General features: G+C 34.1%; 1 protein-coding gene across 1 annotated transcript; it reads left to right on the top strand.

Annotated features, from left to right (window-relative positions):
- Positions 1–67,003: 67,003 nt before the first annotated feature.
- Positions 67,004–440,729, top strand: PRIM2 (DNA primase subunit 2). Its single transcript, XM_051997199.1, has 14 exons — positions 67,004–67,142; positions 73,712–73,874; positions 75,732–75,835; positions 80,275–80,354; positions 83,005–83,125; positions 126,784–126,879; positions 134,277–134,414; positions 270,910–270,977; positions 299,569–299,641; positions 301,914–302,099; positions 398,444–398,570; positions 404,398–404,480; positions 421,518–421,586; positions 440,277–440,729. The coding sequence occupies exons 2-14, from the start codon at positions 73,721–73,723 to the stop codon at positions 440,502–440,504; spliced, it is 1,527 nt and encodes a 508-aa protein (XP_051853159.1). The 5' UTR covers positions 67,004–67,142; positions 73,712–73,720; the 3' UTR covers positions 440,505–440,729.
- Positions 440,730–476,901: the final 36,172 nt, after the last annotated feature.

Genomic DNA, 476,901 nt, shown 5'->3' on the forward strand with positions numbered 1-476,901 from the left:
CAAAAAGAAAGAAAGAAAGAAAATACTGAAAAAAAAAAATCAACAAATTGGTAAAAGAAGCACAAAAAATATTGAAGAAAATAAGATCTTAAAAAACAAAATAGACCAAATGGGGAGTAAAATTGAATGCAGAGGAAAACACCTTAAACAGCAGGATTGGACAAATTGAAAAAGAGACACAAAAATTCATTCAGGAAAGCTCCTTAAAAAGCAAAATTAACCAAATAGAAAAAAAAAAAAAAAGATTTACAAAAATTCACTAAAGAAAAGATTGCCTTAAAATGTAAAAATGGCCAAATGGAAAAGGAGGCACAAAAATTCATCGACAGAAATAGTTCTTTAAAAATTATAATTGGGCAAATAGAATCTAATGACTCCATGAGACAATAAGAAGCAGTAAAACAAAATTGAAAGAATGGGGGGGGGGGGGGGAGAACGGAAGAAAATGTGAAATGTCTTATTGGAAAAAAACAAATGACCAGGAAAATAGAGCTAGTGAAGATCATTTAAAAATTACTAGACTATCTGAAAGCCATGATTAAAAAAAAAAAAAAAAGAGTCTAGTCATCATCTTTCAAGAAATTATCAAGAAAAACTGCCTTTGATATACTATCTCCAGAAGACAAAATAGAAATTGAAAGAATGTATTAACCATCTCAAGAAAGAGATCACAAAATGAAAACTCCCAGGAATATTTTAGCCAAATTCCAGAATTCCCAGATTAAAGATAAAATATTGCAAGCAATCAGAAAGAAATATTTGAAATTTCATGATGCCATGGTCAGGATAATATAAGATTTAGAAGTTTCTGTATTAAAAGATCAAGAGTTTGGAATGGATATTCTAGAGGGCAAAGCAGATAGGATTGCAACCAATCATCACATACCCAGCAAAACCACACAAATTTTCAGGGAGAAGAATAGACGTTTCAGTGAAACAGGACTTTCAAGCATTTCTGATGAAAGACCACAGCTGGATAGGACATTTGACTTTCAAATACAATTCTCAAAAGAAACATGAAAAAATAAACAGGAAAGAGAAATCATAAGGAATTAAAGTTAAGCTGTTTATATTCCTACATGGGAAAAATGATACTCGTAGCTCCTAAGAACTTTCTTATTATTAGGGCAATTCAAAGGAGTGTATACATGGACAGAGGGCACAGGTATAAGTTGAATATGATGGAATGATCTTAAAAAAATAAAATTAAGGAATTCACTGGGAAAAGAGGGAGGGGAGAAGTGGAATGGGATAAATTATCTTACATAAAGAGGCACAAAAGAGATTTTGCAATGGAGGGATGTATGGGGCATGTGGGCAAGAGCACTTGAACCTTACTCTTTTTGGATTGGCTCAAAATGGGAATAACATACATCTTCATTTGGGTATAGAAATCTTTCTTATCATACAAGAAAGTAGAAGGGACAAGAGAAGGGGAAAGCTGATAAAAGGGAGGACAAATTGGAGAAGTTAGTAATAGAAGTAAAACACTTTTGAGGATGTATAGAATGAAAGGACAGAATAGAATGGGAGTAGGATAGAGGGAAATAAAGTTAGTAATAATAAATGTGAAAAACATATAGCAAGTAGGGCAGCTAGATGGCACAGTGGATAGAGCACCAGCCCTGAAGTCAGGAGGATTTGAGTTCAAATCCAAGCTCAGATGCTTAACACTGCCTAGCTGTGTGATCCTGAGCAAGTCATATGAAAAAATACTTTAAATCATATGTTGATTAGAGAAATGCAAATTAAAACAACTATAAGGAACACTTCCCTCCCCCATCTATGAGATTAGCTAATGTGACTGAAAGAGAAAATATCAAATCTTAAAGGGGATGTGGAAAAAATGAGATAATAATGCATTGTTGATGGAGTTGTGAACTAACTAAAGCATTCTGAAGAGCAATTTGGAATTATGCCCAAAGGGCACTACAACCATGTAATACCTTTTGATCCAGCACTGCCAGTACTAAGTGTGTAATTCAATAGATTAAAAAAAAGCCCCAAAAGGAAGAGATATCTATATGTACAAAAAATATTTATAGCAGCTCTTTTAGTGGTGGCAAAGAATTGGAAATAAAGGGGATGACTATTAGTTGAGAAATGGCTAGTGAAATTATGGCTTATGATTGTGGTAGAATACTATTGTGCTATAAAAAATGATGAGCAGGGTATTCTCAGAAAAATCTGAAAAGACATATTATATGAACTCATGCAAGGTAAAGTGAACAGACCCAGAACATTGTATACCATAATAGCAATATTGTATAATAATCAGTTGTGAATAACTTAGCTATTCTTAGCAACAAAATGATATAAAACAATTCTGAAGTACTTCTAATGAAAAATTCCATCTTCAGAGAAAAAACTATGGAGTCTGAATGCAGATCAATGCATAACTTTTTTTTAAATTTTATTTTTCTTGTTTTGTTTTGATTTTGGTCTGTTTTGTATTTCTATGTACATAGATGTGTTTTGTGCACCTTGTGAAAAATAGTTGCCATAGTTGCCAATTTTAAGTATATTTTTTATATGTTAAATTTAAAAAAACATCAAATGAAATGGGGATTCCTCTTTATATTGTAGAATAGAATAAGAGGATTGTACATGAATCTACACACCTCTGTTATATATAGCACATTTTCTTTTTAAGTATATAATAACTGCAACATATCCAACATATAAAGGACTGCTTGCCATCTAGGGGAGGGGGTGGAGGGAGGGAGGGGGAAAAAAAAAACCGGAACAGAAACGAGTGTCAATATAAAGTAATTATTAAATTAAAAAAAAATAAGTATATAATAAATTCAACCTGTAACTTTCGAAGTTGACAAGCTTGTCTGGACTTTGTGGTTTTTTCCCCTTCTCTTTCTTGTATTAAAAAAGATGCTTCAACACTTAAACACTTCCTGGACAAGTCACTTAATCCCAACTGCCTCAGCAAAAAAAAAAAAAAAAAAAAAAAAAAAAAAGATGCCTCAATGATCCACAGGGATAAGTTGTCAAAATAAAATTTTATTTTGGCAACTTCTCCCTGTCTCCCATTCCATTTTGAAAGGGGGAAAAAAAAGAAAAAAAAAAAAAAAGAAGCCCTTGTAACCAATATATATATAGTGACAAAACAAATTCTCCCTAGTAGCTGAATTATTTTAAATATTAATAATGCCCTGCTGAAGAAGAGCATATATTTTAATATAATATAATTTTATTTCCTACTGTTTTGATTCCTTCTATTAAGAAAATGGACATAAAATAACAAATTAAGAATATTATTGGTCCCAAATTAATATAAAGAGCTAATTTTCCCTTTTGAATCATGTATAAGGAGATTTTTATATAGAATGGTTAAATTTATGAAAATAGTATATTTATATTTTACAATGATTTCAGTCAAAAGGTAAAAGATTGTGAAAGGTACTATGAAGAACAACTTTTTGAATTGACAGTTATTGCTATGTGAAGTTGGGCAAATCACTGAATCTTTCTGAGCTTCATTTTTTTTTTCATCTATAAAATGATAATAGCTATAGTGTTTATCTCAGAGGATTGAATGAGATAACAAATTAGCATCTATTATATCAATTGAGATAGCATATGTACAATGCTTTGCAAACCATAAAGCACTATATAAATGCTAGTTATTATTGTTTTTATTATTATTTGGTTATTATTATCTCAATTATTTTTTACAAAGAAAGTAAACATTAAAGATTAAGTGACTTACATAAGTTCATATAGTTCATACAGACTGAGTTTAATTTCCAAAAAGGAGGCTGGAGGATTACAATGAATGGAAGAAACCCATAAGAATAGAGTCATGAGCATAAAAATTTATCATGAAAAGGAGACAAAGGCAACCAAAATGTGAAGGCTTCTTACTATATTTATTTTTTGCTATGTTGGGGAAGATATTTTAAGTAAGAGAATATTAGAGGAGGGACACAATCACTATTAAAGGAAAATAGAACAATGATTATTGGCAAGAAAGACAGAAATATTTAACTCTTTTATTCCTGATTCCTCTATCAAGGAGAATGAAATTACCCTAAATGGCAACTAAAACAATAGGTGAGGAATTTTGACCACCTTAAACAATTACGACCGGTCATAAGAACTGCTCAAAAGCTTATTTATGAAGGTTCAGAAGGGAAATTGAACAAGAAGAACAATTTTGTTATCATATTAAATTTAATCTATACCTTAATTTATAACCCCCAAATTCTTTTCTCTTTTTTCATATTTATTTATTTAGACCTAAATACAAAATGAGAAAAAAACAAAATAGAAAAAGAAAAGGACAATAAAAAACAAAACAAAACATTCTCATGTGCCAGCAAAACAATAGGGAGGATTCAAAATATGTAATAATAAATTTCCATTTCAAGAAAGCATATATAATAATAGAAGAGATTATATATTCGTGACTATCTTTTCTTTGCTTCCTTTTAGATTTTTTTTTGTTCTCTGCTAAGCACTTTTTACTTTATTCTTTTTTCCCCTTTTAGTCTCCTCCATTTCTCCCAAGCAGACTACAGTTAAGTATAGATACACACACACACACACACGCACACACACACACACACACACATATATATATATACATACACTTACATGTATATATATTATGTACACATGATACTAACATCCATATACATACATATATCTATATACACATGTATACTTACATGCATATATGCATACATATACACAATATATAGATATACATTTATACATATGTAGACATGTATCTAAAACAGTATTAATTTTTTTTTGTGGCAAATCAATTGGGCTTAAGTGACTTGCCCAGGGTCATACAGCTTGTAAATATTAACTCAGGTCCTCCTGACTACAGAACCATCTAGCTGTGCCATCTAGCTGCCCACAAGTTCTTATATGTATGGTAAAATATTGGCATTTAGCTTACTAAGTTCTTAATTTTAAAATTTGTTTAATGCAGACAGACCAGAATAGCAAATGATGGATCCATCATGGTCTAGTCTGGCAGAAAGTTAAATATTTGTGGTGATAGGATTTCCTGAGGGCAATGTTCATTGTTTCCATTGGATTTCTTATAAAACACAAGATTAATCAAAGAAAAAGAAAGTTTAGGTATAACTAAGTCAAGTTATCAGGTTTTAGTATTGTGCCAGGAACTACAAAGACAGAAATAATATCCAGTGTCAAGGAGTTCATTCTAATGGGATAGATAATTTGCAAAAAGTTATATGCAAACAAGATATATTCAAGATTAAGATGATCATAAAGAGGAGACACGATTATTAAAAAGCCTCCACAAAATGACTTCTTGCAGAATGTGAGCTTTTAGATAAAACTTGAAGCCAATAAGGCCAGGGGATGAGGATGGAGATAATTCCAGGCATGAAGGACAGTCAGGACATAGAATAAAGGAAAAGCAAGAAGACAGTGTCATTGGATTTCAGCATATGAAAGGGAATAAAGTGTTAGAAGCCTGGAAGGATAGAAAAAATTTGGATTATAAAGGGCTTTAAAAGCCAAAGAGGGGATTTTATATTTGATCCAGGAGGTAATAGATCCCTATTCAACTAGTGGAGGTTTTTAAATAGGAGAGTGACATGGGTCAGACCAATGATTTAAGATCAATTTGATAGTTGGGTGGAGAATGGATTAGAGTGGGTTTTAGTCTGCAGGCAAGGAGACAACCAAAAACTGTTTTAATAGTCTGGTGCTTGAGGTGATAATGACTTACATAGTGATAGGCAGACGAGAATAGTGGTGGCTGTGATATAAGAGTAGAGAAGGGCACAAGAGATGCTAAGACATCTAATAGGACTTGGCAACTGATTAGATGGGAAAGGGTAGTGAGAGTGAGGAGGTAAGAATGACCCTTGGGATATGAGTCTGGGTGACTAAATGGTAGAGCTCTCAGAATTCTTTATAATTTTCTCTCATAACCTTTACCTCCAAGGCTTTTCTTAGACCAACCCTTCCTGATTACTGAAATATACTGGGGGTATATAACAAATCCTTCTCTCTTCCACCTAAAGTATAACCAGGTTAAATTGATAATTTGTGAAAGTATGAAAGGAGAGCAGGTACATTTTATTCTTTAGATACTGACTGGGAAAGCCCCCCAATGGCAGTGAACAATGGAGCTTTAATCACATTTTAATAGCCATAGAGGCTGTGAGGGGCAAACAGAACAGCAAGTACAGAGACAAAGCTCAATGTAGGGGCTGAGGATAAGATGGTAAAGGAAAGTAAGCAGCATGATGAAGAGAATGGGGAGGGAGAGAGGTGGAGAATATCACTGACATAACCATGAATTAGAGTTGGGACTACTAGATAGCATAGACTTGATGAAGAATATTGGTAGGACAGAATTTTGAGGGTCTCATTTTTATAGGGTTTTGGGGAGACACAGACTAACTCTTATCTGTGCTACCTTGCAGTTAGTATATTCAAATCATTTCCAACTTGTCAGTAAAAATTTAACGTCCATATCATCTCAAAATTATTAGCATCATGGTTTTTACTGTGGAGGTCTAGAATTTGTCTAAAAGCCCAGATGGCTTCTGCTCATTCAGCACAAATGAGGGCAATAATAGCATTTACCTCACAGTCTTGTTCTAAGTATCAAATAAAAGATACTGGCTTCTGGCTACTTGTAAAATTATTTTACTATATTGACTAGAAATAGGGGTTAGGATGATCAGAGGGACCAGAACAAGACAGAACTTTAACACATAGGTAATGGACATTTGTCTCATAATCACAAAACATTTTGTGTGTTCAGAGTTCACCAGTTATTAACTTCAAAGTTCTCTAGTTAGTCATTTGTAGATGAGCATCTGGGAAATAAGGCACTAAGGCAGACTTTGCCTTGTGAACAGCCTTCTTCGTGTTTTTCTTTCACAAGTCTCATATTTATTTTTGTCTTTTCCCCTCGCAATCATTAAAACTGTCAATGTCAAAAAGAGTCACACTCTTACGTAAAGTCCAGAGAGATGATCCATGTCTTTTTCCCATTCCCTAATATCTAACTGTAAATGATCTCTAAATGGATAGTTGTACTGTAAACTTTACCACAATTACTCAAAATAAAATTTTATAGAAAAAAAGATGGATAAGATGGTCTTAAGAATTAATTTAAGCAAACAAAATTATTTCAATAAGAAAGAAAAGTTGTGCATATCAGGCAACTTTGACCTAATTGTTCCCATGGGTTCACTTATAGGCTATATGTCAATGACTCGCAAAATTATACTGTAGTTAGGGGGTAAAATAGAAAGAGTGCTATACTTGTGGTCAGAAAGACTTGAGTTTAGATCTTATCTCAATCATTTATTAGTAGTACCACCCTGGAAAAGTCACTTGACATCTCTCAGCCTCAATTTTCTCATCTGTAAAATGGAGATGAAAGCACCTACCATACAGTTATAAGGATCAAATAAAGTAACATGGGTAAAAGATTTTGTAAACCTTAATGCATAATACAAATGCTATTATTATTATTTTTATCAGGTCTCTCAAGATCCTGACCTATAATAAAAACAAAATGATCTTAATACATAGAAGAAATGAAAGAGCTACACTTGGGTTTGGTCAGACCATAACAGGATTTTTTGTTTTCAGTTAATGGCCTCAACTAATTTTGTGAAGAACATTGACAAGCTGGAGTATATCTAAGAGGGCAGTGATGGTAGTGAAGGAATTGGATGCAACTGCCATATGAGAATAAGTTAGACAGCACAGAGTAAGTTAGTAAGAAGGGGAAACATAATGATAAGACTGTCCTGTGGAAGAGGGTTGTTTTTTTTAAAAAGAGGGACTGTTTTAGTTCAGTCCCAAAGTTCAAGAAAAGAAACAAAGAGCAAAAGTGAGAGTTAGATTTTGGCTCAATATAAAGAATAATATCTTAATAACAAACTGTCTAAAAGTCGACTAAATGGCCTCATGTAACTGGAAAGCGTCTGCTTTTTGTGATATAATAAAGGAGATTTCCTGTTCAGGACTGTATTGTATCAGTAGATCATTTCTAATTTTACTTTTAATTTCAAGATAATTCTGTGTTTCGTGTGATTCCTGACTTGATATTGTTATTTGTTGTTAAATCGTGTCTGACTCTTTGTGACCATATTTGAGGTTTTCTTGGCAAAGATACTAAAGTGATTTGCCATTTCCTTCTCTATTTCCTAGCACATTTTACAGATGAAGGAAATGACTTGTCCATGATTATACAGCTAGCAAGTACCTAAGACTGAATTGAAACTCAGATCTTTCTGACTCCAGGTTTAGTACTCTGTACACTGCACCATTTAGAAATCCCTTGATTGAATGATGACTTTGTAATATTCTATTTGCATTGTAATCTCCCCTTTATCCCACTAATCTAGGTCCTCTGAATTGTTAACCATTTCTCTAGTGGTGTCTTTATTGTACTCCAACTCATTAATAAAGTATTTTCTTTTATGTTCCAGCTGGATTAAGGTTAGGGCCATTTCATTTACTCATGGTGACAAGTTTTTTTTTTTTTTTTTCCCTAAAAAAAATTTCATTAAAATTCTCATGTTGTACAGATGATCTGATCAACATCAAGAAGAACTTGCCAATGGATCGCAAAATATGAAAGGTTCTACAAAAAACAGAAAAAAAACATCAGAAAGAGAGGTAATGTGGTACAGAAAAACCCCTGCATTTGTCATTAGAGCACGTAGATTTAAATTATGGCTTTACTTACTACAAGTAAAATCCTGAGTCTATCATTTTTTAAGTCTTAGTTTCCTTAATTTAAAAAAAAACAAAACAAAAAACCAAAGCAATTGGACCAGATGCCTTCTACTATTCCTTTTTTGTTCTAAATTGTGAACCTGGGAGCATGGACTTGCAATTATGTTGATATTTGTACACATAGTTCATTTAAAAACTCATCATACATTAAAGTAAATGAGTAGTTATAAAAAGATTCCATGTCTTGTTTAGAATATTTAGAATATTGATAGAAAATATCAGAATTTACTACTTTTGATGTTTTATTTAATTTACACAACATAGAATACCAGTATTTCCTACAGGAACTCATTCCTCAGAATGTCAGATATTGTAGCTAACTCAGACTGGGAATGATTATTTGTGGTTCCACAATAATAACAAAATAACAGTTGATTTCTCTTTTATGATCCAGACCTGGGAACAGTTGAATTTACCTCAGGTTTCCCCAAGAATTTTGTTCCCTATTCCACTATTACCTCTGTAAGTATTAATCTTTTAAATCAACTGAACAAGCACCCACATTTCCAAGAATACAGGTTGGTTTAGTATTAAAGAAACTACAAATTTAATTAATTGTATTCTTAACAAATATAACAAAAAAAGATATGATTATATTATTAGATACCAAAAAAGCTTTCAACAAAATGCAACACCCATTTTTATTAAAACATTAGAAAACATAGGAATAAATACATCTTTAATATGACAAAGAGCATATATAGAAAACAAAGACCATTATCCATGTGTAATACTTTTAAATTAGAATCCTTTCCAATAAGATCAGTGGTAAAACAAGAATGCTCATTGTTACCACTTTTATTTGACGTACTAGAATGATGATGGCTCCAAGATAGGACATGAAAAAGAAATCAAGTGGAAAAAAAACATAAGTAAATAAAAAACAAAATTATTTTTTTAAGATGATGTAATAGTGCATTTAAAGAATCTTGAAGTGTCAGTTCAAAATTAATTAAAACAATAACTTCAGCAAAGGTGCAGGATCTTAGATAAATCTATACAAATCATTCACATTTCTGTATTAATACTAATAAAACCCAAAAAGAAAAATTAGAAAGAGAAATTTTATTTAAAATAACTAGAGACTTGAGCTTCTACCTATCAAGATAATTCACAAGAACTATATAATTATCACTAATTATATCATAATTATTATATTATGGTTGATTATATTCATTATAATTATTACTATTTTATTATGGTTATTTATTATTAATTATAACCATAAAACTCTGTTATAGACAGTAAAGATATATCTAAATAATTGAAGAAATATTAATTACTCATGGGTGGATTAAATCAATATAATAAAAATGACAATGCTACTGAAATTGATTTACTTATTCAGTACTATTCCAATGAAACTACCAAAAATTACAAAAATATAAAAAACAATAATGAAATTCACATGGAGACATAAAAGATCAATAATCTCAAGAGGAATAATGGAAAAAAAGTGGGAAGGTTGGAGAGTTAACAATACCAGATCTTAAACTATATTTACAAAATAATAATTCTCCTAAAAAAATTGGTACCAACTAAAAATAGATTTGAACAGATTAGATACACAACCTACAGATATAAACTAATCTAGTAGTCTAGTATTCGGTAAATAAAGATAACTACTGTTGGAATAAGGATTCACTATTTGATAAAAAACTGCTGGAAATATCATAAAGCAATATGGAAGAAATTAGAATTGGGTCAATGTCTCATAATTTGTACCAAGATGAACACCAAATAGATATTTGACCTGGATAAATAAAATTATATCATAAACAATTACAGAAGTGAGACACCTCTCAAACTTACTGAAAAAGGAAGATTTCATGACCAAAGTATAAAGAGAATAACAAAAGATAAAATGCATAGTTTTTTATTACATAAAATTAAAAAGTTTTTGCACAATCATGTACTATTGCCAAGATTAAGAGGAAATATTGGCGAAAATATTTTCAGCAAATTTCTCTAATAAAAGTCTTATTTTATATTGTTTGAATGTGTGTAGAACCATTTCAAAATTATAATAGCCATTCTTCAATTGATAAATTGTCTAAGAATGTTAATAAGCATTTCTCAAAGAAGAAACCTAAGCTATATAGAGCTATATGAAAAGATCACTACTAATTAGAGAAATGTAAATTAAAGAAATTCTAAGCTTCCACTTCATTCACATCCATCATATTGTCAAAGATGACCAGAAATAATGGCAAATATTGGAGGTACTTTAGGGAAACAGACATATTGATGCAATGTTGGTAGAATTGTGAATGGATTGAATTATCCTATAAAGCAATTCAAAATTATTCATCAAAAATAATTTACATATTTCCTCTTTTTTTTGGTTCCTTTCTTCCTGCTCCCTCCCCCTTTACTTCCTTTCTTTCTTCTTTTTCTCCCTTTCTTTTTTAATGGGTGGGGCAGATAATTGGGACAAAAATAAAAATGCTTGAGAACTGAAAAATGTGAACAAGGACAAGTTTATCAATGATAGAAATAAAAGTGAAAAAAAAAAAAAGTAGAAGCTCTTTTTTCCCAAGAACTCCTTTCTAAGATTTGTCACTATTTGCTCAGGGATTCATATTCCAATATTTAGTAAATGGACTCAATAAAAGAACAGCATTTCCTTTAATTTTTGGTTTGCTCTGACATATACTTGCTTTCTTCCTTCTGCTCTAAGTTCTCTTGCTTTTGTGTAAATAATGCCTACATTGTGAAAGCAGGGTTTACCTCCTCCCCTCACAAGGTGAATATTCTTTTTTTTTTTTTAATTTTTTTAATTCTTTTTTTTTTAAATTTTTTAAATTTCAGACATTCTTTTAAAATTGTGAGTTCCAAATCCTTTCCCTTTCTCTCTCTCTCTCCCTTACCCACTGAGAAGGCAAGCAATATGATATCAATTATACATGTGAAATCATGCAAAACATTTCCATCTTAGGCATTCATTTTAAAAGCAAGAAAAATAAAGAAAGTGAGATATTTATACTTTTCTCAGAGATCATCAGTTCTCTCTCTGGAGGTGGAGAGCATTTTTTCATCACAAGTTCTTTTCAGAATTGTCTTGGATCGTTGTATTGCTCAAAGTTGCTAAGTCTTTCACAGATGGTCATCATTACAACATTGTTACTGTGTACAATTATTTTCTGGTTCTTCTCAGTTCAATTAAAATCAGTTGATTTAAGTCTCACTATGTTTTTCTTAAACTATCATCCTTGTCATTTCTTATAAGATAGTAGTATTCTATCAATCATATTCCAGAAATTGTTTAGTCCTGCTCCAATTGATGAGCATTCCCTCAATTTCCAATTCCAAAAAAAGCAGCTCTAAATATTTTTTGTATATACAGATCCTATTTCTTTTTTTTTGATCTCTGAGATATAGATCTAGTAATGATATTGCTGAATCAAAGGATATGTTTGCATAGTTTTATAGTTCTTTGGGTGTAGTTTCAAATTACTTTCCAGAAGAGTTGGACTTGTTCACTAATCTACTAGTAGTTCATTCATTAATATATATATTTTCCCCTCATCCCCTCCAGCATTTGTCATTTCTTATAATTGTATAGTAGTACCTCAGAGTTATTTTAATTTGAATTTCTCTAATCAGTAGTAAGCAGTTTAAAGCATTTTTTTCATATCATTTGATTTCTTCTGAAAACTGTCTATATACTTTGATCATTTAGCAATTGTGGAAGGGCTCTTATTTTTATAATTTGACTCAGTTCTGTGCTCAATATATGTTTGAGAAATGAAGCCTTTATCAGAAATTTATTTAAAATTTTTTTTATCTCACTTAATTGTTTATGCTGTTTAGTTGTGTTCCACTCTTCACAACCCCACAGACCATAGAATGCCAGGCTCTATCCTCCATTATCAACCAAAGTCTGTTTAAGTTCATGTTCATTGTTTCCATGACATTTATATATCTATCTCTGCCATCCCCTTTTCTTTTTGCCTTCAATATTTCTCATCAGGATCTTTTCCCACTGAATACCATCTTCTCATTTTTGTGGCCAAAGTATTTAAACTTTGGCTTCAGTATTTGACCTTCTAATGAATCACCTGAATTAATTTCTTTAAGTATTGGATTGATTTATTTCTTTCCTGTTCCTTACACTCTCAAAAGTCTACTTCAATAAACAATTAGAAGGTATCAATTCTGTGCACAATTATTTTCTGGTTCTTCTCAGTTCAATTAAAATCAATTAATTTAAGTCTTATTAGTCCAATTCTCACAGCCATACATTGCTATGGAAAAACCATATCTTTGACTACATGGACCTTTGTTGATAAAATGATGTTTCTGTTTTTTGGTATATTGTCTAGATTTTCCATGATTTTCCTTTTAAGGAGTAACATCTTTTAATCTTATGGCTGCAGTCGATATTTGCAGTGATCTCTGAGTCCAAGAATATAAAATCTGACACAGTTTCCATTTTTCTCTCTCTGTTTTCCAGAAAGTAATAGGATCAGGGTGATTTTTTAACAGCATTATCCCTTGCATTCACTCCTGTTCCGATTTTTCCCCTCCCTTCCTCCACTACCTCCCCTAGATGGCAGGCAGTCCTTTACATGTTAAATAGGTTACAGTATATCCTAGACACAATATATGTGTGCAGAACTGAACAGTTCTCTTGTTGCACAGGGAGAATTGGATTCAGAAGGTAAAAATAACCTGGGAAGAAAAACAAAAATACAAACGGTTTACATTCATTTCCGGGTGTTCCTTCTCTGGGAGTAGCTGCTTCTGTCCATCCTTGATCAATTGAAACTGAATTAGTTCTCTTTGTCGAAGAAATCCACTTCCATCAGAATACATCCTCAAACAGTATCGTTGTTGAGGTATATAATGATCTCCTGGTTCTACTCATTTCACTTAGCATCAGTTCATGTAAGTCTCGCCAGTCCTCTGTATTCATCCTGCTGGTCATTCCTTACAGAACAATAATATTCCATAATGTTCATATACCACAATTTACTCAACCATTCTCCAATTGATGGGCATCCATTCATTTTCCAGCTTCTAGCCACTACAAACAGGGCTGCCACAAACATTTTGGCACATCCAGGTCCCTTTCCCTTCTTTAGTATCTCTTTGGGGTATAAGCCCAGTAGAAACACTGCTGGATCAAAGGGTATAACTTTTTGAGCATAGTTCCAAATTGCTCTCCAGAATGGCTGGATGTGTTCACAATTCCACCAACAATGTATCAGTGCCCCTGTTTTCCCACATCCCTTCCAACATTCCGCATTATGTGATGGAAATTTTAATGCCTTCATTTCAAATGTGATATTAGCCTGCAAGTACCCTTAGTACTAATGGGCAATCGAAGGGAAGGGCTTTATGACTGAGCTCCTGGCTTCACAAGGATATGAATAGGTATACAGTGATGGTTTACAGCTCTCAAAAAAAAGACTCATTTTATCCTCTGCACTCGCTCTCCCATGGTACCTGAGACTGCTTAGTTATCCTCAGTGAAATCTGCTTGCATTGCTGCCTTACATAGTGGGATACACCCCAATTTGTATGATAATTTTGGTCTACCTTGTTTATTGTACAAGAGGTTAAGATTCATCTCATCACTGTTTATCACTTTCAAATTGTTATACTGCAAAAGCCAAATAAGACAACAGTATCTCTGCTATTGTACCTCCTACCCACTAGGATGACCAACTGGCCCTTCTAGTCCTTATAGAATTTTCTCATAACAATGCTATCCATTCTTCTATATTAAACACTCTCATCTATGAGACAATGAATTTCATTTTTTTTCTGTGCTCATTTCTTTTTTTTTTTTTTTTACAAGCACACATTTTAATGTTCATTTTGAAACACAGAAATTTCCATCACAACAAAGGGGGGAAATAGGGTGAAATAAATGTAGAAATTGCTTTCTGTGCTCATTTCTTTACACAACAGTATCAGTGATATGGATGATTGCCTGAAGAAAGTGAATGTAGATCAGGACTCATGAGATATATTTCATTCAGCCAAAAAGCCCTACAGGAAATGGGTGTTTGATTATTAAACTCTAGAGAAAGTTTTGAAAGTGGAAGATAAAGATTAGCTGAGGATAAGTATGGTTAGGGTTGATCAAATTTTCAAGAAACTAACAGATTGAGCAATAAAGCCTTTTCTCTTTGTTTTGGTTGTTTGTCAAGAACCTACTGACAACTGATTGTTTATCCCTTTATTCCCTTTTGCAATCTGTGTATATTTGCCTGTGTTCTATTAGTCTCCTGATCCGTTTTTTCACTGTCTGAATTTATTCCTTTCATCAGTATTGCTTTAAAGGTAGAAGGAACTCCTAAAAAAAGAAATTCTCCGTTCCCATAGGGTCGTCTCCTCGCATTCTACCAATCACAGGTCTTGGGAAATATCTCTGAGTGAAACACTGCTGCCCTGTGAACTCCATAGAGATTGACAAGGACAGGAATCAGCACAGAAACTCAATGCAATTGAGAATATGGGCAGATTTAACCCCTATAATTTCTCTGAAAGCTAAAGAAGTCCCAAAGATGTGATAATGATGGGAGTTTGTGGAATTTAAGGAACAAGACAACCCAATATAACAAACTTTATGACTTACATGCACCATTCTAGTTATTGAGCAAATCAAATTATCTTTATATACTTTTTTGCTTAGCTTGGTCTCTGTCTCTCAGTATTTAACTTTATAATTTAAATATCTGGACATCAACTCTTATCAGCTTTCTCTTAAACTTTGTGGTTTTAAACTTGACTCTGAACTTGTTATACCTACTATTTTCTAATTCTGATCCTTTTTAATTAATTGCCAGATTTATTAGGACTCTGCTCAACCATGCTTTGTGTCTTACCCTAACTTTTCCCAGATGTAATGAAACCATGTATATTTTTTATGTATCCTGTTTTTCCATTGTGGATAGTTAGGCCAATCCTTTTAGAATGACTATGTATTTCATTAAGGAGTGTTCTGGGCTTTGAGGCAATTAGTTTGATGTTTCTCTGAAGAGGAACATTTGGAGAAATGTGCTATCATTAAAGACTCTTCTTATGCTTTGATTCTTCTGTTTGGAGAATCACCCACTAAAAGAACAAGGGTCCTTGTTTCATTTTTGTCTTTGTATTCTCAGTGCCCAATAGACAATCTAAACAGATTATCCTCTGTCATACTGATCATTTCCTGTGATGTTTATGATTCCTTCTTTTATTTTGTGCTTGATAATGTTATTCCATGGATTATTCAACAAAATTTTCTCTTGACCTACAATCTTTTATAATTTTAATGTTTGCATGAGGATAGCCTTTGAAGCTGTATTTTTGTTATGGTAAATAAACATTTTCTTGAAATCAATCAACTACAAGAAAAATATAGTCCAAGAAAAATGGACTTATTCTCTGAAATTATTTGCTATTTATTCTGTGGATTGCTTGTTTTGTAAGTATTTGTATATTATCTCCCTCATTAGATGGTAAGTTCCTTGAAGGCAGGGACTGTATTTTGCCTCTTTTTGTATTCTCATTGCTTAGTATCATATCTGGCACATAGTAGGTGTTTAATAAATGTGTATTAATTGATTGAAGTCACATCTCTGCTCTGCTTCTCAGTTTCCTCCTCTATAAAATGGAAAGAGATGAAAAAAGGGAAAGTTTAGATTAGATAATATTTGAGGACCTTTCTAGTCCTCTTGTTCCATAATTCTGATCCTATGAATTTACTCATTCAATCACCTCATGTTTATTTTATATTTATTCTGTTTACACTTTTATATATGTGCATGTAATTTTCCTGATAATATGTAAACTTCCTGAGAGCAAAGATTGTCTCATTTTCAATCTTTGTAATCATAATGCATTTCAGTATTTAGAAACTTAATAAAATGCTTGTTATTTGATTATTATTCAGATGCTTAATTATGCTTAGAAAACATTGCAAACTTAGAGGAAACATTAGCAAGAACTCATATAACCCATATTTTCTAGCTATATGGGTTATAGCTAGGCCCACATCATATACCACATTCAGATTCATACACCAAAATCGCCTAACTCAATGTTTATTTTTCATTGTCATAATGAAAAAAAAAAATCAAACAAGTCAATGGATATCATCCCCCAATTCTTGTTTCTATACCAAATAGGCTGATCAGAAATATGGTCACTTTCCCCACCCCCTATATTGTTATTCCATTAAAATTTGATACAGTATTTATACTGTTGGAAAAATATGGAGATATTCTTACCCCTGAGGATTGTATTGTTATTTTTATTGCTGTTGCTGTTGCTGTTATTGTTCATTTTTTGCTCTTGAAAAGGACCATTGACATCATGAGGATGATGTCTTGACTTGCATGTGAATTAGATTTGGATGGGGCAGTCTCCCTCTCTCCTCCAGTGATGACAAAGGTCAAGATGACTGGCAATAGATTAGGATACATAGATCTGAATCTATACACTTAACACTAAAATATTTTTGCTAGTGAATTCTAATGTGAATAACAAACAAAAATAGGTTAGATAATTTAAAACTAAAGCCATTATATTATGAGGTACAATAAAAAGATGTATTTTTAAGGTTTCTAATATCAATATTTTAATTGCTTTGTTAAAACTCAAGTTGTTATATCTTTAAAAACAGCATTATATATTTATATATATATTTAATTTAATAAATTTATTTAATAAATATAACAATTTGGGATCCATTTGGAACAAAACCTTTGTGCTAGCTACTGTGGAATATTAAATGATAAAATATGGCTCTTTCTTTTGTAGGACTTATGGTTTGGTAGTTGAGATATGGCATCCAATTCAATCTTTTTTAAAGGTCCTATGCTATAAGTACAATGTTAGGTATTATGAGCAAAGGGCAATGAAAGTTACAGATAGAACCTATATAGCAGTCAAAGGTATAATTGATCAAAGGAAGATTTTGGAGTTTCTACAACCATAGAGACTATAGAAATTTTATGAACAACTGAAAACATAATTTGTTTTTGTGATCAAAGTTAGACCAAATATCAGGTAGTTAGGATTTATATCACAACATATAAGTAATTTTAAATTCTCATGTAAATTTTACAATTCTTTATTTTCTTATTCACACCCAGTATTGATTAGAAATTAACCTGTTACGTGTAGTTATTTTGTGAATCATTTTCAAGCACTAGAGATTCTCTTTGTCTTTAAAAAATGAAATAATATTTTGATTTTCTTTGGGAAATATAACTAGTGCCTTCTATAGACAATGTGATAGTCACTACATCAGAAGAAAAAAAAAATCTAGTTAATCATAGTTTAAACTTGTCTCCTAATTTAGTATAAACAATTCTAAAGTTCTTTTTGTATGACATCTTTGGGTGTGTTTTTTTTTTTTAATTCTCAAAGGAAGATTAGTAATATGTCATGTGCTTGTTTATTCAGTGAGTTGTAATCCAATCTTGAGGCAGAAACAATTCAGTATAAAATCCTTTAAATGATAATTAAGCAACAGTATAAATTTGCCTATTATTGTATGTACCTTATATAACTGTAACAAAACATTTCAGATTTTCTTATATATTTTTATATGGGGTGAATTATCATGGAAAAGAATAATTTATTAGAAGCCTATTAAAATTCCTTTTGAGAATCTTGTACCATCTTCACAGAAGGGAAATATTTCCATCAATACTGGATGGTTTATTTATTTGAATGTGAGTATGTATTTGTGTGTGTATGTCTTTCTTTCTCTTTTCTTGCTACAAGGCAGGTAAAGAAATAGGGAGAGAGTTATTTGGAAATGGCGCTATAACAACAAAGATATTAATAAACATTTTAAAAAGAAAAAGATGATTACTTTTCTTAGATTCTCACTTAGTACAATGTCTTCCATACAATAGACATTTAAGGAATACTTCTTGAGTTGTATTAGATTATCTATAGAGCCTGCTAGGACAGGACTTATCACTTATAGTAATTTGAAATGAGTGGGGTGAAGATCCCATTCCTAAATTGCTTCCTACATTTTGTCTGAAATTCTTTACGTTTTTCAGGTATATCATCAACAGAATTAACACCAGATCAAGCCTCTGAACAGATTTTGGAGTGACAAAACCCACCAATATTTGAAGTGTAACATTTCCAGCAAAAGATATTTTTGGAAGGACTTAAGGAAAGGTCTGTCTCACTTGGGCAGGGAGGGACATGGCCCAGCACAGGTGCAGGGCCATAATGGAGAGACCCCATGTGGGAACTCTAGTGGGAGGCTCTTAGCCAAAATACAGCAGCATTTACTACTCTGTCCTAGTTCAGAAGCTAGTGGATCAGCAAACCACCCATGAGACCTCCAAAGAAACTACCGAAGGCAAATAATAAGTTCTTGAACCCCAGTGTAACAAGTGGGACTTGGCCACATACACCCAATACAGGAAGGAAACCAGTAGCATTGGCCTCAGTGCAATGTAAAATCCCTGTCTTCTTGTAGAAGAAGCTCTGCCCTAGGAGCTTGGCCCTAGGAGCAAACCTCAACCTTTAAAAATGACCAAAAAAGCAAAAATAGCTCTGACCATAACTAGCTATTAGCCAAAAGAACAGACCTTTAAATCCTAAGGACACTAAAGGCAAAATGCCTCCAGATGAAGCCTCAAAAGGGTAATATGAGTTGGTCTCAACTCAGAAGACTCTCTTGGAAAAATTCAAAAAGGATCTTAAAAGAAAGTTAGAAGAAAAATGGGGAAAGAAGAGCTTTGGAAAAGGAAACAGAAGTTATCTGAAGAAAACAAGTTCTTAAAAAATATAATTGATAAAATGGGAAAAAATATGCTGGAGAAAACTACCTAAAAAAATAGATTTGGCAAAATGGAACAACAAAACAGCTCCTTGAAAAACAGAATTGGTGAAAGGGAAAAAGAGAACAACTCCCTACAAAACAGAATTGGTGAAATGGAAAAAAAATTCAGTAAACAAAATTTGATTCCAAATTTCTTTTAAGTGTGCAAATACCTCCAAAGAGAGATAACTGTATCACCATTTAGCAATCATATCTTAATATAAATTAATTTGATCAGATTTTCTCCTCTCCCAATAGATTGAGAGTATTATTTAAGGTAAGAGAAAATAAGAGAAGCTTTAGGGAGCGCAGGCGTCGTTGTGATAAAGATCTGGATGATATTTTCTTTTTCTTTTTTTTTAATACCTTTAAATTTACAAATATATGCATAGGTAATTTGCAAATCCTTTTGTTCCAACTTTTTTCCTCCATCCTTCCACCCCTTCCCCCAGATGGCAGGTTGACCAATACATGTTAAATATGTTAAAGTATAAGTTAAATACAATATATGTATACATATCTGTACAGTTATTTTGCTGTATAAAAAGATTTGAACTTTGAAGTAGTATACAATTAGCCCGTGAAGGAAATAAAAAATGCAGGTAGACAAAAATAAAGGGATTGGCAATTTTATGTACTGGTTCATAGTCATCTATGGGTTCTTTACCTGGGTGTAGCTGGTTCAGTTCATTACTGCTCTATTGGAACTGATTTGGTTCATCTCATTGTTGAAGTGGGCCACGTCCAACAGAATTGATCATCATATAGTATTGTTGTTGAAGTAAATAATGATCTTCTGGTCCTGCTCATTTCACTCAGCATCAGTTCATGTAAGTCTCTCCAGGCCTTTCTGAAATCATCCTGTTGGTCATTTCCAGAACAGTAATATCTGGATGAGATTTTCATGTACTACTAAAGTAACTGATAGCATTGAATATGAGTGAGTAATAGATTGCTTTGAACTTGACTAAGAACAAGATTGAATCCTGATTCACAGAGGTAAGTTGTTATAATTAGAATTAAAGCTTTAGGAGCACATTTACTAAGAATTTGGTTTACTCCTGCAAAGGAACACTAAAAATTTTGTAATTTCATTATTTGGAAATCAATTTGGAGTTTCTGGTTACAATAGAAATTAATTTTCTCATCTTTTATTGAGTTGTTGCTAATTTTTTCTAGTACCACATGAAAGGGTTTCATGTACAAACTTGAAGCTATAATACAATCTTGTGTGGGAGGATCGTAGGATCTTGAAATGAACCCTTCTTCAGAGTGTGAAATGGAAGGGTCAACTGAGATAACTAGAAGATGTAAATTATCTAGTTTGAAAAATAATATTTAGAAAGAGGATACAAGGCTATTTGTGAATGAGGATTGCTTGATCAATGTATTTTCCACAGATTGAAATATTTTATGGCTTATGCAGAGATGAATAGATCACACTGTGATAATGAGGAGAAATAGGATGTGTACAAAAATAAGCAACTACTCTCCCAGATGTTTAACATCATATAAATAGCATATAAATGAACAAAGACAGTGAGGCATATATGCTTGTGCAAAGTGGAATAAAATGCATTAGCTCTAATTTCTTATTTTCACTTGATGATAAAATAATGAAACAAGAAGAAAAATAATGTATTATGGTGCACAGATAGAAAATAGAAGTATTACAGTAATACATTTCAATATCTTTTTTCCCCCTCAACCCATGATTTGAGGGGCTGACATTAATACCTCTTATTTAAAAAATTAATTGTCAAAGAAGAAAGAATGCCATCATAAAACTTACTATGGAAACAGGGAAAACCAGGGTTCATCTTCAGAGGAAGACAGTGAAATAAAAAAAGCTTCTACCCCAAAGAGTAACATGCATTGGCTTCCTATCCAAAGGGAATTTATAGAAGAACTAAAAAAAGAAGTTAAAAATTAAATGGGAAACATTGAGGAAAAACTTGGAAAAAAATCCAAGAAAACCAAAAAGATTATGAAAAAAAATGTTAACCAACTTAAAAAGAAGATAGAGTCTCAAAGATGAAAATAATTCTTTGAAATTAGAATTGGGCAAGGAGAGACAAGAACTATGAGTGAACTATGAGAGACAAGAAATAACAAAATAGATTATAAAGAAAATAGAACAGACTGTAAGACATCTTGTTTTAAAAAAAAATTACAGATCCAGAAAATAGATCAACAAGAGAAAATATAAGAATAATTGGACTTCCTGAAAGTTGTGACCAAAAAAAAAAGAATCTTGACACAATAATACAAGAAATAATAATAAAAAAATTTTCCTGAAGTGATAGAACATAAGGGGAAGTAGAAATAGAAAAAAAAAATCCACGAATCACTACTTCAATGAGAAAGTTTGTGGAAAATACATAGGAATAATATTGCCAAATTTTGAAACCCTCAGATCAAAGAGAAAATTTTGCAAGAAATAGGAAAAAAAATTAAAATATGCTAGAATTACAATATCATACCCAGCAAAATTATCTATAATATTAAATGAGAAAAAAATGGACATTTAATGAACTTGCAGATTTTCTGGACTTTCTATCAACCAAATTCAAAATTAACAGAAAATTTAACATTTAAGATCCAATATCAAAGATTGTTTTCAGGGACAAATTGTTGTTTGTTTGTTTTTTAACATGGGAAAGATATACCATATAATTAAGATTAACATCAATAATAGGGTAGCTATTAGGATTTGTAGTAAAGAATCCCAGTGAGTCTTGGGCATGTATCTATGTAAATTTGTTTGCTGAGAATGAATGTAATTGCTATTACCTGATAGAATCCCAGGAAACACATAAGAAGGGTTGGCCATCCTTCTGGTATCTTAATTAGTGAGTATTCTTTATTGCAGGCCTGTATTTATCCCAGAAACCTGGTCAGTAAACATAAGCCAAATGAACAAATATTCTCCTTGGTGGACCTTTTGTGATGGAGCATCCTGTAACTTAAGGGGACTGCTCTGTCTTAAGAGTCACATATCAAATGAGAATACTTGACATACTTTCTTCTTTGTTTTTAGCCTTTAAAAACTCCTTAGTGGAAAGGGGTTTAAAACCTCTTCTCAGAAAAGGACACTCTGACACAAAAATCCCACCCATGTTCCCTGAGCTGTAATTGGGGTTCTCCATTTAGGAAAATTCAGGTGTTGATGCTTCCTCAGAGTGGTGGTGATGTATTTTATATGTTGTCTGTTTGTTCTTTATATTTTCTTCATTGTAATAGCGATGATGTGTTTATTAATTGTGCATTACTTTTATGCCATAAATTTTCTTTTTATATCTTGTTTGAATCAAGGTTCTGAGCAGTAATAAACTTTTATATTTTCTCTTTTTAAGCCTGTGTCTTGAATGTGAAATTCTCCGAACCTGGATTAATTCTACAGTAGCTCAAAAGAAAGATTGGGGCAGATTTAAAATAAAAATAGTAATTATATTGTATAAATGAAGTGCAGGGGAAGAATAGTTACAGAGGTATTAGAGGAAGGGATAAGAGTTTATAGTTCTGAAAATTTACATTGGGACTGGGTTAAATAGGCAGCACTGTATATATACCATGAAGTGTATAGCATCCTCCAAAATCTATAAAGAAACAAGAAGGATGGGCAGACAGGGAACCAAAGGGTGAGGGAAGAAGACAAGGGAGGGATCCATGAGTGGTGGGAGGTGAAGAAATAGCAAGGCAAGTTAAGGATCAGAATTGAAAATTCTCTGTGTGTGTGTATGTGGGAGAATGCGTATGTATATACATGTATATCTATATCTATATATCTACATTAAACATATCTTTTCTTAACTATAGCCTGCTTGGAGTGGAGGTGTCTTGTATTTCTTTTCTGTTTTTCTTTTTTCTTATTCTGTTTTTTAAAAAATAAAACATTTAAAAATTAAAAAAAATTAAAAATAGAAAAACTTGCAAATGGTGACCTTTTTAGTGTTGGGTTGGGATGAAAGGAAGGAGACAGTTTGGAACTTAAAATGTAACCAAAGGGGCAGCTAGGAAGAAAAAAAAAGAATAAGTGCACTAGTTATACTGTTAGTAAAAATAAAAAATGACATTGAGTGATTAAGTATATTATTCTCCAAAAATTAAACACTAGATGTGTTGTAGAAACATCAAAATTTACAACGTGGAGTTATATCATTTCTATTACATTTGTATTTCTATATATTTCTATTATAATTCTGCTGTAACCTGTAATATTAGGGAGTTTCTTGAAGCATTGAGTGGTTTAATGACAGAATGCATCAGTGGAATAACTTGAAGCTAGATTTTTTTCTTTTTCCCATGCTGACCTTTTATCTACCTCACCAGGCTTTCCCTCAGACTACACAATAAAGAAACTTAAACCAATCAAGTGGTCAGCTCTCTCACTGGTTACATACATAATACATTTTAAATAATGAGTATTGTGCTCTATCAATAGACTACTCTTTCAAGCCTAGATGTTAACACTCTTTTGATGAGGGCAATTTAATTCTGCTTCCCTGTTCCCAGATGTATACCATTTCTCCACAAAAATCATTTACTCTCTCCTCTTGAGCCTCTCTAAGAGCCTAGCCTTGGCGCAGGAAAAACAGTAGATTGGGAAGCAGTGGAACAAGACTGGGCCAGGAGAGAACTGGTCTTGTTTCTTTTGCCGGGCTCCAGCTGTATCTCATTAACAACCTAGGAAACCCAGAATACAAAGTCTAGAGTAGACTAACATTTTCTTCCAGCAAGTGGAGAAACTTTCTCTTGGTTTCTTGGAAAAAAGGAAATAATTTTATTTCCTTTGTCTTTGTATGTGTCTTGAAGGTATATTTTTGGTAATAAGAATAAAAAGTTAATTCCTTCAAGCACTATATAACAAGATATTTTCTCGAGAGCTAGTAAACTTTTAATATATATGTATGCAGAACAGATGTCACCTAAAGAACATTTAATTAGCAGGTAAGTAAGCCAATAAAAGGAATCTTAGGAAGAAAGCAGTTAAAATTTATTTGCAAGAAAATAGTGTTAAAGTGAATGACTTGGGTATGGTAGCTAAGCAACCACCAAGAACTGTAGAAATATTTTGAAGCAGTGCAGGAAGAATCTTGCAGGGTTTGAACTGAGCAACACATTTTTAAAAATTCTCTTTGATTTTAATTACAGAATTCGATTTTTAGTTGCATTCTAGAAAATATGAATTGCACTTCTCATTTAACTAAATAAGTACAAGTGCTTGCTTTAAGTTAAAAAGCAAGAGTCAATTTATTATAGTTTCAGCTATACAAATCAAAACATACATTTAAATCAAGAAAGAAAAAGTAAGCAAAATTATGAGAGCATTTTTTTGGCATCTGTAGTGAATTGATTAAGTACTCATATTAGGAATATGAAATATGTTGATATGCAGGTATTGCAATATCAACAATACATATCAAAAAATAATGCTCATTGCATATTTAAAGCTGTTTATGTTTGGAAAGCTCATCTTTCCAGACTTATTTCACATTACTCCTTTCATGCACTCTATATTCTTAACAAAATGGCCTATTGGCTGTTTTCTAAACTTATTATTGTATTTCCCACTTCAGTACTTTTGTACAGGCTGCTCATCATACCTATAATGCAGTCCTTTCTCACCTCTTTCTCTTATAATCTTTAACTTCTTTGAAAACTTCAACTCAGAAAGTACTATTTCCTACATGAAGCTCTCTCTGTTTTGGTTACTTGTTAATTGTTTCTAACAGGTGAAATTATCTTTAATTTATTGATTTGTATAAATATTGCATTGATATTAGAATGTAAGCTCCTTGAAGGCAGGAAATGCTTTTAATTTTATCTAGTTCAGTGTGGATTATTTTTGGTAGATGTTTAATAAATGTGTTTTGGACTAAGGAAGGAATGAGTCTTCCAGGAAGTTTTGTTTGAATTCTTTTAAGCAAACAAACAAATATAATTTATCAACCCTCTGTTTGGGAAGATCCTCATTAGGAACCTTGACAATTCTAAATTAGGCATGTAATTTTAGGTAGCAATTGAGAGCCAGGAAAGACATTAAGTGTACACACTTGTTCTAGGGTAGGTTTTCTTAACCTTGGAGCAGTAAACTTTCTTTTAAAAATGTATTGATACCTGTATTTCATTATAATACATTTCTTTTGTAATTCTAAGTATTTTATGCATTTCAAAACAGTATTGAGAGGAGCTCATAGGCTTCACCAGACTGAAAAGGATCTGCAACCAAAAAAAAAAAGGTTAAGAATCCCTGTCTTAGACTTTTTTGGTCAGTGAATGAATTAGGGAGAGATTTCTAGAGAATAGAGAACAAGGAAGATTGAATGGGAAGTTAGTTTCTCAAATTAATGATTTGATTATGGAACTCTATTAGGAAATTTCCAACATTAATGTAGAGAGTGGATTTGAAAGGAAATTGATGTGTAGGGTCAAGGTTTAAATATAAGAGCCTTTGAAACTTGCACATTTACCTCATTTTGTCTGTCATTGTACTTTTTAATGTTTTATTTTTAATTTTTTGTAGTAGCCCTTCATAAATTACCAAAGAATATGCTATTAGGGATAAAGAGAAAGAGGAAATCTCACAGAAGGAAATCTGTGTTTTAGGAAATAAAGGGACAGTGGTGACAACATGAATCCATTAGAATACTTGGGCTTGATGATACAAAAGAGTTATAGCTCCATGATGAAGGGAAATCATTTTGGCTCTTCTCTTCCTTTGGCCTTGAATTGTAAAATTATAATTTCATAGATAAAATATCCAGATAAATGAATGAATTTTTCACTTTTGATTTTGATGTTTTGGATCTTTAAGACATAAATTCAAAGACTTTGAAGGTCATTGAACTATTTTTTGTCTTTAATTTCACCACCTTGTCAATCCAAATTTCACCATCTTTGACCCTCTTTTGGGTCATGCTATTACAACTCTCATCTCTTTATGTACTCAGTGCCCTTCTGTTCTCTTTACTTAGCTATAAAATATTTTCCTCTAATAATCTGAGGCATATTCTCTCACAAATAAACATACCTTTCATTAGAAAAATAGAAATATGAAAAGAACATACAGAGAAGATTTTTGCCTGTTTATGAAGAGAGTATGGGCAAGGAGAGCATGAATATAGGGTACATATGGGGCCAATGCACACATGTGGAGGAGTAGCTCATGGTTTAACACTGTGGGACCATTAATGGCTTCTGATGCTATGATCATGCTGCTTTGTTTGGGTCTGCTCTCTTTTAGTCTTTTATAGTGTACAATCTCTGCCCCAATGTGATGTCTTTGGCATATGGGTAAAGCAAGTAATCTCTGGCAGATACTATTTTCTTTTTAGCCTCAGTCCATAAATATTTATTATAGGGGAAAAGAAAAGAACAAGTACTTATTAAGAGACTACTTTGTGCCAGACATTGTGTTAAATGCTTTACAAATATTATTTCATTTCATTCTCATAACAGCTCTGGGAATAGATGCTTTTATTATCTTCACTTTACAGTTAAAGAAACTGAGGCAGACAGCCATTAAATGAATTTTTCAAGGTCACAAGTAATTTAAAAATTACTGGATTGAATTAAGTTTTTTCTGATCCAGTGCTCAATCCATTGTGTCACTTAGTCACTTGTGTAAAGGCGTACATAATGAATGTGGAATTTCTCAAGTATTCTATAAAGCATATTGAGGAATTAAAATGTTGAAAGTAGGTAGATTTTTTTTTGTATTCCCAGTTCTTAGCATAGTGCCCCGTACATTGTAAGTACCTAATAAATATTTATTGACTAATTAACCAAAAACAAAAAAAGCAGTTCTGTGGCTTTGTTGTTGTTGAGTGTAAGATCCATATTATGTATCACTTTGTGAATTGCTCAGGTTGTAATGAACTTGAGGGTGGGGTGGGAAGGGTTAATTTTCATGACTGCTTTATACCACCTAAATTATTGGAGTTCTAAAACTATAAGTTTTAGGGTAATCTTTTGAGGAAGATTGAAATTATTATGAAATAAATGACTAAGTTATGATTGAGACTCCTCTAGACAAAAATATTTTAGACTATTTTGAATACTAGCTATCTCTGAAAAGGCACAAATTAGAAATGAGTACTTCTGAGAAAGCATAAATGGAAATGTATAATTATTGTAGGCCAGATGGAACATTCCCTAAGAGCATGATGGGTGGGAGGAAGTATGTCATAGGATAAGATGAGTGTATGGAAACTGAGGTTCAGATAAATGAAATGATTTGTCTAAGACCACACAACCAGTAAGTGGCAGAGCCAGAATTTAAAAAGAGGTGCTGACAACAAGTGTATGCTCATTATATCACACCGTAATTCTCACCTTTGGAAAATATGGAGGCCGGGGGTGGGAGGGGTGGGGGTGGGGGGAAGGAGAGTGTTTTGCAATCAAATAGAAGTCTTGGTTGTGTTTACGTGGTAGGGGAGGCTAATGAAAAACATGTTATAGCAAGATAATCAGAGCTGTGATTATTCAGGAAGAAGGCTGGAGTTTGAAAAGTACCAGTCAATTTAGAAAAGTGGAGCTCTAGGATGAAGCAGGAAAACAAGGTCAAAATGAGAAGTTAGATGGACCGTGGAATTTTAGAGAAGATTGGGATAAAGTAAGGAGGGGTTTTTACACATCAGCTCTTTGTAGAGGTCAGTTTTCTATCTTCAATTCTGTCTCTCGCTCTGTGTCTCTCTGTCTCTCTTCTCCCTCCTTCACTCTTACCTTTCCCTGTTTAAGTTTCTCCTAAATTTGAATACTGTATCTATTTAGCAACTAAAATCTTATATGTAAGAAACATAGCATTTGTAATTTATCGCATTTGTTTCTTTATGTGTTCTCTCCCCTTATCTTCAACTTACTCATTTTCCTTCCTTATTTAGGTCAAATCCATTGTACATATTGATTCTAGCATGTGGTGTTTGATGTTAGAAAATTATCTAGTCATATCTGTGTTAAGTCCTGATCAAAGATCTCTCTTTTATTGGTGTTTGTTTTTGCTGAGGCAATTGGGGTTAACTGACTTTCCCAAGTTCACACAGCTAGAAAGTATTACGTGTCTGAGGCAGATTCAAACTCAGATCTTCCTGTTTTCAGGATTGGTGCTCTATTCACTGCACCAACTAGCTGCTCCCAAAAATCTCTTGTTGACAAAAATCTGCCCTGCCAGATAGAGTAAGTAATAATATCATATTTTAATGTCTTGTGTTTTTGGCAAAACTTTGCCCAAACTGTTTTTCAGATGCTTTAAAATCTGCCTGCCAAATGATTATACCTGATAACTCTAACTTTAGCTCACTGAACTTGCTATGGTTATATTTTTTATTTGTATTATGTCAGAAATGCTTTTAAATTCAATGACAACAGGAAAAGTTGTTTTCATCTATGTGGTGGAATATAGATTTACTATGACCCTCTGTTTCATGTATGCTTAAAATCCTGCAATCCTACTGCAGAATCATAAGCACTATATCACAGTTAAGATTTTAGTGAAGCTTAAATTCTAAGCCACATGTCCCTAGGGAACAGTAGTTTAGATTCACTGGACTTGCAACATGTAATCTGTGGCTGGAAATTTCCTGCTGTAAGATTCCAGCCTATGTGCAGTGTCATCAAGTAGTGTCTCATCTGGGAATTATGAGTGAATTTTCTGATGCAAATGTGGGAAAGATCTTAACTAGTAATTTTGGCACTTTGTTTTTTGTCAGTTTTTGAAAGGGAGGGAAAAAAAGGCAAAACTTACTGCCAAAATGATGTTGATAGAATTTCATATGAGTGAAAATTAGCTGCATAGCCTGTGGAATCAAGTGAGTCTGAATGTGGATAATAAAGGCTGTATTTAGGCACTAAGAGTAACATCTTTCAGGGTTTTATTAAAGACTATGGAAAAAAGTAAGAGGGAAAGAAAAATTATGGGACATAGTTGCATTTGCATTTGCATACTATTTCCTTTGTTTCCTTTTTCATTTCATGCCCCTGAATGTTCAGGGGATGTTTTGTTCTTCTTGTTTTTGTTTAAAGACAATACTTAGCAAAAATGAGGTAATAGATAGTTTATATCCATGGACCATTCGGATGATTAAGATTATTTTATTGTCATAAGGTTATACATACTGTACATATACTGTACATGAGGTTACACTTCTTACCACTAGGACCTTCATGATGATAATATTCTGTTAGGGAATTAGCCAGTACTTTGGAACCTATACCTCTGGCATCACTGTCACCAGCTTTTTAATCAGATTGCCTCACTGGATTTTTATATCCATGAATATTCATAAACACACCTGTGTTTGCTGGATGTTTGGTTACCATATCCATCAGTTCCAAAACTGGCATCCTCCTTCTCAGTAGGACCTGCACTTAGGTTAGACTTTTCCTAGGACTGAAAATATCACCTAATGATAGCATCCACTATATCACAGGTAACAGTGATTCTCCACAAGTCCTTGATTATGGGATAACATTTTATCGCCATTCTCTGTTAGAAGACACCCTCATGCCCATGACAGATTCTTAAAATAGGTAAAACAGACATATGACAACTCATCATGGTATCCTTAATATGGATTGTTTCCTATATGTTACTACATTTTCCCAATCCCAAGAGTATATTCTTTGTGGCAGATGCCATGAAAAATCATGGTGCTCAAATAAAGTGTACATTTTCACACTAAATCTAGTAAGTCCAGATCTGGCAGCCTGACTATGTATAATTCTTAACCATATTGCTGGTGCTTATATATGTTCCAATCAATGATGAGTCACAGAGGTGATATTCCTATTATCATGACCAAAAGTGCACTATATGAAGATAATATTTGTATTAAGTCGTTGCTCAACAACATTTGGTATTAGGTCTTGCTGAATACACAGTAACTTAGCTTGACATATCTTTTCTCTGAAAGAAAATGCTAGCAGACACAAAAGAACATGATATATTGCTTGCACCTGTGCGTGATCAGACAGATGACACATAGGTCTAAAACCTCTAATTTCTGAATTCAGGTAGCATTAACTGTTTAAGATTGATCCTGATTTCACAGATTAAAGGTATGAATATGATCATCTTGATTTACTGCCTTTAATGTAGCCAGTGTTTTGGAGAATTATAGTTGATTGTGTATTTGATTGGTATCATTAAGAATTTTTTTCAAGTGTTTCCCAAGCTTATAGTTTTGTGGTTTTTCTAAAAAGAAAGCCACTTGCATTTTTGTGATTAGTTGCCATTACAGGGACTCTTGTGACCCCCACACACTGCAAATACATGAAACTAAGAGGCATATTATTTGTTATGCTCTTCATATTAAATGGATCCATAAGTGCCAGCAAGACTTTTAAACACTAAATGATTGTCTATGGAGCATATATTATAATATCTTGGCAAAGTGTGGAAACCGGTGCTTGGTCAACATAGACTTTTTTACTGAGGGGAATACATATTTCTCATTTTAGATTGATTCCATACTATCTGCTGCTTGTTATGTAATTCCCAAATGTATTCAGAGACTGTTAGCTCTCCAGGCACAGAGCCTTCTTTACTATTATCTCTTCTAAGCCCAGAGGAGATGTTTAGTTGCACAAGAGTAGAAATAGAACAAAGAATAAGTGAATGAAAAAAAAAGAATAAATGAATGGTGATTCATTCATTCCTGTTGCTCCATGTACCCTTTTGGGCAGATAGCACAAAGTTTAGACCTTGTTCAGATCAATTGTTAGAGTTATATGGAACTAGTCTAAAGCACTGAGAGTAGTTCCCTCAGTTCAGTAAGACTTAAAAGAACTGTTGCAAAATGAAGTGAGTAGAATCAGGAGAATACAATGACAACTACATTAAAAAGAAAAAAAAAACAATAAAATTTTGAAAGACCTAAAAACCAATCAGTCCAATGATTAATCATGATTCCAGAATATCAACGATGAAGAATGTTGCCCCTTGTCTTTATAGAGAAGTGGTAGACTTATAAAGAGTGAGACATTCATTTTTCAACATGACCAATGTAGGTATTTGCTTTGCTTTATTATGTATATTTATTACAATTTGCAGAACAGATATGTTTTTGGAGTTTGTGAGTTAATTAAAATTTTATAAATTGAATGTTTTAAATGTATTATATGGCAAACAAGCTCTTTCCCTGTTCTTAGGTCCATTGCTTTTCCCAAGCTTGTAAGATTAATCTAGTTTTGAAATTTGCATTTCAACAGGTATAGTTTTAAAGATGGTGGGTACAAGTGTATTATTTCTTAGAACCTTGTTTTAAATAAGACATAAGGAAAAAAGAAACTCATAGTACAAAATTAACAATTAACAAACACAGTGGCCACTATAACAAAGAACATACAACATGTGTCATCACCACTCCAAGGAAGCACCAATATCTGAATTCCTTGGCTGGGAGGACTCATGGTCACAGATATTCAGTCTTGACTAGGAATCATTGGTAGGCAAGCTCCAAAACTTCCTAACCCAGATTGTCTAAATCCCTTTTCACTAAGGAGTTATTATAGCCTGAGAATAAAAGGTGACACTATGTTAAGTATTCTCATTTGATATATGATTCTTGAGATATAGCAGCCTCCCTGGTAAAGGATGATTTATTACAAGAGGCCCACCAAGGAGAATATTTGTTCATTCCTTTAGGGGGATTATGTTTACTCAAGGAACTAGCCAGATTTCCAGGGTAAACACAGGCCTACAATAAAGGATACTCATTGATTAATGCACAAGAAAAGGCACAATGGCCTTCCTTTCTTTATGCTTTCCTGGCTTTCCATCAGATAACTATAAGCACATTTTCATATTCTCAGCAAAAAAAGTTACCCCAAAGACATGGGTGTATGTAAGATTCCTTACTCACTATAATTCCTTACAAAGCTGAATGATGCCCAGAGGGATAGATCCTAGCTACAAAGAGCTAGGTGGCACAGTGGATAGAGTGCCAGACTTTTCTTCCTAAGTTCAAATCTGGCTTGAGATCCTTACTGTGTGACCCTGGGCATAACACCTGGGCATTATATTTTAAATATTTTATAGGAATTTGCAAATCCTGTAGAAATACAATTTTCAGATTAGGAAGAGACCACCAAGTTTTTCCTTCCATAAAGAAAAATAATTTTGCAATATGAATGTTACCTATTAATCCTTATGTTTTCTATGCTTTGGCTATACAAATTCAATTGTTTTTTTTAAACCTCTATATTGAATACTTACTATATACTAAGTATCAGGCTTTAATTTGATTATGAAATTATTCCATTATATTTAGCTATCTATAAAATTTTTCTTATATACTTTTTTGTGCATATATGTGTTCTTTGTAGATTTCTCTTATATCAGTTCAACATTTATATGAATTATAGTAGACTTAGTCATTTTATAGACAAGATTTATGAAGAAGATTTGGTTGAGTGACTTTTGGAGATATGATTTATGCTTAACACATTTTATGTTGTTCACCTTTTTAATATCAGCTTCATATGCAATTTGTATAAAACATACCAAAATAACTTTATGTTTGTCCTAATCACAATTGTATAGTTAAAGCTATTTTGCAAGTTGTACAATATTACAGGTAGAGATCTCTGTTGCCAATAAATTTCATCTTCTATTTTTTAAAAAAGCCTTTCCATCACTAGTAGGAGCATGGTAGAAAATTGTTTTATTTCATAGTCATTTGATTAATCATTTTTATTGTCCATCATTTTATATATGGTACACTAATGAACTCAGAGATTAAATGACTTTTTATAAGTTACATAATGAGTGAGAGGAAGAACTGAATCTGAAGCATTTTCCTCCCACTCCCATCTTTTGTTCAATACATCAAACCATATTGTCTGCTCATTTGTTATTTCCATCTGTTTTCAGTTCTTTGCTTGTTTTTTTTTCTTTGGTAGAATATGGATTAAGTGGCTCGGTTGGACAAACAACTCAAATGATCAGTTATTGCCTGCTTCAGATGGTTAAATACTTATTTTGGGGGAGCCTTAGCACTGGATTCCCTTTTACAAGAACAACAATCTTGTTTATCTCCATTTTTATGATTCCTTTTTTCATCTTCACATTTTTCAGCATCCTGATTATGTCCTTAGTGATAGTTGCTATGAAGGTATTTTAGTATTTTCAGAAGTGCTAGGGTGGTATGATGCCTGGAGTCCTCCTTAGCACAAATTTATAGTGTTGGCTCTGCTAATCAGGCTGCACTACCTCAGCAGCCGCTGTAGATTTCTTTTTTGTGTTTGTCTTCTTGCCTAGTAACCAAGTGTCATCTGGAGAGTGATATGCCTTTATTTTGGCGTACCAATTTATCATACTGACTGCCTTTTAATTAGTTTTTATGGGTTTTCTATTCAGCAACAAACTGTTGCCTCTTAAGCACTCAATTCATATTTTATACAGAAAATTAGCAAAGCTATATTTTTGACACCAAGTAAACAAATTCACTGGCTTAAAAAAAAAAAAAAAGATGAGATCTTTACCTGCAGTAAAGTACAACTTGCAAATAGATTTTTTAAAAATGTTCATGGCTATAATTTGCTTCCAGATACTCATAAATTATTTTTATAATTTTTGTGCAGGTTTATGGTTCATTTCGTTTCTGATCTTACATGGAAAATTTGGACTCTGTAAAGCATATTGAGGAATTAAGATGTAAGAATTAATTTCTCTCATTGTTTAGCTCCATAACATAAATGCCATATTTTCTTAAACTTTATTCATTGGTAAATGTTTATTTGGTTTTTTGGTTGATCTAAAGCAAGGATATTTTAAAGCATGTTGTCGCAGAGATAATAAAATCATAAGATTTAGTGCTAGGAAGGATCTTAGATATAATCTAGTCTATATTCTATTTTACAGATAAGGAAACTGAAGGCAAGAGAGGATGATAAGTAACAGAGCTAAAATTTGAACCCAGGTTTTCCAATTGCAAATCCAGTGGGAAGAAAGGGACTTCTATGATATTGTTCGGGTCAAATTCAGACACCAAAGTTGGAGGCAAATTAGAATTATTATGAGATTCCATAAATGGCAATCACCCTTAGTGTGTGCATACACAGACGTCTACATGGGATTACAATTATGGCATCAAGGAAATGAGCTTTTATACACAGGTGTAAAAAAAAGTGAGGGTCTTTTTATGTGACTCCAGGCTATCTCACAGTTATCAGACACAGACATTTTACAATTTGGAAAGAATTTGTGACATATTTTAATAAGAACTATTGCAACATCTGTGGGACCATAAGAAGGGGCAAGACTCTGGGGTAGATAAGGATTAGGGACAAGACAGAGGAACTTTACAAAAATGGAGTCACTTTGGTTACTTTGCTAAATACAATTATTTTCCCTTTTGAAACTTAAATATAAATTCTCACTAATCTGTGGTAACTTAAGCAATCAGCTATACAAGGGGCAAGCTGTATACAACAAACAAAAAGTTCCAAAAGAACAAAAGTGATATAGAGAGCAAGATGTTTTGCCCATCCTAACCTCCCAAATCAAAAAGTCAAACAGCTCCAACTGGATCCTTTCAAGAAGGGTCTGCTGATTGGAAGAGATGTGTTGATTAATAATCTTTCACTTGTTTGGGATTTATGTGTGGCTGTTCTCTGCCTATGACAATGCAACAATCCTCCCCCTATCCCTCTTTCCAATCTGGAAGGTAGCCTGTTGCTTCTAGAGGATGACGTGTTAAAGCTGCAAAAACTCCATGTTGGTGGCATTGAGTCTTGCATCTACAGACAAACCTTGAATCTACAGAACAAATGTTCCAAATTGTCTGTGTCATTTAAGAAGTTTTATAGTCCCTCACATGGGAACCCAAATGATCCAAAAACACTATGTTCAGAAACATCTACCATTTGGGTCTCCCATAAGGGACTTGCAGAAAGCAATTGTGGGAGGACCTGAAATGGGACCATTAATAAGAGCCCCACCATCCTATTGGTAACCATTTATAGGTTGATAAATCATGGATCCACCAGGGGTTAAATATGGGCTATCTCCCTGTTCTGTCTGGGCCCTGGTCAAAAAAAAATAGACCCCATATATGGGGTAGTTGACAAAGCTCTTGGGAAAGAGAATGATAGTTTGAATCAAGAATAAGATAATATGAACAGGTGCTGTTCCTTGTGAACTGAGTAAAGTTAGCATTTCTTTTTGTATAATTTGTGAAGTAGACCCTATGAGACAATCTACCAGCCTAAGAAGTTGGGATTGCTTTTTGCTGAGATGTCCCTTGATAGAATCATTAGAGAGGAATATATAATTGACCTCAAGCAGTTGGCTTACAGCAAGGTTTGAGAATGACTTCTACCTCCATTTAGGAAGAAGAAGCAATAGTCTGACAAATTCCAAGGCATGGGCTTCTTTGGCACCCCATGTTGGGCACCAAAATATAATTAATGTTCTGGCTAGTTTTCTGAAGGGCCTTGGGATCAGCCATCGTCTCAGCAGAATTATCACCATGAGAATAGTCAGGAATAATGTCCAAAATCTTTATTGTCTCCTTCAGTCTCCCAGTCTGCACCAGAAATCTCAGTCAGTCAGCCAGTCTGCTAGTCAGCCAGTCAGCCAGTCAGCTCTGCATATCTCAGTCTCTTGCCTCATCTAGTGATCCAGTCAGCCAGTCAGCAATCTGCACATCTCAGTCTCTCATATCATCCAGTCAGTCAGTCTGCACATCTCAGTCTCTGACTTCTGTCTGACTCTGACCTCTTAAATACTCTATTACATCAATTCATCATACTGAGTTTAAGCCAATCATTCTATTACTAGAGAACCATTATCTCATCAATTCCACTGAGTTAATATCTTGTTGTAAGATCACCTCAATCATACTGAATCTTAAGTATACCTTTTCAGAGTCCTGCCCTCTATAGGCTTCCAAGGTAAACCTATTGAATAGGGATCTAGGCACCTTTATTTCTCTGGCCAAATTACATTTGAAAGACTCATAGGTGTTAAGCAGGTAGAGATGCTCCTCACTCCTTGGCCCCTATTTTCTAAAGAAGAAACTATGGCTGGTAAGACCTAGAGCAGTAAGAGGAAGTAAAAACAAAATGTGAAGACATGTTACCCCTTAGACAAAGAATAAAAAGGGGAGGGGAAGGAGTGTTAGTTACGTCCTCCTGTGGATATTTCTGGCAGCTTGGAGATGTTCATATTTCCAGTCTGGTTTGGGGCTCCTTTTGAATGCATAACATGGATCCAGGAAAGTTTCTCTGAGACCAGAATGGAAATGTTAGTAATCAGTAACACATGAAATGGTCCTTCTCAGCTGGGGGACAGATTATCTTTTCTCCTGAAAATCTTTACATATACTTAATCACCAAGAGACAAAGGATGGACATTGGATTTAGAGAAGTCTCTTTTTTTTTAAACCTTCAAGGCACCCTTCTGATTCTCCAGTGGACTCTAGAAGACCCTGGATGAATTTCTCATGCACTGAGGAGATCTCTTTTGTGTCTGGGAGTATAAAAGAAGTGACAGTAGCATTTTTCTATCCAGCATTAGCCCAAAACATGTGTAAGTAGTTTTGCTGTGGGGAGTGCTCGTAAGTTTTGTCACTACCAGTGGCAGGGTCTTAATCTAGTTGAAAGAAGTTGAACTAACAATCTTTCCCAAGATTTTCTTAAGAGTGGGATTCATTCTTTGTATCTCATCAGAAAATCGAGGATGTTAAGATGTACATTAATGGATCTGGAACTCTAAAGCATCTGTCAGTTGTTTCACTACTTGAACAGTGAAGGTGCAAATTTGGTTAGATTCCAGATGGTTAGAAATTCCAAAGTGAGTAGTAAGTGGTTTAGGAGTATCTTGACTACTATGGAGGTAACTGCTTGGGCAGAGGGGAAGAACTCTGATCATGACCTCATACAAACACGAGGCAGTATTGCTTACCTTCAATTGTTAATAGATCTGCCAACCCAGGGAGCAAGGGTTGAAATGTTCCCCAGGTACTTACCTTTGGGGCTTTCCATATTGTTAGCAGTTTAGTTGATATGACTTTTATCAATTTCAATAGCCTATTAATTTGGATATAAACAGTTTGCTTTTGCTGTCTCTCCATAGGCCTTCTGTGGCTGCTATGTTTTCCCTTCTCCTCTTTATTTCCAAGTTCCCTCCTCCAGAGGAACAATAGGATAGAGATCAATGAGGGAGCCTGGAAATAATTGTGCCATTTTGGTAGAAGAACATGCCGTCTAGATTTGGGAGAGTGGAGGAGATAGTACTTCATTCACCTTAGCATTCCCCTGGGAGACCCTTTTGGATAAACTGGTGTGGGTCTTGCAATAAATGATGGAGATCTTAGCTGAATGGTGTATCAGTACAGATATTTATAGTGAAGTCTGCTGCCATTTCAGCAGCTTGAGTAAGGATGACAAGTTCGGCCTCTTGAGCCGATGAGGGGTAATGTCAACAACTTCCAAATCATTAACTACAGCTTAGGGAGCAACAAGACTAGTATCTTTCCTTTGACATGAACCACATGGACAGCCATGTCAGGGTTCTTTAGAGGGATGTCTTATTGGTCAGGCCTGTGTCTAGTGTCTTAAATCGATAACTTTTCAACAATTAAAAGAGATTTCATTCTGTTCCTATGGGAAAAGAATATTGTTCATTCACATCCAACTCTGAATAGCGTTTTCTTGACAAAGATATTGGAGTGATTTATCATTTCCTTCTCCAATGAGTTAAGTGACTTGTCCAGGGTCACTTAATTAGTGAGTGTCTGAGGTCAGATTTGAACTAAAGTCTTCGAAACTCCAGGCCCAGCATGCTATATTCCCTGAGTCATCACTGTCTCAGAAGAAGGGTAGCAGGATTCAAACAGTACAATTCTTCATTTTAAGGATTAATCTAGTGAGGCCAGATTGTTCATAAATGGTTTGTTTTCTCACAGACATATGTGCACATTATGAATTTATAATAATCTATCCACTGTATAGGGAACCTTTTTGACAGTCTCATGTCCCCATATGAAGTCTTAAGCCTTTTCAGTCAATAGAGCAATGGCTGCAACTGCTCTTAAACAGCCAAATCACACAGATACTACGAAATCCAACTAAAAGGGATAATAAGCTACTGATCAGTAGTCTTCTCCCAATTTTTGAATAAGGATCCCATTAACTGTGCTAGTGATTTCCTAGCAGAATAGATAGAAAGGTTTACCATAATTGGGTCTGGTGAACACAGGAGAAGAAACAATTATTTTAGGCTCTTAAAGTTGTTCATACTTTTCTGAGTCTACTGGAGGGTATCTGGAGCTTCACTACGAAACACAAAAGTTGAGCTCCTTGGCCAGGTCAGAAAAAGAGTGCACCCATTGCCTATAGTACTCAAAAAATCCTAGTACCTGTCATAAAGCTTTCTTGGATTTGGGCCTGGAGAGTTTCCTTATAGTTTCAGTCCTTTGGAGAATTAGTTGTTTGTTTTTTTCCTGTGGTAGAAAACACATGACAGGACTTCTTGTTGACATAATGGGATTTTTGTCTTTGAAGTATTATGACATTCTTTTTCAAAGGAGGTCAGTAAAGCAAGTGAATCCTGGAGGTTGTATTCTTTAGTTTCTGAAGTGACAGGTATTGCATAATAGTGGAATCATAGGCTGGGGTAAACAGATCTAGGGTTTAAGAATCTGAGAAAAAATTGTCAGGGAATCTTGGAATCCTTGTGGAATTCTGGTTGATGAGTATTGTTTCTGCCATAAGTAAAGACAAAAATAAACCAAGATTGCTTAGCTAAGGGGATGGAAAAGAATGCTGAACATAAATCAATAATAGTAAACTAATGAAAATTATCAGAATAGCTACTATAGTGAAAGAATTGGAGACAATGGCTGTTAAGGAAATAACAAAGTTATTAATTACACGTAGGTTTTGCAAATTCTGTACAAAACTAAAAGACTAACTCTTTTTTTGTCATTCTTTTTTTAATAGCAGGATAGGAATATTGCTGGGTGAGAGCTCTTTCTTAATAATGCCTTGGTTTTCTAAATCTTGAATAACCACCTTCATTTTGATCTTTGGAGAGGGTATATTGTTTTACACTTGGTCAATTGTCAGTATCCTTATACTTAATTATTATAGGTCCAACTACCAATCCACCTTTATCATTTGCATTAAGAACTCATAATTCCTGAGGGACTATCTGTAGCTCCAGGAAGGGAGGTATCCATCAAAGGATCCTACTTCCCAATTATCAAATAAGGCAAAAAAGCCACTCATTTGTTCTGTCCACACCCATCTTTCTTACAGAATATAGTAACTGCTAGTTTGCACAGCTAGTCATGTCTCAACATGTTTACTGATCCTGGTTCTAAGACTCTTGATTCCCATCAATTAGAGAGATACTAATTTGAGAATTGAGCTGCTCCTCCTTACCAGTCAGGTTACTATAATCTGGCTGGACTCTCTTTTGCATTCATTTTTTTTCAGCAATCTGTCCTTGTACAGTAAAGGCACAGTCCTGGTTTATTTCCTCTTCCACTAAAGGTGAGCCCCATCTAGATTAGGGTTTGATAGGCTTATAATTGGCCGACTTTAAGGAATTCTTAGTCTTCTTTTTGTTTTCCTTGTCCTTTTTCAAGTTCTCCAAAATTACCTGGCTGCAGCTGTAGTCTGGCTTAAATCTAAATCCTGCCAACCTTACCCTGGATCTTGTCGAAAAGGTCCAACAAAACTGAAGAGACAAGGCTAGTCATGAGTAGCAATGATGTGCATTGGGTACAGGCCACTGTATTGCTTATTGTTGTTGGCCCTTTGTTTTCAAAGATTGACTCAAATAATAGGATTAATTCCGTAAGATTCTCACCCTAAGGGTGCACATTTTCATTTTCTCTCTCAATACGTTCTTGGGGAGGGCTTCTAGAATGGTATTCAATTGTTCTTAAAGGTTCTTATCGTAAGAACCACTGTTGCCTGGGATGTCATAGGTGATGGTGAATAGCATCTTTCCTTGGGCCAAGAGGCTCCATGATATACAGGGGACAAGAAATCACTTCCTTTTGCTTGGTCTAGTAATATTTCTAGTCAGTTGGTGAGAGGATACTTTAAAGGAGCCAGTGCACATCAGCATGTATTACAATGGTTAAAGCTTCCTCAAAATTCCCCCTTATTGAGGGGGAAAGAGATTTGAGATTGATCAAATCATTAGATGAGAAAGGGATGTAGATGTGCACTACTTTTTCAGAGGAGGGAGGATATATGTGTATGGGAAAATTTCTCCCTGACTTACCCAAATCCTGAAGATACAGAGGTGAGATAGCCAGGTAGTTGGGAAGGAAGAAGCAAATATATATATAAAGAATAGTAACTTCTTGTTTGTTACTGTTCTTAAATAATACCTTAGTTCATGTATTAGTCAAAGACAGTCTCAGTTACCTTCCAAACATTTTTCTTCTTTTTGTTATTTTTGGTCTTCCTTGTTCTATCTGACCCTTCAGAATTCTGGGAAGTAAGATCTGCTGAGTCTTCAAAGAACCCTGGGAGATTTTACTTTTCCCAGCAGTTTTACCCACACTTATTTACTCCTGGGGGAAGGATTTCAATCATCTGTGGAGTCACAGTCATGTAAAAAGTCAGGTTCTCCTTAATTCCTGAGATTTGTATTCCAGGTAAAAGGAATAAGAGGGGATTGAGAAAAAGAGAGGAAGAGGAACAAAAGGGTATGCAGGAAGAAGGTATAATAGGGTAAAGTGGTTCTAAATCTTTTACTTTGTCTTTCAGCTTCCTAATTTTCTCTAAATGATTAACCATGCAATTCTCAACTGTATGGAACTAATTGATTTTTTCCTGTTTCTGTGTCTGATCCACAGCAGTATTATCCCAAAGAAACCAGTATTTCTTCTACCCCAACTGGGGACCATTTTACAAGAAACCCTGCAAGTAAGCTAATTTGGATGCAGGAATAAACCATGCTCATTCGATTGCATATTTGGGGAGGCATAAGTAAAGCCATTCCAAATATAACAGGGGCTTATGAAGCTTTTAAATGACACACCTGCTGGAAACATATTAAGTTTAGCTATTGACTAGTGACATTTTTCTGTTTGCCTCTTCATTAATGCCTATAGTCATTCAAAAGAAATCAGCCTAGCAATCCACATAAATAATGAATAAAGACTGCGTTTTACACAGTTTTAATATGTTTTGGGGGCAACGAGGTGACTCAAAGAATAAAACATTTGACCTGGAGTCAGAAAAACTTGAGTTCAAATATGGCCTCAGACTACCTGTGTGATCTGGGGCAAATCACTTAACCCTAATTGCCTTAGTTTTCTCATCAGTGAAATGAGCTGGAGAAGAAAATGACAAACCTCTCCACTGTCTTTGCTAAGGACCCTCTTCCCCCCACCCAAAAAAAAAAAAGAGGTTATGAGAGTCAGACAGGATGGAAATGACTAAATAACAGCAATATATTATCAGGGAAATAGTTCATTGAATTAATACATCAGCATACATCTCTTGCCATTCAATTGGCAAATGAATTGGAAGTAGGCTGGATCATTTTGAGAAACTCTGTTGTTTTTCCCAAGATCCCAAGATGATTCTTGCCACAGAATACTATCTTTGTAGCATCAGTATTCTTTTTTTCATGTTATATGGCTATAAGTAGTGTAACATTGTACTTACAAATGAATCAAAATTGCAGTTATATCTCTGATCTATCCCAGAATCAAAGAATCAGTTTGGATTAATGTCTATGCAAAACAGGCTGGAAAAAAATGACTCAATAGAATCTTCAGGATTAACATGCTATTACTGCTTCTTTTCTACCCAATTTAAAATGTAAGGCTATCCTACGTATCTAATTGCTCTTTTGGGCAATCTGATCCTACTAATGATAAGTAAGAATGCCTTGAATCTTTTTTCAAGCTAATTAATTAATGTGATGCTCATTCAAAGCAGCTACCACCTATTTGCCATGGAATAAATATTGTTTGGTTTATACAATATATTATTTTCTAGCTTTAATTTAATTTGACATTTAATATTAATGTTAATATAACATTTCTTGTTTTAATTAAGAACAGAAATTCAACCACAGAAATTCAACTGGCTCCAGCTGAAGGATACATTTTTAAAAAATATTTTATTTTATTTTATAATAACTTTATATTGACAGAATCCATGCCAGGGTAAATTTTTTTTACAACATTATCCCTTGCACTCACTTCTGTTCCGATTTTTCCCCTCCTTCCCTCCACCCTCTCCCCTAGATGGCAAGCAGTCCTATATATGTTAGATATGTTGCAGTATATCCTAGATACAATATATGTCTGCAGAACCGAACAGTTCTCTTGTTGCACAGGGAGAATTGGATTCAGAAGGGAAGAAAAACAAAAATTCAGATAGTTCACATTCGTTTCCCAGTGTTCTTTCTTGGGTGTAGTTGCTTCTGTCCATCATTTATCAATTGAAACTCAGTTAGGTCTCTTTGTCAAAGAAATCCACTTCCATCAAAATACGTCCTCATACAATATCGTTGTCGAAGTGTATAATGATCTCCTGGTTCTGCTCATTTCATTTAGCATCAGTTCATGTAAGTCTCTCCAAGCCTCTCTGTATTCATCCTGCTGGTCATTTCTTACAGAACAATATTATTCCATAACATTCATATACCACAAGTTACCCATCCATTCTCCAATTGATGGGCACTCATTCAATTTCCAGTTTCTAGCCACTACAAACAGGGCTGCCACAGACATTTTGGCACATACAGGTCCCTTTCCCTTCTTTAGTATTTCTTTGAGATATAAGCCTAGTAGTAGCACTGATGGATCAAAGGGTAGGCACAGTTTGATAACTTTTTGGGCATAATTCCACATTGCTCTCCAGAATGGTTGGATTCATTCACAACTCCACTAACGATGAATCAGTGTCCCAGTTTTCCCGCATCCCCTACAACATTCATCATTATTTTTTCCTGTCATCTTAGCCAATCTGACAGGTGTGTAGTGGTATCTCAGAGTTGTCTTAATTTGCATTTCTCTGATCAATAGTGATTTGGAACACTCTTTCATATGAGTGATAATACTTTCAATTTCTTCGTCTGAGAATAGTCTGTTCATATCCTTTGACCATTTATCAATTGGAGAATGGCTTGATTTCTTATAAATTTGAGTCAGTTCTCTATATATTTTGGAAATGAGGCCTTTATCAGAACCTTTAATTGTGAAGATGTTTTCCCAGTTTGTTGCTTCCCTTCTTATCTTGTTTGCATTAGTTTTGTTTGTACAAAGGCTTTTTAATTTGATATAATTAAAATTTTCTATTTTGTGATCAGTAATGGTCTCTAGTTCATCTTTGGTCACAAATTTCTTTCTCCTCCACAAGTCTGAGAAATAAACTATCCTGTGTTTCTCTAATTTATTTATAATCTCGTTCTTTATGCCTAGGTCATGGACCCATTTTGATCTTATCTTGGTATATGGCATTAAGTGTGGGTCCATGCCTAATTTCTGCCATACTAATTTCCAGTTATCCCAGCAGTTTTTATCAAATAATGAATTCTTATCCCAAAAGTTAGGATCTTTGGGTTTGTCAAACACTTGATTGCTATAGTTGACTATTCTGTCTCGTGAACCTAACCTTTTCCACTGATCCACTAATCTATTTCTTAGCCAATACCAAATGGTTTTGGTGACTGCTGCTTTATTATATAATTTTAGATCAGGTACAGCTAGGCCACCTTCATTTGATTTTTTTTTTCATTAATTCCCTTGAGATTCTCGACTTTTTATTGTTCCATATGAATTTTGTTGTTATTTTTTCTAGATCATTAAAATATTTTCTTGGAAGTGTGATTGGTATAGCACTAAATAAATAAATTAGTTTAGGGAGTATTGTCATCTTTATTATATTTGCTCGGCCTATCCAAGAGCACTTAATATTTTTCCAATTATTTAAGTCTGACTTTATTTGTGTGGAAACTTTTTTAAAATTTTGCTCATATAATTCCTGACTTTCCTTTGGTAGATAGATTCCCAAATATTTTATGCTATCAACAGTTATTTTGAATGGAATTTCTCTTTGTACCTCTTGCTGTTGGATTTTGTTGGTGATGTATAAAAATGCTGAGGATTTATGGGGATTTATTTTGTATCCTGCTACTTTGCTGAAATTATGAATTATTTCTAATAGCTTTTTAGTAGAATCTCTGGGATTCTCTAGGTATACCATCATAAGGATATATGTTTTATCACAATTTAGGGGAATTCTTTGAAGAGGATTAGTAAGGTTAGATATATATTTTAGGATAAATACTATCAATTAAATATTCATATTAGAGCTGCTAAAAGAATCAGTGATATTGCAAAAACAATGAAATTAAAAATGAATAAATCTTAATTTAGAAAATACTTTTATGATAACAATATATATGTCTGTTATTGATTTTTTTATTTTCAAACATATTCAGTTTGCTCAGTTGGAATGAACTTTGTGTGTTGTACACAATTAAATCCCAGACACTGACTCATTCTCCAATTACCACTATGTGGTTTTTTTCCCCCAATATATTTTCTTTTGCCAGTAAATTTAGTTATCCTTTTATATGTTGTCAGGCTATGGTCAACTCATAAGTAGCATGGAAACTAACTTCTTGCCCACACCCATAAAGAGAGGCAGGAAATTTGATTTTTTTTAAAAAAGAAATTGTAATAATGATCTTAACTTTGACTTAGGGCTATTCTTACTAAATGAGGGCAAATGAAAAACACCGAAACAAAATTAGTCTGCAATTTTTACGTGTTTGAATAGAATACTGCAACATCTAGGTTTTATTATAAATTTCAAATTGTTACATTATAATTAATATAGATGAATTCAGAGAACAGGCTTTAATTTATCAATTTCATAATATGACCAGGATCTTAGAAAGTTTATTATTAATGTAAGAAATGTTTTCCTTTGTTCAGATCTTTGGGATAAATTTTATCCTGGTAACTAGCAAAGAAGCTCTGTAGGCTTATGAAGCTAAGAAAGATCATAATTTTTAAAACTGCTTAGCCATTAAGTTTGGCTGTAAGAAGCCAATACTCTTAAGACACTTTCCTTCATCATCTCAGCAGCTGACATACAGTTTTCCCTTCCCTTCTAACTTCTGCTATCATCTTAAGTGACACCAGTCTTCACTTTGGCCTCTCGGGTCATCCTCAAGTCATTTGACTTCCATTTTTACTTTAGCCATTCTTACTTTAGGTGTCACTATTAAAACAAGCCTGTCTCAGATAGAGGATAATTAATCATGGGTCTCAGGAGGACCTGAGATCAAATTTGGCCTCAATCACTTGTCACTTAATGTCTGTGTGACTCTTGGCAAGTCACTTAACTCTGATTGCCTTGCAAAACAAACAGAAACCAAGTCTAATCTCCAAGATCATGAACTCTAAAATTCTAACCACAAAATTCTGCTCTTCCAACTTTCCTATTCACTATTCTTGAACATGTTTGACCTCATTATAATCTCCTGTCCCTTGATCTCCACCATTTCTCCTAGTCTATCACTATGTTCCTCAGAAGTATGTCTCTGGTATATCTTACAGATTCAATCTTGAAGGCTTATCATTAGCTATGGCTTTCACCTCAGAAAATGATAAAATAGGTGAATGTAGCTTGTTTCTACGCTATTTGGACTTCTCCAGTCTATTGAAAGCACTCTAAGAAAAAGGCATTTAAATGCGGGATGAATTTATTAAAAGGCATGTTATGTGGAAAAACATTATTTATTAATATTGTTTTAATCTAGATTAATATGGCTAGAAAATTGTGTAACTTCAAAATCATGGATCCTATCAATCTTATAGATCCTCCAGGAAAGCCAAAGTGGTAGTTTTAGATTCTCCCAGGTTTTGGGTTCACTCTCAAAAACTTGTGTTCTGGGTTCCCCAATAGCTTGTGTTTTGACTTTGCCTCAGTTTTTTTTTTATTTTTATTTTTATTTATTTTTATTTAATAATAACTTTATATTGACAGAATCCATGCCAGGGTAATTTTTTACAACATTATCCCTTGCACTGGCTTATGTTTCGATTTTTCCCCTCCTTCCCTCCACCCCCCCCCCCCCAAGATATGTTGCAGTATATCCTAGATACAATATGTTTGCAGAACCGAACAGTTCTCCCGCTGCACAGGGAGAATTGGATTCAGAAGGTAAAAATAACTCGGGAAGAAAATCAAAAATGCAAATAGTTCACATTCGTTTCCCAGTGTTCCTTCTTTGAGTGTAGCTGTTTCTGCCCATCATTTCTCCAATGAAACTCAGTTAGGTCTCTTTGTCATAGAAATCAACTTCCATCAGAATACATCCTCATACAATATCGTTGTCGAAGTGTATAATGATCTCCTGGTTCTGCTCATCTCACTTAGCATCAGTCCATGTAGGTCTCTCCAAGCCTCTCTGTATTCATCCTGCTGGTCATTCCTTACAGAACAATAATATTCCATAACATTCATATACCACAATTTACCCAGCCATTCTCCAGTTGATGGGCATCCATTCATTTTCCAGTTTCTAGCCACTACAAACAGGGCTGCTACAAACATTGTGTTTGCCTCAGTTTTATTGAATGTTTATGCTTATTTGCTTATACACACATATAAAATGCTTGTATATGTACATACACATATACATGTATGTATGTATGTGTTTATACATAAATGTATATGAAACAAACTGCTTGTGTATAGCAGTTCTTATGTTACCACCCTTGTTTGAACTCTATAATAAAAATTTCATAGGAACTCAGAAAGGGAGCCACACCCTTTTCTGGCTTTCTTCTAATGAACTAACTTAATAAAATTCTTACTAAAATCCTTTTTAGGTTTTGAGATTTATTTCCAGCTGACAATTTTAGTATCAGAAGTAGGATCCCTGTTGACTGAAAGTTTCCAAAGAAAAGCTGAGTAAGTCTTCATGATCTTTGCACCAATGAAATCAAGTCAGGCATGGCAAGAAACTGGTAGGTCTCCTGAAGTTCAGTTCAAATACAATAAAAGTATTGAATTAGGACTGAGAACTTTGAGTATTCACAAAGTAAAGGGGCTATGTTTAGCCTTAGCCCAGGGAAGACCTCAGATGAGGTTAAAAGTAGTCAGGCTATCCTGATCCTCAAAGAAGTAGCTCTCTCAGTTTGATCACCCAAGGACTCGGGGACAAGATTACAATTAACTATGATTTGGTTAAAATTTTGCCAAGCCTTTGGCAGAAGTTTCTCTTCCTTCTTTATGTCATTCCCCCCCCCCCCTTTGTGTATTTCTTCTCCTCATCTCTTGAGTAACACTTTGTGTGAGACTGGCTGGTAGCTGTCCTGATAGCCTAGTGAACATGATACTGTGATTCAGAACTTGAAAGCAAAGGACACCAGTTAAATCTTGTGATCTATCAGGGTAGAGCCACTTAATCAAATATTTATGGGGAAATCACTTTAACCTCTGTTTTCCTCAGTTCTGCACCTGTAATATAGGGATAATAAAAGAACATACCTTCCAGGGTTGTAGTAAGAATCAAATGATATTAGAATTGTAAAGTATTAAGCATAAATGCTTGGCACATAGTAAGTGCTTTGAAAATGTTAGGTGTTAGAATAATAATTATGATAATAAAACATATTCTATATTTATAGATGAATTGATAGATGAATGAGGTGATTTTCTATGGAAGAGGACTTGGAAATTTCAACTTAATTGATATTATTTGGTTGGCAAACAGTTTTGTTATATTTTTTATTAAAGCTTTTTAATTTTAAAAGATAAGCTTGGATAATTTTTCAACATCAACTCTTGTAAAACCTAGTGTTCCAATCCCCCCTCCCCTTTTTTCCTCTCTTTCCTTAGATAGCAAGTAATCCAATATATGTTAAACATGGTGTAAAAAATATGTTAAATCCAATATATACATACATATTTACACAATTATCTTGCTGCATAAAAAAAATCAAAAAGGAAAAAAAAAAGAGAAAGATAATTAAATGCAAGTAAAGAACAACAAAAAGAGAATGCTATGTTGTGATCCACACTTAGTTCCCACAGTCCTCTTTCTGAGTGTAGATGGCTTTCTTCATCACAAGATCACTGTAAATGGTCTGAATCATCTAATTGTTGAGAAGTACATCCATCAAAATTGATGATCGTATAATGTTGCTGTTGTCACGTACAATGATCTCCTGGTTCTGCTCATTTCATTTAGCATTAGTTCATGTAAGTCTCTCCAGGCCTCTCTTTAATAATCCTGCTGACCATTTCTTATAGAACAATAATATTACATAACATTCATATACCATAACTTATTCAATCATCCTCTAACTGATGGGCATCCACTCAGTTTCCAGTTTCTTGCCACTAGAAAAAGGGCTGCCACAAACATTTTTGCACATGTGGATCCCTTCCCTCCTTTAGTACCTCTTTGGGATATAAGTCCAGTAGAAAAACTGCTGGATTAAAGGGTATGAACAGTTTGATAAGTGCTTTGGGCATAGTTCCAAATTGCTCTTCAGAATCGTTGGATCAGTTCACAACTCCACCAACAATGTATTAGTGTCCCAGTTTTCCCACATCCCCTCCAATGTTTGTCATTGTCTTTTCCTGTCATTTTAGCCAATCTGAGAGGTATGTAGTGGTATCTCAGAGTTATCTTTTCTTATTTTTTAAAAATCCATTACACTTTTTATTATTGTTAGGCTTTTAATTTTTTTTTATATTGTGACTTTTGAGAATTTATTGTATAAGATATGCTATTAATTTGAAAAATGATATCCAGAGAATAACACAACTATATTATTATAAGATCAGAATTATTATTATTATATTATTAGGTTTTAAAAAATCTGAATAGTTAGATTGTGAATTGAATTGTTAATGTGGCCAAATGTTTAACAACTATTAAGTATTCAGTTGAATATATTTTTCTTTAAGATGGATAATAATAATAATTTACTGTTTGGGAAAATAATATCATAGATCTCAAATTGGTTTTGTGAGATTCTTTGGGACTTTCTATTTAGTAATAAAGGTCATAAGATCTTATCAACTTTGTAAGGGAAGCTGCTGACAATGACATTATAAAGTAATGAAGTAGTTTTGTGAGAAACTAGGGTCACTCACAGATGAAGCAAGGGGTGTGCAGGGTTATTTTATAGTGATTGTTATCTGGTAAATTGTTTGGTAATTGCTTATGATATTTATAAAATTGTACCTAGAATAACAGGTTTTGAAGTTTGAACCAAATAGTAAATAGACTTTACTTTTAAAGATCTCATTTTTTCCTTAAGAGATTAATAAACAATATGGATATCTTTTAGTCTAGAAGGTTTACCTCAATTATCCAGAATTTTTCTCTGTTGTAACATGAACTATCATGTATTCACTGCATATGTAAAATTCCAGAATATGATTATTCTTAATTCTTACTGATTGATCTCTGTTCCAGGAAGGATTTAAATGAGAAAAGATGAATGAGATAAAATCTTATGTGTACATATTGCCAATTGTTATTGCAACAACATGAGAAAAAAATAACTTAGTCCTATATGGTATAGAGAATAGATTACCAGACTTGGTGTCAGGAAGACCTGAGTCTAAATCCACTCTCAGACACTTACTAGCAATGTGAGCTTGTTTTCTTCAAGATTCTCACCTGTAAAATGAGCTAAAGAGGGAAATGACAAATCAATTCAGTATATTTGCAAAGAAAATCCCAAAATGGGGTCATGAAGAATTATGCATGATTAAAACTACTGAATAATAACAAAAAACTCCCTAAGTATTGAAGAACAAAATTTGTTATTTGAGGTAAACTCTCTTGTGAATGCAATTTGATATCATTCTGAATTTTGATTTCAGATATGATTATCTAAATTGCCTTAGAGGCAATAATCTACCATTCAAGGGAAATGCATATGCTATTTAAAAAGAAATGTGGTCTGAGAATTGCTACAGGTATGTTTGTGCCTAGGAAATTTCAATGAACAACTTTGTGTAGGTGAAAGTAAAATTCTCTTGATTCAGTTTTCACATTGTGCTTTTTTCCTTTTTAAACAGGAAATTTCCCACTTGGGAGAAAATTTCTGAGCCTGTGAATAATGTAGAACTTTGCCGAATGATTGGCTGTTCCAGAATAAGTTAATTAAGACTCTTACCTGGAATTAAACAGATCTAAGGAAGCCTTATGCTGTTCAGATTAATCTGTACTCTTGAAGGGACAATATTACTCTAATCATATTCTTCCTTTTTACTTTCATAGCAAATTTTTATAACCAACCAGGATCGGTGAATTGTAAAAGGTTTTTTGTTTTGTTTTGATGAAACTTGTTGAAATATGCAAACATCTCTGAGTGACTATAATAGACTGCAAATTTGAAAAATCTTGCTGTTTTTAATCTGAATTTGTGGTGTCCTTATCCTGAGCAACTAGGTAAATGAGTTCTTAGGCTTGCCATTCATTACCTTGTTAAAGGTCATGCATGTATATGTTGCATCTAATCTGGAAAATATGACCTCTTTTCAAGATGCTAAGATCATCATGCATGTGTGCATGCTATATGCACACACATATATGCACACACATGTACACAACACAATACACATGCATATTTACACACATATTTACATATACATGCAATGCATGAACACAAAACACATATACATGTGTATACATATATTTGAATATACACACATATTTACATAAACCCATATACACACACATATATTTATGTGTGTGTGTGTGTGTGTGTGTGTGTGTGTACACACAGTGGGTAAAGTACTGAGTCTGGAGTCAGAAAAACCTGAGTTCAAATCTAGATTTGGACAATTATTTACTGTGTAATGCTGGGCAAGTCACTTAATTTCTATTTCCTCAGTCTACTGGAGAAGGAAGTGGCAAACCACTCAGTATCTTTGTCAAGAAAATCTCATGGACATTATGGTCCATGGGGTCAAAGAATCAGACATGACTGAATGACTGAACCACAATCTGTGGTATGTACGTATACGTTCTCAAAAATGGGACTAGGAATATTGACATAAAAATGTATATAAAAAGAACATTTAAAATCCTTTTTAAAAGTTTTTGTTGGATAATATTAAGAGACAAAAGAGCTTATTTTATAAATCAGGACTTCATGGACTCTTTTTAAGGTTCCTCCTTCATCCTATAGATTATATTTTCCATACCAGGTACACAATTCAAATAAATATAAAAAGAGCAACTAGCATGTAAAAAGTGAAATTCTCTTTATTTTCAGGGGGATTATATCTATATTTATATTTATACATCTATAGATAACATGTATGTATTATATACATTTGATATAGATGCACACATGTCTATATCTGTATACATATATACACACACATTATATGTATGTATGTATATATACATACACATGAGGTTTGAGCTGCTTTTCACTACATAAATTAGTTTATTATACATAAATTCACTACATAAAATCAAATTTAATAGACTGTGTTAGGCCATACTAAACTGAATTAAATTCTTATTCCTAGCATATTTTTAGCAGCATTGACTAGGGAAACTCAGCAAGTAACCTGGGTCCCAGGAAGAAGATCTAGTAGAAAGAATACCACTCTAGAGCTGCTCTGAGAATAATGCTTTTTTTAAGGAATTCCAAGGGAAAATGTTACTAGGCATCAGAGGGCTATAGGGGACAGCTAAGGCTTGAGATGAAATATGCAGATTGAATGGATATTTGGGGCGGGTTATCAGAAACAAAAACACATTATATTATTTAATGTTGATGATCATTATTATATTAGTCTTATTTTTGTGTTTTTTGGTGTTTATGTTTGCCTGTCAGAGAGGCACAAATTTTGTTTATTATTTGGAGATCAAGGCCATTACTCCATTAACTTTTGGTTAACTAAAATCCTATTCAGATTTTGGGGTTTGTTCTTCACTAATAAGACCACAAGGGATTGGGGGGTGGTGGTAATACTCTTGACAGTAATAAAGAAATTTAAAAGTCTTTCAGTTCATTAAATATCCATTTTTTCCATTAAAAATTATTCTCAAATTAACAAAAACCATATGATCATCTCAATAGATTCAGAAAAAACATTTGATAAAATCCAATACCCATTCCTATTAAAAACACTAGAGAATATAGGAATAAATGGACTTTTCCTTAAAATAGTCAGTAGCATCTATTTTAAAACCATCAGCAAGCATCATATGTAATGGCAATAAACTAGAACCATTTCCAGTAAGATCAGTGGTGAAACAAGATTGCCCACTATCACCGTTAATTTTCAATATTGTATTAGAAATGCTAGCTTCAGCAATAAGAGATGAAAAAGAGATTAAAGGAATTAGAGTAGGTAATGAAGAAACCAAATTATCACTCTTTGCAGATGATATGATGGTATACTTAGAGAACCCTAGAGAATCAACTAAAAATAAATAATCCACATCTTTAGCAAAGTTGCAGGATACAAAATAAATCCACATAAATCATCAACATTCTTATACATCACTAACAAAATCCAACAGCAAGAGATACAAAGAGAAATTCCATTTAAAATAACTTGATAATATAAAATATTTGGGAATTTATCTGCCAAGGGAAAGTCAGGAACTATATAAACAAAACTACAAAACACTTTCCACACAAATAAAGTCAGATCTAAGTAATTGGAAAAATATCAAGTGCTCTTGGATAGGTCGAGCGAATATAATAAAGATAACAATACTCCCTAAACTAATCTATTTATTTAGTGCCATATCATTCAGACTCCCAAGAAACTATTTTAATGACCTAGAAAAAATAACAAAATTCATTTGGAAGAAAAAAGGGCAAGAATTTCAAAGGAATTAATGAAGAGAAAAGTAAATAAAGGTGGCCTAGCTGTACCTGATCTAAAATTATATAATAAAGCAGCGATCATCAAAACCATTTGGTGTTGGCTAAGAAATAGAAAACTTGATCAGTGGAATAGGTTAGGTTCACAGAACAAAATAGCCAATGACTATAACAATCTAGTGTTTGACAAACCCAAAGGCCCCAGCTTTTGGGATAAAAATTCACTATTTAGACAAAAACTGCTGGGAAAATTGGAAATTAGTATGGCAGAAAAGTTTAATCATACCTAACACCATATACCAAGATAAGGTTGAAATGGGTTGATAATCTAAACATGAAGAGTGACATTATAAGCAAATTAGAAGAATATAAGATAGTTTACTTTTCAGATCTATGGAGAAGGAAGGAATTTGTGACCAAAGAAGAACTGGAGAGTATTATTGATTACGAAATAGATAATTTTGATTATATTAAGTTAAAAAGTTTTCATACAAACAAAACTAAGGCAGACAAGATTAGAAGGGAAGCAATAAACTAGGAAAACATTTTTACATCCAAAGGATCTGATAAAGGCCTCATTTCTAAAATATATAGAGAATTGACTCAAATTTATAATAGATCAAGCCGTTCTCCAATTGATAAATGGTCAAAGGATATGAATAGACAATTTTCAGATGAGGAAATTGAAACTATTTCTACTCATATGAAAGGGTGTTCCAAATCACTATTGATCAGAGAAATGCAAATTAAGATACCACAACATACCTGTCAGATTGGCTAAATGACAGGAAAAGATGACAAATGTTGGAGGGGATGTGGGAAAACCGGGACACTGATACATTGTTGGTGGAGTTGTGAATGGATCCAACTATTCTGGAGAGCAGTTTGGGATTATCTCAAAATGTTATCAAACTGTGCATACCCTTTGATACAGCAGTGTTACTATTGGGCCTATATCCCAAAGAGATCTTAAAGGATCTTAAAGGAGAGAAAGGGACCCACATGTACAAAAATGTTTGTGGCAGCCCTCTTTGTAGTGTCAAGAAACTGGGAATTGAGTGATGCCCATCAATTGGAGAATGGCTGAGTAAATTGTTGTATATGAATGTTATGGAATGTTATTGTTTTGTAAGAAACGACCAGCATGATGATTTCAGAGAGGCTTGGAGAAACTTACATGAATTGATGCTATAATGATACAAGATCACTATACACGGCAACAGCAAGACTATATGATGATCAATTCTGATGGATGTGGCTCTCTTCAACATTGAGATGATCCAGGCCAGTTCCAATGATCTTGGGAGGAAGAGAGCCATCTACATGCTGAGAGAAGGCCTTGGGAACTGTGTGGACATAGCATTCTCACTTTCTCTGTTATTATTTGCTTGCATTTTGTTTTCTTTCTCAGTTTTTTTTCCTTCTTTCTTGATCTGATTTTTCTTGTACAAGAAGATAACTATATAAATATATATACATATATTGGATCTAACATGTATTTCAACATATTTAACATGTTTTAGACTACCTGCCAGCTAGGGGAGGAGATGGGGGAAGGAGGGGAAAATTTGGAACAAAAGGTTATGCAAGGGTCAATGTTGGAAAAATTATCCATGCATATGCTTTGTAAATAAAAAGCTTTAATAATAAATAAAAAAGAATTATTCTCATCTTTGCTGAATAAACTATTCTTGGTCACAATCCCACAAACCCATAAGATCTTTTGCTCTTTGAAAAACAATATTCTAAGATCATGATCTTTTAGTGTAGAAACTGTTAGGTTTTGTGAAATCCTGATTGTATCTCACTAGTATTTAAATTGTTTTTTTCTTCTTGTTTGCAATATTTTCTCCATAATTTGGGAACTTTGAAACTTGGTTATAACGTATTCTTCTGAAATATCTTTCATGTGGTGAACAGTAGGTTTTTTTCCCCCTGTTTCCATTTTATCCTCTTGTTCTAGAACTTTAAGGCAATTTTCTTTCTTTCTTTTTTTTTTTCTTTCTTTTCTTTCTTTTTTTTTGCTGAGGCAATTGGAGTCAAGTGACTTGTCCAGGGTCACATAGCTAGGCAATGTTAAGTGTCTAAGGCCACATTTGAACTCAGGCCCTCCTGACTTCAGGGTTGGTGCTCTATCCACAAGGCAATTTTCCTTAATAATTTCTTGTAATATTGTATCCAGATTCTTTTTCTGATTATAACTTTCAAGTAGTCCAACAATTCTTATATCGTCTCTCCTTGCTCTGTTTCCAAGTCATTTGGTTTTCTAATGAGATCTTTTAGCTTCTCTTATTTTTTTCTAGTTTTATTATTTCTTCGTATCTTATGACATCATTCAATTCCTCTTGCCCAATTATAGTTTTCAAGGAATAGTTTTCTTCTTTAAGATCTTGTATTTCCAGGCCGCTAAGTGGCAGGGTGGATATCACTGGCAGGATATAGTGCCAGGCCCAGAATTAGGAAAACCTGACTTCATATGTGGCCTCAGACACTCACCTGTGTTTCTACCTGCTAAGAACAGGAGGACTAGAAACTCTCTCAGATAAGAGCAGGCTGATAATTCTTTTAATCCACAGTTAAATATTATGAATATAACTAGCTAAGTGTAGCCGACAAAAATCAGTGAAAATGCCCCAGGGTAGAATTATTCTTTTAATTGCCTTGGTCTGGTATCTTTTCAAAGTCTATGGTCTTGGGCAATTTTTTGGCAGAATTAGAAAATTCTTTGTAATTTACAGTTAGAGAATAGGGTTTTGATGCTCAGCACTTTGACAAAAAAACAAAACAAAACAAAACACTAATAACAGTAACAAACACCTCACTGGAACTATGTTGGCTGGGGATATAGTCCATCTTGTTTCCAAGTTTCTATCCAATTGGCCTGCAACTGAAGTTGATGAGAAACAATTAGAGAATAATTTCAGATTATTACTCCCAACTCTCTTTATTCACATTGCTGGTTAATTATGTATATTTTACCTAGGACAAATAACTAACTCCTTCCTTTGGTCCTGTGTTCTGGCCAATACAAAATACTTATTATTATTACTGGGAAAATCTAAAACATGAAAATAGTAATTTGTAACAGGTAAATTAAGCGGTGAATAAGTGTTTACTAAGTTCCTAATGTGCTGTCCACATTAGAAAGCTGCTTCCTACATATTTAGGGAGATCAATATTGAATGACTCCAGACTATTAGTTGAGTGGTCAAGAGGGCAAGGACAGTTAGAGAGAATAATTGTATCAGGAGAAAGTTCTAGGACCATGTATTTAAATTTCTAAGATTACTGTGATTGCAGTAATGGATTTTGGTGAGAAACCTTTCTTTGTTTTCTTAGGTCCTCTTATAACCCAAAATGCTGATGGCTAATTGACCTGGCTGAAGAGAGAGAAGCACTTATAATACAGGCATACTTTGTTTTATTGCACTTTACAGATATTACAGTGTTTTTGTTTTTGATTTTTTTTAAAGATAAGTGACAACTCTACATCGAGATAGTCTATCAATATTAATTTTCCAATAGCATGAGCTCACATTGTATGTTTGTGTCACATCTTGGTAATTCTCACAATAGTTCAAACTTTTTCATTATTGTTTTATGTTATGATGATCTTTGATCAGTGATCTTTGATTGGATCTAGAGTGTCTATTAGGTTTCCTACTAAGCCACTGATGTTCTTTGGCTTATTAAAAAATACTCTGAACTCTTCGGGTTAATGGCTATCTCAGGATTAATGTTGAGGCCTTCAATTAAAAGACCTTTTTAATTAAAAGCAGCCACTGCTCCAAGGTAGTTCAGCTAACATAGCAAAGTGCACAGGTGCTGTGAGGCAAGGTCTGGAGGATGGGTGTCACCCTGCTAGTCAGGGCTGTAGATCAAGATAAGAATGCAATTAAGCTTCTCCAAATCTCTTAATTGTCTGTCTAAAAGTTTATGCTCTTAAAAAAAAAAATTCCTGTGGAAGTCTGATAAAGAGAGTTAGGTCTTACCATAAAATCACCAAGCTGGTTTAGGCAAAGGAGAAATCTCAAGACAGGTCCTGAGCCCCACACACCATCCCCACTCTATGGGGGAGGGGTTGGAGAGACTAGAGGGCCAGAGCGAGAGTTTAGGAGAAGCCCCACCCTTCTTACCTGCAGCCAGGTGTTTGACTGGTGGAGCTAGGGGGGAGCATGATCAAGCCCCAAATTCTTGTCAGAGGGTAGAACTTTGGGGGAGGGGGAGCAGTTCGATCTTGTACCAAGCTGCCACCAGGTGTTGGGCTGTTGTGCTGGAAAGTCAGTCCCTCCAGTGTTTCTCCTGCTCGAACTCAGGACAGGGACTAGGGAGTCTCCTTGGACAGTCTCCATGACACCTAGAGCATGAACCTCTAGGGTTCCCAGCCTAAGTCTAGGAGGAATTTGCATTAAAAGAGGCACCTCTGCTCTGAGTGTTTTTTTCCCAGCAGGCACAAGTTGCCCTGAGGAGAAGAAAAAGAGCTGGGAGTCTCAGGTTTTAGTTCAGGCATGAGAGGTTTAAAGAGATAAAGTCCTGTTATTAAGGACTTAATAGCTGTTTGTTACAGTGGAGTGGGAGAAACATGAGGTCTCAAAATTGGCTCCTCCAGTTTCCTCGGATCATTGGCCTTGGATCCCTGAAAAAGTTGGGCGGTCCCCAGAGTAGCCAGATTTCTCCTTAGACTGCGAGGGGTTTGGCTTTGAATAAGGCCTAAAAGCAGAGGATTTAATTCAGGTGAGAGAAAAAGGGACTTTAGGAGTGCATTTAGATGGAAAGGTCTCTAGAGGGGCTGGGTGGAGAGTGTCTGATTCCTTTCCAGCAAATCTAATCAGCATCTTAAGCTTTCCAGTTTTGGGGTTTTTCTCAAGCTAAATTTCTCTGCTCAAGGAAGGATTTTTTTTAGAAGCAGGAGTGTTCTGTCTCATTTTTTTCCTAGGAAAAAGCTTTAGTATCCTTCGCAACTCATCTGTCTCTAGATATCTCTAGAGATAGAGAGCGACAAAAGTAGGCCTTTTGTCAAAGAATGCAGGAATTCCAATTGGAGCATCCCCTGAGAATTCTGCTCAAGCCTGGGACTCCAACAATGACCCAAACCTAACTCAGGGTGCTTGAGGCAACAAGAAGAAAGGCTTTTTTTTTATGTTGTCCAGATTTCGGGGTTCTTGGAGGTCAGGAAACCAAAAATGATGGTTTGAATCCCCTCAATTCCCAGTTGGTAATGAGGTTAGTGGCACCAAGAGAGTTATTAAAATCGCCTTTAATCAGCCACAGACTTAAAAATGAAAGAATTCACTTATTCCCAAATTATTAGTTACAAAATGAAAGTTAATTGTTGGATAGAAATCAGTTTGCTAAGAGACTGACTTGTATAGTGGCAGAGATGTATTGGGAAATGGGATTTTACGCTGAGAACGCTCAGTGGACAAAAAGAGTCCTAGCAAGTTGCTTGGGCCTTTTGCAAGTTGAGTTTAAGGAAACTTATTATATATGGCATCTTGGTGGGAGCTGGGACAGCCTGAGCTGATCAGATCAGGATTTCTCAATTCAATGAGAATTCAGAATTTCTATGGGAGTTGATTTGCCCCGGAATAGTGTTACTTCTCTCACCTGGGAGGATGGGCCCAGTCTCTAGACTCCTTGGAGCCTGAGAGATCCTGATCTTTGACATCAGAAAAGGGGACACAATCTGAGTGATAATCTTAAAGAGAACACAGCTTCAGGAAAAGGAACAGTTTCCCTCCTGCTTCACTGGGAAATAAAATATTCATGGTGATTCCCTTCATTACAATATTTTCTTTATTACGGTGGTCTGGAGCCAAAACCACACTATCTCTAATGAGGTGTAAGAATGAGCTCGGAGAGAGAGAGACCCAGGTTCAGGGTTTCAGGGATCCAGATTGTCAGGGAACCAAATGATGAGGTTTGGCTCAGGGCAGAGTTGTGGGAACCCAAATAGTTAGACTGGCAAAAAGAAACTTATTGGCATTGAGAAGTCAGTTTTTGCTAAGAGGCTGACTTCCTCAGTGGCAAGGTCCTTACAGAAAAGTAAAGGTCTAGCAGAGGAGTCCTGGCAGAAAGATAAACAAGGAGTGCAGAGAAATCCTGTCAGAAAGATAAACAGGGGTGTGTTAACACTGAGAAGAAGGGGTTTCTTCTCAGAGGGCAGGGTCCTGGAAGGCAGTTATACCAAGGAGAGAAAGGAGTTCCTTGGGCCTCTGCAAAGTCCTATTTAGGGAAATGGAGGCTGACACTGAGAGGAGAATACCTTCTCAGCGAGCAGGGTTCTAGAAATAGAGCAAACTGCTTTGGACCTTCTACAAAGAAATGAGTTTAAAATTGCTGTTTTTATAAGGAAATCTTGAAACTTAAGTTTCAACTGAATGAGATTCCCTCAACGCTATCAATGCATTGATGAAAAATCAGGCCTAGTGGAGACCACTACTGGGAATGGTCCTGAGCCAATTTCAGCTCAGTAAGGATCTACAGAAATCCAGATTTCTTGCTAAATGAGACTACTTAAGTTTGAGCTAAGTAAAGAGTGGTCCTAGACTCAACCAGTCCCACCAAGACAGCAGAATGGAATGAAACCACTTTATCTTGATTCCCTGGGGCAGGTTTCTCCCAGAGGAGAATTTCCAAGGAGAGTTTCTCAAAGTCAGAGGAAAGCTTCAGGGTTCTCCCCACCATCTCCACAATATCTGTAGGAAAAGAAAAAGAAAACTTTAAGAAGGAAAAAAAAGGAAACACCAGAAATGAAGAATACTTAGCACCTGAAATTTTTAAAATTAAATTTTATTTTTTCCAATTACATATAAAGACAGTTTTTAAACATTCATTTTTAAATAAGATTTTACGTATCAGATTTTTCTTTCTCCTTCTCTCTCAAGTTCTTTCCAAATTGACAAGCAATGTGATATAGGTTATAACATGTCAGCATCTAAAATTTAAAAAAATCCTTCATTAAGGTCCTAGTCTAATACCATATTGTGGTATAACAATGACTTTGCATTCTTTTTCTAGTAGGTTTTTCTTTTCTGCTTTCCCATTCTTGGTCAACATTCACTTGTAGACTCTCAAGAGAAAGATGTTAATTAATTCTTTCGTGTAAAGATCATTCTGTTCTATCTTAGAATAGTTCACCACTCCATCTAGCTAGTCACTGCTCTAGAATCCCTGAGAACTAAAAAAAAAAAAAAAAAAAAAAAAAAAAAACCAGAGATGAAACCCTTTCTGGAATATTTGGAGATCTCTCTTTGATGCCACTTCCCCATCTGGGGTATTATAATCCCCCCATTAACCATTTGGGATCTCTCATACTTTCTACTTTCCCAACTAGCTTGAGACTATAGGATCTTGCAGTATACAGATAATTTGATAAAGAACCAACTAGAGAAACCTGACAAACTCTGACAGACCTGAGAAATGTCAGCTCATCTCCAGTATTCTAGAGACCTCTACTGGCCACAAAGAGTATTCTTCCATAAAACTTCATTAGTTTACATAAATTCTGTACCTGCAGCCTGTTACTTTTCTCTTCAGATATGGAGGTTAAGTTTACCAAAAAAACACTCACTTATAGAAATCAATTACCAGAAACTAATTAATTAACCCATATTCATTAAATACCTGCTGTATGCCAATCACTATCCCGGGCACTAGAAGTATATATAAAAGGAGTGAAACACACAGAAATAATATGGATAGGAGAATTTTACTAAATTCCTTTTTGATAATGTCCTGTGGATCCCCTAAATAATTTCAATTCATTTTTATAAAAGGCATATACACTAACTTAGGTTACATATGTCCTCTAGATCAAAACTTCTTGGTCTAACATTTAAACAATTTGGCTCCAAACTGATTTATTACTCCTTTTCAAGAACCAAAATAACACCAATAATTGTGCCCAGAAGTGAAAACTCAAGTTCTTTAAAAAAATTTTATTTTTAAACGCATTGCTTTATGAATCATGCTGGAAGAGAAAAATCAGAGCAAAAGAGAAAACCATGGAAGAGATTAAAAAAAAAAAACAACAGAAAAAAGAAGTGAACATAGCATGTGTTGATTTACATTCATTCTCCTTAGTTCTTTTTCTGGTTGCAAATGGCATTTTCTGATCAAAGTCTATTGGGATTGTTTGGGTCACTGTACCACTGAGAAAAACCAAGTATTTTGTAGTTGGTTATCACACATTCTTGCTGTTATTGTGTAAAATGTATTCCTGATTCTGCTTGTTCACTCACCATCAGTTCATGTAAATCTTTTCAGGTCTTTTAAAATTCGTCTTCATAACTTTTTATAGAACAATAATATTCTATTACCCTCATGTACCACAACTTATTCAGCCATTCCCCAGTTGATGAGCATCTACTCATTTTCCAATTCTTTGCTACCACAAAAAGAGCTGCTACAAACATTTTTTTCCTTTTTTCCTCCTTTATGATTTCCTTGGGATACAGACCCAATAGTGGCATTGCTGAGTCAAAAAAGTAAGGGTTTGGATTTCTTTGATATGTAGAAAACGCACCAGAACTGTTTATATAGCTAGTATTTTTAGCAAATGATCAGCAGAACTAATTTCAGAAAGGCCTGGAGAGACTTACACAAACTGGTACTAAGTGAAGTGAATAGAAGCAAGAGAACATTGTACACAGCAACAAAAAGATTATGTGATGATCAACTCTGATGGATTTGGCTCTTTTCAATAATGAGGTGATTCAGGGAAATTCCAATAGTCTTGTGATGGAGAAAAACATCTGCATCCAAAAAGAGGACTATGGGGACTGAATGTAGATTAGAGCATAGTATTTTTTACCTTTGTTTTTGTTGTTTGCTTGTTTTTTTCTTTCTCATTTTTTTCCCTTTTTCATCTGATTTTTCTTGTGCAGCATTATATATGTGGAAATATGTTTAGAAGAATTGCACATTTAACCTAAAAAAAAGTGTCTTTGGTGAGATTTGAACCTCAGTCCTTGATCCATGCTCAACACTTTACACGTTCTATATTTTCTCTATGGTAGTGTGATTAATTTTCTATAGTAAGTGATTAATAAATGCTTGTTAAATTGAATTGGATTCCTACTAAAAATCTGTACTACTGGCAAGTAACCGTTGACATCAAACATCTCTATAGCCCCATCTGCTTTCTGAAAGCTTTTATGATTTCTATCCAGTGTAGTCAGATCTGCAATTATCTGGCACAAATGGGCAGAAGGGGCTGGTCTGACAAGCAATATCGTGCAGTTTTTGAGGACTCTAGCTATTAGGTTTGCAGAATGAAAAGCAGTGAAACCATGCTCTAAAAGCAGGTTGTTTTTGTTTGGTTGTGTGGAGTTTCTATCCCCTAGAGAGTGATTTGTGTCATTGGTCATAGGGCAATTAACAGAGCTCAAGGGGAAGGAACCTCCTGGGGTTGGAGGAAGGGCCAGGTAAAAGCTATAATCTAAATGCGTAAGCAAGTGCTGTTCCAGGATTCACAGGGGATGATGTACAAAAGGTAGGAAAAAAGATCAGATGATGTAGAGCTGAAAGAGACCTTAGAGGCTATCTAGGTACAATACTTTAATTTTATATATAAAGAACTGAGGTTCCCAGTAGTTGTCATTTGCCCAAGATTATACAAATAGGAGGTGACAGGGCTGGGATTCAAATCTAAATCTTCTGAATCTAGACCCAGAATTCTTTTTGCTATATATAATTTGAAAGCCGAAGAAATAAGAGCAGAGTTAAGGAGAACAAATTATAAAGAGAAGTAGCAGACTTTTGGGGAATAGTGACCCATTTCAAGCAAGTTCTCCCCCAAATACATCAATTTTTAGTGCAGGAGGCATAACTCCTAGAATAGCTAGACAGTCTTATTTGCCTCCTGTCAGAATTGGTTTATTTGCTTTAATTTAATATTAGAGGAAAAATAGTGGCCTTTAATCAAGGCTTTGAGCCTGTCCTGTTTTCTGAACCAACCGGTCTGTACCTAATGTGAGCATCTATTTCTTGGTAACCCACCTGATCTATTCACACTTTGCAAATATTATCTTATTAAATGCTCACAACAACATTAGGAGATAGGTGCTGATAGTATTGTTGTTTTACAGTTGAAGACAAAGAGTCTTAAATGTCAAGCTGTTGGGTTTATTAAAATTTTTCCCTACCCTACTCCTATCTTTCTTTTTTTTATTATAGGTTTTTATTAACAAAACATATACATGGGTGATTTTTTAACATTGACCCTTGCAAAAAACTTCTGTTCCAACTTTTCCCCTCTTTCCCTCCATTCCCTCCCCTAGATAGCACTTTAAAGTGCAAAACACCTCCTTTAATCTGGCTGAGCAGACATTTCTCTGTGAGCCCCAGGCCCTTTAACCTAAGATTGAGGGAGGAGAGGCCAGTCCTTTGTCCATTTCAGTGCAACTGTCTATTGGACATCTCAAATTAGATGTCCCATAGACATCTTAAATTTAATATGTCCTAAACTGAACTCATCTTTCAAACTCTAAACCTACCCCTTATCCTCTCTCTTACTATCTGGGGCACCACCATCCTCCCAATTACTTAGACTCGAAAGCTAGGTGTCTCCTCATTTTCTCTCTTGGCTCTCCATTTCCATTTCGTTGTCAGGTTTTATCAATTCTATTTTCGTAATATCTCTTTTATATGCCCCAATCTCTCCACTGACTTACCATTGCCCTGGCAGAGGACCTCATCACCTCTTACCTGGACTATTGCAATAGCTTTCTGGTTAGTCTCCTTTCTTTAAGTCTCTCTTTACCCTATTCTAGTCTTTATTCAACTACCAAAGTGATTTTTTAAAAGCACAAACCTGTGCTTTTAATCTAATCATGTTATCCCTCATTCAATAAATCCCAACAGTTTATCATCTCCTGGATTAAATATACAATCCTCAATTTGACTTTTAATGACCTTCATAATCTAGTCCTTCCTACCTTTCTAGTCTTATATTCTACTCTCCTCCACATTACATATTCTATTGGTTTTGCTTTTTCTCTAATGAGATACTATCTCTTAATTCATTGAATTGACTATCCTCCAAGTCTAAAATGTTCTCTCCCCTCACTTCTGCTTCTAAACTTCCCTAACTTCTTTCAAATCTCTGCTAAAATACCATGGTCCTAATGCTCATGCCTTCCCTCTCAAATTGCTTCCTGTTTACACTGTATACACCTTTATATATGTGGTCATTTACATGTCTCCTCCTCTTCCCTGGAGGAAGGATCATGTTTTTTGGCCTATCTTAGAATACTTAGTGCTTAACCTGGTGTCTGACATAAAGTAAGGACTTAATGAATTCTAGTTGACAGACTAGTAAGGACTTGAGAAAAGGTACCTAGGTGGTGCAATAGATAGAGCACTAGAATTATGATCAGGAAGACATCTTCATGCATTCAATCTAGCCTCAGACACAGTAACTGTGTGATCCTGGACAAGTCTCTCTCTCTCTTTGCATTTCTATGATCAAAAGTGATTTAGAGAACCTTTTCATATGACTAGAAATGGTTTCAATTTTGAAGATGAAGGTTTTTTTAAAATGAAAATCTTTGCAGATTTTTTTCTACTCAGCATCATGTGGACTATTCATATTTTATCCCTTATACTTTTTCTTGGTGATTCCTTAAGCTTCCATAGGTTTTTAATCACAATTTCTATGAAGATGACTCATAGATCAATATATCCATTCCCTTCTCTGAGCTTTAGTTCCACAATATCAGATCATAAATTCCTTCCCTGATTCCTCTTAGGTACTTTACACAATGAATTCAACCTTCTTATTTTTACAGACAAGGAAACTTGAGGCACAGAAAGATTACAATGATTTACCCAGTACTACATAGTGTCTGAGACAGAATTTGAACCCAGATCTTCCTGACACCTTTGCCTTGCTAGCTCCCCAATTCCTTGTTTGCTAAAACCTTCTATTGATTACTTAATTGTTCTGTGGAATCTGTTCCTTAACTTCTCACATTCTGAAAACCTCTTGGTAAGTGGTACCCTCTGTCCGATACTACCTCAAAGTTCTGTAGAAACCGTTTTTCATTATTTAAAAAAGACAGAGGAGAGAGAGAGGGAAGGAGGAAAAGAAGTGGAGAAGGAGGAGGGAGGGAGGGAGGGAGGGAGGGAGAGAGAGAGAGAGAGAGAGAGAGAAGAGAGAGAGAGAGAGAGAGAGAGAGAGAGAGAGAGAGCGATTGGAAAGGAGGGGGTGAGGGGAGGGAGGGGGGAAGGAAAGAAAGGGGGAAGGAAGAAGGGAAGGAGGGGGAGGAAGGGGGAGAAGGGAAGGAAAGGGAGGGAGGGAAAAAGGAGCAATATTCTTGGCCTGGAGTGATTGGCTTGAGATCATGGTCTGTCTGAATGCCATTTTTCTACACTTAGTAGCTGTGTGACTCTAAGCAAGGTACCACCTTTCCTAAATCACAAGTTTTAGTTATGTCTGATTTTCTGACTCCGTTTGGGGTTTTGGAGGGAGGGAGATAGGGAAGGGGAGAGAGAGAGAGAGAGAGAGAGAGAGAGAGAGAGAGAGAGAGAGAGAGAGAGAGAGAGAGAGAGAGAGAGAGAGAGAGAAAGGAAGGAGAGGAAAAAGAAGAAAAGAAGAAAGAAGGAGGAGGAGAAGGAGAAGGAGGGGAAGAGGAAGAAGAAGAGGAAGAGGAAGATGAGTAGGAAGAGGAAGAAGGAGGAGGAAGAGGAAGGAGGAGGAAGAAGAGGAGGAGGAGGAGGAGGAGGAGGAGGAGGAAGAGGAGGAGGAGGAGGAGGAGGAGGAGGAAGAGGAGGAGGAGGAAGAGGAAGAAGAAGAAGAAGAAGGAAGAAGGAAGAAGAAAGAAGAATCTTCTTTTGGGTTGGACGCCCATCTTGTGTCAATTTCTGGCCAGGTCCCCAACTCTTACCCCTGCAGGGCTCCATTAATGCTGGGATTGCAATCAACACTGAACACTTGCTATCTCTTTACCCAGGTTGCGCATCCCACTTTCCATTACAAAGAACTCCTAATTCCCAATCAATCAGTGTTTATGAAGTCCTTACTACGAGCCAGGCACCGTGCTGAGCACTTACTAAGACAACAGCTGTCTCTGCTCTCAAAGAGTTCACAGTCCAAAGGGAAAGATAACATGCAAACAAACGTGTGGAAATAAGATTGATTTAGGATAAACTACAGATAATATTAGAGGGACGGCACTAGCATGAGGGCGGACCGCCCTCTTCAATGCTATCACCTTCTGCCTAAGCATATTTCCAGCTTATTCTGTAACATATCTTATTTATAAAAAGCTTCTTGCTAAAAATAGGATTTTAGAGGGGACTTGAAGAAACCGGCACAAAATAAAAACAAAACCCCCAACCAACAACAACGTGTTCCTCCTTTCCAAGAGCTTACTTTATGACAGGGAGAGATGCCATATATAAATCAAAACGCACTAGATAGAAGCAGAATAAATGGACACACAACTGGAGTAGTTGAGCCCCGCTTTTCTGGAGGCAGGATCCGGAAGCAACACCAGAGCCTGAGTCGGAGCGACCTTGAACTTCAGGGGCGGGACGGAACCGGCGCGGGGCCGGCGCGGAGGAGCGCCGGGGGCGGGGTTAGCCGCCGCCGGCGCGAGTTATGACGACTTCCGCTTCTATCCGAAATCTCCCGCCTTACAGAAGGGTTGAATTCTAGTGGTAAGGGGAAGAGATCCCGGCACTTTTCGCAGACTTGTGCGGGTTAACAACTTCTGGTGCAGATCTGGGGACACGTTTCCGCTTTCCAGCCTGTAAGTAGGACTTGTTTCACCACCCGGAGTTTGTGCCGGGTCCCTTTTTTCTCCTTGCGGTGACTTGAGCTGAAAAGCAGGGCTGGTGTGGGCTGGTGGAGGGGAGACAAAGCTAGGGGCAGCTGGGGGTGAGATGTTGGGGAAGGGAAAGAACTTGTGTCCGGGGTGTGGTGCATGGTGGGGAGCATAATTAGTTTCCCAAAGGACTCTAGATCAGGAAGTTTGGGAAGATCGACGACTGAAAGTTAGATACTTGCATTGCTCCACCCTGTTGTGCTTTCCCCCTCTCCCTCCCTCTTCCCTCTTACCCTTTGGGGATAATTGGGAATAAGAGGGCCTCTGTCCGAGTAGGGGAAGGGCTTGAAAACTGATGAATTCGCGCCTAAAGCCACGACACGCACAGTATTCCACTGTTGGATCCCAAGCTGAAAGTGCTTAATAAATACTCTTGGTCAGGTGTGATTGGCTTGAGAGCATGGTTTCTTTTCTACACTTTTCTACACTTGTAGCTGTGTGACTCTAAGCAAGGCATCACCTTTCCTAAATTACCATTTCCTTACGGAGCTAATAACAGTTGTATTATGAACATAGTGAGAAATGATTGTATCTCTTTCTTGTTCTTTTGTTTCAGTCATGTCCGATTTTCTGACTCCGTTTGGGGTTTTCTTGGCAAAGATAAAGTAGTGGTTTGCCATTTCTTCCCTCAGATCATTTTACAGATGAGGAAACTGAGGCAAACAAGGTTAAGTGACTTACCTGGAGTCCCACAGCTACTAAGTGTCTAAGGCCAGATTTGAACTCAAAAAGATTGGCCCGACACTCGCTATTCACTGGGCCATTGCAGTGTGGACATAGTGAGAAGTGATAGTGAGTCTTTATCACTTTATATACAGTTGTAGTAGGAACATAGAAATAATTGTGTTTATCAATTTATAGTCTGTGTTCCATAATGTGAGAAATACCGAAAAATTGGGTTTCCCTAGAGTTTTGCAAGCTTTGAGGTAATGTGGGATAATGGATACCACCGGCCAAGAGGTTTTCAAAATGTGAGAGGTTAAGGAAGGTTATGATTCCACAGAAAAATTATATGATCAATAGAAGCCTTGAGCAAAGTAGGAATTGGGGAGCTAGGAAAGTACAGGTGGATTCAGTCAATCAAAAAGAGTTTTATGGTTTTGAGAAAACCACAGACTTAAGGTAATGGCTATTCAACCCAAACTAGTTGGGATTAATGACCTGACTTGACCAAATCACTATTGCCCCTGCTTTATAGGCAAATTGAATATTAAACAACACATCCTGTAGGAGGAGTTTCTGCCATTTTTGAACATGGGATGTATGATGAGGAAGGGGGAACATGTCTATACACATTTAGGGGGAAACATACAGTTGGCATATCAGAAAGATTGTAACCCTGAAGGGAATGGACCAATCCAATCTCTGATGGGAGGGACTGTGCCAAATAAGCAACTATAAAGCTCCTCTCACTTCTCTGTTTGGTTGTTCCCTCTGCTTTTGACCAGAAATGGTAAAATTCTTCTTAATAAATTTTTCTGGATATCTGATTTTCAGTGTCAAAAGTGTATTTCTAATACTAATGTTCTTCTGCAATCTATTTTATCATTGAATTTTACATATGTCATGTTTAATTGTTTAGAGTTTACACTGCCTTTTAAACATCCCCAGGTAACTGATTGTTTATCCCTATAAAATGTAATATATGATTAAAACAACCTGTGTCTGTCCACTTAAACATTAGCAGAATAAAGTAAAATTATCTATGACCATGACCAAGCCATTTAACTTTTCAGTGGCCAGCCAGTCAGTGTAGGTGGAGCATGATTTCCACCCCAGAGTTCTCCACATTAAGGAAAGCACAGGTCTGGATAAAAAGAAGAAAAAAGAAGGAAAAAAATCACCTGTTTCATAAGTTATTGTAAGTTATGCTTTACCTATTAGCAATTTGCAAGATCTAAACGATGGTATAAATATTAAATATTAATGCTTGGCACAGACTTTTTATATTAAATTGACTGGCCATTGCCGTCATCTTTTTTCTCCTGTCCCTGATAATTAACCCATTTTTATGTAGTTCAAGTTTATATTACATTTTCCTTTCAACAGTCTGTTAGGTAGCTACTATTACTACTACAAATAATAGCCAGCATTTACATAAGGCCCACTATATGTCTGGCACTATACTAAGTAGCTTACAATTATTATTTCATTTAATCCCCATAAGTACTCTGGGAAGTAGGTACTATTATTATCATTTTATATTTGAGGAACCTGAGGCAGAAAGATATTAAATGACTTGTCCAGGGTCACATAGTATCTGAAACTAGATTGGAATTCATTCCAAGTGAGATGAAGAGGGCCTGAACTAAGATGGCAGATTCTGTGAGTAGTCAGAAGGGAATGGATAAGAAATATGGTGTAGATTGATAAATGGTCAAAGGATATGAACAGACAATTTTCAGATGATGAAATTGAAACTATTTTCACTCATATGAGTGTTCCAAATCACTATTGATCAGATAAATGCAAATTAATACAACTTTGAGATACCACTACATACCTGTCAAATTGGTTAGAATGACAGAAAAAAATAATGATGAATGTTGGAGGGGATGTGGGAAAACTGGGACACTGATGCATTGTTGGTGGAGTTGTGAATGAATCCAACCATTCTGGAGAGCTATTTGGAACTATGCTCAAAAAGTTCTCAAACTGTGCATACCCTTTGATCCAGCAGTGCTACTGGGCTTATATCCCAAAGAAATACTAAAGAAGGGAAAGGGAACTGTATGTGCCAAAATGTTTGTGGCAGCCCTGTTTGTAGTGGCTAGAAACTGGAAAATGAATGGATGCCCATCAATTGGAGAATGGCTGGGTAAATTGTAGTGTATGAATGTTATGGAATATTATTGTTCTGTAAGAAATGACTAGCAGGATGAATACAGAGAAGCTTGGAGAGACTTACATGAACTGATGCTAAGTGAAATGAGCAGAACCAGGAGATCATTATATACCTCAACAACGATACTGTTTGAGGATGTAGTCTGATGGAAGTGGATTTCTTCGACAAAGAGAAGATCTAACTCAGTTCCAATTGATCAATGATGGACAGAAGCAGCTACACCCAAAGAAAGAACACTGGGAAATGAATTACTTGCATTTTTGTTTTTCTTCCCAGGTTATTTTTATCTTCTGAATCCAATTCTTCCTGTGCAACAAGAGAATTGTTCGGTTCTGCATACATGTATCGCAACTACCATGTTTCCCTGATAATAAGACACTGTCTTATTAATTTTTTTGGACAGAAAAAACACCAGAGGGCTTATTTTCAGGGGAGGGCTTATTTTAATGAACATTGACAGCAATTTTAATAAACAGGTAAATGTGAACCAAAAAAAGTACCTTTATTCAATAATGATCACGTCATCTTCTTCAACAACATCATCATAAGTGTCCATACCCTGAATTCCATCCTGGATGTCTTGCACCTCTGTTTCCTTCAGAAGAAGTGGACCCAATCTATCATGTCCAGCAATATAGTTCTCTTTAAATGAACATGTCTTGTCCAGGTAACCTGCTCGTAGTGCCTTGGCAACACAGCTGTCAGTAATTTTATCCCATGACTTCTTCACCCAAGTCACGGCTTCTTGCAGACAGGGTTTCACAAAGTTTCCACTCTGATTTCTTTCCATTCTATTTTCAATGTAGTCATTGACTTCCATGTGCAAATGGTCCTTGAAGGGCTTGTTTATTGCAATATCAAGGGTCTGGAGATAGGCAGTCATTCCTGCAGGAATCATTACTTGATCTATTCTTCTCTCTGCAAGGAAGTTCTTCATTTCTTTAGCGTGGTGAGTGCTAGCTGAGTTCTTCTTTTATCCTCCATCATGCCCCCTGAGTTCTTCTTTTATCCTCCATCATGCCCCTTTTATCCTTCATCATGCCCCCTCATTCCCGCTTACATACCTGGTTTTTATGTTGTCCTGCCTCAGCTCTCCTCCGCGGCACTGCTCTCAATGGCACCAGCAAGCAAATCACTGGGGAAGAACAGGATGCTTTGATCCAGCAGTGTTTCTACTGGGCTTATACCCCAAAGAGATACTAAAGAAGGGAAAGGGACCTATATGTGCCAAAATGTTTGTGGCAGCCCTGTTTGTAGTGGCTAGAAGCTGGAGAATGAATGGATGCCCATCAATTGGAGAATGGCTGGGTAAATTGTAGTATATGAATGTTATGGAATATTATTGTTCTGTAAGAAATGACCAGCAGGATGAATACAGAGAGGCTTGGAGAGACTTACATGAATTGATGCTAAGTGAAATGAGCAGAACCAGGAGATCATTATACACTTCGACAACGATATTGTATGAGGATGTATTCTGATGGAAGTGGATTTCTTTGACAAAGAGATCTGAGTTTCAATTGATAAATGCTGGACAGAAGCAGCTACACCCAAAGAAAGAACACTGGGAAATGAATATAAAGTGCTTGCATTTTGTTTTTCTTCCCGCATTATTTATACCTTCTGAATCCAATTCTCCCTGTGCAACAAGAAAACTGTTCGGTTCTGCACACATATATTGTATGATATACTGTAACCTATTCAACATGTAAAGGACTGCCTGCCATCTGGGGGAGAGGATGAAGGGAGGGAGGGGAAAAATCAGAACAGAAGTGAATGCAAGGGATAATGCTGTAAAAAATTACCCTGGTATGGGTTTTATCAATAAAAAGTTATTTAAAAAAAAAAAAAAAAAAGAAGAACAGGATGACGCGCTCACTGCTGCAGCTCTGATTGGATGCAGCTCAGAGCGCGGCGTGTGTTTCGGGGGAGAGGGGGGAACAGTGCATACAGAGGATACCGCAATGTAGTGTGTAGCCAGGGGATCACCTTCACTATAGTAGCAATCTCAATAGGGCTTATTTTCGGGGGAGGGCTTATTTTAGAGGAATCTTACACAGTAAGGGGAGGGCTTATTTTCAGGATAGGTCTTATTATCGGGGAAATACGGTAGGATATACGATAATATATTTAACATGTATAGGACTGCTTGCCATCTAGGGGAGGGGGTGGAGGGAGGGAGGGGAAAAGTCGGAACAGAAGTGAATGCAAGGGATAATGTTGTAAAAAATTATCCAGGCATATCTTCTGTCAATAAAAAGTTATAATTAAAAAAAAAGTTTTCAAAAAAAAAGAAATATAGTGTAGAGATGTCAACTGTCAATCATAGTGTCATGAAACTTTTGTGAAAATTGGGTTTGGCTGCACAAGCATTGTGTACCACAAGTAAGTTCAAGTAACTTTACCACTTAAGGTCTCAGTTTACTCTACAGTGATAGTAATTACTGAGGCAGGTAGGTAACACAATGGATAAAGTACTGGACTGGGAGTCAGGAAAACCTGAGTTCATATTTGCTCTTGACACTTTCTAGCTTTGTAACCCTGAACAAGTCATTTAATTTCTATTTCCTTAATCCATTGGAGAGAAAATGGCAAACCACTCCAGTATCTTTGCCTAAAAAACCCCAAGTGGGAGACATGACTAACAGGACTGAACAACAAGATGGTAGACTCTGGCCCTAGAATCAGAAGGAGCCGAGTTTAGACACTTAACTAGCTGTATGTTGCTGTTGGGTCACTTAACCCATCTGCCTCAATTTCCTCAGTTTTGAAAGCTCTGTTTACCTTAACTGTTGGAGGAAAAAAATGGCAAACCACTCTAGAATCTTTGCCAAGAAAATCCCATGGGCATCACAAAAAGTAGATAAGACTGAACAGCAACAATATTTAAAAATATATATACATCAAGGTTCTTAGGATTTATGAATTTATTTAAAAGATACTTTGATAATTGAATTTCAATGTAATTGGTTTTCTTTGTAATCCAATTTTATTTTAAGAAAGAAGTTATTAGACTTCACCAGATTGCCAAAGAGGTTTATGTCACCAAAAGGGTTAAGAGCCGCTGATAAAATATCCTTGATAATTTAGAACATTCTCAATCTCTTCCTCACTGTAAAGAATCAAAATTTGTGAGTTCTGATTTTTGGGAGCATATGTTTTACCTAGCTAGCAACTCCTATATATACTATTGATTTTAGTGTTATAGTTATTAGAGCCTCACCTCAAATCTGGAAGCTCTATAGATTGTCAGAAGTTAGTTGTATTTAGAGCTATGTATTAGCAAGAAGTATTGCATGATCTTTTTTTTTTTTTTTTTTTTTAAAGACTGGATCTGTGTTTTTAATAGTAAAGGGAACTCCCAGTGAGGTGATTCCCTCTACTTGTGCAGGTCAGCACTTGCCCTGCAATTTATCATCTTTGAAACGTACTGATACTCTGAGATAAGAAATTACTTGCTTGAAGTCACACCACCAGAATATATCAGATGTAGAATTTGAAAATCTATATCTTCCCTCGGTTTGAGACTAGTATTGTACTGCCTCTTAATATATATGTTAGTAAAATTTAGGAACTCCTTCAAGTGGACAAAGTTACAAGCTATCTCTCTGTTTTCAACTAATCTTTTTTTGTTTGTTTGTTTCTTAAGGAAACAAAGATGCAGTTTTCTGGACCAAAGAGAAAGAAACTGAGTCTGATAGGAGATCACAGGGGTGCTTCCTATCCCCATAGTCTTCAGTTCTACTTGCAGCCTCCTTCTGAAAACATATCTTTGATAGAGTTTGAAAATCTGGCTGTTGAAAGGCTTAAATGTGAGTGATATTTTACATTTGAACTGGTAGACTTGGAATGTTTAAGGTAATTTTGGATCATTCATTTCTTTGCAATATAGTTATATGATAGCCCTGAATTGTAATTTAGCACAGGTATTGATTGAAATGGGCTCTGAAATGGTTAGTACTATTGAGAAGGATAAATGTCTTTCTTTTTAAATTTTAAGTAATATTTTCTATTTTTTAATCACTTTGGAGACACAGTGTCAAATTGTAGAATGGCAGACGAACTACTTCATTTTCCTGGCATAAACTAGACAAGTCAGAAGAAAACAGAATTTCCCATAATTACATGAAGTGAGATATCATTGGGATGAAGAAACACAGATACCAAGTCATCAAAATGATCATCATGAGGAGACTACAACACTTAGAGATTAGTGGCTGTTTGAAAGTAACTTATCCTGGAAGGATTTACATGAATTGATGAGAACAACATTATACACAGTATCAGCAATATCATAGTGATCAATTGTGAATTACTAAGCTATCTGCAGCAATACAATGATACAAGTTACTGTGTATAATTTTTTCCCCAATTGCATTTAAAAGCTAATTTTTAGTGTTTGTTTTTTTAATTTTTGAATTACAAATTCTATTTCTTCTCTCTCTCCTCCTGAAACTGTAAGCACTTTGATATAGCTTATTCATGTGCAATCACACAAAACAAATTCCAGTGTTAATCATATTGTGAAAAACAAACGTAATTCAACTATCTCTCCTGCCCTCCAACAAACCACTAAAAAAATAAAGTTAAAAAAAATTGCTTCGATCTGCATTTAGACTCTGTCAGTTCTCTGGAGGTGGATAGCATCTGTGTTTCTTCATCCCAGTGATAATCTCACTTCATGTAACGATGGAAAATTTGATTTCTTCTGATTTGTCTAGTTTATGCCAGGAAAATGAAGTAGTTTGTCTGCCCATTCTAGAATACAATTTGGCACTGTTTCTCCAAAGTGATTAATTATTTACTCTGATCTAGAGTAATATTACTAGGTCTATACCTCCAAACAGATCAAAGAAAGAAAAAACAACATGTATATAATATGTACAAAGATTATTTTTATATGTGCAAAATATAGGTATAAATATATGTACAAATTAATCAGATACGTACAAAAATTATTTCTAATAGCTCTTTCTGGTGTGACAAAGAACTGGGAACTTAGGGGAATAGCTAAACAGGTGATAGCTGAATAAATTATGGTTTGTGAATATGATGATGAAGAATATAGTTTTAGAGAAACTTGTATGAAGAGTGAAGTTAACAGAACCAGAAGAACAATTTATACAATAACAATAACATTGTAACACCAAACAACTTTGAAAGATTTAATATTGATCAATTCAATAACCAATCCAAATTGTAGAAGACTCATGTTGAAGCATATTTTCTACCTCCTGACTGAGAAATAATGGACTCAAGGTGCAGGTTAAGAAATTTTTTGGATCTGGCCAATGCAGAAAATTATTTTTGCTTGACTGTGCATAATTGTTAAAAGAGTTTTATTTGTCTTTCTTTTTCAATGTGGAGGTGAAAGGAAAGAAGGTGAATTTTCCTTAATTGGAGAAAAAATATTGTACTACCATGTCTGAACTCTAAACACTAAATATAGGACATGAAATGGATAAAGAGGCAAAATGAATTTAACAGAATTTGAGGAGGCAGATGACCTGAAATCTGATCTGCTGCTTTTCCTGTTAAATATATGTTATTATTTCTAATAGGGCAAAGTAAAACAATTAAAGTATTTTTTTTCTCCTCTTAACGTAGATTTTGAAAGCCCAAATTACTTGGTTAATTTCTCTTTAAATTTTTTTCTGTGATTTTTATAGTGCTCAAAATAGTTGAAAATCTTGGTGTGAGCTATGTGAAAGGTTCTGAACAATACCAGAGTAAGCTGGAGAATGAGATTCGAAAACTCAAATTTTCCTACAGAGTAAGTTCAAACAAAAATCTTTTCATTTGTTTAAGTTATTATGTAACAGAGTCTTTCCCCATCCTAAAAACCTTCAGTAGAATTTGCCATTTCCTCAAACTGTTGTCTTATGTGTCTTTTATCTTTGTCTGCCAAACTCTTAGGGGAGGAAAACTAGTTATACTCATAACCTTCTCTTTCTCTCCTCTTATTCACTTTTCAATCCTCTGCAGACTGACTTCCTATTCAACTTGTCACTCATGAAACTGCTCTTCCCAACTCATCTGAATTATGAATTCTGGTGGTCTTTTCTCAGTTTGCATCCTTTTTTGGCTTAAGTATTTAACACTATTGATCATTTTTCCTTCTTAGATACTTTTTGGGTTTTCCTTTTGTTACTCTAACCTGATTGACCTCCTGTCTGTTTGTCTTCTTGTTCATCGTCTTATTTGCAATCTCATCATCCCTATCATGTCCCTTATGTGTACATATTCCTCAAGGTTCTGTTCTAGTCTCTTGTCTTCTATAGATACAGCCTATCTTGCTGATTTCCTCAGCTCCCATGGTTTAAACATCAACTCTGCAAGGATGACTCCCCTAATTCTCCACTGAACTTCAGTCCAGTATCACCAAACGTCTGGTGAACATTTCATATTGAATGCTATGGAAATATCTGAAATTCAGCATATCAACTAGTTGTCAGATGTTACCATTTATACTTAAACACTATTTCTTGAATCTGACCCCTTCTCTTTATTTACACAACTTCTATAATTTTAGCACTTAACATTCCCACCAAAATTATTGCAGCAACTTCCTAATTGTTTTGTGCTTCAATTCTCTCCTTGCAAACTAGGACATAGTGATTTTCCTTAAGTGTAGATCTGATCATGTTACTTTCTTACTCAATAAAGTCCAGTGGTTTCCTGCTACTTCAAGGATTAAATAAAAATTCTTCTGTTTAGATTTTTAAACCCCTTTCAGTTTAGTCTCATCCTTTTTTTTTTTTTTTTTTACAACTTCATTGGATCCTATTCTTCCTTCCATAATCTTATGATTCACAAGTGCTCTTTTTTCTGGTTTTCACATACAACATTTTTTCTCTTCTATAACCTTAGTTCGGGTCCTCTCATTGTAAAATGGACTTGCTCCCTACTTCTGCCTCATAGAATCTCTCTTTTTCTTTGAGATGCATCTTAAAGACTTTTACTATATGAATCTTTCTCTGTCCCTCCATAGTGTCTAGTGTTATTTGCAAACTACCCTTTTATTTTTTTATATCTCTATCCTTATTGGTACCTAGTGAAAAGCTTGGCACTATAAATGCATGCTGACTGATACTGTATATACATGATAAACATAAAGAAAAATACAAAATAGTTAAGTAAAAGATAGCTTATAAATAAGCATATAGTGTGGGTATAGAATATATTAGCATAAAATATATATAAACTTAGATATGTATTTTTCTCCTCCATTAGAACATAGAATTTTTTTTTAATATCCTTGTCCCATCTAATGCTTAATGAAAAGTTTGTTACTTATAAATGCATGTGGATTGATATGGCAGATTGATAAAAATGTATACTTGTATATATTTGTTACAAGAATTTTGTCTTTCTTTTTCAATGGGGAGGTGAAAGGACAGAATATAAATTTTCCTAAATTAGAAAAAAAAGGTAGTGTCATGTCTGAACTCCACATACTAAATATAGGACATGAAATGGATAGAGAGGTAAAGTGAATTTAACTATGAATTTGAGCAGATGAATTCAAATCTGGGTCACTGAATAGCCATTTGTAACAAACATCATTAATTGTTTATATTGGCTGTTAAGATTATTATGATATAATCTTTTTTTTTTTTTTCCACTTTTCTTCTTAACTTCTTTTCTTGAGGATTCCTTTTGGAAAATTTTATTTTTCTTTTGGCTAAGATTATGAGGAAGGCTGGATTGGATGCATTTGCTAAACTCTTCCATTTATGTCCATAAACCTAGGTATTAATTTTAATCCTGTCCTCCCATATCCAATTAGTAGTCCTATTAATTCTCCCTTTTTGCTATCTTTTGCTTCTATTTCTTTCTCCTCATCTTAATACCCTTATTCATTATCTGGTCTTGTAATAACCTCCTAATGTTTTTTTTCTGCATCTGCTCTCTTCTTTCCCAACTCTCACAAATAATTTTTTACTTAGACCAGCTAAATCTTCCATAAGCACAGATCTGTTTATCTCTTTTTTGAAAATCTTTCAGTAACTCCCTATTTGCCCTCAAATAATACTTCTCAGCCTTGCATTCAAAATCTTCCACCATCTGACAACACTATGCTTCCACTCTCTGTGTGTTCTTTGCTCTTGCCAATTGCCTCGTTCATCATCTCGTACATTTTATGCCTTTCAATTGCTCCTTTTCCCTACACCTGAGGTACAGTTCTTCCCAACCAAAAAAATCAGCATTGATCTCTTTATTCACACCCTTATATGTTTTTCATGTTATAATTTTTTTTAATGGATCAGAAGTCCATGAGGGCAGAGACTTTATCTTATGCAGTCTTTGTATTTATTTTATGCAGTCTTTGTATCTCTCTTAGCAACTAGCTTATGTCTCTGTAGGTTGTGGTTATTGTTGTTTTTGCTTTTGATTTGTTTCAGTCATGTCCAATTCTTTGTGACCCTTTTTAGGGCTTCTTGGCAAAGATGCTAGAATGCTTTATCATTTCTTTCTCTAGATCATTTTATATATGAAGAACCAGAGGCAAATAGAGTTAAGCAACTTGACCAGGTCACACAGCTAGTAAGTACCTGGGCTAGATTTGAACTCAGGAAGATGAGTCTTCCTGACTCTAGGCCTGGAACTCGTGCCATCTCAATGCCCTATGTAGGTTGTAGGTACTTAATAAATATGTAAAGTTGTTAAAATTTAACTTTTCCCTTACAATAATAATGCTTTTTTAAAACGGTGATATTTTATGGTCAGTTTAATTCCAATCATTTGTTTAATTTTATCTTTGTAAGGAGATGTGATAGGGGGAAGGAATCACATCCTGTGATTCCATTGCTATAGATAACTTCCAGTGAGGAAATCTGCTTTTCCAAATTCGTTTGCCAACTTTCTGTAACTTAAAAAGCTTTAGAGAGCCTCTTGAGGGCACTGTGGGGTTAACTTACAGTATTATCCAGCTGATATATTCCAGAGATGGCATTTGGTAGTAGATAGAAGAAACTGAGACCCAGAGAGGTTTTGATTTTCTCAAGATTAGTAAGCATCAGAGTTGAGATTTTAATCCAAGTTCTTTAGCTGAAGAGAGTTATTTGTCCCCCGCTGGCCTTAGTTTGCTTTATTTATTGGTAAAAACAACATTCCTTGGCCCTCTGGCAAACTGACTTTTGTGCTTTAGTTATATTTCCTTGGAATGCTTCCATGTTCCTATGCTTTTCATGTAATAGCAGGTTTCTTTAATTCAGATTAGGTTTTTCCAGGTCACTCCAGGTCAATCAAGGTATGTGATAGGAAAGACTCCTCTAATTTAGCTCCTTTATTTTATATATGAAAAAACTGAGAACCAGGAAAACTGTCACACAAGTAATAAGTAGTAGAGCCTACATTCAGATCTGGGTCCTCAGACTCCATGCTTTAGAAACAGTTGCCAGTGGTGCAGTAGTAGAACATGGGACCCAGAGTCAGAAATAGATAAATGTTAGCTCTGTGACTCTGGAGCATGACTCAGTATCTATCCAATTTAGTTTCCTTAATTGCAAAGTGAGGTTAATAATTGCTTATAACTGAGGATTTCTGTGAGGATGGAATGAGATAATATTTGTAAATCACTTAGCACAGTGCCTGACACATAGTAGGTATAGAAGTAAAGTGGAATAAAGGAGGTAATATTTGTAAAGCGCTTAGGAGAGTGTTGAGAACTTTTGGGTAGCTAGGAGTTGCAGTGGATAAAGTTTTGGAACTTATGTGAGGAAGTTTTGGTTACAAATCCAACTTCAGGCATTTACTAGCTATGTGATCCTGGCCAAATCACTTAACCCTATTTGCCTCAGTTTCCTTATCTGTAAAGTAAACTGGAGAAGGAAATGGCAAACTACTCCAGTATCTTTGCCAAGAAAACCCCAGATGGAGTCACGAAGAGTGACTGAAAAACAACACAAATAATACTTGTTTCCTTTCCTCCCTTCCTTCTTAAACCTAGCATCCTTTCCATTTTACTGCCTTTCTTCTTTCATCTTATGTCCTTGGGGAGGGGAGGAGCAATTAAGTTGCTCTATGGTTTGCTGTCATGTGAGAATAAATATAATATCTAATTAACAGTGATTAAATATTTTTTCAGTTGGAATGTGTGAATTTTGTGGACTTTAAAGTTTGAATGTCTTCTCTTGCCTCAGTATTTTCTTATTCTTTTAATTTTTTTTAAATTTTAGTTTAATTTAAATCTTTATTATTACTTTGTAGGAAAGTTCAGAAGATGAATTTGAAGCACGAAGGAAGGATCACATATCTCATTTCATCTTGCGTCTTGCTTATTGCCAGTCGTAAGTATACACTGACTTCTTATATTTCTGGTTTATGGATTTTTGTGTAGTTCATATTGAAATCTTGGGGTGTGGCTTGCTATATTGAAAGTTGAAATGTTACACTGTGTGTGGAATTTCCTAGAACAGGGTTAAACTGTATATAGGGCTATTATTTGATACAAACTAAACATGGGTCAACTTCAGTAGTCCCTGCTGTCTGTCAGGACCATTGCTGGCTATGAGAATCCATTGCCAACTTGTGCTCCCCTCTCTACAAGCGAAAGTTGGCAGCCAATATGTGATTAGCTCCTTTCTTTCACCTCTATTCCAGGGTTTTTACTCTACATTCCAACATTCTTAAAGGAAAAGGGTTGGAATGATGGCATATTGCTTTTGAAAGGTGCTGCTCTTTTTAAGATATAGTTTTGCATTCTAACAATTTTCTAAGTCATATACAATTAATGTTCAAAATTTTTGATTCTTGGGATTCTTAGTCTTAATTTCTGAGTTTCTTCTCTTTGAGTTCTGGAATATCAAAATCAGAATTTGAGTAGAAAGGGACCTGAGAGCATCTCAGTCAAAACACTGATTTTATTTGATTGATTGATTGAATTTATATTATCCTTTTCTGTGGAGATTGTTCTTGGATTATGTTGTTTATGGGTAGAATAAAATAAAAACTGGAAAGGGACATTAAAATGCAGGGCAGTTTTGAGAATGTTTTTCTCCAGAAAAAATGTGTCATACTTAAGAAAAATACCAAGGAAAACCTTATCACTCAAATGTGATGTAAATCTTTTTTTAATTTTAAGGGAGATGTGCCAATGTTTAATCTTTTTTTATGATAGTGTTCAGACAGACCCAAGTTTATAATAAAGTAAAACTCTTACTTTTTTGTTAGTTCAATAGTGCCACCTAGAGGAGGAAAAAGTTAGCATTGTCATATATATTTTTCAATATTACTTACATGTTTATACTACTTTTGATTTGGAGATTGGTTTGATTCGTAGATTGGATTTAAAAGATGCTCTTTAACACCTTTTTATAAATTGAATCATACTTTTTCTAGGTAGTTTAATATTTAAAGTAACTAGTGAATTATTTTAATAAATGGAGCAATTCTTTTGTTGTACAAATAATTACACAATTTATCTGCTTTGTGAATTAATTTTTAAAAATAAGTACATTAGCTTTTTTTTTTAAAAATGAGGCACACCTATACTTACATAATATTATAACTTTATAAAATTTAATAGTATAGGCAAAACTTTTGACTTATTTAGAAGTACCTGAAGAAAACGTAACGTTTTCATGTTAATTGTAATGTCCTCCTTATATTAAATATTTGGGAATGAAGTCCAATTGTTTAATCATAATATATTTAGTTCACTAGTCTTACCTTTTATTTAGTAATTAGCAAAACCAAAATAAAAGAGAATTCTTATGGTGTTAGAAATTTTTATCATATTAAAAACAATATAAATCTGTGGAAATATTAAAACAAATTTTTTTGGTAACTAAGTTTAAAATAGCTTTTTCTAGGAATTTCTTATTTTTCCCATTGTGCCTCATTTTAGTTAAGTCAAATCAACTAGCATTATTTATTGCCTGTTATGTGTCAGGCACTATCATAAGTCCCTTTTAAGAATGGCAAAAAATAGAGGGGTAGCTAGACGGCACAATGGATAAACCAGCCCTGAAGTCATAAGAACCAGAGTTCAAATTTGGCCTCAGACACTAAATACTTCCTAGCTATGTGACCTTGGGCAAGTCACTTAACCCCTAATCCCTCGTGGGTGGTGGTAAGAATGGCAAAAAATAGTCCCTTTTTTCTAGGAATTCATAGTCTAAAGAGTGAGACAACATGCAAACGACTATGTACAAATATGATATCTATAGGGCAAATTGGTCATAGTCTCAGAAGGAATGGATTCAGATTAAGAATAGGCTACTTGCTCTAACTTTAGCTGAAACTTGAGGGAAGCCAGAGGGTAAATGAGTGTTTCTCATGGGGTGGGGATCAGGGACAACTATAGAATTCAATTGGAATTAGGAGATAGATGTCTTGTTTGAGGAACAGCAAAGAGATTAAGATCACAGGATAGCAGAATATGTGGGAAGAGAGTAAAGGTAGGTAGGGATCAGGTTTTGATGGACTTTAAAAGCCATTATTCTAGAGATAACTGGAAGTTACTGGTATATATTAAAGGGTGGGGGAAGGCAGGGATGATATGGTTAGACCTGAACTTTAAGAAGATCAGTTTGATACTTGATTGGAGGATGTAAGGAATAGGGAAATTCCAAGATACTTTATTAGGCAAGAAACCACCCAGCAGGCTATTTTAGTAGTCCAGATGATGAGAGCATGCTCAGAATTAGGGTTTAAAGTAGTTTTGTTTTTTTCCAGGGTTGCTTTATTTTCTTAATTTAGAAAAATCAGTTTTTTATACTTAAAAAAATCTCAGAATTTTCTTTTTTGAAAAATTTTAATTTTAATATTTGGTAAGGTTATTGTCATTATTTTTAAAGAATCCACCTAATTTTTGCCGACTGTTTCCCTGAAAACATCCTGTGTTGTATTTGGTTAATCTTAAATATTTTTTCATGAAAATCATTGAGAATTGTGATCTTTGGCTATGTAACCTATACTTCTCTTTCTCTGTCTCAGAGAGGATCTCAGGCGCTGGCTCATTCAACAAGAAATGGACCTGTTTCGATTTCGATTTAGCATTCTGCCTCCTGACAAGGTCCAGGGTTTCTTAAAGGATAGCCATCTGCAATTTGAAACTGTAAGAGTATTTTAATAGTTTTATTTTCTTAGTATCTACATTTGGTTGCTTTTTAAATTTATGCTATTTGCTTCATCTTTCAGTACATCAGGGAGCTTCTATATTCTCAGTGTGGACATATTTTCTATAGACTCAAATCATAACACCACATTAAGTCAGTTACCATGAATTGCTGGGCTGAAAAAAAAAATGATTACTTGGTTACTATTCTCTTTTTACCTGAGACTCATACTCAGAAGTAAAGCATTCAGGTTATTTCTAGGCCCATCCTCAAAATCTATCTAGCTATGATCTAGTGGCACAATACATAGAGTGTTGTTAAGCCTATAGTCAGGAAGATTCATCTTTCTGAATTCAAATCTGTCCTCAGATACTAGCTGTGTCACCTTGACTGAATCACTTAACTACATTTGCTTCAGTTTCCTGATCTATAAAATGAGCTGGATGAAGAAATGGTAGACCAATTCATTATCTTTGCTAAGAAGATCCCAAATAGAATCACGAAGAATTAGACATGTTTGAAATGATCAAACAATAACAAATGACCTAAGAGTTCTAACATGGCTTTGAGACCTCAAAGATACTGAGTCTTGGAATTGAGGTTTTTAATTAAGAGGATTTTGTAATTTAGAGAGGCATCAGCAAGAGTATCTTATTCAGCAAAATTAAGTGTAATTCTGAATGGAAAAAAAAAGGATACTTAACAAATTGAAATACTTTTAAGTATATGTGACAAAAACAGCAGAATTTAAGGGAAAATTTGAGAAAGAAATATGAGGAAAACATTAAAGGTGAATTATAAAGATTCAGTAAGGTCAAATTGTTTACTTATATTTTGAAAATGTTATCAGAACTCTTTTTGACTGTCACCATTACTTGAGTAATTTGAAAGAAAATTTGAGCTGAATTCTGTAGAATGGGGTGATTCTAAAAAAATAAAACTATGGAGAGATAAAAAGGAGAAAGTGATTTGTTATAATGAGAATATAAAATGGAGGAGGAGGAAGCAGTTCATCAAAATTAAACAACTTGTGAACCTATTCTGACAGTACATATAATGTTTCGTGTGTGTGTGTGTGTGTGTGTGTGTGTGTGTGTGTGTGTGTGTTTGTGTTACCCAGGGTCACACAGATAGTGGTGTGTGTTGAAGGCAGATTCGAACTCAGTTTCTCCTGACTTCAGGGCTGGTGCTCTATCTATTCACTGTGTTATCTAGCTGTCCCTTGTACACATAATGTTTCCCTTCCATCATTGACTACCTTGGCAAAGAAGGGAGGAAGTGTATTTTTTTTTTCCCTCCTTTTTGGGGGCCAGTTTTTAAGCTTTTGACCTAATTCCCCTAGTTCTAAGTCTTAACTGTGTTCCTCACTATACTGTTCCTCTCATTTTTTTTACTAAGCTTTTCAAAAATTGTTTTTGTTTAAATTCTCAAATCTGTGGCAGAATTTCATTTGGTAGTTCTCCCTGTGACCCAATTATTAGGACTGATATTCTGTTGAGTCTTATTCTTGATCCTAACTGCTTTAGTATAATTATCATTTGTCAGAATTTCATTTCCTGACATGATTGATTGTATCTGTATACAGCAATAGTTGAATCTGACCTTGATAAATCTTAATCTGAAATATAAAGCAATTGCATTTTTTGTGAGTTGGTACACAACTGCCTAGATTTTAATTTCTGAAATTGCAAAAAAAGAGTAGAAATGGAATAGAGACCATCTTATTTGTATTCATTCCCAGTAAGGGCCATTTTGAATCTTTGTGTTTATTTTGTTGACTTACTTTTGTTATATTATTGTACAGGGTGTATGACCAGGGCTATAGATGATAATAATGCTTATTTATTTAGATGTTTAGGAAAAAGGTCATGATTTTGATGCTTGTCAGCTTGAAGTTCAAAGAACTTCCAAGCTCTTCTAATTCAACATCATAGATAATTGCCTTGAGGCCTTGTAGAATTTAATTCCAAGAATAGTAGGGAAAAATACTGTATTCCTTAAAAATTTTTTTCTTAGGTTATTCATTTTTTTTTACAAAATAATTTTTATTTCAATTTAGAAATATTTATATTTCAAATCTTATTAGAGATACATGGACTATTTGTCAAAATGTTCTTACATGTGAGCAAATAACAAAAAAAAATAATGGTAGCTAATGTTAATTGTGTAAGGGCTTTATTTAAAGATATGCTGCCTTCTCATTTTTGCAATTTGGCCTATACTTTATTTAACATATGCATATCATCTTTTTATCTGTCTACATATGTATTTATTTGTCTAGATCTGTGATTTTTATTAATGTGGAAAACTTAAGCAGAGGAAATTTCTTACATTAATTTGGATGAGAAATTATATTTGTTTTTGTTAAGTACTAATTAAAATATAGTAGTTCTTTCAAGTGTTTAAAAATGTGATTCTCAGAAGGAATTGATACCACTTTGCTAAAATGCCAAAGAGGTTCATGACACACAAAAAGGTAGCAATCTGTAATCTAAGGAATCACTTGATCACTTAATCAACAAATATTTATTAGATACTTACTACATAACATGCACTATGCTAAGGGATTGAGAATTAAAAAAAAGAAAACCAACAAACACAATCTCTGTCCCAAGGAATTCATATTCTGATAGACAATCTGAAGACAGTTATATTTCAAAGCAAGAAGTGACCATGGTAACAACAAATGTAGGTTGGGGAAATATTTTAGAAGTATCATGTATTTCAATATACTTCAAAATTGTATTGTGTAGGTGATTTATATTCCCTGTGAGCTGTGGCCTCCTGTAAGATGGGGCCCATGTTGTGTCCTTTGCATCTCCTGTAATATACATTTTATCAATATATGTTGAATCAATGACTGAATCAGATTTCTTCTGTAAAGGAAAAAGATAAAGGAGGAGGAAAAAAAGATAGTAGTTGGATCAACAATATGCCTGCTTTATAAATCGAGTCTTATTTTTGAGAAAGAATTTTGTGATTTACCATGACTAGCAAATGTAAATGTGTAAAGAGAATAGAATTCTGGACCTAGAGTTAGGATGACCTGAGTTCACATTTGGCCTCAGGTACTTATTAGTTGTGTCAACCATGGGCAAGTCACTTAACCTCTGCTTCAGTTTCTTCAAATGTAAAATGGGAGTAGTAATAGCACCTATCTCCCAGGTTGTGGAGGATCAAATAAAATAAAAATTGTAAGGAACTTAGTATAGTGCCTGGCACTATGTAGGTGCCATCTAAATATTAGCTGTTATTATTAAATATAGTAAAAATGAAGAATTAATTTTTAGAGATATCTATCAGAGGAATGGATTGCCTTGGAAAGTCGTGGATTCTCTCTTATTAGAGGCCTTTTAATATTTAATCTAATTTTTACTAGATGTCTTCAAGCAAAGGAGGCACTTGTCAGAAGATATTGTAGAAATCATTCCTGTTTAGGTATGCTTCAGACTGAGTGGTCTTCCAGATCCTTTCCAACTTTGTGATTTTGTAGTATCTCAGACTTAAATCGTTCTTGAATATTACAAAGTATTTTTACAGGGCATTGTGTCATCCATGATGATGATAATGATGATTCTGTTATTTTACAAATGAGGACACTGAGACCCAGATGAACTAACAGGTCACATAGTGATGAAATGTCTGATTCAGGATTTGGACACAGGTCTTTTGTTTCACTCTAGCATTCTTTCTATGCTACCACATCATCTTGTAGGGAATCTTATGTGCATTCATGGGAAATTTCATGGTATAGGAACACACTTTATTACTCATTATCAAGAGGCAGTGGTTCGAACTTTGAGGGAAACAATACCTTTAAAAACAGGGGAAGAGGAATGCATGAGCTGAAATGGAGGTTTTAGTGTACTTACCCAGGTATTGGACCTGAGGTCTGGAAGATGAGTTCAAATCTAGTCTCAGATATTTCCTAACTTATTCTATGTAAAGTGTTTAACCTCTATTTGTGTCATTTTCCTTAACTATGAAGTGAATATCATAAAAGCACTTGTCTCACTAGGATTGTTGTGAGGATCAAATGAGATAATACTTTTAAAACATTCAACATAGTGCCTGGCACATGGTAGATACTATATAAATATTTAATTCCTTTCCTTTATTCTCTGTTAGCATTGGTCCCATTTTAAATTTAAAGTGGTAGGGATTAACCTTGATCTTCCTTTTTGGAATAAGCTCTTCATAGTAATACCTCTGTATTTGTTTGATACTAAACGATATTAAAGGATGCATTATTTCCACTCAGTAACAATTTATGAATATTTATAAAGCAGTAAAACTATTAGGTGTTGTGCTGAACAAACATGTTGCGTTAAAAGCTTGACCAGTGGCCCTGTTTTAGGAAATGGAAAAACAGATTAATTTGGGGCTATTCCTTTATAACTGCAGTTGCAAAAATACAACATGATAAATGGTTTTCAATGGCAATATTTAAAAAATCCTCAGGGTGGGACTCTTTCATGTGAGAGGAGACTTTGCAAGGCCATTTCTTTACAGATATATACTCTGAGTTTATCTGATTTGTGAAGTTTTACGCTTTATGGCCTTTGAGGATTCTGATTGTCGTATAAAATCTTTCTGAATGATTTTTGAAGCTTATCACATCTCACTGAGCATTTTGTTGTGATTATGTAACAGAATTAGTTATTAATATCTAGTGACCTGGATTTGAATCCTACCTGTGATACCTACTGCTTTTATAATCTTGAGCAAATCATTTAATGCCTCTGGGTCTTAGTTTCCTTATCTACAAATAATGGTTAATAGTAATAAACTTATATTCATGTGACACTTTAAGGCAGGGGTCCTCAAACTTTTTAAATAGAGAGCCAGTTTACTGTCCCTCAGACTGTTGGAAGGCCAGACTATAGTAAAAACAAAAACTTTGTTTTATGGGCCTTTAAATAAAGAAACTTCATAACCCTGGGTGAGGGGGATAAATGTCCTCAGCTGCCACATCTGGCCCATGGGCCATAATTTGAGGACCCCTGCTTTAAGATTTGCAAAGTGCTTTACAAATATCTCATTTTATCCTAACAAGTCAGGGAGTTAGGTGCTATTATTAGCTTCATTTAACATTTGAACACAGAGTTATATATGACTTGTCCAGGGTCACAGAGCAAGTAAGTGTCTGAGACCTTATATTTGGATTCAGGTCTTATTGATTACAGGCCTAGAACTTTATCCCATGTCACCTAACTACCTTTGCACAGAAGGAGTTGGATTAAATGAACTGAGATAGTTTTCAACTCTAAATCAATGAAGCTAATGTCTACAATTGACAGTGCTGTGGTCTGTATCTCAAGCCTGAGAGAATATGCGTAGTTTAGAGGTAAAAAAGGAGGTATGAAAAAAGAAGGAAGAGAACTACCGAAAAGGAAGAAAAAGAAGTTGTGTATATAAGAATATCTCTGAGATTTCAAGCAGAAATTCAGTTGATGGAAGTCTACTTTAGAAGAGAAAGACTTGACTGTAAGTCATTATCCCCCTTTGGGCTCAGTTTCCTCATTTGTAGTAATTTATGATCTCTCAGATGCCTTCCAGCTCTGAAATTTGTGACATCTAAGGCTTTGATATGGCTTCAAAAAACTGGTAATCAGCTTTTTCATGCATGGCCTGATTATTTGGCTGGTAATAATTTAGAGATTTCTTCTCTCTGCAGCAGAATACCTTGGCTTAATGGAATCAGAATGATGACCAGAGACTGGGAGACATAATGACTTTGCAAGAATTTACCAGTTTGGGTACAGTCAGTAAATGAGCTGAATCCATCATTCATTTAACTCAATTGAAGTAATTGTTGGAAAGATAATAATACCAATAGTTATTACTTATATTGCACTTTCCAGTTAGTGAAATGTGTTAGAAATATTAGCTTATTTGGTCCTTATTGCTACTCTGGGAGGGAGGTGCTCTTTTATTCTTAATTTGCAGATGAGGAAATGGAGGAGGTCAGAGATTAAATGACTTGTCCAGGGTCACACATCCAGGAAATGTCTGAATTCAGGCCTAATCTGATTCTTAAGTCCATTGCCCCATTGACCTGCTATTTAGAATCAGGCTATTATAGCTGTCCTTTAGAGAACAGCATCTCTAGACATGTGTGAAGGTAAGATTAGGGTGATTAAAGATTTTTCATACTTGCTTATGATTTTAGGAAGCAGGATGAAGAAGAATCCTGATAGAAGACATAGCCTGATAAAGAGTTGAAATCTCTTCTTCTGAAAGAACCAAATACCAAAATTGATTTTAAGAACTATAAGCCACAAAGTATGTTACTAAATCCACGCGTAAAATTTCCCCAACATGAATGTAATTAGGCCTTAAATAGCACTTAAGAAAAATGAAATAAATGCTGACATTTAGGATGACAGGGCCTATCAAAAAAGACTGTGTAAACACAGGTGTGTATTATTGAGTTTTACATTGATTTAGAAGATTAAGCATTAACAATAAACTTACCAAGATGATTTGCTACAGGTGAATGAATTGCTTGACAGTTCTTGACAGAAAGGGAAATTAAAATGCTTTTAGAGACTTTTCCTGAAAGCACTATTCTAAATTGTTCTGGGGATCTCTTAATATAGGGATTCTGTGAATGAAACTTAGATTTAGAAGGGACCTTATAGGTACTTTGAAGGACTTAGAGTGCATAAAGTGATGAATATTGAGTCAGGAAGACCTGCATAGAAATCTTATCTCAAACATGTATTAGCTGAAGTCATTGGACTTCTGAGTTTCAGTTTCCTCATTGGTAAAATTAGAGACTTGCATTAGATATTCTCTGAGGTACCCTGCAATTTGAAATTCATGATCTTATGATTAAGATGATCAAGTTTTTTATGTCCTTGCGTGATACAAATGGCCATATGGTGACTAGATCACTTTTCATGTTCAGTTGCCTTCTCTGAAGTTCTTTTCCAGTCTAAATATCTACTTGGTCTTTGAACTGCTTCTCATATTTGTTTTCCATGATCCCATAACCATACTGATGTTCTTTTAAAATGTATTTCCCCAAAATGAATGCTATCAGGATGATATCATAACCTAGTACAATCTTCCCTTTTATCACTAATGTTTTCTTCTGAATTGGAATTGAGAAGAGCTCAGAAATTCATGTCATTTAAACTGTAAAAGGCCCAGAATTTGGTCTGACTTGTCATCACAACTTGTTCCCCTTTATAGGAGATGCCAGGTCATATCTATTCTCTTGAACATAGTCATTTTTACCCCCAAGCCCAGTGTATATAGCTCAAATTCTTCCACTTAACAGACCTTGAAACTCTCACATTAAGTTATGGTCTATAATAATATTCCTTATTCTTCAAACTGATTGCAATTGACTACTAGTGCACATCTCTCCAAAATCAGTAGTTTTGTATCCCATACATCTAGTGATATATTGAAGGATCAGAGTTCTTTGAAAAACTTCTAGGTTAGGGCTTCTTAAACTTTCCATTCATGACCTTTTTTTGCCCAAGAAACTTTGTATGATCCCATCTTAAATTTGAGTGGAGAAGTTTTTTGGGGAGGTGGGATAAGGAGGATTTTTAAAAAAAATTATTTTCAGTAATATTTTTTCCATAATATATCTTAAGAAAAATATTTTTGTAAGATAGTGTTCCAATTTTTTCTCCCTCCCCAAAACAGCAAGCAATCTGATGTGGGTTAAATATATGCAATTCTTTTAAACATATTTCTATATTTGTCATGTCATGAAAGAAATATCAGATTAAAGGGGAAAAAAATCATGAGAAAGGGAAAAAAATACACAAAAAAGATGAAAATATTATGCTTTGATCCACTTTCAGTCTCCATAGTTCTGTCTTTGGATGCGGATGATATTCCCCCCCCCCAGGTATTGCCTTGAATCACCACATTGCTGAGAAGAGCCCAAGTCCATCACAGTTTATTATCACACAGTCTTTTTGTTACTGTATACAATGTTGTATTGGTCCTATTCATTTCACTCAGCATCAGTTTATGTATGTCTTTCCAGGTTTTGCTTGCTCATCATGTCTTATAGAACAGTAATATTCTGTTATGTTCATGTACCATAACTTATTCAACCATTCCCCAAATGATGGACATCCACTAAATTTCTATTTTCTTGCCACTACAAAATGGACTGCTACAAAGATTTTTGCACATGTGGGTCCTTTTCACACTTTTATGATCTCTTTGGGATACAGATCTAAGGTGTTTCTTTCAGCATTTGGATATGCCCAATGCAAAGCATTTTGTGTGTTTAGGATCAAGGCTGCATTGACATTGTGCAGTATATTCCTTACTGCCAAATGCTGCCAGAAACACCAGATTCATTATACACTTGATTTTTAAATCAATTTTTATTTATTGTGTTCTAAAACATTTTACTGTTGTTAATTTTTTTTGTTCCGTTATATGATGATCCCATATGGAGTCATGACCCACAATTTAAGAAGCTTTGTTCTAGGTTACTTCTTTGTGGTCAAATTGACCAGGATCAGATCTATCTAAAGTGACTTTCTAAAGCTCTTAAATAGCTTGGGGGGATAGTTGGCACCTCCTTCCTCTTGTAGATTCTAATGTGCTATTATTACTTATTTTTTTTCCTTATGGTGGGAGAGAGAAGCAAATCTGATTCATGGTTTTTGGAGGCACAACTATCTAGTTCTTCCTGGATTGCTTTGGAGTCCTGATAATTTTCTTGATTGTGTCACTGCCTACCACTTTGCTGAATATTTTTCCTTTTGCTTTTTTCCTTTGCCTTTTTTTCTGCTTGGCTAGATCAAGGGAAGAGACAATGGTCAAATCTCTGAATCTTATGGAGGTGGTGTTATTACTTGCATTGATGAGGCAAATACCCTGGAGTCTCTTGTTGAAAACATGACCCTAGTCAGACCTAGTTCCTCCACCTTAATGCTTTTGTGTGATCCCTAGTGACTTGTTCTCTCTTCCTTATTATCTATCCAGAGTTTCCCTTTTCCTTCCTGAATTGAGAACTAGGCCAGATTATTTGAGGTTTCCTACTGATAACAACCCTTGCCAGCATAGGTAATCCTGTATATGATCATATTATGTACATGTTATCTCCCTTCCACAGAATGAAAATTCTTTCAGAACAGGGACTGTTGTAGTTAGTCATGTTAAATTTATTTTCTTCTATTGCTAACTTAAAATTCTATTGGTTATTTAGATAATTACTAGATTTTTCAGCATAAGGTAAAAACAGTTATAAGTGAATTCATCTACTATTGGCATTAGACAAATGTTTTTTTCTGAAATAGTTAATAATATAATAACAAATATCATGTAATGCTTTAAGATTTGTAAAGTACTTTATAAACATTATATCATTTGATCTTTACAACATCTTGAGAGGATGGATGTTGTTATTATCTCCATATTAAAAATGAGGTGAGATAGAAGTTAAATGACTTATCCAGGGTAACATAGCTAATAAGTGTCTGACACAGAATTTGAATTTAGGTCTTTCTGACTCCAGGTACAACTCTTTATTCCATTTGTCATCTTTTTGGTAAGCAGGCAATCCTGTGTTTCAAGACATATCTCTTCTCTGGTTTTTAAAGATATTGTTTATACTACCACTGCTCATATTAACTCAATCCAAGCTCATTGTTTTTATAAAACAAATGATATGCTAATAATATCTTCCTTTCCTTGAAAAATATAATCCTCTTAAATTAGGTCACATATTCCCAGAACTCACAAGAGCTTTGAGGAAAGCAGATGAAGGAAACAGCTTAAGCAGCATAATAAAGATGTTGTTGTGTAGTTCTTTTCTTAAGGGAGTTCATAGAACTTCATATGCTCCCATATCAATGCAGAATCAGAGACAGTGGAAAGAGCCCCAGGTCTGGAGTCAGGATCTGTGTTCATATTCTGCTTCTGACAATTACCAGATTTGTTACATTAAACCTCTGTTTGCTCTTCTGTAAAATGAGGAAATTGAATTAGATAACTTTTTGATGTCTCTTCTAGCTCTAGGGCTATTATCCTATGATCCATGAAAAATAGGGCAAAACCTTTTTCTCAAATGGGGAGATTTGAGATAACCTTTCTGGTTGAGCAAATTGATTCCTTTGAAAGAGTATGGGTTCTTATTATAATACAATGGAGATCTTTTGACTGAGATTGTGTCAACATGGCAGCCAAACCTAGTTGGTAAGCTACCTTTGATGGGTCAGGACCCCTTGGGGATCCTGCTACTGATTTTCTAATAATAATTATCTTATGAATTATTGCCTGTTAATGTACATACGTTAAAAAAATTAACTATGTATATCAGAAATTAATTGTATGTATATCTGCATATACACATGCATATGTGTGTACACAAATATAAGTATATGTATGCATGTGTAAATGTACATGCACACATCCACACCACCCCTCCTCCACCACTATATTGGACCATCTTGTGGATCAGGGCCCTGAATTGAATTGAAGAGCTGGAAGTGACTGTAGAGATCACCTAAGTTCATCTATACATTCCCAGACAATATCTGTACAAGTCCAGACCCTGTTTAAAAAACTCCTTTCTGTAGTTACATTCCTAAGCACACCCGTATTCTACTTTTCCTCTGTTCTTGCTTTGCCTAAATCCAGATTGGGTCTATTTTTTGAAGCTACCAAACTTAAATCAACCCCTGTTTTCATCTTTTTTCTTCCCCAGAACATTATTGCACATTTTTATGTTTTGGGGAGGATATTTTTAATGTCATTTTGATGGTTCTATGATCTCATTAATGCAGGTATATTGTACTAGTGATGTGGATTGTAATCCATTTCTTTAATTCTTATCCATATCTTATCCATAAATCCTCTCTAATGTCCAGTCAGTAGATTTGAAAGCTTCCTACTCCAAGAAGCTGTGTTGTCAAAGACTGCTGGAGACTTATAAACTCTTGAAAGTTCTTTTAGGTATAATATGCTTTGTATAGCATATGTATGTATATATAGCAGAATATGTCTACTTCCTCCAAAAGAGGAGAAAAAGGAAGGGAACATACATTTATTAGCAACTACTATGTGCCAGGCACTCTGCTAAACTCTCTACAAATAGTACTGTCTCATAATCTGTACAATAACCTTTGAAGATAGGTGCTGTTATTGTCATCATCCCTGTTTTATAGATGGGGAAATTGAGGTTGACAGGGATAGGGTCACACATCAAATAAGTGTTTGAGATTGGATTTGAACTTTGGTCTTCTAGACTCAAGGCCTGCTGGGTCTGACTAGGGTCATGTTTTCAACAAGAGACTCTAGGGTATTTGCCTCATCAATGCAAGTAATAATACCATCTCCATAAACTGAGTCACCAATTACACTGGACTAGCCACAGTGAGTGCTAGGAGGCTTATTGACTATAGACAGGCTGTTTGGTGCTATCTCTCTGCTTATAGCAACTCTTGGAATACAGAAAGAAATGAATTTGATGTTAGTATTTAATATCATTAATCCATCTTATTGGAAACTACAGTTTATTTCTGTGCCTCCTATGTTATTATTATTGCTTGCCAATAGAATTCTGGAAAAATGTGTCTTTGAAACATATCTTATTTATTAATAGTGACAAAGTATTTAATTTTGAAAATGCATCTGGTGTGGGGTTATTAGATGCATGGAAACTGAAATAAACATATACTTAAGTTTTTTTTTTTTAACATTTAAAATAAATTGCTATTGGTAATTTTAGGTATGTTAAAATTTTTTTTTAATGAAGCTGTAATTTCCCTTTTCTCTTTGCTAATTTTCCATGCATAGAACTGTGATCCTTTCGCCTTTTTTAGGCAGAAGAAACTATTTATTTGTAAATTTGGATTGTACAAGGTCACATAGTTTTTATGTAAATAGCAGAATTTTTAACTAAAACTCAGGTCTCTTTCACTGTGGCATATGAATATTAGATTTTTCCATCTTTACAATGAACTTGAACTTCTTAGCTAATGTGTGTTCTTGACATAGATTTTCAAATTCGGTATATTGTTTTGTTGTACTGTGTTTTTATTTGGGGATACATAAAGGTCCATGATTCTTTCCCTTTCATTTTCCTCTTACAATAAAGGAGGATAGAGGGAAACAAAGGAAGGGAACAAGAATTTACTAAGCTTTGTTTGTTTTATTAGAACTGTGCTAAAATCATTATCTCATTTGATCAGGGAAGCCTTGTACTTTTTAGCTGGAATTACTGTGATAGGATCATCATATTCTGAAAGTATTATACAGTAGGAGGCGCCAAAACTCTATAATATAATGTCTTTATGTTGTATAGAAAAATGTGGAATAAATTGATACTCATGCTTTTCAGAATGTGTGTGTGTGTCTGTCTCTCTGTGTTCTCTTCTGTTTTAAAAACAGAATGATATTTTAGAGAGGTTTTTTAAGCCACATGAATAAGTCCAAATGTTGATCACACACACTTTGTATTTTTGTTTATCGTGGAATAAATATAGTTGTTTCAAATAGGGCTGCAAATTCCTTGTGTATTTAATAGACACTCTGTAAAGTCAAAAACACTTGGGGAAAATGTTGAATTTTTTGCAATCAACCAATCAATATTTGCTGAATACTTGCTGTATACAATATTACAAGTAATCTTAAAACCAATGCTATTTGACTCAATATTAAGAGCACTTTTAGATTTTTAAAATGTTCCTTGATTGCTAAGGCATGAGAGAATTGTTTTGATGATTTGAACTTGCTATCAAATTTGCATGAAAATGGCAATTGGAAACTTTGGTTTGGGGTTGGTTCCCATAATTATGAGTAAAATGGACTGCTTGCCAATTTCTTCATTTGTTTGCAAAAGTCACCAGGATGTCCAGGTGAGTCCAGGTACTATTTAAGACTACATTTGGATTCTTGTTAGTAATCTCTTTTAAAAAGAAGTTGTTCATTCAATATCATACAAACAAAATAATATTTCACGCCACAGGATAAAAATTTTTTTTAATAGCCTTTTATTTACAGGTTATATGCATGGGTAACTTTATAGCATTGACAACCCCCACCCTGTCCCGTAGATGGCAGGATGACCAGTAGATGTTAAATATATTAAAATATAAGTTAGATACACAATAAGTATACATGACCAAATTGTTATTTTGCTGAACAAAAAAAAAATCGGACTCTGAAATATTGTACAATTAGCCCGTGAAGGAAATAAAAAATGCAGGTGGGCAAAAATATAGGGATTGGGAATTCAATGTAATGGTTCTTAGTCATCTCCTAGAGTTCTTTCGCTGGGCATAGCTGGTTCAGTTCATTACTGCTCCATTGGAACTGATTTGGTTCATCTCATTGGTGAGGATGGCCACGTCCATCAGAATTGGTCACCATACAGTATTATTGTTGAAGTATATAATGATCTCCTGGCCCTGCTCGTTTCACTCAGCATCAATTCATGTAAGTCTCTCCAGGCCTTTCTGAAATCATCCTGTTGGTCATTCCTTACAGAACAATAATATTCCATAACATTCATATGCCATAATTTATTCAGCCATGCTCCAATTGATGGGCACCCACTCAGTTTCAAGTTTCTGGCCACTACAAAGAGGGCTGCCACAAACATTCTAGCACATACAGATCCCTTTCCCTTCTTTATGATTTCTTTGGGATATAAGCCCAGTAGTAACACTGCTAGATCAAAGGGTATGCACAGTTTGATAACTTTTTGAGCATAGTTCCAAACTTCTCCCAGAATGGTTGGATGTAGTCACAATTCCACCAACAATGTATCAGTGTCCCTGTTTTCCCACATCCCCTCCGATATTGTGCATTATCTTTCCCTGTCATTCTAGCCAATCTGACAGTGTGTAGTGGTATCTCAGAGTTGTCTTAATTTGCATTTCTCTGATTAATAATGACTTGGAGCATCTTTTCATATGGCTAGAAATAGTTTCAGTTTCTTTGTCTGAGAATTGTCTGTTCATATCCTTTGACCATTTATCAATTAGAGAATGGCTTGATTTCTTATAAATTAGAGTCAATTCTTTATATATTTTGGAAATGAGGCCTTTATCAGAATCTTTGACTGTAAAAATATTTTCCCAGTTTATTGCTTCCCTTCTAATCTTGTCTTCATTAGTTTTGTTTGTATAAAAACTTTTCAGTTTGGTATAATCAAAATGTTCTATTTTGTGATCAGTAATGATCTCTAGTTCTTCTTTGGTCATAAATTCCTTCCTCTTCCACAAGGTCTGAGAGGTAAACTATCTACCACAGGATAAATTTATTCATTTGATTTTCAGTTTTCAAGAGGGTACTTATAGTCATGAGAAAAGCATAATCTAGAATTTCATTGCCTTTTTTCTTTATATGATGATTGATTTTGGGAGAGAAGAGGATTATGTGTACCTTTCTCCTTTCTCTCCAGAGGTTGGGTTGGCATGCTTTGTATATGGAATATTATATATATACCGTTAGCCACAATTGATGAGTTGGTTAGTTTTCATTGCTTCTTTTTCTGATTGTTGCAAGGGATAGTTCTCTGAGTTAGATAGGGTATGAAGGTGACATAATAACAAAATTATAAAGAAAAAGAATGCTCATAATTTTGAAAAGAGTCTTGAAAAGCTCAGAAACTATTGTCATTTGTATTACCAATCATGTGATTTTCCCAGCTTCTCAACTTCCTAACACTGATTAGTTGATCTTTTATGATCAAATCTAAAGTATGCTCATGTTACTTTTGTAATAGGACCTTTTTATTTTTATTTTTTTAAAATAGGGATTTTTGAATAGATTACAAATAAAAAAGCAGCAAATATGTCTTTTAACCTTTGTGTTATGGAATATCTATTTACACATCAGTGTCTGTGTATGAGAGTGTAGTTTTTTGGGAAAAATTATCTGTCTGTTTGGTTTGTTCAAATGTTAGTTTTGCTTCTTTATTGGCTTTGTATTTCTTCTATCTTTATAACCAAGAAAATTGACAGGTTATTTTTTTCTTGAGCAAATAGTATGACAGAAAATCTTTTAAACATAATGTCTTTTCTACTACTTAATAGCAAAAGGACATGAAACTTTGAGTTTTCACATGGAATTTGCTTTTGAAATAATAGTTAAAAATTTTTTTTTTGTTCTTTACTTAACTAATATCAATTAATATGAGCATTTCTACAAAGAGGAAGATGGGTGATTACATATGAAACTATGCATTTCTATTACAGCTTTCTTCATCCTCTTCTTCCTCCTCTAAATTTTATTAATTTTAAATGCAATACCAAACAAGAAAAAAAATTATTTTAAAAAATCATTTCCAATTATATTATAGAACTTAAGCTAGGATTTAATATAAAACAATGAATTTCCATTTCAAGAAACCTACATAATAAATGCCAAGCCTTATTTTCAGAGCTACCCATCTTTTGTTTGAGCTTTTCTTCTTTAAAAACTTGTAAATTTAATATGTTAATGTCAAAACTGTTTTGCCTTTTTGTGTATCAACAATTTTTGCTGAACTTCCTTTTCTCTATTGTATTTTTTCTCAATGCTTCTTCTTTTTGTTCCCTGGCCTTTGGAGCCCCTCCCTACAAATTATAAACTAAGTAAACAGCCTAGAGAACCTGCAGCCCATGCCATAGATGCATTAAATTTCCAAAGGAGGAGTTTTAGCAGGGAATTATGCCAGTTTGCAGGATAAATTCACAAAGGAGGCATGTTGCAGATTACTGTATGAATTGGTCTTTTATAGGGAAACTATAACCTCGGGAATTAACATCATAACTTGTTTTTCTGATTGGATACAGTAACTATGGAGTTATGATGGTTTTGTTAATGCTAGGAATTTGGCTAAGAATTCAACCAGAGGTGAGATGGTAATAAAAGTCTACATAAATAGCTACATATCTGTGCTCCCCTCTCATTGCTTCAGAGAGTAGCTTGGACATTACAATTCAGATTTTTCCTGATGATACTCCCTGCTACCAAAGACCTGGGGTCTTATTCAGCCTCTGTCAATAGATGCTATACAAATACTTATTCCTTTTTCTTCCCCTCTTTACTGCAAAGCAGCTGAAAGGATACTGGCCCTGGAGCCAAAAGCCTTAGCTTGAATCTTGCCTCTGACAATTACTGTCACTGTGACCTTGGGGCGAGTTAGTAAACCTTCTTGAGCCTCCATTTCCCTATTTGTAAAATGAGGGGTTTGGACAAGATACTTTTCCTGGCCCTTCCAGTTTTAGACCTATGACCTTATGAATTATGTGTAATCAAAATGTTTCTACTAGTGATAGTTACAAGGAACTTATATATTTTGGGGTTTACCTGTTAGTTTTTTTTCTTAATGATCACTCTGACTCTCATTGATTGGCCAATAATAGGTTCCAGGCCAACCCCCAGTCAGTCATTGTTTGGACTCTGATTGACTCAAAATGAATGTAAATAAGAATTCCTTCGGCCAGAAATCCTGAGGGTCTTCATCTCCCAAAATGGATTTTTTTTTTTTTTTTTTTGGATTAGGTAAATGAAACCATTCTTTATCTCTTCTTACCTAGCCTTGATCAGTGAATAGGTGCTGCCTCAGTCCTGAGACTTGTTTAATACCTTAGCTTAAAAAGGCCAAGGTTTCTAGACTTCACATCCAGAGCCATCTCAAACTTTTTAGAACTTCTTGTCAGCTGGACCCAGATGATTCTGGAAGAGAATGTGAGGTTGGTGATGGGTGTGTGTGTTTGTGTGTATATGTGTATATGAGAGAGAGAAAGAAGTCTCATTTATTTTCTGGGATCAATAATAAATCTTCATTTACTCATAGCTTGGTTTCTTTTTAGTGACCTTTTCATTTTTTTGAGATAAAATGTTCTCTTTTATAAAATTAGGAGGCAGAATTAATGGCCTCTAAGGTCCCTTCCAGTTATAGCTTTAAGGTCTTTTAATATTGCTGAAATCATGTATCTTAATTCTATTTATTTTACTCAGCATCAATTCATATAAATTTTTCTATGTTTTTTCTGAATTCCTCGTATTTATCATTTCTTGCTACATAAGAATATTCCATTTTATTTATACAATATAATTTGTATTGTCATTCCCCGATCAATGGACATCCATTTTGTTCTAAGTTGTTTGTTGCTATTTTTATAGTTGTTTGTCCTTCATTTTCTAAGAGGACCATGACATCAAGGAGGTAATATTATGATATACAAGTGAGTTGGATTTAGTGAGGACGGACTGTGCAAAGAGAAAAATATTAACTACATTGTCAGATATAGTCACTATTTATTTTTTTCCCCTGAACTGTTTTTCTTTGTTACAAGGGAAAGTTCAGTTTGTAGTTGAAGCTGTGGAGATACAACCAGTAATAAATGATTAAAAAAAACCCCAAAAGATGTCAATGAAAATAATATATTATTGAAACTCACTGTATTCCTCCATATATAATATAAGCACAATTTGCCTAAATTATGCAGAATTTTAATTAAATATTTTAATTTTCTAATAATCTCAGTTTGATTAGAAGCAAATGTTGATTAGCTACAGAAGTCTAAATGGAACTTTTTAAGATGACTTTTATTTTTAAAACTCAACCTGTCAGACTAATTAAAAGACAAATTTGACACATACATATCAGGAGTTGTTTGTATGTCACATCTGATACAATAAAAAATTATATAATTTATAAATATAGGATGGGATGGCTCATTTCGTTGTTAAAGAGACTTTAAGGTGAATGAACCTTGTCAAAATCATTAGTTAACATAGCTGTAGCTTTCAGGTTCTTTTGGATTTTTATATCTCCCTTGCCCTGTTCTTCTGCTAGCCAGAAAGGGATCTACATAATTTTATACATATGTACTAATATCAAAACATACAAGCAGATGGATGTTTTAGTCCTGGCTTGAGTACAGTGCTCACCAACTCTTGGGCAAACCAATGTATATTTAACAGAAAATAGCTGTTCTGTCATGTTCAAGGTCAGTGATAAGAGAGCCAGATAATGGAGGGATAATTGGAATTAGAGTAGAAGGTTAGAGATCCAAATGAGTAGACCCAAACAGATCAATCTAATTGGCTTCTCTGTTTCTTTGATTCTCTCCTGCTCTTTGTCTATTTTCTAGATATTATGGGTAAAATTAAAGCAAGGTACCAGCATTAGCTCAATAAGAGCTTGAAATCTATATGAAGGACAGACTGAACACACTTACATACATTTGGTATAAAGTAGAAAGCTTGGGGAAGATATCAAATACTAAAACCAAAGTGAGTTTTTGAGTGAGATTTTGAGAATATGTATTCCCCTTTTTGCTTTTAGCCCAAGTTCTGGCACACAGCAATGCTTAATAAATGCTTACACATTAGAGTAATGCTAACACAATAATGTGCCATGGCTGGAGTCAGGAAGACTCATCTTCAAGAATTCAAATCTGGTCTCAGACATTTAGTAAAGTATGTGACCCTGGGTCTGTCACTTGATCCTGTTTGTCTTAGTTTCCTCATTTGTAAAATGGGGTGGAGAAGGAAATGGTAAACTCTTCCGATATCTTTGCCAAGAAAACCCCAAAGGGAATTATGAAGAATTGAGCATGGGTTGAAAACAACTGAACAACAATGATAAAAGCTTATTTTGGATGACTAATTCATAGATTCAGTCCAAAGTTTGTGAGAACAGATTATCCAAATGAAACCAATCTAGTTTTTTACTTTCTGAATGAGATTGAGAAAGAAAATAAGCCTAAAGAGAAAAACATGTTATTTGTTGGTAAAATTTTGAAAACCCTAATTTTCTTTAACAGAATACCAACCTTGGACATCAAAACTTTTTCAAGTTTATCGAAAAGACAAAAATAAATGCTTGTTAACTAGAAAACATCTCTTTTTCTTAAAAATCTTCATATAATAATTAGATGGTTACTTTTTATAGTTACTTTATATATATATACATATATATATAGTTACTTTATATTTCTAAAAAAAATCTTACTTTAATTCTTCATTGTGATTTAGAGGTGACATTGAGATCTTGAAGGCTTTGCTGATGGGATTTATGCTTTAGCAGGTTCTACTATGCTAGAATGGCTTTTAGTATGCTCCTGGAAAAAAAAAAAAAAAACAAACTCAGCTTGCTTTTTGGAAACCACATATAATTGAATGTGGATGAGGAAGAAAGAGGAGGAAGAAAAGAGAATAAGCATTTATTAAACACCTATGATAGTGTCAGGCAGTGTGCTAAGAACAAATATTATCTCATCATCAGAAGTCTGGCTTTTTGGGTAATGGATTCTTTGGCAATGACAACCCATGAAACAAGAAAAGAATTAGGTAGGTACCTGACATGATTAATCCAGAATAACATTATATAAATTAATTATATTATTGGGCAGTAAAAAGACTAATTACTGATGTGGGAGTACTGAGTCACATGTTTCTGTATAGTCAGACATCTAATAGCAAAGATCAAATTTGTATAAAGCTAGAAATGATAAAGAGAGAATCTATATCATAGATTTGAAATGAATCACTCCTGATATGTTCAAACAAATTACTCCTAATAGGTAATAGAAAGAAGAATAGAATACCAACAGCAATTATAATTTCAAATCTAAGTTTAATAATATCTATTAAAATCAGTTGCTATACAAGCAGACTAAAAGAATCTTAAAACCAACTCAGTCAGTAATCCAACACTTGACTTACCAAATGGGGAACAATGGCAGCAAAAGGCAAAAAAACAAAACAAAACAAAACAAAACAAAAAAACATTTTGGAATATGAGCTTGTTGGTAAAATCTTTTCAGTAGAGATGATGGAAGTTTGTGAATATCATTGCTTAATAAAACAGAGAAAAGCAGTGAAGGGTAAAACCAGTTTAAGGGAAGCTCAATAAGAGATCTAAATAATCAAGCATCCCATAAGCATTTAAGGATAAAAATGAAGACAACAAACAGAAGCTCTGCAAAGATGGTTATAGTTAACTTTTCACCAGTAGAACCACTGCATTTAGACTTGAATATCAGTCTTGAATATACCTATATAGGAGGCACACATACTTATAATAAGACAAAGACAGGAAAAACAGTTTGATTAGACCAAGCATATATTAGAGATTCATATTATTGGCAGTAAAATTGAGAGAGCAGTGAGGGATGAACAACATCTTTTTTTTTGTCAGAAGAGAGTGGAAAAAGACCTATGTGTGGTGGATGGCCTTTCTCTGGCAAACTTGTGGTAGTAATACGAAAAAGAAGTTCAAAAGATGCAATCTACATCATTGGTGGGATCATCAGAATTGATGATGTCACTCATCCATTTAAGTATAGTATGTCATCCAGACAAGAAATTTTAGTAGGATTTCAGGAACTAACAATATTCTTTTATCATTAGATTGATAAGCATGGATCATAGTCCTCATCATCCTTTTTTCACTTGAGTAAGAATAATAGTTAATAATAACAGCTGATATTTATATAGCACTTACTATGTGCCCAGGTACTGTGCTAAGTAATTTATCATGTTTATCTCATCTGATTTTCATAACAATCTTGGAAGGTAGGTGCTATTATTAGCTCTATTTTACCCATGAGGACTGAGACAAAGCATAGTTAAGTGACTTGTCATAGTGTTTGAGACTCGATTCAACTTTCCTTGACAATCCTAGACTCCTTTTTTGTTGTTGTTGAGGCAATTGGGGTTAAGTGCCTTGCCCAGAGTCACACAGCTAGGACTTGTTAAGAATCTGAGATAGGATTTGAATTCAGGGTCTCTGATGATAGGGTTGGTACTTTATCCACTGTGCCACCTAACTACTCTTATCCTTGACTCTTTACTCAGTCCATGTGCCACCTTGCTTCCCATTTGGAGTAGAGAGAAGGGAGTAAAATAAAAGTGTTAGGCTTTGGAAAGACAAATTCAAGATGAAGAGAAAGACTATAAAACCTCTAAAATCAGTATTGCAAAATGTATTCAAATTCTAGCAGGGTGCAAAGTATGAGTGTAATTCCTTGCTTTGTTTATTCCGACATCATCAAGATGGACTTAATTCTGGGGAATGCCTCAGAAAATAGATTTTCTATTCTGCTAGCAGTCATATAGGGATATAGACTGTATCTGTGATTTCATTGGGTTAGGGAATTCCTGAATAAGGAAATTCCCTCTCAGTGATGGTCACTATTTTATTTGCAACTTTCAATCTTAGAGATTTGCCTAGAACAAATAGATTGAATGATTTACCTGGCATATGGCCAGTGGTGGAATTTGAACTCAAACTTCTTGACTTCTAGACTAGATCACTATCTTCTATGACAGCCCATCTTTGTAACAGTCATCTGTATGTTCTTTAGAAACTACTGGTTATCTTGGAATTTGTTTCAAGGATATGAGGTAACAGCCGTGTCTAGCAGTTTGTTACTGGGTTTCTGCTAGCAGCCAGATCATCATCCCTGACAAGATGAATATCTCAAACAATATTAGGAGTTGTATTACTAGCAAACTGGTCTCAGAAACACAGGTTTTGAGGCAACATTCCTAATTGTGCTCATTATGAAACTAACGTTATTTTGCTTCATAAAATCTACTGGATAGCCTTTGTTCATTTCTACCCCAATCCCACATTCTCAGTGTCACTTTAGCAACTATTGAAATATTGTTAAAAACATAGAATTCTGTAGATTAGCACGATTTAGTGCACTTTTCAGATAGTATTCCTTATAAAGCTAGGACACATTTCTAAAATCATTAAGTTCTTTAATAACTGGCATCTCTGAAAGACATCTTGGAATGAGAAATATATTTTTCTTCATCACTTAAACATAGCTGTCATCTGAACCCTCTGGAATTTGCATAACAGTATTTTTTGCCACCTTTTCTAATCTTGAGGCTTTGATATGGATTTAACAGTTTTACAGTGATTGGTGTAGTTGTAACTGCAATTGGACATTCCTTGAAGAGAGAATATAAAAAAATCATGTTTCATTTAGGAATAGGGAATAATAAAAAATAATTCCATGTCTTTATTGGCAATGTAGTGAAAATCCAATTGCAATCTAGTAACCAAATAGTATATGTAAAATGAAGATTTCCAGAACTGAGAATAGATGCTTTTGTAGTCAGAAAACATTTTTTTTTTTTGCCTTTTTAGAGTTTAGTTTGAAGAAGTAGATTTGAGTTTATTTTTTGTTCTTTTTAATTTAGAGTTGTTTTTATAAAACAATTTTATCAGCAAGTTCTGTATTGTGGCAGAAGGTTGTTATTGGTATTATGGTTTATATATATGTATTATAATTATGTATTATCACATAATATATAATTCCTATATTCTGAGAGGAAAGAAGACAAAATAATAAAGGATCCAGATGACTAAATAGAGATAAGATAGCTATGGCTAAGTATGTTTTAGCTGTTAAAAACTAGATTGGTGAAGCTGCAAGCAATAAATTAGGTCAGAATATTTAAGGCTTTTTCTTGCCTTAGAGAAATGCTTTCCAGATTTCCCAGATTTGATCCTGACATCTAAACAATGCTCTTTTTTCTTTTAGACTCTGGGGAGTTAGTTGGAAAGTCAGACAGGTGGTTCTGTGATATTAAGGGATAGAACAAGCTACCATCACTCTTTTCTGAATCTTCAGGGATTTGAACAGACCTAATTGAAGAGTCTACTTAGAAATCTTGAATTGCCATCTCTTGGTCCTTTTTAGGTGTTAAAGATAGATTGTTGTTGTTTATCCTTTCTTCTGGAAGAGGACTGTAATGTCAGGAAGGTGATGCCATGATATGCAAGTGAATTGCATTAAAGTGAGGGAGGGCTGTGCAAAGTTACCTCCCTCACTTTTCTCTTCAGAGGTCCAGTAGCCAGATACAGATCTTGAACTTATTCTGGCCAATCTTACTATTCCTTATAGAATGATGGTGATTTTGTCTTTGTTTTTTATATTAAGCACACGTTGCTTTTTCTACTTTTCCCCACCTTATGGCAGTTGGGTAATGACAGAGAAAGAAAAGTTGTTTGTATTCATTTGAATGGTAGTAAGGAATAAGAAAATCTTTTCTAAGTACTAGGAAAAAGGATAGTTAGGATTTGTTAAAAGCTTGTTGTTTATCTAGGTAACTAATTTTTATGGGAGCTGCTGTTAGAACATTTTGTTTACCATATTGAAAAAGAGTTAGCTATTTGTTAACATGTATATTACCATTTGATTTGCTACTCAGCCTTCTGGTTGCCTGAAGCTGTGTTAGACTTGGATTCTAACAGGCTTAATCGTGACAAAATAAAAACAAAAAAACAAAACAGTAAACATAGTTTGTTGAATAAATTTGTATCTGTGGACTGGTTTCTAAAAAGAGATAGTGGTTAAATACTCATTTCCCGAGGGAGGCCAAAAAGGAATATTGCTGGCCTATAAAATTGAGAAAATGTTTGTTATCTAATCCAGTGGATGGATATATATGAGAAGGGAGTGATTCAGAGAGAAGAGATGCCTGAGAGCAAGAATGAGATTATTGGAGTTGGGATGTTTAGGATTTTGAGCTATAAGTCACTGTAAAGATTTTCATGGAGAATAATGCGGCTAATCTAGAATCATTGAATAAGTACTTCCCAGTCCATTGCATTTTGTGGTACTCTAGTGACTGTCCAAATTTAACATGAGGATGGGGGAGTGATGTCATCATGAATAATTGACATACTGAAGGGCTAGAGAGAATGAATTATATATACATTGAACTCTTCAGCACCTTTAGGTGTATGTGGCAAACTTCTGAGGTTGCTTATACCTTAGAATTCTCTGCAACTAGGCTCTGATTTGAAAAAATGGGAGAGCATTCAATAAATGAGGGAAGAAAGTTAGAGCTATAGTTCCCAAGAAGGCCTGGCTTCCTATCAATAATGGAATTTTTTTAATGTTCCAAATATTTCTTCAATATATATTAACTGATAAACTTTCCATAGATGTATACTCTCTCTATCTCTGCTTCTGTCTTTGTATGTGTGTTTATAATCATACATTGGGTAGTTGATAGATTAGATTTTAATAATAACCCTTCCTTACTCTAAAGGTGATACTTTTTCTGTTGATAATATCCTAGGTAGAAATGTTAAAAATTGATGGTGGTGGTGGTAGTGGGAGAGGTGTAGAAAAGGGGAAAGTTGGCCTTTAAAAATCATTTTCTAATATCAAAAACACAGCTGACTAAGAAGTGTAGACAATACAAGATGCTATTGTGACGGATGTAGAAGATCCTTACCCAAAATGACTACTCAGAGATCATTCAGTAAAAAACAGAAAAGTTGTTTATTGAAAACCTCCCAAAGATGAGCCGTCCCATCATGAGATAAGAAAGAGAAAGCTCTTGGTAGAAGGACTAACGAAGTAGTAAAGTACACAGCTTTTAAACAAGAGATTACATCACAAGTAAGAGAGCATTGAGAAGGGGAAGGGGAGGCATCTAATTGATTGTTGCTATTTGGAGAGATTGGAATGGAAGGTTTATGTTACAAAGGATTACATCATAAGTTGGGGAGCATTGAGAAAGAGGTGCTCTCTCTCCTAATTGAATGTTAAACATTGGTGCCAAAGGCAGATTTGATCGCAATGCTTTGTTTCCCTGATTCCGAGAGGAATCATCAATCAGACTTTCAAACTTCACATTACTGAGCTGACATCATTTAAACTAATAGTCTAAATATTGATAACATTGAACAAGGATAAATGTCATCATTTCTGGTTAAGTAAATATATCTAAAGTTTTAAGTAAATATTGGCTTGCACACACTGTACTTATGTAGGTCACAAAGAATAGAAATAATAAAAAATATAGAAAAATAATTTAAACATCTCTGTAAATTCTTCACCTTATTTCTCCATTCCCCACATTACTGCACTGTTGAAGTCATTTTCCTTTGATTACAAGGCTAGCACTAAGCATTTATGAACCTTAGGCAAGGGATGGAGATAAAAGGTGGCTCTGTGATTTTATTGATACAGGAATTCCTCTAGATGAGGAAATCTAAACTATTGATCAGCATTGAAGTCTTTTTTTTTTTTTTTTTTTGGTCCCTTTTCAAAAATTAAAAAAAATTAAATAATATTTTTTCCAATTACATGCAAAAATAATTTTCAGCATTCACTTTTATAAGATTTTGAGTTCCATATTTTTTCCTTCTTTCCCTTTCTCCCCTCCTTTCTCAAGATGTCAAGCATTTTGATATAGCTTATACATGTATCATATTAAACATTTTCATGTTATGTTGTGAAAGAAAATCAGAACAAAAAGGAAAAACCACACGAGAAAGAAAAAACAAAACAAAAATTGAAAATAGTCTGCTTAAATCTGTATTCAGACTCTATAGTTCTTTCTCTGGATTTAGGTAGCATTTTCCAACATGGATCTTTTGGAATTGGCTTTTATCATTGCATTGACTGAGGAGAGCTAAATCTATTAAAGTTGATCAGCATTAAAGTCTTAAATAGTTTCCTGGAGCATTGAGCTGGTAAGTGAATTGCCTAGTGTCACTTAGCCAGTAGGTATCAAAGATGGAACTTGAATTATAGCCAAGGTATGTGAAAATCTTCCCCAAAATCCCTAGTGGATTCAAAGTCAGCTCTTTGTTATATGTTATTGTCAACCAGAGGCTCAAAGTTTTCACTGTAATTAATGTTTGCTTTCAACTTAGATAGTCAATTAATCAGTAAACATTTATTAAGCCCCTACTATGGGCCAGACATTATTAGGTGCTAGAGAAGCCAAAAGTGACAAAAGACAGTCCCTGCCCTCTAGGAGTTCATACTTTAGCTGGGGAAATAAGATTTAACATCCATAAAACTATGAGAGAGAACAGCATAACACAATACTAATATGTGTGATACAGATGAGAACTTCTCTTGGAAGTAAGAGATAAAGGGTAACAACTATACTTAAGATTTAATACAAGAAATTCCCAGCTGAAGGAATTTGCTCTGTTGCCTGACACCTCTTCAACATATACTTTTCAGATAGTTGGCCAGAGCCTTGAGATAAAATGACTTGCCTCATGTAGCCATTTAGAGGGCAGAGATGGAACTCGAACCTGACTTTGAAGTTGATTTTTTAGCCACTATGCACACTGTCTATACTGGAAGGAAGGAAGGAAGGGAATGAGCACTTATTAGTGCCTACTATGGACCAGGTCCTTTGCTAAGCACTTCACAGATATCTCACTTGTTCCTCAGTATATCTCTGGGATGTATGTACTATTATTATTGGTAAGGAAACTGAGGCAAACACAAGTTAAGTGATTTGCCTGGGGTGAATTTGAATTTAGGATTTTGTGACTTCAACCCAAGGCTCCTCCATCCACTCTGCCATTTAGCTGCCTTTATTGGAGGTAAGGAGAAAAAAATTGAGATAAATCAGAGTAGTTGGAAAGAACTTAATTGAGGTAGTGGTACTTGAGTTCGTCTTTGAAGGATGGGTGAGATTTCTAAGCATTTAGAACAGACCATGGGGAATACAACTCCTAAAACAGATGATCACTTAGTGAAATTTCCTGAGAAAACAGTAAATTTGGGCACATCTATGACAATATAATGATATCAGGCAAATGATTGCTGCTTCCTGGTGATAAATACATTATGAGAGGAGATAAAATGTGTGTGTGTGTGTGTGTGTGTGTGTGTGTGTGTGTGTGTGTGTGTGACAGAGAGAGAGAGAGAGAGAGAGAGAGAGAGAGAGGAAGAGAGGAAGAGGAAGAGAGCATTTTCCTAGACTAGGACCATTGCCAATACTTAGAGTCTTATATGCAACTGACTTTTGTTGCCCCAACTGATTTCAAAGTACATGAAGCAAAATAGACAGTAGATAGCTCCAGGCTTAATTGTGGGTTCGTAGAATTTAAACCTGGAAGATTCCTTAAATAACAAATAGACCAATTCATTCATTTATACATGGAAGAGGAAACTGAGACTTGCCCAGGTTCTTCCAGATCCAAAACTAGTGCATTTTGCATCTATTTCAAAACCTCTTTAGGGATGAAAATTTACTCTATCTTCCTTTTATAGTCTGTGAGAAAGGATTTTTAGAAATTAATTTTTCTTTCTCTGGCATGTTTCTTTTCCCTCCCTTGATTTCATTCTCAATGTGTTATAATGAGCATGACAACACCATTGATCCCTGTAGGTTCCTCAGTGACCTTTGGACTTGTCTGAGAGCTAAGTCAAGACAGCTTTTGATTATATATTTTAAATGCTCTTGGTAACTGTCCTGGGCTGGAGCCTGTAAAATCACCATGAGATTGGGTTTGGCTGTTTGTTTCAAAGGTCTGAAAATGGTCAATGTGCTATGTAGTTAAGAACTCAGAAAAAAAAAATAAAGCAGGACAATTTTCTGCTGTGCTATTATTGTAAAAATGGGGGAGGGAAATTGCCTGCTTTTGTTTTTTCAGAACAACATTTGCCAGTTGGAGCCTTGCAGATGATTGTATTTTGGAGGCCTTTAATTGAGCACCAAAAGGTTATTGCAGAAGATAACATAAGGGAGAGACCATAAAGAAGAAAATTTGAAACTCAGTAATAGAAAGCCATGTGAAGACATAGGCATTGTGCCAATTAACTGCGTGCTTAAAATAAATAGTTTGGAATTAAAGAAGCAGTTGTCAACTTCTTAGTCTTGTCTACTCCATTTCTTAAGGAGACTAGGGAGAAAAAAAGTAATAAACCCCAAGTTATCTTAGGTTTGGTCATAAGGCATAGTTCTCATTCATTTCAATTATGCATTGAAATGTTTGTGGAGTATTTTCATTTGATTTCTTATAACAAGGGCAGTAGAATTATTAAACTTTATATTCTATTTTAGTGACTAAAGTAATGCAATATATTTGGACGAAAATTGATTACCAGTGTGAAAACATGGAAAGAACAAATACTTCTTTCCATTAATTCAGTATAAATTTGAGAACCCCTTGTATGGTAGATTTTGGAAGGAGGATATAAAAAGGCAATAGAATAATATGATTCAAAACTTTAACATTCTTTCTTTGTAGTTGGGAAGACAAGATTAATAGATGTGAAATTTAATATATAACACAAGTAGAATATGTGATAAAATGCCAAATTAGGATAAAGATAATAAGTGCTGATAAGCATTTACCTTTTTCTTAATTGTCCAAACATTTTGGAAATTGTGAAATTGAAGCTCTTTTGAGCAAGTGAAAGTTCACTCACTGCATGATTTTCATACCATCACATATTTTTTTAGTGAGAATGACTTGGTTAACAAAGATAGGGAAAAAATAATGAGACCTTGTGTTTTGGGGATGGATTCAATATAAGGATGCAAAGCAGGAAGCCATCTTTGAGAGACAATTCTCTTGGGTTACTGACTTAAACTTAATATGACCTCACTTTACAGTTACTTCCCTTGGCTGATGAAAATGCCGTAAATCAATATGGAAGTGGATGTTTGAAAGGCTTCCGTCATTAGAAATATATCAGAGTTGACTAACACAGATAGGAAAAAAGAAATATTTTTCATAATTAGTAAATAGTCTATTATCAAGTCATAGCTTCATTTTTATATGTTAGGTCTATGTTCCACAATGAGGCAGATTTCAGATCAGCTCAAAGAGCCTGGAAAATTTGTTTGATTTCTCATGCAGCTCCAAGACATCTGATCCTGAATTAGGAGGTCTGGCATGGCTAATTTTCAGGTTATTCCTGAAATAGGGCTGTCTTAGAAGGTTTATTATAATTTGGGATTTGAGATCTGACTCAACTTGGGACTCTCTTCTAGTACCTATGGAGAGACTTTTTTTTTAAAGAGTACTTTTTTTTGTTCATGACATTGTAATTTCCGTATAAACAGAGTTCCATTTTGGTGAAGGTTAGGACAGTAGGCATTTATTTTTACTTGTAAATAGGCTGAGAGATGTGAGAGGATTTTGGTATGTAGCTACTAATTTATCATTTATGTCTTTATGATCTTGTCAGTGCCTTATGTTTCCCTTATAATTTTTTTGTATGAAAATTTGCTTTCATCTTTGATAAATGATAAAATTATATTTATTTGGTATTTATACCAAATAATGTTTTATTAAAGCTTTTTATTTTCAAAACATATGAATAGATAATTTTCAATATTCACCCTTGCAAAACTTTTTGTTTCAAATTTTTTTCCCTCTCTCCCGCCCTCTCTCCTAGACAGCAAGTAATCCAATATATGTTGAAAATGTGCAATTCTAAGTTGTGGTATATAAATGTTATGGAATATTATTGTTCTGTAAGAAATGACCAGCAGGATGATTTCAGAAAGGCCTGGAGATACTGACATGAACTGATGCTGAGTGAAATGAGCAAGACCTGGAGATCATTATTTCAACAACAATACTATATGATGATCAATTCTGATGGATGTGGCTCTCTTCAACAATGAGATGAACCAAATCAGTTCCATTTGTTCAATAATGAAGAGAACCAGCTACACCCAGCAAAAGAACCATGAGAAATGAGTATGAACCACAATATAGCACTTCATTTAGCTCCATATATTGGTGATTTTCCCCATATTTGATCCTTGGCTTTATTGTCAGATTGGCTCATACTGACATAAATTTTTCATAAACTTTAAATTTATTTTATAATTTTTGAAAAAGCTGAGTAGGTCAGTTCCCAGAATGGCATACATTATCATTTCTATAACCTTTTGACAATGAAAAGAGAAATATAAGACTAAAGGAAATACTGCTTTACACAGTGTATGTAATTTAATAAATATATGGAGCTTACTTTTTTGCAATGGCATAAACTATAGGGAACCTTTCCTAATCCCACCGCCCAACAGGTGCTCTCTTTTCTTAAATTATTTTGTAATTATTTATCTCTGAACATATCATATTCTTGCCCGTAGAATATACTAAGCTTGAAGGCAGAGATCATTTCTTGTCTTTAAAAAATAGCAAACATTTAATAAGGGCCTACTATGCACTGTTTTAAGTGCTTTACAAATGTCTCATTTGATTCTCAAAATAATCGTGGGAGATAGGTGCTGTTATTGTTTTCATTCTACAGATGAGGAAACTGCATTTCATCTAGCTACATAGCTAGTAACTAACTATCTGAGATCACATTTGAACCCAGATCTTTCTGACTCTAAATTTGAGACTTTGTCTAACTCAAAACCTAGCTCCAAGTCTTCCCAGTGACATTTTTTAAAATAGCTTTTTATTTACAAGATATATACATGGATAATTTTTCAGCATTGACAATTGCAAAATCTTTTGTTCCAATTTTTCTCTTCCCTTAACCCCCTCCCCCAGATGGCAGGTAGACCAATACTTGTTAAATATGTTAAAGTATATGTTAAATACAATATATGTATACATGTCTATACAGTTATTTTGCTGCACAAAAAGAATCGAACTTTGAAATAGTGTACAATTAACCTGTGAAGGAAATAAAAAATGCAGGTGGACAAAAGTAGCGGGATTGGGAATTCTATGTAGTAGTTCATACTCATTTCCTCATTTCTTTTGCTGGGTGTAGTTGGTTCACTTCATTACTGCTCTATTGGAACTAATTTGGTTCATCTCATTGTTGAAGAGGGCCACGTCCATCAGAATTGAGCATCATATGGTATTGTTGTTGAAGTATATAATGATCTCCTGATTCTGCTCATTTCACTCAGCATCAGTTCATGTAAGTCTCTCCAGGCCTTTCTGAAATCATCCTGCTGGTCATTTCTTACAAAACAATGATATTCCATCACATTCAGATACCACGATTTATTCAGCCATTCTCCAATTGATGGACATCCACTCAATTTTCAGTTTCTGGCCACTACAAAGAGAGCCCCAGTGACATTTTTGTTAAACTGCTTTACTCCTATATATGAGACATACCATATCGTGCAATGGATAGAGAGCATTTCTGACAGTCAGGAAGTCCTGCCTCAAATACATAATTGGCTTTGTAAGCCACTTAACCACTTCTTTGCCCCAGGTAACTCTTATGCTGTAAGTTGCAGAGTAGGTAGAGAACTTACATTTGTAGTAGTTTCTTCCTTCATAGAGTTCTATTCATTGACATCAAAAAAACAAATTCCATCATCTTCTCTCCATAAACCCTCTATTTTGGTCACTTTAGTTTATTTTTATCCAAGAAAATATCTCCATTTTAGCCTGATGTTAGGAATGATCTCCCAGAATACTGTTCTCTGACTGTAAAAATGCCATTTACTTTTTACACTTCAGTTTAAGTCTCAACAAATAGCAAATTTTCAGATCATGCAAAACTGGCTGATATAGTGAACATGTGTCATGGAAGATTTAGGAACTAAAAAGTTTTCAATATGCTTGCAAGTACAGGTTGGGAAAATCACACTAATCAGTAGCTTATTTATTTATTTTTTTTTGGGGGGGGAGGGGAAGATCTTGGAATTTTAGTAGCTCTCAAGCTCATTTGAATCAAAGGTATGATTTGGTGGCTAATTGCCCCATCTTCTCCCCAACAAATTGTGTTCTTTGGCATTCATAGTGGAATAATTTCTGTGTCCTATGCCTTGCTCAGACCACATCTAACATTTGGGTTCCATGATTTTAAAATAATGTCAACAAATTAGATTGTCTCTAGAGGAGGCCGACTAGAATGATAAAAGCATTCAGATTATACCTTGCCATGTGTGTATCTGCTGAAGGAATTGGGGATGTTTATTGTGGAGAAGAGAAGACTTTGGGAGAGCAGGCTATGTTAAGAGATGTTTTCAAGCATTTGAAAGGAGTGTCTTTTGAAAGAAGTATTAGATTTTCTTAAGCTAGTCCCAGCAGTGGATAGGAATTGGAATAGATGGAGTTCAGTAGATGCTCAATAAACATTCATTGCTTTGAATCATTTTGAAATTATAAGAATGGATAGACCACTTAATTTTTGAAGAAGAGGTTTGCTCTTCTTTGGGAAGGCCGGACCCTACTTGAAAATGGGAAATATGCAAACTTATTGGTTTATCTGTCTGTGTTGGTCTTATAGAAAACAATAAAAAGAATGGCAGTAAAATAACCAGACTATTGCTTTTTTTACATTGATTAGTCTTGTATTATTACTGAGGCATTAACCTGCTAATGAGACTGTTAGGAAATCAGATTAGATTTCATTTTCCATCTTTTCTTTTAAATTTTGGATGATTATAAATAGCTAAGAATTTGTAAGAGAAATTGCATACAACTTTGCTAGTTTAGTTAATTAATACTCACTTACACAATGGCAATTACACCTTCCTTTTCTATTTTTTTGTTCATTTATTTTTAGGGATTTATAAATTATGGGCAATTTAAAGGTGATTTTCTTTGGTTTCTTTCCTCCCCTCCTTTCCTATTGTGTGGCTATCTTCTTGTCTTGTTCATATTTAATAGAAAAAACATGCTATAATAATGCAGAATGGAAATAGTAAAAATGCTTATAGCTTATATTCTCAACCATAATGAGAATGTATTTTTTTTTTAAAATTGAATTTGTGAACATTGTGCATTCAGGAAACATCATTATTACTTTTTGTATAACACAAGTCTGGTTGAAGTGATTTTTCAAATAAATGACCGAAGTTTGCAAAACATGTATTTTTATTATAGAAAATGATATTGCCAGATGTTTTCTTCATTTCATTTGTGATTTAATACCTTACAAAGAATATTTGATTATCTCTCTCTCTAAAAACTCTCTCTCTAAAAACTTCCATTTCCCCGAATTTGAAAAATCAGTTCAAATTTAATAATATATTTTAACTCCTGGTTTGAACTTTTGCTGGTACAAGCTATTTCACTTTTCTTTACACTTTTCTCTACTAATATAGCTTGGTTTTATTTCAGGAAAAATTGCTGCCTAAATATATCTATATTTTCCCAACCATTCTGGAGAGCAATTTGGAACTATGCCAAAGGGCTATCAAACTGTGCATACCCTTTGATCCAGCAGTGTCTCTACTGGGCTTGTATCCCAAAGAGATCATAAAAAAGGGGAAAGAACCCACATGTGCAAAAATGTAACAGCCCTTTTTGTAGTGGCAAGGAACTGGAAAGAGAACATTATACACAACAATAATAAAATTATGTGATGATCAACAGTGATGGACTTTCCTCTTTTCAACAATAAGGTGATTCAGGACAATTAAATTAGTCTTGTGATGGAGAAAGCCATCCACATTCAAAGAAAGTACTATGGGAACTGAATGTGAATCACAACACAGAATTTTAACCTTTGTTGTTTTCTTGCTTGCTTTTTTCTTTCTAATTTTTTCTCTTTTGATCTGATTTTTCTTGTTCAGCATGATAAATGTGGAAATATGTTTAGAAGAATTGCAAAATAAAAATAATAAATCTATATTTTGTCAAACAGATAAATCAGAGTATGATTTCCTTTTATGACATAGAACTACACCTTCACCAGAACAATTCCTTTAAATGCTCTTCCCAATCTTTTTGTTAAGGGGACTTATGAGGTGAAATGAATATTTATTAGCTATTAAGGTGATTGAGTTTAGAAGCCAGAATAGCTTTAATCATAAGTTTATTGATTTAGTATTGTAATAGAATATTAGAGAATGTCTTTTCCAACTTATTCATTTTAGAGATAATGAAACTGAATCCCAGAGAGATTAAATGATTTCACCCAAGGTATCAAGATCAAGATTTGAATCCTTATCTTTTGACTTGAAATCCATTCCTAGATGGTAGATGCCATGCCAGTTAAAAATCAGTTAGAGATGAAAAGTTATCTTTGAAACTTTACTGCTTCAATAAGAATAATATCATTCATTGTATAAGCGTTGCCTTGTGATTGTAGAGGAAGGACACTAGGCTTAGATTTAGTTGGGACCTGGATTTAAATTCTGCATCTTATGCAAATTCAATTCCATATTTTTATTTTTTTTAAAACAAGGCAGTTGTGGTTAAGTGATTTGCCCAGGTCATATAGCTAGTAAGTGTTAAGTGTCTGAAGTCAGATTTGGACTCCAGGGCTATGCGCTTTTCTTTTTCATGCACTATATAATTGTTTACTCCTACTCTCGAAAAAATTCTTATACACCTATTATGTGTGAGATAATCTTCAGGGCCTAGGGCATACAAAGACAATATTTTACTAATTGTTTGACTATGGGAATGTCACTTAACTTTTTTGTTTCATTTTCCTCATTGCCTCATTTTCCTATAGGTTTTGGTAGATTGAAGCTACACCAAGATTTTTGGGATGCCTTGTATACTACAATGTGTGATCTACCTGTGGGTTTTTTTTTTTAATAAATATGCATAAATACAGGGATTATAAATATAAATATAAAAATATAAATAAATATATACATATATATTTATGTGTAGATAAAACTATCTATCTATATATATATTTCTGTCTACACATAAAGAAGTTACATTACTATTTTGAATGTTGTTTTTTATGCACATGAATAATCTCTAAGGAGCAAATGTATTTTATCTTTCCTAGAATAAGTACAAACCTGCAAACTAACAAAAATTGGTTTAGTTTGTAGGAGGTATTTCACATAATTGCTGGGGAAAAAAATCTGAGCAACAGCAGATACTTGAAAAGGATACCAGGTGCTAGAATAATTTTGGTACATCTGCCCCTGCTTACCTGAATGAAATTGACTTCTAGAAGAGCAGGAAGCCTTTTTGTCTTGTCTGTATCTTTAGGGATGAGTATTTATCAGGAATGCCAGGAGGCAGACTCATTTGGGGAATCTTGGAAAATGAAATGTGCTCCTCTTTTCCCCAGGCTCTTTGAGAGGAAAAGGGGCAGAATACAGTGTCTGAGAATCTTACATTTTAGAGATTTAAAAATAATAAGAAAATAATAACAGAAAATCATAAATGTTCTTCAATTCAAAAAACATTAAGAGATATTTATATGCAGAGCACTATGCTAGGCCTTGCAAAATTAAAGATGGATCACAGAATTTATAGTGTGAAAGGATCTCAGAGGCCATTTTGTCTAATTGGTAGTTGGCTGAGACACTGTACTAAATTTCCCAACAAGTGGCCTCTGCTCAAAGACTTTCAGTGGGAGAGAACTCATTACTTTCCAACCAGCCCAATCTACTTTTTAAAAATCTAATTGAGAAGTTTCTCTTTATATTATACCTACACCCGCAACTTGGCAATTTCCACACATTACTTCCAATTTTTCCCTCTAAGACAAAAATGTCTATGAGCAAGTCTATGGTAGAAGGACGGTGCTCTTGTGACAACTCTTTATTTTCAGGAAAGTGTTGTTTTTCTGACTATTCCATTACTTTGCTATCCCACTGGCCTGTCTATTTACCTTTCTGTTATTCACTTTGTAATTTGACAGAGTACAAGCTCACAAATTATTAGGAGAGCTTAGCACAGGGTCTGATATGCAGCAGTCACTTAATAAATGTTTAAGAACTGGCTGACTGACAAGAACATGCACTCAATTAAGTGGGATAAGATAGTATGAGACAAGTTCAAAGGGAAGTTTCAGTAGTCAACAATCAATAATCAGTAAAGGTTTATTAAGAACCTACTGTTTTCTAGGCACAATGCTAAGCACTGTGTACTGGGGCTACTGTCTTCAAGGAGCCATAATCTCTGTTGGGAGAAAACAATACATAAAAAGAAGCTGAAAAGTAGGAAAGAGAGTTGCAGGGAGAAGTAGGAAAGAGAGACTGTAGAAGGCCATGAAGTCCTTCAACCAGTAGGAAATGAAGAAGTGTCTGTCCTGGGCCTACTCCTCAAATAGAGCATCTTAGAGCTTTCCAATATCTACCTTCCTCCTTCTCTAATAAGAGGGGGAGAAGGGCACAAGGGATATAGCTTACTGAAGAGGTATCGAGAAGAAATTCCCTGAAAAATTTGAGGAAGGAAAGATCATTTTTACAGGGATCATAAGTTGTTTCTTGAAAAAATTTTGAGTGGATTATTTGGGGAGTGGGATAAGGAGAGGAGGGCATTTGAGGCATAGAAAAAGGCAGGATGAAAACAGTTTAGATTTCATAGAACATAGTATTTGTGAAGGGGAAGAGTATGACATAGAATTATAAAAGATTGTGATGGCCTTAAATATTAAAATTATGAGTTTATACTTCTATATGTAATAGAGTGTTGAAAAGAGGGAATAGATTTGAGAAGTATAGTAGTAATAGAATTAATTTAGGACTGAGCCAGTGAGTTGAATGTTGGGGGAAAAGGAGAAGTTAAATATGACCTTGAGGTTATGCATAACTACATGACTGTGAGGATGCTGAGATTTTCCATAGAAATAAAGATGTTAGAAGGGGCTTTAATATCTTGAATTAAAAGAGTTGGGAAAATATCCAAGTGGCAATAACTAGCAGGCAGCTGGAAAAATAGGACTGGAACTCCAGGGAGAGGATTAAAAGTATAGACAAAGATTTTATAGTTTGATTGTGTGATTATGAGACATGGGAGACACTGGCACAGAACTGCCCAGCATGTCATATCCACATGAAAGAAGGTTCTGAGTTCTATGAGCAAAGAAAAATGTCATTGAAGGTGATGATTGAAGTCATGACAGTGAATGAAGTTACCAAAGGAGAGAAGGTAGAGAAGACCAAGGTTAGAACTTTGGGGAAACTCCTATTCAAAGAGGAGGAGAATGTGAAGCCTTCAAAAAGATAGAGAAGGAACCATAATAAGGGTGGGAGGCAAATAATAGTTTCTATTTACATAGTGTTTCACTTAATTTTATTTTTTGAAGTCATTTTTCATTGATGCTTTCTGTTTCTCATATCATCATAGTATTTCATCTATTCTTTCCCTTCCTCTAGAGCCATTCCATATGACAAATAGTGAATTAAAAAAAAATTCTAATAGTATGTTATTTTTTAAATTATATGTAAAGATGGTTTTAAACATTATTTTTGTAAGATTTTGAGTTCCATTTTTATTTTTTTTTTGCTCCTTCTATTCCTTTTCCCCTCTCCAAACTAGCAAACAATGTGCTATATACATAAATTCACTTTAACATATATCTTGGGAAAGAAAAATCAGAACAAAAGGGTAAAACCATGAAAAAGGAAAAAAACAAAACAAATTGGAAATTTAGTCTCCATTGCTTATATCTTCTCATAGTGGGGGAAGGGTTAAGGGTTAAGGGGAAAGATGGGAGGGGAAGACTTAGAATGATTGGGGTAGACATCTCCTTAAGTCACTGATGGGTTTTAAGGTCCATTGCTTATCCTCAACCTGGTTTAGCCTATCTGCCAAAACAGTTTTACTGGATTGTGGATGCTTTGCATGCTTCAGCTTCTCAGAGCCACAGATGAGAGTTGGGTGACAAATGGACATTAAAGGTGAATGAATAGCCTAGAAAAGAGCTTGGAAAGCTTTCACACCTGAAGTGCTTGTTTTCTCTTAACATTAATCCCATACTATCTAGACATGGAATGGTTGGTTATAGCAAATGGAGAAATTTTGAATGCTGTGGATGAATTCCTTTACCTTGCCATTATAATTCTCAAGGATGTCCATATAGATAATGAGGTTGACTCACATTTTACTAGAGCTAGTTCAGCGTTTGGGAAGTTTCAGATGAAAGTGTAGGACAGAAGAGCTATTAGGTTGCATACAACACTGAAGGTCCAGTGTACCAGTGTAGTACTAGAGAATGGAACTGCTTCTATCAGAATTGTATTAAGGCCTGAGTTCAAATATGGCCTTAGACACTTAACACTTCCTAACTGTGTGATCCTGGGCAAGTCACTTAACCCCATTTGCCTCAGCAAAAAACAAACAAACAAAAAGAATTGTCTTAGGAAGAGTCTGAAGTTCACCTGAATCATTCTGAAGATAAGGTACTAAACACTGAGGTCCTTGCTTGAGCTAAACTGCCAATCATTTCAAATTCTGCTGCTGAGAGCACAACTCTGATGGGAAAGCTACATTGTCTGAATGCCAAACATAATGTTTATCTTAAAAACTATTTTATGGAGTCTCACACAAGACAATCACTCACAGTGAGGTCAGAACAAGTAGAATAAAGACACCTTCTAGATTTCTCTGAAGAACTTTAGTATTGATTGTGAGACATGGGAGACACTGGCACAGAACTGTCAGCATGTCATATCCACATGAAAGAAGGTTCTGTGTTCTATGAGCAAAGAAGAATGTCAGCAGCTCAAAGGAAATGTGAGATGTGCATATCTAGAGACATCTTGATACCAAATGTTCAAATGAACTGTTTGTGCCCAACCTGTAGTAAAAAAATCCTAAGTCTTCAGTTACTGGTGAAATAGATTCTTGCTGAAAGTACCATTTATTTGCACATTTCTTATGCAGATTTATTTGCAGCATTTCCTATGCTGTATATAACATAGTTGCCTTGGGTAAATAAATACTTATTAGTTGGGGAAAAAAAAAAAACTTTACTAACTACTCAATTCTTAATCCCTTGCAATTTCACTTCCATTGTGTCTACTATATCAAGGGCACTTAATACTCATAGTTATTATCACTAAATGCAATGCTTTCTTCTTTCTGCATCTTCCTTGACCTCTTTACAAACTTTTACATTGACTGCCTCCTTTTCAACACCCTCCTTTAACATCTCTGATATTATACTTTCACATTCTATTCCTACCTTCTCTATCTCCTCTGCAGGCTCCTAATTTGTCTCCCAGATGTAAAACAAGGGTATCTATAAGAGATGTAATTCTCTGTAATTCCTGTTGGTGAGGAATACATTTTTGTGGTTTTGATAATTATTTTTAGCCAATAGCAGTATGGCCAATTCTCCTCCACACTCCCTTCTTGATTCTCTTCTCCTTGGCATCTAAGCCATCACACAGAATAGCATAGGAGATAGAGTAAAATCCAAATTCAAATTCTGTCTTAGACATTTTGCATGCCTATACAAGTTACTTTTTCAGCCTTGGTTTTCTCATCTGTATAATGGGGAACAACTATCTTACAAAATTGCTGTGAGGTGAAATGAAGTAACATGTAAATCACTTTGCAAACCTTAAAAGTCTTATATAGTTCCCAGTAGAGACATGGTCAAAGGATATGAACAGTTCTCAAAAGAAGAATTGCAAAATATTCACAACTACATTTTAAAAAATGCTCTAAGAGAAGTACAAATTAAAACAACGCTGAGATTTCATTTAACACCCACCAAACTGGTAAAAATTACCCCCCAAATGGCAACAATATTGAAAGAGTTGTGGGAAGACAGGCACACTAATGCTTTGCTGGTAAAGTTGTAAAAGGGTGCAAACATTTTAGAAAGCAATTTAAAATTATGCAAATTTAATGACTAAAATGTCCATATTTTTTAAAGCAGAGATTCTACAACTGAACGTGTACTTCAAGGAAACCATCAATAAAAAAAGGATTTTCACATATGCCAAAATATTTATGGCAGCTATTTTTGTCACAATTAAGAATTGAAAACAAAATAGATGTCTATTTTTGTTTTTATAATAGTCATTTCTGGATGTTTCACTTAGTCCTCTTCTTCCCACCTAGTAAGCCCTCCATTGTAGCAAAGAAAGTTAGGTCAAACCAACTAATAAAGATGGTGTCTGACTGTATTTGCAATGTAATGCATCCATTAGTTTATTGCCTTTTCAAGGAAAGGAGGGAAGTCAGTCATTAAGCATTTATTTAGCAACTACCATTTGCCCAGCCTTGTATTAAGTGCTAGAGATAGAAGGAAGGCTAAAATCAGAGTGTACTCTGAAAGAGAGTGGTGTAAAAATGTTCAACCAAGATATATATACAGGTTAAATTGAGGATAACTTAGATAGAAGAGACTAAAATTAAGGAGGATTGGAAAGATTTCCTAAAGAAAGTCTTACTTAAAAAGTGAGAGTGAAGGGAGCCAATTTCCTCATCTTCCATTTTAGTTTTGTTTTAATATTTTTCTGTTTACATGATTGGTAATCACTGTGTATATCATTTTCCTGGTTTTGTATACTTCATTTTGTATCAATTCATACAAATTCAAGGGAAGGATTTTTGTGGAATAGGTTGGGATCTGAGCCCCTTTGTATACTGGGAGTATAGGTAAAGAGCCAAAAGACAGTGGATTATAGCTTGAGAGAATATTCAACTTGAGTCAATTTTGAGAAATGGATAAACTTTTTACTCACAGAAAATCCCACACTTTCTGTTAAGTTCTAAGAGTAAAAATTGATGTGAACTTTAGAAATGATATACATGACTTTGATTATGCTCAATTACTTTGGGCATTTGAGCATAGAATCACCCTGTGCTGAGACTTTCATCCATCTATTTTTCTCCTCTAGGCAAAACTTGGACCAAATAGATGATTTTACATTGTCCTGGTTTTCAAGATACACTTTTAAGTAAATTTCACTGTATTTCTTGTTATCCTATTCTAGTTTTATGTAAGATTTATGAGAGCTGTCTTATTGCATTCTGACATTTTGTAAGAGATGCAGACAAAACTATTTGGAAAATAGTGTTTCTTGCAAGTTAACAGTATTTGAGAGTGTAATAATTTACCTTAGGCTGCAGATTCACCTTCTAAAAGTTTATCTGGTAAAGCTTTTATTGCTTACAAACACCTATGATTTTGTAGTGTAATCATAAGATGAAGTTTAATAGTTTTGAGCCTGTGAGATACAGGAAAATCTGGGTTCAAATTCAGCCCTAACTCATCCTGGTTCTACCATTCTGGGCAAGGTACTTTATCTGTCAGTGCCTTTAGACTAATCTTTATGTATTTAAGTTGCAGAATAGTTGCTGAAATTATTGTTACTTCTTTTCTCTTGCTGGGCTTTTTCTTTCCAGGTAAGAATTGACTCCCTTTTTGTAAATAAACAAGTCTTGAGATAATAACAATTTTATCAGACCAATATACTATGGCATGTTGCAGTCCTTATGCTTTCCTTCTTGTCTTTCCTTAAAATACACAGCTAGATTCAGTCAAATCCCTACCATAAGAATTTCTCATGCCTGTATATGTTATTGTGCGAAGCAAAAGTTATTTTTTCATTGACTTTATGTTTCTAAGCACTAGAATCACAAAGAGAAAAAAAGAAACAATATTTTTTCTCAAAAGCTAACATTCCTTCTATTTTTTTTTTTGGGGGGGAAGGACATCATGTATGTATATAAATAAATAGAACATATATATATACAATAGATATAATTTTTTTTTTTTGGAGGGAATGAAATGCACTCACTAGTGAAGAGATTGGAAGTGGCTTTCTATACAAGGTGACAATTGAGTTATGCTTCTCTATAAAATAAGTGGAGTGTTTTCTAGGCATGAGGGATATAGCCTATGCAAAGTCACAGATAGGTGAAATAATAACAATAGTAGTTAGCATTTATATAATGTTTTGAATTTTGCAAGATGCTTAACAAATATTTTATCCTTATAAAACCAGGAAAAATAGGTGCTAAAATTGCCCACATTTTATAGATGAGGAAACTAAGATTTGGCTTGCTCAGGATCACATAGCTAGTAAGTACCTGAAGCTGAATTTGAATAAAGTTTTCCTGACTCATGATCTGTTGCCCTGTTGTATATGAATAACCACAAGTGGGCCCAGTTTGGGACTCAAAACTATGTGAATAGAAGTAATATATAATAAGCTTTGAAACTAGGTATAATGATAATTTGGTACCTAAATTCTTTGCTTGTATTATTTTAAAGATTTTCTTTCATATAATGGTTAAGTATCTGACAAAAGAAAAAATAAATATAGCAATATAATATATGAATTTATAACTTGGGTATATCAAAAATATTAAATATTTAGGGGTATTCATGTCACATAAGACTTATTAACATAGATATAGGATGTCATTTGGAACAGTTTGCTGCTTTATGTGTTCATAGCATTTTTACATTTGGAAGCTCCTTCACCCCTCATTCCCTTTTTTAATTTATTTGGTTCTTTCTTCTTTTAACTTGTCCTGGAATTGCTATTTTCATACCTGCATTAGAATGTTCATGTTTTGACATTTTCTGTGGAATCCATTTTTGTTGTTCTCTCCCTTTCCCCTGCCCCATTTTGCACATACTGTACACTGCATTATGTAGGTGGATAGTATATTAATTTGCCTGTTGGAATCTTTATATTTGAGCAGATTTGGGGCAGAACTATGGAGATAACAAAAGCTCCAGAATTGTAGCAGTAGAATTTTTTCCTCTTTGGAGGAGAGAGAGAGGTGTGTGTGTGTGTGTATGTGTGTGTGTGTGTGTGTGTGCGTGTGTATTACAAGTAGCACTTTTTAAAGCTGGAAGGGATATGGAGAAGAAAAGTCTTAGGGGGAGCATGATAGCTGTCCTCAAAGCTTTGAAGGTCTGTCACATGGAAGAGAGATTAAACTTGTTTTGTTTGGTCTCAGAAGACAAGACCAACATTGGGTCAGCATTGCAGAAAGGTAAATTTAGTCTTGATGAAAGGTGAAAAATCTTAGCCTAAAGTGGAATGTTGTAATTGCTTTCTCTTTGAGAGGAAGAATTCAAACAAAGGCAAGCTGACTATTTACCAGATACATTGTCAAAGGCAATTTTGTTCAGGTATTGCCGTGAATGATGTCTGGAGGCCTTTGTAGCTTAAAAGTTCTATGACTTTGGTGTCTCCTAGTTGATGCTCTACATCTTATAGATTAGATAGCTGAGGTAAAAAGAATGGAAATAATTTGCTTCTAGCACTTTAGCCAGAGTTAATGGCAGTTAGAACCTGAATCTACTCTCTAGACTGTTTGAAACTATGTAAGCCAGCAAAGTTCTAAGAGCATATTTATTGTTTTGAGAAAAAAGAAGAATATATTTTAAGTGTGCAAAGCTTTAAAAAAAATGTGAATAAGAAGTTTAGCAGTATTAAAATGTTTGGTATTAATAATACATAGATATATAGATATATGCATCTTTGGATGGAGAAAATAACAATTGTATGAATATAATAATACATAGACGTAACAGGTAATAACTTATATTATTGTTGTATTTTTTCTGTCTTTTCTTCTCTATCTCCCTATTCCTTTGCCAGTCTTTATCTTTGCCTCTTTCTCTGGTCTTCTCTCTCTCCCTGTTTTCTGTTTCCCTTTATGTCTCTCTCTTCTCTCTGTTTCTCTATTTTTGCTATCTGTTTCTCCCCACCCTCCCACCCCCAATCTCTGTTTCTCTGTCTCTGTCTTTCTTTCTGTCTGTCTCCTCCCTTTCCTCCCCTTCTTCCCACCCCCCTCCCCCCCATCTTTGTTTCTCCGTCTCTGGCTGTCTATCTGTTTCTTCCTCCCTCTCTCTGTTTTTCTGTGTTTGTCTCTTCCTTGCTCCTTCTCTGTTTGTCTGTCTCTTTCCCTCCCTTCCTCTTTCTTTTTATTTCTCTCTCATTTGCTACTTCTCTTACTCTTTTTACCTTCTTTTCATTTATCCTTACACTATTCTTGTGGGGGTATGCAAAGCATTTTGAACTATTTTCATCTTTCTAATGGGTAAATGAGGCCTGGAAGAAATTGTAGAGTAGGCATTTGATGACATTGATGATGGTATGATGTAACTAGAACTCATGTTTAGTATGAACATCTTTTGAAAAATAGTTTTGGTAATACTATGTAGTGGACAAGTTTGGGGAATTTTTTAGCTCTACAGCTCAAATACAGCTCATCAAAAAATAATAAGCTTTTAAAAAATTAATTTTATTAATTAATTAAATACAAAAGGTCTTTTGTATTTTTAAACATTGCACTATGTATGTTTTCTTTCAGATTAGTAAAGAAGAAAAGGAACTCCATTTTCAGAATATTATTGATTCCTCAGCACCTTTAAGTGGAAACAAATATGAATTAGAGGCAGTTTATAAGGTATGTGAGAAAATTGTTCGATTGTTTTCCTAGGATTTTTGTGACTCTGTTACAATGACTTATAGATATAGGTTAGAATAGTTGTGAAATTTATGATTTTTCCTTTAGTGTTTTTGGATGTCTCACACTTTAATTGGAACAACATTCTAATTTGATTGTGGTTTTAATATTTGCTACTGTATCTCATTTTGTTTTTCTGCATATTTGTTTTTGTGTAATTCTTCAATAATGGAGGGAGGACAGGGACAGAGCTTATTCCCAGGAGAAAGTATGAATTTTAGAATCTAGGAAATAAGTACATTTTTACTACTTACATGCATGTAGAAAAACCAGCTAACTGAATGCTGCTGGGAGAATTAACCAAGAGTACTTGGGAAATATAGAAAAGTGATGTGTAACTAGTATATCTATTGTTGGAAGTTTGTTTTTTCTCTTAAGTTACTGAAGCATAGTCTTCCTAGTCTTTTAAAAAATAATTACTTTATTTAGCAAATTCATTGTTCATAGAAATAATAACGATATCTTAAAAAAAAAAAACTAAATAAAAATATAGGAGGACCAAGGCAACTAGGTAGTAGATAAAGTAAAGATAAAAGATAAAGAACTGTAGTCAGGAAGACCTGAGTTTAAATCTGATCTTAGACATTTACCAGATGTTTGACTTCAGACCCTTAACCTCTGTCTGCTTTGTTTTTCTCATGTGTAAAAATGGGGATAATTATAGTGCCTACCTCTTTGGATTGTTGTGAAGATCAACTAAAGTAATATTTATAAAACACTTTGCAAACCTTAAAGTGCTGTATAAATGTTTGCTATGGTTTTTTCTCTGTTGTCCCTTAGGGAACCTTAGAAACACAGGCTCAGATATAAATCATATTAGCCTATTCTTGTGCAGTTCTCAAAATAGCCTGTCACCCATAGCAGTTTGACCAGCTCAGGTCAGTTCTCCAATTCTTTTTTTCTGTTACTCAGAGAGATATAGCCACGTCAGGCCAACAAACATTTATTAAGTGTTTCTCATGGCCAGGTTCTATATCTCATAGATGAGTAAAACTCTTAGTTCAGGTCCCCACTTTTCCTTCACTTTCCTTTTTTCCTTTCCTTTCCCCTTTCCTTTTTCTCCCTTTTCCTTTCCCTTCTCCCTTCTTTTTTCCCTTCTGTTTCTTTTTCTTCCCCATTTCCCCCTTTCCTTCCTTTCCTCTGATGTGGCCTTTCCTGAGAATCATCAGAGGATACAGAAATTAAGGACACATCATACAAAATTGGATCCTGTAACAATTGGCAGTAGTAGACAGATTTTTAGGATCTTTTTTTGTCCCCCACAAGGATGTTTATCCCAGATCCAAATGAAAGCATACCATGTAAAGCAAGTGTGGGGAAAAGAATAAGGCCCTCTAAATCATTTGCTAAGGCAACTGCAGGTGATTACTAGCTGAAAACTAGATACAAGAACTTACAACTATTTGAGTTATGTAAGTTTACAATTTTGTACAAATGATTTTATAAATATCCGAATGGCCTTTAGGCAGAAAAAAGGTTCCCTACCACTGATGTAAATGAGGAATAATAATCATTCCATCCTCCTCCAGATTATTTTTATCCTCAAAAACTAGATGTTGTATCAGTCTAAAAGTTGCTCAGCAATAGTCAAAAGAAAGCGTATATGAATTAGAAAGGCCTCTAGGTGAGGCAGTGGATTGAAAACTGAGTCTGGAATCAGGAAGAGTTATCTTCCTGAGTTCAAATCTGACCTCAAACACCCACCAGCTATGTGACCTTGGGTAAGTCACCCAGTGATGTTTGCTTTAGTTTCCTCATCTGTAAAATGAGCTGGCAAATCACTTTGCCATTTTTGCCATAAAAACCCTAAATGGGGTCATGAAGTTGGACACACAACTAAAAAATGATTTGGGAAGGGTTTTTGAATTTATTTCTCTTTTTCCTATTTATTTTTCTCCCCAGAACTTAATGATTTAGCTGTATTTTCATGTTCACACTTAGTTAAATTTTTATTATGTCTATTGTCCTTGATGTACTTCTTCACTTGATATTTATATTTAAAAAATGAGTTCTTATAGGAGGCTTTGGCTAAAATCCGCCAAACAGACCTTTGAATACTTGAAGATGCTTTTCATGAATGCTCATATCATTTCCTTAAGCTTTTTTTTTTTTTTTTTTTTTTGCTTTGTATTTAAATATATCTAGTTTTACCATTCAATTCTGGGATAATCTGTTTTTTAACTTAATATTTTATATTTTACCCCATTATATGTAAAAACAATTTTTAACATTCATTTAAAACTTTTTTTTTTAGTTTCAAATTCTCTTTATTTTCTACCCTTTGCCCCTCATTGAGAAAGCAAGCAACTGATATAGGTTATATTTGTAGTCATAGCATGTTGATCATGTGATGAAAGAAGACAGACAAAAAAACTGACAAGAAAAATAAAGAAAGAGTATGCTTCAATCTGAAGTTAGATTCCATCAGTTCTTTCTTTGGGATAGATAGCATTTTTATTATAAATCCTTTGGAATTGTCTTGTACCATTTTATTTCTGAGAATAACTAATTTATTCACAATTGATCATCATAAAATATCACTGTCACTATATACAATGTTCTCCTGGTTCTATTCATTTCACTTTGTATCAGTTCATATAAGTCTTTCCAGGTTTTTCAGAGACCATACTGTTCTTCATTTCTTATAGCACAATAGTATTCTATCATAATCATATCCAATAACTTGTCCAGACATTCCCCAATTGATGGATGTCTCCTCAGTTTCTAATTCTTTGCCACTGCTAAAAGAGTGGCTATAAATATTTTTGTATATGTAGGATTTTCTTTTTTCTTTCTTTTTTTTTTTTTTTAAACCTGTTTTGGATAAAGAATCTAATAATAATATTGTTGGGTCAAAAAGTATGCATAGTTTTATAGATCTTTGAACATAGTTCCAAATTGATTTCCAGAATGTTTGAAACAATTCACAATTTCACCACCAATGCATATTAATGTCTTATTTGCTCACAGTCTTCCAACATTTGTCATTTTCTATTTTTGGTCATATTAGTCAATCTTATTGATGCAGTATCATTGCTCAGAGTTGATTTAATGTGCATTTCTCCAATCAGTAGTGATTTAGAGCATTTTTTTTTTCCTGTGATTGTAGTTAACTTTGATTATCTCATAGAAAAAACTTTTTGTATCATTTTACCATTGATCTCGAAGAATGGCTTTAATTTCTATAAATTCAGTTCATTTTTTTATGTATTTGAGAACTGAAATTTTTATAAGAGAAACTTATAAATGTTTTTTTTCAGTTATGAATACTATGTATCTATTTCATTTTCATCCTCTTTATTCTACTTTTTCTCCTTTCATTCTAAAAAGTATTTTGCTTCTCTTCCAGTTCATCTTCTGTTTTATCCCAACTCTTATCTCCATTTCCTCCTACTTTCCTGTATGGTAAAATAGATTTCTATGCCCAACTAGTTATTTATATTATTTCTTTTTTGAGCCAATTCTGATGAGAATTAAGTTTCATGCACTTTCCTCATTTTCCCCTGAACTGTAAAAACTTTTGTTAGATAGTTTATCCCAATCTACTTTTCCCATTCTTCTTTTCCTAGTACATTTCTTTTTCTCACCCTGTAATTAAAAAATATATATATATATAATCCTCATCATATTAAACTCTGTTCTCTCTCTATATTACTTCTAATTGCCCTAATAATAAGAAAGTTTTTAGGGATTACAAATATCATTTTCCCATGTAAGAATGTAAACAGCCTAACTTTAATATCTTATGATTTCTCTTTCCTTTTTACCTTTTTATATTTCTCTTGTCTTGTATTTGAAAGCCAAATTTTCTATTGAGTTCTGTTTTCTTCATCCTGTTTTGTTTTGTTGCATAGGTGATTTTTGGTTTTAGATCTTTTAACCTTTGAAATATCATATTCTAAGTTCTCTTATCTTTTAATGTAGAAACTATTAAGTCTTGTCTTACCTTGACTGTGGCTCCATGATATTTCAATTATTTTGCTTGCAATATTTTCTCCTTTACTTGAAAGTTGGAATTTAGCTATAGTATTCCTGGGAGATAGCATTTTGGCATCTCTTTCAGAGGGTGATTGGTGATTCTTTCAATTTCTATTTTTCCCTTTGGTTCTAGAATGTTAGGGAAGTTTTCCTTGATAATTTCTTGAAAGATGATGTCTTTTGTGAATTTTGTCCTTTTGTGAATTTTTTTTTGGTTTGTTTTTGTGGTATTGGGGAGAGTTCAGACAAATTTTTGCCTTTTCTCTGCCATCTTGGTTCTGCCTCATTTAATGTGAGTAGTGGGGTGGAGAGGGTACCTGCTTTTACTTAAAACACAGATAATATATCTTTTCATTATGATAAAGTTTACTCTGGCTCCTACCCACAATCAACAACTCAATTGAAGTGGTGAAAGGTTCACAGCATCATCCACCCAATTTCTAAATATCTGGATTGGGACTTGAATTTATGTCTTTATCTAGTATTTTTTCCATTCTACATTACTGGAGGAAAAATAAATATTTTTTTTTTTGTATGACTATAAATAAGGATGTTGTTGTTAAGTCATTTTTTATATTCATATCTGACTTTCTGTAACCCCATTTTGGGTTTTTTCTTGACAGATACTGGAGTATTTTGCTATTTTCTTCTTCAGTTCATTTTACAGATATACTCTGTATATATACAGAACAGATATACTCTGTATATATACAGATATAGTCACTCAGCTAGTAAATATCTGAGGCTAGATTTGATTGCTTGAAGATTAGTCTTTCTGGTTCCAAGCCCAGGACCCTGTCCACTATACTACCTTGCTGCTATGCTATTAGGTGTTAATCTAGTTAAATTATGTTAGAGAATTCTCTGGTTTTATGGTACTATTCCATTTTTGGAAGGTTATTTTTGAACGTATAAGCAAACAATTTATATTTTGATCAAAAAATATTCTTCCCTACAGCCTTCAGGAGGCTTAAGTAAATAATTAAACAGCTTAGACAAAGCAAACTTCTGCATTTTTTATAGTTTTTTTTGGATTAAAATGTCAGTTCACATATATTGACTTTTAATTCAAGTCTTTGTATTATATATGCATCTGTAAAAATCATTGATGTGATTTAGCTCTGTATTTTTTGAAATACCTTTTTACAGGGTACTCCAGACAAACTAAGAAATGAAATATGGCCCCAATGTGCCAACTATTTTAAGTAAAGCAATTTTTTTTTTTAGTGGGAGAGGGGAAAAGAAGAGAAAGAAGTCAGGTCTCCAGAGCAGAAATCAAAGCACTTTGCTAATATTACCCGTATTTGAAAGATTTAAAACCTCTAAGTTAGAAAGTAGTTCTCAGATCTTTCAAGTGAAGTTTGTCAGAGTTTGTCATTTATAAATGTTTTAACTTACCTAAATCTTAGAAAGTCTGCTATTTGTATCATTTTAGGTTTTAGTAGAGAAAGAAAGTGGGATCCTCTTTCCATTTAATCTTTTGAAGGAGAAAAATTCCTTTACTCTGGAAAATCTTACATCTTGTTTTATTCACCTGAGTCGTTTTGTGTTGTACTTTCTCTGATGATATTCACATCCGCTTATCCAAAAAGGCTTAGAATCAATCACTGTAATAACAATAATGTAATAAATAAGTCACAAAGTATCTCTCTTCCTAACGTTTTATTTTTGCAGTCTACCGCATCAAGAAAACCCCAGATGGGATTATAAAGAGTCAGGCATGACTGAACAACAACAAAACTTTTATGCGCAGCTAGATGGCAGTGGGCTGGGAGACAGCAAGACTTGAGTTCAAATGTGGTCTCAGATACTAGTTGTATGACCTTAGGCAAATCGTTTACCTTGTTTGCCTCAGTTTACTCATCTGTAAAATAACTGGAGAAGGAAATGGCATGCCATTCAAGAAATCCTGACTGATGTCACAAAAGAATTGGGTAAGACTGAAGCAATCAGATGAGAACAATTATATAACAATAAAAAGAGGTTAAAAAATATTTAATAGTAAAAGTGAACACTAAAATGATTGTTTCATTATTGACATTTTCTAGCACTGGGATAAACTAAATTTTTTACAATGAATAGAGGTACAGAGAGATGTGGAGGCTACTTATATATTATTTCAATAGTTTTTAGTAGTACATATTTGTATTCTTTAGTAGAACATATTTTATTTACTTGATGCTCTACAAAATACAAAGTAGCTGGTAGTGATCATTTGGAAATCTAAAGAATTGTGGGTTGGTAGAAATTTAATTTTTTAGCTTGGTAAAGGAATGTGATAGAAAAAGCTTAGACATAAGGTCAAGTCCTGACTCTACCACTTAGTTGTGTGATGTTCAGCAAGCTGCTTCAAATCACTCTAAACTTATCTTCATCATCTGTAAAATGGGAATTTGTGATATCTTTGAAAAGAGGTTATAGGAAGATGAGGTGAAATAAATGTGAAAGTGATGAAAAAGTCAAGTTTTATAAATATAAAGCATTATGGTGATAATTAGATTTAGAATTATTTTTGTTATTGAGAAGCCAGGTTGCCAGTATGGCATAGGTATAGAGTTGTTCATGATGTATAAAGTATTATTACCTCCAATACAGAGAGATTGTATAATTAAAGGCAAGTAAGTCACTTTACCTTTATGTATCCCAGGTAATTCTATGATTATGAGTTGGAAATGAGTGGACATTCTGAATCTATAAGGGAGAATCCTGAGCATTCATGAAATTATAAGTCATTGATAAAATCATAGGTTGAGGACTTTCTCTTTATCTCTTCCAATAAATAATTATCATGATTATATGAACAAAAGTAAGGTCTTTACTATATTCCTCCTATCTCCAAATATGTACAATTACTTGTGAACCTGGAGTACCTAGATGGTATAGTAGATAGAGTGCTGGGACTGGAATGTCAAAAACTGGTATTAAAATCTGGTCTTACATATTTACTTAGCTGTGCCATTCTGGCCAAGTCATACTTTGTGTGCCTCAGTTTACTACTCATTTATAAAAAAGGTATTATAATAATGCTTACCTCCCAAAGTTGTAATCAATTGAGATAATAAGTGTAAGAACTTAGGATAGTGCCTGGAACATAGTAAGCATTATATAAATGTTAGCTATTTTATTTAATGTAGCAAGTGATTTCATATGATTATTTGTATTACTCCTCCCCCATATAATCCATTTTTGCCATTTTATGCAGTATGCATTTATACTTTTTCTATTCTTTTGGGTTTGTTGTGATGGATGTTATTTCTTGAAGGAAGCACTGTATAAATGTGAGTTTTATTTAGATTTAGCACATATGAAAACCGAATGTGTTACACGTTAACTTATTTTCCTTGGCTTTCTACTTCCAGGTTCCTTTTGCTGATGCTCTGGATTTGTTCCGAGGAAGGAAAGTCTATTTGGAGCATGGCTTTGCGTTTGTGCCACATCAGGATATTGTGTCAATCATCTTGAATGACTTTAGAACTAAACTGTCCAAGGCTTTGGCAGTAAGTACATCACTTGATTTTTTTTTCAGAGCTAACCTTATCTCATCCTTTTTTTGACTCCTGACTCCTTTTTATTCTTTAATTTAATAACACAAGACCATATTGCAGTTTTATCATTTAAGAAAACTTAGCTGGTGATGACTAGCCTATGTTGATGATCCTTAAAAAGAATGAACAAATAAGTCGAGCAACTTCATACTAAGTGTGAGGTAAATGCCAAAAGCTTAGGAGCATATTTTATCCTCTGCAAGAAAATTAAAGGCTGCTATCTATTTTAAAGGTTTTTAATAGTTTTTCTAGTAAGAAATGAGGCTCATTGAATTTGTAGCTTGGTGGGTTCCTAATGTCTAATTTTTTTTTTAAGCTGTGAATATGGACAGGGAAATAACACCAAACATTGAAAGGAGTCATTTTTTATATCAGTTGAAATTTCATTAATTTCAAAATCCTTTTGTTTTTTTCAAACTGATTTTGTAAATTAATTCACAGGATTAAAAGATATGTATCTTTCTGTACTTTAGGTAGTATGGCATTAAAAAAAAATCTCAGATTTCACATAAAATCTAATAGTGAGCAGGACAGATTAACTTAATGAGGAAGAGAAGAGAAAATGCCCTGTAGTAAATGACTCCACTAAGGGCTTGCAATTCTGTCATAGGGATGCGTATGCTCAAGTATATCTTAATATATATTTTTTAAAAAATGTTCTTTTTTGTCTCATTTTTAAAAGACAAATATAATTAAATTTTAGTTTCTGTAGTTTGATAAATGAAAATAATGTCCTTCATTATTGAAAATTCAGTAAATGTTTTCCTTAAACTAAAGAAAATTCCCATTTGAAACAATTAGGGTCTGGCTATTTTGTTTAGTTCTTGTTCTCCTTTCTGGTCTTGAGTATTTCAGTTATTAAAGCTTTCATCCCAAGCAGTGATCTCTGTTCTTCTGTGTTTCAATCACTTCACTACCCAGAGATGTTAACCAGTCAGTGAATGTAGATGTGCTTATTGGGTATTTAGGTGTACAGAACAAAACTTAGACTTGATCTCAAGTAGTTTTCATTCCAAAATTAAGAAGCATTTGAAAGTATAAAGGGCTAATGAGTGATGGAGCTTGTAAGAATTACTTCTGTGACTTGATTTTGTTTTAAATCTCAACTATTTAGCCATAGTACTTGGTACATAGTAAGTGCTTAATAAATGCTTCCTCCCTCCTCTTTCTTACTTTTTTCTTCCTCCTGTATTTTTTTTTAATCTTTTCTTCCTCTTATTAATCTGAAGAAGTTCTATATGCATTTTGATGTATCTTAAAATCTTTTACACTGAGTGTTTTACCTTAATGTTTAGTAGGACACTGTTAGGATCTTGTTCTCCCAGTTTGGAGTTGAAATCAGAGAGAGAGTTCCATCTGTTTAAAAGTAAAAATGAATATATATTGGTGCCATTGCAAATACCAGAAAGAAAATTGGAGGTAGCTACATTCAGAAAATATGATGAGTAAGATTTTGAAAGGTTCAAAATAAAATAATTACTGAAGGCATAGTTCTTTAAGTGGTGTTTATTTAAAAATATATACAGTTGCATGATGACCTTGTCTTTTATTATGTAGATTAATTGCAGCTACTATATCCAGGTAGTTGTAGGTACTTATTATAGAGAACATTAGAGTGGGTTCTATTTTTAAAAAACCAAATTTTAATTTATTTTAGAAGAGGTATGCACTGTTTTATTTTCTTTTTTATCCCAAACCAAACATTTTTAAGTACCACCCCCCCCCAAAAAAAAAAACAAAAACAAAAACCTGAAACATTAAAAAGCATTTGTTTCTTGACTGTTCATTATTACTTACAGATTTCTGATTAAGTTGCAACATAGTTTGTAGTACTCAGAACATTGAGTGGTTTTTTTTTTTTTTTTCCATTTTCATTTGAATTTTAAGTTGCTTTATTAGCATTTGCTGATTACATTTATACACGTTTCACTTTGCAGTTTTCATTTCAACCCAAATCCTGGCAAAAGTAATCAGATTTGGCTGTGAAAAATGATTCAGTCATCTGTCTGAGTATTTTTTCAGCTAACTACTTTTGATTTTGTAACTTCTCATCTAGTCCATATCACAAATAAATTAAGGATAAATTAACTCTTTCTTATAAAACTTGTGGTGTACAGATTAACTGGGAAATAATTTTGTCTAGTTCTTTAAAAATGAAGATTTTTTTTTTTTTGCACATGCACAGTATTTTGTTTTTACATTATCTTTTTTAAAATTATTAAATATTTTATTTTATTTTATTTAATAATAACTTTTTATTGACAGAATCCATGCCAGGGTAATTTTTTTACAACATTATCCCTTGCACTCGTTTCTGTTCCGATTTTTCCCCTCCCTCCTTTCACCCCCTCCCCTAGATGGCAAGCAGTCTATATATGTTAGATATGTTGCAGTATATCCTAGATACAATATATGTTTGCAGAACTGAACAGTTCTCTTGTTGCACAGGGAGAATTGGATTCAGAAGGTAATGGGAAGAAAAACAAAAATGCAGATAGTTCACATTCGTTTCCCAGTGTTCTTTCTTTGGGTGTAGCTGCTTCTGTCCATCATTTATCAATTGAAACTCAGTTAGGTCTCTTTGTCAAAGAAATCCACTTCCATCGGAATACATCCTCATACAATATCGTTGTTGAAGTGTATAATGATCTACTGGTTCTGCTCATTTCACTTAGCATCAGTTCATGTATTTTTACATTATCTTAAAGTAGAAGTTATGTTTTATTTTTTCAAGTGAAAACTTGAGAAACTAAATGTGCATGTAGATAAATGTTAGAACATTTGATTTTCAATTGGAAATGGTCTTAGCCTTTGAAAAGAGTATGTCTAGATTTTCAAGTTGGTATTATTAAAAATTTCACAGTGATCTTAAAATTCACCTTAGGGTCAAATTTCCAACTTCTTTTTTCTTCCTACAAAATTATAACATTTTTTTCTCAATACTTCACTAAAGAGCAATTTAATGGTATTCAGAGATTGCCCATTGGATCTTGATTTCTATGAACAGAAAATTCTGTTGTTATAGTATTTATAAGATAGGGATAGAGGATGTAGGCAGGACTAAATGAGGCTGAAGATTCAGATCCAAAAAGTTAATTTAATAATGCCATAAATATATATAGCTATCCTTAGTGTGCTTGATGATTTTTAGACTATTTAAGCTATATCCCTAACCCCATTAGAACAATTGCTATTGTTTTTCACTGCATGTCTTTTCACCACATGTTTTTTGGAGTTATTATTAGAGAGTAGAATAATGGACCAGGTTGAACATTGGGCCAATTATAGTATGGATTGTTTTCTTTTTACATATTGAGCAAATGAATTTGGATAAATTTATTACTAAGCCCTAGAAGATCTTACATTTAATGAGACAACTTTGAACCAATTAGAATGACTCTTGATTAATAGACCCATATTTATTGTTTGTAGAGGAAATTTCCTTGGCATGGTTGCTGCATTGTAATGTAAACTGTAGGATTATATAATTTTGTTAAACAAAGTACTGTTTGTAAATGATATAAAATGCTATTGGGATATAGAATTGGATTATTTTTGTATCTCATACTTTTTTGTGTGACGAGGTAGGAAGAGGCAGGAGTTGAAAGGGGAAAAAAAAAGCCTTTTCATTGGCATATATTTGCATAGGATGTAATACTTTTATGATTGATATTTTGACAGTTTGTTATATTTGTTTTTATATTTGATAGTAACTTGAGGGGAGGGATCAAATTCCCACCAAAAAAAAATCCAGCTATTTTATTTTATCAGTATTAGTACATTTTCTTATGGTTATTATTTTTTTTTATTTAGTAAAATTTGTAAAAATTGTAAAAGTTATAAAATCTGTAAAATGTATAGAATGATCATATACTGAGTATAAGAAAAGTTACTCTTTGGAAATTCAGGATGAACTTGTAAAAATGAAATATTCAAACAACTTTGAGGTAGTTTTGTAAAAACTTTAATTAGGTTGAAAATGCAAGAAAATTAAATAGAATATTTGCTTGCAAGCATGACACTCGACCTGTTTTACTACTTGGATGACCTGTGATTTCATATTTATTTTTGTATATTTTGTGACAAAATATTTGTGTACTTGTTTCATCCTTAGGTACAAAATAAGTTTCCACAGGGCAGGTATGACTTTATTTTCCCCTTTATATCCCCACCATAATTTTTGGCACATATTTGAGTCTAAATAAATGTTATTTAATTGCCTTAATATAGGTGTTCATTTAAATCAATCCATGCTTTCTCATACTGTGAGATTTCTTGCCATTGTTCTTCTATCATTTTCTCCAGAAAACACTTACTGAACCCATTTGAAAACTTTCTTTACCTCTTTTGTTGTTTTATGGATACTAGTGCAGCACTTTTTACTGGCAGTCTATCCATTTTCATTCACTCTTACCATCTAATTGCTACCTTGCCCTGACGTTTTTTTAATTCAATTTTTTTCTTAATAATTTTTCTCTCTGTAAGAGACAAACATCTTTTTTTTAAAAATTAAAGCTGTTTATTTTTAACATTCATCTTGAAAAACTATGTTCCAGATTTTCTTTTTCTTCCCCTCCAGATGGCAAGTAATCCATATCATGTGCAATTATTTTATATATATTTCCACAATTATTATGGTACACAAGAAAAATCAGATCAAAAATCAAAAAAATGAGAAAGCAAACAAAATGCAAGCAAACAGCATTAAATTTTTGATCCACACTCAGTTCCCACAGCTTCTCTTGGTGCAGATGGCGCTCTTCATCACAAGACCATCGGAACTGCTGAATTATCTCATTGCTGAAAAGAGTCATGTACATCAGAAGTGATCATCTTATAATCTTGCTATTGCTCTGTACAATGATTTCCTGGTTCTGCTCATTTCACTTAGTATTAATTCATGTAAGTCTTGCCAGTCCTCTCTGTATTCATCCTGCTGATCATTTCTTATAGAACAATAATATTCCATAACATTCTTATACTATAATTTATTCAGCCATTCTCCAACTGATGGACACCTGCTCAGTTTCCAGTTTCTTGCCATTACAAAAAAGGGCTGCCACAAACATTTTTTGCACACATTGATCATTTCTCCTTTTTTATGATCTCTTTGGGATATAGGTCTAGTAGAAACACTTCTGGGTCAAAGGGTATGCAGTTTTACAGCCCTTTAGATATAGTTCCAAATTGCTCTCCAAAATGGTTGGATCAATTCACAACTCCATCAATAAATGTATTAATGAAGAGACAAACATCTTACCAAAAGCCCTGCAGATTTGCCAATGAAGCCAGGAAAAGATTTTCATTCATGATCTTGCAAAAACAGGTTTCCAAATAAATAGGCACACCCTTAAAGCACCAAAGCCTAAATTTTTGTACCTTGTCTCAAAGCAAGTCCCTTTCTTGATTCTCTATTGGCTAGGTATTATGGAGGTTACAACCTATCCGGAGTGCCTGATTCCCCCAAAGGAGGCCCCGTCCCTAATCACTTATCCTGTTGGCTGTCACCTTCTTTGGTCACAGTTCCTTGTAAGTGACTATATAGGCATCCCTCTCCTGATTCCCCATGGCTGAATACTACAGAGCTATCTAGAGCATCTGATTCCCCTATGTGAATCCCTACCCTTAATCGTGGCTCCCATTGGCATTCATTTTATTTGTTCATGTTCATGCAAAACCAGTTGCATGTTCTTTATCATACAGGTGTTCACAAGTGTGGTGTCACTTAGGCACTCCCCACTGTGATGCAGAAAACAAGATCTTTAACCACATTTTCTACACCCCTCATCTCATTTTTGCCATTTACAAACTTGCAGCCTTTGATCACAGGGGTACGTCATCTTACTTCTTAAGCCTTTAATATGTTCATATGTAAAATGAGGTTATATTAGATCATAAGAGGAAGCACAGATTTTTAAGCAGAAAGAACCCTCAGACCTTCTCATCCAACCCTCTCATTTTACAAAATCATTTAAGTACTGAGTGCCAAAGTAGGATCTGACACCAGCTCCTCAGACTCCAGAGCCTTTTCCATTGTATTATGTTTCCATTATATTATGTATATATGTATATGTATTATATAACATAATACACTGTAAAATGTTATGTAAGTAGCATAGCCAGTATTCAAACCCAGGTGTTTCCACTCTTCGAGTCTGTTTTCTTCTTATCCTAGCACACTGCCCCCTCTTTGCTTTTAGTTGTGGTGGTAAGAGAGAAGCGGGGTTAAGTGGCCTGCCCAAAATCACATAGCTAGGAAGTGTTATGTCTGAGACTGGATTTGAATTAGGGTCTTTCTGACTCTAGTACTGGTTCTCTATACAGTGTACTATGTAGCTGCTCCATAAGAATTTTTTTTTTAATTTTAAAATTTTTATATTGTTTTTATTTTCTATCTGTTAAAAAAAGAAAAAAAAGAAAAACAGAAAAGTGAAAAAAAAAAAAGAAAACAGCACAAAACATCATCATGTGCCCAGCAGAATGTCAGGGAAGATTCAAAGTATATAGCAATAAATTTTCAATTCAAGAAAGGATACATAATTATAGAAGAAATTATATTCATAAGGGTCTATCTTTACTTTCTTGCAGATTATTCTTTTGTTCTCTGCTGTGTACTTTTTAAATTTTATTTTTTTTTCTCCCTTTCATTTTCCCCTTTCCCCATGCAGGCTATAATTAAACACTGATATAGCTAATACACATCCACATACCCACCTTCACACCTAACCACAGACCCACATATATGTATATGTACACATATATAAGGAGACCAATATGCATACATATCTACATATACTCAAGTACACACACACACACACACACACACACACACACACACAATCTCTGCTAACTTTTCTATTTTAATTCTGCTCCTTAACTTGCCTTGCTATTATTTAACTTCCCCCTACTCCTGAATCCCTCTTTTGTCTTCTTCCACCTTTTGCTTCCCCTTTTACCTATCCTTCCCTACTCATAGCCTTCATGGTATATATGTTGTGTTGCCTATTTAACCTATTCCTGATGTAAGTACATCTTCAGAAGTAAGAACTTTTGTGGGAGCAAAGAATTGGAAAATGAGTAGGTACCCATCAGTTGAGGAATGGCTGAAAAGGTTATGGTATATGAAGATAATGGAATATTTTTAGAAAGGTCTGGGAAGATTTATATGAACTGATGCGGAGTGAAACAAGCAGAACCAGGAATATATTGTATACAATAATAGCAAGAATGTGCTAGAATATTTTCCAAGGTGTTATTGCAAGGTTTCTGTGATTGCTAAAATAATTTGTCAGAATTAGATTTTTTATATGAAATTAAAAGTAATGGTAGCTGGAGAGATTTTTTTCTTTTTGGTTAGAATAAAGCGTTGAAGATGTACTTTGGACAAATAGGCAGCCTGAATAAGTACATAGATGGTCATTGTCATTATTAATTTAAAAAATGTTTTTATTTAACAAAAATCTACTTTGTCTTTATCCCACTTTTTGCCTCTTCCCTGCTATTGCAAAAAGAAAGACAATACCCTTATAACAAATATGCGTGGTCAAGTGAAACTAATTTTTACATTCTCTTTGTCCATCAGTTGTGAATTAGTCTGTATATTTCTATGTCAAAAGATAAGCATCATGTTTTGTAAAGGGCTGAAACTCTTAAAAGGTGTACTTGAATCAGACTGCAGAGCACTTAAGGCTAATTACCTATTGGACAATGATTCTATTAGCATATGTTTGGAAAAATGGCCCTTCTCACTGTTCCATGCTTGCTTGATGTTTGATAATTGTAGGAAGGATTAGAGCAAGGGTCCTCAAACTAAGGCCTGTGGGCCATATGTGGCAGCTGAGGACAATTATCCCCCTCACCCAGGGCTATGAAGTTTCTTTATTTAAAGGTCCACAAAACAAAGTTTTTGTTTTTACTATCGTCCGGCCCTCCAACATTCTGAGGGACAGTGAACTGGCCCTCTATTTAAAAAGTTTGAGGACCCCTGGATTAGAGGGTATTGTGAGAAAAAACAGACTCACTTTTTGGTAGGATGAGGAGGAGAAAGGTTGGTGGCGAGCCTGTGACAGTTTGTCTGTCTCCTTCACTTCTCTCCCTAAAGACCAAGGACTTTTACTTATCCTGACTCTGGCTGTTCTTGAGCCCTCCAGGGAATTAGCCTGGACTTTACAGTGTTTCATCATGGGGTCCTCTGGAATTGTGATTGGTTTTTGAATTAACCATGATTATTACGTCTTTCAATTATTTTTAAAAAATTCTCTTTGTTCTGCATCAGTTCTTGCATATGTTCTCAGTTTCTTCAAAACTGCCCCTTTCATAATTTCTTGTGATACAATAATATGCCATTAATTTGTATAATTTTTTCATCTAGTTTCCAATTGATGGACCCTCCTTTGATTCCAGTTTTTTGACATGCCAAAAAACTGTGGTAAATATTTTTGTACATAGATCATTGGGAATTTAAACCTAGTTTGAAAAAAATATTGGAAAGTAAGAAAAAAAGCATAAGGGAAGGAAATTGCTTTTTAAAATAGTTAAATGATTCAGTTCCCAAAACACTACCTGTTTTTTTGAGGGAGACTGATTAACTTTTTACCAAATTTAAGGTTTTGAAAAGTCCCCATTAAGTCATTTTGAAAGCAATTGAAATATAACTTAACAGTGGAAGGTATATTAAATATCTTATAATGTGACTGTATCCCAAGTCTTTTCAGCTTTTTGAGAACACTGATTTTGTCATCTCACAATGAGTAGATTAGTTTTGCATTCTATCTGTGAGGTCTTTCATGAGAAGAGACTGAAGCAAAAAACCATGTTCAAAGAGAGCCTTTTAAGATAATTTAGTTGATGTTTGTAGATTTCCCATTTAGATAAAAAGAAGAGGATGAGAAGTTTCCAAGGAGATAATTGACAGATGAATAAGCTACTGTTTCTCAAAATCATAGTAGAGAGAAAGAATTTTTCTTTTCACAAAGGATTTCCTTTTTCTCTTTTTAAGAATAGCAGTCAAGTCTGTGGTTGAACAAGTGTTTGTTGCTTTGGATAAAAATATGCCATGTAGGCACTTGATCAAGTTATCTCATTTCCAAAGAGCACTGAATCCCCTTTTTAAAAAATCCCTTATCCTCTTCAGAAGCTGTGTATAGTGTAGTTTTCTAAGCCATGGTAAAAGAAAAATGGATGCTTTTGAATTGTTACTAAGAATTATGTATAAATGTTTTGTCTGGTCTCACTAGTCACTTTCTTGGGGCTGAAATAGATTTTCTCAGGAGTGTAGCTCTACAAAAGATTAATTTATTCAGGGTTATTGGAAAATGGGTTGATATGGATAAGGCAGTGTAACTTATGCCAATAGGCAATAAAATTGGTAAGTTATTCTGAATTTTTCAAGTGTCACATGAACTAATCCAATAACACCTTACAAATGTTTAACAAACCAAACTGTTAAATTGCTTACATATACTTGGTAACTATTTGAACTAATTTTTTTTTTTCATATTGTTATGTTCTAGGAAGACAAAATATTATAATTGAAAGGCTAGAACATGAATAAAGACTGTATTTACTTTTTGAAAACATTGTAAGAGAATATTAATTTAATTAGAATTGAGTTAGAATTCACGATGCTTCAAATGAGAATGGATCAAGATTGATCTTTGCATTCCTTATTAGATTTTTTTTTTTTTTTTTTTGGCTGAGGCAATTGAGGTTAAGTGATTTGCCCAGGGTCACAGAGGTAGGAAGTGTTAAGTGTCTGAGGCCAGATTTAAACTCAGGCCCTCCTGACTTCAGGGCTGGTGTAGAAAAAAATTATACACACACACACACACACACGTATACATACACACACACATATCCCACCCCCATCCACACACATCATATAAATTATGTTATTTAACATTGTGATTTATATAGTGCTGTAAGATTTGCATAGAACTCTCTCTATATTATCCTATTTGTTCTTGCAACTTTCACTGGCATGTGCTATTATAAGAAACTAAACTGAAGCTTAAGAGAGGTTAAGTGACTTGCTAAGGGTTACACAGTTAGTAAGTGTCTGAAGTAGAATTTGAACTCATGTTTTCTTGACTTCAGAGCTATTTCCATTGTAGTACTATGTAAAATGAATGGAGTGAAATGATTACTTGCTCAAGGAAGCCTACTCTTTTGAAACCCTTAGGAAGAATTCATTTATAATAAATTCAGAAAATTAATACATTAATTGTTACCTCTTCATTAAAATTTTTTTAACTAGGATTACTTTTGTTTTTATTGGCCATGAACCATTATTTTATCAGTGTAAGGAACTCATAGAAGTGCAAAATCCCTCTACTAATGCAGATTTCTAGTCTTTGTAATTTGTATTCTTGGAGGGATGACTAATACCCTGAAAGGGCTCATTGACACATAGCTAATAAGTGGCAGAGGTTTTCCTGACTTTTTTTTGTGTGTATTTTTTCATTATGCTAATACTTCTGTATTTTTCATTATACTAATGTATTTTTTTTATTATAATAATACTATGCTAAGATGAAATAGCCCTTGTGTAAAATATGTCTAATTGATTTCTGATGTTGTCATAATTTTGGATCAGATAACCCCCACTCCAAATAGCTGGGAAAATTTTGCTATTCATGGACCTCTATTTCCCATTGGGAAATTGTTTACTCCCCTTTTGTACACATACAGATTTTGAGGTGATGATATTTTTTTTACCCTTATAACCATAACATATATTACCTTAAACATTCTTTCTTGTCTCTCCTTAAATACATAGCTAGCTCTAACAAAATCCTTATTAATAAAGTTCCATAGTCTGATTGTATCATTCCTTTCTTCAAGAAGCTTCTGTGGTTCTCCATTGCCTTTAGGATAAAATGCCTCTTCATTTTGTCATTTAAACCTTTCAAAGTCTCATTCTAGCCTATCTTTCCAGAATGATCATGCATTTATCATTTCAGCAAAGTAGCATACTTATAGTTTCCCCATATACAGAACTATATCTCTTACTTCTTTACCTTTGTACAGACTGTCCCCTATGCCTAGGATGTTTTCTTTTCTGACCTCTTCCTTTAGGGATTTCTTAGCTCCTTTTGAAGATTAGCCCAAGTGCTGCCTTCTTCAAAAGATCTTCCTCATACCTCCAATCATTATTATCTCCCTCTCTCAAAATCACTGTGTGATTCTTTTCTATCTTAAAATTGAATTTTCTATTTGTATTGTAATTGCATATACTTCCAGGAGAATAGAAGGCCCTTAAGGAAAAGGACTATCTCATTTTTGTATCTGTATTTTTAACCCCTAGAAGATTGATTGGTGAATAGTTTCTTGCACATAGCAGACACTTAAAAATGTGTGTCGGTCGATTGATTGAAATAGGAGAATGAGAGAAAAAGTAAAATGAAGCCCTTATGAATTACTGGATCACAGACTACTAGAATGACCCAAGCTTCTCAGTGTCTCTCTTGCTTACTTTCCTACACAACTTCTCTTCCTGAAGAAGGGTGGGAGAACCACTAAATCACATGGGATTACGATAGACATCATTTTCTATCCTTTCTATCATGTTTTTTTCTTCCATTTTGTTGCCTACTGGAAGTTGGAGTGCCTTCGCTGGTATCTCTTGTCTTGTTACCTTCCTTCTGCTGTTCTTCTTTGCTTCAATCAGTATTGATTAATTGTGGCAGAATGATAAATTGAAGCATGGTATCCACCTGAGAAGAGGGAACAGAGCCATAGTTCTAGAACAAAACCTGGAGGTATTTATTGAACAAGTATGGCACACATGCAGGGGAGCAATCGACCTAGGTCCTACTTCTTTCCTGGAGTTCTCTGTGACCATGCTTCTACTAATGTTCTACCTGTCAACTACCACCTTATTGCTGGACTCCATTGCCCTGAGTTATCATCTGTGGTTGTTGTCATGGCAGCCAATCCTCTACCACTGAAGGAATTGCTTTAGGTTCCTGATTTTTTTTTTTTTTTTGGATGGATGCTGGATATTGGGAGATATTATTGACTTGAAGTTTTAAGGGCATATCTCTTGTCTTGTAGACTGGGGATACAAAGCCAAAAATTAAACAATTCTTGACCTACAGTAAACTTATGGGTATGCATAATATTTATGAAATAGATCCAAGTTTTTTTTTGTTGGTTTGTTTTGGGTTTTTTTTTGAGAGGGACAGCTAAGTGGTGCAATGCTGGGCCTGGATTTGGGAAACCTCATTTTCCCGAGTTTAAATTTGGCCTTAGAAACTTACTAATTGACCCTTGGCAAGTCATTTCACTCTGTTTGCCTCAGTTTCTTTATCTGTAAAATGAGTTGGAGAAAGAAATAGGCAAATCACACTAGTATCTTTGCCAAGAAAACCTTACATGGGCTTATGACAAGCCAGACATGACTTAAAAATGCCTGAACAATAGTAACAATTTATGAATGGAGTGTTATATTTGAGGAAGACCAAAACAGGCCAGTTCTGTTAAATTGTAGACTTTGGGAAGAGGAGTAATAGGTAATCAAGCAGAAAAGGCTTGTTTGTTCCTTCATTTTACAGATGAGATTGCAAGAGGTTAAATCATTTGCTTAAAATCACAAAGAGGCAGTAAATGATAGGGAACTAGGATTTGAATCTAGGCACTTTGATTCCAAATCCAGGACCCTTTAAGTGTAGGAATATTTGCAGACATTATTGTGGTCATGAGCATTTATACACTATTTTAAAGTTTGCTAAGTGCTTTGCAAATATCTCATTTGATTCTCACAATAACCTTGGAAGGTAGCTGTTACTGTTAGTCCCATTTTATAGAAAAGAAAACTGAAACAGGCAATGACTTGCCTCGTATGTTCTAGAATTATTTTTGAATTTTGGGATTAGTCTCTTATTTTGAGTTTTCTACTTTTTCTGTATTCCATTGCAATTCTTTCTGACTTCCAAGTGCTAGTACCTCTCCCTCCATAACTGCCTTGTGTTTATTCTGTATATATATATATATATATATATATATATAGTTTTCTCCATTCATTTCAGTGTTTATTTCATTTTTTTCTGTTTTTGTTTTTGCATACTTAGTGCCTAGCACAGTATTTAACATAGAATAAATGCATAACAAAAGCTTGTTTTTTGATCCTTCTATATTGCATTTGAGTATTTTTTTTCCTAAACAATTCCATCATTACTAAGTGATTTGAGAAGATATCTTCTCTATCTTGTTTTCATTCATTTTATATGGATAATCTAGAGTCTATTTAACAATAGCTTTGGTATTTTGAAATTTGTAAGCCAGGTAAATATAAATTTAATCAAATCATTTATCATCTACTTCTTACCTTTGAAAGCCTCACCATTATCCGTAGTTTTGTGGTGATATTCTTTTAAAATACATTCTGAGACACATTCCTCATTAAAAGAATTTTACTTCATAATCGACTTTGCTGAATTTTTCATTCAGTAAAGACATCCACAATTGTAAGTTTCAGGGTGATTTCAGATCTCTTGTTTCTATATCACATGATTTTGTAATTAACTTCTTTATGTGGTTTATGATTCTTTGGTCTTTTCTTTGATTAATCAAGTTGTTGGCTGTAATTTCCTGGGTTGAATGAAGGTTGTAGCTACTTTTCAAAGCCATTGCATTATTGGAAAGCAAGAGCTAGTAAGACTAACCTGTTATCAACATTGGGGGTTTGTGTATTTTTTTTTTTAATTTTGATAACTATTTCAGTTTAATTGATTTCCTTTGTGATTCTGTGCATTGTATTTTATGCATTTTAAAGCATTATTCTGAGGAGACCATCGGTTTCACCAGACAACAAAAGGGGTCCGTGATATGTCCATGCATACAAATATCACACATACACATGTATGTGAGACAATATGGTAGGATTCTGTTTTTTAAGGATTTCTAATTTTTATTGGTGTAGTTTCATTTTGGTAGGTAGACAGAATAGTTGCTATGGCCAAAAAAGTGATTACTTTGCAAACATCCAGGTGATGAACATATCTAAATATATTTAGTATGGTTTTTGGACCAAAGAAATAAAAATCCCTTACTAGGAATGTATTGGAACTTTTTCTAGCTAGGTAGAATGTGTCTCTTTGAGGTCTTTGAGAATCTAGAGTCTAGAATCTAAAATCTACTTTAATAAGGCATTGAAAAAAGATACTATTCTCCTAAGAGAATGGCAATCAGATAAAATATGGTAGCCCCTACATCTGTACTTAATTCTAGCCATGCTTCATTCATCTTCCTCTCTATATTTGTTTTTTTTCCACTGTTTTGGATATAAGTTCCTTGAGGGCAGGTACTATGTTTGCTTTTTTTGTTTGTATTTCCAGTGCTTTACATGGTTCTTGGCATAAGGTAAAATGCTTAATATTTATTCATTCATTCATCTCTTTCTCTGTATTTGGTGCACCACAGAAAAACTTTATGGTTTTTACACTGTGGGAAGAGTTATTTTTTGCCTCAACTACTAGGCACTAATATGCCCCATTTTTATACTTAGCAGATAGTACTTATGTAATTGTCAGGTTGTTTGTATTAATATTTTGGTAATCTGTTGGCTGAGTAAAATTATAAGGTGCTTCAAAACAGGATCTTGATTTTCTTCTTCAAAGTATTTGGTACAGCTTTGTTTATAACTTGTTTAATGTTGACTGGCTACATGTGAATGCAGTTGATTTTTCTTTTTTGTCAGTATAAGCAGGAACTATGTACTCACCATTTTTCACACATGGCAGCAAGATTTTTTTTTTTTTTACTGATTCATCTTTTTGAAGCTTTTTTATGTTTTCTAGGTTCTCAGCAATTGTTAGCTGAGAATTTGCCACCAAATTTCAGAGCTGATATATACAAATGACCCTATATAGTGCCAACTAATAATGTACAGCAAATACATGCAGTCAGTGCAAGCTGTAAGCTGCGTGTGTAGGAAAGGTCACAACTACCTGGAGAGTTCATGTTAGGAAGTCTTGTTGGAAGAGTTAGCATTTGGGTTGGCTCTAAGATAGGAATTCATCAGAGGAGAGTTGGCATTCCAAGTATGGGGGGCATGTGAGCACCACTGCATGATATTGGGAAAGTGAGAAGTATGTGTGAGGACAAGCATGGATGGGGATCTATGAAGGGTTCAGTTTGGTCATGTGGAGAGGAGTTATTTGAGATCAAGTTGGAAAGGCAGTACAAATAGGGGAGGACTGCAAACTTAAACATGAAATTTCAAGTTGAGAATACTTCTTATGTGGAAAATCGGGAGACTGAGGCATTTAGAGGTTACTTGTGGTAAAGGCAGATTTTGAAATTTAGTCTCCTAAGTCTCATTTCACCTCTTACCATTATACTGAAAGAGGCCTACTTACCTTTTCTTTCTAGTATACTGAGGAAATGAAATGAAGTTTTAAATTCTTCTTTAGTCTAGTCTGATGTTTTTAGAATAGGGTGGTATTGGGCAGGGTGGAGGGCATGAAGTATGGTAATATATTTGGGACTTTTGCCCATGTATTGAAACCTAACTAATATTCTAAAACATTGCAAATGACAGTAGCCTGGAATTTTTCTAAAGAATCTGTTTGCCAGATAATTGGCCTTAGTGGAAAAAGTACCATGGGGAGGGAAATTGGGAGACTAGATCTAGTTTTGGTTGTGTCTCTAATGGGCTGTGTGACTTAAGGAGAGGGATTCAATTTCTCTCAGCCTCAATTTCCTCAGTAGAAAAGAAGGAAGTTGAATCCGATGACATCTGAGGTTCTTTGACACTTTTGATTTCTAGACTGCTCAAAATTAAATGGAATTTAACTGTACTGGTCTAATTTTTCTTCTCATGACAGCTCTTTTTAAAAGCATCTAGGTAAGAAGGTAGTTTTAGAACCTGTCTCCAAACTAATGAAGCAGTATTCTTGAAACTGATTCTAAATTCCATTGTTCTTGAGAAAGGCAACTTCATCCTTCATAGAGTGAAGTCTCCAGAGTAATCTTCAGGTAACCTCTTATGTGACCATAGTCCTAGATAGCAATATTTATGTCCACCCTTCCTGGGGAAATTAAATAATTCCCTCCCTCAGAGGAGAAATGATCACTATGTCATCTGAACTATTTAGCAATTATAATTACTTTTTTATAATTATAAATCTAGATTAGATGAACAAGAGTTATTTATTATTATTTAGCCAAATTATTTAGCAAAGTTGCTTTTTCCCCCACTGAAGAGCATTGCTTTCATAGACACATGATTGCACTGAAACACAGATTTTATCCATATTACCTACTTGTGATGAGAAAATATCAGTAGATTCTAGTTGCTAGGAAACAGCAGAGTACTGAAATAGCTTTTTTTGTACTTGTAAATTCAGTTCTTTGACAGTTCCACTCTCATAGAGCAAAAATTTATTCAGTCACTACAAAGAAAGATGCATCACCTTTTCAGTTTCCAATTTAAAAATTTCATGCAGGGGTCCTGGGAATACAAGAAATGTTACAGGATGATTAAGTGTTGAAAGTGTAATTTTTAACAGTGACTGGACATTTGTAAGAGATTGTATGGTTTTTGTATGTGTAGATGAGAATTCAGACTTCTTAAAGTCAGCTCTTTCACAATTTAATGAGAAAGAGAAAAGCAGAGTTGAATCAAAATTAAATACAGTAAAACTTAGTCTCATTGCCATTGTGTTGGTTGTGTCTCATATGAAATCAAGCAGTTCCAGTTTAGGAACATAATAATTATCAAGAAAAACATACACATTACAAAAATATATCATGATGAATTAGGCTTTCTAGATATTGGAGAATAGAATTAGAGAATGATTTTTGGATGAATATGCATTTTCTAGGTGAGTTAAATTAGTCCTGTTCGTGTTAAGACAATTTTTCAAAAATCACATGAGAAAGAAGGGAAACTGGCTCCAAACAAATTCTTGGTTTAAATGTTTCATTTGCTATGTGGCTGTGAAATGAATATGTTGAGATTTGTATACAGTTTACTTTAGAAGTTCTTTGAATCCATAGGATGTTACCAACAGTCTTTGAAGTTTAGAAATAAGTTACCAGAATTGACTTTCTTGTCTTGACTTTCATGTCTTTATGAGAAACTTCACTGCTCATTGTAGCAAATGTGGTGATGTGATTTTGTAGACAAGTAACATGATGAGTACTAGTATAAGAAAGTGAATTAAGGGTACAATAAATTGACAAGCTTGAGAACATTTTATTGTGATTTCATGGAGGGTGAAGGAAAAGTCATGACTTGTAGTTCCCCAAGGTATTTTAAATTGTTGAAGGTATAAATGACTTTTTCCAAACACTGCTGTCTCATAAATGGGGGAAATTGTACTTAGTACTAACTCTTTTAGAAGGTGAATCTCTTGTGAAGAAAAGCCTCTGATATATGGAACTATATTTATTTCACCAGCCACGTGGTGGGGTCCTTTTTTCATAACTCCTAATAATGAGCCACGGGTATGATTTTTATTGTTCTGTCACAACTTTGGTATTTTATTGGTGTTTTTGTGAGAGAATGCATTTCATGCTTCCCCAAGATAAGTGTTTGACTTGGTATGAAGTTATAATTTATACAATAGCCATTGTTAAAAGAGGATAATTCATGAGTAATGTCTTCTCTATGAGGGATGTCTCTTATAGGACTGGTCAACCATTTGAGGTTCTTGCCAACCTTGATTTTTTTATTTCCCAACACTGCTTTTCATGTGACTAATCTTGTATTTTGGGGTTCATTATCTTATTTAGGAAGAAAATCATGATTGAATGCCAACATTGTAAATGTTGGTTTATTTTGGAATAGAACATTTATAATTTTTAAAAGTAGTATGAACGATAGGATCAGATTTTCTATTATAAGCTACTTAGTTGGTTCCCTGGATCTCACCTTCCTTATCTCCTAAATGAAGACACTGATCCATTGTTCCTTCCTCCCTTTTTCCCTTCCTGCCTCTCTTTTTCCCTCCTTCTCTCCCTCCCTCTCTCCTTCTCTCCTTTCCTCCTTCTCTCCTTCCCTCCTTTCCTCCTTTCTTTCCTTCCCTCCTTCTCCCCCCATTACTAAGTTGAGTGCAGAATGATAAAGTCCTATGGAAGGAGTCTCCCCACCTCTGTTCTAATTTCAAGAGAGCAATCCGATGAAATGACACATTTCTGTCTTAGCAAAGTATAGAGTGCTACCTGTCTATAGAATCTGTGACTATAGTCCTTGGATAAGATAGTAGTCAACAAGCATTTTAAAAGTGGCTTTTGGTATTGTATCAGTTGCACAATTTAAGACCTGATATCTTTTAAGGAGAAAGAGAAAATAGGAAAAAATAAGCATTTTATATGGTACTTACTATATGCTATGCACTTTCTAAATGCCTTGCAAATATTATTTCATCTGCTTCTCAGATAATCTTGTGAGGTGTGAATTGTTCTTATCTTCCTTTTATATTTGAGGAAACTGTGACAGAGGGTTAAGTGACTTTCCCAAGGTCACATAGCACATGGCTGAGGATGGATTTGAATTCAGATTTTTTTTGACTCAAGGCCCAGCACTCTATATATTGTGCCACCATTATGAGTGTATTTATGAAGAACGAGAAACATGATTTTATTGGAATGTGCCACTAAGAGACAAGGACATACTTTGTTAGAGCAAGTACAATGTTAAATGAAATGAAATATTTAAAATGAATGTTTTTACAATGAAGTTTAGCTGCATTGTGCTAAGAATAAGAGCTGCTGGTTCTTCTTTAAAGGTTCTGAGAAAGATTCCATGACAATTTGGCGATATTGATTCTGTTTCTATTAATGGGATCAAGTTGCTTTGGTTTACTCTATCATTTGATGTAAATGAAGAGAGAACAATATAGGAAGTATTTTATTAACTGAAGAAGTGCACCCAGTTTATACCTTGTTCCCATATCTTTGATTTTGATAGGCAGATGACATTTTTTTTCTTTGATAGGATTGGGCTTTTTATCTGACAAAGTCTTCTTGGATCCAGAAAAGAATCATAATGTTTATCCTTAACATTTGATTGGATTGTTATTGATGAGGATGTTCCTTTCAATGATAGAGATCACAACCCATTCACACCTTTTCATTCTGTATTTTTTTTGTCTGTGTGTTCCCTTAACTCCTCCAAGGAGAAATGATAGGTTGGAGATTTTCTGTACTTCTTTTAACATTGCATTGTAACACTGGGGTAGTAATGGACCTACTCCTACATTTCCTGGATCTTTGATGCCATTTCTTACATGCATTTCATCATTGGTTAAATGTTTATAACCTATTTACACCCACCATGTTTCTCCATTGCTGTTTGTGATCCTTGCGATTTTGGAGATTATGATATACTATGATGTATAGCCAGATGGCATCCTTGGAAGAATAGGGGTACTAAAAAAGATGGAGTTCTGTGTTAGGAAGTTGCTTGAAGTCATTGAAAATGTTGTAATGTTTTCAATGCAATTCATCCCTTTATTTTTTATTCCTGTTGTTCATCTAAAATATCTGTCCAAGATAAAAATATTAGTCAACCTAGCAGACCATATATTTAGCTTCATTTTGATAGACAAAGTGCTTTGTAAATCTGAAAAGAATATGTAATTGTGATTTTTAAATTATTAGAGAGGTGAAGGATAATAGTATTTACTAAAAGTCAATTGCCTTATTTACAAAATAAAATTAATTAAAAAATATTTGGTATGTGTCAAATTATTTGAACTTTATGTAAATCATTCATTTATATTAGAGGAAAGATTGTCTTTCTCCTCCTTTTACTCTTTATCCAATCCTTAAATTCCCCCCTTTCCCCCTTCTTAAAAAAAAACAATTCACTATAATAGTACTTTTGATAAGTTAAAAAAAAATTTTTTTTTTAGTTGTTATAAACTCTTCCTTTTCCTCTTTCAGTTTTTTCCTTACATGATTCACTTTCACATCTTTTCTCACATGTATCTGCACAGGTCTTTCTCTCTGTTAAATTTTACTGTCATCGTATTTGGCATCTTATATTATTTTTCTTGGAAACTCTGTCAGTACCTCATATTTTTCCGTGTTTTGTGAAGCACTTTTTAACATTTATTGCACACAGTAATTTTCTTCAGAGCTGCCAGGTAACAACCTTCCGGCTATAAATATTTACATATTTGTGATGAGGTTAAATTCCTGTTAGAAGAATGATTTAAATTCATTGTGTTCTAATAGATTAGCTAAGATCTACATGGCTGCACACATCCTGGATTTCTTTTACTTCCCTCCTTAAAGCCCAATGTGCTGTCAGGTTGAAAGGAAAGAGTTTACTGATGTGGAATAGCTTTTGTTTCTAGTTTAGTGGACTTATCAGTGTTACTCATTAGTGTTTAGTTGGTTAATCTGTGAAAATTAGCATTCCTTCTGAACTCCCAGTTGTCCCCACTAGCTGTTTGGTAATACTATCCCTTTGTTTTGTTCTTTTCTTTCTTTCTTTTTTTCTCTTTTCTTTCTTTCTTTCTTTCTTTTTTTTTTTTTTTTTTTTGCCTAGGTGTTTTTTCTTCCCAACTTACATGATGAGGGTTTTTTTGTTTGTTTGTTTGTTTGTTTTAGGTCTTGAACCTATCCTAGATCTTTTATATATTCTCCACGGTTTCTTATGTAATACTTCAGGTATCCAATGGTGCAATAGATAGAGAACTGGGCTAGAACTGAGTTCAATCTGGTCTAATATACTGTGTGACACTGGGCAGATCATTTAATCTGGTTTGCCTCAATTTCCTCATCTGACGTATTGTGCTGGAGGAGGAAATAGAAAACCACTCTAGTATCTTTGCTAAGAGAACTCCAAATGAAGTCATGAAGAGTTGGGTGTGACTGAAATGACTGAACACCACATGTGACATTTCTTCTTTGTAATCTTCCCTAAGTCTTTGCCTCCTAATCTATACTTTTGCCTCTTATGCCTCATCCCTTTCCCTTACCACCTTCCTCAATTTAAAGATGGGATCTCTCTTTCCTTAGATTTTCTTATATTACTTTAGTAGACCTACCTCTTTTGTTCTTTTTTCATTCTACCTCTAATTATCCTTACTTTTATTATTTTTAGTTTGTAATCTTTGGGAAGGTAAGATTTGGGCCATTTTTCATTTTTGTATTTTTAGATGTGCTTTCTACATAGGAGAGGCCATATGATTTAGGTATTAGTAGATGGATTACTGAATTAGGAATCACGAAAACCTGGATCAAGGTCCTATCTCTGACAGCTTACAAGGTGTAAAATCTTGGACAATCATTCAACTTCTCTTTTTTTCCCTGTGATAACAATGGTAGCAATGATAATGGACATTTATATGATAAAACATTTTCCAAGTACTTTACATATATTATTTCCTTTAAGCCTTCTCATTACCTTAATTACACCTTTGAATTACCTATGTAAAGTGAGGATAATAATGGCACTTATATCAAAAGTTTATTGCTAGAACTGCTCTTCCTCCTTTCTACTACCTAGTTGACTGGCCATCCTTTAAGATTTAGCTCAAATCCCCCCTTTTGCAGGATATCCTGTTCTATATTTTTTGGGTAGTATGTTCTATTCACACTATCTTGCAGGTACATAGTTATTAGTATACTGTCTTTTCTATTAGAATATACATTTCTTGAGGGCTGGGAACATTATTTTCCCCTTTCTTTGTATCCTCACCCCACAGCACAGTACCTGTCATATAATAAGCACTTAATAAATGCTTGTTGATTAGCTGACTGTTTGAATAATTGCTGATACATACTTGCTCATTAATTTGTCACAAAGTTAAGTAAATTATTTTCTGAACTTGAGCCTTTTGAGATCAGTCTCTAATATTTTTGTGTGATGATTGTACATATTGAAAAACTTGAACGATGCTGTGTTTAATTCTCATAGACTTACACTGTGCTCAACAGATATAGATGTATAACTTTTAAAAAAAATTTACCATGAAATATATTTTAAACTTGATGTTTCTGTTTTGATAACCTCTTCTCTTTCTCAATGTCCTTTTCTCCTTTTTTCTATTTAGATACTCACGGTTGCTGGATATTACCTCCAGACTTTGTGAAAATTGAGAATGCTGCTAATGATGGCTATTAAGTTTAATATGCAGGCTCACTGCCATAAGTTGCTCAAGCATTGTTTTTCCAGATTCCCTTGGTTATTTCAAAGTCCAAATTGCTGCCACGTGTCATAGTTTTGCATTTGACATGACTGTGCATTAAAGTCCTAAATTTGTCACTGCCATAGTATGTGAGCCTTTTGAGAGCAGAAACTATATTCTGTATGGTGTCCAGAACAAGCTTGATAAATGCTAAAGACAAAATAAAGAGCTAGCCTTCCTTGACTATCTTGGCAAACCGGTTGTTAACTATTTCCTTTATTTTTGTAATTTATAGCAATTCACTAATGCTTTGTAATATTAAATTAATAATGATTTTCTTAAGATTTTCTTACTGGTAAGTTTGTTGTTAGTTGCTAACTAGATAAAAGAACCAGAAGTCTTTTTAGAAGAAAGTACCTGTGTCTCAAAGATCTTTTTATGCTTCTGTGAAATTAAATGGGTTTGATTGTGGGTAGAACCATTTTGCATTCTTATAGAAATAAGCAGCTTCAGCAACAATAAAAATGGACATTTATATAATGATTTAAAATTTGCCCAGTATTTCCTTTGAGCCTTCCAACATGATTTGTTCCTTTGTGTTTTCCTGAGGATGTCATTGTCAAGTCAAAGGCAGAGGAAAAGAAGATGGGAGAGTAAGGTTATAGAGGTGACAAGAGAAGAGTAGTAGGAAGAATGAAGAGGGGAAAAATAACAAGAGATCTATTGTGGGAATTTGTAGACCATACCCTGATTCACTGATATTGTTGTGGTAGCTTTCCTTTCTTCAGTCAATCAAAAGTATCATTAAGAACCTAGCTAATGATTTTAAGTTGGTAATTTTCATGGAGGAAGAGGAGTGGGAAGAGGCATTATGTATTTTATTTAATATATCATTTAATACACTGTGGGTCCTGACTCATTCAGAAATTTGAAGCTTAAGAGATATAGGATTTTATAGCTTTGTGTCAAGAGAAAAGGAAATAAAATAAAGACTAACTGCTTCCTTTGCCTCTGTACACCCAGCATACCAACACTATCCTCTCCCCTCCATCAGCAAAACCATTATAAATGAGAACAGAGAATGAAAGTAAAATCTGGATCAGGAGAGATAAATTGGGAGTTTCGCTCCCATTTTCCAAACCTGATCTAATAGCTAAATAATAATTTTAAAAATCTACATTTTGGAACCAACCCACATCCTTTCCCCTCAGATGTTTTTTCTCAGACAAATAAGTTTGTCTGTTTAAATAACTGCCTGGCTGTCAAATTCTTTTGTTTTAATGAGACAGCACATCTTCTCTATGGAAAACTTGGGAAAATATTTTGCCTTACAGTCTTAGTGCTCATTAAGCATTATTGTGTAAGGCATAAGCAAGTGTTAGGAAATTTAAATATGTTTGCAACATCTGCGCTTTTATTGTGTATTTAAAGGAGTTTTCTTTTCGCCAGTCTTACAATGATTATTGTTGACAGTTTGACCCTACTTTACATTTTTTGCTATCTCTTCAGTGATAGCTGTTTGGGTTATACATTTTCTTTTCTGTGTTACAGAATTTCTTTCCATCCCTTTAGAAACAATAGTTTACTCTGTTAGCACCTGAGAAATTGGTCCATGCAGGGAGTTAGAATTTCTAGCATCCAAGGATTTTTTTCCCCCTCCATTCTGGTTGAATTTTGTCTCCTCACATTTGATGTTCTGATGAAATTTATCTGCTCAAAATGAAATCAGATGTTTTCCCCAAGTGTTAAGCTCAAATGATAGTATAGATTGAATAAATTGAAAGATGCCAGTTTTAATTCATGGATAGTATGGTGTTTGTAAGAAAGGGTCCTGGCTTGTGGTGATCATAGGAATAGATCTGGCATTGAATTATGAGCTCAGGCATTTAGTGTCATTTAAACAGACTATCTTGTTTTTACCACCTTTTAATCAAGTGGAAGAGACCTTTATTTCTCTGTAGAGTTTTTTAAAAATAAATTGCTCTGAGTTTGTGCTTTGTACTTTGCCAGGCTGTGCTTATATGTGTAATTGGGCAAATCATTTTCCTTCTCTGAGATTCAGTTTTCTCATTTAGAGAAGAGGGGATGGGGAGAAAAGAAGGAGGATGGAATTTAGACTAAATTGATCATAGGGTTATCTGTAAAGGTGGATGTTATCTTTGAGGGTTATTTTGCCTCTCTCATTTTAGTGATGAGGAAACTAAGACCTAGAGAAGGTAAGTAATTTATCCAGTCATAGACTGTTTAAGTGTCCTTATCATCTCAATTTATGGTCAGTGTTTTTTCCACTTCTCTACTATCTCTTAGATCTTTTCCAGTTTGATATCCTATTATTCTAGTTATAAACATTATAGAATTTTAACATGGGAGAGTTCTTCTGTAATTCTGGAGAAACTGTGGCAGGAGAGAGATTAGAGAGGTTTTTAAATATTTTATTAATGGGAGAGTAAAATTGACTGGACAGGACTCTCGTCTCAAATTATCCAGTCAGACAGAGATAAAGATATACTGGGACCAAGAAATCCATGTTGGTCCCAGGGCTGGAGGAGACTGTCATCCCAAAGAATCCAGAGTCCAGCCTCCAGCTTCCAGCCTCCAGCATTAAATGGAGGAACCCCAACTTCTTAAATACCTTTTCTCTAAACAAAGGAAGAGGTAAGAAGCTCGGGGAAAATTTCTGTCAGGATGGGGGAGGCCATAAATCCTAAAAACCCAAAGACAGGATGTCTGAATACAAAGAAGTAAAGATATCAATGAGGTATCTTGGAATATTTTAGAGGGATATTGTAAATTCTTGAGGACAGAAAAGAGTCAGGAGGTCTACTCTCTTGTTTATCTTGCTAATTTATAACCTTAGAGCAAATAGTCCTCAGTCTTAATGGGTCAGAGGGAGATTTACAACTAAGGAGATTGAGACAGAACAGTTAAGGAAACTGAGACAAGGCAAACTCGTACAGGGAAACTGAGTCAGGACAGTTAAAGAGAACTGTGGCATAACACTTCAAGTTAGCCTTTTAAAAACTTACAGGTTTTCTCTCCTTCTTTAAAAAACACATATACCACACACCACACATACATAGATTGTAAAAAAAGAAATTTCCTTGGTGTAATGTTGTTGATCATTGCTGTGGGCAATTGTTAGCCAAAATTGTGGTGTTTGAAATCATTGCTGCTATACCTTCAGTCCTTAATAGAAATTCCTGCAAGTTTCTGTATAGTACATGAATCGAAAGAGAAAATGATACTTCATTTTCTGGGAAAGTCACCATTCAAATGTATTTTCATTCTCAAATTTATTTATTTATTTAATATTTTTGTTTTTCCTCCGTTACATTTGGAACAATTTTTTTACAATTGTTTTTAAAATTTTGAGTTCCAGATTCTCTTCCTTATCTCCTCACCCCTAAAACTATTAATTATTATGTGAACTTAGGCAAAACATTTCCATAAAAGTTGAAAGTCTCCATTGTCAAGACATGATCTTGCATTATTAATTGACATCTCAAGTCTGGAAGTCTGACTGTGAGGTAGGAAGATCTAGGTCCTGATATTGGCTGAACTGTTAACTTCTTTTGTGATTTCATCTATGTGAGCTTCAGCTTTTTAAGTTACAGATCTACCTGAACTTAGGACTTAAAAGGGACTTTCCACTTCTAACTTTAGCATAAGCTTTTGGCTCAGTCTCAGCTAGCAGATTGGATCTCCAGAAATTAACTACTTTTCCCCATAGGGTTTTAGGGGTAGCTTTTTAAATCTGGGCAAGGCTGTATGAAAAGACTCTGGCTTGTGGTCATGGGAATAGAGCTTCCATTGCATTCTCAGACACTTAGGGTTATTTAAATATAAAGAGTCTTATTTAAAAGTAGGAATGTTTTCTAAACCACAGCTTATGAGGTCCCACAGTACACTCCCTTATTGATTTTCAGTGATAACAATTAGCTAGGCAGTTGATTATCAATTGATTTAAGTTTTTAGAAAATTACATTTACAAAGATAATATAGTAAGAACAGTTTGTACAAAATTCTCCACTCCCCCTCCCCAAATGAGGATATATTACTCCCCAAGTATATATATAGTTCCAGGAGAAGTAGACTCGGTTTTTTAGGTGTCATGCAGCAAGAGGTAACTCACAACTTCTGGTTCCTGGAAGTCTTTTATATCTCTTCTGTGAGATCCTTGTAAAAGCATGTTTATGGATTTATTCTAGACTTATACTCCTGAAGCTTCCCCTCTTTAAGGTATCTAGTTTGGCCTCAATATTTCTGTTTCTGATGTAGATACTGTTTTTCGATGCTACTGTTCCAAGAATACTCTTGTAACTATAGATGGGAAATTAAAAATCTTCTGATTTTCAAAGTTCATAATTTGTTCCTCTGGTTAATGGAATGGGTATGAGACAGATTCATTTGTCTTCTCCTTTTTCCTTTCCTACTCACCTCTCATTCCCCCTAAATTAGTTTTCTTTCAGGGATTTGGCTGGCACTGAGCTGCCTGGCTAACAAGAAGACACTTCATCTCTGAGCTCCAGGCATTTTCTCTGGCTCTTTTCTAGCTATACTAGGAATTCTCTCCCTATTCATCTCTACCTCCTGATTTTCTTCAAGTCCCAACTAAAATTTTTTCTACAGGAAGCTTTTTCCAACCCCTCTTAAATCGAGTGCTTTCCCTCCATTAATTGTTTCTTATTCATTCTGTATATAGTTTGATCATGTTTATTTGCTTATTATTTATCCCATTGGATTGTGAGCTTCTTAAGGGCAGGAACTGTCTTTTGCCTCTTTTTGTATTCCCATTGCTGAGCACAGTCCTTGGCACGTAGTAGATGCTTAAAAAGTTGCTTATTGACTGACTTATTGGCTTACCACTAGAATGCTCGATTCTGAATTAGTTTACTGTTTTTATTCAAGTTCTATGAGCAGAACAGGACCATCTTTTTAATTTTTTTTTTAACCAATCTCAATACATTTCCTATGTCCTAGTTAGCTTTGCTTGATTCAATGGATGTTTGAATCATGTTCACACAAATTCTTGCCTGTTAAAGGTATCAGAGTATAGAGAGGTAGATCACTATCTGGATTGTCTACCAGAGCATGAAGTTCACCTTGCACTCTGTCATCTCTGAGTGAAAGGTATTCATTCTGGGGAACATGTAGATCAGGAATTCTTACTTTATATGTGTCATGGCCTTCTTTAACAGTCTGATAAAGCCAATAGACCCCTTTGATCGAAAATGTTTAAGAAATAAACAATTGAAGAAGAGAGCAAAAAATAAATAATATTGTTTCCCTGTTCATTTTTAATCATTTCTTATGAATCCTCTAAAAACTATTTATGGACTTCTAGGGTCTGTGGATTCTAGTCTAAGGACTCCACGAGTAGATTTCATTATATGAAACTTTTATTTCATGTAGCTAAGTATTCCTTTTATCTTTTAAATCAAGAGTTGAACATAATGTTTTATTGGATTAAGATAAAATCTCATAATTTTTGCTCTTGTTTTCACTTTTTGATATTGTTGTTAATATTCTGTATTTGCAGGTTTTAAAAAAATGCCTTCCACTTCAAATTCTGTTTACTGAAAAATGCACTTAAACTATTATTGACCCATCATACATAGATTAATTTGGTGGGTCCTAGTTATTCCTTTCCATTTTCTATATTTGCTGAATTTCTCAGTCTGATTCAGATATGAGACCTTTGCATAAGTCTAGTATAGTTTAGTTGAACCCAGAAAGGGACCTGACAGATAAATTAGGCTAATTTCTTCACTTTAAGGCCAGGTGATGCATTAAATAGAGCTCTGTACTTGAGGTCAGAAAGATTTGGGTTTGATTTTATTTCAGACACTTACTTAAGTGATTATGACCCTGGGGAAGTTAGTTAATCTGTGTACCTCAGTAGACGTCTGTAAAATGGGAATAATGATTACCTCTACTTTCTAGTATTATTGTAAAGATCAAATGAAATAATATGTGTAAAGAACTTTGCAAACCATAAATCGCTATATACATGCTAGCTATTATTATTGTTATTAATTATTGTTGTGATTTTACTAGTGAGGAAATTGAGGCTATAAAGATGAAATGAATTACTCAATGTTACTGGGCTGAGCTATATAGCATAGCTAGAGGTAACCAGCTCTCCTGACTTCCAGTCTGATCTTTCTGTTGTGCACTTTTAGCCTGTTACTCAGAGGTCTCTAGATTTGATTTGGTCACATTTCAGAAAGGGAGACTTAGCCTGAAGTGCTGAAATCCTGACCCTAAAGCCTTTATGATGCCTATATAGCATAGAAAGTTTTTAATGGTTACTTCTTCCTAACATCTAACTTTAAAATTGTAATGCATTAAATTTTCATCCGTCTGTATTTGTCTCTGATATTGACACACACACGTGTGTGTGTGTGTGTGTGTGTGTATTTATATATATATCGTGTGTGTATGTATGTATGTATGGACATATACGTTTACATATGTATATGTGTGTATGTACATATATAACAGAAGTAGCTTGAAAGCTCAGTGAATAGAATGCTGGACTTAGAGTTAGGAAGACTTGAATTCAAATACGGCCTTAGATGCTATGTGACTCTGGGCAAGTCAGTTAATATCTGTTTGTTTTGATCCACTGGAGAAGGAAATGGTAAGCCATTCCAGTATCTTGCCAGGAAAATCCCATAGACATCATGGTCATGGGGTCAGAAAAAGCAAAACAGCAATAACAGCAATACACACACACACACTATATATGTACACTTTTGGGTGACTTAGAAAAGGAGATGGGCTGGTCATGAAATAAGTGTGAAGAATGATAGATATAAAGTAAAAATGTCACTCAGGGCTCCATGGAATGTTAAAAAGACTCTTAGATGATCATTGACTTAGAGGCCTGCTAGTACAATATCTTTGTTTTACAAATGAAGAACTGGTGCCAGTAAAAGTCAAATGACTTGTCCAAGGAGGAAGCTCTCTAACACATTTAGTGAATAGATCCTTTATGGAGGATTATGGTAAGACAGACAGAAATTACATCAGATGTGAATACATGGCTAAATTAATATTTATATAAAGTCCAGACACTCATTGTTCTATTGAAGATAAGGTTATAGATCAAATGAAAACTATTGTGAAATATAAATGCATTTAAAGAAATAGTGAGAGGAAAATGTACTCATTATTTGAGTTGATTTGGTATTTGATTTGAATATTCCTGGATCTAGAAAGGTCATTTTTGTGTGTTCTAGGCTCTGACATTAGAATAAATTGATTACCTGCTTTGAATAAGTTATCTTAAGCTTTAATTATTTTCCTTTAACTGCAATGTATAATGTATATATTTGGTATACATATATTAGATGTGTGTGTGAGAGATTCTTTCCTACCTATAGCCCACATATAAAGTATAAAAGAAATTTATTAAAATTGGTATGTCTATTTTTTCTCTTCTGTGAAAAAATGAGGGTACCAGATCACTGTTTTCTATATATTAACTTTTAAAATTTATTTTAATTTTTATTCATCATTTTTGCATTTGAAATAGTTTTGACGCCTTTAGATTTTTTTCTTACATAGATCCTGTTTTTAGATTCCTAAATACAGAGTATTATGAAAGAATAAATTTCTATGTCTTACTTTCTGAATTATACATACTGTTATATGACCAAAATTTTAGTCAGTGTATTTGGAAATGTATTTGAAAAAAATAATTTTGTTTGGCCACTTCATAGTTTGTCAGCCTCTTCAACTCCAATGACTTAGTTACACATATGAGTGGTCATACCTCAAACTTTACAATTACCACAGAAGCTGTCCCCTTTTAAGATCTTGGACTTTATTCTCCAGTCCTATTTTTTTCTTACTTCATCCTTCCCATTCTCTTGCTCACATTGAATGTGCTTTTGATTTTCATTGTGATGGAATTCTTGAATAGCTCTTTCATTATTCCCATCTTTGTGCTGTTAGATTTTTATTGGCCTTCACTATCCTGGAAAACCTAATTCTTTTTACTTTCATCCCTTTCCTATAGGTAATACACCCCTGTTTTTCCATTTAAGCTCCTTCACTGCTGTTCCTGATGAACAATTATGTGAAAGTAATTTCTTCCCTGTAATATTATCTTTAGTTTATCCTGTATATATCTTGTACTTAGTTAATTGAATTTTTTTCATTTTTATTTCATTTTTCATTAGACTTCAATTAGATTTTGAAATTCTTGAAGGAAAGGGAAAATTTTATGCCTTTCTTTGTATCCCTAACACTTAGCACAGTGCTTGGCACATAATAGATATTTTTTTAAAAAAAAGCTTTTTATTTTCAAAATATATGCATAGATAGTTTTCAACATTCACCCTTGGAAAACCTTGTATTCTAATTTTTTTTCCTCCCTTCCCCTCACTCTCCTAGAAGGCAAGTGATATGTTAAACACATGCAATTCTTCTATACATATTTCCATACTTAAGCTATCCAAGAAAAATCAGATCAGAAAAGAAAAAATGAGAAGAAAACAAAAAGCAAACTAACAACAAGAAAAAAAGTGAAAATACTATGTTGTGATCCACACTTAGTCCCCACAATCCTCCTCTGTGTGTAGATGGCTCTTTCCATCACAAGACTATTGGAACTGACCTGAATCACCTTGCTGTTGAAAAAAGCCAAGTCCATCAGACTTGATCATTATATAATTTTGTTGCTGCTGTGTACAATGTTCTTTTGGTTCTACTCACTTTACTTAGTATCAATTCATGTAAGTTTCCCAGTTCTCTCTGAAATCATCCTGCTGATCATTTCTAATGATCAATAATAATATTCCATTACATCATATACCGTAACTTATTCAGCCGTCCTCTAACTGATGGGCAGCCACTCAATTTCCAGTTTTTTGCCACTATAAAAAAGGCTGCTAAACATTTTGGCACATGTGGATCCTTTTTCCTTTTTTATGATCTCTTTGGGGTATAAGCCCAGTAGAGACACTGTTGATCAAAGGGTATGCACAGTTTGATAGCCCTTTGGGCATAGTTCTGTATTGCTATTTGGAATGGTTGAATCAGTTTACATGTCCAACAACTTATTAGTGTCCTAGTTTTCCCCTGTCCCCTACAACATTTGTCTTTATTTTTTCCTGTTATCTTGGCCAATATGAGAGGTGTATAGTGGTAACTCAGAGTTATCTTAATTTACATTTCTCTGATCAATAGTGATCATAATAGGGTTTAATAAATAATTGTTGACTTGGTTTAGAAATTATAGTCTGTTATTCTAGTTTGGGCCAACATTCGCAATTCTGATTTCCCTCTTTTCTCCAGTGATGTTTCAAAGATTTGTTCTCTTCAAATCCCCAATCCAAGTCTCCTATAGTCAAAATGAGCTACATTGCTTCTTAACAAAGATGAAAGCTATATCCATCTTGTTTTGCCTCATATTCCTTCTTGAATGTGAATTCTGGAATTCTTCAGTACTTTTACTTGACTTCTGCTCTTTCCCTTCTTTCTCACTTTGCCCTCCTCTTTGTTGTAATATTCCCCTTTTTTCAAGAATCAGATCAAATGCTGTCTCCTCCCTGACATAGTTATTGTCAGTGATAATTTTTTCCTACATTGGAATTGAAAAGGCACTTAATTTTGACTTTTATTATGCCATTCATTTGTAAACTTATCATGTCTTATATTTTATTATTTTTTTGGGGGGGAGGGGTTATGCTGTCTGTGTATTGGTTTATTTTCATTATGAGAGGGTACTGTGTCTCATTTAACCTTTCTATCTCCTCTAGTGCCTACATAGTACTCTGCACATAATAGCTTTTTAAAGTACTTTTGCTGAAGTTGATTTATCTGTGGGAGTAATTCGTGAAGGTCTTAGGAAATCTAGCAAGAAGACCTATTCAGAGAGAGCCAGAATGATGGGGTAGACATAGGATTTGTGATTTGTCAAGTTTGCAAGAGCATGGTATGGAGGAGAAAATATAGGGATTCTTGAAGAAAATATAAAGGAATCTTTAAGATTCTCCCAAAGGGAATTCCAAGAGCTAGGACCAGGAAGGAAGTCAGTAAAAGCATAATTTTGGCTTTTTCCGACTTTTTAGTCATTTTTTGAGACAGAATTCCCATATAAAGCTGGGGCGGGGGAGAAGGAGAGGAGAGAGAGAAAGTAGGCTTAATAGCTTTGCCAAAGTTGATTCTTGCTTATATTGACATTGGCTGTCATTCATGATGTCTGATGACATTAATCATGTTGGAGTACTAATTGCTTAGTTATCAGCTGGTGAGAGGTAAGAAGAAACAGGCTCCAGAAATAGAGTTTGGCACTTAATAATCCTGAGCCTGGTTATGCTATATTAAGCTGTGGAAGATTCTTTTTGTAGCATTTCTTTATTTTGTAGTGTTTCTTTGTATTTTGAAGGATGTGTGTAATGATAATCATAATAGTATATATTTGTGTAGCATTTATTTTACAGTTAACAAACCTCTTTTATACCCATTGTTTCATTTATTTCCTTCATTCAATGTATATTGATTTAATGCCTTCCTTGTGTAAGGATTATAATTATTCTCTTTATAATCTTTGTGAGTTAGAGGAAGAAAAGGAGAGATTAGGGAATAGGCATTTATTAAGTGTTTACTATGTGCCCTGGCACTATGCTAAGCACTTTATAAATATTATCTCATTCAATCCCCCCAAAAACTCTGTGAGGTAGGTTCTATTTTTGTCCCCATTTTATAGATGAGGAAACTGAAGCACACAGCACTTAAATGACTTGCCCAGTGTCACACAAGTAATAAATGTCTGAAGGTAGATTTAAACTCAGGTCTTTCTGACTTCAAGCCCTGTGCCTTAGCTACAGATGAGGAAGACAAGACTCAGAGGAACTAGCTGATTTGTTCAAGGTCATATGACTGGTACATATGTGGGTCAGGTCTTAAACTTAGAAAATGAATCCTAATCTGGTGCTCTTTGTATTATCTCACCCTGATAAACATCCTCCCCTCTGTTTTTATAATATGACTTATTTGATAATGAAATAATTTAGAATAATTTCTCTCAGGTACCTTCCAGTAGCCAAGGTCAGTGTATTGACTACCAAAATAGATAACTTTGTTTAAAGTGAAGAATAGTGAGACAGAGGAGTAAAACAGTGTTTTTAAAAAAGTAACTAAATTAATTTATAGGTTCTCCTATTTAATTGAGAGGTAGTGTTTTACAATGGAAAGAAGGGTACTGGGTTTTGAGTCAGAGAGCCTGGATTCAGATCTTGTCTTTGTCATTTCCTGTCTGTGTGACCTTTGGCAAATCATCAGACAAATATGGGCCTCAATTTTCTTGTAAAATGAAGATTTGGACTGAAAGACTTCTAAGGTCTCTTAGCTCCAGATCTATGATCCTATGAACCTTTAAATATTTCAGTAGTTGTGATTCCACTTCTTTTAATTTTCTTTAGTGAATTTTTGTTTTTTGAATTCATTTGTCTATAAACAAATGAAGCTGCTCGGTACTGGCTGCAGGGAATACTGATGCTGAGTCAGCTCTCAGCTCCTAGTTATAGGAGAACTCTATTTACATTGTGACCGCTTAAAGTAAATTTAAACTGCAGATACTGATAGCCAATAAAGGATGGGAAAAAAAGTGTTATACTTTTCAGGTGGTTATTCAAGATGCTCCTATTTCCTTTCAGTTTCAAGCAGTGAGGCAAAAGACTTTATGCTGTGGCATTAATATCCCAAAATGATGATTAATGAAGGACTTGTCACTTGAAATTCATTTCAGGTTTTACATTCTCACTGTTATCCTAGAATAATTCAGTGTAACATAAATGGATGATTTTTATAATATGCATATACAAGGTTAGTAAGACAATAACTTGGCAGTACAGTCTACAGTGTGTTAAAAATTACTTTGTCCTTTGCTCATTTCATGTTGAAATTTTTTGTAAATGTATCAGAAAACTTTTTCTCAGAAACTTATTCTCATTCTTTTACTTAATCTGCCTAAGCATTTTTCTTTATAATTTGTTATATTTATTTTATGTGGGGGAATTACATATTTAGTGACATGTTTTGCTCTTTATTTATGGCTTTTGAAGAATTATTTTTCCATCACAATTCAACTAAGTTTTATCTAAATTTCATTTTAATGCAGGGAACTGAGAAAAGGTATGGTACATACCACTCCCTGTAAGATTGCTTGTTTTAGAGCAAACTGAAAAATACTAAAAGTTATGTATAATGATTTAAGCTGAGACACTGATTGTCAGCAGTTTAGGACTTCCACAACTGAGAACAGAATCCCAATAAAGGCACCCCAGGATTTAAGGCAGGGACAGATCTTAAACAGGATGTAAAATGAATGATATCTCAGAGAAAGCCCCAACCACCTATCGGCAACTGTCAACAAAATCTTGCTATCACTGATCTGAGAGCAGATTGATTGAGAGGAGATAGGGTTCTTAAATTAATGGTTGTCCCTGCAGGGAAGAGTATAGAGAGAAGTCTGTAGTTCCTACATCAGAGATTTCTGTGATGCTGGTGATCTGATTGTTGCTTCTAATACCGCTTTTGTTGTTTTGTCATTTTTCAGTTGTGTCTGACTCTTTGTGACCCCTTTTGGTTTTTTTTTTTTTGTTTTGTTTTGTTTTGGGGGGGGGCAAAAGATAATTTTCTTACATAGGGTTAAGTGACTTATTCAGAGTCACTTAGTAAGAGTATGAAACCAGACTTGAATGCAGGAAGGTGAGTTTTCTGACTCCAGGTCAGATATTTAAGCCACTGGGCCACCTTGCTGCTCCAAGGAAAATAGAATTATAGATCTAATGCTGAGAAGCTATCTAGGTTAATCTTCTAATTTTATAAATAAAGAAGTTGGTACCTAATGAGGTTACATTTATGTGCCCAAGGTTACTTAAATAGTAAACATCATAGCTGGGATTGGAACCCAGGTCCTCTGATTTTAGTGTGCAGTGTTCTTTATACTCTACCAAAAGGATTTATAGAGATTCTGTATGATTTAATAACTAAGCTCTACCGATAAAAGGAACTTGGGTCTTGTGTAGTCTTCCTGGGAGCTCTTTTTATCCTTGTTTAGGTTTGTGTATCTCCCTCTGTGTCAAGTCTTCTTGTTGCTAGGACATTTGGATCTTCAGAATTTGTTGATATTAGAAGTATTTGTGAGACATCTTCAAGTAGCTTAGGTTTTGAGATTAGGTGATGAGAAGTTTTACAGTAAACTAGAGCATTTGGCACTAGTCTATTATCAAGGAAAAACACTTGGGGAAGAATACAATACACATCTGCTTACTGTGAAATAGGAGTCCTAGCAAAATCAAATAGGATAGATTTATTGGATTAAATAGTAGTAAGGACACACAGTTCTGGGGGACATAGGGCTAAAACAAGAACAAAGGACTGATAAGAATCATAGATAGGTAATCTGAAATTACCTTTGTTAAATCTTCAAGATGAATTTTGAGATAAGGAGAAGAGCTTTCTGTGAATTTTTATGTAACTGAAATTCTATGAATGCTTGATTGACTTTATAATGAGCAACATTCTTCTTTACTTCAAGGATATGTGATTTTGGTAAGGACTCTTCTCTCTTTCTTTTCCTCCCTCTTCTCCCCCCCAATCACCAGATTTCCTTAAACTAGGCCTCAGGTGATAGAAATATAGACTACTGCTTGAAACTTGAGATTGTCTAAAAATCTTTCCAACTTATTAGGATCATCTAGAGCTTTCATTTTGTTGAGAAGCTCATTTTTTCCCCATCCTTCTCTTATCCATCTCTTTCTCAAAAATTATCATCGATATTTTGTTTTTACTTTACCTAAATTTTCTGTTCCTTCTCTTTCACCCATTCCTTGTAACAAATACTTTTTTGGGAAAAAAATAGCTAAATCAATCAATATATTGCAAAAATCTATTGTTATATGCAGTGTTCCATACGTGTAGACCATGAATCCAGCAGTCGTGGTTATTACTTAATTTTCTTTGACTAGACTTTCAACTTTGCTTAACTTTATATTACAGTAATTTTTTTGCTGTTTATACTGAGTTTTTTCTAGGTACACTGTTAAGGGGAAAAGATTGGGGACAAAACTCCTTTAAGCAGTGAGGCAATCTCCTTTTTATTTCATAACCTTGTATATTTCCTGTTGTAGTTTTAATTCATTTCAGTATTATTTATTAAGTACCTGCCATGTGCAAAGACAGAAAAAAAAAACAGTCCCTGCTCTCAAGGAACTTATATTCTGTTTTTAGAAATACATTTTATTGATTTCTTTTGCTTTTATGCCTTAGATAGTCCTTTCTTTCCACTCCTTGAATTTTCCTTTACAATAAAGAAAAATATTTAAGCAAAAACAATATGAATAGTAAGTAATAACCATCGTTCACAGTATTATCACATTGTACATGCATATCCCCTTTAGTGAAAGAATGGGGAGAATTCTATTATAAATTTTTCTGAGAATAAGGTTTGTTATTACATTTAATCAGAGTTTGCTTTTTCTTTTACTTTTTCTGTTTACATTATTAAAAGTTACTGTGCATATTCTCACTTCCCATTATATCACTTTATAAAATGTTCTCAAATTTCTCGGAAACTATATTTTCATCATTTCATATGTGTTCCATTGCATTCATATGTCTTTATTTGTTCTGCCATTCACCAAATCATAAGTATCTCTTTGGTCTCCCCTCACCCATTTTTGCTTGTAACTAAAAGTGCTGCTGTGAAGATTTTGGTATATATATATTTTCAGTATGTCTCTGTCTCTGTTTTTTTCTCTCTTTTCTCTCTGTCTCTGGCTGTGACTCTTTCTGTCTCTGTCTCTCTCTTTTTTTCCTCTCTCTCCCTCCTTTTCTTTCCTCTCCTTCTACCCAACCATTTCTACCTCCCTTGTCTCTAATTTCCTTTCATTTTCTTTGGGTCTATGGCTCTTTATAGGATTGCTGAATCAAAGAGGTAATGTAATGTGTGTACAGAAACACATATAAGTAAATATAAGATAATTTGAGAAATTAGATCATTAACAACAATAGATATTGTCTTTTCTCTTGTGTAAGAAATACCAAATAGGCCTATATAGCTGGATAATAGAATATGTTGAAGGAATCAAGTGTAAGGATTCCAAGAGGCAGAAATGAGGACGGAGGAAGGGGGGGAAAAGTCTGTGAAAAAGACACAGTAATTAAGATGAAATGAAATGCTATTCAGGAAATAGTAAGTAATTGGAATGTAAGGGAAATAATAGGAACATAATCAATTGGAGGAAACAAAAAAAATACTGTAATATGAGCTCAGGCAAAATTGAAAGTCTAGTCAAAGAAAATTAATCAGATTTTAATATCCTAGTGATAATGTAAAATTGACTTTAAAGATGTACATGTGCTTACATCTAAATAATAGATTAACACATTCATCAGACATTTATTGCAAAATTATTAGGAAATAAAAAAACAAGAAAAGAATTTTGTGAAATCTCTTCATTACATAAATAGTCTAAAATTTTACAAAACTCTCATGTGGAGAAGTTTAAATTACCATTAAATGTAAGAAATGCTATTTTTATCCAAGTCTGCAATTTAAGAGAAATTTTAGATTTGTAGAATAAATACATTAAAGGGAAATTGAGTTGATTAATTCAAATACCATAAATAGAATACAAAAGTAGGGAAGAGATGCATTCCAGACTTAAATTTGAATGGCTATAGATAGAAATGCTTATCATTATCCTATGTTGGTGTTTTAGCACTTTTTACTGCTATATCTTGGTTAAAATTAGTCTGGTAATCTAATTTGATACAACTCAAGTTTGAATTTAAAATGAATCCATGAAAGGAGCTTTGAGACTTCATTTATCCAAAGCAAGTTAATTGTGAATTTTTATAAGTAGACTGCCATTAAAGTAAAATAAAATTTTAAAAATAAAGTATTGGAAAACATTGATTTAGATTGTAAAACCAAATACATGCAGCATATGAGCAGTTTTCCATATATTTTACATGTAGCCATACTTGGCAATAATATTAAGCTTCTTTTTTTTTTTTTTTTTAAATAAGAAAGGTTTACGTTACATACTTTAAAATATACTTTATAGTTAGGGGACTACTCTGTAATCCTTTATTTGTATTTTAATTTCTTTTTCTCAAAAAGACTGAAGTTTTGTCTGTTTACTATCAATAGTATAACCTATATATAGTTTTTCCTTTTTTTTTTTTTTTTTTTAAGCTCACATTAAATCAGTCACTTAAATATAGATAAGACATTTGCTGTATTAATCAAAGATGGAAGCTTTCTTGGAACATGAGAAACATTTGGTCAACAGAAGCTTAACAACCCCTTTAAAGACTAGATAAATCATTTTCAGAAGCCAGCAAATGTTATTAATCTGAGTAATGATGAGTGTCATTTCAAGAAGATATCCTGAAGTACTTGAGATGGCCAGAGTACTCAGAGACAAACTAGTTAGGAGGAGTACATCATTTTGCCAATTTATCTCCTTTTTTAGAAAGGTCAGCGTTCTGCAAAGTTTTGCAAAACGGAATGGAAATTCAGAATGGCATGCCTTTTGAGTAAAATATAAATCTGGTTTGTGCCAGAAAAGTACCTCCAAGTTGTCTTCACTGTCATATACAAGGAAGTATAAAGTGAGCTCTAAAGCTTTACAGCATGGCTATCTAGATTGCTGAATTTCATTTTCATATAAGAAATGTAATTTAAAGATGGGTGAAGGATCCACACATTTCTAAAATAAAATTCATCTTAAAATCCAAGGTCAAACCTCATATTGAGGATCCTTTTTAGAGATATACAATTTCCCCATATTTTGGAAATGGTGATTTTTTTTTCAAGTTTTTTTTCTCTATTCCTCGAAATAATAAATAAATTGAAGAACTGTATCTTCATGTTCCTTTAATGTATTCCTAATGTCATTTTGTTAATTTAAGAACTTAAGGATATAGCATTATCTCAGGTTGATAATGGCTAATAATGTGATTGTATTTGGTATGTTAATTCTAAAAAGTTAACCCATTTGGAAAATATGTTAATTTTTTTAAAGCTGAACTTATGTTTAAATTCTTCCCTCCCTTTCTTCCTTCTTCCTTTGCTTTCTTCCTCCCTCCTTCTTTCCTTCTAATATGTTTAGTTTTTTTCCCCTCCCCCCATCTGAAAATTAGACAAAATTCTAAGACCTCAGCAAGTCAGGATTATTATGAAACAAATAGCATCATATTTTTCATACTTACTGTGCTCTTCAAAGTGAGATCGATAAGGAAAAATTTTCATTTTAACAAAGGTATTTAAAAACAAATGAAAAAGTTGCATATTAGATTGAGACTGAAGGACATCTTAATGAATAATAATTGCTAACATTTGTATGATTCTTTAAGATTTACAAAGTCCTTGGTGTATTTGACTTTACCTAGTCTGCCTTATTTTTCCAAATTATTACTCTCACTGCTATCATTTTTGTGGATTTCTGAAAACTTTAGGTTTGTATAGATTGAGACATGTTTGCTAAGTTTTATGATATTACTTGATGGATTATGGTTTTATTTGGATCAGATTCTTTCATATGTTTTAGAAAATGTAAAAATCTGAAGCAGAGGAGAAACAAAGGACAGAACTTTATTGTTTTTCTCCCATCCCTCCCTTTTTGTTATCAAAATCATATTATTTTTATAATTATTTTAATACATTATTTGAATTGCAATTTTTTTGGAGGATTGGTTGATAGCCTGAGCCCTTTTCTCTTTTCTCCCTTTTGGACAAGGAGAGCAATAAGTTCTTTTTTGTCTAATCTTAATTGCAATGAATGGATGCCACTGTTGAAGTCCATTCCCCTCTCTGTCTGCTTATTGGCAATTTTTGATAGCTTAGAAGCATCTGTCTCAAAAAGCCCTTCCTTGTTCTCTTTCCTGCTCATTTTCCTCAAAGAAAATATCTCTCATTGTTTTCCAACTCATCCAGGTTGTAATTTTGCAGTTGTGCACTTCTCTTTGTGACTCCATGTGGAGTTTTCTTGAAAATCATTTCCTTCTCTAGCTCATTTTGCAGAACAGAAAACTGAGGCAAACAGAATTAAGTAACTTAACAAAGGTCGCATAGCTAGTGTCTGAGGCTGCATTTTAACTCTGAAATATGATTTTTCCTGACTCTAAGGTTGGCGTAATATCCACTCTGCCACCTAGCTGCCTGTATTCATCCAGGTATTCTTTTTTAATTTCCATAGCCATAGGAAAAATGAGTTCCATATTATTTTGTGCTCTAAATACTCTGAAAAGTGGCTATACTTCTCTAGGATTATAGAATTAAATTTTAAAGAAAGCATGGAGAAGATCTAATCTGATTCCCTCATTTTGCGGATCAGAAAAATGAAGTTCAAGAATATGAGAGATTTGGGTTTAATTTATGACTTCCCATAGGAAGTGACATATGTGCTGAAATGTTGAAGGATGCTGAATATTCCAAGAGGCAATGGTAGGGAAGAAACACTTCCCCAGTGTGAAAGTAAAGCCACAAAGGCTTAAGATGAAATGACAAGTTAAGACAATAGCAAATAGGTTGATTGGCTGGAATCTACAATGTTTGAAGGGGAATAATATGAAATGTCTGGAAAGGTAAGTAAGAGTTAGATAATATAGGATTTTAAATAAAAATTTCTCCCCACAAAACTTTTATTGGTATGTATAAAATAATCATTTTCATTTCCCAGTATATTCCTTCCTCTTCCTTCCCTTTCTTGACCCTCCATATATCTTTTATAGTAAAGACTAAAAAAGAAAGAAAGAATTTAAAAAAAAAACCTAATCAACACATTGGAAAAATCTAGTCTTCCACATCTGCAGATAATCAGGAGAATGTGCCGCCTCATATCTCTAGGCCCATTTTTGGTTATTATAAACTGTGAAGGATTTTAAATGCCATGTCAAAGAGTTTGCATTTTCTCCTACAGGCAGTTTCTTGGGCAGGAGAGTGACATTTCTTAGATGAGATTCTTTATGTGGTTTCTCCTGAATCATTCCTCTTTTGTTATGTATTGGAGCTTGCTTTGGGTAGTTTGCAACTTTACTTCTTCAGAGATGAATATTCCATCACTTGCAGCTACTGGATGAATATGGTTGTTATAAAGTTGGGCCTTGGTTTCAATAAAAATTGTGGGGACATTAAAAGAACTTTGCAATTTGGCAAAATCAGGTCTCTTTTCTTCTTTATGTTCAGTATGGACTTAGCTTATTTTCTCTTTTCCCCCGGGCCCTTTACCTTTCTTGTTTTTGGTAAGAACCTAGAAAAAAATCAGAACTTTTAGTTAATAGTCTTGTTATCTGAGCACTTTGTTTTTCATACCGTGTTTCCAAATGTTCATTTTTTAAAGTAAAAATAGCCAACTAATGAAACAGTATAAAAATTAAAGTAAGGTTTCTATTATACATACATATATGTGATATGGTCAGTGTCACATAACCTAAGATATTTTAATATCATTTTTATGTAATATGTAAATTATACTGTTATATTGTGTTACATTACATTGTTATATTCTTGTATATTGAATTATGTTATGGTGGTGTATTACAGACACATATATATTAGTTAGGTAATATGTAATATTTGGTATTTAATATTACATATTAGGCTACTTCCAGCATGATTTTCTAATGTATATTCTTGGATTTCCTGTTTTTATTTTCTTGAGTGCTGTTTCTATTCCTTTATAAGCACATTTAGAACTGACCAAAAAAGAGTGTTCACATTGTTTTTTTTTTTTTTTTTTTTTTGGTGAAAAAAAGTTTTGTCATAAAAATTTTTTTTTTGATAATTTGTTTTATAATTTCATAACAGTCTACTTCCTTTTAAAAAAATTATAAATGAATTTGCATTTCAAATCAGTGCCCCTTTCAGCCTCATATATTTCTTTGACATAGAGATTAAACATTTTCTGATTGAGGTAGTTTCTAAGTTTTTTCCCCCCACTCCATAGGGAAATTGATTTATGTTTTAAGAAATGTTTAAAATATGTCTTGATTTCTGTTTGCCTATCTATTTCCTTTTTTTTTTTTTTTTTTGATGGGAAGAATAGCAGCTGTTCAAATATGTAAGATTGTAATTTTAAAAATTGTGTATCACTGGACAGTGTGCAAGTAATATAAATTAAAATACAAGGGTTGGCACAAATGTAAGGTGCCATGTGAGGTCAGATGGAGGAGAAACTTCATCAGGTAACCATACTCTTGGGGGCAGTAGTCTAATCTTTAAAGTAATTTAAAGATTCATCTTAAAGTAGGATTTAGATATTGATAATAGGCATAAGTTAAAAGCATAGGTATAGTCATAGGTAAAAAAAGAAAATTTACCTTTTTGTCCTGGCTCTTGAACCAAAGTGGTTAATTAGATTTTTTTTTTTTAACTTCCCTCTTATGGGAGAAACATCCAAACTAAAGAATAGAACTTAATTAAAAACAAACAGACCAACTTAAATAGGGTAAATTTCTCAGTTCTGAGAGCTTCAAGAACATCCGAATCCTGGTTCTGCATTTCTACTGTCTTGTCCTTTTGCCTTAGTGACTTTCTGTCTAAGCAAAACTGCTCAGACATTTTAAAAAAAGTGGAAGTTTAAATATGGTCTCTTAACCACAAATCTCCTGTTTACCCCCTTTGTTACCTTGTAACAGTCAAGTTTCCTTGTTTGTAAAATGAGGGGGATTGAATTGAATTGTCCTTCTAGCTCTGGATCCTCTGATTCCTTGAAGTTTTTCCAGGGGTAGATCATTTATCCCAATGTTTGTGTTTTACTGCAAGTCTTAAATTTTTAAAAATCTGCCCTCAAGTCTGTTCCATGTCTGACTAGAAGCTCAATGATGAACAGTTAAAAAAGGATAGTTTAGGAAAGAGTAATATTAGGTCTGAAGCATTTTTTGGTGGGGAACAAAATTTTCGAACCTGTCTTCTATAAATGGGGAGAATTCAGAAGAGGGAAATGGAAAGGAATAAGCATTTATTAAGAACCTAGTATGTTCTAAGTTCTGTGCTAATTACCTTGTAAATTATTATCTCATTTGATTTTCACAGCAACCCTGCTAGGTAGGTACTACTATTATCCCCATTTTACAGTTGAGAAAATTGAGATGGAAAGATTAAATTACTTGCTCAGGGTAGTGTCTGAGACAGAATTTGAACTCGGGTCTCTCAACTCCAAGTCTAGAACTCCATCTACTTTGCCACCTACTTTCTTTTAGTTCAGTTCAGTTTAGCAGACATTTATTAAGTGCCTGCTATATATAAAGTACTGTGTAAAGTTCTGGGTAAAATACAAATTTAAATTAAGATTAGGGAGTTTGTAGTCAGGTAATGGGGAAAAGAGAATAAGCTAAGTATGAGACATACTGTTAAATGATAGATTTAAATAGTTAATTGATTCTCCAATGTTTCTTCATTTAGCAATACAATAATAATTGATATTCAGTGGTCATAGGGTTAGAGTTGGAAAGGGATTTTAGACATCATCTCCAGCTCTACAGTGCTAAGCATAAAGTAAGTGCTTAATAGTGTTTGTTGACTAACTGGTTAGCTGATTATGTTACAGATTAAGAAACAGAGACATAGGTTAAATGGATTTTCCAATGTCAACCAGGTATTTAGAATTAGAGTTAACATTTGAACCCAGGTTCTAATGACTACAGTCTGTAGTGACCAAAGAATAATATAAGAGAAGTATTGAATTATATTCAATTTAGTTTTAATGTTCATTGCATCCTGTCTTTGAAAACTCTCTATGAATGACATTTACTACAAACCTTTCTCAGAACTATATTTTTATCAACTACGTCATCTCATTTACCGTAAGATTGGATAATGGTGTATAATAATATATGTTGTCTATGCTATGATTGTTAAATATTTTCATTCATGCTATATAGTATCTGTATTAGAAGGGTGATAACTCATGGGGCCTTAACCAAGATCACATACTGAGTTAATGGAATAATGAGATTGAGGAGGTAAAACTCCTAATTTCTTGGCAATTTGTATACAAAATCATGCTGCTTTTCTTGAAACAAGTACAATTTAAGTTTGAGAATTATTCTTAGGAATGAAACTTCTAAGATTAACTCTAAATTTCAAGCTGTTTCAAATTAATTTAAATTTGTTTGGGTAAACTCAGATAGTTATTGCTTCCTAAGGAATCTTTAAAAATCGTGAAGCTATATCTAGACAAGAGAGAAAATAGATTAAAACCCAATTTTAAAAAGTATTGGGAATATGGCTTAATTTAAGACTTTAACAATTATTATATATTTTAAGCCCTAAGAAATTCATTTATGTCTATTTTTTTAAATTGATCTTTTCATATCCTCTAAGAGAATGTTAATCATCTCTATTATATATTTAATTTGATCTGACAGACTTTTTTAAGAGTCTAGAAACAATACCAAAAATGAAATAATTGGCGGCCCTCTGGGACCTTACATTCTTGTGGTTTGGGGGTAGGAAGGAGATATAACAAATATACAGTTTGAAAATAAAGTAATTTTACAAGTGAAGGAATTGCCAGTAACTGGGAAGGCCAGGAAAAGCCTCTTATAGAAGCTAGTATGTAAGCAATGCTTTGAAGGAAGTTAGTAATTTCTAAGAGATAGAAGTGAGGAGAGAGGATATTTTAGAGCTTGGGAAGCCACTCGTGCAAAACCCTGGTGACTAAAGATAGACTGTGTCCAATTTAGCTGGAATGCACAGTGTGAGAAAGAGGAGCATTGTAAAATGAAACTGAAAATATAGTTGGGATCCAGATTGTTCTGTATCTTAAGTGACAGGCTAAAGATTTTGTATTTTCCTCTAAATATTATAGAAAACCTTTGAAAATTTTTTGGGGCAGGCAAGGGGTATGTATGATGTGACCAGATCTGTGTTGGAGAAACTTCAATTTAACAATTGTACGGATAGTTGATTGGGGAAGGGAGAGACCTGAAACAGGGAAACAAATCAGGAAGCAATTGAAACAGTCTAGGTCAGATGTCATAAGGGGATGTATATGTGGCATCTATTCTTTCATATAGGATATTTGATGTCTATACAGCATTGTAAACTTTTTTATATAGGTTCTCATAAAAGAGGTATTATGGGTGTTGAGTAAGAGGAAAAGACAAGACTTAAAAATGGATAGGGAGAGTAAGGAATAATCAAGATTGTGAATCTAAGTGACGAGAAGGATGATATTTTCAATAGGAAAAAAGGAATATACAGAAGAGGGCTAGGTTTGAGGGAAAATAAAATGATAAGTTTTAAGATGCATATGGGACATTCAGGTAGAGGTTTAAAAGAGATTGAGACTTGATATATGCATATTTGTGTTCACATCAATGTTTAGAGATGGCTGTTGAAGTCATGAGAGTTGATAAGATCACTAAAGGAAAAATATGAAGAAAGATCTTTGGAGGGAATTTTGACAACTAATGGATGAGAGGAAGATGATAAACCATTAAGGGGAATTGATGTCTACTGAGATAAGTAGGAGAACCAAAAGAGAGAGCAATGTTATGACTGCCAAGAGAGTACCCAAGAGGAGCATTTGACTGTGTCAGAACCTGCAAAAGAGATCCAGTGCAATAAATATTGATTAAAAAGCCATTGGATTTAGCAGTTAAGAATTGGTAAACAGAGATTACAGAAAATCATCACCAGGATAATACACTATGACCAAGTAGGATTTATACCAGGAATGCAGGGCTGGTTCAATATTAGGAAAACTATTAGCATAATTGACTATATCAATAACCAAACAAACAAAAACCATATGATCATCTCAATAGATGCAGAAAAAGCATTTGATAAAATCCAACATCCATTCCTAATAAAAACACTTGAGAGCATAGGAATAAATGGACTTTTCCTTAAAATAGTCAGGAGCATATATTTAAAACTGTCAGCAAACATCTTATGCAATGGGGAAAAACTGGAACCTTTCCCAGTAAGATCTGGAGTACAGCAAGGATGCCCACTATCACCATTGTATTAGAAACACTAGCCTCAGCAATAAGAGTCGAGAAAGAAATTAAAGGAATTAGAGTAGGCAATGAGGAAACCAAACTATCACTCTTTGCAGATGATATGATGGTATACCTAGAGAACCCTAGAGATTCTACTAAAAAGCTATTAGAAATAATTCATAATTTTAGCAAAGTAGCTGGCTACAAAATAAATCCCCATAAATCCTCAGCATTTTTATACATCACCAACAAAACCCAACAGCAAGAGATACAAAGAGAAATTCCATTCAGAATAACTCTTGATAGCATAAAATATTTGGGAATCTATCTACCAAAGGAAAGTCAGGAATTATATGAGCAAAATTATAAAAAAGTCTCCACACAAATAAAGTCAGACTTAAATAATTGGAAAAATATTAAGTGCTCTTGGATCGGCCGAGCGAACATAATAAAGATGACAATACTCCCTAAACTAATCTATTTATTTAGTGCTATACCAATCAGACTTCCAAGAAAATATTTTATTGATCTAGAAAAAATAACAACAAAATTCATATGGAACAATAAAAAGTCGAGAATCTCAAGGGAATTAATGAAAAAAAAATCAAATGAAGGTGGCCTAGCTGTACCTGATCTAAAATTATATTATAAAGCAGCAGTCACCAAAACCATTTGGTATTGGCTAAGAAATAGATTAGTGGATCAGTGGAAAAGGCTAGGTTCACAAGACAGAATAGTCAATTATAGCAATCTAGTGTTTGACAAACCCAAAGCCCCTAACTTCTGGGAAAAGAATTCATGATTTGATAAAAACTGCTGGGATAATTGGAAATTAGTATGGCAGAAATTAGGCATGGACCCACACTTAACACCATATACCAAGATAAGATCAAAATGGGTCTATGACCTAGGCATAAAGAACGAGATTATAAATAAATTAGAGGAACATAGAATAGTTTATCTCTCAGACTTGTGGAGGAGAAAAAAATTTGTGACCAAAGATGAACTAGAGACCATTACTGACCACAAAATAGAAAATTTCGATTACATCAAATTAAAAAGCCTTTGTACAAATAAAACTAATGCAAACAAGATTAGAAGGGAAGCAACAAACTGGGAAAACATTTTCACAGTTAAAGGTTCTGATAAAGGCCTCATTTCCAAAATATATAGAGAACTGACTCAAATTTATAAGAAATCAAGCCATTCTCCAATTGATAAATGGTCAAAGGATATGAACAGACAATTTTCAGAGGATGAAATTGAAACTATTACCACTCATATGAAAGAGTGTTCCAAATCATTATTGATCAGAGAAATGCAAATTAAGACAACTCTGAGATACCACTACACACCTGTCAGATTGGCTAAGATGACAGGAAAAAATAATGATGAATGTTGGAGGGGATGCGGGAAAACTGGGACACTATTGCATTGTTGATGGAGTTGTGAACGAATCCAACCATTCTGGAGAGCAATCTGGAATTATGCCCAAAAAGTTATCAAATTGTGCATACCCTTTGATCCAGCAGTGTTTCTATTGGGCTTATATCCCAAAGAAATACTAAAGAAGGGAAAGGGACCTGTATGTGCCAAAATGTTTGTAGCAGCCCTGTTTGTAGTGGCTAGAAACTGGAAAATGAATGGATGCCCATCAATTGGAGAATGGCTGGGTAAATTGTGGTATATGAATGTTATGGAATATTATTGTTCTGTAAGAAATGACCAGCAGGATGAATACAGAGAGGACTGGCGAGACTTACATGAACTGATGCTAAGTGAAATGAGCAGAACCAGGAGATCATTATACACTTCGACAATGATATTGTATGAGGACATATTTTGATGGAAGTGGATTTCTTTGACAAAGAGACCTGAGTTTCAATTGATAAATGACGGACAAAAGCAGCTACACCCAAAGAAAGAACACTGGGAAACGAATGTGAACTATCTGCATTTTTGTTTTTCTTCCCGGGTTATTTATACCTTCTGAATCCAATTCTCCCTATGCAACAAGAGAACTGTTCGGTTCTGCAAACATATATTGTATCTAGGATATACTGCAACATATCCAACATATAAAGGACTGCTTGCCATCTAGGGGAGGGGGTAGAAGGAGGGAGGGAGGGAAAAAAATTGGAACAGAAACGAGTGTCAATATAAAGTAATTATTAAATAAAAATTAAAAAAAAAAAAGAATTGGTAAACAGGAAGAGAGAAATTTCAGTTAAGTGGTGGGATCCAAGGAATGGAAGAGTGAGTCGGAAGTAAGGAAATGGAGACGATGCTAGATATCTTTTCAAGGAGCTTGGCTTTGAAAAGGAGGGTGATAACATGATAATTTGAGGAATTATAAGCTCGAATGAAATTTTCTTTAGGAATTATTGAGAGATTTCGCTCTTAGAGATGGAGGAGACATGATCAATAGCAGAAATTGGGAGAGAGTGCTGTTTGCATTATGAAGGAAATTATTTACTTTGCTTCAGCAAAGGAGGTGAAAAGAGGAAAAAGTGAAGAGGGATTTTGAGATGTGGAGAAGAGAAGAGAAGAGAAGAAAGCCCAAAACAGATGTTTCTTAGCAGCATAGGAGTCTTTTGCAGAGGGAAGGAAAAGGGGGTTGTATAGAAACCTAATGAAAGAGAAGAAGATTTAGAATGCCTCCTGTAGAGAGTGGGATAGTTATTCAGAGAAGAAGGAAAGAGGTTGCTTTGTAGCAGTAAGGGTCCATTAATATTAGATATTAAAGATTGTAAGAGAATTCAGTAAGCAGTGCTGTGTGATTTTCTTCAAAACTTCTTCAGAAGTTCCCAGCAATGCAAATAGGATCAGAGAGGATAGAGATGGCAGAAGTTACCTAGTATAGGGGTATGGCAAGCATGATGATAAGTCAAGGATGGATTAATAGTGTAGGGAAGGGTGAAGTTGGTATCGTGGGGACAAAAATTAGATTTTCAAGGAGTGAGATGGGGGGAGAGAGAGAGAGAGAGAGAGAGAGAGAGAGAGAGAGAGAGAGAGAGAGGGGCAATAGAGAGGAGATGAGATTGAAGGTTTAAAGGTTATGATTGGATAGAAGAATTTAAGTCTGTTGAATCTTGGGGATGGAACAGTTATTAGTGATGATTGGTTATTTATTGAGAAACAATAGTGCATTTTCTTGTATGTCCATCCCTGTATTTGGCTGAGGTACAGTGATAAAAAGCTGTTTGTTGATGAGCTGGATGGAAGATGTTGCAGCGTTGCAGGGGACATTGACATATACATACATACATACTTATACATAAATATATAAAACACACATCATCAAGTAAGAAGGCAGAAATTTGGGTAGAGAGAAATATTGTGAGCTAGGTACTGAATTTTTTTTTGATAAAGGACAGGCTAACCAAGAAGCTATTGGATAACTGAAAAGAAGTTGAACTAGGAGGTAATGATGGGTGAAGTAAACCTCAGTGTCTTATTGCTGTATTCGAAATTAGTTATGAAGTAGGTTGAATAGGCATAGGTAGAAAGAGATAAGGTTATTTCTTTTTTTCCCTCTTCTGAACCATATTTGCTTCTCTCCCCCCCATTTAAGTCTTGGGAGCTTGAAAATTAACAGGAAACCAGAATGAAGTTAATTAAGAAATTTTGTCCTTCAAATTAAAAGGTAAATTATAAAAAAGTAAAATTGTGGGGCAAAAAAAAGAAAGGAGCAGAGAGAAAAATGGTTTAACTGTGAAACATAAATTCTCAAATGTGTTCATGTGGTAATGTCCAGTGAGGTTTCTTGCAACCTTTCTATTCTCAGAACACACAGGCTTACATCCACCCACTCATATACATTGTGATATGGTAGGATTTTGATGTTATTGAGGAGAATGGGGAATACTGACACTATTTTTCCAAATCATAATTCATGAAAAGTGTTGTTTCCCAAGAGGGGAAGGTTAGGAAAGGGATAGTGAGGAAGGATAGACTAGTTAGGAAAGAGGGTTGTTGGAGTAACTTTTTGTTATTCAGTTCTATGCTTTGTATGGTGATAGAGTAGGTAATCTTAACATATCTTGATTTGAGGTATGCCATAAAACCTTTCCATGCTTTCCCACAATATACTCTTCATCTATCTGTTACTTTCAGTCATAGTGCCTGAAATTCTAACTCTTTGGGTTATCTTCAGAATTCTTCCATTAAAATATGTTAAATTGGGAAATAAAACAATTTATGTATTTGTAGCCATGTAAACCTTAGCACCAAATAGCTAATATTAGCTCCCTATCATTTAGCTGGGAGTGGAAATTTAAGAACATGAGCCTAAAATATTAGCACAGGATCCCATAACTGAATAATGCAAAATAGAGAAATTGTCTATAGGTAAATTAGTTAAGTTATAATAGTGGCATTCAAATGGTGAAAGTAAATACCACAAAATTGTGCTGGATGATTAAGTGGAAAATGTAATTAAAACATTGTATAGTATGTTAAAGAGCTTGCTAAGGTGATGAGCAAATTTCCTCTTGATCTAATCATATCATTGTCCTAATGAAAACAGTATATTTTGTTTGACTGGAGTGATTTCAGAAATATTAAAAAAGTGATAAGAATATGTAATATTTCAATTTAATTCAACAACAGTTCATTTATTAATGGCTTAGCATATGCCAGGCTCTGTTCTAAGTTTTGGTGATAAAAGTACAAAAAAATGAAACAGTCATTACTCTCAAGAAAAGTTACATTCTATTGAGGAATTACAAAGTGTGTGTGTGTGTGTGTGTGTGTGTGTGTAAAATAAATAGAAAATAAATTTCAAGGTAGCTAATAATAATAACTAACATTTATATAGCACTTTATGATTTGCAAAGTCCTTTATTCATATTTTTTTCTCTGAAAATTTTTATCACTTTTTTTTCCTTAAAACAATCTTGGGAGGTAGATGTTATTATTAATATTATTCCCATTTTACAGGTCAGAAAATTTAAGCAGATAGAGGATAAGAGATTAGATTTTGATTGTTGAGCTGGTAAGTTCACATTAGAGTAGATGAACTTAGGTTTTCCTCATTTCAAATTTAGAGCTCTAACCGTCTAGCTATGCAAAGTACAGTAGTATTTGGGAATTTTAGGAAGGTTTTGTGTAGAAGATGGAGTCTGAGCTGAGACTTAAAGAGAGTCAGAGGTTTAGTGAGATAGAAGGGGGAAGAGATTAGCTCCCAGGTATGGGGGTTTGAGCGTGAGGTGCAGTGCAAAGGCATTGGAAAAGTTTGAGGTTCAATTCTTAGGCCACTATGTCTTTATCAGACTGCCAAAGAAAATACACAAAAAGTTAAGAACTCTTGGAGTAGAACATGGGTGTTGGATATAAGAGAAGTAGAGGTAGAAAATGATGATTTTGTAACTGATTTGCTGTTTAGGGGGAAGGAAACTGAGATGTCAAGGAAATCAAAGAGCTGCTTGAGGAATGTATGTTCCCTAAGTAAGGCGACTTTTCACTTTGTATCCCTAGAATCCCTGACCTCTGTCGCAATACCATGTACAAGGTGAGATTACATATGTACAAGATAACATACAAAGTATAGATGGAAGATAATATGTCAGGGGAAGATATCTATAGTATGGGGAGAACAAGAAGGGACTAGAAAAGGCTTCTTATAGAAAGTGAGTATTGCGTTGAGTTTTGAAGTCAAGGAAACTGAGAAGTGGAGGTGAGGCCTACAGGTCCAGGTAGAGGGGACATTTAGGAGTTGAGAAATGGAGTAGGATTGGCCAGTAGGCCAGTGTGGATAGAGAGTACTATGGAGGGGAGCAAAAAATATAAGAGAACTAGCAAGGTTGAAAGGTGTTGGGTTATGAAGAGCTTTAAATGCCACCAAGACTTTATATTTGATCCTAGACATAATAAAAATTGGAACTTATTGAACAAGGGATTAGGGTGATATGGCCAGCCTATGCTTTAGAAAAGTTACCTTGGCAGCTGAGTGGAGAACAGATCAGAGAGTGGGAAGACTCAGGATGCAGGAAAACCAGTTAGAAAGGTGTTGCAGTACCAGACACAGAGTACTGTTGCCTATTAGGGAAATAGTGTTGGATAGAATGTTGGACCCAAAGTCAGGAAGAACTGAATTTAAATCTGGCTTCAGACACTTACTAGCTGTCCTGGACAAGTGAATTAATCCTGTTTGCCTCAATTCCTCATTTGTAAAATGAGCTAGAGAAGGAAATGGCAAACCACTCCAGGATCTTTTTTCTCATTCAATCAATTATTTGTTTGCTTGTTTATTTATTCGTTTTAATACACATTGCTTGTGTTGGAAGAGAAAAATCAGAACAAAAGGGAAAAACCATGGGAGAGAAAAAAATAACCCAGAAAAAAAGTGACTATAGCAGAGTTGATTTACATCCATTCTCAATAGTTCTTTTTCTAGATGCAAATGGCATTTTCTGTCCAAATCTATGGGAATTGCTTTGATCACTGAACCATTGAGAAGAACCAAGTCTTTCATGGTTGATCATTGCATATTTTTTTTTTTTTGTTTATTGTTTACAGTGTGTTCCTGGGTCTGCTTGTTTTGTTCAGCATCAGTTAGTTCATGTAAATCTTTCCAGACCTTTCTAAAATCAGCTTGTTCATCATTTTTTATGGAGTAATAATATTCCGCTACTTTATCTTATTCAGTTTATCAGTCATTCCCCAATGAGCTACTCATTTTCCAATTCTTTGCTACCACAAGAAGAACTGCTACAAACATTTTTGCATGTGTGGGTCCTTTTCCCTCCTTTATAATTTCCTTGGGACACAGACCCAGTAATGGCACTGCTAGGTCAAAGAGTTTGCACAGTTTTTATAGCCTTTTGGGCATAATTCCAAATTGCTCTCCAGAATGGTTGTATCATCTCACAATTCCACCAACAATGCATTAGTGTCCCAGTTTTCCCACATTCCCTCTGTTTGGGACAAAAAGATCTACCCAAATTAATTACTACAGAGATTACTCATAGAAAGCAGAATCATTTATTAGAATCTCAAGAAGTGGACCCCATCCTGGTCTGCGAGCAAAATTTCACATCAGGATAGGGCCAGAGCCTTGAAAATGCTTACAGCTTTTATACATTTCAGACAAAGAACCTCCAAAATCTCCCCCTCTATATGTTGTGATTGGTCACATAAGTCTACTGTTCTCCTAGTTGGTCAGTGGAATGTAGTAGACAAGGTGATATACAGCTTCTTTGGCCATATAATCCCTTTATTGGACAATGGAATGTAGTCCAGGCCTTATCTAAACTCACGTGACTCTGGAGAAGCCGAAACTGAGGCCTATAAGGCTTGATCTACTTTAGAATCTGTAAGTTCTTCACCTTTTCCCACACACCTCCAATATACGGCATTATCTTTTCCTGTCATCTTAGCCAGTCTGAGAAGTGTGAGACCATTCTTGTATCTTTGCCAAGAAAAACTCCAAATGGGCAGGAGATCGTTATACATGACAACAACAAGATTAAATGATGACCATTTCTGATGGACATGGCTCTTTTCAACAATGAGATGATTTAAACCAGTTCCAATTGTTCAGTGATGAAAAAAAACATCTATACCCAGGGAGAGGCCTGTGGGAATTGAGTGTGGAATGCAACATAGCATTTTCATGCTTTCTGTTGATGTTTGCTTGCTTTTTGTTTTTCTTCTCAGGTTTTTTTTTTTTTTCCTCGATCCAATTTTTCTTGTACAGCAATATAATTGTATAAATATGTGTGTGTGTGTGTGTGTATATATACATATATATATAAGATTTAACATATATTTTAACATATTTAACATATATTGGGCTACCTGCCATCTAGGGGAGGGGGAAAGGAGAGAAAAAATTGGAATAGAAAGTTTTGGAAGGATCAATGTTGAAAAATTACCCATGCATACTCATGCAGAAGGAAAGAAAAAAAAGAAAGAAAGAAAAACCCAAATGTAGTCATGAAGAGTTGGAGATGAATAAAATTTCTATGGCTAGGAAATAGGGAAGAAACCCAGATCCTTTCACATATCTCTTAATACTTAATAACACAGCCAGGCATCTCACTTCCTATATGTCTTCTAAGGAATGAATAATATTCCTTTGTTTTAGTTACTGCTGAACTTCAGTAATTACTAGATTATTAATAATTAACTGAACTAAATGCTTTAGCATGTGATAAAGAAAATGTGAGGGGTGAATACATATATATATATATATATATATATATATATATATATATATATATAGCTGTATGCATATGCTCATGTGTGATAAAACCTAGATTTTGACAAGTCAATATTTTTAATAATGATACTCTCATATAAAAATTGTAGTTTATTAGATTATAACCCAATTCTAGCTTTTCCTTATAAAGTAATAATTTATCTAAATTCCTTCTTTTTCCCCTCTATTCCTGTCTAAAACATACATTTACATATTATAGGATTTTAATTTTAAGAACTGAAAGAGATCTTAGCTTATCTAGTCCAATCTCATTTTACAAAATGAAGAAATTGAGACCCTCATAAAGGGTGATTTGCTCATTCTCTCATTGTTATTTAATGAAAATAATAGAGTCAAGATTTGAATACAGAATATTTTAACTCTGAATCTAGTATTCTTTCTGTTATACCAATAGTTTAAATTTAGTAAGTTAAAGTTCCCTACAGCCAGATGCACTTTGTTATATTGCTTCTTCTTGACCTTTTGGCTAAGATCAAGTATTTATCTATGCTTAGTATAAGTTTAAAAGTAACACTATTACTTGTGTAGAAAATCAGATTCTATTTAAGAGATGGCTATATTTTAGCATGAGCGAAACAATTATTTTAGTTATCTCTAGCACTCTGGGTCTGAGGGAATTGCTTGGTTTCAGTATTTTTTCCTTTCTCAATGTGGTCAATTCCTACCATTGTTACTATCATCATCTTAGTTTTTGTAAAAATCAGTGTTACTATAATGGAGACTTTTTGGATTTTCCGCATGAAAATAACAGAAAATAAAATAGTTTCTTGAGTTCAGGACAATATAATAGAAATAAAGCGAAAAAACATTTTCATGAGTATTTTCCTTTTTTTCCCCCTTTGCTTAGAACCTGATAAACATGTTGAAAAAAGTAGGCAAAACTGTCTGTTTTAGGAGTAATCTTTTAAAAGACCTCACAAACCTAACATCCCCCTTTCCAATTTCTAATTAACAGGGAGACCAAAAAGCTAAATACATAATAAGAGTGCAGGAAATCCAAGGTCTGTTCCCCTTGTTACAAACTTGCATTATAATGAAGGCTAAAAGTAATAGATGATCTATAAGTGCTTACTTAATTTATAATTAGAAAATCTATTGCTTTGATTACAGTTAATCAGTAAGTAAAAGTATATTTATAGTTTTATAAAAGTTTAAATTTTAAAACTTTAGCATTTTATGTCACAGAAAAAAGCTTAGTAAAGTCCATTTTTTAAGGAATAAAACTTTTGTTAAGTATGTCATTCCTTTTGGTAAGAGGACTAAACATTGATTATTTCTTTTTATTATGATTTTGAATCAAATCCTTTCATTTGCTGAGAAGGATAGTAATAAAAGACAACATAGATTGAGACAAGAAAGGACTAACAATGTACCGATATGACAGCTGAAAGATCTGGTTGTCAGAATGGACCACAAGCTAAATCAGTCAGCTATAAAAATGTTATTAAAACACCATTTTATTTGAAGCATGACCTATATGTATGGTACTAGCAGGAAAAGAGTAAAAGAGCCATAAAGTTGATTAAGTACTATAACAGATTCCTAAGACGGGTTTTTACACTCTCAGTTCCTGGACATCTTTAAGAACAGAAGAGATAACCATTTGTCTTAAAAGACTTAGGAAATGACCTGCCAGCAATCTGGGGCTAGGCCATCTTAACAGTTCTTTCTGGTATTATAATTTAATAGTTCTTTCCCATATCTATAGTTACATTTTTCCCACAATAATTTTTCTCTCCAATTTTTGAAGGGATACTTAGTGACTCTTAATTCTTTATAACAAAGAATATAGACATTCCATAGGGAATTTAAATAATTATAGTTTATATTTCTATAGTAGTTAAAATATAAAATATATTCCTTTTAGTGAATAGGTATAGATGTTAACATTTACAATGCAGATATTCTTTTTTTCCTTATTTTTGTAATATAGATATTCTTAAACCTACATTAGATAGAGATTTAATCTTTTCTAGAACTCTTTTCTTTCTCAAATATTGACAAATAGCATAATTGACTACCTTAAATTTTATCTCCTTTTGGGCCCTCTGCCCAATGGAGAAGAACAATCTAATCTAGCAAGTTTTAGTAGATCCCTGCTAGGTAATGAGCATACAAAGACACCCTCTTCCTCCAATCCAAAAATCAAAAACCTTAGTGCCTTCTTTCAAGGAGCTTACAAACTAATATAGTTAGTAAGTTAGGGCATCCTTCTCAACCACTAGTTGAGGATTCATTAACCACAATCAAAGTGAATCTTGTTCTCACTTCACCTGAATCCAAGAGCTCCAGTACTCTTCTTAGGGCTTCCCTGGAAACATTGCCCACAGGTTCTATGGACTATAACCAAAGGTCTTTCTAAGAAATCACTCAATCGAGGCCTCATTGGTTGTAAATCAATAATTTTTTCAAAAAGAGTGAAGGCCCTATTGCAGGAGAATCTAGAGTAGGTAAAAAAAAAAAAGGACAGATGGTAAGGGTCCTCAAACTATGGCCCATGGGCCAGATGCAGCAGCTGAGGACGTTTATCCCCCTCACCCAGGGCTATGAAGTTTCTTTATTTAAAGGTCCACAAAACAAAGTTTTTGTTTTTACAATAGTCTGGCCCTTCAACAGTCTGAGGGATAGTGAACTGGCCCTATTTAAAAAGTTTGAGGTCCCCTCTAGAGAAGATCATAGACTTTAGTGGCCAAAAGATGACTGAATTGAGACATGAATTGAACCTGAAACAGATTTTGGATCAATTTATGTAAGGATATCTAATGATATCTTCCCCAAAGTGGAATGTTATTTACCTTTATATAAGGTACTCAATTTCTCATTGCTACAAAGTTTTAAGCATAAGTAGGACTCTTATTTGGGCATATTGTAGAGTGAATTTATTATATGACTTGACAATCATACAGCATGATAATAAATATTCTATGATTTTCTCTGTTTACTCTTTTCTCTTGTGTTTTTACTTTTCTTCCAGTACGTTTGAATAGAACTGCTTATATCATATGCTGGTAGTTCTCCTGATTTTGCCAAAAAGGAGTATGGTCTGCATACTAAATTTTCAGAGCTTTAGAGACAGCTTTATTTCAGTTGGAAGCAAATATGAATGAGCTCCAGAAGGATGTGAACAGAGTTCACATTTATTAGTGCTTATTGTACTAATTCACAGGGGGAGCCTGTCTTGATTAGCAACTTGTCTCACCCAATTAAGAACAGTAGATGGTCATTAATCACAGAGAGGACAAAGATTCAATTTCGCATGTTTGTCTTTGAAAAATGTGAATTTTGACAGTTGGGATTCACATAATTTATAAGCTAAAATGACTTAGATCCCAATTGTTGTGTTGACCACTGGGGAGTGTTGCTGAGTGAAATATAGACTGACTTGGTTTAGATTGGATCCTGTGTACACAGTCCTTAGAATCTTTGAGTTGTGAGGGACCAAACTGATTGTATTAAGCTTGAATGTTGATATACAAAGGACCTGTAATGAAATATGCTTCTGCTTTGTGCTTTCACCTTGTACATTTAGTCCTTTTTGTTGTTGGAGTAAACAGAATAACTTTACCTTTACCTGCCTACATCTGAATGATATATAGAACAGGAAAATAGATGGTCGTATTGAGAAATATATTTTCCCAGGGTTTTTTTTTTAATTGTATAAGGTCCCAAAAGAGTTGAAATGTATGTGGTTTTCAGAATTAGGAATCTCCTCTTTTTTTTTTTTTTAATAACTTTTTATTGACAGAACCGGTAATTTTTTATAGTATTATCCCTTGCACTCACTTCTGTTCCGATTTTCCCCCGCCCCTAGATGGCAAGCAGTCCTTTACATGTTAAATAGGTTACAGTATATCCTAGATACAATATATGTGTGCAGAACCAAACAGTTTTCTTGTTGCACAGGGAGAATTGAATTCAGAAGGTATAAATAACCCGGGAAGAAAAACAAAAATGCAAGCAGTGTATATTCATTTCCCAGTGTTCTTTCTTTGGGTGGAGCTGGGAAGCTCCTTTTTGGACAACCTCTATTAGGTTGAATGAATTTGGAAGCTAGAGCAAAAGGTTAAGATTCTTTATATCTTTGTTGCTATTGCTGTGGAAAGCTTATACTTTTATGAAATATTTCTTTGTTAAAAATTCTGTTTGTTTTCAGAAGACTTAGGATTTACCAGAGATTTGTTTTCATTGCGCTCTTCTTTTTACTTGAGTTTTCACTCTCTTGCTTTGTCTAGTTCTGTTGATTGCTTTTTACCTGATTGGTTCTAATCTTGAAGTCTCTTTGCAGCCTTTTTCTCCTCTTCCTCTTCATTGTCTTTTTTTTTTTTATCAATAATTCATTTATTTCTTTGTGGGAGTGAGAAGATGCCAGGGTGGGACTTCTTTTAAAAACCCAGTATTGGAAGTTATGGTATATGAATATAAGGGTATATTATTGTTCCATAAGAAATGATGAACAGGCTGATTTTAGAAAAGATTGGAAAGACTTTCATGAATTGATGGTGAGTGAAGTGAGCAGAACCAGAAGAACGTTGTACACAGTAACAGCAAGATTATATAATAAATCAGCTATAATGAACTTTTCTCTTCAATGTGGCGATTCAAGACAATTCCAGTAGACTTGGGTTGGAAAATGCCATCCGCATCCAGAGAGTGAACTATGGCCACTAAATGTGGATCAAAATATGGTATTTTCACCTTTGTTTGTTTTTTCTTTCTTGTGTTTTTTTTCTTTTGGTGTGATTTTTTTTTTCTTATATCATTTGACAAATATGGAAATATGTTTAAAAGAATTGCAGTTGTTTAACCTATTTCAGATTGTTTGCTGTCTTGAAGAGAGAAGAATTAAGGGAAAGAGGGAGAAAAATTTGAAGCACATAGTCTTGAAAAGTGAATATTGGAAACTATGTTTACATGTATTTTGAAAAATAAAATGATGTTGAGAGAAAAAAGTATTTAAAATAAATAGAATTTTTATTTAAAAGAAAATGAAAAAGGGGCAGCTAGGTGGCACAGTGGATAAAGCACCAGCCCTGAAGTCAGGAGGACTGGAGTTCAAATGTGGTCTCAAACACTTAACACTTCCTAGCTTTCTGACCCTGAGCAAGTCACTCAACCCCAACTGCCTCAGCCAAAAAAAAAAATAAAAGTTGTATAAGCATTTTTAACTATGAGACGTTTAGAAATGATTTGTAACTATCTTCCTATGGACCAGGTCACTGTTTGCAATGATGGACTAAGTTTTCCACAAGAAATTTCCTATACTGATGAAATTAGGGATCTGGAAGGGAAAGTTCAGAAAAAAAGAGCCCTATCCTAAAATAACCTTTAATAATATTTTCTTTTGAATGACTAATTTGTAGTGATTCTAGCATTAACAAGAAGTTTACTTTCTTTGTACAACATTAAAAAAAATGCCCTCAAACATTCTTCCATCTGTTTGCAACTTTACAAGATTTTAAGTGGATTATCTACTTAAAGTAATCTATTTAAAATCTATTACTTTTTTTTTTCTTAAACAGATGGTATGCTTTTGAAAAATAGAAAAGACAGCAATCTTCTCTTTGGACTGTATAGTGGTTGTGTTTTTGTGGCCAAAGTTTTCCCTGTGGAAATGAACAGCTTCTGCTTTAAAGTGAAAACGCTTCAAAGGAGTCTGTTTACTTGTGGAGCTGTTCAAATAGCTTTGACTTAAGGAAAGAATAAAGAAAAGTAAAGAGAAAGATAGTGCACTACTAAAATAACAAGAAAAATATTCTTCATTGTTGCTACTCCATTAAAATGGTGAAATTGCTTATAAAATCTGGCCATAGGTTCTCCATTATCTTACCCTGGTTTACACACACACACACACACACACACACACACACACACCATACATGCATATATATATATGTATACACACACACATACATATATGCACAGTCTTTGCATTTTACATTGTGTGCATATATTCATTCTACAAAGCATATCAATCCCCTCAAACTCTATAGTTATCACTTAATGTTTCTTTGCATTAGTACCTATAATATTTTGGCGTATTCTAACTGGTTGGTAGAGGATTCCTATCATCTTCAGCAGACTCATCTCCCTGAGAATAATCTTAATTGTGCTGGTGATTTTGACACCTCTCCCACATGGCTGTGCTACTTGAGTACTTTCCTACACTGAGCCTAATGCCTTTGTTAACAATGAATAATCACTGCTCAGAGAAGGAGGCTCACCTTTCAGCAATCCCATCACATTATCCACAGTACAATTTTCTTTCTATATAGTGGTCCCTGGCACAATGCACTAGCTACATCAACAAAAAAGTAATGGAAATAGGGAACATATTTAGATGAAGTTATATGTGATTTTTAGCCTAATAATGAAGTTTGGTTAGATTCCGATTTTTGAACAACTGCTATAGAGTCTGTTGATTGTATTTTTGTGGTCCATGTAACTATATTGTCTCTCAGGAAATGTAGCCACTGACCTTAATATGCTTTTCTGAACGCAAGAAAATCACTCTAAGTCTCCTTGAATTTCTTAGGGAAATATGACCTCCCTTAAATTAAATCATTTTTTGTTTTCTAACGGAGTTCAGGGAAGTCTTATATAGTTTTATATAGTTATTGGTTTATTTCTAGTAAGGAAGTATTTTTCTCTCTAGAACACAAATTCCAGTCAAGCTGGGTGAAAAAGGGACAGGACTGTGATGGGGAAAAAGTAAATGGGATACTGTATTACTGAATGCAGAGATAGTGTGAAAGCTTTGGAAAGAAAAAAAAAAAGTTCCTTTGAGAGAGGTTCTAGACTCTTAGGGGCTGACTAGGGACACATAAAAAGAGAAACAGATTTTGAAAGACAGACATATAGATCAAGCTGGCTTCTTAACACCTTTGTCTTTCAAAGTTTGTCTGTCTTTTCACATGTGTGTAGCACCAAGTCTAACCCTTATGTACTCATGCAGGGGTTTAGCTATATTTCTTCCCACCAATCTGGAGTCATGCAGCCTATAGCACTGGGCTGTCTTCCACTTAGCATGGTTGGGAGTTTGGTTATATTTCTTTCTGGAGAACATATGTTCTCTGGTTTTGAATTTAATTCTATCCTTTAGATGTTGTGGTACATCCTGATACAACTTGGTTATTTTGTTTGGATTTTGACCAAATAAACTTATTATTTGACTCAGTTCTAGTTTATTGACTTCAGACCAATAAAGTGTTTTACTCCCTTTGTAGTTTTCTGGAAAATAATAACAATAATAATAATAATAATAGAAGATAATATTTACATGTTTTATAATTTGAACAATGGTTTACATATTATTTCATGTAATTCCCACATACAGTATGTATAAGTAACTTGAATGATCTATATGCAATGACCATTAATAATTGCATTTTATATATGAGAAAATAAAACTTAAAGAAGTTAATTGACTTATTCCTTGTCACATGACTTGAGCTGGGATTCAAACTTAGCTAGCAAATTTTGCATCATATTAACTCCCTCACTTAAATGAGAAGAAATGCAGGATAGATCCATACAAACTTTTGTAATTCTGTGTTGTAACTTTATATATTTGAGAATTTTTGAATTATTTTAAACTGGCATTTTATTTTGTATGTATTGGAATATGATGGTTGGTTCCTCAAATTCTATTAAGAATGTTAACAGTCTTATTAGAATCTGATCAAAACTCAAGTCATATTCTTTCAGTTGTCTTTTAACAATAGACCTTCAAGTGATCAGAGCTTATTTTGACTTTTAGAGAGCATTGTTGTTGTTCAGTTATTTCAGTAATGTCTGACTCTCTCTAATTCCATTTTTTCCCCCTTGGCAAAGATACTTAAATGATTTGCCATTTTCTTCTCCAGCTCATTTTACAAATGAGGAAACTGAGGCAAATAGGGGTAAGTGATTTGCTCAGGGTCATACAGCTAGGAAGTGGTCTGAGGTCAAGTTGGAGCTCAAGAAGATTAGTCTTCCTGATTTTGGGCCTGGCACAGTATTCATTATGTTATCTAACATATCCCTTTCAAATTTTCCAGCCAGGAATCCTCCTTTTCTTTGCAGAAAATATTCCATTTATCATTTCAGTGCACTTTAAAAAACTTTTTTATTTTTTAAAGCTTTTCACTTTGAAAATATATGCACGGATAATTTTTCAACATTGATCCTTGCATAGCTTTGTGTTTCAGATTTTTCCCTCCTTCCCCCAACCCCTTCCCCTAGATGGCAAGCAATCCAATATATTTTATACATATTAAAATATATGTTAAATCCATTATGTGTAAACATATTTATACAATTCTCTTGTTGCACAAGAAAATCTCTGCCTCCTGGCTTTCCTTAAATGTCAGCTGCAATTTCACATGTCCCCATATCCCCTTTATGCTATTGCTTTCCCTCGGGGATTATCTCCAATTTATATGTATATAGCTTGTTTGTACATAGTCGTTTGCATGTTGTCTCCCTCATTAGATTGTGAGTCCTTGAGGGTAGTGTCAGTTTTTGTCTTTCTTTGTATCCCCAGTGCTTAGCACAGTGCCTGATACATAGCAGATGCTTAGTAATGCATTTTGTCTTGTCTTGTCTTGTCTTGAGTTCAGCCTGAACAACCTTATTTATTATGAAGTAGAATTAGTCAGTCAGTATTACACCCACTGCTATCAAGGAGCTCATAGTCTTAATAGAAGATAACACAGTAAAAGAATCTGAAAAGGGGAGAGGGAGGGAAAAGCCTATTGTGAGGTATGGGATGATGAAATAACTGCCATGGGTGTTCTTAAATAGCGAATCTGCTAGGAGCTTTCCTCTCCTTTAATGAGAAATCTAGGAGGAAATCTTTTCTTAAAAGGGGGATTTAGGAGGAAATCTCCAGATAGCCATCTTCTAACCTCTCCAATCAGAGGGGCTAGAGGGGGTCATGGGCAAGTGGCTACAGATATGAGTTTAGAGTTCATGTTTACAGAAATAGGAACAGGATTGCAACCAGGTGGGAAACCTAAGAGAACCATAAGAATTACAAGATTATTTGATTTAGAAGTCTTTTCTTCTCTTCTTTTCTTTTATTGATAAGTAATTGAGAATGTTCAAAGATGAGTGATTTATTCTGAAGTCACTAAATATACAAATATCTCTGAGCTCTGTTTCAGGAGATAATATGAATATTAGTATTGACAGTGTCTTGAATATCCCCTAATATAAAATCATATTTCATTATCCAAGAAATTCTTTGACTTCTGACTGTTTCCACTAATGTAATTTTTACTCAAACTTTATTTGCTTTCCTAACTAAATAGCTTCCTAGAAGCATTTTTTATTTTATTCTGTGAAGTTCACTAGGCCTCATTTCACCTCCTCCCCTCTATCCCCCCCAGACATTCCTACAGTGAAATCTTTTTTTTTTCTTTACTTCCTTGTAAGTTGTTCTTTTGTTCTCTGCTGCACATTTTTTTTAAAAATAGCTTTTTATTTACAAGATATATGCATGGGTAATTTTTCAGCATTGATCCTTGCAAAACCTTCTGTTCCAACTTTTCCCCTCCTTCCCTCTACCCCTTCCCCTAGATGGCAGGTAGACCAATACATGTTAAATATGTTAAAGTATATGTTAAATACAATATATGTATACATATCCATACAGTTATTTTGCTGCACAAGAAAAATCGGACTTAGAAATAAGGTAAAATTAATGTGAGAAGGAAATCAAAAATGCAAGCAGACAAAAACAGAGGGAGTAGAAATGCAATATTGTGGTTCACACTCATTTCCCAGAGTTCTTTCGCTGGGTGTAGCTGGTTCTCTTCATTATTGAACAAATGGAACTGATTTGGTTCATCTCATTGTTGAAGAGAGCCACTTCCATCAGAATTGATCATCACATAATATTGTTGTTGAAGTATATAATGATCTCTCCTGGTCCTGCTCATTTCACTCAGCATCAGTTCATGTAAGTCTTTCCAGGCCTTTCTGAAATCATCCTGCTGGTCATTTCTTACAGAACAATGATATTCCATATCATATACCACAATTTATTCAGCTATTCTCCAACTGATGGGCATCCACTCAGTTTCCAGTTTCTGGCCACTGCAAAAAGGGCTGCCACAAACATTTTTGCACATACAAGTCCCTTTCCCTTCTTTAAGATCTGGATATAAGCCTGGAAGTAACACTGCTGGATCAAAGGGTATGCATAGCTTGATAACTTTTTGAGCATAGTTCCAAACTGCTCTCCAGAATGACTGGATGCATTCACAATTCATCAGTGTCCTAGTTTTCCCACATCCCCTCCAACATTCAGCATTGTCTTTTCCTGTCATCCTAGCCAATCTGAGAGGTGTACTACATTGAAATCTTAAAATAAACTCTTTCCATTGCCATATAAAAAGCAAAATTCCATTAATATCTTGGTATATGATAAATAGAATTAAAATCAGACTATTATTTTCTTTTTCTTCACAGCAAGAAATTCTTTGTTTAGGATAGTGTATAAAGATGTCTGCCTCAGACTAAGTATTTTTTGGAGGGATTTTAGGATTAGAATATTTTACACACACACACACACACACACACACACACACACACACACACACTCTTTCAAATTTGGTCCTTATAACAAATCTTATGAGATAGGAACTATTTTATCCTAATTTAAAAGATTTAAAAATTGAGGTAGAGAAGTTAAGTGACTAACGTACTTATTTAGTGACATATGACTGGGGCATATCTGAGGCAGGGTTTCAACTCTGGTTTTCCTAATTTCCTCTTGGGGGAAGGAAGAAGGGAAATAGTATTTATAAATGCCTACTCTGTCCTAGGTACTGTGCTAAGTGCTTTACAGATATTATCTCATTCGATTGTCACAAAAACTCTGTGAGCTATAGGTATTACTCCTGTTCTGCTGTCGAGAAAATGGAAGCAAATAGAATGACTTGCTCAGAGTCATGCAGCTACTGTCTAAAGCTTATTTGAACTCAGCTCTATTTCAGACCCAGTGCTTATCAGCAATTCACCTTGAAGACTGTGCTGATAATGACTGGAGCTTGTGGCTTCCTTCCAGAGTTGCTTCCCAAAAGAAAATAATTGTTTGTGCACCAGTTTCCTGGCAGCATTTATAGTCCATGGTAGACAAATGCTGATGGTTTGTATTCAGTTAAGAGTCAATACTCTTATGCTAATGATAATGTGGTAGCTCCCATAATTTTGCACAGTATGTGCATATGTATGTGTGTATCTATGTTTTATATTCTTATGCTCCTTTCTATATCCAAGCAGAATATGAGAAGCAATGTACCTAACAACTGCCAATACTAAATTGCTTGCTCCCTTCTTTTAGGACTTAACCTCCAGAGCCTTTTTTTTTCTCTTAAATTGGACTAACTGAAGTTGGAGGGGCAGTTAGCCAAAGTATGCTGCCATTAAATCTAATAAGTGACAGAAAGAAAGTGAACTGAAATAGTTATAAACACATATATTTTACTGAATTTTGATTCACCAAAAAATTTTTTTTTCCCTTATTTTGAATTGTTTTTGACCTTTCCTTCACTTTTATATTGAATTAAGTAATTGATGATAATAATCAATATCTGTTTAAAATAGACCTCTAAGCAAGAAGGCAGACAGATTTCTTTTCTTTCTTTTTTCTTTTTTTAAGTTACGCAATATTTATATCTGTAGAAAAATAGTTGGGGAAGGCAGTTCTTGTCAAAAGGAGAAAAACTGGGCAAAAAATAATAAAGAGAGTCGAATTGGGCAGGGAAATTTAAACCTTGACAATACCATAGTAACTCGAGTCTTTAGTAGTAACATGCTTCCAAAAAAAAAAAAAATCTAACAATTTTCATAGCTTGGCAAAAACACTACAGTCTTCATTTTTCTTCAGGTTTGTGAAGTGTAGGTTTTCCTCAAAGGACTAGCAGTGGTAAAAGTTGAAGCTTAAAAAGCTTAGTCATCCTTGAATTATTCATGCTTCAATACTTAAGTTTGTTCCAACCTTGAATGGAATGGACTCTACCTACCACCTTGTTCCTTCCAAATCTTGATGCTGACATGCACTGGGTTTTGCTTCAACTTAGTAAAAATTGATCGAGTATGAAACATGGGAATTTAGCATTGACTTTTAAATTGAGCAGGTGAAATCACTTTGCTACTTTAAAGCTCATAATGTAATTGTAAAACATATTGTCTACCAGTTCATTTGAGAATCAGAAGGAGAGAAAGCCCTTCCATCAAAGACCACCTAGAATTTTACCAGCACTACACTAAACAGACCTCGTAACTGTAGCATTTTGCAAAGAGAGTGTATGGTAGAAGGTAGAGAACACTGAGGATGTGAGTTCAAATTCCATTTCTGGTGTTTTATTACAAGTCATTTCACCGACTTCAACTTCACCTCCCCAATCTGTAAAGTGCATGAATTGTATTAAATAATTTCTTAGATAGATTCCTTCCTATTCTAGGTTTATACTATCATCCTGGTATAGGACTTAGTCTTTTCTGTTGAGGCAATAATAATCTAGATGGAGAGAGGATAAAAAGTTAATATGAAAAAACCACTCATTCTACCTTTTATTGTTTTTCAGATGTCATAGGACAGTATTTGCCAATCTTTTACAATACCTTTTTTATGAAAGAAGAAAAAAATCAGGTTCCCAATCTGGTAAAATATATAATGACATATATATATATAGTTTATTATTATAAGTTTAGTAAACCTTTTAAATAAATTTGTATTTTAATAATCACAACAATATTGATATAACATTTGAAAAAACATGTGGGATATATTATTTTAGGTCTACAGAATGTATAGTGACATTATATTGATAGTTGTGGATATTTTGTAGGAGATAAATATAGAGAAAAAAAGCAATGCTTTTTGATGTGGGTGCTTATGATTTGCTGAATCCTTTGTCACAGTTTCCAGGTTCTTTGCTACAGATTGGGAATCACCTATACAGACTAGAAATCCTGTCAGAAAAAATAAAACACAAGCAGTTGTTTTCTCTTGGGAGGCAGATTTACAAGGGAATCATTGGTCCAGTAGACTTAGTCTGATGGGTATCTAATGTAGCAGTGTCAAAATCAAATAGAAATAAGGGCCACTAATCTGTAATAAGGATCCCTGGGGGTCATATATTGATGTAGGAATTTTAAAATTTTTATTTAAAATTTATTATTTTTTTCACTTAGCAAACATTTATTTCCCTCCCGTTCCCCTTTTCCAACTAAACAAGAAAGAAAAAAAAATAAAATCCTATTAATAGATATGTACAGTCAAGCAGAGTAATTTCCCTTATTGGCCAGGCCCAAAGTCTTACTCTATTCTTCGAATTTATCACTTCGCTGTCAGGACATGGATAGTATGCTTCATCCTTATTTCTCTGGAGTTGTATATTGATATTGATTTAGTTTTAAAATGTAATGTTTTCTTTTTAAAATTATTTTTATTTATTTTGTCAAATATTTTTCCATTCCATTTTAATGTTCTTAGGAGCATGTTTGACACCTCTGATCTATGATGCTATTTTGGATTTGGAATTAGCAAACCTCAGATATTTACTAGTTTTGGGTAAACCACTAAACTTCTCTCAGCCTCAATTACTTTATTTTTTAAATGGCACAGTAATAATGTCTATCTCAAATTCATTGTGAAGCTCAAAAGAGAAAATATTCTAGATAAACCCTTTGCAAATCTTAAAGCACAATATGAGTTTTAGTTATTTTTATTATTATCATTGTTAGTCATATTTTTCTATGTGATAATTCCTGAAAATTAAGTAGAACTTGTTTTAGAAATGAACTTTATAAAGTAAAGGTAGATGCTTTATTAAGATAATTGATAAGTATTAAGTTAATCAAGTGTAGTTTTTCTCTGGGTCAGAATGATTAACATAAGAGTTATTTTATTTTACATTTGGTTATCATTTATATCCCTGCCCTCTGTGGGAATAGCAGAATTGCAAAACTTTTCTTTTTGAGTTCCTAAATGCATGCTTATTTCATAAACTTTTTAATTTTTGGTAGATGAATTTACATTTTGATTGACACATTTGTCAAAATTATGAGAAACAAAATCAGAAATTAATATTTTACAATTTTAATTGCATTTAGAGGGCTTCTCTACATGTTATACATTCTGGCAATTAAATATTTATAATTTATCTCCCTTGCTGCATAGTGGAAATGAAATATACTTCAGGGTACTACCCTTTGTCAGTATTAGGTTAAGTTTTATTTTGTTATGATTTTTTAAGAGATGGTTGTGTCATATCTTTATAGCACTAAGGTGAAGTACTTTATCTGTTAAAAATATGATTTTTCTAAGTACTAGCTACAACCAGTGGATTACCATTTATAATGGTTTAAGTCACAGAACAATAGCCTAATGAGATTAGTAGAGGTAGTTTCCCCAGTGGGAATTCTCTATTCTGATGAAAACACAGGTCCAGACCAGAAAATATAGTTGGAATTTTTATATAGACTTCCTGCAGATAAATGCCTCTAGTAAGTGGAGTTACTGTGGTAGATGGTTGGGACTCTGTTTTTGATGGAAGATACCATCTGAAATGTAGTATGTCTGCTGGTACTTAGTAGCCTGAATGAAAGGCCGAATATTGGTCTTGAAGCTAGGAAGTACTGGGTTCAGGTGCATTCTCTGACACATACTTGCTGTGTAACCCTTGGCAAGTCATTGGACCTCTCAGTGCTCAAGACTGCTCTTAGTTGTAGAGAGCTTGCTGATGTGCATAAGAAAAGGGAATTTTCTCACCCAGGAGTTCCCTATATCAGTGAAATCATTTTCCTAGTCTCTATCACTATCTCCATGGGGAAGGCAAAACACTGATGGGGACGCCAGTACTGTTAATAAAATGATAGAACGTCAGAGTCAGATGGGAATTTGTAAATCACCCTCATTTTATAATGGGACAAGTAAGTTCAGAGAAGTGCCTTGACTAAAGTTAGATAGCTACTTAGTTGAAAGTGAGAGCTAGGCTTCCTAAATCTTAGTTACCCAGAATCACAGATTTAGAGCTTGAATGGCTTTTGGAGGCAGAATAGTCTAACTCTGTCATGTAGAAGTGAGGAAACTGAGACCCAGAAAGGTTAAGTGATTTGCCCCAGTTTATATAGGTAGGAAATGTCAAAGAAAGAACTCAAAATTAGGGCCCCTGATTTCAGAGCTAATGTTCTTCCCACTGGGACATTTTTTTTCATATTTACTTGTCTATGTATATACTCTTTCCTCCAAGCATAGTATATTTGTTCCAAGTATATCTAACATAGTATACAGCATGTAGTTGATATTTAATAAATACAGCTAGGTGGTACTATTGGATAGAGAACTAGGCCTAGAGTCGGGAATCTTCCTGAGTTCAGATCTGGCCTCAGACCCTTATTAGCTATGTGAATCTGAGCAAGTCATTTAACCGCTTTGCCTCAGTTTCCTCATCTGTAAAATGACCTGGAGAAGGAAATGGAAAACCACAAATGAAAAATTGTTGAATGGAATTAAGTAGTTTGAATTCTCTATATCTGTTGTATTAGAATGTAAGTGCCCTGAGGTCATGGCCATTGGTGTTGCTTTTCTTTTCTTTTCTTTTCTTTTCTTTTCTTTTCTTTTCTTTTCTTTTCTTTTCTTTTCTTTTCTTTTCTTTTTTCTTTTTTTTTTAAACACCTGTATTTGTGTTGCTGGCTTTAACAGATTAGTCCTAAAAATCCCCTATACCTTTTAAATTGCTTAATATATTTTGTTTATTGACTGCATCCTAACAACCTTTGCTATAGAGTTATTTATGAGAAATGTTTTAAAATATATTTGTTAACATGTGCCATTTATATTTGAAATGCTCAGTAGAGTTGTAAAGTGTTTTGATTTTTGGGAGGAAGATGCTATCTAAAGACAAAGTGACCCAGGAATTGTAAGCATAAGAAGAATTAAATTTATTTAATGTTAGCATTGTCAAAACATAAGCACAAAAACTTTTTAGGAAAGATCATTTCTTACAAATGGAATACAGAAACCAAAAAATGAAATAGCTTATTCTTGAGCTATGTTGAATGCACAAGTCTTGGTGATTTGCTTTCTTCATGGGGCTCTGGACCATGGCTAATTATGCACAGCCTGGGTTCTGGAAATAGTTGTCAATTCTAAACTACTTTTTCTGAAAAAGAAGGCGCCATTCAGTTTCCTAATGCTCTACTTTCCATTCTTGTGACTTTTCAGTCCAAAATATTTAGTCACTGTTTGTTTATATATGTCATCTTCCCTTATTACTATATAAGCTCCTTTCTATAATGTAAGCTTCTTGAAGGCCAATACGGTCTTTTTTTTCTGTATTTGTTCCTCCAGTGCTTAGTACAATTCCTGGTGCATAGTAAATGCATTTAATAAATGCTTTTTCATTCGTCAATTTATGTAACAATTTGGGGGTAATTTTATTGATAGGTTATGGCAAATTTTGTGTGTAAGGTTATAGTGAACTTTGTATTTAAGGTATCTTTCACTTAATTCCCTGTCTATATGCTGTACTCTAGAGTTGATCTCAATTTGTTGTTAAAAATTTGGCAGACATGTTGGTGACTTATCTGTTATTTTAAGTCTTAACAAGAGATAGCTGGGATACCGAGAGGTTGAATAACTTGTCAGGAATCACATAGGTAAGGTGTGTCAAAGCCAGGATTTAGACTCAGAACTTTTTGATTCCTTGAAAAAAAAAATAGATTTGAGATAATATAATAATAATTTTTTTAATTGAGATTAAATTACCAGACTAGACCCTCTCTCACCAAGCAAACAAAATTAGCAACTGAAAAATAAGGTAGGATTTGTAGAATACAAGCAGTTTGTGGAGAGTCATAAAAGTCAGATTGAGTATCTCAATTTTCTTGAAGAGTAAAATTTAGCATTTCAACAGGTATGATTTTCAGATGTATCAAGCATTCCCTTTCTAGAATTTACTTGGTCTCTGTTTTTGTTCATAAGGTACCTAGAACCTGGACTGCTTGCTCTCTTTCACCTCTCCCTTCCTTTAAGACTAAACTTTAAAACTGTCTTCTACAAAAATCTTTTCTTGCTTGTTAGAGTTTACCTGGGCATTCTCTCCTTGCATGACTTTATATTTAATTGTTTGTGTGTATATGTTCTCGCTTTCACTCTTCCATAACACATAAGTTTCTTTAAGGCCCGGAATATTCTTATTGATATTTTTCAATTTGTATTCCCTGCCTACTTCAGTGATTGAAACAATATTAGGCACTTAATAAACACTTAAAAAAAAATCTAAGTTGAGAAAACAGGCAGAGAAAAGGCAAAAAAAAAAGTGTACCTCTACATTTCTCTTATAACTGAAATGATCTAAGTTTTAAAAATATTTATGTTTTTGTGTTAAAATGGTGACACATGCTTTGTTGAAAAATGTTTTGAATATACTTTTAACTAAGTTTTGCTTTTTTGGGAATTGATTGTACTTTGGAATATGGCAAAGATCTTCGAATATTCCATTCACCTGTTGAAGAGGTGCTAAATTCAGTTCCCAGTGATTCTAGAAGAATATGCTTTACTTAGCTTTGGAAAATAATCATGTTGTCATTTCATCTCCTGATGTAACTTGAAAAAAGTTAATTACACTGCTTTAAGGCAAAGTATCATGATCCCATATGGGTTATGTAATTGAATATGGGGGTCACAAAATTATGATTTATTGTCAGTAAATGTTTGATTTGTATACCTGTTGTACATATCTGTATACCTGAGATAGCATAAAAATTTCTTGGGTGAAAAAGGGTTGTGAATAGGAAAAGTTTTAGAAGGCCTGCTTTAAGCTATGTAAGTGTATATACTTTATAAAAATGGAACTTTTATCTCAGGGAGGAATAATAGAGGTAAATTTGCATCAAGCAAGAATATGTCTTCTTCAGAAGAATTGGATTAAGTTAAATTTCTCTGACTAGTGATTTAAATTGAAGTAGATTTGGTTTTAATCAAAATCCCTTTACTATATACTGTGAGGTCCATGGCGGGAAGGGACAATACAATTTAATATTTGTTTCTTACTTATCATTTGTAATAGGGTACTCTCTATGTAATAGGAACTTTATAGCTATTTATGGAGTGAGTGAGTAAAAGTAGATTAAATCAAATTAACTCTCAGGATCATAATTTTTTTTTTTAAATACTTTCACCATTTTATGAAACCAGATAGGAAAATTGCACATGGTAAGTAGATAGAATGTTAGACTTGGAAGCTTGGGTTTGAATCCCTTCCCTAACATTTACTGCCTCTGTAACCATGACCAATTTATACTTTCTCTCAGCTTCAGAGTCAATACAAGGAAGAGATTGGACCTGGTATCTAAAATCCCTTCTAGCTAGCTTGCAGCTGAGACCATTTCATATGTGTCATCTCCTCCATTATTATGTGGGTTCTTTGAGAGCAAGGACTCTAAATTTTTTTTCTGTCTCCAGACTTTAGCATAGTGCTTTGTACACAGTAAATGCTTAATAAATACTTCATTCATTCATTCATTCGTTTATTCTTAATTCAAACTCCGAGTCATCTGATTTTTTTTTTTCTTAAATAGATTTTGGGTCATGATTGAATTTAAGATAGCTGTGATTCAGAGTAGTGGTGGAAAGTATGAAGACATCTACCTTTTGTTTAACAAAAAAGATAACTCTTGTTGATAAGCAATCAAGTTAGGATTTTCTTATAGGTTGTTTTCTAAGCCACCTTTAAATCAAACTGAAGTTTATGTTTTAATTTTGATCAACAGGGATTGACTTGGCAATTCCAATAAACACTAATGGGTGCTTTATATGCAAATTTCCATGCAACAGGATGACAATTTACCCCTAGGTACTGAATTTCTTGTGTTCTATAATTATGATCAAATAATTCCTTGTGAAATTAGAAATCAGTTGCCAGAATGCACGAAGGGCCATGAAGCTGTTCACTTTGGGCAATTAAAATGACTTTTATTCGTTGTCCTTATGTCTCTGATTCAACTAGGAAAAATTAAATCTTCTCATTGCAAAAAGAATAAAATGACAAGATGTGTCAGTCTTGGTTGATAAATTATTTTATGCAAATAAAGATCCACTCACTTTTTCTGGGGAGTAGAGGAGGGTGTAGAGGTGGTTTAGTGAGAACATTTTTTAAACCAAAATCAGTCTAAGCCATCCCAGGCTTTGAATTCATTGTGTTAAAGAATAGGTATTTTAAATTCTGAAATATGGTTTTCTTGTGCTATTAATAGCCTTCCTTGTTTATGAGTAAATAAATCACTAGGGCTGCTATTATTTCTAAGTGTTTTTCAAAAAAGCATTTAAGAGCCTGTAATCACTAAGCAAAGGAATACTATAGATTAAATGTGTTGTAAACCACACATGGAGGCAATGTCTTTTTATTATGTGAAACTTTAATGGAAAGAAAATGTTAATTTAGGATAATGAAATAGACCTCCAAGTATGATGGGTGAATAGACTATTAGGTTAATTAAAATGAGGATATGTATCACTGCTGTAGTGGAACTATCTTTGTGGAGGAGACAGATTCATTTAGGTATTGAATGGGATAATTCAGAATGTGTCATTCACTCCCAAACCTGATCTACTCTGGGAAGGGACAAGATCTTTTCTTTTACTTTGACCTACCAAGTTACCTGCATGTATCCAAACCAACAAGTGGAAACACTGAAGCTGACCTCTTCATTTGATTTTTAATTTCTTAACTTTTGAAAAATTAATAGAACACAGAATTGCATGACAATACACAGGTGGATGGATTGTGCAAGTGCTTAGCAACCTGTTTGAACCACTTTGCTGCAGTTTGTCATGCACCTTGCGAAATAGTTTTTGGAATAATGGAGGACTTGAAGTTTCATTAATAGTCAATTGTTAAGCCTTTGCTAAGTGACCTATATATGTCAAGAACTGTATAAAAAGAGTTTATAATGTGTCAATTTGTGTTTATTTCTGTAAATAAGAAGGAAAAGGAATGAAAATAATTCCCTCAAAGAGAGTATAACACTGTAATACCTAAAGCTGTTAATTGTATTTGAAAATCTTTTGGGGTTTGGGCCTGTATTTTGTGACCTTTCACACCCAATACAGTGATTCTCATGGAATACTGCTCAAATAACTTGATTTGACAGACTGTGTGTGGTGTGTGTGTGTATTTGCTTTAAGAATGAAAGCCTCTTTGACTGTGCAAATCCTCTCTTTTATCCTCCCTATCTAAATGTTGGCCAATTGAGTAAAAAAAAGTGGTTTCTTTCAGGTTTTCTTGGGAACAAGTTTCTAGATTCAAAATACCACCAAACCAAACCAGTGACCACTAACTTAATTTTGTTTGGTTCCTGAAGTGTGAATGTGTATACCAGATGATTTATAATTCCACTTCACCTCTTAATGCCTCCTTACATACTCCATGAATTAATCAGGTGCTTGTTGCACACCTGTTAGAAACTTGGCACTCTAGTCATATGTTATTCTGTGCTTGTAGCTTTCTCTGGGAGATTATCTATAATGAGCATATCCTTTTGTTTGTAGTTTCAGAATGCTTCATAAAACAAGAAATAGAACTTAGGATGGGGAACCTGGTGCTTCTCCTGTTTCCTTCTCTGTGTTTGTTGTGATTAATTCAATTCCTTTCTAATTAGTATTCTAATCATCCAGTCAACAAGGATTTATTAAGAATTTATTATGTCCTAACTATTGTGGTAAGCTGGCTAAGAGAAAAGCACAAATATACACTTTTACTGCCCTCAGAAGGATCTCACATCTTAATGGAGAGAAAGAGTCAGGTTATAGGGGGCTTTAAAAGCCAAACAGAGAATTTTATATTTGATCCTGGAAGCAGGCATGAGCTGATGAAGGCTTGCTTTGAAGTGATGGCAGTGTCAGAAGCCAGAAGAGGGCTTATGCTAGAGATATTATAAGGTGAAAATGATAGGACTTGGCAACTGATGGATTGTAGGGGTAAGGTGAGAGAGGGAGGAGTTGAGGATAAGGAGAATAGTGATACTTTCTACAGTATAGAAAGTTCAGAAAAGGAGAAGGTTTTAGAGAAAAGATAATGAGTTTATATAACATAGGTTACATGACTTGCCAAGGCCACACAGAGACAGTAATTAAGATGGTAAGAAATCATATGCAGGTCTTCTGTGTCCAAATCTTGTATTCCTTTCAATTATATATTAATCAATATCATTTATTAAGTTCCTGTTATGTGTTAGGCACTGAGTTGTTACTGCCCTCAAGGGCAGGAACACATACACACTTATGACAAAGGCAGAATTAAGTAAAGACATGAGACATATTTTTCCATGAATTTCCAAGGAAGCTCCTTATTTGAAGGATTCTTTATATTTCTAGTATTTCTCCCTTTTTGGGGGTCAGTTGTCCTCATTGTTTCTCAGACTACTGTCTTTGGATTCCTGGACTTCTGTAAAGCAAACCCAAGGGCTCTACCAAAAAAAAAATGGAGATATAAAATGTATTTGTTTCCAAATTTTTAAAAATAGCTTCATGTTTCTGATATAATTGCAAAGCTTCTTTAATAAAGTACGGTTAACTTAAAAATAGAACTCTTGAATTTTTAAAGCAAGAAAGCCAAAACAAAACCTATAAATTAAAACAGATTACTCAAGTACTAACTGGTTTATTAAGAAAAGGAGAAAACAAAAATTCTTATGAAGCTTTTTAGGAAATGAGCTATTGTGTTCAACATAGTTACCAATTATTTAGTTATTATTCATTGTAAATACTGACACATATTTCAAGGGGATTAATGAAAAAAAAATCAAATGAAGGTGGCCTAGCTGTATCAGATCTAAAATTATATTATAAAGCAGCAGTTACCAAAACCATTTGGTATTGTCTAAGAAATAGACTAGTTGATCAGTGGAATAGGATAGGTTCAAAAGACAAAACAGTTAATAACTTTAATACTCTAGTGTTTGACAAACCCCAAAGACCCCGGCTTTTGGGATAAGAACTCACTGTTTGACAAAAATTGCTGGGAAAATTGGAAACTAGTACGGCAGAAACTAGGTATTGACCTACACTTAATACCATACACCAAGATAAGATCAAAATGGGTTCATGACCTATGCATAAAGAATGAGATTATAAATAAATTAGAGGAACATAGGATAGTTTACCTCTCAGACTTGTGGAAGAGGAAGGAATTTATGACCAAAGAAGAACTAGAGATCATTATTGATCACAAAATAGAAAAATTTGACTATATCAAATTGAAAAGTTTTTGTAAATACTGATACATTCCAGATATATTGGAAAGATTTAGGGTCAAAAGACCTAGTCCGAATTTCAATACTGCTACTATCTTGAGTGGATCACTTCATCTTTGAGTCATTGGACTTCATTTATAAAATAGCATTCTAGATAGATCACATCTAAGGTATCTTCCTCCTTTATGAAACCCTAGACACAGTAAGGAAATTGTTTATAATAGTGTTAAGTTTGGAATGCAATTGATCAAAAAAGTAAGATGTGAAGGCTAAATTTGTACAATTTGGATATCATTATTAGTGATATTTAAAAATAATTTTAAAAATGTTTTCTGAATGGCATCCTTTTCTTGATTCTTTGAGCTTAGATGACTATTTGTTCTTTAGTGGTATTTCAATTATACATAGGATATTTATATATATTCCCCTATCATATAAGCATGTAATTTACATATTATGCATAAACAAATTTAAATATGTGGAGCATACATTTATAGTCCCCTAACATATAATAATACACATATTAAGTAAATATTACTAAATACATTCATATTAAATTGCTAATTATCTAATACATGCATAACTTTACCTAATATATCTCATATAGTACATAATACATAAAAAGCTACTTCCTCTAGCAGATCATTACCCTTAGGAACACCTTTATCCTCACCTCACAAGAGATCAGCAACCCACCATCTGAAGATACATGATCCTTCAGAGCGAGCCCATAATCTGCGGATGAATCTTAGTTTCTCTGAATGGCTACTGAAATGCTACTTCAGGCGCATCCATTCCTATTTCAGCTCAACCATGCCTTTCATTGAGGCATTTGTGATGGTGTTGGTGCGGTTTGGCCTCATAATCGTGGCATACCAATTGTGTCTGACTCTCCATGATTCTATTTGAGATTTTCCTGGCAGAATTACTGGAGTAGTTTGCTATTTCCTTCTCTAGTTCATTTGACAAATGATGAAGCTGAGTGTCTGAAGCCAGATTTGAACTCAGTAATGTGAGTCTTCCTGATTCCAGATTAGTCACTGTTTTACTTTATCATTATCATTATTATTTTGTTATTATTAGCATTATCCCTATTTGTTTTATTTTATTTTATTTGAACAACAATATAGCTTGGTGCAGAGCGAGCTGGCCATGGAGCCAGAACCATTCCACTTCTGACACCTTGGCTCTGTGGTCCTGAGCATATTGCTGAATCTCACAGTGCTCCAAGTAACTTTCTAAGACTAGAAGTTGGCAAAGATTAGTAGAAGGAGTTCCTTTACCCAAGAGTTCCCTATAGAAGTACCTCTATCAGGAAAACCAACCAGCCACTCTACCATTTGAATGATGTGTGCAGCAGTTTACAGTTTTTCCCCTTTGTGATTTACTCAAGTAGTATGCAATTCAAAGTAGTTCTCCATTGTCAAGGGAAAACTGTTACATTTAAAAAATGATGGTAGTCATGTTCTCTGTGATTTGGAGTTGTTGTATATTTGGTAGTAATGGTAGAAGGCAATAGGTAAGTCATTCCAGCTGTTGCCCATCATAGTCTTTGAATGACAAGAAAAGTGGAGTTTTCAGTGAGCTGCCAGATCTAGAAATTAAAAAAAAAAATCCGGAAAAGTTTTTCCATGTAATTTTTCAGTTTTCTCCTTCACCTTTTGCAAGTTCTTCTGAACATATATTGCTTTCTGAAAGATAGGAATCCAGCTTAGCGTCTGTTTACTTTGCCTATGCCAAATAATAATTGAATTCTTTTTGATGAAAGAAGTTAATTGAGATCAAATGGGATGTTAGATGTAAAGTGCTTTTCAAGCCTTGAAAGTTCTGTGAATATATATTAATAGTGTTGTTGTTCTGGGTTCAAATTCTGCCTCTGCCACAAATTGGCTATTTTGCTTAGGCAAGTTACTTTCTCTCTTTATATTGCCTATACTGATTTTATAAGTTGCATAGTGGCTTCCAATCTGAAAAGGTAAGAAATTTTCACAAATAAATTCCTTCATTAAAATAATAGCTCTCTCTCTACCATTCTTTCAGAAACGTGCATGTGCGTGCACACATACACGTACATGCATGCATATAACACATACACATATGTAGACACAGACATGCATGCACACATTATTATTAGTGGCACTTGTCTTATCCATTCTCATGCTCTCTTTGGAGTAGAAAGCAATCTTTTAAAACTTCTTATTTGATTTTTCCACTACTTATAGTCTCACAGACAATACTTAACTCCTGTAGTCCATTAGGAGGTTATTATTGTACAATGCTATTTAAGTTTTGAGTTTTCTCCACGAGATTAAATATGCCATCTGTTAAAATTGCCATCTGTTGGAATTCCAGTCCCTGCCATGCTTAAAAAAGAACATGTATCTTTTTATGTATTCCCAGATTTAGGTATTTTGTTGAACATTCTATGGCTCTATCTAATGTACTTAACCTGATGTTTAAATTTTTCCTTATTTTATTTTGAGGTTCCTTTTCTAGTTTAGCTCTTGAAATCTCTTATCACATTGATTTGTGGAGAATTTCTTTTTTATTTTTTGGGGGTGAGTGGGGTATCATCTTTTTCTCTGCCTTATTTCTTTGTCCTTGGAATTTCCTACAGAATGATCAAGGAAACCTCAATAATTCAATTCAATAAGTATTAAGTGCCTACTACCTGCCATTGACCTATGTGCTGGGAATGCAAAAACAAATCAACCTTTTCCCTCAAGAATTTTACATTTTGATCAAGTTTTTCTGGCCAATGAACATTTCTGAAGCTCAGCAACAACTTTGGAATATTTTTCAAGTGATGCTTCAGCTTAACTCAGTGGCTCATAATATTGAACGATGGATTCTCTAGTCAGCAGTTTTATTGATTGACATAGATAAGAAAAATGTATGACTTGGAGGGTAGATAAGAGTCCAGGAAATGAAGTCTTTCTTCTCATCTACTGCCTTTTGAAAATCTGTATTAAGAGATTCTGTCATCCATTAAAGAAAGAAAGAAAATTAGTCTGAGTTTACTTTAATAATGGAGAGTGAGAAGACAAGGAGAATGGAAGAAGTACTAGGTGATGTAGCAATTTAAATTGATATATGAAGGAGTCATGTGGATCTTGAGCAGAATACTGTAGAAAAATCTTTATAAGTAAGTGGTTTTGCTGACATAGGAGAAAGATGAGCAGTGCTACTGATTGTCTTGTTGTTTAGCTGTCAGAAAAGATTGTGTGACTTCCTACATCTGCCCTGGCATGCAACTTCACCTGTTCCATCTTCCTGAGATGGATAAACCTGGTAGTTCAGGACTGTCAAGGGCACTACAATTAGTACTAAATCATTCTCAGTCTGACAAGTTCTGGCAATAGGAGCTCCTGGCAGATATGGAAGTGAATTTTCCTTTGTTTGTGCTCCCAAATGCCTGAGCTAGGGCAGCAACGCTTTCAGGATGTATGCCAGGTTGATTGCACAAGTATGAAACATTGTACGTAAGCATTTAGAAGCTTGGAAATAGGGGAAATCTTCCTGTGTCACCAGGATCCTGATTTGCTTTTCCAATTTCTTACTTGTTTAGTTGGACCTGCCTTACTTTGCTTTTGAATGAAGGCAGACACAATAGTAGAGCAAGAGATAAATGCTTTCACACAAAACCTGGAGAAAAATTTATGTGCAAAATATAAATAAGGATAAGTATCAGACCTATTGTTTCACTAGTGCAAATGAAGGAAATTGTGATGTAGAAATTCTCCCTCCCAATGTAGGTTAGCACCTTTTTTGTAACTTATAATCTTAGAAATATCTAGAGCGCTGAGAAGTTGTCAAGCAAACAAGCATTTATTAAACTCTTATAATGTGCTAGGCTATGTAGAGTTTTTGAGGATACCCTCTACCTTAAAAAAAAAAAAAGTAAGAACAGTACTTGCTCTCATGAAAACTCCCATTGAATTATTTTATACAAAATCATATAATCAGTAAAGATGGGACTTGAACATGTCTTCCAAGACCAATTATTTCTCTACTATACCAGGTTAATAAGTTGGTGCCTCACCCACATTTTGATGTGTTTCTGATTTCCTTGAGGTGGATATTCTTTTTTGGATCGCAACCTAGCCATAACTTCTTATTCTGTCATACTTGTCCAAGCCTTCCTTTGAGTCCTTCATAGGATGGCAAGGTCTCTTGAACATCTCAGATTATTCCCTGACTTTCTCTTTTACCCATTTCAGTCTAGTTATTAACAATTTTAGTGTTACAGGATCATCTACTCTTGAATCCCTTGGTTCCTTGTAATACTTTACTTATTTTCCTTATGTTTGTCAACTTTGTCTCAGTCTCCTTAGATGATTTACTCATAATATCCTTTTGGGTACTCTCCAAGCTTTTGACTCGGGACCTTTTTTTCCTGTTCTTTGTACTTTCTCTCTTAGTGATTTCATTTATATCTTTGGGTTTAATTGTTATCTTTAAGCAGATGACTTCTAGACCTATATATATTCAGGCCTGCTCTCTCTGCTGAGATTCAATCATATATTGCCCACTGGAAATTTCAAACTGAATCTGCCAGAGACATCTTCAGTTTAATGTGTTCAAAACAGAAACTTCTTATTTTTTCCTTCAAACCTACCCTTCTTTTAAAATTCCTTACCTCCTTCTCCTATTCTGTCAGGTTCATAGCTTCAGAATATTCTTGAATTCCTAAATCTCCTTCAGCACACATAATCAATCAGCTATTGGATCTTTCTGTGTAGACTTTCATAATCTCACTCATAATTGAATTCTCTCTACTCATAGAACCAACTGCCACATTAATGAGTTCAAGCCTTCATCAACCAAACATCATCTTGTTTCATAATTGCTTTCTTTGTCACAAGGTCCTTCTTACTCCAATCTACCTATCTACTGAAGTTATTTTGCTAAAGCACAGACTGTCATTTACGGACTCGTTGAACTCCACTGGCTCCCTACTGCCTTCAGGAACAGATATAAACTCCTTTGTTTAACTTTTAAGATTCTTGACAGCTATGCCTCAACCTTTGATCTTTTGCTCTGGACTAGATCCCCTGCTTCATGGAATCTCTCTCTCTCTCTCTCTCTCTCTCTCTCTCTCTCTCTCTCTCTCTCTCTCTCTCCAAGATATAGCTTAAGCCATACCTTTTTTTTTTTTTTAAATTTTATGAATTTTATTTTATTTTAGTCTTTTCCACATTAAACCTGTTAAAGTATATCTTAAATACAATAGATGTGTACATATTTGTACAGTTTTCTTGTTGCACAAGAAAAATCAGATTCAGAAGGGTAAAAATAACCTGGGAAGAAAAACAAAAATGCAAGTAGTCCACATTCATTTCCCAGTGTTCCTTCTCTGAGTGTAGCTGTTTCTGTTCATCATCGATCATTTGGAACTGAATTGGATCTTCTCATTGCGGAAGATATCCACTTCTATCAGAATTGATCCTCATATAGTATTGTTGTTTAAGTGTATAATGATCATCATTTGAATAAATATAAGTCCTCTGACTTCAATCCTAGGTTCTTTCCAGTAATGTTCAATCCTTGGATCATCATTTCCTCCCTGTGTTTCAACCTTGCTCTCTCCTCAGGGACAGGAGACCTATGTTGGAGAAAAGGATGAGGTCAGACCCAGCTATGTGTAATGAAAGAATGGAACTTTCCCAAATCTGACACATAGATACTGAAGTCTCAGCCCTGTGTAGCTCCCTCTCTGTGGTCTCTCTCTTTCTATCTCTATTCCTGTCTTTCCTGTCCAAGCCCACCCTGTATTGTTTAATTCCGTTCTGGCCCTTTTCTCTCCCTTTTCTCTCCCTTCCCTTTCCTTCTTTTACTCTCATCTCCCCCTCTTCACTTTTCCACCTGTCACTTCCTATCTGTATGTTGTTTGGTATATTCTGTAATCTCTTTGAGCTTGTTCCCTCATTTGTAAAATGAAAGGATTGGGATGAGATGGTCTCTGTGGTTTTAAATGCATGATCCTGTGATTCCAGGTATAGCAAGAAATATCTGAGGTAAAATCTGGGTTCAGTTCTTTTGGACTTCAAGTCCAGGGCTTTAATCATTGTACCAAGCTGCCTCAACTCCTAAAAACGGAGTGCACAAAGTGATTCTGATGTACCCAAGGATTCTGTTGAATTGTATCAGGGAATAGTTGACTGCTTTATATTCATTGATTGATTGATTGAAAGGCATTTTGAACTTACCCTTTCTCTACTTACTCTCTTCTTCTGCAGTATGTGGCTCATCATGTCTGTGTTTGTATATGTGCTATTTTAGAGCAGAATTGCATTTCAGCAATGGGAATTCCTTACATTGTGGCTGTTGGGAGGATTAATGTAACAGGATTTGTTAAGTGTTTTGTGCTCCTTGGGAAATGGTGCTACATAAATAAAATGTGTTTTAAACCAGCCTTACTTATGGCCTGACGAGATTTGTAGCCTTCCAAGGTCATCATTCAGCCCTTTTCTCACATCACTGTGATGAGAAACCTGATCGTACTGGTTATCACTCTCCAGGATAAATATAAGAGAGACGTCCTACTTTCAGATTTTGATGAGTTGTTTTGAATATTTGGCATTTATCACTGTTCTCACTGTGGATCAATATTTTGTGGAAGGGGAAGACATATTAAGAGGCCATTGATACTGTATATGAAGTCCCTCCTGTCACTATCAGGATACATATACTGGGTTGAATCTTTGTTGAAGATGGTTATTATAGAAGGTGGCCATTTTAATAGAAGTTAAAGAAATTGGGATTAGGCAAACTTTCTTGGATGCAGTCTGAAGTGGGAAAAATACTAAAAGGGGAAGCTTTGAGACAGATATTGGCTGCTGTCAGAAGCTGTTAGGCACATGGTTCAGTGTATGGTATAGTGGGTAGAGCACTGGCCCTGAAGTTAGGAGGACCCGAATTAAAATCTGACCTGAGAAGCTTAACACTTACTAGTTATGTGACTCTGGGCAAGTCATTTAACCATAATTGGCTCTCAAAAAAAAAAAAAAAAAAGATACAAAAGCACTTTCAGAAGCTTACATAACATAGGGAAAATATTTAGTTCATCCAGATTGCTGATAAAGTGGGCACGTTTCCTCACTTGGATTTTCTCATGTGGTACAATCAATAACCTTTAGGACGTTCCCAACCTTGTAGCACCCCTTTTCCCATGAAATATCTTCTACACAATTCTCACAAATATCTTCTGCACAAAAACTGGACTCTCAGAGAGGCTGGTTGCTTTCTTTCAGATTAACTGTTGATCTCTTTGGGCTGTCCTCTGCCCTTTTCCTAGACCCTCAGCTGAATTTGCCTTAGATGTCTCTGAATAATTACAATTTCACCTCCTTTACATAATAATTTTTATTTATTAGTTTAATTGTCATCAGAAAAAGAAATTCATCATTATATATATCTATATAATTATTTATATTATATAATGTTATATACACATGTTAACTATTGGTTTGTACTCAGTGTAGAGCATATAAGCTAGGAGCCTCAGCCAGGATTCATTGGGAGAGAAGGCAAAGGACTGGCATCAGGAGCTTAAGCTCTCAGAACCAAGGGGAGAAATTCAATTTGATCTTCGATCTTCCTGATGGCTGGCTTGGACTTCCTGCACTTTCCCCCTAAGACTAAGGTCAGATTGAAAGGCTCTCCAGAAAGCTGCCCAGCCTCAGGAAGGAGATAATAAAGGACATAGAATATAAGAAGGCTAACCGGGCTCCAGGAAAGGGGACAAGACTTTGAAAGAGATAATAAAAGATTTGGACTTTAACACTTGGCTGTACTCATGTGGTGATTTCTGAACTGAAAGGAAGGCTGCCTCCAGAGACCCCAAGAAAACCTCAAGAGAGAACATTACATTTGAAAGAGAACATTACACCTAGTACTTGGTGTAATACTTTGCACATGTGCTAAATGAGCCTCCTTCCCTCCCTTCTCCCTCTTCTCCTTTCATTTTTCATATCTTCCTGTTAGAATCCTAGTGTTAACTCAGTGGAATTGATACAATGCTTATTGGTTCACACATTAGAGCAAATCCTTACAAGGTGTTAAGTCATTAGTATTGATAGAAACAGTGTTTGTGTTTGCACCTTTGAGAGTTCACACATTGGCTCACACATTGGAATTCACAAGTTCAGGAGATTCACAAATCAGAAACCCTCAATCCCACTCTCAGAGGAGGAGTCAACCTTTGGGTTCACACCTTTAAGAGATCATAAGAAGTTCTTAGAGCTTCAATGAGTCAGTCAGTTCGGAAGATTGCCAGGAGTCAGGAAAGCTAACCGGGCCCAAGGAAAGAGATAAGACTTGGAAGGAGAAAATGAATGTTTGGATTTTATCAGCTGGCTATATTTAGGGTGATTATTACTTGGAAATGAAACTAAGGCTGTCTCCAGAAAACCTCCCCAAGAAACCTGCTCCCAGAGAGAACCATCATATATTATAAAAAGGAAGAGAACATCACATCTTCCCATTTCCTTCCATGTCTTTCCCTTTCTCTCTTTCATCCATCAGAGAATTAGAGCTAGGAGGGACTCAGGCCATCCAGTCCAACCTCAATAGTTTACAAATGTGTAAAGAAACCCAGGGAAGTTGTGACTCGTTCAAGGTCTCACAGATGGTAAGTGTCAAAAATAGGATGGAGACTTAGGTGTTCTGACTTCCCAGAGCTAGTGTATTTTTGCCTGCTTATGCCCTAGTTTTCTTGTCTGTAAAATGAAGGGATTGAATTAGATGACCTCTAAGGTGTCTTCTACCTCTAAGCCCTATGATCTTATTCATGGTCCCTTGGTTATGTGGTTGTTTAAAGAATTAAAAACGTTAGTTGAAATACTGCTGCTCACTGGTTGTAGAAATGATAATCACCACAAGTTAGACTACACTGCTTGTAGTTAAACAGTAGCCTCATTATCATTACCATCTCACTTATCTTGCCATAAGTTTGTTGCTGATAATAGGTACTTTGTGTTAATGTTATTTTTCCCTTTTATGAAGAGCCAATTTAGCTCACTTCTCATCTAGAATGAAGGGCCATCCAGAGCCCGAGCTTCCCTCTGGAACCCTATTTATGTTGCTGAGGAGGAATGCCTTCTGGCACATTAGCTGTTCAGTCTGTGAACAGTCTGTGAAAGCAAATACTTTCCAATGGGAAAATGTCATGCAAGGTGAACTATTGGTATTTTCACAGCAGGCAAATTCTTTCCACCCTCAGAATAAAAACACTATTGAATCACATTTATGGATTTGTCACCATTACAGTGAGAACAGATAGTGACATTTAAAGCTTGGAAAAGCCAACCCCTGGTATTGACTGTTAATGTGGAAAACTCAAGGAGGTACAGGTTGAACAGTATGACCTTAGTGATGCAAATTCTCTAATCAGAGTGTTCAGCTCCATCAAATTTTTGACTTATTGATTTTTTTCAGAATCAAGTCATTTAGTATTCAATATTTGGTTAATGGGAGGAGTTCCTGGGTTTCAAGGAAAAAACTAAAAGGAAATGTGCTTTGAAATTGAGTTGTATTTATTAGATGATATATATTTTTAACATGAATATTTTCCACAAAAAACCAGGTATATGCATATTACATATTTGTAGGCATATATATATATATATATATATATATATATATATTTATATTTTGTGTGTGTGTGTGTGTGTGGGTGGGTGTGTGTGTCTGTATATATATATCTTTATATAGAGATAGATATATTTAATAGGCAAGTTACTGGCAATAAATATCTTTTGCTTTTAGATAATTTTCATTTATTGATATATTCCTCTTCCTTATAGTAAGATATCCCTTGTTGTTGTTGTTGGGTTTTTGTTTTTTTTTTAGCATAGGAAAAGGAAAGAGGGGGAAAAAAATCAGAAAAACTGACCAACACATAACTTGTGTTGTGTGTATTTTGACTATCTATATAGTATTCCTCATCAAATAGTACCCACCTCTCCAAAGAAATAGTCACTAAGCATTTTTTTTTAAGCATCTGCTAATGGATTAGGCACTGTGAACAATGCGGGAGATACATAGAAAGGTAAAAACAGTACCTGCTTTCCATAAGCTTTATATATATAAAACATCCATTGATAGACAAAGAAACTGAGGTTCATTCTGACTATTAAAATATATTTTCTCAACTTTTCCCCAGAATCAAACTTTTTGATTTTTCATTATTTTCATTATCATTTTTGTTGTTGTCCTTTCTATTTATATTATTATAGTTGTGTATATTATTTTCTGGATTCCACTTAATTTTCTATATATCAGTTCATATAAATCTTTCTTTTTCTCTTGGCATGATAATGTTCCAGTATATTCATATGGAACAATTTATTTAGCTATTCCTCAGTGGATTGTTATCTATTTCTAGTTCTTTGCTAACAAAAATAGTGCTGCTAAGAATATTTTGGTTTATATGGGACTTTTCTTTCTATCTTTGATCTTTTTGGAGTATATTTCTAAGAATTGTAACCTTGGGTCTGAGAGTGTCAATATTTTATTCATGTTTTCTAAAATAACTCCAAATAGCTTTCTAGAATTCTTGGACCTACTCATAGTATCACCAATAGCATGCCAGAATCTTTCCAAAGTCCTTCTAAGCATTGACTATTTCTATCTTTTGTCAGTTTGCAGAGTATGAGGTGAAACTTTGGAATTGTTTTGTTTTCATTCCACTTATTAAGTTTAAAGCAATATTATATGTAAAATTTTCTTTGTTCCTATTTGATCACCCTGCATATTATTAAACAATCATACCCACATATATCCTTAAATAATTGGTATTTTCTTTATCAAAAATTCATTTTGCATTTCTATCCCTATAAAAATTTTGTTTGAATCTGCTCACAAGGAAGTATGCATATATGGAATATTTTATCTGCACATTATCAGAGCATTAAGAGTCTAGAAACAGAGCAGGTAGACTTAACTGTGACCCCTTAAAAGTGCCCTTCAATTTTAACTTGGCAACTTAACCTTAAAAAACAGATAATCTTTTGGACAAATAGTTTTCAAAATCTCCTGCTTTCTAAAACAATATTGTTGGTAGGTTTGTGTGTATTTGAGTACTGTGGCATTTCATCAGACCTGTTTTCCATTTCCCCTTAATCTCTTCAATCGCCGTCTATAAATATTTGAAAACAATTTTATCTTTTCACTCTGGGTAACCTTCTTGTCCTTGCTGTACTCTTCATCTTCTTCTTCTTCTTGTTATCTGTTATGCTGCCAGGCCTTCACTTGAATTTGGTCTCCCATTAGTTTCCAGAAACTGATAGTGTGTTCTTTACTAATATGTAAAGCCAAGGACTGATTGTTATTTTTTTCCGTCTCTTAAAATTTTCAGTGACTGGGAACTTTCATGTAATTCCTTGTAAACTTGAAAGGCAGTTTGAAGTAACCACCATGGGGGGAAAGAGTATTAGTAGTGCTTATCTTCATGTTTTGAAATTGTATATTTCTCAAGCAAGAGGTTATCTAGAGAGCTAAAAGAAGAATGGATGTATTTCAGGATAACTGGCAGAATTTTGGATTTATAAGAAGTTCTAAAATTTAAATATCACTCAAAATTTGTCATGACCAGACTATACTTATTTTACACAAATCTTTACCCTTAGCCAATATTTAGGATAGAATTTTATTTTATTAAGACACAATTTAATTTCAGTTATGGGGGGGACAGGGAGAGAGCGAGGGAAGAAGGGAGAGTGTGCTTGCCTAAGGTAGCACAGCTAGTAATTAATCTGAAGCAGGATTGGAAGCCAGATCTTCATGACTCCCATCTATTAGCATTTCTGCTTTGCAACTTTTGCTGTCTGTGGCAAAGTTGTGGCTTAGCCATGTGGCCAGGGTGACTTAACCTCTCATTCTAAACTTCCCCTCTCTTTTCACCCTCTATGGCTTAAAAAATAGGGGCTCAGTGCCATTACCTTTGGATTCAGGAGGACCTATAAATACAAGTGTGTGTGTGTGTGTGTGTGTGTGTGTGTGTGTGTAAGGGGGAGAGGGGAAGAAGGAGAAGAGGGAGAAGGAGAGAAGGAGGGAGGGACAAGAACAGACTGAGAGAAAGACAAAAAGACAGAGACAGACAGAAAGAGAGTCACAGAAAGAGAATATATGAAGTAATTTCAAGGGAAGCACTAACAACCAGGGGGGTTTAAGGAAAGGCCTTGTAATGTAACATTAAATAGAGTAATGATGGTATTTAATGAAGATATTGATTTCATGTACATTGAAGCAATCAGGTTAATTTGCCAAATGAATTTGAATTTACAGTAGAGCTGTAGCAGTACAAAGTACTTAAGGGAATGTCACCTTTCTGAATTAATATTACATTTAAATTATAGAATATAGTTAAAAAAATGATTTTTCTTGCCAGGCAGTGCATACCTCATTTAGAATTGGCCACACCACTTACTTACACATTTTACTTCTATCCCATACATTTAATTACAAAACCAGACTCTTTAGCATACTTAACATCATTCAAACTTCTTTTCTCATAACAGTCTTAAGAGATTGTAAGAACATAGATTTAAAACTGGAAGTGACCTGAGAGGCCATAATACCCAGTCCTCCTAATACCCTCATTTTGTAAATGATCTAACTGAAACACAGAAGTTAAGTGACTTTGTCCAAGATCATATAACTAGTAGATATCTGAGGCTAAATTCAGATCTTCTTGACTCCAGACTTATCCAGCTGCCCCAAACCCCCCACATGTACACACACAACGCACATACTGCATTTACTTCTTTGTGTACATTTTATATTTTCTCACCAGGAAATATAAATTCCTCCAGGGCATCTTGTTTCTTGTCTTGTATCCCCCACTCCTGTGCCAGGAACATAGTAGGAACTTCATCAAATGCTTATTGAATTAGAAACTCGGAAAGGCATTCTTCTTTAACTTGCCCTTCCAATTTGTAGGTGATGATTATAATTTTGCCTCTATTAAATTGTGTTTCTTTATTAGAAAACATGAAAGTTTTCAGGCTAGATGGGATCTTTAGAGATCTAGAAGCAACTGGTGTCATGAATAGTACAGAGGAGGCAAAGTCATGAAGACTTGGATTCAAATTTTGCTTGAAACCTTTTTTTTTTGTCTTTTGTGATCCTGAATAAGTCACTTCGTTTTTCTGGTCCTCAGTTTCCTCATATATAAAATGAGAAGGGTGAGCCTCTAAGCTTCTTTTTACTTTTAAATCTATGATTCAATGTCTTTGGAAGGAAACTGAGGCTTAGTAAATAACAACAACTGGAATTTGGGACTTGGTCCTTTGCTTCTAAGTTTTTTTTTTTTTTTTTTTTTAAACTAGAAACAGTATATATCACTATCCTCTTCCTCAAATTTGTTGGAAAATCAGAAGTTAGAAAAATTTTTTAGATCTGTTAACATATCCTCTGGGAAGAATGCTTATTTTTAAACAAAATTAACATGACCTTGAGTTGCATTTTAGGAACTGGAATTGGGTTTGGCTCAGTGCAAGCACAGTTTACATTCCTGAGGCTTCAGTGATCTGGCCACCTGTGAATGGGATAAGAAGCCAAACCTATGATTGGCTGCTGTTTCATTGGCCTGGGGGCTATTCCAAGATTGATGGGAATAACCTGTTTATTGACTGAGAGGGTCAGGGAGTTATGGTCCATTTCACCAGATAGGGAATGAGGAAATTTTCTCCTGCGGCATAGTGGAGAGATAATCAAATTAGAAGGGTTCCTTGTTGGTGGCTAGTCAATTAGCCAGTCAGCAAGCAATTTATCAAGTGTTTACCATGTGCCAGACACTGTATTAAGTTTTGGGGATACAACAAAAAAGCCAAAATGAGTAAAATGCAAAAATGCATTCTGTTTCTCAAGTATCTCACATTCTTATAAAGGAGACAAATAATAAGCAAGTAATTATGTACATGCAAAATATATACACTATAAGTGTGAGGTAATTTCAGAGGGAAAGCACTAGCAGCCAGATGACCCTAGAAAAGCCTCCTGTAGAAGGTAGTATTTGAGTTGAATCTTGAAGGCCCAGGCAAGGTAGTCCACAAAGTGAAGGAAGAAGAACATTCAAGGTGTGAATGCCAACTAATGGAAAAGCATTATTATCTTAATTAGACAACACTACAAGTAAGTATAAATTGCAAGGTGTTTAACATGACCCATGTGAGTCATAATCAGTGACCTAGCATTTTAAAATACTTAGTATGTGCCACTGGGAATATAAATGTAAGTAGAAAGATAGTTTGTCCTCAAAGAACTTAGATTCTTACCAGGGAAGACAACACGTAGAAAAAAAATAATTAAAAGCTGGAAAAAGATATTTCCTCTGTGCTGAGGAAGTCCAAAAGCTCTCTTGGGGGAAAGAGTGAATTTTATACTACTTAGGAAGTAGATGAAACAAGTAGACATGGCTATTTTTTTCCTTCTGTTTATAATTTTCAATTTGTCATATATGTGTATATAGTTTGTATATAGTTGTTTGTATGATGACTCCCCCATCATGTTCCTTGAGACTCCTTGAATTCCCTGAGAGCAGGAACTATCTTGTGCTTTTCTTTGTATCTCTAGTACTTAGAACTGTGATTGGTACCAATGGTCACTTAAAGAATGTTTATTAACTAACTGACTTTCCCCCACATATTTGTTCCCACAAGGTGAAATAGCATACCTAAGCCTGTGATTCTGGGCTTAATTAGGGATATATTTTCTTATCTGGCTTTGTAAAAGGTACTTTGAAAAAACGGAGTATACAAGACAGTGGGGCAGGATGGGTTAAAGAAAGAAGGTTGGGAACTTTGAGCCGGTAGAAACCTCAGTCTTAGCAAAAAAGCAAAATTTAAGATACGAGCATGGGACTATCTTACAAATTAGTCATGAAAATTAGTGCACAATTTTGGCCTTTCAAGCCAGTGGAGTTTTCCATCATTTATATTTGTAGATATTATCACAATACATTAAACTTCCAAAGCAATTTCTAATATATAGAAGACAATAGATTTAATCATCTACACTGGAAAGACAAAATGGATCAAACCCCTCATAGATCCTTGATTTACATGTATCATGCATCAGGAAGAGAGAGGCCACCAAATTAGTATTGTACAATGATAGTCTTGTATCGGTATGTGAGATAACAGCTCCAGTTGGGCAATGGGTTAAACTACTTGTCTTATTGCAAGGCTTCTCCACAACATCAGTGTTTTGCTAGTGTGTATGATTATGCAAAATAGAATATGATTTTGAAAGAAGCAAAAAATCAGTATTATGTACAGAATGCATTTTAGATCCCCCCCCCCCCCCCCAGCTCTGTGAAGGCATGCTAGAAGAAGAGAATTCAGAGCTGAAAATAAAACTGAATTCAAAAAAGCTATGTTAAAACTGACTTGTATACTAGAAATGGCATAAAAATGAATCATTATTAAATACACTTATCGTTGGAAAATAAAAGTGTTTCTGTCATGAAATAGAAGACAATAAATAGATGGTCCAAATAGATCATATACTGGCATCGTATAAATATTAAAGAAACTAGAAGATCTTTAATGCATTGTATGTTTCTTTAATGAAGACTTTATAATAGATATAGGTGAGAATCATACTGGATGGGAAGATATGGAGAGATTTCCGCTTCCTGGACGAAGAGTGTACCCAGTTGCTGAGATTAGAACTAAGCCATCTAAGCAACACGTTTTTAATCTTGCAGTTATTTCTTTAGCCACTAGATAGCACTCCTACACTGCCTATTACATGACATATTTTTAAGGCTTGTCAGAAATTGACAACTGAGCAGCAAGTGTTGGGAAAAACAAAATATAGGCCTTTAAAAAGGCAACATTGGATAAACACAACAGTGAAATTGGAAACAGCAAAAGGAGAGCTTTTTTATAGTCATTTTATCATCCCCTCTTTTGTGGGGTACAGACATTGTGAAACTAAGCAGCAGATTTAAAATATACTTGGAAATGGAAATGTACCTTCAGCACAGTGGCCATTGTACACTGCTTTTATTTTCAGACTTCTTAACTTTTTTTGATTTGCTGGATTCAAATTTTTAACAGCTGAGATCAAAGGAGCTTAAATTTAGAGCTGGAAAGAACACTCGAAATCATCTAGTTTAACCCTTTTATTTTATAGATGAAGAAATTGAGTCTTAGAATGATGGTTCTATGACTATGACCAGTTACAGTGGCAATAACTAGACAAGCTGCAATCCAACTTAAATTCAAGCCTTCTGACTTCAAATCCAGTGTACTTTCTACCTTGACATGATTTGATATTTCTTGTCCAAATTATAGCCCTCTCAGGCTATAAATGAGTTTGTTTTGGAAAATGGGGTGAAATTATGTATGAAAAGTGGTAAAAAATTTTATTCTCTTTGACTCAGTGATTCTATTAATGAATATATGCCCAAAGGTAACTATTGACTATAAGAAATGACCTATCTTTGTAAAAATATTCATAGCATTATTATTTGCAAAAGCAGAAAATCAGAAATAGATGATGTGCCCAATAATTAAGAAATGGCTGAATAAGTTGTGATATGTGAATGCAATAGAATACGACTGTGTCATGAGGAATAATGATTACGAAGAAGTTAAAGAAAAATGGGAATACTTGTTTGAAGTAATGCAGTTGCACAAAGCAGAATCAAAGGTATTCACTATTACTATAACTCTGCAAGTGAAGACATCTTCAAACGAGAGCAAAATGCAATAAAAATATTTGAATAAACTTAATACCAGCTTATAAAACATTCAGTCTTATATAACAAATGAGAAATTACTAGACAGTACAGTTGCATGAACGGTCAGTTGTAGTCACTCTTTTGTGCTATTTTATTTATCTGTTTTTAGGAATTATACATTATGGGGGCTTTATTAGATGTACCCTATGGGTTTGTATGATGCCCTAAAACAAAACTTAATAATTTAAAAAAGTTTTGGCCTAATGTGCATAACATTTCCCCTTATTTGCTTTCCATCTTTTTATTCTCATACATATTCATTCAAATATTCACTGTTCATTAATTTTCTAATAGTCAAGGGAAAACTGTTAGCATACAGCTACCTGTAGGAAAGAATCTTAACATAAGTCAAGTCATATAATTTTTGTTTCAATTGACAGCATGATTCAGTTTCTCTTTCAGAATTTTGATTTTAATGTCGAGTCATAGAATCGGAATTAGAAGGGCCATTTTATAGGTGAAAAGAATTAAACCTGGAGAAAGTAATATAAGTCCTGTCTGCCATGGTAAAACCAACATCTCAACTGAACATTTTGTATTTCAAAATTATTTCTCGCCTTTTGTCTTGATTAGTCCTTTGTACTTAATTCCTCTACTTATCTTGTTCCATTTAGTGGTATTGTTATTTTATATATTTTATATCCTTTTTATTAAGTTGCAATTTCTATAAGGGAAAGTGCTATCATATTTATGATAGTTGACCTAGGTTGTCTTTGTGATCTAATTCTGAGGCTAGAAAAGCTGCTTAGTTCAGTCTTTACCTGTTTTTTTTACTTTTGCATTTTGATCTTTCTTTTCACTGCTTTTAATTCCATCTGGTCTGGCTGCATGTAATTCTTAACAGTATATATTTATGTCTCTGCCTATGTCATCAGCAAATAATGATATAGATAACAGCAACAACAGATAGATTTACCATCTTAAGGTTCACCAGTCCCTTTCAGTACTTTGGAATCCTGTAACACTTGAGCTGATTACAGACTATATGACTTGTTGACTCTAGGGGACACATCACCTACCACTATGTCCAATGAAGATCTTTCGAACTGGAAGAGACCTTACAGTTAAAATTCTAGTCCAACTCTTTTAATTTTACATATAATCTGAGGTTTAGGGAGGTGAAGTATCATTCTTCAAGTTACATAGGTACTACATAAAGTGTAGCAAGTACTACTATCAGGATTCAATTCTCTGGACTCACTATGTCATACTCTTGTCATTCTATTTTTATACACAGTGTATTGCACAAAATAGATACTTAAATAAAATTATTTTTGAATTAAAGGAAATGAATATTGTAGGAAGGAAAAGGATGGATGCATAGTCAGAGTGATAGTAATGTCAAGTAAGGAATTTTGAGAGTAGGGAAGCTCTAAGCATGTTTGTAGGCCGAGGGGAATTTTGGCAAAGAAATTAGAATTAGAGCCCACACAGTATTAGTATTTTTAAACACTAGGAATAAACACTAGGAATAAAGCCTTGATTGAAATTCTATGACATAGTGAGGAAAATAGAGCTTTTACTAAATTTATGCGTTTCAAATTTTTAAGAGACTAATATAACCTAATAATTGCTAAACTGTAGGTGCCTGGCTATAACTGAATTTGTCTTTGTGGATATAAGAAATTCTTGTGGATTTTGAATGCAATTAGTAAGGCAAAGTGGCAATAAATAATTTAAACCAAATGACAATGAAATACAATAAATACCTCAATCAGCTCTACAAATAATCTTAATTTACTAAAATTTCCATGGGTGTGAGAATATATGTACCCTCAGTGTTAGTAGGTTTGGGATTATGAATGCCTTTCTAATCTTATCTTCCACTTATCTTCTCCTTTGTTTAAAAATATACTTATACTTATTCTAAACTTGCTGTTAGGTAGGAAAAGAAATTAGATTGAATATTTCTTACAGGGCATTTAAATTCATACTGCCACAGATCTTGAGTCTGTTTAGTTATGTAACTGGACTTACATTAAGTAATATTTTTTATTATGTATTTCTGTCTCCTAACAGTTCCCTTGCCCATTAAAAAAATAATGAGCACCAAGTGTTTGTATATATTAAATACTAGTAGTCTTACGTAAATAGTAGATGCTTAGGAAATTTTTTTGGAATCAAATTTAAAACTTCAAAGTTCTGTGTCTTGTTAGAAGGTATTTAGAAGTTAGATTGTCTAGTAAAGATGAATTATTAGGAAAGAAGTATGCAGAGTTAGCTGAAGTAGAAACACATAGAAATTGGAAGCAAGGATAGGACTCTGAATAAAAATCAGAAATGAACAGAGATAGAAATGAGAGGAAACCTTTTCTGAAATCCCCAGTTGATAGTATCTCTCTCTCCTTGAAATTATCTTGTATATATGAAATTATTCATATTATTTTATAATATGTATAAGTGTATAGATGCATATGTATACAGTTATATGTGTATACATACACATTTCTCACTATAAGGTATTTTTTTTCTTTTTGTCCCTAGTGCATTACACATAGTAGTTATTTAAGAAATGCTTATTGATTGATAAGTTGGGATAATAAAGTAGGAACATGGATAAGTGAGAGAAATGGATGGAGATGGGATGAGAAAATGTTGCAGGAATGAGAAGGTAGTAGGAAATTTGGAGAGTGGGGAGAGAGGGAGAAAGAGGTGGGAAGAAAGGAAGGAAAGAAGAAAGAAGGGAAGAGAGGGAAGGGAGAGAGACAGAGACATGCATACTGAAAAGAGGGAGAAAAAGGGGGATGGAGTAGGGATGGAAATAGAAAGGAAAGATTAATTGTTTTTTCATGTATCCTAAATTGGATAAATGCTTGTTTTGAGTGATTAAAGTAGAAATTTTAGTAGTAGTCCAAACTCAGTGTTGCCTAATCCACATTTACCAAGGCAGAATGAAAGAAAAGTGATGGGGTAAAAAGAAAAAAAGAAATCGGTCACCAATTTGTTTTCTTTTGAGGAGAATATAAATCAAATGTCTGTTTTTTGATGAGGGAGGAATTGGTGACCAGTATTCTTATAAAGTTGGAAAATTGAGAACTCAAGATCCTGAAATAAAAATTAAGATACCAAAAGTAACCCTTTGCCAAATAAGCATATACAAGAACATTTTCTTGAGGTTGTTGTCTTAATCACTACTAGTATTGTGTGAGTGTGTGTGTGTGTGTGTACATGTACATGGTCTTTGTTCATTTTTTACATACATAAACAAATGAATATCTCTTCTATTTACAGCATCTTTATTTCCTTCCTTGTCCATATAATATTTTATTGGAAGTAGTGAAAGAGTGTCATATAGACTAATTTTACTGTGGTGGAGGCAGTGATTTTGGTGAACTTTGCTGTAAGTTGGAGAGGAATGAGCAGAGACCTAGATACCTGAATCGGGTAGAAAGAAGTCCCACTGAGAGACAAACTGGACACTGAAAAGAGAGTCTGGGGACAGGGTGGAGTAAGGACAGAAACTTCCTGATTTTGTCATCTTTCATCATGTTAGTGATTAGTTCCAAAGGATCACTGTGTTGTAGGTACAGAAGGAAAAAAAAAGACTCCAAGAGGGTACAAATGGTCCACTCCTCAAGTAGGTAGCTGTTAAATCACCCTGAGGTACATAGCAATGTATTCTAGGTGCTTAAAATGAATTTAATTCTTCAAATGGCAATTCCAAATTATGGTTGTGGTAATAATAACTTTCATTTATATAATGCTTACAGTGTGCCAGCACAGTGCTAACCACTTTACAAATATTTCATTTTGATTCTTATGACAATCTTTGGAGGCAGGTGCTATTATCATCTTCGTTTTACAGTTGAGGAAATGAGACACAGGATACATGACCTATTCAAGGTCACTTTAGCTAGTAAGTTTTTGAGGATGGATTTGTTAAATCCAGGTCTTCCTTATTCCACATCCAGTGCTATATTCATTGTGTTACTTGGATATCTCATTTTTATACCAAAGGAATAAGCTAATTATGTGTTCTTTCTTTCCAGGGAAAAACCAGAGAAACCAAATAAGTAGTAAAATTTTGTAAGACTGAATAATTAGTGAAGTAATCATATAATTACTATGAAGATGGATGCAGAACACTAGCCTTACAGTCTTATTCAATTGGAAATTAAAAGGTGTAGCATTTAAATTCTTCCCCTCCCCACCATGAAAGCACAATTTTTATCTTTTGTTTTGTAGAACTATAGGCAGTTAGAGTGTAAGTATGTGCAATTATCTACATTCCTTCTCACCTCTTCAGGATCAAATTGGTTTTCTCTAAGAAAGGCAATTATAGGCAGGAGGCCACTTTTTGTTGAATTACTGTGTGTTCCATGCAGTGCACCCCACAAACCAAAAATCAGAGATGTACCACTATGATTTATAATACCCATTAATTACAGTTTTGTGTTAAAGGCTTTTAGTTTTCTGCTTCAGTGAGCCTAAATTTTCCCCTGGAAAAAGAATTGTTCACATTAGGTCTTCTGCTAAATGTGAATGTTGTTTTGTTGAGAATCCTCAAAGGTACTTGGTGCAGGAACCACTTTTACATCTCTTCAGTTTGTATAGTAATGAAAACTGGTTAACATTTTAGTGCCTTGGGGGATATGGTAGTACTAGAAATGGTCTTCTTCCATCTTGAGTCTGTTAAAATATCTCTGGGAATTGATTCCATTCTGGAAGCAGCATTAGGTATTTTTGTACTATACTATACTAGTATACTAGTAAGACTCTAGCTTAGGTGCTACAAGTATAGATGAAAAACAATAGTTATCTAGAGCTAGGAGTTTGTAATCTAATAGGGTGGGTAGGAGAAAATAAGGTATATTCTCAAGTTCATTTATTGATACCAGGTGATTAGGGCAAAGGAGACATTTAGAATATCTTCTAAATGAACTCTGAGGATGAGAATCAATTGGGTTGGGGTGGAGATCAAGGAAGGCTTTATGGAGGAGATGGCACATGAATTGGACCTTGAAAGAGTTCAGTAAGTCTGTACAGAGTGTATTTCCTACATGGGAGATATATTTGCAAATGCACATGGGCAAAAAGAGCAGAATGAGATTAGAGAAGAGCTAGCAGCCAATTTGGCTGCAATATAATGCACTCAAAGGGGAGCAATGCAAAATAAGACTGGAAAGGTAGGATAGAACCAGACTGTGAAGGATCCTAAGTACTAGGTTGAGGAGTTTGTATTTGATTCTATGAGTATTAGGAAACTACTGAATGTTTTTGAGTAGAGTAGTGGCTGATCAGAATTGTGTAATACAATGATTTTTTTTTTTTGTAATAGTGAAATGAAGAGATTAAAAATAGTTGTGTCTACTTTTTACAATATTCCAAGCTAAGGTACTTGAAAGTCGTAGTTTGGGGAGTGCAACGGGAGTCAAAAGGAGAGAATAGATTTGAGAGAGATTTCCAAGATCCAATTGGCAGGACTTGACAGTTGAATAAAGAGGGTAAGCATAAAGGGGACAAAAATGGTATCAAAGTTTCAGTTCTGGGTGATCGGGAGAGTGGTAGTACCATTAGAAAAAACAAATAACAGAGTTGGCAAAAAGGACAGATTTAGGAGAAAGATAATGAGCTTAATTTTAGATGTATTGAAATAGAGATACCAACAGGATAGCCATGTGGAAATATATTCTTGTTTAGGTGGTAACTGGATAATTAAATGTATAACTAACTTATCTTCTGGATCCATAGAATGTTCTTTCAACTATATTTTAGATGTAGTAGTTATTATTTATGATGTTACTAGGGTTTATGTACTAGGGTTTATGTACTTGCTTTCACTTTGTAGGTTTGGGATTCAAGACTAACCCCATTTTCATTTTTAATGAAAGTCATTATCATATATGTACATTATCATTATTTACATATATATGTATAAAAACACACACATACATATATATATATAATACTGTACTTAGAGTTCTTTTTTAAAATAGTATTTTATTTTCCCAAATATAGGTAAAGATTTTTTTCTTTAGGTAAAGGTAATAGGTAAAGAATAGTTTTCACCATTCATTTTTGTAAAACTTTGTGTTCTAAATTTTTCTCCCTCCTGTACCTCCTTCCTTCGCAAGACAGCAGGCAATCTGATATAGATTAAATATTTGCAATCCTTTTAGATATTTCCATATTTGGCATATTATACAAAAAAAAAATCGGACCAAAAGGGGAAAAAATTTTGAGAGAAAATAAACCCAAAAAAGGTGAAAATACTATATTTTTGATCCATATTTAATCTCTATAGTTTTCTGGATGTGATTGGTGTTTTCGTATGCTTACAGTTCTAATAGCAAGGTATATTGTAGTTCTGGTTATGGGCAACTAAGTAAGTCCAGTATGAGATCTAATGACTAATGTCTTTTCCACCAATATTTCCTATGTTAAGATATTCTGATTTCTTTAAATCAGATATGATATGAATGTTTTTTTGTGGATACAGATTGCAATCTCTGCTTGAGTGTAGCCAAAACAATTAATTAGCGATTCGTGGCCAATTACCTGGTGATTTCTCTTTCTGTATTTGGCAAACCTGGCCCTAAGATAAGATTCACAGTTAGTCACTGGACCCTGAAACCCTTTTCTGCTTACTTAGGACCTATTATGACCAGATATTTTTTTGAGAACTATGGGTAAGCGCCTTGACTGGTACAGTATATTAGTAAAAATTCTAGAATATTGCAAATCTCTAGTAAAATAACTTAAATTGTTGTCTGATAACTGAATATGAATAGATATTTGGGCAATGGAGCAAAGATTTGTTAAAACATAGTCATTAAGGTTGTTGAATTGAATTATTCATCTATTTTTTGAGTCTGTTCAACATATCTTTCTTTGGTTGACATTGATTTCACATTTAGAAATGAATTTACCTTAAATACTTTGCTAATTTGTCTGATTTTTCAAAAAGTCACTTAAACTCTAAAGATCTTAGTTTCTTCATCTACAAAACTCTGTGCTGGCCTAAAGAATAGGCATTAGGTAGTCCATTGGACAGAGAATTAGTTGGCCTGGAAGCTGGGGAAGTAGGGAGTGGGGTTGGGGGCTGGGGGATTAGATAGAAAGAAAAACAGAGAAAGGGGAGAGGGGGAGGGAGAATCTCCTGATTTATGGTTAATTAAAAAAAAACTATTTTATACACATTTCCTCTTAGTGATAAAGCTTTATATCTCCTTAACATAGGTAACATTTACCAGTTTAATTTTTTTCAGAATAAAAATTTTATTCATTAAAATATAAGTAAAAGCATGGTGCTATGTCTTCTCTTCTCTCTCCCTCTTTCCTTCCTTTCTCCCTCCCTCCCTCTCTTCTCTCTCTCTCTCTCTCTCTCTTTCTCCTTTTCCTAAATTGAATGTGATAAAACCAACAATCTCATTAGAACTTCATATTAATAATTTACAGGAAGAAATTGAATAGAATTTTTTAAAATAAATTTTTCAAATTTTTTCAAAAATTTTTTCATATCATACTGATGTTAGGTTGTAGTATTACATTTTAGACACAAAATTATATTCTTTACAGTTGAAAATTACCTTATTTAATCCAACTGGAATTAAAATCCCTTTAATTTTGTTTATTGCTTCTGAAAATATTGATAAACTTAATTGATACCATTTTCAGCCATTTGAGTGAGTCACAGATTCATGAGAAAATTATCTTGGGATATTTTTGGAATACCAATCAGCAATTCCAATTTGATTTCTTTCCATAGTTAATTTTATTTCCATATTGTTGCATATAGAAGTATTCATTGTCATGTCTGTTGTATTTGCAGTGTGAATCCAGGATGGGGAAGTATAAATGAATGTTTAGAAGTAAGAGAATGCTATTATCTTCAGAGTCTTTGACTCTATACCAGAATAGTTCTTTGTGGAAAGTATGAGGATCATCCTTATTTGTTGGAATCCTTACAAAGTGCTAATTTAGATGGTACTTAGCAAATCTTCTAGCTCACTAATGTATTTAAGTACTCATTGGAGTTCACATGTTTGGGAGATTACAGGATTTAGTATGAGATATCTGAATTCACACCTCCCTTAATCCCTGTCTCCAGAAGAAGGAGTTAACCTTTGGGAGATCATATATAAAGAGGCTCTTAGCTTCAGGGGAGGTGTGACTGCCCATTTCTGACTGCCCAGAATTTCTCAAGGCATCAATGTGTAATAGAATTCTTTGTTATTTGTAATAATCTGTAAAAAGCTTGGCAAGGATTTTTTAAAAATTAATTTTCATACTAGTTGAGATTTGAAACATTGTAAAAGGTTAAACCAGACTTTTTGAAGATGAAATTGATCAGCATTAAAATGTCAACTGTCTAAAGAACATATCCTTCCCAGCATGCAAACAGTATCTCTTATTTTGGGTTCCCCTGCTGCATAACATTTGCATTGTGACATTTTCTTTCACTGTTAACTGGGTAGTTGGTGTTTTTAGAACAGTCAGCATTCACCAAGTACTATAGAGTACACAGCAGTTCAGGATAAATTTTTTTTCCAGTTAGAGGTGAGTCCTAATATATTTTTTTAACCAAAAATATATTTAACAGAAGAGCATGACTAATTTCATTATAGGTATTGCTCTTAACAAATATTACTAAATATCTATTATTTGCAAGTTATATGAGAATTATAAATGAGTATGAAAATTCCCTGCGTTTAACCTAAAGTTACCAAATCCCCATTATGAAATTATTTGTATAAAAATTCAGAGCTGTGGTTTGATTATTTTGGTATCTATTACCTATAACAGTAATGGTTTTTGAATCTATTTTGGAGCCATAGTAACTTGTAACCATGAATAGCTCACAAAAGGAATTATTTTACAACTTGATGCTCCTTGAAAAGAACAAAATAATGATACAAAGGACTAGTTCCTTAGAGATTGCTGTCCTGTCAAGAATCCTGTTATTGTAGAGCTTTGATTAGGACAGTTACTTCTTTGGGGAGGAGGGCTGGATTAATGATTTTTTATAGTGTATTGGGTTTAGAAGAGTCATCCTGGATAAATCCTTGGACTCTTAAAAGTATCACTTATTAGATTTTATCTAAAGGAGAGGAAAAGGGATTGAAAATGTGGCTCATATTTAAAAGAAGGTTTTCTATAATACTAGGCATATTTTTGGTGCCAACATCATGATGGTATTTAATAAATATTTGCAGATCAAATGGAAAGCTAAGTAAAGGATTGGTAACCCTTTTTTTTTTTTTTTTTTTTTTCCAGTTATAAAAGAACATTTCTTTACACAGTTTTTTCACCCTAATGGTGCTGGTTTAAAATGAAAAATTTCGGATGATTCCTGATATTGTGTGTGTGTGTGTGTGTGTGTGTGTGTGTGTGTGTGTGTGTGTGTGTAACTTTTCCTCTTTGCTTTAAGCTTCAGGGATCAAACATAATAAAAACTTTCAGTAGAATATTTAAAATTCATATCAATTCCTAAAAGAAATGTTAGCCAAATAAATATTATCTCTTATATGCCTGGGGGGAGGTGGCAGCTTCCACTAAAGTCTCCTTCCAATGCCTCAACCAGGGATGGAGGTAAGGTGATCTTCAGTTCTCAAAGATAATGCCAAACACCCTCTTGAGGCTTCACTTGTAAAATGTGATTAGACTACATAACCTCTGAGGGCCCTTGCTGTTCTAAATCTATAATTCTATGATCCTTTTATCCTTTTTTGGCATGGAGGAGTTAAAATCTTGGAAGGAATATTGACACCGTCAAATAATAGATCTTTGAATAAGTGTGAACTGTCTTTTATTTCAAAGAGTACATTTGCACATCACAGACTTACTATCATTTGTATAGTTTGCTTTCAAAATAATTTTCAAATTCATTATAGTTTACATTGAAAATGTGCCACTCAGCATACTAACCTGTATTTAAATTTTTTATGCTGACAATGTTGCTGTTTGGTTTAGGTCTTATTCTGGAGGCCCTTGTGTAGAATTGGGATAACCTGATGAGTATCTAGGATATTGAGAGAGAACTAGAAATTTATTGATGACCACTTATGGTAATAGCTAACAAAAGCCCTTGTTTTCCTTCTAGTCACCCTCTGAAGTGTATAGTACAACTATTCCCATTTTTATAGATGAGGAAGTTGAATTTCAGTGAAGTTAAGTGATTTGTTCACTAAAATAGAGATAGTAAGTGACCCATCAAGGTCACATTTATATAAAAATAATAGTGGACTTATGACACTTTGAACATTACAAAATGCTTTGTATTCATTATCTTATTTGATCCTTGCAGTAGTTCTGTGAGGTAGATAATAAGAATATTATCCCTCTTACTCAGATAAGGAAACAGAGTTGGAAAAGTTGATCTGGACAACTTAAGCGATAGTGCAGGGACCTAAATCTGGATTTTCTGATTCCAAGATTGAGATACTCTGTACTGTACTATAGCACCTCTGATAATGCACTTAATCTTCATTTATAACTTTTTTATTAAGTAATATAAATAATATTGATTTTTAATGTTGGTTTTATGCAATGTTTCTTTATACATATTGGTAATGTAAAGAAAAATTTGGACAATTTAAAATTTGAACTTTCTCTTTGCACTAATTTTTGTCAGATCTATTTAAATAAATTAAAGTCTGAGAAAAACTAAACTTGTGATACATGAAGCCATAAAGGAGTATATTCTTTTTGGGTATTAAGATGAATGAAAAATCAATTGATTCTTTTAAAATTAAGGTAGATTTGTCATGAAAAATGGTGCTAGTTTTTATTCTTATTGATTTAAAAGTACAGCATTGTATTCTAAATGCATTTGTTATTTCTCATTAATAGTCAATATTTATTTTCTTCATATTGCTTGTATCACAAATATTATGACCTTGCCTGAGCTTTATAGATTTAAAAGCCTGAGTACATTAGAAAATTAGAATCAAATTCTTAACTTGGATGATTGCACAAAATGGTTACAACCACAAAAGTTTACAGATTTAATATGTGAAAACTGTTTACATAGAATTTGAAAAGGGAAATATAGAAATGGGAGGGAATATGCATATATTGATGCTTGCTTTGCCCCATCATTCAGTCCATTTCAACCAACATATATTAACTAGCTACTATGAAGAAAATTAGGGCAGCTAGGTTGCACCATTACTAGAACACTGGGTTTGAAATCAGGAAGAATTATCTACATGAATTCAACTCCTACTTAGACATTTACTAGTGTGTAATTCTGGTAAGTCACTTTGTAATGCTGGAGAAACTGAGGCAAGATAGATATTAGAGAGTTTTTAATATTTTATTTAGATTTCTGAAAAGAAGAGAGAGCCTGGAGTCAGAGCAGAATCCATTCTTCCTCCAGGGCTGAATTAGATTTCTGTCTCAAAGAATTAGCCATTGAATGTGAGATTCCACAGATGCTTTATAAGACTGTAGTGTTAAGGGAGAACAAAAACAGGGTGAAGCAGAGTGAGCCCTGGACCTTCTGATAAGTTGGGAAGGTCTTGGAACCATGATGTCTAAAATAGATCTTCTCATCTGAGATTAAACATTGACAGTTTATAACCTTAGAGTAGCCAGCCCTTATATCAGTTCTAATGGTCGGGGTGTGGGTGTGGGGGGGTGTTGCAACCAGAGAGATTGAGGCAGAATAATTAAAGGAAATAAGGCAGAACAATTTAGGAAAACTGAGGCAGAACAATAAAAGGACTGTGGCACAGCTTATTGTTTGCCTTGGTTTCTCATCTGCAAAATGAGCTGGAAAAGGAAATGGCAAAACTCTCTAGTACCTTTACCAAGAAAACTGCAATATGGAGTCATAAAGAATTATATATGACTGAAATGTCTGAATAACAAATGCACAAGGATCCTGGAGATACAGATGCATGTGGGAAATGGACATAGACCATATCATGTCATTGAGGACATAGTCAATGTCTTCAAGGGGTTTAGATACTTTTGGATTATTTATTTAAATTTTTATTCACTCATTATGTTCTGGTCTGCTTTGGGAAAGGAATACTTGTGTAGAATCATCAAAGCAAAATCTCCATACATTTCCCCCTCACCTCACCCCCACTTCCACCTCTTTTGATGCTAAAATAATATTTTATCTTTTTTTTAGCAGTGAGAAGTATCTTTAACATTTCTCAGCTCCTACATGCCACACCATCTGATGATTCTTCCATTTATTTTTTATGTTCCAAAGTTAATGATTTTCTTTCTTCATGTGGGATCTATAAAATATGGAAATTATTCAGATGAAAGCAGGACAGAAATTAGGGTTAAAGAAAACTTTTAAGTAAGAACTAGAGAAACTTTTTGATTTTGAAACAATTTGATTTTGGGAAGAGTTAGGATCTCTCACTGACCTTCAGCAGTTTGTCAAAGTGCTACACACATAGATCAGTGGTTCTTAACTTTTTTTTGAGTTATGGGTCCTCTTTGGCAGCCTAGTAGAGCTTATGGATCCTTTCTTTGAATAATATTTTTAAATGTACAAAATACAATATATAGGATTACAAAGGATCTAATGTCATACAAATATAAGTTTTCAAACGAGTTTTGAGAGGTGAATGAGGGAGGAAATGGAGATTGAATGAATGAATACTGCTTTTTAAAGAAATTTAGTAGGAAAGGGAGGAAGGATATAGGATAATAATTTCAAGGTATAGTAAGATTTGGTGATTATTTTTTTTTTAAAGTATGGAGACCTGGGTGGCTTAGGGATAGAGTGCTGGGCCTGAAGACAGGAGTACCTGAGTTCAAATATCACTCTAGACTCTTACTAACTCTGTTACACTGGCCGAGTCACTTAACTTCTGTTTGCCTCAGTTTCTTCCTCTATAAAATGATGATAATAATTATACTAAACCTATTACACTCCTCTCCTTCCATCGCTGGTTGTTTTGAGGATCAAATGAAATAATAATTATAAAGCACCTAGCACAATACCTGGCACATAACATAGTAAGCCCTGTGTAAATGTTAGCTGCTATCATCATCACTGTAGCTAGAGCAGCAGCAGTAGCATCAGTAATAGTAGTAGGCAGCAAGGAAAGAACTAATGTGTGAGAGAGATTGATATTCTTAATGTCAAATAATTAATGTGACAACAATATGCTGAAGATGACAGGAGAGGATGGAATCAAGAACAAATCAATGAATTGTGCATATAATTAAAAAATAACTTGAGCAAGTCAAATCCCCCAATAAATATCAAAAGTAAAAATTCTGAAAAGTAAATGAAATGAATAAAATTAAAAACAAAAAGGCCATTAAGTTAATAAATAAAACTAGGAGTTATTTGAGTTAGAGGGAAAAGATATCAAAAGTTTGAAAAAATAAAGAAACCATGAAAAATTATCAGAAATAATTAAAAACTAAGAAAATTGATTACTTAGAGGAATTAGATAAATACTTTACAAAAAAACTAAAAACCTGAGAAATAGGCTAAAAAACTGAATATGTTGCCATAAATTAATTCCAAGTTGTAAAAAAAATGCTAGGACTAGATAGTTTTAGAAGTGAATTCTTTTAAATATTCATGTAACAATTAATTACAATACTACATAAACTTTTTTTTCTATAGTAAGTTAAGATGGCACTCTTTCCATTTGTTTTTGTAATATAGATATGGCCTTGACATGTAACTCATAAAAAAAACAAACAACAGATTATTATTGCTAAATAATGTTGACCCCAAAATTTAAAATGAGATTTTTAGAAAGCAAACTACAACAACATATTAGAAAGATTACAATGGTATATGAATATTGTGGAATGTTAATTGTTCTATAAGAAATGATCAGCAGGATGATTTCAGAAAGGGCTGGAGAGACTTACATAAACTGATGCTAAATGAAGAGAGTAGAACCAAGAGAACATTGTACATGGCAACAAGAAGATTATGTGATGATCAATTCTGATGGTAATTTTTTTTCCCCTGAGGCAATTGGGGTTAAGTGACATGCTTAGGATCACACAGCTAAGAAGTGTTGTTTTTGTGACTTTTTTCAACAATGAAGTAATTCAGGCAACTTCCAATGGACTTGTCATGAAGAGAGCCATCTGCACTCAGAGAGAGGAGTGTGGGAACTGAGTATAGATCACAACATAGAATTTTCACTCTTTTTGTTGTTGTTTGTTTGCCTTTTGTTTTCTTTCTCATTTTTTTCCTTTTTTGATCTGGTTTTTCTCATGCAGCATAATAATTGTGGAAATATGTATAGAAACATTGCATATGTTTCACATATATGGGATTACTTGCTAAGGGAGGAGAAAAAAATTGGAAGACAAGGTTTTGCAATGGTGCATGCTAAAAACTGTTTTTGCATGTATTTTGAAAATTAAAAAGCCAAAATAAAATAAAATAAATAAAAGGTTACATAGGTTGAGTTTGTACCAAGAAGCAAGGTTGATTCAACATAAGGAAAAACATAAATATAATCCACTATATTAACAATATAAATAAAAACATATATCAATAGATATTGGAAAAGCTTCTATCAAAATCTCTTATTTTTATTACAAACCAGAAACAACTCAGAAAGGGAACTGAGTAGTGCAGTGGATAGGACTCCAACCCCTAGAATCAAGAGGCTCTGTGTTCATGCCTGGTCTCAGATATTTACTTTGTGTGTGACTGGACAAGTCACTAAAACTCTGTTTGCCTCAGTTTCCTCATTTGTTTTAGATATATGGAGATGGCTAATCGGCAGGTAATTATGAAACTGAAATTCAGAAGAGTGATTACAGCTGATTTTATAAGTATAAGTGTTTTCTGCATAGAGCTAATAATGTTACCACGAGGGCACAATAAGGACACCCATATTTAATGGGTAGGAAATAAATGATCATAAATCCGAAGATCTAGAGCTGAAAGATCTTGATTAACCCTTCATTTTAATAGGTGCAGAAGCTAAATGCCTGAGGTCTTCAGATAAGCATCAGAAGAACAATTTGAACCTAGATCCTTTGACTTCAGAGCTAACACTCTTTCTACTGTAGTTACAATACTGGCAGAAGATACTAGATGCCAAGGAAGAGAGGCTTTTCAGGAGAATGGGATGGCCAACAATGCAGAGAGGTCAGGGAAAATGGAGAAAAGACTATTGGCATTTAGAACATTGGTAACCTTGAAAATTGGAAACCTTGAGTTTCTTTGGAGGACTTGACTCAGGATGAGGGTAATAGGGCTTGAGAGAGAGAGAACTACAAGGAGGTAGTAAGATACCAAAGACAAAACTGAATGTCTTTGACCTTCAAAAAAATGAAGGAAATTCTTTACGGAGTCATCTGGACCCTGTTTTCCTAGAAAAGCATAGTGGATAGAGAAGTGGCCTTGGTGTCCAAAGAATGTGGGCTGGAATCCCAACTCAGACACTAATAAGAATTACAGATTTAGAGTCGAAGGAGTTGAGAAGTCATCCTATCAACTCCATGGGGAAACAGGCCTAGAAATTTTAAGTTGCTTGTCTAAAGTGACCCAGCTTCTCTGACTTCAAATTTAATGCCTAGCTGTGTTACCTTGGAGAAGTCATCTAAACTCTTCAAGCCTCAGTTTGCTCATTTGTAAAATGGAGATAATAAAAGCACCTATTTCACAGAATTGTTGTGAGGATGAAATGAGATAACATATATAAAGCCTTAAAGCACCACTTAAATATAAGTTGTTATTGTTTTTATTGCTATTGTTATTTTTCATTCTCATCTTTATGTTCCTTAGAATTAAGATAGAAATGATACTGGGACATGTCAATACTGTTGTTCTTTTATGTTAAACATTTGTCAGAATATTGTATAAATGGATAAAATAAGAACTTAATTGGGGTCATAGAAGAAAATCACCTTTATAGTATATTTTAAGGTTTGTATAGCATAACCAATAGTCACAGATAATTAGACATTATAGAAAGCTAGAAAGAACTTTAGATTCAGAATAGAGCTTATCACTATTGTGGCCTGGAAACATACTTTAGCTATCTGAGCCTCAGTTTCTTTATTATTTGCACAAATCATGGGAAATTCCTCTAAATTATCCAGATTGCCATAATTGACTGCAAGGAGAATTGTCTCCTTTCACATGTTATTAAAGGAGGAGCTTATTTTATTAGTCATACAAATTCCCTTGTCCAGAGTCTGTTTATTTATATGTTAATTTATTTATATCAGTTTTTGAAATGAAGAAATGAAAAGCTAATGCCAATGTGGCATATCTTAATGATGCCATATAGAATATAAAGGAGTATTTAAATTGTGAACTCATTAGATAATTTAAATAAAAATTATGCCTTTAACCACTTCTAGTTTTATTTATAAGGCTTTTGAATAAGTACTTACTGCTAAGGGTAGATGTTTATCATGTTCATTTTTGATGGCTTTTAATTTGATAGAAAAGCAACATAGCTTAGTGGGTAGTGAGTCTGGCCTTTGTGCCTTCAAGAAAGTCAAGAAAGAAACCACTTAACTTCTTAGTATTTTAGGTAAGTCTCTAACTCTATAAATTACTGAGAAGTTTCTAGCCTACATTGGTAGAGTAAGTTTCCTCAACTGTGAGTTCTCTATATCAGTGAGATCACAGACCCAGCCCTAATTCCTTTAATTTGATATTCTGATTTTTGCAGGTACTGTCACATCTGAAAAGCAATTTTAAAGATCATCAGTCAAGTTCTAACTATTCCCCTAGACACTACTACAAAGAAATGTCTTCTAATAAGCTTGTTTAGTATTAAATTTTAATTGGAACAAGCATTTGGCTGATGGTAGTCTTGATATGCCTGATGGTTTTGAATCAATGTCTTCAGGTATGCTGTCTTTTTATCAAATGAATTATGTATGTATGATTAATAAAGCTGGATAGAAAGCCCAAAAAACTAGTGAAACATGGAGACCTACATACTGCCTATTTTTAACTGCATCTTCTACAATTTTATTAGATGTTATATAATTTTAAGAGTTCTGTGATTCATTCTTTGCATGTTTGAGATCTAGTTTTGTTTATTTAACTTGTGTGAGAGATATCACGTTCTAATTGACAAAAAGCTCAAATTGAAACTAAAAAATCTTACTGATGTGGTGCAGCCCTTAGGAATGATGTAATAATAACTACCAATATATCTGACCTTGGGAATTATGTAGTACAGATCCTAGTTTATTCTGATTTATGAATGATATATTTTTTCCTTTGGGCTGTCTTGCCTTAGTTTACCTTGTATGTCCAGAAGATTACTGGCAGTGATAACAGATTGCTTGGAGCTAAAGAGCATCAATAACGAGATACCTAAAGTTAATGTAGGTGCATTTACAAAATTGGATGGCTGCCACTTGACCTAGTGATATTTTAGGCCTAAAAATACAGTTCTGGAAGGTCACCTCTGCCTAGGGAAGAACTATGTGTAGGCCATCTATACACAAATAAGAACTTGACTACTTTCATCTCCAGTTCTAAGCCATAAAATTAGTATAATAAGTAAAACAAAGCACCTGGTTTCTCTCACTTTTTCCTATAAAAATACCTGCTTGCCCCCTTCTTATTTGCTGTTTTACTCTTTTGGAATTTAGTCTGCTTTAATTGGCATTCCAATTACAATAAACTTTGCTCTTTGACTTAAAGCAAATTCCTTTGAGATACTTGCAGCACCAGTCTAGAATCCCAACATTTTGGGGTTTCTTTGTACTTGACTATATTTGGAGTATCTTTTATCCCATTGCTATTGCTGACAGACACTGGACATATGACCTTAGATAGTTCACTTAACCTCTTAATGCTATAGGCAGCTCTCAAGACTGTAAGCTGCCGAGTTTCCACCTTGCATTGGCAGAGGGGTTTTCTCACTCAGGGGTTCTCTATAACAATTAAACCTCAGATACAGCCTCATTCCCATTCCATTAGCTAATTTGTAGTTGAACGTAACTATTGAATATAGGACAAGTTCTTTATTTAGAAAGAGATGCATAAATTTAGAGAATTCACCCCAAATGTTCGCATGGACTATTTGTGCCTGGTCTGTGATAGAGCTTTTTATCTTGTACTGGTCTGATAAACCACAGTTGGACACACTGTAACTTAAGTCTAATGTAGTGATATCATTTTGGTCTTTTTGAGAATCAATCAACTTGCCAGTGAACTACATATGCCAGGTACTAGGCCAGACACTTTACAAATATCATCCCACTTAAGGACCTTAGGAGTTTATTGTTGTTAGCGGTGACAGTTTCCGTGTTCCTTAACTAGTCTTTGGCTACTAATGTCAGTCTTTTTTCTTTTTCTTTTTTAAAAAAATTTTATTATAGCTTCTAATATACAAAACATATGCATGGGTAATTTTTCAACATTGACTTTTTTTTTCCCCTCCCTATCTCCACTCCCTCCCCCAGATGGCAAGCAGTCCTATACATGTTAAATAGGTTACAGTATATCCTAGATACAATATATGTGTGCAGAACGGAACAGATACAGGGAATCTTTAATCAGAAACCAGAGTCTTAAGGAGGGGTAGTCCCATTTCCTATGTATGGTAAAAAATTTTTCACAGAAAGGTTAATTCCTAGATTGTAATGCCTTTAAGGTCACAATGCTTGCTTATTTACTTATTAATTTATTTTTATTTTGCTTATTGTGAGTGAAGAAAAAAATGCACACACACATATCAAAATTTTATGACTAAAAGGCAGATTATTTCCTTTTTGTTTTGTTTTTTTCTTTTTCTTTTGAATGAGGGTAGGAAGAAACTGGTGATTTCATTGGTTTAGAGAATTTCTGGTGAGATAAACCCTTCTATTCTTATAATTCACCAACTGCTCCAAAATTAAATTTGCCTCTTGAAGATGCATAGAGGTTACATGACTTGTCCAGGGACACACAGCTAGTATGTGTAAAGTAGGGCATGAATCTTGGTTTTATTGATCTCCAGATTGGGCATCATGCATTATATCACACTCCTTCATCAGTCAATATAATCCAGTATAAGTCAGTGCAAATGAAATCTTGTTTCCTTCTAATGATGAAAAAATAGAATTTATATTTTATCACCAAAATTTAGGACAAAATATCATGGTCATCCAATTATTATTCTCCTAATTGAAGATATGCTCTTCACTATTCTCAAAGAGAAATTTTCACTCTTGTTCTTGGATGGTGGATAGACAAATGGGAACTCAGGTGTGTGGCAAACATTTTGTAAGCAAGTCTCTCATCAGCCAAACTTATAAAATAAATGGTTTTCTATTTCTAGTAATAGGCATATGACATAAATGATTAACAACAGCACTTCTTTATGTTCACAGTTTTTAATTTGTGGAAACAGCATGTTATTACTGCTTGTGAACCAGAGAAAAGTATAACTTCTCTCTGATTCAGACATACCCTAAAGCAAGCAATTACTCACTACCCTGAGAATTGTAGGAAGTCTTGGGTGTAGTACTTAAGAGCTTCCAGTTTGTTGCATAGAAGGGAACTGAGAATTATATATGCTGCATTGAGTGATACTGGTAGCTACTAAATGTGGGAAATGGAAAGAAGTAATGAGAATATGCAAGGGATAGTTCAGGATATGCATGATGTAGAGGTGATGTTTTGTTTTTTAATTGCCAAAGTTTTATTAAAATGCCAAAACTGAAGACTTAAAACCCCCCAATAGAACTATAGAAGGCTTTTAGAGTAAAATTGTTGCCTTTTTTTAAGAGGAAAGGCTAAAAATATCCAGTTCTCATCTTCCATTCCCTTTCAGAGGTCATATTTCTTAAGAGTCAAATAAATAAATTTGCATGAGTCTTGTGAATATAGTAGGTTAATGCATTTTTAAATCAGGAGCTAAGTGAAGAAAACTTTATAATATATGGTACAAATTTTTGGTCAGATCAAGCCGTGGATGTGCATTGTGAGAGCCCAATAGTTTACTTTGGGCATTTGGATTATTTAAGTTCTGTGGAGAAACTTGCTTTATTATGAAATAGAAGAATGAACATCAAATATATATCTTGAAAGCAAAGAAAATTGGTGTTCAAATACCATGCACACATTTAGGCAATGATATGGTATTAGCAAATTGCTTTAAAAAAAAAAAAACAGTTATTACTTTAAGGCAGCTTTATTACTTCCTTTTAATGATTTAGTGTGGATTTATAATTATTACGGTAATAGACTTTACAATTATGACAGCTTTGTTTTAATTGCTATTTTCCATTATTGAAATATTTTGGTAGTATTACCTTTAGTTTATGCTGATGCAATTTCCATGTTATTAAAAATGAACAAATTGCATGTGGTGTCAATTATGTGTGATGGTGGAATGGAAATAGAACTTAATCATTTTACTCGCTGTTCAGTGCTCTTTTTGGTAGACTGAACAGCTAATATAATGTAATATGCCTGTGTATGTGTTGGTTGCACAATATATTACATAAATGATTTTTAGTCAGAGAAAGCAAATGTTAACAAAGGCATATAAGATATACTTACCTGAAAACTGTTTACAATTTCTGGAATCCAATGAAATTAACCGTTTGACCTTTCTGAGATCAACTGTCCAAAATAATATCAATCATGTATATTTGGAGCTTAGTAAGATCTTTTGGAAATTTGATTACCATGTTATTTTTTCTCCTTTTCTCTTCCTCAAGCTATGTAATAAAACATGAAGATGTCAGTTGTAATGGATAGCCATTGCTCAAGCTTGTCCTTTGCTTGTCTGGTTATCCATCAAACAAGATCTTTTTGATTGTACCAGAAAATATGAAATAGTGTCACTGAAAAGCAATCAATCAGGTGCATGTCAAGGTCTTTTAAAAGTTTCAGCTGCTGATATCAAAGGATGTATGGCTATACAAAGCCAAACTTGAATACTCCAGAGTATATTTCCTTGTCTTTTTATCTCATAGCCTGGATTGAATTGCTTTGAAGTTAACAATGAGTAGGTCCACAATGTAGTGCATATGGTTATGGTATTCAAGTGATATAAGGCTTTGAGGAAGGACCTAGTCATCTCCCAGGCCATCCATAAAAGGGAACTTTATAATTCAAACAATCGAAATAGTGATAGTGGAACAGGTATAGAAGAGTGGGAGAATGTATTATTGAAACAGCTGTTTTTGTTTCTAAATCCTTTTAAGATCTACTTAATCAGCCAATATCCTAACTTCTTATAATGTAATTTTTAAAAAAATTATTTTAATAGAATTTATTTTGTTTTTGGAGCTTAAAAAAAAGAAAAAATATGAAAATTGAAGGATAATCAAGAAAAAATTAAGAAATCATACATAAAAATGGGATTAATATGGTATAAGCAAAGTGAAGTGATATAAGTCCAAGTCCCAGTTGTGCCAGCAATTAGCTTTGATCCTTGACTTATCATTGTAGTTGTATTGAAACACAGTTTCTACTGTACAAAACGAGAGGGTTAAACCATATGTTCTCTGCTAGCAGCTCGGATCCTGGAAGAAACAGTTTTATGAGTAGAAATAATTCGTGTACTAGTAATTTATGTCTATGGTTGTCCATTGATAATAGGAATTGAAAACTTTATTAATTGTAAATATGTGGGAGATGTTTGCTTTCTGTGTTATTGTTCTCAAACAAGTGGTTAGTATTGGTCATAGATGTATGTGCCTCTTCTTTTTAGATGACTAGGACTTTTATTAGTATATAGTGTTTTATCTGATATGTAAGTACAAACAGTTATCCTAATCACAGATTTGTTTTTGGTGTTAAATTTGACCAGAAGAACATCATCCAAGTGAGAAGTCCTAGATTTTGGGGTATGATCCATGCCATATACATATAATTATACATATTCATCATTAATAAATGTTTTGTTTTGTTGTGCAGTTGTTTTTCAGTCATGTGTGACTCTTTGTGATCTCATTTGGTGTTTTCTTAGCAAAAGTACTGGAGTGGCTTTCCATTTTTTTTTTTTTTCTCTTGCTCATATTTACAGATCAGAAACAGAATTAAATGACTTACCCAAGGTCACATAGCTAGTGTTTGAGGCTGAATTTGAACTCATGAAGATATTTTCCTGTTTCCAAGCCCTGTGTTCTATCCACTGTACCACCTAACTGCTCTAATAAATATATTTATATTAATACAAGTAATACATTTTTTAAGGAAGAGAGATAAGGAAAGATTAAAAAGGAAGAAAAATTTGATATACAGATAAAAGAAAAACATAACATGCTAAGACAAAAAAAAAATTGGGTTGACAGATGTGGTGGAATAGAAAAGTAGATAAGCAAAGTAATTGTTGGATGAAAGTGAATAAAATTATAATAACTAGGTTAGAAAAGGAGTATGTGGATAACCTGATACCTGAAAGATGTTAGTCTTGATCTGAAATTCTAATTTAAAGTCTATATGTACTATGCTTATGAAATCAGTTCTTTTATTTGAGAATATATTATACAATCAGAAAGAAAGACATCTACTTTTATTAAACAAGTTAAATTTAAATCTCAGCTAGTGACAACTGTGTTCATAGGCTAGCTGGTACAATAGATAGTGACTGCACACTGTAACTGAAGTTAAAAAGACTTCATTCTTACATTCAAATCTTGTCCTAAACACTTATTGTCTTGTGTTGCCATGGACAAATCATATAACCACTGTTGGCCACAGTTTCCTTATTTTAAAAAGAGGGATAATAAAGACACCTGTTTCCCAGAATAGGGGAATAAAGTTTGTTGTGAGAATATGATGAGATTATATTGGCAGCTAGATGGTATAGTGGTTAGAGTGTCTGACTCCAGTCAAGAGGACCTGAGTTCAGATTCACATTGTATAATTACTAGCTATGTGATCTTAGGCAAGGTGCTTAACCCTCATCTGTAAAATGAACTAGAGAATGAAATGGCAAACTAGTCCAGTGTCTTTGTCAAGAAACCCCAAGTGGCACCACAGAGAGTCAGACAGAACTAATTGTCTCAAGAAGACAAAAATATGACTTTGTAAATGTTAAAAGAGGTATTTAAAGGTTAGCTATTATCATTGCTAATTGAGTAGATGATTTGAAATAAGAACTGCCCCATCTTTTATTGTTTATTAGTGGGGATGAATTTTGGCAATTTGTTTCTTGATCTTGATAAAACTTTATTTATTAGACGTTTCTGTGGATTTATAAACAAAAAAGTCAGCTAGTGGCTTAAATTTTTACTTGTTTTGCTTAAGTCCAACTTTGTGAAATTGGAAAAATAATTAAAATTTCAAATATTGAAGTGGGCTATCATCGAAAATATTTCAAAATAAATTCCACTAGGTTTTATTCAGACATTGATAAGGTTAGATAGGGCAGATGAGTTTTGCTTTTTATATTTAGGAAGAATTTAAACCCAAATATTGGGGTTGAAATCAAAAACATCTGAACTTCAAATTTTTTCTCTGACATTCACTGTGTGACAACAGTCCATTTTAACTGCTTTTAGCCTCAGTCAATTCACTCTTTAAAACTCTAACTTATATATGGATTTAATTTGTGTCATAGAGATGGAAGAATTAGTTCTGAAGTATTCATTTGAAATATCTTTTTAAAAGTTGCATCTTCCAAAGTAGTTTTAAAGATAACAATTGATGTCCAGTCAACAAATATTTTATTAAAGCAAAAAAACAAAGCAAAACAAAAAAAGTTCATGTTCTCAAGAGCTCACAATCTAATAGAAGAGACAATACAGATAATTATATATATACAAAATACATAAGGATAAATAAGAATTAATTCAGAGAGAAGATGCCAGGAAAGGCTTATAGAATGTAAAAGTCTGGTTGATATTTGAAGAAGGGCAAGGAAAACAGGAGGTGGAAGAGGGAGAACATTCCAATTATGGAGAACAGCCAGTGAAAATGTCTAGAATTAGCAGCAGAAGTACCTGAAAGTAAAATAAAGTCGACCAATGTTAATTGCAGTGTTTATACTGGATTGCAAAGTATGTGGAGACTGGAAAGGGAGGAAAGACACCAGATTCTGAAGGGCCTTAAGAGCAAACTTAGCAATTTATTTTTGATCCTATAGACAACACTGAAGTTATTTAATGGAGAGGAGACTGACACAGTCAGACACATGCTTTTGGAAGCTTACTTTGGCAGCTGAGTGGATGAAGGACTGGAGTGAGGAAAGACTTTAAGTCAGGGAGATACCCCAGTAGACTATTGCAATAGTTGAGGAATAAGATAATAAAATCCTGCACCAGGATGGTGACAGAGTCAGTGGATAGGAGACATAACTGAGAGATATTTTGAAGATAGAAATGACAGGTTTTGGCAACAAATTAGATATGGTGGTTCAAAGAGACTGAGTAGTAGAGGATGACACCTAAGTTTCAAGCCTGAGTTATTGGTGAGCACTGTGCTAAGTGCTTTACAAACATCTCATTCAATCTTCACAGCAACCCTTAAAAGTAAATGCTATTCATAATAATTATAGAAATATGTATAGAAGAATTGCACATGTTTAATATGCATTACTTGCCATCTACAGGAAGGGGGAAAGGAGGAGAAATTTGGAACACAAGGTTTTGAAAGGGTCAAAAAATTATCTGTGCATGTGTTTTGAAAATAAAAAGCTTATTAATAAAATAAAAAATAAAAAAAATTAAGTGCTGTTATTATTCTCCTATTACAGTTGAGCAAACTGAGGCAGATAGAGCTTAATGGATTTGTTCAGGGTTACATCTCTAGTCAGATTTTAAAAGAGAATACTTTTTGGGTCCAAATTGAGATTGGTTAACTGTATAAATATCAGTAAAGAGGACAATGCACTTTTTAATGATGCCTGGATTTGTTGTATTAATACAAATTACTTCCATTTCTTGGTTTTTTAAAAAATGTAAATGTGAACAGAAAAGATATATAAATAAATATTCATGAGAATGTAGTTAAAAGCCAAACAAAATCAATTTAAAAAGCTTATTTTGGGAGGGACTGAAAAAGAAATTAAATAAAAGAAAATGATAAAATAGCCTAACTTTTCTAAGGGGAAAAAGGGCATATGCTGTCTGTGAATAGAATGGGATATCATAAGCTTGAGCTAAATGGAGTGAATGCAAAAATAGTACTGTATAATGATGATCTCAGGATGGAGAAGTAAACTGTGAGTCAGATGTGGAGACATAATGTGCTATTTCACACTTAACTAAAAAACATTTCCTATATTCACAAAAGCAGTCTTCCATTGAGGAAAGAATCACAGTACTGTGAGGCAGCAGGAAGAATTAAGTCTCAGAGGATAGGAAAATAGCTGAACAAAGTGAATGCCTCTCAAAAGAATCTACATATTAGAGGTGTGATGTGCACTAGTTAGATGGAGTAGGATATAGAGTATTGACCCTGAGGACAGGAAGATGTGAATTCAAATCCTATCTTTGGCACTTATTAGCTTTGTGAATCTGAACAAGTCACTTATACCCTTTAAGTCTATTTCTCATTTATAAGATAGGAATAATAATAATACATCCTACATACCAGTTGTGGTGAGGATTAAATGAAGTGACAAATATAAAGTGATTTGCAGACTTTTTAAAATGCTATAGAACAATCCTGATATTATAGATTTGAATTAATGGATTGAGAATTTAGTAATGAATGGAAATCCTCATAGGTCCTGGTTAATTGATGAGTCATTTTCTCTTAGTCTTCAAGTATTACACTCTTCCCTTCTCCACCCCCAAAGAATTGTGTGGGGAGGAGACTATCACCTCTGCCCCCCAATTCTATTTAGTTTCATCCAAGAAGGATTTATTTAGCATCTGATCTGCTACATAAAACATACTACAAGCGTTAGGTGCTGGAGATAGTGATTTTAAAGTAAAAGAGTCTTTATCTCCAAGGAGTTTAAATTCTTTTGGGGTGAACAACACATATACGGATAAGGAAATGTATGTATGAAGTTTGGCAGTTCGGTGGCTCAGTCTGTAGAGCACTGGATAGGCTCATTTTCCCAAGCTCAAATCTGACCTCAGACACTTACCAGCTCTGTGACCCTGGATAAGTCATTTAGTTCTATTTGCCTTAATTGTCTCTTCTGTAAAATCATCCTTAGAAGGAAATAGCAAACCACTCCAGGATCTCTGCCAAGAAAACCTAAAAAGAGGTCATGAAAAGTCAGACACAACTGAAAACAACTAAAGTATTTTAAAGTGCTTCATTACTTGGGGTGAAGGGTACTGATAATTAGGGAAAATCAGTGGTAGCTAGGAGTCAGGAAAAGAAACGGGGTTTTAAGAGGAGAGCACAATTGATACAATGACAACAAAAACCTAAAGACAAATACTATTAAAAGCTATAAGAATTATGATCAACCATTCATAATTCCATAGGACTGATGATGCGCAAAGAAGATGGATTTGGGGTATACAGTAAGACATATATACATACATATGCACATGTCTATATACAACCATAGGGGAGTTTGTGGTTTTTGGTGTCTATGTATAATTTTAACAAGAAATTTTTTTTAATGAGGTAGGAAGTTGAGAGAGAAAAATCAATTTATATTCATTTTAAGAAGTAATAGAGGTGAAATATTAAGTGATGTGATCACTGTATTGTTAATTTTACTGTTTTACCTTGTTATGATACGTCTCATGAAGGAGTAATCTGTAGATATATGTAATGTAAAAACAAAACATGAGTAAAACTGAAAGTGATCAAAAAATGAACTGGGCACAGTAGATAGAATGCTGGACCCAGAGTCAGAAAGAATTGAGTTCAAATTTGACCTTATATATTTAATAGCTAGAATTAGGTAACTTCTGCCTGCCTCAGTTTTTTCATCTGTAAAATAGGTATAATGATATACCCATCTTCTAGGGTGCTATGAGGATAAAGTTTGTGAAGTACTTGTGAACCTTAAAATATTATATAGGTGCTATATTGATACTGCTGTTGCATGGAGAACAGCTTGTGAAAAGGCATAGTGATGGGTAACAAAAGAAAAGGCTTACTGAAGGAATAGTTGTTCAATGTGCTGCTTTCCAGTTTGATTAAAAGTTCTCATATGGAAAAGGAAATGTATTTTTTGTACATATAAATTTTTCATATGCTTTCATATGCTTCTTCATATTCCTCTGTCATCCTAATTAATAATTGGTTGGGCTGATTTCAATTTAAATTGAATTGCAGTATCTTCAACAACTTATTTCAGAATATCTAGTGAAGACCTTATTTTGTTGCAGATTAATAGCAGCATTACATGGAAGTGATGAGTATCTTGGAGAACAAGTTAGGTTGATCTTAGATTTTTTTCCAAGATTGCAAGTTTGTGTCTTTGGGACATTTTTTTAAAAGCAGATAAGATGACTGTTCATATGTCTGATATTTATTATTATTATTAGATGCAGCAAAAAGTTAGAAGGAGTCATGGACAATACTAATCTTGGAAGAGATAAGCAGCAGGGATATAGAAGACCAAGATTCTGTCTGGGGACAGCCTTTTACACATTTACTAGAAGGCTACATATACAGTTGACAACTCTGGTGCATATAGAAGAATTTATGTGCATATTTAGAAAGCTTTATGAGAAATTTCCACATGATGGCATTCTGTTTAAGCATCATGCTACAGCTGTAAAGAGCAGCAGAATACTGGAAAACCTAGATAAGTACATTTGATTCAGGAAATTTATAAATCAGTAAATATTTATTAAGGGATATGTGATTAAAAAAGTCTTTGGAGACAACTTTAGATAAGAAATTTTAAAACTTTTATATATACTTCATAAAGTTATATTTAGAACAATTCAGAATGATTTTCAGTGATAACTAAAGCTTTCTGTTTCTTCCTTGTAGTGAGAAGGTGACTCTGGCTTTCAGATTGCTAGGAAAGTACATTCTCTTACCATTTCTAGATTGCTATTCCTCAGTTGCAGAATTTGTGTTAGATTGTATGTCTGTTGTTGCAGGACTAATCTATCTTGTTCAGTTCACCTGGGAATGATGAGCCTTTTGGCTGTAGTAATTATTAAAGACCATTTGCTGAGTTATATTGGAATTGCAATCTGAGTAAATGGATGATGATACCACATGGTTGGAATTAGCAATCTTTGAAGTGTATAGGCCTACTTTTTTTTTTTTTTTTTTTTTTTGGAGAGGAGGTTCTAGGTCTGTGATTTAGCCTAGGATCATAGATAAAAGTTGGAAAGAGATTTAAATTAAGGCAAAAGAGGTTGTGTGATTTGCGTATTGCCATACTATCATAATGAGTTTCTAAAATAGAATTTTAATCTAGGTTCTCCTCACTTGAAGTTATTTTATTGTTTAAGGAATTCCTATTAAGGAAACATAGGGTTATTGATGCAAGTTGACAATTCTTCTGCATCTTGTCTTTGTTGGTTCTAAGAAATCTCAATTGAAAGATAGATTGTGATAAATTGTTCCCTAAACTGTCTTAATTGTGATTCTTGTTTTTGGGAGAAATTTGTGAGATAAATGAGATGTATTTAGCTAATCTAATCAAAGAGGAAAAATTGAAAATAAAATATTACAGTAACATACCTGTCTTTAGGGGCATCTAAGCAGTGCAGTGGATAGAGGCTGGACCTGAAAGTGGAAGACATCTTCTGGAGTTGAAATCTGACCTTCGATACTTATAGCTGTGTGACCTTGTACAGATCACTTAACCATGTTTGTCCCAGTTTCTTTCTTTGTGAAATGAGTTTTAGAAGGAAATGGTAAGCCACTGCACTAATTTTGCCAAGAGAACCCTAACTGGGATGAAAAATCTGACCTAATTAAACAACAGCTTGTCTGTGGAGAACTCAGCGGGTTGTTTGTATTTACAGTATGAAAATTATTCTTTTCCTGAGGAGCAAGACTGAATATCAGACTGGGACAAGAAGAGAAAATGAATAGAAGATAGTCTGAATTACTGGCATTGATGGAAAATAATGGCATCTTGAAAGAGAGTTCTACTCTGCCATAGAAATTGCCCTCCTTTGCTTGGTTTATGTACAAGACTAAATGACGATACCATTGGTGATTTAGTCACTTAGTCTGTAAGAAGCCAAAAAGATGGGAGTGAGCACATTGACAGTTAAATAGCCAAGCACCTGGTGTTCCACTGGTTAGACTTTTTTCTTTTGAGAAACCTATTTAAGACACTCTACTAGAGTAACCCATGAATTTGGAGCTAAAGTCTGAGAAATTGGGTACTGAGGATAAAAGGATGGCTTTGTTTTATTTTGTTTATGTTGGAAGAAAAGACAGTAGTTCATATCCATTCATCATAGCACCAATCTTATTACCTACTCTGGCATAAGCAGTTATTTGCATTTTTAAATCTTATGGAACATTAGTGGTAAGTTCTTGTATCCCAAGGTGCTCCCCACACCATAGACTTGTTTTGTGATCAAAAGTTGGCATTGGGATGGATGTTGGTCTGCCTGCGACTGTTTTCAGGTTTATTCTGTCAGTCCTTTACATCATCCAGACCCCTGAACTGGAAATATCTTGTTGACTCTGAACTGTTTAATATTCTGTGTAAATTAAACTACCTGAACATATTTAGAGCTCAAATGGAAGCAATGCTTTTTGCTTGACAAGGTCGAGGTGGGTTTTTATATCTAACATATCTTCTATCTTGTTCACTCTTAGCTGATAGGGCAGTCTCCGTGTAGTTGGCATTGTGCAGATGAAGCCACTGGTGTAACGAATATCAAATGAGAGCGGTCTTTGCTAACAGTAAAGTGTACAAACAGAAGGTATTAATATTACCGATAACATATCTCACCAAGCCTATGGAAGTTAGAAACATGGGCCAGAGGAGCAAATTTGTTTTCAGAAGCCAGAGGGATATAATGTGGAGTTTCACAGTTCAGATTTGTAATTGGGATCAGTTACTATTAGAAGAAAATGGAGTTTGGAAAGACACAGTTTTCAGTTGTTAAAATCAATGAAATTAAAACAGCAGCTGCTTGTAAAAGTTAATTTTATTTGACATCTGCCTTGGGTCTAGTGATATAAGCTCTGGTTCTGGCAAGCAGACTTTGTTCATTAAAAACTGTATCCTTCATTACTGTGAGATCTGTTGATATGAAATAATTTGTAGATGGAGCAGAAGTTGATGCTATTAAATTATTTGGTTTACATAAACATAAGCTGTCCATTGAAACAAATATATTTGGAACATTGTGACTGAAATTACAAATAAACTTTTGAGGGTTTTAGGTAATTTGTTTCATTTGTTTTAGACATCAGTGCTGAATTGCAAAGTATCCCAGAAAGTTTTCATAATGATTGATTGCAGTCAGACCATCATCATCATCATCTGCAAAGTTGTATTAAACTTGTATTTTATTGGTATTGGGAATGCCTAATATGGACACTCCCTCCTTTAATATAGAATGCCATCTGTTAGGTAATTTATAATTTTAGAGAGTATTTTTGGGCACTTTCTCAGAGTCACTTAGTATGTATCAGAGGATGAACTTGAACTCAGGTTTTCCTGGTTTCCAAGCATCTGGTGGATAGATTTCTCGTCTGGAGTCAGGAAGACCTGACCCTTCGCAGACATGTACTGGCTATGTGACCTTTGGCAAGTCATTTAATCTCTTTTTGCCTCAATTTCTAGTAAAATAGGCATAGTAATAGTGCCTACATTTTCAGGGTTGTTGTGAAGGGTAAATGAGATAATATTTATAAAAATTGTGTAGCACAGAACTTGGAATATAGTTGGTGGTACATAAATTCTTATTTTGTGCTCTCAAGGGGCTATTCTTTATCTACTTACTATAGTAGAGATGCCAAGCTTGTGCTGGCAGGCTCAGTTGGTCCATAAGACTCTTAAGTGTAGCTGAACTAGATTAAAATATAATTAGGAAATGTTTAACAAAATAAATGCAAATACTGTACAACACAGACAGTGTTGACTTGTGATTTTCTAAGTCAGTAAGTATACCACCCACAGGAATCCCTTTATATTGGAATTTGATATTACACTGCTTCTTTTCTCTAATCATTACAAAAATATAAATATGCAATTCCCCAGAGAAACGGGAGAAAGTACAGTTAATAGGATTAAATGGGAATTATTAGATCTTGGAATCTAATTTAGAGCTGGAAGGGACTTGGAAGCTATCTATTCCAACCAGCCCTCATTTTAGAGATGATTATACTGAGGTCCAGAGAGGTTCTGTGATATGCTTCAATTCACCCAGGTGTTAACTGCTAGATAACCAGTTGCTCTGGCCTCCAAACCAGGGTTCTTTACATTTTACCAGAGGATTTTTAGTTGTCTTTGTTCAAGTAGTAAAATGTTGATATATGTGGACAGAGGAGGTTAGCATTTTGCTGACTGCCCATCTTGGACTTTTTCAAGGTACGATTTCAATATTAGTTTAGATTGTCATTCATTTAGTTCCTCCTGAATTTTGCAGAGAGGCTGGAGTGAGCAAGAGAGGGTAAAAGTACCAAAGAATAAAAATTGAGCAATATTTTCCAAGTAAACATTGTTTTGCTGTCATTTTTATGTGTTTTAATTTAGCCAGTGTTGGGTGAGCAGTTCAGAGTGAAGGGATTTATTATTTGAAAGTGAAGCCAGGCTTCCGGTTTTTCATTTTCAACTGATTGAGGCCTTTTTGTTTTCAAACTTTCTATTGACTCCAGAGAACCATTTACCATATTTTCTCATGTATTCTCCCTCTTTTTGTAGGATTGTGTCTGTCTCTCTGCCTTCTCTGGGTTTTTGTGAGAAAAAGTCATTAAAAATATTTTCCTTCCCCTATGCACTTCAGTGCTTTTGGGGGATGTTGCTTCTGCTGTAAAACAGCAGCAGGCTAGCAGCACCTTTTCCCTCTGGTTTTGAAAAACATTTATTCAGCCTCTCTGTTGGTGGCAAAGTGGTTTCTTTCCTAACAATTTTCACTTCAAGGGAGATTTCATTTAACTTAAGAGAAGAAAAAAAGGGTTAAATTAGAGGCTCATCTGATTGCTTTATTACTTTAAAGATCTAACACCTTGCAGCTGACATTTTTCTGCTATGCCCTGACTTGATAATGCTAGGACCTTGTCAGACATATCCAAGTAATACAGCAACGGAATCTCAGAATTGGAAAGGAACATAGAGGATATCTGTTCATTCTGTAACTGAACAGGAATCCCATTTTCAGATATCTTTAAAAAGTTGTCCTCCACTGTCTAAAGACTTCTAGTAATAGAAGATCAATCACTTGCCAATTGGGTCAACAATATTTATTAAGGGCCCACTATGTGCAAAGCGCTATGATGACATTTTTTGCCCTGAACCAGCAAAAATATAGAATAAATATATCATGGGGAAAATAAAGAATTAATAGAGACATGAAAGTAGGCCCTCCAGACTGAACACTTTCTTTTACATGCTATGTTCAGTAGCCTCATAGAGTGATTTCATTTCATGAACAGTTTAAATAAGAGACTTTGGAATAGTTCTAATTGTTAGGTAATGTGTCTTGTTATATTAATTCTAAATCTTTGTCATGACAAGTTTTACCCACTCTGGTAGTTCTGCCCTCAGAGGCCAACAAAATTTAACAAATCACCATTCTTCCATAAGTTTTTCAAGATATCTGAAAATAGTGCGTGGTCTTTGGCATTATTTTAGGTTAAAGCATTCCTAGTTCCCTCAACCACTTTTATGTATCTGACATCTTTCTTTTTCATACTCCTCTAACTATGTGTTCTTTCTAAATATGTAATGAAATGGAACATAGGTCAGGGCCACAGGATTATTTAGGCAAGTCAGCAGGTATTTATTAAGCACCTAGTATGTGGAAGGAAGGAAGGGAACAAAAATTTATTATGTGCCGGGAAGTACTGAGAACATTATACTTATGCTCTCATTTGATCATTATAATAACTTTGGGAGATAAGTGCTATTTTTAGCTCTACAGCTCCACCTTTGTTTTACAGTTGAGGAAACTTAGGCACAGAGGTTAAGTGACTTGTTTAGAGTCACACAGCTGGTGTCTGAGAGTTCAGTACTGTATACTGGGACACAAAGAGGCAAAATAAAACAAACAAACAAAAAACTTCACAGGTCCTGCTTTCACAGTCAAATGGGAGCCAGTACATGTAAAAGAACTGTACATTTTCTTTGTGATGAGCATTTTGTTCTATGAATGTAATATAACTCATGCTAACTTTTTTTGGCTACTGTGTCACCCTCCTCCCCCTTTCTTTTTTTAAACATAAAATATTAACTTGTATTGACAAGTTTAGATATTCAAGGAAATGTATAAGTAAAAGAAATATAAAAGTAGGCATGTAAAATTAAACAAGAAAATTTAGGAGACTGTAAATGTTTGCATGTGCTTTTAAGTTCTGATATTCACCTATTATTAATATCCTCCCCAGATACACATATATTAACTGTAAGATAATAATTACTTCTTTGCTCCTATTTTGTTTTAACCTTTTTTTTTTTTAAACCATTACTACCATCTATATGGCATAGATCTTTTTGTTATTTTTAATAAACATAATTGTGTTCAATTTCTACATTGTTTTTATGGTCTTCCTTTCTTTATGCTACATGCATGCAGCATGCAAATCTTCCCATATTTTGTTTGGGACGCATTGCATAATAGAAGGTGGGTGACATAGTGGAGAGACCACTGATCCAGGCACCTGACTTAATAATTGTCTGGTCCTGGGCAAATCCTTTAGTTCCTCAGCCTCAGTTTCCATATCTTAAAAATCACAATATTTAAAATTATATTATTATGTATTAGAAATAAATAATTTCACATTATTTATGATAAGTTGTGAAGAAGGTGCTATGTAAACCCCAAGGTATTACATAAGTCAGAACAATTATTGTTAAATTGTAGGACTTAATTACTGAACACATAATTAAATGCTTGCTGTGTATGTAAGGGAAAATGTTGGGTTTTATATTATAAATAATACATAAAAGAATAAGACTTCCTTCTTTCCAAGAATTCACAGTATACAAGGAGAGGTGATAGCCACATATATCTATACTTTATATGAAGTTATATAATAAAGAAATTGCCATTTTGGGGGGAGAATAACTTCTTAAAATAGTATAGCTGCTTTCAAAAATGGTAATAACACATTTTGTTTTTTATTTGTAATTAATGCAAATTTTTAGACTTGTTAGCACTGTCATTTAAATGTAATCAATTTTATAGCCCTCATTTTTTCTACTGTTAAATTTTAACTTCATGATTAAAGAGATCACCTAATGTGGGCAGACTTCTATTTATGAATGATTTCATAATATGATATTTTAAAATCCTCAGTATTGTCTGATATAGCCAAATTGATATTTACAGCTCCACATAGTTTTTAACTACATATTTATTTTCTCTAGATTTTGTACTCTTTATATAATTTATATTATGCCTCTTGTAAGACAGTTAAGTGGTGCAAGAGAGAAACCTGGAGTTCAAGTCAGGAAAGCCTGAGTTCAAATATGGTCTCAACAATATATTGGCTATGTGATAGTCAGTTTTCCTCTTTCAGCCTTATTTTTCTTGTAATAATAGTAGAAGAGTAATAATAATAATAATAATAATAAATATCAAATAGACTTATTTTGAGAATCAAATGAGGTAGCTTATAAAATGTTTTGCAGACCATAAATTGCTATATAAATTGTAGCTATTATTATCTTATTACATATAGCACTAGTTTCTGTCTTCCACTGTACTTCTCCTTGATGGATTCAAGTGAGTGATTATATCTTTGCAATCATCCCAGGGATCCAGGGTTTTTGTTTTTTTGTTTAAATTCTTATTGGTATTTCAAGTTCTCCTGAAGCTTCCCCTTGCTTTCTCTAATAATTTTAGTCTCTCTCTTTTTTTTAATTTAACTACCAAAAGAATGGCATTGCTATTTTCCTCTTTATCTTTTTAAATAATCATCAGTAAACATGAATATTTTAGTATGCAACAAAAGAGGATTGTAGTTGAAATTGTGAACTACTTTTGCTTTTTAAAAAAGCTTATGTTAAATGCAATAGGGTACTATCAAAGTCATGCAGTTTGTTTTCTTCTGAACTTTTTTTGTTTGTTTCCTTCTGTGTATTTTTAAAGTTTTATTGTTATTCCTTTTTATACATTTCCTTCACTGCTTACTATTTAAAAGGCATGTCTTGGAGAATATTATATAAAAATACCACACTAATTTGAAGTCTCCTGTAAAAGAGAAATGAAAACTGAATTTGTAACAGATGAAATCCTTACTTATCTAAAAAGAATAAAAATGTTCTATGGCTAGGTCCTTGCCAACAGAGTTTCGTCTTTGTCTGCAATTTATGCAGCTAAGTGGCATGGTGTTTAGAGAGCTGGACTTGTAGTCAGAAGAACCTGTCAGAATTGTGCCTCTGAGAATTTCTAGCTGTGTGATTTTGTGTAAATCACTGAACCTTTTTATCTTGTTTTCTTACTTGTAAAATGGAAATGAAAGGACTTACCATAAAGAATTATCATGAGGTACAAATGAAGTTATATATGCAAAGTGCTTACTAAATCATAAAGTATAATACACATAATTAATAATGATGATGGTGATGGTGAAGAAGAAAATGATGATAAACATGATAATCTTTAAAAATTTTCTTTTCTAAGTAGTTATGGTAGTCATATTTTATTCCGTGATCTTAATTTTATCAGTTAACTTTTTTTTTTTTTTTGGTAGTATCTATGACTGGTTTCTACATGGGAAGGTGAGGGAGGAAGGTTGCATTATAAAATTTAAACTAAACAAACTATATTATCAATTAAAAACCATGTAATAATTCAGTGAGTTTTTTGGTAAACTTTTTATTAGGTTTGCTGCCATAATAGTATTGCTATTGTATTCATGATTTACTCTCATGGATATGGTCTGTTGCTGTCCCTTACTCAATAAAGATGTTACAAAATTATATAAATCTTCTCACCAAAGAAAATCCAAGTAATTAACCAATCTGCTACCACCAAAAATAACTTTCATTTAAATTTTAGTCCATTGGACTGGCCTTTGTCTTTCTTTGCATATATAATAAATTCTTAATAAATGTTTACTAAATAACTGATTTCAAAATAATAAATCTTAATTAATTGTCTACTATATGTTAGGAGATCTCAGACTAAGCACTAGAGACATAGAAATACTATAGTTCTTTGTCTTCAAGGAACTAATAATTTAATAAGGAGAACAAAACTTGAATGGAAAAAATTTATTAACTATAATCAAACCGAGATATGAAGGATGAAATATTGGAATTATGTACTTCTTAAGAGAGAATTCAGTTTAATTCAATTCTGAAGACATTGTTTTTACTGTATATGAAGATGCAGAGTATTGGGTCCCAAACATACCCCCTCACCTTCCCACAGATCAATCCTTGTCCTCAAGAAGCTTACATTCTATAGCTTAAAGGGATGTAGGTATTTATTTATATTTAAAGAATCTCTGTGTCTGTCATTCTCTCTCTCTCTCTCTCTCTCTCTCTCTCTCTCTCTCTCTCTCTCTCTCTCTCTCTCTCTGTACTGATAGTGATTTCACACATGTTCAGTATATTGGGAAGTCACCTGACCTTTTGACAATAAGAAATAAACAGTAAATCGTGTCAGATTTTATTTCCATTAAAAAAAAAAAAATCCTAGAGGGGGAAAAAAATGCAACATTGCACAAACCTATTTCAGCTTCAGAGATATAAGTTGTGACAGGTCTTTTGTATTCTCATCTTTCTTGACTGATTAATTATTCAAGGGTATTTCCTTAACTCTCAAATGCAGTATTAAATTTTAAAAAAAATTTAAACAAAACAGATATGTAGTTATATTGTAGAAGGATTTTTAGGTTGAAAAATATTGTTGCCATGCAGAAGAATGAATGAATATAAAGCTAATGATTTTTGTTGTACATTAATCTAGATTTAGTTTTTAGAGTAGACAAGTTAGAATATTTCATACTAAAACAGAGATTTTAACTAGTTTCATTTGTTCTTGAGAATACAATTGAAAATCCACATCTCTAAGGGTAACTCATATATACGTTGATGAGAAAATACATGTAAATAACTGTGCATACCTTAAAGTGTAATGCTGGAGAAACTGAGGCAAGATAGAGATTAGAGAGTTTTTACTATTTTATTTGGATTTCTGACAGGGATAGATAGTCTGGAGGCAGAGCAGAATCCATTCTGTCTCCAGGGCTGAATTAGACTTTCATCTCAAAGAATCCAGTATCCAATATGTGATTCCAACTATTTTGGTATATGTGGCTCCAAGATCAAGAGAGACATGGGTGGAGTCTGAATATTGGAAATCCAGAAATGGACCATCAATCTGATTCTGGCGGGATGGGGGTGAGAACCATAAATTCTTGAGGACTTGAGCCAAGAAGTCTGAACTCTCCCTTATCTTGCGATTATACAGTTAATTATACAGTTTATGATTTTTTTGGAATAGCAGAGTGACCAGATCTCCACAGCCCTAATTGTCTGTCCTAATTGTCAGAAAAGGGGAATGGTGGGGGACTGAGACTGAACAATTCAAGAAACTGAGGCAGAACAATTTAGGGAAACTGAAGCAGAACAATTTTGGGAAACTGAGGCAGGACAATAAAAGAGAACTTTTATTGTCAACAATAATGCTATGCACAACATAAAGTGCTATGCAAACATTCATTGTTATTATTATTTCTTGAGAAAAGCTCAAGGTTTGAAGTCAAGTTGAGTTCAAATTTAGACTCTGTCACTACACTTTCCTTTGTAACCTTTGTAACTCAGGAAAAGTCATTTAACCTCTCTAGGTCTTGTTTCCCCATTTGTACTATGAGAGAGTTGAATTTTAAGGTCTCTTCCATTTCTAAATCTGTGATCCTTTTTTTTTTTTTTTTTTTTTTAAACTTTTTATGGTGATTGGAATTAAGTAACCTGTGAAATTATGTTGACAAGTTTTGAAATAAAATTTATAATCTGGCTACTTGCTCTATGTAGGCAGCTGGTACTCCCATTTTAAATAACTTTGAATAAGGTTTCTACTGCTGAATGGTGTGGTAGAAAGAACGCTGAATTAGAAACTAGATGCTGTGTTGGCCACATACTGTATCTTACTTTGAGCAAGTCATTTAATCTCTGTCATCCTTAGTTTCCTATTCTGTTATATGCAAATAAAAATATTTGTGGTACTTTCCTCATAGAGTGATTGTAAGGGGTGTATGAGGTGTATAATGGGTGCAAAACACTTTGCAAATCTTAAAGCACTACACAAAATGCTACTTTTGTTATAATTGTTATTATTAATAGTTATTGTCCTATACTTACCAGGTCTCCACTCTGGGGATGGTTTCATACCCTGCACCTTCTTTGAAATTCCTATTGAGCTCATACAGTATTTATAATAGAGAGGTTCATTGGTGAATATTTCTTCATTTATAGTAATAACTTTTTATTTTTCAAAATACATGCAAAGATAGTTTTCAGCATTCACCCTTGTAAAACCTTGTGTTCCAAATTTTTCTCCCTTCTTCCCCAACCTTCCTTATACAGTAATGCATAGGTTAAACATATGCAATTCTTCTAAACATTTTTCCACATTTATCATGCTGCACAAGAAAAATCAGATCAAAAGGGAAATCAAGAGAAAGAAAAACACAAGCAAGCAAGCAACAACAAAGGTGAAAATACCATTTTGTGATCCACATTCAGTCCCCATAGTCCTCTCTCTGGATGCAGATGGCTCTCTCCAAGTCTATTGAAATTTGCCTGAATCACCTCATTGTTGAAAAGAGCCAAGTCCATCGTAGTTAGTCATCACATAATCTTGTTGCTATATACAAAGTTTTCTTGGTTCTACTCACTTCATGTAGCATCAATCCATCTCTCTCTAGGCCTTTTTGAAATCAGCCTGCTGATTGTTTCTTTTAGAAAAATAATATTCCAACCAGCAGGATGAATACAGAGAAGACTGGCGAGACTTACATGAAATGAGCAGAACCAGGAGATCATTATATACCTCAACAACGATACTGTTTGAGAATGTATTCTGATGAAGTGGATCTCTTCGATAAAGAGAGCCTTAATTGATCAAAGATGGACAGAAGCAGCTACACCCAGAGAAAGAACACTGGGAAATGAATATAAACTGCTTGCATTTTTATTTTTCTTCCCGAGTTATTTATACCTTCTGAATTCAGTTCTCTCTGTGCAACAAGAAAACTGTTCGGTTCTGCACACATATATTGTATCTAGGATATACTGCAACCCATTCAACATGTAAAGGACTGCTTGCCATCTGGGGGAAGGGGTAGAGGGAGGGAGGGGAAAAATCGGAACAGAAGTGAATGCAAGGGATAATGCTGTAAAAAATTACCCTGGCATGCGTTCTATCAATAAAAAGTTATTTAAAAAAAAAAAAGAAAAATAATATTCCATTACATTTATATATCATAACTTGGTCTAGCCATTCCCCAATTAAGGGGCATCCACTCATTTTCCTTGCCACAATAAAAAAAGCTCCTATAAACATTTTTTGCACTTATGGGTCCTTTTCCCTTTTTTGTCTTTGGGATACAGACTTGTAGAGACTCTGCCAAATCAAAGGCAATGCAAAATTTGATAGCCCTTAGGGGTATAGTTCCAAATCGCTTTTCAGAATGGTTGGATCAGTCACAACTCTATCAACAGTGTATTAATGTTTTTCCACATCTTCTCCAACATTTATCATTATCTTTTCCTGTCATCTTGGCCAGTCTGAGAGGTGTGAAATGATAGGTGGTGAATATTTACAAGACTTTCCACGAAAAAAAATGAGTGCATACATAATTTTAAATCTGCACTATTATTACTTTTTAAGTGCAGACAACTAACAGAACAGCAAATTCAGGCCAGATTTCTAATAGTTGTTGATTTCTGAAGTATGAATGCTTATACTGAAAATTTAACAATGGTACCTACAAGCTTGTTAGAGGTGGCTCTAGGATATCCCTGTTTGAAAGGAAAGAACTTTTTAAAATTAAAAGATCTAAACAAATCTAGGTTGTTATAATAGTAGTGAGTACCAATCAACAAGCTTTTTAAAGTGCTTATTATGTGCCAACGGACTGTGCTAAGTGCTAGGGATAAAAAGATAATGAATGAAACACTATCTACTCACATTGAGTTTAATTTCCAAAGGGAAAAACAAGGACAGAAATAAGTATGTAAAAATTAGATATAAAGAGAATAAACAGTTTTATTTCCTTGATCCCAAAGTGATTGGTTTAGGAATCTTGTTATATAGCTTGGTTTTACTATTTCAAGGACTCTTTCCTCTTTTTTGCAAAATGATAGATTTAGATTAGAACAGAGATTTGTCATGGATCTTTGGCAGTCTGGTGAAGTTTGTGAGTTCCTTCTCAGAACAGTATTTTTCAAGGCATAAAATAAAATGCATAGAATTCCAAAGGAAGTGATTTATATTGAAATGTAGTTATCAAAATTTTAAAGAAAGTTCACAGAACCTAGAACTCCCTAACTCTTATGATCTTTAAAGGCCTTATTAGATCTGAATCCAAGTCCCAAAGAGTTCACTTTGTGTCTCTCAGTGTTGTTTTCATTCTGAGCTTTAAGAGTCTTATCACACTGAGGTCCAGGAAGGACTCAGGTACTCCTAGGAAGACTTTGCTCTATTTTTTGCTGGCATCAATTCTGGTTAATTTTCTGCTGTTCTTTGTGTTAGAATTCTTACAAGGTGCTAAGTCACTGGAATCGATAGAGACAATAATTATCTAATTTAGCATGGTACTTAACAGTTCTCTAGTTCACTAATGTACTTAGTACTTATTAGAGTTCCACAAGATTCACACCTCTAAGAGAGCATATATAAAGAGGATACCACTAAAGGACAAGCCCACGCTTGGAGGCAGAGACAGATTCATTCCATCTTCCACCTTTGTGCTGGCTGGAGGCTGAAGCTGGCAGAGACAAAGGATTAGCAACAGGAGCTCTTGGAACCAAGGAGAGAGATGGGCCTCTAAGAAAGCTAACCAGGCCCAAGGGAGGAGATAATAAAAGATTTGGACTTTAACTCCTGGCTGCATTTAGGGTTATCACTTTAGAGAAGAACATTACACTTTGCAATATTTCCTACTCTTCGGAGCATCATCTTCTAGTTGATATACTCTAACAACTTTTGAGGATAAACCCACAGCTGACCCTCATAATGAGAGCCTTTTGTATCTTGGCCAGTGATCACACCTGTTTTGTCATAGACTTTTAGTCCTGAGGTTCTTGTTTAAGGATATCTCTTGGTTCTTCCACTTTGCCCACACTAGTTCACTGACTTCTCTCTGGCTTTGCCTTCAGCCAGTGTCACCATCCTTGCTTCTTCCCTGCCTCTGCAATTTTCTCTGAATCAACACAGAGACTTGCTTAGGAATAGTGTTTTGTTTCCCTTTTTGACATATCCTTACTAGGGAATCTTTCCTTTAAGAGCTGGCTTCCATCTTACCACTGATTGGACATGACTTCTGATCTTGCATTAGACAGACCTGTATTTCTGCCAAATTTGTTTTGCCTTTTGGAGAAGTTGAAGTGTCTTTTCCCAATAAATCCATACCTTGGTGCTCCAGAGGTACCAGACTGCCCCAGATGATCTTTGGTTCACTGCCATGAGCAATCATTTAAAACTGTGCACAGGAAGCAAAAAGCTTGGAACAGCCAATTTCTAGAATGTTGTTATGGACCATTACGGGACCATAGATTTAGAGCTAGAAGAGAGCACAGAGGTCAATCAGTTCAGCTCCTTCAATTTTCAGACCCAGAGCAGATAAGTGACTTACTCACAGTCAATCAGAGACAAAATGGAAGCACCAGGTTATTAACCCACTTCTCCTTAACTTCAAATTCAACATTCTTTTCACTACATTATGTGGTTTTTCACAGTGCAAATCTGATTATTTTTCAAGTGGGCAAAAAAAGAGAAGGTATCTCATTTCCTTTTGGTAGTATGGGAAATAAAGCTCCACATTTCATTTGTGTGAAAAGGATGGACAGAGAGACAATGGGAGAATCAAAGGATGAAGAAGATTGGGTTACATGGCTTAAATATGATTAATAGTCTAACATTTTGAATGAATTTGACCAGGTTATATTAAATACTTTTTATAAGTTTAATAGATTCTTATGAATAGTTGTCAAAATCAAAGGCTATTTTTTTTTCCTTTTTCCCCCTTATGTGGAAACTATTTTGATTTAACTCTAAGTTAAAAAAATATAAAAATTTCTTAACATTGGTCTAGATTTCACTGGTGTATATTTAATAATCATAAATTTTACTAAAACTTAATATTCATAAAATTCAATCTGTCATTTAATGCTTTTCAGAGACAACTCCATCTTACTATTTCAGATTTGTTCTTCTTACTTCCTTTCACATACTGTGTTCCTGCCAAACTGACCTCCTTACTGTTCCTTGAACTCTGTGTTCTTTCACACATTCTTCTTCCAAGTACAGGCAGGCTGTTCTCCACTTTGGAGTGCTTTCTCACCTTTGCCTCTTAGAATCCTTATCTACTTTCAAGGCTTGTTTTAGGTGTTACTTCTTAAAATGATCCTTATCCTCCTCATTTTCATTTTTCATTTTTTCTCCAGCCTTATAGGATCCAGATAGGAAAGGAGTAAACCTGTGATAATTAAAGTTGGTAGGTCTTGATGATCCAAGGGATTAAGGCTAGATCTCTATTCCTCATGCAATGATGCCTCTCATGTTGAATTCATGTCATGCTGTGAATTCAGATATTATATTTAATTGTCCTTTTTATATATTTTTCACCCTGATAGAATGTAATGTAAACTACTTGAGGCTAAGAATTGATTTTGGATTGATTTATCTTTATATCACTAATACCTCATTACCAGATATTGAACATTTTAGGTATTTAATGTCTTTTAAAAAATTGAACTGAATTGAGCTAACCAGTCAGAAATTTGCCTACTCTTTATGAAGTTAGAAACCAAATTCTTCCTATTTGTGAATTTCTGGAAAACTAGGAATGATACTTATATTTAGCTTTTCAACTTAGTTTATTTGCTTTTTTTTTTTTTTTTTTTTTGAATTACTGAGAAAACTCAGCAACTGCAGGTATAGTCAATTATTTTCCATCCTGTTAACTGAAATATTATTCCCCTGACAAAGGGAGATGTGTGTGTGTGTGTGTGTACACTTTTGCATTTAGATATTGAAATGACTTTACAGATTTCATGTATATTTTCTCATATTTCTTTTAAAATTTTTATTTTCTTGTAGTTAACAGCGAGGTCACTGCCATCTGTGCAATCTGATGAACGACTTCAACCTCTTCTTAATCACCTCAGGTAATTAAAAAATACTTCCTCATTGTACTGATAAAAGAGATTTATTTTAAAGTAGTATTAAGACATTTTAATTTTGTGAGCAATGAGAAGTCTCAAAAATATAAAGGAAAAAAAAAGTAATTATTACACAATATGTGCCAGACACTCTCCTAAATGCTGGAAATACAAATACAAGCAAAATGACAGTCCCTGCTCTCAAGGAACTTATATTCTTATGGGGTGAAAACATCATGTGAAAGGAAGGTGAAGGAACAAGGGGAATGCCTTAAGACAGAGCAAGGAAGGGAATGAAGCTTGGCCAGACTAGACTTTTCCTTATAATAAAGATAAATGAAGGCAGAGTGGACTCCTTAGGCGAAGAAACCAAGGAGGTAAAAGGATGGTGAGAACCCTTCAAAGGCTGAGAATGAGAGAACAGTTGTATCTTGATAGTAGCAAAGTCCAGTTTATTTTCCTTTGCTGTCACAATTCAATTTTAAGTAATCTTTATGTTTTTAATTCCTCATTCTTTAATGTTGTTACTAAATTCCAAGCATTGTAGAATATTCTTTAAAGTTATTAAGGACTGCACTATTAGATGATGAAATTAAACTAAAATAGGTAGGTAGAATCAGCCAAGACTTGAGAAAGATTTTGAAGGGAAATCACATTTGTCTCATCTTCAGGACTCGGATACATTTTTGATCAGATATGTTAAGGAATTAATACAGATATGCTATCTTTTTTTTTATGTAATGTTAGTATTTGGCGGGAACAGGATTAATACCCACCTTCATAAACTAAACATTTTTGCTACATATAGCTGTTATGTTTTGGGAGCACTTGATTTGACTTGAAGCATGTCTCAATCCTTCTTAATAAGGACCAGGGCATATAAGGCATCTACTATATTTTTGTGAAGGTTATGTGATTTGCAAATCATACTGTCACTTTTTTTTTCTTGCAAAACTAGTGGCTTCATAGTGGTTGTCAGATTTAGGTTGTTAATCCCACAGCATCAAAATCTCATCCAATTTTATGGTCCTAGTATACTGTTAATGCTTAGTTATTGTTAAATCTTGATGGATTTCCCCTTCCCCCACTTGGGCATGGTAATTGTCAGCTGGAATTTAGATTAACTACTGACACTTCTCTTCAGGTCCTTGAAACTTGCACATACTGTACATTTATTTTGGGTTTTCATCCTCTGTGGAGTTCATTTACCATTGGTTGCTAAGCAACCATGGCAAGATGCTACATGTAATATTCACCAACTGAAGTTGCTTTTATTATTATTACTAAACTAAATGTTTTTCCACTTTATTACTATGTCTGAAACTTCTCTGGGCAGGGTGGTAGATGAGGTGTGTAGTTTGACATTTACTATGCTTCAAAGTAACCTTGTGATATGACTTTCCAACTCAGTGTGTCTTTTGGTTGCCCTATATTTAAAAAATAAAAAAATGTCACTTTTTTATTACTACTAGCATTCAGGTCAATTAGACAAAAAACATTGCATTTGACTTTATAGAATCTATTGATAATCACATTAGGGATGTAATTTAAATAAATTATCTTCAAGGAATAGACTTTATAGTAGGATACTGCTGAGATCAGTATTTTGTCCAGGGTTATTTCATAACTCTAATGATCAGAGAGAGATAGAGATGATGAATAGCATACTAATTAAACTTGCCAGTGAAACTAATTTGGGCAACATAAATACAGTGAAAACTGAAGTAATAAAATACATTGTCTAAGTCACTTTTCAATAGTAAGTTAGATACTTAGGCCTAGAGTACCCTCATTATCTATGATACCAGGTATATTATTTTGCAAACACTAAAGGATGTGAATATTTTTCACATAAGTCTAATCTTCTGGTTTAAATTTAGCCTTGCAAATTGGATTAAGCTCTTATCTTACTACTAGGGAGTGGCAGGATTCAGGAGAAGCTGACTTGATTTCTGTGGCCTGTAGAATGGAATAACTCAAGTACATTATTCACAAATGAGGAGTCATGAAACAGTTACTTTTGTGCAGGAATAGTTTCCATATATTAATTTGGGAAGTTAAATAAAAAAATTTTGCTTTTTATGTTTTATGTGTAATTTTTTCCTTTTCTCTGCCCACAAAAAATGAGACAGGAGGCAATCATTGTTTTACATATATATATGTTTATATAAATGTCTATTTAAAATAATCAGAAATATATGATTAAAGGCTTAATTTAATAATAAAACTTCAGAATTTATGTTTTTTTTTGGCCAAGATATAAAAAAATAGGCATTTTTATTTAAAATTCAACTGCACAGAACTATAAATCAGAATGTAGGGATTATATTTCATCCCCTTTATTTTACTCATGAAACTCAGGACCAAGATCGATCAGGTAGTAAATTAATAAAACTATGATTTTGAATCTAACTTTCCTAGCTTCAAAACTAAAACTCTCTGTAGCTCTTTGGGTTTCTCATATACATTTTGGTCCTCATTTTGTGAATTGTTTATTCTTTGTGGAAAAGAGCCATTTATTTTTATATTGCTTGATTGGCTATTTTCACTTAGTCATATGCAAGACTGATACAGCAATTAAATATCATTTCCACTGTTTTGGAATCAAAATGAAATAGGATTTAGCAGGCATGTAAATACAGCCTGTGATTTGATACCTTGTCAGTTTCATTAATTAGATCCACAAAAACACGATGTCAGACAAAATATCCACAAATAAGAGCAACAACAAAAATATGGAGCAAAGCAGTTCTACTGGAATAGATCTAAACGGAGCTAGAGCTATTAGGGGATCTGCCTGTTCTACCACAAGGCAGCCATTTCTTTCATATGTGATATTTAGGTGGTAGTGGAGGAGGATCAGGAGGAAGAAGCTAGTTAGCTGTAGCTCAATTATAGGATGCTGGAAGGTAGGGCCAAACTCATGAATTCCCAGATATATAATTTAGGAACCACAAATGAAAGAGAACTCATCAGGAATTAATGTAATACCCCGCCTCTTTTGTTAGATCTATATAGTATGATGTGCATAAAATTGTGCATGTTTTCCTAGGAAACTTTGTGTAGCAAATTCTGTGAAACTAGATTTCCTTTGTTGTTCATGTATTGAAGTTTTTACTCTGATTCCTTGGCCTTTTATCTTCACCTACTTCTTGAACTCTGGATTTTGCCATTCATGCCTCCCTTCCTTCTTCCTTCCTTCCTCCCTTCCTCCCTTCCTCCCTTCCTCCCTTCCTTCCTCCCTTCCTTCCTCCCTTCCTTCCTCCCTTCCTTCCTCCCTTCCTCCCTTCCTCCCTTCCTTCCTTCCTCCCTCCCTTCCTCCCTTCCTCCCTTTCTCCCTTTCTCCCTTCCTTCCTCCCTTCCTTCCTCCCTTCCTTCCTCCCTTCCTCCCTTCCTCCCTTCCTTCCTTCCTCCCTCCCTTTCTCCCTTTCTCCCTTCCTCCCTTCCTTTTTCCTTCCCTCCCTCCCTCCATTTCTTTTTACTTCTCTTCTTAGATTTCACTCCAATGCTTGACCATTGACTAGTTTGTCATTACCAGTTCAAGACTTCTGACTCCTTTGTTAGTGGGATTTTTTGAATTCAGATCTTTTCTCAGTGGCTTCAGGTTCTGCAATTCCTATTTCTGGGCCTTTGCACCAGTTTTCCTCCATGCCTCTCTCTTTTCTCCTTGTCGCTAATAGAATATATTCGTTTCCTTCAATACTAAGTACAAGTGCGTCTTCCTACAAAAATAGCTCTCAACCTTTTTGTGCCCTTCGTACACATTGACATTTAGTAACCATTTTTGTATCCCCTTTTAATATGAAAAGAAGAAAATTTTAGAATTTATCATTGGGCACATAAGAAACAAAATTCTTGAGTTCATTTCAATAGAATAATATAATTATTTACCAAATAGTCTGTCTAGAGAAGTTTCTTGTATTTCCTGGTGATGTGATGCCTCAAGTTGAAATCCTACACGAAGCCCTCATCTTTTCCCATTTGCTAGCTTTCCCTTCTTTTTCATTATTTTGTGTATATTTTATGTTTATTTGTACATATTACAGACCAATGGAATGTAAAAACCTTGAACACCTAGGACACAGCCAGCCCAGTGCCTGGCACATAACAGATGTTTAATAAATACTTGTGGAATTGAATTGAAGTGAATTTTTTCCAGTTTCAGTGTATGATAGATCTTTCTTATAGGTGGGTCCAAGAAAAACAGAAGTATTGAGTAAAAGAAGTAGAAGAAAGTTAGCCTGAAGATATTTCAGTATATATATTTGGGATGTTATGATAGGCTTTGATTGTAATGCTTTAACTCATTTTAGTCAAGATTTAAATTTTGTGGGGTAAAACTTAAAGGTTATATTTTATTTGTTAGATTTTAATGCATGATGACTTTGATAGCAAATATTTTGTTTGACTTGAGTGCTTCTTCTTGGATTTTTATCACTGTGATTGTTTTTGTGAACTTATTTTTTTTCTAATTTAGTGGGTCATTTGATTGAAATGTAGAGATTGGTACTGGACTTGTGCTTTAATTGTCATAGGGAATTTTCGTGAGAGGAAACTCCTTCCATTGGATGTATAGATATATCCAGGACTTCCTCTGCAATTTGTAATCCTTAAACTTGAGTACTGAGAAGTTAAATTATTTTCTCAAAGTCATGCATTCCATTATATATCAGAGGCAGAACTTGAACCCAAGTCATCCTGGATTCAAGGACAGCTCTATATCCATTATGCCATGTGGTCTCCATAGTTAATATGTACATGTACTTATTATTTTCCCTAGGAAAAGCATTGCAAAAAAATTAAAAAAAAGTTTTACTTAATGAGTTTAATTTTCAGAATATCTATCATATTGATACTTAGAATATTTTCATTTTAAAATTAACTGTCATTAAATTTAAATCAGAAAATCACTTGGGTATTCCTTTGCTTGTTGAAATAAGTATGAAAGAATGATGTGATGTAGAGAAGTTTGGAGGTGGTGAGAACTCCAATTAGTGGAACCTAAAACCTCATTAATGTGATCTTCATGTTCCTGTTATTTCTCAGGGCCTTTTTTCCCACTTATTTCCATTTATTGTTAGTGCCTTGAATTATTTCTGTTTCTGTTTGTATTTTGAGAAGATTATATCTCCATGGTTATTGTGAAAACTTTTCAGATCCAATAATACTAAATTAGGAAGAATGTATTCTTTTCCATTAGCAGTTATATATATTACATATACATTGAGATACAAATGTACAAGAAATGATACAAACCTATTTAGGATAGCTTGTGTCAGTCACTAGCATTCCCTTTAAGAATCCATTGCTTAGTGACCCTAAGCAAGTCATTTAAACCTCTTAGTGATCCTGGCAGTTCTCTAAAATGATAAATTACCAAGTAGTTGCCGATATGTTTTGACAGAGGGAGCTTCCTTATCAGTGACTCTTCTTATTAACTTCCTACCTCCCCAAATACCACACAAAAACTTGCTAAGCATGGTAATTGGTGCCCTAACATTTTATAATTTAGAAGCATTATGGTAAGAGCATTGTACTAGAAGTCTGAAGATTAGTTTGAAGTAACTTTCTTGGAAAGCCTCAATTTCCTCATTTATAAAATGGGGATATTACTTGTATTAGTTACCTTATAGTACTGATGCTGTTTGAGTAGTCTAGATTAGTGTCTATAAGAGAGTTGTTAAGAATCCCCTTTAAATCGGCCACAGGTTTTAGGAGTGAAAGAATTCATTCATTCCCGAATTATTAGTTGCAAAATGAAAGTTTATCGTTAGCTAGAAATAAGTTTATGAAGAGACTGATTTCTATAGTGGCAGAACTATGGACAATGGAGTTTTGCACTGAGAATGCAGTTTTCAGTGGACAGAAGGTCCTGGCATGAAAGGGAGCTACCATGGTCCATCTGCAAAAGACCTTCTTTGAAGGAAGACAGTATATATTGGGAGTCTTGGTAGAGGCTGGGACAGCCCGAGAAGGTCAGACCTGGTGGGGGCTAGGATAGCCCAAGTTGGCTCATCTACAAGCTGGGTTTCAGTTTGAACTGGAATTTGAATAGAAGATCTTTAAATGAATAGGCTTGGAATTCTTTCACTCATACTGAATCAGCCCCATGTAGATAATAGAATGAAATTGTTTGTCAACTTTCCCTTGGGTGGGGTCCCTCACTGAGGCAGAGTTGAAGGAGATTTTCTCCTTCAAGGAGTTTTTGAGTTTTGGGGTCCCTTCTTTAGTACTATAATAAGGAAAGTATAGTAAATTGTAAAGCACTTTATTGATAAGAAATATTTTTGTATTATTCTTAAGTAATAAAACTGGTATTTTGGGGAATATGCCATTTAAAAGGAAAGAGAGAATAAACATAGACATTTGCAAATGCACAGAGATAATAAAAACAGCACGTCAGTTACAGATGCCTGGTAAGTTTCCAGTTGTTGGGAAGACAGGAAGATTGGCTTAGTTGGGGGAGGAATGTAGGAAGAGGAAAGGTTGGAGGGAAAAAAACAAAACAAAACTTGAGATTTAGTGATTAAAAGGTATTACTAACTTCTGAAAAAGCAATTCAGTAAATTTGACAGGGTCAAAATCTAGGTGACAAGGTGACAAATATAAGAAATGAATAGTCATAGAATAGGCGAGTCAGAAGACCTGGATTTTAAACCTGGCTCTCCCATTTATTCTGTCTTTGAACAAAATCACTTAACCTCTGTTGCTGCCATTTGTAGAATAAAGGCAAGGTGGTTTCCGAGGTCCCTTCTAGCTCAAAATCTATGAATTCCTGTTAATTAGTGGAAGTATAAAGTGTAATCTCTTTTTTTCCTAGAAGCTTAACACTAAATGGGAGGACAATTAGAAGGCAATACTTGTGGGGATGGCAGAGCAAGTATTCTCAACTCTTTTTTTTTTTTTTAATAGCTAAGATTGGACTAGAAGCAATTTTATTTTTATTTTTATTCATTTATTTATTTTTTTTTTTTTGCTGAGACAATTGGAGTTAAGTGACTTGCCCAGGATCACACAGCTATTAAGTGTCTGAGACCAGATTTGAACTCAGGGTTCTGGGCTTCAGGGCTGGTGCTCTATCTACTGTCCCACCTAGCTACTCTTAGAAGCATATTTTTCAAAATGAGTTTTGGTCAGTAATCAATCAAACTGGGAATAGTCAATGCTGCATAGATTTGTTTTTTTGTTTTAAAAGTGGATGGGAAGGCAATGGAGGGATGTTTGTTTTTGGTCTTTTAAATTTATTAGGTCTTTTTAAATCTATTCAGTTCTTATAGAATACCCAATGAAGCCATATAGAATACTCAATAAAACTAAGAGCTTAAATGTAAAAAGCTATCAGAACTTACTTTGATTGTTCTAGATATTTTAAGAGTACACTTAATGGACATTTAATGAGAACAGGGAAATGCTCACAAATGATTTTCTATAGTAGACAACTTGTTTATTTATTTATTTTTATTATAGCTTTTTATTTACAAGATATATGCATGGGTAATTTTTCAGCATTGACCCTTGCAAAACCTTCTGTTCCAACTTTTCCCCTCCTTCCTCCCACCCCCTCCCCTAGATGGCAGGTAGACCAATACATGTTAAATATGTAAAAGTATATGTTAAATACAATATATCCATCCAACATGTCCATATAGTTATTTTGCTGCACAAGAAAAATCAGACTTAGAAATAAGGTAAAAATAACCTGAGAAGGAAATCAAAATGCAAGCAGACAAAAACAGAGGGAGTGGAAATGGTATGTTGTGGTTCACACTCATTTCCCTGAGTTCTTTCACTGGGTGTAGCTGGTTCTCTTCACTATTGAACAAATGGAACTGATTTGGTTCATCTCATTGTTGAAGAGAGCCATGAGTAGACAACATTGTTATACAATTGATTGAAAGGTGTTAAGGATCCAAAATCTGTGTTTATTATTTATTTAAATTATAAAAAAGCATTTGAATATAGAACTATGCCTCAAGTATGACTATATTGTGAATACCCTTTGATTTAGTTATACTATTAGGTATATACCCTAAAGAGATCAAAGAAAACGAAAAGATCTATTTGTAAAAACATGTTTATAGCAACTCTTTTTATTATAGCAAAGAACTTAAAACAAAAGGAATGTCCATTAATTGGGGAGTGGTTGAACAAATTATGGTATATGAATATAATATGATATTAATGTAGGAAATGATGAAAAGGGCAATTTCAAAGGTACTTGAGAGACATGTATCAATTGATTCAAGGTGAAGTGAGAAGATTACAAAATAAAAACAGCTCTGAAATGGAAAAATACTGTGGAAAGACTTAACTCTGTTCAATGTAATGACAATTCATAACTCCAGAGGTCTTAATGAGGAATCATGCCCCCTACTTCCTGTAACCGGTAGGATAATCAAAAGATTCAGAATTAGACATAATTTAAGAAAGGCAAATGTGTAGGTTTATTTTGCTTGATCAATGATATGCTTCATTTAATAAGGATTATGCTCGCTTTTTTTTTTTTTTTTTAACGGGAATCTGGGGTTTGTAGGGGAAAAGAGAATCAAGAAAAACATCCCCTTACCTCCCCCAAAGAAAGGAAGCATTATTTTAAGTGCACAAAAGAGAACAGAAGAAAGTTCAGAAAGAAATACAAGAATAGCTTTGAAAGTAATTTGTTGAATATTTTAAGAAAAAAGCCAATTGTACGTAATGTAGAGATTTATATTTTGACATATAATCCTCCTTTTTCTGTTCTCCTTTGTATTTAGAAATGTTCTCTTTTTTTGGAGTTTGGTAAATTAGAGTTTTTTTTTTTTTTAAATGATAAAGAAGAGGAAAAGACCATTTGATTTGGTATTCTATCAGTCATTTAGTTCTTACTGATGTTATAGAATAAATGATGTTTAAGTGCTCAGGATATACAAATCAAAGTAAAAAAAATTAGTCTCTGTCCTCAAGGAGGAGGGACAACATGAAATAAAGAAATGAGTCTTAAGCATGTCCATGGCAAATGGAAGGTGAGCACTAGGAAAGAGTTCCTTCAGAAGTTGAGATTTGAGCTAAATCCTGAAGGAAACCCAGGAAACGAAAAACTTTCTCAAAGAGTTTAGTTATAAAAGGCAGTGGTAGAGATACAGGACATTTCTAGTGGACATGGTGGGAGCAAGTGAGGGTTTTTAAAGAAGAGACATGGATATTTTTGGAGGAAGCAGGGAAGCTGTAGATAAAGTGAGATTGAAGGTAATCTGGGAATGATAGTTGTGAAAGGGTGCATATCTTGTCAAGGAGAAGGGACTACTCCTTCATCTGAGATCTGAGTCAAGGATGAGATGCTAGAGAATATGTCTGAATGACTTCAGGTTTGTCAGTGGTGTATGAGGTGAGGTCCTCAACTGGGAGGATAGGTGGGAGGGGCTTATACTAATACTATTCCATAATTTGGTTAGCCATTCTTCTTACTTGGAAATTTTAGGAGAGATGAGAATGATTGGAATAGTCTTTGTGGAGAATGGAATAGCAAACTGAGTAGAATTGAGATTAGATAATAGAAATTTATAGTAACATAGTTTTGTGGTTTTCCTCCAAATCTGTTCAGCAAACATGAATTGGAGCAAATGAGGTAGGTAGTAGAAGTAATCCAGGATTGATTTTTGGGCAAGGCATGATAGATGATAGGAAAAAGGACCCAAGGATAGTGAAAGATAGTGTAGATCGAGAGGTCAAGATAGAGAAGGGAGGAGAATATGTTTGCTGTAGCTTTTATAGCTTGGGAGAGAACAGAGGGAGAGAATGAAAGTCATGATGAGCATAATGTTGACTTTTATATAGGAAAAGAAGGAATTTTTTTTTTTAATATGATCAGATAAAAGAATTTCAGAACTCTTAAATAAGAAAATGGGTGTGTAATTCTAAATGCTGACAGGATCAAATAAGTGTGTGACCTTCTCCGTATGTATGAGATAGAATGGAGGAACAGGTAATATGAATTGAGTAGATGTAGAAAATGAGAAGTTTTTAAGTATTTAAAGGAAAATCTATATATGTCAAAGTTTTCTAATAATAGAGGTATGAGATGAAGAGGAGAAAGATTGTGAATCAAGCATTGAATTTCTTGAGGGAAAGAGAAGAATATCCTAGTAGAGGAAAGGAATCTATAAATTACAGTGTCTGTGATATATATTGGGTGATAGTATAGACCTCAGAGGAGGAGTGGTTGCTTAGATAAGTGGGTAGATGTAGTTTGGAAGTATCCAAGAGGATCAAGACTGATGAGGGAAATGGTATTATCAGGTGACTTCATTGAAGACCTGAAGATAGAAAGAGTGAGAAAGGAAGACTTTAAGATTAAGGGAAGTCTTAAAATTATATAATAGGTAAGCAGAGGGAACAATGGAAAATATAGTCTGTTCTGGAATGAGGATATCATGAGGAGAGTTGAGAGGTTTGAAGGAACAGTGAATTGGGGAAGGGATATAGGATTTCTACATTGGTAGCTGGAAATTTAGAGTCATTGAGATGATACACATTTAAGAGGATAGAATCATGCTTACCATAGAAGAATGAGTCCAGGTAATATATTATTGATTGGAGAAAATTCTGTTAAGGGAGATGTAATTGGACTATTCAAGATCCTCTCTTGAAATTAACTTCATGACGAATGGTGACCTTGTGTCATATGAGGCTCTCAGCTATCTACCTTACAGTAGACAGGAGCAGAGGGAAAAATGGGATCCAGGATAGGAGATAAGGTTGCTTTACCTGTTTTAAGGCTCAGAAGGTAGAAAAGGTCTTTCTGGGTGAGGTCCCAGCTGCTAGAGAGAATTTTGAGGAAGAGTCTGAAGGGAGAGAAAATATAAGCCTATTCTTCATAATTAATATTTGAATGAATATATGAATACATGAAGATTACATAAGATTAAGTGACAGAATGGCAGAGAGAACTTTCTTTAATGACTCGCTTATCTTCAGTATCAAATGAGGCATGTAATAGGAAGAGCTAGACAGGTCTGTATGTTTACCTTTGTCTTGGAGGATATTCTGCAAAGGCTTTAAAGTGGAAAAAAAATTTGCCATAGATGATGAAGTCCTCCACTTGCTTCCGTTTGCAGAAGACAGTGGGGCAGCTTGGTGGAATAGAGTGGACCTGGACCTGGAGTCAGGAAGACCTGAGTTTATATAGCGTCTCAGATACTTACTTATTGTGTCACCTTGGATAAATCACTTAAACTCTGCTTGTTCCAGTTTCCTCATCTGTTAAATAGTCTTTATAATAGAACTTTGTCTCCCAAGGTAGTTGTGAAATAATATTTGTAAAGCCTTTTGCAAATTTTAAAACATTATACAAATGCTAGTGATGATCTTGGTGGAAATGATTAAACGGACTTTGATTGCAACAAATCCAAGAATACTATAACAATTTTCCAAATGAGATTCACAGCCACACAAGCCAAGAAATATCTATTAAAAATGCCTGCTATGTGTAAGATGCTATATTGGGACTAGGCATATGTGGTACAAAGGCAAAAATGAAACACTGCTTATATTCAGGAAAAACCAGGTAAATGAAGACTTCATGTTGTTCATTGTACAGTATGCAGTTGGACTTTGTCTGTCTGTAAGATCTTTAAAAGGGCTGTTAAAAATTCTCCAGTTTAATGCTTTCATTTTTTTTTTTTAATATATATATATCAGGAAATTGAATCCCAGAGATGTGACTTTTCCAGTGTCATGTATAGGGAGTTGAAATTTGAACTTTACTTCTCTGACTCAAAATCTAGTACTCCATTTCGCTGCATCATGCTTTCATTCGTGGATTGGCACTGTATGGAAACTCTGGCTGGTTCCAGAATTGTTAGAAGGGGAAGAATATTCTGCCTTTAATTGTTATCTAACAATTTAATCAAAAGGAGGGTAAGACAAATAAAGAGAGATAAGAGCTAGTCTTTCTCCATAAGAATTTCTTTACATTTTCTGTGTACTGCATTGCCCCTCTTTCCCCCCAAAATGTATTTTTGGATCTCATTGGAAATCATTATCATTTTGAGAGTGTCACCTGGAGACCAGAAGAATGCGGAGGAATAGGTTGGTGATAGGCTCACTATAGCAGTTTGATGTTGGCGCTTGCTCAAGGCCAAGTGCTCAGCTCTTTGTCAATCATTCTGGAGCTTGCCTGTCTTTTTTCCTGTATTAATCTGTTCAATGCTAGATGATTTTTTTCCTATACTAAATTTTTCTTCCCTCACTGTTAGGCTTCCTTACTATGATTCTTTCCTTTTAGAGAGAGTGTCTGTTACTTATAGTAATAATGTATTTAGCATTAGTTTGTTTTTCTTAAATATAAAATATACAATCAAGGAATGTAGAAAGTCCATCGTGATAATAGGCATATTTATTAGAGGTTGTATGTAACCATGAAAATTATACTTGAATAGAATGGTTAAGTATAGATATTTTAGAGGAAAAGATGGAAATGTTTCTAACTTTGTTAAAATTCATTGTATTTCAGAAGTTTTTAACCTGGATTCCATGAACTTGTTTTAAAAAATATTTTGATAATTATATTTTGATGTAATTGATTTTCTTTATAATCCTGATTTTTTTTTTTTAATTTATAAATACTATTTTGAGAAGACATTTCACTGGACTTCCAGTGGGCTCCCTGCCACAAAAAAAAGTTAAGAATCCTTGGATTAATAGAATATCTGAGAATCACAATAAAAAGAAAAATGTTAATTTCTTAGAGATGAGTGACTATCCCTAAAATAATTAGAAATAGCAAACATACAAAATACATTTTGTGGTTGCTATTCAGCCATACAGTTATATCTAGTCACCCCTTTTTTGAAGTTTTCTTGGTAAAGATGCAAGAGTGGTTTGTTATTTCCTTCACCAGCCAGAATATATTACTTGAAATAAAAATGCATGAAACTGGTAGACGGCCCAAAGTCTTCTGATTTTATTGGTTACATGCACCTTGGGGGTTATACAATTCTTGTCCAATTATATGCCTAATTCATGTTGTTATACTGTACTATATCTGATCATAGTCTGCGGTGGTGTTGTGTTTTTCTAAATTAATACACTTTACAATTTCTGAAAAAAGAATTTCCATTTGATTGAAAACACAGAACCATTGATTGAGTTCTCATTGGAATCACGGCAGGGAAAATCACTGGGGCTAACGCAGGTTGGGTGCCATTTACTAGGGATTTAGCAGCAAAAAGAAACTTATTTCAATTACAGTAGTGACAGCTGTTAAGTGCATTTTTGTGTGATATCTTTCACAGTAGTAAATGATATATTGTAATGCCAGCTTCCGTGATTTCCAGCACACCCAACAAATCCTAACTGCAAGAATTGGGCTTTCAAAAAGTCTGCATGGCATCATTGTGAAAAAATTTATGTGCACACATATACATATATAACAAGACTAAAAACATGCATTAGATAAAATTGTAAAAATAGTGCATACATGCCTGCGTGGGTACATGTATGTGAGTATGCAAAAGAAAAGAATAGTATGCTTTGGTGTATTTTTTACTCCTGAATAATGTAAAATTGTGATTGTGGCCAAAGATGTATGGTTAATGTACAGAAACATTTGTTTCCTTCTAGCAATTGTTTTTCCATTAGTGCTACTCTTTTACCCAGCAGTATTTGACGAGGTTATAGAGGAACATATTATATATTTTATAGGATGGCATAGGAAATTGCAGTTCATTTGGAAAGTTTGTATCAGTCTACTTTTTAAGCAGTGCAAAGTACATTTTTTCCCCGAGGCAGTTGGGGTTAAGTGACTTAATCAGGGTTATAAAGCTGGGATGTGTTAAGCGTCTGAGATCAGATTTGAACTCTGGTCCTCCTGACTAAAGGGCTGATGCTCTATCCACTATATCAACTAGCTGCCCCTAAAATGTAGTTTCTTAATTCTGCTTCTCTTTCTCCTGCCCTCTTCCCAATTTGTTGTTGACACTTTTGTTCTTCCTTTACTGTCTCTGTGTTCATGACAATTTAAAAAATATGGGGTCTGAGCTTTCCAGGAGAAAAAGTTGAATAAATTGTGTAAAGTTTTTCAAGCATAAAGATCCTGAGAAAAGGATTCTAGGGAAAACATGGTAATCTTCCAATAATGGTATTCTTTCCAATAATGTGGTCCCCATTGCATTTACTTTTCATAAAAATATACAAGAGCTAAAGACTAATGAGGGCATCGTAGTGGCTCAGTGGTTAGAATGCCTGTCCAGGAGTCAGGAAAACTCCTCTTCCCAAATTCAAATCTGGTCTCAGACCCTTACAAGCTGTGTGATCTTGGATAAGTAACTTAATCCTGTTTACTTTAGTTTGTCATCTGTAAAATGAGCTGGAGAAGGAAATGGTAACTCATTCCAGTGTCTTTGACAACAAAACCCCTAACAGAGTCATAGAGAGTTGAACAGGGCTAGAAAAAAGACTACACAACAAGAACTGAGATTTGCAAAACATAGGTTTGCAAATATTTTGCATACATTATGTCTTTTCTCTAAAATATTTTCCAATTCTCAACTTTTAAGGCTTATTTATTTATCTCAGCCAATCAGAGCTCCATGGAACTTTATTCATAGAATAGCAGTGAAAGTTTTAAGTTCTTCACTCCAGGGCAAAAAATTTTAGCAAGGGCCCCTAACTATGCTGTGTTAATAGAAGACTGAATACTTCTGCATTAAACAGTAGTAGCCTTCTTTTTTAGAAGACCTCTATTATGTTTTATTTTGTCAATATTTATCATTAAGCCTGGCAAAGAATTCAGCTTTATCTGCTCTCTGGTCATCTTCATGTCACCTGCAGTCTTGGGCTCATCACTTAACTTTTACTGTAGGGCATTGTGCGCCTTTTGGTGCATTTGTTCATAATATCTAGCAGGACCCAGCCTCACTGACTGTACTGTTCTTTCCCCATCTTCATGACATGCTGACATGTGCATTCTCCTTCAATCCCTTTTTACTACCTCTAGCTTAGGAATCTTTTACAAAATCAATACTATCATACCTGAAATGGTGTCTATCAATCATATGCCCAGTGATTACTCTTAACTTATATACTACTTTATAAAGGATTTTATCGCTCATTAGCCCTTACTGTCTTATATGTATTGTTTGTTAAAATGAAAACTTCTTAAGTTCAAGGAGTATTTTGCTTTTGTTTTTATATATATCTTACTTATTTAGTATAATATCTGGCAAGTAATAAATACTTAAATGCTTTCATTTATTTTTTTATCCATTCATTTCTCCTTGAAAGCAGAAAGAATGACAGTTCATTGGATTGTCTCTTCATTATCCTTAGCTCCACAGGAATATTTAAAATATTTTAAAAACTATTTTAATATTTAAAAGAATGAATAAACTCCTTTTCTTCTCCCATCTCATACAAGAGTCACCATGTCCAAGACATATTTAGATGCCATATGGATTGAATGCTGGGTTTGGAATTTGACTTCATATACTTATCAGTTGTGTGACCTTTGATAAATTATGTAACCTCTGTCTGTATCAATTTACTGAATTGTAAAATAGGAATAATAATAGCATCTACCTATTCAGGGACAGGTCAATTCTCTGAGAGCCTCCACTGAATCATAGCATCTGAAGAAGTTGCAGGGCAGCCTTTGCTGACACAAGTGACACAAGTGTTGCAGACTGGAATTGAGATAAATTGGAGGCAGAGGGAAGAGAGAAGTCAGTGCAACGGCCTCTCAGTCAGAGGTCAGAGAACAGCAACGGCCTGTCAGTCTCCTTATATCATCCTCTTACAAGAGGAGATCCATTCTGGATTGGATCTCCAGCAGCCACTGTCAGGTGGTTCCCATGTATTCCAATATCTATCTCCTAGGGTTGTTGTGAATATAAAATTGTGTGTAGAGGGCCAAGTGTACTTGGAAAAAGTAATTTCATGAGGTGTTAACTCAGTGGAATTGAGATAATGATTCTCTAGTTTGCATGTACTTAGTACTTACTATAGTTCTACAAGGTGTCAATCCTTCAAAGTAATTAGATTATTTATGACATGATATAATGACTCTAAATTTTGCCATTTCATGATGAAATAATATATATTCAGAAATGTTTGTATAATGCTACCACTTGTGTATGTATTAATCCAGTAGAATGTAAGTTCTTTGAGAAACTATAGACACTATACCATTTTTTGCCTCTGTGGTCCCCAACACCCTGAACAATGCCTTGCAATCAATCAGTTATTAACATTTTATACAAACATGTGTACATGGCAGTGTTTAGTGAATGTCTGTAGATTCAAAATAAATGAATTTTGTACCTCCCATCTTTCTAACAACCCATTCATTAAGGAGTGAAATACAGTACTTCAATTTTGATGCTAAAGGATTTTTATGAATTTTATTCTTCCCAAAAGACAGATTTCAATGCCAGCACTTATCTTAGTTTAGTTTCTTGCCATGTTGTTTGGAATCTTCAGGAAATGGTGGCCTACAGAGGGAATACTAAATCTTTATGTGACATTTTGGGGAAGAATTTATTTCTCTTCTATTAAAGACAATTAAATATCTGGTATGTACTATACACTGGGCATACAGAAATGAAATAATAGAAATCTGAAGAAAGAACCTAGAATTGTTTAAGAAAAAAATTTAAAAGATACCACATATGAGTCAATATGAAGGATAAGATTATTGTCTGTGTTATTCAAAAATCTGGAAATAGTTATGCCAATGGATTGGAAAGGGATTGTGGTTATCTCTCAAGCTGTCTGGATGCCATTGTGATTGTTTATTGGGAGGGGAGAAGGGACTGAAAATCCCTATCCTTGTCAGTAGTTGGAAAAGTAATCAGTTTTGCCAAGTTAAGTTTCATTCTCTTGGTTTATTTTTGATGACACTTGTGTATGAAGGTAGTAAGATTTGTTAAAAGAATGACTAAATCTGTCCTCTGCTAAACATCAATAGCTCAGCATGAATGAATTTTTTTAAACCAACTGTGAGACTCACAAATACACTTTCATATAATTTCTACTTTTATTTTCAGGTCTTGGTTTCTGTCTTCCTATTGAGTACTTAAATGCTTATGTTGATGTTCTTGGTGTATTGAATGGAACTCACATTCTGATTGTTTCAACTAAAGCCAAGTCTAGATACTTATCTGGGGAATGGGGAAGAAATAAACATTTATATAGCACTGATTATGTGCCTAATACTGTGCAAAATTCTTTACAAATATTATCTCATTTGATCTTCATAACCTTGGGAGGTAGGTGCTATTATTATTTCTGTTTTAGATATGAGGAAACGGAAGTAGACAGAATTAAATGACTTACTCAAGTTGAATAGCTAGTAAGTATTTGAAGTCAAATTTGAACTCAGGTCTTCCTGATTGACACCAGGTCCAGGATTCTATCCCTGTGCCATCAACTGCCTTTCCCTTGTTTTGGGGTCAGAAAGAGGAAGCTCTTTATTTTGTTCTTTAATAATTGAAATTTTGTTAGCATGACAACTTTGTATTAACTGAAAATTTAAATTCTTAGGGAAAATTCCCCTTTGAACTAACCACATTTTACTCCTTGCTATATAATAAGCAACATAAAATTTTAAAAATGGACTTCTAATATTAGCCCTGTACCTCAGATAGACTTTGTCCAGAAGGATTGAGTTCTCATTGACAGTCATAGGGATAGGATACTTAGAATTAGAAGGAAATTTAGAGATTATATAGTTTAGTTTCCTCATTTTACCAACAAGGAAACTGAAACTCAGAGAAATGACTTTTTGAAGTGCACTCTGGCAGTAAGTAGAATTTGAATTCACATCTACAGATTTCCTCTCCAGTGGCCTTTCCTTTAGCCCCACAAGCTAGATAACCCCTTCTCAGAATTTTTACAGAAAATGTTTATGATTCCTTTTGACATTGATTTTGTTACTGAATTTCTTTGACTGAAGTTAAAAAAAAAATCTCTAGGTTAGTGTATGACAAATGGTACAGTACTAATAATGATTTATAGTTGTCTTAAGGGTCATTTACATTACTGCATTTGAATTCCTAAGTGGATACCTCATATTTGGGGGTAACCTGAGTTTTTTGAAGGTTAGGTCAGCCTCATGAAGGTTCTGTCAGGCTAGAAAATCTAAAAGTTCCTTTGACAGATATCATATTTGGTGTCTGAGGACCAACTTAATTAAGATGTGAGAATGTAATATTCAAAAGGTTGTTCTCTGTGTGATGTTTATGAGTTGTATTATTGATGGAATTAACTACAATTAAGGAAGATACTGTATTTTAGTAATGAAGTTCTGTAGGCTAGATTCCTTTTTATTTTTATTATTTAAAAAATATCAATTTAGGCAAAATAGCACTTCATTATAGCTGCAAACAGTTTGATAGTTAATTGCCACATTTTGTTTCCTCATTAAATTATATTCTATGTAAAATCCTATTTCAAGAAACATGGCAGACTTAAATTTTTTTTTAATAACTGAAATCTTGATTATAGTTTGCACATGTGCACACACACCCACACACAGAATTTAAAATTTTATATACTCCTGTTTGGATTTGGCCTTTTTTTTTTTTTTTTTTTTGCTTGTTTTTCTTTTTTCATCTTAACACACTTTAATTCAAATCCACTTCTCCATTTTTATCTCTTCCTTTCAGAAGTTTTGCCTTATGTTGCTGTTTAGGTTATATATCTATTCAGACATTGTGATTTAGATGTGCTCTCACTTTAACCTGTTCATTCTCTTGGCCTTAGCAATTTCTTCCTTTATGTCTTTCAGCTTTAGGGCTTCTAGTCTCTAATTACTCTCTTTTACCCACCATTCCCCCTACCAGTTAAGTTTTATTTTCATATCTGCATAATTTCCATCTATTTGCTTTTTGTCTCCCTCTTGTATTTCCTGCCATTGAAAAAGCAAGAAAAATGCAATCTCTGTTACAAACATGTTTAGTCATGAAAAACAAACTTCCACATTGGCCATGTCCAAAAAATGTTTCACTTTATACTTGTTATCTATTTCAGGAAGTGGGTAATTTGAATATTTTTAAATTGTGTTAAGTCATTGTATTGATCAATTTTAGAGTTGTTTATCTTTAAAATACTGTTGTTATATGAATTGTTTTCCTGGTTCTGCTCAATTCACTTTGAATCAGTTCATGAAAATCTTCTCAGGTTTCTCTGATAGCATTCCTACCATAATTTTTTTATAGGACAAAATTATTCTATCACATTCATACATTTGTTCAGCCATTCCTCAGTTGATGGGTATTCCTTCAGTTTTGCCACTGAAAAAAGAACTGATATAAATAGTATAACATGTAAAATAACACTATTGTTGGATCAATGAATATGTTAATGCTATAATTCCAAATTCTTTTCCAGAATGGCTGTACCAGTTCACAGCTTCACTGACAGTGCATTAATATAATTTTTTCCCATAGGTCTTCCAGTATTTGTCATTTTTCTTTTTTAATGATCTTGACAATCTGATAGGTGTGATGTGATGTGATTCCTCAGTGTTGTTTTAATTTGCATTTCTCAAGCACTAGACATTTTAACTTTTTTTCTCCCATTTTTCTTCTCCTTTTCCCTATAAAGTATAACTAATAATTAAAAAAAAATTCTATTTTCTGTAAACTCTGACATTTTAGAAGTATTAAACAGACTCTGGAGCTACTTTTCTAACCCTTATTTGAATTGGCAGGTTGGAATGGTTTGTTATATCTCCCTCATGATGCTTGGGAACCTATAGGAGTGGGGAGACATCTTCTTTGTATTGTAACTCATGAGCTCATACGAGTGTTCTTTCTCTTTTGATTATCATTTGATGTCAATTGGCCAAATATATTTAATTAGCTTTTGGAAAGGGTTATTTAGTAAGGTGATTATAGTAAAAACAATTGATAAAAAACACTTTTCCCTCAAAGTCTCCAATAAACTCTGTCTTTATAAGACATGTGGCTTTCAGGAGAAAATGATGAGCTTAGAGAGCATATAGTACAAAGGAATAGTGAAAACTCTTGAAATCCTTTTTTATGCTTTCATGAAGTTCTCCTTAAGAACAGTATGTCTAGTTTCTTCCTTGGATCTTTGTGGAGTCTTGAAGCCACTTTTTCATTAGTGTGTTTTGTTTATTTGTTCTCAGTCCCTAAGACAGATGATTTTGCTAGCTATCACTATTCTGGGGATGTTGCTAAGATATTGAAAAGAAGTCCACATCCTCCAACCTTGCAAAGTTCACTAGTCACTGAGATGGGGAGAAGATTGAGGCTAACCTACCTACTCACTCACAAACAATTTCTTCTCAGGGGTTTAAATGGAACAATTTGTCTCTGTTTCTGGACACTTTAATGCTTTCTCTGTTTAGTTCTTCCAGTCAGTCCTGTACATCAGAGGTATCAAACTTATATTCAGCAAAACTTCCAAGTGCAGAACCACATTAAATTTAAAGTGATTAGCAAATGTTTAACAAAATAAAGAAGATACAATACAACCTAATGTTAATTCGTTATTTTTTTAAAGTCAATATACTCCCTTTAGGGATCTATTTCTATATACTACCTTCCCTAATTTCTGTGGCACATTCTCACACTAGTTCATAGAGATTCCAGGAGAAAGTGGATTCAAGCTTGGAGAGCTTTATTGTATTTATCTTTCATCATGTCATTTTCTCAGTTGGAACCTCTTTTTTCTTTTACTTCATTGTCCATCATTTAAAATCACACATTTTTTCTATTTAGTCAGAAGTGAGCATTTCCCATCTCCCACCCTTAACCCCACTAACAAACTAGAGGACTAGAGTCCTCTCCCTCTAGTGACATTCATTCATGTTTTAATTTTTACTATTCCTTAAACACATCTATTAAGTATTTACTATGTGTTATGCTGTGGGGAGATAGAACTATAAATAAGCCTTTCCCACAAGGAACGTAGGGTATGTTATTTGTGTGCACATCTTATCAACTTTTCTATTTAGTTTGTAAGTTCCTTGAGAAAACAGTTCATGACTTGATCTCTTAGAGTGTCTTGCACTTAGAAGCTCACATTGCTTGAATGATCAAAAAGGAACTGACAAAAATATCTTTGTTTTGTTTACTAGAATTTTATATAACTTAGATGAGCAAAAACCCATTATTATTATGGGTCATCTCTTGAGACATGGAAATATTCTTATTGTAATGGTATTCCTTAGAATAGGATTCTTCCTGCATTTTATGCATTTATATAGCACTGTCTGGCTAGTGAACATGTTTATTTGTCTATGCAGCACAGTAATTGTTTTATTTCTGCAAGAAATACACTGTATCATTTTACAGCTCAGTATCTTTTGCTAGTACTGTAATGTAATTGAATGCTCACTGAACCACAGCTCTATTATTTTCAGTATCTTTCTGATTTTTCTTTTTTTGGTGGCTTCTGCAAATGATTCAAGTTTTTATTCTTTCACTGTTTTTCATCTGAGAATCCCTGAAGAGGGAAAAAATTAGTTAAGGTTGGAGATATTTCAGATTAGTAACTATCAATACCCATTTTTGTGGATAAAAAAACTGAGGTAGTGTAAGATATGACCTTCATAGCTATGGTAAGGTATTGGATAAATGAACGTTGACTCCCAAATTTTGGCTTTCATATTCTTCTTGTCAGGAAACTGAGTGTGTGATTTTTCCAATACTGGCTTACTTTATAGTGATACTTCAATCCTGTAGTTTTTCTTTCTGTTAAAAATTGTCAGCTTGCTATATTTTAAGCAATGGCAGTGGTGGCAAATCCAACTTTACACTGTAGTAGTGAATGGGATATGGTGGACCCCATGTATTCACTTTGAGTTATATCTCTCACTTAAATAAGAGCTCCTTTTTTTTGGGCATAAAAGCAACTCAAGTGAGAATGAATAATCTTTCCCCCTAAGTTATAATTGACAGGTGTTTTTTAATTGGACTTGTTTATGTTATTAGGTACATCATGAAATAATTAAGAATTGTATTTTCTACAGAAAAGGATCTTTGATAATATGCTTCCTTAAAACTAACATAAGCAGTTTTCTCAGTGATAACCAAAAATTTGCATACCATTCATAGCGTAGATCTATAATTTTATTGTGAAGATATTTTAATAAGAACATATTTTGACAGCTTATTAGCCAAGGAACTACATTCATTTGGAGGCAGTGTGGTATAAAGCAGACACCAAGGATTGCTAGAGAAGTGTCTCTGTTTTTCTAGATAATGGTTATAAATTTATTTTAGCAATTTCCCTTGACACTCTACCAGGTAAAAACCAAATGTCCAATTCCATTGGCTAATGTGGACTTATTTTGAATCCTGATATCCTTTTGTGATGGTCTGGTTTGTCCTTTTCCTCAGCATATCTTCATTTCCTGCCATTTGAACATTCCAGAATAAAGAGAAAATGGACCTTATTTTTACTGGTTAGGTATTGGTAATCATGGCATATTAGCGTGAGGATGGAGCTTAGGGTTTTGGGTTTTTTAGCCCGTTTTCCATTTTATAGATGAAGACATTTTTGTTCTTGGGGATTAAATGAGTTGTCCAAGGTCAGATTTATTCGTGGATTTTGTTTGTGAATTCAAACTTTGTTTTACTATACAGGTTTCCTCCTGTAAAAAAATGTGTTTAGTAATATAACACAATTTTGGGACTTGGAGGGAGCTCCAGAGATTATAAGCTTATAGGATTTAGAACTTTGAGATCTTCTAGCCTAATACCTTCATTTTACAAATAAGTAAACCTAAAGTGAAAGAGTGAAATGTTCCAAGATAATACAGTTAGGAGCACAGGCAGAGTTCAGACACATCTTTTAGTAGGACATTCTTAGGTTGCAGTGGTAGGTAGAGTCTAAGAAGATATGTATAAATGTAAAGTCTTACACTTGGGCTCAAAAAATCATACAATTATGTGTGGTTAGATAGCACTTTGAATGAAAAGATGAGGTGGGGTAGCAAAGGCCATTATAAGCCAAAAATGTCACACTGCAGCCAGAGAAGCTACTGTAATTTTAAATTGTATGAAGAGAAGCGTTGAGTTCAAAATGAGGATGGTGATAGTTCAGCATCATTCATTGGGAACTTGTGATCTTACTAAAAAATGAGAACCCACCAGAACTCTTAGAAGTTTTTTCTTTTTCTTTTTTTTCTTTTTCTTGGTAATTGTTCTTAGATATATAATTTAACTGTCTAAACCCCATTTTCTGTTTTTGAGTTAAAATGTAGATAGCATTTCTTTACATTTTTCTTAATAAAAGAAATGAAGAATTTTAAACCTTTTTTTGTTATGTTTATAATTTAAAATTTTAAATGGTACTCATTCCTATATTTTTTTCAATTGCCTTTCTCTGTAATTCTGTTCTACTAATTTTTTTTTTTTTAATGTGAATTGCTAAAGAGAAACTAAAAAGCATGCAGCTTATTCTAAGGGCAGTAGGAATATTATGTAACTTATTTTTTGTCTAGTTACAGTCAAACCTTTTTAAAAATTGACACATTACTGACTTGAGGTCATGTTGTTTTTTTCTTACCATATACCTATGTTTCACATGTCAATTTCCTGTCATGTAGCACATTTAGGAAAGTTGTTTCTCACCATCTTCCTAAAGCTAAGTGCTATTATTTCCTTAAGGTATTTTTTTTCCCTCCCAAGTTATTTTATTTTACTTGACAGCCATATAGGATGTAAGGCATTAAAAGTTTTGGGAGAAGGTGTGGCTTTGTAACCTTGGGCAAATAATTTTCCTTTTCTTCTCAGTTTATTTGTAAGATGAAGATAATACTTGATTCTCCTTTAAGTCAATTGTAATAAAAATATATAAAATAATACTAATTTCTAGTTATCTGCCTTATTTTTTATCTTTGGAGATTATTTGTGAAGAATCTAGTGTTGTTCCATGCTGCTTACGAAGAGCACAATCCATAAGAGTTGTTGATTTGATTCATCAGTGCCACAGGAGTAGATCAAGGACCTTGATTTAGTTGTGTTAATTATCTGCTATTTTTGATGACTCTTGCTAGTAAATAGAATTATAATTGAAACACTAAGGTAAATGATACTTTGAAATATTAGACAAAAGGTGCAATATGTATTCTAAAGAACAGAGGTCTTATAAATTCTGTACATTTTACTTAAGAGTTTTAACTTTTTTGTGTATTTAATCATTTTGTGTTCGAGTTACTTTTGAAATATGGTCTTTGATTAGTATCATGACCTGAAAGTGAGGTTTGTAGGAATAGGTTAGTCAGTCAGTCAGTAGGTATTTATTAAGCATTTATTAAATGCCAGGCATCGTACTAAGCCTGGGGAGAATACAAAGAAATAAACTGCTATTAAGGAGGATAGTATAGTGGAATATTTAGTATTTATAAAAGTAAGCTGAAAAGAGAAGGCATTGAGCTGACTCTTGAAGGAAGACTGGGAAACTAAAAGTTGAATATGAATAGGTGGGGCATTCTAGGCCTAAAGGACAGCCTGTGCAAAGACACAAAGCTGGGAGATGAGAGTGCTTGTGTGTCATATGTGAGGAAATGTAGGCAGATCAGTGTCACTGGATCATAGTGTCCCAAAGGGACAGCTAGATGGCACAAGTGGTTAGAATTCCAGGCCTGGAATCAAGAATACTCATTTTCTTGAGTTCAAATCTGACCTTAGACACTAGTTGTGTGGCCCCTGCTCACTTAACCTCATTTAAGGCTCAGTTTCCTCATTTGTAGAAGTGAGCTGGAGAAGGAAATGGCAAACCAGTCCAATATCTTTGTCACGAAAACCTCAGGAAGAGTTATGAAGAGTTGGAAACAGCTGAAACAACTAAAGAACAACATCAAGTCCAAAAACAGTGCTTTAGATCAGAATTCATAGTAGCATCTAATGGTGCATTTATATTCCATCTTATTAACATTCAAATAAGGATTTCATTGATGCTTAGTTCTGTTAAGTTTTTCATACCAACTCTGCCGCCTCATACACTGACATGTCGGTTTCTGACTAGTTCCCAATCTCCTACTTCCTTAATTTTATCGTCTAGTATTATTTTCCTTCTAACCTAAGATGAATTGATGTGAACATGCATGGAAGGGAGTGGAGGATTTACATCTTTATTTCAATATAATTTTTTCTTTTGTAGTCCTATAGCTTACATTTTATGCATTTGAAAACGAATCATAATAATCCCCAAAGGTCTCCATGACATTAAAAAAATAAGGACCCCTATTCTACTCCCACACTTGTATTCACATCTCAATCAGTCTCCTTGACTTGCAATATTCTGGCCTTAAAAATCTGAAAATCTAACATTTGATTTCTATTGTTCCTGATATATGCTTACACTTATGCATACACACTTTTCCACATACTTTATGAGCCAGGGACAATGACCTTCTTGGTGTTCCTAGAATTGGACCCTCAAACTCATGACTGCATTTTTTAACTTCTCCTTTCTTATCCCTGCCTCTTGGCTTCTGTGGTTTCCTTCAAGCCTCAGCTAAAATGCTGCCATAATAAGCCTTTCTCACAACTCTTTAATCTCTCTGAAATTATTTCCAATATATTATACATTTTGCTTTTTTGCATGTTTTCTTGTGTTTAACGTTGTGAACTCATTAAGGTCAGGGAGTTAGTGTCATGACCTGAAAGTGAGGTTGGTAGGAATAGGTTTGTCATTCTTTGTGTCCCCAGCACTTAGCACAGTGCTCAGCACACAGTAGATAATTTAATAAATACTTGTGGATTTGCCTTGACTGGGCTGCTAAGTTTTACTGAAGAAAATCCCATAAATATAATCTTAGCCAGTCCTTCTTTGCTTATAAAATTTCACAGTTGAAGGAGCCGTCGAAGTATTTTATCTATTCTATCTACTTGAGGCATAGATCTCTACCCTAGAATGTGTGACAAATGGATCATTAGCTTTTACTTTAAATACCTTCAGTAATAAGGAGTTCATTACCTCTGGTGCGGACTGTCCCATTTTCAGAAAACTTTTATTTTTAAAGAAGTGCTTCCTTACATTTATGGTACAAATTTGTCTTTCTTTTCCTCCCTCCCTTCTTCCCTCTGTCTTTTCTTTCTTTCCTTTTCTCTCACTCTTCTCCCTTCCCTCCATCCTTTCTTCCCTTTCTCCCTTCCTCTTTCCTCCCTCTCTTTCCCTTTCTTCCTCCTTCCCTCCCTTTTTCCCTTTCTCTTTCTCCTTTCCACATTGGTCCTGGTTCCCTACTCTGTAGCCAACCAGAATACAAATTAAACTTCTTGACCATAAAAGCCTTTGAAATATTTGAAGACCACCAAATAACTCCCAGAGTTGTCTTTTCCCAGGCTGAACATTTCCTTCAGCCAGTGTTTACACAATATAGTTTTGAATTCTCATGTTGCTAATGGTGAAATTCTTTGACTTTGTCAGGCTTATTTTGTGGTATAGTATAGTAAATATAGAGCTGGCCTCCAAGCCAGAGCTGAGAAGCTAAGGCCTAACTCTGACACATGCTGATCATGTGACTTTGGGCCTTGTCATTGTCTCAGGGAATGAATTTTGGGTGTGGGGTTGGGTGCTGGAGTGGAAAGGGTGCATATATCTAACACTATGTGCTAGAAACTGTGATAAAACCTGGGAATACAAATGATAAGAGAACAGCTCCCTCTCTCAAGGAGCTTATATTTTAATAAGAGAAAACATACATAAGAACATAGAAATGGGTATTTTGGATTGGGAAGTCACAGGGTTGGCAAGTAGAGGCCATAGGGTAATTGATTGACATGTTTCTTCAGTTACTATTTCCAGAGCTAGAGGTAGAAGAAGATAAGGAGATGGGGTGAAAAAGAGAGGGAATGATATGAAAATAATCAGTCTAGCTTGAAATATTTTTGGAGAACTCTCACTAATTTGATAATGCCCACCTGGGCCTTCAGGTAGGTATCAGATTGATGACTATAAGACCATATGCAGAGAAGATGCCCTGCTGAATGGAATTTCATTATCTAGGACTCCCCTGCAGTAATGATATCATAAATCCAGGCCCTATACTTACTCCTAAAAATATGTCATCCCGAAGGGAACACTGCTCCATTCTTTATTGTTTAGTGTACTTCTGTTAATACAGCCAAAGATTACAATAGTTTTTTGGACAGCCGTTGCATGCTGGTTGACTGCAAATCCTCTAGAGTTGTTTTATATCTTTTTATAGATCTCCTGCTGCCTGATCTTTCCAGTTGATTCTTTTGAATAAGACTTCATATTCATCCCTATTAAATGTCATCTTCTTATATACAGCCTAATCATTCCTATAGGATGGATAATCCCCTTTCTTGGGCAAGCATGATATATTTTTGTTCTTATTTTCAACATTGTGGAAAGAGTCCTTTTATAAAAAAGCTTTTCAGTAAAAATTATGGGTTTGAGTCTTAATACCTCTACTCATTGAATGAATAACTTCACATAAACTACTTATTCTCTCTAAGCCTCAATTTTCTAAATTAATTGAGGATAGGCAATTACCAAGTACTATATCAGTTTTAATGTGGTAGTACCAGATACTTGACTATGCTTCCTTCTGATCTTCCTTTTTCTCTTTCCTGTTTAATTTTTTAATCTTTCATCTATTAATTCATTTTTCTTATTTTTTTTTTGCTTAATTATCATTGCTTTCCCTATTTTCCCCCTCTTCTGTCCTAGAACATCGTCATTTCTACCAATCTCTTATAAATAAATTAGTGGTGTTGTTCAGTTGTTTTCAGTTGTGTCTGACTTTTTATGATCCTATTTGGTATTTTCTTAGCAAAGATTCTGGAGTGGTTTTCCATTTCTTTTGCCAACTTATTTTATAGATGAGGAAACTGAGTTAATTGACTTGCAGAAGCTCACAAAGCTGTTAAGTGTCTCACTACATATTTGAACTCAGAAAAATGTGTTTTCCTGTCTTTAGGCCTGATTCACTATCCATCACATTACCTAGTTGCCCTCAAACAGATAAATGAGTACAGTGAGGCAAAATAAACTCACACATAGGATTTCTTTGAAAATATATTAAAATTTATGGCTCATTCTGTATCTACTATCTATCACTTCTTTACCAAAAGGTAGGACGTACTTTTCATCATTAGTCTTCTGGAGTCAAGAATGATCATTGCATTCATTGGAGTGCATAAGCTTCCCAAAGTTTTTGTTTTTTATAGTGTGGCACTCAGAATGTGAATTGTTCTCTTGACTTCATTCTGCATCAGTCCATACAAATTTTTTTTAGGTTTTTCTCAAACCCAACAATTTTGACATTTATTATGATACAGTTTGTTCTACCATTTCTCCAAATGATGGGTATCTTTGTTTCTGGTGATTTTCAATAAGAAAAAGTCCTACTATGAGCATTTTTGTACATTTGGATCCTTCACCTCTTAAATCACTTTGAGGTATAAGCTTTATAATGATAATACTGGGCTAAAGGGCATATATCTACCATTTAAGAAATTTATAAATTGGTTACCATTATTAATGCTGAGGTTTTTATGTGATAATTTTGAATTTACATTTCCAGAATTTTCTGTTTTTATTTGAAGATGTTTACATAGTTTGGATAAAAATCTCAATATTTTCGTGTGTGTGTGTGTGTGTGTTTTTATCCTAGTCATTCCTACGTTGGTCAAGATTACAATGCACAAGCAAATATGGGGAAAATTTCACTGGATCAACTTGATTCTGTGAGTACCATATCCTTTAGAATCTGAGTCATTTTTCATGCAAATCAGTCAGTCAATAAATATTTGCTAAATGTCTACTATGTGCTAGACATTGTGCTCAGGTCTAGAAATATAGAAAATAGGCAATTCTTTAACAAAAGGATTAGTTTTTGTAAGAATATATTTAGAGTAATTCATCAGAAAGAAAGGCTTTTCCAAAAGTATTCAAGATGATTAAATTTCTTATACCTGGTGTTTTTTTTCCTTATTGTGAGGGAAAAATTTAATTATATGAGGAGTACATAAAGACAGTCTTAAAGTGAGGAAGACTATTGTTCAAGACCCAGTCTTGACATACCTCTTTGTGCCCTTGTACAAAAGTCCCTTCACCTCCAAATACCTTAGTAAGATGATATACATTGCCAACAATTGTCTATCTGTATCTGTAGTGCGAGTTTCTTTGTACTCTCTTGTACTAATAAAATCACATATCTGAATAAAATAAATAAAAACATAAACAAATAGATATAAAGAATAAAAATAGAAAAGAGCAATTTTAACTGGTATTCTTCAAATAAAATTTCCTTAAGATATGGTAGGTAAATGCTAGATTTTATATATATGGATAAAAAGAAATAGTAGACATATAGTGTAGGAATGCTACTATAGTAGAATGCAATTTAGTCAAACTACTATAGTTTTATAAACACACAAACTATTTCTTAGAGTTATAGAGCTAAAAGACCTCATAAACTCAGCCCACCTCATATCTAAGGAAGCAAGATTTTCTGGCAGAATGAATGAGTTCAGTAAGAATCTTCAAAGATAGGTGCTCTTTCTAGGCAGAAACCCATTCATACACCTTGAATTACCCCTTTATTCTTATCTTACTCTTAACCCTCTAAAAAGAAAGGGAAAAAAAAAACTAGAAAGAAATCTCAGGAATAGAATAATTAATTAATTAAACAAATATCCTGGGACTTATCATATACTAATTGGACATATTAATTAAAAATATACTGAGTTTTAAGTGATAGGGAAGTTAAACTGAATCATAATGAAGTGAGTCACATAATAAAAAATTAGGAATACTTATAAAAATGAACCTGAGTTCACTTCCAACCGATTGCCATCAAATACTGTAATGAAATGCTTACTTATAAGATTCCTGGAAATAGAAATAGGATTGATTATAAATCTCAGACAAGTTCCAACTTGTCCATCCTTTAATCTCCCGAAACAGCTATTTCATCAGTCTCACACCTTTCTGAGGTCTTTTCCTGTTGTATCTCACTGATTGAAAGACCTGTGGCTTTATCTCTAGTTCTTTTTAGAAAGGAAAAGCTAGCTCTTTAAAGTAAAGAAATTGAGCTGGATACATATTAATTTTATTGACAGATGCTCTTTTTATATGCTTTATGCTCAAACAAGGAGGCACTTTTTTTTTTCATTTGTAGGCAAAAAGCCATCCTAATCTTACTTTTTTGTTCAATTCTGTATTCTCCATTAAAAAGGAATAGAGTTGACTGTTGAAACTAGGGCAGTGTAACTTAAGAGTGACAGTGTTTTAGAAAATTCAGTGGTGCTTTTGGCTCCAGATGTGAGATTGGCCTACATTGTTATGTTGGTTGTTTTTGTGTTTTCATTTTCATTTTCTCTAGCTGTTTTTTTTTTTTCCATTTTCTTTATTTTTTTTTTTATTAAAACTTTTTATTTATAAAACATATGCATGGGTAATTTTTCAACATTGACCTTGTGTTACAAATTTTCCCCTCTTTCCCCCCTGCCCCTCCCCTAACTGGCAGGTAATCCAATATATGTTAAATATGTTAAAATGTATGTTAAATCCATATATGTGATACATATTTATACATCTTGCTTATACAAGCTTATCTTGCTATACAAGAAAAATTAGATCAAGAAGGAAAAAAAACTGAGAAAGAAAACAAAATGCAAGCAAAAACAACAGAAAGAGCGACAATCAGTTCCCATAGTCATCTCTCTGTATGTAGATGGCTCTCTTCATCATAAGATTATTGGAATTGATCTGAATTATCTCATTGTTGGAAAGAGCCACGTTCATCTATCTAGCTGTTTTTGTTTAGTTTTAAGTGCATGTCTATGATTAGAAGTCATTTAGAAAATACATGTTTATCTGTAATCATAGTGATTCTTCAGGGTATTTCTTTAGTTTTTAGTTTTTCCAAGTAGAATGGATTTATAATTTTTGTAGATAAATATTAAAAGTCCAATAGTCAAACTGTCTCATAGCCACAAATAATTTTCCTTACAGCTTGCAGTGAAATCATTTCCACTTTGTATGCGTCAGTTGCATAAAGCTTTGCGAGAACATCATCATCTTCGGCATGGTGGCCGAATGCAATACGGTCTTTTCCTGAAGGGCATTGGCTTAACCCTTGAGCAAGCTTTGCAGTTCTGGAAGCTAGAATTTATCAAAGGGAAAGTGGATACAGACAAGGTAAATTTTTTTAAAAATTAGAAATTTATTTATCCTGTTACATTTTAACTAATCTGGTCTGTATTTTTTCATTTATTCTGAAAACGCAGAATGGCATCTTCTACAGTTCTGAAATTGATTCTCCTTACCTTATGAATTTATTTTATATTTTGTACTTGCTTATATGAGTACATGTTTCTCCTAATGGAATGTAAGCACCTGGAGAACAGAGATTGTTTTATTCTTGTGTTGTGTTCCTCAAACTTTGTGTAGTGACTGGACCATAGTAATAAATGCTTGTTAATTGATTGCCAGACTGATAATCCTGGCTCAAAGAAATTCCTTAATAATTAACATTGACATAGCACCTTAAAATTTGAAAAGTACTTTATATTAACTTATTTGAACATTATAAAAATCCTGAAAGATAGATATTATTATTACGTTCATCTATAAAATGGAACTGAAAAAAGATTTAGTGATTTATCTATTGTCACACAGCTAATACAAGAGGCCAGATTTGAATTCCATTCTTCTTAACTTCCAAAGCTAGCACGCTAATCATTATGCCATGCAGGAGAGGCAACATGGATAGTGGATAGGAGTCAAGAAACCTTGGGTTTTACTTTGGCTTTCAGCATTTACTGGCTTTGTAATTCTTGGCAAGTTATTCCATAGAATTAGCCTTAGTTTCTATATCTGTAAAATGGGGGAGATAATGCCTACATTATCTCTCTAAGGAGTCCCTGTGATAATGTATCAGATGCCTCATGAAATATGAGATAATTAAAAAGATAAATGAGTAAAAACACATTAAACCTAATAGGTAAATATTGAGAATGATGATAATCATAATAATAATAATAATAATAATTATTATTATTATTATTATTATTATGTAGCTCTATATACTTCATGCTAACAGTATATATAAAAGCATTTATTTGCAAAAAATTACAAAGGCTTCCATGTATTTGCTGAAGGAACAGGTAATGGAAACAAAAATAGGGTAATGAAGAGTGAAAAGTACTGTGCAAAATAGCACTCTCTTTCCCTTCATACAATCTATTTGATGTTGATTGCATTGAATTCAGTAGTTGACATTGGGGAGTTGTATTTTCTTCTGAGCAGTCTAGATAAATGAGAGATATTCTGAAGGAAACAAGAATAGAAGAAGATGAGACATCTATCAACTAAGGTATGGAATAAAAGTTCAATGGTTCTTCACCATCTCCCAATATAATACAGAATACAGAAATTCACTTTTATCTTGGAGCCAAGCAATTTCAATATAGATTGCCCTAAATTTTACAAACTTGAAAAACTCCTTATATATTTATCTACAGTAATCACGGAGTCCTTTTTTTTCTTAATTATTAGGTTTTAATTAGGAAATGTATTCATTCTCCTCTTTTCCTCTTAATCACTCCAAAATACAGAAAATAAAAAAAAAATTTATAGAATTTATAGAACATGAAATATTTACCAAGTAAATCATACAGCCAAGGCTTTATTATGTCTCCAGCTGTGTGCCCAATTGAAAAAGACCAGATCCTTTTATAGTGTAAAAAGCCATAGATTTTTTTCCAGGTATGTTTTGAAGTCAGATTACATTCAAGATTGTCTGTAGAATCATTGCAAATTAGAATGGTTCATGTAATAGGGATTTGCTTTAAAACAATTTGGGACACTACTTCTTAGATTCCTAGGGGCAAATATATATATATAATCTTTTAAAGCATTTATGTGTGTAGGGTCCAAGGACATGTTGTAATTATAAGAGAAAGCACCTATTTGTTAAAAATAGTCACAACTTGTCAGATTGTGGCTACTGTCTGAAACAGACATTTGCTGGCAAGACTGAGGATCCTGTCATGCCTTGAGTTTTGAAATTTTCCTTTTAAAATATGCAAATGTAAGAAACTTTTTCACTGGTGAACAAAAATAACATATTTGATTTTTTTTCATTTGTGATGTGAAAGTAATTTTCTTTTGAAGTTATTTTAAAATGGAAATCAATGACTGTTCTTCGTTTTCTAAATAAATATATAAGAGGCTCGTATTTTCATTAGTCTTTTATTGATTACAGTAAATATATCATTTTGGTTACAGGCATTATGAATTACATGATATATGGGAAGTTTATAGTTAGTTATTTTTGTTTTGTGTTGGAATTTTTTTTTTTTTTTTTTGGCCTGGTTCAGATCTTTGATAGTTTATCCGAATCAGCAACTCCCCTTCAATGATACCTATCAACAATGTTTCTATCACTTTATTTATTTATTCTAAAAAGAAATTTTTAAATGCTTGCCCTGTATCTAGTCCTCTTGTAGGTTGTGGAGACATGAAGAGAAAAATGGCAGTATCTCTATCATCAAGGAAATTATTCACATTCTTAGAGAGTTGCCAAGAGGATAGAGAATTTAGTGCTTTGCCCATGGTCAGTCAGTTACTGTGTGGAGCATAGAATACTGATCATCTTGTCAGAAAAATCCATGTTCAAATTCTAGCTCAGACACTTACTAGCTCTTTGACCTTGGTCCATGACCTTTAAAGTTCTTTCAGCCTCCTTTTCCTCATCTGTAACATGGCAATAATACTAACACCTGTCTACAGAATTTGAGAATCAAAAGAAACAATGCAAGTAAAATATTTGGCAAATCTTAATTATCCACATATAAATGATTTGTCATCATATTGGCGAAGATGGTGATGATTAGGATGTATTGGGACAAGATTTGAGTCCATATCCACTCTTTGTCTGACCTCATGCTACTTTTTCATCTTCTTGGTAACCTGTTCTGCTCCCTTTGGGATGGGAAGGTGTAAATATTTATGTGATTGAACACATATCTTGCTTCCTCAGCTATTCTTTTTTTCAGTGAAATGGATTTACAGGCAGCTCGGTTTGTGAAAATTCTGTTCAGTTAAACAGAGCTCTGCTAGTCATTTGCTAAATGATGTACACTATATAAAAATAATCCTCTTAAACAGTATAGAGGATTGACAGGCTAAGAGGTGCTATTTAGAAAGATTTGTTGCTTGTTATAGCATATTCAGGTTGTTAGAAACTTTTTTGTAGTTCTCAGTATACTATGGCTAGTTTTTAACAGATGATATTTAAAGTGACAATTATTCATTAAAAACTAGCCATGGAAAACTGCAAATTCTGCTGAAAATGGTGATTGTGTATGATGTCATACATACCTACACAACCCATAGAGCATGTCAGTTAATAAATAGGTCATAAAGCATTAAGTGTTTACTATGTACCACAAAAGTTGGCTAGGTGGTGCAGTAGCAGGCCTGACATCAAGAAGATTTATTTTGATGAGTTCAAAATCACTTAACATTGTTTTTCTCATTTTCCTTCTCTATAAAATGTAAACAACCTTTTCTAAACACATATATAATAAAACACAATATTTTTATTATCTTTTAAGCTGTAAAATGAGGAAATTTTAATAGAAATAATAATAGCTTACCTTTATATTTCTTGCTCCTTAGTTGTTTTTCAGTCATGTCTAACTCTTTATGACCACATTGAAGCTTTTCTTGGTCAATACACTGGAATTCCATTTCCTTCTCCAGCTCATTTTACAGATAAGAAAATTGAGACAAACAGGATTAAATGACTTGTCTAAGGTCACACAGCTAATGAATGTCTGAAGCCATATTTAAACTCAGGAAGATGTTTTTCTGGATGGCATTTACTTGATCACCTTGCAAACATTTGCTGAAGATAAATATTAATGAATTTTGGACTTAATTTAGTTAAATAATATATATTCTTTTATCAAATGAAGACATTTTTACTGATACCACTATCAGATTTTGACATGACTGTTTTTAAATAAACTTAACCATTATTGTTCAAAGGCATATATAGATTTTATTACTTAATCCTATACTAATAAAATAGCATCAAGCTGTCATTTATAGAGGACTAGAAATAATTGTTTCTTTTATAAATTTTTCCTTCAACTCCAGAGAGCCAATAGGATTCTCTCCTTCCTACCCAAATTGGATCTTTCTTTCCTTCTCTCATTTTAGATAAACCTGTCTTTTTCCCTTCCCTTCCTCCAACACCTTTGCTTGAAAATTTGTGCCACATTTACAAAATTAGACAATGAGATAAAGTATTGTTGTGATTATAATCATATACTTCTCCCAGCTATCATTTAGGTGCTTACAGAATTTGGGTGACATCAGCAAATTGATGCACAGTTAGAGTGGTTCAGAGGAAAAAGCATTGATTTTAAATATCAGCTCTAACACTTAATAGGTATGTGACTATTGATAAGTGACTTGATTGCATTTGACTTCAGTGTCCTTCTCTGTAAAAAGAATATTATTTTGCTCCCCAAACCCTATCCTTCTCACTTCCTCCATTATTGTGGAGGGCAACTTCATTCTCTCAGTCCTTCAGGTCCATATCCAATGAGTCATTTTAGAATCATTACTGTTTCTTAATTTTCCATATTCAGTCTGTTGTCAAGGCCTATTCATTTCTCCTTTGACACATCTTTTGAAGAAGTCTACTTTTCTCCTCTGATGTTACTGTAATTCTCTCTTTTTTCTAAAGCTTTTTATTTTCAAAACATATGCACGGATAATTTGACAACATTGACCCTTGCATAGCCTTGTATTTCAGATTTTCTCCTGCTTCCCCCTTTCCCCTCCCCTAGATGGCAAGCCATCCAATTTGTTATAAATGTTAAAATATAAAATCCAATATGTATAAACATTTATACAATTCTCTTGCTGCACAAGAAATCAGATCAAAAAAAGAAAATAAATGAGTAAGAAAAGAAAATGCAAGTGAACAACAACAAAAAGAGTGAGAATGTTATATTGTAATCTACATTCAGTTCCTACAGTTCTCTCTCTGTGTGTAGATGGCTCTCTTCATCCCAAGATCATTGGAACTGGCATTAATCACTTTACTGTTAATCATCGTATAATATTGATGTTGCTGTGTACAATGATTTCCTGGTTCTGCTCATTTCACTTAGCATCCATGTAAATCTCTTCAGGCCTTTCTAAAATCATCCTCCTGATCATTTCTTATGGAACAATAATATTCCGTAACATTCATATGCCATAACTTATTCAACCATTTTCCAACTGATGGGCATATATTCAGTTTCCAGTTTCTTACCACTACAAAAAGGGCTGCCACAAACATTTTTGCACATGTGGGTCCCTTTCCTTCCTTCCTTTTTTTTTTTTTTTTTTACCCCCTTGAGGCAATTGGGGTTAAGGCAATTGGGGTTAAGTGACTTGCCCAGGGTCCCACAGCTAGAAAATGTTGAGTGTCTAAGGTAAGATTTGAACTTAGGTTCTCCTAATGTCAGGGCTGGTTCTTTATCCACTGTGCCACCTAGCTGCCCTCTTTTCCTATCTTTAAGAAATTTTTGGGATACGTGCCCAATAGAAACACTGCTGGGTCAAAGGGTATGCACAGTTTGATAACTTTTTGAACATAGTTCCAAATTGTTCTCCAGAATGGCTGGATCCGTTCACAATACCACCAACAATGTATTAGTGTCCCAGTTTTCCCACATCCCCTCCAACATCTTAGCCCCTTCCTGTCATCTTAGCCAATCTGAGAGGTGTGTAGTGGTATCTCAGAGTTGTCTTAATTTGCATTTCTCTGATCAATAGCGATTTAGAGCACCTTTTCATATGATTAGAAATAGTTTTAATTTTTTCATCTGAAAATTGTTCATATCCTTTGACCATTTATCAATTGGAGAATGACTTTGATTTTTATAAATTTGAGTCAATTCTCTTTATGTTTTAGAAATGAGGCCTTTATCAGAACTCTTAAATGTAAAAATGATTTCCTAATTTATTGCTTTCCTTCTAATCTTGTCTGCATTAGTTTTATTTTTACAAAAACTTTTTAACTTAATGTAATCAAAATTATCTAGCTGGTGTTCAGTTATGAGTTCCATTTCTTCTTTGGAGACAAATTTCTTCCTTCTGCACAGATCTGAGAGGTAAACTATCCTATGTTCCTCTAATTTGCTTATAATATGATAATTTGCTTATATATACTCTTTATGTTTAAATCATTAACCCATTTAGATCTTATTGTGGCATGTGGTGTTAGGTGTGGGTTGAGCCCTAATTTCGTTGATATTTGTTTCCAGGTTTCCCAGAAGTTTTTGTTAAATAGTGAATTCTTATCCCCAAAGCTGTGGTCTTTGGATTTGTAAAACACTAGATTATTATAGTCATTGACTATTTTGTCTTGTGATCCTAACATATTCCAATGATCGACCATTCTTATTTCTTAGCCAGTACCAAATGGTTTTGATAACCGATGCTTTATGATATAATTTTAGGTCTGGCATGGCTAGGCCACCTTCATTGGCAATTTTTTCCCATTAATTCCCTTGAAATTCTTGACCTTTTGTTCTTCCAGATGAACTTTGTTATTATTTTTTCTAGGTCTGTAAAATAATTTCTTGGAAGTTTGATTGGTATGGCACTAAATAAATAAATTTAGGGAGTATTATCATTTTCATTATATTTGCTCAGCCTACCCATGAACACTTAATATTTTTTCCAACTGATTAGGTCTGACTTTATTTGTCTGAAAAGTGTTTTGTAGTTGTGTTTGTGTAACTCCTGTTCCTTGGCAGATAGATTCCCAAATATTTTATACTACTAGACAGTTATTTTGAATGGAATTTCTTTTTGTATCTCTTGATGCTGGACTTTGTTGGTAATATGTAAAAATGCTAATGATTTATGGGGATTTATTTTGTTTCCTGCAACTTTGCTAAAGTTGTGAGTTGTTTCTAGTAGGTTTTTAGCTGATTCTCTAGGGTTCTCTAAGTATACCATCATATCATCTGCAAAGAGTGATAATTTGGTTTCCTTATTAGCTACTCTAATTCCTTTAATCTCTTTTTCTTCTCTTATTGCCAAAGCTAGCATTTCTAATACAATACTGAATAGTAATGATGATAGTGGGCAGCTTTGTTTCACTCCTGATCTTATTGGGAATGGTTCTAGTTTGTCCCCATTATATATAATACTTGGTGATGGTTTTAAATAGATGCTACTGATCATTTTAAGGAAAAATCCATTTATTCCTATATTCTCCAATATTTTAAATAGGAATGGGTGTTGGATTTTATTAAATGCTTTTTCTGCATCTATTGAGATAATCATTTTTTTGGTCAGTTTGGTTATTGATATAGTTGATTATGCTGATAGTTTTCCTAATACTGAACCAGTCCTTCATTCTGGTATAAATCTTACTTGGTCATAGTATATTATCCTGGGGATGACTTTCTGTAATCTCATTACTAATATTTTATTTAAGATTTTTCTGTTGTTATAATTCTCATGCAGGCCTTCAGCACTTCATGCCTGGATTATAGCAACAATTGTCTCGTTGATCTGCCTAGCTCAAGTCTTTTTTCCTCACTCCAATCCATCCTCCATTCAGCCTCCAAAGTGATTTTCCTAAAGCATAGGTCTGACTATGTCATCTATCTACTCAATAAATCCCAGTGACCTCTAGGATCAAATAAAAGATCCTCTGATGTTCAAAATTCTTCATAACCTAGTACCACCTACAATTTTCAGTCTTCTTATATCTGACCTCCTGAAATGTAGCTTGTCAACTGACACTGCATTTCTTGCTGTTCTATGAAAAGACACTCCATTTTTTGACTAAACAAAATGCTGCTAAAAGAAAAATGATAACTCCACAGAGTTTACCAACAGTGTAGTTTATCTTTCTTTAAAAAGGCAGCATTTAATTCCATCAAAAGTAAAGTGCAAGCAAAGCTCAGAGAGATTCAACATTCTTGACTTAGTAAGAAGGCAAATGAAATTTAATTTTATACCAATAGTTGTTATGGGCCAGAACTCTGAACTTGAAACAAAGGATCCTTACAAGCTACTAACTCAATGGAATTGATAGAGACAATGGTTTTTTAGCATGGTGCTTAACAGTTCTGTAGTTCAGTACATGTACTTAGTACTTAATATAGTTCCACATGATTCACACCTATGATAAGAGAGCATATAAGCTCAGACAAACTCAGAATCAGAACTAGGGAAGACAGAGAAGTGGTGGCAGGCTGTCCTCTACTTCTCCACTGAAACCAAGATTTGGAAGGCTCTCCAGAAAGCTACCCAGCCCCAGGAAGGAGATAATAAAGGATCTGGACTATAACAAAGCTAACCGGGCTCCAGGAAAGGAGACAAGACTTTGAAAGAGACAATAAAGGATTTGGATTTTGACCCCTGGCTATTTGTGTGGTGATTACTGAGTTGAAATGAAGGCTGCTCCCAGAGACCCCAAGAAAACCTCAATAGAGAACCTTACATTTTAGAGAGAATATTACAGATAGTAATAATTTAGGGCTGCCCTGAAGGCAATTTATGGGCCAATGACCTAGGGTGCATCTTAACTTCTCAACAATGAATAGTACCTAGCACTAATAATGCTTAGTGGTAAAGACATGGTCCTAGAGGGATATGCTGAATATTTCCATAGTATTCTCAGCAGACTATCATCAGTCAAAGCTGAATTCACTGACCACACATTTCAGGTTAAATTCTATCCTATATAGCTGAACTTTCAACTGGGAAAGAAGTTTTGAATGCCATTAGGCTCCTCTCTTGTGGTAAAGCACCTGGTGTTGATTCAATTCCAGCTAATATTGCCAAGACAGAGGGTCCATTGTTTATACAAAAGCTGACTGAAATGTTCTGGATTAAGCAAATTGAAGATGTTATCCCTCAGGAGTTCAAGGATGCTTTCATTGTCTGTTTTTATAAAGGAAATTAGCTTTTAATAATTGTGGGTAGGGAGCAGGAAGGAGCATGGGCGGGAAGGGACTCTCAGTTATAGATGATAAGATTTTTGGCCAGAGTTCTTTATAGACTGATGCTTTACCTGGGAGATTGTCATCTACCTGAGAGCCAATGTGGGTTCAGAAAACGCCAACAAATAGTAGGTATGGTATTTGCTGCTTGATAACCATATTCAGGATGAACAATAACCACAAATACTTGGGTATTAATCCAATTAGCGATTGGACCTGTAATTTTTATGGTATACTTTACCTCAGTGAGGAAACTCCTTCTACTAATGCAAGTCAGTACTACAAATTATAGTCTTAGAATTCCTTGAAATATATCCATGATCATATATGACTACTGTGGGTCAGAAGTAGGTCCAGTATCTTTTGGCTATTCCCAGCCTAAATTTTATCACAATATAGGTTCTTTCCCTTACAAGGATAATAATTTACAAAAAGGCTTTTCTCATACCATCTTTGTTCAGGATTAATGAGGGGCTTTTATCCTGACAACCTTTTGAGAAGCAATGCAAGTATTTTACAGATGAGGAAACTGAATCTTACAGAGGCTAAGTCTTGCCCAAAGTCATACAAATATAAACGTTTGTTCTGAGAGCTGATCCCATATCTTCTGACTCCAAATGTAATATTTTCATAATTGTCCTTTCTAAATTTGCAAGTTCTTACAGTTCTTCTTCAAGGTCTAGTATCCCTCCCTAAAAACAAAAACAAAAACCAACAACAAAAACAATTGCATCTTGCCCATCCCTCCCCTCCTCCTTCTCTTTCTATTCCTCTTTCTTCTCCTTTAACCTTTCCTCTTCCTTGTCTTTCCACCTTCGAAGGGCAAAGTGAAAGAGGAATATAGGTAGGTCAAGCCAAGCTCTAAATTACTGCTTCAGCTTTCCACTTCTTTGTCCTCACTTTAACAAGTTTTGTTTTGTTTTCCTAACATATTTCTGGGCTTCCTAATAACTTGGTGTGCTAGTATATATACTGGTATTTATATACTTATTGTGAGTTTGGAGTTGTTTTCTCTTAAATTAACAGGGGACAATGCATTGGGTTGTAATATTATTCTTTGGCTTTAATCATTTGGTTACTACCATTTTCCCTAGACTACCCCCACAAGAGTAAATGATTTTCTAGAATTCTTCAGATAATGCAGTCTCTTTCCCTTTCCTAAATGAGCTGCTTTGCTGTTATTATTGTTGTAATATCATTTTTCAGTTGTGTCCACCTGTTTGTGACCCCATTTGGGGTTTTCTTGGCTGAGATACTGAAGTATCATTTCCTTCTCCAGTTCATTTTACAAATGAGGAAACTGAGGCAAACAGGGTTAACTGATTTGCCCAGGGTTCCATAGCCAGTAAGTGTCTGAGGTCAAATTTGAATTAAGATATTCCTGACGCTAGGTCCAGTGTGCTGTTCACTGTGCCACTTAGTTACCTGAATGTGTTGTTTAATTATCTTTTTTCTTCTTTCTCCTTTTTACTTTTTCCTTTGGCCTGTGTTTATTGAATTTTGCTTCCTGTTATTTTTTTTTCCTTCCTAGTTATACTGTTTATGTCATCTTCTGAGAATTATACTAATTTTTTTCATGAAGGAAGGTATATTTTTGGGACCCTAAAATAATAAAGTCCTATATTAGTGTGATTATCATGTAAAGTATAAGTATCACAGGAGCCCGTCATCAGACATCAATTTACTGTGATTACTGTCAAGTTAAGCAAAATTATTATTACAGTCTAAGAAATTACCATTTTCTCTTATAGCAGCTTCTAAATAGTAATGATGTGTTTTTGGCAACTTACTTGTTAAGTATTTGACATTTAATGATTTTTATCAGCCATTTGATTCATCTGACTAGTACCAAGTAATCACGACAGGCTGTGTAATGGAGTAAAAAGTGGCCATTGCCTATTAGATAGTTCTTCAGAGTGATAGTTGCAGTTTGAGCATTAGAATATTATTAACTTAGAAAGTCACCACATCTTCAGTAACTGAATCATTTTGCAAATAACACACTCTCACCAGGCATCATTAGTTGCACAAAGATTGATTCACTAGAGAAATAAGCAAATGGATGCCAAGAGGAGCAAGAACATTTTAAAATATAAGTTCTCCTCATGATAAAACTATAAGATCACTTAGCTCTTTGCTGCAATTTTCAAAATACATATTTATTGATAATATTTGGTAACTATTTAAAAAGCTATCCTGACAGCATTTAGAGAGTTGCCTTTTGTAGATTGGAAGATCTGAATTCAGATTTCCTGCAAACCTCTTAACCTTTCATTGTCTAAAACTGGAGGTTGAAAAATAGTTCTTAAACTGTATCTTTTCCATCCATTCATGGCAGGAATCTTACTTCGGACAGGTACTTTATCTTACTGTTGTTTGTGGATCATATAACCTTTAATAAAATTTAATGTTATTTTTAAAAACCTAAAACTAGTTCTCTTTGAAGATGGATGTAATATAGAATAAAAAATTTCTGAATGACTTAAAGTAGAAACAGAGCAATTTTTGAATTTAAAGTTGAGGACATTTTGAAAATGTAAATAGAGTGTAATGATAGCCAATGTGGTGCTTGAAAGTAGAACTTGATGACACATGGAAATTAAAAATTAAAAAAAAAAAAATCTGAGCCCAGAATAAGATTCCAAAATTCTCTGAAATATTCTAGCATATATGCCAGCCATGGCATCTTTCATATAATGAAATGTAAAAACTTTGTTGAATAAATGAAAAGAAAGTGGCTTTAACGTTTGATCAAGACAAAACAGCATATATTCGGATGTTCCTAGGCAGTGGCCTTCTTTCTCTGTACCTTCAAACTTTAATGAAAATTTGTTAGAATTTACTTTTAAAATGCAGGTTATTAACATAACCATATTTCCAAAGTCAAATATAGGTTAAAATAATATTCAAATATATTAAGCAAGAGGTAGATAATTAGTTGCTCTCATCATTATCATTAATTAATGCCTGGCATTTGTAAATTGATTCAAGATGCCAAATATTTAAATAGTTGGGACTCTGATTAGGAAATTTAAATTAATCAATCAAATATTTTTTGAGTACATACTTTGTACAAGACATTGCACTTGGTGCTATGTCAGGATATTAAAAAGTATAAATATTGCCCTTGCCTTGAGGGCAATTTAATTGGGAAGATGAGGAATATGCAAAAGCACATGAAAAGTTCAATAACAACATGAGACAACAATAAATATATGATCACATGACAGTGCTGTATACTAGTATAATACATGATCAGCCGATAAATGAGTAGTTGATATGAGTGCTAAGGTTTCAGGGCAGGAAGATATCATTGTGGGCTATAAAGACCTTAAAAGTGCCCTAAAAGTCTTTGTCACATGTCCCAGAGTTAGAATAAAATATTATAATTTATTCCATTCGAACACTAAATGTACATTTTTGGAGCTAGCATGTATCATCTTCCTTCGGTAATGATTAAAGGAGGTGATATTTCCCTAGGCAAAATGATAAAATAGTCCTGAGCTTCTCTTTGTCACTCCCTTTTCCTCTTTCCCCCCAGGTACTTAGTGCTTTACTGCTGCTCAGGATTCTTCCTAGATTCTATAAATTTACCTTACCTATGAATTCCTTGTAAGACTTACTGACTTATAGTGAATTAATTATGTCTTCCATGAATAATTAAACTTTAAAAAAGTATAAAACTCAAAGGAATGAACTTCTAATGGTAAAATTTTAAGTTCCATATTTTATCTTGTTGGATCAAATACAAACTTCCTTGTATGATATAAAGTCCTATACAACTTGACTTCAACCTGCTATTCCAGGCTTACTTTATATTACTTCCTGATTCATTCACTCAACCATATTGGCCTGCTTGCTATTGCTCACATAATGACATTCAATCTCTAGTCTTTGAATCTTTGCTCACACTGTCCCCTCATAGCTAGAATGTGCTCCCTTATCACATTTGCCTTTTAAAATCCTTTCAATATTTAAAGCAGGTCAGATGTTATCTCCTACATCCAGTCTTTCCTGATTTCACCATGCTGCTAATACTTTTGCCATGAAAGATTCTTGTATTTTGCAATTTGTGTATATTGAACCTAGCACAGTATCTTGCATGTACTATCTTGACCAATTAACCTTAATCCCTTGGATAGTGTGAAATTCAGAGCAGAAGGATCTTTTTGGTTTTCTTTAGATCAAGACATAGATCGTAGATAATGATCTGCCTGGAAACTCTCTGCATTAAGGTCTAACTATTATGTAACCAGAAAATTTGTAAGCCACAGATAAGTTTGCATAGTCTGTACTGTATAGGACTATTAGGATGGTATAGGGCTTTCAGTTCATGCTGTGGGAATATCTGCTGAAGGAATTAGGAAGATGTTTAATCAATTAGTGGGTCATGAAGCATTTATTAAACATTATATATCAGGCAATATGCTAAGTACTGAGGCTACAAAGAAAGTAAACAACAACTGTAAAAGAAACCCTAATAACATTAAAAAGCATAACAATGCAATACTTACTAAAGTAGTATACATTTTAATAGAGGAGCAATACGTAAATTTCTAGGTTCATGTGATAGAAAGAAAAAAGAAAGAAAGAAAATAAAGAAAAGTAGATAGATAGATAGACAGACAGACAGACAGATGAAATGGGGTGACTGGGGGAAGGCACCAAGAAGGGTCTCCTACAGTAAGGCCTCCTTTATATTCTAGTTTATGTTTGAGCTGAATCATGAAGGAAGTCAGCAGAACTAAGAAAAGAAGGTGAGGAACAGAGTATTCCAGGCATGGATGATAGTCAGTAAAAGCTACAAAGTCAAGAGATGGAGTATTTTGTCAAATGAACTTTAAAAAGTAGGACTATGGCGATGAATTTTAGAATTTATAGAGTGAAATATGGTTTAAGAAGGCTAGAAATGTTTAGCCTGGAGGAGAAAAGACTTGAGGAAGAGAAGGACATAGTCATCTTCAAATTTTTGAGAGGTAGAGAAAGGATTTTATTGGTCTGCTTTGCCAACAGGTCATAACCAAGGTCAACTGGTATAAGTGATACAGCTAACTTATGCCTCCCCATCTCCATGAAAAACAAGTGCCATCTCCTAGAAGAGTTCTTTTTTAAATTAAACCCAATTTATTAGTGCCTCCTTTCCTCTCATGCATTTATTTTGTGAAGACCTTGTAGTTTCTTCTTAGTTAACACGTTATGTCTCCCTATTAGTTCTTGGGTATAAAGATTTTACTTTTACTTTTAAATTCTATTCCTGTGTCCTAATCAAGTACTAGGAACATAATAGGAGCTTAATAAATGTTTTCTATATTGATGTAAGGAAAAACTTGCTAAAAATTAAAGCTTTCCAGAAGTAGAATGGTTGTCTCAGGAAAATGTGGGTTCGGTTCATTTGAGGTCTCCTAGCAGAACTTCAGTTGACCAATATTTTAAGAGAGAATTCTTTAGATATCACTTGGACTCGATAGCTATTGATGTCTCACCTAATTCTGAGATTCTGTAATTCTTTAATTTTACTTTATATTAGATTCACTGTTTTTAGCATTAGAAGTTGTAATGTTTGTGCAGTATTCTTTTTACTTTAATTTGTGTATAAACAGAATTTACTACTTAAATATTGACTTATTTTAAAATACCTGTGTGTTAGAGGTAGGCAGGTGGAAAAATGGAGGTAAGAATTAACCCTATTTAACATTTCCATGAGTGGGCACGCACGCGCGCACACACACGTACTCCAATCCTTATTCTTCTTGAAGTTCAAAAATACAATTAGAAATGAAATCATAGTTCTGTGAGGAAGGTAACAAGTGTTACCTTAGGATATTATCACTAATGAAATGAACCCATTTTCTAAGGTGTAGTTCTCATTCCCTTCACTAAAGTTTAGATTTTTTTTTTCCCCTCATTGACTTCTCCTGATTTAAATCTTATAAAGCTTTCTTTTCCAATTTCTGTCTCTGAGACAGAATTTTGCCTTGCCCCTTCTAAAGGACTTCATACCTCATTGTAAATTCACGAATATTCATTCTATGTTCTCTTCTTGATATTTCAGTACCAATTTTCTTCAGCTAGCCTTTTCATTTTCATAACTAATTACCTAGTTCTTCTAAGAGAGATACTTTGCTATTTGATAGTAAACTTTTTTTTTTTTTTTGATGGGTAGAAGAGGCTTATATCTGCTTCCTAGATATGATTTGATAGTTTTTCTGTAACAGTCAAATTTCCTTCTGGATTTATCTTTTTCCAAATCCCCCCCAATTTCCAGTCAGTTTAATTTCAAAATTAAAAGTTGTTTTCCTTCACAACAGTGTGTTTATAGTGTTATCATGGACATAAGAGAAGAGTTGTGTAAAAAGTGTAGAAGAATGAAGAAATAAATCATTGGTTCTAGAGTCAGGAACCTAGATTTAAATTTCACCTCATACATATTACTTGTGTGAAATTAAGCAAATCATTTAACATTACTAGATTTCATTTTCTTTATTTACAAAATTAAAATAGTGGATTTTTGGCTTATGAGGCATCTTTTTAATTCTGTGAAATGACATATCCTGCACCATTATTTATAGCTCATTACGGCAAGACCTTCTTTTGTGAAATCCTTAAAAAAATATTGTTTTAGTATTTTATGCCTCTTTTTGAAAAGAATGAATGCTAGTTTATAGGATCATAGACTTATAGGTGGAAGACACCATCTAGTTAACCATCTCATTGTACAAATGAAAAAAAAAACTGTGAGAGTTTAAATAAATATTAAGGGTCACATGTAAATGTCAGAGAAAAAAACTGAATCCAGGTGTTCCTGACTCCAAGTTTACTACTCCAAACTAACATATTATAATGCATCTGTGCTCTTTTGATCATGAAATTTACATATATACCTTGTTGGCACAGTTGATTAAATATATGTAAGGTCTTATCAGAAGACCCTGGGAACTCAGTAGGGTTCGGGATAAGCCTGGGATGAACTTAATTGAAAGCTAGTCCAGGAGTAGAGTTACAACCAATACTCTTTTAGAGTAAGAGAAGATTCCTTTATTCAGTGATTTTCATGAGAAGCAGGGTATGTTCCTGAGTAGGACGCACACCAAATATAGAAGCAAGAGCAAGTTTTATACTGTTAAGTTTAGTTCCTTGACCCTTCCTTCAAGGTTCGGAGTGGTGAAATTTACAGAGTGACAATTGGATTTGTAATCAGTTACAATCCCTCTTATCTGTCCATTGCATATATCAGAAAACTCCTACACCTTCCTTGTGGTGTGTCAGTATGTATGAGATTCATTAAGCATCTATATTAGCAAAAAGCTTGTGCCCTGTCATTGACTCTAGTCTGTTTAGGAGTTTTAGTAGCCAATTTAGGCCTGGAACTCTTTATCAGGAACTTTGAGTTTCTTGATTTACAAGGTGATGATTGGAGATATCTTAAAAAAGATATTTCACCCCTCCTTCATCCTGTTTTTGACAATACCTGTGGAAGCCTAACTTTTCATACTCTTCGTAGAGGGTTTACTATTTTTTTTTAAATAACTTTTTATTGACAGAGCCCATGCCTGGGTAATTTTTTACAACATTATCCCTTGCACTCACTTCTGTTCTGACTTTTCCCCTCCCTCTCTTCACCCCTCCCCCAGATGGTAAGCAGTCCTATACATGTTAAATATGCCATAGTATATCCTAGATACAATATATGTGTGTAGAACCAAACAGTTCTCTAGTTGCACAGGGAGAATTGGATTCAGAAGGTAAAAATAACCCGGGAAGAAAAACAAAAATGCGAACAGTTTACATTCATTTCCCAATGTGAGGGTTTACTATTTTTAATGATTTTTGAAAAGCATTAGCATAGTTTCTTTCAGTTGACTAATTTTGTTGGTTTTATTTAACACATTCCTTTGTGCTTAACATTGCTTGACACTGTTAGGTGATATCAGTGAAGCTCAATAAATTACTATCTCGTTGAGAATACAAAGAGGGTACTACAACAAAGTAGAAAATAATTACAATTATTTATGATGAGGTATCAAAGCATATGCAATAGAGAAATTAATCAGTGAGGTTGGGACTAGTCAAAGAATGTTTCCTGGAAATGAAACTTGATTTGTATTTTTTTTTAAATATTAAAGCTTTTTATTTTCAAAACATGCATGCATAATTTTTCAACATTGATCTTGAAAAACTTTGTTTTCCAGTTTTCCTCCTCCTTCCCCCGACTCCCTCCCCTAGATAGTAAGTAATCCAATATATGTTAAACATGGTAAAAATATATGTTCAATCTAGTATATGCATACATATTGCTGCAAAAGAAAAATCAGATTAAAAAGGAAAAAAATGAGAAAATAAAATGCAAGCAAACAACAACAAAAAGAGTAAAAATACAATATTGTGATTTACCCTCATTTCCCATAGTCCTCTCTCTGGGTGTAGATGGCTCTCTCCATTACAAGACCATTGGAATTGGCCTGAATTATCTCATTGTTGAAAAGAGCCACATCCATCAGAATTGATCATCATGTAATCTTGTTGTTGCCATGTACAGTTTGGTCTGTATTTCAAATGAATCAAAGGATTCTGTGATTATCAAGAATAGACAAGCTACCCATGAACAAAAGCACTAAGGGGAGAAAAACAGGTATGACATTGATGATATCTACTTGTTTCTTCCTTGTTCAGACTTTTGTATCAGTTGAGAAAATCTATTTCTCTGCTCTTTCTCTGCTCTTAAAACTATCCTTTCTTAGACTTTTACCTGCTTAATCTCACTGAATAATATATTTGTTTGTATAATCAAAAATAATAAATAATATTACCTCACATTTTAAAAGGCTCTTTAATTTCCAGAGTACTTTCATACCTATGATCTTATTTGAGTCTCACAAGTTTATGGCGTCCTTTCACTGAGTTTACAAATAAATGACTGAATCTTGGAGAAGTTCTAGTTTTTCCCCAAAGCCTTAGCACCAGTAGTGGAGGAGCCACTAACTGTGGACTTCTCTACCCTATGACACAAAAATAGTGGTTGTTTAAAAAAAAAATTGCATTTCTCTGAGGGTAGAGAAATATAGCTCTTTTGGGACAGAACTTTCTCAAAATTCCAGATGTCTTAGTAATATGTTTCTGTGGGGAGAAATGTCTAAACTGTGCCAAATTTTAAAGGTTTAATATATAATTCAGTAAGCCCTGGGATTCATTTGACTATTGATCATGTTACCCCAAACAATTACTTGGATTAATGAATGATTCTTTAAGATATATGGAACTTTTGTTCCTTTGCCATTATTTATTGGGCTCCTGAAGTACACCTATGCTTTATGCAAATAAAATGTATTTAATTAATCACGGTTATGTTGTATGCAATTTTTTTTATCCATTATAATTGTAATTTACATGCCTGCCTAACTGGAAAAATTTTACCCTGTGTGGAAGAGATAAAATTAATCAAACCTCTATTTAAGGAATGGAAAAACACTCCACCAAAATATTCTTGAGCCTAGAACTCAGACATTAAATCACTTCAGCCTCCAGCTTCTTTAAGAATTAAATTGAACTGGATAATTCTTCTAATAAATTCAAAGCAATGTGTCCTCTCAGTCAGATTGCTTGCAGCTTTGTTGTTCAGGATGGCTTTGACCTGGCCTTATTGGAAATTAAACACAAAATAGATCATGTCCCCTTTATACAATTGAAATGTCTGTCCCCAATGATAGTGCACTTAAGGTCGACTACATGATGTTATAATTGGGCCAACGCACATTTAGCAATGTTAAAAAGCTTATCTTTTGTCCTGCAGAATCCAGCTTATTGCCATGACTCAGGATGGGCTTATGCTACTAAAAAAATTGTCTGCCAAGGAAATACAAATTTGACAGTGGTGATATATACTCACATATATTTGGCACTAGGAAATTTGTTAGACACCAACTTTATATAAATCCTTACTGGTTATTGGCTTGTCCAAAGAATAGCAATTGTCAATATGATCTAGCTCTTATTTTCTCTTCTTTTCAACTCCCATTTCAGTATAATGTGCTATGCTTCATCAGTCAACAAACTAGCAAGGATTGAACTTTTAGTAGGCTCAAGACACTAAACTAGGTACTTTCAGGAATGTAATAGAATATGTTAGCATCTGATCTCAAGGAGATCCCCAATGTATTTAGAGTATCTAAATACACACACTCTCTCTCTTTCTCTCTCTCTTTCCCCCTCCCTCCCTCTCTTCCTCTCTTTCTCTCTCTCTCTAGCGAGTACAATAACATAAGGCATTAGACAATAAATGGCAAATAAGTGCCTCATGTAACTTTTTTAGTGACTAAATCTATAAATCTGATCAAATGAGATAGCTTGCAAGGTGCTTTGTAAACCTTTAAGTAATTATGCAAGCTAATATTATTATCATCTATGTCTTTCTATATTGATAGAGGGAGGGATTGACAATATCCTATAACTGTGATATCACAAAAATAGCAACTCATAACAACAGCAGCAACTTTGCTTCTAGCAGTGAAGTTTAGAGGGAACCTTTGATGATTAAGGGAGATTTACTAGAGGAAATAAGACAAAAATTCTTAACCCTTGTGTCCTGGACCCACTGACAGTCTAGTGACACTTAAGGATCCCTTCTCAGGTGGTGGTGTTAAATGCATAAAATGAAATACACAGGATTACAAAGGAAACAATGTATTGATTATTAAAATATTTTTGAAAAACTCAAGTTAAGTCCTGTGATAGAGTCTGAATTGGATATTGAAGTAGAAGGAGAATGGAAACAGGTATAAAAGAAGGGCAGAAAGCTTTGAAAGCATGAATATCCTGGTAAGTATATAATAAGCAGATCTTGAGAAAAAGAATTTAACCACAAAAACCTTTTAAGTTTAAAATGCATCATTACCACCATAGTCTTAGATGATTAGCAAAAATAAATCAAGACCTGATTTGTAGTTTTTTCTTATTTCAGAAGTGCAGATCCTTAACAATGCAATTAGAGTTGGCCTAATCACAGCCCTAATGGCAGGTGAGGAAAATGAGTTAAGGCCAGAATTGGGAATATACAAGATGAGTTTGGGACTATAATAAGTGGACCTCTCAGGCTAGAGTTGAGGTCCTTAAAGAAAGAAACAGAAGACACTGGAGAGATATATTGAATTTGAATAGTAGAAAACATGATGGTCTACTAAGGAAATTGGACTTTATTCTGTGGGCTACCACTGAACAGGCAGAAATAAGATATGAAAAAAGAAATTTTTGGAAGAAAAATTGGGGTGAAGTGGGGAGCTGGAGATACATAGGATGACCACGTATTTTTTTTTTTTTTTGACTTTTTCAGGATCATACAATTTTTTTTTTTTTTTTTGTTGAGTGCTGATTGATTGATTGATTTTTTTTTAAATAACTTTTTATTGACAGAACCCATGCCAGGGTAATTTTTTACAGGATTATCCCTTGCACTCACTTCTGTTCCGACTTTTCCCCTCCCTCTCTTCACCCCTCCCCAGATGGTAAGCAGTCTTATACATGTTAAATATGTCATAGTATATCCTAGATACAATATATGTGTGTAGAACCGAACAGTTCTCTTGTTGCACAGGGAGAATTAGATTCAGAAGGTATAAATAACCCAGGAAGAAAAACCAAAATGCAAGCAGTTTATATTCATTTCCCAGTGTTCTTTCTTTGGGTGTAGCTGCTTCTGTCCATCCTTAATCAATTGAAACTGAATTAGCTCTCTTTATCGAAGAGATCCACTTCCATCAGAATACATCCTCAAACAGTATCGTTGTTGAGGTATATAATGATCTCCTGGTTCTGCTCATTTCACTTAGCATCAGTGATGATCACGTATTTACAATCAGCTGGAGTCAGGAATTCAGGTTAAGGGGAAAATCTTCAATCTTTATTCTTTTTGAGGTTAAGGAGGATTGTGATAGCAATATGGGCAACTGCGACAGGATGCCAGCCAGCAGAGGTGAAGGGGGATTGCAGGTAAAAGGGGGATCGGAGGTGAAGGGGGGTTGTGAAAGCGATGTGAGCAGCTGTGTCAAGAAGCCAGCCAGCAGTCTCTCTTTCCACTCCCCTGCCTCCACCCACCAAAATCATCATTTCCTATACAACACATCAGGACTTACACAAAGAGTAGGCGGGGACCATTCTTTCTCCAAGCATATATATTAATAGAGTATGGTCCAATTACTATTTAGCCTTATGTGCTTGGGAGCTCAGTGCATCAATTCGTGCCTCAGCCTATTACAATAGGACATTTCAGATATTATTTAAATGGACTTATATTCTAAGTATATGGTCATAAGAAACTATATTTTCATGGGAGTGGGAATAGAAAGGAAGGATTAGATTTAAAGTAGACTTTATGGGGTTTGGTACTTCATTAAATATGGGAAGTGGGGCCAAGGAGAAGAGATTTAAAAAAAAAATACTTTCCTGGTCTTTAATGTAACCAGAAGGATGAAGGTTGTAGGAAGAGATGGGGAAAGTTATGAGTGTTTAAAAAAAAAGAAAGAAAGAAAAATTAAGAAAAAGTTGTGAGTGGAAGCCTGTTTTAAAGGAATTTGAAGGATTTGTTTTGAGAAAATAGCAGGATAGCCAAGAACAAAAGGTCAATGTACTAGAATCTGGAAGAGTTGTTAATCCTAGAACTAGAGACTATTTTTTGAAGACCATTAATAGGGAGGTGATAGATAGTTAGACTGAGAGATCAGAAGTTGAAAACTGAACCATGGAAGATTCTTATAGTTGGAGTAGAAAGGTGAAGAGGAACCATGTAGACTCTTCGGAAGAAAATCAGTATGATATAGTCAGGGAGGCTTAGGAAAAAATATCAAGGATCAGGGGGTTCAACAATTATGACAGATGCTTTAGAGTAGTTGAAGAAAAGTATGGAAACAAGGCTGTTGATTTTTATAATTAGAAGCTACCATGAGAAACACTTCGTTAATAGAATTGTATAAGAAGAAATCTGATGTCAGGGAAGCAGCAGTATAAAAAGATTACCAGGTTTGAATTCAGGGGACCTGAATGAAATAGCTAGAAGGTAAAATGAAATCAAGAAGTATCAGAGCAGTCACACAGAACAGGATTTAAAGCTGGAAGAACATTTTTGGTGTTTTACTCCATTTGCTCCACTTCTATATAGGTGAGGAAACAGACCCACAGAAGGGAAGTGATTCTGTAGAGAGTAAGTTTGTAAATTTGGAATTCAGACCTGGGTCCCCTTGTCTACAAATCTGGAATTCTTTCTACTATGTCAGTCTATAAGTCAAGATCCTACGTTCTTTCCCCATTGTCTTGCCCCTAAAAGAGGGTATTTCGGAATAGAGAAGAGCAGCTCTTTTGTGACATTCTGCCCCATCTTAGTTTTATGTTGCTTGTGAATTTTTTTTTTCAGGTTTTTTTATTTTAAAGGAAATCTTCAAATGAAACTTCTCTTTGAATTCTCACCAAACCTAAAACTCAAATCAAAAGGAAAATTAAGCCTGTACAGTGAATGAAATTGTAAATGATCCAGTTTTCATTCACTATTCTGTGATTCTTCAGGCATAACCCATTCTTATATCTTGTTACTTTCTTGATATAACTTACTACCTTGGAATCCCTCACTTCCCTCTAATTTTCCTCTCTTTCCACTCTGCCCACTCCAGACCTTTCTGTCTTGGTACCATATTTGTATTTTCCTTCATTGCCTTTTTCCTACATTTTTAGGAAACAGTGAAATATTAGTTTCTATTGTACCCTGAAATATATTAGTGAACAAGTATCAGATAACTGAAATAAAATGAAACATCCCCTCAGCTTTGGTCCAGGTTGTTTGAATCGTGTTATTTCTGTAGATTACTCTGCCTTTCAGGTAAAATTAAATATATCTGAACTATAATTTAACAATATACTTCATAATCTTAATATTATTTATAGTGACTAACTGCAGTAAAAGTCGGTAGGAGCCATCTTTTAAATTTATGCAGATTGAAGAGATGGTATGATTCATCTTACCATTCTTAGGTCAAGCTGATCCAGTCATTTAAAAAAGACAACAGGGCAGCTAGGTGACACAGTGAATAGAGAACCAGCCCTCAAGTCAGGAGGACCTGAGTTCAAATCTGGCCTTAAATACTTAACACTTCCTAGCTATGTGACCCTGGGCAAGTCACTTAACCCCAAATGCCTCAGGGAAAAACAAAAACAAAAAACGATAATTTTTGTTTCTAAATTAATTTTTAGCTTTGGGGAGAGGGAGAAGATAGAAGAATAGAGACTTCAAAGGAACCTTAGGTCCTCCAGTCCAAATTCCTTACTTTGGAGAAGAGGAGAAACATGAAGCCCAGAGAATTGTCTAGCCCAGTTTTAAGTTCCTCGGAGTCTCCAGGCCTTAACATTAGACTCCCTTCCTTTAAATCCACTGCTTCCTGCACTGCACAGCATATATTTTCATACATTTTACATAATGAAAGAAACCAGTGTGATGCAATAGAAAAAGTACTGAATTTAGAGTCTGAGACTTTGATTTCAAACCCCTGTTCTGTCCCTTATTTCCTGCATTGACATTGGGTAAATTTTCTGTCCTCTCTGGAGCTTAGCTTCCTAATCTGAAAAATGAAGGGTTTGGACTAGATCCTACAATCTCATGATTCTTTGAAAGCTGCTTTAACTTTTGAATTATCTGAAGCCACTGTTTTGAGCTGATATTTATCCAATTTAATGTAAAGTTAGGTTTTCATTGTACAATCTGAAAAGGAAAACAGAAATGATGCACATTAAAACCCCTAATCCCTGTTTAGTTTCTGCCATTGAGTACATTTTTTTGTTGTTGTTGTTTCTGTGAATGGTGTAATTTTTATGTAGAAATGTGGGACCAGTGAAAAGATTTGATAAGTTATTTCTTTGATCATTCAGGATTTTAAAAATAAACATCTAAATCTCATTTCATTCATGTTTCAAACAGACATGAAACTTCATTCAGTTGGTTAGGGAGAGAAATAGGAATGTTTTAAAATAGGTAGCCTAATCCTTGGATTTTAGTTATATATTTTGCCTGGGTATTAAAAGGACCATCAGCACTTACAAAGTAAGTTTGGGATATATTTTATTTTATTTTATTTATTTATTTTTTAAAAAAATTTTTATTTAATAATTACTTTATATTGACACTCGTTTCTGTTCCGATTTTTTTTTTCCCTCCCTCCCTCCACCCCCTCCCCTAGATGGCAAGCAGTCCTTTATATGTTGGATATGTTGCAGTATATTCTAGATACAATATATGTTTGCAGAACCGAACAGTTCTCTTGTTGCGTAGGGAGAATTGGATTCAGAAGGTATAAATAACCCGGGAAGAAAAACAGTTTGGGATATATTTTAAATTTATTTGTGATAAAAATTCAGTTGCATTTCCTCATTTCTATTTTTCTAAGTATATAATAAAAGATGTGCATATGTTAAGAGCTTAATTCTCATCTCCATGCAAACCATGAAAACTGGAAGAACAATCCTTGGTAAAGAATGAAAATTAATATTTAAACATTTGACTGGAGCAGGTTGCCCTTGCTTTCATGATTGTCAAGAGACCAGCCAGTCAAGTTTTTGATTAAATTATGTATTGGGTTAAGCCTATCATTAGAATAAAGCAGGTGTTATTACTTATTTTCCCCTCACTATTCACTTTAAAAATTAACTTCAGTAGAACTAATTACTTTTGGTGTTCTACTCCAATTGCTTTTTGATCCTTAAATTATGGAAATAAAATAATGTGTAAGAATTTAATTGTAATCATCCAGTATAAAACTTCATTTTATCATGGCACTATTTTTATTATTTACAGTGATATACTAAAGAACTTTTTCAAATATCAGGCAAAATTGTAGACTTTTTCCCCCTCAATGTGGAGGTTTTTAAAAGAAAAACACCTATTAGGAAATACATAGCATTTTCTTGAGGATTTAATAAAATTTTCTTTTTATCACACTGTTACTGAATTGACTATATTTTGACAGTGAACTACTGTCTTAGAACATAGAAATTCTTACGTCCAAAGGGCTACAAAACTGTGCATACCCTTTGATCTAGTAGTACCATTACTGATCTGTATCCCCATGGAAATTCTAAAGGAGGGAAAATGACCTACATGTACAAAAATGTTTATAGCAGCTTTTTGTGGTGCCAAAGAATTGGAAAATGAGTGCGCCCATCAATTGAGAAATGGTTGAATAAGTTATGGTATATGAAAGTAATGGAATATTATTGTTCTATAAAAAATAATAAACAAGCTGATTTTAGAAAGACCTGGAAAGATTTACATGAACTGATGCTGAGTGAAATGAGCAGAACCAGAATACATTGTACTCAGTAACAGCAAGATCTGTGTGATGATCAGCTATGAAAGATCTGGTTCTTCTCAGATCTTAGTGATCCACGGCAATCCCAATGAACTTTGGATAGAAAATACCATTTGCATCTAGAGAGAGAACTATGGAGACTGAATGTAAATCAACACATGCTGTGTTCACTTTTTCTTTTCTTTTCCTTTTTTTTTTTTTTTTTGTTCTGATTTTTCTCTCCTAACATAATTCATAAAGAAATGTTTATCAAAAACTTAATGTATAGTATAACCAAGAAAAAAAAAATGAAGCAAGATTCTTTTTTTTTTTTTTTTTTAAAAACATACAAAGGATATGAACAGGCAATTCTCAGACAAAGAAATTAAAACTACTTATAGCCATATGAAAATATGCTCCAAATCATTATTAATCAGAGAAATGCAAATTAAGACAACTCTGAGATACCACTACACATGTGTCAGATTGGCTAGAATGACAGGGAAAGATAATGTGGAATGTTGGAGGGGATGTGGGAAAATAGGGACAGTGATACATTGTTGGTGGAATTTTGAACTCATCCAGCCATTCTGGAGAGCAATTTGGAACTATGCTCAAAAAGTTATCAAACTGTGCACACCCTTTGATCCAGCAGTGTTTCTATTGGGCTTATACCCCAAAGAGATACTAAAGAAGGGAAAGGGACCTGTATGTGCCAAAATGTTTGTGGCAGCCCTGTTTGTAGTGGCTAGAAACTGGAAAATGAATGGATGCCCATCAATTGGAGAATGGTTGGGTAAATTGTGGTATATAAACGTCATGGAATATTATTGTTCTGTAAGAAATGACCAGCAGGATGAATACAGAGAAGCTTGGAGAGACTTACATGAACTGATGCTAAGTGAAATGAGCAGAACCAGGAGATCATTATATACCTCAACAACGATACTGTATGAAGATGTATTCTGATGGAAATGGATATCTTTGACAAAGAGAAGATCTAACTCAGTTTCAATTGATCAAGGATGGACAGAAGCAGCTACTCCCAGAGAAGGAACACTGGGAAATGAATGTAAACTGCTTGCATTTTTTTTTTTTCTTCCCGAGTTACTTATACCTTCTGAATCCAATTCTCCCTGTGCAACAAGAAAACTGTTCAGTTCTGCACACATATATTGTATCTAGGATATACTGTAACCTATTTAACATGTATAGGACTGCTTGCCATCTTGGGGAGGGGGTGGAGGGAGGGATGGGAAAAATCAGAACAGAAGAGAGTGCAAGGGATAATGTTGTAAAAAATTACCCTGGCATGGGCTCTGTCAATAAAAAGTTATTCAAAAAAAAATAAAGAACATAGAAATTCTTTAGTGGGTTGTCTCGGTAGCTTTCACTGTGTGTGTGTTTGTGTTTGAGAGAGAGAAACTACAAAGTAAAGAAGATGATAGGAAAAATATTGAGAGCAGGCTAAATACAGAGAGGGAAAAATATAATTATAAAGTGTTGAAATGCATAAAAACACATGAACCTAACACAGTATGATTGATAATGATAACATAATATGATAATATGGTTAATTATTTTCCAAATAAAATTTCGAGACCATGTTATAAGACTATAACAATCAAAAATATCAACACACATATCAGTATAATGCATGAATGTATATTTTAATGTATATAGACATAAGTTATCTTGATAGTTTTAATTCATGTACATGAATATATTTGAACACATCCTACCAAGATTTACACAGTTATACTATCTAGAATATATTGTATTGTCCTATAATAATACGTATAACTATTATGCTTTTAAGGTAGAATCTGTGTTTTCTTTGGAAAGAAAGGTTTACATACAAGGTTCACATGTTCATTTGTACTTTTACAGTATGAATTACTATTCTTGGCCTGGTCTAGGTATTTTTCTTCTTATTTTTTTTATATAAATTTCTTATATAACACTTTGGGGATTTAGATGTTAGGATCTAGTATCGATTTCAGCATCATCAATTAAAAAAATAAAAATCTTTAATGATGTCTTTAATTTTTTTGCATTTTTGAGCGGGCTTATTCTTACATTCTTGAAATTATCTGGCTCAATTGAGTTTCAGTGAGCTTTCTCCAGATTTCTTTTTCTTGTTCCTCCCTTCTTATGAAGTTTTATAACCTTTTACCGTCCTCTGCAGGGGAAAGATGAATTTATATTCTAAAAAGATATAACTCTTTGATATTATAATTGTCAGAAAAGTGAAGTATTTGCTGGATAAAATCATTTGTTGGCTCTTTGGGCCTCTTTATTGTGGTGATTAAATTTGTTAAACGTTCATAGTTAAATGGTAGTATCCATTCACCGTTTTTTTCAGCCTCAGTAACATATTTGAATAGGTCAACTCTAAGCTGTTGTAACTGCATTTTCTATCATTGTTCCTGCCTGAATCTGAAAAGTTTGGTGTTGATTTTGATGGTTTTCTTAAAATCTCACAAATAGCTGTCAGATGACTCCCACATGAATAATCCTTCTGAGGCTCTTTAGATATACTTAATTTCTCTCTCCCTGTCTCCCTCTCCCTTGTATTCTCCCTTTCTTTTTCCTTCTCCATCTCTCTCTCTCTCTCTCTCTCTCTCTCTCTCTCTCTCTGACTGTCTCTCTCTCTTATTCATTATTTACAAAGTCTACTACCATCCAAATCTATCATGTGTGATTTATAGAATTGAATATAATGTGTAGTCTATAAGCCTTTGACTTTTCCAGTTTCTTAATCCTGTATCATATTTTACAATATATTTTCCACCGTCTTCCCTTATGTCTACTTCTGTTGACATAGTTTTAAGGGTTTTGTAAAATTCTTTATACAATTTCTCTATTTCATTTTTCTTTGTGATAGATTTTGACACAGAGTGGCAGCTAACTTAAGATCCTAAATTTAGGACCTGAAGAAATTTTAAAATGTCTCATTTTATAGATAAGGAATTGTGAGCCAATTTCCTTTAAATTTCCATTAAAAAAGTCTAAGCCTTAGGTAAGGGGCAGAGCATATATCCAAAATTTTGTCTTCTGACTAAATTTCCATTGCATCAGCTTCTGTGTCTTCCTTTCATTATATTTTTGCTATAATCATTAAAAATGCTACAAAGTCAAAGAACCCTTTTTGCTCTATTCTTATGTCATATAATTTTATATGTCAGTGGAATTATGATGTCATCATTGTGGGTATTCCTGTAGTTGTGCTGTAATGAGGATCATTTAAGTGAAATGGGGATATTTTGTTTGGAGAAGATAATATTTAGGGTAGGATATGATAGCTATCTTTAGCTATTCATCTATCACAAAGAAGGATGAGAATTATTTTGCTCTACTTTAGGATGCAGAACAAAGGACAATGAATGTACATAGAATTTTGGTCCAATATAAAGGAAAACTTCTCAATTATTGGAACTGTTCGAAGTTGGAATATATTGTCTTGATTAAGATTCTTATTCCCTTTTTCTCTATCCCCCCACAGAAGGCTTTCAAATTTGAATGATTTTGTTGTAGATCTTGTACTTGTTCACATATATGTTGGATTAGCTAACCTTTGGTAGGTAGGTGGCATAGTAGATAGAACACAGGGCCTAGAATTAGGAAGATCCATCTTTCTTAGTTCACATCTGGGTTCAGACAGTTAAAATCAGGTGATCCTGGGCAAGTCACTTAACCGTATTTGAATTGTTCCTCATCTGTAAAATGAACTGGAGAAGAAAATGGCAAGCCATTCTAGTATCTATCTCTTGCAGGAAATTTCTAAATGAAGTGACAAACTGACTGAAGTGACTGAACAACTAATGCTAACCTTTGAGAACTCTTCCAACTCCGAGGTTTCATGATTCTGTAACAGTGACAAAAAACAGTATGATTATTTTGTTTTTCTGGCAGAAATACTATTAGATAGGAGTCTATGACTAGAGAGCAAAATTTTCTATTTGGGAGAGATACTGATCAATAGAAATCTTTGAGTTGTGAAAATATCGTCCAGTGGAGTTCTATGAGTAGTATTGCTATTAATTATACTTCAGTTGTGTACATTTGTAACTCAGTACTAGCTATAAGTAATCTTCTTTGTTCCTAGGGAGGTGTGCAAAAGAAATATCTATCCTGTAAAACTTAATGGATTTGAATTGAATTTTCTTCCTGCCCTGCCTGAAATGTTCTTTTTCTCTTTTGAACTTTAAAGTTCAATGGGAATTATTCTCTGTACCATTCATTCAGGAGTGAGCATGCAATGATATTTCTTCAGTTTTTTTTCATGAATGGTTATTTAAACTTTATCATAACTCTTTATGTGTTTGTCTTGATTTACCAGCAAGACTGCAAGTTTTTAGAAAATCGATAATTTCTTATGTTTCTTTGTATTCCCTGTAGCACTTAGAACAAGGTATTATATTTCATCAAGTACTCAGTAAATATTTAGGATCATGGATTTAGAGCTGGAAGGGACCTTAAATTCATCTAATCTACATCCTATTTCTCCCTTTCCTCTTATTTTACAAAAGAGAAAACTGAGGTGGGGGCAGGAAGGGGAGGAGGATTTATTGTGGAAAGTGATAAAGGACCTATATACAAGTGATGAGGTCTAGATATATGGGGTAATTAGATGAAATTAGTGTTTAGTGGCAGGTTTGGGGTACAGGGAGTCAAATAGAGTTCCCCTGCAACCCCTTTGGATTCGGCGCAAGGATATGGAGTTAAATTAAATCTAGTAGCGGCATGAGAGTTCCCAGTAAAGGAATTTATTGGCCCAAAAAGCTAGATTGATAAAAGAGGTTTATTATGGGGTTTGGAAGTAAGGTTAAAGTATAGTTAAGGAAAAAGATAAGGATAAAGAGATAAGAAGGGCACCAAAAACAGGACTCCAGTGGACAGAGGGCCCTGGCTTTCCAGGAGTAAGGCTGGCATATTTGGAACCTCTGCCCACTGGAACTCTGGACTAAGCAGTGGAGTAGCCCCAACCCCCTCTGGGGAGTAGGGAGAGGAGGAAGAATTTGGATAGCATGGCATCCGGGGTCCCCCATCAGATAAGAGGGTAGCTCTGGAGGTGAATTAGGAGTGTCCTGCTGAGGGCCGCAAGGGGGGGGGATACGCTCCTTGTACCCCCAAAAGAGTAGAAAAGAGGGGTTTATTCAGAGGATCAGGGTTTACCTTCAGTTCCTCTGGAGTAAACTTAGCCAGCAACATCCTGCAAGTTAACCGTAATTTAGGATCCTGGGAGAGACCCATAAAGGCCTGAACATAGGCAACTTTGGTCCATTTATCTTGTTTCCTACAAAATAAGTCCAATTCTCTAATAGTAGTGAAATTGATAGAGCCATTAATTGGCCATGCCTCATGATTGTCTAACTTATATTGAGGCCAGACAGTATTACAAAAATGGATAAGCCTTTTCGATTTTAAATCTTTTAAGCTGAATTTGTTCCTGTTTCTCAAGAAATAGTCCAATGGAGAATCTCTAGGGATGGAAGAGAAAAATTGACCCATTTTTGCCACAACAATGCAAGCCTGGAAGCTTTTGCAATTCTATAGCATAACCTTCCTTAGACGTCTCTAGGAAGGTGCAACAAAAAGCAACTCTTCAGTAAGAGGGCAATTTGTCAAGATATAGGATTTCGTCTGTGTGGGCGTCCCCTACTACAGACGAGTCCCCAGAGCTCCTAGCTCCCAACAGTCCAAACAATAATTCCCGGAAATTTGAACTGTCCCCCCATTATACAGGGGTAATATGGTGGGCCTACCTCAGTAAAAAAAAGAAATCCCAGTACGGGCCACCAAATGATGAGGCTTAGATCGTGTGGCAGGAATGGGTGTGTTCTCCATTCACAAGCTCCTCGCCTAACTCTGGACAGTATTCATATTCTATAGTTCCTGGGCTCCTTGAGCCATAGTGCCAGAGAAACCTAGGTAGAAACATGACAGAGCAAGGGAGAATTTGTCAGGAACCAAATATAGAACAAAGAACAAGTCTAGAGAACTTGAGAAAAGGACAACAGGAAAGACAGATCTCTTTCCTTAAAGGTGTTCACTGAATTGAAGTTGAATTTTAAATGGCTTCAGTTTCTCCCATTAACTCATTTCTTGCCGCAGTCGAGAAATGAGAAAGAAGCCATCTTCTAAAGAATTTAATTTGCCTTGATTTGGAATTTTATTCCCCAGCCTTTCTCCTCATGGCTAGAGCGTGACCATTAGAGACTCCATTGCATTTAACAGTGGAGTAGGAGAAGGGCTCCTCTTAAGTTTCTCCGGTTATCTCCCCAAGTCTGGGACCCCCAAGAGGGGTCCCCAGAATGGCCATGTGTCTCCTTGGTCGGGGGGTGGGGTGGGTGGAGGGGTTTTAAAGAGACACTTCCTCTTGTGTCTCAGAGTTCCTGCCTGAGAGCAGGGCTTTCTGGTGAAAGAGAAAAAAAATTAGAAATGCATTGAGATGCTGTGGTGTTCTTTTTCTTCTTTAAAATATATGATAAGATGGTTCTCTCTGGGGAGGTTTTCTGGAGGCAGTCTTAGTTGCAGTTGAAAGTAATAATCACCCAAAATGTAGCCAGCTGGTAAAAATACAAACGTTTATTTTCTCCTTCCAAATTAGCCCGGTTAGTTGAGGTCTATCTCTCTGCTTTGTTCCAAGAGCTCTTGTAGATTGTCCTTTGCTTCTGCCTCTGCTTTCTTCAGCCACCAGCCAGCCAAGTGGAAAAACGGAATGGATCTCTCTTGCCTTGGAGAGAGGGCTTCTGGCATAATTACACTGAAATCTGACTGAGAGCCTCTGTCTGTTTCTTTTATATGGGAGAGAGGAATTGTGGGATATGAGAGAGAGAGATTATGGGTTTTCACCCATAGTGCTTTCTGGCCCTAAGAGCTTCCAGGGAGGTGTGAATTCACAAAGTTACAAAGTTTACTCTGTGAATCTCCCATACTTGTGAACTCCAATGAATTAAGGTGTAAACACAAGCATTGTATCAATTAGTTTTACTTAATACCTTGTTTCAGGTTTTGGCCCAAAACATCTTCTTGTAAGATCAGATCAATAATCTATCAACTCTAATGAGTTAGCAGTTTGTAAAGATTCCAACAAGATGCAAAGGAAGGACCTTTCTCTCTGGAAAGAATTTGGAGAGAGGAAGTTTGCTCAAGCAAAGCATCTGTTCAAGGAAGGATTTTAGAGGCAGAAGTGTGTCTAGATTGTGGACAGGTAAAAGCTTTTAATTTTCCAAAGTCTTGCAGCCTCTCTAGAGACAGAGAGTGAGATAAAAGAAACTTTTGTCAATCCACAGCAATTCATAAAGAATTGTGCACGAGCTTAGAGCTCCAACAACGACCCATGCCTAACTCGAGTGACTTGGGAGTCCCCTGCAGGATAAGTAAAGAAAAAAAAAAGTCTTTTACCTTGTCCAGAGTTCCAGATTTCCTGGTCCTGCTATCTATAAAAAATAGAGGTTTTTTTCACCTGAAATGCAAGTAGGGTGAGATGAAAGAAGGAACGTAGATTCTTCCTGGAAGAATACTGCATGAACAGCTCAAAACCCAGATTGGTTCTGAGTGCCCTGAAAAGGTTGAGGTTCAGTTTGGTCGCCAAATTATCTAGTTTTCCTGGGATATTTCGTCCAGGAACCAAATGATGAGGTTTGATCTTGTGGCAGGAATGGCTGTGTGGTACTGGTTCTCCAAAACACCAAGGTACTGCGGGCTTGTAGTGAAGGAAATTCGCTTACTCAAAAGGCTGTGATAAAAAGGCTTTTATTGTTAGAATGACACCAAGATAATGCTCTCTTGGTGGGCAAGATCACTTTTCAAGAGAGAAGTGATTTTTGCGAAGAGACATTTTCTGAAGACCTATTTTATACAGAAATAGAACAATAGAACAGAATAGACAAGGCCACATCCCAAGAGGTACATTCTTTAGATAATCTTTCTTTCTGCTTCCAGAGGATGTGGAACCATTTAGGTTTGTGTATGAAAAGAGTCTTTCTCTAGAATTTCTTCCAGAGAATGTAAATCCATTTAAGTTTGTTTATATCACTTTACCAGGCTGTCCAGTTTCACCCTCATCAGAAACACCAAAAGATGGTTGTCTGATACATGGTTGTCTAAAATTTTCAAAAATTTAGACAAAAAACTATTTGCTTAATTCCTGGGGGGGAAAATCCGAGGAAATAATGTTTTATTTGTTTTTGGAATCAGTTCCAAACTTGAAATATAAATGCTCATTTTGGATTTGGTTAAAAGCATCTTGGTCATGCTTTGAATTGTTGCTTACTTAACTCTATCTTGAACTTCTCCATTACTTGAGTTATAGGAAATTTTTGTTCTGCAGAATCTGTAGCATTCTGTGACTTGCAACCTTGTAATGATGATAAGGTTTAGATTTAGGGAACCAAGATGAGATTAGAGTTTCTGGTGGTCAGGGACTTAAATGATAAAGTTTAGTGGTAGATTCGGGGTTCAGGGAACCAAACGGAGAGGTTTGGCTCCCCTACACCCTCTTGGGATTTGGCGCAAGGGTAGGGAGTTTTGGGGACTCCCTTCTGGCTGTGTAAAGTTCTCTGTAAAAGAATTTACAGACCTAAAAACCTAGATTGATACAAAGGTTTATTGTGGGATTGAAAGTAAGATTAGAAATCCTGACAGAGAGGCATAAAGTCTGGTTAGGAAATAAGTGAGGATAAAAAGAGGGTAGCACTGAAAAATAATATTCCCTGAACAGAGGCCCTTGGAATCCCAAGCATGGCATAGCTGGCATGTTTGACATCTCTGCAAAGAGAGAGTTTTAGTTTGGCTCTTATATATTGAATGTCTTAGTGGGAGCTCAAGTTGACTATGAGCTGAGAGTTGCTCTTGATGGGGCTGGGTACAGCTTGAGTTGAATTGAATAGAAGATCTTCATTTGAATAGGGTTGGAATTCTTTAGCTCTGAGCTGAACCAACCCCCCCTAGGTAAACCACTTTATCTGATTCCCTGGGGCGATCTCTCACTGAGGCAGGGTTGAAAGAGATTTTCTCTGGCAAGGATTTTTAGAGTTTTGGGGTCCCCTCTTCAATATCACCAGTAGAATATTGGCATTAAGAAGAAAGCCTATTGTTTCTAGACATTTCAAGTCTAGACTGTTTTCAAGAGATAATCCAACAAGTTGTCTATCAAACTGCTTGTTATAGATAACTCATTTTTCTGTATATAAGTAGCTCTCAATAACTTAATTGTATTTAATTTTTGCAAATGCTGTTGCAAATGCTGATACAAATGGTAAATTGAACTTTTACTATTATAGCCACAAATTTTTTTTTTTTTTTAGCCCTAAGGTGGTTGAAATAACCTTTTTCCAGCTTATGAGTGGGAAAAGGCTTATTGTCAGAAAGTTGATCATCAGATGCTAATTATTTTGGCTACAACTATTTATGAAAGCCATTTATCCCTAAATTTATTCCTGGGAGCTATAAGGGGTTTTACTGTTATGCCACAGTTCTCTTTAACTGTCCTGACTCAGTTTCCTTTACAAGTTTCCCTTGTCCCAGTCTCCCTAATTACTCCCCTAAGCTGTAAATCTCCCTCTGGTCCATGAAGGCTGAGGACCAATTAGTCTAAGGTTATAAATTGTTAGCCCAAGCAAGATAAACAAGAGAGTAGACCTCCTGATTATCTTCTGTCCTTGAGAATTTACAACATCCCTCTAAAATATTCCAAGGTATTTCACTAACATCTTTATCTCTGGGTATTCAGATATCCTGTCTCTGGGTTCCTTTTTGATTCATAGCCTTTTCCAGCTGGCTCTTTACCTCTTCTTTGTCTCACAAAAGGTATATAAAGGTTAGAGATTCTCCATTCATTGCTGGAGAATGGCGGCTGGCTGTGGATGCTGGACGCTGGATTCTTTGAGATGATAGTCTCCTCCAGACCTGGGACCAACATGAATTCCTTGGTCCCAGTATATCTTTATCTCTGTCTGACTGGATAATTTGAGACGAGAGTCCTGTCCAGTCAATCTTACTCTCCCATTAATAAAATATTAAAAACTCTCTAATCTCTCTCCTGCCTCAGTTTCTCTGGCATTACATTACAAGTCATTTATTTTAAATCTCTCATTTTGCATATGAAGAAACTAAGATCCAGAAATGTTAAGTAACTTGCCTATTGTCAGTTTCCAGTTTCCTACCTATTGTATCACTCATTGCTGGTGTGGGACTGCCTGCACTAATGAAGTCATAATTTTCTGAAATATTGAAAAATATAAATTCGCAGTGCTATAGAAAGCAAAAGTTATCACAATGAATATTTATAAAGCAAATTTAGGAGGAAATGCATAATTGTTGTGGAATTGTATAGTTAGTATATATTTAATAGAAAAACTAGGAGGAGAGAAAATGTGTTCTTTAACTAAGATCATGTATAGGGTTAAAAGGTACTTGCTTTCAAATTTATTTTGGTATTATTTAAAGATTTTTTTTCATCTGTAAATTTATACACAGATTTTTCTGCATTGTGATGAGGATGTTAATCCACCTTAGTGTCTCCTGTTCTAAATATTGTTTATGAAATTGATTCTTCTTTAATATTATCAGGAAACTAATATTCTTCCTTCTTATAGAGAAAAAAAAATCCATAATTGACTAATTCTGTCAAATATAAAATTTGTCCCCCCAAATAAATTATATGTGTATTACTTTCCACTTGAATCATTTTACAGTGTCCCCTTGGAAAAGATATTTGGAAAATATCAGTATCAATGAACCTTATTTTATACATGTTAGCAAAACATAATAAAGAGAAAAAATCAAAACCTCCTTTATAGTAATTAGGAAGAGACTCCAGGTTTTGTTTGTTTTGTTTTTGTTGTTGTTTCTTATTTTTGTTTTTTCCTCTTTTAAATTTTCCAATTTAATCTTTGATAATCTCTTTTGCTCTGTATCCTATAAAATATGATCATTGTTTTATTCCTTCTTTCTTGTTTCTTGTTTGATGCCCAATTGGTACATTATGAAATGGTAGATCTCCCTGCTCATCCTATGGATTTTGTTTCTTCTCCTATTTCAGTGTTATACTCACCACTATGACTCCTATGTGCTCTATTGCACCAGTGTGGCTGTCTGCTCTTTGGTGCAGTTTGAATGGTGCTTTGTTTTGAGACTGATAATAACTGATATTAAGTCAGTATGCTTTTGCAAATTTTAAGAATCTATGCTTTTATTAATATGAATACTCCTTTCTCTAATACAGATTGTAAGTCTTCTATGAAAAGTTTGTAGTTTTTAATAGATATTTGCCATGGTTGATGAATTTATCATTCTTTGGCTAATCTGATGGTGAGATACACTCCTCATAGCTAGTTTCGTTTTCAGATGATAGGTGTGGACCCCTAGCCTGGTGAACAGTTTTCAAAATATTTCCATCAAGTAATTAGAGAAAGGATAATTTCTGTAGAAATGACTTATTTGATTTATGTATCTTTTGAAAGAATCTTTTGTGACAAGATAGCAAATAATTTATTATAATTTTGCAAAGAGATGTCATTTTTATGCTTATCTTTGGTTATTATGCTTTGAGGTCATTTAAAAATTGTAAGACTGATACTATTTCTTTTTTATAATTTATTTTCTATTTAAATTCTATTTCAGAAGTTCATTTTGATAAAAAATTGGTTTGAAACTTTCGATTCTTTCAGAAAGCTGCTTATGATATTTATCCTTCCTCATATCATCATAGCTATGGAAGCTATTAGGCTTAAATTATGCAACTTCATTAATTTCATATAAATTTTATTAAGCTACGATATGTTTTTGGCACATGTTTGGGGAGTCTGAGACAAAAAATTTATTTTCTACTTAAGGGAAACCATATACTGACAAAACTAAATACAAAAATGAAAAGTAGTTACTTGAGGTAACTGGAATATAACTGGAAGAATCAGGAAAGGCTTTGTGTAGAAGGTAATATTTGAGAAGCTCTTCCAAAAGACTTATGAGTTCCTTAAAGTTTTGTTTCTCATCAGAGAAGAAATCACTTCTGATTGGAGAAAAGTCAGTCTTAATTTTTATACAGAGTTGGTTGCAGTTTGTTACTATTTCAGTTATGAACAATTCTTAATAACCTCTTTTAGGATTTTCTTGGCCAAGATACTAGAATGGTTTGCTATTTTCTTTTCCAGGTCATTTTACAGATGAGGAAACCATGACTAACAGGGTTAAGTGACTTGTCCATAATCACACAGCTAGTAAAATGTCTGAGATCAGATTTGAATTTGGGAAGAAGAATCTTCTGACTTCAGGACCAGCAATCCATTATACCATCTAGTTGCCTCTAGTTGCATTATACTGTAACCTCTTATTTCTGAAAGAATCCTTGGGAACATAGAGATAGGAAAGCTAGAAATAGATGGACCAGTACGAATGGTAAGAATGTTGCCTGATTTGGATCTGTCATCCTAATAGAAACCTGAAGCAAAAATACCAGTTCCCTTTAGAAAGTTGAGGACAGTCTTTTAGGGGCATTTGATGCCAACTCAGTCCAAAGTCCCCAGAACATACTGACTGAAACAAAGATGGGGAGTAATCCAAAAAAAAATTAACAGTATAAGCCAAGGGATAAAACCAGCTTAGATTAAGTAGTGTTTTAAAACACTATTATAAGAATTTATACTAAGAAATTATACTTTTCCTTCCCACAACCAAGTGTGCTTGCCCAGCTAGAAGTGATCATTTCTTCTTCAGACATATCTTACCTTAAAATTGTAAGCTCTTAGAAAGGGTGGGGTATATCATACAGTTGTTTTTACATTCCTTATAGTACTCAACATATCAACTGTTTAAATAGCTGTTAATTGCTTGTTTCATTGATTATTTAGAAAAATATTTAATTTCACTTCGATTTGTTGTCTTTAAAGACTTACTCATTGACATTGCTTCATTCTTCAATGGTTATATTTAGCTATTTAAATTAGGAAATTTTTTGTGTTTTAAAAAACTTAATTGAGTGACCAAACATCTCTTGGCTAACCAACTCTCTGGGAAACTTGACTTGTAAGTCCAATAGATCATAAATAAGGTACTACTGTGAATCTTTTGACTGCTTGTCTGGATAGCAGGCAATGAATGTATGAATGAATGGCCTCTTGAGTACTGTTCTTACAAACCTAAACCTGTAAAGTGATCCGAAATGTGACTGAAATGGACAAAAGACTGGCCCCAACCCCTCATCCCTGGGTCAAGGGGCCTCAGGCTTATAGGAAAATGTTGCTTAAACTAAATTAAGGGAAGTGTTTTTTATGTCCAGACAGAATGCTTTCCTAACAATGTCAGACATCCTGTAAACTCCCCAGCATTCTCCTTCTCCACGAGAAGTCAAGTCACTCAGGGCAGAACGAGAATTGCTTATAAGCCTGTCTCTACTTGGGTTCAGGATGGAACTCTATCCAGAGATCCATCCTGGCCAGTGAATAAACTGCTCTCTAAATTACAAAACACCTTGGCTGTCCTGAATTTTATTGCCTGGGCTATTTCAGTGACAAATGCAAAAAATGAACATAAATGTTATTTTACTTTATTTAATATGCAACATTCAGAGGAAGGGATGGCCATATTTTAGTGAATTGTTGATGGAGAATTTAGAGGCTGACATAGGAAGAGAATATGTAGCAGCAATGAACTGCTAAGTGGAATCAGGAAGTCATAGCTTATTAGGTTTTTTTTGTTATTGGTTTTTTTTTTTTTTTTAGAATCTTAGAATCATAGTAAGTAGTTATGACTGTTTTAGCCCAAAATGTATATAAAATGTCTTTTATATGCTGTCTTTATCAGGTGATATTAAAGAAAGACTTGTATAATTAATCAGATATATTGGCAAATAAAAAATTTGGTGTACTGAAGGTATTTTCCAATGCCTAATCCCAGCCTAATGATAAAATGAGGGGTAGAGAGAGGAAAAAAGTCTCAAAAACATAAGGCAACTGAGTGGGGATTTTGGGGGGGTTCTATCAGGATGAAAAGCTTTTATCATCATTGTAACAGATTGTGTACCTATAATTGGAGGACCATAGAATCATAGACTTAGAAATAGAAGAGACCTTAGAAGTCATATATATGTGTCATTTTTTCAAATGAGGAAATTGAAGTCTAGAGAAATTAAGTAGTAGCTTTCCCAAAGTCGAATAGCTTAATGACAGGTGGTAGAGACTCTCCAAATCCAGTGCTCTAACCATTGTATAAGGGTACTTCTCAAATTCAAAAGCATTTAGTACAAAAAAAAGTCAGTTTTTTTTTTTTTTTTTTTGGAGGGGAGTATCAAAGGTATTAAAGGAGAGAAAAGTTTTCCTAACTTGGCCACTGGGTTTTTTTGTTTTATTCATTTATTTATTTTTGAGGGATGAGATGGGAGACAATTGAGGCTAAGTGACTTGCCCAGAGTCACACACTTAGGAAGTGTTAAGTGTCTGAGGTTGGATTTGAACTCAGTCCTCCTGACTTCAGGGCCAGTGCTCTCTCTATTACCCCATTTAGCTGTCCCTACTTGCCCACTGTTACAATTTTAAGTCTAAAATTCAGATTTTGATCTCTAATATAACTATGAATAGACCAAGTATTCTTAACAGTATTGTAGATTTGATGAAACAATTTCCCTGTTCACCTTAAGTATATTACTAGTTTTTGTGAAATTAGATTAAAACAAAAAATAAATACTCTATTAGAAACTGTTTTAAATATAATTTTCTTAAAGAATCTGAATATATGCTGCGTTTGGGACTTAGTTCTTCAGGGTTATTGTTATAAACAGGACTGGCATTATAACTAAGAAAATGCTGGTTTAATGAAGATTTCTAGTTGATACAATGCCAAATAACCTAGATTTTCTTGCATTGGGCTCACTTTTCTGTTTTGTTCTAATGGAATGCAAAAATAAGTTACTCTTACAAGTCCCTTACATTGCTGACAAAATATTGTGTGAAGTCTTTTGAAATGTAATATCTAGTTATTGATAAGAATGAGTTATGTTTTTTAAAAATATTGCTTCTCAAAAAGAAATTCATCTATTGAATTTTGCATCCATTTTATTTTACGTAGATATGCTCTTTTCTATTTTAAATTTATTTCCCTACTTTGTAGATCTGGATCCTTTTCTGGTTTGGTGGCAAAGTAAAAGATACTAATGAGAATGTCTTTGGGACATAATTATGTGGATTTAAAGGAGTGATGTAGTTTTAATTATGCCCTTTAGCTAGTGTACTTGCATATTAAACTCAATCTTGCCTCTGTATATTTCCCTCTGAAACTTTCCTTTTCTCAAGTCTTAAATTACTAATTAGCTCATTGGTGTATCCCAAGGTTATGTGAGCTAAGTTGAATGGTGCCAAAGAATATGTTTAAACTATTAATTTAAAATATATACAATTTAATGGTATGGCAAGATGGCCTAAGAGTTTAGTTTGTTCTTTGAAGAAAATATGGGGAAATATACACATTAAAAAATAAATAAATAAAGCATACCCTTTGGTTGTAATGTATTGAAATACGTATTATATTTTTTCCCTTGAGCTATTGCATTAAACCCAGTGAACTTGAAATAAAATAATAAGGTGAAATTATCATTTTTCTTTTTTTTCCTCTGATGCTTTTGTTTACTTTTCATTATAGACCTAAGGGAGATATATTTGAGCCTGATATAATAATTAGAAATATCCATAATTGAATTGGAGTGAATGGCTTTCCCCTAATTGGAAGTCTTCAGGTAAAAACTGAATGATCACTTTGATGCAGGTTGTTCTCTATAGTTCTTGAGGTTCCTTCTCACATTAGATTCTGTTTAGAATCTTCATTTTTTGATTTATTAGTTAAGATAATTAAGGAAAGACAGAATCTTTTCTATTTTTATTTTCCTTTAAAGGAAAAGGGAATGTTGGGTAAAATTTGTATCCACAAAAAAAAAGAAGGGAAACCCTTCTGAACAACTTTGAGGTTGTCAAGAACTTAGTACATTTAATTTTAAACAAGCATGTGTTTAAACTTTTGTGACTTCTAGCATTTGTGTTATTTTATTAGTAACCTTATTTTTACCTTGGTTGGTTGGCATCTGCACATTCATGAGTATGCAATGGTAGAGAAAAAATGAAAGATACAATGAGCTTAATTTTATATTGGCAAAAAAAAAAAGAGGAAAGTATTCATAAAAATATTTGTGAATCTGCTATAAAAAGTGGAAAGTATCCTCTCAAGTGCAGGTAGGAGAATTGAAAAAAATGGAAAAACTGTTAAGTTTGTGGTAAATAAAATGGTATTCCTGTCTCCAGTGCTCCCCTACTGGCCTATGTCACTTCTGCCCTGGGGGAAGGAGGCCCTGCTGAGTTGGAATTCCATGCTTAGAGGACATCAGCAATTCATCTTGAAAGATGTGCTTTTTACAGAGTTCAAAAGGATGTTAGACATGGCAGATACTCCCTTTCCCTTTTTTACCTCTAGTTCTTCTGACATCCTTATTCCTGCCCTTCCTAGCCCCAAACTTTGCCTCTCCTTCCCCTGCATTTATTAGTTATTTCATTTTTACTATTGTGAAAAATAATTCATTTAAGCTCAGTCAGTTTAATCAATTTAATAGAATCATATCAAAGTTCTGTATATAAGGCCCCAGAACTGTGAGCTGCAGATTCTAAGTTCACTTGCTTAATTATAGAAAGTTAACTAAAGATCCTCCCTCCTTGTTTTACCTTATTATAGTAACCAGGCTCAGCCATGGCAGAGACAACTACATGGAAACTCTCCTAAAATATTTTTGTACCTTTAGACCAATCCCTTGTTCAATAGAAGCAGGTGACTACCTTATGACCACTTAGGTCACTGACTGTGATTGTTTGTCCCATTCTTCCTGCTCAGCCTAACCATTTTGTGTGGACATAATTCCTTACTTCACCCAACTTGTGACCCTGCTGGCATATTGCTATTTTAGCTTATGTGTTACTTGTCAATCACTGGATTATTTTTTATTTGGTATAGCTGTTCTCGAACGATTGGACATCTAGCTTTATAAAAATAAGGCCCTGGAAGGTGGAGGCATCTTAGATCATGAGGAAGATCTGAGATCCACTTGAATAAAGTACCATTAGCTCAGAGATCTGCCTCAGTCTGTTTTATTATAAATAGTATAATTTTAATCCCTATGCTATGTAAGGAAATTAATATTTTCTTAGAAAGAATCACATGTAGAAACGTATATTTTTAAGCAGTATCTAGAGAAAGATTAGTTTTTAATGGTCAAGGGAAATTAATTTTCTAACTGCAATAGATACCATGAATATCAGCAGTCACCTTGTATACCATTTTCCAAACATTGTTCCTGCAATAGTTAAGGATTGACTCACTTGAAGAAAAAGGATCTTAGAAGTTGGATATTATTTAAAAATGTCAATTATTGTTGCAGTTTATTATATGTATGCATAATTTAGACCAATTCTCTTTTTTCCTCCCCCCTCTTTTGAGTGATTTATTCCAGCTAAGTCAGATTGTTTTGTCTGAAAATAGCATTTAATTATGTATGTTTCATATTGCCTAATTATCTTAATCTTATTCCCCTTTCTACCTTATCTTTACCTACAATTGCTTGTGAAAGAGATTGAGCAAATTAATGCATAAGGTGTTCCAACTATGAGAATAACTCTTGATGCTTTTCCAACTACTAATGAGTCAGTGGTTAATGTAGTCATTGTAGTAGGATCAGGCAGGACCTTAGAATAAAAAAAGGTCTTGGGATACACCTTAGAATAAAGAATGTAAATGAAGCATTAAAAAATAAAAGAACTGAGGTTCTGCTGAATTTTGTAATTCTTAGGGAAGGAAAGAAGGGAATAAACATTTATTTATACCCACTCTGTGTCAAGTAATGTGCTAAACATTTTATAGCTATATCTCATTTGACCCTTGATGTGTTGTTATCCCCACTTTACAGTTGAAGAAACTGAGCTAAGTAGAAGCTAACATGATTTGTCCAGAATTGTAAAGCTAGTATCTGAACTTGGATTTGAATTGAGGTTTTTCTGACTCCAAGTAAAGCACCATATCCATTGTACTACCTAATTGCCAAGTGTTGTCTATATGTTTTCCTACACATAAGAAAAATATGTAAAAATGTTAGCTAATGATTAAAAATAGATGTTTGTTTTTGATGAGTTTTAGTTTTTTTCTTTTTTAATGTAGTTGTTTGGAGAGAAGAATTGTTTACTTCGTTTCTAAAGACTTTCAGTACATATAATGTGGAAAGCTGTCAAACTTCTATTTTGGTAGTCTGGCTAAATTTCCAGCAAGATTTGAAATATTTTATTTCATAATATGTGGAGGTAGGAAAATGTACTCTGCCCTTCTCCCCTGGTAGTTTTTTGCCTTTCTAATAGGAATTAAAGATGACAATACCTCGCTTAAATTAATCCTATCTCAGTCATGTTAATGGGACTATTTAAAGAATACTTAAAATCCTTCTTTCTTGGACATCTTTCCATGCTTGTTTTTTAAAAATTCTTAATCTTATTTCCACTGGAAACACTGTACTATTCTTATGTTTTCTGGTATTCTCTATCTGCTTATGTAAATTTCTGCAGCTAATTTTTTTTAAATTAAAAAATAAATTATTTTTTATTTTTTTCAAATGAAGATGTACCTTTTCTCTCTTTTATCACTCCCTGTCCCCAAATGAGAATGCAAAATAAATAAACGAAAAGAGATACCTGTTACATAAATAGTCAAGCAAAAAACAAATTCCCACATTGACTAAATTCCCCCAGATTATATCTGTCTATACTCCAACCTCTATTAGGAAGGGAAGAGTGATGAGAATTGAGGGCAAAAGATCCCCTCTGGGTCATATTGCAGATCATTTGGGAAAGAATTCACAAACCCAGGACAAAGGGGGATTTACTTACACTTAAGAAGACAGCTTTCTTAGTGGGCAGGGTCCTGTTTAGGAATTAGTTAAGATGCATTTACATTAAGAAGAAAATATCTTCATCAGTGGGCAAAATCCTGTTAGCACTTAGCAAAGATTCAGGGTTCAGAGTCGCCTTTTATTAGTCTTCTGAGGCTTTATCAGTGTTTGCCCAGGCTCCTCCCCCACAGCTGGGAGCAATTCAAGGGACTAATCTCCAATTCAATAGAGAGTGGTGATTATACCCCTAGCCAAGATCACCAATTAAATGAGATTACTTATCATGAATGGGTTTGGCCTCTCCTAGGGTTTGAGACTCAGGAATTCCCCCCAAAGGGCAACAATTTCAGGGGACCCCCAGAGGTTAAAGAGGACATAATTTACATCATTCCCTCTCAAGTAGTCCCCCCAAATTCATTTGGGGTAATGGATGAAGGTCTCATCTTTTGTAGTTGCTTCAAGCTGACAAGGGGAGTATCTGGCTCTACCAAATGGGTCCGGACTGAAGAGAAGAGATGAGTGAGTTGTAGGCAGTGGCAGCATCTGGTACTGCTGAGTGTCAGAATCAGGTCTTGGGTGATTTCAAGTTGACCAAGTGATTGGATTTTCATGACTCGGAGTCTGGAAGAAGCAATTCTTATAAGTATATTAAAAATACAAGGACTAAATATGAGCAAAAAAGAAAGAATAAACAAAAGTGTAGTTAATAAGGAGGTTACTAGAAACTTCCCCTACCTACCCAGAGGAAGGTCAGGGGGCGGGGAGCTGGAGATGAGGCTATCAATAGCTTATTTCATAAAAAAAGCTTCCAGAATTGTGATTATCAGAATTTTTAAGCATTTGTGATGCTTTTTATATTTTGTTTTTAATTTAAAAATTTTCCCCCAGTACTGCCCACTGCACTCTGTATCAATTCATACAAATATTTCCAGTTTTCTCTGAAGCTATGTCCTTTATGCTCATATACCATGACTCGTTCTGCCATTTCTCAATGATAAGCATCCCCTTTGTTTTCAGTTCTTTGTGAAAGAAAGGCTAAAAATATTTTTGTACATATTTGGTCCCTTTTATCTTTCTTAATTTCTTGGAATTGTAAACTGGATAGTATTGTAGAGGGTTGAAACTCCAAAAAGGTGTCCTTGAATCAGACAATTGAGTACTTAAGGCTAATGACCTATTCCATGTGAGACAGTGACTCTATTAGTATATGTTTGGATAAATGGCTTTTCTCACCATTGGTGCTTGCTGAATGTTTGGTGTTAAGATAATGATAGACAAGGATTGGAGGGAAGAGGGAAAGGGTCCTGGCGGCAAGACAGGGAGGAGAGAAGTTGGTGACTCCAGATTTTCAAATCCAGGATTCTGCTTGCCTGCCTCTTTCACTTCTCCCCCTAAAGACCAAGGACTTTAATTTATCCTGACTCTGGCTAACGCCAAGGCCCTCCAGGGAGATAACCCATACACTACAGTATTGTTATTTAAAGGGTATGCACACTTTAATACCTTTTTGGATGTAGTTCCAAATTGCCTTGCAGAATGTTCATAGTTCCCAATAATATCACATTTTTGTACCCATTTTCCCACACCATTTCTAACATTTGTCATTTTACTTTCTTGTCATCTTTGCCTACTTGAGAGGTACAGGTAGTTTTTAAAATTTTACAGCCTTATTTTTTAAAAATAGATTTTTATTTACAAAGTATATGCATGGATAGTTTTTCCACATTGACACTTGTCAAACCTTCTGTTCTAACTTTTCCCCTCTTTCCCCCCATGCCTTCCCCTAAGTGGCAGGTAGTCCAATACATGCTAAATATGTTAAAGTATATGTTAAACACAATATATGTACACATATTTATTCAGTTATCTTGCTGCTCAAGAAAGAAAGGTTAAAAAAATCTGAGAAGGAAAACAAAAATGCAAGCAAACAATAACAGAAAGAGTGGAAATGCTATGTTGTTGTCCACACTCGTTTCCCATAGTAATCTCTCTGGGTATAGTTGATTCTCTTCATTACTGAACAATTGGAATTGCTTTGGATCATCTCATTATTGAAGAAAGCCATGTCCATCAAAATTGATCATTGTATAGTCTTGTTTGCCATGTATAAGGATCTCCTGGTTCTGCTCATTTCGCTTAGCATCAGTTCATGTAAGTCTCTCCAGGCCTCTCTGAAATCATCCTGCTGGTCATTTCTTACAGAACAATAATATTCATATATGACAATTTATTCAGCCATTCTCCAATTGATGGGAATCTATTCAATTTCCAGTTTCTAGCCACTACAAATAGGGCTGCCACAAACATTTTGGCACATACAGGTCCCTTTCCCTTCTTTTAAAATCTCTTTGGGATATAAACCCAGTAGTAACCCTGCTGGATCAAAGGGTTTTTGCAGCCTTATTTTTAAAGATATGTTCTAAAGTATGTTTACAGATAGTTTTTTATTTGTGGAGTTGTTCTTTCCAGTAGCAATTTTTCCTCTGCTCTTTTGTACAATATTATAAGAGATTTTTTAAAAAATTGTATTTATTCTAAGTTGTTAAATATCTGTTTAGATATAAAAAAGGATGGTTGTGTTAACTATCTATCTATCTATATTTGTATATTTAAATAAGACCAATTATTTGAAAAGTTAACTGTATTTGGTTACAATAAAGTATATTTGAAGTAGTTTCTTTTTGTCCAATTCTACAGTTATAATTTTATGAATAATAGTAAATATTGGGGCAGCATGAGAGATAACATAGATATTTATACTGCATTTCTAATCCACAATCATTAATTTGTTTTGCTTCCAAAAGGATTCTGATAATTTTTCTCATTCTCTTTTTCCTCTTCTTCTGGATAGGTCCCTCTTCCTATAATATATTATTATATAACATAAGCCATAAAGTGAAAAAAAGTGAGGTTCTGTATTTAGTGCTGCAGGACCCTCTCACCTGTTATAACTATAATAATACTACTATTTTTAAGAAAGCATTTTTTGATTTAATACCATGTACCACATCAATGTTATTTTTTTATGTATCAGAGTTGCACAAGTATAATATTTAGGAATGAATTTAATAAAAGGTACTGTTATTGTATGGTATATAATTAAATCTTATGTCTGGACTAGCTCTCTGGAGGACCTCAGGATCAGCTTGAGTCTTTTGTCTTAGTGAAGGAGTGAAGGAGGATGGATGGTCAAAGATGAAGTTGGAGTCAGAGAGTCCTCTGTGTCTTTGGCTGAGAGTTTTCTGTATCCTCCCAGCCCTTAAATAATTAAGAACCATTACATTACTGAGCATATGCAACCATTACATCACCATATCACATTAAGTATATGTTTAGAGAATCATTATCTTCTACTAAGTAGGTGCTTAACTATAAACACCCTGCTTTTCTTGATTCCAGTACACCTTTTCAGAGTTCTGGCTCTCTACAATTAAATATTATGAGATTTAGGATCTGTTCTATCTCTTTTTATAAAGTTATAAAAAAGAAAAAAATTCGAGGTAATAGTTCTTTCTCATAAGACACAGAATATTAATTTTAATAACCAAGCAAAAAACTGTTTGTTTGAATATAGCATACATTTCTTCCAAAATGTTGCTGAATACAACTTATAAACTATATTATTTGTAATGCATAATTATATCTTTGTGCCTTTTAGCTCATTTTAAAAAGGTCTCCAACATTAGGACCATTAGAAACTTGGAACTTGACTGCTTTATGATTACAAAACACACAGTATTTATTTAATCTTTATAACAAATCTCTGAAGTAGTTAATTTTAAATTTAACATTATTAACCTCATCCAACAGGAAACTGAATCTGAGGGAGGAAAACAACTTGCCCACTTTTTTTTTTTTTTAAACAGCTGATTGTCCTTTGTGGTCTAAGAGGACCAAAATGCCAGAATGACATCATAGTGTGGGGGTCAAGGTACAGTGTATCTGATTGTGTCTAATCAGACCAATATGATCTCAAAAGGCTCTACACAGGCCAGGCACAAATAGTTCATATGAATATTTGGAGTGGAGATGTCTAAATTTGCACATCTCATATTTATTTTGAGCTATTGGAATTCCACTTTGCTCATAGAACATAGCATTTTCTTCGAAATGGGCAAACCATACTGGGCAATACTGTGCCAGTGTCTCCCATGTCTCATAATTGATATTAGAGTTCTTCAGAGAGACCTTGAGAATGTCTTTGTATCTCTTCTGATCCTCTTGTGAATTTTTACAATATTTAAATTCTAGAAGCAGGGCCCCTCCCACTTCTTTTCCTGGTGCTTAACACAACACTTCACATCTTTTAGGCTCTTTAATTAAATGCTTTTTGAGTTTTGACTGAGTTTTTGTTGACTTGTCCTGCATCCCATCATAGCAACAATTCTAACATTTATTGAGTACCCACTCTGTGAAGGTATTGTAAATGTAAAAAGTGTCTAGAATTTTTGAAAAACATGGCAGTAATTTCCTGTAATCTTTCTTCGGTTGACAGACTTAATTTTAAAACAGTAAGAATAGTTTAAATTATTGTTATTGTATTGTAAAGTATTGTTATTAATATTGTGAAGATGACAATTGGAAGAAGTCCCTATGGAAAATTTGAATTCATATAATCCATTAATACTTATTACTTCCTACCTCCAATACACTACCCTCTCTTACAGTTTTCCTTTTATTTTTTTTCCTTTCTGTGATTATGAAGATAAGTCCCCTAAATAATGGTTGTATATAAACTAGGACAAATGCATTTCTTGATCTAGAGTATTCATATTTTTCATTTGAATTCCATGAGATGAACTTGTAAGCTCTATGCTTTCTTTTCTCCGGCATCTGTATTTAGTTAACCCTTCTAGCTGTGTGTGTCTGGTATTTTCTTGTGGTAATGAAATTCACATGCGTGAGAAACAATTTTTGCAGTTCATTAGCCCATCATAGTGGCCACTCAACTTTGGTGACATCTTTAAGAAAGGTAATCGAAACACTTGCCAGGAAAATGTTAAGAATCTGAGTTAACTGGATATGAAGGAGTTGACTGTCACTGACTCTTAGGTTTTTCTTCTGTTGTTTTTCATAGCTTCAAAGGAAATTCCTAGTTATGGTGACTATGAATTTCTTTAATTTCTTCTTAAGCACTATTTTGACATAAGGACTTTAATTTGACACATTAATAATCATATTCAGCCATATTTCCCAATTTCATTGACATATTTTTACTTAAGTTACATGATCATTTACTGATGCATTTTGTATTTTTATCCTCTATTTCTGGGAGCTTGAGAGCACATCATCTCTGCAACACCCACATTTTTTATATTAAAGCTTCCCTTGTGGCGGAGTAACAACTAAGCAAAAACAACTGATAAAGTAACCTCACCTGAACACATACAGCATTTTCCCCACCTCTGCTGTAAAAGCAGGAGGTATTTTTCATTTCTTCAAGGAAGTATTTTTCAATTTTCTAATACCTTACTTAACTTTTTGTTTAATCCAAGTTTGACTTTCTTTCATTTATTGATCTTTTCATTCACATGTTGCTCTTTTGGTTCTGCATATTATGTTCTCCAGCACTCCACCAAGTGGTACATGGTATTAAATCAAAAAATGCTTTCTTAAAAATAGTAGTATTATTATAGTTATAACAGGTGAGAGGGTCCTGCAGCACTAAATACAGAACCTCACTTTTTTTCACTTTATAGCATATGTTATATAATAATATATTATAGGAAGAGGGACCTATCCAGAAGAAGGGGAAAAAGAGAATGAGAAAAATTATCAGAATCCTTTTGGAAGCAAAACAAATTAATGATTGTGGATTAGAAATGCAGTATAAATATCTATGTTGTCTCTCATGCTGCCCCAATATTTACTATTATTCATAAAATTATAACTGTAGAATTGGACAAAAAGAAACTACTTCAAATATACTTTATTGTAACCAAATACAGTTAACTTTTCAAATAATTGGTCTTATTTAAATATACAATTTCCCCATGTTTCTCTGGATTCATCATATTTGTAATTTCTTAATTCATAATTATCTATCATATTTTTATATGTACTAGATTGTAACCTTGAGTGCAAGGACTGCATTTTTCCTCTTTTTACATTCTTAGCACTTGTTATGGTACTTGGCACTTAATAGATGCTTAATAAATATTTGTTGGCTATCGATATCAGTAGTTTTTTTTCAATCATTCCCCGATTTATGGTAAGTCACCTTTGGTCAGTTCTTTATTATAACAAAGAATATCACTATGACTTTTTTGGTATTTATTGAACTTTCCACCTTATCTTTGACTTCTTTGATATATTTGGCTATTAACATAGCTTTGTTCAAACAGTATGGAACAATTTAGTCATCTGTATTTCATGTTTCCAAATTGGTATTTAGAATAATTGAATCTGTTCCACCAATGGCATATTTTTCGGCCTGTTTTTCCATAGCTCCTCCAACATCAACTCTGTTCTTTTTTGTTATATTTGCCAATTTGTGTGGTTGTAAAATGAAAACATAGTTTTATTCATATTTTTCATTTAAAGAATATTTTAACATAAAGTTAATTGCATGTTTAGACTTCATGCATTATATTTATTTTCCCTGTAATTATCTTAACTTGGGAAAATCCTATAACAATTTTCCTGTTTAAAAATAAAGTGAAATGTCATAACTTGTTCTGTGTGACAGCTAAATTCTAAAATGCCCTGACAGTATTTCACATTCAATAATTCATAGTAGCAACTTATTACTCCATCAAAATGTGGAGCTTTATGACACATAGCACAGAAATACAGAAAAATATAATGTTTCTTATGACAAAATTGAATTGAATTTCTTCATACATATAAAATATCTAAATGACTGTATGACTAAACAGTCTCTTGCATACTTCTGTGTATTATGCACCATTTATATTTCACATTGTATTATTTAGAAAAAAATGAGTTACCAAGATCCAAAATCTGGGAGCATAAGCAGAAAATTTTTTGCCCTGGTTCAGTTTTGCTTTGTAGAATTTGTTTAAAAATTGGTTTGTTAGAACAATTATATGCAAATTGTAAACAATAAAGTAAACTTTTCTTTCTTTGTTTTGCCATAATCAATTAATTATTTTCATTTTATTTTAATAATTTTTTAACATGTAAAATAAACATTTTTATTCAAACTTTTTTTTTTTTTTTTGGCTGAGGCAATTGGGATTTAGTGACTTGCCCAGGGTTACATAACTAGAAAGTGTCACATGTCTTGAGGCCAGATTTGAACTCAGATCCTTCTGACTAAAGCTCTGATGCTCTCTCTACTGTGCCACCTAGATGCCTTCCTTATTCAAACTTTTTATTTTCAAAACAAATGCATAATTTTCAGCATTCACTCTTGCAAAACCTTATGTTCAAATTTTTTTTTCCTCCCTTCCCTTTCCCCTTTCCTTAGACAGTAAGTAATCCAGTATATTATGTTAAATATGTACAACTCTTCTATACATATTTCCATAATTATCATATTGCAAAAGAAAAATTAAATCAAAAAGGAAAAAAATGAGAAAGAAAAAAATTTTATGAGACAGAGAATTTTGTAAATTCCCAACATATGAAATTACAATATATTACCAAATAGTTTAAGAATTGTGAAAGAAAAATTTGTGATTTGCACAGAAGAAATCATTTTCAGATAGAAAAATGTGAATTCATACCAGGCAAATGTCACCAAAGACAAAAAAGAATTAACCAAAGGGAATGCAAATACACAGAAGTAAAAGAGATTCTGTAAATGAAGTATAAACAACAATACTAAAAAAAATATTTTATACATAAAGAAAACATTGATAGGTTTCCCTGAAGAACAACACAAGTCAAAAAGCCCAAGTAGGGAAAATATACAACAAAAGTGCCAACAAATCTGAACAAAGCAAACAGACTTAACAAAAGAATCCGTAGTTTGGCTTCAGGAAGAAAAAACAAATAGACAAAAGAAAAAGAAAATCCTATATTAAAACCCTAAACTCCAAGATACATAATCATTAAATTTCAACATTCCATTAACAAACAACAAATGTTGCAAGCAGCTGGGATAAAGACCTGGATATAAAATTAAGGAAATTTAAAATAAGGTGACTGTTCGCCCACCAAAAACTGCAGGAGCAAATAGAATAATGTTTCTGAACAGTAGAGAGGCTAAAGATGCAATCCAGGCTGATCTTACCTTTCAAATTTGAACCTAACCATTAATGGAAAAATATTAACATTCATTAAAAAAGAAACATTCAATACATTCTTTGAAAGAAAATCAGACCTGAAGAAATTATTTGCTTTTTAAATACCTCATAAAATGGATAGAAAAGAAAGATAAACAAATACAACAACCAGAACTAGCAACAACAATATAACCTCTCTAGTGGAGAGACCACTAGATTTCTTTCTAAATGCATACAAAGAGAGAGGTGACAGCAGAAGTCAAATAGAAGTGATAGTAAAGAAACAGGCCTGAAAACCTTAAATTATCATGTCTACAGGTAAATCTGCATATATGTGTGTGTGTGTGTGTGTGTGTGTGTGTGTGTGTGTGTGTGTGTGTTTTGGAGACTAAATTATAGAGGGGACATGTTGGTTAGTTATTGTTCTTTGTTTTTAAAGAGAGACAAAATGACTTCTTTATATTGAGTCAAGTCAAATGTGTCAAATTATGACTGATCAGACCAATGTGAACTCAAAATGCTCTGCCATAAATTGGACAAAAATAGTCCCTATGAACATTTGGAGTCATTTCTCTAACTTTACACATCTTGCGTTTCTTCTGAGTTCATTCAATCTTTCTTTGCTCATAGAGCACAGCATCTTCTCTAATGAGGGCATACCATGCTAGGTGGTCCTGTGCAAATATCTTTTGTCACAATCAATTCTAAAGTTCTTAAGAGAAACCTTGGGGGGAAGATGGAGAAAAGCATTGATTCAGGGGTGGAAGGGTGTATCACTAATGAATGCTCCCATGAGAGAAGGGAGCTATTCTGTAAGTGGAGACTGGGGCTTTATAATTCTATAGTATAACGGGATTACTTTTAGAGTAAGTAACATTCACCTTGACTTAGAAGAAGGGAATCAGAGCTCTTTGGGACAACTGATAACCTCCAAAAGTTGGAGAACATGTTGTAGGTAGGAGATTTTGAGGGTGAGGGAAAAAAATGACTGTGGGGAGGGAAAAAATTAAAAATGAACTTCAGTCAGGGACATATGGAAATCCCTAGCATGGGGCAAAATCCTCTACCATCTATAGGGATTAGAATTTAAAAGAGAGAGACACAGCAAAAAAATGAGACTAGAGGTGAGAATGAGGGTCAAGATCCAAATGACGTAGAAAATATTTATTAAAAGGAATCCAAGAAAGGTATCTTAGAAATCATAATTCCATGAGGAATACAGAGACTAAAGAAGGACTAAGTATAAAGGCCATGAATCAAAGCTTAAAATCTTGCAGAAGCAGAAAGGGAAGATAAATAATGAAAAGAATGAGGAAGGGTAAACATGCCATAGTCTCTCCATTACCTTTGTATCAAATGAATTAAAGTATCTAGAAACTAAATTAAAAATACATAAAACACCTCATCCTTATCATCTTTGCAATTAGTCATTTTCATTTAGTAAATGGTATTTCTGTTAAAGTGGTATTATATGAACCTAGGATTTTTAATTTATTGCTATTCTCAGTTCTTAAATGGCTAGATCACTAATGATGTATCCATTTAAAATAGATATCCATAATGGAAGGGTGTCCATTTTTCTTCTTGCATGTTAGAAAATAGCTCAAATAATTATCTTTGCTCTAATCTTTTACTCTATTAATAGACATGAAGCAAATATAATACTGAAAGTTTTCTTTTCTCATGTCAGAAATTAAAAACATTCACAAAAACAAATGTATAGTCTGTAGGTGATGACAGTGGGTTTGACAGATGACATTCATTAGAGAAACAATATGGCATGATGGATAGAGTTCGGGCTTCTGTCCAGGTGTAAGTCCTAACTGACATATTTTGACTCTGTGATTCTGGACAAGTCATCTCATCTGTCAATGCCTCCAGGCAACTCTCTAAGGTTGTAAGGTACAGAGTAGTAACTCATCTGGGAACTCGCTACCCCTCTGAAATCACAAGACTGGACTACAGAATTTTCTACTTCTTTCCCTTTGGCCAAAGGGAAAGCTTTTCTTGCATAGACCTGAATATCTGGTTCTTGCAAATGCACCTCTTCTCTTCCCGCGCCGCCCCCCCCCCCCCCCCCCTTACACACACACACACACACACACACACACACACACACACACACACACATATTTAGCCTTCTGTTTTGATAATGTTCTCTGGATCATGTTTTTGTTTTGTAAAAATTTTAGAAAAAGTACTCGGACTTGAATATAGAATTACATATTCATGTACATTAATGAAAATGAAGAACTTTGCTGATATTCAGTAGAAGCAGCAAGATGGAACAGATCGAAGACTTATCTTGGAGTCAGGAAGACACTGGTCATGTAACTCTGGGCAAGCCACTATCCTTTCTGGATCTCAGTTTCATTGTTAAAAGAATCAGTTGCTTGTAACATTCCCTTTCAGCTTTAAATTTATGATCTTGTGTTTTGTTTTTTCTTCATTCTATGAAATGTATGCTTCCTTAAATGACTCCAATAGGATCATGTTAATACATGTCACCTTGTATTTGGAACTGTACAGTCTAATTTTGTTGTCTAATATACTGCTTTGGGTAGTTGTATGCCTACTCATATATGAATATTTTGTCTTTACAATTAGAGTGTAAGTTTCTTTAGACCAAGGCTCATGTCTTTTCTTTCTTTTATGACATCCTCTACTCTCACTATAGTACTTCCTTCTCAGTCTCCTTCTACCTTGTTAATCTTAAAGAAATAAAATTAATGGGCAAGACACCAACATTGTAATACTTGGAAGCATGTCTTTAAAACTTTAAAAAACTTAAAAAAACTTTAAAAAACTTAAAAAAAACTTTAAAAAAAAAAGAAGAAAAGAAAAAGTTCTTTTCTATTTTATTTTTGTTTAATTCCTTATTGAAGGAAGATTTTAAGATGATTTATTTCAACACTAATTTAATTCAGCTTAGCTTAGAGCTGAGCTAAGTGTTTCTTCTTAAATTTTTCTAATGAGTTTTAAGATGACTTGTGGATTTCATCATCTGGATTTAGGTGTAAAGAGTTGGTGGGTGTTTTAAGTTGATGAAATAACTTAATTTTGTGGTTCTATAGAATGGTTTTCATGATAGAAGAATGCATGAGCATTCTTTGAATCCTGAATTTTCCTACCTTTGTATGACATTATGTACATACTAATATAGTTCAGTTCATATTTGTTGAAAGCTCCCAAAGAATTCATTAGTGCACACTGTCCAGAGTGGTGCTGAGTATTTTGAGCCATAAAGAAGATATGCTACTTGTTAGTGTTTGGTTGGCATAGATATATACCAATTTGGAGATAACTAGGATCTGAAAAATAGAGCAACACAATGGGGCAAGACAGTTAACTTGGGGAACTGTACAATGGTCAACAGAAAGATGTCTGGACAGTAGGATAGAATATCTGAGAGATGTATTTATAAGCTGTAGGTCCAAATAAGCAAGAGGATGGCATCAGGAATGTCCCATGTAATACAACAGATTTCTGTTCTAGCAAATGAGTTGAACAATTTGTCTGATAAATCTTGTAGCAAAGTGCTAGTAAGTAGGTAGTTGGTTAAAAAGATCTGAGATTACCAGTTATCTAGCCACAGGGACTAGAGTTCAATATGACCACCCAAGCCCCTCTGAATTTTGGGAGGAATAAAGAAGGATCTGGTTCTCAGCACATGGAGAGATTCCACACGGAAGAATTAGGCACTTGCAAGAACAAGACAGAGACCCAGCTACTGGAACTGGATGGGATCATTGAATGATCATCTGAGAGCTGAGAGAGGGATCTTAGAACATGATTGGTCCAGATTTTTCATTTGTCAGATTAGGAAACTGAAATCTGGAGATATTGTCTCATTTAAGGCCACAGAAAGAGTAATTAATAAGTCCAGGATTTGAATGTAGGTCTGCTAACTTCATATTTATAACTCTATCCACTGTACCACCTTTGATACTGTTTTGGGATTCAAGCCAACCTCAGTTACTAAAGATGGTATATCAAGTCAGTGTGTCACCAAAAGTTAAGACTAATTTGTGGTTCAACTGGACCTGAGATTGAGATCTTAGAAATCTTTTATGTTTTACCTGCATAAAAGTTAGATTAATGTCTATATCCAAATTGGGATCCTTTGTAGCATTTGGTGGAATGCCAGATCAAGGTGACAAATTGATCATTTTGATATTTATGTCTAAATTGAATAAAAAAAATAAAGTCATATTACAGTATATACTAATCATACATTTATAAGCAACACTATGAAGAAGAAATTAATTGGTCAGAATGAATCATTCACTTTGAAACTCTGAAGTCTAATTAGATGGCCTGATTCTTTATGTATGTTGTATTTCTATGTTGAGCTCTGTATATAGAAACATTCCTTGTCTCATATATATTAGACTCAACGTAGTTAAGTTTTTTAATAGTCAAGTTGCTGTTCTACCTTCAATGATTACTGAAACAAGGTAAAGAATGGAAAAGATCAATCAGCCAATAAATATTAAATCTACTATATGCCAGCCACTATTTTAAGTGCTGGGGATAAAAAAAAATAAAAGCAAAAGATAGTAAGGGAATTTACAGTATAATAGTGGAGAAAATAAGCAAACAATTATGTACAAATAAGCTATATCCAGGACTAATAGGAAATAGAATTGAGATGAATTGGGAAACGTTTTCTATGAAAGATGGAATTTTAGTTGGGAGACCAGTTGGCAGAGATGTGGAAGGAGAGCATTCTAGAAATGAAGGACAGCCAGATAAAATGTCCAGAGCTGAGAGGTGGCCTGTCCTGTTCATGGAACAGCCAGAAAGGAGGCCAGGTTTGCTGGACTGAAGAGTATCTGGCAGGGAGGGAGAAAAACTGGAAAGTTAGTAGGAGCTAGGTTTTGAAGGGCTTTGAATGCTTAACAGCATTTTGCATTTGATTTCAGATCCAATAGGAAGCCCCTGGAGTTTGTTGAGTATGGGGGGGGTGACATGATGGGATCTGCACTTTAAGAAGAAGAGGATTGTTTGGAATAGGGAGAGACTGGAGGCAGGCAGATGCATTATCAGGCTGTTGCAATGGGCCAGATATCGAATGATTCCACCACTAGAATGGTGGAATAAGTGTCAGAAGAAAGAAGGAAATGTGACGGTGAAGTTGAAAATTTGGGCAACAGGTTGGATATAGGGAAAGGGAATGAAATGCAATCTTGGCTGCAAGCCTAAGGGTTTGGTCTCTGTGATGATAAGGGAGAGGAGAAGGAGGAAGAGGAAAGATTTTAGGGGGGGGAAATTATGAGTTTGATTTTGTACATGTTGAATTTAAGATGTATGCTGGACATCTAGTTCAAAAATGTCAGAGGAGCAGTTAGAGGTATTAGATTGAGATCAGCAGAAAGATTGGGGCAGGAAAGATAGATTTGAGAAACATTAGTATAGAGATGTAATTAAATCTAATTGCATAGTATTGGAAAAAAGTCCTGTTGTCTTGAATGGCTCCCTATTGTTTGTGCTACAAAGGTCAAGCTCCTCAGCTTGGCCCTTCTCAATCTCTCTGCTTTTGACATTGTCAATCACCTTCTTTTTCTCAATAATTTTTTAATCTAGATTTTCATGACACTGCTCTCTACTGGTTCTTCTATCTATTGGACTGCTCCTTCTTAGTCTCCCTTGCTGAATATTTGTACGAGTCATGCCTGTTAACCTTGGTTATCCTTCAAGGCTCTGCCCTGGGCCCTCTTCTGTCTATATACTATACTTCAGCATTTATAGAGCTCACATTTAGCCTTGTGGATATTTTGTGAAAAGTTTCTCAGTATTTGTTCTACTTCAGTTTCCAAATAGATGATATGCTTTCATGTATTTAAAAGCAAGTAAGGTAATGTATCGGCTCGGGTCTGAAATCATTAACATTCAACAAATTGGTTTTTAAAACTGCACATCAAAATATTATTATTCCTGTAATTTTACCTAGTGATGTTGTGCTTCAAATTACTCGGCTGCTCATTTATATGCTATATGGGGCACTTAGAGGCAGCTTTCAAATTTTAAGGAAAATTAATCTACATATTAAGTGGCTGGTAGACTTGTGATCCTGTAAGCTAAGTTGTCATCAATGGAGTGCCACATTTAACTTTTATACAGTGATCCACATCTTCTTTTTGCCATTGCCTTGCATTTCAATTTTTCAGGAATCTAAACTAATTTATATTAAGAGTCCTTATTTCATCTAGGAACAACAGTGCTGAGAGAGAAAAGGGAAGAAGGGGGATTTAAAAATTTCCCACAAAAACTAAATGTAAGATATGAACTGACTAGTAATGTTAAGCCTTGGTAGATGTATGGTAACTTCAAGTATAAGGGGGAGAAAGAAAAGGATGACTTTTCATTAGGAGGAAGTGAGATCTTTCTGTTTGTGACTTATTCAAGTGAGGTCTTTTGAAATAGCTGAAGATTTGGAATCTTTTAAGGCTGCGTTGGCTAAATGAAAGTTAAATTAGGAGGAAGTCTTCGATTTCTTATGTGTATGTATCTAAATATGTATACATATTTATCCACATATACATTTATATGTTAAAGAAATACCTAAGTCTATGTCTAAATCTCTTTGTGTGTATATACATATAACATTATGTTTATATTTTATTTCAGGGATTCTTAACTTGGCATTTGTAAACTTTTTTTTAACTTGATAACTCAATTTCAATATAATTTTGCCTTTATAATTTTATACATTTATTTTTTAATATTTAAAAGTATTTTAAAAGGAGCTTTACAAAATTCACCAGACTGTCAAAAGTGTCTATGATACATAAAAAAGCAAATGAAATCCACATCCATTTTTGAAGTTAAATATACATATACTAAATTACATTTATTTCAATGGCTATTTGTATTATAGAATAAAAATAATTCATATTTATATAGTATTTTGAAATCTGTAGAACACTTTCCCTCAAATCAATGCTATGAAATAAGCTATAAGTAGTTTATATAAATAGTTTATAACAATAAAATAAATGTAATAATAAATAGTGTATTATTCTAAAATGATCCATGTTTTGTCAAAGAGGAAATTGGGACTCACTATGGTAACATAATATGCCGAAGATCACACAAATGCTTAGTGATATAGAAGTGATATAAATGCTTAGATTTCTTCTATGGCTTCTTGGTAGTACTGACCAATTCTTATGCATTTTCCACTGTTCTTGGCTTATGTCCGTTAATAAGGCACAGATGCTTTCTTAGAGAGCTATGAACAAGAAAAGTGGCAAAAAGCACATGTTTTATTCTGTATTTTCTTTTCATTTAATTAAATTGTAAATAATGGAAAAGACTAAATCAGAGGGAAGGTATAAAATAATAGATCTAATTTAGTGGTGTTAAAGTCAAATTGCATCTGTGTTTTTTTCTAAGTTGTATTACTTACAACTGGTTGGCTTATTAGAGAGGAGATCAGGAAGGAGGAATTTGAAGTGAAATGAATGAGATATAAAAACAAAGGGCTATAATAAAAATCTAGACTCAATATTATTTTCACCTTGTTTTTTTGGTTTTTTTTTTATTTGCTTTTTCTTTCTCTTGTTTTTCCCATTTGTTCTGATTTTTCTTTCACAATATGACTGATATGGAAACATATTTAAAATGATTGTATATGTATAACCTGTATCAGATTGCTTGCTGTCTTGAGGCGAGGGGAGATAAGGGAAGAGGGAGAAAAAATTTGGAATTATATCTTATAAAAGTGAATGTGAAAAACTATTTTTACATGTAATTGGAAAAATAAGTACTATTGAATTTTAAAACAAAATCTAGCCTCTCATCTCTAGTTTTGATACATTGCTCTTATTTCAACTTTTGATTATCTTTGTAAAGACTTTTTAATTGGATATTTGTCTAAAGGGGGGGAAAGCATGATTATATCAGGGGTGGCAAGAAGTAAGTTTTAAATACTTGCTCTAGTTAATACAACACTAAATTAAAAGTGTGACCTCTTGCTGTTCTGTAGATCTTGTGTAATTTTTGAAGTTAAATATACATATACTAAATTACATTTATTTCAATGGCTATTTGTATTATAGAATAAAAATAATTCATATTTATATAGTATTTTGAAATCTGTAGAACACTTTCCCTCAAATCAATGCTATGAAATAAGCTATAAGTAGTTTATATAAATAGTTTATAACAATAAAATAAATGTAATAATAAATAGTGTATTATTCTAAAATGATCCATGTTTTGTCAAAGAGGAAATTGGGACTCACTATGGTAACATAATATGCCGAAGATCACACAAATGCTTAGTGATATAGAAGTGATATAAATGCTTAGATTTCTTCTATGGCTTCTTGGTAGTACTGACCAATTCTTATGCATTTTCCACTGTTCTTGGCTTATGTCCGTTAATAAGGCACAGATGCTTTCTTAGAGAGCTATGAACAAGAAAAGTGGCAAAAAGCACATGTTTTATTCTGTATTTTCTTTTCATTTAATTAAATTGTAAATAATGGAAAAGACTAAATCAGAGGGAAGGTATAAAATAATAGATCTAATTTAGTGGTGTTAAAGTCAAATTGCATCTGTGTTTTTTTCTAAGTTGTATTACTTACAACTGGTTGGCTTATTAGAGAGGAGATCAGGAAGGAGGAATTTGAAGTGAAATGAATGAGATATAAAAACAAAGGGCTATAATAAAAATCTAGACTCAATATTATTTTCACCTTGTTTTTTTGGTTTTTTTTTTATTTGCTTTTTCTTTCTCTTGTTTTTCCCATTTGTTCTGATTTTTCTTTCACAATATGACTGATATGGAAACATATTTAAAATGATTGTATATGTATAACCTGTATCAGATTGCTTGCTGTCTTGAGGCGAGGGGAGATAAGGGAAGAGGGAGAAAAAATTTGGAATTATATCTTATAAAAGTGAATGTGAAAAACTATTTTTACATGTAATTGGAAAAATAAGTACTATTGAATTTTAAAACAAAATCTAGCCTCTCATCTCTAGTTTTGATACATTGCTCTTATTTCAACTTTTGATTATCTTTGTAAAGACTTTTTAATTGGATATTTGTCTAAAGGGGGGGAAAGCATGATTATATCAGGGGTGGCAAGAAGTAAGTTTTAAATACTTGCTCTAGTTAATACAACACTAAATTAAAAGTGTGACCTCTTGCTGTTCTGTAGATCTTGTGTAATTTTGGAAGTCATTCACTTTTTAACTTAGATTTGTCCATGCAAGAAATGACTGACACATCATTTTACATATATACATACATATATATGTAGGTATAAAATCTCCTATGTGCATTGTTCCATGTTATGTGCTAGCTGATCTATAAGATGATGATACTAAGATGTTTTGCTGAGAAATAAGCCGTGGTTATCAGAATAAAATAGGGGTCAGGGTGTTATGGGGTTAAATTTAATTCAGATTGAATGCTGCAGAATGCAAGGATCTTGGGCATTCTAGGAAAGTTCTATGGAATCATTTTAAACATACTAATATCTGATTAGTAACAAATCCTAAACTATTCAGAGACATGTTTTCCAGTTTGTAGATTATTTAAGCTACTATTAAGTATTTTCTTTTTCCATACATTTTTTGCTTCTTTAACTTTCTTGTAGGGTCTTTAGTAGAGTACTTAAGGGATAGCATACTATCATGATAAGAGTATTGGATTTAAAGTCAAGGAAGACCAGATTTAAATCATTCCTCTGCTACTTGCTATGGGATCTTGGGCAAGACACTTAACCTCTTAATCTCAATTTCATGACATCAGCAAAATGAGGGAGTTGCATTAGATGTTCTTTAGGATCTCTTACAGCTTTGAATCTATGAATTTAGGAATGCCTACTATATACACAACACTATAACAGGGGCTGTGAATTTAAGATCAACTCTGCTATTACAAAATTTGTAGTTAGAAGAATTGAATATGAAGGTTTGGATCATTCTAGGAACACTTCATAGAATTAATTTCAGCCTATCAGTATTGAGTTAATTATAGAATTCTTAAGACTATGTTCTGAGACATGTTTTTCATTTTGTAGATAATCTAAGTCCCTTCTATGTTTTCTTTTTTTTTTTTCACATACATTGTTGATTATTGAACTACTCAAAGCATCCCTAACACAACATTAGCAATGATAAAACATAGCATTTAAAGTGGGAATTTTGTTGAGAAAATGGAAAATACTGCATTAAATAGATTATTGAAGGGCAGCTAAGTGGCACAGTGGATAGAGCACCTGCCCTAAAGTCAGAAGGACCTGAGCTCAAATCTGGCCTCAGATACTTAACCTATATATATATACCTAGCTGTGTGACCCTGGGCAAGTCACATAATCCTAATTGCCCCAGCAAAAAACAAAACAAAACAAAACAAAACACCCCAAAAAAAGAAAGAAAGAAAAAAGAAAAGAGATTATTGAATTATTTTACTGTAATGACCGCGTATTTAAAATCAGCCGGAGTCAGGAATTCAGGTTAAGGGAAAAATCTTCAATCTTTATTGAAGTGAAGAGGTGAATAAGGATTGCGATAGCAAATATAGGCAAGAAAGATTGCGATAGCAGTATGGGCAGCTGCGACAGGAAGCCAGCTAACAGAGGGGGAATCTGAGCTGAAAGGTCATTGCAATGGCAAAAGCAAGCAGATTCTCCTCCCCTTCCTTTTCTACTCCCCTGCCTTCACCCTCCAAAATCGTCATTTCCTATACAACACATCAGGACTTGCACGAAGAGTGGGTGGGGGCCATTCTTTCTCCAAGCTTATATATTAATAGAGTATGGTCCAATTACTATTTAGCCTCATGTGCTTGGGACCTCAGTGCATCATCTCAAGCTTTAGCCCATTACATCTCCCGCTTTCTTTTGTTTTAGAACACAGATGATCATGCCATTCCTGACTCCTCAGGGAGGTCAGAGCCCCCAAGGGGAGGTGATCACATCCTCCCTGACTTCTCAGGAAAGGAGGTGAAAGCACCGAAATGGAGGTGATCACGACCCCCCTGACTTCTCAGGAAGGGAGGTGAAAGCACTAAAAAGGAGATAATCACACTCTCCCTGACATCTCAGGAAGGGAGATGAAAAGCACCAAAGGGAAGTGGGGGTTGCTAGCAGGTTTCTGGGCTGAAGAGTCTTATTATGCACAAACCCATCAGCATGGGCGGTATTACACAAGCACATAGCAATAATGCAGAGTCTATTAGGGATGAGTCTCCCCACAGTCAGTGCAGGCTTGATGTGGTGTAACAAACATGAATTGTACACCCAAGTAACGGTATAATAAACAATATAAATCAACATGGTGTTGTAAAAGATTGCCAGTAGTCCTAGAAGGAGAGTATGTAAACAGCAGTCACACATACACCTTCTTCAGCAGCCAAGAGATAGTCCAAAACCAATCTATTGTCCATTGCTTCACATATCAGGGAATCCAATGATCCCCCCAAGTTTTTGAAGTCCAGCAAAATTCTTTTTATGTGTTAGGGAATCCAATGATTCCAGCAGATTTTGAAGTCCTGTAACAGTCTTATCATTTCTCAGAAAATCCAATGATTCCGGAGGGCTCTCAAGTCTTATGTCTCAAAGAATCCAATGATTCCTGAGGGATTTAAAGTCCTACAACAATCTAATGTCTCAGAGAATCCAATGATTTCTGAGGGTTTTGAAGTCCAGTGATTTTCTATGTCCATGAGTCAAACGCCATAACTGCCACACTCTTTCAATGGTGAGCACAATCAGCAACAGAATCATCCGATGTTTCTTGGGTCTTCTCCTTCGTTTCAAGGGTCTGCTCCGTCTCTCTGCGATGGACAAGGCGAATACGGCTCGTTGGCACCCATCTGATTCCTTCTCCACCTGTAGAGATACAAGCAAATCCTCTCCCCCAAGCAGTTAGCCTATCTGGTCCCTTCCATTCACCACTTTCTGGGTCTCTCCACATCACCTGGCGATTATCTAAAGATAGTGGAGCTGCTCGCACTGGACACTGCCCTTCCGGTGGGTTATAAAACCTGTCTGCCAGAGCCAGTGCATCTTTGTCAAAAATCAAGAAGTTAATAGTATAAAGGGCTAGATTTAGAAGCTCTCTAGGTTACCTGTGGCTCCCCCTTTCTTTTGTTTTTGGAGCAGCGTCTTAATGTCTCTGTTTCTCCTCTCTACTATTGCCTGTCCTTGAGGATTAAAGGGTATGCCAGTGGTGTGTAAAATCTTATACTGTGCACAAAGTGTGCAAAATGTTTGGAGGTGTATGCAGGACCATTGTCTGTTTTTATTGCTTGTGGCACACCCATAATGGCAAATGCTTGCGTGAGGAATTCAGTGACCATTCAGGCTGTCTCTTTTGCTGCTGGTATGGCAAAAGTGAATCCTGAAAAGGTATCTACCACAACATGGATAAAAGACAGACAACCGAAAGATTTATAATGGGTCACATCCATTTGCCAGATTTAATTGGGTCTCAAACTACGAGGGTTCTTCCCTGGAGGCAGTGTAGGAGCGTGGAAAGGAAGGCAAGCTGTACAGCTTTTTACTATGCTCCTAGCTTCCTCTTTTGTAATCCCAAATTGTAAATGCAAAGCTAGAGCAGCCTGATGGTATTTAGAATGGGATTCCTGGGCCTCCTGAAATAAAGGTGTACTGGCTAACATAGTTAAAAGGCTATCTGCCTTTGAATTCCCATCAAAAATAGGACCTGGGAGTCCACTATGTGAGTGGACATGCAAGATATAAATCTTACCTGGATGTTTTCTCACTTGCTCCTGAAGTTCCTTAAAGAGCTGATATATATTAGAAGCTGTAAATTTTATTTGGGCTGTGGCAATTCTTTGTACCACACCTACTGAATAGGCTGAATCAGATATTATATTTATGTCTCCTGGGTAATAAGTAAGAGCTAACATGATTGCATATAATTCGTTCTGCTGAGTGGACTGAAAAGGAGTTCTGACTACTCTCTTTATAGTTAAGTCATGAGAGTATACAGCACAAATATTGTGTTTGGACACATCTGTAAAGATAGTTGGTCCTTTTAGAGGAACTTTACAAACTTTTTCTTCAAGAATCCATCACCAATTATGTAAAAGTCTGGTTATCTTTAATGGATTCCCATGTGTAAAATTTGGAGCCATGGCTAATAAAATTTGCCATTCTGGGATGGTCTCACAACACATATTAATTTGTATATTAGTGTAAAAGGTGTATATCTTATCAGGTCTTGCCCCAGATAATTGTACTACTCGCTTAATGGCCTTTAACAAAATTCTAGCCACAAGCACTGGGTAAGGAGTAAGGCTTTGTTCTGGTTGTGCCGGGAGGTTCACCCACTCTATCACACTGTCTCCTTGATGAAGGACTGCTGTGGGTGCCTCTTGTGTGGCAAAAACTGATATTTCCAAGGGTTTTTGAGTGACTCAACCACATTGGATAAAGCCAGTTCAACTTCTCTCAAAGCCTCTTGAGCTTCTTTTGTAAGCTGGCGTGGTGAATTTAAAGCACTGTCTCCCCTTAAAATATCATATAGTGGTTGTAACTGATAGGTAGTCAAGCCTAACACTGGTCGCATCCATTGGATATCTCCTATCAATTTCTGAAAATCATTTAAGGTGTTTAGCTTCTCTGTTCTTAAGGACAGTTTTTGTACTGTAAGCATCTTAGGGTATACTTCATAGCCTAAATATTGAAAAGGAGCATGTCTTTGAATTTTCTCTTCAGCATGTATAATTTGTGGTATCTTAGTGTTTCTATGGTCTTTTATAGATATGCTTCTAGCATTTGTTCCTCAGGTGCACATCCCAATATATCATCCATATAATGTAATAGCATAACTTTTGGAAATGCTTTTTTTATTGGAGCAAGAGCAGCTGCAACATACATTTGACACATAGTGGGGCTGTTTTTCATTCCCTGTGGCAAAACTGTCCATTCATATCTTTTATAAGGCTCAGCTAAGTTAACGCTGGGCACTGAAAAGGCAAATCTTTTCATATCCTCCTTATCCAGAGGGATAGAATAGAAACAATCCTTAATATTGATGACCCAAAGAGGGTCTCTAGGCAATTGAGTAGGAGATGGAAGTCCTGGCTGAAGAGTTCCCATAGTTTCCATCTGTTCATTCACTTTTCTTAAATCAGTGAGCATCCTCCATTTTCCCGATTTCTTTTTTACAACGAACACTGGGGAATTCCGAGGACTTAGAGAAGGTTGTAAATGCCCTTGTTCAAGCTGCTCCTGTACTATATCTAATAAGGCCTGAATTTTATCGCTACTTAAGGGCCACTGTTCTATCCACACTGGTGTATCAGTTTTCCATTGGATAGGAACAGGTGAAAGTGTTGGCAGGCCTTCAACAGCAGCCCTGCTTTAAAAAAAACCAAAGTACTCATTTTTAACCCTAATTGCTGTAAAACGTCTCTTCCCCACAGATTGATGGGTATTTTTTCAACTATAAAAGGAGTAAAAACTCCTGTTTTGCCTTCAAAAGTCCATCTCATAGGGGCAGCACTAACTTCAGCTGCTATTGATCCTCCTACTCCAGACATATAGGTGTCTGCTTTAATCTGCTCCTCAGGTAGGGCTGAAGCTGCCTCAGATTCACCCCGCCCTTGAGCCTCACTTAAGTCTCCATGCCCTGTGGGGATATGGCCATCTTTTTTAGTATTTCTTTGGAATATAAGCCCAATAGAAACACTGCTGGATCAAAGGGTATGCACAATTTGATAATTTTTTGGGCATAATTCCAGATTGCTCTCCAGAATGGTTGGATTCGTTCACAACTCCACCAACAATGCATTAGTGTCCCAGTTTTCCCACATCCCCTCCAACATGCATCATTATTTTTTCCTGTCATCTTAGCCAATCTGACAGGTGTGTAGTGGTATCTCAGAGTTGTCTTAATTTGCATTTCTCTGATCAATAATGATTTGGAATACTCTTTCATATGAGTGGTAATAGTTTCAATTTCATCCTCTGAAAATTGTCTGTTCATATCCTTTGACCATTTATCAATTGGAGAATGGCTTGATTTCTTATAAATTTGAGTCAGTTCTCTATATATTTTGGAAATGAGGCCTTTATCAGAATCTTTAACTGTGAAGATGTTTTCCCAGTTTGTTGCTTCCCTTCTAATCTTGTTTGCATTAGTTTTGTTTGTACAAAGGCTTTTTAATTTGATGTAATCAAAATTTTCTATTTTGTGATCAGTAATGGTCTCTAGTTCATCTTTGGTCACAAATTTCTTTCTCCTCCACAAGTCTGAGAGATAAACTATTCTATGTTCCTCTAATTTATTTATAATCTCGTTCTTTATGCCTAGGTCATGGACCCATTTTGATCTTATCTTGGTATATGGTGTTAAGTGTGGGTCCATGCCTAATTTCTGCCATACTAATTTCCAATTATCCCAGCAGTTTTTATCAAATAATGAATTCTTTTCCCAGAAGTTAGGGGCTTTGGGTTTGTCAAACACTAGATTGCTATAGTTGACTATTCTGTCTTGTGAACCTAACCTTTTCCACTGATCCATTAATCTATTTCTTAGCCAATACCAAATGGTTTTGGTGACTGCTGCTTTATAATATAATTTTAGATCAGGTACAGCTAGGCCACCTTCATTTGATTTTTTTTTTTTCATTAATTCCCTTGAGATTCTCGACATATGGAACAATAAAAAGTTGAGAATCTCAAGGGATATGACCATTGATCTGTTCTTTGTCTTCCTCCTTTATCTCAGGCTTCCGCATTTGGCCATTCTTAGAGTTTTTTCCTTTTCTCCTAGAACTTACACGGTATTTTAAGGCCAACTGTATCGTATTGTATAAATAGAATACTTCAATGGAAACTGAATGAGGACCGTTTTCATTGTTATATGCGGAGAGCTGTTGACCAACCAATGCCCAGTTATCTAGAGAGATTTGCTCTTCCTCTAAGAACCAAGGGGAGGTGCGTTTTAATGTACCCAGAAGTTTAGCTGCCTGTTCCCAAGTTACAAGTAGCCCTTGATCTTATATCAGCTTAAGCAGGCTTTCTATAGCACCACTCCTGGGTGGGGGGGTTGGGGTGGGGGATGGAGAATCTTTACCTAGGATCTGTCCCATTCCAGCCAAAAAAAAAGGTTACTAATTTAGTCTTTAAGAAAATAAGTTCCCTCACTGGGAAACGAATGTGAACTATCTGCATTTTTGTTTTTCTTCCCGGGTTATTTATACCTTCTGAATCCAATTCTCCCTATGCAACAAGAGAACTGTTCGGTTCTGCAAACATATATTGTATCTAGGATATACTGCAATATATCCAACATATAAAGGACTGCTTGCCATCTAGGGGAGGGGGTGGAGGGAGGGCGGGAGGGGAAAAAAAATTGGAAAAGAAACGAGTGCAAGGGATAATGTTGTCAATATAAAGTAATCATTAAATAAAAATTAAAAAAAAAAAAAAGAAAAAGAAAATAAGTTCCCTGTCACTGGAGACTTCTTCAGTGAAAGTAGGGTCCTTGGTTCCCACGCTTGGGCGCCAATTGTAATGACCGCATATTTAAAATCACCCGGAGTCAGGAATTCAGGTTAAGGGAAAAATCTTCAATCTTTATTGAAGTGAAGAGGTGAAAAAAGATTGCGATAGCAATATGGGCAAGAAAGATTGCAATAGCAATATGGGCAGCTGCAACAGGAAGCCAGCTAACAGAGGGGCATCTGAACTGAAAGGTCGTCACAATGACAAAAGCAAGCAGTCTCTCCTCCCCTTCCTTTTCCACTCCCCTGCCTCCACCCACCAAAATCGTCATTTCCTATATAATACATCAGGACTTGCACAAAGAGTGGGCGGGTGCCATTCTTTCTCCAAGCATATATATTAATAGAGTATGGTCCAATTACTATTTAGCCTCATGTGCTTGGGACCTCAGTGCATCATCTCAAGCCTCAGCCCATTACATTTTACATTTTCTCCTTTGTTGGTCATTGTTATTGTGGGTTCATTGGCACTAAAGATAGTGATCTGAATTGTTATTTGTCTTGAAATATATGTATTAGCTTATCCTTTGGTCACTAATATTAGTTACTATAAATTATTTGTCATTTTCAATAGGCAAGATCTTTCCAGGACAAAATGTAACTGGTCCTTTTCTTTGTAAGCTGTTCATCAATGTCAGATTTCACTCATTCTTGCAGCTTTGGCTCAAGCTTGTGTTAGCTGTGCTCATTCTTCATCCTGAAAGGATGCTGTTTTCATTATTTTATGGCATCTGTTTTCTGAGATGGTGGCAACTTCACAAATTGAAACCTTATTTTATAGCATGAACATTCAAGATTGCATTTTGAACAACAGGAAAGAGTGATATTTGCTTATAGTGTATTAATAGGATTATTATAAAACAACTGGCAATTATGTGCTTTAATCAAGGATTTGTATGTCACTTAACAAGCATTTCTTAAGAATCTGTTATGTTCTAAGCACTGTGCCATGTGCTGAGGATACAACGGACAAAAATAACCAGCTCCTGCCCTCAAGAAGTTCACAGTCTAATGGAGGAAACCATATGCAAATAGCTGTGTGGAAATATATGCAGGATAAATTGAAGAGAATCAGCAGAGGAAGAGTACTAACATTGAGGAGGTCCAGAACAGCTTCTTATAGAAGACAGACTTTTAGCTAAGGCTTGACGAAAGCCCGGGAATGAAGAGATGAGAAGAAAGAAGCTTCCAGGCAGGAAATAATGCTGGTGAATATGTCTGAAGATTAACCAATATATTTGGTGACTGAATTGGGATCCAAAAAAGGTATTGAAGAACTAGAATATTTTGTTGAATCTAATAAGATGAAATTTAAAAGGAAATACAAAGATTGAGATTTTTTTTTTTTTAAAAACAGCTTCATAAATAGAGGGTAGGATTGAGATAATTAGGTAACAGTTAATGTAAAAAAAAGGTCCACAGAGTTAAGTAGAAACTTAGTAACAGTGTATTATGGCAGTGTAGAAAAGCTGTTGCAATCTTGGGTTATATTAAGGAAGACAAAACTTTCAAAAAGAGAAGAGGTGATAGCACTGTAATACTCTGCTCTGGCTGGACCACATCTTGAATATATTCAGTTCTGGGTGCCACAGTTTAGGAAGGAAATTGATAAGATGAAAGTTGTTCAGTGGAAGGTGACCAAGATAATAAAGAACTTCTAGGTTGTGGTTTATGAGAGTGAGTTGAAGAACCTAAGAAATGATTTGTGTAACATGATAGCTAAATTTGATAATTTGAAAAGTTGTCTTGTGGAAGTGAAATTAAAGTTGCTCTTCTTATTTATCACTTCTCCTCTCCCCTCTCTCTCTAAATAATATGATAATTTAATTATCTAACATAAAATGTATTATCATATAAATAATAATACATACTTGAATATTATGAATTTTCAGCGTTACTCATTCTGCAGTATTATTTTATTTTATATAGTTAGGGATAAATATCTTTGGACTCAAATACTTTTTTTCTTTGCCACAGAGTTAAATAATCCAAATTTTTCCCTTCAGTGAACAGAATATTTTCTCAGTCTGTTTTCCTGATCTGACTTTCACAATACATATATCACAAATGAAATTTCTCTAAATTGGAGTGCTGAGTAGTGATGTGCTGTTATCATGTAATTGGAATAAAATATAAAAAAAAGAACATGGTAACAGGGATTTACTGCAGCTTTTTATGTTGTAAACAAATATTTCTTCAGCACAAAATAAAATATCATATATATATGCCATTTAGAATAGTTTCTGGCATTTGATAATGTCAGAGATATTTCAGGATGATAATGATGGCTTTGCAAAAAATGACCATTTTAGTGGCTTACCTTGTGGTATTTTCTCTATTAGCATGTTCTCAATATATGTTTGACATAGCATTTCAGAGAAGCACAATGAATCCACATTTATTTTGAGTCATCATGAATCTATCTGTACTTTGCAAAAATGAATTAACTTGAAATTGTGAAGTTAATTGTCCCTTTATTGAAATAACTTATTTCTTATATTACTGGAAACATGATCAATGATCTATTTCATTTAGAATTGGTTGCAAAAGTCTAGATATGACAGCCATAATTTTTTTGAAGCTTGAATTCACAAGGTGAAGCAATTCATCAGTGGTGTGAAATAGTTAATCTAGGATGTCTGTATCATCAATAGCATTAAAAAAGAAAAAAAAAGTTGAATATTTCTGGGCTGTCAAGCCTATTTAATTACTCTTCTGATGTTTTTATGGCTGTTTATCTTCTGGCACTTTTTTATGCATTTATGGTGATTATGTAGGTGAGTCCTATTAATAGTAAAGGAAAGCAAAGCAAAGCAGATATCAAACTTTCCTTCATATTACTAACAAGGATATCTTGAGATTTGATACGAAACACTTATATGTATTGAAATTGACCTTGAGTTAATTTCTGATTTTTTCTATTGTATATTTTATTTTTAAGTCACGAAATAAAGAAGCATTTCCTTAACAGTACAATAAAGTTGATTACATATGAAACTGCAACTCTCCTATTCACAACTTGCTCTTCAAATGTATAACAAAATTATTTTGTGATTCTCCCACCCCCCCCTTTTATCTTCCCTCTCCCTTTCTACTGTCCTAGAGATAAGGCTACCATTAGACACAAATAGGGGTGTATGTATCTATATGCAAAATTATTTCATACATCTATTTATCATTTCTTTTTATGGATACAGATAGCATCTTCATATGTTCTTTATTTGAGAATTTATAATAGACCAAATAACTTATTTGCTCAAAATCATTCTTAAAACAATATTGACATTCTTGATAGAAAGTATTTTATCCTTAAAAGAGAAAGGGGAAAAAAAAGAGAAAAACTCTATGCGGGTTACTGTGTGCCCCATCATATAACAGCTATTTGTATTTATTTGTTTTTGATTATTGAAACTTGATACATTCAGCCTTCAGTAGAATTTATTTCATCATGATCTAGGTTCATGAGTCCCTGCAACAAACATTTATTAGATGCCTATTGTATGCCAAGTAATATGGAAGGCATTGATGATATATAGCCCATCAAAGCCATCTCCTAAAGTAGCTTATATTCTACAAATTTGGGGTGAGAAAGGGAAATTATGTGTCTATTTTATATAAACACAATATGTACAAATGAGTTTTCAGTGGGAAGGTATTAGCAACTAGAGGAATTGGTAGACATTTTCTGTAGGAGATAACCATTTGAGTTAAATACTAAGTTAGGGATTCATCAAGGCAGGGGCTTAGAAACAGCATTCCAGAAATGAATGTCATTTAGAGGGAACATCAAACTGACCAGTTTGGCTAGAATGTGTAATATGTGTGAAGAATAATAATTTGCAATAGGCCTAAGAAAGTAGACTAGTGTCAGATTGTTAAGGTGTTTAAAAACCAAACAAAAGAGTTCAGATTTATTCACACAGCAAAAGAGAGTCACTATAGCCACTTAAGAAGAGGAATGACAGTTGGTTTTACATTTATATAGAAAAATGACTAGTCTAAATGAAAAGTGAGTAGTATGAAGAACTAAAAATTCTTAAAGCCAAACATTAATCTTGTGATTTCATGGTGATCACTGGATCCAAAATGGCAACCGAGTCAGGGATTTATTTTTTTTTTAAGCAACTCTAACAAAATCTCAAGACAACTCATCTTTTTATATTTCATATGGACTGCTTTGTTAGGATGTAATACAGTGTGACACTACAGTGCTCTAAAATTCACATTACATAACAAATTAGATTGAGAAAATATAAAACAAATCATTTATAGATGTCTCACACACACGTACACACAGAGTTTTGTTCTAAACAAATTAAAAATAGTTTCTAGATCATAAAAGTAGATTCTATCAAGGTCTGTGGACCAAAGTTTTGTTTCCCTAAAACCTTAACATCCGATCAGTTGGTCTGAAAAAAGACCAACTCTTTTTTTTTTTTTTTTTGCTGAGGCAATTAGGGTTAAGTAACTTGCCCAGGGTCACACAGCTTGGAAGTGTCAAAGTGTCTGAGACCAGCTTTGAATTCAGGTCCTCCTGAATCCAGGGCTGGTCCTCTATTCACTGCGCCCTCTAGCTGTCCCCAACTCATTCTTTAAATTGTTAAATATACACATTTGTACTTTCTGGTTCTTCCTTGTTTAATAGAGGAGAGAGAGAAGAAAAGAAAAGATCCAGCACTGAAGGTTTAATCTTTAATTATTAGCCCTCGACAGAATGCTGTGTATATATAGTACTTTCTTTATTTGTGGAAGTCTTACTCCAGAAAGGTGTGGATGCTAACTTTTATAAAAGAAGTAACAATCCTTACAATAATAGATTTAGTCTTATGTATCTTTTATCTTTGTCATGTCCAGGCTAGCTTTCTGGAGGTCCTCTGGAAGGGCCTTGGACTCAGCAGGATAGACATCAGGAGAATGGATAAGAATAGAGTCCAGAGTCTTTATTGTCTCTTACACAGTCTGTGTCTGTCATAGTCTGACCCAGTCTGACCTACTCTCTTCCAGCAGTCTGACTATCTCAACTAGTCTCCCTCTCTGTCTAAGTCTGCCTTTGTCCCCAGTTTAAGTACCCTATTACCATTACATTATTTAGTATACTGAGTATGTGTGTACTAGAGAACCATTACATCACCATGCTAAGTACTAAGTATATATGTGAACTGGAGAACAATCATCTCATCAATTCCTCTGAGTTAACACTTTGTTTCAAGTATACATTTCCAGAATTCTAGACCTCTACATATCTTTGCTTGAGGTTTTTTTTTTTTTTGTTTTTTTTTTTTTGTTTTTTTTGGTAAGCGAAATGGTCTGAGTCAGTACTGCCAAACTCAAATAGAAACACACCGCTGTTGAGATTTGGAAAATTATGCTAATCCTTTAAACTAGGTCCAGATTAGATTTATTATTTAGTTAATTTCATATTCTTAAAAATGAGGCTACTTCCCATGGCATTTTGGCTTTTATGAGTATTCACTTCAGAGAAAGACAGGAATCCTCACTGAATATTTGAAATCTTTGTCCTGAAGCTCTTTTATGAATTTGTTAATTGAGCCAGATTAGATATATAATCTATTTAGTGTGAGTAACATTTGGATTTGATTGTAGTTTTCCCAAACCAAACTTTTGGTTAAGTACCCAAATAGTCATCATTATTTTGGGGGAGAAAATCCAAAATTTTGTCCATGTGGTTACTCTTTTTGGAAGAGATCACATCCATGCATTGCCATATAGTTCCAAAGAATTTCACCACTCCATATTATAGCTAGCCTTCTGTTAATGATTCTCTGACCATTCCACAAAACTAGGCAGAGAGTCACAGAGATACTGTCTTTAAGCCAGTATGTAAAATCTTATTCTTGAAGCATCCTATTTACATGACTTTGAAAAGGTTGCATCAACTATATCATGATGAGGAATCTGAATAGGGCCTTAGTTTATGCAATTTACAAATTCTAATAATTTGACTAGAAGTCTTTTAGTCCATTTACAATGTTGAATGGTTGGTTTTCCTCAGGATTAATATACATATTTTGAATGTGTATAGAATCTAAAGCAGTATAGTGCTTATAAGAATAAAGACTCACCTTTTTTTAAAAGGATGCCTTAAGATGCAGGAAATGAATTCTTTGAATTTTCATAGCATGATCCTGCTAGACAGATTTTGAGAAAATAATAAAAAGAATGATTTTTCATTTTTCTATTTGCTATTTCTTTTAAATTGTCTGGACAATACTATTTGTACATTTATATTTTTTATTCTTGATCTCATCTTCTATGATCTCCTCATTTCCTCCTATTTTTCTTAAATAGACAGTAAAAGGAATCACCTCGCTTACTCATTACAATGCAGATTTTGAAATCTTAGAGTAAAGAAAGTTAAAGAAAAATGAGATTTTTAAAAAATGGAGAAAATTGCCCAGTGCTTATCACAATTCCTAAATCTAGAAATGGAAGGGACCTTAGAGGCCATCTAATTCATTCATTTTCCAGATAAAAAAATTAAAGTCTTCTTCTCCAAGATAATATTGGTATAAAGCATCAGAGGCAGAATTTGAATCCAGTTCCTCTCACTCTGGAGCCATTGATTTTTCCCTTGTTGCAGTTCTGCTTAAAATCTAATCATTGTAATTTTTTTCCTTGTAGAACTGCAATGGGATTGTTTTAAATTCAGTTCATGCTATTAATTTAATTTATTAGTTTATAAATTGCCCAAGTATCTAAGTAGCTATTACTATTACCATAACACAGGTAACACAAAATTTATCCAGAAGAGGAAACCCTAAAAGGAGTTTTTATTGTTACTATCCAATAATTGTTGTGGGGTAAAAAAAAGTCAGATAAAGAAACAATGGAAAATAACATGTTTTGAAAAATGACACATGAATCCTGCCTTACCCAAATTAATACATGTGACAAAACATCATAGTAAGTCAATCATAGTAAATATCTATTGTTCTTATTTCAAGATGATGTTCTTGTATGTGCTTTTCTAAGCTGTGTGAATAAGCTGGGAGGAAAAAACCAAAATCACCTTGCCATAAGGTTGGCAGTCCCTGTAACAATGATAATTATGTGGGTGGATGGTCTTTTATCGCATGTTTGCAGTCACCATTTTCCATGGTAGTTGATGTTTGCAGTTTGCCTCCTTTGTTCATGAGAAGTCAAAAGACCTGTTTGTTCAAAGTGAGCCAAGTCATCTTAAATTAGAGCATCCCTCACCAGTCCATCTGCTCCTGTTGTCTCTCAGTGATCTTTGTGTTAGGTTGGATCTTTTCCTAACAGTGAGGAGGGATTTAAACGGCCTACTTTGTAAAGTTTGCTTTTAGTCTTTCAGGCTAGTACAACATAATTCAGTAAATTGCTTCCACTGTGATGAATAGAGAACTGCTGATTTCCCACTTCAGAAATTGATAAATTCTTTTTTGGAATTCCAGGAAATTTTACTTCATTATCATGTCAGTGAATATAGCATTTGTGTCTGTGAATAAAGCATAATGAAAGACTAGCCTGTTGCATATAATTTCTGAAATTTCCATTAGTCCCTCCTTCAGGGTAAGGCTTTGAAAAATCCAAGTTAAAATGCAAATTTGATGCCTATTGGCAAACTAGTGGCATGGTGTTCGGATACACACTGACTCAATTCAATATAATTGGGCAAACATGTAGTAAGTTCTTACTATATGCATTGATTGTATAATGCTAGGTGCTGGAAATATAAAGATGAACCAGGAAAACGATTCTTATCTGTAGAGAATTTACATCTTAATAAAGTGAAAAAGACAAATAGGTAATATTCATGTTTTTAATCTGAGTAAAGAATAATAGAGATATAGATGAAATAGTATGAGAAATTAAAAAGAGATCATTTCTAGTTTGGTGGGGGCAATTACTTTGTGCAGTGGCTAGAGTGCTAGGTTTGGAATCAAAAAGATCTGTGTTCAAATGTGACCTCAGACATCTACTCACTGTGTCACCCTGAGCAAGTTATTGTTTGCCTCAGTTTCCTCATCTGTAAAATGAGCTGGACAAGGAATTGACAAATCATTCCAATATCTTTTTCAAGAAAACCCCAAATGAGGTCACAAAGAGTCAGATACAACTGCAGTAAATGACCAGTAATGTGAAGTCCAGGTTAGCTCCCTAGAGGCCTCAGAATCAGCTGGAGTCAGGATAAGCGAAAATCCTTGGTCTTTAGGGGGAGAAGTGAAGGGGATGGACAAAATTGCCACCAGCTTTCCACCAACCTCCCTTCTCCTTGTCCTCCTCCAAAGTGACTCTGGCTTGTCTCACTCTACCCTCCTACATTTATCTGTATATACCAAAAGATCGTGCCAGCACAGAATATTGAGAAGGGCCATTTTTCCAAGCATATGCTAAAGAGTATTGTCCAATATGTAATTAGCCTTAAGTGCTTGGTTGTCTGATTCCAATGTACCTATTCAGAGTTTCAGCCCTTTACACAGTAACAACAGCAAATCTAGTTTGGGAGATTAGGAAAAGCTTTATAAAATCAGTGATACTTAAACTAAGGCATTGGAGGAAAGGCAGGATTTCAAAAGGCAATGAACATTGTGGGATGGATACTATGGCAGAAATGAGACATAGTTAAGTAAAAGGGTCAAGAGGCATTCTTCACACAAGGTAAAATAAGTAGCATAGAATGGCCAGAATGCTAATGCATTTGTATCATTGGAATTAAAAAAGCACTTTACATTATGATCTCATACCAACCTTAGGAAGGCACTAAAAGGGTGATTAGCTCCATTTCACAGATTAAGAAAGCAAGATTCATAAAAGCTACATGACCTTCCCTTTGTCATTGCGTTAGAAGAAGGCAGATGTAACATTTGAAGCCAGGCTTCTCTACTCAGGATAAGAATGTTTTATATTGTACCATAGATTGAATGGCCTTTCATGCCATGATCAGAGATTATACTTCATTAAATAAAAGGGACCTGTAGAAGGTTTTTGAAGAGGAAGAGTGACTTAGTCAAATTTGTTTATTAGGAATATCAGGATAGATTGGCTGAATTGGGAGAAGACTGAAGAAATACCACCTAAAAAATGAATCAATCCAGTCACTAGATAGATAATGAGGTCTTGAACTTAGAATATTGGCAATTGGATTGGAAATAAGGAGACAGAGCTGAAAATTACAACTTTTAAGAACTTTATTAGCAGTGGAAAGGACAGGAGAGGGCACAACATTGAGGAAGGCATCAAATAAAATCCTGAGGTTATGTTGGGAGGAGGAGCAACTTTTGGAGAAAGTTGGTGAGTTCAGTTTTGGACCTGCTGAATGTGAGGCGCCAGTCTAGGTGGATACTTCTAGCAAGCAGTTGGGAATTTAGCGATGGAGATCAGTAGAACAAAGCTGCATATGCAGGTTTGAGAGTCATCTAAATAGATAATTAATTGAAGGTGGGAGACTAGATGAGATTGCCAACAAGACAGACAAGAAGAAAACTTATTTTTGTTTTATTTTGTTTTTTTGTGGCCTTTCATCTGTTAATACTCATTATTGGGTTGTTCAATTGTTTTCAGTCCTGTTTGACTCTTCATGACCCTATTTGGGGTTTTCTTGGCAAATATACTGGAGTGGTTTGCCATTTTTTCCTCTACCTCATTTAAAAAATAAGGAAACTGAGGCAGATTAGAGAAAGTGACTATCCCGGGTTACACAGCTGGTAACTGCCTGAGGTCATATTTGATCTCAGGAAAATGAATCTTCCTGATTCCAGACCCACTACTGCACTATCTAGCTACCTTTTTTGTAAATTGACTTATTGGGTAAATTTTCATGGTGGAAGAAAATACAAGATAATCAAAGTCTTGGTTCTGCCACTGGTAAGACCTGAAATTATTAGATCATTACCTGTAGATTTTGGAATTGGAAATGTCTTTAGATGTCTTTAAGACTCAAGTTCACTTTATAGAAATTGAAAGTCTAAAGTAGAAAATAGTAGATAGAGTGCAAGTTTGGAATGAGGAAGACCTGACGTCAAATCTAGATTCAGACCCTTTGAAGATGTCAGGGCAAAAAGTAGTAGATTTAGGGAAGAATGTTTGGCCTCAAATATGACCCAGAAATTGTCGTATTACATATCCATGACTCTTTACTATATGACATCATAATCAAAAAATATTATTTTAAAATATGATTCTTTGTTTCATGGCAAGTTTATTAATCTAATAGTAAGTATGATATCATTTTCATGATATTCTTTTTAAATATAGCCTATAATGTTATTCAGCAAACAAACTTTATTAGTTACAATTATTAAGAACACATCCCACAAATGCTAAGATCAAGTTTTTCACCTTCATTGAGATTTTTAATTTGTAAATAATAATAAGAAGGGAAACAAATGTTTTTGAAGTATCTACTATGTATCAGATGTCATACCAAGCATTTTATTATTTCAATTGGTTCTTACAACAGCTGTTCAAAGAATTTGCTATTAGCACCTCCATTAAAGTCAAAAAAACTTAGGAATAGTGAGGTTTTTTGACATTCCACAATCATACAGCTAGTCAGTGTCTGAAGCCAATTTTGAACCCAAGTTTTCCTCATTCCTGGCCTTGTACTCTATTAATTGTGACCTCTGTTTCCTTGGGATTTCAGGCCAAGTGACTGATTCAGGGAAATGTCAAAATAATATTTGCCATCTTAATTATAGTTGTGGATTATCCAGAATAGAGTATTCAATTGTTTTGCATATGCAGAGCTTGCTTTCAGTTTTATCCTTTGCACCTAAAGAAATCTTGGTCCTAAGAAAGAAGTCCTGTATCTGTTTTGTCTGTATCTATATTTATCTATATGTGTTTTTGTCTCTCACTTTGTAAGGCAGAGAACATTCAACTTTTGTGCTTGTATCTCCATTGCTTAGCATAGTACCTGGAACAGAGCTTATTGATCCATTGATTAACTAGTTTTTTGGACTAGAGAGATAGTTTAGCCTTTCTGTTCTAATTAATTTATTATTTTAATGACCTTTCATGTTCTGCTTACCTCTGCTTTGCATATCACATATCATTCAAGTATTTCTTGGAATTGGAAATGTCTTTAGATGTCTTTAAGACTCAAGTTCACTTTATAGAAATTGAAAGTCTAAAGTAGAAAATAGTAGATAGAGTGCAAGTTTGGAATGAGGAAGACCTGACGTCAAATCTAGATTCAGACCCTTTGAAGATGTCAGGGCAAAAAGTAGTAGATTTAGGGAAGAATGTTTGGCCTCAAATATGACCCAGAAATTGTCGTATTACATATCCATGACTCTTTACTATATGACATCATAATCAAAAAATATTATTTTAAAATATGATTCTTTGTTTCATGGCAAGTTTATTAATCTAATAGTAAGTATGATATCATTTTCATGATATTCTTTTTAAATATAGCCTATAATGTTATTCAGCAAACAAACTTTATTAGTTACAATTATTAAGAACACATCCCACAAATGCTAAGATCAAGTTTTTCACCTTCATTGAGATTTTTAATTTGTAAATAATAATAAGAAGGGAAACAAATGTTTTTGAAGTATCTACTATGTATCAGATGTCATACCAAGCATTTTATTATTTCAATTGGTTCTTACAACAGCTGTTCAAAGAATTTGCTATTAGCACCTCCATTAAAGTCAAAAAAACTTAGGAATAGTGAGGTTTTTTGACATTCCACAATCATACAGCTAGTCAGTGTCTGAAGCCAATTTTGAACCCAAGTTTTCCTCATTCCTGGCCTTGTACTCTATTAATTGTGACCTCTGTTTCCTTGGGATTTCAGGCCAAGTGACTGATTCAGGGAAATGTCAAAATAATATTTGCCATCTTAATTATAGTTGTGGATTATCCAGAATAGAGTATTCAATTGTTTTGCATATGCAGAGCTTGCTTTCAGTTTTATCCTTTGCACCTAAAGAAATCTTGGTCCTAAGAAAGAAGTCCTGTATCTGTTTTGTCTGTATCTATATTTATCTATATGTGTTTTTGTCTCTCACTTTGTAAGGCAGAGAACATTCAACTTTTGTGCTTGTATCTCCATTGCTTAGCATAGTACCTGGAACAGAGCTTATTGATCCATTGATTAACTAGTTTTTTGGACTAGAGAGATAGTTTAGCCTTTCTGTTCTAATTAATTTATTATTTTAATGACCTTTCATGTTCTGCTTACCTCTGCTTTGCATATCACATATCATTCAAGTATTTCTTGAAAGTGGAAAGGCATGTCATGTCTCAGGGAAATTTTAAGATAAAGAAATTCTGCTTAGGCTGGTGCTTAGAAATCCGGAGAGAGCTGTTAATTTTTGGTCCTGGAAGTGTTCAGGATACAATAGAATAAGTAAAAGGAACAGGTTTCTGTGTGGGATCTTTATAATTAGGATTTCATTAATTTACTTGCAGTTAATTCATAGAATATCATATTCAAATATAAATTAAAGAACATATTCTAAAAAATAAATTGTAAAATGTTCCAGCATTCCATAATACTCATTTCTTGACTTTTTTCCATTAATGTAAATGGCATTGTGGTGAGGAGAGTTGTGACTTAATGATTTTATTTCTCTTTAAAACTTTCAGTTGCTTTCATATACATGATTTCATTTGGTCTTCATGACAACTCTATTTTATGAAACAAAATAGAGAAGAATTATTATAATTTTTCAAATTAAAAAATTGAGTAATAAAAATCATCTAAGATCAAATGAATGGTTAAGAAGTAGACTTCAGATCTAGAATCCATTTCCAGTGCTCTTTCTTGTATATATCTTTGCATATAATTAAAAGGTGACAATATTCCTATTAATTATACAGTCCCAATTACCTATATACATATTTTTGGTAGAAGCAACTTTGCAGATAATTTTACTAGTACTGCCTCTGTTTCCTCAAAGTGTGAAGCATAATGCTTTGGACATAGTGCATGCTTAGTCAAGCCAATGATCTTTTATTAGGACTTATTATATACCAGTTATTCTGCTAAATACTGGGAATGCATCTGTAAGCCAAAAGAAAGACAGTCCCTGATCTCAAGAGATTTTACATTCTAATGGGAGAAGACAATAATGACTGGGATTGTTGTCCTAAAAAATCAGGTGCTAAATCTAGAGAAGACATGACTGGTGTTAGCCTCCTCCTTAAAATGGCGGTTCTTGAAGGAACCAGTCAGTCAGAGAGAGGAGACACCAGAAAAGTAAAAGGTATCCCAATGTGTGAAGACCATGAGCTTCCAGGTTGAAGAAGTTTTTGGAGCATTCTAAAGAAAAACCCTAAAAGCCAGGAGTACAGCCAGAAGAGGAACAAAAACATGAATACTTTAATGTAATTTGGTTTAATGCTTTGTTTAGTTAATTTGGAAAAGTTGTTCATATTGCAATGAATTTTTAGATAAAAAAGTTCATAAGAGATAGAATAATTTCTGTACCAGTATATTTAGTACTTCAAAAGAGGTAATTTCTGATGGAGATGGATATTGGAAGAACTGGTTTTTGATGTAATACATACTTAGAAATAAATATCACTTACACTTTTCAGAACTTCAGGAAACTTATTAAGACTCTTAGTTATAGTCAAGCTTGATTAATAGAGGGCATTTTTACTCTGAGAGTACTCCCATACTGATGGAATCATGGATTAGACAAAAAAATATGATGATACCAATTTCTTCTGTATTTAGGATATACATTGGTTTACTTTTGATGACCTCAGAAGCTTAGAATATTCTTGTGTAGGTGTAACTTTATAAACTAATTTGATGAATGAGGAATCTAGAAAATGAGAGGATCAGTGCCTTAGGCAGTATCACACACTTGTAGTCTTGACCCACTGTGGTCTTTCTCATGTCTTAGGTTAACAGTTCTACTAGAATTGGAACTGTATTTTTGGCTTCTTTATTCTTTATCCACCATTCATCAGTTTTTAGTACCAGGATTGAAGTCAGAAAACTTTAAGACTTGGTTTCAAATCCTAGTTCTTTTAGTTACTTCCTGAAATGCCTTGGCAAGTCATGTAATAACTTTCCTAGACCTTAGTTTCTCATCTATATAATGAATTAATTGGACTGGATAACTCAAGAGGTTATAGGCCCTCATGCAATGAAACACAAATTCTTACAGTTCTCACCAAAGGCTTCCATTTATTTGTTTACTTATCAATTAATCAATTTATTATTATTAATTTCTTTTTTTTTTTTTTTTTTTTTTTTTTTGCTGAAGCAATTGGGGTTAAGTGACTTGCCCAGGGTCACACAGCTAAGAAGTGTTAAATATCTGAGGGTAGATTTGAATTCAAGTCCTCCTGACTTTGAGGGGGGGTGCTCTATCCACTGCGCCACCTGGCTACCCCCAGAGACGTTTTTTAAAAAAAAAAATTTTAAATCTTTAAAAATAAGTATTACTCTGGGCTGACAGTTTTCTTCTTGTCAATGAGATCCTATATTTGCTGTCTAAGTCAATTTCTAGATGTTTTTTATTTCATTGTGGTGTTGACTTTTTACAGCAGTTAAATTCCAATAAGAGATGGTGACAATTAAAATCAAAATCTTAATTTTTGCTTATTTTCTATTTTGCACATTTACCAGCATATTTAAATAGGATAAGTAATCTAATGACTTGTGGTATCTTCTTCCAATCTTTATTTTTTTAATTTAGTGGTGATTTTGATATTTTCTTCCAATCAATAGCCTGAATGTACACACATGACTAATTTGGAAATAGCTTTCACATCAATAATTAATTATTTCCTGTCATAAAATATAGTCAATTTCAGTTTTGTGATGTTACTTGGTGCTTATCATATCCATGATCTTTCAACTCTCTCTTTGAAGAAAATATTTATTATATGCAAGTATAAGACTTCTAAGTAGTTTACAAGCTATTAAGCTCTTCAATTTTTTTTATCCCTAAACCATATTTTCTAATATTTTCCGCCATCCACCTATGCTTTCTCTCCCCCCCCCCCCCCAGGAATTCAGGCTCTTGATTTATTTTATTTATTTATTTTTTAATAATTATAACTTTTTATTGACAGAACCCATGCCAGGGTAATTTTTTACAACATTATCCCTTCTGTTCTGATTTTCCCCCTCCCTCCCTCCACCCCCTCCCCCAGATGGCAAGCAGTCCTATACATGTTAAATATGTCACAATATGTCCTAGATATAGAAGGTAGAAATCACCCAGGAAGAAAAACAAAAATGCAAGTAATACACATTCATTTCCCAGTGTTCTTTCTTTGGGTGTAGCTGCTTCTGTCCATCATTGATCAATTGAAACTGAGTTAGATCTTCTCTTTGTCGAAGAAATCCACTTCCATCAGAGTACATCCTCATACAGTATCGTTGTTGAGGTATATAATGATCTCCTGGTTCTGCTCATTTCACTTAGCATCAGTTCATGTAAGTCTCTCCAAGCCTCTCTGTATTCATCCTGATGGTCATTTCTTACAGAACAATAATATTCCATAACATTCATATACACAATTTACCCAACCATTCTCCAATTGATGGGCATCCATTCATTTTCCAGTTTCTAGCCACTACAAACAGGGCTGCCACAAACATTTTGGCACATACAGGAACCTTTCCCTTCTTTAGTATCTCTTTGGGATTAAAAACCCAGTAATAGCACTGCTGGATCAAAGGGTATGCACAGTTTGATAACTTTTTGGGCATAATTCCAGATTGCTCTCCAGAATGGTTGGATTTGTTCACAACTCCACCAACAATGTATCAGTATCCCAGTTTTCCCACATCCCCTCCAACATTCATCATTATTTTTTCCTGTCATCTTAGCCAATCTGACAGGTGTGTAGTGGTATCTCAGAATTGTCTTAATTTGCATTTCTCTGATCAATAGTGATTTGGAACATCATTTCATATGGCTAGAAATAGTTTCAATTTCATCACCTGAAAATTGTCAGTTCATATCCTTTGACCATTTATCAATTGGAGAATGGCTTGATTTCTTATAAATTAGAGTCAATTCTCTATATATTTTGGAAATGAGGCCTTTATCAGAAACTTTAACTGTGAAAATGTTTTCCCAGTTTGTTGCTTCCCTTTTAATCTTATTTGCATCAGTTTTATTTGTACAAAGGCTTTTTAATTTGACATAATAAAAATTTTCTATTTTGTGATCAATAATGATCTCTAGTTCATTTTTGGTCACAGATTGCTTCCTCCTCAAGTCTGAGAGGTAAACTGTCCTATGTTCCTCTAATTTATTTATAATCTCATTCTTTATGCCTAAATCATGGACCTATTTTGATCTTATCTTGGTGCATCCACCTATGCTTATCTTCATGTTAGCATTGTGATATATATATTGCCATGGCTTGGAGGACATTGTTAAATTCATCATAAAATTTCTTTACTTCATCTTTTGCAGTGGATTGATGCATAAGTGGCAGTTATTTTTTTTATAATTTTTTTTTTTTTGCTTATACTCAAAATCAAGTATTGCATGAAATGATGTTTGTATTGCCTTTGGATTCATGATAAAACAACTTCTTTATTTACCTCTTCTAGGACAACCTTTAAACCTTTCTTCCATTTAGTTCTGACTTATGTCTAGATTGTCAATATTAATGTATTTTGATTGTTCTAGTAGCACAACAGCTTGTAAAAAATCCTCACATTTAGAATATCAATAGCTGAATTAATGTTTACAGTTGGTCCAATGTTCTCTATTCCCCCTTTTCTTCTATTCTTCCATCATTACTGTGGAAGTTGAAGAGGGCTAGGTTCCGCTTTGAATTTTTCTGAATTATCATGACCAAATTATTCATCACATAGTAGTTATAAGATTCTTTATGCTTAACTCCACTGGTCTCATTTACTAATACTATTCGATTACATAAATTTTATACAAATAAATAGATTTCAGTTCCTTAACATTTAGTGCTAAGTAAACCAAGGTGAGTTGTTTAAGATTCTTGCTGAAGAGTAAAAATATCTGTACTCAATAATGAAATTTGATGACCCTTCCCAGTGCCAGTTTGCCTTCTCTTTTATAATGACATCCTGATTTACCATTTTCTTAAACTTAGAATACTTTTAAGGCACAAAAGTGTCTACAGAGTGGTAATAATGATAATTTTTTTCATTTTTGTTATTATTGATTTTAATATGTATATAGGATTGTTGTGGTGGTTGTTTTTTTAAATTTCCCATGAACATACCACCTAACTTCCCTCATGATTTTTGACTACTCATTGAATTTATTTAAAGTGACATTTATTGGATTCATCTTTCGAAGCAGCATGCTTTTAAAGGGACCATTTGAATAAATTTTGTGTCTTGTCAGTACATTGAGAAGAGCAAAAATAAGGCAAGAAGGTGAACTTGGAAATGAAGCTAACCAAGTAACCTGAACTGCTAAAGCTATTGGACCCTGAAAAACAAGAAAGCATCAGAGGAATTCAAATCAGTGGAAATTGTGATGAATTGAATAGTTCAATGATTCTTTTACCAGCATCAGGATAGTTATGCATTAATACATGCTGAATGTACAAACCTTACTGATGATATACTCATTGTCTGCCATATAGAAGGAATAGGGGGGCAAAGATTCAGCATAGTTCAGGCTTAAATCTTTCTCTCTTTATCCCTTTTCAACTTTTTCTTCTTTTCCTTTAGAAATCCTTATATTGCTCCTGATTTTAATCTAAAGATAAAGGGCAAAAGAGAGGGTAACATTGTCATACTGGGATATTTTGTTCTAATTTAAAAGTAGAAGTTACTTCTAGTACTGTAACCCTTCTTTGATTCTTTAATTTGGCATCTTAAAATTCTTACTACTTGAGTTCAGAGAATCATAAATTTAGCATCTCTTCTTTTTTACAAATGAGGAATTTGAGACTGACCACAATTAAGTGACATGATGGACCCAAGGCAAAACAAAGACCTAGAAAAAAATAACTAATTGCCCCAGGATTACCAGGCTTCTGATACAAGTCTTAAACTAGTCTTCCTTTTTTTTAAAGATTAAATTATATTAATTTTCAGTGAAAATTTACCTTCTCTCCCTTCCACCTTAAGAAAGAAAAGCTTAACTCTTGTTATAAACATATAGAGCCACAAGGAAAACACACTCCCACATTGGTCATATCCAGGAAAAATATCTTTCTCAATCTTCTCTCTGAGTCAATCACTTCTTTGTCAGATGGTGGATAGCATAGTTCATCATGAGTACTCTGGAATTATTGTTGGTCCATTGCCTTGATGAAAATTCCTTAATCTTTAAAAAATTGTTTGTCTTTAAAAGAGTACAGATCACCTCTTTTAGAGATCAGTTTCTATAGGTCTGAACTTGGTCCACATAAGCCCTGTTAGGATCCCTTAATGAGAATAAGTGCCCCAATTCCTTGGACTGTGGCTGGGAATACACACATATAAACACACACCACACACACTACATAAACATGTGATTTATGGTATAGCTGGAGAATTTTCATTTAAGGTATTCTCAGTATCCAATGCCACTTGGCACCTTATCTGAAATTTAGTCTTAGAGGTTGAGTAACTTGTACATAATTAGTGTGTGTGTATACATACATACACATACATACATACATACATATATATGTTCATCAGAGGAGAGACTTGAACCTAGGTCTTCCTGTCAATTCTTCATCTACATCTCATGCATACTTTCTCTGTCTCTGTCTCTCTCTCATGAATACATAAATATAGTGAATATATGTATATCTTTATATAATATAATTTATATATATGTGCAATTACTTTTGATAACAAGTTATTTAATATTATTCCCTTTTCCTTATTAGCATTATGATGTAGATTAATTGCTTAATTTAAAAAATTTGCTTTTACAATTTCTGCTTCACTTACTTCACTTCATCAGTTCATAAAAGTCTTCTCAGGTTTCTCTGAAACTTAGCTCTTTATCACTTTTTATAACACAGTAATATTCCATTACAGTTCTATGCCCTACCTTGTTCATCCATTCTCCAATTGATGGGCACTCCCCTCAGGTTCAAATTTCTTTGCCAACACAATTAAAGCTGCTATGAATTTTATGTGTATCCTTATTTAGAGTTTGTTTTGCTTAGGATTAACTCTTTCTTTGATCTGTTCTATCTCTTGTCCCATTTTCCCTTCACTTTTTCGCCTTTCTGTTCTGTTTCCCTGCTGAGTAAAATGTATTTTTATACATGGCTCTGTGTGTGTGTGTGTGTGTGTGTGTGTGTGTGTGTGTGTGTGTGTGTATTCTTTCCTCCTTTAGCAAGGTCAGATGAAAATGAGACCCATGAGACACTCTTTGCCATTTCCTCCTTATTTATAAAGTTGTCTACGTGCTCTCTCCACTTTTTTTCCTTCTCTCCTATCTCCAATGCATTCCTCTTCCCCTCTTTTTCCAATTTTATTTTTAAAATGATCAAATCATAATAGAACCATTTCTAGGCTCTTGGTCTGATTAGGCTCCCTTTATGTCCCTATTATTATCATACTGTTCAGAGCAACACACATAATCACTCTATCTGTATATCTAACTTTTTTCTATTTTAGTTTCTTATGATTGTTCACTTATGTTTACTTTTTTATATTGCTCTTGATTCCTATTTTAGAGTTTATTCACAATTTTAGTCTTTCCATTTGGAATGCCATTTATTTCATTCAAGGTATATTTTTTCCCCTTGTGTAGGATTATATTCAAGTTTTACTGGATAAAATTTTTTTGCTTGTAAGTCGATTATACCCTTTGCCTCTGTAATTTCATCTTTTAAGTTCTCTATTCCATTATAGTCTGCTAAATTGTGATTTAATTTTTTTGGTACTTGAAATACTTCTTTCTGACTGCATTATTTTTTCTTTGACATAAGCTCTGGATTGTAGCTTCAGTATTCCTGGAAGTTTTTGTTTTCAGGTTTGTTTCAACATATGAATGATGGACTCTTTCTATTTCTATGTTGTCCTTTTGTTCAAAGATATTTGGGGCAATGTATTTAAATAATTTAAAAAATATAATATTTAGGTGGCAACAACCCCTCCTCCTCACCTCAATCTTTATTATAGCTTTCATGTAGTTCGACTTTTTAAATTATCTTCCCTTTATTTATTTTCCAGCTCACTTTTTTTTAAAAAAAAATATGAGATACCTTGCATTTTTTTCTGTCTTTGTTGTCTTTTTATTTAGACAAAATTTCACAACTCTTGTGCTAAAGCGTTAATTAGCTTCCCAAATCAAGAATTTCTCTATTTCTCATTTATTTCTGAATTTCTTTCTCTAGCTCTCTCATTTGATTCCTTAAAACATTTTAAAACTAATAAACAGAAATGCACAACTTCATTTCTTTCAAAAATTCTAGTTAAATTTGTCCTGCAAGTATGTTTTTATTTGAGGCTTAGCTTGTGGATGTTTTGAATATATTTTCTTGAACGAATGTTTTGTATTTTGAGTCTCTGTCACTATAATATCTTTTTATGGTAAGATTCTTGTTTTGTTTGCTCTTTATTCCAGCTTACTTCCTGACTTTAAACTTTATGTTAGAACTAGGCTCTGTGTACTTCTGCAGGAATATCTGGGTAGATCCTGTTGCTTTCTTGGAGTAATGAGTGTTGAAGTATTATTCCATAATATCAGGTATAGATCATGGTGGAGACCTTCAGGCTTTCTGGGAATAATTTGTCAATTTAGTCAATTAGAACTTTGGTTTTTTTGTGTTCATAAATTCTGGGCAGTTTTCTTGTATTATTTCTTATACTACAATGTTCAGGTGTTTTTACTTGTCATGTTTTTGCATAAGCCCTATAATCTTTAAATTGTTTTTGTATTTCTTGTCTTCAAGATCACTATCTTTTGCTTTTTTGTGAAAGTCATAAATTCTTCTTTTATAATTCTAATTTCTCTTTTCAACTACCCAGAAACATTCTGTTGTAGTCTTATGCTCTCTTGAGAATCCACAAACTTTTCTGCTTATTTAGGTGTTGATTCATTTTCCTTTTTGTTGAAAAATTTAATCATAGGTATCTGAGCTCTTTTACCTGCTTTGGAGACCATATTTCCTTCTGCTTTCAATAGCTGCACTACTAATTAGTCTCTTTGTGTTCAAAGTCGTTAACTGAATTTTATTTCTCTTGAAATCATTGAGAATTTCAGCCTTTTTCCCTCCTTTTCTTCTTTTGCTCACTTTCCCTTCTTATTTGACTTCTCAAAGGACAAGAAGGTCTTTGAATACCAAATAGAGGATTTTTAATTTGATCTGATTGCTGTAACTTAAGTTTTTTTTTTTTTTTTTAATTTAACATTTAAATACAAAATGAGAAAAGGGGAGAGGGAAACTAACATTGCCATTACACAGTAGACCATAAGAAAGGATTCACTATAAAACAATACATTTCCATTTCAAGAAAACCCATATAATAAATATTACACCTTGTGGTATATCCATCTTTTCTTTGCTTCCTTGTTGGTTTTCTTTTGTTCTTTGCTGTGTAATTTTTATTCTGTACTTTTTCCCTCTCTTCTCTTTTAAAGAAGGCTACTATTAAGCGTAGATATGGATAGGTGTGTGTGTGTGTGTGTGTGTGTGTGTGTAAACATACATGTATACACATATACATTCATGTACATATTTGTGAGACTGTACTATGCTTATTTCCTCCTATCTTCTGTATCTGTGAAAATGAATAGAATCTTCCTTCATAAGTCCAAGGCTTTCCTGTTTTTCTAAATCAACTAGCTCATCATTTCCTACACAATAGCAATATTCCTTTCTGTAGTCAAACAGCATTTTACTTTGGCATTTATAATAGTCAGAATGACTTGGTTGGTTCTACTCATTTTGCTGCTCATCATTTCCTGGATGTCTCTCCATACTATCCTAAACTCAATGGACTCATTATTTCTTATAGCAAAATATAGCATTGTGAACATATATCACAGTTTGTTTAGCCATCCCCCAAATGAGGGGCATCCCCACAATTTTCACTTCTTTGCCACTACAGAGAACTGCTATAAATATTTTAGAACATGTAGATTCTTTTCCATTTTCCCTAATCCTCTTGGGAAACATACCTAATAGTGGTATGGTTGGGTTTAGGTTTGAGCAACACTCTTGCCCTAATTGGAATTCAAGTAAAATGATGTTGGACTCCATTCCTTTGAGGCAGCCAGAAAACAAAACTGGTTCAGAGTGACAAACATCAAACTCTCTTTTAGTTGTAGATTTCTGCCTTGGTTTTTCCACTGTGGATTTTACACTGGCCGGAAGCTAGGACCTAGCAGGGGTCCTCAAACTTTTTAAATAGGGGGCCAGTTCACTGTCCCTCAGACTGTTGGAGGGCCAGACTATTAGTAAAAACAAAAACTTGGTTTTGTGGGCCTTTAAATAAAGAAACTTCATAGCCCTGGGTGAGGGGGATAAACGTCTTCAGCTGCTGCATCTGGCCCACAGCCATAATTTGAGGACCCCTGACCTAGACCTACTTTGCTCCTGGAGTCAGAGAATCTCAAGTGCTATTTGTTATAAATATATTCCTTTTTTAGTACACAGTTTAAGATTTGTAGCCACTCATCATCTTAAAATACTTCTCTTAGGCACTGATCCCCTCCTTATACAGCTTAGGATCTGTGGCCCAGAAACAACATTAACTTGTCAGTTAGTATCTAGTCCTGTACCTGGAAGAAGTATATGTCCCTCTATGTATGATTTGGGACTTTTTTGTGGTCCTAGTGAACCTTCTTTCCCTGTACTAAAATGCTCTGCCTTGGCATTCATGGCTAGAACTTGTCTACAAACCTCTTTACTGCTCTCCTTTTGTTGTCTCATCTTAAAAAGTGACTCAGTCTGATTGTTTGGTGCATTTTCTTTATACATATTGAGGAGTTATGGATTAGAAGTTGCCTATGCTTCTTCCTGCTATTCTGTCATTTTGACTCCACCATTGCTTTTCATCCAAGTCTCATAATCCAAACTTGACTCTTTTTATTATATAGATTTTGTATGTCAAAATTAGGACCTGCCTCACTACTGTATACACTTATTATTCATAATGATAATATTATTTACAAGCACTTTATTGGATGCAATAAATTACAAAACCAGGTTTCTTATCTCTCTAGAGCTTTCATTATCAAAGTTAAACAAAAACAGCCATGGAAGAATTATATAATTGTAACTCCGTATCTTCTTTTTACATGCATTGCTATATTAAAAAGTTTTAAGCTTTTTTGACATTTAGAGATTATTACTTTGATCTTCTGACCCCTCAGTATCTAGTAAAATCTTGCAAAATTGTGAATTAGCTTCATAGCTCATATTTAGGTCTTCAGTTTCTAATGATTCTGCAGTTGAAAGGATTAGAAGTTGGAGGGTATTCATAGGAAGAACAAGGAGCTTATTATGATGGAAGCATGAAAAATGGTGGGGGGAAAAATTGGTGATTCCAGTATGTCTTCCTTAGCAGAAAGATGTGCTTCAGAATGGTAGTTTATGTAAACTTTGAAATCATACACTAATTGATCATTTTTCAGGCATGTCCGATTCTTTGTGATCCTATTTGGAGTTTTTTTGGCAGACACAGGAATGATTTGCCATTTCCTTTTCTGTTCATTTTACAGGTGAGGAAATAGAAGCAAACAGTATTAAATGTTTTGCCACAGAGTAACACAACTTTGTTGTCTGAAGCCAATTTTCAACTTAGGATAATCAGTCTTCCCGACTCTAGGCCTGTAGAAGGCCAGAACTCTGAAAAGATGTACTTAAATCTATGTCAGCAAGGTGCTTATACTTAGTATATATTTAGTACTTAGTATGGTGATGTAATGGTTGCTCATGCTCAGTATGTTACAGTAATGTAATCGTACTGAAGTATTTAAGGGAGCCTCAGACACAGAACGCTTTCTCAGCCACAGACACAAGAGAAGGTGCCAGATTCCAGACTCCATCTTTGACCAGCCACGTGGCCCTCCTGTCTCCTTCACTCCTCCAAGAACTCGGACTGATTCTGACAACCTCCAGAGAGATAATCTGGATAGCCTGGCACTCTTTATCTATGGCATCGCTTAGTTGCCCAAAGTAACATTACTTTCCCGTTCTTTTCTATTATGCTATTAGCCTTGTGGCTAATAGGACTATAGATTTAAAGTTGGAAAGGACCTTAAAGATCATCTTGTTTAATCTTTCTGTTTTCCTAATTTGAGAAATGAGAAAAATGAGACTCAGAGTTTGTTCAAGGCTATACTGCTATTGTTTTTTTTCTTCTCTCTCTCTCTCTCTCTCTCTTTTTTTTTTTTTTAATAATTATAACTTTTTATTGACAGAACCCATGCCAGGGTAATTTTTTATAACGTTATCCCTTCTGTTCCAATTTTTCCCCTCCCTTCCTCCACCCCCTCCCCCAGATGGCAAGCAGTCCTATACATGTTAAATATGTCATAGTATATCCTAGATACAATATATATTTGCAGAACCTAACAGTTCTCTTGTTGCACAGGAAGAATTGGATTAAGAAAGTAAAAATGCAAACAGTTTACATTAATTTCCCAGTGTTCTTTCTTTGGGTATAGCTGCTTCTGTCCATCATTGATCAATTGAAACTGAGTTAGATCTTCTCTTTGTTGAAGAAACCCACTTCCATCGGAATAAATCCTCATACCGTATTGTTGTTGAAGTATATAATAATCTCCTGGTTCTGCTCATTTCACTTAGCATCAATTCATGTAAGTCTCTCCCAGCCTCTCTGTATTCATCCTGCTGGTCATTTCTTACAGAACAATAATATTCCATAACATTCATATACCACAATTTACCCAACCATTCTCCAATTGATTGGCATCCATTCATTTTCCAGTTTCTAGTCACTAAAAAAAGGGCTGCCACAAACATTTTGGCACATACAGGTCCCTTTCCCTTCTTTAGGTGCTATTAAGTTTCAAAGCTAGTATATGAACCTGTCCTGGATGGAAAGTTTTAGTCCCTTAGTTCATATTTATGATTGCTTCTGAAATTACCATCTGGACATGAGACTTAGATATAGAACACCCATCCCTCCATCCCTCCAAATTCATGTGCTCCCCCCCCCCCGATTCTCCCTTCCCCCTCCCCCAAAAAAAAGAAAAGAAAAGTTCTATAGCCCAGGTTTCAGCCCCTACTGAGGAAATATTTCCTACAGCATTTTACCAGCATTGAATGTATAGAGTTTTGAGAAAATCCTATAGAAAGTTACATGAGGTGGTGACTGCTCTCACCAAATGGAAAGGTTCCAACAGTTAGAAGATATGCTTAGCATTCTATTGCTATTTCTGACACTACTATTGCCTTTCAGACTTGAGAAAATGTGAAATAAAGGCAGAATAATAGACAGAATACTCTTTTTCCATGATCCAAATGGTCTGCAAGCCAAACACTTTGCTATTAAACTAATAACTTTTTTTTTTAAAGCACATGATTTTATTGATAGCCTTAGGATTTGAAAGGGATACAAACGTTTTAAAGAACCAACTGCTTTCTCAAATTTAAAAATCCAAAAAGTTTAATTTTTTTTTTTTTGCGTGAAAATAGTATACTTTACCTCAATCAGTATACATTTATTAAGTGCCTACAATGTTCATAGCATTTTGCTACGTGCTGGGGATACAAAAAGAAAAAATAAATGGTCCTTGCACTCAAAGGGCTTACAATCTAATAAGAAATATATACAAAGCAATCTATCTGCAAGATAAATAGAGAATAATTGACAAAATGAAGGCACTAAAATTAAGGTATTTGGGAAGACTTCCAGTGGCTTTTTCATTGGGATTTTAAAAGTTCCAGAGAAGTGAGTAGTTGTAATAAAGAAAGGAGAGCATTGCAGAGATGGGGAACAACCAGATTAAAATTCCCAGATTTGATGTTAAAGTGCTTTGTTCATGGAACAATTGGGAGACAGTGTCACTGGATCCAAGAATACACATTGGGGAGTACAATAAAAGAAGACTAGAAAAGCAGGAGGAGATTAGGCTATAAAGGACTTTGATAGCCAAACAGAGGCTTTTGTATTTTGTCCTAGAAGCAATATAGAACCAATGGATTTCATTAAGCAGTGGATGACATAATGAAATCTGCACTTTAGGAAAGTCGTGTCAATAGCTGGGTGAAGGAGGATTAGAGTAGGGAGAGACTTGAAGCACATAGTTGCACAGGCAGATTTGCAAAGATCCAAGCTTGACATGATGAAGACCTGTACTAGGGTGGCTTATGCAAGAGGTGTAGCAATGGTAAAATTGGCAGGCCTTGTCAAAAGGTTGGATAGGGGGTGAGTGAAGAGGTAATTATGAGAGGTAATGAAGAATCCAGGATGGTCCCCTTAGATGTGAGACCAGGAGATAGCTTTGTTCTCTATGGTAATAGTGATGGTAAGAAAGAAAGGGAGGGTTTAGGAGGAAAGATAAATGACCTCAGTTTTAGATATGTTGAATTTAAGATGTCTAGTGGGCGTGTAATTTGAGATGTAAGAAAGGCAGGATGAGAGGTTTGGGGCAGGGATAGGAAGATTTAAGAATCATCAACATAGAGATGGTAATTAAATTCATGGGAAATGATGAGATCCCCAAGGAAAACAATATAGAGGGAGAAAAGTCCAAGCCATAGCCTATTATAACTACACTGATACAATCTACCATGTCGTATTTGTTGATGTCAGTGAATAGCCAGGTCTCATGCTGGTTGTTGTTACTATCATTATTATCATTTCTAACAATAATAACCTGCATTTACATAATGCTTTCAAGTTTGCAAAGTTATTTACATACATCATTTCATTTGCTACTCCTAACAACTGTTTGATTTAGATACTATTATTATTATTTACATTTTACAGATAAAGAAACTGAGACTTAGAGACGTTAAGTGGCTTTTCCAGGTTGCTCAGCTAAAAATTAGTTTCCTGGTTACAGATCTAGTACTTTATCCTTTACATCACATTTCCCCCTTAACAAATGACCAATAATACCCAAATGACTTTTAAAATGTAGAGAGACAGCACAATCAAGAACATTGGTGTCAAACTCAAACAGAGTTTAAGCTTTACACTAGGTTTCCTATGGGCCTTATCTTTATTTATAACAATACAAATCAACATCATCTATGTTCTATTCTATTTTTATTTATTTTGTTAAATATTTCCTAATCACATTTTAAGGCAGCACTGAGGAAGATCTAGATTGTTTTGGGTTTGATACCTCAGACATGGAAGATAGACAGCTAGCTTCAGAATCTCAGTGAGACTGGATTCAAGTCTCATTCAATATATATGACTCTGAGAAAATTAAGTAGCACCTCAGTGCTTTTGGCAGCTCTAATGCTCCAAGTGGCTGAGCAAGTGTTCATCTGCAGGACTAAAGGAAATCTTTACCAGGTATTCTCTACACTGATGAAATCATGGGTTTGTTGGAGGAAAATGGCTATGTACTTATCCTTCAGTCTTGTTTATTTGCTCTGGGTAATTCTCATTTTGCTCATTAACACATCATTCTAACTGACATTTGCTTCCCTCTTGCTACAGTGACCTATGCAGCATTAAGGCTGATATCCCTAGCACAATATATATTTACATTCCGCTGTCTTCTTTTGATTTTCTCCATTCAGTTCGACAAAGGCTATGCTTACAACATCCGCCATAGCTATGGTAAGGAAGGCAAAAGGACAGACTATACACCATTCAGCTGCATGAAGATTATACTAACCAATCCACCGAGCCAAGGGGATTATCACGGTGAGTGCTTATACCTGATGTTTTTGTAATGGACAGGAACTCAAGGGCTCCCCAGGAAACTGGAGACATTTAATGGTTTCCTGCATTACTGGCAAGAACTCGTTTGTAGCTTATGTTGCTCATCATTGTCAAGTGAGGGCTCTGTTACTCTTCTGTTGATTTGCCCTATTAACAAACTAGGTCAGACACGAGAAAGGAATCCAGCTGTATTTCTGTCTGTGCAGGACTAGGCTTTTTGGTGCATTCTCTCTCTTCCTATTAACTAGCTATTTTGTTTCTTTCTCTTGGTCTGCTAGGATGTCTCAAAAGACAGAGATTTTCAAAGCTTTGCCTTGAAATACCAGGGAAAAGCATTGCTGTTTAATTTTCAAAAGCCATTTCAGGAATAATGTGCATCTTATTCTCATGACGATATAATTAACAAGTCATGATTAACTTAAATATTTAAATGGCTATTTCTAAATGTTATTCTAAATCATCCCCCAAATTTATTTTTTAAAAGAGAAACTCTCATGTACAGATTTTGTGATCTGTGATTTTTTTTCCTAACTTATGATGTTTTTTCCTAACCTAAGTTTCAAGTATATCTCATAAAGATGAGTAAAATTACTCTCTATTCTTGGTTAATGAAATATTATTTTCTGCTGAAAAGCAAATGTTTATGCCTTTAATGATCCCTGTGGTTTTACTGTGACCATTTTTGATCAAAATCTTTAAGATATGTTACAAATTTACTCAACATCTGATTAATCAGAGTATAATCTCTTATATATCTAAACTATAGTCTTATCTAAATTTTCTTGATAGTCATCCTTATGAATATTAATTACATATTCTACAAGTGATGCCCCACAGATATGATTGTTGACAACTTTTTGCTGCTGTCAAATGTTTCTGCTTTTTGTGGCCTTTTAATTTCTTGTACCTGTTCTGCTATGGACTAGAGAACCAAATAATGAAGCTAAAATCAGAATAAAAGATCCCTAAATAAGGTCCTGATGGCTTTTTGGAGTAAAATCCATATGATAAGTGTAGGCCTTAGGCACATAAATTTTAATTGCCCAAAGGATTTTTTGTTTTACTATCAGTCCTCCTTTCGAAATTTGTCATTTGTTGATAAATGAAGTCAAAACAGGTATCATATTTCTACTTTTCTGACCTGTAATGTTTTCATCAAATCATAAAATAGCAGTATTAGAAATGGAAGGTACTGCACAGGTCATTTACTCTCATCCCTTCTTCCTCTTAGTTTGAATGGAACCTAAAAGCTATTTAGCTGAACTTTCTACCCAAAGCAGGATTCCTCTCTATTTATGGACAATTGTAATTGTTACAAAGTTCTTACCTAATCCAGGCAGAAATCCTTCTCCCTTTAAATTTCCATATATTGCTCTTTTGAACTACGTAGGACAAGCCTAATCCTCTCACATGAAAACCCTTTAGATGTTTGAAAGTGGTCTTACATTCTCCCTAAGTTTTTTTCCTTTTTTCAACTACACATGGACAATTTCTGCAGCTGTTTTTTATTTTATTTTATTATTATTTTTTTTAATTAAGGCTTTTTATTTACAAAACATTATGCATGGGTAATTTTTTCAACATTGACCCTTGCAAAACCTTTTGTTCCAAACTTTTTCCTTCTTCCCCCTACCCTTTATCCTAACTGGCAGGTAGTCCAATACATGTTAAATATGTTAAAATATATGTTAAATCCAATATATGTGTGTGTATATATATAGTTATCTTGTGTAGCTGCTTTTTATATAACACAATTTTTAGATCCTTCATCATCCTGGTCTGAAGGCTATTCATTTAGATAAAGTCTCTGAATTGAACCCAATACATTAGTTGTGGTCTGACTAGTACAGAATATAGTGGTCCTATTATCTCTACTAACTTTGACAGTATATTTCTATTAATATAGTTAATTGCATTAACTTTATCAGCAATATTGCCACAGTTAACTCTTATTAAACTCATGGTCAAATAAAACCCTCTGTATCTTTTTTCCATATAAAGTTCTTTGTTTCTCATCCTGTAATTATGTAGTTGCATTAAACACACACTGCACTACTTTTTATCCCTGTTAAATTTCATCTTGCTTGTTTTGTTTCATAAATCCAGCTTAAAAAGATCATCCAGAATGTAAAGTATCTCTTTTATCTTTGTATCATGTGCAAATTTTGATAGGAATGCATTCTATGCCTTTAAGTCGTTTATAAAAAAAAAAATGATGACTGGAACCAGGACCAAGGGCTTTGTATTTATGCCACATGAGAGATTCTTTGCTATTGTAATTTTCAACAATTTCGGATATATTTATATCAACCGGCATTTAATCTATCTAACTGTGTTTCCACTCAGTCCACATCTCATCATTTTGCAAGCAGAATAGAATGAGAAACTTTTGAAAATATTTTGGTAAAGTGCTTATCATAGTACCTAGTAGGTGTTTAATAAATGTCTATTGATTGATTGAAATGACGGTATAACTAAAGAATTTCTCAGTATATCAGTCTAATACCTCTTACTGAAAAACAAATGAGGTTGGGTCTGGCACTGCTTATTTGTAATCTCATGATGCCCTTTAGTAATAATGAAAAGAAAACATGTGGTAAGACAGTAGAATATTTATAGAAAAAAGATGGAATTTTGTAGCAAATTAGCATGAGATCATTGAAAAAGTATTTCATAATTTCCCAAATTCAATCTGGCACACTCTCTTTCTCCTCTTCAGTTCAAAGGAAGATATCCTGCAGAGAGTTCAGATGGAAAATTCATTCCATATAGATGGTGAGATCTTTAGATGCTCCCATTTTTTAGAACATGTACTGCCTAATATTATTTATATTTATATGTAAAAAAACCCCTCTTTCTCTTAGGCTTTAAGTTACCTCTTCAGGGATAAATGTCATGATTCATTATATAGCACTTCAATCAGTGCCCATCATCCTCAACAAATGATGCTTTATAATCAATTTTCTCATTTTAAAAGGAGAGGGTTAAACAAGATGGTCTCCAAAGTCTCTTCCAGCTCTCAATCTATGGTCACTGTTTTCTTTTTTAAGAGTTCACAGGAAATCACCCCATTTGCTTAATAATTATTATAGCATGTTGACTAATTGAGCTATAGTTTCTAAAATCTCCTCCACTTTTCTGCCTCTTTTGGAAAACCAGAATAGTACCTTTTTTTTCTAGCACTTCCTACGTTTCATAGAGTCTAAAATCTAAAATTAAATGAGATAATATTTGTAAAGTGCTTAACAGAATGTCTGGCAAAGCAGTAAGCATTATAGAAATTGCTATTTCTTTCCATCTCCCCTTTGTAAAGGATTCCTGTGATTGAAATTTAGAAAGAGATAGAAATTGGTATTATGATCATATCAGTAAAATTTCTCAGTGCCCTTGGATGTAACTTATCTGTGCTTCAATATTTGAAGTCATTGAAAATGATTATAACACTTGTAACTCTCTCAAAAATCAGTCTTTGGGTCTCTCTTAATAATGTTTGACCCTTTCCAGTTTAATCACCATTCGTTGTCCACAATGAAGGCGAAGGCAAAAATTAAGTAGATCTGCCATCCCCTAGTTTTCTGATGCATCATTTGCACCAAGCAGTGGGTTATCATTTTGTTTTCCATTTTCTTAATATAATTAAAAACAAATATACAACAACCCTTCCCCCACCCACCCCCACTGTCCCTTTTGATGTGTGCAGCATTTTTTAAGCGCCTCTTGCTATTGTTCTTGTTAGCCTAGAGAGGCAACATAGTGTTATGGAAACAAGGTTGGATTTGGATTCAGAGGACATGAATTTAAATCTTAGATCTGCCTGGGACAGGGAGGTGTTACAGGGATGGGCCTAGAGGCAGAAATTTCATCTTCCTAGGTTCAAATCTGGCCTTAGACACTTAATAGCTGTGTGACCCTGGGCAAATCACTTAACCCTGTTTGCTTTAGTTTCCTCTTCTGTAAAATGAGCTATAGAAGAAAATAGCAAAGGACTCTAATATTTCTGCCTTAAATAAGGTCATGAAGATTTAGACATGCCTGAAAAATGACAGAACAAAAAACAATCTGTCACTTATCATTTGTTTTTAACTTGAGGAAATCTGTCCTTTCCGGGCTTCATTTATAATTAAGATTATTTGGAAAAGCAAGGGATGTCCTCGGCTATTTGATATTTCAGTAATAACTACCTTCTCTCCCCCCCCCCCCTTTTTTTTTTTCCCTGAGGTAATTGGGGTTAAGTGACTTGCCCAGGGTCACACAGCTAGGAAGTAAATGTCTGAGTCCAGATTTGAACTCAGGTCCTCCTGACTTCAGGCCTGGTGCTCTATTCACTGCGCCACCTACCTGCTCTTTCCCTCCTCTTACAAGAAAAATAGGGAACTACATATCCAGTTTAATAACTTTTATTACAACTGATGAGTTGGGTTCAATTCAAAATACTACATTTCAAAAGAAATTTTACCTAAATGTAACATCTTCAGACCAGAATAATTAAGGGTCTAAAAATCATGTCATATAAAGAGTAGCTGCAAGAATTCTCACACTTAATCCATAAAAGAAAAAACAATGGGGAACTCAGTTGCTGTTCTTCAGTCATTTTAGTCATGTCCAACTCTTCATGATCCTGTTTCTTTTTTTTTTTCTTTTTTTTTTTTTTTGTTTGTTTGTTTGGTTTTTTTGCATATACTTGACATTTTCTTTTCTAGCTTTTTTTACAAATGAGGAAATTGAGGGAAACAGGGTTAAATGACTTGCCCAGCATCAGAGAACTAGGAAGTGTCTTAGATTAGATTTGAACTCAGGACTTCTTGACTCTAGGTCAGACTCTTTCTACTACAACATCTAGGAATTTAATACCTACTTTCAATTATCTAAGTGTAGTCATGTGGGAGAGGAATTAGATTTGTTTTGTGTAGCTCAAAAGAGCAAAAGTATATATTTTAATTTGATATATTTTCACATTAGTTTTTATATTACAAAGTCATTGCCTTCATTTTTCAGAGGGTAAAATAATTTAAAAAAATTTTAACCACCATTTTAAATTATTTTAAAAGTTTCCAGACTTCTACTATTGTTACTTTAATTTTATTTTTTCTTAATGCAATTATATCTAGGAGGCCTCATTTAGTTTTCCTATGAAATAATATAGAAATAATATGATCCTATATGTATAAACTTTAAAAAAAGCTTTTAAAATTTGTTAGTTTACTGAATTTAATATCTGTTATTAGTACTAAGGCCAGTAATAGTAGTCTTTTTTTATCTTTACATTAGCAATTTCTGGCCAACTTTCAGTTTTGTGATAACTTTGGATATTTGAAAATAAATGTAATCTTTGCAGAAAATATTTAAATATAAATCTATCCCTAGTTAGATAGGTAGATGGTATATTTGGGAGTGAGGTGAGGCAAAGTATATATTTGAGCCTAGATTTTTTTTTTTAATAATTGGTAAAATTTAGGAATTTAGAGTAAGGTTGTAGCTATTTTATGATTATCTTTCTGCTTATTAGCTAAGAACCTAATTAAAACTCTTTTCCTCTCATGAAATGGGAATCTCAGCCTACTTGTGTTGTAATGCTTTATGTAACTCTTGAGCCTGCAAGCGCTCTGATAACCATACAGTTGGAGCCTTTACTTGGGGAAAAATAAATAAATAAAAGAGCAAAGCAGTCACACACATGGGTAATTAACTTTTTTATTAATAAGCTGTTAGACAATTAAGAAGAGCTTAGTCAGTCTCTCGAGTGTATTATTGTTCTAACTCCTGGGTAAATAGCCTCATTTGTGCGCTTGCTGGTGTTTTTGGCTGTCAGGGTGCCCATTCCGCCACAGTGATCCTGAGCTGTTGAAGCAGAGGCTCCAGTCATCCAAGATCTCTCAAACTGGAATAAACCAGGTAGGTCGGATTCTGTTCCAAGGCCTCAGTAATGAGATGTCAGACTCTTCCTTTCAGTTTCATTTAATGTCCTCACAGTAGTTCTCCATGCATCTTGTCAAGTAGACTGCCAATTTGCCTATCTTTTAGATGAATTAAGCCAAAGCCTCGATTTTTTAATTTTATTTTAATCTCTTGTTGGACATTTTGGTTCTTCTGTCTTCTGGATATCATTTATCTCCCTTTTAAGCTTGGTGATGGAGTAAGCTGGAAACTACATATGTACATGTGCATATAAACCTACATTTGTCCTTGTATTTATTTCTTTATTTTTTCACATTGAGAACTGGTGCCATTTTAAAAAATAATTTTTGAATAGCTTATTAAGGCTTGCTAATGAAGCTGAAAATTAATAACAACGTTTTTCATCATGGGGAAAATTTTTTTAATGTCATCAGTATTGCAGAACCCAAGATAATGTGAGCCATGGTGACTGACTATTTTGATAAGCATCACTTGTCACACTGTTTAATCTAAAATTCTCTTAATAGTTCATTAGATCTAATCCTTTGTTACAAACAGTTGCTGGGAAAAGAATGCCTAAAAATGCAAAAGTCATTGTTATTAATATCTTCTAAAACTTCAAAAAAAATAAAGCTGCTTTGTCAGAAAAATAATTTTTAATGCACTGATGTAGCAGACTGTCTTCTGTACTGCTCTGTTGGTTGGAGTGTCAAGGGAGCTGGATAACATTTCAAGCTAGTGTAAAACAAGGTGAATATCAGAGCTAGAGTCCAAAAACCATTATACATCTTTATAAGTTTGGATTTATTTTAGAATTCTAATCACCAAAGAAGACTCTGCCTTTTACAGTGAAAATCCAGATTTAATTTCATCCATGGATGTTAATTTATATTTCTATTTCCAGCTTCTTGTTTGAATGTTGCTTACATTCCTCAGCTAATTGGTGTAGATGCTTAATATCTGTATCAATCACCCTCACTTAAGTGCTTAATGAATACTTGTTAATTAATTTGTAGCTACACAGATAGTAATGACAAAGTTCAGTTACTCCTCTTTCCTTTTTTCACTCTGTCCTTCCAACACATTGCTTTAACTATAAAATGTAAGTTCCTTGAGGATAGGGACTATTTAATTTTTTTATTTTGTATCCCCGGAACATAATATCGTACCTGTAACATGTTAATAGATGCTTAGTGGTTTATTTATTGATTGATTGAAATTCCTTATATATTTGAGATGAATTAGCAATTCACTCATTATACTTCTTTTGTTGTGTCTGACTTTTTGTGACCTCGTTTGGACTTTTTTTTGTTATCAAAGGCACTGCAGTAATCTACTAATTCCTTCTTCAACTCATTTGACAAATGAGGAAAATGAGGCAAAGAGGATTAAGTGACTTGCCCAGGGTCACACAGCTAGAAAGTATCTGAAGCTGGATGTGAACTCATAAAGTTCAGTGCTCTATTGTCAAGTTGCTGCTCTAACCATACCTCTAGATCTGTGTTTTTAAAATAAGCATGGAAGTGTAGTTCATGGATAATTAGCAGGCAGTAATACTTTTGCTTTTTTGAATACCTTCAGTGAGTGGTTCCCTGTAGGGTAAAATGTGGTAGCTGCTATAGTCTGTTTTTAAGAGGAATGTATTGGTGAATGAAGGGTCCATGTAGAAGCTTTTTGACAAGGGTACATTTAGATCTTTCCATTATGAGTGCTTCTAAATATTTTATTGTCCAAAAGTCATTAAAAATTCACTACTGGAATGCTTCCAAGGAAAACTCTGTAACCATTTATTGATGTTTTATAGTCTGAACTTCTTGGTGAAGATTTCTTTATCTATTTGAAATAGGCGGAAATACATCAAATAATCAGAATCTTGATATTGGAATCTATGTCAAGACAGGCGAGGCCACAGTGGAAGTTGGATTTGATCTACGTTGTATCATGCTGGCCAATACCACATTTGCCCCTTTTATTTCCACCTTTGCCTCCCTTGATGGTGATGTCAAATCATAACTTTTATCTTTGTTTTAATAATTTATAGAGTGTTACCTTTTGGTAAAAAATTGAAAGGTAATGACACCAGAAAGAGGTTGGGCTTCCTTTCCATTTGCCCACTAAGGGATCAGTCTGATTATTTCCTGGAGCTTGGAGGATTGAGTTTAAGAAAATGAAGTATTTATGTTTTATCTTATATTCCAGTAGAAGTTTCTGTGGTGAGTGTGAACAGGTTGCAACCCTTACAAATAGGAAATTGTAAAAGAAAAGCATGGTAAAGGATGATATCAAAGAAATGTATAAACAAAAAAGAAGATGTGCAGAGATTATGTGTAGAGAGCATTAAATATCTGGACAATATGTTCATAATCTCTTATTACCAATCGTTGTAGAAGAACTCTATTATATTAATGAACTTGTGCAAGGACATGGACAAGAGCTGCATAGCATGGGCAGAAATAGGTAAATTATGATCTGCGTCATTATCAGAAGGACTACCCCTATCCATTAAATCACAGGCCCATTTTAATATCTCAAGAATATTGCAGTTTATCTCAACTCTACTTTTAGGTTGTAACTTCTGTGAAATCAAGAATTCATTTTAAAAAAAAAAAGCTTTTCTGTTCTATCCAGTGGCTAACCAAGTCTATATGTGTGATGAGTACGTAATAATTATTAATTGAATAAATGAATTAGTGATATGTATAGAGGTAGATAGGGTTGTGTACCACACTTAAGTTTAAAGACTACATTTAGGTCTTAGAAAAATTTATAGCTTGAGAAAATGGGAGACTTGAGTAGATGATTACTCTGAAATTCTTTTCAATTCTATTGTCCATCTCTTAAGATTCAAAGATACAGGGATGAGAAAATCAATGGCTAGGCATGATTCCAAGAGGTAATCTGGGATTTGCTTTCCATTTCTTTCTGGGTTACCCTCATTGCTGAAACTTCTGGGCAGCACAGTCAAAAGCTCATGGGATTGGTCTGTGGTGAGTTCGGTGCCTAGAGCCAAGTCAGAGAGTATTGTAAAGAGCAGATGTGGATGACAATACTATGTATATTCTAAGAGACACTTTTCTGACTCAGCCCGATTTCAATCCTGGATCATCAAAGCTGTCTTGTAGGCAAGCAATGCCTATTTTATGCTATTCATTGTGCTAGGTCCTGGAAGACATTGAAACACAAATCAGATATTCCCTGCCTGCAAAGAACTTACATCCTATGTGAAGAAAAATACATTAAAATTGGAAAGAAAACGTTTGGATCTATAATTGTATTAGATGACTTTGGCAATAAATGTTTGAATGAACCTAACACCTTTATGCCACAGAATGCTTTTCAGTGTCATCTTATTATAGTTTGATTCATATTTCAGTGGTATTTTTCTATTGAAATAATCTTTTTGGCACATTAATACAGGGATGTTTCTAAAATGCTAATAGAAATATAATTTCTATAATGTATTATTTTACACTCTAATATACTATGTCTCACAGAGTTCTTTTCTTACAACTCTTAAGAGAGTTGGTACTTTAAGTATTATTATTTCCAGTTTACAAATGTGGAAATTGAGTCACAGAAAGGCCAATTTCAAAGACCTTGCCCAACTTCACAGAGGTATAAGTGATGGAGCTAGGATTTAAATCTGTGTGTTTGAACCATATCTGTGACAGTGCTCTTTTACATCGGCAATATGAAAGTGTCATTGTGTTTTGTTGTTGATACGCTCAATGTCACAGAATCTCAAAGACAGACCATCAGTGAACCATCTAGTACAACCATTCCTTAAATTGGAATTCCTTCAGTATTATTCCTGACAAATGATCACTCAGCCCTATCTTGAAGTTATCCAGTGATGGAGAACCCATTACCTCCTGCAGTAGCCCATTCCATTTGTTTATTCTTATATCAAGCCTGGATTTGTCTTTTCTACATTGGTCCTGTTTTGCCTTTTTAGATAAGTAGAATAAAACTTTTTTTTGGGGTGGTGGGGGAAGTCAGGCATTATAAAGGATAGTTTTCTAGATAAGGGAGGAGGAAGAGACATTTTCAGAAATAGAGGTACTTTAAAAAAATAAAATATTAATAGAAATAAGATTATTTAAAAAAAGAAAAGAAAAAGACATCCCTCTTTCACGAGATAGCCCCTCTCATAAAATTTAAAACTGTTATATCTTTCCTGAATTGCTCCTTTCTAGGCTAAAAATATGTATAGTCCCTTCATGTTTTCCCTCACTATTCTGGTCCCTCATCTTATTAAGAAGAATCTGGATTTTTTTTTCTTCATACTTTATTAATAGTACCTTCAGTACCTCTCTTGGTGAATGTTTTTTTCTTTTTTTTTTCTTTTTCTTTTTAGCTCTGTCTTCTTCATTCCCAGATTTCTACCAGCACCTGTTCCTTTGATATATTTCTTCATGTTTCCTCTCTCACGCATTTAAATTTCAATCTTCCTTGCTTATTTTCTTTAGGACTTAATGCCTTATGTACTTAATACATTATTTTTTATTGTTCTCTTTACAATTTTAATTAAAAAACCATTTATTTACTATCTGCTTACATGTGTTATACGCAATTAAATTCTAATCAAATCCCATGAGGTATAAACTAAGACAAACTTGTCCATTAAAATGGAAGAGATGTTTGTGCTAGATGCTAATGATACAAAGACAAAAATGAAATAGTATATTTAAAAAGCTCACATTTTTCTCTTTTAGGGTTCCAAAAAAAAAAAAAGTTTGAATGTTCCCAATACCCACACACCATAGAATGCTTTTCAATGTCATCTTACTATGATTTGATTAATTTTTCAGTGGGATTTTTCTATTGAAATAACAATTATTTTAGCAGTCTTAAAAATTTGATCAGCTAATCATACCTACCAGGTTAACTACCATATCTACCTCTTACTTTAGACTTTTTAAAGGTTAGAACTCTTCAGAAAACTTTTTTGTTTGTATTTTAACAAGTTCCCCTTCCCATTTTCTTGAAATAAGTGTTTGTGTTTAGGGTAGAAATATTGGTAATTAGAGATATAGATATTAGCTATAAAAGAATCTGTAGAAATAATCATTCAAAATTTGTTGTTTTTACACTATAACTGAATGAGATTTTTTCTTATGCGTTTTTTAATTCATCTGCATTGTATTTTATCCTCAAACTTGTCAAAAGAGCTTATCTATGAAATTTTCACATTGAAATTCCTCATCTGGCAGTCCTAACAGCTTTGCTGTGTGCCCTGCCATTTTAATAGCTAAGTTGTCTCACTCTGTACCTCCCTGGGTTTGATTAGAATTTAATCACATATAACACATCTAAACCCTGACTGAGTTTGATCAATAAACAACAATAATTGCCATCCACAGACAAGTGCAAGGGGCTGGATGTGCATTGTAATATATGTTGTAATGAAATTAGCATCTCGTTGTGAGCTGTGCCCTGATTCTAGGCCTTTGGAGTAGCTCAGCATACTTATTTCCTAGGGTAATAGCAAGAGTGCTTGAACTACTGTTATACTTCTAATAAGCTGAAGCCTTAGTAAATATTATTATACTTGTAGGACATTTTCAGGGTATTCATTTTGTTTTTGTTCAATGAGGGGGAAATTCTTCATTGACCCTTCAAATAAAAGTCACTTAAAAGGGGTATATTTAGGTTTAGTCACATGCATAATTTAATGTGGTATTAAATCACAGTAGGGCACCATGGCCAATGATAGATGATTATATTATCTAATTCCACCTCCATATTCAAAATGTAAGTTATGTATTCATATTCATCTCAACTGAGATTCAGATGTTTTTATTTCTTATTTAAGCTCTTCCTTCCATTTGGACAATTTATTTAAACTCTATACCTCAATATTACTAACTCTAAAATGAGAATAAGGATACTACTTAGGACCTTTGGCTGCATATTAGAAAGATTACAGATGAGGAAGGCAAAGGAGTAAGGGGAGTAGATAAGTATGTATTAAGTCCCTACTCTATGTCAGGTACTGTGCTAAACATTCCATACAACAATCTTGTATTATCCACCTGGTACAGTTTAGGAAACTGAGGCAATCAGTAGTTAAGTAGTTTGCTCATTCATAAAATCTTGACAATATCCAAAATTATATAAAAAGAATCTGTGAATTTATGCTTACAGTTATTACCATTTCTTTTAATCCATGTAATCAATTCTGGAAATATTCTCCATTGTTATTTCTAGCTGACCATTTTCCTTTTGTGATGAAATAGTCTCTAGCAGTGGACCAGTTTTAAAAGCTTTTAAAATTTGTTTTCACATTTTTCTTGATATTGTTGTGTTTTATTGCAAGTAATACAGCCTCTTTAAAGTAGTTTCTGAAAGACTGCTGAGATAGAATGTATGTCAAGCTCCTTGTAGCCTGGTACTATCTCTCTTTTGTACTTATTGTTACAATATCTAGCACATAGTAGGGTTTCAACAAATATATTTATGGTACAATAAATATATTTATGGTAGCACTGTTTTCTAAGAATTTCTTTTCTCTCTTTTTAGATTTTCCCATGAGAAGAAAAGGAATAGAGTATTTTTAAAAAGAACCTTGACTTTTTGGCCCTCTTAATGATTTCTTAAAAAAGTAAAACCAGACCCAATAGATATTTTCAAGAAATTATTATAGTGATATCATAGCCAGAAACTGAAAAATTGTCCACCCTTTCTACTTCTTGGGAGGCTGGTTAAAACACTATTGTTCACTGTCGTAAAATCCTGAGGCAGTTATTGTCCGCATTAAATCTGAAACTGGTAAATGCTTTTTAATGATGAAATCTTTCAAAATGGACATTTTAAAAGACTTAAAAGTAACACTATGTCAAAGAGACTTTATGGTAAAGATAAATCTAAGTGACACCTTACCGAATGTTCATATAAATCCCATCTACCCTACATTGCTATGATTTTCTTTGGTAGGTCATCCTTATCAATGGGAAATAGTATTCACTCTTTCCATTACCTCATGACCCAGCACCTGCTTTAAAACAAACAAAAAACAAACAAAACCCCAATTCCTGTGTATTTCATTCTAGAGAGCATTTCCTCTGATTCCTAGAAATGGGAATAGTCAATCTGATTGCTGTGTTCGATTTCCCTTTAATGTTGTAGTTGAATTCATGTATTGTTCTTGATGAATCTCAAGGAGATATTAAGGAAGAGCTGGAAAGGCAAGTTTTAGAACTAGCCTTAAAAAGTCTTTTTTGGTTTGGTCACAAAGTTGCCTGTCATTGAACAACTGATTAGAGTTTCTCTGGGACTCTTTTAACTTCTTGGTAGAAATGAAGATAAATAATGATTTGAAGATTAATGAGGCAATGTTGATAAATAGGTTGGAAGAAAAATAGCTGCATAAATCAAATGATATATGCCATAGCTAGTCCTAAGTATGAATGAGATTTTACTTAAAATTAAAAAAAAAGGTTTAAAATAATTTGACATTTTTCAGTGGAAAAAAATGTGCATTGCCTACATTTATATAGTTAAAAAAATTTAATTATTCATTCTGCATAACAGCAGGATGAGTGTGAGAGGAAATGTTAGGGATATTGCAGTGGAAGAATGTGGATCTAATAATTATAAAGGGAGGGTATGGTGTTTTCGTCTTTAATATAATGGTTCTCTGGGAACAGGTTTCTCGGGGAGGTTTTCTGGAGGCAGCCTTAGTTTCAGTTAAAAGTAATAATCACCTCAAATGTAGTCAGGCGTTAAAATACAGTTTTTTAATTGTTTCTTCCAGAATCTTATCTCTTTCACTTGGGGCTCGGCTAGTTTTCTGGAGGCCTTCTCTCGCCTTGGTTCCAAGAGCTCTTGCTGCTAGTCCTTTGCCTCTGCTCCCTTCAGCCTCCAGCCAGCACAAAGGTGGAAGATGGAATGAATCTGTCTTGTCTCCGAGAGAGGGCTTATTCTGAACTGACCCCCACTGGCTCACTGAAACTCTATTTATGCTGGGTATAAAAGGTTGACTCCTCCTCTGAGGGAAGGATTAAGGGAGGTGTGAATTCACAAAGTTACAAAGTTAACTTTGTGAATCTCCCATACTTGTGAACTCCAATGAGTACTTAAATACTTCTTGCTTACATGAGCTCTCTAAAGGTGTGAACATGAGCATTGTATCAATTCCATTGAGTTAACACTAGGATTCTAACATCCCCCTTGAGTTATCACCTTGTTTCAAGTTGAGTTAACACTAGGATTCTAACAGGAGGATGTTATTATAGAGTAAACAGTGGTTATGGAAGCAGCTGAATTGGGTTCAAATATCAATTCTACTACTACTACCTTGAAGTATTCACTTTTTTTTTTTTTGACTTCAGTTTCTTATTCTGTGAAATTAAAAGCTTAAACAAGATGATTTTCATGATATCATCCAGTTCTACATATATGACATCTAAATCTAGCCTTATTTCAAACAAGGGATGAAAGTGAAGTTTCTTAGAGTTCAATTTCAGTTCTGCTCTAAGAGTGTACTACTTTTTAGTATCAATTACATAGACTAGGGCTTCTTAAAACTTTTTCCACTTGAGACCCTTTTTCACCTGAGAAAATTTTATACCACCCTGGGTGTATAGATAGGTAAATAAAATAGATTTACAAATCAAGCATGTACTGATAATAAATTATAATTCTGTGACTCACTACCCCAATTCACTTATGAGAGGGTCTTAAGCCACAGTTAAAGAAGCTGAGCTATAGACAAGAAGTGTGGAAAAAATTAAATGGTTAATCTTTTTTAAGGCTAAAAAGATATAATAATAAGTGCTTATATATCATATAATGATAACTTCAGTGCAAAGGTGGAAATAAGTGAGGACAGTGAAAAATAAGTTTGAAAATATGACTGGAATGAGAAATGATAGAGGTCAGAAACGTAGAAACTTTATAAAAATCTGATGCCTATAACCATCATGAAACATTCTTCAAGAAAATGCTCTTATCATGATTATTTTTAATAGGGAATATATGACTTTTGTGGAAGTGATTTATGAATCAGCAGTCTGTGAGCTGTCAAGACTTGTTAGAACAAAGTTCAAAATTCATACAAAGCTAAGAAGAAATAATAAAAATAAGCATTATTTGATGTGCAATTAAAACAACTACAGTCTGACTTATTTAAATGTGTCTTGGAATAAAACAATATAGATTAATGAAGAAATACTGATTGCAAATCCTTTTTATCTAAATAAGATATTTAAACATGTGTATAAGTAGCTTATATAGGCAGACCAAAAGAACACCTATTGAGCAACCATTTCTTACTAGCCTAGTGGAAAGCTATGACAGCCAAGAGTCATACTGGTTTAGAATACAAACTTATTTGTAAAATATTACATTGGATTTTGAAAGATTATGAATAGTGTTGTCTAATAAAAGAGGGAAAAGCAGTAAAAGATAAAAGCAGTTTTAAAAATTCTTGACTAGAAATCCAACTAAGCATAGCCATTCTGAGGGCATTTTAGGATGATACCAAATGAAAAATAGACAAAAAAATTAAAAGATTTAAAATTTTTTTTATCTCCTTCATATCTCAACATATCCCTCCCTCTCCTACTTAGAGATCTATCCATTAAAAAAAAAAAAAAGATGGAGTAGACTAAGGAGAAAGCAATTTAGCAAAACTAATCCATGCATCAATTTATTTCAATATTATATTCAGTGTTTTATACCTTGTTCCCTTATCTCTGTAAAGAGGAACAATAAATCTATTATATCTATTTGGAGCCCCTAAGCTTGATCATTTTAATTATACAGCATTCAGTTTTTATTACTTCAGTTTACTTTATTCTAGTCATTGTTTATATATTGTTTTTCTTATCTCCTTCACTTTGTATCAGTTCATAGAAATCTCGTGCTTTTTATTATTTATATTTATCATTTTAATAGAACGGTAATATTACATTAAATGTATATATTTTAATCTATTTAGCTATTCCCCAGTAGATGGGCACTGATTTTTTTTTCAGTTCTTTGCAATTTTTTTTTTCTTTCTAACCATCCATTCATCTTCAAGGATTGTTGAATTATCGCACTTTTAAATTCCTTGAAAGCAGGAATTCTTGGTCCTTTTTTGTATTCTTGAAGCATAGAAGCTGACACATAGTAAGTGCTTAATAAATTCCTTTTAACTATCTGACTTAACATTACTTCTACATATAAGTTTTGAGGAAGTAAAAATAGCACTAAAATACGTAGAAGGAAGAATCTGCAGGTTTAGATCAGATTCTGATACAAAGAGGAGGCCTATGCCTATGAGGGATCAATTTTTAAAATACCCAAAGAAGGTAAAGATAGCAAAGGAACAGGGAGGGAGAGGGAGGATATTTATACCAAAATCAAAAATAGCCAAGAAAACGATGACTAGGGGCCTATGTGCCTGTTTTTTGCATTTATTTTCAATTTTAAGAATAACTTGTACATTTATCAACTGGGTCCTTGATTTTCCATAGAACACTACATAATTAACATCACACAATTGCCAGAAAAACTTAATGTACACAAAATCCTACTCTGTTATTGTTAGTTGATTTTTGGGGGGGAGAGGGAGTATTTGATTTAGTGGAGTAATTTTTTTTCTTTCAACAAGATTTCTAGGAATTGTAGTAGTTAATATTTATATAATGTTTATCATGTGCTAGATACTATGCTAAGTGCTTTACAGTTATTATTTAAAACAACCCTGGAAGATAGGTGCTATTATTATCTCCATTTTTATGTTGTAGAAATTGAGACAAGTAGAGATTGTCATTTGCCTAGGACACACAACTAGTAAATGTTTAATGAATTCATGTCTTTCGGACTGTAGGCCTAGTGATATATCTGTTGTGGCCCTTAGGTGCCCCACTATGTATGTTATTTCGGAATAATACAGAATTTCTTGAAAGACAAAGATTTCCTATCTAGTGATTCTCTAATTATAGCTGTGTGATGCAGGGCGAGTCACTGTTTAAAACAGTGTTTTCCTCAGTTTTCTTGTCTGTAAAATGTCTGTAAAAATGATATAGCATCTAGTTCTCTAAGATTATTGTGAGGATTAAAGGTTTTGCTAATGACACAAAGGAAATCCAATACAAAATCCAAATTGGAGATATTCTTTACGAGTGATAAAATCTTCCAGTTGTTCCCATGTACCACTGTTTGCATCAAGTCTTAGAACATTGTAGACTTACTTGAATGAAATTTATAAGACTGAAAATGGAGACTGAGGTGGGTCCAATAATTACAACATTATATATGGGTGCCAAAACATAAAAAGTGAATATAAATTATATATAAGAAGCTGTATTTGAATGAAGAGCTATTAAAGGATATCCCAACTTCTCCCTTCATGGAAGTGGGAAGTCCACAGGTATTCTATGTTGCATATGTTTTTGGACTTTTTCAGTGTTATATGGAATGGTAGCCTAGGAAAGCTTGTTGTTCATTCATTTTCAATCATGTCTGACTCTTTATGTCCCTTTTTGGAGTTTTCTTAGCAAAGAAATGGAATGGTTTGCCATTTCTTTTTCTATTCATTTTACAACTGAAGAACTGAGAAAAAAGAGGTTAAATGACTTGATTGAGCTGATTTCAGATTTTCAACAAATTTGAAAAATATATTAGAGTGGTTAGTTATCTTAGGTTTTCACATAATAAATGTAAAATAATTATGTATTATGTGAAAACCTAAGATAAATAACCACTTAATATATTTTTCAAATTTGTTGAAAATCTGAAATCATTAGTTGGATAAGCCTTTAATAAGCATTCATCATATGCTAGGCATTGAGTATTCCAAAAAAAAAAAAAAAAAAAAAAGGGAAACAGTTTCTGTCCATATGATTCTTATATTCTTTTTGTTTCATGCTTATATTCTCATTGGGGGTGACAGCAGTTACACAAACAGGTATTTATAACATGCCTACAGAAGAGATTCAAGGTAATCTTAGAGGGAAGGTCCTTGTAGCTGAGGGAAGTGGAGGTTGGATAGAAGTCCTCTTATACTAGATGTCACTTGAGCAGAATCTTGAAAAAAAAACAGTGTTTTTAAGAGATTGAATTTGGAAATGGGGTATTTCAGGCAAGGGGCACACCCTGTGCAAAAGCATGGAGGCAGAGGATGAGCATCTTGTCTGAGGAGCAATAAATAGGCCGGTATGGCTGGACTATAGAGTCCATTGAGAATGTGTTCATTTTTTGTCCTTGAAGAAGATCAATGATACCAGGAAAGTAATTTTTTGACTTGTACATGAATGTACAAGTCCATCAATTCTACCATTCTTCAGTATCTCCAGTTGTCTGGTGAGTTCCTCAACTTTTGCCACAGCCAGAACCAGCTCTCTTTGTTTCTGCTGGAACAAACTATTCATCTGTTCAATTTCCTCTACTAGTTTTCCATTACTGAGTCTTTTCTGTTCTACATGACCCTTGAGAGCTCTCACTTTTTTCAATTTGGCTTCCTGATTCTCAGCAATTTCTTTTAGTCTCTTCAGTTTTTCCTGTTCTGCAGCTTGTTGCTGCTGGCACTGATCTTGCTGCTTTAAAAACTTCAGACGTTGTTCCTTGGTAGCCAGCATTTGCTGAGGCAGGGCTGTTCAAAGTCATCAGCTCTCTCTTTTTCTTTTTTCTTGGTTAATCTGAGTCCAATTGTGATTAGAAAGGTGGAAAGGAACTAGACTGTTAAAAGCTTTAAATGCCAAACAAAAGAGTTTATTGTATTTGATCATAAAGGTAATAGAGAAGTACTGGAGTTTATTGAGAGGAGACTTAATATAGGAAAAATCACTTTGGCATCTAGATAGAGAATAGATTAGAATGGAGAGTTATTTGGGCCAAGACTAATTAGAGAGCTACTTTAGTCACCCAAGTGAGAGATGATAAGACTGAAAGAAAGGAAAGAATTTGTCTAGAGGTGTCTTGGAAACAGAAACAACAAATTTGACACTTGACAAGATATGTGGAGTGAGTGAGGGTAAGGTGGTTTCCCAGAGTCCTCTCTGCCTCTTAACTCTAATGGAGGAGCTGGATTAAATTCACCATTTTTCTGAATTGTAAACATTCTGGTTCTGTGTTAGGGTACAAAAGACTAGAAAGGGGGGAGGGATGACTTCTAAACATGAAGACAACAAAAGACAGAATTCATACTGATAAAAATTGGAATTAATTTAATTCATTGAAGGTATGATATGTTCTAAATCAAACAACTGATAAAATGTGTTTCTACCCAGTGAAAACAAAAATAATAATGAATTAGAAAAGTTCTTTATGTGCAATTTTGGTTTTTGTTTTAAATATTAAATGCCCAACAACATTAGAAGGCACTTTCCTCTAAATGAAGGTCATTGGCATTTTGCACGGACTGTTTTGCTGAGTGGGTTAGAAACAAGAACAAGCCATAATACATGAAGTTGTTCCAGCCCTTGCATCTCTACCACATTTTCTATCACCTTTGAAATAAAGAAAGGTTAGAAATGAAGTTTTTTAAAAAAAGACTAGGTTCATATTAGAAAGATTGAGCTTAAAAAAAAAAATCTATGTTGGCAGCCACTTTAAATTGAGACTGAATATGACCTTGAATTAGAAAAAAATTAGCAACTTGTCTCATTATCGGGCACAACATCTCTAGCTGTAAAACATCTTGGCCATTGAAGCCAAAGACCTAATGGCCAGGTGGTTGGGTTCCGCTGCCAAACAATCATCTTAACCTCATTAGTAGTCACTAGAGCAAAAGGCGGAGAGGAAGTTGCAGATGGCCAGGAATGAAAAGGAACATTAGGATTTAAGAGGAGGACGCCACTCCAAGTCTAAACTGGTCATTAAGAATATAAATCTATCTGAAGAAACTGACATTTGCCAAAAAATGTCTGTGGATATTTTATAAGTGATTAATGGTCATTAGTGACCAAATTAGTAGGTAGTGCTTATGTTGATACTTCTGTTAACTTAGTTAGATTATTCTTCTCTCCCTCCTTAGAGACTATTTTAAAATAGTAACAATTTCCAGAAAAAAAAGTAGATTTATAATTTGTCCATTTGCCAAATTTACTATTTGTATGGATCTATAGTTTCTGACAAAGACTGGTCTCTAATTAGAAAAATAAAAAAGAATTTAAGCTTTGTAATCTCTTATTCCCTCTTATACTGATCCATCCTATAAAGTCCTCTAATTGACATTTAAAAGCCTCCATTTCTGGCCTTTGCCTTCCTTTCTTGCTTACTTAGGATTTACTCCTATTCACTTACTCTATGGTCCACTTACAACTTCCATCTCCTGGAATGCTCACCTAGAAGGCTTCTGAATTTCTCTCACTTGCTTCAAAACAGCTTAAGTTCTGCCTTATATAGAAGACTTTTCATGATTTTCTCAGGTTTCAATTTAATTGCCCCCCAAATTATTTTGAATTTATTTTGTATATGCTTATAAATGTGCATGTTGTTTTACATGACTAGATTGCAAAATCCTCAAGGACAAGGGACCCTTTTGCTTTGTCCTTGAATCCCTAGCACATAGAACAGAGTAGATGTTTTGTAAATTCTTGTTGATTTGAATTTTTTTCCTCTTCAGTAAATAACCTAGGGTTAGAGTGGCAGACTAAGTTTTTATCATCTGAAGACTATCCTAGCTAGGTTTATAGAAGTTTATCATCAGAAGGTATCAAGGATTTGAGCCCAGAGGTGAACTAATTAGGAAAAGTGGTGGCAAGCATTTCTTCTATAGTCAATTAAAATTAGCAAAATCAATATATAATTCACTGTTTATATTTTTAATAAGCATACTGCATATCTAAGTTGAATATAATTCACAGTTTGTAATGGGTTTTGCTTTTACTTCTCAATGGGAGAGAAGGCTTTTTTTTTGCTGATTAAAAATAAAATTTAATTTAAAAAAGTAATGTTTTTAGTATCCTTTACATGCCAGACACTATGCTATACACTTAGGAATACAGAGAAAAGATGTTAATGATTTATTGTTTCTACTGATTATCACTTATTTTTACTATAAAAATTAATGAGAATAGGCAGGTAAATATGCACATAGGAATAACTACGCAGGAATCTTTTGATATTTTGTGTGGGTGTGTGGGTGTGCACGTGTGCATAATACTTCAAGGCTTGCAGAACCCTTTATATCTGAGTCTTGCAATAATTCTTTTGAATAGGTATTATAAATATTGTTGTCATCGTTATTTTTCAAAGAAGAAAACAGAGTTTTAGTAAATTGGCTACAGTTATATAGCTAGTAATGGCTGAGATTGGATTCAATCCCAGGTCTTATTGAGTCTAAGGCTAATACTATGTCAGGTATACCATGTTGCCTCCTTACTTCTTTCTGATCATTAACATTCTTGGTTGGCAAAAAAACCAAAAACAAAATAAAATAAAGCTTCATGAACTATATTGCTTCCATTGTACATACCATTAACGCTAGATTTGCTCTCATGTGTTATCATTTTAAGGAATGCATTCCACTTTTACAATTAAGGTCATATCTGTTTATGATTTTAATTTTGCTTCACCAATTTATATCTAACATTTTTTGCTCCTACAGATTTCTACTTGAAAAGTACAGATAAGGATATTCACATTTTGATTCCTACTTGCTAATTTATGGGTACAACTGATACTTCCCAAGAAATATTGGCAGGTTCATTTCCATGGTACCATTTCATTTGTGTTTGTATTTGCAGGAAGCAAAGCACTGATGAGACTATGAGCTCAGAAGTGTCTGTACTGCTTAACAAAAGTTTGGCAAGTGTTTTTCTTTTCATTAGTATGTAAATATATATTTTTGTTTCTTCTAAATTTTTTGCTACAAGAAGAGGATAGGTCATATGTGCAGATGACGGTGCCCATATTTGGGTTCAGGAGCTTGTTGGCATGGGCCTCCATCTTTTACATATGGGATTTAATTGTCAATGGCATAAAGCATAGAAATTTAGTCTGTAGGACTATAACAGAAAAACAATGCATTTAAACACATTGTTGGCTGGGTCCTGTGATTTGATCCATTCTGCAAATGTAATTTGTTTGTACATCTATCAATACCTGTAAGGCTATATCCAATAATGAGCATGGCAGGGATTTAAGAGTGCATTCATTCTACTGTTAGACACCAAAGGTCAACTGTTTGAATAGGGGGTAAAAATTAACATTTCCCAAGAATTTATTTTCCTCCTTCCTGAGGTTATCTCTTAATTCCAGCAATTTACCATGTTTGATAAGCAGGCAGAGTATATATTTTGATTATTTGGTGGGGGGGAAAAGGTGATGTAACTTAAAGAATTTCAACTAACATTGCACTCTGCTGATAAGAATGGGAGTTTGTGCAGTACTGAAGAGATTACATGAAGCACAATTGGAGAGCAAATTGTATTTACAAAAGATAGGCTGATGTTCCTAATAGGTGTTCAGAATAGACCATTCATGTTCATATTCTGCTGAGCTTTACTAGAAATAATTTCATTTCTAAAAAGGACAAATCTGATTGAAAGTAAAAGCATTCTTCCTCTACCGATACTTGTCTAAAGGGTTTACATTAAATTTTCCTGATGGGTGCACAACAGTACTTTATGCTGTATCTGTATAAACTAGTAATGTGAAAAATAAAAATCTAAATACTATATTTGATTGCTTCATGCTCAAACCACTCAGATAACTAGATTTGTATCTACAATTATGGAAGAAATGTATGCAGTATGATGTTCTGACAAGAACTGTCAAAAAATACAATCCTAGGGTACATTTTCTTGGTTAAGTAAAGTTATTGAAATTCACGTTGATAGGCCAAAAGATCTCTTTCTATCTCTTGTCATCTGAGAGTTCATAGTGGTGATAATGCTGACCTAAATAGCCCTTCTACAGTATTTCCATGTTATTAGAATTGTCATTGTATATATATTGCAAAAATTTGTCATGCTATATGGTTTATTGCTTTGAGATAAAGAAGTAAAATAAAGTCATTGATGCTTAGTCCCTATATTTTGAATTAAACTTTTAATTCTTCTTTTTCTCTCCCTTCTTGGTCTCTCTGTCTTTCTCAAGATTTTGGATTATATAAAAGGCACTCACTACCAGTTGGCCTGCCAGAAATTCTTCGATCTAACACATAATGTAAGTATACATTTGAATAATATACTCTGACAATCAGGGTGTCTTTATAGGTTGTTATAAAAGAGTTCTAAATGATCATATCATATTATATTATAACATTTATTATTAGATCAATTGTTACATATTATTTTTAAAACTCCTAGAAACTATGAACTTTTGTTAACTGCATCCATCAACAATGGTAATACTGTGTTGATTTTTAAAAGTTAATTAAGCTTCAAGAGGCAGCATGATATGGTGGATAAACAACCTGATTCACAGTTAGGAAGATATAAGTTTAAGGCCTACTTCTGATTTTATGACTGTGTGACTTAAGTAAGTTACTCAGTGTCTCAGAGAACTTTCCTAAGCTGTGAGCAAGTATTGACCTGCACTGGTAAAAGAAGTTTCCTCATGGAGAGTTTCATATACCAATGAAATCACATATTTAATTCAACAACAGTAAGTACAAAAAGAGGCCAAAGATAATCTCTGACTTGAAGGAGGTTGATTGTACTACAAACTCAACATGATTCAGTGATGTGATATATGGCTGACCTCTCCCATGGAATATTAGGTTGTATTAATAAAAATGGAATACCTTCTTTAAAGGAAGTAATAGTTTTACTCTATTAGGTGTAACTATATACACCACACCTAGAGTTTATATATAGTTCTTGGTGCCCTGTTTAACTAAGGATAATGACAAACTGAAGTGTTTTTGTTTGTTTGTTTGTTTTTTAAGAAGAGGATAAATGAGAATGCTGATGGGTCTGGAAGCCAAGTCTTATAAGGAATAGAGTATATAATATAAAGAATTTTTGGTCTAAAAAGAGAAAACTTAATTGGCCACAAGATAACTGTCTTTATATATTTGAAAGGTTGTCATTTGGAAGATATAATAGACTACATTGCTCCAGAAGAACGAATTAGATCAGGAGTAAAAATTATGAGTAAAGATTACAACTTAACATACACAAGAACTTCTTAACAATTATTGCTGTCTAGAAATATCTTACCTCAAAAATATTTCCTGTTTATTGTTCCACAAAAGACCAAAGAACAGTCTGACAGGGATAGCATAAAGGGGATAGATGTATTGAATGATCTTTGAGATTCTTTCTAACTGGTATTCTTTATTTGTGAACTTTTTTTTCCCCCCCAGATGAACCCTAGATAGTGTAGCACATAGGTTCAGCCACTTAGTCAAATGTAAGCTGGTTTATAATACAAGAGATGGAAGAAACCTTATTATGTTCAATATCCCCATTTTATAAATGAAGAAACTGAGATTTAGAGAGATCTAAGTGACTTATTCAAAATTATTCAATCAGTACAGTAGCAATGTATATCCAAAAAAAGGAACTTTTACAATTTATACTTTAGATGTCTTTATAGGCAGTTGTTGGCACAAATGGGAACATAGACCGCAAAATACAGCTGCTTAGATATAAATCAATTTTATAAATTCTTCTGCCTGTGGATCACAATAAGTCTTAAGGTAGGGAAGCCATTAACAAATGTCTATAATGTTGGGAGAATTTGATTCCCACTTTGTTAAAAAAAAATGCTTGGTTTTCTCTTTCTACCAGAATAGGGGCCACATAGGATATGTGAGGGCTCTGCCTCCAAAAATGTAAATTTTCATTGCTGAAATCTCACAACATATCTTGAAGAATATAGGGTAGTTTTCTTTCTTAAAAACCATGCCATAAGGCTTAATCATTTTGGTTTTCGTCGACTGACCAACAATAATTGGTCCTGGGCCAAGCCCCACTTGGTCATTGCGCTCTGATTAACTCAGAGCAAATGTAAATAACAATTATTTCAGCCAGAAGACCCTGAGGGTCTTCCCTTCCCAGATTGCTATATACATACAAACACATATAAATATACATATGCATCTATTTGTTTATTTATTTGACTAGCTAAAAGAGGCATTCTCTGCCTCATTTCTTACCTAACCTTTAATTATTAGACAGTGCCTTGGTCAGAATGAGATCTTAGCTTCAAGATATTAGCTTAAAAAGGCCTTCTTCAGTCATCCTGTTTTATATCTGGCGACTGGACCCAGGTGGCTCCGCTTGAGAAAGTGAGGCTGGTGACTTTGTACAACCTTCCCTCATTTAAATACTTGCATGTCATGATATCACCTCCTTGATGTCATGGTACTCTTTGAGAATGAATGACAGATGAGAAGAAGAACCAGAATAGTAAATTCTTTAAAAATTTTTAATAAATTAGTTTATTTAAAACTTTAATAGAAAATAGAAAAATCAAAATTTAAAAAAAAAAAAAAACATTGTCACAGCAGATCACGAGAGGATTCAAAATATAAAACATTATATTTCCATTTCAAGAAAGCCTGTATAATAAATGCTCTACAGAGTTAGTTCAGAGCTGTCCATCTTCTCTTTGCTTCCTTGTAGTTTTTCTTTTGTTCTCTGTTGGCGCTTGTTATTTTATTCTTTTTTTTCCTCCTTTTCTCTTCCCTCTCCTCTCTCAAGAAGGTTACAGTTAAGTGTGGATATATTTACATGCATACATGTGCACACATATACTCATACATAGACATAGATATCTATAATCACATATATACATACATCTGTGTAAAATTGTACTATACTTGTTTGTCCTTTCTTTCTCTGAAGGTGGATAACATTTCCTTCATAAATCCAAGTCTTTCCATATTTTTCTAAATCTACCAACTCATTTCCTATGTCACAGCACTGTTCCAACCTTATACTATCTCATTATTTTACATTGTCTAAAACAATATTGATTAATGTGGCTGACATACAGCTTTGCTTGCCTGTTTTTCCCTTTTGATTAAATATATTTTAACATTAATTTTATCTGAGATCATTGATTACCAACCCTCCTTTTTTTTAACCTAATAAATTTTACTCTTGATTTTTATCATTGTTTGTACATATCTTTTTTTTCCTTTCCCTGCTGACTACTCTGCTTTATTTCTATCTACTACTTTGCCTTATTATTTGATCTTAACTCCAAGGATCCCTCCCTTATTCTCTCCCCCAACACATTCCTAACTTTTTATTCTATTCCTATCAATCTGTATATATCCCATCCTATTCCCTCACTCTCTTTATTTCTTTATAAAAATTTAGAAGACCTTTATTTCCTTCTAAATACATGAAGTATTTTATTCTCTCTTTATTTCTGATCTGATGAAAGTAGGGTTTTCTCTAAAAATCCCTTCCTTATCCTCTCCTCTCTCCCTTTCCTTTTATTCTCTTATTTCTTTCTAAATTTAGAAGACTTATACACACACACACACACACACACACACACACACACACACAAACTGTTCCCTCTTTAATCTATTCTTAATGAGAGTATCATTCCAGAACTACCAGCTCTCTTCCCTATTTAATTCCTTTGTAACTCATTTGTATAAGATAATTGCTCTTTTTTTTGAAACCATTTCCTACAAGGTTGTCCTTTTTAGAATCATATATTCAGCTTTATTCCAATCTTTCTTTTGAGCTATCCAAATTCTAATGACAATCTTATATATATTGTCTACATTTTTATATATAAAAAATAATTTTCCCTTATTGAGTTCCTTGAAATTAATTTTTGGTATTTACCTTATTTACCTTATATTTCTCTTAGATTTTATATGCCAAATTGTCTATTAAGTCTAGGTCTTTTTGCAACAAAATCCTGCAGAATCCTGGCAGTTCAGGATTATGCTTAACTTTGCTGGATGTGATAGTTTTGGCCACAAAATCAGTTCTTTTGCTCTTTGATATGTAGTATTCAAAGATCTTTGGTCTTCTTTGTTGTCACTGATAGGTCTTCTATGATTCTAATTGTTGCTCCAGCATATTTGAATTTTTTTTTTTTTTCTTGTTCCTGGTAATATTTTCTCCTTGACCTGGGGGTTTTAGAATTTGGCTATAATGTTCCTGTAGGTTTTCATCATTGGATCACTTTCAGGTGGTAATTGGTAGATTTTTTTCTATTTCTACTTTCCCCTTTTGTTCTAACACTTCAGGACATTTAAAACATATTTCTTGTCTTATTGTATCAATATTCTTTTTTTGATCATAGCTTCCAGGTAATCTGATTGTTTTTGTTTTGACTTCTTGATCTGTTCTCCAAATCTGTGTTTTTCTTATGAGATGTCTCACATTCTCTTATTTTTTCATTCTTTATATTTTGTTTTGCTATTTTTAATTTTTTATAATTTTGCTGCCTTCCCCTTGTCCACTTCTAGTTTTCAAGAAGTCATTTTCTTAAGATTCTAAATCTCCTTTTCTAGTCAGTTGACTTTCTTTTATAATCTTGGGGTTTTGGGGTTTTTTGTTTGTTTTGTTTTGTTTTGTTTTGTTTGGATTCTTCTTACTTAAAAAAAATTTCTCTCAATTGCTTTTATTTGATTTAAAAATTTTTTTTTGTTTTTTGAGTTCTTCTATGAATTATTTTTGGGCAGGTAACCATTTGCTGTTACTCTTTGGGGCAGCAGAGGCTTTTTTTGCTTCAGTATTCCCCTCCGTTCTTATAGTAACGTTCTGTAGTTGAATTCTTTCTCCTTTTAAAATTTATAATAGCTTGTTATTGTGTTGCATTCTTTCTCTTTTTTTAACTTGTTACTGTAATCTGGAATGTGAGAGATACTGCTTCTGACTTTAGATCCTCCGTCAGTTGTCACCTCTGGCCTGGAACTGAAACCAAAAATGCCCACAGACCCACTGCTTCTGCAATCATTAGGTTTCTTTTCACCCAGGCCTACATCTCAGCAGCAAAACTGGGCCTGACATCCCTTATCTGCAGAAATTCCCTCAATTTTCCCCACTGTGGGGAAAGGTGAGTGTATATGAAAAATTCCTGTGGCTGGGAGCAGGCTACCTCTCAACCCAGTTGCCCCCAGGATTTCCTTCTTTTTCAGCAGAATTAACCTGAAGGTATTTATACTTCACATGGGCCATACCTGCATCTTTCATTAGATCTTCTCCAGTTGTCTCAGTTGGACCACTGTTCTGCTCCATCTCTTGTTTATTTTTACTGTTCTGTGTTTATCCTGAGGCGCTATTTTGTCTTGTTTGTGGAGGAAAATCTGAAGAACTTAGAATTTTCAGCTCTACTCTTGCTTTTCCAGAATCCTGTCCTCCAGAATAATAGATTTTTGCTGAATAAGAATATGAACAGAGAATTAGACTCCTCATACTAGGGAACTTGCACACACATATTGATTTTCTCTCCAATGCTCCACCATGTAGTTCCTTAACCCACTCACCTTCATGAGCTCCTCCTCTACCCTGCTTCAGCTATATACAAAAATAGTCTGCCTTGATGTTCAAGAATTCTGAAGTCCTCTTATCTAATAATAATCTATTGTTTTTTTTTTTTTTTTTCACCTTTCCCTCTGCCCTGTCTTATATAAGCCTATTTATTCACACTGTGATTTCCAGATTTTGAATTGACTCCTCAGTTCCTTCCTAGGTCTCCTATCTCTTCTTCTCCCCATCTTGACTCCTTGGTAAAACAATTTAGTTCTACATTGTTCTCTTTTCTTGAATCTGAGCCCTTTTATCTTATCTTCCATTAAGCCCAGCAGTCACTCCCATTATTCATCACCTTTGTGCCTAGAAATGTGCTGTTGAGCAATGTCATATAAGCCATTTTAATTGGGTCTGCTACTGTGTGACTCAGTGGTTGGGCACTCACTTTTAATACCCCCTTTATTAACTTACTATCTCACATTCTACAGTAGCTCTTCCACACGTTTTCATTCCTCTTCAAACCTTCATTTTGAGTTTTGCCTTGTATTTTACAGAAAAAACTATTGAGATCGTTCACCATAAGTTTCCTCTTTTCTTCCTCATCTCTTAGCACTCAGATGTCTTCCACCTTTTCTCCTATTTCATCTTTGTGGCCTTTCTCCTTACTAAATGTTTAAGCCCTCTACTTGTCATGATTCCATTCTATCCTGTCTTTTCAAGCAGGATGCTTCTTTTCTCATCTCCACTTATTTTCAATCTCTTTTTGTTCCACTGGCTCATTTCTTACTGTGCACAAACATTTCTTGTTTCTTCTATCTTAAAAACAAAAACAAGAATATCTTACTTGATCCTTTCATCCCTGCTAACTTTTGCCCCATATCTCTTTTGCTTTTTTAGATAAACTCCTTGGAAAGGTCATCTACAATTGATGCCTCCACTTTCTCTCCTCTTACTCTTAACCCCTTCCAATTTGGTTTATGATCTTATCATTTCACTGAAACTTCTCTCTCTCTCTCTCCCCTTCCCCCCCCCCCCCCAGTTATTAGTTATATCTTAGTTACTAAGTCCAATGACTTTTTCTCAATCTTCCATTTCTTTCCTTGATACTCTCTTCTCTCTAGTATTTTCAGGATACCATGCTCTGTTGGTAGTAATTTAATGCAGGTTGTACATGTCTAGTCATGAAAAACATTTTCATAATAGTCATGTTGTGAAAGAGAACAAACCAAAAAAAGAAAAGAAAAGAAAACTCTTAAGAAGACAAAAGAAAGTAAAAAAAGTATAATTCAGTCTACATTAAGACATCAGTTCTGGATGTGGCTCTTTTCAACAGTGAGATGATTCAAGCCAGTTCCAATGATCTTGCGATGAAGAGAGAGGACTATGGGAACTGAGTGTGGATCACAACATAGCATTTTCATTTTTTTTTGTTGTGGTTCGCTTGAATTTTATTTTCTTTCTCTTTCTCACTTTTTTTTTTTTAACTTTTTGATCTGATTTTTCTTGTGTAGCAAGATAATTGTATAAATAAATATGCCTATATTGGATTTAACACATATTTTTACCATATTTAACATATACTGGATTATATGCCATCTAGGGTTGGGGTGAAGGGGAGGGGGGAAAATTAGAACACAAGGTTTTTCAAGGATCAGTGTTGAAAAATTATCCTTGCATATGTTTTGAAAATAAAAAACAAAACAAAAAAAGACATCAGCTCTTTCTCTACATATGGATAGCATTTCCCATCATAACTCCTGCTTGTCTTGGATCTTTGTATTGCTCAGAATAATTATGCCTTTCACAGCTGATCATTTTATAATATTGCTGTTACTTTGTATGTAGAACATTTCACTTTGCATCAGTTCATGAAAGTCTTTTCTAGGTTTTTCTGAGAGCATCCTGATTATTTTTTCCTCATAGCACAATAGTATTCCATTATAAGCACATTCTAGCATTTATTCAGTTATTCCCCAATTAATGGGCATCTCCTCAATTTCCAATTCTGTGCCTGCAAAAAATAATTCCTATAAATATTTTTTGTATATGTAGATTCTTTTCCTTTTTTTTTTTTTTTTTTCTTTTTGAAAGGGAATGCAGATCTACTGTCAAAGAGTCTTTGTAAAATATCTTGAAGACAGAGAACCTCTGACATAGCACTACTTTAGTACAGGCCCATATCACCTCATGCTTGATTATTGCAACAGCCTGCTGGTGGGTCTGCCTGCCTCAAATCTTTCCCCACTTCAGTCCATTCTCTAGTAAGCCACTGTAGAGGGCTGCAGATAGTAGGGGAACTCTGGGTGAGGTATAAGACCCTTCAGGCCAGAGGGAACCTGCTGACAATGTTTGGTTTGGCTCCCTGTTTCCCCTAAGGGCTCTCACCCTTCCTGAGAAGTCAAGGAGGGCATGATCACTTGTGTTCTACTTGAAGCAAGGAATACTTCTAGTAAAGAGAGGCATTTACATATCAGTAGCAAGGTGCTTATAGTTAGCACTTGTATAGTGTGCTGTGGTGATGTAATGGTTCTACAGTTAGCACTTAGTGTGCTGTAGTGATATAATCACACTGAGGTATTTAAGGGGTGAGAGGACTTGAAATAAGCACTCCATCTTTGACCATCCTCATGAGTCTTCTGCTTCCTTCACTCTTCTACTAAGACCAACGTTGGTCCTGAGATCTCCCAGAGAACTAGTCCGGAGTGTATATTTTGGCAACCCAACTTGGGGGCTCTAGAAAGCATACTACAAGACACTAAAGTGATCTCCCTAAAAGACAGGTTTGATCATGTTACCCTTCTATTTAGTAAATTCCAGTGGCTTTTTTGTTGCTTCCTGTAGCAGATCCTTTGGATTTAATGCTCTGTTTGGTGATCAAAAACCTTCAGAACCTACCCTTCTATCTTTTTGGTCATTTTACTTCTTACTCTCCAATGTGTACTTTTCAATCTAGAAACACTGGCATCCTAGTTATTCTATGAACTAGATACTCTTTATTTAGCTCTGGGCATTTTTTTTTCTGGCTATTTCTCATGCCTGGAATTGCTTTCCTTCTTCCACTTAGAATACTGATTTCTTTGGCTTCCTTTAAGTACAGATTAAAATCTCACCTTCTATAGACAGCCATCCATAACCCTTCTTAATTCCAGTGTTTTTCTTCTTTTAATTATTTCCTATTTAATGTGTGTGTGTGTGTGTGTGTGTGTGTGTGTGTATTTGTTTGCTTATTGTCTTTTTCATTAGACTATTAGCTTCTTGAGGACAGTCTTTTTTTTTTTTTTTTTTGGCCTCTTTTTGTATCCCTAGCTCTTATCACAATGCCTGATTCAAAGTAGGTTCTTAATAAATATGAATTGATTGATTTATAACTTGATGAGTCCTCAGATGCCATTTAGTTCAGTCCCTTATTTATAGGGGACTCATCTTAGTTATAGATGAGGAAACTGAGGTCTAAAGAGTAAGTTAGGTCACATAGCTCACATTAATAGTAACCAATTGAACTGGCTCTGAATCCAAGTAATCTCATTCTAAACCCTTTCTTCTGTAACATATGCTGCCTTGGATTATTAATTTAGATTATTCTTTCAGTAAATCTTTACTTTTAGTCAACCTATTTAAATGAAAGTTAAATTAAAGTTTAAAGTATTGGAAGAGAAAGTGTAGCATTTTGAGATTTTCAAAATTGTTTGCAATTTATATAGATAATCAGACATTTATTAAGTTCCTGTTATGTCCCAGACACCATGCTAAGTGCTGAAGATACCAAGAAAGACAAAAGATTAGTTTCTGTCCTCAAGGATCTCATAGTCTAATGAGCTAGACAATATGCAAACAACTTTGTAAAAACGAACTATGTAGAGTTTAAATTGGTAATAATTAACAGAGGAAAGGCATTGGAAATTAAGGAAGATCAGGAAAGACTTCCTGTGGAAGATGCTTTTTAATATCTACAAATTTGGTATCAACATTTTCATATAGAAATTAATCAGTATTTTCACATAGATATTTTAGAAGGTCCTATAGGATTAGGTGATTTCCTCTCCTCCATCCCAGTTCATTGCTTGCTAAAAATTAATAGAAAAAAGCAGCATGTGGCAATTAACCCCAGCTGGAATAAAGCTGATTCCAAACATATCCATTTTTTTGAAATGGTCAATTTTAATTGGAGACTATGATTTGTATTATTTATGCAGTTAAATATCTGAAATTCAGCTGATCACTAAGGGCTGTCCTCTTATCCCACACATTCCAATCATTTGTTTTTGTTTGTTTCTCATCTATATTTTTTTTTTTCTGTGACTTCTCATTTGATCTTTTTGGGTTAAGTTGGCAAATGTATATTACACATACCTTCAAGTAATACACACACCTCCCCCTCTTCTCTTTTTCCCTCTCACATGCTTTTATCAACAATCTTTAAAAAAGAAATATGATTATTGTTGTTTTCTTAATTTAGCAATTCACTTCCTGAAGTTATGAAGCCAGAGCCACTTATTTTTTCATTGATTGGACAATCTTATTTTGTAAAATTTATGGTTTCTCTTCCATGGTATTGTCAGAAGACAATTCATTGTACAACACAATGACTATCCAAAAACTTGCTTCTGCTTAAACACCTTTTTTTTTTTTTTAATTTTGTGAAATCATTAAATTACCTAATTAATAAGCTCCCAGATCCCATTATCCACTATTTAGAAATGTTATTATTGCAGTCACCAAATCAAGCAGAGCAAATACCGTCAGTAGCATTTGCATTCTGTGTGGCATAAAGTAATTTTTGTTTTGTGGCATTTTTCTTATTGATTGTGAATTTGGAACCCTCTTTTCCACTTCTATGAAAACTGTATTTTTAAATCCCTCATATACATATTCAAAGTATGTGATCATTAAAGATTGCCTTTACCTGTCAAGCTTCCTTTGTGTTTATTACCATATGGGTCTGCTCTGCCTGGAGTTACTAGTCAGAGACACTATGGGCAACACTTATTTATTATAAGTTTCAAAAACACAATGTTGCCTGTAATCAGTATAGAATTTTACATAGAGTTTTATGACTCTCAGCTGATTAAAAAATATTAACAATGTTATGGCAAAATAACACTGGTTAGGGCAGCCTTGTAGGATATGAACATTGTGTTTTCTTCATCCCAGTTATTATCATTAGGGGTGGGTAACAACTGTATATTGTCTCTGTAGTTCTGGAATAAAGGCATATATCAGGCTGGAGAAAGGGAACAGGAATTGAGCTTATTATTTTATTGGCATAGGAAACTCCAAGATTAAATGAAGGTCTTCTACCAATGCATGTGTATATGCAGTGACACTTTCATTGCAATTTATAAACAGGTGTGCTTGGGGCTGTGGGATCTTAAATGAGTTGCCCACAGTCATACATTTAATGTGTGCCAGTGGCAGGCCTTGAATCTAAGTCTTCCTAGCTTCAAGACAAGTTTTTGTCTGCCACACCATGCTGTCTCTACTTGGGTCACTTTTTAATATTATTCGTATACATTAATTTATGTATATATGTATGCATTCTACAAATGTTTTATTAAAAACCTTGCTTTTCTAAGTAAAACATGAACATGTATATGTGTGTGTGTGTGTGTGTGTGTGTGTGTGTGTGTATGTGTTTATATTTGTTTGTATGTGACATGGTCCAAAATAAGAGTTTACATACAAAAGTTCCTCCAGTTTATCATTATGGCTAATTTTGAACTATCTAGTTTTATATTTAGTTTTAGCAAAAATTATGTCTTAAAAATGAAGATTTTTTTTTTAACCTTGAGGCTATGTCCTTCAATGAATGCTGTAGATCTCAACATAGAAAAAATGCTTTAAAATTCTCTAATCCAACACTCTGAATCTAAAGAAACTAAGGAATTTTAAGTTTTTTGACTTCCCAGAGATCATATAAGTAGTAAGTGACCAAACTAGGATTTGATTACAGCAAGATTACTGCATGTGATATTAAAAATATTCCAAATTTCCAGGTTTTTTTAATCTAATTTTAATTTAATAAAAATATTAAAAAGGTATATGTATAACTCTTCCTTCAAAGATGGATATGAATATTTAAGTTAAAAATGTTCTACATGTAACTATGCATCCATTTGCTCATTACAGATTTTTATATGTATTATTCCTCTTATTGTTTTTCTTAGATTATTATGTGGTATTTTTTTTTAAAGGTTGCCTTTAAACTCTTAATTATTTGTGATTCCTCTCCATCACCAACAACCCCAAGTTTATTTTTTTTTGAATGCTCTGTGATCAAATATCCCTTCAATAGAAGTTTCAAAAATGAACCATAGTTAATTGATACCATTTGCTACAACCCTATGATAGTTCCATATGGCTTTTTTTGTAATACCAGCTGCCTCATTATCAGCTGTCATTGCAAAATCTCTTGATTAAAACCCAAAGATCCCATAGGTACAACAGAATTGCTTCCATTGCTTCAAAAACCACATTTGCCATGGCAGAAATATGAGACCTGCGTTTGTGTGAAGGTCATCTTGTGCAAAATATGTTGATCCCAAGCAAACGTTCGCAAGATAATCACTTGGTAGATGAAATAAACTGTCCTGTTGGAAGCCTATTTGCTTATGTACTGAGGGAGCAGTATTTTAAACTTTTTTTTTTCATTTAAGAGTATTTATTACTTGTTTGCTTGCTACAAATGAAAATGAAAGCTGAGAGCTGGTGCAAATTGTTATTTTAATTTTAATTCAATATAATTATAGTATAGTTCTTTAGCTTACTAGAACATTGAGGAAATAAATATTCTAGATAGTTGAGTTTTCTGAACAGCTGAGGATTTATCTCTTAAGTATCAACCTTTAAAAAATTATTTTAACCATTTTCAATGGAAATCTTCCTAAAATGTATTATATGCTTTCTCACCCTTCCAAAATGATTTAACCTTTTCTCATTGACTCAGCATCATGATTCAGTTCAAAAAAAACTTATTAAGCTTCTACCATGTGCTTTGGAGAATACAAAGACAAAAATGAAATAGTCTTTTCCCAGGCGAAGCAGTAGAGTATTGTTCAGTACGTCTTAAACTTTCTCAGTCCCTCAGTAATTTGTTCATGGTATCCCTAGGCCAAAAGAAATTTCTAATGTGTATTTAAGTTGTTAGGTCCAAAAAACCCTCAATAAATGTTTATTACTTAATGACTTAATAAACTTTAGAAAAAACTTCTGAAAAGGTACAAATTGAAAGAAAAATAATATTTTATTTCATTTTTAATTAACCATAGTATTTGTTATTGGGATAGATATGCCTATTGGGCACTGTACAACAAACCTTAGAATAGATTGGACACTGCCACCTTCATTTCCATATTGGTTTCACATGGTACTTGCTATTTATCACTGCAATTGCTAAAAACGCACCTTCTCAAAGATAGGACATTATTGCAAATAAAAAATTCATTAAGTTATTGGTATAGTTGAAAATTCAAATAAATGAAACATATCTCAAATGTCACATACAATGACATCAATTAAAGGAATATAGCATAATGCAGTGTTGAAACTACCTTGAGCTAGTAGTTCATATGGTATCTAAGAGATATCAAGTATTGGTGGGCTTCCCTTGAAAATTTCATATATCTAACATATCCCCCAGAACTTTTGTGAAATCTTTGTGGTAGCCTAGGGTTCTACTGCTTTGCATAGTTTAAGTAATATGGACGTAGTAACTAGAGAGCTGGCTTTGGAACTAGGAAAACTGAAGTTCCTTTCCCTTGTCTGATACAAGCTGACCATGTAATTCTCAGTGTAAGTAATAATCACTTCATCTCTCAGCAGTCTAGGCAGTTCTCTAAGACTCTACATTACAGACAGTGTACCAACTTATGTTGGTATGAGTTTCCTTATCTGGAAAGTGTCGATACTGATTCAATCACAGGTCAAGTTCCTATCCAGTGGTTTCAAACCTACCCTGAACTGGGTACCAAAAGTCCACATATAAAGAAAGATCCATGTGGGCTGTCCATTGACATAGCATGTTTAATTTATTGTATTTTTCTTTGTATGTTTTATTGTATTTTTATTTATATTGTTAATTTTTTCCCAATTACATTTTCAACTGGTTCCGCCACACTTGGGAGTGTCATGGGCCATATATGGCCTTCAGGGTCCATATTTGACATTTCCAATCTACTTGATAATTCTGAACACTAGTATCTCTAAAGAGTTATTAATGTGTATAGAGAAGTCAGCTCTGATACATAATGATCCCAGACTATGAGTATGTTTAGTTTTATCTGTATTTCTTCCAGAGTTTTTATAACTTTTTTTACTTTCCAATTATTCCACTACTCTTAATGTACCTGATTGCAGCATCCTCAACACCTTTTTAAATTAATGTTTCTACTTAGTTGTAGTCACAGAAGCTTCATTACCAAGTTTGTAAAAGTTGTGTGCACCATGAGAGTAAACAAGTGTTGATTAAGGGCCTGTAAAGTGTTTGAATGCAAGTGCTTTAATACAAAGGATTTTGTGTCATCTATTTTGGATTGTTCTGAGGCCTTTAAAAAAAAAATCTCATTTCCTAGTTCTTAGCTGTGTTATAGATTCAAGCTTGAAAAAAATTTAAGTGAATTATTTTTGAATTTATCTATTTTATAAATTTACTTTTTGTGTTTTGATTTTCTTTATTTGAGTCACACGTCAAAATGATCTATCTCTTTCTTATGAAATTTATTGTGCTGGTCTTGGCTCTCTTTTGCTTCGTCTAGCCAACTTGTATATTCTATTCTCCCATATTTCTCTAACTCCCTGTCTTATTCCACTTCTATTAGATTCCACAAAATTGCTATCATTTTTGTATTGGTTGACTTACTGAGTAAGTATCTGTAGCTTTAAAAGGTCTTGAGAATCTCCCCCAAAATGATTCCTTTCATAAGAAAATAGCAGATTTTTAAATAATTATATATAATCAATCTAATATCATTTCAACAAATATTATTGGAGTGCTTAATATAGATAAGCCATTAAATTAGGAAGTAGGAGTCCAGAAATGAAAAATGAGGACTCTTCCTGCCCTCAGGAAGCTTATATTCAGACTCAGGGAGGGGCAGGATGCAGAAATGTATTTAAGATAGGAGGACCTAGAATGCTCCTGGAAAATTTCAGTAGGAAAATAGACTTCTCCTTCCCTGTGATCAAGGAAGGCTTTATAGAGCAGGGCATCTGTGATGGTTCCAGTCTCTTCTGATTGGATATAAGTTTGTTGAGAGGAGAGACTGTTTATTAGTTTGTCTTTATGTTTCCATGACCCAGTCCCATCACCCACATAATAAGCACTTGAGAAATCTTGTGGATTAATTTATTTCTAATGAAATGTAAATAAAGATATCCCCAAATTTTTCATTTACTTGTTTTTGTATAGGATCTTTTTAAATAAAACTGCTGATACCAGAATAGTAATCAAACACCTATTATTTTTGTGATGTGCTATTGTTCTCCTAGTACTCACACTTATATTAGGCTATTTGATCATCACAGGACTTCTGAGTTCTAGTTCATTATTCTTTCTGGATCAGGAAATTCTTCCTTTCAAAATGGAAGATGTTAGGGTATATTCTAGAGTTTGTATTGAATTCTCCACCTGTCAATAATTTAGAAATCACGTCTCTTAGTTATGCAGCATTTATTCCATTCCTACTATGTGTCAAGCAGTGTGTTAATTGCTCTGGATACAAAGAATCCAATCCCGACATATAGGAACTTATATTCTAGTGGGAAAATTAGCATGTAAATGACTAAGTATATGCAAAACATATACAAAATAGTTGGAAGGTAAAAAAGATGCCAGAGGTATTAGGTTGGAATCAGGATCGGGAGGAAAGCTAAAGTCTCTTGCAGAATGTGAGAGGAGCTGAGTTTTGAAAGAAGAGGACATGAAGGAATAGAAAATTCTAGACTTAAAAAAAGACCAGTCTATATACATATATTATTAGGCACTTACTTTATCTAAGAACTCTGCCAAAATTCTAGTGGCCAGTTACCCCCTTAACACTCCCCACCCTCCAAAAAAGCCATTGTCTCAGCTCTCAAAGACTCGTATGTTCTGACATGAAAGACAACATGTAAATATCTCAATATAGTAAAGGTATTTATGAATGTAATCTGAGCATTAGCAGAGCAGGTAGGTGGGGGATAAAAAGGAAGTCAGGAAGAATCAAGAAAGCAGAAAGAATTGAGTTTGAAAAAAATGGAAAAAGAACTTATCTTGTTTGAAAAACTGAAAGTAAGATGGTGTAGCTGGATCATGATGTGTGTGTAGAGGTTTGCAGTGTAAGCAGGATGAAAAAGTGTAGGGGACTAGGTTATACGAAACTTTAAATTTCAAATATTTGGCCCTGGAGGTAATAGGGAGACTCTAAAGCCCAATGAGCATGTGGATAACATGGTTAGACCTATGAAATCCCCTTGACAGCAGGTTGGAAGATGATTTAGAGTGGGAGATAATTGAGGCAGGTAGACCAGTTAGAAGACTCTTGGCAGTAATCAAAATGAAGAAATGATGAGAATTTATACCAGATTTGTGAATGTATGACTGGAAAGAAGAAGGCCTATAGGATAAGTGTTTTTTAAGGTGGAAAAAGACAAGATTTAGCAGTGTATTAGATACATGAGATAAAAATGATAACTGACATTATAAACCTGGATAACTGGGAGCATGACATTGTCTTCACCAGTAATATGGAAGCTGGCTTAGGGGAAAAAAAAAAGTTCTGTTTGAGACATGTTGAGTTTGAGTTGTTTGCATGATATCTAATTCAAGTGTCCAGTAGGGAGTTAGTAATACATAAGTATATAAAAAGTTAAATGAAAAAAGTTACTGATGCCTCCAGTGTTCATGAATCTTGTTATGGATGGGTTATAGAACCTCAGAGACACCTTTAAAAATTTCTCAGTAAAGCAGCAGATGAAATTCTGCTCTAATAGGTCTAAGTAACAACTATTAAGAAGATTCATTCTTTACTGAATTAATCTGTTGTATACAGATACAGGTAATGAGAAATAACCACACAAATCAACAGAAGAATGATTGAATCATTGAGTGCTTAAGTAAGTTGTATCATAAGAAAGGATTTATCTTTATTGATCCATCATAGACCTGATGAAACCCTTATGAATAAATTTTCATATAGAATTCATTAATTTCAAGAATTTAATATTCTGAAGAGAGCACACAATGTGCTTAATATGTGATAAAAATTAGTCTTGTTGGACTTAATTAGCTAGAGGAAGGAAGGAATATTTTTAATAATAATATTCAAGTACCTGACAGGTTCTTTGGGATTTTATCTTTCTGCTTCAAGGTCTGATTTAGAGAACATGGATTCACTATAACAATTTACTATAACAGTAAGGACTGTTTCTCACATATACAACTAACTCCACAATAGAATTCATCTATAATTTAAAAAGTTCTTCAAATAGCTTATTATAATTGACCTCTCTAATAGAAATTTTTTATTTAGAATGGTATAAATAACATTTAAGGATTGTTTTTAATTAATAGCAACAATAGCTGGTGTTTATATAGTACCTTAAGATTTGGAAAGCTCTTTACAAATATCATTACATTTTATCCTTATTATAACCATAGGAGGTAGGTGCTCTTATTATTGCATTTTATAGATGAAGAAATTGAGAAAGATTGTAAGTAATGTACCTACCTTGTCATATAACTAGCAAGTGCTTTACAATTATAATCTCACAGATCCTCACAACAACTCTGGGAAGAAGGTGCTGTTATTATCCCCATTTTACAATTGAGGAAGTCCTAAGTCATATAACTATTAAGCATTTGAGAGGTTTTAAACTTAGATCTTCCTGACTCTAGGTCCAACCTTCCATCCATTGTGCTATCTGTTTGCCTAAAATTTTTTTTTTTTTTTTTTTTTGGCTGAGGCAATTAGGATTAGTGACTTGTCCCAGGGTAACATAGCTAGGAAGTGTTAAGTGTCTGAGACCAGATTTGAATTCAAGTCCTCCTGACTTCAGGACTGGTGCTCTATCCACTGCACCACCGAGCTGCCCCTGCCTAAGTGTTTATATATTTATAGCTATTGATCGAATTTTTAAAAATGGAGACAAATATGCTCATTGTTGAACATTCAAAAGCAAGAATACCTGTTCATATTAAATAATTTTGAGAATTGAGATATAGAGTTTTCTTTGGAGTTTACAATTAAAACAATATTATTTCCAAATTCACTGACATTAATCTGACAAAAATTTGTTCTTTTTGAGAAGATTGGCATAAAGAAAACCACATTGACATAATCATCTTGAACCACATTGTGATTTGCAAAAATTATTTTAAAAGTGCTACCTGGAGATAGCACAAGACAATTATGATCAATTGCATGAAGATAGGTTGCTTTATCGGAACTCAGCATCACCTAAAATGAAGTATCACCTGCCAGCCTGATAGATAAGAGTGAGTTGACTGAGCCACAGCAGGTGACCACTGTACTTTCCCTTAATACCACTCTCAAGGATTTGGGTTATCTCCTTAATACCACTTAATAAATCATTATTTGTAAAGATGTTTTATTGTCCTTATAAGAAATAAGGAAAATGATTTTTAAAACATTAGAAAATATTTCTGTGAACTGATGTAGGGTGAAGTGAATAGAAACCACAATGTATACTATAGCATCAATATTATAAGGGTTTGGGACTATGATTTGGAAGATTTATATAAACTGGTGAATATACTAAGCAGAGCTATTTATGCAATAACAACAGTGTAAAGATATAAAGACAAAACTTTAATCAATTCAGTGATTATTCAAGATTTCAGAGGACTGTTGACAAAACAGGCTGTCAATTACAGAGTGGTGATACATGTTGTATGCAGAATGAGACATATATATACATGCATATGTGTATGTATATGTGTAGATATATGTAACTATATATCTATACACATCTTTATATCTATAAATATTTGTGGATACCCATTGGGTAAACTTGTTTTGTTTGATTATGCAAATATGTTAAAATAATTTTTTTTTTTTTGTAATGGGATTTGGGAAGACAAAAGGGAAGAGATTTCTGGTTTTTTTTTAATAGAGAAATGAAAGTGTTACAGATGACAAATAGTGGATGAACTTTCTGATGAGGTTACTGTATTTTTAGGTTTAGTTAATTGTTTCATTTTGTTATAAAAGATTTATTATAAATCAAGAATAATCTGTGAAAGCTTATGATTTAAAAAACATAACACATACATAAAGCTAGAAGTGTAAAAATGAAAAATAGATTTGAAAAAGATGGTGGGAAAGTCCTATTATATTCACCCTTACTGAATTTGTCCTAGCAGTGATGCAGTGTGGTTCAAATACTGACTTTAGTGAAAACCAGGATGGTTTTGGAGGCTGTGTTGGTGCTCATGAGTACTATGTCTCTTTGTTTGCCTTTACAGGTTGAAGATGGTATGTTTTCTTTGAATCATCCTAATCAGTACTTTTTTGAGAGCCAGAAACTTCTCAATGGTGGCCGAGAAGTCAGGAAGGAACCTAGCCAGCCAGAAGTTTCTCAGACCAAGCAGAGTGTCCAGAAAACTTCTAATTCAACATCTTCACTTCCATCATCTTTAGATTCTACACTGGAAATGGATATGGAAGGGTTGGAGGGTTACTTCAGTGAATAACCTTTGACTATCTCCCTTCTTTCTCAGCTTTCAGGTCTTCTCTGTTTTAGCAAGTTTGCCCTTTGCAACCTAATTAGTAATAGAAGACAGTCATTTTCCTGGATGGATATCATTATTTCATCCATATCATAATCTAAAAACAGTATCTTTTAATTCTTCTTAGTTTAACCTATTACCTTGCCACTTCTTTTTCTCCATCATCCAAATAAAAAACAAATACTGAAATGGAAATGTGTATGTGTATGAGGGGAAAAAAAGATACTGAAGGAAATAGATGTCAAAACAGCACATTGGATGTTGCCATATTGAAAACACAAAAAAAGATATGTTCTAGGAATTTCCCAACATGCTGCTTGTTGCTAAATGCTAAGAAAAAAGTAGATAGAAATCATCAGAGAATAGCAGTCTGCAAAACTATTTCTCATCTGGCCACTCCCCTTTCTTTTTGATTTTTTTGCATAAAAAGGAGAAATCCCTTGAGAATGAATTGTCATATATTGTTTTAGTGGCTGTGATTGGCAGCAAAATCTTTCAAGTGCACCATAAATCTGTGACTTTCAAATGAATGGATAAAGGAAAAAAAAGAAAGACTGTGTATAATCTGGTTTAGTGTTCATTTTCTTTCCAGGGGCTCATTACTTAAAGTAATTAAACTTACCAACTTTAATTTTCAGCTTATTCTTTGATAGGCTCTAAAAATCAAGAGTTGGTAAAGGAGGATATATAAGGGAGACGTATGAATTAATTTCATCTGTCAGTACTTCAGTGCTTCCTACTTCTGTTGACAGTTGAGTAAAATCAAATAAATTTGGTGGCTTACATGGTTTTATTGGTCTCATAAGCTTCTTAGAAAGTAGTATAGTATCATGAAAAGACTATGAGACTTCAGATGCCTATATTTTGAACTAGAAGAGACCTTTGAAGTCCATTTTTGCCCACTGAATCCTCTATTTTATGGATAAGAATTCTGAGCCCCAAAGAAGTGAAATGATTTATGAAATTATATGTAGATCTAGAGTTAGTAGGAGCCTCAGAGGCCACCTAGTCTAATGATTTAAGAAAATCACTTTCCTATTCAATGAACTTTCAGGATTCAAAGCCTTCCCCTTCCTACTTTTCCATTCTTCCTATGTTTTACTTCTGACCACATACTCTGATTCAGTGAAAGAGGCCGCCTTTATATTCCATGAACCAAGAGACCTTAAAAAAAAAATATATATATATATATATATAATATACATATATATTTCTGTAATTTGTAAAATATATATTTCTGTATTGTCTTTCACTAGATTGTAAGCTCCTGTTGAACAGAGAGATACTTTTTGCCTTTTTTTTCCCCCCCTATTCTTTAGGCCAGGCTGTGCCATTGACTTGTCAACCAATAACCAAAAAAATTAACCTATCTAGGTTACAGTTTCCTTCCTTTCTTGGAGTCAGAAAAGACCTGAATTCTAATACTGGCTCAGACATGTCCTAGCTGTGTGATCCTGGGGTGTTTTTTTAGCTTCATCTGACTCATTTGTAAAAAGTTACTAATAATAGCACCTGTGTCACAGAGTTGTTGTGAGGATCAAATAAGATAATACATAAGGTATTTGGCAAACATTAAAGCCCTATATAAATGCTAACTATAATGACGGCAAATTATGTTTTTGTAGAGTAGTTTTCAGTCATGTCTGATTCTACATGTCTGTTTTTTGGAAACATACTGGACTGGTTTGCCATTTCCTTTCCAGATTCATTTTAACACATGAGGAAAGTGAGGCAGTTAGTTTGAGATCTCATTTAATCTCTGATCTTCCTCACTCTAAGTCCAGTGCTCTATTTACTGCATGACCTAGCTATCCCAAGGACAAATTATTATCATTATCATTATACAAATAGTTATTTAAACTCAGGTTCTTAGAATTGCTTTGTTTGTATTTTTCATGAGGCTAATACACTCCAGGATTACATTTTAGGAAGTTAAAGAAAAATTTAGATCCCTCAACAACTATTCATTAAGCAGCTCCCTTGTGTCAGGCATTGTGCTATGCATTGGGGATACCAGTGCAAACTTGAGAGAGTTTTTGCCCTCAAAGAGCTTACATTCTACTAGGGGAATACACTGTTTTCACAATTTCATTATGATAGAAGAAAGGAAATAGTAATATTCTTTGCCCTAATTTAGTATAGCATCATATTTTTTTTCTCACTTGTTTCCTAGCTGGCAGCACTTAACAAAGCTCCCTTTTTCTTCTGCCCCACATTTTAACCTTATATATTTTTTCTTCCTTTCAAAATCATACGGTTCTTTTGTGACTTACCTGTTTTAAAGGTTCTCTAGTCATCAAAAGAAGGGAAAAATTGCAGCCTGGTGTACATTCAACCCTCTTAGTATATTTCATGTCTTAGTAGAATATTGATTTTAAATTGTGAGCCCCCAGAGTCGGGATCATATCTTTTGCATATCTCAGTCCTTCTGTTAGTGTTCATAAACAATGCAAGTCAAAATACATCATCATTAGTACCTTTGCGCACACACTTGTTTTGAATAAAGTCTGTGATCTCCTGTTACATACAGGGGATTGCCAAAAAAAATCTTAAGAAACATTGATTAGCGGATATAGGGATGGGGAGGGGATTATATCAGAAGACAGAAACTAATGCTCTTCTATTGCTTTATTCAAGCTAGGAAAGGCAATTTATTTTTCATGCTTCAAGGATCTTGACAATTTTGATTCGTTTTCCTAGGGAACTGACCTGTTTGAATTGGACGGTATAAGAAGAACCCCAAAGAAAAATAAAAAGAAAAAAAAAATAGCTGCTTTCTTTCAAACTGTAGCCAAAGAAAAAGAATATGTCTTCCACATCTTTTAACTTTCTGTGCTTTTGTAACCTCTTCAAGGGGGAAAAGCTGTATGATGATTGAGAAAAATCAGGCTGGACATTTGAAACTGGTAGAAGCATTGACATTGTTAGTGCAGAAGCTATCATATTGTCTTTCATGTTGTTGCCTAGTCATTTTTCTGCCTTTGCCTTAACAGTTTCAAAAAAAAGCTTAATTGCAATCTACATAAAAGAACACTGACGAGCTTTTAAGTAAACTTTTAAGACCGTTTACATTATTGTAGAGTTATAAAAAGAAATGGTTAAAGATTTTAAATGAGATGGGGATATGTATCAAGCAAAGGAAAGATCTTTAATTCATATAGAATTTTTAAGAAGCCTGGGGATTTCTTCTCTGTCTAAAAGCACGCGGGGTGTTTTGCTTGTTACAGTCTGCTGTCTTACTGATAGTCAATGACTTTGCAAGCAAACTTCTGTTATTCTTTGCAAAGAAGAAAAGCAAACTTCTGGGATTTCAACTTGAAAGGCGAGATGAGACAACTCTAAAGTTCCAGATTTGGTGAGAGTGTACTGTTTGCAAATTTAATCAAGGTCTTCCACAGGCATCAGCTTGACATTAAATTTAAGTGCCCATTAAAGAAAGAATTTGACAGCAGCTAAAAATGCAAGGCTTAATCTGAGGACATCTTTACAGCTTCGAGGGAAAAAAAGTTGAGAAGCCTCAAACCACTGTAGTAATTAGTTGCCATTTGCCAGCCTTCCATTCTAATGCTGGGGAGGGGAGATGAGGATAGAGGGAGAGGGACTAGAATCTAAATGTGGTAGATTGAGGCAGTGTAGGGTAGTAAATAGAACAATGGAGTTTATATCCTACCTCAGACTCCTGCTGTGTGATCCTTAGCAAAATCATGTAATCTTTCACTCTGAAATGGGAATGTTACCTACTCACTAAGTGGTTGTGAAACTCCATATAGGTAAAGGACTTTGCAAAACAAAACAATTTATAAATGTTAGCTATCATTATTATTGGAATGCTCTTCAGAAAGCCCTGTGAGGATAGCAGGTAGATCTCAAATGAAGAGGGGAAGCAATTTTGAACATTTTTAAATGGGGTGTGGATAAGACTGCCCTTACAGTTAATAAGATCTGAATTCAAATCCATCTACAGGTACTTAATAGTTAATTAAGCAAGCCATTTAAGTAAGCCTTCTGACCCTGAGTTTCTTCATCTGTAAAATGAGAGGATTCAAATCACTTCTAAGGATCTTTCTAGATCTGTGGCCCTTTAATTCCTCTTAACATAATGTTTTGAAGAAACTAGATTTTGGTGGCTTCAAGCTATGGGTATGGGTATATGACTGGCTCTTTCAAGGTATTTAATCATGGAGATAGGATCAGGAAGGACCTTCAGACAGTACTCTGTGTTCCTAAATGTTATTCCACTCAGATCATTATGATGACCATTTAACTTCAGAGAACTGATTAGGAAACCTGCACTCCTCCCCACCACAAAAGGTGGTAGGGTATAAGTATTGAATAAAGCATTTGAGATCAGAAATGATGGATGCATCTTTTGTTTACTTAATTGTATTTTGTTACATGGACAGCAATATTATATGTATGTTTTTTAAGCTTCAATAAAAAAATAGATTTAAAAAATGAGAATACTTGTGCACTTACGAAGTTTGTTTATTTGCCCATAAATCAGGCTTCTTCTTTGTGATCCAATTCACTTTTGACAAGCAATCCATGCCTACAGTCTAAGGCTTCCCATTATAATTGGCTTTGTAGACAATTAGCCTTGTGACCCTATGGAAATCTCATGTCCCACAGGAAATCATCTCCCTACTCCATCGGACTCTGCCAAAAAGGATTCTATTTCCTCTTATTGGATTGTCTCTCCCTCCCACAAGCTGTTTTTATCCATTACTCCATAATATTTTATTTTTCCTGAGAATGATCACTGCAAAACCTTAGCAAAGGCTAAAGAATATGTAGGGATATAAAGCTCCAGTATTTCCCTTGAGTCTATGATTGCAGGACTGTTTTTGAACATTGATGACATGGTAGTGAAACAAGACCTCTAATAAATGCATGACAAATTTTCCAATTCAGCTCAACATTTCTAGGTATTCATTTGCCAATAATAGGACCATGAAGCTTTTTTAGGAAGCTGTTTGCTTTCTGCTTCTGCACTGTAAGCATAGAAACAAAATAAATTTAACAGATGCTACATTTAATTTAAGACAAAGTATTAGGCTTTTTCTTTGAGTTGTAAGAAAACTAATAGTGTCACAAAAATGTTACAAGTCTCACCACTTGCTTTAGCTTTTACCACTTGGCTTTAGCTTTTAACACCATGGCTATGAAGACCTTCAAGATTGGAATTGCCAGAACTTTTCTTAGGACTTAATAGAGCCAGGAGAGATCTCAGAAATCATTTAATATGGCTCCAGTCTTTATATAGATGAAGAAACTGAGGTTCAGAAAAGTCACGATTTTTCCATCATATGTCCAGGTTAGTAGTCATAATTTAATCCCAATTCCTCTAACCCTCAAGCTCAATTCTGCATTTGGTGTCATATTTTTCTGTTCCATCTTCACTTTTCCTGCAGAGGACTAGAAGTATAAGAAAGATGATAAAACTAAATTGCCTCAAAAAGAAGTTAAATGCTTGCAACAGAGGAAGCCTGATGGATGTTCTGCTAGTGGCCCTCTTGAGACTAGGACAGTAGCACAATGAAGCCTGATCTGAAGTCAGGAAGACCCAAGTTCAAATGTATCTTAGGCACTTAATAACTGCCTGATCCTGGGCAATTTCCATGACCCTGTTTGCCTCAGTTTTCTCATTTGTACAATGAGATGGAGAAGGATTGTCAAGCCACTCCTGGGGCTTTGGCAAGAAGAGTTAGACACTACTGAAAAATAACTGCATCTATATGATAACAGTGGAAAAAAGTCATTGGCCAATCTCTAAAATAAATAAAAGGGCTAGATAGGATGATCTCTTGGGTCTTTTTTGAATTGAAATATTATGATCCTAAAAACTGTGAAGTGAGAATCAAACAATTGCATCTTATCATATTTGATGAAGTTTATAGGCAGTGGAAATACAAATAAGCAAAATAGTCCTTGCCTTTAAGGAATTACCTTTTAATAAAAGACTGGGGGGAAAAAAGCACAACAGAGCAGAGTTGCTCATTATGAGCCAGAACTGGGACTAAGTATCTTCTATAGGTATAAATTTTAGAACTAGGTTTCAGGAGGAATACATCAATGGGAAAACCGGTATTCAGGGTTTGAGGGAAGGTCTAGGGTACAGGAGGTAGGCTGTGCATGAATATAACAAAGTCCAGAGTCAGAAAAAGAGCCAGGAGATGAATTACTGCTTGCTCCTCATAATCTCTTCCAGACTCTCTCTATTGCCATCACTCAGCAACCTTGCATCCTTTGAGGTTTATTCTATTCAAATTTATCACTCAATCCAAATCTTGTTCACTGTTATCTACAGACACCTGGGCAGTCTTTCTTTATCAATAGACGTAATCTTTGTTTCTCATTTTTTGCTCACTCCTGCCTTCATTATAGGAGATTTCAACAAAAATATTGATATTTTCACAAACACTAAAATTTCTTGAACATCTCATTTTCTCAATATATTCAACTCCTATGATTTACTACTCCATTCTACCTCAATTATACATATTGTCACATCCTTGACCCTGCCATCTCCCACAAGAGTTCCCCTTTCATTTTAGAAAGGTCTGAATTTCTTCTAAACATAATCTTTTCATTTCTCCTTATACCTAATTCCTCCCAAACCTATTCTATTTTTTTTTTGTCTTGAACTTGAATTCCAATTCCTCCATCTCTTAGTAACATCTTAGGTTTATAAGCCTAATTTTTCCTTCCCAATCCTCCCAAATCCCAGTTTAATTCTATTTTATCATTATTTTATTTTATCATTATCGTCTATTCTTGAATCCCTTGCCTCCCTGTCTTATTGACATTCACATCTAGTCAAATCACCAAATGAATTATTCCTACAATTCACTTCCTTTGATATTCTGCCTTTTAACCTCTGACTCTTAGAAATCTAGATTTTCTTTTAAGACAGCTGAAGTATCACTTTATATCCAAGAGACTTTCCTAGTCCTTCCAGCTAATGCCTTTCCTTTTAAAACTACCTTCCTTCTACTCTGTATTTATTTATTTTTTCTGATTTGTATAGTTGTTCTTATCATCAGTATATAAGTTTTTTGAAGACACTTCTCATATCCCTTTTCTTTCTTAACTTTCATTCAGAGTAAGATAAACTTTTATGTCCATATTTGTGTATATTATTTTCATTATTTCCTCTGAGACAATTCTGATGAGAGTAAGACCATTTTTGTTTTTTCTTTGCATCCCTAGCATTTAGCACAATGCCTTGTGCATATGAAGTACTTAATAAATGGTTGCCAATTGATTGTCATAGGAATATGAAAGTACATGTACATGTTATAATATGTGTAAACATGATACGTTACAAAACAGAACATTGTATGTGTTTTGTGTTAACATACACATTATACCAATGTAATTCTATGTGTGTGATGACATGTTGTATGTGTTGACCCATACATGTCAGCATATGTGCACCACACATTAACAAATATTGTACATTATTACACATTATGATAGGTGTGCATTTTCATATACCCATGAGTTATCATATACCCAAAAACTGTTTAACAAGCATTTTCTTAGTGCCAAGATTGCTTGTTAAGTACTAAGAACCCAAAGAAAAAACAAAAAGAGTTCTTGCCCTCAAAAAGCTTGTATTCTAATGGTGTAATAATGTGGTAACACCATAAACATATAAAACATGTAACAAGTACATATTACAACATATGAATATAAAAGGTTAGGTTTCATGTTAGCATTGCTTGTTATATAACACATGTTAACATTTATAACATCACATGACATATTATAACATAGATAGAAACTCAATATATCGAGACTGTAGAATGAATAAAGGTAAATAGTGAGAGGTTATCAAGTATAGACTATAGTCCCTTCTAGTTTAAGAAAATAGGATTAACTTTACATTTTGTTTCATGGTGTACATATTCCAGAACTAATCTCTGAACTCTTAAATTTTTTAATAATATTTTATTTTTCCCATTCCTTGTGAAACAATTTTTTTCATTTGTTTTTAAAACATTGAGTTCCAGATTCTTTTCTTTTCTCCCTTCCCACTCCTATCTCTGCATTGAAAAGACACAAATGAAATTATTTTAAACATTTCTATGAAAGTCATATTGCAAAAACACCACAGATTTCTCCCTACCAAAACAAAACTTTCAAGGAAAATAAAGTTTAAAAAAAGTATGCTTCAATCTGTATTAGGACACAATCAAATCTTTCTCTGGGTATGGATAGCACTTTTCATTATAAGTCCTTCAGAATAGTCTTGGATCATTGTATTGCTGAGAATAGCAAAGTCATTTACATCTGATCATCTCACAATATTGCTATTACTTTATACACAGTATATTTCACTTTGCATGGGCTCATGGAGGACTTCCCAGATTTTTCTTGTTCACCATTTCTTATAGAATAATAATATTCCATCATAATCACTTACCACACTTTATTCAGCCATTCCCCTTCAGTTTGATTCCCTTCAGTTTCCAATTCTTTTCCCTGAGAAAAGAGATGTTATAAATATTTTTATATATATTTTTGTACATGTCCTTTTCTTTTTTAAACTCTTTTGGGATAGATGCCTAGTAGTGATATTGTTAGGCCAAAGACTATGCATGATTTTATAGCCCTTTGGGCATAGATCATCTTTCAATTATTTATCTGTTGGGGAATGGATTTTATTATTATTATGTGTGTGTGTGTATACACACACACACACACACACACACACACACACACATATATATATATATATATGAGAATTTGACTTAGTTTCCTATATATTTTAAAAGTGAGGCCTCCATCAGAGAAACTTGCTTCAAAATTCTTTTCAAAATTACTATTGCTAGCTATATTTCCTGCCCATTTTGTCTATCTTTTTCTCCTTTCACTCTCTCCCTTTTCAAAAATGTTTTACTTCTGACTACCTCCTCCACCACTGTTCTCTCTTCTGTAACCCTATCCCCTTTCTCATATCCCTTTCCTTTCTTACTTTCATTCAGAGTAAGATAAACTTTTATGTTCATATTTGTGTATATTATTTTCATTATTTCCTCTGAGACAATTCTGATGAAAGTAAGATTCCATTCTCCTCAATAGCTTTTTGTATTTCCTTTTGCATCACTTTCCCTAATTTTCCCTCTGTCTCTCTTACTTGATTTTCAAAATGCCTTTTGAGCTCTTCCATAGCCTGAGAACAATTCTTATTTTTCTTGGAGGCTTTGGTTATAGGAGCTTTGACTTTGTTATCTTCTTCTGAGTGTGTATTTTGATCTTCCTTGCCACCATGGTAACTTTCTATGATCAGAATCTTTTTCTGTTGTTTGCTTATTTTCTCAGCCCATTACTCAGCTTTTAACTCTTTGTTACAGTAGGGTTCTGTTTTTAGGATGGAGGGTGCAATATCCCAAGTTTCAGGATTTTCTGCCTCTATTTTGAGGGATCCTTCTAGGGATCTGTACTGAGTCAATATTGTTAACTGGATCTGAGTAGGGACAAAGCAACAGAGTCCTACCTTAGTGCTAGCAAACAGATTCCTGTAATCTCCTTCTGACCAGCTGTTTGGCCACCTTACCTATGGGCTTAGCCCTCCAGAAGCTGCTGCTGCTGCCGCCACCACTGTGGGTTTAGTGGCTCCCAAAGCCTACGCCTTGTTTGCTGGGACTCCCCTCACACCCCAGTGTGATCTGTCCTGACAAGCTTCCAAATTGTGCTTGGCATCTCTTGCATCTGGATTGCTTCGATGCCCTAGGGCCCACTTTTAGTTTACTGGGGCTGGCACTGTGTGGGTGTGTCCTGCCCCACACCTGTGCTCCAGTCCCACCGTGGTGCAACAGACCAGCAAAGCAAATTGGGACAATAAAGCCCAATGAGGGAAAGAGTGGGTTAAAAAAAAAGTGGGAAAGAAACCTGGCTAAGGAGCTAAAGCTAGGATCTGAACCCAGACTAATGGTCTTTTTGTAAATTCTGTCATGAGTCAGTAGGAATGCTGAGAGCAAGATCCTACTACTTATAGTAGTAGTGGGATGGAAGTGCAGGTTGAAAACTCAAAATACTCAAAACTACAGCTTCTACCAACAGAGAAATTACTAGCAGGAATGGAGAAAGAATAGAGTTGGATCACTTTTGTACTTGGTGGTACAATGACTTGGGGTCAGGAAAACTTAAGTTGGAATCCTGTCTGTCTCAAACACTTATTAGCTGGGGACCCTGGGCAAGAGATTGGGCAAGTCTCTCAATCTCAGTTTCCCCATTTGTGAAACAGGGATAATAATACCTACCTCACAGTATTGTTGTGAAGATCAAATGTGACAGCATATGTAAAGTGCATTGCAAATTTTATAGCCCTATAAAATTCTAATTATTATTTTAAATATTATTATTAATTTATTCTCTAACTCTAAGATCCCTTGGCAGCATCCAAGTGATTCAACAGAAAGAATTGGAGATGGAATTAGGAAAACCTGAATTCAAATTCTGCCTCAAGCACTTTGGTGTGTGACTTTGGTTAAGTCACTTAACCTCTCAGCCTTAATTTCCTCAAATGTAAAATTAAGATGTTAATAATAGGCTCCTCTCTCATAAGATTATTTTTGAAGATCAAATGAAATAACATATGCATGGAATTTTGCAAACCTTTGTCTTCTGTACAATTCTAATTATTATTTTCATCATCTTAATATATAAAGAATAATATTTGGTTTATACTTGACAAACTTCCTTGGGATATTTTACAAACATAGTATTTACCTCAGCAAAAACAACTTAATTTAATTAATTAAAATTAATTTTAAAAAGCTTATCAATTGGGGAATGAGTGAACAAACCGGTATAGATTGTGATGAAATACTACTGTCTATAAGAAATAATGAGCTCAGTGATTTTGAAAAACATTGAAAGATTTTGCATGAAATAATGAAGAGTGAAATAAACAGAAACAAGAAAACATTGTATGTAAACAGCAATGTTGTTTTAAGAATAACTGAATAAATGTTAATTTGTAATTATAAATACCCAAATTAGCTATAAAAGACATATAAAGACATGCATTTAGAGAAAAAAATTGTTAAATAGAAGTATGTGTAGAATAATTTTACATTTATATGTATATATGTGTGTATGTATATGTATATTTGTGTCTAATGGTAGCTATTTGGTTGGAGGGAGGATGAGGGAAAGAAAAAAAAAGAAAAAAAGAAATTGATATGATAATTTTGTTATATATTTGAAAGGAACAATAAATTGTGGATAGTAGATTTGCAATTTTGTGCACTATTTTTATTGTACTGTTATGGAAATGCTTGTTTTATTTCATAAATTAAAGATAAAATAAAAAAAAGAATCTGATTTTGTATTGTCCCTGAGCTTCCCTTTTCCACGATCTTTATTTTTTTGAGCCAGGAGGAGGGGCTGATGTACTTTCTCTGAGTGCTCAGGAAGGTAAGAGTGGCAAAACTGCTTCTTGTCTACTTATGAGTATTGCCTGTATTGCCTATTAGGGCCCCTCCATCTCTTTCTTATGTGATTTTGCAAGAAATAGAATGAGTTACAGGGACAAAAAGCCAACATGTCACTGCTTACCCCCGAAGCCTTCCATTTAAAAAAGATGAATGTGGTACAAACATTGAGAACACCCTAGGACACAAAGTATGAGAAAATACGGAACACTCCAGGTTTATTTCAGTAACTTGCCAGGGAATTGTTTGGGTAAGAAGGAAAAAGAACAAAAAAATTTCCTTTCTCATGCCTGTCCCAAAGCATTGACCCTTTTCCAGAACTATTTTGGTGGTATCTGCTTTTGAATAACAAAATAAAACCCTGAGGTCACTGAGGTTTAAAACAACAGGAATAAATCAACACACTCTTTCCAGTTATGTGAACCCTGATATTAAATTTTGTGAGGGACTGTTGCACATCATTGTTTCCACTCTCATTTTTCTTTCTTTGCTTTGTATGCAGAATTGACATAAATACCAAACCCTTCTAGAATATTTCAGCATCCTAGGCTACTTTGGGAAACTTGCTTAAGCTATTCACCTATAAATATGTGGAAATCTGAAGAATGACAGTTTCTCTTTTCTTGCTTTTCCTGTGATAGACACAGTTGCATCAGATGACCACTGACAGTATTATTTCAGTATGGATGGCATTCATACAACAAAGCCATTCATTTGCTTACTCAATTTTTTGGGGTGTGGAGGGGGAAGTTTGGATCTGTGATTTCACTGATCTAGGGTAAGGAAACTTTCTCCACCAGTATAGATGGTTACTTTCTCTGGGAGTTATAGTCTTAATTGTCTGGGACTATGAGATAATAAGTGGCTTGTTAGGCTCACACACTGTACTAGGACTAGTACTTATATTCGATAAAGTACTTTACAAATATTATCTTATTTTATATTTACAAATGTTATACTTGGAAGCTAATGCTATTATTAGCCCCATTTTACAAATGATCTGGAAGAGACTTTAGAGACTATCCAGTTGACCTCTCAATTATATAGGTGAGGAAATGGCACATAGGCAGAGGTTAAGTGACTTATCCAGTCACACAGATAAGAATCTGAAGCAGAATTCAAACTCAAGACTTCATGATTCCAGGTCCACTGTTTTATTGATTATACCACCTAATCAACCTGACTCTAAAGTCAGAATTCTATGCAGTACGCCAAATGTCACAACCCTTTCCTCCTTGTTTTTATATTTAATAGAAATATTTCATCCTTAAACTTTTCAAATAAGAATTCTAAATTTACCAGAATGTTTTTTCTGTCTTTTAATAACAAATTTTTATTAGAGCATTTCATAGAATGTGATATTTCCTTTAATTTGGGTTTTGAAGGTCATGCATTTTTTACTAATAAAGTCTTTTCTCCCCTAAAATTCCACCTGCTATAAGAAGCCTTTCCCAGTCTATTTTTGATGTTAACACCTTCCCTCTGAATTTTACCCCCAATTTATCCTGTGTATATCTCAATATTGAATATAGTTATATAGATATTGTCTCCCCCATTAGATCATGAGTCCCTGGAGGACTAGGATAGTTTGTGTTTTTTTTGTATCCCTAGCACCTTGTGCATCATAAAGTCTTAATAAATGCTTATTAACTTGTTGACTAGTCTACCTAGTTTTCAGTTGTTTTGGTTAATATATTGATAGGCTCATAAATTTAGAAGCTAGATGTGACCTTAGAATTCATCAGGTCCAACTGCCTCATTTTAGAGATGAAGAAAATATGACCTAGAGAAATGAAATATCTTCTCCAAGATCAGATAGATTGTAAGGATCAAAGCCAAGATGTAAAGCTCAGTTTTCCTGATTCTAAATATAGGCCTTTCTATTGAACCATGCTTTTGCTAGATGTAAATGGTAGAACAATTTTACTATAGCTTCACAGAAACTTAAATGTTATCTAGTCCAATACTTTACCAATATAAAAATGTAATCTATATCATCTTTGAAATGTAATAAGCTCTGTTTAAAAACCTCCAGTGATGAGGAGCTCAGGGTAGCCTATTCCATAAATGAATAAATAAGCATTTATAATCCCTGACTGGGTTTAAAATTGAAAAAAAAGAAAAGCCAAGACTATTTCCTCTCAAGGATTTAATAGAGATCTAATTTTATTTGAGGAATTATAGTTGTATTATTGTTATACAAGAATAGATTGACACACCCTTTCCTAAAATAATGGTCAAATTGATGGACTATGGTTCTAGAACTTGAAAACTGTATGTATGGAGTAGGGAGTTTGAATGGCTTAACCATAACAAGGCAAAGGGAGAGATTACCTGGAAGCAGGGAATAAAATACGGGATTACCCACATGAACTAAGGGATTAAATCCTCTAGGATATGATCTTTGGTCCTATGAGAAGATGTCCAGGGAATGGGATGTGATAATACCGTTTTGGTTGTGACATACTAATATGAAAATGAAATCTTCCTTGTAATATTCACCTTTGGTCTTAATTCTGTCACCTGGAAGACACAAAACAGACCCATTACTCTTTTACATTATGACCCTTCAAATATTGAAAGAAAATTCAAATATTTAAAATACAGATAAAAAGTGTCTTCTCTGCTTTATTTAAGCGGTATAAGTTCACTTGAGCTTTCTCACCTTCCAATTTATATTGAAAAAATTCACCAAGATGTTATGTCTACTTCATGATAGAATGACAGGTTTCCCATTTTACCTCTTTCTTGTTCAGGGAAGGGAGGAAACAGCAGCAGTTCTGTTTTACACCATACTTCAAAACAAAACAAAAGACCTAGGTATTTGAGTTAAAATACAATTAGGCTTGTGGAGACACATCAGACTCCACGGGCTGAGAACTGCTTAATAAGTCCTTGAAAAAGTCACAATGGAGTTGCTTTATGCTAATGGCCAGCCTGTCAAAGCACACATGTAAATGATTATGAGGCACTTTGCAGAGTCAGTACAATACTGGGGGACTGATGATAAAGCTGACAGAAGAGGTTACGTACCCAAGAATGTTACATGCTGACAGAACCAAGGAAGCTGACAAATTGATAAAGATTTTCATAAAGCTCCCACTATTCAATCATGAGTAAATGCAATTAAAATCAGTAGATATTTATGGTGAATGAAGAATAGCAGGATATCCAGATGACTATTGGGGAAAAAATAAGAGTAGCAGAGAGATATGGGGGAGACTGCTTCTGGTCAATGCTGAACTTTATTCATTCAACAAGTAGTCAATCTCTATTTTATAACAAGCACTGTACAATGTACTGTTAAAAGAAGATGATTTGACCACTCCCCTTAATGAATTTATGATTTAATTGAACATATCGATATCAATAAACATTTACTAAGTATTTACCAAGTACAACATCACTCAGCTATATGTTGGAGATATACATATTTAAAAAGTGGAAGTCTCTACCTTCAGCACTTAGAATTCTGGTCTAATTGATATTAGAGTCATGCTGCTGAATAAAGCTGGAAAAAAAATCATGCAACTATTCTGATTGAATCTGCTTCATATTTAAGTTACATAAGCTCATCTGGGCAGTAACAACTGCTAGACAATCCTTCTATACCTGCTGATGATTTTTACATTTAGTTAGCATTTAATGGTTTATGAAGTCACAATATCTTGTTTGACAGATGCTTATATAAAAGCATAATTTAGCTTTTGAATGAATACTCAATTTTTTCTTGATCCAGTTTCCAGCTGTTTGTGGTCAATCCCAGAAATTCAATTCAATTCAATAAATATTTAATAAGTGTCTACTCTATGCTAAAGACCGTGATAATCTGCATGTATCACTGGTAGCCTCAATTCTGACTGAACTTAATTTGGCAAATCATCATTAATATTTGCAAATCCCATTAACATTATTCATCATTTTGCTTAATTTTACTTTAATTTTTGGTAAAAATTACAGCTTAGTCCTTAACATTCTTAGCCATTTTTCTTTCTTGACCATGGCTTATATGGTTCAGTGATATCAAATTATACTTACCCTAGTGTATATGTAAAATTTACAAACTATTGCTTTTTAAGCATATTTCTGTACAATTTTGGACTCCCAAATCTAAATATATGTCTCACTATCAAAAATGAATTGTCCCCTAAGAAATGATTTCATTATCATTTGAATCCTCCTCCCCCAACAGCCATTTCTCAATACAGTCTTCTCTGTGTTTTTTAAAAAGTGAGCAGCGGTATTTTTCAATCCTAAAATATATTTTTTAGATCTGTTTATTCTATTTACAATATTAAATAATTTAGCATCTATAAATCTGCCTACCTTATAAAAATTTCCCTATACAAAATACATTACTGGAGACCATAATTAATCCCACAGGACAGATATTAAAATCCCCCTTTATCTTTTCTATAGATAAGGGAGGGACTATGAGTGCCAAATGTGTACATGCAACATGTCATCATTATAATTTATTGGATTTACTTAACTGTTTTTCTTTATTGTAATGGAGTGCTCTTCAGAATGTATATATAATATAAGGAATTGAATGTGATGTTAAAAAAAAACCACATATAACAAAATTGTGAACAAAACTAATGGGAATTTTTGTAGCATTTATATATTCTGAAGTACTTTGATATCAATAATCTCCACTGTGTATTCACAATATATTACTGAATATCCAGTCACTTTATTTTGCCTGTTGAATTTTATTCTGGGCTATATATGGCTCAGATGCTTGTCTTTTTTATTCACTTTCTCCTTTTTCATTTTTATTCCCTTCATTTTCTCTCCCTAGTTATCATGCTTCAAAGGTTATCCTCTTCCTCCTCCCCTCTCCTATGTATTAAAGGGTAGGTCAGATTTATTTATGGGGCTGACTCTTTCAGGTAGTTCTGTTAAAACTAACATCATTTAGAATGTGCTATATTAATCTATTGAGTTAGTAATCAGGCAAACAGTACCGGAGAAGGTCAAAAAGAGCTCAGTAGAAGGAGACATGGATAATGACAGACAGACAGACAGACAGAGACACACAAAGAGAAACAGGGAGAGAGACAGAAAGAGACAGAGTCTGTCCAGGAGAGACTCTCTCAGAGAAAGAGAAAGAGAGAGGGAGAGAGAGAGGGAGGGAGGAAGGGAGGAAGAGAAAGAGAGAAATAAGGAGAGAGAGAAGAAGGAAGAGAGGGAGGGAGAGAGAGAATGGAGGGAGGGAGAGAGACACAGGCACAGAGACACAGAGGCACAGAGACAGAGACAGAAAGACACACACACACACATCTTGATTTTCATTCTGAAAATGAATGAAATTTACTCTGGTTCTAAGTTCTAGGTAAGAAACCTCAGCTTTATTTCTAAAGTACAGAGTTGTCAAATAATAGTTAAGAGCACAGAGCTGAGTTCTGTTTCTGGCTTTGTTTCTCTTATTGACCTTGGGCAGGAAATGGAAAACCTTTCTCTACCTTGTTTTGTCAGTGTGAGAAATGAGAATAATAATGCTGCCTACTTTACAAGGATAGCCTTAATTAATTTTATTTTTGGAGAGCATTGTGAAATCCCAAGGATGGGGGGGGGGGTTCGAAGAGAGGGGTGGTCTGGGAAGCCAAAGTGTTATTACTTACTCTGAGTATTTCAAAACTGTCTCTCTCAGGATCATCCTACTCTAGTCCCTCCTCACTCCTAGGGTTTTGAATTATTATCACCTGTAAGAGGGAGAATTGAGTGGAGACAAGTTTTAATCGTAGCCCTAGTCCAAAATTGCTCTGTGACCTTGAGAAATCAATGAGGCTGTTTTAGCTGTGGGTTCCCAATCTGTAAAATGAAGACAATAGTATCTGGCACTTTGATAACAAGAGGTGTCCCCCAACAGAGAAATGCTGCATTTGGCTTCAAATCAAGTGAGGGTGTTACTTGGGTTGGCAGCAGGCATCCATATACACACTTCAGAAACTAGGTAGCAATAGGAACTGGAAATGTGATCACAGTTTCTAAGCAATATAATGGATTTCCTTTCACAGAGGTTCATGCAGATATATTCAAGGGGATGTTGTGTGGGACCCAGAAGATAATAGTAGGACAGTGTTATTTAGTTCCATGGGGGGGGAACCACCCTATGAATAATCATTTAAATAGCTAATCTACAAGTTTATGCCTAATTAACTATCTCGCTGTGACTAATCAAGCAAAGATTATTCATTAAAGGAATAAAAGGAGAAGTTCAGAATGGAAGGAAGCAGCAGAATTGAAATCAGACCCAAAGATGATACTTGACTGTTGTATCTTGTGTGTGACCTTGAATAAGTCACTTTTGTCCTCTGTGTCTGTTTCCTGCATCTGGAAAACAGAGATAATATGAGGTACGTAGATTTAGAATTGGAAAGGCTCTTGGGGACTGTGTAGTTCAAATCGTTCATTTTACAGAAGAGAAAACCAGAAGTTAATTGACTAGCTTCACACAGATGTGGGATTTGTACTCAGGTGTTCCTCACTCTCAAGTTCAGCAAACTATCCACTATGTCAAGCTCTTTCTCCTGTTTGTATTATAAATCGTGTAGGGTTCCTACACCTGACCTATTAAGATTATGCTGGCAAACTAGCATATGACACATGAGATAGAAGATTATTGTTGTTGTTCAGTTATTTTAATCATGGCCAATTCTTTGTGACTCCATTTGGGGTTTTCTTGGCAAAGATAAGGAAGTGATTGGCTATTTCTTCAATTCATTTTATGGATATAGGAACTAAGGCAAATAGGTCCAAGTGGCTTGCTCAAGTCAGTAAATATCTGAGATTGGATTTGAACTCCAGGTTCAGCACCCTAGCTGTTGTACAACTAGATCGAGAGCTAGAAGGATCACCTCATCTAACTGCCTCATTAAATAATTTGCCCAAGAATATATAAAAAATAGGTGTCAGCGATGGGCAGAATTTAACTGCCAGTGTAATGCTGGAGAAACTGAGGCAAGATAGAGATTAGAGAGTTTTTAATATTTTATTTGAGAGGGAGAGATTGTGCTGAGGGTGAAACAGGATCCATGTTGCCCCCAGGGCTGGATTGGATTCATGTCTCAAAGAATCCAGCATTGAATGGGAGATTCTAGGACTCCAGTGATCAGAGGACAAAGCAGGGTGGAGTTAGGGCTGATGAGTGGGAACTTCCAGGAACGAGACCATAATTCAGTTCTGACAGGTTGGGGGGTAAGAAAGGATCATAAATCCTGATAAGATGGGAGGGCTAAGAGCCACTCAGTCTGAGATAGGATATATCCCCCTATCTGAGATTAACCATCTGCAACTTTATGGCTCTATAGAATGCTAATGGTCAGGGCTCCCAGCTCTAACTTATATCAGTTCTAATGGTCAGGAAGGGGGGTTGCAACCAGGGGGATTGAGGCAGAACAATTCAAGGAACTGAGGAAGAACAATTTAGGGAAAATGAGGCAGAACACTTCAGAGAAACCGAGGTAGAACAATTAAAGGAAACTGAGGCATATTCTATGATTATGGCTAGTGTTCTTTCCCTTATATCATTTATCTCTGAAGGGAGGTCTGGAGCACTCCATTTCAACCAGAAAATCTTGATGTTCAATCCTGTTGGTAAAAGAGTAATCAAAATCAAGCCTTTGGCCCCAAAATTTAATTTGAAAACTGAATTGAAAATAACCCAGGAGAGAAATGAATGTAAACTGTTTGCATTTTTGTTTTTCTTCCCGGGTTATTTCTACCTTCTGAATCCAATTCTCCCTGTGCAACAAGAGAACTGTTCAGTTCTGCACACATATATTGTATCTAGGATATACTGTGACATATTTAACATGTATAGGACTGCTTGCCATCTGGGGGAGGGGGTGGAAGGAGGGAGAGGAAAAGTTGGAACAGAAGTGAGTGCAAGGGATAATGTTTAAAGAATTTTTTTTCAAAATAAAAAAATACTTAAAAAAAAAAAAGAAGAAAATAATCCCTGAGAAGTACAAATATATTCAATGTGTTAATTTTATTTCTTCCTTCTGTAGACATAATGAGAAGATGGGACTTTTTGGAAAAGACTGATCTTGGGAAAGATTGAAGACAAAAGAAGAAACATGGCAGAATATAAGAAGGATAGATAGTATTGTGGAAGCAATGAACATGAGCTTGAACAGATTTCAAGATATCAGAGAGGACAGAAGGGTCTGGTGTGTTATTATTTATGAGGTCATGAAGTACTGGGCATAACAATGACTGAACAACAGCAGGCAAAGGGGTCTATTCTGTGATCTCCAAGGATTCTTGCCAATTCTGCACTTCTAGATTATGAGACTGGCTTCAGCTTGGGTTTTTATTTACCTGAGGATTAGCACCAGCAGTCACCATCAATAACTACAAAATAAAGGCTCAGGTGTCCCTTAATTAAGTCATTGCATTTTTAGGGTGGCTGCTGAGCATTCATCTGATTTCTTTGTATGCTTAAGGAGAACTGAAAACATCCTTATTTTGTATTGCTGCCCTGCTACAACAGCTCAGAAAATCCAATCCAATTCAACATTTATTAAATACCTCCTATAATATGAAAGGCACTGGGCACAGGTTGGAAAAATAATTCAGAAATATATCAGTTCCTGTCCTTAAGGAATTTATAAAGGGTGGCAAGGAGGAGATAGAACATACAACCCTAGAAGTAAATATATAAGGTGGTCTGATTGGGTGGAGAGAGACAGACAGGCAGAGAAGACAGGAGAGACAGAGAGCTAGACCTAGAGAGGTAGAGAGAGAGAATAGAGACTGAAACAGAAAGGATAAAAACAGAGAGAGGGAGAGAGAGAGAGAAATAGAGGAGGAGGAGGAGGAGGAAGAAGAGAGAGAAAGAGAGAGAGAAAGAGAGAGAGAGAGAGAGAGAGAGAGAGAGAGAGAGAGAGAGAGAGAGAGAGAGAGAGAGAGAGAGAGAGAGAGAGTTAATTCAAATAATGCAATTAGAACTAGAGGAAAATATACATGATTACCACAACAGAGGATGTAAATGAAAAGAACAATAAAACAATCAAAATTGAGAAGTACCTCTTTCCTGCTTCCTTTTGGAAAATTGCATATAATGTTAGAATTTTAATATGTTGGTTTTGGTGAACTGCCCCTCCCCAATCCTTCACCCTTATCCCTATCCCTCCACCACCATGCACAAACACCTCCATTCTTTGTTGTAAGGTATGGTTTTCTGGGAGGAGAAAGGGTTAAAGAAACATTCAGAAATGTAGAAATTACAAGATACAAAAGATAGGAAAAAAGTTTTTTTTTAAAAAATAAGTTGATCATATTATGTTCCTTCAACTGATTCTCCTATGAAATAAACTAAAAGTCTTTCATCACCCTTGTTGTCTTCCTCTGGACATTCAATTTTATCAACATCTTATTAACTATGGTGTCTAGAACTGAGCACAACACTACAGATGAGTTCTGACAAAGGTGGAGTAGAATGAGAATAAAACCTCTCTATTTTGGGAAGCTATGCTACTCAATACAGTCAGTGGGGATATAAATTTTTCTGGCTGCCATATTACACTCACATTAAGCCCACTAAAAAATAGTATTATGTCAGAGACAGAATCTGAAACTGAGTCTTTCTAATATGCTTTCCCCATTTGTAAAATGAAAGGGCTGGGCAAGATGACCTCTCAGTCCTTTCTTTCTCTAGATTCCATTTTCCTTTGTGCTATGATCTTGCCTTTTTACTTTTTTTTTTTTTTTTTTTTCCTGAGGCAATTGGGGTTAAGTGACTTGCCCAGGGTCACATAGCTAGGAAGTATTATCCATGTTTTAAATGTTCAACATGATATGAGTATGAATATATGAAAGAAAGAGTGTGTGTGCATGTATCTGCCTAGAGGGAGATATGACTGAATTGCAGCCCACTAATCTTTCATCAATGACATATTCATACTTGTATACCTCCCGCTAATTAGCCAGGTCAGTTTTTGCTAGTATCAATAAGATTCATAATAAATGACCCAAACCAGGTACTGTACAAAGTCAGACAGATTCCAAGTTGAAACTAGAGAGCAATTTTATTCTGATAAACACCATTAAAAGGTAATGATAAATCAACTCTTACAGCCTTAGTCAGCAAGTTTTACACTCCAGACGGGGAAATCTTAGCTGAACCCCAGCTGCAATTTGGAGCAGTTCCTCAAAGTGACTGCTTTGTATTTTTCTCAAGGGTCAGAAAATCAAATTTGTATTCTGTTAGTCAGGTATACTATAAAGAGTGCCAGAGTCAACCAGGTTGTGGAGAAGGCCCATAAGTCTTGGTAACCTGCTGGATTTCGATGCACAGTCATGAGTTACACAGGGCATTAATTCTGATCCACTGCTTGGCCATTTTGAAATAAAATTTGTCAGTGAATACATTATTCCTGGGGACCTCCAAATCCTTTTTTTTAAGTTTGTTGCCAGCTTTGAGGACACCAACCTTCTTTATTAGTGTTCTTTCACTTTCTGCATCCTAAACACATTTAAAAATTTGCAATTGTCTGACATCCTTTTTGCAGCCACTATCAGCTTTTTGCTCTTGAGGGGATGGATGTCGCCTTCTGTTCACAAAATAAAAATTATTTTGAAAGGTCAATGTATGCAGCCCATCTCTCTGGTATATTAATACAGAGAAACGTGTCTGCCATGTCTCCACAAGATTCTGGACTGATGGTCTAGCATATTCACGATGAATGACAATTCTCAATTTGTCTGTTCAAGGCAAGATAGTTTATTTATATTTAGAAGTTGAGGGTCAGATAAGAATCTTCCATATATGTTCAGGGCCTCACAGCATAATTATTTCTGTGATCATTATAAAAATGAATTTCTAGCTTCCAGAAGTCAGTCTTCTCCTGTTAAATAAAGATTGTCTTTGCTCTGTCATCCTCCTGAGTAAACAGTTTGTATCCCTCTTCCCTTTCAGTACTTTGGATAGGTAGGATTAGGGTAAGTTACTCTGATTTTTCTCATTTCTTTTAATTTTTTTTTAAGGAGCATCATAGATTGATTTAGAGGATAGGCTTCTCCCTTTCATATTAGTTATCAGGAAACTGAGGTCCTAAGAGACTTTCCCAAGATCATCTCTTAGCAGGTAGGATTCAAGCCTCATTCCTCTAACTTTAAAATAGCAGCAGGAGGCTCCAGGATTTGGTGGAAAAAAACATCAACTTGAGAATCAAGAGATGAGTATAAATTCCTTATCTGATTCTTATTGTGTAGTTTGGCAATCACTTAATCTCTCTGGATTTCAGGTAAATCTTTCAAAGCATAATCATTATACAAGGCACCCCTAAAAATCTCAATGCAATTTTAAGCCTAAAACTTCACTGAAACTTTCAAGGGTATCTTGTATTTGCAACAGAGAGACTTGATACTTCTGAATAGGATTTCATGCTTTACAAAACAGCAATTGAATAAAGGAAACTGGGTAATGTAAGCTATCAGAGAGATTTGACTCAAAAAGGAAGGATAGTCAGGTGGCAAATATGAAGGAGAGACAATGGGAAGCCATTATGCTCCATTGGTTTTCATGAAAAATTAAGAGAACTAGAGGAGTATGTAGAATGAACACGAGAACCTATAGGAGGATATGCACAAGAAACAGAAAGAATGAAAAGGCATGGATGGACAGGTTGTGATCCACAATCACAGATTCAACAAATACTAAAAGTATTTACTTCGTAGAGATTTTTGGGAGGAAATTACTTTGTAAATTTTAAAGACTAGTATAATTATCAATTATTAATATTAGTCCTATTTCTGCCCATGTTTGTTGTGTGACCTTGGAGAAAGAACTCTCTTGTCCTCCATTTCTTCATTTGTAAAAAGAAATTTAAAGAAAAGAACCATACAGTGGAGTGAGGACTGGATTCAAAAGTAACCTTTAATGACCTGTATAGTTAGTCACTTAATCTCCTTTTGCCTCAGTCTTTGAAGGGAATTAGATCAGATATTCTCTAAGACCCCCTCCATCTTTAGATCTATAATTTATAAGATTAGATGACTTTTAATGTCTCTTCCAGTTCTAACAGTATTTAAGTCTTGGGCTATCAGTGTTTCAGATTATTTGTAGGGAAAAATCAAACACAAGAGGATTGCTATTGACAACCAGAGAAGCCAGAAGAGAAAGACAGTTTTGGAGATGAGAAAAGATCAGAGGTAAACAGAAACTTAGAACAAATAGCAAATGGTGTTTGGGGCTTCCAAGGCATAAGAATAAGATGATTGTCTCTCTCCTCTGTCTAAATCCTACCCGATTGTTCAATACTTACTCCGCTCATAAATGCAAGTCTTACATGAGTTTGTATCCTGACTCCAATACTAGCTGTGTGACTGTGAGCAAGTCATTTCTCTGGCTTTCCTTTTTCTTCATATATAAATGAGGAAAAAAAATACTTTCACTAACAATCTCAGATTATTACTGGGAAGAGTTTTATAAAATACTTTACAAATTATGAGTGTAACCCTCCTGACCATTGCCACTTATTATCTCTCCATGCCTTATAGTGTTATACTTATTGTTTATACCATTTATGGGGCACTTAATGCATACTGCCTTTTTGTATTCCTAGACTTCTTTCCAACTATTTAATTCATTGTCTCCAATTTTCTGAAAACTCCTTGTGGGTAGAATTATGTACTAGGGTACATTGAATTGCACAATAAATATAAATCATTTGGTTTGTTGCTACACATTTGAATGTCAATTCAGTGGCGTCAGAGTACCTTTGGTTCTCTGTTGTTTCACCCTCCCTTCTTCAGCAGAGATGATTCAAACTCTGATAATTTCAATAGAAATTAAGGTAATATGCTAAATTTGCTCTGCCTGTCTGGAAAGTTGGTAAATGATGATGTGTTATTACACATCCTTGAGAGGAGGTCTTCAGTAACTGGATATGGTTGGTAGAGAGGAATTGGAGCATTGATGGAATTGCTCTCTGGGACAAGTAGGGGAGGGCACTGATAGAAATCAGTTTAACCCTAGTTCTACTCTTTATGGAGGCTGTGGGCAGTTCTGCCTTGCTATGTCTGTTCAGAAATCTGAGTTATGTCAAGGGGATTAAATTTCCCCTATAAGTCTGTCCATGGCTCTTGCCACCTTTGCTGAATCCCTCTAGGGGTTATTGCCCTCTGCAGCACTCATGCCTATGGTATCTCTCCTCTCAATCTACTACCATGACTTATGGTGTCTTCCTCCTTCTTATAGCTAACTAACCGTTTGCCAAAGAGAATTGGTAAATTCTTGATGAATTCTTCACATAACCAAACCCCAACATTTGACATCTATTATCTCATCATTTGTTGCTAAACCCCCAAAACATCATTTGCAACTAGCAATTGCTCTCTTAGCTCACATCATTTGGTTTCCTAAATCATTACACCACTTGATATGTTTAAAAATTATTGAAAAATTTTTAAAAATTATTTTTTAAGAAAAATCTAATGGCAGATTGTCACAGTGGGGGCTCTCACACAGATAATATTTCTGAATCCTAATTTAGACAATTCAAAGCAAGAACTATCAGTAACATAACAGGAACAATGCATTTGACTTCAGAGCATACACAATTATTTAGTTCCCTAATCATTTTCTGAAAAAAAAACCAAAAACCTGTTTTTTGATTGGTTGCCAAGTAGATCTGGGTTATATATAAAAAATGCCCATAGAGACAACTTAAGCCCTTTTCCTACCCTAGTACCTAGTTAAGAAGACAACCTACAATGGAGCTCATTGCTGAGAGAGGGGACACCAATGCCATGAAACCATGATCATGTGAACCCTCTATTCCTGTTGTGTCTATTCTTTCCTGCTTTATGTGAAAGACTATTAGAGAACACATTAGGTTTTAACCTTGTGAGATTCAGGAGCTGAAGTCCATGCCAATGTTTGCAAATAACCAAGTCTAGTTGAATAAGAAATCTCCTTATTAGTAGTAAGTTCATTTCAAATCATTATAAGGATGTGACTTTCCCCATATGAACCTAATTCCCATGTAAACCATGAGAACCCAATCGAGGAAGGATGTGACTCCCCCTGTGAGGACTTGACTACTCTCTCACCCCAAGAGCATATATTTTAACTCCTTCTCCTATGAAAACCTGACCATTCCTTGACCCATAAGAACATATATTTCAACTCTTTCCTTTTTAATTATAAGACAGGCATGTACCACCAGTGTTTTAGCTCCAATTATATGATTCCAGGAACTTGCCACTCCTTGGAACTGTTGCTGTTGATAAGGACTGACCCTCTTATCAATGCAACATTTGATTATAACCACCTGGAGCCCTAGTTGGTGTTTCCTTGTCTTAGATGAGGTCTTCATTTGGCCCAAAACCTTCTTTGTTTGGACCCCTATAAAGAGTGGGCAAAGCATTCTCCACTTTGAAGCCTCACCTATGGAGATGACGATCTGCCTAGGACTTTCCCGATCGAGACTCACAGGCTGAAATATCGGGGCTTCCCAGCCATTCAATTAGAGTTGAAGCTCCCTCGATCGTACTGAGTAATGTATTCTCTCTCTTTCTCTGCTATCCTAATCATAATCCTTATTATTCTTTGCCTCTTGTGTATTATTTGCTGTATGTGTTGTTATTGCAAGCATTCTATCCCGTGCATTGTATAATTAAATTTTACCTTTACTTTAACTGAGCCTGAGAGCATCATTTATAAAAGCGGATTCGAACTTCTCTTAAAAATCATATAACATTAATAGAACATTAATCAACTAGTATATCCTAGAGGAGCAACCTGGACTTAGGCAAGAGTAGACTGACATGGAAGCTGAAATGACAGGTCCTATGATGGAGGAACTGAGTCCATTCTTCAACTACACTACATTTGAAAATGAATACTTTGTAGCAGCTGAGAAATATTGCCTGAATATTTGTACTTCTAGTTTTTCCCCTATAGCATCTTTATAATATCCATAATAAAATCTAATTAATATTACTGAATCAAATTAATATTACTGGGCCAGTAATCACTTCAGGAAATACATGATATAAGGGAAATAATAACTGTAAATGACAATTACTATTGGAGAGAACATTGGAATGAGAGCTCAAGTCTATAAGAGTAGAAAAACCACTCTCCCTAGAGATCTGAAAGTAAGTATATAGTAGCTATCCCCAGCATGAGTGTGTATGGTCACTCCTGAGGATGCACAATAGCAACTCAGCATCTTGATTTCAGGATAGAACAGATAGCTGCTTCCTACCTTGACTGAACCACCAAAGTCAAAGATGGCAGCATGTGCAGAGGAAAGAGTTTTGGGTTTGAACTCAAAGAGCCCAAATTCAAATCCTGTCTCTTCTTGCTTCTTGTGTGACATTGAGAAATTAGCTTAATTAACCTCTTCGGGTCTCAGTTTTCTAAGCTGAGGAATTGAGGGACTTGGATCACAGTTTAGGGAGAAATATTGATTCTGGACTCAGAGACCCTTGAATACAGATCTCATCTCTCATACTAACTCTCATACTACCATATATGGATTCACTCATTGTCTCTGAGTTTAAATTTCCTCTTTTGTAAAATAAGGAATTTAGTCAGAACCCCTTTTTCAGAATGCTTTAGATGTATAAAATAAAATACATAGAATTGCAAAAGAAACCAATTGTATTGAAATGCAATTATCTATCCACCCATCCCTCCCTCCCTCCATCCATCTATCCATTTATCTAAATATCCATCTATCTACTATCTATCAGTCAGTCTGTCTGTCCACCCATTTGTCTGTCTCTTACCCTCATCTCTCTCTCTTAGTTTGTGGATCCCAGGACTCAAGAACAACTAGACTAGAGGACTCATGAGTCTCTTCTAGTTCCCAAGATCTATAATCCTCTAAAATTAAAAAATTTTCCATTCTAAATCTTGATCTTATGAACTGATCTTATGAAAGCTTACACCATTCTATAGCACAAACTAGGAACATGTACTAATACTAATAAAATGTATATTTCATTTATTATATGTTAGATGCCATGCTAAGCTTTTTACAAATATTTCATTTAGTCCTTATGGCTGTTAATATTCCCATTTTACAGATGAAGACAATGAGGCAAACAGAGTTAAGTGATCCAAAATCACATAGCTATTGAGTGCCTAAGAACAGATTCAAATGCAGGATGATTTCAAATTTCTATCCATTGGGCCAGCTACCTGGCTGTTGCAAAGTAGAATCAGAACTGAGTTTTGAGTCAGAGGGCCTGAGTTTGAATACCTCTTTTGTAGCTTCCAAGTTTTATGTCTTCTTCTAGACTTGGTTTTCTCAGCTAGAAAAATGGAGAGAATACTTGTATTGATGACCTTCCAGGTTTGTGGTGGGAAAAATATTCTGCAAATTGAATAAATGATATATAAATTATTATTATTAATTTTATATTAATATGTCATATTAGTTAATATATAATTTGTTATCATTTCAAAAAACCTATCAAGTTCTGTGCTTTTCAAGAGAGAGGAGAAGTGGTAAAAAAAACTATAGTACTAAACTTGGTAAGCAAATGGTTCTCTGGTGAGTGTATTATTACTTTTTCTGCAACAAATATGGATATAAAACAGGGAAAACTATAAAAGAAAATTACATAGTACTGGTTTGGGCTTTCAGGCTGTTTTGCTGTGTTCAGCTTCTTTCACTGGGCTTCACCTCCTCTCAGCTGTTCTTTCTAACAGTGATTGGGCTTTTGATTGAATCTCAGTCTTGATTTTTCTGACCCTGGGATTAAAAACAAAACAAAACTCCAACAAAGGATAAAAATGATGTGGAAAGAAAGAAATAAAGAGGACAGCAATTGCTGGCCTGTCTGAAAGCTAAGCATTTTTTGGACTGAAGAACTTAAAAAAATCATCTGCTTATTAATGTAGATGCTGTTGTTCATGAACACATCATCAAAACTGAAGCAACATCTCTTTAAAAAAAAAAAAAAAACATCTCCTACAGCCCAGTGTGAGGCGAATGCTTATAGTCTTTCCTATGGAGTAGTTGAGACTGATGGATCTCCCAAATTTAGGAATTTGGAGCTGCAGTAGATTAAATTGACCAAATGTCTGCACTGTCTGGCTAATATTTTGAGCCTCGAGGGAATGGGTAAACGAGAGACAAGAAGTTAATTATGGAGAGACAAACTCACAGGTTGGGAATGCACCAGATCACAACTTCAGTGTTTATCAGTAGCAGTGAGGTCAGAGTGTGAGTTACTGCTTTGTTTTTCAACCTGGGTAAGAGAGATACCACTTTTAAATAATGATGATAAGCCTGATGATAACGAGGAAGATGACCCTAGTGCAAATATCAGCAAAGGATTGTCGTTTTGTCCTTTCAAAGAGGAACATGATCTCATGGGATGATGTGTTGACTTGCTGAAAATTGGATTTAAGTGGGGTAGAGATGCATAAAGTTGTCAGCCTCACTTTTTCTTCCAGAGTTATGAAAATTCAATGGCAAGACAAAAGTTAGGATGGCTGGTGATGGCTTAGGATGTGGTGGATGACCTTGGCGTCTTTGATGTCTGCCCAAACTCTAAGCTCTTCACAGCTTGATTTCATGCTTTTAGAATAAATTATTCTCATCCACTCAGTCCACAGGAGAAGTCTTCCTAATTAGGCTAGACATTCCCCAACTCATCTACATGTTTCTGGACTGTTAGTCACCTTTAATCTGATTTAGTTTATCTGTCAAGAGTTTGATTAAGGTGTGACCATTGTGTATGTATAGCTTCTTCAAGCCACAGGTGAGTCCTGGGTGACATGTTCATACCAAAGGATAAACAGCCCTAAAAAGGGCTCAATCAACCCTCACATCAGAAGTACTAATACTCCTGAACACACCATACACTTCCAGAAAAAAATAATGTAATAGTAAACTTATCTAGGATGCTGTAGTCTCTTAAGATACTATAAAGGTTTTAACTGATGAAAATGAAAAACATAAAAAATCAGCCCTGGTGTAGTGATGATGTAGTGTCTCAGAGTGGGGTCAGGAAGTGGAGGAAGACTAGTCCAGAATAGTGATGAGGTACCCTCAAATTTTCTGCTTTCGGGTAAAGTTCCATTGCCTAAAGACAACATAGTGTAATGGGATGTCATCAGAACTTGTGTGGAGTATATGCTGGAATTTTAGTGCTTCAATCCTATTGTTATTGTCTCTTTCCAACATTCGAATTAGGTTTTTATTCCTAAGATTCTTTATAATTTCTACATTCTAAAACTTGGAATTTGATCTAAAGACTAGACTAAAACAACTTTTATATACATCTGAAAACAAAAAATTTCAGGTTTATTTTAAAAGTTGTTTTAAAATGACCTTTTTTTCTATTCTGACAAAAAATGAAGTATGCTTATTAATATAAATGCTATTGTTTGTGATATATCATTATAACTGAAGAAACATATATTTGAAGGCTATGTGTTTAAAAAATAATGCCTTCCTTCATCCCAACAAATTGATGAATGCCTGAAATCCTTTCTAACGGTGAAGATCTAACCAAAGATAAAGTCTGAAGTTGCCCTTCAATGAGACAAAAATGATGTGTGTTAGAAATAATCAGTGTTGGAGTAATCTTGAGCAGATAGGCACACTTACAGATTGTTGTTGAAACTGTGAATGAATCCAAACATTTTGGAAAAGAATTTGAAGTTACATGAGAAAAATCACTAAGTAGATTGTAACCTGGGAATCTTAAGTCATCTCTTCCAAGAAGATCAAAGGCAAAAAGAATAAATCCATGCATATCAAAATATTCATAGCAGTACTTTTATTTTTATGGTTATAAAACAAGCAATACCCAGTGGGGTACAAATAAAACATAGTGGGTATCTATTGGCTTCCTTGACTCAGCTCTTTCCCCAGTTCAAAACACCTTTCATTCAGCAGTCAAGGTGATTTTTCTGAAGTGTAGATCTGTCCATGTAATAACTTCTTCCTATTCACAATTCTCAACATCATCATTGCTGAACTCCAGGGGTGTTCTTTTACCTTCATGAGGAAATAAAAATTCCTCTGGCATTTAAAGTTCTTCATTAGGTAGTGCTTTCCCGTCTTCTGAGGGTTCTTACTGTAATGATGGACTTGTGAGCATATGTAACATGCTCAGCTGGTACAGTCCCTCAATAACAGTGGCTTTCTTCCAGAAAAGCATGATTCTCTCTAATAGAAGGGCCCTGCTGTTTTGACTTATGCTCTCTCCACTGGTTTAAAAAATTACTTTACTTGGCAAATCATCTGGATTGTGTTTTGAACACAATAGCTATATCCCCGTGTAGTTTTCTGGGGTCTTGGGAGAGACATAAGCATCCTTCTTTCACTTACTTTGGTAGTACAGTAAAGAGCCTCAAAATAGTCTATGTAACATAGTCTTACTCAGTCCCACAGGTTCAAGTGAGAATTATAATTGTCCCTATATTTAGTCATGCAGTTTCAACTAAGAACTAAGCTTATAAAAATTATTGTCTACTTAATACTTAATAAATGCTGTTTTGGATCTCAAAATGCCCTTCCCTATCCCAAAGGCAATAAAGAAAAAAGATAACAAAGAAAAATAGTTTCCTGTTTCAAAAAGTAAAGTCTCCACAAAGTCCCAGAATATGGAGAAATCCCCTGAAAGAGAATTAGAATCTTTTAACTGGAAGTCACTCTTTCTGGGATAAGAAATCAAATTAATCTGGTTTAGTGTTTTTCAAATTGGATCTGGATGAAGATGACGGGATAGGGTACAATACCAAGGTACTTTGCTCTCTCCCAATCTTGCTAAGAAGTCTTCTGCTCTGGAATTGTATGCACAGACTAGATTTAATGAATGAGCAATTTTAAAAAAGAAAAGAAAAGTTTCCTATCTCAGAATGAAAGCTGAGTTCCTATAGTGATTCTACAGCCTGAGTGGCACTCTCCTATGGGTATGAGAAAATCCTGGCCAGTTGGAAGCCATTACCATACTTTCCAATGAGAAATAAAATTATACTAGGTGAAAATAGTTCCATAATTCCCTTGAATCATATGACCATCCTACTGGTATCTGGACAAAATTTTCTGGTTGTTCCTTTTTAATTAAGGTAAATAAAAATTTCTATAAGGTTATCTGTACGTAGGTGAAATCCTTTGAAGCCATACTGGAATTACAAACTGAACCAATAAGACTATAAATAGACTCAAATGATGACAAAACAAAACAAGTTCCAATAGGCCCAGAACAAAATTGAGGTTCCCTAGTTAAGAGATTAAAGTAGCAGACCCCTTATCCTATGGACCTACAGTCTTTAAGGATTTCATGATGAAACAAGCAATCTGGGACTGTATAGATTAAATGCAAAATTAAAAATATGATCATTTAGCAGCTAGGCACCAACATTTTAGCAATATAAAGTCTATAATTCCTCTAATTGGCCTCAATATTATTATTATTTTTGCAGGATTAATAAATACACCAAGTATCAATACCCAAGACTTAACAAATCAAATCAAAAGTCTACAAAAATCACCCCAAATCATTTGACATGATATTTAAGAGAAACACACATTGGAAAAATTAGTTACACAATTGCAACTTAAAAATGTCGCAATATTTGTTTGGTGGATTTCCAAAACTAAAGTATGCAATCATGACAATAATTCAATAATACAATTTCAATCTAAAAATGTCCCAATATTTGTTCAGTGGATTTCCAAAACTAAAGTATTCAATAATGACAAAAATAATTCAACAATTCAACAATTTCCAAAACTAAAGTATTCAATAATTCAATAAGGAGACTCTTTCCAGGGGTTCTTTGTAAATCTGAAAGTATTATATAAATGCTAAATACATATAGGTATATAGCTATGTAGAATGTGAAATAAGCTGTGAAAAGCTGGCAATAACCCTCTTTTAAAGGTTTTTAAATGCCATGCTCAGAAATATGTATTTCATTTTATTTTTGATGGTATTTTATTTTTTCCCAATTATGAATCAAGAAAATTTTTAACATTTATTTTTTACAAGATTTTGAGTTCCAAATTTTTCTTCTTCCTTTTCTTCCTCTGTTCTTCCAAAAATGGTAGGCAATTTGATATGTTATACATGTGCTATCAGGTTAAATATATTTATATATTCATCAGAGTTGTTAAAGAAACATTTCAAAAGGAAAAAAAAAACATGAAAAAGAATTTTTAAGTGAAAAAAAATGTTTTGATCAGTATTCAGAGTCCATCAATTCTTTATCTGAATGTGGATAATATTTTCATTCATGGGTCCTTTGTATTTCTCTTGGATCATTGTATTGCCAAGATGAACTGAGTCATGCCTAGTTGTTCAACACACAATGTTGCTAGTACTGTGTACAATGTTTAACTGATTCTGCACAATTTTCTTTGCATCAGTTCATACAATCTTTCCAAATTTTTCTGAAAATTGTGTTCATCATTTCTTTTTGAACAATTCATATACCACAACTTATTTGATCATTTCCCAATTTATGGGCATCCCCTCAATGCCTAATATTTTGCTATTTGCTATAAATATTTTTTCACATACACACATATACTTTTAGCTTCTCTTTGGGATAGAGACTTTGTAGTGGTATTGTTGTATCAAAGGATATGCAGTTTGGTAGCCCTTTGGGTATAGTTCCAAACTGCTTTCCACAATAGTTGGATTAATTCACAACTCCGCCAACAATGCCTTTAGTGACTCAATTTTCCCACATCCTCTTCCTTATTTATCATCTTCCTTTGCTGTCAAATCAACCAATATGGTAGGTGTGAGGTGATACTTCAGAATTGTTTTAATGTACATTTCTCTAATAAAACGTGATTTAGAATACTTCTTCATATACCTATAGATTAGCTTTGATTTCTTTAACTGAAAACTGTCTGTATCCTTTGATCATTTATCAATTAGGGAATAGGTTGCATTCTTATACACTTTACTATATTTTTCAGAAATGAGGTTTTTATCAAACACATTTGATATAAAAAATTCTTTCTCAGCTTTCTGTTGTCCTTTCAGTTTTGGATCTATTGGTTTTGTTTGTACAAAAGTCTTTTATTTTAATATAAGCAAAACTTTTTTTTAACATTTTAATAGTCTCTTTCTGTTGTTTAATCATGAATTTTTCCCTTCCCCATAGATCTGACAGGTAGACCATTTCTTGTTCTTCTAATTTGCTTATGGTGTCACCTTTTATATATAAATCATACCCCACTTTTAACCCTTTCTTGGTATATGTTATGAAATGTTATGTATATGGTAATGAAATGTCTATACTTGGTGATCTATTGTCTTCCAGTTTTCCCAGCAGTTTGTATTAAGTAGTGAGTTCTTCTTCCAAAGGCTGGGGTCTTTGCGTATATCAAACGCTAGTTTAACATTGACTACTGTGTTTTGTATACATAATCTACTCTGCTGATCCACCATTCTATTTCCTAGTCATTATTATGTAATTTTGATGATTACTGCTTTATAATATAATTTAGTATTGCTAGGCCACCTTCCTTTGTGATTTTTTTCCATTAATTCTCTTGGTATTCTTGACCATTTGTTCTTCCAGATGAATTTTGTTATTATTTCTTCTAGCTCTATAAAATATATTTTTGGTAGTTTGGTGTAGAACTGAATAAGTAAATTAGTTTAGGAAGAATTGTCATTTATATTATATATATTATCTCAGCATATCCAAAAGCAATTAATATTTTTAATTGTTTAGATCTGACTTTTTTGTATGAAAAGTGAAATTATGTTTAATTATTTCCTTGATTTGTCTTGGCAGATAGACTCCCAAATGTTTTATATTGTTCACAGTGAATGAATTTCTCTTTCTATCTCTTGTTGCTGGGCTTGTGTGAAATGCTGATGATTTTTGTGAATTTATCTTATATTTTACAACATTTTAATGTTGTTAATGATTTCAAGTAGATTTTAGTTGATTCTATAAGATTCTTTGAATATGCCATAATATCTTCGGTAAAGAGTAACAATTTTGTTTTCCCCCTTGCCTATTCTAATTCTTTCAATTTCTTTTTTTTTTTTTCTCTTATTGTTACAATGAACATTTCTAGAACAATATTGAATTACAGGGGTAATAATGGGCATCCTTGCTTTATCCCTGATCTTATTCAGAAGGCTTCTAGATTCATGATTAGAGACAATGCTGAGGTCTTTAGATAGATAGTGCTTATCATTTTAAAGAATGCTTGTTTCCTGTGCTTTCTACTGTTTTTTGATAGAAATGGGTACTGTATTTTGTCAAAAGCTTTTTCAGTCTATTAAGATAATTATATGGTTTAAAAAAATTTTTGTTATTGATGTAATCAATTATGTTGATAGTTTTTTTTTTTTTCCAGTTTTGACCCTATCCTTTGTTGTGGTATAAATTCTACCTGGTCATAGTATACAATCATTGTGATATTTTGATGTAATTTCCTTACTAGTATTTTTTTTCAAAATTTTTGCATATTCATTAGAGAAGTTGGTCTACAATTGTCTTTGTTTTTAGTTCATCATTGGTGGTGATTTCTCCTTTTTTCATTTTGATACTGGCCATTTGTTTTTCTTTCTTTTTTTTTTAAATCAAATTAACTGATGGCTTATCAATCTTATTAGCTTTTTCATAAAACCAGCTTTTATATTTATTTATTAGCTTGGTATTTTTTATTTTCTCTCTGTTGATTTTCAAGGTTTCCAATTGGTTGTTCAATTAGGGCCTTTTAATTGGTTATTTTTAGGTGAATGCTCAATTCATTGATTTGCTCTTTCTCTTGGTAGATATAAACATTTCGAGAAATAAATTTTTTCTAAATCCTGCTTTGGTTGCATCCCATATATTTTGATGTGTTTTCTTTCTGTTGTCATTCCCTTTAATAAAATTATTGATTATTTTTATGATTTTTTCTTTGACCCGCTTATTCTTTAAGATTAGTTTATTTAATTTCCAAATGATTTTAAGCTATGTTTCTACTGCCCTTTATTGAACACAATTTTTATTGTATTATTTTCTGAAGGGGATTCAATTAATATTTCTGCCTTTCTACATTCAATTTTGAGGATTTTATGCCCTAACACATGGTCAGTTTTTGACAAATTAGTAGAAAAAGGTATATTCCTTTCTGTTTCTATTCAATTCTCTTCAATGGGCTGTCATATTTCTTTGTTTATTTTTTGGTTAGATTTATCAGGTTCTGAGAGGGGACAGGTGAGCTCTTTCACTAGTACACTTTTGCTATTTATTTCTTCCTGTAATCATTTAATTTCTTCTTGTTTTTTTTTTTTTTTTTTTTTTTTTGTTGTTGTTGTTGTTGTTTTTTGTTTTTTGCTGAAGCAATTGGGGTTAAGTGACTTACTCAGGGTCACACAGCTAGGAAGGTTAAGTGTCTGAAACTAGATTTGAACTCAGGTCCTTCTGACTTCAGGGCTGGTGCTTTATCCACTGCACCACCTAGCTGCCCCTCTGTTAACTTCTTTAAGAATTTAGATGCTATACAACTTGGTGCATGTACATTTAGTGTTGATATTCTTCATTGTCTTTGATCCTTTTAGCAAAATGTAGTTTTTTTCCTTTTAATTAGATATATTTTTACTTTTATTTTGTCTGATAGCAGGATTGCTACCCCTAATTTTTTTGTTTCAGTCGACACATAATATATTCTGCTCCAGTCTCATCTTTATTTTGGGCATGTCTGTCTGGATGGTGTGTTTCTTGTAAACTACATATTGTCTCTAGTTTTTTATTTATTTTGCTATCTGCTTCCCTTTTATGGGAGAGTTTATCCCATTTACATTCACTATTATGATTATTAAGTGTTTTTCCTTCCATCCTATTTTTCCTCCTTCCTGTTTTTCCTTTTTCTGTTTTAAGCCTTTCCCTCTTGGTCAGTGTTTTTGCCTATCATTTCCCCTGATCTGCCCTCTCTTCAGTTACACCTCATCCTTTTTATTTAATC

The sequence above is a fragment of the Antechinus flavipes genome, chromosome 4 (genome assembly GCF_016432865.1).
Source record: "Antechinus flavipes isolate AdamAnt ecotype Samford, QLD, Australia chromosome 4, AdamAnt_v2, whole genome shotgun sequence".
Taxonomy (NCBI): domain Eukaryota; kingdom Metazoa; phylum Chordata; class Mammalia; order Dasyuromorphia; family Dasyuridae; genus Antechinus; species Antechinus flavipes.

What these genes read in the sequence shown, in the direction of transcription:
- PRIM2 (XM_051997199.1), top strand. Translation starts at nt 73,721, where the DNA reads ATGCAGTTTTCTGGACCAAAGAGAAAGAAACTGAGTCTGATAGGAGAT. An exon ending in AACTCAAATTTTCCTACAGA is followed by an intron (nt 75,836 to 80,274) that starts GTAAGTTCAAAC and finishes ATTACTTTGTAG; the next exon opens with GAAAGTTCAGAAGATGAATT. An exon ending in AACTGTCCAAGGCTTTGGCA is followed by an intron (nt 134,415 to 270,909) that starts GTAAGTACATCA and finishes ATTTTCTTGTAG; the next exon opens with TTAACAGCGAGGTCACTGCC.